Below are 555,023 nucleotides of genomic sequence, written 5' to 3' on the forward strand. Positions count from 1 at the left end.
GATCCCAGGTCTCCAGGATCAGGTCCTGGGCTGAAGATGGCCAAACCACTGAGCCACCCGGGCTGCCCGGCAACATTATTAATTAATCAATCTTGTTAATTAGTATTTCTAATTATTCTTTAAAGTGAAGTTTATAATCATAATATGATCCTGAGTGATTTAAGAAAAGCAGTAAAGATGTTGAAACTCACAATAGCAAAAGATAGTTATTTTAGTATTTTTTATATCCAGATGAATAGTAATTAGAATTTCTAATCTAATTTAAAGTTTCTATCATAAAAGTGTGAAAGGCAGTGATGCAACTATAGTAAGATTATTTTTCAGGAATATGATCAAGGAGCAACAGGTAACATAATAAAGAGAAAAGATAAATACTGTTTCCCAAATATGATTATTTTCCACATTTTAGAAATGGAAGGCAATCTTGCAGTATCTTGAAAGTTCATTATATATTGTTGAGGCTAATTGAATTATAGATGAAGCAATTATGCCTTATAATACAATCTTACCCGTTTAAGGCTGGAAATTACCAAAGTGCATGAATATGCATTAAAAAACAAAAATTTTTTTTGCACTGCAAAGAGAATACATATTAATTCTTTGACAATTAGAAAATTTAGATGAACAAAAACATAAATGAAAATTAAAATGTGGGATGCCTGAGTGGCTCAGCCGTTGAGTGCCTGCCTTTGGTTCAGGGTGTGATCCTGGATTCCTGGGTTCCAATCCCACATCAGGCTCCTTGTATGGAGCCTGCTTCTCCCTCTGCCTGTGTCTCTGCCTCTCTCTTTCTCTCTCTCTCTGTGTCTCTTATGAATAAATAAAATATTTTTTAAAAATGTAAGCAAACATAGTCCCATTACTCAAGAGTTAACCATATTTTGATGTATATTTTTTTACCTCTATGTATCACATATATTATGGTGTACAACTTCTACAAAATGGAATCATAGTTGTATGTTGTTTTTTACCCAATTTTTTTTTTTTTACTTTGAAATGTTTTAAACCTTACAGAAATTGTGGAAGTACAGAACAAAGAACTCCCTAAGCTCATAATCCAAAAATCCTACTTAACTACCAATCAATGTTCTTTATACAAAAAGATCCAATCCAGAAATAGATGTTGCTCTTGTCATGTCTTTTTAGTCTTCGGTCTGGGACAGTTCCCCATTCTGAACTTGATTTTTATGACCTTGATGCATTTGAAGGTTATAGTTGTTAATCTTATGATGAATTATGATTATGACTGTTAGTTGTTTTGTCAACTGCTCCTCAATTTTGATGTTTCCTCATGATTTAGATTCAGCTTATGCATCTTTGGCAGGCAGATCTCAAAGGGCTCTTGGGCTCTTTACTGCATCTCATAAGATGGCACATGATTGGCTGACTAGTGCTGGTGTTGACTCTTGTTACTTGAGTAAGATGGTGTCTGACAGGTTTTTCCACTATAAAATTCTTTTTTTAAAAAATATTTATTTATTTATTATTTATGATAGACATAGAGAGAGAGAGAGGCAGAGACACAGGAGGAGGGAGAAGCAGGCTCCATGCCAGGAGCCTGACGTGGGACTTGATCCCGGACTCCAAGATCGCACCCTGGGCCAAAAGCAGGCGCTAAACCACTGAGCCACCCAGGGATCCCCTCACTATAAAATTCTTATTTTTCCTTTGTAATTCATAAGTATTTTGGGTGAAGATACTCTGAGACTGTGTATATACCCCATTCTTGAACTCTCTTCTACTAGTTCTAGCATTCCTGGATATTTCATAATTAAATTAATTATTACTATGATAGTTACCAAATGGCAATTTTCTAAGTCTATTATTTTTTCTACATTTGTTAGTTGACATTCTACTGTAAGGAAGAGACTCTTTTTTCATGTGTTCATTCATTTATTTATACCAGAGTGGTCCATGGATTTCTACTGTTTTCAATGGGGGTATAATCTATTACTATTGTTAATTATTCTGACAATTAAAATATCCCAAACTTGGCCAGTGGGAGCCCCTACAAGCCAGTTTACACAAGTCCTTCTGACATACTCTCATTGTTCTCTGAGCACTGTCTTCCTTTCTGGAACAAGATGTTACAGGCTCATTGTGTATTTTCCCTGCCTTAGCCCTGGAATCAGCCATTTCTTGAAGGAGCCCTAGTTCTTTTTAATGGAGAGTGGTATAGGTACCAAGACGTCAGCAGTGGTGTGCTTATTGCTACTCAAGTGCCGATGCTCTTTTCCTGGAATGTTGATGTGCCCAGATACTTAAGAGTGGACAAAATCAGGAAATATTCATATATAATACCTATACATTTATATTTGGTTTTATGTTTATGCATACTGAATACTATGAGTTCACACCAGATATTTCCAATTTTAGTACAACACTGTAGGGTTAATTCTAATCTTTTCTCTTTTTTTTTTTTAAAAAAAGATTTTATTTATTTATTCATGAGAGACAGAGAGAGAGAGAGAGGCAGGGGCTCCTTGCGGGGAGCCTGACATGGGACTCAATCCCAGGTCTCCAGGATCACGCCCCACGCTGAAGGTGGCGCTAAACTGCTAAACCACCAGGGCTGCCCTCTTTTCTCTTTTAATATTTGTAACTCTTTTCTCTGACAGCAAGAAACCTGGTTCTCTCAATCCACTACTTAAGCTGCTTCTATGTAGCCAATCTCCCAATACCTGCCAGGTCACTTTTAAATTGATTAAAAAAAACCCAAAACACCCAAGTAATATATAATTATTATCTTTAAAAGTCACTACATAATTATCTACAAGACTATTTTTAAAGGCTCATTATTATTCCATAGGATGTATATGTGGACATTTAGGTTGCTTCCAAGTGATGGACATTCTTTTATCAGACTGTTTACATGATCCGTTATTATTTACTATTCCTAGAAGGGAAATTACTGGGGGAAAGGCAAGCATATTTTTAAGACTCTCAATTTATAGTGCCACATTTGCTTGCTTATTTATTTATTTATTTATTTAATTTTATTTGTTCCTGAGAGACACACAGAGAGAAGTAGAGACGTAGGCAGAGGGAGAAGAAGGCTCCCTGTGGGGAGCCTGATGCAGGATTCAATCCCAGGACCCCAAGATCATGACCTGAGCCAAACCAGATGCTCAACCACTGAGCCACCCAGGTGCCCCTCTTGTGCCACATTTTAAAGTCAAGTAAAACTATATGAATTTGGATCCCACTTATATGGGATTTATAATCACTCTTTCATGAATTGGACTAAAATTGAAATTTGTACTGGCTGAAGTGGCAATTACACTGTAAAATGAAATGTATGAAAGAAATATTTACTTAAGAGAGCGAATAGTTGTCCAAGTCCTTACAAGCACATTCATCTACGCAGCAGCTAATTCCTGAGTGCCACCTTTGTTCAAGACAGCTTGCTAAGTACTACAGGTGACATAAGGTTGCATTAGATGCCAGTTCCTTCCTCAAGGAAGCCATTAAATTAGTGAATTAAAAATCTTTAATTTATTCATCAAAGGAAGGCCCTCTAGGACTTCTGTTTGGCAGGACTTCATTAAGGATTAATTTTCATTATTTAAAAAATATTTTTTAAAGGGCATTTAAAAAAAGCCTACAGTTGAGACTAATTCAGAATGGCCTTTCCTTTATATCCTGTGGTACATTTTATTACTGGAACACCATATAGCACATTTTTATTATATAAAAGGACTTGTGCTTACAGAATAATTGTGGATCAAAAGATTAAAAATGGACTTTTTTCCCAAATTCTAGTAACAGTCTAGTCACTTATTTTTTGTTGTTGTTTTGTTTTTTAGGAAACATGAACTTAGTATAAATATATATCTTGGTGGGATGCCTGATGCCTGGGCTCAGCGGTTGAGTATCTGCCTTCGGCTCAGGTTGTGATCTTGGGGCCTGGGGATTGAGTCCCACATTGAGCTCCCTGAGAGGAGCCTGCCTCTCCCTCTGCCTGTGTCTCTGCCTCACTTTCTGTGTCGCTCATAAATAAGTAAATAAAATCTTTAAAAATAAATAAATACATACTTTGGCCTAGATGCAGAAATTGGCCTTTGTAAAGATAGGCTATGCTTAAAAATCCAGACAGCACCCTAATGTAGGGCTTCTTTCTGAAAGGGAGGTACTAAAGGATGAATTCAGTGGTTTTACTAAACTGGATGCCCACTACCCAAGACCCTGAGCTATGTGAGCAACACTCTTCCCTTAAGAAAGCGGAGAGCAAAAAGGTGAACAAGCCAATAAAACAAAGACCTACTCTTACTAAATTTAAGAAAATGGGAATTTAGTTTACTTTTTTTCATTTCCAGGCAAGTTCTAAGTCATAAGATCTGAAGAACTCAGTCTAATAAACCAATAGGCTGGGGAGATGAGGCAAGACTCACGTCTACAGCACTTCATATAAGGGCTGAGGTCACTGCCAGAGGGTTGGTTTCTTTAAGGATATCCACCACAACATAAACATGAAGCCAGTCCAAGGTCAACATGCTAATACCTCGTCTTTCACTTCTCTGCCTTCAAACTTTGTAAGAGTTTCTAATGAAGATTGGCTGTGCGGGGCTCTTATAGGCACCTTGACTCAGATCTGTGAGTCTCACGGACTCTCGGCCTGGGGTAAGAGGATTCGATCTCTTGAAAAAAATCTCCTCATTTCTCCAAAGAAGAGCACAGTGTCCTGCTTCTGCTTGGCCTCATTTATCATTCCCAAGAAAAATCTTTTGCAGATGGACAGATTGTTTTTGAAGGACCCTATCATATTCTGCTTTTCACAGGCTTTCATATGGGAGCTGTTCTCTAACTACCCTGCAGGAAGCTCTTAGAAGACTCACTATATTTCTTTCAAGGCATATTTTAAGGCAGATTTCTGGATTTTAAAGACTTAGATGGGAGCAAACTCGTTTTAACCTAAAACACTGGATTGAGATTCTGAGTTTCATCCAGGCTCAGTGGTAAAAGGGTACTGGGGCTGATTGCTAATGTTCAGTAGATTGGGAAGGGGGTGGCTATCCTTGTGCTACATAATGCTGTTTCCAATCCTTTTTTTGGACTAAAGGTGGGGCATAAATAATTCACTATAACAGCCAGTGTTTCTTTAATTCTGTATCTGATTCCTGTGTCACTCTGACCACAGCAGGGTGGTGCTATAGTATGTTTAGTTCCCTGGAGAACTCCTTCGAACAAACTTAGTCTTTAAAGTTCAACCTTAGTAAATCTCCTGGATTATACCTGAGGTCCCTTTTCTGCACCTGGACTTCACGCAGTGGGGGCTGAGGAGCATGGAGTAGAGGATATCTACTTTCATATGATCTGCACCATGCATTAACAGAGGAAAAATGTCCCATCACTGTCAATGGAGTGAATATTTTATCAAAATGGCTCTCTCATTCTCTAGTATTGAGATTAACTTTACCTGCTAAACATGGTAAAATTTATTTCGGTGGCCTATGACCACCATCTATCAGCATCCGACCCCTATCTATATAAAACAATAAGCATGATCTTAAGGCACTCTTAGGGGCTGTCTAAGAGATGTATATTTGCTGACATACAACCTGACTGAAGCCAAACACCATTACCCCTGTGACTGATTGGAGGGCGGCCGTAACTGAACAGTTTTATTTCCCTCCAGCAGCTGAGCTCCCTGACCATGCGAGCTGAGCTGACACGGCATTTCAAGTCCTGTTACCAGCTCAATGGTTCTCTTGTAAAAAAAAAAAAAAAAAAAAAGGCACCTCTTCATTTAGCCTCTCCATCTTGATCATTGCTGATGGGCTATCAATAATTTCAAGTTGGTTGAGCAGTTGGCTGAAGGTTAAATAAATTCTGCTGGCTGTTTGCATGATTGTACCCGAGCGGAAGGATTCCAATTTGAAGCAGTTTTCTTGCAAGTGCTCCTTGGAAATGTATCCATAGTCAAGAAAGTTAAGAAATTCAGTTTTGAGGGCCCAGGTGCACTTGAAATGGAACCACAGTCAGGAGCCACAAGAACCCTGACATGAACAAAAATGGGATTTTTTTTTTCCAACTTCAGATTTGCCTCAGAGAAATGTAGAACCCAGAGAGCACGCAGAATTAATTATTAGCAGGGGAAATTCTCAATAAGCTAGGCACTACTTCGGATGTGGGTATTTGTTTCTTAGAAATGAATCAAATTATATTTCAGGAATTCAGCCATTAGCAATAAGCGTAGGAAGGTGTATCACATGCTGTCGTTATATAGCACTTTCAGACCTTGCCGTCTGAAAGTAGAACATTTCTACGAAACCTTTTGCAAGCCAAATTGGCATAAAGTGAAGAAGCAATTACCATTAGTTTATACGGAAATCTTCAACATTTCCAGATCAAAAAATAACCTCTTTTAGATTATTCTGATACCTTAGGACATATCTTGCTCACAGATGCACAAAATAAATCGAGATAAAGTGCACGAGTTTTGGCACAGTTGAAAGCTATGACAGCTTAATGCTGCGACACTCAATGTAGTTCCCAGGGAAGATGCCTACTGAGCGGCCACTCTCGCTGCTTGGGGTGCCCTGCCTCTGTAAGGGCTGGCTGCAAAACAAGCACAGAATGCTACTTTTGATTTTCTCCTTGTTTTGAAAAAGCAAAATCCTCTTTGGATTTCTTTTGATTAATGAACACAGGTATTAATGTTGGTCTTTCTAAAATGTGTGGTGTGACATGAACTTTCAAAGAGCAGGGGATATCTGTATCATGTAAAGTTGTCAACTGTTAAATAGTAAACTTTTACAGTATTTTATTCAGGGCGCCTGGGTGGTTCAGTGGGTTGAGTGTGGGATTCTTCAGCTCAGGTCATGGTCTCAGGTGAGATGAAGCCCTGCAGTGGGCTCAGTACTGAGCATGGAGTCTGCTTAAGATTCTCTCTCCCTCGCTATGGACGTTCCTCAAAATGTTAAGAATAGAACTATCTGCTAATTGTACAACTAGGTACTACTAAATAAGTATTTACCCAAAGGATACAAAAATACAGACTTGAAGGGATATATGCAACCTGATGCTACAGCAGTATTACCTACAATAGTCAAACTATGGAGAGAGCCCAAATGTCCATTGAATGATGAATGGATTAAAAAAATGTGGCATATATATGTATATATATGAATATGAATATATATGGGAATATATATATATACATGGGAATATCACTCAGCCATCAAGAAGGACGAAATCTTGCCCTGTGCAGTGATGTGGATGGAGTTAGAGTGTATTAGGCTAAGTGAAATAAGTCAGAGAAAAACGAATATCATTTGATCTCATTCATATGTGGAATTTAAGAAAGCAAATAGATGAACATATGGGAAAGGAGAAAAGAAAAAAAGGAGAGGGAAACAAGTCATAAGAGACTCTAATGATAGAGAACAAACTGAAGGGTGATGGAGGGAGATGGGTGGGGGAGGGGCTGGATGGGTGATTGGTAGTAAAGAAGGCACTTGTTAGGATGAGCTTTGGGTGTTGTACGTAAGTGACAGATCACTGAATTCTATTCCTGAAACCAATATTACACTATATATTAACTACCTAAAATAATAATAAAAAAAGATTCCCTCTCTCTCTGCCACTCTCCCTTGCTCATGCTCTCTCTCTAAAAAATAAAAATTAGGGCAGCCCGGGTGGCTCAGTGGTTTAGCGCCTGCCTTCGGCCCAGGGCATGATCCTGGAGACCCAGGATCAAGTCCCACATCAGGCTCCCTGCATGGAGCCTGCTTCTCTCCCTCTGCCTGTGTCTCTGCCTCTCTCTCTCTCTTTCTCATGAATAAGTAAATAAAATCTTAAAAAAAAATAAAATAAAAAATAAAAATAAAAAAAATAAAGTATTCACATCCAGGAGGTGATCTTCTCTTTTAAAGTAAATTTTGGTTTTTCTCCCATTTTACAAAAATAATACATTCTGATTATGGACTATGAATAAAGTACAGGTAAACAAAAAGAAAATAAAAATCACCCATCAGTTAATTATTTTTGGCATTTTATGGTATATCTTCCTAGTCCTTTTCCATGTACATATATTGATAATATTTTCTTTTGCTAAGATGTAATTTTTACAGAACATAAAATGTTGCATCTGTAAAAAGGATAAGCACATAGATGCTGTTATAGATATTTTTTGAGCTTCTGGAAATTATTCATAGTTGGTGTGAGTTGATGCTGCCAAAACCTTACAATAGGTTCCCGACGAAGCTCTCAATTTCTCAGATCTTTTTCATGATCTCCTGTTTTTTGAACTGTAATTTTATTTTCTTTTCCTCTTTTTTTTTGGAGAGGGATAGAGAGAGAGAGAAAGGGGGTGGGGCAGAGGGAGAGAGGGAGAGAGAGTATCCCAAGCAGGCTCCATGCCCACCAGCAGAGCCTGATGCAAGGCTCTATCTCACAACCCTGAGATCATGATCTGAGCTGAAACCAAGAGTCTGATGTTTAAGAGACTGAGCCAAGCCACCTGGGCACACCTGAACTGTCATTTTCTAATCTCTGGTTGTGACAATAACAGTATTTCTAGTTTGCCTCGGTCATAACTAATTTATTTTACATACGCTTTATGCGCATTTCCAAAGAATTTTTAAAGTTACACTATTTTGGCCACTGCTTCACAAGTAATAAAGCCCTTAACTTCCTTTTGAGTAGGTTAGAAAGGCTGATTATATATGTCTTGTGATTCTCACACCCTGGGTCGTCTCCGGGATGGTGGGGTCCCTGCTTCAGCCTTCATCGGGTTCTGGACTAACCCCTCTGCTTTTCACATAGGAGATGGTTCTGTGTAAATGTGAGCTACTCCAGCCCCAGTCCTCTGGAAATTCTGGCCTGGAGAAGTCAACAACCGTGATGAACCTCAGTCCTTCCACACTTACTCGGTTCCTGTTAGGCACTTACCCTTCCCATATATTTGCCACCACGAAACATGAAGGTTAGTTGCTCAGGGAAAGTGAAGACTACACAGGATGTTATCTTGGTTTTTATGGCTTTTCTCTGACTTATTAAATCACCATGTTTTTCTGAGTGACAAGGCAAGACAATAATAAAGTGGAAATGGAAATGAATTTCAGTGATTTAGGCCGTTGTTACTCAAAGTGTGCTCTGCAAGGCAGCAGCATCAGCATCATTTGGGAGCTTGTAAAAAAATGCAAAAATCTCAGAAACCAGTCAGATCTATGAAACCAGAATCTGCATTTTGATAAGTTTCAGGTTATTAGCACATATATTAAAGTTTGAGAGGCTTTTGTCTAGAAGAATAAATTTTGTTAAAATGTTGAAGCTCGGTCATTTATAATTGTGCATTTAAATTATGTACTCTGACACAAAGACACTGATGTTATTTTGATTTCTTTTAAAACAATCAGCTCCCGGTATGATACTAATTTTTAAACTGCAAAAAGTAGCTGTGGTCCATGTTACTCATGGTAGTCACATAGCTTAGCTTGGTCACTCATGTTGATCTCTCATGAGTTGGTTAAGGCTACACCCTGAAAGGATTTAGAAAGGTGAATCTGATGACTTATCAAAGTCTCTTCAAGCTTAATGATACTAATAGGAAAGCAATAACAAAAAACTTCTAGATGACTTAGTCTTTGCCAGGCTGTTCTTAGGGTTTTACGGTAACTCAATACTCCTAACAATCCATTAAGATAGGTACTAGCACTGTCCCTATTTTATAGCTGAGAAAACTGAGATTTGGAAGGGCTGAGTAATTTGCCCAAGGTGTGCAGAGAGTAAGTAGCAGAAATGGAATTCAATCCAGACCAGTTAGCTCCAAAGTGCATCCTCTTCATCGCCCTGCATAGGACTGCACAAAAACACAACACGTCCACATTTTATGTGCATTCGGAATATGCTAATTTGAAATCACATAATATGAAAATGCAAGTTGACGCTTTTCATATGCAGAAAGTTTTAAATCATGTGATATTCCTGGATGAAAAAAAGAGGGTCAAATATCTCATAATTTTGAAGCCTCCCGGTTGACTTGTAAAACCATGTTTATGTTATTGCCACGTGGTGGCGCCACTCCAACTAGGAAACAATCTGCTCTCCTTTGTCAGCTCTAGAGAAAATCAGTCTTGAATTGTGCTAGGCCTTTGGGAATAAACCTCAAATACAATGTAACGCCTATGAATTTGACTAACTTACTGTAGGCCTGGTTCACACTGTGGGTTAATTTTAAATGAAAAATCTCAGCTCTGTATTTGTCATTTGTCATTTGAGTTGTGACATTCATTTCAAAGTTTACCTTTCAAAAAGGCAGCACGTTCAGGAAGAAAGGGCTGGAATGTATTGTAATTCAGCAGTAACTTAGTACTTTTTGCTTCTACTACCACATCTCAACCAAATTTTGTCCGTGAAATACACAAATACAAAGCCTGGCATATCTGGTGCCCCTTTTGTGCAGATAATGCAAATTGTTTCACATTAGACAGTAGATATCAAGCTCCTTTTGTTGTTGTGAGAGTCACATTGTTTATTTTATCAATATCCTATCTCACTCTAAAACGTTCTTTATGTATTTTATTGAATGTTTAAGAAAATTCCAATTAATTTTGCATATATATGTGTATATATACTACATATATAGGTATATAATACACATATCCTTTAAGATATTGGAACATACTGTAAAGTATTGTTAAACCAGGTTTAGATATTACTAATACGGGAAACTAGCAGACCCTCAGTGAATGTTTTTCTGCTTGAAAAGTTTATGACTCTGAAGCTAGTTCTATTTGCTAGAGCATGAGATTAATCAGAGACTCATCCAAAGTAGAATTTCATCGAGAAATGAAATCCAGACAGTCTTTCTACTGCTAAGGTGATCATGGGAACATTGGAGTCATAATTTACTGAACTAATAATCATTTTACTGTAAGTTCAAGGCAAAAGTGAATTCTCCATAAGAAAACAAGTTATCTTATATCATTTTAAAACTGTCAGTTTATTCACGGGTCAGTCATTAATATATGTGCCAATATACTAGAAATATAGATCTAATAAAACAGGAGGTTATAGTAAGTCATTAATTAAGACTGGCAGCTTTGGCAAACTGTCTGAATCAATTTTACAGACTCATGTCAAAAGTGTTAATAGTAGTTGAAAGGGTTTTTTTCAGAGGATAGCTCACAAAATTAAAAAAAAAATCTGTGACCAAAACCTATATATAAACATAAAAATGGGTATATTTAAATTTCTTGACTAAGCCACTGGACCTGCATTGTTGAGACCATTTCTCACAGTGTAAACTGGAGGTGAATACCCATGAAAGAGAATAAGTTAAAAATGGGTGCTCCCTGTCTTCCTCTAAGAGCCCCAGAGGGATGATGGGATGATACTAAAAAGGCAGCCCATTATCGAGAGAGGAGAGAGCAGTGGAAGGTGATGTCTATGCCAATGTCTGTGCCAATATCTGTGACGACTTTCCATGAGCTGCATACTGGGACTGTGCCCAAGACAGTAACTTAGTGGACTAGTTTTGAGTGCAAACACTGGAGCCAGCCTTCTTCTTGAGCTTTTATCTTGCCTCTACCACTTATTTGCTGTGTGACCTCAGACAGGTCACTTGACCTTTCCATGCCTCAGTTCCCTTCTCCATAAAATAGGGAGAATATTAGTACCTAGCTCAGAGGGTTATTGCAAGGATTAAATGAGATGATGCAAAAATTCTTTGAATAGTATTTGGTACAATTTATTTATTTAAAAAACTAAGAAAAATAGGTTTATCTGAATCTTCTCCAATTCCCTGAAAGCCTGTGTGCAATGAAGTACACCTCCTGACTCTCCATGTGTGAAGTTATTAAAACTACAAGTGAGCTTCAGTCAACCTCACTGCCTGTTGGGTTGCATTCGAACTGCTTGGCCAACTATGGAGAACTTCTATGCCTTCTCTCTACTACTCCAGTTCCTGAATCTTGTCTCCAGTCAGCCCCTACATTCCAGATACACAAAACTATTTGCTCTACCCCAAATCTGGCAAGTTATGTACCTCCAAACTTTGCTCATGCTGGTCATTCTACAGAAAATACTCTTTTCCCTTTGTCTAGTTGGCCAACTATGTCAAGGTCTAGATCAAACATTTCTCCCTTTATTTTATTTTTTAATTTTTATTTATTTATGATAATCACACACACACACTTAGAGAGAGAGAGAGAGAGAGAGAGAGAGAGGCAGAGACATAGGCAGAGGGAGAAGCAGGCTCCATGCACTGGGAGCCTGACGTAGGATTCGATCCCGGGTCTCCAGGATCGCGCCCTGGGCCAAAGGCAGGCGCCAAACTGCTGCGCCACCCAGGGATCCCCATTTCTCCCTTTAAAAAGCCTTCCCTAACCATTCCTCTTTGCCTGTCCCTCCTTTCCTACCATCAACCCCCCAATGAGCTATTCTCAGTAACCTCCATCCTCTCATTGAAACTGTTCTATGTCATTATATTAGATGTCACATTGCCTTTCTAGAGATCATCTGGTTCCCCAAACATCTGGTAGATATCTACCATATGGCAGATTACTATACAGTATTGCCTTTCAATGCAGCCACACCTTTCATCTTGAACTATTCCTATCCTGGGTTTTGATTTCCTGGAGAAACCCAGGTTTTCTAGTGAGGTCTCTATCTGGGATCACATGAATTTGCCCAAGCTCCCACAGCTCTCACAACTCCTTTTAGGAACTTGTGCTGGATTCCAGCTGAATCTCTCCTGGCCTGGCACTTACACAGTGTACAGACCACTGTACTTCATGCTCCTGCAAGCACTTCTTTTTTTTTTTTTAAGATTTCATTTATTTATTCATGAGAGACACACAGAGAAAGAGAGAGAGGCAGAGACATAGGCAGAGGGAGAAGCAGGCTCCATGCAGGGAGCCCGACATGAGACTCAATTTTGGGTCCTCGGGATCACGCCCTGAGCCAAAGGCAGATGCTCAACCAGTGAGCCACCCAGGCATTCCCTGTAAGCACTTCTCATCGGACAATGGCTAGCTGCTTATTACAGACTTTATTTCTCTGGAAATGAACAGGAATAAGCACAAATGACTGAATTTTGGATTTGAATATTATATTTAAGCAATGCATCTAAATACAAAACATAAGAGTTGTCCCTGACACTTATATTAATCACTACTTTTAGTTCCTTCTCTTTGTCTTAGGGAAAGGGAAGGCTTGGAGGCAAGTGCTGTAAAAGTTTCTCCTTCACCACAGCTCTGTGTAAGGTTAGTGATTTAACCAGCACTACAATTCTGGTGTTCACGTTCTTAATCACTAAGCACCAGAGTCATTGTGGGCTTTTCTTTCAGACTGCTAACCAGCTGCCATTGTGTTATGCTGTTTGGTATATGTGTTTTGGTATCAACATCTCATTTTTTCATGTTTTAAAGGGTTTTCTAGGGGGAAATTGCTAATCATGACCACCTTGCTGTGAACAGAATCCAGTTCTTAAGGGATATTTTCAGTTCCATATTTCTATTTCTCTGGCTTTCATGAAACATGATTTTGGTCCAGTGGGGTCACAAGAGTGTAAAGTACCAGTAAGGCTTTCCTTTTTTGAATTTTGAATATCTGAATAAAGCCAACTGTCTTCACTCAGCAGACACCCTGAGTAGCAAAATAAAAAAAAAAATTAGAAAACATGTTCCTTGGACATGGAGACCAAAACTAATGAAGTACTGTGGGTGGTCAAAGGGTTTTGAACTCACAAGTAAGAACAATTTCTTTGGAAGGTAAATACATAAAGGGTTGATACACTCTGACCATTTGTAAAATGCAGATGGAGAAAGGCAGACTCTCTGTTGAGCAGGGAGCCTGATGTGGGCCTCAATCTTAGGACCCTGAGATCATGACCTGAGCCAAAGGCAGATGCTTAGCTGACTGAACCATCCAAGTGCTCAATACCTCTAGTTCTGAATGATTTTTATCTTAGGGCATATCCAACATAAACCTTATTAGATATAATGTGTTTATTTTAAATTAAAGGTAGAGTGTGTGCTCAAAGCATTCTGTGTCATTGCCACCCTGGAGCAGTGAGTGGAAATTGAAGGCCTCCAACCAGGTCATTTTGCCTCTCTTTACCCTATTTCATAGCTTGCCCTACAAATTCTGCTTTTAGCTATAAAATAGGTTTGTTGTGTTTCTTTTTTTAAGAGATTAGGGAGGGGCAGAAGGAGAAAGAGAGAGAATCTCAAGCAGATTCAGGTTCCTGAGATCATGACCCGAGCAGAAATCAAGAGTCAGATGCTCAACCAACTGCACCACCCAGGTGCCCCACTATAAAATGGTCCTGTTGTGGATAAATATTGGTGTTAGAATTAGTTTAATAAAATATCTGGGATCCCCGGGTGGCTCAGCGGTTCAGCGCCTGCCTTTGGCCTAGGGTGTGATCCTGGAGTCCCGGGATCAAGTCCTGCATCAGGCTCCCGGCATGGAGCCTGCTTCTCCCTCTGTCCGTGTCTCTGCCTCTCTGCCTCTCTCTCTCTCTCTCTTTCTAGGTCTATCATGAATAAATAAATAAAATCTTTAAAGAAAAAAATCTTACTGTAACGTACTTATTTTTTTTCCCAGTTGTACTATAAAAAGGAAGAAGGTAGGAAACAATTACTTACACAGGAAACTGTGTGCACTGTTTTGTGAGATGCCCTTTCTCATGAAAATCTTCGAGGGAGGTCGTTGTTCTTTCCTTTTTACGTACAGGGAAAGCAAATTTTGCTGTGGTTAGACAGCCCTCGGTGGGGGAGTGAGAGTTTAAACCCTTGTCTGTCTACTTCACCAACCCTCCCACTAGACCAGGCAGTGGCACACTATGACTCATGGCTTACCTTCTCTTTCTGTCAACTATTTTTTAAAGACTTATTTATTTACTTGAGAGAGAGAAAGCATGAACGGAGGAGCCGAAGGAGAGGGAATGAGAATCTCAAGCAGACTCCACACTTAGGGTTCAATCTCACAACCCCAAGATGGTGACCTGAGCCAAAACCAAGAGTCAGAACCTTAACTGACTGAGCCACACAGGAGCCCCGGTTTCTGTAAAGTTTTATTGGAACACAGTCATGTGCATTCATTTACCTGTTGCCTATGGATACTTTTGTGCTAATGTGATGAAATCGAATGGCTAAAAAAATCTCTGCATGGCCCATGAGCCTAAAATATTCACTATCTGGCTCTTTACAGAGAAAGTTGGCTGATTCTTGATCGTCCACTATGTCTAAGGAGCTGTCATTTGTACATTTTCCAAATAAAATATAGAGCAAGAAATTAGTGAGGTTTTCTTTTTTCCAAATTTGCTTCCCCTGCATTTCAATATAAAAAGAAATTTCAGAATGCAAGAAGATAATAAAGCAGAAAGTAATGATGACTTATAATCTTGCTATCCAGAGATAACTATGGCCATCCTTCAGAACTTTTTCCTAAGTGTATATGAACACATATATTTTTTTCCCACAATGAAATAATATTATATGTATTGCTTTGTTTTATGCCTTTTTTACTTAATATTTTTTGAACATTTTTTATGCCAACAAACATATTCATATCATCCTTTTAATGGCTGCATAGTATTTGATTTTATAGTTTTGCCATACTCATTTAGCTTTTTTCTTTTGGCAGAAAGGAGGAGAAACTCAGCAAATCGCTTAGTGCTAGAGTAAGTTACGGCTAAAAAAACACTATCCAAAATTATAAAGATTTTTTAATTACAGTAAAATTATAGATCTATTTGCAACTTACTCTAATGTTGGGCTCATCTGAATGCAGACGAGTCTTGAGGAATGTACAGTATTTTACCCTGTAGTCCAGAATCTCGGAGGGCTATTTGACTACTTTCCAGTGACCCATGTTAAAGTGAGCATTTTATATCTGAGACCAGTACTGTTGATATATTGCTCATTCCACGCCTGAATGTTTTACTTCCCTTGTTATGTTAAAAGGGAGGCAAGCATGCTGTTTGATAACATGGGATAATTAGATTGTTATACCAAATAATAGCCACATCTACACCAGCGTTTTGGCCTAGAATATAAAACAGTACATACCGTGGAATAGGGGAATGCTAGAAACTGTTACCTACAAATTCTTCATTTTGTAAATTAGAAAATGGAGCTTAGAGAGCTGACTTCTAGAGCAGTGCCCTTTTAACTATTAAGTGTCTTTGTTCTTTTCACTATTAAGTTTCAAACACAGCCAGTTCTCCTGTTTGTTTGAATAAGCTCTTACTGGGAACCCAATACATAACATGGGTAAAAGGAGAACTGCTCTGGCTGAAGCAGGGTGGCGGGGTGGAGGTACCTAGTAGGCCTTTTCTTTGTCCCCAGATATGGCCTCCGAGGTTCAAGACTATATATCTTGGAACTTTCTTGTGTCTTGAATTTTAACATGTCTCTCCTTTATGCTGTCCTTCCCTATGTTAAGAAGAGTTTTCTATCTGAGAGGCATTTGACGGAGACTTACTTTCTCCCTTGTCTGTCAACCATGTCAACTAGGAGGGGAAGAATCATATTTGGGGTTAAATGCATAAAAGCATTTATTTCAAGCAGACTTAAAGTTCAAAAAGAAAGGTATTTTCCCTTGATACAGTTTCAACTTCGAAACAGTATTCTGCATGAGAGACTCCTAACTCTGGGAAACGAACAAGGGATGGTGGAAAGGGAGGTGGGCGGGGGTTGGGGTGATGGGGTGACTGGGTGATGGGCACTGAGGGGGGCACTTGATGGGATGAGCACTGGGTGTTATGCTATATGTTGGCAAATTGACCTCCAATAAAAAGAAATTAAAAAAAAAGAAACAGTGTTCTGGTGATGAACATTATGTTATTAATGGTCAAATATATTGAGCGAAACATTCATTTTTGCTATTCAGTGGCACTTGGCCACAGAACTGATCACAGTAAGCTGGTCACAAAAAATTTACTGTAATTTTAGGGATGTTTTTATTCCAACCTTTTGTGAAAGGTGAACCATTCTATTACCTAATCCAGCAGCATAAATAAGAATTATTAAAGCCCATCTAGATTATTACTTTATTGATGTTTCTCACCTGCACATCCTATAATATACAATGTTTATCTTGGAAAGATAATACCTTGCAGCACAAAAAGAAAATTGAAAGCCAGATCTTCTCTAAGAGAAAAAGCAAGATCATTATGTAAACAGCAGCCGGGGCTCATCCAGAATATGTCACATAAATATCACACCATGAAACAAGAAATGTAAATTATTGTACATACGCTGTAATGGAAAATTGTATTATACATTAGTGGAGTCACCCATTTATCTAATCACAATCAGTTCCCATAAAATCTCATTTAGGAAAGTTGAATGCAATTCAGGGGAGGTGGCTATGGGAATTTCAATCACAGGAACCTAAGGTTGGATCGAGATCTTACCAAGGTCTGCGAGTCAGCTTTTATTGCCTTCAAATACTGCCAGATCTCTGGAGTTGTCTATATCTGAACTGACCAGTTCAGCCTCTCACCTGTGGAGGAGACTTGAGACCAGTCAGCCTACATGGCCTTTATTTCTACATGGCCTTTATTTCTAAATCCTGGTTCAAAGACCATGTTCAACTCACAGTGCCACCTCAGTGTTGTCTGGGCTTTCTCATCACTCTCTGACCAGAATGTGGTCACTTCCACTCATTCATTTGCTCATAGATTCTCTTACTCAAAAATATATACTTAGTGGCTTCTGTGCCTAGGCTTTGTGCTATGAGCTATGGATGCAAGGAGACTGAAACACTGTCTCAGACTTTAAGGGGCTGCCAGTGTGGTGGGGATAATAGAAGTCATCGAACAATCATCACAACATATGTGTAATTTCAATGATGGATGCAAAAAGGGAAAGACAGGGTGCTGTGGGAATGCAGGATAGAGTTGGCTTGTGAACAGCATTACCCAGGAGGGAAAATGGGTGGAAAGGAACAAATATCAAGCAGAGAGAACACGCCATGTGGAGGTTTGGAGGAGAGAAGGAGCTTGGAGCATAAGAGATACTGGGACGAGGTTGGTGTCACTGGAGCCCAGTGTGCCAGATGAGACTGGGACTCTGAGGAGGTGGGGAGGAGGGCAGAGTCAACAAAGCATCAAGGATTTTGGATTGGGTTGTATTCAGAAGCCACTGAAACAATTTTTAGGTTTTGGGAGGTGGAGAGAAGAGAGCAGAGAAATATATAATCTGGGATTTTAAAAGATCCCTCAGGTCGCAGATGAAGAGCAGAGTTGGGAGGTCCGTTTGCAGTTGCATTTGGGGGGACATATTGGTAGCTCAGGAAGGGGAACAGAGAGAAGTGAATGGATTTTAGAGATATTTCAAAGTTGAAGTCAACAGGGTTAGGGAGGGATTGTGTGGTGGGGTGTGGTAAGGGAGAGGAAGGTATCAGTAATACCTTCTAGGTGTGCTTCTTGAGGATCTGGATGTGTGACATTGCCAAACCCTGAGCCAGGAACTGGGAAGGAAGGCTGGCAGCCTCACCGTGCTGCCCCATGTGCCTTCTTTGCTGCACTCACTACTATAAACGAGTGATAAGCTGTGGACCATAGCTCCTTCCTGTAATGATGACAAATGAAGGGGTGGAAGCGGCTTCCCAGCAGTCTCTGAGAGAGCACCGTGAGTTCCCTATCTGAATTTATCAATATAAAATGTGTAAATGGATATTAATATTAGGTCATAATAAATATGAATTCAGTTGTATCTGAATCTGTCCCCAACTGCCCGAAGAACCTCACTGCTGTTCTCTTAGATTTGCAATGGACAAAACACAAAGGCCTTAAAAAATTTCCTGTATGCAACGTCTTGATTATGCATTCTGGTGAGAGAGAATACATTTTTGAAACATTGTGAACAATAATCATAACACACTGTAATCTAAGGACAATCCATGGCTGAAGGCCTCTCGGTATTTTAACAGGAAACAACAAAGAGGGGAACTTGATAATCAAACAAGGCAATGTGCCCAAATAAATAAATCCCAGATTTGGTTCATAAACTCCTCTACTCAGGACTCAACACTAAAGAAATGCTATACATGAAATTGGCGAAGGTTGTTCAGAATGATTCTTCTCACCTGGAAGTGCGCTGTAGTCATGCGGGCGAAGTCCTTGGACAGAGCCTGAACCCTCAGCTCTCTTATGTACATTATCCTACGTGGCCAACACCCATCAGATCGAAGGCTGCCTATCATCTTTTGCTAGTCTCACCACAACAGGCATCAATATGCCCATTCCCAGCTTACCTCACAAGGATGCAGGCCTTAGAACCAGGCTCCAGCAGTCAGATGCACCTGAGGACTGACTCATCTGAGCCACCTGAAAAAACTCCTGCATGTAGTATTTCCATAGTTGCTTGTATGGTGGGTATGGGTGGCCGAGGTCCTCTGGTTCTGGTGCAGCAAAGGCAATGGGGGATTTACTCTAGCGGTTTTTTTGAAGGTAAATTCCTGGTGTAGAAGTGGCAATGGGGGCAGGCCTAAGTGCTGTCCTTGGGTGGTTAGGGAGGCATCATCAGCAATGGTGAGTTCTCACCTGGCCACCTGCCTCAGGTGGTTTAGGCCTTGCTCCAGGAAGCCCAGCCTCATGCTCTTGTCCTCTCTCTCATCACTGGTATCCTCCTCCAGCCCTCTCTGAAGAATGCCTTTATTACCTCCACCTGGCTTCAACAGCCAGTCACCTTTTACTATATTTGCTTTATCCCCTTCTCCGTGTATGTATGGTTCTTATTTTTGTGATACCACTTGAAAGTTGTCCGGTTGAAAGTTGTCCACCTCCTGACGCTTTACTCCTAAACACTTTCAGAACACATCTCCTAAGCATAAGTATAATCTCCCATAGAACCACAACACTGTTATCAAACCTAAGAAAATCAATATTAATTTCATAATACTATCTGGAATACAGTCTATATTTAAATTCATCCAGCTTGAGAAAATCTTTTACAATTATTTTTTTTCCAAAACAGGATCCCATCTAGGTTCATTATTTTAATTGGTGGTTATGTCTCTTTAGTCTCTTTTAGTGTAGAGTATTTCTAACTTTTAAGCCCATGAGGTTGACTTTTTTTTAACAGAGTGGGGGGAGGGGCAAAGGAGGAGGGGGAGAGAGAGAATCCTAAGCAGACTCCAGGTCCAGCACAGAGCCTGACATGAGGTCAGATCTCAAAACTTTGAGATCATGACCTGAGTCAAAATTAAGATGCTGAACCAACTGAGCAACCCAGCCACCCCTATGTTGATGTTTACATTTTTGGGAAGAGTATTTCATCAATAGGGCTGTGTGTATCACTGATAGAGTGTTCCACTCTCTGTGATACTAAATGTGATCTCTTGGGTTAGGATGATTACTGCCAGATTGCTCCATTGTAAATGTATGTCTTTTCCTTTTGCAAGTAATCTTGTAGTAAGAAATCTACTTTACCTCTCGAGAATATCTTCTTGAAAACTTTCACATTAATGATTTAGTATCTATTGATAATTCTTGCCTGGCAATATTTTTCTTAAAAACTTTTAAAAAAAGATTTGTTCATGAGAGAGAGAGAGAGAGAAAGCTCGACCATCTACATGTGTTGTGTGGGGGGAGGGAGAGAAGCAGACTCCCTGCTGAGTACGGAGCTGGATGTGGGGCTCTATCTCAGGACCCTGAGATTACACCTGAAGAGTTGGTCCGAAATCAAGAGTTGGTCGCTCAACCGACTGAGCCACTTAGGTGCCCAGGCACCACTCTTAAAAACTCTTTTTCTCCTTTATCAGACAAAATTAGCCTCTGTTACTTACAACTAGGAACTCTGACTTAGTAAGCCACCTCCTATTAGTAAGAAACAGCATGGAACTGGAAGACCAGAGAGTTAGTATCAGCTCACTACTGCGCAGTGTCACTTTGAGCAAGTGCTTGGTCCTGATAAAGGGCCAAGCAAGTGTGGCTCTGATAAAGCCAGTCCCAGTGTGCTATTCTGAATCCAGCCAATTTTTAACATCTCCCCACCATGTTCCATGACTCTTCCCATTTATGTGCTTTTTCTCTCCTCCATATTCAGGGAGCAGTGGGGCAATGGGAAAGGGCAAAGGGGCTAAGCTGGGGTAAGGGCAGAGGAATTCCACTACACCCTCCCACCAGGCTGGCCCAGGCAATCCTCAGAAATCACTGCTCCAGTTCACGGGTGCCAGCTGCCTCACAGGACTCAAAGAACAATGCAATGCCAGCCTCCTCTTTGGAGCACTCACAGCTTGGCGGGCTGTAATGTAGGCAGCTTTTTTTGGATGCCTCCATGTGCATTGCTCATTTCCAACTCAACCTGTCTTCTCTTGTCACTGTTAATCTCCTTGAGAGAGATGAAGCACTGATGCATAGTGGACACATTTAATGTCATGGAGTGGACAATGAGTAAATACCAATGTATACAAATATATTCACCCATGAATATACACCTTTCTTGACTACACACACACACACACACACACACATTCCCTTAAAGGACAATGTTTTGATGAAGTGGTTCAATACATGCTGCAGAAGAAATTGAGACATCTAGCAGTCAACTCAGTTGCTTAAATTTCTCATTAGTCAGTGGCAGAGATAGAAGCAACACTCTAATTACTGGACCATTTCTCTTCATTGTAACTAAGTTCTGTGAAAAACCATCATCTAGGACTGGCTTGAAGAAGCATACACCAGGCATAGCCCATCTAGACCTTAGAATCTCCATTCAGACCACTGCCCACATGAAGCATATCTTACACTGTAACCACTTGGCCACCTCCAAGCCATAGCATTCCATAGCTGGATCAATAAATATCAGAGCATCCAAGCCTCATCAGGCTCGATGGAGGTGACCCCAAAAGTCCTGCACCTGATTACCAATTCCCGTAGATGCCCTCCGTTTTTAGTGTAATTGATGTGTCACAGACTTCATCCTGTGATTTGTTATGGCTTCATTGATTAACGGGGGGCTGACAAAGCCCAGTGTTTTCCTGCTGCTCTCTCTGGCAGGAATGTTTGTTCAGCAAACAAGAAGGATTGGGGGAGGGATGAAAACTCAGGGACTCTGCTTCCCCTCATGTCTCTTCTTCCTTCTGGATATCACAGAATTAGCCAGGGCTGGATTAATGTGACAAGGGCTTGAGAACGTGGGTCCCATTACCACTGCTTCCTGTAGTTTCCTAGAGGAAATTAGCCTCCTTCAGTTTTATAAGTAACTGGAGGCTTGCAAGAATTTATGAAAAGTTACTGACTGGCTCTCTTAGAAAAAAAAAAAAACCAAAATAAAATATAGTGCAGCCTGCTGGCAAAACGAAATTAATGGTGATCAAAGAACAGTTTTCTCCGAAGATGTGTATTAATAGGGAAAGTCAGGAATAAAATGGGAATGATGGAAAGATTTTAGTTCTTGATCTGGGTGGTGGTTACACAAGTATGTATAGGGATGTGTGTGTGTGTGTGCACGCACAAGAGAAAGAGAATTCATTGAGATGTACACCTAAGATTTATGCACTTTGCTCTGCATATGCTACAATCTTATTAAATCTCTTATTAAAATACAGCCTGCTATAAAGGAAAGTACACTGTATTCAGGCCATCTTCCTCTCATTGTTTACATCTTGGCTGTCTTCACTTCTTCAGCAAAGAAGAAGCCAGAGCACTGCCCATAGCCAGAGCAGCCCACCCTCCCCCCCCTACACTCTATCCAATTACCTGGTTAATTTTCTTCATTGCACTTATTATTGTCTGGATATAGCTTATTTATTAATGTACTTATTGGCTATTTCTCACCACTGGAATATAGATCCTGTGATGGCAGTGCTTACGATTATCTTGTTTCTTTGTGGACTCCCCAAGCAGGAAATATATATTGTTTGACTGACTGAGGTAGCGATACATAAGGTGATATTAGGAGTCTGTTCTGTTATAGGATGAGTGTTACCAAAATAAGGTCAGAAGATCAAATGATGCTCATGGTAAAGACTCAGGACTATGGCCAAAGTCAGGTTAGAGTTCATCAGACCAAGATCCAATCTCCAACCGGAACACGAAGTCATGGTCCAAAAGCTGGCATAAGTGGTCATCAGGCCAGCTACAAGGGCAACTCAGAGGTGCTGGCCCCAACAGTGCATATTCCAGTCTATAAATAGCTGCCAGGCAGATCAGCTTAGGGGTGTGAGCCAACTTCCCGAGAGGTGAGAATAGATATGGTTCTCAACCAGGGCGATTCTGCTTGGGTGATCGCTGGCAATGTCAGGAGACATTTTTAATTGTCACAATGAAAGGGAGGAGGACAACTGGCATAGAGGGAGTAGAGGCCAGGGATGCTGCTGAACATCATACAGTACACTGGACAGCCCCACCCTTCACCCACAGCAAAGAATTATCCAGGCCAAAATATCAATAGTTCCCAAGCTGAGAAACACTGGATTAGGGCAGACTCTATCTGAAGTGGGGAGAAATTAGTATCTCAGGTTTTTTTTTTTTAAGATTTTATTCATTTATTCATGAGAGACACACACAGAGAGGGAGGCAGAGACACAGGCAGAGGGAGAAGCAGGCTCCATGCAGGGAGCCCGAGTGAGACTCGATCCCGGGACTCCAGGATCACGCCCTGGGCCAAAGGCAGGCGCCAAACCACTGAGCCACCCAGGGATCCCCTGGGATCTCAGCTTTAAATGTGTAGGAGTAAGTGTGTTCTTTCACTGTAGGAGGCAAAGGCCACTGATCTTCCAGAGGCAAAAAATATATCCATCTATAAGCATCCTATCCATGTTCTGTTCTATGAAACATTTTATTTTGTGGTTATCTCCTTCTCCACAAGCACCAGCAGACCGACGTTTAAACATTTTACAGTTGGTGTTCTGGAATTTAAAACCTAAAACTAGTTTGAGTTTTCCTCACTGGATGAGCACCTAGCTACTGGCAATTCCGTCTGACAATCAGTCATTCTTGGGCTCCAGGCCAATTTCTTTAATGAATCTCTCTAATTTAATTCATATTTCCCCACCTCTCTTTTAAGTACCACCCAGGCTCATCGAGCCTAGTATTTGAACCAAACACATTTAATGATCGTCCCTTCATTAAACGTTACAGCTCTTTAAGGCCTTGGCAGGCGGGTGCCCCACTCGATAACCTAGCGCCCTGGCAAAGTCAACAGCCGGAGCCAAGTTCATCCCTCTGCTTCCGTCTGCAGCTGGGGCCAGAGCCTTGGAGGCGAGACAGGCTTTATCACTGGGGAAGCGTAAGTTTTCCAGGCCAATGGATTCAGCGCTCTGGCTATATCTCATGCCTTGACACTAGATGTCAGCGAAGGGTAATTGTTGTCTCAATTTAGAGGCCAGCTCAGGTAGCTGCTGGCACCCTTGGTTCATGTTTTATAGCAAAGGTGAAGTATGGCTCCGTTCCCACTGCACACATATATTACAATAAAAGGGGATATCGGCGCCTAGTGTTTTTAAAGGCTAGTCATAAAAGATGAATAACGAGGCAGTTTAAAGCTAAAAGACAGCTGCCAAGCTCAATGGCCATGATGGATGCCGAACACCCAGTGTGGAGAAAACCCATTCCTCCGAGACCACCATCCAAAAAATTAATTACTACAATTCAGCATCTTTAAATGTGCCACTTAATATACTGCTACCATAATTAAATTTCCAGCCCTGTGACCTTGAGACCATTTCCTGAGATAATAAATGAGATCAAGGTTTAATTGATGCGGATGCAAGTAGAAACTGTCCAAGGATGCAAAGAGCTTCCACGCTGTGCGTCAAGGTTGGGGAGCAGGGCTGGGGTGGTTGAGGTGGGGCAGAGTTCAACTGCGGTGTTGTGCTTGTCCTTCTGTGATAGGGCAGCGGGCTTGGGGGGCTGTCTCTTAAAGCTTCTGCTTTTGGCACCAGAACAGCACAGTGAGGTGGCAACAGCCCTGAACTGGGAATCAGGAAAGCTAGCGCTGGGGTCAGACGTGTTGCTGAGATTCTGGTTGGCCTTGGACCAGTCACTTCTTCGTGGGCCCTGGAGGCTGCTGTCCTCTGTAGGAAGAAGGGCTAGACAACACACTGTCCATGGTTCCTTCTAGCCCTGATTTTCTAGGACTCTTCTTGGTAAGCTGTTGGAGAAACGTGTTAGCCGCCCCTCTCCTGCTCAGCAACAGCACCCCTGCTCACCCCTCAGGTATCCTTTAGAAATTAGTGAAAGGGAATAAAGGGAAAGGAGAGAGGATGAGTGAAAATATCAGTGAGGGTGACAAAGCATGAGAGACACCTAACTCTGGGAAACGAACAAGGGGTAGTGGAAGAGGAGGTGGGCACGGGGTTGGGATGACTGGGTGATGGGCACTGAGGGGGGCACTTGGCGAGATGAGCACTGGGTGTTATATGTTGGCAAATTGAGCTCCAATAAAAAAATAAAACAAACAAACAAACTGATGTTTGGTATGTTTAGTGTATCAATCCTGAGCCTCATACCAAGCAGGGATCACCACAGAGGCGAGCAGTTTTCAGAGGGCATGGGGATAATAACGATGGACTTCCTGAAGAAAGAAATTGCCCCAAGGACTGAGGCCTAGAGCCCCGGACATGGGGATTCAGGAAGATAAGGAAGAACCAGAGAGGGGTGGGTGGGGAGGATGGATTAAATAGGTGATGGGGATTAAGGAGTGTGTCAAGATGAGCACCAGATAATGTATGGAATTGTTGAATCACTATATTGCACACCTAAAACTAATATAACACTGTATGTTAACTAATTAGAATTAAAATAAAAACTTAAAAAGTCAAAAATAAAAAATAAAATAAAAAGAAAATGTACGGTGTCAGGTTTCTCTGTCAGCCACCAGGGTGTTCTGAGTGCCGACGTCGGGTGAAAGGGCTTGCTACTATCTCCCTCTATAGAATGTCACTGTCTCAGTGGCCAAGTTCCTTGGAAGGCTATAGATGCCCTTTGTCCAGCTAACTTGGTCACATACCTAGGACATACTTAAGGCATGAATCTGGCTAAAATGTAAGCAGAAGGCAAGTATAAAGAGTGGGGCTCCATGCAATCAGAGAGCTGTGAGTGGAAGGAAGAGTGGGTGATCTTAACCCTGGGCGTTGGGCCTCAGGTAGTTTCAATTAAAAATTACTGAACACCAATGAGGCACTGGGGACTGCGCTAGAGGCCAGCCCTCACTCGCAGTTTGCTCATAGCATTCTAGGGAAGTGGGAATGAATCAATTCACAACAGTGTCATAGTATAATCATGCAGGTACATATAAGGTGCTGCTCATCTGCTCATATAAGGGCTTTACTGGCTTTGTCTGTTTTTAGTTCTCCATTTCCAGCAGCCTTCCCGAATACCTGCCAGTTGATAGGTCTTTGAAGCAGTGCCTCCTCCCCAATAGAAGCATGGAAGCTACAAGCCTTAATTCACTGTAGCCCTAAGAAGGGTCTGTCCCTGTTAACCTTTTCCTCCCTACATCAATGTTGAATAAATCCCCCATCCTCTCTGCTGATATATGCACATAGCATGTGTTCAAGGCAGTGGGTTTTGTATCCGAGGGGATATTTGCAGTGTCTGGAAACATCTGACTATCACAGCTGAAGTGGGGGTAGCTAATGGCATCTGGGATGCCGGTACGCTAGAGGCCTGGGATGCTGCTACACATCACATGATGCACAGCCCAGACTCCTCCCCACCCCAGAAATCCTGGTCTAAGGTAGTCTATCTAACTTCAACACAACTAGCTGAAGAGTAATAAAGTAAATTTCCACATCTAGTGTGACTTTGGTCTTAGTATATCAAAATAACTGGTTTCACTGATTTTTTTTTTAATTAGTGAATTACTCTGACACGAATTGGTAGAGGCACAGCATAAAGTGTTGCCAGTTGGTTAAAGCAGGCGTTGCATGTTCCCAGAATTCTGAGCCTCATACCAAGCAGGGGTCACCACAGAGGCGAGCAGTCTTCAGAGGGCATGAGGATAATAATGATGGACTTCTTGAAGAAGGAAACTGCCCCAAGGACTGAGCCCTAGAGCCCTGGACGTGGGAAGCCAGGAAGATAAGGAAGAACCAGCAAAGAAACCTGAGGAGGAATGGTTAGACCCAAAGACTAGAAGGGACACTGAGAGGGAGAGGAACCCTAAAAGAAAGTAAAACAAGGATTTCAATGGTGTCTAAGGCTGTGCCAAGAGGTCAACCAAACAAAAACAGTGGATTCTAGTATTGAGATCACTGGAGATACGGACAAGAGCTTGTTCTATGGATTGGAGGGACAAGTGATTTGAGGGGAGTCAGTAGATGAAAGGAAAGAAAACAGAGACATAGGGTATACACTCTCTTTTGAGTAATTCTGCTATAAAGGGAAACAGAAATTGGGCTATAGTTGGATGGGGATTGTGCGATCAAGAGGTATGTGTGTTTGCATTGAGATGGAAGATACTGTGACACAGTGGCAGGCTGATGGGAATGCTCCACTACAGAGGAAAGTATCAGTGATGCAGGAGTGAGAGGGGACCCTTTGCTTGAACAATATTTTTGAGTGAGTGAGGAGGGATGGATGTTAGTGCACACAGTTGGCCAAAGATGGGAGCATGGAGAGTTCATTCATAGTTTGTCAGTTATCTTTTGCTGTGTAAAAAATTGTCCCAAAATTCAATGGCTTAAGACAGCATGAAAACCCACATTTATTATCTCACACAATTTCCTTAGGTTAGGAACTTAACAGTACCTAGGCTGGGTGGTTTTGGCTCAAGGTGCCTCATGAGGTTGTAGTCAAGGTGTTGACCAAGGCTGTAGTCATAGGAAGGTTTGACTGGGGGCTGAAGACTACTTCCAAGATGATTCATTCACATGACTGGCAAGTTCATGTTGGCTTGACAGGAAGCCTCAGTTCTTCACCAGATGGACCTTCCCATAGGGTTGCTCGAGTGTACTCACAACATGACAGTGATCCAAGCAAGGACACGCAGAAGCCTTAAGGATTTTATAATCTAGCTTGGAAGTCGCATACCCTCAGTGTCTCCACATTCTGTTTATTAGAAATGAGTCAGTAAGTCCTAGTCAAGGGGAGGGAATTTAGATTCTACTTTCTGAAAATTCTTTAAATGTCAAAGAATTTGTGGATATATATTTAAATCACCACATATAGTAACAGGAAGGAAGTCAGCGGATGTGGGCACAGATGTGCTGAGGGGGAATTGGCAGAGGTTCTTTTCTGAGCACTTCTATGTTTTTATTGAAGTGGTAAGCAAGGAATCAGCTGAGAGTGGGCATGGGGAGACAGTCTGGGAAGTTGGAGAAAAGATAGATTGTAGGATATGGGAAACAGTTGAAGAGGCGATCAGGAGGATGAAAGGACTAGTGGACTTCCAGTGAATCAAGCGTCCCTCTAGGCGAGTGGTCGTCAACTTGCAGGGCAGCCACTGAGCAGTTTGAGTGTCTTTCTCCAACCAGGGAAATCTGAGGATGCATTGTAAGAAAAAAAACCTTAATCTCCAGGATGTAAGACCGTGGTTTTTTTGTTGTTGTTGTTGTTTCCTTCCTTTTTATTTAAATGCTAACACACTTATTTTTTTTTTAAAGAACTTGTTTGTATTAATAACATATTTGTTTGTTTGCTTCTGTCTACAATTTATTTCCTTCTTTCTAGTTTTCCAAAATTAACCAAATGTAGGATTTCTCCTCCCTGTTTGTTTAACATGAGCAAATGTGTATAAGGTGTGAATCAGTTTCCCTTTTGCACAGGTGCTATGTGGCAAAGGCAGTGGCTACATACAGTATCCTGCTGAGGGCCAAGCTGAACTGATGGTAAAGTCCCCACAGGACAGATTTCTGTTCTTGTGAGGAAAACGTCCCAGTAGGTGGAAACACTTAGACATGAGAAGGACTCCCTACAGGCGGTGCGCTCAGTCCCCTTTTCAGGAAGCATCTCTCAGGCTCCTTTGGAAAAGAAAGCCCGCACCAGGTGGGAGGTTGGATGAGCTGACTTCACTTGCAAGGGTTCTTCTACATCTCCGAGGCTGTGATCTGGTCACCTGGGGGCTTTTCATTGAACAAACGTTTGCTGAGCTCCTATGGTGTGATGTCCTGTGTACTGAACACCTCCTGTGCTTCACGTCGGGCATCCTCAGACTCACCCCTACTGCGACCACAGCTGGGGTGGCCAGGTTCCCAGACTGCCATAGGGTATTTGCTATTCATGAAGTCCTCTAGAGATACTTCTATCAGCCAATCTCAGTTGAGATTTTACATTACAAACTAGCATTGCCACTTAGAGGTCATCATCAGAGACCCCGAGCCACAGAGAAGCAAACCAACTTGTTGAAGCCTGTATTTATTTGGTATGGAATTTGATTTAAGAAATTGAGAATTATGTTTTCTAGAGTCCTTTTCAGCTCAAAGAGTCTGATGTGAGCTCTGTGAATTGTTTGAAGTCCTTTCTTTCATATGCTTTTTTGAGGGGTATTTTCCAGGATGTTGGGTTTTGTTTTGTTTTTAAGTAGGCTCCAAGCCCAGCTGGGCATGGAGCCCAACACAGGGCTTGAACTCATGATACTGAGATCAAGACCTGAGCTGAGATCAAGAGTCAGATGTTCAACCAACTGAGCCACCCAGGCACCCCAATATATGGTTATTTGATACTAATTTGTTGGTTTGGAAGTTTTCCTTTGGCATCAAATGCAGGGTTATTAAGTTTCTCATAAATATAACTTTTTGTAATTTGATTTTTTGTTATGTAATATGATCACACAATTCAAGCTTCCCTCCCCTCCCCCACAGCTCACAGTCTCTTCATGATGTAAACAACTACTAGTTTCTTATTTATTCTTCCAGAGGATTTTTATGCATATGCAATCCAATGTGCACGCACTATTTTTCTATCTGTTTTAATAGTGTTTTTACGTGATAGCATACCTTGTACATTTTATGCATCTTGCTTTTTTCTCTTAATATGTCTTCGAGATCTTTTCATTCCAACATAGAATTCCATTGTATGTATATTGCAACAAGCAATTTTATACAAATGTCACATATATGTGGGCAAGTATATCTGTAGAATAAATTTTTGAGAAGAGGAAATGCTGCATCAAAAGTCACGTGCATTTGTAGTTTTGATCTACATTGACATTTTGCCCTCCACTGGCCTTGGAGCACCAACCACAATGTATTAAAGTGCCTGTTTAGGCACTAAAATAATTTTTTTACTTTCTAAAAATTAACAAATGGATGTTTTTAAACAAAGTTAAGTGATATTAATCTTTATCTACTTGAAACATATTTTCAAGAAAGAAAAATTGGAATCAGTGTTACTCCAAAACAGTTCTACAGAGAACATTTTATGACATGAGCCCTGAAGTTTAATTTCTATTCCCATCACCTGTGAGTTCAGAGGTTTCTTTTCCAAAGACTGAATCCTCAGGCTTCTGATATCTTTTTTTTTTTTTCTTCCTTTGTGGATCAGTGAAGTGAGTTTCTCAGCTCCCCTGACTGCCTAGAAGGGAGGTTCTCTCTGTTTCACATCACAATGACATCATATGCAATGAGCCCTGTTCTCTCTCTCTCCAAGTATGGTCCGTGAACTGATTTCTTTCTCCTGGGACTTTGTCTCTGCCTGGGCACATTCCTATCAGTAACCAGTCCCTTTGCCAATTCTTTCTCATTTTCTTCTCATAATTAATAGACTCTGGAAGCTGCTTCAACCTGCATACCCTATTCCCCTAAAGAGTTCTAACCTTTGTTCATGTCATTTATTTGATGTTGAATTTTGCAAAAGTTCAACCTAGCAGTCCTTGCTTAATACAGATTTTAGTACAGTTGACCCTTGAACCATGTAGGTTTGAACCATGGGGGTCCATCATGTGGGATGGATTTTTTTTTTTTTTGATGAACAGTATAGTACTGTAGATAGATTTTGTCTTCCTTATGATTTTCTTGGTAACTTTTAAAAGTTTAATTTGTTGTAAGAATACAGTGTATATACCTATAACATACAAAATAGATGCTAATCATCTGTTTACGTTACCAGTAAGGTTTCTGGTCAACAGTAGGCTTTTAGTAGTTAAGTTTTGGGGGAGTCAAAAGCTATATATATTTTCAACTGCACAGGGGGTCAGTTCCCTAACTCCCATGTTCTTCAAGGGTCAACTGTATATCTCAACAGCCATATTTACATGTGGTCATTCTTTCTGCAACAAGGAATAATATACATCCATGTTCAGAGGGGGTTTGCTCCTTCTAAGGTGGTATGGGCTTGTAGTGGTTGATGCTCAAGGACAGGAGCCCCACAGAGCTAATTGGGGTGACTAGTCTTTTGGACTTTGGAATTTACTAGCAGCAGCTGCTACTTTTGTAGAGCAATGGTCATTTGCCATGCACTTCACGTTCATTAGCTCATTTAATCCTGATCATAATCTCACGAAGAAGGTATTGTTATTAATCCTATTTTACAGATGGGGAATCAGAGGCTTACAAAGTTTAAGTTATTTACCGAAGGTCACAGCGCACATGGAGCCCAAACTCAACATCTGGTCCTACTCCACCCCACTAGGGACTCAAGAGGAAACTTTGAACATGCATCAGAAGTTTCTTACCCCCTCACTTTCTCAATATCCTATGTTCCTTCCACATTTGGCTAAAAAAAAAAAAAAAAGCCCTCATAATTTCTCTTTATTCCTTTGTTTTTAAGTAACTACCATACTGTTCTTTGTAGTAGGAGAGACAAAGGAAGAAGCAACCAACATTTGCCTTGATGGATGCTCCACTTTCTCTTTCACATCCTCACCACAATGTCTCACAGGCTCAATCACAAAATCCACTTCCAAATTTGTGGGGACATAGAGTACATGCTGAAACCTGAAGGCAAAGGAAGATCAAAGAGTAAGTTGTACCTTTCAGACGCATGTTGCTGGATTCAACAAATGTCTACCGATCTCTAGCCCCACGCCAGATAGATAATTGCATGTGTCCTGATTTTAAGAAATTTTTAAAAACCTACTGGGGTTGGGGGGAGATAGTCATTTAAGTGACTATGACAGAAGGCACAATGAAAACAAGTGTTTACATCTCACAAAGCTCTTTTTGCTGCCCTGTGTTGTGTCTCTTACACATAGAATTCCATAGACAACCGTATTCAAAGATTTCCCTTTAAAAAGGAAGAACTTGTGAAGAAAGGAAACATACAAAATTGGATTGCAAATTAATTGCTGGTGGATTCTTTGCAACTCTGACTGCATTTACTTCTCTTTAGGAAATCAGGGTGAGATATAGAAAGATTAATGAAGGAAGACAATCAAAGTATATTGCCTTTTCCACTATCTTTATAAAAATAATACTATGAAGGCAATATCATGCAATAAAAGATTATAAAGGTGTCTATGAAGGAATAAAGTTTCATCCCCACCAAGGAATCCTATTACTTTACAGTCATACGTATTGAACCTTAGGAGCCAGTTCCATAAGCCATTGGCCCTCTGCCTCTCCAAATAAAATAAATAAGAACCGGAGAAATTCTGTTACCACTTCTTTTTAATATATCCTGAGATAAGAAGAAAAGATGAGTGAGAATGAAAGCTATCAAATGATGCCCCCAAACTCCAAGTCATCCTGTCAAACAGATCATAATTAGGTAAGACCACCGACAGGTAGTCAAAAGCTGAGTGTGGTCTAGCTAGAAGCCAAATAGGAGAAGCCCCAAACTTAAAGGTCATAACTTAGTCTGACTTTAAACTTTTACATTGTTTAATAATAGGGTTCCAACAGCTAAATTTAGTTCACCAGAAAAAGCCCTTAAGGATCTAAGTATGTTGCTGTAATGACACTGAACAACCCCTAGGAACACACTTTTCCCCATCTGCTGCTTAGGTAGCCTGTGCTGTCAGTGGAAACCCCAAGATGGCATTCTTGCCTTATTTTTCTAAATGACTCCTTTGGTTAAAAAACAAAACAAAACCCTCTGAAATCCTCACCAAGTTGGGTGACTAGATTTGGGAGGGGGGAGGAAGAAGTGACATTCTATTATTTAATAATCAGTGTTGAGTGGGTCAAAAAGGCAGTTGCCTACCGGATATGATTTTAGGTATGCTATAGAAAAAGCTCTTTGTTCACAATGATTTCTGCCTGCTGGTCGGCCATGCTGCATGCAACGGAATTTTGAGACCCTCTTTCTACATATTATCACTGAGGTCCTAAGGAGGCCCCCCCCCCCCACCCCGGTTGACATCAGGAGCGGTAGGCAGCACAGTAAGTCATTATCAGACACAGATAAGAAAGTGGGGGGAGTGTTAATTATCTAGCAGGGACCTGAAGGAAGAGGATGCAGAAAAGATAAACTTTGGCAGAACGAAAGATCAAGGGGAAATAATCATTGATGACCTCATTATTTGATTTTATATGTTAGATCTTCTGTTCACCTATTATCTTATTTCACTCTTTTTAACAATAATGCATGAGGCAGCCATGGCACCGGTCCCAATCTACACCAAATGCAGGTCTGGGAGACGCTCTGAAAGGTCTAACATCATGCAGAATAACCCAAAGCAGTTAGGCCACTGGGATGATGTTGGAGAGAGTCAGAATGAGAGTCACCTCTTCTCCCTTGTGTATGTGATGCTTCCCTCCCAGGCAGGTGCTTCTCATTGATATTTAAACATACTCAAACCGCTGCCATCCCTTGCTCTGCTATGAAATCCAACATCCATGTTTCAAGTCTCAATTCTCTTGATCTCGAAGCAGAAGCTATCGCTATTGATCATTCTCTTCTTAAAACACTTCCCCCCCTAATGCTGAGATACTTCCCTGGTTTTCCTCCTAGCTTCTGGCCAGCCCATTTCAAGTCTCCCATGCAGGCTTATTTGCCTCTTACCCAATCATCACACGGACAAGCTCCTCCTGGTCTCTTCTAGTTCGTCTGTCCTTTCCCCTTACTTCACTCCATACACCTCCATTGCGGTACTTGCTAGGGACTTGCAAATTGAAATCTGCAGCCTTGACCTCACCAGTGAGCTCCAGACCTACTCGACAACATCTTTGCTGGCTATCTCAAAGGCACCTCAAATTCAGCGTGTCCTCCCAGACTCAAACTGGGTTCTCTCATGTTTCCTAACTAGGTGAATAGTGCCAGCATCTGAAATGTTGTGAAGCCAGAGATCTCAGATTCGTCCTGGACCCTCTTCTTTTCCTCTTCGCTATAGCCATCCACCACCAAGTCTTCTCAGTTTTATCTAAATCTCTCTCAAACATGCCCACTTTCCATCTTTGCCACTGCTGCTATACTAAACCTAACCCACTACCACCTCTTGTCCACACTTCCCATCGTTCTCCCTATGCACCCAAGTTTCTAATTAATCTCCAACATGAAATTAGAGTAATTGTTTTTCAGAACATGAATCTGGTCATTGCTTGCTTAAAAACATGGCAGTGGCTTTCTATTCGCCCTTGTGATGAGGACCAAAATCCTTAGCATGTTTTGCAGGGTCCTGAGTGGTTTGACCCCTCTAGCTTCATCTTACACCTTCAGCCCCTATCCCCAACTTAAACTTACTTTATGTATTCCTTTTCTTTCTCTTTCTTTTTTTTTTTAAAGGACCTTATTTATATACTTGAAAGAGCACAACCAGGCAGAGCTGCAGGCAGGGCTGCAGGCAGAGGGAGAGGGAGAAGCAGGCTCCTCACTGAGCAGGGAGCCTGATGTGGGGCTTGATCCCAGGACCCGGGGATCACCACCTGAGCCGAAGGCAGATGCTTAACCAACTGAGTCACTCAGGGGCCCTTGCCCTATGTATTTCAACTGTATTCATTGTCTCTTGTTCCCAGGTCACCACCTGTATCTTTTCATTAATCAGATCCCAGATCAAGGGTTATCTTAGGGTGAGCTTCCCTGACCGCCTCCTTTCTCCCTCCTAAGTCAAGTCAAGTTTCCTTGTTATTACCCACTTTCAAAGAATGGCTACTACCTGACAAAGGTGCTCATCTCAGTTTGTCACTATGCATTCCTTGACAGGATTATTTGATTAAAGTATATCATTCCTATTATAGTCTAGGCTTGGTTTTTGCTCACTATTCTAATACTAACTAGAAGGATAGAGCCTGGCATATAATCAGTGCTCAGTAAGTATTTGTTAAGAGATTTAATATTGAGAAAGGAATAGCAAGATCAATATCTATTTCATTATTTCACCTAGTTCCCATTACACTACAGATTTTTCAGGGAGAATAATATTATCTATATCATACTTTGGGGGTCTTAAAGAATAACGTCCAATTTGGTTACTTTTTAATATCATTAAGCAAGTCCCATAGTTGTTTTTAATGTAAAAAGCAAGGTGATACAACATCTGAAAAATAAACATCTATATATTGAAACTCATATTTCTCTTAAATAGACATCTAGATATATTTCATAGGTTATCAAGTTTTTTGTTTTTTTGTTTTTTCATCCAGGAAAGGACAAAATTCTATAGATAGAAGGTCTTGTTGGAGAAGATGGATTTCCTTACTCAAATCAGAGGACGGTGGACTCAATGCTGGTGGCTGAGAGGATTCATGAAAATTTCCCTAGTAAAATGTGACTTCTGGAAAGTGAACCGAGAACAAGGAAAATCGCAGAGGGAGGAATTGCAGTGGGAAAATAGCCCCATTATGTGGGGCAAAGAGTACCTGAGATTCATCTACCTCAGGAAAGTACAATGATCAAAATACAAGTGTTCTAATGACATAAACATACCATACAAATGTAAAATATCCAATAGATTTTTTCCTTAGGGCTAATCTGATAGAAAGTTTTCAGAATTAAAGAAGCTACAACTGATAAGCATCATCTTCATACTAAATCTAATCCTTGCAGTTAAGAAACAATATGATACCTCTGCAAACAAGGGTGTAGTCAAGGAAATGTGACATTTCCATGGACTGCAGTTCTTATCACAAACATACACTGTTTTCTCCAAAAGTACCTTATGCTTATATTGAACATGCCATTTAATTTTTTTTAAATTTTTATTTATTTATGATAGGCACACAGTGAGAGAGAGAGAGAGGCAGAGACACAGGCAGAGGGAGAAGCAGGCTCCATACACCGGGAGCCCGACGTGGGATTCGATCCCGGGTCTCCAGGATCGCGCCCTGGGCCAAAGGCAGGCGCTAAACCGCTGCGCCACCCAGGGATCCCGCCATTTAATTTTTTCAAGCTACTTATTAGTAGCCAAATGTTAAAGATTTTACCACTTTGGTTGAATTCAACAACAAATTGGTAGGTTGTTTCCTAAACCAATTTGGGCAGAAATTCAATAGACCTTTTTTAAAGCCCCGAAGCACATAGGAAAATTAGTATCTAACCATAAGCATATAAACTAATGGTGGATAATTTATCTTTTGCATGTACTTGTTTTTATTCATCAAAATCCACTCATAACTAAGAAAATTAAATAATTATTACTTTTCTTAAATATTAAGCAGCTCTACCTTCTGATTCAAGATGAGTTGAAGACAAATACAAACTCTCAGAGATGTATTTTTAAAGGTAGGGTTTTTTTCTTCAGTCTAATTTAGGATCTCTGGGATAAACAAGATATTTTACATACGCTGCTAGGAATAATTGATAGTTCAAGCTTCTGTGTGTTATACTTGTTAAAATATTTGCATTCAAAAGCAAAGCCAGAATTGTAGCTCAAGGCTATATGTATATCTTTCCTAAGGAACATAAGACATAAATAGCAGTTTGAATTGTAATTGTTTTGAAATCACAAATTTAAAGATACAGACATGCATTTTTAAAGAAAGAGGACATTGTTTTCTTCATTCAAACTTTTGCACTGATTGTATGTATGTGCCATACACTGTGGCAGGTATTGGATACAAAAATAAGGTTGGGTGCCTGTCCTTAAGAAGCTTGGAGTCTAGTGAGGGGATCATCAACTATAACCTGCTAATTGCAGTGTAGTGTTGTTGTTGTTGTTGTTGTTGTTTTTAAGATTTTATTTATTTATTCATGAAAGACACAGAGAGAGAAGCAGAGACAGGGAGAGGGAGAAGCAGGCTCCCTCTGGGGAGCCTGATGTGGGACTCGATCCCAGGACCCCAGGATGACAACCTGAGCTGAAGGCAGACACTCAACCACTGAGCCACTCAGGCACCCATTTGCAGTGTAGTGTAATAAAATACTGCAATTGTGGTCAGTACTGGGATTCTGGGTACAAGTAGGAAGAGCTCTGTTTTGACCATTCATGATATCCTGGGTCTTCTTGACACATGCTAGCATTGCATCTCTTCTCTTCTTTAAACTTAGGCATGACTTATTTTGGCTAATGAAATATAAGTGGAAGTAACATAAGCCACGTCTAGGTGGGAAGCCTTTTTCCTTCATGATGACTGGCAGTACTCTAGATAGTAGAGGCTCCACTGGGCTTGAACCCCAATGGAGGATGATATGGAGTGGAGCCCCCACTTAACCTGCAATGGGCATAAAGTATGCATAAGAAATACATTTTTCTGTTTTCATTTTTTTTAAGCCACTGAGATTTGGAGGATGTTTGTTATTGTAGCACAGGCTAACCTCAACAGACTACTAGTACATGCTTTACTCCAGACTTGGAGAATTACAAGTTTTCCAGTGTGTACAAAGCTAAGCTGAGGCCTAAAGAATGAATAAGAGTTATCCAGGTAAAGAATCGAAGGGAACACAGTTTCAGAAGTAAAAGTACATGCAAAGGCTTGGAGCAGGATGAGAATTCAGCATGTTTTGGGGAGAGTGGTTTTTCTTTGTTTGTTTCTTAAATAATTAGAATGGAGCAGTCCAACAGAGCTATTGGAGATTACTCTAAATAGAGGTAACAGTAATTGCTTAATAAGGATATGATTCCAAAGGATTTCTGACTGGTTTATTTGGGCTCTTGGACATAGAAAGGAGAAATGAAGAACCGAATTGCTATGGACCAAAATAATGGTGCTTGTCCTTTATGGAAAATTCACCTGCAAATTCCTTACTCACTTATATTATCACCTGACTTTGTAGTTATTTTTTACATATAAACTCAAATGAGTTTTTCATCTTATTAAGGTCAGTTACACCTGCTTCTATGCATATCTATTAGACTGTAAGCTCCTTGAGGGCAGAGTCCATATCATTTTCATTTTAGTTGTATGGTATTGCATTTTGCATTGTGGGTAGTACATAAATTCCTATTAAGACAGCTACCACTATTTTAGGAGTCTAAATGCAGATCGTAGCCCTGAATAGCCTCTGAATCGCGGCTTTACAATGAAAAGAAAACTCTGTGCACAGCTGGGGATATATCCATTTAAAAACGCTCCAGAAACATGCTGAGGTTTTTTGATGACAGTGAAGGCTGTGGACTTAGGAAATTTGCTGCCTAAGACCAAGATTTCAGGCTACCCATTCTTTTTTTGAGCCCTTGGGTTTAACTTCCATCTGGTTGGTTTCTTAACTTGTGAACTGCAAGGAAAGTCTGCCCTACTCACCTCTTGGGAATATCGGGGAATCCAAATAATTCTGAGTGCTATACAACATGATGTGACACTCACGTTCCTGCTGTTAGCATTAGAGGAAGGGGGTGTCATGCAAAGCCTGTGCAGTTGATTAGATCGGGGTTGAATTAATCAATTAACAGTTGGATACTCTTGGTTGAGCAACAAAATCCCAGCATATCACCAATTTCCCACTGATTTAAACTTGAATACTTCTTTTATCCAAGTATTCTTAGAGAAGCCTGGCATTCTAGAAGGTCATTGAGCTTTGAAATCATACAGGTAGAATTCAAATCCTGTCTCCATTACTTATTAGACATACGACCTGGGGTAAGTTAATTAACCTACCAGAGTCTCAACTTCCAGATCAATACAATGGGGGCAGTATCACCTAGCTTCCCAAGGTTAAGAGACTACTTGAAGTAGAAAGTACTGAAATGTCATGCCTTTGAAATGTCAACGTGTCTGTTTACCACAGAGCAAGCTTTATCACTAAAAATTCTGAATTCATCCTATTCACAGAAAAGTCTCGCTGAGACTCAACAACTTGCACAGGGGCCTCTTCTCTTATCTCAACACAGGGAAAATGACTGAATGAACTTAAACTTAGACCTCTGGTCAGTGGGTAACTCACCAGACCAGAAAAGATTCCCATTTACCTGGAGGAAAGCAAGGCAGCTCATACGAGCTCATCTTTCCTTTCTCCTTCCTTTCTAATGGTTGACAAGGACTTGTTTTCCACAGGGTTATCCAAGGAATTCGAGGTGTAAAAAAGAGACCTGGGCCACACTCCGATAAAGACCATAGCATCATGTGGGCACCACAGTGCAACTGTCGTCTGTTTTCTAAAGTACACAATCTTAGCCCAATAGAATTGCTCACTCTGGTCATCTGTCATGGTCTACCCAGCTGGTGGCTAGAGGCAAGCTGCTTTAGAGCAAGTAGATGGGCCAGGCCTCCAGAGGGAAGTAGATCTGCCAGCGTGCCAAGCCTCTCCTCACACACAACCTCCAAGGTCTGTTCTTGACAAAACAGTATAAGTAAGCTGTCTGCCAGGCTCCTGCTCTCACTGTGTGGTCTGTATGCGGCAGCATCAGCATCTCTTGGGATCTTGTTAGAAATGCAGACTTTCAGGCCCAACCCCAGACCTACTATACCAATCCACATATTAACAAGATTCATGTGCACTTTACAGTGTGTAAAGCACTTGGCTACAAAGTCTAAATGATGCCTGACACCAGGTGCCAAAGAGAGACATTATTTAGGACTTATAGGGGAAAAAACCCCCAAATCTCTTCACCAAAATTCTTATACTAGACAAGATATTCAATTAAAGAAGCCCTCGACTCTCTGCCCTACCACACACATATACTACTTTGAGTGCAATAAAGATATTATTCACTTTCTAACAAGGGTCTTCAGATTTTGGGAGTTGCATAAAATCAGATAGCTAGACAGTTGCTAAAATGTAAAATAACCTTCCTTTTTTGTAACTATTGGTTTTGGCTGATAGAAGTCATGCATACAGTCATATTTCAGAGAAATTACCATGCCTTAATGAGAACTTTAGGTTGAAGGAAGACATTTCAGTCAAATGATAGTGAAATTGATATGATCAAAATGAAATATGTGGCATATTTATCTAATCAGCTAGAGCTGCAATCTCTAACCATAGTCATTTACAGCTCAATCAACTCATCTAGTCATTATCAGCTAATGATACAATGAGTGATTACTCCCACATGGAGATAATAAGTGAGTTCATGAAAATCAGCACTTCTGTTATAAAGTGTGACAGGTAGAACTGAAAATAAGGTCTTTGAATGCCGTTAGTGCCTGGCTTACCTGACAAAAATTTAATAGGAAAAAATGGAATGGCATGGTTATAAGATGAGGTACATCCCTTTTGGAAAGCAACTTAGCAATTTGCATCAAGAATCAAGAAAACATTCACACCTTTTTATCACATAAATTTTTTTTTCTTTTTCTATTAGTTCACAACAATATCAAGCTTTCAAAAATTGGAAGTGGAGCAAAAAGAACTTTTCCCATACCATTTGAGAGTAAGTTGCTAATAAAATACCCTTATCATCCTTGAGTATTTCCAAGTGAATGTCCTACAAATGAATAGGTTCTCCTCCATGACCACAATAAGACATAAAAATTAGGAAATTAACCTTGATACATCACTATCATCATGTCTTCACACTCTATTCAACTTTTGCCAATTGTTTTAATAATGTCTTTAGTAAAGGATCCAATTCAGAATTACACATTGCTTTTAGTTGTCATGGCCCTTTAGTTTCCTTCAATGAGGAACATGTTCTCCTTCTGCCCGTTTTTTATGGTCATGCCACTTTTGAAGGTCACAGGCCAGTTATTAGATGTTCCTTTACCATTTGATTCATATTACTTGACTTTGGTAAGAATATCACAGAAGTGATGGTGTGTTCTCATTGAATCCTCTCAGGTGGCACATAATTTTGATTAGTCTCATTACTGGTTATATTAACTGTAATCACTTCATTTAGGTGTCATCTACCCAGTTTCTCTACTGTAAAGTTATTCTTTTTCCCTTTGTAATTATCTATTAGGTAAGAATTAACTTTGAGATGATATAAACATCTTATATCTCACTAAACTATTTATTTATTTCTATCATTTGTTTAATTAGATGAGTATGAACTCCTTTATTCTTTTTTTTTTTTTAAGATTTTATTTATTTATTTGAGAAAGAGAGCAGGAATAGGAGAGAGAGGCAGAGAAAGGAGCAGACTCCTCACTAAGTGGGTAACCCAACGCGGGGCTCGATCCCAGGACCCTAGGATCATAACCTGAGCTGAAGGCAGATACTTAACCATCTGAGCCACACAGGTGCCCCTATTCTTGTTTTATTCAGTGACTTTTAGTGTGTTAGCTCATTATTTTGCTGCTTCCACTATCCAAGATTTCTCTAGTGGGAACTCCTTCAGGTTGATTTTTGCACTGTTTTGACATGCTTCTCTTATTCTTTGAGTGCTTTTTCTCTTTCTGGCACAGGATGTTTCAGGCTCATCCTGTATTTTCCCTGTATCAGAACTGGAATTTTCTATTTCTCCAGGGAGCCTTAGTGTCCATTAGTGGAGAATGATATTTAGAAGCCAAAATCTGGACACTAGATGTGCTCATTGCACAGTGACACTGGGAGTCTTGAGTCCCAGGGCTCTTCAGTGGCCAGAGCTAGAGAATGAATATCTCTATATATCTGTAGACAAGTAGGATATGCATAGAGCTGTTTATATTACATATTCAACTATGAACACAAACTGATACTTTCAATTTGAATCTGACACCACTTGGTTTCTTGTAGTTTTCTTTTCAGTAATTTCCTTCTTTGACAATGAGAAATTGGACATCCATTATTGTTAGTATATTTACTTATCTGATTAGTCCACTTGTGTGTAAGTAATCTCCAGTCCCTGCTGCTACCCTTCATTCCCACGGGGACACCTTATTGTCCTTCCCTCAGCCTCCAGAACCTCCCTCACAACACTGACTGCTTTGCTCCATGCAGTAGCTTTTATCTTTATCATACTTAATATATTTGGAGTTAAATTTCCTTATTTTTCAAGACATTTAGGAATATTTGATTTATAGGCTCTTATTTATCTCTATAAGCCAATCAGAACAGAGTTCCTTTTAAGAGACTTTATAATCTAAGTTATTATAAAGTTGGGAAAGCATTTTGCATTCACACTCTGAAAGGTAAAGGACTTTGTGAATCACAGACATATAGACACACATATATACATAGAGTATATATTTCCAGTTCGACAACTTTATTAAAAGGGTAATAGTAAAATAGCAACATAGAAACTCACAGGTCCAGACATCATAGAGTTGTTCACTCTCCTGATGAGTATGAAATTCCAACTGATTTGAGCTCAAAATGATAAACACAAAGACTAACAATTTAGATTTTCTGTTCTTTCATCCAATAGAGAAAATAGGAATAGGAAAGGAAGAAAAAGAAAAAGAGAAAGCTACAGAAAAAGAGAAAGAAAAAGCACTTACTATGTAATTTTAATTCTGACCTGTAACCCAAAGAAAAAATTTAAATTAAAAATATAGTTTTTGCATAAAGATATTCATTTCAGTATTTTTTAAAGATTTATTTATTTATTTATTTATTTATTTATTTATTTATTATAGACAGAGAGAGAGAGAGAGAGAGAGGCAGAGACACAGGAGGAGGGAGAAGCAGGCTCCATGCCGGGAGCCCAACACGGGACTCAAACCCGGGACTCCAGGATCACACCCTGGGCCAAAGGCAGGTGCCAAACCGCTGAGGCACCCAGGGATCCCCCCCTCCATTTCAGTATTACATTTAATAGATGCAAATTGGAAGCAGTCTAATTGCCCATAAATAAGGAAATGAATAGGGCAGCCCGGGTGGCTCAGCAGTTTAGCACTGCCTTCAGCCCAGGGTGTGATCCTGGAGGTCCAGGATCGAATCTCACCTCTGTCTGTGTCGCTGCCCGCCCCCTCTCTCTGTGTGTGTCTCTCATGAATAAATAAATATAATCTTAAAAAAAGGAAATGAATAAACAATGGTAAACACACAGATTATTAAGCAGTCACTACAAATGGTGGTTGAAGACCCCCTGGTTAAGAGGCAATTTCAGCACGCATTGAATCTGAGAGCAACAAAACCTGAAAGCAAGTGTATGCTATGATTTCAGTGACCATATACTTCAGTTCACCTAGGACAGTCCCAGTGTGACCTTGTTGTCTTGTTATTAATCTCCTTTTTTGCTTTCAAAAGTATCTCAGTGTAGACGATAAATTATATGGTCACTTTAGCTATCCTTGGTTGACTAGAGGATCAAATTTCATTCTCAGTAATTTTTCTGGGAATCATCCTAGAAGAAGAGATCACAATAGGAGTCTTTCTGCAGTATTTATACCCAATTTACACTTAGATAGGTCAAAACAGTGGCTGGCATATTGTAAGTATTCAAAAATGATAGCTATTATCATTGTTATTATTACATTTGATGTGACTAGACAAGCTAAGTAAATATACGGCACTGCTGTGGCTGCTGTTTATGAGGGCAACCTTGGACTTAGGACACTGCCTGGAGTCATTTGGGCTCTCATAACAAAGATGTGGTCAAAACTCACAGGCACAGAGGTGACACTCCCTGCTGTAACTACACCTGCTATAGCTTGTTCATTATTTTCCATTGGCTTCTACACATAAGAAAACTACAGCACATTTAAACTTTCCTTTTTCTATTTCTGTGGGCTAAAATGTTTGAATGGGGATCTCAACAATTTTCAGACTCCTCTGAACTCATACAAGCAGACTAGTATATACCTTGTAGAAAACTATGAAAAATACAGAGCAGTTCAAGAGAAGGGGGAAAATCTTAGCATCAATTGTTTCTTATTACTGAAGGTAACAGGATAAAACTACAGAAGATTTCAAATAAATGTTCTCATCAAGATGCAGGAAGAATTGTAATCTATAAAGCTAGAGAGGACATGAAGAGAGCACTGTGCAGAAAATGCAGCCCAAGAAAGATGTTATAGAGATATAAGAGAGGTGCCTGAAACAAAAGCAGCAAACTACAGATTGTTGTGGGAAATTAAGAATTATAGATGTTATCTCACTTAGAGAAGATTTATGAGAGGAGATGGACTTTGAAAAGAACTACCAGAAATTTGAAATACATATGCTAAGAATTCTAGAAAGAGAAGACCAAGCAAACAGAAGAGAAGTAATAATCAAAAATATAAAAGAAAACAACTTCCACCAGCTAATGAAAGCTTGAATATTCAGAGCAAAAGGGTTAACTGAGTGGCTGGCAAAGTTAGTGAGGAAATTCACCTCTAGACAGGTTTTGTTGTATTTTTGGAAAAAAAAAAAAAAGAATCCTGTATTTACAAAGCAACATGAAAGATCAAAATTTTTTTTAAAGATCAAATTTCTTTACTAAATTGACACTAAATTTAAGAAGACAATAGAGTAATAGCTACCAGAGGGTTGAAAGGAAGGGAATGGGAACTTAGAATCTGATCTCTAGTGTAAAGCCTCAGAAAAAAATGATCAGAAATGCAGATATTTTGAAACTAACAAAGATCTATCTCTCTTTTAAAAATAAAAATATATATTTTAAAGATTTATTTGAGAGAGAGAGAGCATGAGCATGTGAGTGGGGGGGAGGGGCAGAGGGCAAGGGAGAGAGAGAATCCCAAGCAGGCTGTATGTACTCAGCGCAGAGCCCTAAGCAGGTCCTGACCCCACAATCCTGAGATCATAACCTGAGCCGAAAGCTTAACTGACTGAGTCACCCAAGTATCCTGAAAAATAAAAATATTTTGATGAAATAAGTGAATCAAAATAAAGAACTCAAGAATAAATAAGACTTGGAATAAAAGAAATTGTAGAAAACAGACAAAACAAATGTCAAAAAGCATTCTTTAAAAGGATCACAATGTAAATGTAGTAATACTTAGAATCTAGATCTAAAATCTCTGTTTATATCAAGAAAAGAAGATGGAAGGAGAGAAAGGAGGTAATATGATGGCAAATTTCACAAGCTTTATAGGAAGAAGTTAACAGATATTTTAATGACTAATATTGACAAAGAAACAGGCTCAAATAATTTTTAGAAAATTTAACAATGTAGTTACAAAAACAAGCATACAGAAAAAACACCATTTATTGTGGAAACATCAAGGAAAATTAAAAAAAACAAAAAGAATAATGGAAGACAGTAGAAGAAAGCCCAACCATATTAGTTGACAACCTCCTACTTATAAAAAAAACTCATATAGGTATAAAAATTGTAACAACTTTATTTTAAAAATTAAGACTTTTAAAACGAGCTAAGATAAGACTTGAAAGATTATAGAGAGAAGTACCAGGTTGCTGAATGGGAAAGTTTCACCTTGTACAAAGGTAAGTTCTTTCCAAATAAATCAATATAATTATTGCAATTACAGTAAAAATCCTACGAGAATTTTGGAAGGCAATCTCAACAGTCTCATTCTAAAGCTTAGCTGCAAGTATAAATGAGACCAACAAATGACAATAAGAAGTACATAAGAATAGGTAGTCTCAAAGGCAAATTAACATAAAAAGTTAAAATCTGATTCATAACTTCTATATAACATTAAATATATCACAAATATACAGATATTATAAGATACATGATGTTATCATGACCACTGAGTAGGTGACATGCAGGTGATGCTTGATGAATGATCAGTGCAACCCTGAATGTATTTACATTATGTATTTTCTCATACCATTTCTTGACATTCTCAGGTATAATTGATTATATCCCAAAAACAGATATCAAATAATAATCACTACTTATATTTATTTTTCTTGCATATACACTTAATTCTTTAAAAAATGATTCTTTAATTTAAATTTAAAAAATATAGTTTCATAAACAATACCTCCAGTATAAAATTTTTTTAACATCAGTAGAACATTTATTATCATTTCACGGGACATTAATTCTCTGTGGAACATAGTTTAAGAAATGCTGCTTGAATATATAGGAAGATCCTACAAATCAACAAGAGAATAACATATATTTCCAAAAGAAAAATGGTCAGAGAACACTAACAGGTAATTAATAAAAAAGTAAAACTGGCTAATAAACAGATGAAAAATATTCTACCTTACATCTAAATATAGATATTCAACTGATTTTCCACTTATTAAATGTAAAATAACATGTTACTTCCCTATCATAATCCATCTTATAAATATTCTATAAATAATATATAGAAATGCACTGAAAAATACTGAAAGAGAATGCACTAAAATTTAACAATGATTATACCTTGATGATTTTAAATTTTCTTCACTAGACTTCCCTGAATTTATCCAAACTTTCAGCCGGAAGAATATATGAAAATGATACAGCTGGGAGAGGTGAAAAGATGGCTATGAGGTCTGTTCTGTAACATAAAGATTATGTGTGATGAATGGAAAAAGAAGACCAAATTAGAGGTACCTTCCATGTTCTGGACTGTATGCTTGCGATGCCCTAACCCCCAGTATGGTTGTATTTGGAGTCTCTCTGGGAGGAATTAAGCTAAATGAGGTCATAAAAGTGGGGGCTTCATCTGATAGGATTAGCGTCCTTACAAGAAAAGACCCCAGAGATCTTGTTCTCTCTCTTTCCCTGAGCACATGGTGAGGAAAGGACATGACAAGAAGGCAGCCAGGAAAAGAGGCTTCGCTAGAAACAAAATCAGTCAGAATCTTGATCTTGGACATCTAGTTTCAAGAATTGTGAGAAATAAACCTCTGTTGTTTAAGCCACCCAGGCTTTGGTCTTTTGCTAGAGCAGCCTGAGCAGACTCATATACTGGGTCAAAAAAAAAAAAAAAATCAGCCTTTCTAAAGCAGAAGGAAACTCCAAACAGTGGTATCTGCTGGAATACCTCCTTCTCCTGTTTCTAAACACAAAAGGAAGATAGTGAGTTTTCTGGTGATGAACTGTGGGTCAGGGGCACAAGTCCTAACTGCTCCTAGCAGAGCACAAACTCAAGGTGGGCCACCAGGGTGTGGCTGCCCTAACTCCTGAACTATTTTTTTTAAAGATTTTATTTATTTATTCATGAGAGACAGAGAGAGAGAGAGAGAGAGAGATTGAGAGAGAGAGAGAGAGAGAGAGAGACACGCAGAGACATAGGCAGAGGGAGAAGCAGGCTCCATGCAGGGAGCCTGATGTGGGACTCGATCCCAGGACTCCCGGATCACACCTTGAGCTGAAGGCAGGTGCTAAACTGCTGAGCCACCCAGGGATCCCCCTAACTCCTGAACTATTGCCTTCAGTGTTGGTGCCTGATTTTAAAAGAAGGTCATTGGCCCAGAAACCCATTCAGAAGAGATTAACTAGATCAGTAAAGACTCTTCCAGAAACAATGTCTAGGTTGGTGGGGTAGAGAGGGTACAGTGCCTTCAAGTAGTAACACCCAACACCTTTGCCCTTCCCTTCTACCTCTCAGAGTTGCATAGCAACTCTCGTAAAATAACAGATAGGCATCTTAGTGATTATATATCAGACTTCAATTTTCTTTATTCTTCCCCATTCTAAGTTAAAGAAAGAACAGAGGGTTTCATTTTCCATTTTTGTAAAAGGAGGCAGTAAAGGAGCAACGGTGTCACACATAATCTTATTATCTGGCAGAAAACGGAAGTCATAGCAGACTCAGAGGCCCCAGTGAGCAAGCAAGAGGGTGTGTCAAAGAGGAAAGATGGCAGATGTCTGCACACTAGAGAGTGGGCTGCACACCATGCTACCAACATTAATGCGTTCTTCCTAAAAATCTCAAGACTTTTTCATTAAGTGGATAAAATTCAAATAATGTAATCTGTGCTTTTGCAAATTAGCCACAAACCATCTAGTTTCTCACCAATTACTTGATATTTTTATCTACCTCTAAATGTTACTGACCTAAAAAAATCTGATCAAAGGCTGTAGAAATTCTAACCCCTGCAGCAATTATTAAATTGGTCCACTCTGTGTCCTATACTGACAAATTGTTATACTCTAGAGCCTGACGACCTACAAGTGTCTCAATTAGACGCATGGATGTAGCAGCAATGTTTTAAAGTTGTCTACACTTGACTTCATTCCTTTAAAACAATAACCCACCTGCCCAGTCCCCTAAAATCTCCCCAAACCTAATACATAGAAATGTCTTTCCTTTTATATCCTAGAGCAGGTGTGAGGGCAACCATATCTCCTGGGAAGTCACATAAAATGAGGATAAGCACCTTTTGTGGAATAAATCTCCTTCTTATAACCAGCTTCTCACATCAGGCTTCTCCTCATGTTGTGAAGATCCTTGCATCTACATAGAATCTTCTTATCTAAAAAAAAAAAAAAAAAAAAAAAAAAAAAGAATCTTCTTATCTATTCCATCCCTTTATCCACACAAGCCCTAGTGGGCCGTGGTTGTCTAGAACTTTATTGATTGAGTTATGCAGAGCTTGATAATGGATGCCAAACTCTGCCAGAGTAGCAGTTAAAATCCCTGACCTCTCTTAGGCCATGAAATTGACCACTTGATGAAACAATGGAAGTAGAATGTTAGGGCAATGGAATTTGGTATTTAGGAAAGTTTATTCCTGTCTTGAGAAGTTACCTGATTGATATGTCTAAATACTGCCTTTCAAAAAAAATTAAAATTAAAAATAAATAAATACTGCCTTTCACAAAAGATTGTAAATCTCCCAACATTAAAGAGGAGTTATGCATTCCTGCTGTATATACTATAGCTCCAAGACTGTGTAGGACACAACATAAATGCTCATAAATTGTTAGGTCGAAAATCATTTATTCCATATTATCTTTTTAATGATTTTATTTATTTGAGAGTATGAGTGAGAGGGAAGGAGGGAGCGTGACAGTGGGAGAGGGAGAAGGACAAACAGATTCTGCTGAGTGTAGCATGATTCCATGACCCCAAGATCAGGACCCAGGGTGAAATTGGAGTCAGAGAGGCTCAACTGACTGAGCCAGCCAGGCTGTCTGGGAATTAGGGCACCACAAGCATATTACTATTTTTGTCCAGTGAATTCAATGATCAGAGAGAACTGGTTGTTTTGGGACAATGCAGATTCATTTCTTGTTTACCTACTGTGTGTTTCTTATTAGAACAAGGTGCTTGTGTGCACATGTACAGGCAAGGTAAGGTTTCTCTCCGCTTACATGACAGACAGAAGCAGCCTGACATCTAGCCTTCCTGAGAGCTTGTATCTGGAACAGTCAGCTGCAAATTGCTTTAATAACCATTAAGATAGGCCACTTTTCTTGAACAAAAGTTAAATCATTTACCTAAATATTTATGAAGTTCTTTCCTTGTGCAAAGTAAGGCCTGGTTCTCCATGCCTGAAACAGTTCTTCGTGCTTCTAACAACTTCCATCTCACCCTACAGACTCTATAAAAAAGTCCGCAAGACCCACCTTCAGAACCCTATGGATCTGTGTTTGTCCAGAGGGCAGCTGAATTTGCTCTCAAGTCTCTTTGGGCTGGTTCTGAGTCTCTCTCTTGCTACCTTTCCAACCACCTCCTTTAGACCTATACTTTGTTTGCAATATCTGTTCGGCACAGGACCGACACTTATACTTGGATGTTGTCTCTCAGAAGGTCACTTCTCACCCACTACCAGCAGCTCACAGTCTCAGAACCACTGACCAAATCAGAGCCCCAACCTTACCTCCCATGTGAGCAGTGGGAGAGATCAGACATCTGGAATGTATTTTAGACTTGTGTCACATGCCCACACATGAAGATGGGCCCATAGCAGTGAAAGATCTGTTGTATCCTAAAAGCACAACATTTAAAAAAAAAATTCTTCAAAGCTTGTAGGGGAATTAAAGAAAACGATACCCATAAGGATGTGTTCTACAAGCAAAAAGAAAAGTGATTGTTCTCTATTTGCCCTGTTTAACCAGCTACCCTTCCAGTAATGTCTTCCAATTACAGTATGAACAGAAAAAACCACTGGAAAGAAAGTAGGAGCAGAGCCATTTCTTTAGTATTTCTGGCAGTTGAGAAAGTCAAGCCTTAACTCTCAAACTGGAGTGTCCTGAGCACTTGTAAGCACATCCTTCACCTTATTTTAGGGGTTCTTCGAGGGTTATTCCTTCTCTCCTGCTACTTCCCTTTGTCTTCCCTGCTGCAGAAGCCCAACAAAAAGACCCACATGACTCCTATCTGGAAAATATATGATAAATCATTAGAGGTAGAGTTTATAATGAATAAGTCTTCCTGTGGATTAAAGGAAATAGTTATATGAAAAACACTGACCATGTTACTTGGCACATAGTAAGTACTCGATAAATGCTATTTGTTTGTTCACTCATTTGTATATGTCCCTACCGTGGTTCTGGGGAGGATTAAAAGCAGTTTATGAGGGGATCCCTGGGTGGCTCAGTGGTTTAGCGCCTGCCTTTAGCCCACAGCATGATCCTGGAATCCTGGGATCGAGTCCCGAGTCTGGCTCCCGGCATGGAGCTTGCTTCTCCCTCTGCCTGTGTCACTGCCTCCCTCTCTCTCTGTCTATAATGAGCAAATAAATAAAGAAATCTTTTTTTTTAAAGCAGTTTATGAAAATAATGCCAAAGAGTCTGTGATATTACCTATGATACTGGGCTCCAGAATAAAAATACGGAGAACATTCTCCCTAAACTTTTCCCATATCTTATCATTCAGCCCTACCGGGTTCTGCTCATAAATATGCCCTGCATGGCATCTTCTACTTAAGCTAATACATGTGTCTCTAAACGTCTGGCCCTCAGTGAAGCAGTCTGCATACTGCAAAATCTCTCATTGGATCTGCCACCATTCTTGGGGTTCTGGTCCTTAGAGATAATTAACACCACTGTGGTGTAGGCAGAATCGATAAAAGATAGAAGATCATCAAAAGGCTACTTGTGTCCAATTAGACAGCACACACCTTGACAGACCGTACTGAGACAATGAAAGCAGTCTGACAGAGAACCCAGCCAGAAGTTGGAAGCAGATCTTCTGTGCATCTGAGCCAGGGAGCTTCATTGTGGTCCTCTGAGGTGGATGGGTACCTAGTGCCTTATGAGGAGTTGCCAGCGACATCCTTCTTTTATTTTGTCATGATAAAAATATGATATTTTTATTAAGACAAATTACTGAAGTATACTGAGTAGAAAGTGAAATTCCTCCTTCATCTCCTCATTTCTCTCCCCCTCCAGCACCTGTTAACCGTTGAAGATGTACCCATTTTGATCTTTTCCTATCCAGTTAAAATCATAGAATACATACATACTGTTTATAAATATATAAATAGGATCATATTACATAAGTATATACTTCTACAACTTGCTTTTTTCATTGAAAAATATATCATGGAAATCTTTCCTTGATGTTATGGTTAGATCTACTTTTTTAAAAAGAGATATATTCCAAGTTATAGCTATACCATGATTTATTTAACCATTTTCCTACCTGTAAACAATTAGGTTGTTTCCAATGTTTTGCTATACAGAAAATGCTATAATAAACAGTCTTAGATCCATATCACTGTGATTTGGTTTATAGCGGAATGGCTTGGTCGAGTGGGCTGTACATTAATATTGTATAGGTTTATACCAAACTACCTTCCGATCTATACTCTAACAAGTTATATAAGAGATTATTTGTTTCTCACATCCTTACCAACAGGAAATATGATCGGTCCTTAAACATTTTGTCATTCTTAAAGGCAAAGAAAGCTAACTCATTGTTCAAATGCCACCTCTTGGTCCCATATTTTTTAGACATTTGCCTGACGAGAGCATGCTCCTAGAAGTAACAACATGGTAAGAACAGGGAAAGCAGTGGTGGTTCCAGATTTTTTTATCTAGGAAAATCCTGAAGCCAGTGGGGTGATGGCTAGGAGACTGCACTGGAGCTGTCTTTGCCTTGGAAGCGAGTTTCTCTTTATGTTATATGTTATGTGACTTGGCTCCTGGGACACAGATGAAGATTATGGAATGGTTGAAATTTCCCCCAATTCTCTCTGTCCTCCCAGTTTATGCAGACATGGAAGTTTTGGGAAGGAGGTTGTCACCCACCAACACAGGGTTAAACAGAAATTCTTGGTGGTGAAAACAATGTTATATTCACATTGACTTACATTTATACCACAGCAATTTCCATCTCTTGGGTAAAAAGACTTTAAGACTGACAAATAAAATGCCCAAGCATCCTGTTCTTAATTTTACTTCCTAGCTTGGCTGCCTGGAGGTGGCTAATGCTGGAATACTTTCATATCAGTGAACTTAGTTTCTATGGGAAATAAAATTTTGCATTCATAGAATAAAACTGTAGAATATGTTATCCCAATACAGGCTGGTGAATATTACTGTTCCTAAAAAGAACTTTGGAGTTTGGTGTGGCATTAACTATATTTAGTTCTGAGCAGATAACCACCAGAGTGGCCTACTTCACTATCAGTTTGAGAAATTACCATCAAAACCAAACGATTTGGGGAGAATCAGAAAGAGGACAGCTGGGGTTTCCCTTACTGTGAAATCAAAACACCTCCCAAGTACTTCTTCTTTTAATCCTGAACACAAACTTCATTCTAATTACACTACCAGCAAAAGCTGAACAGTGTGAGATCCACTGTGAAATGAATATTACTAATGTAAAAAAACCCCAGCATATCCATCTTTTAAAAATTTAGTATCTTAATGTGATCCATGACTTAGTCACCTTTTGTACTGCTTTCTGTTTGATTATAATTTTATCTATTAATCATGTTAATCCAATAGACTCTGCCTTAATCAAATGTGAGTCAATTACCCAGTTCTTCAAATTATATTTTTTAATGAAAGACATTTTTTAAAATTGAATGCCAATTAGGGCCAAGCCAAACTTGTTCATAAAGTTTGGGTTATCACAGAACAGTATGAGCCCTTGACTATACCTGTAATTCCAGCTCCTTCTGATGAGGGCGTGCTGTGTGCTTTTAGACACAGTCATTAACCTCTCTGTAATTCTCGGTTTTCCACCTGTGAAATGAGGATAATGATACTTCTGGCTTGGGAAATGATTTTATGACTCTAAGTTGAAAAATGCAGCTAGAATACCAATTTTTTAAAAAAAGCCTTAAGTAATTTTGCTCTTAATGTCTTACTATAATTGTTTTTGTTTTTCCTTAGCACCAAACTGGTTTTTGACATTATTAGAGAACTGCTCATAACTCCCCTGAGAGGGAAGTCTATTGGGAAGGGTCTCTGGGGAGCTGATTCTTTACCACAAACGATTAAGGACAAAGCAGTGAGGACAGTCTATCCATGGATCTCCTGGAACTCTGTACTGGGAAAGGTTGTAATGCTGCTTCTTAGGTCAGAATAAAGCCCCATGGTCCATCAAGGAGGCATGCTACAGACACAGATATGGGGAGTGGGGGCAAGAGTGCAGAGGGGACCAGCTCATGGTATAAGGGGCTCCATGTCTTGGTTTCTGGGGTCTGTGCTCCACCAATACTGTGTACAAAGTAGCATGTGCACATTTCTCCAGAATGGGCATCCAGAGTTATGAATTTTCAGTAAGATTCTAAATGGAGTCTACAAACCACTGTTTCAGGATCAAACAGACTATGAGGTCAGGGGCCCAAACCTTGGGCTGGGACTGATCCAGAGGTTCATCTCCACCTGCTTAATGGGAGAGGAAAGACATCTTATCAGCAGACAAGTGTTTCTCCTTCCATTCTGCAAAGCTGGCTGCCATTACACTGTCTGAAATTAGGGATCTGGACTTCTCAGGAAGAGGGCTCTTTCATAGTTGTTGAAGTTTAGGGAGGTAATGATAGTTATTTCATTCCCTTTCTTTTCTGTTCCAAGTACCCTACTCCTCTGGTATTTTGCTCTGTCGTTTAGTTGAAATCACGTTAGTGTATTACAGGCTGATCCAGCTGAGTACATTCTGCAGAGAAATGACAAGGAGCCTGGTGGTGGTAAAAAGCTCTCCTAACAGCAGGCAGCAGCATGGTGCTTTAGTGCTTTCTGATGGACAGCTAGGGACCCGCTGTCAGTTTCTAAGCTCTGTGTTGCCATGGTTCCAAAGAAAATCATTTGTATTAACAATCACCGAGGAGGGGCTACCTGGGCAGAGAGCTTCTGGTCCATAAAGTGGCCTGGGAAGCTGGTTGGGTAAACTGAGATGTTCTGACCCTTCTGTTAATAAGCTTTTGAAGCCATTCCTCTTGAATTGAAGCCCCACAATTCCAAAGGGCTCAATGCCACTTGGAGCTAACACGCTACAGGACTATTTCTAAGTTGTAATGCTACTGTTAAAAATGTGAAAAAAAAAACTTGCAATTTGCATGTGATTAGAGTGATTTTTGCATCCCAACCTGTGTGACCATCTGAAAATCTCTTTCTGTGTTTCCATCAGGCCCCTGTGTTGATGGTGTTACAGGGATGCAGGGTTACTCCCAGCCAATGGGCAGCATGAAACTCAATAGTGGGCAAACATCTATGGTTCTATAATGCTCCAGTAATCTTGTTGAATCTGAATGACTGGATTCTGGGTCCTGACTCTCCTCCCACTACAGCCCTTAGCAAAGTTGCTGGAGAACATCCTGTAAGAGAACAAGAAAGGCCCTACTGTGCTTGAGTTAAGTAAATAAAACTTTCTTCCCCCCAAATTTATGACTCTCTTAGATTTTTAGCAGTGGAATTATTAGGTCAAATAAAGTGAATATTTTGAAGCTTTTGAGAGCCAGATTGGTTCCAAAGTATTGTGTCAGTTATGGAGTTTATTTCTAGTTTTATATTCTTCTTTGAGAATCGTCTTTTAGGTTATTTTTCCCATTTACCATATTAGTTTTAGTTTTTATCTCATCTATTTATATGAACTCTATATACACTAAAGATGATATCTCTCTGCGATATTTGCTGCAGATATTGTCTTAAGGCTATTGGGAATTTTCTTGACATACAGAGCTTTTGCTTTTATGAAATAAAGCCTGTCCTTTCTTTTCTGACTTCCTTGGCAATTGTATTTCAATAAATATTTATTAAGCACATACAGTGTGCCAGGTATCATGTATGCCCTGGTCTCCAAGAACTTGCAATCATTTTATGAGGAGACAATGGCATCGAAAACCTCACCATTTTGGATTGGGGGGGCTTCCACTTCTAGAATGATAGCTCGCTGAGTACTTAAAGGGAACCTTTGGCTATAGAACAGTACAAGAGTTCTAGAATTAAACCCTAGAAAGGACACACTTTTGGAGATATTGCTAGAGATAGAGATAGTCTCTAAAGATTCCTCCCTTTCAAATGGAAAAATGGCAGGATAGGGCCAGAGTAGCTAGCAGCAAGAAGGGTGATTACCTGACAACTACTGTGATATATGTCTATATGTCTATATGTCTATATATCTATATATTACAGTGGGATGGGCCAGCTGGGATGGGAAAGCTGAACTGGCACTACCCTTAGAGCTGGGCAAGACAGGATCTGCTGTGGGCCCATGTTTTGGAAAAGATTCTCATATCTAAACACACACATACAACGCCCATATATAAGTGCTGACACAGCATGACCATACCCTATACAACCGCTCTCATGACTAACTCCATTAAGAGTCCAGAGAGGCAAACACTTGTACAGGATAGCATCTAAACACGGAGTGATAAAGTCTAACTGTGGTGAGGTTTGGGTTGTTGGAGATGGATACTGCTTTAGTAAGCAGGGAGGATTTGAGCAGTGGAAACCTTTAGGTAAAAGAAAAAATAATCAATTTATGAAAGCCTTTCCTCCTGAGTAAATGCAATAGGTCCTCATGCAATAAATATTGCTCAGTAGTCTCAAGTGTCCATTTTGGGGGCTTCTTTTTGTGTCCAGCTTGTGGTTCTAGATGGTCTCACAAGTTAACACAGTATTTGTGACAGATGCACATGACAGTAGAGAAAATTTTCCAGTACTACATAACTCATATTACTCTTGTGTTCACAGATTTGCAGGTTTAATACACCATATATGAGGTGTGATACTTACTGATTCAATATATTAAAAACTAGAGAGACATCAGGAACTAGAATTACAAATGATTTTATGTTATACAAATATATAACAGTAATTAAAAATTCTAAAATTACATCAGAAAGCTTCAGTTTCTTGAAATAATTTTGAACTGTGTATTTTGATGGGCAAATATTTACATGTATGCTTTGAGTGAAACTGCAATTTATTTTTTGATCTTTTAGATCATTAACGTTAGTAGAAAACAAACTATGTAAGTGTCTCAATCACAATAAGTGATTAAGTGATTTTTCTGAAAGACAAACATGATCTGATTTCACTCATATGTGAAACTTAAGAAACAACACAAATGAGCAAAGGGGAATAAAAAGAGAGAGAGAGAGAATCAAACCAAGAAACGCATTCTTAACTCTAGAGAACAAAATGATGGTTACCAGAGGGTAGGTGGGAGGGGAGATGGGTGAAATAGGTGATAAGGATTAAGGAGTGCACTTGCGATGAGCACAGGGTGTTGTATGGAAGTGTTGAATCACTATACTGTATACCCAAAACTATCATTACATTGTATGTTAACTAACTAGAATTTAAATAAAAACTTTAAAAAATTCATCAAGAAATTTTAAAAAATAAGTGATTTTTCTGAAGTGAAGGCAAGAAAAATATATTCAATGAAATAAGCATATAATAATTTATGAATTATGTAAGTCCTTACTTTTCTTAGTCAAAAAACTCACCTATCAAAAGAATACCCAGACAGGTGCAATATTAACTTCAGTTGTTATTACAATTTTGCCAACTTTCAGTGACATAAAAACCATTTGGTTTTACACCAAATTTTCTAGTTGGTTGTATGAAGGTATATTTTTTAAAGTGAGAGGATTGAAATACAAGTAAAGTTTGTAGGCTTGATTTATAATTTCTAAGCATTTAGATGTAGATATGTAGACATTTCATTTTTACTCTTGCCCCAGCCACCAAACATGTTAGGGGCAGATTTGCCTAAATTTTCAAGGAGTCTGAGATGGTCAGGTTAGTGGCATCTTCTGGGTCAAAGATTAAATTCTATTAGGCTTTTTAAAAATGTCTGTTGCATGAATTGTGAAAATTATACATGTCAAAACTTTCACTAGGATATAGCAAAAGTAGTATTTTACACAATTAAGTGCTTAAATTAGAAAATAATAAAAGATAAAAATTAACGAATGGTATCCAACTAAAACGCTTTAAAAGGTAGAACAGAATAAATTTAAAAATGTAAAGGGAGGGATGCCTGGATGGCTCAGTGGTTGGGCATCTACCTTTGGCTCAGGGTGTGATCCCAGAGTCCCAGGATCAAATTCTGCATTGAGCTCCTTGTGGGGAACCTGCTTCTCCCTCTGCCTCTGTTTCTGTCTCTCTTTCTGTGTCTCTCATGAATAAATAAATAAATTTTTTTAAAAAAATGTAAAGGGAAGAATATTTTTTCCCCTTCTTTTTTTTAAATTTTTATTTATTTATGATAGTCACAGAGAGAGAGATTGAGATAGAGAGAGAGAGGCAGAGACACAGGCTGATGGAGAAGCAGGCTCCATGCACCGGGAGCCCAATGCGGGATTCGATCCCACGTCTCCAGGATCGCGCCCTGGGCCAAAGGCAGGCGCTAAACCTCTGCGCCACCCAGGGATCCCTAAAGGGAAGAATATAACAAAGATCAAAACAGTAATCAATGAAAAAGTAAACAATAGAATAAAAGAAATGAAAGTTGTTTGTCTTAAAAGACAAATCAAATAGAGAAATTTTTTGTAATGCTGATCAAGAAAAGAAAATGGAAATGATCACCATAAAGAAGAAAAGGGAAACATAACAATATATGGAGTTGGAATCTAAAAATGTAATTAAGGAATACTACAAACAAGATTATGCCAACTGGATTAAATGAGTAGATGTAATGGACAAATTCCTGGGAAAATACAACTTTGCAAAACTGATTCAATAAGAAATAGCTTGCATTTCATAATTATAAAAGAAAGAAAAACATTAGTTAAAAATCTTCCCATAAAGAAAACACTAGTTAAGTTCTAATAGGCCAAACTAATATTCAACAAACTGTTCTGGAAAATACAGAAAGAGGAAACACTCCCCAATATATTTTATAAGGCTTGTACTTCTTTATACCAAAACCAGACAAGGACAGACTGAGAATAGAAGATTCATAAGATTTTTATGGAATTTCAAGTCCAGATATTTTCCTTGTCTTCAAGAGATTTGACATATATTTACTTTAATATTTTTAAGTTGTCTGTTTAATTTAAAAATTTTAACTTGAATTCATCCAGAATTTATTTAGATATGTGATATGAGATGAACACACACACACACACACACACACACACACACACACACAGGTACACACATTTCCCAAAGAGCCAGCCTATAGTTCTCTCACTATATAGTAAATAATCTCTTCCCTTTAGTAAAAGTGAGATTTTACTACCAGGAATTTTTATTACCAGGTACTTTTAACACATGCTGACTCAGTTACTTGGGGTTTATCCACGGTAAACACTGATAAAAATAGATTTTGATGCTGCTACATGCATACACACACACACACAAACACAGCGAAGAGAACCAGGCAATCATTCAATTTAAGTTAAATTTAGTTTTAATATTAGCCTGCTTTATTTGAAGAGCTTGTGTCAATACCTTACTATCCACCTATCTTTTTAATTACCACAGTGACAGTTTAATTACCATGGACAATTAAAACAGTTAGTATTATTTTGAATTTTTTATGTTATAGTAGATTATTTCACATTAAATGTTAAATACCTATCAGTTTTCATTTCCTGTTAATAAATTCCCACATTCATCAACTTCACATAACATTTTCTAACACACACACACAGAGGGAGGGAGAGAGAGGGAGGAAGGGAGGGAGGGAGGGACATAGTGGGGAGGGAGGGAGGGAGCCCAAGAGAACTGTTTCAGGCCTTTGCAGGAAAATTACTCAGGCAGCTGGTATCTTATTGGCTTGGGCTTCTGATTGATGACAGACAACATAATAAATAATCTATTTACTAACTCCTAACAACTAAATAATGCACTTATTTTTCACCATAACTGAATTGCCAATATTGTATTGACAAAGTGTCACAGGGCTGGGGTTAAACTGACCTCATGTCACCATTTTTCTTTCTACAGCATCAGTGAAGACCCTAGTAAAGACCCTTATTACTCTGATTAATGGAAGGCACTAAAGGTTACCAGTGAACTTGGTTGTATTTATTTATTTACACTTAATTCACTGGTAAGGGGTGGATGGATGGGAATTCACTGGGTAATGGAAAACGCAGTAATTTTTTCTTCTCTCCCACACTGTCTGCATAAATGACTGTTTTTGCATATAGCAGGGTGCTTACTGGTGCAGGCGGCTTCTGATACCCATTCCAAATGGCTGGAGTAGAGTGTGGGAGGCACAGAAATGGAATCTTCCCAGGGCTGAGCATGGAATCTTCACTCCACAAACATTTGTCAATTTGGCTTGGAAACCACAGACCCCACAAAGTAGATGGTGGCATGGAGTAACTAGGACTTTGAAGAAAGCAATCATTTAGAATCTCTAAATCTGCCTTCCAAATACAATTTTCAATACCAGTAAAAAAAATTCTTTAGTCTTCATATTGGTAGCATCAAGGTGATCTGCTAATCTTCACCTCCCCCACAATTTCTTCAGTTTAAGTCCTATTGTGGGTGACACCTCTGAAGTCATCTCCCTGTCTCTACTATAATCTTCCCCTGACCATAAAGTTCAGGGTTCACTTCTGGATTCTCTCTTCTGTTCCACTGATCTATGTGTCTGTTTTTGTGCCAGTACCACACTGTCTTGATGACCACAGCTTTGTAGTACAACCTGAAATCTGGCATTGTGATGCCCCCAGATATGGTTTTCTTTTTTAAAATTCCCCTGGCTATCGGGGTCTTTTCTGATTCCACACAAATCTTAAAATAATTTGTTCTAACTCTCTGAAGAAAGTCCATGGTATTTTGATAGGGATTGCATTAAACGTGTATATTGCCCTGGGTAACATTGACATTTTCACAATATTAATTCTGCCAATCCATGAGCATGGAATATTTTTCCATCTCTTTGTGTCTTCCTCAATTTCTTTCAGAAGTGTTCTATAGTTTTGAGGGTATAGATCCTTTACATCTTTGGTTAGGTTTATTCCTAGGTATCTTATGCTTTTGGGTGCAATTGTAAATGGGATTGACTCCTTAATTTCTCTTTCTTCAGTCTCATTGTTAGTGTATAGAAATGCCACTGATTTCTGGGCATTGATTTTGTATCCTGCCACGCTACCGAATTGCTGTATGAGTTCTAGCAATCTTGGGGTGGAGACTTTTGGGTTTTCTATGTAGAGTATCATGTCATCAGCGAAGAGGGAGAGTTTGACTTCTTCTTTGCCAATTTGAATGCCTTTAATGTCTTTTTGTTGTCTGATTGCTGAGGCTAGGACTTCCAGTACTATGTTGAACAGCAGTGGTGAGAGTGGACATCCCTGTCTTGTTCCTGATCTTAGGGGAAAGGCTCCCAGTGCTTCCCCATTGAGAATGATATTTGCTGTGGGCTTTTCATAGATGGCTTTTAAGATGTCGAGGAATGTTCCCTCTATCCCTACACTCTGAAGAGTTTTGATCAGGAATGGCTGCTGTATTTTGTCAAATGCTTTCTCTGCATCTAATGAGAGGATCATATGGTTCTTGGTTTTTCTCTTGCTGATATGATGAATCACATTGATTGTTTTACGGGTGTTGAACCAGCCTTGTGTCCCAGGGATAAATCCTACTTGGTCATGGTGAATAATTTTCTTAATGTACTATTGGATCCTATTGGCCAGTATCTTGTTGAGAATTTTTGCATCCATATTCATCAGGGATATTGGTCTGTAATTCTCCTTTTTGGTGGGGTCTTTGTCTGGTTTTGGAATTAAGGTGATGCTGGCCTCATAGAACGAATTTGGAAGTACTCCATCTCTTTCTATCTTTCCAAACAGCTTTAGGAGTATAGGTATGGTTTCTTCTTTAAACGTTTGATAAAATTCCCCTGGGAAGCCATCTGGCCCTGGACTCTTGTGTCTTGGGAGGTTTTTGATGACTGCTTCAATTTCCTCCCTGGTTATTGGCCTGTTAAGGTTTTCTATTTCTTCCTGTTCCAGTTTTGGTAGTTTGTGGCTTTCCAGGAATGCGTCAACTAATATTCGATAAAGGAGGAAATACTATCCATTGGAAGAAAGACAGTCTCTTCAATAAATGGTGCTGGGAAAATTGGACATCCACATGCAGAAGAATGAAACTAGACCACTCTCTTTCACCATACACAAAGATAAACTCAAAATGGATGAAAGATCTAAATGTGAGACAAGATTCCATCAAAATCCTAGAGAAGAACACAGGCAACACCCTTTTTTAACTCGGCCATAGTAACTTCTTACAAGATACATCCACGAAGGCAAAAGAAACAAAAGCAAAAATGAACTATTGGGACTTCATCAAGATAAGAAGCTTTTGCACAGCAAAGGATACAGTCAACAAAACTAAAAGACAACCTACAGAATGGGAGAAGATATTTGCAAATGACGTATCAGATAAAGGGCTAGTTTCCAAGATCTATAAAGAACTTATTAAACTCAACAGCAAAGAAACAAACAATCCAATCATGAAATGGGCAAAAGACATGAACAGAAATCTCACAGAGGAAGACATAGACATGGCCAACATGCACATGAGAAAATGCTCTGCATCACTTGCCATCAGGGAAATACAAATCAAAACCACAATGAGATACCACCTCACACCAGTGAGAATGGGGCAAATTAACAAGGCAGGAAACCACAAATGTTGGAGAGGATGCGGAGAAAATGGAACCCTCTTACACTGTTGGTGGGAATGTGAACTGGTGCAGCCACTCTGGAAAACTGTGTGGAGGTTCCTCAAACAGTTAAAAATATACCTGCCCTACGACCCAGCAATTGCACTGTTGGGGATTTACCCCAAAGATACAAATGCAATGAAACGCCAGGACACCTGCACCCCGATGTTTATAGCAGCAATGGCCACGATAGCCAAACTGTGGAAGGAGCCTCGGTGTCCAACGAAAGATGAATGGATAAAGAAGATGTGGTTGATGTATACAATGGAATATTACTCAGCTATTAGAAATGACCAATACCCACCATTTGCTTCAACGTGGATGGAACTGGAGGGTATTATGCTGAGTGAAGTAAGTCAGTCAGAGAAGGACAAACATTATATGTTCTCATTCATTTGGGGAATATAAATAATAGTGAAAGGGAATATAAGGGAAGGAAGAAGAAATGTGTGGGAAATATCAGAAAGGGAGACAGAACGTAAAGACTGCTAACTCTGGGAAACGAACTAGGGGTGGTAGAAGGGGAGGAGGGCGGGGGGTGGGAGTGAATGGGTGACGGGCACTGGGGGTTATTCTGTATGTTAGTAAATTGAACACCAATAAAAAATAAATTTAAAAAAAAATCTTCCCCTGGCTTTCACAAGACACCTAGAGCCACTGCAGCTTTCATCACACCACCAGGCCATCACTCATGCATCTCTTCCTCTAACCACACAGAGCCACCTCCTCCTTGAAATGCAATAACTCAATAGTGCTCTGCCCCCAAACCTCTAATATTTTGGTTCCTGATTTAGTTCTTACTCCTCTAATCAGTTTATATCTTCAAAGCCTTGTCTCCTAATTAGACTATAAATTCCTTTGGTATGAATTTCTATCATATTTTTAACCTAGAAAGTTCTTAGGCTCAGAATAGTTGTTTATTAAGAGTCTGAAATAGAGTAAAACTTGCAAGTGAGTACAAATTTAACTTAAGTCATGTTTATGTGTGTGTATATGTGTGTGTATGAAAGAGGGAGAGTGAGAGATTCTTATTTATTCACTAATGTGTGCCACTTAGAAATATACATCCTGGGGTGGCTGGATGGCTCAATCAGTTAAGCATCTGCCTTTAGCTCAGGTCATGATCCTATAGGCCCACATGGGCTCCCTGCATGGGCTCCCTTCACAGTGGGGAGTCTGCTTCTCCCTCTCCCTGCTGCTCCCCCTGCTTGTGCTCTTTCTCTGTCGAATAAATAAATAACATTTTTTTAAAAAAAGAAATATACATCCTTTTGCAGATTACACCGCAGCAGAAAAATAATTCATAAGAATGACAAGCTTTTTGAAGCACTATGGAAATAATCAGTTATCAAACTAGCTCAATTACATTTCTTACTATTGATTAAGATTAATCTGGACCTTTGTATGAACAAAAATTTGGTTGCTGGGGTGGGATTTTATAGCTGTATCACTATAAATTTATATCCACCATATAAAAATTGTCAATGTATATAATTAATTGCCAAAATATTCCCTAAGGTTAACTGTCAACTGAATTAACTAAGAAATACAGTTAGGTTTTAATTAGCCATTTTAAGGCCCATAGAATTAGGTACAGAAAGCTGGGTGATAATTTCATATAAAAAAGTCTCTTCTCAATTTTCAGGTTCACATGAGATTCTAAATACACAAATATGTATTACTTTCTTTCTTTTTTGTATCTTTGTAACTTATGTTTTAATAGGTAAAAAGTGAACACTTCTACACAAAAATATTTGTTAAAGAGAGATTGCCAGCTATTCCAAAGCCTAAATTTTACCATTCCCAAATTCTCAATATTATTTTTAAATATTTATTGGAAAAATCTCTCTGTTATCTGTGATTTGAGTTCTTTTAATTACATTAAAAAACAATCTTAAAAAATAAAAAATAAAAATAAAAAACAAACTTATTCAAATAGTTTTAAGTTCATAAATTTGTGACAACAACTGGTGTGATTGTCAGAGGATGACAAATTCAAAATGTTTACACATTTTTGAAATCTTTGAGCATGCTAATCTATTGACACACACATAGTCTGACTATACTAGTAAATCAATAAAATACCACACACTTGGCTGTGCCTAAGCAACATTCAGAATTGATAGAAGTTTCCATTATTTGATTGCATTCATCTGGCCATGAAGCATCAGAATAAATTATGGAAGAGGCAGTTTATTTCAAAAGAATGAAGCTATTCTGACATTTTAAGTGATGATTATTTGATGTACTCTCAAATTGTAATTGACTTGATACCAAGTCACTGGTCATCTGAACCCTGAATAAGTTGAAAATAAAATGTGGAAGGTAACAAAGATTATTAGACTATTTTCCAACTCTCATTCTGAAATCCTTGTTGGTTTCAGTTACCTGACTTGAATGCATACATTGATCTAATAAACTGAAGAATGAATAAAGCTCCTCTTCTTTTTGTTCTGTGGAGCCAAAATAACAGATTTTGAAAAAGTTATTTTGAGTATTTGAACAAACGGACATTTCTTTCTGTTTTACCTCATTAAAAAAAAAAAAAGTAAACAATGGGTGCCTGGGTGGCTCAGTTAATTAAGTATTTGACTCTTGATTTCAGCTCAGGTCATGATCTCACGGTCCTAAGATCCAGCCCTGTGTTGGACTCTGCACTCAGCAGGAAGTCTGCTTGAGATTCTTCCTCCATCTCCCTCGGTCCCTCCTTCCTCCTTCTCTCTCTCTAAAATAAATAAATCTTTAAAAAAAGGGAGAATTCAGGATTAATGTGTTTTGATTAGGAGAGTCTTGTGACATGGTAGCTTCTTAAACACTGGGTCTTGTTTTTTATATGGGTCCATATCCTACCAAGGGAAATTATCACTTCCTAAATCTCAGGGAGTGGTTGAGGACCCCTGCAACCAGGGTTTGACATTCTACTATGTGACCATAAACCAGTTACTTGATCTCTAGGGGCCTCATTTTCCATATTTGTAAATAGGAAGTAATAATATCCCATTCAATGGGTTATTTGGAGGATCCAATGAAATAATGTATGTGAAGATGCTTTGCAAAATATACTATTAAACTGTACAACTATCAAAATTATGTCATTGTTATTATGCTTTGAGCAGATATTATTCCTGAACACAAGATTACTGCCCACATAGTGTGTGATATCTAATTAGGCTTATAGAAAAGAAACATGTTACTTCTCTCTGGACCAACAGCTTTACATATTTACCTTTATAATAGCATTTGATACACATGATTTTCTTGACTTCAGTGTTCTCTAAGCTTTTTTGGTCAGTTATCTCATAGATAAAAATATGGAGGAAGCATGAAACCTAATATATTTGGATGTCTTGTATGATTTATTACATTAGGGGTCTTAAGAAAACATATCCAAATAACAGTAATTTTAAAAGGATGGAAGAGACTTTGTGTGTGTATATGGAAACTATTCAATAGAAAAAGATATATTCCATATCTAACAAAACTAAGAAATAGCTAGAAATAACCAAACTATAAAATAAGTGGAAGGGGTGCTGAAAGGAGTGGAGATTATTTAGGAATACATTAAGAGAGAGGGCACCGTAGCACAGATCTTGAAAAAGAAAAAAACACACTTGAAAGATGGAGGTTTACCCTGAAGTGCAAAACTCAATATCTTATAGGCAAGCACAGAAACAGTGCATATGCTGGCAAGAGGAGCACCTTCTTACTTGGTCTTATTCCAAGAAGAACAAAGTGAGGCTAAGAGCGAAATCACAGAAACACGCCATATTTGTAGAAAGTGGTCTATCTCTGCCAGAGGGAGAGAAAAGTAACTTTGCTTTGGAAAAACCTCATAGCTGCTAAATTCCACTGATTTAAGAAAAACAAACTTACACAAGACTCTGTAACATAAAAAAAAGTTCCACTTGGCTTTGGCCCTTCTTCCCCAGTGTGAACTTTTGTAAACATCTGGTAGAGGAAAACACCCATAATTGCAAAGTCAAAAAGAAACAAATCAGAGGGTTAACAGAAGCCCAGGAAGAGAATGAAACAAGCAGCAGAAAATATTGCCACAGGATAGATGAAAAGTATGAGCAAACTTCCTCTCCCTCAAATTTAAAAAGCTTGGTGGAGCAATTGTTCTATGAAGGAAGAACACAAATCAGAGATGCAAGAGCTCAGAGAAGACATCAAGAGGCAACAGAGGAGAAGGTGAAATCTGATCTAGCAGAGCTTAGGATAAAGGTTGAAGGGGAAAAAAAAACCAACACAGAAATGAAAGTGAAATTGGAAGAAGCACCAGGGAGGCTAGATAGACACTGCTAAGGACACAGTGGGGGACAGAGGACAGAAAAACAGGGTGGGGGTGGAGGAAGGAAGAAAGGAAGATAAATGAGTAACAACTGAGGAAAGAGTTGAAAGATAAAAAGAGATACAGAGGGTAGGAAAGGGGAATGGGGAATGGGAGTCAACATATGCATAATCAGGGCTGCTGAAGAAGAAAGCATTGAATTATAACAAACTTTTAAAATATAATTTGAGAAGATTTACCTGAAATAAAATAAGTTTGTATCCACATAAGAAAGTCCACATAATATTCAAGGGGAAATGAACTCAGACATATCCTAGTAAAGTTACTGGGCTTCAAGACAACAATATCCCTTGGACAGCCAGGCAAAGGTCATTTATAAAAGGAAAAAGAATGTGCTGGCCTCCACCTCCTCCCCAGCAGCAGCCAATGCTAGACGGACTTCTAAGTCAGAGGAGTAAACCCTGTGGTAGCCTCAAGGAAAGAATCCGTAGGGCAGCCCTGATGGCCCAGCAGTTTGGCACCACCTTCAGCCCGGGGTATGATCCTGGAGACCTGGAATTGAGTCCCACATCGGGCTCCCTGCATGGAGCCTGCTTCTCCCTCTGCCTGTGTCTCTGCCTCTCTTTCTCTCTCTGTGTCTGTCATGAACAAATAAATAAAATCTTTTTTAAAAAAAAGGAAAGAATCTGTAACTTAAGGATGTTATTTGGATCTAAGGACAACAGGCAAATACTTCTGAACACGTAAGGATTCAGAGACTATTATTCCCATTAGTCCCTTTGGAGGAATAGCTTAGTGGACAAACTTTAGCCAATCAAGATGGAACAGAAAAGGGACCAACACAAGCACCAAATGTATTAGCACCAAAATAAGTATATGGTTCAGATTACAGAGCAGAATGTAAAAATTCTTTGCCCCCAAAAATGCAGACACAAGTAATACATGTTGGGAGGGTAAGGGCAGAAGAAGCTGGAAAATAAAGGCTATGCAGATTCATACACAAAAACCTGCGATGTTGTTAAAGAGTATTATTTTAATATTGACTAATTAAACTCTTTCTAAAATAAATAAAACTTTTGGGAAAACACTTAAAATTTAGGGGTAACAACTTGTAAAAAAAATAGAAAACTTACTATTTATCATGCAAAAAAGCAGAAATAGGTAAGAAAACAAAAGATAGGTTGAAAGATTTTTCACAGACCTATAAGAGAGAAAACACAATATAAAAAAAATATGATAGAAGTAAAGTGAAATTACCAGTAAATATAAATGGACTCACTTCACAAAGAAAACAACTTTGAGAATGGATTACAAAGGAAATCTAAATTTTATGTCATACATGACAGACACCCTTAATGAAAGGGATTCAGAAAGTTTGAAAACAAAGGATGAGTAAAATATACCAGGTGAATATACCAGGTGAATGCACACACAAAGTTAATCATCTTAATGTCAGACAAGACTGGATATAGGATGAAGAATATTAAATGAGTCAAAATGGGTTTTTTATTTTGTTAGCCTAAAATTTAACCTGAACCCAGTAAAAATACCAATTGAATTTATCTTGACATGAGACAAACTGCCACACTGTTGTAGAAATTAATTAGCAAGTTTAGCTAGGAAAAATCTATTAAGTAAGAGTAAGGAGGAACTAGCCCAAAGAAATAAGGAAATGTCTCATAATACTCTAATGACTTAAACAGTGTATCACATAAATAAAGAGAAATGGCACAGAATTGAAGGTCCAGAGACTGACATACATTCAGGTTTGCATGCATTCAGGTTTGCATGCATTATAGAATCAAATCTAGCATATGATAAAAATGCTACCTCCAATCCGTGTGGAAAAGAGAGCTTGGGATCCCTGGGTGGTGCAGCGGTTTGGCGCCTGCCTTTGGCCCAGGGTGCGATCCTGGAGACCTGGGATCGAGTCCCACGTCGGGCTCCCTGCATGGAGCCTGCTTCTCCCTCTGCCTGTGTCTCTGTATCTCTCTCTCTCTCTCTCTCTGTGACTATCATGAATAAATAAATAAAATCTTTAAAAAAAAAAAGAAAAGAGAGCTTACTCAGTAAATAAAGGAATAACTAGGTTGTCATATGGAAGCAAAGTTAGATCTATACCTTACACCTTACATTAGAATAAACTCAAAATTGATCAAATATGTAAATATAAAAAATAAAGGTTTAAGAGTTCTAGAACAAGAAAATTATTTTGTAATTTAACAGCAAGGAAGATCTTTATAATTATGACACCAAACTCAGAAAGCCATAAAAGATACTGGATTAGACAACATAAGAAAAAAAAAAGAACATCACCAACAAGCTTCTGAAAGTTAAAATTTACCATAAGCAAGGTCAAAGGACAAACTGGTAAAATAGTATTTGTAACTCAAATTACAAAAGACTGATTTCCCTTGTATAAAATGACTTCCTACAAATCAGTAAGAAGGCCAACAACTCAACAGAAAAATAGACAAAGAATATGAATGGATAACAGAAAAGAAAATAATAAATACTTGAAAAGGTACAAGACATTACTCTTGAGAGCTATGTGAAACAAAATTACATTGAAATATTTTTTCCTATAATTTGGGAAAGATCAGAAAGCTCAATGGGGCACCTGGGTGGCACAGTGGACTAAGTTTATGACTGACTCTTGGTTTCAGCTTAGGTCGTGATCTCAGGGTTTTGAGATTGAGCTCCATGGCAGTCTCCATGCTCATTGCAGAGTCTGCTTAAGATTCACTTATTTATTTTTACTCTTTAAATGTAGCTACTAGAAAATTTAAAATGGCATAGATGGAATGCTTGACATTATTGTTGGGCAAACAAACTTAGGGAGAGCAGAGGTCATGCTCTATACACATCCATGTCTATAACAAACCACAATAGCAGAACTCAATAAAATTTTGCAGATGCTAAATACATTTTGTTAAGAAGTAAGTTACTAATTCTTTCAAATCATTAGGCATTGAGTGGGCACAGTACATGGGTAAAGATATTGCTTAAGATATTTTTCAGTAAAGTCACAAAAGGAAATAGAATGAAAACATTCACTGTGAGTTTCTTTACTCAACACTGTATTCAAAGATTAGGCTGACTCCAAGAATACTTTATCCAGCAAGGCTCTCATTCAGAATAGAAGGAGAGATAAAGAGCTTCCAAGATAGGCAGAAACTGAAAGAATATGTGACCACCAAACCAGCTCTGCAAGAAATATTAAGGGGGACTCTGTAAAAGAAAGAGGAAGTCCAAGGAAACAATCCACAAAAACAGGGAGTGAATAGGTATCACGATGACACTAAATTCATATCTTTCAATAGTAATTCTTAACATGAATGGGCTTAATGATCCCATCAAAAGATGCAGGGTTTCAGACTGGATAAAAAAGCAAGACCCATCTATTTGCTGTCTACAAGAGACTCATTTTAGATGTAGGGACACCTACAGCCTGAAAATATAAGGTTGGAGAACCATTTACCATTCAAATGGTCCTCAAAAGAAAGCAGGGGTAGCCATCCTTATGTCAGATAAATTAAAGTTTATCCCAAAGACTTTAGTAAGAGATGAAGAGGGACACTGTATCATACTTAAAGGATCTATCCAACAAGAGAACCTAACAATCATGAATATTTATGCCCCGAATGTGGGAGCTGCCAAGTATATCAATTAATAACCGAAGTTAAGACATACTTAGATAATAATACACTTATACTTAGAGACTTGAAGACAGCACTTTCTACAATCGTTAGATCTTCTAAGCACAACATCTCCAAACAAACAAGAGCTTTAAATGATACACTGGACCAGATGGATTTCACAAATATTTACAGAACTTTACATCCAAAAGCAACTGAATACACATTCTTCTCAAGTGCACATGGAACTTTCTCCAGAATAGACCACATACTGGGTCACAAATCAGGTCTTAACCGATACTAAAAGACTGGGATCTTACCCTGCATATTTTCAGACAATAATGCTTTGAAACTAGAACTAAACCACAAGAAGAAGTTTGGAAGGATTTCAAACACGTGGAGGTTAAGGACCATCCAGCTAAAAGATGAAAGGGTCAACCAGGAAATTAGAGAAGAATTATAAAGATTCATGGAAACTAACAAGATTGAAGATATAACCATTCAAAATCTTTGGGATACAGCAAAAGCAGTCCTGAGGGGAAAATACATAGCAATACAAGCGACCATCCAAAAACTGGAAAGAACCAAATATAAAAGCTAACCGTGCACCTAAAGGAGCTGGAAAAGGAACAGCAAATGAAACCTTCACTCAGCAGAAGAAGACAATAAAGATGCGAGCAGAACTCAATGAAATAGAGACCAGAAGAACTGTGGTCAACAAAGAACTGTGATCAACAAAACCAGGAGTTGGTTCTTTGAAAGAATTAATAAGATAGATAAACCGTTAGCCAGCCTTATTAAAAACAAAAGACTCAAATTAATAAAATCAGGAATGAGAAAAAAGAGATCACCACCAATACCAAGAAAATACAAACGGTTTTAAAAACTTATTATGAGCAGCTATACGCCAATAAATTAGACAATCTAGAAGAAATGGATGCATTTCTGGAAAACCACAAACTACCAAAAGGGGAACAGGAAGAAACAGAAAACCTGAACAGGCCAATAACCAGGGAGGAAATTGAAGCAGTCATCAAAAACCTCCCAAGAGGGGATCCCTGGGTGGCTCAGCAGTTTGGCGCCTGCCTTTGGCCCAGGGCGTGATCCTGGAGTCCCAGGATCGAGTCCCGCGTCGCTCCCGGCATGGAGCCTGTGTCTCTGCATCTCTCTCACTCTCTCTCATGAATAAATAAATAAATCTTTTTTTAAAAAAAAAAACTCTCAAGACACAAAGGTCCAGGTCCAGATGGCTTCCCAGGGGAATTCTATCAAACATTTAAGGAAGAAACCTTACCTATTCTACTAAAGCTGTTTGGAAAGATAGAAAGAGATGGAGGACTTCCAAATTCGTTCTATGAGGCCAGCATCACCTTAATTCCAAAACCAGACAAAGACCCCACCAAAAAAGGAGAATTATAGACTAATATCCCTGATGAACACAGATGCAAAAATTCTCAACAAGATACTAGCCAATAGGATGCAACAGTACATTAAGAAGATTATTCACCATGACCAAGGGGGATTTATCCCTGGGATGCAAGGCTGGTTCAACACTCGTAAAGCAAATCAATGTGATTGATCATATTAACAAGAGAAAAAACAAGAACCATATGATCCTCTCAATAGATGTAGAGAAAAAGCATTTGACAAAATACAGCAGCCATTCCTGATCAAAACTCTTCAGAGTGTAGGGATAGAGGGAACATTCCTCAGCATCTTAAAAGCCATCTACGAAAAGCCCACAGCAAATATCATTCTCAATGGGGAAACACTGAGAGCCTTTCCCCTAAGATCAGGAACAAGACAGGGATGTCCACTCTCACCACTGCTATTCAATATAGTACTAGAAGTGCTAGCCTCAGCAATCAGACAACAAAAAGAAATAAAAGGCATTCAAATTGGCAAAGAAGAAGTCAAACTCTCCCTCTTCGCAGATGACATGATACTGTACATAGAAAACCCAAAAGACTACACCCCAAGTTGCTAGAACTCATACAGCAATTTGGCAGTATGGCAGGATACAAAATCAAAGCCCAGAAATGAGTGGCATTTCTACACACTAACAATGAGACTGAAGAAAGAGAAATTAAGGAGTCAATCCCATTTACAATTGCACCCCAAAGCATAAGATACCTAGGAATAAACCTAACCAAAGAGGTAAAGGATCTATACCCTAAAAACTACAGAACACTTCTGAAATAAATTGAGGAAGACATAAAGAGATGGAAAAATATTCCATGCTCATGGATTAGAAGAATTAATATTGTGAAAATGTCAATATTACCCAGGGCAATTTACACATTTAATGCAATCCCTATCAAAATACCATGGACTTTCTTCACAGAGTTGGAACAAATCATCTTAAGATTTGTGTGGAATCAGAAAAGATCCCGAATAGCCAGAGGAATATTGAAAAAGAAAACCAGAGCCAGGGGCATCACAATGCCAGGTTGTGGCATTGTCAGGTTGTACTACAAAGCTGTGGTCATCAAGACAGTGTGGTACTGACACAAAAACAGACACATAGATCAATGGAACAGAATAGAGAATCCAGAAGTGGACCCTCAACTGTATGTTCAACTAATATTCAACAAAGCAGGAAAGACTATCCACTGGAAAAGAGACAGTCTCTTCAATAAATGGTGCTGGGAAAATTGGACAGCCACGTGCAGAAGAATGAAACCAGACCATTCTCTTACACCATACACAAAGATAAACTCAAAATGGATGAAAGATCTAAATGTGAGACAAGATTCCATCAAAATCCTAAAGAAGAACACAGGCAACACCCTTTTTGAACTTGGCCACAGCAACTTCTTGCAAGATACATCTATGAAGCCCAGGGAAACAAAAGCAAAAATGAATTATTGGGACTTAATGAAGATGAGAAGCTTCTGCACAGCAAAAGAAACAGTCAACAAAACTCAAAGACAACCTACAGAATGGGAGAAGATATTTGCAAATGACCTATCAGATAAAGGGCTAGTTTCCAAGATCTATAAAGAACTTATTAAACTCAACACCAAAGAAACAGACAATCCAATCATGAAATGGGCAAAAGACATGAAGAGAAATCTCACAGAGGAAGACATAGACATGGCCAACATGCACATGAGAAAATGCTCCACATCACTGGCCATCATGGAAATACAAATCAAAAACACAATGAGATACCACCTCACACCAGTGAGAATGGGGCAAATTAACAAGACAGGAAACAACAAATGTTGGAGAGGATGTGGAGAAAGGGGAACCCTCTTGCACTGTTGATGGGAATGTGAACTGGTGCAGCCACTCTGGAAAACTGTGTGGAGGTTCCTCAAAGACTTAAAAATAGATCTGCCCTAAGACCCAGCAATTGCACTGCTGGGGATTTACCACAAAAATACAGATGCAGTGAAACGCCGGGACACCTGCACCCCAATGTTTATAGCAGCAATGTCCACAATAGCCAAACTGTGGAAGGAGCATCAGTGTCCATCAAAAGATGAATGGATAAAGAAGCTGTGGTCTGTGTATACAATGGAATATTACTCAGCCATTAGAAACAACAAATACCCACCATTTGCTTCGACATGGATGGAACTGGAGGGTATTATGCTGAGTGAAATAAGTCAATTGGAAAAGGACAAACATTATATGGTCTCATTCATTTGAGGAATATAAAAATTAGTTAAAGGGAAAAAGAGAAAGGAGAGAAAATGAGTGAAAATATCAGTGAGGGTGACAAACATGAGAGACACCTAACTCTGGGAAATGAATAAGGGGTAGTAGAAAGGGAGGTGGGCAGGGGTTGGGGTGACTGGGTGATGGGCACTGAGGGGAGCACTTGGTGGGATGAGCACTGGGTGTTATGCTATATGCTGGCAAATTGAACTCCAATAAAAAAATTAAAAAAATAAAAATAAATAGATAAAATTTTTTTGCTCTAAATAAAATGATTAGGCTGACTCTATGCACTATAATTAAATGTTTTCAAAATCACTTTAGGGGTTCCTATATAGAAATTAGGGAGGAGTATTTGGCCATTCTCGATATGAATCATTGTTACCATATGTGATTTGATTAAAGATTACTCTGACAGCTATAAATTTAAAGCCCCATGTAAATCTGAAAATATTTTCAAGATTAAAAAGGAGAAATCTACTTAAACTTTCATATACATCTGTCTTGGGTTAATATGAATTTCTAAGAAAATTAATGGATAAGGCCATATCTGCAGTATTATTTGAAAGAACAGAATTTGTTTTCTTTTTAAAACAGATAAAATTCTTCTTCTTCTTCTTCTTCTTCTTTTTTAATGTAGGCTCCATGTCCAGTACAGAGCCCAACATGAGCCCAAAGTCATGATCATAAGATCGAGACTTGAGCTGAGATCAAGAGTCAGAAGCTCAACAGACTGAGCTACCTATCTCACTGCCCCAACAGATAAAATTCTTTAAAATATACAACCTATTTCTAATTTCAGTATTTTATATCAGTTGAAATAAAGTCGCCACATCCAATTTGATAACATAAATTTAACATTTTTCTCATTTGGAAGATATATGCTTTACCTTTTTCATAACTTCTTTTTTTATGGAAAATATGATTTCAATAAATAAAAAGTATAAACATCAAAAAAAGAAGAAGAAAGGAAGGAAAGAAGATTAAAAGGCAAAAAGGAGAGAGGAATGGGTGGGAAAGAGGATGGTTTCCAAACGTTCATCCATTCTCATTTCAGTCCAGTCTAGAAGAGACCTAAATTATGCCCTATCATAAGGTTGGCAATACATATAAAAGGCAGCAAAACAACATGATTTGACTTACATCATGTCTATTAGCATATAAGCAAATGAAGTAATTACTAAATATGAACCCCCAAAGCAAAGTAAATGAGTAGATATTAAATCCAGAATTTGAATTGTCTTTGAATTCTCACTGGTACCAAACAGTTTGTGCATTTAAAAATTTAAATAAGAACTTGCATTTTAGGCTTTGAAAGTGCATGACACTGGGTGTATGTAGAATGCCACGCTGCTTCGTATACTTTCATGTATCTTTTTTCCATTATCTCTAGTAATTTTAGAAAATCTTTTATAGCCATCTCTAACTTGATGGTTCTCAACTGGGGATAATGTTGTCATCCCTTGAAGGGCATTTGGCAATGTCTGGGGATATTTTTGGCTGTCACAGATAGGGTGGGAGTGCCACTGGCATTTAGTTGGTGGAGGATGGGGATACTTGTTAACATCCTATGGTGCATGGACAGCCAGCCTATCAAAACAAAGAATTATCAGGGCACCTGGGTGGCTCAGTCCATTAAGTGTGTCCAAACTCTTGATCTTGGCTCAGGTCTTGATCTCAAGGTCATGAATTTGAGCCTGGGCATGGAGCCTACTCAAAAATAAAAGCAAAGAATTATCTCAGTCAAAATGTCAATAATTTTGAGATTAAGAAATTTTGTTCTAATCTGAAAGAGATGTTATTTTTTGTTCAAGGCAATTTTCCCTTTGGCAGCATCTTTCAGGAGGTAAACTGAGCTGGCAAATTTCAAAGAGCTGGCTTCAATTCTCTAAGTCTCCATCACCATGGCTACATATATTCATTTATTCACACATCACTCAACACTTCCTAGCTTTAATAGAATTAAAAGCATATCATATGTAGGTAAAAAAATAATTTATTGTCCAAACTCGGACACTATTGAGGTTTGTTAATAATTACACTGGACAATAGGAGTAAATCAAGAATGTTCTGGGTAAATCAGATCATGTGGTCACCTTAATTTTATGGCTGTATGCAATATCCAAAATAATAAATAAGACACGGAGGAATTTCTAATGACAGCTAATGAGAATGGTGTTTGGGCCCTGGAACTAGGCATCAAGGCTGAGGTCTAAGATCATCCCTCCTTTATGTGTTGAGGAGACCATGACATTAAAAAGGCCAGTGTGAAACCATCACCACTATAATAGGGTTTGGTTTCAGAAAGGAAAAAATAAGCATAAAACCCAGGACATACAAAGGATAAAAATCCTGCTAGAGGCATTATAAAGGACACTTATAAGAAAAGCAGTTATATACAATGCTTGTGCATAGTAGGTACTCAACAGATGTTCGCTGAAGAATAAATCTACACGGTCTGATCTGACACATGAAGAAACTGTTTCTATTTAAAATATATGTCATTTTAAATCAAGTGGTTTCCTAAACGTATGTCTAAGACGCACAAAGTAGTGTTACTACCCCTTCTGCGCCACAACAAAAATTTACAAATTTTGGATTTGTCAAAATACAACGGAACTGTTCAGGCAAGATAAATAATTACAAGTGCCAGCAAAGTCACTTTCCTGTTTTCCTTTTGATCTGTAAGGTTACTAGTGGATGAGATAATCTTTTATTTATATTGCATGTGGTAAAATTTTGAAGCAGGATTTTTGCACCCACCATACTCTCCTTCCATAATTAAGCCTGTAGGGCTGGCTGGCTGATATTTTTTAATGCAGAGCTTGTCAATTTCTGTTAACACTAATTTAGAGTTCATAGCTCCATATATCATGGAAACGTGAGGGCAAAACAATTTGTATAAAAAATATTTTGAGAGGAGTTGAACAAATTGAAGACCATTTCTGCATGGACTACCGAGCATTTCTGTTCTGATTACAGCACCAATTTCGACAGCAGTGCAGGAAGCTCACCTTTCGTGGCACACACATTTGATTTTCCCAGGTCCCTTTGCTTTGCCCTCCCTTTCCTTTCATACATGCGCTCCTGCTATAAATAAACGCCTTTCCCCCCTCCTGCTCTTTGCCATGTGTCGTCTTTTTAATTATGCCCCAAACTCTAATATAGTCAGCCCAGATCTTGTTCGGCCATTAACTTGGGAAGAAAAGAGGCTGCCTCCTGCATTTCACACGAAACATTACAAGGGCAGACCAGGGGCTTTCATCTCTTCCCACCTTCAGCAGCCAGAACAATAGGCAGCTATCATCTTGTGACATCCACGACTAATTTATCCAACCAGAAGACAGGTAGCACTCTGCACTGCCGCTCCTGTCTGAATAGGTGCAGTAAATACTCAGCTTAATAGTAGCTTCTCAGGCAGGAGGGCAACATATCACAGCGTGGCATTTTTATAATCTTCCTGGCATGCCGACAGCCAGGAGCACAGGCCAGCGCGTGTTCCTCCTCGGTAAGGCTTAGGATGCATGTAAGTGTTAGATGGTGACACACTGTGCCTTTAAGCAAGTTTAACTGTTTTATATCCCCTCTGATCTGCAGCTTTGTACATCTGTTAAGCTGCCTCTTAAACTTCTGTGGGCACATCTGTGGAGCAGTTACTTGAAGCTTGCTGTGCGTTGTGGGCCTGGCGTGGGGTTTCTTTGTGATTGCCTCCTGTTTATCCGTGAGGAGTTTCTCTGTTATGCTGCAAGGCCATAGTTAAATACATCATCTTGGCCAAAAAAGATAATAATAACCTTGTGACAGCCAGAAGGAACATACTTAGCAAAGGCTGAACATAAATCTTGTCTGGAGAAGCACTGATTAAAAAACAAATGGAAAAAAAGCCCAACTTTTAAAAAACATTTATTTCTCCTATGTCTGTGGGTCATTTGGGCTTCAGCTGATTTGTCTCTAAGTCTCTGGTCCTCCAGAGAAACAGAACCGATAGAATAGATATAGGAGAGAAGAATTACGATGGGAATTGGCTCATGCATTTATGGAGGCTGAGAAGTTCCATGATACGTGGTCTGTTTTGCAAGCTGGAGAAGCAGGAAAGCCAGTGGTATAATTCACTTCAAGTCTTAAGGCCCAAGGATCTGGATCTCTGATGACTGAGGGCAGGAAAGGTAGACATCCTGGATCCAGAAGAGAGAGTTTGAATGCATCCTTCCTTCACCTTTTTGTTCTTTTTGGGTTCTCAATGGATCGGAGGCTACCCACCCACATTGGTGGGGGCCCATATTCTTTACTTAGCTTACTGGTTCAAATGCCAATTTCTTCCAGAAACACCCTCAAAGATGCATCCAGAAATAACATTTTACCAGCACCGGGGCATCCCTTAGCCAAGTTACATAAAATGAACAATCAAAAGCCGTAGGTTGGATTAAGTTCTGCTCCATGTGTCTCATTGTCCTTAAACAAGAGGTTACTCAAGGCACTTTCTTTCTATGGTGAAATGCAACTTGTTTCAAGTCTTGTATCTTCATCCAATTTCCCACTGGCAAATCACATGGATGGCTAAGCCCAAGTCAAGAGACAGAGTGGTACACTCTGCTTATCATGAGACCATAGCAAGTCATAGAGTCAAGCTCAGCATCAAAGGGGCAGCATAATATATTCTTTCCAGGAAACTGAAAGTGAAGGAGGAAGTAAATATTTGCCAAATAATAGTCTAATCTACAACCCTGTCCCTGTCTATAAAATGAAGAAAAGACAGTTATTTGCTAGATAGTGGGATTACTGAGTCCATCAGTGTTGGTTCCATTTTTGAAAGACGCCAAGAACACCATGAAAAGATGAGTAACCACATAATCTTGACCATGATAAAGAAGTGACCTCTATGACCTGTCACAAAGACTCACTAGAGGATTTTGAGAGCTTGGTTCTGACTCTGCAAGTCTTAGTGAAATATTCCATGGTGTGAAAGTTCACCTGTAAGGAGAAAGGAAGGGAGGCCCTGGCTGAGATACTGTCATTTAATATTTGTCTCTTCTTTTGATATTGTATACTTCATTTGCTCAACAGACCTATATTCTGCTCTTTTAGCAATTCTGGCATCTAAATACTTAAAGAAAATAAATACGTGTAAAGGTACTTGGGGTTTATATCAGGCTTGATATACCTTTGCACACACCAGGAAGGCATACAGCTGGCCTCCGTTCTAAGTGGCTGAGTGATCATTTGGAAAGGTTGGTGCCCTTACCAAACAGTTAAATATTTTGAATATCACCAGTGACTGGATATATTTATAGTTCTGTGACTTGGCTCTTAGTTAGGCATATAAATTATGATTTTGGATCTGCTCATCAATTCTTCTCAGGGAAATTGTCGCCCCCACAGCTTTGACAGAACATCAACTTTTGGTTGAATTACAAAGCCCCACATCCCAACCACCCTCTCCCCTGTAGCCACAGCTGACTGGACCATGAATGGGCACTTGAAACAAAGACAGCTAATGGCTACATTTGGGTCTACTAGGTAGCCTGTTATTAGGTCCCTCTTTAGAGGCATTGGACTAATTAAATTTTTCTATTGTAGACTAACGAATTAGGAAACATGGAATAAATCAGATGCTATCAGTGGCTAAAAGTTCATCTAGAACGACATTTGTCTCTATGCTTTAAAATTAATTTGTTAGAGTCTATCTGTCTTAGTTATTCATTGTAGCATAACAAGTTATCCCCAAACTCAGTGGCTTTAAACAACAACAAATAATACTTCTTCTTATAGTTCCAGGCATGACTTCACTGGGTCCTCTCGTGAGATTGCAGTCTAGGTATTGGTGGAGGCCATAGTCATCCCAAGGCTCATCTGGGGCAGGATCCGCTTCTCAGCTCACTCATGCTTGCAGGATTCAGTTCTTATGGGCTGTTGGACTGTGGACCTCAGTTCCTTGCTGGCTCTCGGCTAGAGACCACTCTCAGTTCCTTGCAGTTGGCCCCTTCCATCAGAAAAAGTATGTGAGAAGGGTCAGGGACAGAGGGCAAGCAAGAGGAAAGTCAGTTTTCATAAATTAGTCTCTGAAGTGGCATCTGTGTCAGTCAGGGTTCAACCAGGGAAGCAGAACCAGTAGAAGACATATGTTAAGAGACTCATCACAAGGAAGTGCTTATGGGGTTGTGGGAGCTGGAAATGCAAGAGGTATAGGGCAGGGCATCATGATGGATAGGCTGGACTCTTGGGTGTGGGCTGAGCTGCAATCCACAGGCTGACCTTCTTCAGGGAAGCCTCAGCTCTGCTGAAGGCCTTTCAACAGATTGAATATCATCTCTCCAGATTATGTAGGGTAATCTCTTCTACTTAAAATCAACTGGTTATGGACTTTAATCACATTTAATACTTTCACTGCAACAGCTAGATTAGTATCTGATTCAATAATTGGGGACTGTAGCTAACCCAAGTCCACACAGCAAAAAATCCCATTACAACATCTTTTCACTTTTGCCACATTGTATTCATTACAAGTAGGTCACTGGGTCTAGACGATACTCAAAGGAAGGGTATTACACAGAGGAAGCTGAGGTCACTGGGAACCATTTTACAAGGCTATCTACTAGAGTTGCTTTTCAATTTTCTCACAAAATAACTTTTTTGCAAGGGCAATTGCCTTTAAAAATGTTCCTAACTCTCGAGAAATTTGCAAAGCCACTTGTAGTTTTTGACTTAATTATAGTTAAATGAATGAGGTCTTGTTCATTGGTTAATTACACAGGTTTGGTGAGTAAACATAGTTTGTAACTTCAAGTGAACAATTCAATTCTGTACAACAAACAGTCTAATAAATGTGGGTTTTCCTAACAAATATTTATAGCCTCAAGGTTATAAGTTGGTGTTCCTCAGAACTACTAAAGCAGGGGATCCCTGGGTGGCGCAGCGGTTTGGCGCCTGCCTTTGGCCCAGGGCGCGATCCTGGAGACCCGGGATCGAATCCCACGTCCGGCTCCTGGTGCATGGAGCCTGCTTCTCCCTCTGCCTGTGTCTCTGCCTCTCTCTCTCTCTGTGAGACTATCATAAATAAATAAAAATTTAAAAAAAAGAACTACTAAAGCAAACCTCTGAATATTACAACAAAGTCCTTTGGTCTTCTCAGTTAAAAAAATATAGATCAAAACTTCTAAAATTACAAAATATAGAAAATAAGTACGGATTTAGCTTAAATTTTATGAGAATTAATATGTAAATATTGACCTGTCTTCTTATTTTTTAAACAAAAGATAATGGCTATTGCAGCACTTTGCATTCTGAAAATCTCTTGTGTCAACCAGTTCCTCACTTAAAGTACTCTGTTAAAGATCATTATAAGCAATGGCAAATGGATTCTACTATCATTTTAACCAAGGTGGAATTAAAGAATTTGGTTGCTTAAAATGCTCTACTTCTCCAGTCTAGAGGTTAGAAGAGCCAGTGGTCATTCTGGACCATGAAGGTCCAAAGTTACAAGGAAACTAAAGCCATGAATGAGCAGAAGCTCTGAGATGGAATAAAAAACTAATAGAAAAGAGGCAAGCAAGCACACCAAGATGGAGACCAAAGGAGAGGAGAAGGTAGATAACAGTAAGGCACCAGAGGGGAATATCCTCGACCTCTCACTGCTAAGGCCATCTTGGGTTCACTTCCTGTCTCCACCATTTCTGTCCTGGTCTCCTCCTCTCAGATACTCATTACATCTCCCTCCATCCCCTCATCCCATTGATGTTACTTGCTTGAGGGAATCTCTGTTCTTGTCTTCAGGAAAATGGATGCTTCACATCCATAAAATTGGCACAATTTTATGATTCTAACTCAAGTTACCCAAAACCAAAGTTTTAAAAAAACCTGTGGTAAAATACACATACCATAAAGTTTATCACCTTAACCCCTTCTTAAGTATGCAGTTCAGTGGCATTAAGCACATTGTCACTGTTGTGCAACCATCACCACCATCCATCTCCACAATGTTCCCATCTTAGTCTAACTAAGACTCTATATCCATTACAGCAGTAACTCCCCTGACCCTAATAACCAATCTACTTTCCATCTCTATAAATTTGACTCCCCTACGTACTTCACAGAGGTGGAATCAGATAATATTCATCTCTTTGTGACTGGCGTATTTCAACTAGAAAATGTCTTCAAGGTTGTAGCATATGTCAGAGTTTCCTTCCTTTTTAGCTGAGTAAAATGTTCCATGTATGTGTAGAACACATTTTGTTGATCCATTCATCTGCAGAAGGACACTTGGATTGTTTCCACCTTTGGCTATTGTCAATAATGCTGCTATAAACAGGGTGTATGAGTATCTTTTCTCTGCTTTCACCTCTTTTGTGTATAAATTCAGAAGTGGAATTGATGGATCATACAGTAATTCTATGTTTAATTTTTGGAGAAACTGACATACTATTTTTCATGCTAGTTGTAGCATTTTAGTGTTTTCTTTTCTTTCTTTTTTCTTTCTTTCTCTTTCTTCTTTCTTTCTTTCTTTCTTTCTTTCTTTCTTTCTTTCTTTTTCTTTCTTTCTTTCTTTCTTTCTTTCTTTCTTTCTTTCTTTCTTTCTTTCTTAATTAGGCTCTATACCCAATGTGGGGCTTGAACTCATGACCCTGAGATTAAGAGTCATGTACTCTACCAATAGAACCAGGCAGGTGACCCAGTGGTTCTATCATTTTAAATTCACATCGGCATCCCAATATTCCTATATCCTCCCCAACATCTGTTGTTTTCTTTCTTTTTTTAAAAAAAACATAGCAGCCATACTAATAAGTGTGAGTTCTGGAATTAAATTGGAACTGAAACTAGAAATGACAGGATTCTAAAGGATCAGTTTCTGGCTGCCTTGGCATCTGCTTCTTTCTCAGCCTTACTTAGTTTTCCTTATTGTACTGACTGGCTTTCTTTGCCCTCTTATCACTTTGAGCCACATGGCTCATGGCTACTCTAGTCCACCCAAATGCTGTCACTTCTCAAACATTTCTTCAGCTTTAATACCCACTGACACCCACTTAGGACTCTTTTTTCCCTATCTAAATGACAGGGAACTGATTATCCTGACTCATCATTTTGATCATGGACTTGCCCAATAATGGGCTAACCTAGAGTTAGATGACCAACTCTGGTCTGGTCAACTATGACCAGAAGGGTAGGATCACTTTGAGAAATGACTAATGAAACATTAAGGACAGGAGGTGGGACAGATCCCCTAGAAGGAAGGGTGTGTGTGTGTGTGTGTGTGTGTGTGTGTGTGTGTGTGTGCGTGCATATAACAGGCAATGGTTGGCATATACTGAGTGATGTCTTCATAAGATTTCCCATCATCAGCTCATTCATCAATCAGTATACAATCAGTGCATGCTTATTATATGAGAGGTGTTGGGCTAGGCACTATTAGCTGATAGTCAACATTTATTAGATATTTATAATGCTCCAAGCACTGATCTAAGAGAGCACTATAACTATGGGGCACCACAAAATGATAACGGCCTTCTCAAGAATTTTGCAATCTAGTTAGATGAGATGCCTACCCCCACAAAACTGTAAGTGGCAAAATAAAACACAAACACAAATAGTAAAGATGCTGTAAGTAATTTCCTGACCAATTTCCTAATGAGTGATGTACACTATAAGTGCTATGCATTTTGAGGCACTGCTACACTGTGACATTATTTGAGAAGTCTTTATGGAGGACTTGATCAGGGATTTTAAGGATGGGCAGATTTCAGATAGGCTGGAGAAAGCAACTGATCAGTCAACAAATATTGCATGCTTAATCACAATCAGGGGCTAAAGACACAAAAGAGAACAAGACATCTCTCTAATGGAGTTTATAATCTAGAAATGGACAAACAGAAAAGAACAGCTGTAGGCATCAAGATGGCAAATGATGAGCCATCATTTTTATTTGATTTTTTTTAAATTTTTATTTATTTATGATAGTCACAGAGAGAGAGAGAGAGGCGCAGAGACACAGGCAGAGGGAGAAGCAGGCTCCATGCACTGGGAGCCCGATGTGGGATTTGATCCCGGGTCTCCAGGATCGCGCCCTGGGCCAAAGGCAGGCGCCAAACCGCTGCGCCACCCAGGGATCCCTTTTATTTGATTTTTTAAAAAAGTCTAGCCTTTGTTATATTCATGAGAAGTCTACAAGACACAGTGTTCAGAAATTAAGGTCACCCTTGTAGGGGTTACTCTGGCTTGGGGAAAATGTGTCCTCTTCGAGCCTCACAGAAGTGCCCATCATCCCCTCAGGTCTGCCACTGCCCATTTCTGGGTGGGATAGAGAAGAGGCAGGCTGCTCTTGGGTTACCTTCTACAATACTTTTCCAAAGACCATGCAACACTACTACTTTCTAGAGGCTGCTGGCAGGGGCGCAAGCTCTTGGCTCTGACTAGGGAGACAATGCTAGTCAAAGTAGGAAGAAAGAGGCTGGAATACAGCCAGGAAGAATGGAGCTTCCCAATGGACAAAGGGTGCCAAGTCCACGGCAGTCCCATCTCTACCATGGAACAAACCTCGTGTTCTGATTTGCTTAATATTCTGTAATCAAAAAGCAACCCTGCAGAGGAGAGATGATAATAGACACTTACTATACAGACATTATGTTTTCTATTTGTTTTTAATTTATTTTTTTCTTTTCTAAACCATGAACTGTTGGTTTACTATAACACTTAGTGTTAAAAAATGAATGGTTGCTTGCTCTATAGTCTAATGCTGAACAAGCATTCTCATTTCTAATAACCCAAGTTTTAATGACTCCAGAGGGCTTAGCAAACAAAAAACCTTTCGCTAATGCCACACAATAATATCATCAACAGGCAACAGTCCTCTGTTAGGAAGGTCCCGATGTTGCCTTTACATTCGATTACCTTCTTGCTCTCCATTCAGACTTTCTGAACATTTAGAACATAAATTTCTGGCCTGTTAAAAGGAGGGCTACTTAATTCAGAAGCAAAACAGGTCCTTCTTTGATACAGTCTCCACTTTTCTCCTGGCAGGCTCCAGGCTGTAGGGAGGTAGTTCCCGGGCACTCACGTGAGAGCAGCTTTAGAAGAAAGGAATCTGAACTTGATCCCATATAAGCTGGGGGACCAGGAAGGGGAACAGGGCAGATGCACTTATTTATTTCAGCGCCTTTACATAGTGATGAGGTCCTTATCTCTGCCTTCCTCTCAAGTCTCAGAAATCCCTACAAGGGCGCAGTGGGATCAGATCATACATTTAAATTATTTTCAAAGATGTCAAGCAATTCCAACTTCTTTATAATACAGCAACCTTCCGAAGGAGTGATAAATCTCCAAACTGAAGAGAGGCTTCTCCCTTTAAAATTTTAGCTGTGAAAGACTGATTATGTATTTAAGCTTTGGAGCTGTGTAAAGCTTTGTTAGGCAAATCAGCAACCAAACCATCTCTGCTAGCTCAAAATCTACAGCTCCTATTTATACATGATGAATTTATGAGGACTCTAAGAACTGATTTCTTAACATAGTCATCATCAGTCCTTTGCATATCATCCAAGGAGCCAGGGACTTGGTTGAGCTGATGGCAGACTTTTCACTTCAACAAGCCTCACTACTATAATGGAAATCCAAAGGCCTGGAAACAATGTACATAGCTTCCCTGACTAATTTTATTATGCAGACACACACTTAATGGCTCCTGTTACAGTCACATCCAGGGTGGGAAACAGTACTGGATTGTGACGATCACACTAAATCGACAAGGATTATCAGTCATTAAAAAGGAACCAAATTAGCATCAAGCAGTAATATTTTATACTTATCAAATCTTCTGCTGGTCAAGGTCCATTACTGAGCGACACCATAAAGGCAGGAACCATCAGCTCATTCTCCAGAACATTTAAATCTCTATTGTATTTGTGTAGGATATAATTTCTGGTAGCAATAAAGCCTAATAAAGGTTATACCCCAATGAATAAAGTGTTAATAAATTGACCCATGACATTTAAATGGATAATTATATTTGAGATAAAGGAAGAATCTCTTGTTTCAGTAAAGAAGGGTTTCAACTTGTGCCCAACCCAAATGACCCATCAGCTACAGAATGGTTCTATGTGGCTTGACAGTGATATAAAATGTTCATTTTGCTGGTACCATTGTATTAGATTAATTATTCCTCAGGTCCTTCCAACAGCTCCTGTCCATCAGAATCATCAAGACTAAATTTAAAATGTTTCTACACGATAAGCAATTGCATGGAAATGAATGATTACCTGTGTTTCCAAGCATGAGTTAGAAATGCTAGGTTTGTCTTCCCCTCAGCCCCCCTGCCACAGCATGTCTGCCTGTCATGAGACGTTATCTTCACTTGGCAGAGAAGTCTATGACAGAATCAGGAAGCTATTAGGAGACTGAAGGAGTTGTTACTGAACGTGATGTATTAGATCCAACTGGAATAGTTCAACATATGTTATGTACTGATGCCTCTCAGTTCTCATTAGGACTGTGCCACAGACAACTAACAAAACCTATCTGAGAAAAACAAAACAAAGCGGAAATGCTGCAGGGGTTGTGAGCATGGCTACCCTTCAGTCTCCTGGGTAAGGCTTCTCTTCTGTATTTCCTGAACTGCACTAGGCTCAGGAAAAAACAAAACTTTAGTGAAACACAACTAAGGCTAACTTGTTTCATTAATCAATTAATATTTAATTTGTGCATTCATTCAACAAACACTTATGCATTCATGTTACATAACTACTAGATTCTCTGAGAATATACTGGCTATATGTTCTCACATAAAGTAAATGCAGGAAACATTATTAATTCAGATAAGAAATCCCAGAGAACTCAGCCCCCAACACTGCCATCTTTTTCAAAGCAGAGACTGGGTTTTATTATTTTTTAAATGCTGGGTGCTTAGCAATAAATCTTAAGTGGGTAAATGAATATAATAGGTTTTTTGAGGAAATTTCCTTCCAACAATATGGTGGACTAGAAACCCCAAATAGAACTCCTTGGATAAACTATAAAAAACTCCTTTAGAAATCCATTATTGAGCTGGAAATAAAATAAGGAATCCTCAGATGACAAAAATATAGTGGAAGTAGGAGTCTGCAGAGCAATGAGGTCAACTTTCATTCTGGAGAGCTTCTGATGAATTCTGGTGACTTTGAGCTTCCATTTTAACAATTGTACAGGCAAAGGGAGACAGAAGATAAAACTTACAGCCCATGCAAGGTCAACAGTTGAGTAGGAGATCCCTGCATATATCTGGGATTCTTAAGAGTTATATCATAAGAGGAACAGTGAACTAAACACCTGCAGAGGGGGACAGAGGAGGACTAAAAGAAAATTGCCTTTCCTGACCTTGGCAATGGGAAGGGGGGAAACAAAACTTTTTATAACCACAGATAGGCCCACATACAGATTTTCACCACAAATCACACTTTCAGAATATTCTGAAAAAGTCAGGCCAAAAATTTAGTTTAACATGGTGTAAGGAATTTGGATGAGCAAATGCTAAACCCTCTAGAGAAGAACATACTCGGAACCAAGGCTTTCAAATTATCTATGAAATTGAAGTTCATAGTAAAATAATGATATCATTATCATCAGTAAAGAAACAAGATGTCACAGATAGCTATTGAAATATCAATCAGGAGAATATTGGAATTTCAGATGCAAAATAAAAATAATTATGTTTTAAACTATTTAATTCAAATAGAGGACCTGGAATCTTAAAAATGATAAATAGATTTGAAAAAGAACCAAATGGAGTATCTACAAATAAGATATCAAATAACTGGAATAAAAACTCAATGGAAAAAACACAGCTCAAGAGAGAACTAGCAGTGACAGAGCTGAAGAAATTATTCACAATGCCACACAGATCAAAAACAATTGAGAAGTGATGAAAATATTACAGAGAAGTTATATGGAATATGGAGTGAAGATGTCTTACTTATGTGTCACCAGGATTACAGAAAGAGGTGAAAGAAAACGTAAGAGAGATTCTGAAGATAACGGATAAGAAATTTCAGAACTGACAAATGACACTAATCTTCAATTCCAAGACCCCAAAACACCTTAAGCAGGAGAAATTCACCTTTGGACAACAAAATAAAATCCCAAAACACTGAGGAAAAGGAGATGATACTAAAAGCAGCTACAGAAAAAAGACGATTCATCTGTAAAGGAATGTCACTGGGGCTGACAGCTGATTTTTCTACAGCCACAATACAATCCAGAAGACAAGGAAACAACCTACTGTCCTGAGAGGAAAAAGATGATTTTTAAAATAGAATTTTATACCCAATAAAATTATCTTCCAGGAGCAAAGATACTTTCAGATGAGAAAAATCAGAGTTTTCCATCAAAATACCAGCATTAAAGGAAATTCTAAGTGATATTCTTCAGGCAGTCAGAGGAAAAATGAACACAAATGAAAGTTGGATGTTCCAGGAAAAAATGTGAGCACAGAAAATGATAAATATATAGGTAAAAGTAGGTGAAAACGTACTCTATAAAGTATAAATGTACTTACTTTTTATTTAAAAACATCAATTACTTATATGTTTAAGGAAGTCAGTAAAAACATAGCAAGTATAAAACTCCCAACTTTGGAGAGAGGGAAAAGAGAATTAGGGAAAAACAAATACAATCAAACCTGAAAGAAAGGCAGGAAAGGAGAAAAAAGATAAACACAATAGGAAGGACAAAGAAAAACACAAAATGAGGGAGCAATAAATGAACTCAAACATCTCACAAATCTTGATAAATTTAAAAGACTAAACTGTCCAGTTAAATTACAAAGATTTTCTGGGTAGATTAAAATATGGAAGTTACAAATAACTACAACAATTTTAATAACTATATTCTTAATAAAATGGCTTTCAAACACATAAAGTATAAATTGACAGAGCTACAAAGAGAAACTGAGAAAAATCCACCTGTATCTTTCTCAATTATTCATAAGACAGATAATTAGTAAGAGTATAGTAGATCTAAACATAATTAAGAAACTTCATCTGGTGGATAAATATGAAACACTGCACTCAACTGGAAAGCTCACATTCTTTTTGTATTAGTTTCCTATTGCTGCCATAACAAATTAACACCAACTTAGCAGCTTACACCAAACACAATTTATTATCTTACAGTTTTATAGGTCAGAAGTCTATATGGGTCTTACCAGGCTAAAACCAAGGTGGCAGGATTGCTATCCTTATTATGAAACTCTCGGGGAGAATGTGATCATGCATGTTATTGGCAGCATATAGTTCCATGCAGTTACAGGAGTGAGGTTCCCATTTCTTTGCTGGCTGTTGGGCTAGAGTTGTTCTCAGCTTCAAAAGGCCAGTCACTCCACATTTTTTGGATTGTGGGCCCCTTCATCTTCAAAGCCAGCAATGGTGGTGGAGTCTTCCTCATATCTCATCTCTTCTGCCTTCTTCCATCACATTTCTGACTAAGAGGAGAAATCTGTCCTATAAATCAATAAGAAAAGGATAACTCAACAGAAAACGAGGAAAAAGTTTTGGACAGTACTTAGGAAAAGAAGAAATAAGGATGTCAAGTAAAAGAACATGAATAGATGCCTAATCTCATGAATAATTAGAAATAAATGAAAACCACAATGAAACCCCACAGGATTAGCAAACATGAACAATGCTGAGATGCTGGCAAGGATGTGAAACAGTGAAAACTGTTACACTTTTTTTGGTGGAGTATCAGAGGCATAACCACTTTAGAAGCTAATTTTGAATTTCAAAGTAGTTACACATATGCATACTCTACAATACAGCCGTCTATCTCTAGGTATGTACATCAAGCAGTGGTTCTCAAAGGGAAAGTCAGTGGACCACGTGTCTCAGAATCAATGGCGAGATTGAAAAGATGCAGAAGCGTGGACTCCACCTCAGGATTTTTTGTCAGAATCCTTGGCGATCAAGTCTGGGGATTTTTGTAGGTGCTCCAGTCAATGCAAACACACACTGAAGTATAAGATCTACTGCTCCAGGGCATCTCTTGCATGTGTGTAGCGTGAGATGCACACAGCAGAGTTTATAGCTATACTGCTTTAAGAAAGAACAGAGACTACCCAATTATACATCAATAGTAACGGATAAATAAATTGTGGCAAATTCATACAGTTCAAACCAATATAGGAGCTACATGCATCCATAGGTTGAATCTCAGATACATAAAATAACATAGTGGAGGAGAGGAAGCAAACAAATATATACAATATAATTACATTGATACTAAATGCAAAAAAGTGCAAATTCAAACTATATAATTAGATTATTTAGGGATAAATACATATAAAATTCAGGGCTACATCCATAGGGAATAATAAAAACCAATTTAGGATAAAGGTTTCTTATGTGGGGAGGAAGGTGGATGGCAGTAGGGACTTTGGGGGATACTAGTAATGTTTATAAATGGGTGTTCACTCCACTGTTGTTCTTTATAACTTACACTTGATACAAATATATATAAGTATTCAATATATAGTACATATTTTTTAAACAAGGGGAAAAAGTGGTTGAAGAGATAGTGGTTAAAAGTTGATTGCTTACTTAGCAAACTTAGAATTAATGCTTCTGAAAGTGCTTTTGACAACTCTTTAAAATGTTACTATTGATGACCAACAAGTTTGCCTCTAGGGTAGAAATTATGAAAAAGGAGAGTTAGCAGGGGAGTGGGGAGAAGAACTCTGTAACATTCTGACAAATGGCATTTGGGAAAACACCTTTAGACTTTTCAAACAATTGTTATTGACCTGTTAACACTTCAAAGAGTGGGTGAACCACTTGAGATTGTGTGTGCCCTGTCTTATGCTGGATCATGCTGATTGTGAGCAAGTCAAGTGCCAAGCAATAAATATGATCTTTTCAAAGACCAGCTTTCCCATTGTGCAGCCTGCCATAGTCCTTGGATAAATATTTTTCCAAAGCTACTTCTGACTACACTGAACCAATAATTTATTTAATGCCATTGGTGTCATGTTAAATAATGTAGCTTCTCCAAATTTCTAATTTTTTTCTTTTTTTGTCTAATTTTTTTCAGTGAGAAGTTAATATCCTGGTTGAAATCAGTTCTCCCAATTCCATATTGTTATAAGTTCCAGTGTAAACCAAGAGCTGATTTTGAAAAATAAAAATAACGAAGGGCAGTATCATTATGACCATACCCTTCCTTTCTGAAATGGCATTTTTCCTTTCCTTCCTCTACTGTCCTAAAGGATAGAGAACCCATGCCTCATCCCTATGAAATGTTAACAAGATCCACATAGAAGTGCTTCCTAAAAGCAGCCTTGAGATGTGATCTTGAAGACTTGAAGATCTTGAAGACAGGATGGCTACAATGACAAAGTTTACTCTCATTTGTTGGCCTTTGAATTGCATTTTCTGGTTTAAAAAAAAACACTTCACTTTCTTCCGATGGACAGAGGAAATCCAGCAGACCCTAAGTATCTTTGCTAATTTACAATACAGTTATAGTTGTAATCTCTTGATGTATTTGATGTGGACCAAATACAAAGGATGCATTCACCACCTACCAAGAATAGTCACCATGAGGAGCCCTAGATGGGTAGGTTTAGAAAAGCAGGGCCTGTATTTATTTTGCTAACTTACAACCACCACTTCACAAGATCTGTCAACTCCTTAGACCACTAGAACAGTCAGGCCTTTATACATACCACAGGATTTGAGAGGCTTGTTTTCATGATCTGCCTTTGTTACTGACAAGCTGTGTGACTTTGAACAGATCACTTAACTACTTGTGAATTAGGGTAGACCTCATGACAAAAGGCTCTATCTACCATCTCAGGGGCTTAACATGACAAACGAGGATTTGTCACTTATATCATAGTACAAAGTAGGTTGGATAGATTTCCTCCAAAAAGTGACCCAGGCAGAGACCCAGGCTCTTTCCACTGTGGTTCCACTATCCTCACAGGTGGTCTCCAAGGTCACTGTAGGAGGGGAAGGAAGGAATGAATGGAGAAGCCTCACCCCCACTTAATTGTCCTGGCCCATAAATGACACATTCCTTCTCTCACATTCATTTGGTAAGAACTAGTCACATGGCTCTACTTACTAATAAGGGGCTGGGAAATGTAGTTTAGCTCTGAGCCCAAGAAGAGAAAATAGGGCTGGTTAACATCCTGTTAATTGCTGCCACAATTTCATTATTTGGGGCTTCATTTGCTTTATTTCTAAAGTGGGGATAATTGTTTCTGCCAAGCCTAACTCAGAGAATAATGAGGAACATGTGAGCATACAATAAAATAAGACATGATCTAAATAAGAAATACTGAAAATGCAGGAAAGCACTATAATTTCTAACACTGAGCTGGATCCTGATGCTAGGTTTCAAAATGACTGTCTATGGAGCTTAAGTAGGTCTATTTATTCAATGCTGGCAGAGTCCTAGACTTCATTTATAGGCAGGATTTCGACAGACACCCCCCTTCCATTTTGTTTATGATGAAAAAGATGAAGTCCCAGAGGAAGTGACACCAACAAAAATTCACACATAAGGAACTCTTGGAGATATTTTATATCATTAAAAGTACGAAGGAGAAAATGCTGGAAGCTGACCCAAACTCAGAAAGAAGTTTAACAATTCACCAATGCATAGAAAAGATGTTTGCTCTACATCATAAGGTATGTGATAAAAAGAAGGCAAGCACTGTTTTAACTACTTTTGATCAGTTTTTTTGCAAGGAAACAGTTTAATTCCCTATGTTTCTAATGTTTTAAATTATAATACACTAAGTATTAGTTTTACATTTTTAAACTCTCTTTATACATTTTCAAGCAACAGTAAGACAGATTTTACTGTTTTGACACAAATTTTTAAAGGTCACAAAAACAATTGTAATTTTTTCTCATGGTTATTAAGAATGACTTGCTCAGTTAATTTTATACTTCTTTGCTGCCATAAAAAGTAAGCACTGCCTGTATAAGTATGTTGATTTCGTGTATGTGTTTCACTTAAAGAATTATGCCTAAGAAGAAAAGCATTTTTAATATGGGTAATCTTCATTAGAGTTTCTATTCTTTAGGAGACAGTTTTGCCAATGACAAGATGATTAACACTAAGTAAGCTTATTAAGATCTAAAAAGGACTGTTAACTGTAGAAAAATAGTTCCTTTATTGAAGGGTTGTCAGCAAGTCTAATTTATTAGCTTGTCATATTCTGTGAGTGCAAACATAAATCTTGTATTAGTGATCAAGATGAAAAAGACTTGGAATACTTGCCATAGCAAAATTCTCTACGTACTTTCCAAAGGTAAACATATGTATCACCTTAGTCTTCTAGGTGGGAAAGTGTGATTACCTACATCCCAAAATATGAAAACTCTATTATGGATGTCATGTGAGTGAAAACTGCAAACCAGAACCTTAATTTATAACAGCATTGTGATGCCAAAAATTGCCTAAAAATTCAAAATGCTAACAAAACAAACCACATAAAACAACACTTTTAAACACTTAGCAATAATTGCACCTTGGATAAACCTCATTGGCTATGATACTGCCACTGTGCAAAGCTAACACTTTTAAACACTTAATGTAAATAGTATAAATGAAACTAGCCATAATCTCCTTGGAAAAAGGCACTAGGAGGTGTTTATTCAAAAAAGTTAGGGAGGTTGGGTGTCTGGGATGGATTTTAGGTCTTAATGAATTACTGAGTCATGTCCAATTCAAACCAGCCTGAGAAAAGTAGGAATCCCCTGGCTCAAAGTTCAGTTGGGGGGGAGGGGCAGTGTCTAGCCTTGAGTATGGCTCAGTTCAGGTTCCCAATCACTGCCGGCAAACATGCAAGTCACCATCTCTCTGCTCTGCTTCCTCTTCAGGCTTCTCTCTCGAGAGGGCAAGATGGCCCCTGAAAGTCTCAGGTCTACATCTTCTGGCTCGGCAACTCTGGCCAGAAGAGAGCTCTTCTATTCCTAATGGAACCACCAAAATTCTGAGACTTCTCTCATTGGATTAGTTACAGTGGCCAGAATGAGAACATATATCTATCCTGGAGCAGGAGAGGAATCCGGCATGAGCCCACAAGGTTGCAAACCACATTGGCTGATGGTAGAAGGGGGTCCAGAAAAGAAGGATAAACGAAAATGGGCAGGCAGAAAGAACAGATGATCACAATGGAATGACACGAACCTGGAAGTCTGAAGGACTTTAGAGTTCAAATTCCAGACCAAACTCTGGATGAAGGAATCCAGATGAAGGACTACCCCTGATGAAGGAATCTAGTCTACAGGACTTGAAAGCAAATGACTCTGTTTCTGCTCTTCTTCCTCCTGTGGCCAGAAAGCTAATTCCATGGTTGAACAGCTCTGCTTGTGGGAGTTCTTTTTTTTTTTTTTTTTAGATTTTATTTATTCATCTTGAGAGACAGAGAGACAGTGAGAGACATAGCATGGGAAGAGGGGCAGAGGGAAAGCAGCAGACCCCCCAATGAGAGGCTTGATCTCAGGACCCTGGGATCATGGCCCAAGGCAAAGGCAGATGCCCAACCAACTGAGCCACCCAAGTGCCCCTGTGGGACTTCTTAGACATCTGCCCAAATTCACTTTGCTGCAGTTTCTCCCTGGGGCTCAATTTTGGTCTTCAGGAAAACAAGACAAGCAACTCCATGGTCCCTGAACTGGTGAGGACAGCTAGCAGCAGCTTTCCCACCAGTCCTCGAAGGCTTTCTCCCCAGCCAGCATACACACACACCAGTAGGGGCAGATTAAATGTGAAGCCCTCAAATTTCAGACATTGAGGCCTCTCAGCAGCACAGCGAGGAGAGTTCCAGAGGGTCCTAGGAGGGAAGGGGAAGCCAGGGTTCCAACAGGAAGCATTCATACTTAAGTATTTCTGGTAGACTGTCTGGAGCTCAGACAAAAGTGACACGAATATTTCCTCCCTGACAAAGAGCAGACCAGTGATACAGAAGGTATCCCAGCTTTGGACCATGGACATGGTTTTCAGAACTAATCAGAAGAGTACTGGCACCTGAGCTGGGGCCTAGAAAAGATAACTAGACTCAGAATTCAGAAACCTGGGTTTGAGACTTTGAACTGTTTCCTCTTTGCATCTCAGTTTGCTCATCTGTAAAATGGGGATGCTAATACCTTGTCTTCTTCTCAAAATTGTAGAGAGGATCGAATAAAATAAAACACATGAAAGTACTTTGAAGATGATGAAATCTCCACAAAAACAGGAGACATTAGTTCTTCTCTTTAATTCTGCAACTAAGTGGCTCTACAGCTTTGGGTACATCCTCACCCTTGATTTCTTCATCTTAAAACTGAGAAGGTTGGACTAGCTGCTCTCTAGTGTGCTCACAGCCCTCGTGTTATGTACACACAGCTGGGGCTCTCAGCTCTGGCAAGAGGGAAGAGGAGGGCTGGATCACATTCTTTCCTGAACAGAATTTTTTCCTGAACAAATCATTTAATACTTTTGCCCATTTGCAAGCAGCAGCCAATCTGGGCAAATTTCATTCTAGAGAGTGGGCCAGAGAAAAATGCAGTTTGGATACTCAGGAGTCTGGTGCTTGGTCCCCACAGAACCTTCATTTGGGAGCTGGAGAACTTCAGAAACCAAACAAGGCACTCACAGAAAAGAATGGAACTGTGTTGTTTTTAGGCACTTGCTGACTCACGCACTGTGTCAGACACTCTAAGTATATTATCTCATTTAGGGCTCTCAACAATTTTTCAAATTAACAATTCACCCATACTCCAGATAAAAGCTCCCCGAGATTCAGACATGTTATCTAACTCATGACAGGATTTAAGGAAACTAAGGAATGTCTGGCTCCCAGGTGTTCCTTTTAAGATTCCACTCCTAAGGCGCCAAGCCCAAGAGAGAAGATTCTGAAGCAGTACACATATGCCAGAAGGCAATAGCTGTGATGCCAACCTCAGCTGATCCAAACCCCAGGTAGGAAAAACGCCAAACCTGAAGCACAAAGGACCTCCTGGAGATACAGAGAACCAACCTCAGTGAGCACTGACTGGATTCAGACGGAACACATGCCATGAAGGCCATGTTCCCACACCTCAGAATTTCCCATCCAATGCGGCAGTGGGTTCCACGGGGTGGATCTGCTCAGGTACCTGCTTCTGCAGGCTGCAGCCCTCTCAGTTCACGAGGCTGAGTGACCAGATCCCCAGAGGGAATTTCTACATTGCTCAATTCCCTTTGCCTCTACTTATATCCTAATGATAGAACATTAGGATGCAAATTAAACAGAAACTTAGTAAGCAAATCATGTCACTTTCTAATGGATACATCAATAAAGGTGCCAGAGAGGCACCACACTGCTGCCAAAGCACAGGAAGGATTTCAAAGGCCCACCTGCATGCCCCGGGCGCAGAGTGTGTTAGAAATTCTATCTCACCCAAGTATTTATGGCCAGGGGTTCTTTCCCCCTCAGGTAGCTGCACTTCCTGATGCTATCTCCATCACCTCCTCTTCCAATGAGGACCAAGCTGTGCAAATGTGGGGGTCCTCAGGGCTGTAGGTGCTCTTTTGCTAGTGTGGTTTATGAGGTAAGAGAGGAGAACTTGATCTCCTCTGAGTAAAATACTTCCCCCACCAAAACATGACTCAATTTCTGCTTGACATTATTATTGCTGCCATTGTCTCCTCCCTCTTTTGTTTTCTTTTTTTGCTATTTTTTTCAAGAATTGACTGTGATCCCCGAAATTAAGCTCGTTTGTTTGCATCTTGTCAATATAAAAAGCCACCGTACTAAAATCATTGGCTTTTATAAGCAAATTTATATTAGCCACCATATCTTAGAAGGTCAAACTGTTAATTATATATTTCAGTATATCTGGCCCTTAACCAAGGACTGGTACAAAATATAGTAGAAAATTCAATAAATGTTTGATTGTAAAATTTTACAATCCCCTCAATTTCAGTGTCAAATTCTTATATGATTGTGCTCTTGGAAAGTCAGAAGCCCTGGGCTCTGGTCATAATTCAGTCCCTAATTCGCTGTGTGATCCTGGACAGATCACTTCCCCTCTTATCGGGCCTTGCTCTCTTCATCTACAGAATGACCAGGGTGGTGGTCTCTGCAGTCTTCTAGATTAAGTTCTATAAGGACAGGGTCTAGATCTGTCATGCTCACTTTTGCAAAGATCTAGATCTACAGGATTTACAACATATCTAGAATACAGCAGGCTCCCTCTGAATATTTGCCGAAGGAAAAAAATTAAGAATGTTGTAATTCTAGGTTTTAAATTGATGGTATTGTTAAATTATACTTTAAACTTATATTTGCTGTTACAGACAAGACTGTTTCCTATTGTTTTAGGTTTTTCAAATTTTCTTCTACCCACAACTCAGATTTCTTGTATTCCACAACTTTGGAAGCTTTTGAGTCATTTTACAAATAAAACTCCACATCTGTCCCTAAGTTGATTCACTGGCTTCATGGTCTGTTTCTCACCAAACCAGATGATTGCCACACGGGCGGTAAGGCTTCTATAGCAACAAAGAAATGGTGCCCATATGGAGAATTCAAGTTTCAATTCATCTCAAAATAAGTGTTTACTGGATGCCTGTTGAGACACCAAATGTGTAATTTTCGTTTGGGTAGGAAGCAAGTACCAAGAGAGCCATTTCTTAGAGCCCTTGATAGTCAAAGATCTGGGACATGTCCATTGGATCACACAACTCCTCGATTGATCCTACTTTTTAATCCTATTTGCAGTGTCTACCACTTTCCTGGAAGTCCTTCTCACATTCAGTTTATATGTCACATACAGACCATTCAATTTTATCTCCTGATCATAATATTGCCTTGGGCTATTTTTCTATTTGTCTTACTTAAGTTGGAGATTTTTAAAACCTGGGCCCAGAGACAGGTTTCCAAAAGGGGGCCATGAGTACTGAGGATTGTGTGTAAAGTTTTATGTATCTGAGCATTTTTCTGAGAGAGAGTTCATAACTTTCAACAGATTTCCAAAGGGATCTGTGACTCCAATATGTGGAAAGTACTCGCCACCCATCAGATGTTATAAGCCCTGGGAAGAATCACTTTGATTCCAAGAAGACATCTTTATTGGGGAGGATAGTCCCATGAATCTCCATTGACTTCTCCAACAGAGCAGTCAAGCTGAATGTACAAAAGTTCAAATTCACCAAGTGAGCTGAAAAGCCAAGAAAGCAGGCAAATGCCAATTTCTCATACTCATTCAAATACTGCAGGGAAAAAAGGACTTTTTATTGGGAATAAAACTGGAATGCCCAGAACTCCTTCTTACCAATTTTTATGATTGATTTGGGTGAAGTACCATGGATGAAAAACCTGGGCCAGTCCCATAGATGGCTGAAGTTGAAGTAGATACTGAATCCAAACTGTTGAATCCAATCTTGGGCAAGTGAAATGGAATCTTGGGCAAGAAATCTGCAATTAGAGCATGAAGGCCGGAAGATCTATGTAGGGTGGTCATGCACGCTTGACCCACAAGCACATACGTGCAGAGGACTCTAGGTGTCACAACTCCTGCATTTCGTGCTGTGCTGCCCCATCAGAATTCCCACTGTCATCAGAATCGTGCAAGTAGTAGTGCATTCACCTCTCCTCTTTTGTAAATTATGTATCAGGGAAAGAAATTCATAGTGATTTTTTTGAGGAAAAGTTGCAGACACGGATATCCCCTCAACCAAAGGGCAGTCTAACTTTCTCTTAAGGGTTAGGAGAACCCTCCGGAAGGTAAATCTGGATGCCAAGGTGGGAGTAGAATTGGTAGGCAATAAATACAGGCATTGTTCACGGTCAGCTGGTTGGCTCAGGCCCTTAACTCAGGGTCTTTTACCCATGCTAGTTGTAAATACTGGTAAGAGATTGGGGTGTTGTGGCTCTCTTCTCTGAAAAGCCCCAGTCCCCCTGCCTGGTTGTTTCTTCATTTCTTCATACCTTACTTCCTGGGCCTACCTGGCTCTGAATTTTTTGGCTTCATTTCCCATTCCCAGTTCTCCTCTTACCTCTTAGCGAGGATGACTAATTAGGCGAGTCCAGTTTTAGCCAATTTCTAGTGTGTGCACTTTCTTAAGGACAGTGGTATTGTGCTTCCCCTCTAGCTGCTCTTTTCTGGCTCTTCCATCTGGTGAGGTTAGGGTGCCCAGGGGGCACAGTATGCATAATTTCAGTAGCCAAAAGTTATTCAGAAGAATCTTAAGAATTTGAAGGTAAATAGATGTTTACTTTATGATATTGAAAAATAATTTTGTAATTAAATGTATGTCAATTTACAAAAAGTTCTGTTTGAATATATATCTTGGTGGTTCCTCCTTCTCTCATCCCTCTCTACCACATGCATGCGTATATGTATGCATGTACACACAAAACCATGCTATTATGTGAATCGCACATCTATGTCACAATGAAGACATCTGTCTAGGGAAAACATAGTAAACACAAAATTTCTATTAACCAGAATATTCAGAAGTAAGGAATTCTAGTTTTCTGAAATTTCCAGTAGAATTCTGGTTAAAAATTCTCATTCCCTGTATCTTGATACCATAAATAGGTTTCAAAGGATTTGCTCTAAGAAAAATAATCAGAGGTACACAGAAACTGCAGCATTATGTATCATTGTGAAGACATATCTGCACAGTGAATAACTGGAATGTGTATCAAGCCCCTTGGATGCACCTGGGACCAGTGGGGAGCAGAAAGCAGTTTATGCCGCTCAATTTTGGCAAGCTGAGCCATCAGCCACACCTAGGGGCAGCCAGTTTGCTAATATGTCTTCATATCAGGTTTCTCTTCTTCCCTACTTTAACAACTCTTCCTTTTATTCCTGCTCCTGGTGATTGCACTTACTAATAAATAATAAAGGGCCTGTCCCAAGTCTGCTTTCTGGAAAACCCAGCCCACAAAAACAGAATTTTTAAAATTAGTGATTCTCAATAGCCTTTGGATAGGATTGTGTGTGTGTGTGTGTGTGTTTGTGTGTGTGTGTGTGTGTGTGTTTGTATTTAATTTTGCAGGGAAAAGGCGGTGAGGTTGGGGGGAGCCATTCTTTTGTTCCATATTATCTACAACACTTCTCTTCTTCCCACTACATCATTTAGGGGCCAGTCAGGGAGTAAAAACAATGCCAAGAGCTTGGACAGAAACATTTAATATAAAGATGTCCAGACTAGTAAGCATGATTAATTACTAAAAGAGGGAAAAGAAAACCTTAAGGAGTTCAGAAGTAATACATCTAGAGAGCAGTGAGAGGAAGGAATTAAGGATTTGTTCTGTGTAGGGGTAAGAATCAGCCTATTTGTGGCAAAGACATTTGCCAGAAGTGTAGGCCAGAAATGTAGGAGCAGCCTGCCAGCTGGTGGAGAGACAGGCCAGAGGTTGCAAAGGGGAGCTGGTCCATAGCAATGGTTTCTGGGTAGTGGGAAAACTTACTGGACAGTGCAGGCTAGTGGAGCTGGTCCATGCAGAATGCTGAGACCAACACTACCAGCCCAACACTGATCCACGGGCGCCAGGGCCAGCAATAGGAAGGGAAATGCCACCTCCTTTTTGGCTTTAAAATGGCATACCAGCACCTTCTATTAACAGAGCCTAACACCAAGCCAGCTGGCAAAGGAAAAATGTCCATAGGATCCAGCTCCAGTGTCACCAAGCAAGGAAAAGAAAGGTAAATTCAAAGCTGAGAGGTAAAAAGTCAGTAACTGGCACACCCACCTTCTCTGTGTGGGAAACATTCACTTTATTGTGATAAGTTTAAAAATGTGAAATAAAACTGCATGTTATATATAAGATATCACCAATGATTACCATTTGATAACACAATTAAAATTTATTTCTCAGACTTGCCTGTACTCTGTGAATGTTCTATAAGTAATCATATATCTATTTTTAGCTAGTGAAACAATTACCTTAAAAGATTCTCATTCCTTACAGTTTTACTGAATTCTGTTAGTAAACATGAAAGTCATGATTAAGCAAATAAAGCCATAAGGTTGAAAGGGGCTTAGGGACAGTCAGGGATCTCTAAAGGACAGTGTTTTTGAGGACATGCCAAGCAGTCTTCAGTTTGATTAGCCCAGAATCCCTGACCCTCCCATAATCTGTAAGAGGATTCACCCTCCGGCTGCCTGTCCTATATCCCACAATCTACATGGAACATACAAAGGGTGCAAAGCCACAGCTCCTGGGCTAGAACCAGCATCTACCATACTGATGCCCTTGTAAACAGTCTACTGTCTTGGGGGACCTGCTTATCTAGAGCTTCACAACCTGTTTGCTTGTCTTTGCTTAGGCTAAAAATCCTTAGATTTTGCATCTTTCCTCCTCTCCTTCTGGGTAGCTTTCCTTGGCTCTCATCAACCTCCCCAGACTTTGAATTGAAGCTCGCAGAAATATCAAACTATGGAGGTTTCCTCTGGCCTGACCCTCCCCCACACTTCCTTCCTAGTGTCTGTGTTCATGCCTGTCCTCCACCCAAACTGACCTTCCGAAGCTCCTTTCAACCAGCAACCCTGCTAGTCCTTTAAAAGACCCAGTGTCACGTGTCACTGTACAGGAAACCACCTCCTATGAAGGATCCTGTGAGGCACCATCACATAGTGCATTCTGCATTATTTTGGAATTGTCTGTTTAGGTACCTTATCTCCCAAGGTCTGTCCTTAGGGCTCCTTCTTAGCATCCTCGGCATTTAGCATGATGGTTGGGACAGAGTGGGCATTCAATGCCTGTGTCTGGAACTAAAGTGTCTCCATGCCCTGAGTTGCTAGTCCTTTCCTGCCACACATGCCCTGATGTGAAGTGCCTCCGTTGGAAGGAGAACCCTGGACCAGAGGAACCAGAGGAGGAAGTCTCACATTCCGGTTCTGCTAGCTCCTTCACTTCCTCATCAAGCTGTTCTCACTAAGTGATAGGCAGGCAGATCTGCAATGGACACACTGACACCTAAAACACACATTTCCATTTAAAAAATACAAGAGGAATAGAAAGAAGCAAATGCCATTCCTTCTGAGAACTGTAGGTGCTTTTTATGGGTTCAACCTGCCATGGTTGAGGGCTCGGGAGAGTGAGCGAGTATTGTCTTCATAGCCGCATTAAAAGCTCCTGTTCCTTGCACTTTCAGGAACCCTGCCCACACATGCAAATAGTTACCCATCTATCACTTTCACCTAAAATATATAAACAGGTGAAGCTGAAATGAGCTTGGATGCCTTGGGCTGTCATTATCATACCCTCAATTTCCCACACTGGAGACACCATCACTCACACAATGGAGCATGCTTTCCTGTACTCACAGGCCTCTTCCCAAGTTACAGACCACTTTCTGCATGTGTCAGCTCATGTGACTGTCACCCAAAACACCATATGAATAAACAAGATTCAGGAAGATGGCTCCTTGTTAGGAGCAAGGGCTGAGGGTGAGCGGATGTCCTGGTGATGTGACAGGTAAGCAAAGTAATCATACAGCCATGGTGCAGAGGCAGAATTTAGTGGGATGAGCTGCGGTGGGGTTGCAGCCTCCCCTCCCCCTGTGTCACCTCTCAGGGGAGTCCCTTTAATAGAGCCACAGGCTGTTCCTAACACTGCTGACTCATGACATCCAGTGAGTACTCAATGAAGAAATGAATGAGTGAATGAAGACTGGTCTCTCTTTAAATACCTTCTCATTCGGGATCCCTGGGTGGCGCAGCGGTTTGGCACCTGCCTTTGGCCCAGGGCGCTATCCTGGAGACCCAGGATCGAATCCCACGTCAGGCTCCCGGTGCATGGAGCCTGCTTCTCCCTCTGCCTATGTCTCTGCATCTCTCTCTCTCTCTCTCTCTGTGTGTGTGACTATCATAAATAAATAAAAATTAAAAAAAAAAAAACCTTCTCATTAAACTAGTTCTATTAGCTCAGCCTGATGGAGACAAACTCTGGAGAAAAGGATTTCTAAACCCAAGCAGAGCTATAGCCATGTGCAAGCTTGCAGCAGAGAATGAAGGAAGCCAGAGGAACATGTTCACCTCAGCCATGCACAACCTCTCCTAGCAACTGCTTCCCTCTCTATAAATTCAATCCTCCCTCTCCCATCTATGGCCAGAATGTTTTCCTCATGACCTTGATTTCAGATTCTCAATGTCAAGATGACATCTTTCCTAGTTGTCTACAAGGTACCCCAGGGGAGACCCATGCCAGGAAAGCTTATGGATCTTTCCAAAGAAAGGACAGTGCAATTCAAATGCCTCAGCCTCTCCAGTATCTCACCAAGTTTCCTTGTTACTATTTTAAGGAAATTTAGATTTCCAGATCTGTGTTTGGCTAGTCCTGCTTAATGGAATGTATAATCCTGTTTCAAAGGTGATCCTGATTAATCAAATTCCAGGCTCATTATATGGGGCTTTTAATCCTAGAAAGGAAGGAAATGAAGGAAGGAAATAAAGGAAGGGAGGAAGGGAAGGAGGGAGGAAGGGAAGAAGGGAGGAGGGAGTGAGGAAAGGTAAGTAAAGCAGGGCAGGAAGAAAGGAGGGACAAGGGAGGAAGGAATGGGGGAAAGGATGCTTATTCAAGAACACAGAGCTGGCCCCCAGTATCCCCTCAGGGGGCATTTTGAGAAACAAAATGGATCATATGGGAGGAACACTGATGAATGTAGGGGAATTTTCCACAAGGAATACTGCAGGGAGGAGTGGATGGTCAGAATGTTGCCAGTATGTGCAATCTCCTTTAAAATAAGCAATACTTGAATATGAGAATTATGTAAATACTCAAAGAATGTGTAAATAATTTAAAATATTTAATATTTAAAAATAAATTTTAAAAAGTTGGTATCAGGAGCCACTACTATTGACTTTACTCAGTGGAAATTTCAAAACTACTTAGATAACTTGAAAGTCACTTTTAGACCCCAGCTGGCTGTCACCCATATGACATACGTGGGTCATATTTTCCCTTTGCATAAACAAGAAGCTCCTGCTGGGTTTTTCTACCATCTTTTTGTTTCTTTTCTACTTTTGTATCCTCAGCCAGCCTCTGGCACAGAAAAATAACTTAATAAACCATTGTTGGATTTATGAATAACATGCAAACAGAACCATAAGTCTTGGATTCTAGTTCCAACCCCGCCACTGGCTTTCTATGTGATTTTGAGAAGGTCACTTTATATTTCTGGGCCTCAGTTTCCCTATCAGTAAACCGAAGATGATAGGGTGGTTGACATCACTGACTGATCACTTCTTATGTGACTGCATAAGAAAATGCAGTGCGGATGGCACTGTCCTCATCTGTACTTGCATTAGGTCACTTGATCTTCACAATGAGCCCATGAGTTACACAGGGATTCTTTCTTTCAAATCAACTCACACACAGCTCTGAAAAAACCCCACATGGGTGCCCCAGTGGTCTGTAAAGACACTTGAAAAAGGAATTCAAATATCTCTGGCTGGAACACACATTGGTTTCATCCAAGTCACTTTTGGGTATTGAGCTTTACATCAACTGTAAAATCCTCTTCTTTGCACATTTCAAATCTAAATTTTTCTCTCATTCAGTAAAAACAATGAGCACAATGAGTATGTAGGAAAAGTGGTAGGGGGAAACTAGAAAGGAGAGAGACATGGTTAGACCTCTGTTTGTGAGAATGAAGGGAGGCAGAAATCCAGGAATCTACCCAAGGAGACTCCTCTCAGCCCCCCATCACTCAAGTCCATAATTAGCATAATCGACAGCCCTAAGATAAATTAATTCACCCACTATTTTGCTCATGATACTTTCTAAAATAATAGACATGGGATGTGGCCATAGGGGTTGAGGATTAATGAAGATATCATTACTCAGCATACTCCAGGGAGCCCAACCTTGAGCTCCATTCAATCCAGGGAGGGCCACCTTTCCTCAGACTTGCCATTTTTAAAGCTGAGCTATGAAACAATAATAATTTTTGTCTAATTCAAGAGGATTAGGTATCTTTGGGAATCCTACAAACATTCTGTTCTCAGTCCTATGCTGTTTCCTCAACGAGCTATACACTTGGCCAATGTGCTTGGGGCTGCCAGGAAAAACAGTGGGAGCAAAAGGGATTTCTTTCATGAGAGCTTTCAATTAATTTGGAAGAAGATATTTGAACAATGACTTCACTGGGAGTCCTGCTGTTAGAATACTGAACAAATTTCACAGTCATTGTTTCAATATTGGCCATGAAATTCTTGGTCAAATTCTACTGGGAGACCATCATCCTCCTTGGGCCTCATTCCATGAGGAATAAATATACTTCTTCTCTCCTATTTACTGTACCAGAAGCCATTTTTGAGAGAGCTGAGTTTAGTGGTTAGATGGACTGACTCAATCCAGAGAGACCCAAGTGAATCCTGGTGCTGTCATGTACTAACTGTGGCACCATGGGCCAGTTCTTTACTGTCCTTGAGCTTCATTTTCCTCACTCATGAACCTACTTCAGTATCTTTCACAATTACAAAAAAGGATGAGAAAAAGAGGACACCATACAGGGTTGTTCTGAAGACTAAATGAGAGCTACATGAAAAACTCAGAGCACAGTCCCCAGCACACAGAAACTACTCAATTGTAGCTGTTTATTATTATTAACCTTCATTATCATCCAACTTCTCCCCTTTACTGGAGTAGACATGGTGGCTTATATGAAAGAGTTCAAAATCGCAAACTCAGAATAAAATATATTTGCTTTTTGTGTAAAGTTCTATCATCATAGATAGACTTGTCGGATGCATTTTGAAAGATGATTAGTACATAGAAGTCTCTGTGTATACTGAATATGTATTGTGTGTGTGTGTGTGTGTGTGTGTGTGTATACTGAGTCACATTCTACAGATATGGCCCATGCTTCCTAGATTTTCAGAAGACATACAGTTTCAAATATCACATGACAGTGAGTCCCAACTACTGGTATAGAAAACATGGTTTGTCTGGATGATCAGCTTTCTCAAAAACAGGCTAGTTCTGGGGAATTGAGGGGATTGACTTGCAATCCTTGGCATTCTCTAACTTGGAAATCAGAGATAAGTAGGTCAGTCAGGGGCAATTACTCTTTTGAAGAGGAAGATTTGGTATCTCTACAATGATGCTGCGTGTTTCTAGAGTGTCTGCAGTTGCTTATGGAATATTTCCCTCCCTCTTTCCCTCCCCTACTTTCTTCCCTCCCTCTATAATGAATGTAAACTCCAGAAACCAAAATTTCTGAATCCACACCAAGAAGGCACAGCTAGGGCTCTCAGCAAAACTCACAGCAGAGAATGAAGGCAGCCAGAAATGTCGGGGCCACCCACTGGACTACTTAAATTCTGCAATCTAGGTCAACTGAACTTGCCTAGACAAGCCTGACTGCAGGTGATGAGAGACTAGAAACCCTCTCACTGGGGGAGGTAAAGTATGGAAGGCAAATTCCCCAGGTTCTCACCTTTTATTTTGGAGCTACTTGCATCAAACACATGCTGCCCTGCTATAAAATTACTCTGTTTTGAAACTGAAAATGTCACAAGACAACATTACTGGATTGGCCAGTGAAAAAAAAATTAAAGGAAAATTGGAAGATGCAGAACATGTAATTTCTTTTGTAGAGTAACCAGGCAGTGAGACCATTGCACTGCCAGGCTTCATAGCTTTAATCATAAAGCAAGGAATTCCAGATTCCCTCATCTCAGGAGAGCAGTCTACAAAAAAGACAAGGTAGGACTTAGTTCCCAATTTAAAACTTAATTTGGATACTTCCTTATTATTAAGACCTGTTCTTTCCTAGCACAAGAAAAATAACTTCCCTGAAAGTTTCTGTTTTTATACTCAGTTGTCAGAATGATCCTATCAGTCATTGTGCTAAGAGCAGCCTGGGGATTTGCCAGACACCAAAAGGAGGTTACCACCTCTGGCTTCCAGCCAAAAACTCTGGAAGTCACCGTCCATGTGCTGGTTAGCAGGAATGGACCTGTTTTGGTCCGTTTCCCCTATGTTCCTAGCTCTGTGCCATGCAGGCCAAGGTGAGCCTCTAGGAGACTGCTGAACTCAAATCCAAAGGATCCCAGGTCACCTTCTGCCAGTGGCCTCATCCTCTCCCACTTCCTAGGAGCCTCAGAGGTGGGACCAGGTTTTCACAACTCCCAGCATAGAGAGGTGCTGGAGTGTAGGCTCTTGGGTTCTCAATCTCAAGAACTGCCAACTGGGATCTTTCCAGAAACAGTTGTGTTTACTCTTCTTCACTGTCCCCCTTCCCCTTTTTAGTGCTCAGGTCTCTCCCCAGGCTGTTCTAGGTCTCTCTGTCTAGGAATCAGGTCAATCAGTAACACCTCAGCACAAATTAAACCAACATGTCCCCTCACCCAGGGACATGTGCATTTTAAAAAGAGATCCGAAAGAGTGAGGTACCCAAAAGAATGGTGAACTTTCAAGCAATGGGTGGTAGATGGGGGGTAGTTTTGGCAGTGTGTTGGGGGTGTCCTTCCGATGCCCATGTAAACCCTTTCCATGTAAGCAACTGTCTCTTCTTCTGCCACATTAACGCCTGTCATTTCTGGGCAGAACTGAAAGACCAACCCTCCACAAGATAAGGTGGTGCTGAGTAAATAAAGTCTCAAGATACCCTATTTTTATTTCACTGCTCCTATGTATTCATACAGGTCCATGGTCCATGGGAGAATTACAAAGTAAGCAACATGCAAGACCTATGTGTTAGGGGGAAGGGGAGTCATCTCCTCAGCTCCACACTTCTTCCTGGATGGAGGGCAAGTCACCTCACTTGTTGTACCCACCCTGAGTCTGATTCCTCAGATGTGTGAAGAAATGCTAACCCAAGGAGCCCCATAAAGTACCGTGTGAGTCCAGTGTGAAAATCCCTGTGAAGGCTCATCATGAATGAGAAAGCATTCTGGTCACAATGGTTGGTGTTACAAAATTTGTGAAGGATTGAATGCTCTCTGAGTTTCAACAGAGTGATGGGGAAGCAGGAAGGAAGGCGAGGTTGCTTCATATATGGGATAATGTTAAGAGCAAATGAGGCAGGATTCCAAAATACTTTTGTATGTATTTCAGCCCATAGTACAGATTAAGTTGGCTGTTATTTTGAGAGAAAAAGAGGACTTGCATAATAGCTAAACCACTTTTCTCTCAAATCAATGCTTTGGTGCTCACTGAGCACATATGCTGACTGTGCCCTTATTTCATCAGAAGCGAGCAGACAAGGCTCTCCATGCATAGTAAGGGAGGTTGTCTAGTTGAACACCAACAGCTGGCTCTGCAGATGTCAACAACAGCTGCATTTTGTCATTCCAAGATGCAAATCTCAATTAATCTCCCTCTCCCCTTGTTTTTGGAAACTTTGACATCCATGTATAAAATGATTTTATCTTCCTGGTTAAACTCATCATACCCAGATGTATCCAGTCAACTTTACAAAATCAGGCTCAATTTGCCCAGGAATTGGAAATAAAAATGGACTCTTACATCAAATTATTAGTGAGAGAAATCTCAGTGAAGGCAAAGATCTGTTTGCTAATCACTTCTAGCAAGGATCTAAATATGTTAGCCAGCTAAACCACCTGGCCCACAGAGATATTTCAGCAGGAAATCTGTAAATAAAAAGGATATTCAATATCTCATAGTGCATTTTTGTTAGGACAGGTCTGTGTAGTAGGGTAATCACTCTACAAATGTGAAGAAAAGAAAAAATCAGCTTGGTTGGAAATGGAAACAAAGGGAAAGGTCTGTGAGAGCTGAACTATGATTCTAAGAATGGAGACAATTATTCAAGCCTGGACAATTGGCCCTGTCCCTCTCTGGATGCTTGCTCTGTATCCATCATAAAGTACCTAATGCAGTGGCACTTACAGGCACTGTCCAAAATGAAATCCAAATACCAAAGAAACTAGAGCAGATGCTGTTTAGACACACATGTCTCTGGGCAGAATTTGTCAGAGCCAATGGCTGCAGGGCAAAATCTTGGCTGTGCCTGTGCTGGACTTCACTACGTGCATTTGTTGAATGAATGTTCATAAGCTATAGGGTTGTTTCTGTTTTTGCTCGTACGCTCATGGCTAGTAGAAGCTATCTAATGAAGTGGATAATGGGAACAAGAATGAACTAGGGATATTCAGTTATCCTCACATTCAAGGGGTTTATCACCAAGGTAAGGCCTGCCTAAGTCTATGAATAAATAACTTTATTTCTGCCCATTCCTTCTGTTTCCTCAATCCAACACAGAGAGATAGGAAAGAGGCACATGTGAAAAGTACCACTAGAAATAATCATACTGGGGCCTCTCCAGTAGAAAAAAAGAGGGGGTGGTAACAATGGGGTAATTTCTACAGAATCACCTGTTAATTTATATTGCCAACTCCTCACCATTGCCAGGGGATATGATCTAGAGTGACTTTTCCTTGTCCAGTACCAACCTATTCATCTGAATTGTCTGTTAATAGGATCACTACCGCTGCTAAAAGACATGCTATGTCCCTTGCAGAGGATGATAGGGAAGTATTCAAATCAAAACAACTTGTGTGTTTGTTTTAGCAGAATGTCCTGAATCCAATTATTAGGCAGAAGCTTAATGGTAGTAGAAAGTGCTGGTGCTCTGACCAGAATGCCTCAGATTCTTATTTACTGTGAGTCTGAGAGTAAGTAAGAGAAAGCGAGTGTGTGCCAGCCCTTTCCTGAGTGTTAGGTTTCCACTTCCAACAGCCAGCATCTTCGGCTGGTCTGGGGAGACTGCCCTCAGCCTTCTCTGCTTCACATCTGACAGCCAGCACTGTCTAGTTATCTAGGCCCTTCTGGCAGCTCTTAGCCAACAGCTGATAGAAGTTGAAAGCCTCATTTCCCCAGCCTCAGACTGGGACAACTCTCGCTGCAGACGTCTCTGGCAGAATCAGCCAGAAGCTGCCCTCTGCAGGCTTCTGAGATTACACCCTCCTTTGGCTTCCTCTGCTTGCCTGAAGGAAGATGGAGTTCCTCTAAGTTGGCAGAATTTGTTGTCTGTCCCCACATGGAGGAGGGGAGGAGAAAGACCCAAATAGGTGCAGGGGGCTCAGGAGACTGAACGGGCGCTCAACCAGGACTTCAAATTTATGGCATCCTCATCCTGCTATAGTCCTTGTGCTTCTGAGGCTGTAGACCCACTCTATGCTCCAATGTAAAGCAAAAATATATTTTAAAATAACTTCTGTGGCATTCTCCCATGAGAAGAAATAGTAGCGAATGAGGTCATGGGATGAAATGTGTGCCATGAAGAGGAGTCCTGGCAAGTATCTGTCTTAGTCGATGGTCTAGAAGCAAGTGTTGGCCTTTAGCTAGGTCTGCATGCCTTCTTTAGGCTGCTGGGAGAGCCCTATGCTTGCACCATGGAACTCACTGTTTCCATCTTTCCTGAACTCGGTTCTGATCTGATCTTTTTTTTTTTTTTTTTAAGATTATTTATTCATGAGAGACAGAGACAGAGAGAGAGTGAAGCAGAGACACAGGCAGAGGGAGAAGCAGGCTCCATGCAGGAAGCCTGACGTGGGACTCGATCCCTGGTCTCCAGGATCAGGCCCTGGGCTGAACGTGGAGCTAAACCGCTGAGTCACCCAGGCTGCCCCTGATCTGCTCTTAAGACATAATCCTTACACCTCACTCAGTCCCATCTCCAGCTCTTCAGTTCCAAACTTGGCTCTTCCTTTCCTGGTTTTATTCTCTCTTTACTCCTGACACAGAGCACAGTAACTCCTCCCAAAGATCATTCTTCAGCTCTGCAACTAAAGGTCCTTGGAGAAACACCTCTCCTGGATTGGATATCAGAACTCTTCTACTCTGGAATGGACCCTACTGGGATTATCAACCTCTTCAAGCAGGATATGGCCTGATTAGTGGAAAGAATCTCCTTCCTCCCTGCTTTTCACAGCACTTACCCTCATTTGACATACTATATATTTTACTTATTTACTTTTCTGTCTCCTCCTACTGAAATATAAATCTTGTGAGGGTGGGATTTTTGTTTGTTTGTTTGCTTTGTTCTTTACTGTACCCTCAGTTGCCAATATATAGTATATGCTTAAAATATCTTTTTAATTTTTAAAATATCTTTTAAAAATTATTTTGAAGAACCAAGGAAGTGAAGAAATATCACCATCTTCTAAAGGTCCTCTTTTTATAGTATAGTCTGTTTTTTGGCTAAATTTCTAATTTAAATATAAATCACCCAGGTTTTACCTTCTAATATTTCAAGAGAGAGAAGAGGAAGGCAAAAGTAGAGAAAATAAGACATATTTAAAGAAAGCATGCCAGTGTATTAGATGTAGTTTTTTTTTTTTAAAGATCAATGGAAAGAAAAATAAATTATGGGGAAAAACACTTGGATCTGGAAGTGTGTTCTTTTAAAAAAAATGGTGTAGTCCAGGTAAGAAATGTCTGTAAACCAATTAGTTTTAGCATGTTGATATAGAGGATTTTTTCTTATGCAAGACACTAGGTATAAAAAAATGTATCAATACTTTACAGAAAATCTGATGACACAAGCTGTCTAACTGCTTGCCATTACAGCCCTATTGCCACACATTTAAGAGTAAATAGAATTTTGAGTGGCTGACCTTCACCAATACTCCTTTGGTGGTACAACATGACAATTTCTTGTCTTACATTTCTAGTTTGGCTCCACCCTTCACTGTGGACAATTCTAGATGGAATAGCTAATCCAGTTTGTTGACTAAAGAGTCCCCCAAGCAAACTGAATCATACAATAGAAATAGTTCGCATGAAATGTTCAGAGTTATGACTATGTCTGAGTAGTATATACCAGATTAGTCCTTATCCCTTAGAAAGGGTGAATAAAATTAGAAACAAACAAAACCAATTATTTTAAAGTATCAAGAGCAACCAAGGTGGCCAGGACAAGAAGGCACATAAAAATGCCAGTAGGGAATTTGAAAGGGACAATAGGGAAGGTAATAAAGTCAATAAGGTGACTTATGTCAGCTACTACAGTGATTACAGATATCAGTTTTGCTGGGAAACTCTGAGAGACTGTGTAGAACAAGCTTAGGGCTTTCCCAAATAAGAGTAAGGAATCCACCATCTGTCTATTGAGAATTGCTTTTGGGAGTGTTTCAGTTGCTCTGCTGTGAAGAGATGCCCAGCCTGGGTGACTTAAACCACAGACAGTTAGGGGCACCTGGGTGGCTCAGTGGTTGAGTATCTGCCTTTGGCTCAGATTGTGATCCCGGGGTCCTGGAATGGAGTTCCGTATCAGGCTCCCCACAGGGAGCCTGCTTCTCCCTCTGCCTGTGTCTCTGCCTCTCTGTGTCTCTCATGAATAAATAAAATATTTTAAATAAATAAATAAACAAACAAACAAACCACAAACATTTATTTCTCACAGTGCTGGAGGCTGAAAGTCTGAGGCCAGGGTGCCAGCATGGCTGGCTTCTGATGAAGACTCTCTTCTTGGTTTATAACAGCCATCTTCTCACTCTATCCTAACATGGCTAGGAGAAAAGAGAGCTCATCTATCCTGTATTTTTTCTCTAAAGGCATTAATTTTCTCTAAAGGGTAAAGGAGCTTTACCCTCAGACCAAATAACCTCCCAAAGACCCCACCTACAAATACCATCACTTAGAGGAGTAGGGTTTTGACATACGAGTTTTGGGGAAATGCAAACATTCAGTCCACAGCAGAGGGGCATTAATTTTCTGTCACTTCAAGTTCATGTGGGCCAAATATGCAACCATGGCTAAATAGAAGTTCCCCAGTAGAGAGAAGCATATGTTTTCAGTAAGCCCCTTCCAGTGTGTCAAGGGAACAGGGGTATAAAGTTAATGTTAGTGTCAGTGTCTGCTACAGCCTTTGACCCAGGAATTCCACTTCGAGGTATATATTCGAGAGAAATGCATCTATCTGTACCCCAAATGGCAGGTACAGGAATATGCCTAGGAACAGGACTTGCAATAACTCCCAACTGGGAACAACCTAATGGCCATCAACAGGTCAGTGGAGAAACACACTGTGGTGAATGTGTGCAATTTCCACAGATCCAATACTAGTCCAGGGTGCCCTCACGTCTCACGTGGAATCCAGCTGTGGCCTACTAACCTGTCTTCCTGTCCCGTTTCTGCTCCCTACAGTTCATCCCCCTGCCTTAAAAACCTCCAGCGGGATTCAATTTCACTGAGAATAAAGTACAAGCTCTCTGTCATGTACCCTGCCTACCTCTGTGCTCTTTTCTGTGTGTCCTTTTTGTTGTTTGCTAGACTCAGCCACATGGCCTTCTTCTGACCCTTAACATAATCACATACGTTCTCACTTGGGATCTTAGAACTTGCAGTACCTACCACTTGGATGCTCCCCAGACCCTATCAACATGGCTACTTCCTTCCCATCATTTTTTATGGAGGTAGAACATAAGTATAGAAAAGCTAACAAAGGGAGCTCCTGGGTGGCTCAGCAGTTGAGCATCTGCCTTTACCTCAGGTCATGATCCCAGGATCCTGAGATCGAGTCCCACACCACGCTCCCCGCAGGCAGCCTGCTTCTCCCTCTGCCTGTGTCTCTGATTCTCTGTCTCTCATGGATAAATAAATAAAATCTTTTAAGAAAAAGCTAACAAATCCTAAGCAATAGAAAGGCACAGAAGACCTTGACAGGGCCTGCTTTGAGTTTTAGAAAGATAGTTCCTGCAGCTAGAGGGAAGGGAAGTGGTATGAGGAAGCCAACATGGAGGGAGACTGGTATTGAGGTGTTTGTCAGGTGTGAGATGAGAAATAAATAAGACCTGAACTAAGGTATTGGCAATGGGTGGAGTAAAGAGGGAACAGAGATTCAAGACAGTCCACCTGGTATCTTGGGCTACCTGTGGTGCCTTATAGTGACTCCAACCACCTTCTTATGATCAGTTGGTAGATTTAACCTGATCCAGAAACAGGAGACTCTCCAACTAAAACTTGGATGGTAGCTTAGTGGTTTTCACTAATTAGATCTATAATTACTTTTTCTCAGGAAGTCTGAGGTCTTGGCCATGCTAGCTCTTTGTTTAACTTTCCTTGTCCACTTAAAAACCTGATTATTTTGACACACTGTGTTACTAATCATTCCTTCCTCATCTAGGATCCCAATCTTGCTCCTGCTTTTTCCTGGCCAGTATATGAATAAAATATTGAGTGGCTGATTAATGACCCTATGCACTCCACTTTGAGATGTCTGAAGGAATTATCCAAATGCCCAGACAGCTCTATAATGTCACATTTAAATTAGAGGCTGAATCTTTAAAAAGCTGTTCTCTGTTGTAAAGGCTATATTGTAAGGATGGTAATTAGACCTAATTTCCTTTCAGGAGAAAGAATAGAAATAATATCTTTTAATGCCAAGAAAAGAGCACTACTTAAAACAGGCAAACAAGTAAGTTAATGCCTTGACTCCAATTATACTTAGTCCCAGATTGAAAGTACCTTCTTAGTCCCAGATTTAAAGTACCTGGATTGAATAAATGGTGATTCTTGCTTTGATTTTTTAGTTTCCTTGGCCTTAGAACTCTGACATGATGCCATTTTCCCTTCTTTGGCTTTTTTATGGGTATTACACTGGCATTGTACTTTTTAAAGGGCACTGGTAGTTGGTATCAACTCACCACCTGTTTGGGGGGATGAGGCAGTCAGTAGAATCTTTGATCTGACTATCACCGAGATTCTGTATGGAAATACAACAGAGCAAAGGTCCAAAAGTAGCTTTCTGTCATCTCCATCCTGAATGATAACCAAAACAACTGTCATAACAACAGCAGCAGGAGTAATTGCTCCAGCCACAGGGATAATACAGCTGATGTGATTAAGCATTTACTATGTGCCAGGCACTGCTGAGTACTCTACATACTGCATCTCTTGAATCTTCTCAATTCTACAAACACATATACCACTATTATCCAAGGCTGCTCTGCTGGGAAGAAACAGAGTGAAGATCCAAATCAAGGTCTGATGCCAAAGAACATACTTTTCAACACTGTATTGTACTGTAAGGATGTGAGCTATTATTACATAGCTTGATACTCATAGACTTAACTCATGATAGCTTTCTCCATTTAAGTTGTATCTTGGGCAGTTTCATCTATATCAAAAAAGAAACACTACTTGGACTGAAACACATAATCCTAAATAAAGTGTCTCAGTCTAGTGGCTCCATGACCAATAGTCATATGGATCTCAAAGTTTCCAGGACAGCTCAAATTCATAACAATATTTCCCTCTATTCCCATAAATATCATTCCACTTATCAGACCACATGTCTCAATTGTTGGATTAGAAAACCAGGTTGAGATAACCACACTGATCTTCTTAAGCCACAAAAGGGGACATTTGTTTTTATCTTGAAAATCTTTTCAGACCTAAATGCTATAAAGCTCAACTGACATTGACCATTCTCCATCTCAGAGGCTCATCACTTCAAATGTTTTCATGTTACTGTATATTAACTCAGCCCAAAGCAATTTTTAAAGTTATTGCAAAAATCCCAAAGTTTTATTTAAAAAAACAAATTTTCTGAAGTGCAATAAACACTTTTCTGAAAATGACAAAATTGTTCTAGAGTTCACCTTGAAAAAAAAACTTTTTTAAGAATAAAGTTCACCTTGGAGAAAAAAAATGTAAAAAAATCCAAAAAACTGAACAAAGAGAAAAAGAAGGCTTTGTATTTTAAAATGTACTTAAAAGCTTTCATAGTAAAAACAGTATGGTACTGGTGCAAAAATGGACAGATTAAGTATGAATTGATATATACATATATATATCAATATATCTGTATCTATATTGAACTACATATATGATGAAAGAACAGTCACTTAATAGTGAAAAAGTGATGAGTTATCCCTCCCTTGGTATGAGGAAAGTTGGCTTTTGGGAAAAACATTAAGTTAGTTCCTCATCTCAAACTATGGTATACATATATCCTATGTTGTTTGAAAATTAAGTGTAAATATTGAAAACTTAGTCTAATTTTTTAAATGGGAAGAAAATATAGAGAAATATTTCATTTTTCTTAGGTTGGGCAAGGAATGCTTAACCAAAGAAAAATGTATGAAATCACCAAGGAAAGGTAAATACATTGGACCACTTAAAAATTAAAAATAGACATTTAACAGTCAAAAAAACACCAAAAGCACTCTAGAAAAATTGTTTGCAAATACAGTAGAGTATTAAAGCATTTATATATTTTTAAGCTTTCAAATAAATATCACAATACAAGAAAGCAAAGTATAAGAGAAAAATAACCTATAAATATGCACAAAACTCTTCAATCTTATTTGTAATAAGGAGAGTTACTTATGTAAAAAAGTTGTCAGTATAAATTTAGTGAGATAGGCATTCTCAAACATCAGCAGGAATGTATATTATTATTATTACCACCTTTTTGTACAGCAATTTGTCAAGTATTTTAAAAGTATTAAAAAGTTCTTCATAAAAATAGTTTCAAATCTACCAATTCTGGTGAAAATCTTATGTACAAGGTATTCACCAACAGATTATTTATATTGTTCATGACTAAAAGGAGTCAAGGCTTGGAGAAAGGTCTGGCTCCAGAGCAAAGGCAGGAAATGTAAAAGTAAGTGTGGAATACACTGAGCCAAAAAGCAAGGAAACCAAAAGACTAATGGAGAGAGGCCAAACATATGAAGTCAGCATGGAGGCGTGCCATTCAGATGAACTTGAACATCAGAAAGTTATCATAGATGATTGCAAAACACCAAGACAAATCCATGAGTCCATGGCAATACTAAAAAAAAAAATAGTAAAATAAAATAGAGAGATAAACCAACATAACTCATTTATCTCACTCATTAAATTAAGACTTAGAACATGAGAAGCATTTATCCTGCCTTTGGAGAGAGAAAACTCTGCTTTCCAGAAGACTAATCACTATTAAATGTAAGTGAAATAGAAGAATTAGATAAATCACCATTTGAAGCTTCCAATAAAATAACTGGTTTGGTTACAGTTAATAAATAAAATAATAAATAAATAATGATAAATAATAAAATTAATAAAAATAATAAATAACTGAACCAAGGATGAAGAAGACTGTCAGGTGAAAAACTGTTGGGGAATAGTAGTCATGATACCAAAGCAACAGCCCATAGACTATGTAATAATTGCAAAAGGAAAAACATGACTCTAAGTAAAGAAATCTAGTGTTTACCACTTTAACCAAGTAATCAAACTTCACTTCACTTCCCCTGATGAGGCAGTCACCTATGACTCATCCTTGCCAAAACTGTTTACCTAAATCTAATTAAGATTTTAGACCTAACTTTCAGTTTACAGGAAACCAAGAGGCTGGAAGAACAAGTTGAATGACATTACAAGGGAACAATCAGACAAATTCAGAATGCAGAATGTTCTATAAAACAACTGGCCTGGTATTTTCAAAAAATCATTAATAAAAATTTTAAAAAGCTGAGCACCTTATTCTATACAAAAAGAGACTAAAGAATCATAAACAAATGAAGCATGGAATCCTTCATGGAATTCTGGCAGGAAAAAAGATAACTATAAAAATATTTCAGTGACAACTGGGAAAATTTGAATATAGACTAGATATTACATGGTATTAGAGAACTATTGCTAATTTTCTTAGGTGTGATAAGTGTATTGTGATTAAGTAGGATAATGTCTTTCTTTTTAGTAGAGGCATGCTTAAGTTTCTAAGAATAAAATCCTATGATATTTGCAACTTACTTTTAAGTGATCCCGCAAAACAATTAAAAGAACTCAATACTCATATCTGTATCATGTAGGAAGACACACACACACAGAAAATATGACACAATGTTTAAAAATCACTTAAGGGACACCTGAGTGGCTCATAGGTTAAGCATCTGCCTTTGGCTCAGGGCATGATCCTGGAGTACCTGGATCGAGTCCCACATCAGGCTCTCCACAAGGAGCCTGTCTCTCCCTCTGCCTGTGTCTCTGCCTCTCTTTCTCTCTCATGAATATATAAATCTAAAAAAAAAAAAATCTTTAAAAAAATAAATAAAACAAAAATCACTTAAAATATGGGTATGCTTTGTACTATTCTTTCTACTTTATATGTTTGAAATTTTTCATAATAAAAAATTAGAAAAATATTTTTAAGTACTGACATCGTGTACAAATTAACTCACAAGTATATGATGCTTAATTAAAATAGGGTACATTCATGGAGTTGATTTTATGCACTTATTAAAACACCTTTTCTTTTTTCTTTCTTTCTTTTTTTTTTTTTTAATTTAAGTAGGCTCCATGTGGGCCTAGAGCCCAACATGGGCTTGAACTCATGACCCTAAGATCAAGAGTCAGATGCTTAACCAACTGAGCTACCCATGTGCCCCAATTAAACACCTTTTCAAGGAATCTCTAAACATGTGGGCAAATACTCACAATGCAGTAGTAAGGGAGATAGATAGGATGCAAGACTTTATATATGGTATATATGGCTTGATCTCACTTTTTATAGGCTTTCAACACATTTATTGAGCAATTATAATGTGCCACAGACTCTTCTAGCTGCATAAGAAGATACACCTGAATGTTAACAGAGTTGTTCCTGGCTATTAGAGGTATAGGAAAATTTTTTTAAAAGATTTTATTTATTCATTCATGAGACACAGAGAGGCAGAGATATAAGCAGAGGGAGAAGCAGGCTCCCCACAGGGAGCCTGATGTGGGACTCGATCCTAGACCCCAAGTTCACGCCCTGAGCCCAAGACAGACACTCAATTGCTAAGCTACCCAGGCATCCCAGTCTATAGGAAATTCTTCTTAGCTTCTAATACTTTTTGAAAATTTTCAAATTACATACAATAATTTTTTAAAGATTTTATTTATTCATGAGAGACACACACAGAGAGAAGTAGAGACATAGGCAGAGAGAGAAGCAGGCTCCTCATGGGGAGCCTGATGTGGGACTCGATCATGGCCTGAGCCAAAGGCAGACACTCAACCTCTGAGCCACCCAGGCATCCCTACATACAATCATTTTTATAGTAAAAATAACAAGCGAGCACTTTGCTGAAGAGTAGGCATCAGGAATTTGATGACAATAATGGCTAGCATTGGCTGTGCACCTGGCATGTGACAGCCCCCACCCTCATGCTCTCCAGGGGCAAGTCTGCTTAGCCCTTCCAATAACCTCTCGAGGTATTATTTTTATCCCCATTTTACACACACAGAAACCAAGCACTGTGAGGTTGGGTAATTTGCCTCAGGCAAGGATTCTTAAGTGGGGAAGGCGTTGTCCCCAAGGAACATTTGGCAATGTTGTGAGACGTTTTTGGTTGTCACTCTGAGGACAGGGGAATGTAGAGATGAGGGGGAAGTAGAGGTGAGGGACATTGTTAAACATCCTATGCTGCACAGGACAGCACCCATAGCAAAAAACTACCAGTCCCAAATGTCAACAGTGCTGAGGCTGAGAAAATCCTGAGCTAAGATCACTCAGCTGGTAAGTTAGATCCCAGCTTTGAGCCCAAGCAGCCTGATCCAAGTCCACACTCCTCATCAGTCTGTACTGCTCTTAAAACATGCTACCATCCTAATGTTTTGTCATTAAATGTTGCAGTGTTTACTCACCAAGGATAATTATTAACAACGTTAACCGCCACTATATATGATGCTTCGAGATTTATCAAAAAGATTAAAGCAAAATATGAAAACAATAATCTTTTCCTAAAAGTTCAAAAGGTCCATTTGATGTGGTGAAAGGGCATTCCACGGTAAAATTCTTTTAGGAAGCAACTTTGCAGTTTGCATCAAAATCTTAATATTTATAACCTTTGATACAGAAATTCCACTTTGAGAATTCATTTCAAGAATATAAATCAAAATATGGCAAAATCCTGGTGTGCAAATATATTTTTTTAGAGTAGAAACAAGAAAGAAGTTACTCAAATGTCTAATAATAGAAGAGCTTAATAAACTGGGCCCTTGTGCTTGAGAGAATCTCCGTGAGGGTGTGGAAAATCATGTAGAGGATGTTAGGTGAACAAAAGAAACAGGGCATAAAATCATGTGTGTATGTCTCCAAGCATGTTAAACAGTAGCATTATTTAAAAGAAGAACATGACATACACCAGAGTTGCCAGATTAGGACAGTAGGGTGAAGAGTTATTTCTTTGTCTTTTTTTCCCTGTCTTTTATTTTCAAAATTGTCTGAAATGTAGCTATGCATTTTAATAGAGTAAAAACAATCAAAATATTTTTAGATGTATCTAAATCCTGGGAAAATGATATCTTTTTTTTTTTTTAACAGAGGCTCTTTATAAAGCCTGAAATATGTGTAAACAAGCTTATGACCTAGATCTGAGCACTTTAAAAGTAAAAACAAATCTGAGAACAGAGCCAGCGGTCCTCCCAACATATTCTCTACGTCGATATTAGATGAGAAAATCTCCTCTCTGGCAATCTTAATGTCTCCTTCTCCGTCTATAATGACTTGATGCATAAAAATTAATCTTTTCTCTCCGCTTTGATCCCTGAGCTCCTTAGCAGAGATTCCATCTTGCTCTATAACACATGATGAAGCATTTTCCCTGTTATAATGTGACAATGGCCCTACTGAGCACAACAATTTGAGTTTGAATGTGCCACAGCCAAAGAGGAAATCTTAAGAGGCAATTCCACCTAGAACTATTTGGCAAATGCATAAAAAAGACACATTAACAGTGTCTTTGGAAAATAGTGCCCTTAACAAAAGAACACAAAACAGAGCTGGGAATGGGGGAGGAGGAGGGATGGAGAAAAGGGAAAGCAGAGGTGACATGGGGGTTCTACCGGAAAGTGCTTGCTGGTCCTGTAGCTCAGTCAGTTTCAGGAAGGGAAAAGTGCAGTTGAAAACTTTCAATAAAAGAGATGGTTTGTCAAGGCGAGGGAAAAAAAATTCTTTAATTAGTTTACTCAAATATTAAGTCTGACATCTAGAATCTCAATATTAGCAAAAATGTGATAATTATAGCTGGAAGGGTTTTTTATTGAATGTAAATTCATGAATCACACTCTTAGCATATCTCACTCCCTTTTGTTCTTTCTCATACAGTGTTCACACTTAACTGGAAGCCTTTGGGCTCCACTCTGAAATCTGATCTCAAATTCACCATCTCCATACTTCCTTTTGAAGTAATTGTAGTTCGGCAAAGACTATGACAAAGGACATGTCTAGTCCATCCTGACAGAAGATTCGACCTTGAGACACCCTCCTGACTTGGGGGCACCTGAACCTTCAGGTGCCCTGGCTGCTCCAGAAGGGGCTTTCTGCATAAATGGCAACCCTTATCACACCACTTCTCCAAATGAAGGGTTCTGTGTTTTCCAGCAACTATTTTGACCCATTTGGCTGCCATTTCAGTGAGTGAGCTTGCCAAATCGATCTAGTGACTGGTTCTAAGGGGGAGAACAAAAACAGGGAACATGTGTTTGGTATTAAAGTGGGTCAGGGCTGTGCAAATAGGCATTTATTCATTTTACCCTCACAGTATCCTCATTTATAGAGGATACTGGGACTAAAACAGGTCAACTGATTTGTCCAACATCATGCAATTAGAGAGTGGCACAACCAGAATCCAAAGGTAGGTCTGCCTCCCGTCAGAGCCTGTGCTCTGTCCTCTCTGGATTTGCTGGGACAGGATGAGGGGAGAGAGTGAATGGCCACACAGCACACTGTGGATACCCGTCACAGAAAGAAATTAATATGCACTTGTTCAAGTGTGGGCTGACCATGTAACACCTTAGCCCAAATATCAATATATCATTGTTCTTGTAACAAATATTAAAAATTGATGTTTGGGGATTGAAATTTTGGGGGTAAGGAGGTGGCAGTCACTGACCTACAATTGTAATCTCAAATGCCTACAGGGCCAAGCTTTTATCAAGACATCAGGAAGAGGTGAGGACCATGGCATCCTGGAAGGAATATGTCACTTCTAAAAGAAGGAGCTGCATGACCAGTACCTAATTTTATCATAGGCAATTGTTGGCCTAGTGTGTTGAGCTCTGAATTTTTCAAAAGATGCCAGAAATAAAGATTTTTACAAGTGAGCAATCTGGATTTAAGAGTTGGCAACTATTAAGAAAACATTTTATTTTTTCCAATTATGTGGGCCAAATAAAACATGTCTATTTGGTCTTGGCTCTTTGCTTTGCAACTTCTGGTCTAGATGATATACCCATGCTAGAGGTGATAAGGTATGAAGGACCTCAGGGCAGCTCTCACACAAGTAACAGACTTAGCTTAATTGTTCCCACCACACAGTCAGTGGGGAAACATCTTGTTCATTTGAGGCAGTGTTTCTCATTCTAACATTATTATTCGGAAAAAGGAAACGATTATCACAAATTTTCCATCAAAATATGTAAAAATTTCAAAACCGATGATCAAGGAAGCGGTCAAGAGGTGAGAGGGATTTTACAGTTTAGCAAAACAGAAAAATTAGTGGAAGAAAAAAAGGGCATCTATCAGTATTAAGCAAATGCTTAACAGGAGTTGCATTCCAACTACCCACAAGACACTCATCACAGGATTTCCTGGCAAACGATGTTTCTCAGAGGGAGCACATTTTCACCACACATCCCTTACCTTTTTCCTTTCCACCTCATTACCACCTGGTTTCTCAGGATACTGATTCAGACATAGACCAATTTCAGCTGCATTTTATTACTGAAATCTTCTTCTTGCAAATGAGGAAATTGAAAGTGAAACATAATCTGGTGCTCCTAGCCACATTGGCTCATGCACCCCAAAGTATGTCTTCAGACAACCTTACCATCTAGCAAGATGAGTACTCTCATACAAAAATATGCTCAGACGGAAGCATCAAAATGCTTTTTTTTTTTTGGCTTACACAGACAGATGTGGGGACATCTCACAGTGCTGTGTTGAGAGGTGGAAGGGATGAACTGTAATGAGATCACAGAAGAGAACATTTGGGAAAATCCTATGTTACTAGTCTGTTGCTAATATTTTTAAATATCTCCTCGCCTGGGCACTACTGTATAATAAATTAATTCTAGCAATAAAATAGCTCAAATGTATAAATTTCTAAGTCAAAATAAAAACACTCTGCTGCCATTTGTGAAAGGGAAGCTGTGTCTTCTCCCTAGTTCACCAGGAAGAGCAGAAGAGCTCCATGATCTGAGAAATTTGTTATCAAGTCCAAGCTTCAGTTCAGGTCCTTGATTCTGAGGTCTGGGATTTCACTGGTCACTTTGGGCAAGGCCATACTACTTACACTGCTATGGAGGGTGTGTCCCAGAGAAAGCTGACATGAAATTTCAATCCCCACCCCACTCTTACTAGCTATGTGAACCTTGAACAAGTTCCTTAATATATCTGAGCCTCATTTTCCTTGTCTCTAAAAGTGAGGGTGAAGATTTAAAAAATCGTAATAGCAAACTTATTCAATGGACACCCTAAGTTAGAAAGCTCAATACTAAATGCATTACATACCTTATCTCACTTATTGTTAACTACTAATGATAACATAACTTAAAAGTTAATTAATAACAATGGACAATAATACCAACCATCTTCATAGGATCATCATGATTAAATGATAGAAAAATAGTTTAAAGCTCTTTGTCAATCAAAAAGATATACATAGATGTTAATTATAACAAATTGTTAGTAACAATAATAGGCCCCGTATGAAGTCACTTATGCTAAGCGCAGCCCCATGTCACCACATTGAGATTTCATCATGGTTTCAGCTCTCCTAAGAATGAAATCTTAAGCAGGAATCACCTGATCAGCACTAGTGAGGTAAACTGCTCCATAGACCTCTGCCATCCCTTAAAGGAATTTTGCAATAGCCAACCTGCTTTTTGGCCCTAGTATAACTTCCTTGTTCCCATTCCCATCTCCCTCTAACGTTCTTTTATGTTGTATAGCTCCTTGGGGGCTCCTTTCTATCTGCTAGATTGGATGTTGCCTGAATTCAACTCAATTTTTGCTCAAATAAACTTAAAGTTTTCAATATGATTCAGTTTATCTTTCAACAGTTCTAGTATCAGAAGAGGGAACCAAAGGGAACCTCTGGGGTCCCCAGGCACAGAGAGCACTCCCCTCAGCCCACTGCTTTCCTGCTGTCTCTGGAGGTCAAGAGCAAGTTGCTCTAGGATGCTAGCTCCACAGCTTTTGTATTATGAGCTTTCAGGCTTTATCTCCACGTATCTTTTTCCAGACTGGGTCCAGAAACTGGCTGGAGTACGAGTAGATCCAGGGTCAGATTGCTTCTGACTTAGAAACCTAACCAAGTCTGGGGTCCAAATGGGTTTGACTTAAGCTTGAGTCCAATGTGAGGCCTCAGGTGAATAAAATATTGTCTTAAGGCTGAATAAGCAGATTAACCAGAGAAAATCTTGAAAAAAGTGGCCACAGTGGAGAACTTTTAACCTAAATAAGCTTATCCATTTATTAGGTATCCTAGAGAAAAAGGGGTTTCAGCCAAGCACTCTCATAAAAGTTAGAGGAAGAATTCTTTTTCCTCCACTACAGTTTCTGGTGACCAGGATGAGATTACTGGGATACAACACTTGTTCCAGAACTTACAGATAGAATCCTGGGAAAGCTCGCAAGAGCGAGCAAAGGGTAAGAATTCTTACCAAAATCAGTTCTCCCAGATCTTATCTATAGTGCCTGGTTGAGAAAGAAAGGTAAAACTTTATGTTGTCTCTTTCTTTCCAAATTCAGATTGGCAGGCAAAAAAAAAAAAAAACAAACAAACAAACAAACAAACAAAAAACCCCCAAACATCCATAAGAATAAGATCTTTGAATACTCAACATCACTGACCTTCAGGGAAATGCAAATCAAAACTACAATGAGCTATCACCTCACACCTGTCAGAATGGCTAAAATGAACACAACAGGTGTTGATGAGACTATGGAGAAAAGAGAACTCTCCTGCACTGTTGGTAGGAATGCAAACTGGTGCAGCCACTCTGGAAATCAGTATGAAGGCTCCTCAAAAAGTTAAAAATAGAACTACGTTATGATCTAACAATCACACTACTGAGTATTCACCCAAAGGATACAAGAACACTAATTCAAAGAGATACATGCATCTGTATGTTTACAGCAACATTATTTACATTAGCCAAGATATGGAAGCAGTCCAAGTGTCCATAGATCGATGAATGGGTAAAGAAGATGTGGAATATTATTTGGCCATAAAAAGAATGAAATCTTGCCATTTGTAACAATGTGGATGGAGCTGGAGAGCATAAGGCCAATTGAAATAAGTCAGTGAGAGAGGAGACAAATGTGATTTCACTCTTATATGGAATTTAAGAAACAATTGAGCCAAGAGAAAAAAAGAGACAAACCGAGAAACAGACTCAACTACAGAGAACTGATAGTTATCTGAGGGGAGGTGGGTGTGGGAGATGAGTGAAACAAGTGGTGGGGATTAGGGAGTGCAATTGTGATGAGCACCGGGGGATGCACAGAATTGCTGAATCACTATATTGTTCACCTGAAACTAATATTACACAGTATGTTAACTAAATGGAATTTAAATTAAAAAAGCAACCCTCCAAAAAACAATTAGATCTTTGAATTGTGACCCATAAATTTACCTTTAGGTGCCCATTGGGCTGATCCTTTCTCTCCCAGGGATAGCTATTGCTTTATTGTTGGTCTACGTGTCCTGAGAACTTGGTTTTGCAATTGTCAGGTTTGGGGCACCCAAAATATGGCTGGACAGAAAAGCAGGTTGCATTCCATTTGCAGCTGAGGTCCTACTGACTTTGGTCAACTCTCAGGGAAATTGTCTAAGTGTTTCTTTTGGCTCTCTTTGGGAGTGGCTTTGGATCCTGGGAGGGAAGTATCTTTTACCCCCTCTTTGGGGATACCTCTTCAATCCACAAGTTCATTCAATACTGACAGGACTACTTACTATTTGTACTGGCTAGAACCTGACAAGATATTTTTGTTTTCTTTTGTGTTGTGGTTTTTTTGACCTGACAAGATATTTGAAAGGATTAGTACTTTTTAGAAATAGCTCTCTGGTCTAAAGTTGGCCAAATTAGAAGTTGATATTAAGAGTCTGATAGGAACTTTTGTTTCAGGCCTTCTCCCCTAAGCTAAAATGAAACTATGTACACAGAAGGAAATAAAAATAGCTGAAGCCTTTAGTGGAATGATTTACTAAAACACTCCGAAGAAATACAGCTTTGAATCTAGAACATAGCAAACTTTTGATTAAAAAATTTTCTGATATAAAAAAAATTGAGGATAATGTAATTGGATGGCTGTGTCAGCCTCTTGATAGCTTTCAGGTTGCAACCCAATTCTTTGAGGAATTAAAGACAATTGTACTTGTCTTACAACTTTAGTCTCTTTGAGAACAGAAATGTGCTAGAAATAATTCAGAGCCCACTATCCTTTTTACCAATCTCCAAACTTCCCAATTCATCTCAAAAAGTTTGCAGATACTGTAAAAGATCTGGATTTAGGGAACAAAACTCCGTCTTGGGAATTTGCATTTCTCTGTGCCTTTGGAGATATAAGTATTCTATGTGGTCTTCTCCAGGAAACAAGGTGATTCTTATCAGAAGGAAGGAAAAAAAGGCTATTTGAAAACTCAGCCTATAAAAAATCTTAAGTTTCTTTCACAAATATAGGTAAAAAATTTAAACAGGTAACTTTAACTTATGCCATCTGCCAGAAACACAATTTGGATCCAACTATTCTTTATAAACTAGTGACTTTTGTATTATAATGTCTGTCTTGTAGCTACTGTTACTTTGTTTTTGTTTTTTTTTAAGAGCAGGAGAGAGAGAGAGCACAAGTGGTGAGGGTGCTTAGGCGCAGAGGGAGAGGCAGAGAGAGAATGTCAAGCAGGCTCCATGCAGGGCTTAATCTCATGACCCTGAGATCATGAACTGAGCTGAAAATAAGAGTAAGATGCTTGACCGACTGAGCCACCGAAGCCCCTCAGTGTGGTTACAATTTTTAAATGAAAGCTATAAGATCTCTCTTTGTATCTGTCTGTATATTTATATATGTCTATGTATGTATGTTATAAATGCGTGATTTTTCTACCCCTGCTCAGTATTGTCAAAATTAATTTGTATAGAACTCTATTTAATTGACTTAAAAATAAACAAGTGTTTATAGTAAGTATACTCTCAGAAATATAGAAACTAACCCAAATGTTTTTCAGGTTCATATGATTTAGGATAATCTTTGATAAATAAAAAAGTTTAAGTTTGTTACTTTTAATTAAAACACACATCTTTTGAGTTATCGGCATTAAATATAATTTATTTTTATTCTATCTATGATCACTAAAAGTGAAATAAGCTCATGTTATTTGTGTTACAGAATTTGTCATCAAAAAAGATAAGATGATGGTTAGCTGTTTAATGTCTTGTGAAATTTTCATGTAATCTAAACATAATTATTAAGAACAAATGAATTAAATAGATGTAAGATAAAAGTTTGTAAGTGAACATTTCAACAATAATTATGTTTTATGTTATATCTACTAGTTTTCAAAATTTTTTTGGTAACTCGAAACCTTAAAGTTATACTGATACAAGTTAAATGATGGATATTCACTGAGTATCTAGGACATTTTCTTTTTTTTTTTTTTTAGGACATTTTCAAATAATATAAAACACTGAAACTTTAATCACTGAACATAGGTTTATATGCTTTTGGCTTCTTTTTACAGAGGAACTAAAGACTTCTGGGTCCATTAATAAACATTTATACCACACTGTAAATTTACTACAGGGAAGAATATGCTTCTAGAAGTTATAAAATATTTTTATAAATTTGCCAATCCACAGAATGCTAGTGTAACAAACAGTCCACCATTGCTTACTTCTTAGTTTTCACTAGAAATTAAAGAATCTAAGGGCCAAAAATTCTAATCAATATGTGTAATCAAACCACTTAGAAAAAATATTAGTGAAAGGAAACAATTGTATGAAAAGTAGGTAAGAAAAGTAAAATGATTGCTTGTTCCAGAATGGGAAAGAAAAAGAAAACTTAGGACAAAATCTGAATGAATGTAAAATAATTGTAGAATATTTGTGGAAAAGAAATCTTGGGAAAGGAATTTTTTGTGTGGTCAGGCTAAGATTGGAAAAAAATTTATTTACACTTTAAAAGGATGCATTTAATATCAGAAGTACACTGATGCAAAATTAGAACTTGGTTTTCTATTTAAAGGACAAAATTTTCTTAGATTATTGGTCTTCTCTTAATATGAAATTGTAACCAAAGGTTTTTCTTCATCTTTTAAGTAATCTGCCTGGGCAGCAAAGATTTCATGCTTTTCTAAAATAATTAAGTGTTCTTCATGTTGTCTTTATCAGGTCTTTCACTACTTATGAAAACCCAGTCTTCTCAATCTTAAAAGAGCTAAATTTTGTTCACAACTTTGTAACTTTCTGTATTTGCCTTTAACAACTTCTATTGTCACCTTGGTTAAATAGATAACTAGGTATTATTTCATAATGATCTGTGATCCTATTTGTCAAATGTTCAAACATTTTGACATTTCCTTTTTTAAAGATTTCTTTATTTGAGAGAAAACACATGGTTGGGGAAAGGGAGAGGGAGAGAGAAGCTTAAGTAGACTCTATGCTGAACACAGAGCCTGAGACGGGGCTTGATCTCACAATCCTGAGATCGCAACCTGAGACAAAACCAAGAGCTGGATGCTCAACTGACTGTGCCACCCAGGTGCCCACCTTTTGACATTTTCTCCACAAATTCTAAAGGGAGTCTTTTTGAATGCACCTAACTTGGAGATTTCCCAGAGGGTCCTTGGAAAATCTCAAAGGATTTGTCTTTCACCTTGTAAAAGATTGAGGTTAAACTAATTAGGTTTATTTGGTATGTTAAATTACATGAGAAGCATTGTCAAAGAAGGGATGATAAACCTTCTTAGGTTATATTTGTATGAATGCATGTTATTAATCCTAAAAATCCTAAAAATTTCATGAAATTCCTAAGAATCTAATGTCTTGGTATAATGTTATCAGTCATAATTCCAGTTAGTATCTTAAAATTTTGTAGGTCACAGAAAGAACTAGATTTCCTTGTCAATTCCTTATAATATACTCTCATCGGATCTTTAACCATAGGCATTTTTTAAGCCCTTTGTCATTTACAGATTGTTACTGTCTTACTCTGAAGTTTTTGCAAAAGTGAGATTCATGGAAAGGATCCTACTAAGTACTCCTGACCACTGCTGCTGCTCCCAAATTACAATGCACTAGACTACTTCTTCCCAAGATGTCAGATTTAGAACATTTGTTTCCATTCCTCCTTCTCTCTCTGATCATCCTTTTCCTAATTCTTATACTATGAAGGTCTTTAGGATTCTTTTGTTTACCTTTTGTCTTTCTCTGGCCTAGAGAGATAATGCCAATATTCGTATATTTCAGCCCATGGCAAGGAAGTAGTAATCCAACCTACAAACAACTGTTGTATTTGTCATAATGCTGGTGATTCTGTAGTTATTCCTTTTTTAAACTTCTCCCTGATTTCTAATACTTCAGTGTCTCTGGAAGAAACTCAGCCCTTGGGGGGTCCCTGGGTGGCTCAGTGGTTTAGCGCCTGCCTTTGGCCCAGGGCGCGATCCTGGAGTCCCGGGATCGAGTCCCGTGTCAGGCTCCTAGCATGGAGCCTGCTTCTCCCTCCTCCTGTGTCTCTGCCTCTCTCTCTCTCTCTCTCTCTCTCTGTGTCTATAATAAATAAATAAATAAATAAATAAATAAATAAATAAATAAATAAATATTAAAAAAAAAAAAAAAAAAAGAAACTCAGCCCTTTCTCTATTGGGTCAGGATCCAAAACCATGGAGATCAACTTCCCTATCTGTGGTTAAGAACCTTGTATCCAGACTCTGCGCAAAGAAAGGGACACAGGGCAAGGGTAACCAGAATAAAACCACCTGTGCAGTCTATAGACCCTTGAATTTTAGTGGCCTCCATGGCTATCACCTTTCCATTCCTGAGCCACGAACTCAACTGGGAATTACCAGGAATCATTCATGATTCAAAATATGCTTCCTTTGGCAAATCCCTACTGCCCTGGATAGGAGTATGTACAAGTGAAGCTATGGTCAGGAACCTCTTCTTAACTCTTGAAGGTATTGTAGAATCTCCTGCTAAAGCAATAGCTGCCCAACAACAATCCTGACTCTGGGTAAAGCTGTTCTTGATAATAGGATAATGCTTGATTACTTTTTAAGCAGATTGATGTTTGTGCTATGGCCAATACCATTTGCTGCACTTAGACTGACATTTCTGAGGAAGTTGAGACTCCACTTAGATCACTGAATAAGCCAGTTGACTTAACAAAGTGACTCCTTCAATGAGGTCTTCTTTTGACTTATTTGATTCTGATTGGATTGGGTCTTGGGCGCCATGGCTCTGAAGTGCTCTTCAGATATTAGGAATTATCCTGTTTATAATAATCATAGTAGTCTCCCTGGGACACTGTATTCTCTCAAAAGCTTTAAATGCAGGTTTGCAATCACTAATCACAAAGCAAATGATCTCTCTAATACTAGAATATCAGAAAAGGAACAAGGAGTATGACCAAGTTAAAGTCTGTGAACCTGGTGTTGTGATCTGTGAGTGCCACAAAGAGATTCACCAAAAAAGACATCATGTCCTATGAATACCACACAGAGATTAAGCAAAAAACTATAAAAACTCCAGAGTGGTGACTGGGAGTAGTGCTAATGCCTTAAATTTTGATCATGTCTCTCAGGCTAAAAGTCTAATCAAACAGGGAATTGTTAAAAATAAGATAACAGGGGCAGCTGGAAGGCTCAGTCAGTTAAGCATATGCCTTGGGCTCAGGTCATGATCCCAGGGTCCTGAGACTGAATCCTGCATAGAGCATGGAGCTCCCAGCTCAGTGGAGACTCTGCTATTCCCTCTCCCTCTGCCACTCCAAACCCCCCCCGCCCCCCCCCCCACCTCATGCTCTCTCTCACTTTCTCTCCAGTAAATAAATAAAATGTTAAAAAAAAAAAAAAAAAAGCAACTCCATTTGGGGCCTGTTGTCTAGGCTAAGCCCCATGTCACCAAACCAAGACTTAACATAATTACAGTTCCAGCTCTCCCAGAAATGAAATCTGAGACCAGTCAATCAGGAAACACCTGATCAGCACTAGTGAGGTAAACTGCCTGATAGACCTCTGGCATCCTCTAAAGGAAAGTAACTTCACAATAACCAACCTGCTTTTTTGTCCATTATTACTTCCTTATTCCCACTCCCTTTTGCCTAAAGAGTCTTTCATTTTGTATAGCTCCTCAGAGCTTCTTCCGTTAGATTGGATGCTGGCCAATTCAAATTGATTTTTTTTTGCTCAAATAAACCCTTAACAATTTTAATATGCCTCAAGTTTATCTTTTAACAATGTGCAATAAAATTTTAGAAGCACCCAGAAAAGTTGATGGATTACAGAATTCTTGTCTGTGTCCTGAAATATCTTTTTTTTTTTTTAAATGTTTATTTATTTATGATAGTCACAGAGAGAGAAAGAGAGAGAGGCAGAGACGCAGGCTCCATGCACCAGAAGCCCAATGTGGGATTCGATCCCGGGTCTCCAGGATCGCACCCTGGGCCAAAGGCAGGCGCCAAACCCCTGCGCCACCCAGGGATCCCTGTGTCCTGAAATATCTTTACCAGGGAACAAATTATATTTTATTCCAAAATTGCCACGTGGTTTAAAACGCATGGGCCTGAAATCTTTATTTAGAGATTTTAGTGATCCAAATATCATACCAAGGCATAAGTAATGGGTCATAAGTCTTTTCCTAGATCTAGGCTTTGCTCAGGCAGAGGGTACAGAAAGAACACATGGTCTCTGAAATGTGTAGGGAAATGGGAGGAGCAAGTAATATCTGGATCACAGAGGGAGTTTGAGGCAGAAAGGAGGGCTGAGAGGGCTGGAGGCTAGCTGACTTTGAGAATGGACTTCTCTTAACGGACAGAGAAGATGTAATTCTTAATGATCATAATAACAACAACATAAAATTTTCCTCATTTACAGTACCAAGTACTTCATCTATCAACTAGTCTTACGTAGCTCCAACACCAGCATATCACTATGATTACATTCAAAGTACCATCTTAAAATTTTAAAAGCTGAGAAAATAAATCTATCAAAAGGTTTCATTAATTTGGCCATCAATATGTTGGAATGTGTGGTAACTTGAATCATGGTGAGGCTGATGCTTCTCTTCGCTTGTCAAACTGCCTCTTCATTGATAATGCAAATTGTGACTTGCAAACAGCATCTCTGGGGGGCATTTAAAGTGCTTAAGGGAACACACTGCGCACTTCAGAAGCGTTCCTTTTATATGCAATTAGTCTGTTCATGACACATCATTCTTATCTATTCATTAAAATAAGTCCCTGGCTTAGTTGGAGGCATTTTATGGATTTATAGAATCACAGAAGCTCAGAACTAGCTGGAGCCTAAAGGTCATCCAGTTCACCACCCTGCTGGTGATCACTCCTGTCTCCAACATTTGTGTTTGGGCCACCATGGTTTCTGATCCTGTCCAGCAAGCGGACACTCTTGACCTCCTCTGGCTGCCTTTGGAAAGATCATGGACTCTAGAGTCAGAAGGATCTGCATCAAATCCTAACTTCATCCATTACTAGTTACTTGAGCCTCAGTTTCCTCAAAAAGATTGCACTATGGCTGGCATATAGCATGGTCTCAAAATGTAGATAGAAAGTAGGTTAGTATTTGCCTGGGGGTGGGAATGGGAGGAACTACAAATGAGAGGGACATTTCTTTTGGGGGGGATGAGAACGTTCTACAATTAGATTATGTAAATTGACTAAAGGTACTGAATTGTAGACTCAAAATAAGTAAATTTTATAATATGTAAAGTATGCCTCAATAAAGCTGTTAAAGACAAGATAAAAAAATACATAGGGACTTTTTTTTTTATTATGGAAAAAGCCCAAGGTGCTAAGCATAGTACACATGAAATAAAACCTAATTTGGGGTGTTGCAGAGAAAGTATATGTGGTTAAGAAGCAAAGAGTTTCAGAAAAGATTCTGCTTTGTACTCTCAAGAAAATTAAAGCAAAATTGTCTCTATGAGAGATAAAAATTAGATCATAAGGCAGACTGAAGAAAACATATAGCTCCACAACCTCTTAAAAGAAATTCATGAGACCAATGTGTTTAAGAATTCAGAATCTTTTGAATTTTAGAAAGGTAATATGGGGCATTTTCCATAAATTACATAACACCCCCAACAGGGTATGTGGCAGCATCTCATAATTAAACACATTAATATTTCTTTAATGAAATGTATGAATATTCATACTGAAAGATAAATACAAGACTATAAATAGACTCATGTCAGTTCAGGCTCAGTTTTGCCACCCAGGGAGTTTGCTACAAACTTCAGAAAAATCTTGGTTTGTCAGACTTTGGGAGTGTTAGGAACAGAGATTTGGGGTTGTGGGTATTTTGTCATCACAGTCATCATGATCTGGCCTTTGATGTTTCAGTCACTTTAGTGATTGTTACTTCTGTCTCCCTTTTCCCCATGTCTCATCCCCAGGGACTGTCTCTCCCAAAGGAGACCCTGACGTTGTGAACCAAGCTTGGAGACAGACAGGAATTTTTTGCTTTGCCACTACTGAGCTTAGATGAGAAGGAGAAACTGAAAGAGAATAGGGTAAAATGGAAAATTTAAGGGAGACATACTGTTGAGGATGGAGTGGGGAGAAAAGAAAGGATCAAAATGTTTTAACTCAGGAAAATGGGTATATCCTTAAAAAACTAGCACTAAAGCACAGGCAGCAGAAAAATGAACACTTGAGGTCATTAGTGTTCAGGATCATTTATCTGGCTTCTCTATATATTTCAGAATTACCCTGCAGAAGTTTATAAAGCCTTGCCAAAGATTTGCTACCTCTCCTCTCTAACCTTTGATGCACTGTGTGAGTGACCCTATCTTTCTATCTCCTCAGTGGGACTCTGGCTCAGCAGGGGGCCGGGGGGATATGGTGCCATGCCCCAGACAGCCAGACTATTACAGACTATGGGCAAACCACAGCCTATTACCTTGAACTACAGAGCAACTCTTTCACTAAACTCCAAACTTCTTAATGGCAAGAACCTTGTGAATCAATGTTATATTGGGGCCTAGCAAGCTTCAGTAAATACACGTTGGTTAACTGAATGGGTGAAAGAACAAATAAGTTGAATACCAAATAAAAGTAGTTTGATAGTTTGCCATTTTGCAGAATACCAACCCTTGCCCTAGGATCAAAAATTATTTCATGGGAAGGATGCTTTCCTTTGGGTTTTCCTCATGCTACCCCAAATGATGTGTGTTCTTCTAAGTACATGCTTCTCCTTGTGGGTAGCCAATATTAGGCAATATGAGAAGTGAGCCGATTCTGGGGATGTGTGGAATGGTACCCTAGTGTCCTAAAAACCAAATATACCCTCTTACTCTGTGACTCTCATCCAAGGAATCATTAACCACTGGCAAGACTAGAACGGAGCATGCATTTTTATCTTCAGGGTGATACCATATTGGAAAAGTTCACCGAGTTGGAGGGCAAAGCAGCTCCCACTTTTCTCCCAGAGAGCAGCTTAGGGACTGGGGTGAGGGGCAGGGGAGTGCCTGTGTTCATGCTGAACTTCCACCACAAGTAAGCAATTTGTGCTTAGGCTGTGGATTTCTTTGGGTTGTCTTGGGAGACACAGCAGGGACTCTGGAGGGGCTGGTAAGGCCTCCCTAGCCAATGGGTGGCCGCTGCTTTAGAGAAACAAAGCCAACCCCATCAAAGAGATTAGGGAAATCATTATTCAAAGTAGCACCTTTTCCCTTGGACCTTTGTTTACGTTATTACCATGTCTCCCCCCCACACACATGCAAACAGTTCCATCACAGACAAAATCACAGACTCTCAGTTTCAGGTGAACAAATAGCATGTGTGGCTTTCATACACCCTCTGATGTAACCTCCAGGTGCAGGGAACATAGAAGCCAGCGTTTATGCAGTTTCTCATATGCCCGGCACTCTGTGCACATACATATGCTGTTTATATTCTTTCATACTACTTCGAACTACTTACCTCCAAGTCCTTCTCCTTTCTACAGACAGGAAACTGAAGTCAGCTACAGCGTGAGGCTTTCACAGGGCCCGCAGCTAATATGACAGTGATATACAGAGTCAGATCTAAACACATTTCCCACTGTCTGTGGGCCCCACCTCTTGCCTACGGGCTGATTCTAATTCCTCCTGGGCATGGGCAGAAATCACTGTCCTTGAGCTTTCACCTGTGGCCCTGTATCTGCCCTTAGAGGCCTCAGAGCTCAGGTCTAATAACTTTTGCTCAGGCCAGCCCCTCTGATGCGTGAAGACAGACAGGTCCACTCTCCTCCTCAGGTTGAGGGCCTTCAGCTGTTATCCCAGGGCCAGGCCCATAGTGGGTGCTTCCCTGCCTGCAAGATGAGGGTATTAGAGGGAGGCGTGGGCAGAGTCATGAGTAAATATGGTTGATTATTCGGTGACTGTAAGAGCACAAGGAGAAATGGCTTTGACTTTTGAGACCTCTGAGTCTGAAGCCCATGCCAAGAAAGCTGCCCATCTCTGTTCCTCCAACCTCTTGGTGGGAGATAAGCAGACAGGTGCATGCAGGATGCACTGGGGATGTCCCATGCCCTCTCCCACCTGCCCCTAGAATACCAGGGCCTATCTTTTTAGCCTCTTTTTTTTTTTTAAGATTCTATTTATTTATTCATGAGAAACAGAGAGGGAAGCATTACTGCTCAACCACTGAGCTACCCAGGTGTCCCTTTAGCCTCTTCTTTTTTTAAATCTTTTGTTTTGTTCTTCTCTTTCTTCCTGCCTCTCCCCCTTTCTTTTTCTCCTGATAGCATCACATTACAATAGAAATCCCAGTGAATTGAGAATCTAAAAGTTAGGGTTCAGAATCTGGCTTTGAGCCTCACTGCTCAGGTGCCCTGTGGCAAGTCATCACAGCTTGGGTTTCAGATGCATCACTTCTATAAGGAGAATTAGAATGACCCACACCCAGTAGGTTTCAGTTACATGAGAGGAGGAGGCACTGCAGAACTGTAAATGCTACAAACCACAAGGGCTGTGTACCACAAGACTGTGGGGGTGGGAATTCCCAGTGATGGTGCTGGCCACTGCCCAGGGCTTACTGCAGAGGTTCTGCACGTGTCATCGTGTATCATCTCAGGTGGTGTTAGGACCTGAAGGGATGTGGCCTGCAGCTTTCATTTACCATTTAGTAATAACTGGGGAGAGGACAGTGCCTGAGGACATTGTTTTGGGCAGTAGTATCTAAAGACTTCCATTTATCTGGCTGTGGTTTCAACAGAGGCACATTAGGTAAGTTATTAAATAAACATAGCCAATGGGACATCCATTCAATAAGTTATCACGCAGCCAAAGAAAATAGCATTGTTAGAATATTTGATGACATGGCTACAACATTTTTAAGTGAAATAGGTTACAAAACAGAATATACACTATGATCTTTCCATAAACACTACAGGTTTACATAGGGAATATACCCCAACGTGTTTGCTTTTTTTTTTTTTTTTTTAAGATTTTATTTATCTATTTATGAGAGAGAGGCAGAGACATAGGCAGAGGGAGAAGCAGGTTCCTTACAGGAAGCCCAATTGGGACTCAATCCCAGGACTCCAGGATCACGCCCTGGGCTGAAGACAACCACTCAGTCGCTGAGCCACCCAGGTGTCCCTGCCTTGCTTTGGTTATCTCTAGTTGGTAGAACTGAGGGTGAATTTTATTATTTCATTTTGCTTGCTAATACTTCAATTTTCTGCAATAAAAATAAGTTGCCTTTGCAATAAAAGATTTTTTTAAATAAATAAACAAGTCTAAACCAACCTATTCACACCAGGCTGGTTTTGAAGCCAGGGAGGGAGGCTCAGCCTTATTTTATAATGCATATATGGATATATTTCCATGAGAGCAAAGGCGATTAGTAATTATTCTTTGTAATGCACGTTTGTGTGTGCATGTGTGTTTATATCTGGCAAATTATGAATTCACGGTGGCCATTAATACACATGTAACTCACAGGGAGAGATGAAAGTATGGCTTAGTAGAAAGCCAGTGCATTGAGAAGGAAATATTTCTTCTGGTCATCTTCTGCAACTTGTTCGAGACCATTTCGTTGTGTGTGCCTCAGTTTACTCATTTGTGTGGGAGCCAGCACAAACTTTTAAATAGACAAAGCTGAGTGTGAATTCCAGGGATGTGCTTTGGTGGTTGTTACATCAGGCAAATTCTTTCACTTCATGAGCCTCAGTTTTTCACCCTACCCAACGGGCAATAACGCCTTCCTCATGGGGTGTTATGTCTGGCACGCAGGAACTCTTCTGCAAGTGATAGAGAGAATGACCTGGCAATTGCACTTTCACTTGAACGGAAGAGAAGAGTGTTGGGTTCCTTTTTATTTCACCATTGAAGTTCTGTAGCGTGCCACACACACACACACACGCACATACACACATACAATGTTGAGCATCAGCAGCAAGGCCCACCATCAGAGCAAGGCTCACTTGAGATGCACCTGCCATAAAAGGGTCTCACATCTTCAGCAGCATCAAGCAACAATTTATTCCAAATATGTGCTTTATCTTGATAATGAAGCTTCCTCTTTCCACAATGGAATTGTCAAATGTTGGCAATGTTAAAAACTTTTCTAAATCATATTTTACAGTAATTATCCATTATCCTGGCTTCTTAAACTGAATACAGTGATCTGTGTGTAAGCTTTCATTGACGTCTCAGGTCCCCATTATTATGCTCTGGGATGACAGCTCTCTCCCTGAGTTGATATGTGTGTGTCTATCCCCTCCCTTCCTTGGTTCTAGCTCTTGTTTCTTTCACTGCTATTGTACCTGTCTTGCAAAGCAAACTTAGTACTTTCCAGTTGTAATAAAATCAGGGCTATAGGATTATCCAGTACAAACTCCCTCTTGGAGAAATAAGAAGCATGTTTGGAGAGGTGAAGAGAAGCAGTGGAGATAAGTTTTCTTCATGGTGTTTAATTGACTATGGATTGGTGAGCTGAGTTAAAGTGCTTAATAGGACTTGCATGGCAAATAAGAATCAATAAGGATAAAATAAAAGTCTGCTCAAAGAAAGAAAGTACACGGCTTGAGTCCAGCCACTGTGTGGTACTTCCTTTCCAGAGACCCTCAGAAATCTTTTCTATACAGCCTCAGATCAAGAGGGCTGAGGGAACTGGGAAACTGACCTCCAGATAAGAGAGCTGCCTGTATGCATACACACACAAACACACCCGTAAGTGCACACATAAATACACACCTATACACAAATGGAGGAGGAAATTGGGTTCCTATGCTGGCTAGCTCAAAGAAATAAGCCCCATTTAACCCCTGTTGGCTTAAACAGGTCTTTTTTTTTAAACGGTACACTTTGAGATCACCTGGAGGAGATCTGTGCTCCTAAATGTGTTAAAGGGCTTGAGAAATCTACACCAGAGGGAGTCAAATCCTTATTCTCATTTCCTGCCTGTTGTTGCAGCAACTGCCTTACATGCCTATTGAAGAAACATGCCTTTTCTCTCCAATACCACAGAACACCTGCCAGAGAAGGGACAAATATGAAAACTTTAACAGCATCTCAAGAGTGTTCCCCCTTTGCTCCTCACCAACTACTGACAATCAATGTAAAAGTAATCCTAGTTTTTATTTGAAGCTATCTTGGCTTTAAAAGAACCTTCCAAAAAATGATTGATGCGATGAATTAAACCCGTAGGTAACCCCTGAAATCTGCTTTGAATAGCAACAAATTCCTAACAATATCTTCAATGCCTGCAGCAACGAAATCTAATCTCTGAACTCCTAAAGGTCAAGATTTGCTGTCTGGTAGCACGGCTCAAGAGTAAATGCTCCCTAATGCTGCGCTAGGCGATTGCTTTGCACTCCAGACAATGTCAATTTTGTCCAAGTAGCTGCAGATGTGTCTAGCATTAAGTCAGAATGGTGTCAAGGGCCCTTCTTGAACACCGGCTGCTTCTCAGAGAAACTGGTCCTAAAGCCCTAGTCTATTACAGTCCATGCCCAAAAGGCAGACATTTAAGGCTTAGAGGAGGATGGAGAATAAAGCTGCATTAGATTTTTTAATGTTTCTCAGTCAGGAGACCCAGGGGAAGAAATTCTCTGGTGATCCAAATGTCCTTCCCTCTCCCCTCCCACCAACATTCTTTTGGATTTCCTGATTAAGGTGCTGCCACTGTATCTATGAAGTCCTACCCTTGAGCTGCTTTCCTGATAAACCATTCATCACTGCTCTGGCCTGTTCTAGCTATGGAAAAGCGATAATAGACTAATGAAACCATTAAATTAAGAAGTGTGTATGTTACAGGAAGTAATGTACCAAGGGAAGGTATGCGGTGGGGGCAGGGAGTAGAGATGGAACCACCCTCTGAAGGAGTACTCAGTATAATGAAGTCTGCAAATGTATCAACTCCCTCCACCCCAGCCCTGCAAAGAGACACACTCCTGCCTCCACAATACACCTCTTTAGTTTAAACCTTTTTTTAAAAAAAAGCAGGAAAACACTGTAACTGATTCAAAAGCATACTTACCCTGGATCTGGATGAAGGTATTTTGGTTTTTAAAAATTGGTAAGACTCAGATGGAAGTATTTTACTCTTTAAAATTGGCAAGGCTGAATGTAAAGCAGGTAATAGTGTCACATCTTACTGAGAAAAACTGTATTCATCTGCCACCATTAGTCTTTCTGCTACCCTGGAATAATCTATTTTTAATTTCTTTCTGTTCTCTTTAACCTTTGTTAGCCTTAAAATAACCAAATGTATACCTGGGACAGGTTGCCGTGAGTTCCTTTTGGCATGCCTTGCCAGTCTATGGAGGAAAACAGTTTTGTTGCTCCTTATGCTAAACAAAAGACTCTTCTTTTTTTTAGAGAGAGAGAACGACACTGGGGAGAGGCAGGGGGAAATGAAGAGAGAGAGAGAAGCTTAAGCAGGCTTCACGCTGAGCGCAGAGCCCAACACAGGCTCCACCCCATAACCCTGAGATCACAATCTGGGCTGAAATCAAGAGTTGGATGCTTAACTGACTGAGCCACCCAGGCACCCCAACAGACTCTTCTTTTTGGCAGAGCATCTCACATTTCACTTCACAGCATCCATGATCCATGATGAGAGAACATGTCACATAATTTTCCAAACTTTCCTGAGTCTCTCCTTAGCAAAAGTAACAAGTGGTAGAGGTCACCACCAAACCACTCGGAACTGTCCTTGTCTAAAACCACTGTCATCCACAGATGAAATATTTGTTCTGTGAAATCAATAAAGGAGACAAGCCTAACGTCTCTGCATCAGGAAACATGATGTTACTGAAAACCCTGAGTTTTATTTTCTTCATTTCATTCCTAATTACATCATGCTTTTGGCCCTTCTTTTCTGCCAATAACTTGCACTGGATGTCAAGTACCACCTGGGAGGAATGCTAGCTTTAACCCAGGGTGTAAACTACAGAATGCAGGCAGGTATCATTAATGAGAGAAGGAAGCAGGTATAATACGGTAGTGAGTGGTGGGACCTCTGGTGACATATTCAGCTTGAGCCAGGTGTTGCCATATAGAAATGTTTCCTTGCATTGCTGGACTGTCTGATTTTTTTTTTAAGAGAAGAGAAATATGGATTTAATTGGGAGTGAAATTTCCAGATGGTTAAATATTGGCTAAATTTTTAAAAACATGGTACGGGCAAACAAAATTCAGCCCCCTACCAAATCTAACCCTTGGGATGCCATTTGTGATTTCTGCTTTAAATCTATTTACAGCTCAGCTCAAATGGGGAGTCGTCTGAAGTACTGTTAGGGAGTTCAAGAATGGTGGAGAGCCAGCATGCGAACTGCCTATAATTGGACCAGTTGGGGCAAAATTCAACCTGCATGTCCACACAAGCCTGGAGACTGAGCAAATCCCAGGATTCTACATAGGGGAATGGGTTCAAAAGCCTCTTATTCTAAAAGTAGGAATATGGGGGTAGTTAGTGCCAAAAGAGTTCAAAACTAAGAGACATAGCTAAAGAGGTTAAGAAAAGTGAGTTGTAAGTTCATATAGTCCAAGGTCCAAATGAGGATGCTTTTATGGACTGAATGTTTGTGTCCCCTCAAAATTCATGTGTTGAAGCCCTAATCCCCAATGTGATGGTATCTGAAGGTGTGGCTTTTGGGGGTTAATTGGGTTTGGATGAGTTCATGGGGGTGGAGTCCCCCTGGGATTGGCTGGTGTGGATGCATGCACGTACTTGCTCATCCTCTCTCTTCCTGTGTCTCCCCCACCTCCCCACCATGTGAGGATGCAACAAGAAAGCAAACACCTGTAAACTAGGAAAAGGGCCCTCACTAAGAACTGACCATGCTGTCACCCTAATCTCAAACCTCCAGCCTCAAAACTATGAGAAATAAATGTTTATTGTTTAAGCCACTCAGTCTATGATACTCTGTTATAGCAGCCCAAACTGGTTAAGACATACACTAAGCAGGATTTATCACACTGGCCAATTCCAGACGGCCAAAAGGCTGCTGGGGTGGCTGAGAAGCTAAGAGGAAGTGTGCTAAAGATAGTGGTACTTTGAGTGCAGTGATTTCACTATCCCTGGTCCAGAAGACCCCAAGATTGGAGGCACCTGGGCAGCTCAGTTATTGTCTGCCCTCAGCTCAGGTCATGATCTTCGGGCCCTAGGATCAAGCCCCACATAGGTCAAGTTCCCTGCTCAGTGAGGAGTCTGCTTTTTCCTCTGCCCCTCCCCCTGGCTCATGATTTCTCTCTCTCTAGTTTGCTCTTTCTCAAATAAATAAAATCTTTTTAAAAAAGTAAAAGAGCCTAAGATTTGAGGATTTACCAATTAGTTCTTAACATGGGTGGGCAGGGGTTGCCGTTCTACAATAAAACCATGGGCCCTCAGAAGTACCTTGCCTTGTATCTTTAAGTCATGTGTATAGAGATTCTATAGAATACATCAGAATTTGGACTTGCATCATGCATTTTGAAACAATAATGAACATTCATCACATTGGAAAGAAGAGTTAAAAATATAGATTCTAAATCAAACAACTCAGTACCTGTGATTAGAAAGCAAAACATTGAGTGATACCACGTATAAAGATATATCTGCCCCATACCTGGCCCTTAACATTTAAATACTAGAATTAGGTGACTCTTATTTATTCTTCGGAAATCCACTGAAGTGGACACAGCAGTGCCCTATTCACATTCCCCTCCAGGACCTAGCAATTCTCTCTCCAGCTGCTGAGAGTGGTGGCTACTGATGGCTCACAGCTGAGTCCTCTCCAGGACCTAGCTTAAGCCACAGAGCTGCTCCTGGGGGCACCTTCCATTCAATGGCTCATCAAAGGAGGATAAAAAGTCTTGACCTCCCTTGTTTCAATTGGTACAACTTAGAAGGGCCATCGTAGTTCCAGAGCCCCCATAAGATCACCTGAAGCCTCCGTTCTAACCACCTCACAGTTCAATACTTCCTCTGCCCTATCCTACCTCCTTCACTCTCCATTCTGCACCTAAGTCACAGAATCTGTTTCCTAGAACAGATCCATATACAACATGGATCAAGTTGAAATATACATAGAATAAGAAAATATCAAATATACTGTATGCCAGGCAACTTTTAAATGGCTTTCATATTGATGGAACAAAATTGAAAATTTAGGGAAGCAAAAACGATATATAAATTTTATTAAAAAATATTTCCATTTGTCAATAATATCAGTAAAAAATATATGTTGTTTCTGTTTATCTAGGATGCCTCTTTGTTCACTTGGAGGACTTTCCACTCCATGAGATTTGAGGAGCAGGTGCCAACTGTGGTACCCAAGTCCCTGGAGGCAAGAGTAGGCAAGTGACCCTGGTCTGATCTATCATCTAAAATGATTAGTCCAAGAGAAGGGCATGTGACCTAGGCAGAGCCAAGCGGTCATTCCACGAGAATTAGTGGTACACATCAAAAAAGATAAGCTCCTTCTTCTTATATAATAAGCTATGATAATGTAAGTCTGGAGCTGCTAGTGGCCACTCCCACTTACAGTAGAAGAGAATAAGGCCAACACAAAAAGAGAAACAGAGCCAAGAGATGAAGAGATAAAGAGAACAATACTGTCTATGCCCTTAGATCCAACAGTGCCTGAAGTCAGAACCTTAAACAACCCAGTTATATAAGCCAAAAATATTCCCCTTCATTTCGTTAGCTGTGTTGAGTGGGGATGTCCATCACTTGCAACTAATGGAGTCTTAATTCATTACATTAATCATCCCGAGACACATTAAAATAAAACTAAATGACAATTAGGATCATAACAGCAAAGTAGAGGTCTCTAGCATCAGAAGCCAAGAGCTCTACCAAATCTGAGAAAAAAAATGCAGTCATGAAAAAGAGAGGATTCATTCTGGGAAAGCTCTTGATGAAAAGCTCAAACCTAGAAGGCATACTACTTTAGGCAGAAAATAGAATAAAATATCGGCAGAAATAAAATGGGGTTTGCAGTGTAAAAAAAAAATCACTGATGACCCATGAAATAAAACAAATGGGACAATAAAAATTTCACCTAGTATTCTGGGAGTGGAGGAAAAAAGTGTTGAGTTGAGGGCAGGAGATATGGAAGAGGGAGACCTGACCTGGGGGCTCAGGCTGAGAAGGCTGATGGCGGTGGAGAGCACTCAGGACCAGGCAGGCAGTCTGAAGGAAGGGGCCGTCAGACTCATGTTAGTGGAGGGGCCTTTCATGTCAAGAAGGAAGCAGGTAATGAGGGAGAGGCTCACTGTTTACCCATATCCTGCAACTCATAAGGGGCAGGTTAGCTGTTAGATATTAAGCTTCAGTGCCCCCCACATGAAAAAGCCCTTTAAAGATTTCATGAGGGGCTCTTATAACTTGCTTACATGGTCATAGGTGTTTGTAAAATTTGCAAAACTGAGATATATTAGCCATACATAGTTGGTTACTAAGTTTACGATGCTCTTTCTAATCTGATTTTGCCTCTTTCATATTGCCCCCTGTTTTGTGGTGTTAAAGTGGTCATGAGCTTCTTGGAGATCCAACTAAGAGGAAGTTGAGTTGGGGATCCATTTTGATACATTTAATGTATTATATTTATGTTGCTCAAGATCTCTTCTATGTACAGTTATGCCAGTACAGCTTATCATCCTGGTATAAGAATGTCTTCCAGGAATACTTCTATCACCCACTTTGCTGGCTCATAAAGGTGCAGAGCAAGAGGTGCAAGAGCTACAGGAATGTGTCCTTTGCCAACTGATACCAGACATATGTTGGTACAGGAGAAGAAATGCATTCTGAAATAGAGCCAGAAAGTAGTTACATGGGATATCCTTCCAATCATCAGATATAGAAAATTATGAAGATTCAGCTCTCATCACCACCTAGTCAAGACAGAATTTGCATCTCCTATCAACAATAAGCTCAGTAATACAAGGTACACAATTACTACATATTTTCTAGAATTCTGGTAAGAATCACGTGATTTAGAAGATATAAGACTCCTTGTGTTTATAGGCACAAACCTTTAGTAGTACTACAAATAGCTGGGACTTTCTATGTGACAAGTTGTATGCTATATACATTTTCACAAAAATACTGAATCAAGTCATACATTTTGTGCACCTATAAAATACAGTATGAATGAGAATACCACAAAATTAATATACTATAAAGAGAGTTTTCACAACAAAATTGTTAATGCAGGATATTATTTCAAAGAAAATATAAGACTAGCCCTTGCACAAGAAAATTTTGAATGTTCTAAAGTCTTGCAGGTCTTCAGTGAAAGACACTGTGTAAAGTTCCTCCCAAATTTAAAAACAATCCTAAAAACATATATGACATTGCCAATAATAATTTGTGAAGCTCAAAAAAAAAGTTTCTCTAAATGGTCAATAAGTGAAAACTTTCTGTCAGCCATATTACAGGGAATTATCTTTGAGGAAATTATTTTCCTCTATAGAAAACTTTGCAGAATTGTCATTTGAGAAGGCAAAGTATTTTCAGTTAGAAAATATTGGGGAGAAAGTATTGGGAGAAATATGCCACGCAAATAATTAATGACGGGTCTAATTAATCTTTCTAGATTATGAGATGATTGTGATATTTTAAATTTTATCATTTATTTTGACTTATCAATCTAAACAGATACACCCATTCATACTTAATTTTGTATCTGTAATTTCGTATTTTTTGTTAAGGACCCCACCTCATTCCCCATACTATATAAAAATCATGCCCCACAAAATGTTTCTGGGGTTGGATTTCCTCTGCTGGACAAGAGATAAAGGTTAGAGGGGAAGAAGCCTTCAATGAGCCCCCTTGGTCCCACCCAGTAATCATGGCAAAGGTCTAAATTTTTGGTATTGGTATTCACACCCAGTGGAGTAGATTTTGTGTTTATTCCCAAGACTTCCTCCTTCCCACATCTTTCTACCTGCTTGCTGAAACCACCAGGTGCCTGGGATTAGAGAAACCTATTTTTCTACAATTCAGCTAAAAATGCAAATGTTTGCTTTAATTAAATCTTCAGTGTAAATGAGTTTCATTTCTCACTGTTTGTAAGGTGTGTGGGGGGTGATGGGGAGCCTGGGTAGACAAGAGGATCTGAGGGAGGAGAAGGGAAGTAGAAGACAGAGAGGGCAGAGAGGAGGATGGAGAGTGAGGACCATCCCTACTTGGGGGAGATAGAAGGATACAGACAAGAAAAGCCTGGGAACAGGGAACAAGTCTTGTCCCCTTACCCTCAGCGCAGTGGTACCAAACAGGAGCTGTGCACTGGGGGTCGCCAGCACGGTAACAAGGCTGCATGATTTATGAAGTGATTTTGAGCTCAGCCCCACATCCTATAAAGAAGGTTCATTCCCTGGGGATTCGTTAATCAAGGAGCACTGTACAAACACTGCTTCCTGTGGGATGTTAATAGTGTCTAAAGCAGGAGACAGAGAGAGAGAGAGAGAGAGAGAGAGAGAAGGGAATCATTGTTTAGGGGAGAGAGAAATTAGATCACAGCTGAAAAATAAAACTTCCCTTGTTATAGAAGAGGCCCCTTTGCTACCAAGTGAAAAAGCAACTTTCTTATGTAAGCATTTTGACATCTGAAAAGAAGATTCTGTATTTAAGTCAAGGGAAATACTGCCCTCCAGCTCCTAAGCTTCTTGTGGTCCAGGTGTTCTTGGTAACATGGAGCAGGCTGTTGTACCTGGTTTTCAGTGGTTTATTTCCGTGAGTTTGTGTATGTAGGCTATTATGTATAAAGAAAGATGGGGATTCTGGGAGATGATGTGCCACCTGGCCCCACTCTGGCCTGGCTTGCAGCCCTAGAGGCAAGGCGTGGGGCCAGAAGTGGAAGGAGCTCTCTCCAGGAAAGGTGCTGTGAGGCTCTGAGCACCAGCAGTGCTGAGGTGAGGAGAGGAGAAATACAGCTGGCTCAGGAGCATCAGTGTATTTTCCTAGGGTGCTGTCAGCAGAGTGGCCCTCAAAAGTAGCTGTGCAGGAAGGAACTGACAAGGAAAAGTTAGAGCAGTGAAATGGGATGGGAAAGAGGACCTGAGGTGATTGAGCTGGTAGGCAGACGCATGAGCTAGATGCCAAGCCGGCCTTGTCATCTCTTTGGTCTTATTCCCCTTGACCCACACCCTAACTCGATCTTATCATTCATAAGACCAGGAGAAATGAGATCCCCAAGGAAAAGAAGACAAGAGGCAGTGTTTCTTTTTTTTTTATTTTATTTTTTTATTTAAGAGGCAGTGTTTCTCCCATGCCTAAAACTGCCTATGCAGTCACTCTGAGAAGAGGGCAGCCCAGAGCCATCTCATCACATTGGTTACAGCTTAGGGAACAATCCAGTAGTGTGAAACAATGGGTGAGGACTCCCAGAGCCTAAATACAGAGAATCCAGAGATAATTTTTAAGAGGGAGATTCCAGGAGTCTATGCAGAAAAATCCAACCTCAGTGTTTTTGACTTAACCCCTAACCTTGGTGGGAAGTGGAGAGAGGGGAAAAGAGCTTCTTGAGCCCTTGTATCCCAGATGTTCACCAAAACCTTAGAACTCATTCTCCAGGACTGGGATTTCCAGTGGGTCTGTGGAGTCAGACAGACCCCCTTGGGGTAACACTGGGGCTGGACGAAGGACAAGTCTCTTCCTTCTGTCCCCCAACCTCCAGCACCTTGGAACACTGTTGTATCAGTCAAGGCTCTTATGGTTGCAAATGTCAGAAACTCGCTGAAACTGACATTAGCCACAAAAATTGGGGAGGGGGAGAGAGGAGACTATTTCATCTCATTGAGATATCATTATTTATCTCTCTATAAAACAAAGGGGCTCAAATGATTCTGTTTGTCTCTAACTCTGGTGGCTCTCTTCTGTTGGGCCCACATGGTAGTGAAAATGGCTCTAGGAGCTCCATATTTATGTGGACCTTTGAGCCTGCAATCTCTGAAAAAGACAGACTCCTTTTTTCAAAATGCAAGCAAAAGTAGCAAGTGGCTTCTCAATGATCATGTGGCCTTTCCTGAACCGATCACCATATCCCAGAGAATGGGATTGATCAGTTGAAAACAGTAATGAGACCAGCTCCACCTGAAGCACATTAACTGAGAGTGGGGTGATTCTCTAAAGGAAAACTGGGAAGTGTTATCACAATACGAGAAAAGAAAAGCTGGACAGGCAAAACAGACATGCATCATAATTGTTATGCACAAAAGATATATTTTAAATGACCAGAAAGGGCAGGTTTGAAGGAGACATGAGTTACCAAAAATACCATGGATGTATGAAAGAGAGAAGGGCATTCCACAGCTATTTGGTGGCAGCAAAAAAGAGTGATAGTATGGGGCAGCAATGTTCACTCTAGTCTCAGGTCTTTTATGGCCTCCATTGGCAAACAAAACCACTTTCTTCTTCAACCTCCTTTCTGTCCCAACCTCCTCTCTGTCCTCACTGGCTGCATGAGTCCTGGGCTGTCTGCTCTGATCATGACAATCAGGGTATCTTCCATGGCCAATATCATATATAGCTAGGAGTGTCCTGTTCTCAGCTCCCTTAAGCAAGAGGGAACACTACTAGACTCTTCCCTGCCCAGGGGTAGCCATCAACTGGAGAATAGATGGGCACATGACACCAGAGTTGTTCATCTACAGGCTAGCAGGTGACTCTCTGAGGTGTCTTGGAGGCAACAGTAATTAACCAAACCAATCCTACTGTGAAGCTGGGTAAGTACCCTGCTCCTGTGGTAGTCTCTGTTCTTGGTGGCTGTCTGCTTCTGGTTCTAGTTCTAGTCTACATGACTCCTCACATTAACCACTACCCCCTTTTTTCTTAAGAGGTTCTTAAGAAGTTTGTCATTTCAATGTAAATCTCTAACACAGAGCAACAAAATTCACCACACCCTAGAAGCAGCAGCTTTGGTTGTCCCAAGTCCTCTCTGGTGACAGGCTAAGTCACAGAGCAGTCCAGAGGGGGAACCACAGTAGTAAATTCTCCATGTTGTTTTTGGGACACAGGGATGCAGCAGACAACATGACGCATACACAGAGGCAGGCTTTGACACTATCCAAGGCAACTATGCGAACTTCAAACTCTCTCCAGGTCAGGAAAATGGACTAGAATACCAAAGAGAGTGGAAGGGGAAGAAGGTCAGGACATCCAACAGCACACAGCCCTTATTCTGAGACAGTGGCTTGTTAAACATGTTGCAGCTGAAGCAGGATGGAAAGGTGTGTCACACCATCTACCTTTGCCCTGGGAGCTAGGTATGCTTCAGAGAAAGAAAAAAGAGAGAAAGCTCTGGGTAAGAATCAGTATCATATATTAGAAAGACATGGCTCCCAGTTGTATGAATACGAATTTTCCCAACTTGTCAGCTTGTCAAAAATGGAATCTTGATCCCTCTCTGTCAACATCAAACCTTTCCTGCCTAGTTAACATTTATAGGTGTAGACAGGGGAGAGGTGAGTGTATCATTTGATAAGTGCTAGGGGAACACTGCTTTAGAGAGGCACATTAACCCTTTTGCCTGTTCCAGCTCCTACGGGGGAGATAGAACAGGTGGGCTTAATTGGCTCTGAACAAAATCCTTGAAATTCCCTAGAAAGCTATGTAAGCAGATGTCACTCTCTGGCACTAAGTGTTAAAGAGGTGTCTTTATAACAAGCCCAGTGAACGGTGGGTAGCAGATTTGTTTTAATGAAACTAAGCTTCTACCTTCACTTTACAGACATTTGAGGACACCTTCGCCCAGAAAAAAGACAAGGTACTTAATATAAAAATTTACAATTTAATTTCTAGGAGTAGCACATAAGGGTTGAGGTGAGTTTAAATGGCATGTTGTCAGAACAGTAATTCCATCAAAATTACCCACCACCCCCCACACACACTCCCAAACAGTTCTCTCTCACATTCCCCAATCTTTTTTTTTTAGATTTATTTATTTGAGAGAGAGAGAGAGAGAGAGAGAGAGAATGAGCAGGATGGGCAGAGAGAGAGGGAGGGAGAAACTCAAGCACACCTCTGCTGAGTGCAGAGCCTGATGTGGGTTAAATCTCATGGACCCCTGGAGCCATGACCCGAGCTGAAACCAAGAGTCAGAGCCAACCAACTGTACCATCCAGGTGCTCCAAATGGGAATTTGGATTTTGTTTTGTTTTGTATGTGTTGTTTTTTGTTTTTGAAAGAGAGAGAGAGAGCTAGTGGAGGAGAGGAGCAGAAGGTGAGGGAAAAGGAGAAGAATCTCAAGCAGGTTCCACACCCAGTGTGCCCAGCATGGAGCCTCAGTCTCACAACCCTGAGATCATGACCTGAGCCAAAATCAAGAGTGTGAAACTTAATCCAATGATAGAAAGAAGCAACCATATGCTGGGTGGCCTGTGAATAACAAGCTCCAGAATCAGGATCTATCACTTCAACAGGTGTGTCCCCAGAGCTTCCCCCCCTCCCCTTGATTGTCTGGGAGACCTCCTGGCCCTGTCTGTTTTATTTACATTTAGTATGAGTAAGATTCTGTTCCTTGTGAGAAAATGATCTGTCTGACATCCTCTCCCAGACAAGCATGGCTCTTGGGCACTGGCCTTAGTCTAACCTGCAATGTCCCAGATGTCTGGGTTTAGCCCAACAATGACCTATGTGTCTGTAAAGCAGTGTATATAGCTGTAGCCATTTTTAAAAATGGAAAACATGTAAAAGAATAAGCTAATAATAGAGCTAATCCAGTATAAACAGTCACCTGGTATAAAGAAGCAGCTGAACCAGTGTCAACAATGTTATCTGTCAAAAACATTAAACCCAAGTCAACAGTTTTAGAAGGCGGAGTGCCGTTCCAGGCCATGAAACTGGCCTTCTGCCTCAGTTTCCCGTATTATACTGACAGTATCACCAAAACTGAGTATTGAACTTTGGCAAGAGGCTCCATTGGGCCCATGCTCACCCCCCTTTTCCACGGATATAGCTCCCAGCTGCAAGATGGTGTCCCACAACTCATTCACTCATTATTTTATTTAACAGGTAATTATTTAATGGCTGCTAGATGGCAGACCCATGGTTGGCATGAAGAGTCAAGGGAGAAGAAACAAAATCTCTACTTTCAAGAGTTCTCTGGAAAGCAAAAGAAACCTACCCTTTAATGAGTCATCACATTATGTGACAAATGCAGCTTTTAAAATATGTTCAAGATGGAGAGCTAACACAGAGATGGGAGAAACCTACAGCATCAGGGAGGATGAATGGAAAGGCTTTCTAGAAAAAATCCGCTTTTGAAAACCAAATGTGAGTTCGTCAGGAAAATAGAGTAAAGTTAGAAGGGGAGAAAGAAAACCACTTGAAAAAGACGGAATAGAGCACCACTCAGGGCCATAATCCTTCAACCTCTGCCCCTGTCCCTCAGGATCACCCACCACCCAGTCTGCTCTGGCTGCTATGCTCTACTTGCCAAAATAGTTCCCCTGGACAGCACCAGAAACTGACCACACCTTCCATCTGTGCACTCAGTGTTTCAGATCCTTGGCTAAGAGTCCTTGCTAGTGTGTGCCTTTCTCCAGGCCTTGCCTATGGTCCTTCAGTTGAGATCCCAACATGTTCTGCTTCTAAATCCACCTAAGTCATGACCCTGAGGATGAAGTGAATGTTTCCTGCTTGGGGGCATGACCAGGAAGCAAACCAGGCCTTGGAGAGTGATAAAATTTCAATGGGTGGCAAAGAAAAAAATATTTGAGGTGGGAGGTAGAGAAAAGGTGTGCTCTGAGAGAGAGTGGTATATTTCTTTCTTTTTTTTTTTTTAAGATTTTATTTATTTATTTGTTCATGACAGAGAGAGAGAGAGAGGCAGAGACACAGGCAGAGGGAGAAGCAGGCTCCATGCCGGGAGCCCGACGCGGGACTCCAGCGGGACTCCAGGACCGCGCCCTGGGCCAAAGGCAGGCGCTAAACTGCTGAGCCACCCAGGGATCCCCGAGTGGTATATTTCTCACTGAGCAGGATGAGAAGAAACCTAAGAGAGGGATATCTATATTGGAAAAGACACTATTTCAAACAGAAATTTCCTGGGCAACCTGTCACACAAAGGCATCAAGGGCACCATGTATCCAAACAGTCCTGAGAGTGAGACTTTGTCCCACCATGGGTCAGAGTTGAGCAACATTCTAAAGCTCCAATTTGTCCTAAGTGAACCAATGTGCAGAACTAACGAGGTCATCAATTTTTCTTCCAGCTAATGAACTCGTCAGGAAGGGTGTGATACGGGAAGATGATGAGATGAGCAACCAAATCTGATTAAATAGTTTCATCTTCATCAAAGAATCAGACACAGAGCTGAAGCCCCATTATTCACCAGAAGAGGATAATTACACAGAGTAGCCTGCCATCAGGGCTGCCCCTCCCCTCACCCACATGGCTCTACTCCTCTGGGTACAGGGAGTGGGTCAGACCTGGAAATGGCCACTCATTTTAATTCAACAACTATTTATGGGCAACTTGCTTCATGTCAGGTGTGGACCAGAAACAAAGGATGGAGATCTTATCCTTCTTTTAAGTAGTTCATGGTTGATCTAGCATGGAACAGCAACTAACTGAAATATGCTATGACAGATGCTTTCCCAGTGCTTTGAACCAAACGCCGTGGGGACAGAGGAGAGGAAGAGAGTGGGAGTGGGAGGGGACCAAGGAAGTCTTCTCCTAGGAGGTCACCCTTGAGCTAAGCTTTAAAGATGAGCAGAATTTCACTAGAGAAGAAAGAAGGGAACTGGAAGGACACATTGGACTGAGGAGTGGGCTTGAGTAAAGATAAGGTGGTATGACAACACCCAGCTTGTTTGGAGAAACAGCTCTTTCTTACCCTGCTTCACAGACTATAAGCCATCCAAAGCCATTCATATGAAGTTAGAAACAAAATAATCAGTTCTTTTCAAATAATCCAAATTAGATCAGTCATTCTCAGACTTTTTGGTGTTGTGAATTTATTGTTTAACTCAGATTTGTGGTTACCAGAGGAGGGTGGTAGGAAGCGGAATTGGAGGAAGGTGCTTAAAAGATACAAACTTCCAATTATAAGATAAGTAAGTACTAGGGATGTAATGTCTGACATGATGTGATGACTAGAGCCAACCCTGCTGTGTAAGGTACAAGAAAGTTGCTAAGAGAGTAAATCTTAAGAGTGCTCATCACAAGAAGAAGGGTTTTTTTTTCCTTCCTTCCTTCTTTCTTTCCTTTTTTTTTTTTTTTTTTTTTTACTGTATCTATATGAGAAGATGGATGTTATTCCAACCTATTGTGGTAATAATTTCACAATATATGTTAATCAAACTATCATGCTCCTCACCAACCAGAAAAGCAGTCATCAGGGGTTGCAGGTCTTTGGAGTCAGGTTTGCTTATTACTAAGGCCAGATAGGTCTGAAACACGTTGTCGAACTAGAGGGACTGGTTCTGGGCCTTGGCAAATGGTGAGGCTTGGGTAAATGGAAAGGAGGGAGAAGGGTGGCATTGCAGGAAGTGAAAGAAGAATGTATAGTGAGCTTAAGAAAAAGCAAATCAACTTTATAGGAGCAAAGCCTTCTCCCAATCTTTTTATATTAATTCAGCATTCACAATGCTGAATTAATATAAAATCACAATTTTCACAATGTGCAAAGCACTGGCAAGGTGCTGGAAGCTCATCACGTGGGTGCCCCCCAACCCCCCCTCCCCGCTCCAGAGGAGTTACAATCTAAACATGTGCAAAAAAGGAGTAATCAAAGCAGCACTGCATCTCCTGAAGTCATCTCATTCTCTGCTTTGACTTCAACAAGGTGAAGAGTGTTGTCTCTAGGAGACCACTATTAGGAACCACCTTTGCTGCCCTGGTGATGGAAGGAGGACACTGGGGAGGCTGATTACTCTCTTCATTAACCAACTAATACCTTGGTGGACATTAAATGGTGACGTTCCACAGAGATAGTATATCTAGCTAGATAATCAGGGCCTGGGAAGGCAGACAGATAGTCTCCCCACTCTATACTCTCTAGAATTACTTGCCATCTCTTCCCGTCCTTCCGTATTGAATAGCTCTCTTTCCCTTCTCCTTTTCTGCTTAACCATGACTCACGGGACCTAAAAAGGATGAGAGTTACTCAAGGGGCATTTCTTAGGGCAATGCCAGAAAGGATAATAAAATGTCAGATGAAATCATGAGTCACCTTAGTTCTGAAATGCCCTATCCTAGGAGAAAAATGTAATAGACACTACAGTAAGCTGAAACCTATCACGTATACAGAAAAGCACATCCCTTCACCTTGAATCTTCCATCCTCCTCTCCCTCCCCTTCTTCTTTCATACTTTAGTAAAAACTGGCACATGTGGTGGGGCATGGAGAAGTGCACAGGAGTGGAAGGAGAGAGACTCAGGATTCTAAGCACAGCTGGGACATGACTCAAGACAGAGGAGCCAGAGGTCAGAAGCTTTGGAGGTGGATGTGGATACATCTTACTCTTTCTGCCTCTGCCCAGAAAGAGCTAATTGTTTGGTCAACATGCTAAATAAACTTCATATAAGTTAGGAGCCTATACAGTAAGTTTCCTTGCCTTTTTCTTTTCCTACTCAAATATGGTTGGTTATTCCACAAGGGATCCACTGGGGTTCTAACTTTTGATCAGAATTATTCTAGAATAATATACATTTTCACAAATGACCTCCTGTGCCTTGAAGAGATCATTTTCTTGATAAGCCCCCTGACTCTCTTTTTGCAAGTCTGGCAGCGTAGTTTATTGGCTTTGTAACATGAAGTTCTTGCCATTAGGGACTGAGCTAAGATCACCAAACTATTTCCCATCCATCCTTAGTTGAGCTTTGAATCACAAAAGTAGTAGAAGGCCCAGCGTGATATCTCTTCCGAAATGAGCAATCCCTTAATTAAACAGAAGTAAATAGAGGTTACAACGTGTTCCTTAATTAAATAGATGTAAATGCCCAATCTCTCTGCTTTCCACACACATCAATTTTGCATCATCTCATTTTCCTGTTTGCCCAGTGGAAATGGGAATTCTGAGGCTCTATTTTGGTCAAAATCTCCCAAGTGTGCCTGCCTGGCTGCGCATTCAATCATGCATATTTACCTACTTGTTTACAGAAATCTGCAGCTAATGTCTACTCTCCCTTTTTTGCGCAGGCTTAGGAACTGCTATGAACCTGACATAAATGAACCATTGAAGAGAAACAGCCCTGCCTTTGCCTAACAAGACATCTTGATTCCTGCCTTGGAAAAAACATACCCGAAGACATAAGGTAAAGGGTGTGGTGTGAGAAGGGGCAACACTGAGCCCTCTGTGTGGCACTAGATGACCTCAGAGTAACAGTATCCTAAGGCTGCTGCCTTTCTTTATGCCTAGTCTCCAGTTTAGGCAAACTCTTTCTGGATTTGGGAATATGATCCATGGAAGCTATGATGATTAATTTTATGTGTTGGGTTTGGCTAGGCTACAGTGCCTAATTGGTCAAATGCTAGTCTAGATGTTGCTGTGGAGGTATTCTATAATTGTCACAAACATTTATGACCAATTGGCTTTAAGTAGAAGAAATTACCCTCCATAATGTGGGTGGGCCTCATCCAATCAAGTGAAGACCTTAGGAGCAAAAAACTGAGGTTTCCTGGAGAAGAAGGAATTCTACTGACCAGATTTTAAGCTGGCCTACCCTACGCTTCTCAGACTTGCCAGCCCCAACAGCTGCCTGAGCCAAGTCCTTAAAATAAATCTCTCTCTCTATATATATGCATCCTATTGGTTCTATTTGTCTGGAAAAACCCTGACTGATATAGAATCCATCTGAATAAGATGAGAAGAACATAATTACAGTTTAGAGAAAGCAGCCCAATCCAATCACAGCTCAAAGTGAGCTCATTGAGAGTGCCCTTTAAGTCACTAAGGAGGAGTAGGGTGGAGAGAAGAGAACCAAGTCCACACCACGTAAAGTGGTGAGCATGTTTAGGCAGCTTTCATCTCCTTGCTAGTTCCAGTGAGGCCAGCAACTGGCCAATCATAAATTGGATGGTTATCAGAGGACAGCAGTGGGTTAACAACCCTTTAACTGAGTCAAACTGTTAATTGGAACAGGATCCATCTCAATTTATTCCTAGAAACAGTTCTGCTTTTCTGAGGCATTAGGAATAAATTGAGGTAGATCCTGTTCCAATTAGAATTTATGATTAAGACCATCATTTCAGGGGACAAGCTAAGCAAAGCCACGCACATTTGAAAATCTGTATGAGTGAGGGGTCTTAAATAAGAAGGTTACTTGTGAGAAGAAAGTCATAATGATCCAACCTCCCTGGTGATTTCTCCCCAGGCCCCGAATTTCCAGTAAGGCAACCGACATTTGAAGGTTAGGTTCAAGGAGTATTTTTCATTGACTCATAGGATTTCAAAGCTAGAATAAACCTTTTATAAATGAGGGAGGCTAAGTTCAGAGCAGAGAAATGACTTGTTCAACAGTGACAACAACCAAGCATGCTCTTTGACCAGCTTCCTCTCCACTTCAGCCTCAAGAGCAAAATGAGTCAAGAGTTGAAACAACTACCTCCGGGTGGCCTCTGCTTTGTTTTTTTAAATCATTACCGAAAAGCCAATGTGCACTTTTCACTTTTGACTGGAGTCAGTGGGTAGAAGGATGATGTGTGGAGCCTGGCTTTCAGTTCCAGTGTCTTCAGCTGAAGGGAAAAATCACACTCATGGCACCTCCCATGCACCAAGCAGTCTGACAGCCATCTAGCCACGTGTATTAGAACACTCACTACTCACCTAGCACTGTGCTAAGTATTTTACAATAAGCCTTTACAACAACCCTCTGAGTAGGGTCCTATTCTTACTCCCTATTCACACAGAGGAAACTGAGGGACAGAGAAGTTAAAAAGCTTATCCAAAGGCACACAGAGAATAAACGGCAGAGCTAAGGCATGAACCTGGGCAATGTGAGGCCAGCAGTCCCCACTGAATCGTGATACTTATCATTGTGATATTATTCTCAACATTATTCAAACTAAGGCTCAGCAAAGTTGAAGAACTGGCCCAAGATCAACGCCTCAGCTCTTTTGCGGGCAATCTGTCCCCAGATACTACTGCTACAGAGCTTTCCAACACTCTCTCTCCTGATGGTCTTCACCATCCCATCTTCCCTCTGACTGCACATGTGACTTTGACAAACTGATTTCCTGAATTAGTTTCTGAATTCATATTCTGGGTAGATTAATCCAGTTCTTCCCTTGTGGAGAGAACAGGTGTCGGGGCCAACATCTTTGTATAATTCAGTCCTGAGGAAAAGACCTATGGGTCACTCCTCATTTCCCATACTTCCTCAAACACAATCACAAGTACAAACTCTGGAACTCCAGCTCATACTCAAGCATTTCTAAACCCTATGGAACCAGCCTAGAAAGCACCATTAACAAGTACCCCCATATGATTCTGTTCCCTCAGGGAAATTTGGGAATTCTGGATAAAAATGACCTTTTGCTACCTCCTTCAGCCCCCAAATGGCACATTAAATGGCAGCACAATGTCAGAGAGACCTGGCTTGGAATATATGGGCTTTATACAAAAAACACTTGATTTGGTCACTGCTCTGTTACTTACCAACTATACATTCTAAGTTATTTAACCTTTTGATACCTCAGTGTTCTTCTCTGTAAAATGGAAATAATAATGGTATCTACTTCATAGCATTGTTCCAAGGAATAAATGAGATAAAGCATATAAAGTACCTAGCACAGTGCCTGTCACAGAGGCAGGGATCAATAATTGCGGGGTGTCTTTTATTATTATTTCTAGTAGTCTAGGAACTTACATTCCAGATGATTCAGTATCTTCAATTTTCAGAGGGGCAATTTCAGCCTTTGGCAGTAGGTACAAGAACCAACTGGTCGGGAAGGGATCAGGAAGATTTAGGTACCCCTAAAATCATACCATACACTCCTTTAGGAGCAGATAAAGCAGTGAAGAGTGCACCCAAACTCCAAGCTGCATGGGCTCTCACTTCTCCCTGGGGCGCAGGGCTCACCTCTGCAGCTCCAGGTCCTATCTGAGCCTGTCACAGTGACCATAGCTCCTACGAGGACTCGGGTCAAGTCCATTGACTTTAAAGAGCTCCTACAGGTCCCAGAAAGCAGAGAGCTGGGAAGGAGTGTTCACTTGTGACTGTCCTGTTAACCTCAAGAGTGGGGAAGCCCTGAGCCTCTCTAGCAGCTCTCAGGTCTGGCTTGGTCAGAAGCACCACCTCTAAGTCAGTTCAAGCCTAACCCCAGACCTAGACCTGTAAGTGGGGTGAGGGTAGGGACTTATCCATTCATTCACTTCCATAAATTTTTTTATTCAGTCCCTGCAATGGATCAGACCTTGTGCTAGCCCTCTGGGTACCTGGTCCTGCCCTTCAGGAGTTTACTGTCTTACAGGTAACACAGACAAATAAGCAAGGGTCACAAAGAGTGGGTGGTGAGTGTGACAAGAGATAACCTGAGACTGCTTAGAAAATTCTTTCCAGTTCTGTCTCAAATCCTCAACACAGCCCACAAAGGACAGGGCCACTTGAGTCCTGGCCAAACCCACAAGCTCCATTTCACACCCCTCTCCCACTTGCCAACTACTAGGCTTCTTAGCCATTCGGTGAACAGACCAAATTCTTATCAGGTTTCGGACCACACTTTGTCCCCACCCAACTCCTCCTATTGTCTAGACTTCCTAACTGTCCCTTCTGCAGGGAAACTACCCTCAATCCCCAGACCAGAAGACTTCCAGTCACATTTATCTTTGTATCCCTAGCATCTGCCAGAAACACACATATTTTGGCTAAATATTGAATAATACATCATTGAGTCCCTTCTCTCTCTTGTGCCATATGTCCAGGCAACAGATGTATCCACACCTCTGCCATCACTTAAAGAACTTTTCTACCTGCTTCAAGATGCCATTCTTTTACAACAAAAATCTGAGTAGATCCTATGAAATTACAGATGTTCTTTTAGCACTAGCCAATTCAAATTCTTATATTTGTGTTTGGGCCTTCTCTAATAGAAATAATAAAGCACTACTTTAATAGGAGAAACATATCCAGTCGTTTTTATATTATTGGTTGTGGTGGACATTTAAAAAAATTATTTATTTATTTGAGAGGAGAGAAAATGTGCGTGCGAGCAGTGGGGAGAGCCAGAGGGGGAGAGAATCCCAAGCAGACACCCCCCCCCCCCCCCCGCCGATGACCCTGAGATCATGCCCTGAGCCAAAATCAAGATTGGGATGCTTAACAGACTAAGTCACCCAGGCGCTCTGGTTGTGGTGAAGTTTTTAACAGCAAATCTTTTTTTCCCCATTACCTGCTGGTTAGCTGGAGATGGCTGCTGAATTTCGGGGAATTTTGTGAGCTGATTGTTAGACATTATTAAAAAATATATAAATGTAAACTTAGGTAAACTATATTAAAAGCAAAGGTAATAAACATGCAAAACGCATCACTCCCTATTTATTTAAAGACATTTTACTGCTATCTATAAGTCTTGAGGTTATTTATATCGTATCTGTGTGATAGGTGAACATACTATATAATGGTGTGCACCTACTTCTCCTTTCCTGACTCTGCATTTAGTGACATCACGTTGGTAGCTTGAAATCAACATGGTGGAAGCATTTGCCAAGGAAATCAGCAAATCATACAAAAGAAGGCTTATTAATTTTTTTAGGGAGCCTGTTTTTAAGCATTTACCAGCACATGACTGCCACTAACCAAAGATGAACAAAGTTCTGATTTCCAGAAGTTTGCAATCCAGTGGTGCACAAGCGTTCACACACGCTGTCACACAGTTAAGTGTGATCCAAGGCAGAATGGCATGCATTAAATGGAGCAATGGACAGCAGCCAGGAAGGGGGTGGCTGGGATCTGACTGATTTGCCTTTGAATGTGGGACATAAGATGAAAAGATTCACACAGGAGACCCAGAACATCTGCTTTGCCACCTAATTTTTTTTTCATCCTTATTAATTCTTCAGGAAGATCTTTATGTAGGCACCAAGTTTCAGCCTGTGATCAATTTATATGCTTCCCTTAAGGCGAGGTGCTTAGCTTTCTCCCTTGTCAGAAGATCAATATGTACAGGTCAGCCTGTTTGAATACATCAGAGGGCTGGGAATGCCTCCAAAGATGGGTGCTGAGAACCAGGCAGTCACCACGGTTAGTAGTAATTTGTCCTGTTCATTCCTGGAGCTCAGTAAAGTGTGTATTGATTTTTCTGCCAAAGATTTACCAATTGGAGGCAGTAACCCCCAAAAGCAAGATAAAATATGAAGAGTATTAAAAATACACTGGACTCATTTGTGTGATTATAAAGGCCAAGAAACTTAAACAATTTAAAAGAGGAGTGAGGAGTTCTGAGCCAACCAAGCTGCTAGTGGAGGAGAGGATGCTACGTTTCGCTCCCCCAGCACATTCGTAATGGGGTTGTCACGGTTGCTTTGTTGAACTTTAAACAGTTTTATTCCAATTTAACCTGTTTGTAGCACTTGTTTAAGAGGAAAAGGTCTGCCATTTTCAGGGTTTTAATTTTATGTACAAACCCATGTGTCCATATACGCGTGAGTCAGGGAGTGAAGGGAAATGATAGGAAGGGACAGGTGAAAAGGCGGAAAAGGAGGGAAGAAGGGGAAAGAAAAGAGGACGGAGGGAGGCGAGAAAAAGAGGCAGGAGGGCAGGGAGGGCGGGGAGGAGGGAGGCGGCAGAGGGAGAAGCCAGGATGGAGACAGCCGTGGACCAGGTTGGGCAGGAACACCAGCCTCGGCCTGGAGTTGAATCGCAGCGCTGCCACCTGCACAAGTTACTCTTCCAACCTTAGCCTCGGCTTCCTCATCTGTAAAATGGGATGAAAAAGCCTACATACAGGGTTTCGGGAGAATTAACCGAGCGCACCTGTGTCAAGTTCAATAAGTGTGCACGCCGGGGTATCTGGGGGAGGGGGCGGGGGGGGGGAAGGGGTTGGGGGTTGGTTTGCGTGCCTTTTTCAAAGAACACAGTTTCTCCGCTGCGTCCCGCGCCTGGCCTCCCTGGAAGGTCAAGGTCGGGCGCAAGCAGCCGCCCAGCCCTGAGCCAGCCCCGAGCCAGCCCCGGGCGGGCGCCGGCGTCCCCGCGGTTCCAGCCGCCAGGCGGCAGCGCGCAGCGGAGGCCCGGCCCCGCCACCAATGAACTTCCCACAAAGACAGTTTGCTTCACCCGGATCCCAATCCATAACCTTTACTGGTCTCTGTAGAGTCATTACGACCATTAGGCTGTGGACTCAGCACTGCTTTAGCTCTTAAGTTAATACAACCGAGACTTTTTTACGTTCCTATTGGGAAGGAACATGTGCAATTTTAGTGATTTCTTAGATCATTCCATAAGTAAATCAAATATTCTTTCAAGCCCAGTTATCAAAATTGTGTCCTTTGATACCACGTCTTCCATCAAACTGCAGTAATCCAGATCAACACATTTTAAACCTCTGCTATCTCCTAATATCATCCCTACTAGATAGAGTAATTAAATTTGTACTTTTTTTTTACAAGTCGTACTCAATAAATCTGAATAAATTAACAACGCATTACTAAGACTGCTACATTAAATTTGCATAGTGCATTTAATGAATATGCAGCTGCAAGTGAAAAGGTCTGCTACTGCGAACCTTCTACATTAGCATAACTACTTCCAGCATGTTTCTTAAATAATGCACTCATTTGCACATCACTGACTTGGCTAATTCTAACTTCAGTCAGGGTAGCCTTGTAATTAAGACTCTTGCTTTAATTTTTAATGAAGTTTATGTTACATCAATCCTGACAGTAATGAGGGGACATGGAAACAAAAAGGCTGCTAATAATTAAATTCACAAACCAGTTTGAGGGATAATAATTCCTGAGGAGAAATTACATGACTAATTATTAATTAAATATTCATACTATTGCACAGCCATCTCACTTAACTGCTCTTCTTGTTGGTAATAATATTGAGATGTGGACGCCTTTTGCCAACCATTCGGAGTTTAAGGTCTCTGGTTAATTTTAGTGCGCCATTAATCAATATGACACAAAAAATAAAATTGTTTTAATTGGTATCATTTTATTGTGTCTAAATATTACTACAGTTGGTTTAGTTTGTGGAGAATTAATCTAGTTAGTCGGTGCCTGTTTTATGGAAACATAAATCCAGTTTATATCCATAAACATCTAATGGCAGGACAACTTGACCTTTTTTTTCGTAACATTACTGTTTACAGATAATTACACCAACTCTTTAAAAGGTTATTTAATAGCTTTGCATTCATCACAGTAAAATGAAAAACATGCAATATTATTTAACTCCAGCCTGTTCTGAGGAGGTCTCTGAGACCCCCATTTACCCCCGCTGAAAAGTAAGCAATATTAATGTGTGGGTTTTTAGGAAATGTATGAGTGCTTTCTTTGAGTGTGCACAAACAGATTTACATGTTTGGGTCTGGATGTTTGAATGTCTAATTCATAACTGAGATGGGGTCTGCTAAGGAAGAAGATATTTCCCATATGTACAACTTTCCATCGCAGGAGAACACGAGGATGGAGGTTTGCTGATCCTGGATGTCAGAAATGGCAGCAGTTTCCCTACAAAACCCAGTAAACAAACATTACAAAACCAGAGAAATTGCTATGATGAAGCCTAATGGGCTGCAATATTTATTGAAGACATGCTTATTTTTTTCCTTCCATTTTCTAAATGGTATTTAGGTGTCTGCATTAACAACAAAGAAGTCCCCATCCGTGGGCAAGTTTAGCAAGGATGAGAAAAGATTTACAATATTTAAATGGATAACATTAATCATTAGATTAAAACAGATCATGGCATTTGTTTCAAGCTCTGATAGATTCCGGACAAGATGCTTCATGGAGACCATTATGCATATTATAAAATTAAATAGACACAGAAAAGGGACCTTTATATCCTGCAGGGGCATTTGGAAATTCTGAGCCAGGGCAAACATTTCATTTCATTTTTCTAATAATTCAAACTAGTTGATTCATCAAAGTGAAACAAGTCTATGACCATAAACCATGGGGCAAGGATTCCCCTCAGCTACTCTTGTCACTTTACTACAAACTGACAGGTTTGTAGGGCATTATTACTGGGCCTGATGTGTATCAATCGCTCCCTTTTACTAAATCTTAAAAATCTTTTTAACTTTTTTTTTAATCTGCTCTCTTAAACCAACACCTGAAGGCAATTTGAAAAGACCACTCAACATGAAATAGTTTACTGGCGCGGGTCAGCGTAAAGATGTCACAGCAAGTCCTGGGTCCCTGGTCCTGCTTTTTGACTCCTTCATTTGAGGAAAGCCTTCTATGTAAGAAACCCTACTTGAGTGGCAGAAAGTCCTCCAAACTGGGTGAAGACCACAGAAGTGACTAGGCTTGCTGGCAAAACTCTGGGGTACTTGTTGGGGAAGAACCTGCAGAGTCCTGCCTCTTTCTCCTTTCATTGCTAAGCCCATAATGTACCTATCTCCCAGGTGTGGTAGGTTGAAGAAACCATCCAGCATTAAAGAGACCAGCTGACCAGAAGGACCTTATCATCTCCTTACAGGGAAGGAGCCAGAATGCCAGAAAAGGTTAGGACTTGGAAGCCAGACACCCCTAGATTCTAATCTCCGTAGGCCTTAGCGAATAGCTTTATAACCTCACCTAGCCAAATCATTGTTTTCTTTTCTGAATGGGGATGATCATGTCCCCTTGACATGTTTTTGGGAGAATTAGTCACACATACAAGTGCTTAGCACTGTGCCAGGCTCATGAAAGACTGCACAAAATGCCAGTGATCATTATCATTGTTATTTCTTCCAAGCAAGATTGTCAGATTTTATCATTATTTGGAATAATTTGTCTCATGTCTATCAAGACTCAGTTGGTTGTGGGAAGAGGGAAGAGGTAGTCTATGTTAAAAAAAGTCTCCCTACCTAAAGGTCCATTTTGTGATGGAATTCCAGAAAAAAAAGGAGCACACTGTCTCAGAAAATATTTAATGAGCATCATCAGATACCTGTCTTAAAAACCAAGTGCCTGAAGGATAAAGCCTTTTCTCCCACTTTTTTTCATGCTTCTATAATAAATGTCCAAGAAAGGACCACACAGATGTTTACCTGTAGCCATACCAGGTATAGTAGCTGGAGAAAAATTTCTGGTGTCTGGCTCTCTCTGGTCCTTTTCTAGGAAGGCATGGAATGGAGAAACCTCAGATTCTGAGTTAGATAAATCCTAGCTCCTTCCCTTTACTAGCCAGGTGATCTGGCTAACTTGGCTGGCCTTTCCAAGCCTTGAGTGTAACATGAGGAGAGCACCAGGTACCCCTCAGGATGATGTTGATGGTTAAGTAACGTATGTATGAAAAAGCTCAGGTGCACAGTAACTGTTCATACGATCCCTTTTCCTTATCCCAGAATTAAGCCAAAAATTTCCTTATGGGGCATGAAGACTCATTGCTGAAGGAGGTTTATATATGAATTTTAAAGTTCTTGAGTCTGGTTCTGTAATATGACATTTACCATGGGCTTTCCCCCCCCCCCCGCCTTGATCAATCATCCCTTGATCTTAGAGGTCCATTTCTGCAGTCCAACAGTTGGCCTAAATTGTTATGAAGATTAAAGAGTTTTTATTTGGGGGCACCGGGGTGGCTCAGTCTGTTGAACATCTGATTCTTGATTTTGGCTCAGGTCATGATCCCAGGGATGGAGTCCCATACTGGGCTCTGTGCTCAGCTGGGAGTCTGCTCTCTCCCTCTCCTTTTGCCCCTCCCCTCACTTGTGTAGGCTCTCTGTCTCTCTAAAGTCAATCTATCAATCAATCAATCTTTAAAAAAAAAAGAGTTTATATTTGAGAAACAACAGTGTCTGGTATATAGTGAGTATAAATAAATAAACATTTTGAAACCATGCTCTAACAGTGTAACCCCTAAAAACCTATCCATTCTCATTTGTACCCTTTCCACCTGCTCAATACACTTCATTATCACTAAATGGCAGATGCATGCAATTTCCTACCTCTATGCCTTTGTAAGTGCTGTTTGCTTTGCTTTAATGACTTTCTGTTTCTACTTGACCATCTATCAAACTCTTATTCATACCTCAAAACCTAGCTAAACACTTACTTCTTCCACAAAGGCTCCCCTCGTAGCTCCTTCTCTCTTGTCACTTCTCTATGTGCCCACACTTCTGTTATACTTTGCACACCATACTACAGATAACCTGTTTGCACTTCTCCTACCGGAGAAGGACTGTGCATGATCTTTGTACCTCCAGTTCCTAGTACACTACAAGGCACATGTTGGCACTCCTCAGATTATTCGTTGAGTCACATTGAATTTATGTGACAAACAGCTATGCCATGATAATATTTATAAACCTTCAATACACTTTTCACAATAATGGAGTATTTAGTGAACAAAGCTTTTTTTTTTCCTGTTCTTTTTTTTTTTTTTTTTTAATTAATAGGTGGAAAGTCCATGCTAAGATGAGAATAGATGAGTAGAAATAGGGATGGGAAGAGGTGGGGAGGAAAGTGATTGCTCAGTTACAAATGGCAATTTCCTACAGGATAGGATAAATTCAGAATGAACTATTCATTGGCTTTATCAATGGTTATTTGGTAACAAATATAAAATTCCTGTCTGAATTTTAATTAAAAGAACCACTAAGTATCCCAAGTCAGTTGGCACATGTGTATAATTTTTTGTTCACAGTTATAAAATTGTCTGTCATGATGTTGAGAATTGCCTGAACCCAAAAGGCTATAATGCAGCCTATAATGTTGACATCCTTCCTCCTTCAACACATTTACATGTGGTATTATTTCAGCTTGGTTCACCTCTCCTTGATTTGTCTGTCTCCCTGTAAAGCCTTGTTGAAATTCACACCTTTTATGAAATTTACTGATTTAAATCATTTATATATAACCTACTTCTATCTCCGCCGCCCCCCCCCCCAACAAAGATTCCTACTCTGCATCCTCTCTCTGATCAATCCTGTCCACCCAGTGCTGTCCTCCTTCCTTTTCTCACTATAACGGAAGTATTTGCTCCTTTTATTTTATAATTTTGGTAATACCATTGTAATGATTGTATGATGTATGGACTATCATAGTTTACTTAAATATCCTGTCATTGGTTGAACAGTTGGGTTGTTCTAATTCTTCACTGTTAGGAATGGTACTATAATAAAAAATTTTGGAGCATGAAACCTTTTTAAACTTTTACTATTTTTTCCCTTAGAATAGAGTCCAAATAGTAGAGATTTTGATATTTTATTTCCCTGGGAAAAAAGCTTTATCTTCCATTAAAACTCAAGCATCTCACACACATTCCTGAATGTATTAGATTTTATCATGAGGGGTGAGTGATAGAAACAGTATCTTCTTAAAGGGTATTTTCTCTACTTTTCCCTTCTTTGTCTCCCTTATCTTATTTTCCCTCAGAATCTACTTAGAAATCAAACCAGAAACACCAAAGTACAAACCTTAGGAGAACAATGCCAGTGCTGCTGCTTCAGCACTATAGTTCCTGGTGAGTCAATTTGCATCTTTACCGGATCCTCTCTTGTGGTAAAACTGTCTCAAGATCCCATCCAGTGCAAACTTTGAATCCCTAAACCTCCACTTACTCTGCTTAGACCCAGCGCCCCTTCAGGTGCACGCCTGCCTCTCTGCTTTCATAATCAGCAATTGAAAAGGTTCAATCCCTTGTAACTGAGTAAGTAAGTAAATAACCAAATAAATATGGGTAAGTGCTTCATTATACGCAAGTTTCTTTTCTCCTTATCCCACCTGGAGATATAAATTAAGGTTCCATAAGATTTTCTGGAAAGTTGACAATGCCTACTTTTATAGGACATGGCATCTCCTTTTATTTCGCAAATGTACTCCCTATACCCCTAAAAGTTTAGGATTAAATTCTCAGGATGCTTCTTCTGCCTGTGGCAGTCTTAGTTGTTCAGGGCCAGAGGAATCAGTCCCCTTTCCCATTTTGCACCTCATAACCATAAAAATAATTCCCAATTGCCTCATATTTTATAATTTGAAAAGCACTTCTACATGTTATACCACTTACTCTTCCACAAATCTATGAGTGCCCATCCTTACCCTATGAAGGAGGAAACAAATTTTAGAGTTACCTGCCTAAGACGTGACAGCCAGACCCCTCAAACTTGGATCCAATGACTGCAGATTCAGTGTTCTGTTGCTGGCATACAGCTACCTGGAAAGCAACCAAATACACTAAATGAACCAGATAAACCTGCATTTATAAACATCAGAAATCTTAAGAAGATATTTTAATTTGGAGAAATCTATGGTTCTTTCCAAGATCAATTTAAAAGCAGCCTCACTATACTCTGTTAAACACGAACTTATATAATAAGAAAGATAATAACTTACAGAATTTAACTTTAAAATACCTATTGAGAATTCACTATGTCCTACCACTGTTAAACACATTATATATGAATTATTATCTCAATCAGTCCTTATATAACAGCTCTTTGAGGAAGGAGCCAGTACTCTTCCTATTTTACAGATAAGCAAACAGATTTGGAGAGGTTAGTAATTTGCCTGAGTCACACAGCAGACATGGCGGAGGCAGGATTTATACCTGCTGGGGTTCATAGACATGGTTACACATTGCCTCTCCCAATCTCTCATGATGGAAAATCAGATCTCGGGATCAAATGCCTAACTTGAATATTCTCTGATTAAGGTTGTGGATGGGTTGGGAGATGGGTTTAGGTACCACATTGCTCCCATCAGGTACCTGGCTCCTTTCTCACTATTCCTACCAGGTCTCTTCAACACCAACAGAGACAGGATAGGTGCCTGGAACCTCCAGGACAAGCCATTTTACTAGTTTTGACCAGCTCTGATGGTTGAAAATGTCTCTTGCTCATATTGGGCTAAACCTTGGCTCCTGCTGGCTTCCACCCATGGATTCTATTTTAGCTTTGAGGCTCCAGAGAGAAAATCTAATATTTCATGTAAGCATAGTACACCCTTTGAGTCTGCTCTTCTTCAGAATAAAAAACTACAGTTCCTTCAGCTATTTCTCCAATGACTTGATTTCAACCTATTCTGATGAACACATGTGTTTTAAACTAAACATGATTCTTTAGATGTGGTCAGCCCAGAGAAGAACAGTATTATGTCCTCCCCTCTTCTAAATACTCTAAATCTGCCAAACATACCGACTAGCTTCCTTGTCCCCATTCTGCTAGGTCATACTGAGTTCACAGACTACACAAACCCTTATACTCCTGTCACACGAGACACTAATGAGTTATATATCCCTAGTGCTTGTGCATATGTCTTCTCCGGATCACATGCAAACATAAACTCTCACTTTCCCTGTTTTACTTTATCTTGTGTTGAAGTAGGTTTGGCTCATGAATCCGTAAGCTGCTAAGATTCTCAGACAGTTTCATTCAGGTCATTGTAGAGAAATCTAATTCAGCCTTTGTAATAGCCACATCATGGTCTCTAGAATTAATGAGTCACAGTTTATTTAGTATCCCCTTACAGACAGGAATAAAGACATTTGTCTTGTTTCTCATTTGTTTGGCCTCTGTAAGCAATGTTACAAAAAATGTACTTGTGTATATATCCTCACATATTGGTGTTTTATTTTGAAAAAATAAAGTCAAAAGCAACAGTGCTAGGCCAGAGGGTATATATGCAGTTATAGAAACAAATTAAGAAAAAAGTAGGAGAGTAAGAGAAGTCTTTGAATTTTCACATAATGTACATGCATTGCTTTGATAAGCTGGAAAAAGAGGTTTAAAAAAAACAGTGAAAAATTCTTAAATCTTTTTGTTAATAAGCCTGCCTCAATAATTGTTTCTTTCTCTGCACTCCTGAAGTATTTACTATTTGCAACACTCACTATTTGTTCCACTCCTGAGGTAATCACAAAGGACATGACCACCAACCCTTCTATTGTAATAATGAGCTGTCATTCAAGACTTTCATTGCCATCAGCATCTTCAAGACCAAAGAACTCAGGCTTGGAGTCAAACCCACCAGAGCTCAAATTCCAGCCATTTACCCATGTACCAAGTGCGTGGCCTTGAGGCATTACTTAGAAGCTCTACGTTTCAGCTTCTTCATCTGTAAAATGGGTATAATGGTTTACTTACCAGTTTTCAGAATTAATAACATGTATGTAAAGCCCCTGGAAGAATACTTGGCACATACTACTACTGGTTGGTTAATAATTGCACGTACTACCACTACAGATAGTCAGAGGTAGCATTAATTGAATGCCTGTGTGCTAGGTACTTTGCAAAGCACCTTGCATGAATTATCTTAAACTTAAAGCTGTAACTCACACAGGTAGCCACTCAATTAATTTCAGAATATGGTAGGTAGTGTTATGACCTCTATTTTATAGATGAGAAAAGAGAATCAGAGAGGTAAAGTAAGTACTCTAAGGTCACACAGCTAGTAAGTTAGAATAGGGACTGGAACCCAGTGTGACTATAAAGCCTTCACTGAGTGAATAGCAATGATCATAATTACTACTAATCTTGTTGATTGCCTTAATTCAGCCATGAGACTTAATGAAACCTCAGGGTGTCCACTTGAAGAATGAGTGAGCAAAGGGCCCAGCCCCATTTTAGGCTGTAACCAGCACCCACATCCCAACAGGCTAGAATAGCCTAGGTAAGCATCATACCCCTCCTCTGGCTAGCCACAGAGTGGAGGGGGAGGGGGCCAGAGCCTGACTGTGAACATCTCTGACATGCCAGAAGGTGGCAGTGTGGTGGTGCCTGGAGCGTCCTGACTGACCAGAAGCACACTGGAGCCACTAGCTGGGGTCAGTAAGATGGCTCAGTCACAGAGGAGAGGGGTTTGGGAAGGTTTACTGTGTTCATGAGGGGACTGCAGTCCTCTGGGCTTAGAGTTCAAATCAGAAACAGAGCGATAGCTCAGTGGTGATGACACGGTCATGGCGATGGGTCATAGAGGGACCATAGGTCTGGGGCCACAGTGCCTTAGGGGCTCACCCCACAGAGTCACAGCCTGAGGGGCCCAATATCCCCGCCAAGAGATTTGGTATAGCTAAGCCAATAGCTCCTGGGCATCCACATCTACTACCAAGGGAAATTGGGAATGGAAGGAACCTGTATTCATTTGGTGGATTCAAAGTCTACATCGACCTTAGCCAGGATTCCAGGGAATATACTGACATCTCAAACTTCGGTTTCCATACCCTGTGTTTTGTGTTCTAGCAGAAGATTCTGTCTCTTAAAATCTTCCTCCTGATTCAAAAGAATGTCTCGATTTAAAGTTAAAACCAAACGACATGTCACATATTGCAGGTGAACAGCAAGGACAAGTCTTTTAGGTCTACTTTTCTATGGCCGCTTTGTGTGTCTCTCTGCACCAATTCCTGTACTTTCCTGATCTCTCACTCGCTCAGTCTCACTCTCTCCCTCTTTGCTCTTACAGTTCAGAAAACTGCAGTATGTGAACCTCAGTGCGTGTATCTCTGTAAAGCAACCACTTATATAACTCTTCCAACCATTATCTAAAAATGTCACTGCACTGTGTTGGTGATTTTTTTAGGCTTATGTTTACACTCGGCACTTCAAACGTATCACAGTAAGCCTGTTGAAACTTCTAATGTAAAAGCTCAGAAATTCTAATAAGTACTAGACTACACTCACAAATAAAAACATTCTTCTGAATTCTCTGCTGAAGGATTTGGGGAAAAGAATTAGAACAACAGAGATACTATTGCTCCAATTAAACCAATTTCTGCTCTTTCCAAGGGTCTTCATTAAATGAGAGGGAATAAGTACCAGGTTAGGTGCCAGAGACATGAGCAGAAGTCCTTGTCTGGCCACTTGCTGGCTGTGTGAGTTGGGGTAACTTGGCTGATCTTTCAGAGCCTCCTCTAAAAGGGGGATATCTGGAACTTCAAGCAGTCATCCGGAGGACTGAATGCAAGGACTATTTTGAAAGCAGCAAAGCTGCCTTAGGCCTCCCAACTGAGAGCCTTCTCTTTCTTGTCCTTTGATGGTAATTATGCTTTGATTAGCTTTCAAGATATGGACCTTTGTTACCCCTTTTGAATGGGCCTCTTGGTAGAAGGAGACTCAAAACTAGGACTCTTTCGTGCCTCCACCACTCACTGAGTTGTCTTGGGAAAGCCATCTTTATCTCTGCATCTCCATTTTCTTATCTCAGAGATATGGGGTTTGAGCAGCTGATCATAAATGTCTCTTCTCAGTCTGCGATTTGGGGTTTAACCTTTGAATTTGGTAGCACCCCTTTGTGAATTAGCTGAACCTATGACGAGACAACAGCACTTCTTTTTCTGTACTGGCAGATAATCTAGCTGGTGGGTTCTGATTCTTATGTGTTTTTCTTCCTGCTTTGATCCATGCTTTCCAAGGTATGATCTCATTTCATTCTCATAAGAATCTGGTGAGTTTGGTTAGGCAGGTATTACTGTCTGGCATCATTTTGCAGATGGTTAAAATGAAGTCTCTGGGGGAATGGAGAGATCCGCCTAGATCACTAGGTACTTTGAGAAGTTCTCTGGACTCTGGGAGACCACTGATTGTGCAGGGAACTGGTGGGCCCAGAGAGCCACCTGTCACCACTGCACTGCATCCACATTTGTCAGAGCCACTGTCATCTCTTGCCAGGGGTATTATAATTTATAATAGCTGCATAACCAGACTCCCTACTTGCACCCTTCCCCACAAACAGTTGCTTCTGAACTGCGGGCCAGAGTGCTGCTCTAAAAATATAAGTCAGAGCAGATTCCTCCTCTGCTCAGACCCCCTCCACAGGCTCTCATCCCACTTAGTATCAATCCTTACACTGGCCCCAGGCCCAGCTGTCCACCTGTGTGAACCCCTACACATAACTGCCTCATTCACTCCATTCCAAACTCATTAGTTTTCTTATTGGTCCTTGCACATGTCAGGCACCCCCAGTACCTTTGCACTGCAGCTCCCTTGACCCGAAATGGCCTCCACAGATATCTAAGCATTCATCATTCTTTTATTTCCTCCAGGCCTCTGCTCAAATACCACCGAATCAGAAAAGCCTTTCCTGAACACCTGTAAAAAGGTATGTTCCTGATAACCTGTACCTTCTAGGATTTTTTCCGCATAGTACTTATGACCTGCCAGTATATATCATCTACTTTTAAAATGCTTACTGTTTATTGTCTCTTTCTTCTTCTAGAATGTATGCTCTCTGAGGGCAGGGATGTTGGGTGACATGTTGCAAGTGCTTAGAACTGTTCTGGTACACAGTAAGTGCAGGATAAATATTTGTTGAACAGATGAATGAACCAAAACAGGGCTTGAGAAATACCGCCTGAGAAATGTTGAAGAACAAGTGAAAATAATCCATTTGCCAAGCTAAGTAAAGGAACTGGCTATCAGAAAACAGGCGGTTAGCAGAGCCCCAGGGTGGGGCTTTACTCATTCCCCAAAGTTTGCCTGGGTTTACTCAGTGGGAGGAATTCATGTGTAGATTGCTGAACCCTGTCAAATTAAGACAAGATTGTATTCAATATGGATGAGGCTCAGAACAGTTCTACGTATTATCATATGCATGTATCTCTGTACTTCTGCCCATGCTTATCCCTCAACCTTCAATGCCCCTCCCCTCTTCATCCGCAGCCCCCAGCCCAGGGAACTCCTGATCAGCCTTTAAAGCTACTTCTAACCTGGATTTTCCTGACCCTCAAGCTGAATTTGCTGGTTCCCTATCTGTACTCACTACCTTGTGTCATATTGGTCTATAATATTCTTTATTCTTCCTTGATAAAGTATGACTGCTAGGATCACACTTTCAGTGCCATAACCAGGACAGGCCCGGCAAACCAGGACAACTGGTCACCCTAAGTGTGAGCACCCTAAGGAATCCTGTATTGCTTTTTTTTTTTTTTTTGTCTTTCCAGAGTCTAAATGAGATCTGGAGCATCGAAGTAGAAAGCTTGTAGATGGACATTCCTGTTTTTAGGGGCTAGGCAGAGTTCTCTTTGAGCCTCAGCCACAGCTCAGAACAAAGTGAGAAATATCAGTATGAACAAATGCTACGAGAAACAGAAGTTCTTTTCATGCTTACCCAGCAGGCTGGTAACCTGAAGGACACAGCCTTCAAAATGCAAACCAGATACACAGGTGGTTCTCAGTCTTTAGGATCTTGCTGCCTAAAGTGTGGGATGTGGTCCACAAGCAGCAGCACATCTTAAGCCTTGTTAGAAATGCAGAATTTTAGGCCTTCCCCTAAACCCACTGAATCAGAATCTATGTCTTCTGAAGATCCCCAGCTGATTCATATACACAGTAAAGGTTGAGAAGCACTACTTCATGGCAGATCAGAAATGCCTGAGGATCAATGTCAACATAGACTTCACCAGCCTAACGCCTGCACATTTTGATTTGGTAGGAATTTTCATACCTAGCAAAGATCGAGAACTGCTAGAAGTGTCTTTATCCCATTTCCTATGTTTCTCAGAATACCATACTTGGATCACCTGCATCTGGTATTTGCAGAAAATACAGATTTCTGAGTAATACCTGAGAATATGGAATCAGAATCTTGGTTAGGCCCTGAAATCATAGTTTCAATAAATTTCCCAGGGGAATCTTATGTATACCAAAGTTTCTGAACCTCTGCCCTAGGAAAAGAAATGGTGGAGAATGAACAAAGGTGCTCCTATTTTTTTGTTTTGTCTTTTTTAACCTGTCTTCAGTTCCTTCACTAAAGACAAAACTGACATTTTGTAATATTACTCTTTTGAAGAATCATTCTCTTCTATTTTTAGTGCATGTGGCTTAGATATGAGTGGCTCTTCTAGAAGTAGGCACATTCACTGAGCCTGATTGGCGAGATGACTTCCTCCTGCCCACCGTGATTGCTTCAAGGTTGGGCACATGACTCAAAATTAGTCCATTTCTAGAACTACTGGGGAAGAGGCAGTCTTCTCCTGGCTTCCTAAGCTGTTGCATGTGAGTCTTGGGCTGCTGGCAGTCTTGGCTAATGTTTGTGGAAGCCTGCCAACACAGAAGAAAGCTGAGGCAGATGGAGGTCCGGAGAGGTAGCAACGTGGAACACCTGCCCATCACAGAGCCCTGAGAACCTACCTCGTTAATTCAGAGCTGACCAGAGCACATCTTGATTTTAGGTATTAAATGAAAAATGGATTCTGTCGCCAAATAGATTGTGAAATAGCACACTAAACAAATTTCCACAGAATTCACTTCTAAGGACTTCTTAGATTCTTTAACATGACAAAGCACACTGTGAGTTTCTAAGGTGTGTTTTACAAACATGGATTTAAAAAATCATACAGCATCTTATGGTACAGTGTCTCTGGAAAAAAGCACAGGTTAATGGTTTACAAAATGTTCTTACACGTATTTTATTTAATCCTTCCAATGTTTTTGGAGGGTATCACTGTTGGTATAGGTGATGAAAATTAAGGTCAGAGATTTTAGGTGGATTGCCCAAGGCTGCCAGCACACACCATCCTGCCCCCATCCCCTACCATGGCTGACCTCGCCCCACAGGGCTCAACCACAGAGTGCGATGGTGGGGGTGAGGCAACCCCCCCCCCCCCATTGCCTGAACTGTGGTCTTTCCAGTGTTCTCTGCTACCTGAGGTGGCATTTCCTGGAATAAAGATGAGCCAAGGAGAGTTGGTTGGTCTGTGTAGATATAGCAAGATTACAGCAAATTATACATATGTTAATAGATGCAAACGTAATACAAATAAACTCCTGGCCTTTCTTTTTCAGGTGGCTCTTCAGAAAATCTTTGCAGAGACCATTACCCTAGGAAATCAGAAGCCAGAAAGGAAGTTGCTACAGGAAAAATAAAAGGAAGTCCTAGCTTGTCTTTCCAATTTAAATCAAGGTTCCCATGAGATTAAAAAAGGGCAGTGTACAGGCTTGGAGCATCTCTTCTAGCTGGATAACATTAATCCCGCTGATGCTGTGCCAGTACAATCATACAGTCCAAGGGATTAGTTTTAAGGATTAAATTTTGGAACTTTTATCCAAATCAAACTCAAGAATGCCACCCAGATTGATCATGTGCCGGGTCAAAATCCATCTTTCTATCAATGCTTAAAAGATCCCAAATGACAGGGATCCCTGGGTGGCGCAGCGGTTTGGCGCCTGCCTTTGGCCCAGGGCGCGGTCCTGGAGACCCGGGATCGAATCCCACGTCAGGCTCCCGGTGCATGGAGCCTGCTTCTCCCTCTGCCTGTGTCTCTGCCTCTCTCTCTCTCTCTCTCCTCTGTGACTATCGTGAATAAATAAATAAAATCTTTAAAAAAAAAAAAAAAAAAGATCCCAAATGACAAAACGAGAAAGTAAAATGGGGTCTTCTGATTTAAAACCCACAGTCTTTTCACTACTCCATATGAGAAGGATTTAACAGGAAAGGATAAGGTTGAAATACCAGCTTCACTGAGATTTAGCTGTGTGGCCTTGGGCAAGACACACAACCTCTCTGGACCAGTTTAATCAGCCATTGAACGGAGGAAATAATGTCTGTTTGATAGCAGCACTGTGGGCATACATGACACAAGTTATGTGAAACTGCAGTTTGAAAATCATGGCATGGCAATGTTCTTTTTTTTAAATTTTTTATTTATTTATGATAGTCACACACACAGAGAGAGAGAGAGAGAGAGAGAGAGAGGCAGAGATATAGGCAGAGGGAGAAGCAGGCTCCATGCACCGGGAGCCTGACGTGGGACTTGATCCCAGGTCCCCAGGATCACGCCCTGGGCCAAAGGCAGGCGCTAAACCGCTGAGCCACCCAGGGATCCCCATGGCAATGTTCTTTATTTATACCTCTACTACCGTTCTACAACTAATAATAAGGTCATAACAGAAATAAATATGAGAGTATTAGAATTGGAAAGATGAAGATACAATAAAATTGAGACTCTTCCCCCTTGACATTGTCCCTCATCCAGGTGTTAGAAACACAAACATACTTGTCTCTATTATCTATGACTTGATTTAGGAAAATGACGGCAGACACCGGTCAAAGTTGCTCCTCATTGACAAAATGAGCTCACACCTATGATGTTGTTTCATTAATTCCACGAGATTTCCAAGTACACTCTCTGTATCAGGCCCTGTGCTGAGAACTAGTGAAGCCTTTTGGTCATCACCCACGCCCACATGAAGAGGACCAGGTGAGGCAAGTCTCTGCCAGGCAATGGCATTCCGCACACAGGCGCTTGCCTGCCTTCCTAAGCCCCATGCAGAATCACACAGTAACACAATTTCTTCAAAGAGAGTCCTTTTGGGGGGGAATCCCTGGGTGGCTCAGTGGTTTAGTGCCTGCCTCCAGCTCAGGACATGATCCTGGAGTCCTGGGATCGAGTCCCACATCAGGCTCCCTGCATGGAGCCTGCTTCTCCCTCTGCCTGTGTCTCTGCCCGCCCCCGACTCTGTGTCTCTCATGAATAAATAATAAAATAAAATCTTAAAAAAAAATGAGTCCTTTTTTTACATGGTATCCATTAGGGGGACAGTCCTGGTTTAAAATCTTTTCCCTCATTTTCTGACCATGGGCTACGTTTTATTTTGCGTTTTTTTTTTAATTAAAAAAAATGTTATGCCGAGAATATAGTTATCATAATTCTTGGCACTTTGAGATTTCTTATCTTTTTACAAATTTAATTTGGCATTCAGCATCTGCCTTTTGGCTCTCAGAACCAAGGTACAGGCAGAGGCTCCAAGATGAACTTGGCAATTTAGTTCAACCAACACTTATCGAGTGCCCTTGAATGGGAGGCCCCACAATCTTCACCACATAGGTCAGCAACTGAGGCCAGCCATGCCAAGGGCAGTCAGACAGATGCTCTGAGCTCGGCCAGCCAGGGAGTCTTCTTTGATGGAGATAACATGTAACCTAAAGGAAAACTTCAGCCCTTGTCATTACAGGTCTTTCTTTTCTGCTAGGTCGTGCGCGCTGAGGAACACAGAAATCTTTTTTATTTTAATTGTGAAACATTCCAGTTAAAAAACATCCTCGTGGCTGGCATGTTTAATTGAGCTCCTGAGAGGTTGCGTCGGTGAGACTTCGGATGAATCGCCCGCAGTCCCATTGGTCTCACCAAGAACCCATTGATGTTTCATAAATCCAAGTCGGTACAAATCTAATTGAGTTACCATGCTGAATTAGCTCACATCTAAATGGCATTCATGTCTACAAATGGAATAATTAGAGTCTAGAAAATGGGATATATCAAGTGGCATCCCAAGTGACAACAGAGAGGCATTTGTATTCATTCAATCAACTGCTTAAAAAAAAAAAGCTGCTGTTAAGACTTGACTTGGGCTGGATGATTAGATGTGGTGTATGGGCGCTTTGTTTCTCTTATTTTTTTTTTATATTTATATTTATTTGCAAGAGGACCCTCTACTCATTCTTCAGATATGTGAAAAAAGAAATGTCAGGCCTGAAGTTATTTTTGACCACCTAGTTTAAAAAAGAAAACAAGAAAAGGGAGAGAGGGATAGTCCCATTTTAGCTTACAGATCTGTTTGTTTTCCACAATTGGGAATAGCATCTTTATTTCATTCCTTTTGAGCTGTATTTTTTTTCTTCTGCATTTGCGTCTAAGTACCCTGGTCAAGATGAATTCACATGGGGTTGGGGGGGGGGGTGGCGGGCAGGTGGATCCTGATGTGAATGCCAGGCCATCCTCTATTTGAAAAGCGCTGAAGTACCTAATCATAAAAAATAAAGTTCACGTCTTGTCCAGAAAGAATCTCATTAAATGGTTTTATTTCCAAGTTATTTTAGTTGTGAAATTTTAGGATATTTGAATTTAATGCTTCTTTGACTAATAGTTCAACTCAGCAAATATTACAAACAGGAAGAAGGCATTTTGACTATGCAGGCTAATAGTCTCCTTCTAATTCACACTGTAGTCTTCAATCTCATTTACATGCTTAGTTTATTTATTACCCCAATTAAGTTTTGCAAATAGTTTGCAATGAGGTCCCCATGACCTCATAACTCACAATTACTCTTGGGATCTCCTGCCCACTTTGGCACGTTTTGAATAATACTGCAATATCTTCCAGGAAAGGATTGTACTTAGAAAGTGATAGATGGTGATTGAGAGCATCTTGTCCATAAAAGACCGGATCTGAGATGTGTCTTTGGTCTGTTAACTGGTGTATAGTTCACAAACCTAAGCATTTGGAACGTTGGGATATCAGTGCCCCCTGTGGCCATCATTTTTCTCATCTTAACCACTGACAATATCCATTGCCTCTTTTATCAAGGGTGGGATGCTTCAGTGTTAGAAATCCACGCCTGCTGTAAGGTCAGCCCTTGTGGCACACATGTAGTACATGGTATTCTCTGATGGGGGCCAGAAGGATTTATCTCCCTAACTCAATTTTCACTCTCCCAATTTATGCTGTCCATTAAAAATCTGAACTGGTGAAATCCAAATTAAGTCTCTAGTATAGTTCATAGTATTATTATATCAATGTTAATTTCTTAGTTTTGACAAAGGTACCATGGTTATATAAGACATTAGATTAGGAAAAGCTGGGGTGCCTGGGTGGCTCAGTCAGTTGGGCATCCAACTCTTGGTTTTGGCTCAGGTCATGATCTCGTGGATATGGATCAAGCCCCATGTCAGGCTCTGTGCTTAAGTGTGGAGTCTGCTTCAGATTCTCTCTCCTTCTCTCTCTCATTCAAATAAATAAAAAAAATCTAAAAAAAAAAAAAAAAAAAAAAAGATTAGGGGACAGCCCCAGGGAGGCAGCGGTTTATTGCCACCTGCAGCCCGGGGTGTGATCCTGGAGACCCGGGATCGAGTCCCACATTGGGCTCCCTGCATGGAGCCTGCTTCTTCCTCTGCCTGTGTCTCTGCCTCTCTCTCTCTCTCTCTCTCTGTCTCTGTCTCTATGAATAAATAAAATCTTTAAAAAAATTAGGAAAAGCTGAGTGAGGGGTATCTAAGAACCCTCTGTACTATCATTGCAACTTTTTTACGTATATAAAATTCAAAATAAAGGTTAGAAAAATCTTTCTATCTACAATCCTCAAAACTAGAACTATCTTTATGAGTTCTATTAAAGTCCACTCAAGATCAGACCAACCTATGACTGGAATGTGTCAGGAGGAGAGATTTGTAGAGGGAGGAGGAAAGGGAAGGGAACCTGGTCTCAAGTCCTGGCTCTGGCGTTCACCAGCTAGGGACCTTGGATAAGTCTCTTGATCTCGCTGTACTCTAATTTCCTCATCTGACTGAAGATATCACCCATAATACCTCCATTATGGCTCAGAAAGGAACAAATGTGAAAAAAAAATGACTCTGCTTTAGGAAGCTAAAAAGCTGTAGATTGTAATTAACACCTCTGATGGAGGTGAGTGTCAAGGGCAAACTGGCATATGAACAATACCTTAAGATGTTATAGAAATTACTAAAAGAGTCTTTGGAGCTCATTAGACCAATCTACTTTTACAGATGAGAATCCCAAAGTGCAGAAAGTGACTTGTCCAAGGGTGATAGTCAGAAATAGAATTCATACTCCTAATTCCCTGGCCAGTGCTCTTTCCACCGGGATGTGATATTTCTCAATGTGTTCAGGACTGGCCCTTGCCAAAGGTCAAGCAAAATGATCTGCTGGATGTCTCCTTTCCAGTTTTGATTGGAAAAACATTCCTCCCCTTCTAATATTTTATTATTGTGTAAGCACAATGAATTTCCAAACCAAAGGGCTTTCCTGTGAAGGATGGTCTAGTTATCAATGCAGAGAAAATTTGTTAAAATAAAAGCAATCAGAGTAACTGCACAGAAATGGAAGTTCAATCAGCCTGATGATACCAAGCAGCATAGAACCTATCCTACAACTGAGATTAAACACCCTGAAATCTAAGCTTGTTTAAAACCAGAAACCCTTCCCAGTTTCTCCATTTGCCCCACAGCATCACTTCCCCACAGTTCTCCAGGTCATTTTTCTCTTTCAGGAGTCTTTTTTTTTTCTTTTTCTGTCACTATCTTAAGTTAATATCTTATCTAGGATCCTCTTGGGAGTAGAATGTAAGTCTGACTCATCTTCATAAACTCCCCAGCACCTCACGGGATGCCTGATGCCTCTTACCCATCAGGTGTTCAAAACTGTTGCACGAATGTGTCTATACAAAACCTCTTGTGAAACCTTTCAAAAGCTCACATCAGGCTTCCCTGAGGTCCCAAGGAAAGGATTTCACACTTGAAATCATGCAACATTAAAAGACAAATTAAGCTACTTCACTGCAAGATGAGCTAATGGATAGACTATCCTGAAGAAATCAGATCTCAAAACAATCCTCCGAAAAGAATCTCCTCAGCTGCCAGGTTATAGGAGACCACACTCTCAATATTAAATGTTTTCACTGTAGATTACTAGAAATTTCATTAGCATATTTGCATTCTAATCTGTGGATCTATTTATCACCATACTGTGATTTACCTTGTGCTACTTCCCTTATTTGTGTTAACATCTCATATTGGTAATTCAGTCCATGAATGTGTACTTTTTGAAATAATCAAATAATGATATGCAAATCAGCTTAACATTTTGAATGCCATACCCGGCAAAGGTGCAGAGATATGGAAAAGTAACTTGGTTAAAATGTTAAGTAGGCTTTCTTAATTCCGAATGTTGGCAACGCACTTGAGGAGTTTGCATCTGTCCAAAATAAGTGCATCCTTCACCTGACCTCTGCAGCAAAGAACTGACATGGGAACAGCAGTTCACTCTACTCAGATTTTCAAGAGAAAGTTTTCTCAGGATCTATGAACCAACAAAGGAAAGCTTCAGGGAAGTGGCTGACAATAATTGAGAGAATTGGGGATCCCTGGGTGGCGCAGCGGTTTGGCGCCTGCCTTTGGCCCAGGGCGTGATCCTGGAGACCTGGGATCGAATCCCACGTCGGGTGCATGGAGCCTGCTTCTCCCTCTGCCTGTGTCTCTGCCTCTCTCTCTCTCTCTCTCTGTGACTATCATAAATAAAAAAATTTAAAAAAAATAATTGAGAGAATTCCGGTACTGTTTTGTGTATCCATTAACTCCTGGATTCACTTATTCAAGCGATTTATCTGAAAAGTAGAGAGATGGAATCAACAGTCAAAGTGGAAGTCCCAGTTCAAGCTTGGGGAGCCCTACCTTGTCATGTACCATCAATAAAGTATACTGTACCCAGCCAAAAAAAAAAAAATAGTATCTTGTTAAGAGCAAGAGCTATGTATAGAGGACTCAGAAGGAACCAAAGTTTCAGGTTGCATAAGGAAAAAAAAAATGTAGCTCTCTTCGTCAAGGAAAAAAAGTTTCTATTGCTTTTAGCTACACTTAACAGGGACCTATGTCAAATCACATAATAAACAAGGAAATGTATCGGGCAGCCTGGGTGGCTCAGTGGTTTGGCGCTGCCTTCAGCCCAGGGCATGATCCTGGAGTCCCGGGATCGGATCCCACATCAGGCTCCCTGCACGGAGCCTGCATCTCCGCCTCTCTCTCTCTCTATCTCTTCCATGAATAAATACATTAAAAAAATCTTAAAAAAAAAAAAAAAGGAAATGTACTGCATGCTAAAGAAGTCTTGAGTTGGCTGGCCCCTCAGTAGCTTGGGGCTGTCATGAAGAGCCCTGGTCCTTCCTATCTTTTCCCTTTGCCCATGTCAGCACATCATCTTTGCCTTCATAGGCCAACAAATATAGGTTCATTTTCACTGGAAGAAGTGAGTCGTTTCTTCTTATGTCTATTTGTAAGACAGGACATCACTTCTAGGAGCCAAAGCAGATTTCCACTCCAGATGCATTGGCTGAAATTCAGACACATGCCTTCTTCTAAACTAATCACTGGCAATGGAAAGGAGATTATCAGGCTTGAGTTAGACTAATAAAGGATTTGCCCTTGAGCTGTGGTCACATTTCTTGAAGAGTAGACACTAAACAAACTTAAGTTTCTGTCTGCAAGAAAGAAGGAGGACCAGACTTTGGTAAGTAGCCCACAGTGGAGTACTCACTCAGTAGAATGGCATAGGAATCATAGCTCTAGGATGCAACTCTTCTGCCTCGACATTTCTGCAGTTGCAGAGAAATCAGTGATCCTAACATTTTACAAGATATCTTATTAATTAGAGATAGAAAGGGAGAAATGAATTCATATTAGTAAAAGTTCTCCAAACTCTGACTTTACATGGGAATCATCAGAAGTTTTTTCACTCAGGGATTGTACATAGAGATGACAATTAGGTAGCTGCTTCTCTGAGAGCTTAGAAACAAAGTCTATACTATGTATGACTAATTGTGGGAGAAAACAAGGAGATTGGGCTTAAGAAGATCCAAAATTCAGTCAAGGTGGCTTGGGTTGCATTCCTTAAAGATGGACCAGGGATGGGTTCATAGTTAATAAGACATAATCTAATCAACAATATTGCATCCTGGGCTCTCTGCTCCTCCCCGTTAAACAGACAGCTGCTGCTTCTGGTGCAGTGCCAGCTGCGTCCCCGAGACATGATGGTGAAGGTCGGAGTGAACGGATTTGGCCGTATTGGGCGCCTGGTCACCAGGGCTGCTTTTAATTCTGGCAAAATGGATATTGTCGCCATCAATGACCCCTTCATTGACCTCAACCTCATGGTATACATGTTCCAGTATGATTCTACCCATGGCAAATTCCACAGCACAGTCAAGGCTGAGAATGGGAAACTTGTCATCAATGGGAAGTCCATCTCTATCTTCCAGGAGTGAGATCCTGCCAACATCAAATGGGGTAATGCTGGTGCTGAGTATGTTGTGGAGTCCACTGGGGTCTTCACCACCATGGAGAAGGCTGGGGCTCACTTGAAGGGTGGGGCCAAGAGGGTCATCATCTCTGCTCCTTCTGCTGATGCCCCCATGTTTGTGATGGGCGTGAACCACAAGAAGTATGACAACTCCCTCAAGATTGTCACAATGCTTCCTGCACCATCAATTGCTTGGCTTCTCTGGCCAAAGTCATCCATGACCACTTTGGCATCATGGAGGGCCTCATGATCACTGTCCATGCCATCACTGCCACCCAGAAGACCGTGGACGGCCCCTCTGGGAAGCTGTGGCATGATGGTTGAGGGGATGCCCAGAACATCATCCCTGCTTTCACTGGCACTGCTAAGGCTATGGGCAAGGTCATCCTTGAAGCTCACTGTATGGCCTTCCGTGTCCCCACCCCCAACATGTCAGTTGTGGATCTGACCGGCCGCCTGGAGAAAGCTGCCAAATATGACAACATCAAGAAGGTGGTGAAGCAGGCATCAGAGGGCCCCCTCAAGGGCATCCTGGGCTACACTGAGGACCAGGTTGTCTCCTGCAACTTCAACAGTGACACTCACTCTTCCACCTTTGACACCAAGGCTGGCATTGCCCTCAATGACCACTTCGTCAAGCTCATTTCCTGGTATGACAATGAATTTGGCTACAGCAACTAGGTGGTGGACCTCATGGTCCACATGGCCTCCAAGGAGTAAGTCTCCTGGACCACCAGCCCCAGCGAGAACAAGAGGAAGAGAGAGGCACTCCCTGCCCCAACTTAATCCCCCAACACACTGAGAATCTCCTGACCTCCAATGTACATCCCAGACCCCGAGGAAGGGGAGGAGCTTGGGGAGCCCTACCTTGTCATGTACCATCAATAAAGTATACTGTACCTAGCCAAAAAAAAAAAAAAATATATATATATATATATATATATATATATATTGCATCTTGTTAAGAGCAAGAGCTATGTATAGAGGACTCAGAAGAATCCTAAAATATTTTTTTAAAGAATCCTAGAGGCAATCATTGTCAGTGCCTATCCATGGAATGCTCTGGGGTAGCCTTCCTTGGCAAGGTTAGAGTGTCTCATATTATCTTAACTGAAAAGTCTCCCTAATATCAACCATCTTCTGATAAGGGGCCTCTTTTAACCTTTTCTACAGAGAATGAATGTACTGGGCAGGTCTATGAAAGCAATCTGACTTCTAGACAGATAAACTTCTTGCTGTGGTATCAATATTTGTGTACTACACAAATTCATATATTAAAATCCTAACACCCAAGATGATGATATTAGGAAAGTAGAGTCCTTTTGGAGGTGATTAGATCACAAGGGCCCTGCCCTTAGTGCCCTTATAAAAGAAGGCCAAGAAAGCTCCCTGGCCCTTTCCACCATGTGAGGTCACTACAGAAAGATGGCTGTCAAAGAGGAAGCCAGCTCTTATCAAACACTGACTCTGCTGCCACCTTGATCTTAGGCTTCCCAGCTTCTGGAACTATGATAAATAAATGTATATTGTTTATGAACCACCTATTTTATTCTGTTACAGCAGCCCAAAAGGACTGATGCTTCTCATTGTAAAACAATGAACCGACTTCCTGATAATGTAGCAGATAATTAGGATTTCTGTGTGTATTTGGAAGAGGTCTATACAGACACACCCAAATGCCAGTTGATATCTATGTTTTTCAGTTATTGTCTTTTCTCCCCAAGAGATAGATCAGCTGTACAGCAGTGAATAAAATCAAGCATGTGGATCTGAATGGTGGTGAGTTTACTGAGACACATGTCACCTGCACAGCCTCTCAATTGATTATTCAGTCATTTGGTTTTGATACCCTCTATAATTAGGAATTCTCCAGACTTCCAATTGGTAATTAATGAAAATATTCTGAGTTTTGTTTAATAAGGCAAGACAACAGTTCAATTTTTGTGCCAAATGTTTTCAACTAATTCAATTTGACAGAATCTACTTCACATCATTAAACCTCACTTGGCTAAAAATTCCAGTGTATAATTTTTGTTTACTAAGTTTTTTTTTAAAGGAACTAGTCAAATAAATATATATCTGTTTTTAGTTTTTTAAACACAAGTGTTTGGTTTTTTTAAAACCCTTTTTCTGGGATCTATAAAGCTTCAGCTCAACCTCCTGCACCTCCTCCATCTCCACCCACAGGCTCAGAGATGCTAGTTCACACTGGGACCAGGGAGCATCAAGGAAAAATGCAAGTACTTTCACAGGACTATACTATGGAAAAATAATCTAAGAAGCATTTCAACAAGAATTGCAACCAAAAGTGGTTCTGATTAACTTCCCGGCAACTAATCAAAGCCCTGAGTAATCTGTTTCTGACATAAAGCTGTTTTTTTATAACCATTCAGTTGTTCCTCTTTCACCAGATTGAAACTCCTCAGCTGTGCTTTCCACTTTTTGCAAGATCTGTCCTTATTAAAATACAGTCTGTGGTCTTAATTTATTCAAATTTGCACTCTCTAGCCCCTGGCACACAGGGGGCACTACTTATCAAGTGGCAATGAATAGTTGTTGCTAAAGGTTGTGGGGTTTCCTGTAGGGATAAGGTGTTTCTTGCCATGAACTGCAACACGCAGGAAACCCAATGTCAAGACAGGTTCATTGATTAACATGGAAAATTAACTTTTTCCCAATATCGAAAGTGGATGTGACAAGAAAATAAAGATGTCTGTCCTCCAGTTTGGCTGCAAAGTGAAGCTGCTTGTTTCCCTTTAAAATTTTGCATAAAACCAACATCTCTCTCCTAGATTTAATTGTGTGCTCGAACAGAACCTGAAGTCTTTCTTTTACTATTGTAAATACCATCTCATAAATCTGAAACTAAGGCAAAACAGAGAACCGAAAGCTCAGTGATATTTAAATCAGCAAAATGTAGACCACTCATTCAGCTGTGTTCACGTTTTGTTAAAATGATATGCTTTAAGAACCAATTAGTAGAGTGCATTATGTATGGACATAAATACTGTTACTAACACGCCTGCATGAGAAGACCAGGAGAAAAACCACTTGATGAGAACTCATGAGTAGCAGCCATTACTGAAATCAGCTGATGCTCAGACATCTCTAGCAATAGTGGGTGAGTTTTCATCACCAAGATAGCTTGCTCTCTACAGCCCATCCTGAAGCATCATATCTAATTCTGACAGTTTATAGGTCTACTTCAGTGTATGTGCTTATTGCTCAGAGTGCGGTCCAAGAACCAACAGGATCAACACTACCTGGGAGCCTGATAGGCAGGATCTCAGCTCTTGTTCGTACTCATGGCCGAGCACACCAATGCACACGAACACACCTTATGCCTCTGCCCCAGTCACCACTTCCACTCCCAACATACTGAATCATAATCTTCCTTTTAGAAGATCCTCAAGGGATTCAAATGCATGTTAAAGTTTGACAGGCACTGTTGTATATCACTGTAAAAGTAAATAACTTCTTTAGTGTCCCCCATTTTACTAGGTTCCACCACAAAAAGCACATAACCCAAGTGATTGTTTATCAGTATACAAAACACAGAGAGAGGAAATTTTCCCCAAGGAGGAAGACTGAATAGTATTAACAGTGCTTTAAACTGTAATGAATTCCCAGTCTAATTCACTATGAGGTTTCAATTTATACCACATTTAGAGTACTCCAGGTTCAAGTAATCACTGCAGTAATTAGCTTACTTCCAGTCCTCCAAAATAAACCCACTAATTTTTGCAATCAGCCTTCATTTGGTTAATCACCAGTTTAATTGATTTAATTAGTTTGATCTGCAAAATTAGTCAAGTGTAAATACTGTTTTGTAAACAGAGTTTAGCTCCAAGCTGTAAGATAGGGAATTCTAATTCAAACCTAGAGTTAATAACAAAACCCACACATACAGGATTTGTCATGGAATACAGCACTTGCAAGTTTTCAAGACAGAGGCCCTTGGAGGTTCTGTTGCATGTTTGGGAAATGTGCTATTGTAATTACAGTATTGACTAAACTATGAGGTACCTCCCCCTCAGCTAATTCTAACAGATATCACAATTACCATACAGTGATTGTGTTTTAAAGATTATAAGATGAATTCTTTCCATATCTCTTTGTAAATGAGCTGGCTCAAATAACTCTAATGTTCAGAGGGTTGCTCACATTTGAATTTCATGTTACTTTTAATATGTCAAGCCTTGCCCATTAAGGATATTTTAAACCTTTCCTGAAACAAATTTTAATACAGTAATTAAGTTTTTAAAGCAAACATGTCTACTTATTTTAACAATATGGAATTCAAAAGACGTAGCACACATCGTGTAATACAAAATACTTCTTCACTTTTTAGTAGTTTTTTCATACAAATTTGACAACATAAAAATTCCCTTAAAAACACCCCAAGTGAATTTATTTTTAGTGCTAAACTCGGTAGATTCCCTATAGAGTAAGACCATCTTTCCATTTAAAATTTCTGCCTAGTATATTTTAAATGAGGAAGGGATTAGGTACAAAGGTAATTGTTTATAGACTATTTTCCCAGATTGTTTCTCATTACTGAGCCACTGTCAATGCTACCTCTTTGGAATTTCCCACACCTTTGCTTGATTTTTTTTAAATTTAATTAGTATTATGTGAACACTTTGGGATTCAGTTAGTTGTGCTACTAACTGACATGTTTAAACTGGATTAACAACCATTCAGGGAAAAGTGGTGTTATAAATAATTGATCAAATTGTTAAGGATACAAAAGATAATGAACAGGGCTACCTACTTACAATTTTTACGGTGCACTGAATGCTGAGACAGAGGCTGGGACCAGGGGCAGGGAAGCAGCCTGTGAGTATATGTCCTATTAACTGTCATTTACACTTTTAAAAAATCTGTGTATCAGTTTAGAAAAAGGATACGGTCTTTTCTGTTTGTTTCAAACACAGTGTTGAATTTATCTGTAAAGCGTATATTTATTGGGCCTATACCCTTCATATTGCCTCAGCAATGCTTTCTTCCAGCTCAAGCTTTTTCTGTAATGAGTCAGACAGTAAATATTTTACGCTTTGTAGGAAATCAGTCAGAGTCAATATGGAAATGAATGAATGGGTACGGCTGTATTCCAATAAAACTTTTTATGGCCTCTAAAATTTGAATTTTAGGGACACCTGGGTGGCTCAGTGGTTGAGCATCTGCCTTCGGCTCAGGGCATGATCCCAGGGTCCTAGGATGGAGTCCCGCATCAGGCTTCTTGCAGGGAGCCTGCTTCTCCCTCTGCCTGTGTCTCTGCCTCTCTCTCTGTGTCTCTCATGAATAAATAAAAACAAAATCTACAAAAAAAATTGAATTTCATATAATTTTTATGTCATGAAATATTCTTTTGATTTTTTTCAAACACTTATGAAGGTTAAAATAATTTTTAATTCACAGGTTGTCCAAAAACAGGTGGCAACCACATTGGGCCATGGTTTCCCCATGCCTACTCCAGTTATTATGGGACAGGCGGCTCCTGAAAGTAGAGACACATTTCCAACTCAGCCACTTCAAAGTCCATTTTAGAACCTGTCATTTACAATTTCTTATCAGTTTCCTAATGATTGCTCCTTGCTTACAGAGTCACTTCACATACTAGATTCAAAAGGCACAGGGGCAACAAGGAATTAAACGTGGGGGCTCAGCTGGTGTTAAAGGAAAAGAAAAAAGATCAGAGACTTATATACAAGCATGAGGTACTTAGTGCATCTTTAAGAGTCTTCAGGGCAGAGTTGGGACCCCTCCACCTCCGGCTGCCTTATGTTCACTTAAACCCTTTTGGTGACATTTTCCCTATTGAATATTGTTCTAAATTATTTTTACTTTTACTTGGTTTCATTTGAAGCAAAAATACCGTAGTTGTGGGAAGGGGAATTGGTTGAAAATCAAAGTGTAATTCTTCTATTCGTATTCTTCTGTAGAATGACTCTGAGCCCCCAAATCTCTTCCGGAAGGTTTTGCAGATATACAGTTGGGTATTATTACTCATTTCCTATTATCCCTGGCAAGGCAGCTGGAACCGTCACCAACGGGGTTTGATAACTATGTTTCAATAAGCACTTAATTTTCTACATATTCCCCATAGGGAAAAGATGAGGAGCCTGAAATGTATTCATTTCAAATTGTTCCACTAATATTGCTAGAGAATTCCAAAAGACAAAAAAGAGCATTAAAAAAAAATGAGTCTGATTTAACCTATACCATTTCAGCAGCCACGGAAGTTTGCTTGGAAATTCTTACTGCATCTCAGTGGGTGCATGACTCTGGGGAGGTCATTCAATCCCTCTGAGTTGCAACATCTTTTCTGTAAAGTGGGTTCACAGAATGTGCCTTGCTGAATTTGGGACATTGCACTGATGACCTTGGAGCATTCTCACATAGGAAAACTGCATGTGGAAGTGCTTTGTAAAGGGGACAGTGATTCCATTAAAGAGGTTCCATTACAACACATGTGCTGATCTTCTTCTAAGCTTAGGAGGCAGAAGTGAGTAAGTGGAGGCAGAGGAGGCTTAGGGCTAAAAAAGCAGTGCAAGCAAACGCTGTGTAAGTTGGAACACCCACATTTCCTGGTGTGTGGTGGCCAGGACAGTCTTGAAAGAGGAAAGAACTATGCAGAAGGAGGGAAAAACATTTATGGGGTGAGAAGGGCAGTGTTCTTTCATCACTTGACATCTGATGACAACCTTCTGCTTCCTCTTCCTCTTCCCCTTCCTCTTCTCTCCCTTCTCCTCCTTCTCCTTCCCCTTCTTTTTTAATGAAGGCTTCCTGCTACAGCTTGGGATATTTGTCCGAAATTTCTGCAGGATTTGTACAATACGCACTCACTCCTGACTTCTTCTTCTTCTTCTTCTTCTTTTTTTTTTTCACTAGGAGTGAAAGCCCAACTTCTTGTTGGGCTTGGCAGGGCTACCTGAAGAAGGAAATAAACCAAAACCGAGCTGAATGCTTTGAAAATCTCTTATTGCTTCACCAGGCGTGTTTAGATCTATTAAGATGTGCAATTGTTCTATCTTATTACAACTTTCCTAAAGTTTTTAGTTATAACTAAGTACCCATAAAACCTTCAGATTGTTTGTGTGCTATCTATATTTCCTAACAAAGGAAAAGATGTAAACTGCAGACTTTAAGCAACTTGGATATTAAAACATTCTCAGGGTATTTGTGTGAAATTGGTAAAGGATTCTGTGGGGAAAGAAGAAAACTGCCTCCTAGATGAAACTGCCCACCTGGGAGTTCCAAGTGCAAATAGCAGTAGGATTCCAGAGTCTTAACTATTTTTGATGCAAAAAAGTCCCAAAATTATATGCCAGAGTACATCCAGGTTAATACATATGTTTGGCCAAGCTACCCAGGGCCCTGCTAAATTCCCCATTGTTTTTACAGTCAGTATACTTTTCAGATCTTGGGTGCTAATTTGTATCACTCACAAAAACAACTGTGAAAGCTATTTGGTGCTTGCAATGCAATTACCGCTAAAGAGGTTTTGGGGTATTCTCATTAAACTGAGTCCCAGATGTTTTTGCCCTCGTGATTTGTGTTGATCTGTTCTTTGTCGGTTCTAATTATCAATCAAGATGAATGAATTAGTCATCCACTTGGTGAAAAGCCTATTCCTGCATATGATCAGGACCCAAGCTAAAAGAGCCTTCTGAGATTTCTAACCTGGGAACAGGCCATTTCCTGTGCTTGCATGCACAGATGGGTGAACAAATAGCATTGTGCTTTAATGCATATGTTTGAGGTATACATGCGATTTACGATATATGTGAGTATGCGTAAAAACATCCACACACAGATATATACGCACATTTCTGGACTGACTATAGATCTATATGTAGCTCCTTCCTCTTCTAGTACAGTATTTTTGATGTGAAGACTTTCATATTAATAACCTTTCCAGGGGGAAATCTCTAATTGCTGAGCCAGGAAAAAAAAAAAAAACCGTGCCCTAGGTGGCTGATTACAATATTTTAGTATGTTTGCTTCCCTTGGAGTTTCCACCAGTCTGTTCTTAACAGAGACACAAACTACCCAGTGGGCACTCAGTACACCTCATAGAAGATTAGGACACCTTGTGAATAGGCATTAAACCATGGTCTTTACCTCCATAGCCCTACTGTTCCCTGGGTGAGCATGCTGGCAAGCATTCTCAAAAGCAATGTTTGCGGTATCAGACTGGCACGAAGCCACCGCAAATGAAGTATGAGCCTCTTTTTATGGCTGTTTCCGATGCTCTTGGGAACAAATTGGCCATCTAACAAAGATTCTTTGAACTGGGAATTCAAATGGCTTTGCGTAGGAAGAAAGGTCTGTCTGGGAGGCAGAGGGAGGGGGAAATACCACCAAGCAGCAGGTACAGTCATTTGTTAGCAAATTCCGATGCTTCCATTCATCAGTGCATAACATTACAAAGGGGAGAAGAGTCTTTATTTCTCCAGTAACAGCAGGCAACATCACCTATCCTGTCTAAAGGAAATGCATGTGTGTGTGTTGAAAAGGGAGAAATTAAGTCTGCTTCATCAAAGACAGATGATAAGCATTTTCATTCAGTTCATTTGAGTCTGAGTATGCATACATTACAATATACATACGTTTTAAGTTATGGATGTTATATAAGTATGTATATATGCATATATATATATATATATATATTAAAAGGACTGTTTTTCACAAAAGGTCTGTCCTCCAGTTATCTAGGTGAGCTAACAAAAAAAGTGTCATTAATGTACACTGACATAAATTTTAAAAATCACTGTTTTTAACATTTGGAAGATAGCTCTGGGGAAATCTTGAAATCATACAAGCACGTCCTTGGTAGATTGGTTAGATGTTAATTTGCCTTTAGGAATGAAGGAAGCAGGCTGCACTTCTGAATGCAGGTCACTCACTAGTAAGCCATTTTTTAGCATGTAAAAAAATTTAATTTTCTTTTGTTTTAAATCAGCTAAGGGGCAAATCCTTTCCCTTGAATCAGTGAGAGCCTCTATAACTGTCACAAAACATTTTCCTAATGTTCCTTTAAAAAGTCCAGGGAACTTTGACAATGGCATCAAGGAGTCTTTAAAAGGTTTATAACCTCTGACCCAGTTATCCCCCTTTATTGGAACCTACTGCAAAGGAATTAGCCTAAATACCTAGAAAGTGTTTATGTCCAAAGGTGTCAGTTACAGTATTAATAATAACAGGGGAAACTGGAAATAGAGTCCCTTATTTAGACTCATTTAGGTTAAGTAAACTATCATATATCCGATGAATTATCATGCATTCATTGAATGTATTTACAAATACATTAAGTATATTTACAAACTTATATTTGTAAATATATTTACAAATATGTTTATTTTTTTATTTTTATTTATTTATGATAGACATAGAGAGAGAGAGAGAGGCAGAGACACAGGCAGAGGGAGAAGCAGGCTCCATGCCAGGAGCCCGATGTGGGACTCGATTCCGGGACTCCAGGATCGCACCCTGGGCCAAAGGCAGGCACTAAACCGCTGAGCCACCCAGGGATCCCCTTTAAATATATTTACAAATACTTATTTATATATTTATATATAATTATTACATGTGAAGTACACTGGCAGAAACAGCAAACCAGGTGAGCTTAGCCCCTGCCTGTCCTGGAGAAAGCCAACTGGAAGCTTTTTATATTATCATCGCTTGGTTAAGGCCAAAAGACCTTTTGAAGAAGTCTATGGATAACTTTTTAATTTATATTTAAAATCACATGGCCATATTTTGCGATAAAATAAAAAGCATATTCTTAACTCAAAGTCTGAATTTCAGCTCAAGCTTGGGTCAAACTTAAATAAGTTACCTACCTCTTTGACTCCTTGGTGGAAGTGTCCTAAAGATAACATCTGCAAGGGGCCGGATCCTTGCTCCACCATTTGGGAGGCTGTCTACACTAACAGCTCTTTTTCATTCCATCGTGGCCTCTTGATTATAGCCACTGCCTCATCTCCTCTTGTGTTCACTACCTTCATAGTTCCCTTCTCCCAGATGCATTTACAGTGAGCTCTCTCCAGCTTGCTGCATGTCACCTGATTGTCAGATGGGCAATGGTCGGATAGAAGCTCAAAGTATAGGAGATCATACAACCCACCCTGATAAGTAGTTGAACTGCTCCTTCCTCCACCCTGCCCCCAGAATAAAAAAAAGTCATATCAGTGAGAAAATATATGAAGGCAAAATAAATAATAGCGTGTGTGTAGTGTGTGATTTAAGTTTTTCAGAAACTATTTTTCAGAACAAGATTGGCAACAGTCAGGAAAAATTTTAATTTTATATGATAAACCATTCACAGTAAAAGCAAAACATATGCTTTTTCCATTGAGCTAAATTTTACTTTCAGATTTTAAAAAATAATTCAGAATTTAAATGTAAAGGAAAAGGAATTTTTAAAAACAATGTAATTGTGACTCCACAGTTCACCAACTGCTGTGTTTCCTACTACAAATCACAGCTCATCTTAAAAGACTTAACTTTGTGTTAAATAAGAGGCGAGAGTTAATTTAGGAAGCGATTACAGTGGAGGCGTCTTAGAGCAACAGTGATTGTGGCACAATTAGTCTTCAATTTGTAATTGAGAGTAACTCCCAGAGGACTAACTCACTGATGAATTTCAAATAAGCAGACTTCAAAACTAAGAAGAAAAATGGCTAATTATAGGCTAAGAGGGAAAAGAAGGTGGGGAAAGAAAAGAAGCTGAATCTATAGGATTCAAGTGGTGTTTTCTTCAAACCTGGGATCGCCAGGAGGATGTGCAATCACATACTGCTGGGAGAGCCACACACAGAATAGGAATGGGGCAAAAGGGCCAATGCGAGGTTTACAGACTCTCTCTGCTGTTCACCAATCATAGAAGAGGCTGTGGTCTGAAAATGGACAGGTGCCAGGTTTTATGGCAGTCACTGACCTAAAAGGCATTGACAGCATACAGCAAGGGATACAGAAAGAGGCTTTGCTTTGCCCATCCTGGACTTGAAGAGGCCCCCATATTTCTTGCTATGGGCTAGGTCAAGGGGGCCACCAGCCTCCTACAGCAGCCAACACATGCTCAGAGGTGGGAGATCTGAAGTTTCCCTACCCAGCAGCCTCCAGATAAAGATGCACATGCTATGCGCATATAGCCTTGGTCAAGGCTTCTATTGGTTAGTTGTCTTTTGACGGCCAAGCAGGGGACCAATTTCCAATTCATTGTTTGATGTGTCCAGAATTTTATAGGGTTGGGAAGGTGTCCTTGCCCCTGACTCAGCAGCAGACAAAAGAAGGCAATTTCTGCTCTTGGGAATGTGCCCAAGAATGAAAATCTTATTGCTCCCTCTTCTTCCTTCCCTGGCTTGGGAAAAACTCCAATTACTCCAGACATGGGTGGCCTTATTAGGAAAATCCTGGACATCACATTCAACCCTGTGGTGCCTACCAACCAGAGAAGGTGCAAGACCCAGCTAATTGGGACATCTATAGAAGCCTCTAGAATTATACCCAGAGCTTCAGTAACTATGACCTTGAGACAGTCTCCTTATCTTTGGTAAATCCAAATAAACAAACATCTGCCCTCCACTTAAGAATCTTATTTTGCTCAGAGATAACTTCCCTACTCCTAGAAAAAAAAAAAAGGCAAGTACTTCTTGCTGTAGCCTTGGGATCTCTATAGGTCTGTACTTAGTTCTAATGTCCCAGGATACTGGGCTATTTTGCTTCTAGTGACAGTGGCCCTATTTCACTGGGGATGGGGTTTACCCCAAAGAGCTAGGGATTAGCATGTGATTCAGTTGTCTAGGGTTTCCTATCCCCTTGGTTGCATGATTGTTTCGGGGTTAAGAACACAATCTTAGCAAGCCCAAATTCTCTCCATGAGACTTTTAAATATGAGTATTGGGAAAGAGACAGTATCTTCATTGCTGGGGTCATGAGACAAAAGCACGGGATAAGCCCAGACCCATTGGGAGCGATTTTTTTTCTCTCATATGAAAAGACCTGTCTATGGGTAAATAAAGCAAACCCAAAAGAATTAGATGGGAGAAATGAAGACAGACAAAATCCTGATAATCTCACAGAGACTCAGGATATACCTATGCCTGAAACCAGAGTACGATACGTTGCTGTTTGGCTCAGGTTAGTTTGCGATTATGTCACTTATAACACTGAGAGTCTAGGTTTAAAGCAAAGGGAGAATGGGATCCATGCCAGATACTGTATTAGGCCCAATTTGTATAGTTATATAATCCAGTGGGTCATATATTCCTACAGAAGTCACATGCAGCTAAGAGAAGGGGAATAATGGAGGTCCTTAACCAAATTTTCTTGTTCTGTAACCCAGGCTTAGGAAAAGTGATCCTTCTGATGGACTGTGTGCTCCCTGTGAACAGGAACCACATTCATTTTGTGTTTTGTAGTTCTCCCAAAACCTGGTGGATACTCAGAAATTTGGCTGAGTTGGTTTTACTTCTAACAGATGAAAGAATGACGTGACAATTAACTACAATAACTCTATTTACTTTTACTGAGTTCTCTCCATGTGAGGGTGGTTCAGAATTTGGGGGAATGTCCTAGATCGGGTTCCTCTGAAAGCAATCCCTGAAACAAGGACTTGGGTGCAGGCAGTCTGTCTGGGAGGAGAAAGTAGAAAGGGGGAAAACCCGACAAAGGGTAGGCTCATGTGGCTAGTGAACACTGAGGCAATTGGGCTCAGCTCCACTGCAGAGCTCTGAGGAACAGTCCACCACAGCTGTGATGAAACCAGACAAGCTGAGGAAAATGGCATGGTGATCATGCAGCAGCTCTAAACAGTCAATATTCCTAATAAAATTTGGAGTTGAGATACCTAGAAAGTTATATGGCATTATGGGTGGTATTCTTGGAAAAAAGGACATTAGGATATTGAAAGGCCTTATAAAGGCCAGGTGTAGTGTCTCCCTGGCCTGCTTCAGATTCCACAGTAAATCTTGGGAGGTGTACTCATGAGCATGTATGACTGTGCACTTTTTGAGTTGTTCAAACAGTACTGGCCCACAAGATTTATAAGGGCAGGAACTGCTACATTTGGCTCACTGGTATATCCCATTGCAGAACACAGATCCTAACACATAGTACACATTGATAAAATATCTGTTGAATGGATTAAACAGTAGTAAGAATTTTAAAAGAAGTATGATGGGCACTATGTATTATTTTTAAGAGATTTGGAGTTAGCTGGTCATTTATGCCACATCATTATTTCAGGTACACATTTTTAAGGCCTGAGCTTTATGAACATTGCACATCATTTGAGTCAGGTAGATCATAAGCACCATAAAAGAGAATACTAAGTTTCTGGACAGCAGGGAAGTAACATTGGACTTAAGTGATCATGTAGACAAGTGGATGGGAAAGTGGGAGTTTTCACAGGAAATTTCTCAGTCACAGAATACATATAGCCATGATTCACTCTTAAAGATTATTGGAGTCCATTAAGAAGAAAATGTTGGGAAAAGCTGCCAAAAACAACTCTCTGCTTCCTATGTTTGTGCAAAATATTTTTATCCCAGAGAGAAACAGTAATAGAAGAAAATATCCATGTGTTCGTTTATTCATTCACTTAATCAATGAGCATTGAGTCCTGCTATGTAGCTTGCATTATGCTTCTGAGGGTGCAACAATGAGCAAAACAGACACAATCTCTGTCCTCAGGGAACTTATAGTCTGGTGTGGAAATAAAATTAAATATTCATGTAAATCAGTATGTAATAATACACTGTCATGGTGGCTGCAAAGGCAATTACAAGATTTTATAAGAAAGGATGAAAAGAGACATTTTTGCATGGGGTTCAGGGTAGGTCACTGCAGAAGGGACATTTACAAAGAGATCTAAAACATGAACAGGAGTGAGCTAGGCCACAGGGAAGGGGATTAAGTCTCAAGGAGAACATATGCAGAGATCCTGATGGGGGAAGGAATTGCCAAACTCGGTGAATTCAAAGAGGACCAGTGTGGCTGGAACACAGTAAGTGAAAGAGTGCAAAACATAAAACCAGGAAAGTGAGTGGGTGGCCTTGGGGACTGCTAAAGACCTTGAGTTTGCCCTAAAAGTAGTGAGAAGCCACTGAGGAAGTGTGAGCGGAGAAGTGCAATGCCCTTGACCGTCTGCTTATCTTGAAAGCTAGCTGGAGAGGAAGTGGGGAGGTCAGTGAGTGAACGGTCTCCATAGTTCAAAACATGCCCATGGCTAGGACTTGAACTGAGGCCAAGGAGATACAGTGGACATGTTTGGGACACGGTGAAGTACAGAAATGACAAGACTGACTGGATATGGAAATGAAGAAGAGGAAGAATGTAAGGATGACTCCTTAGATTTCTGGGTCAAGTAGCAGGAGGTTGGAGGTGTCAGTAACTGAGATGGGGAGACAAGGGGATTAGCAGGTTAAGGATTAGCCAGGGCTCAGTTTGGATATACTAAGTGCGAAATGACAAGTTGGGATGTCTCATGAAGTTGGGTTGAGACTACAGTTAAATACCAAGGAAAGGAAAGTGAGCAAATTCACCCATCAGGATTCTTCCGGCAGTTTCATGCTTATTATAATTATTTATCGGCTTTTATGAGAATTCTGAAATGTACTAGGTTTCTAAAAACCAAGAATGGAAATAACTGCATGTAGATTTTTAAAAATGGTTTGACTTCTCCGATTGACTTATGTTCTCATTCATTTGGGGAATATAAGTAATAGTGAAAGGGAATATAAGGGAAGGCAGAAGAAATGTGTGGGAAATATCAGAAAGGGAGACAGAACATAAAGACTCCTAACTCTGGGAAAAGCTAAACTAGGGGTGGTAGAAGGGGAGGAGGGCGAGGGGTGGGTGTGAATGGGTGATGGGCACTGAGGGGGGCACTTGACAGGATGAGCGCTGGGTGTTATTCTGTATGTTGGCAAATTGAACACCAATAAAAAATAAATTTATTAAAAAAATGGTTTGACTTCATACTGTTTGATGACTACAGCAAGGCTCAGTCAACGATTTCCAGCACTCTCACTTATAATGTGAATCCTTTAAATGTGAATAATTAACCACTATCTCCTTTATTTTCCCCTGAGTGGCATTCGATGCACAATTTATTCTCCTTGGATCTCCACCAAGTTTCTAGTATTGAGATGCTCACAATATAGTGACAGAAGAAAACTGGAAAAAATGCACCAACATTAACAACAGTTATCAGTAGACGGTCAGATAATGAATGGCTTTTAGGTTCATTTTTTAAATTTCCATGTGTTTCATTTGAAAAAAATGATTAATTATATGATATTGCCTTGAGGTGCTGTGCATTTATCTAGTTTATGTTCTGACTTGAAAATAAAACACAGAATTATTAGAAACGCTAATTAGAATCTGGAACTATTACATTTAGCAGCATATTTGTTGAATGAATGGGTTGTTTCATAAAGAAATGGCAGCTTGAGATTGCCTGATTGATTGATTGATTGATTTTGTAGTAGTAAATTGCTGCATTAATAACTTCCCACTACTTTGTTTTTAAGCACTAGCACACATTCTTATTCTTTCTTCCCAAGGAATTATAAGAAGGTTTTAGAAAGAAAACACCATGGAGGTTTTGTGTATGTCTGTTTACACATACATGTACACTGACATATGTATATGTATACAGATCCATGTATATGTATATTAATGTGTATGTGTAAATAATACATATAAATATATTAGTTTCTGCATAGTCACTTGCAATCTGAAATGCAAAATAGTATTTTACAATGTTTATAGTAAAGATTTATGGCCATGTTTACACCATGTCACAAAATCCAGTAAATTTATATAAAAACACAACAAAAATTATTGCTAGGCATTCTTCAAGCAAAGCAAATGACTAGCAAATGCCCCTCCTTCTTATCCAACTGATCTCACCTACAGTGTGTGGGTTTCTACCCATCAGCATGACCCATCTGTGACAGCCCAATTAATAAGTTCACATCTGTAAAGGGGTTGAGTCTACATAACATCTTCCCAGATGTTCTTTCATTCGATCCTTTCCAAAGCCTGTGAGCCAATCTGTAATGCTGACTCACCATCTTTCTAAGCTCCACTGATTACAAAATGGGGATGATGCTATATCTACCCCACAAAGTGGCCACCAAAGAGGGCAGTATAGTGGTCCTTGAAGTAAAAGAGACCTAGGGTCTGAGCCCCAGCTCTCACACATGAGGACAAGCAAAGTACAACACCTCCGAAGTTCCCAGTTCTTTTACCAATAAAGAAGGGGTTATTTCGGGGATAATGATACTAATAGTACCGGCCTCAAAGAGAAGAGATGGCCTATGCCTAACTTAGAGCAAGTGACTGGTAAATAAGTATCACTCTGCTTGATCCGTAGTACCTTGAATATGCATAAGTTATTAACACGGCAGCATCTTTTCACTATTTTATTGGTGGAGACACTGAAATGCTAAAAGGTTAAATGACTTACTGAGTGATCACATGGCTAACGATTGGTAGCAGTCTCAGAAGAATCCTCGTGTCTTACGCTGACCTGTCCCTTCCGGTGCCCAGGCCCAGAGCTATGTAACATGCCCACATGTGAGTTCTGAACAAATACTTGGTGAGATTGTGGTTAACTTTCCAATTGATTCCAATATCTCCCCCGCCAAAGTCAAAACTGGTAACACTTGAGACTCTTCCCTTCTCACTCCACCTCTCAATAAAGGGGCAAGGGGGAATTCACTAGATTTTCCTTCCCTGAAATGCTGATGAGGGGTACTGGTTATTGGTCATTCTTAAGCAAAATGAGTATCCTAGGGCAGCCCTGGTGGCTCAGCAGTTTAGTGGCGCCTTCAGCCCGGGGTGTGATCCTGGGGTCCCGGGATCGAGTCCCACATGGGGCTCCCTGCATGGAGCCTGCTCCTCCCTCTGCCTGTGTCTCTGCCTCTCTCTCTCTCTCTCTCTGTCTGTCTCTCATGAAAAAATAAATAAAATCTTAAAAAAAAAAGAGTATCCTAGAAATAGGTTGCTCCTATTACTGAAAATAAGGTATAATTTCTTCCATATCTCTCACTGCCATTAATAAAAAAGGGAGGGCTTGTCATTTGCCTTTGCTTCTTAATCTATATTTGATGAAACAAGGACATATTTTAGAATTAAAAAAACAAATCCTATAGACAATGGCTTAGAAATAATATTGAAGAAGTACAAAAACACCGCCAATTACTTGTGCTAACAAACAATTAGAAAATAAAACACTGAACATTTATACTGCCAGACCATTTGCAAAGCACCCTTTGAAGGTATCGTGGACTATATGTTGCCGCCAGTGTTTTATAGATGAGAATTCTGACACTCTGAAAGGTTAGGTAACTTGCCCAAAGACACATTCCAAAAGGGACAGGGCTGATATTTGAACTTGGATCAGTTGACTTTGAATTTAATATTCATTTCATTTTATCACAACTGCCTTTTGAATGTGACCAGAATTCGTGCCACTGATGTGGGGGAACAGTCGGATCCATCTTGCATAGGATATTCACACACTGGAAACAGTCTGATGTGCTAAAAAGAGGATCAATAGAACCAGACCCCATTCTACCTGCCATCAAATGCCATTAAATATGTGGCACATAAGCACCGAAAGCCTTGTTTTTCTTCTGCTGGACTAAACCATCTCAAAGGCCTATGAATTTCTAAAGCTGTATGGTTCTGTTCATTTGTTTAATTTTAACATTTAGCTACTATGCTTTATTGTATAGTCCTGTAGGTTCTGAGAAGAGTAATTTGGAAAAAAGCAGATTAACTCGGTCAGGATATTATATGAAGTTTTCTATTGAGTCTCTATTAAAAGTCAACACTAAATGGCATGTGTATGGGAAGATTGGTATTCTATTACTGGAAGGTAGGTAGATTGGTACCTTTGGGGGCGGGGCAATCTTGACAATGTCTTTTTTTAAGATTTTATTTATTTCTTCATGAGAGACACACAGAGAGAGGCAGAGACATAGGTAGAGGGAGAAGCAGGCTCCCTGCAGGGAGCCCGATGCAGAACTCAATCCCGTGACCCCGGGATCACAACCTGAGCCAAAGGTGGACGCTCAATCACTGAGCTACCCAGGTGCCCCAATCTTGGCAATTTCTATAAAAATCTGACCCAGATAATCCATCTCTGGGAATTCATCCTACAGCTATAAAAATACCCTGTGGCCATTTTCACGCATGCACAAAGAAAGAGTTTCTCTGTAGCACTTTATATGACTGCAAAGGATTAAAAGCAACTGAAGTATCCACTAATAGAGGACTGGTTAAATAAATTAAGATAGACCCATAGTACATAATACTATGGCAGCTATTAAGAAAAGTGAATCAGATGGTATAATCTAATGTGGAAAGCTTACAAGATATATTGCTAACTTTTCAGATACTGAACAGTGTGGACAGTATACTTCTAGAAGCTTATGGGGTGTGCCATATGTGCTTGCATGTACATGGAATACCTCTGGAAGGACATAGTAACCACAGTAACCACAGTCAGCTCTGGAAACAGGAACTGAAGGAGGACTGAGGAGGTGAGAGACAGACTTCCTGTTTGGGAGTGTTTTGTTTGTGTATGTGTGTATGTATGTGTGTGTGTATTTATACAGACCATGCATATGTATTGCTAATTGGATGTGTGGAGGATGGGTACTTGGATGGCTGGATGAACAGACAAATGCATAGAGGAAGAGATAAAACAAAGCCAACAGAGAACTATGGCTATTACATGAAATCAGAGCAAAAACAACTTGCTCAGACTATATGTTCAACCTCTAGCCAAGACTGCATTTACTTGGCACAACCACATGCCTTAAAAATCAGCAGTAAAAACAGCAGTAACTACCCTGTGAGTGTTTTATGTACATCACTTCAATTAATCTACACTTCATTACCACAGAGCAACACATTATTGCACATAAACCTATACCTCCCTCATAGATGGAGACACTGAGGTTCAGAGAGGGAGAACTCACTCAAGGACACCGAGCTAAAAATAGACAGCATCAAGTTTTGAATCTAGGCTTGCTGATTACAAAGCCACTAACTCTATCACTGACCAAAACTGATGATGACATTGCACACGATGTGTGTACTTCGTACAAAGTGGACTTTGCCCATCGGCAAACTGCGGGCAAATGTGTCTGACAGCATTCTCTCCAAAAATTTTTTTAACCAAGTAAAAGTATTTGCTTCATCCCGACTTTATTTGGAAGGCCAGGACAGTTGTGCTTGGTCCCTAAATGGCCAGATCCACAACACACGAAATAAATTCCTTCAGTAAAGCTCGCCGTGTTCCTCATTAATTCGCCTTCGATTTCACCTCGTGGGAAAGACTGGGGCCCGGTAGACTAGTGGGCCGTCTCTAATGTGGAGGTCCAAGCTGGTCCCGACAGGGCGCCAAGGACCTACAGTGCTGGAAGCAGTCACTGCCAGCCGGACAGCAACTCATCATTATTTCCTGGAAAGGCCCCTTGAGACCTTGAGCATAAAAGAGCCCATTTCCAACCAGAGGATCCTCTCTGGTCTGTGCTATGCCCACAGGGATGTCGCAGCAGTTGCAATATCAAGACGCTACTGACACAGGTCTGAGATGACTTTGATAACAGCAGTAACAAAAAAAGCCCTCAGCTGTCTCTAGGAATGCAAGCAGCCACCTCACCTCACTAGCACAATTATGGGGCTCACCTGAGCTCCCCACGTGCAACAACACTGAGGGCTCTACTCCCACCTCCCTGCTTTCTGTGTTCTGGACACCCTAAATTGCTTTGTCTGAGAATTAGCAAGCTGCTCCAGATAAACATTGTTCTCTAGGGTTGGTTACTTTTAACATAAGCCACCAAAAATCTGTCTGAATGGTACTCCAGGCAAGTAACTCAGTATAATGCTTTAAAAAAAATTTTTTTTTTTTTGGCTTAGCAACAGTACATGTACTTGTGAAGCAACTGTGAATATTCAAATACTGTAATTGGAGATGATTTACATTGTTTTGAATTAACTAAAATTCCATTGTTAAGCACAAATACTGCTCCACTAAATCATCATGCTTTTAATAGGTCCACGTGAGCAGGTTACCGAGCGCATTAGGATTTATAACGCTCCTGGGGAGCTGACCACTGTATTATGCTTCCTGCTGCTAGGTAATATGCATGACACATTTCTGGACACTAATTCATTTATTTAATAGTAACAGTATGCAAAAACAGAGTTCAAAATGAGGCTGACAAAGGAGGTATAAAAGTTTTATTAATCCATAGCTAATCAAAGGCCAGTGGAAGGCATATAATGGTGGCATTTACAGACCATATCGAATGTGAATAAATTAACTTTTTGTTTCCTAAAATCTTACTAATAGGATGTATTCGACTTGAAACATTTATACTTTTAATTACAAAGGAAGGCAATTTGGAGCAGGTTTCCAGCTGTACTTTCCTTAAAAGCTACAACTTCACATCAAGGATCAACACAAATCCTGTCATCAGCTGTTGTGTCAAATATGATCAATTACAACACAGGCTGCTTCATACTAAAAACTGCACTGTTGTTTATTTTATTGCTGCTTTAATTGCATGCTGTCAATCATTAGAAAATGATTTTCTCTGAAAAATGAAGAGTATCTACTTGGTTTTTCTCCCATCGCTCTGATCACTACACAAAGCATATAAGCAGGTGGCATACTGCCTCTTGGAGAAAACCTTTTTTGCAGTTTGATGGCTCAGTTTTGCAACAAATCAGAGCAAGGCAAGAAAGAGATTTTGAAGTACAAGCAAAGGAGAACATCAGGGAAGACCAAGAAACAACTCAAGTGTGTGGGAGAATCATTTCCTTGACTTATCCCAGTAGCATATTTGGGAGAATATTTGCTCATCACTTCTAAATAGAAACAAAAAAATAAAGACGCCTAAAAGATAATCCTTTATCCATTCTAGAATTCTACCCACATTCTATTGCTCAGATTATTTTGTAGCAATCACTAGTTCTTACATAATAACCTTATATGAGTATTGTTTTCATACTGAAGGTAAGAAAGAGATCATAGAACTATCCATGGCCCAAGGTTCCTGAATGTATTTTGCAGAGCATAAGCTCAAGAGCTTCTGGTTATTAGGAGGGCTTATATTAAAGAAGGGTTCCATGGTCAAATGAGTTTGGGGTATGCTGGATTAAATAAAGCTGTGTAAACATGTATCTTCACTTTAGGTTTTCTCACAGCCTTTAATACACTAAGGGACACTGTAAAAATCCAAAAGGAGGATATGGTTTGAAGTGTTTCCCAAATCTATTTGATTGTGGAATTTTTACTGGGAAGGAAAAGGAGACACCAATCTAAAATTGAAGGCTTATGATTCACACTGATAATTAGGACATATACCACTGGATCTTAAATCTTTCCTGGAGGGTTTCCAAATTCTGTCCTCATCACCTCTTTCTCTCTTTCTGCTATGTATCAAGAGAAGCCCACCCCCCTCTCCACTTCAGGAACTTTACAGTCAGCATCAAAATGCATACTCATCTACCTTAGCGCACACACATACAATCTTCTATCACCAGTATCTTAACTTCTAACCCAGGAATTCCTGTAAATACCTATTAGTCAACTTGGGAGAAGTAACAATTTTTAATACAGTACTGAAGATGTACATTATGTTTTATTTTATACACGGGGATACTCTCAGAGCAATAGGCCTGAAAGGGTGTGTAAATATTTCATGGTCATTGTAAAGGTTACAACAATCTCTATCACTCTTTAATCAGGCACTCATGGGTATCAGACAAAAAATAAATAGTCTGTGCCACCCCTAAGATTACTGTATTTTGTATTTTGGCACCAGGATATGACTCATTAAAAAAAGCATTGGGATGTTACTAAAACACTAATAGTTAGTTAAGCAAGCTTAATAAGGTCACAGAAGATGAGACAATATTAGGACACCAATTGTATTTCTCCACACTAATGATGAACAACTGGAAATATTTTAAAACAGTACTATTCACAGTAGCATTAAAAAGTGGAGATAGGGCAGCCCAGGTGGCTCAGTGGTTTAGCGCTGCCTTTAGCCCTGGGTCTGATCCTGGAGACCCGGAATCAAGTCCCACGTTGGGCTCCTACATGGAGCCTGCTTCTCCCTCTGCCTGTGTCTCTGCCTGTCTCTCTCTCTCTCTCTCTCTCTGTGTGTCTCTCATGAATGAATAAATAAATAAATCTTTAAAAAAAGTGGAGATAAATCTAACAAAATAAGTACAAGACCTGCAAGCCAGGAAGTACCAAATGTCAACAGGAGAGGTGATAAAAAGGCCAAAATAAAGAAAAAGTTGTATTATGTTCATAAAATGCAAGATTAAGATCTTAATTCTCCCCAAATTGATCTTTATGATCATCAAAATCCCAGTCAAAACATCAACAAGTATTTTGCTAGATATCAACAAGCTGATACCAAAATTTATATGGAAAAGCAGAGGATCTAGAATGGCCAAAATGATTTTGAAAAGAAAAATAAAATTGGAAGACATTCACTAATTGATCTCAAGACTTACTCCAAAGCTACAAGAATCAAGTCAGTGTAGTACTGACATAAGGATAGACATGTAGATGAATGGAAAATCCTGAAATCAGCTCATAGAGATATGGTCAATTGATAATCAACAGAGGTGCTAAGGTAATGCAATAGAGAAAGTCTTTTCAATAATGGTGCTGGGATGATTAGATGTAATTAGGTGTCAAAAAGCGAACCTTGATCTTTTTTCTTACTATGTATAAAAATTAACTTGAGATGGGTCACCTGGTCGGCTCAGTTGGTTAAGCATCTGCCTAAGGGTTCTGGGATCAAGCAAAGCAGGGAGCCTGCTTCTCCCCTCCCTCTGCTGTTACTCCTGCTTGTGATCTCTCTCTTTCCCTCTCAAATAAATAAATAAAATCTTTAAAAAATTAACTTGAGATGAATCATAGACATACATGTGAAACCTAAAACTACAGAACTTCTAGAAGAAATATATGACCTTAGGTTAGGTAAACATTTCTTAGGACACAAAAAGCGCAAATCATAAGAAAAAAAAATCAGTAAACTAGATGATCAATATTAAAAACATTTGTTCTCCTAAACAGTTATGAAAATGAAATGGTAAGCTACAGACTAAGAAAAATATTTGCAAAAGAAATACCTGATAAGGGATTTGTATTCAGAATATATACAGAACTCTTGTAAATCAATAATAATAAAATAAACGAATCAACTTTTTAGATGGGCAAAAATGTGGACAGATACCTCACCAAAATATGATGGCAAATAAACACAGAAGTCATTAGAAAATACATATTTAAAGCACAATGAGGTGCCACTACATGCATACCAGAATGGCTGAGCATTAACAAGTCTGAAAACATGAGGGGTTGCTGAGATGGAGCAGCTCTAACTCTATTACATTACTGTTTGGAATGCAAAATGGTACAGTCACTTTGGAAATCAGTTGGAGGTTTCCTATAAAGAAACCATGACCAAGCAACTCAGCAATCCCATTCCCAGGTATTTACCTAAGAGAAATGCAAACATATGCCCACACAAAAAACCGTATGTTAATGTTTATAGCAGTTTTATACATAATTTCCACAAAGTGAAACGCCTCAAATTTCTTTTAAAAAGGTCAACGGATAAATAAATTATGGTACATCAATACAAGAGAATGGTATTCAGCCCTGAAGAGGTGCTGATGGATGCGACAACATGAACAAATCTCAGAAGTACTCTCACTGAAAGGTACCAGACACAAAATAGTTCATACTGTATGATTCTGTTTATATAATCATCTTGAAAAGGCAAAACTATAGGTACAGAAATCAGATCAGTGATTTCCAGAGACTGTGAGTTATGAAAGAGGATTGACCAGAAAGGGGTACAGGGTAAAGTTTAGAGATGACAGAAATATTCTGTATCTTGATTTTGATGGTAATAGGACTAAGACATTTATGAAAACTCACTGAGTTTTTTAAATTAAGTGTATGAAAACTCAAAGAGTAGATTCTTCTATATGTAAGTTGTACCTCAATAAAACTGATTTTTAAAATAGATCACAGGACACCTGGATGGCTCAGCAGTTAAGCATCTGCTTTTGACTTGGGTCATGATCCTGGGATTGAGTCCCATATCAGGCTCCCTGTGGGGAGCCTGCTTTTCCCTCTGCCTATGTCTCTGTCTCTCTCTCTGTGTCTCTCATGAATAAATAAAGTCTTAAAAAAATAAAATAGGTCATAGATTCACACCTGCTTTGGCTTATCTTACATTTTATCTAATATATCCAAATTATCGTTCTACAACTTAGTAGTATTAAGCATTTTATATACAACTTTAATTTTAATGTGGAGGATTCACGTTGGTGGATTCTTAGAGATTCAAAATTGTTTGACATATGGTCACAACCACAGTGCAATTTCCCCACACAAGTGGTAAAACACATTGGTGTTATTATGAGAATTCTTAATTGAAGGAAGTGGCCAACGAAAAACCACAAAGAAACGGAAAGTGCCAGATGTTGTGGTTCTGCCTACCAGGTCTGAAACTTCTCAGTCCTGGCCCCGATCTGGGGAACTCTGAGCATCTAGGCTAGACTAGCAGATAGAAAGCCCTTCCCAATCAGGGACATAAAAGATAGCACTTTGTAGTTCCCAACTTACATACTGGTTACCTGTTTCAATAAATGTTCTCCCACCAGTTCATTTACTGCCTCTGGCATCATCCCCATGTCCTTTGCTTTTTTCTCATGCTGGCATGTTCATCTAAAAAGCCAACATTTCCAGAAGTATATAATTATAAGAAAATATTATGAGCAATTCTATGCAAGTAGTTAAAAACCAGGAGGAAATGGATATTTTCCAGAAAAATATGAATGACTAAAATTGATCTATATTACTAAGTGTCATAGAATTGTCACTTATAAAATGGCACATTACTAAAAGTAATTGAATTTTGTGACATGTAAATTATACCTCAATAAAACTGTTTTTAAAAAGTTTGTAAAAGAAATTGATCTACAAAAAAGGACAAAACTTGAACAGACTAGTTATCACAGAAGACGCTGTAAAAATGATTGAAGATCTATCATTTTTAAAGAACCAGAACTAAAGAGTTTCACAGCTGAGTTCTGTCTCACCTTTAAAAAACAGATAATTCCTTTATAATTCAAAATATTACAGGCCGTAATAAAAAGTTGGAAAGTGCCTCAATTCATTTTATGATTCCGACACAACCTTAATACCAAGACCTGATAAAAAATGGTATAAAAAATAGGAAACAATAGCCTTTAGAAATTTCTATGCAAAATTTTAAATTGAGTATTAGCAAAGAGAAGCAAGCAGTTTATCAAAATAACTCTGGTCTATGACCAAGTAAGGCTGGCTTCAGAAATGCAAAGATAATTCAGAATCAAGAAGTTTTTCAACATAATTCATGGTATCAACAAATTAAAGGAGAAACATTACATGATCATATCATTAGATGCTAAAAAGCCTTTTTTTTTTTTTTCTGAAATAGTTGCATTCATCAGATATGGTCCATTTGGGCTCAGGAAGCCTTCCCTCTCTGGGAATGAGTCACTCTGTCTGTCAGGTAATGCTAACCTGGGGAGGTTGGAAGTTTTCATCTCTGTCTGTCAGATCTTATGGCTTCAGGAGATGGGGCATTTGTTCTTCCTCACTTTTCAGGGAAAGCCTCTCAAAGTGACACCTGTGGGAAACACTGCTGTGAGTGGTGTGGCCCATACCTGTGGAAGACTCCAGTATAAGAATTATACTATCATAAAGAGGAGGACAAAGCTGGAGTGAAATGGAGGAAAACCGAGCCAGGGTCCAGACACCAACACAAGTCCGTTTGTGTGTTTTTGCCCAGCTCCTCAGCCTTTCTAGGCCTCGGTCTGCTCCTTCGAGAAAGGAAGAGCTACTCTATGCCTTAGTTAGGTTCCAGTCTACTCCATAGTTAACATTTCTTCTGCTTGACCAACTTCTTTTAAAGAGACACAGGGCAGCATTAACTGCACATTGACATAGTGGAATATCAACCTTTGACATGAAGGTAGGAATTCCTCCCTGATATTTCGATTATGTCTTATGGTTGATGTTTTTCTCCCATAAGAAGTCACCTGCGGGCTTTTAGAAATTAATGGAAGGGGTGCCTGGCTGGCTCAGTGAGTAGAGTGGGACCCTTGTTCTCAGGGGTGATGCATTCAAGCCCCACGTTGGGGACAGAGATTACTTAAAAATAAAATCTTTAGAAAAAATTAATAGTAAACAGCATTCAACAGGGAAAGTTTTATTTTATACACAATTTTAAGGTAGCATTTACCAAATAGGAGAAGAGATATAACAGGTTTTTAAAAAATGGATTGTAGAGTCAAATATGACTTTCCAGGTTTTAAATAGAACACATTTCTCAATTGATGGAGCTAAACTTTAATTTCTAATGAGCACAGCAAGCTCCAAAAAGGGGTATCATATGTCCCAAACATGATTAACCTCAGCTAGCTTACCTCCCTTCCTCTCTCCTTTCCCTTCTCTCTTCCCTCCCTCCTTCCTTCCTTTTTCTTCTTCTTCTTTTTTTAAGATTTCATTTATTTATTTGACAGAGATAGCATGAGTGGGGACAGAGGGAGATGGAGAAGCAGACTCCCTACTGAGCAGGGAGCCCAATGTGGGGTTTGATGTGGGGCTTAATTCTAGGACTCTGGGATCATGACCTGAGCCAAAGGCAGATGCGTAACTTGCTGAGCCACCCAGGCACCCTCCTTCCTTCTTTCATTCCTTCCTTCTTAGCAGAGTCTCAAAGGACTAGCATTTTTCAGAAGGGCTCTGGAAAACACTAAATGCACAAGGTGGAAACTTATGCAAAATTAGAAATAAAAATAAAAGTAGTTTTGCTCTGAGTTATCTAGACTCTGTGTTTGCCTTTTGGAGGCTGTTTAAGTCTTTACAATTTTTTTTCTCACAGTGAAGTGAGAAGTCCTGTTTTCCAAAGACAGGTGTTTCTTCTACCTCAAGAGGTTAAGTCTGAAATGAGAGATGGGAGTTGGCAGCTCAGAAGAGCACAGAGGGCAACTACTGCCTTGGATTTGCTCACCATTTCTGGATGAGAGCAGTGAGCATGGAGAGACAAAGTCATCACGGCCCTAAATCCCCAATCATGCAGGCCTCCACTCCAAAAACCACTGGGGCAGCTGGCCCTGCAAGAGCCTAAAGGTTAAGCACATACCATTGACCTTAGAGAAATGAGTTCTCACATTAAATACGATGTGTTCTCTGGCTTTGCCTGATTACACTGAAAAGTGCACTGGGAGCATTATTTAAGGCTTTGATGTTCCACCTGCATTTATATGACACAAAATCAATATCTTTACACTCCTGTTGTTCGCCTGTATTATGTTCAACTACTGAGTGGCTTTTAAGACACCAATCAGGTTTAACATCTTGTGTGTTACATAAGCAAGTGTGTGAACGAGAAAAATACTTCTCTATGTTTTCTTTCCCTCTAGGTTGTCAGGACAAGAAACATGAAACAGCTTATTTGGAGTATGTTGATATACATATACACAATTTATAATCTTGATAACAGAAAAATGTTTTCTCCTTTAAAAGATTCTTGACGATGGTGCTTTTAGAGAACACTGAAGGAATGGATTATTCAATAAATAGCATGGACTGGCTTTCCATTTGGGAGAAAATATTAGATCTCAAGATAGACACATATAAATATAGATTCCCGGATGGTTTAACTTTTTAAACACAGAAAGTACAGGCATTTTACAAATACTAGGAAAATGTTTAAAAATTTTAATAAAGTCATAAAGGAAAGGAGTAATGTATTTGACTATGTAAAATTTATAAATAGCAAAAAATAATGCAAATAAAGTTAACTTCACCTAACCTTTATTCAATACTATGTGACAAAAACTAAGAGGTATGTATAATAAAGGGATTTATGATAAGGAATTGGCACAAGTTATTATGTAAGCTGAAGACCCAGGAGAACTGATGTATAGTACCAGTCCTGGTCTGAAGGCCTGAGAACCAGGAGAGTCAATGATGGAAGTTTCAGTCCAAAGGCCACAGAGATGCAAGAAGAGCTGCTATTTCAGCCCAGGTCTGAGAGCCAGAAAAGACCAAGATGCCAGCTCAACAGTAAGGCAGGGAGGTCTTATTCAAACTTTCTGTTCTATTTAAGTCTTCAATTAATTGGATGAGGCCCACCCACAGTAGGGAAGGCAATCAGCTTTACTCAGCCTGTCCATTCAAATTTAATCTCACCTAGAAATACTCTCACAGACACACCCAGAATAATAATATTTGACCAAATGTCTGGGCATTGTATGGCCCAGTCAAGTTGACACACAAAACTAACCATCATGCAGATACTGTCTCCTATAGTATGTGGGGAAACTAAGGCTTAAATTGTTTGGAAACTAAGGCTTAAATTGTTTCACCAGAATCCCACAGCTAGGATGGTAGAGGCAAACCTTGTTGCCAGCTCTATCTAAAGTCACAAGGGAATCAACAAACTGGGGGAAATGTGTGCAAAATACAAGACAAAATAAAAATATCAATAGCAATAACAGTCTTTTATAAATCAATAAAAATTATAAGTACCTCTATATTAGAATTGGAAAACAAAACATTTAGACAAAACAAATAATGAAAGAGGAAATGGCTATTAAATAAGTATGCTCAATCTCATTAATGATAAAAGAAATGCAAAACAAAACAAAAAGTATCATTATAGATAACACATCTGTATCTGATACCACATCAGATTTGAAGATTATATAGAATGATCATATCAAATGTAAACTCTTCCTCTCACGTTAGGTGCTTTAGAATGATTTTTGTACCGAAGTATTCCTCTCAGGCAAAGTTTGAGAATGCTTTGACTTCTATTCAAATGTCCCCCCCCACATCTGTTTTCTTATTATTGTCTATTACAGGCCCTCAATCTCTTATCTACAATTCTAAAAAAATTTTTAAAAAGCTTTGAACAGTTTTGTAATACTTTAGTAGCAAAACTTTATCTGATTAGAGTTTAGTTAATGGGAAAACCTGAGTTGAACTGCTAAGATACTCTGAAAGATTCTATTTATCACAGAGTAAACGATTCATGTTTTGCTGTAGAAATAATTATGCCCTTGATTATAAGGCATTGCCCATTCTTCAAGGATTTTTTAGGTAATAAATATATACAATAAATTATCATTTAAAATAGAAAATTCTCAATTCCTAAATACAATGGACCTCATAGGTTTTAGAAAAGAGTAGTGAGTCTTTATTTTAGTTTTGTATAAAAAGATGTCTTTTAAAAATTTTACTGGGTGGCTCAGTTAGTAAATTTTACTGGGTGGCTCTGTCAGTTAAGCATCTGATTTTGGCTTCATGACCTCAGGGTCCTGGGATAGAGCCCTGTGTCAGGCTCTGCACTCGGCAGGGAGTCTGCTTCTGCCTTTCCATCTCCCTTCCCACTTGCTTTCCCTCTCTCTCAAATAAATATATAAAATCTTTAAAAAGATAAAAATAAAAATTTTACTCTTAATATTTACCTTCCCAACATATTTAAACAAGCCTCAAACTGATAAGAGGATCTACCAAAAATCCTACTACTACCATCATACTTAAACTTAATCAGAGAATTCAAGAATGTGTATTCTCACCACTCTGTTCAATATTGTACTAGCAGATTCTCCTCTGTTCAATCATTGAGATGATGATGGCCATGGCTAACACTTTCATTTGAGTCTTGTGAGAGACTTTGAGCTGGAGGAGTCTAGTCAAACCACATCCAGACTCTTGGCCTACAAAAACTGTAAGATAATGGATATCATTTTGTTAAGCCATTTAAGTCTGGGTCTAATTTGTTATGCGGCATTAGTCACACAGTACTAGAACTAAAAATAGTTATTAAAACAGCTGAGTTTTTCAAGTTCATAGGGTAAAAGGTCAATATGGGAAAAATGGTTACTTCCTTACCCTAGCTGTAAACAATTGGAAATTGAAAAAATTTTAAATATGCCATTTACTTTGGCATGAAAAAAATCCATTAAACACAAAAGAGGGCAGCTCGGGTGGCTCAGTGGTTTAGTGCCGCCTTTAGCCAAGGGCCTGACCCTGGAGACCTGGGATCAAGTCCCACATCAGGCTCCCTGCATGGAGCCTGCTTCTTCCTCTGCCTGTGTCTCTGCCTTTCTCTCCCTCTCTCTGTATCTCTCATGAATGAATAAATAAATAAAATCTTTTTAAAAAAACCACAAAGGTAAATTTAGCAAAATACATGCAAGACTTGTTTATTGAAAACTATAAAATATTTCTAATAGAAATTAAAGAAGCCCTAAAGAAAAGGAGAGACATATTATGTTCATGAATAGGAAGGCCCACTATTGATAAGATATTAATCATCCCCAAGTTGACCTATGGAGTTAATGCAATTTCAACCTAAATCTGAGCAGGCAATTTTGTATAGACTGACAACTTATTCTAAAATTTCTATTGAAATTCAAAGGACCTAAAATAGCCAAAACAATTCTGAAGAAAAAAAAGATGAAAGTTAAAGATTTACACTACTTGATTTCGAAACTTATTAGAAAAATACATTAATTGGGATCCCTGGGTGGCGCAGCGGTTTGGCTCCTGCCTTTGGCCCAGGGCGCGATCCTGGTAGACCCGGGATCGAGTCCCACATCGGGCTCCCGGTGCATGGAGCCTGCTTCTCCCTCTGCCTGTGTCTCTGCGCCTCTCTCTCTCTGTGACTTTCATAAATAAATAAAAATTAAAAAAAAATACATTAATTAAAATAGTGTGGGGAGGAGGGTGGAAAATGGGCTAGATCTGTGATGGGAATTAAGATGGGCACTTGTGATGAGCACTGGGTGTTATACGTAAGTGATGATCATTAAATTCCACACCTGAAACCAATTTTACCATTTATGTTAACTAACTAGAATTTAAATTTTTAAAAATTTCTATCTAGTTAAAGAAATAAAGAACAAAATAGTATGGCACTTCCACAAAGATGGTTATATAGCTGAAGAGAGTTTATAGATAAACCTAGATATATGAGATAAGCTGATTTTCAACGAAGATGTCAACGTGGAAAAGACAGTCTCATCAAAAAACAGAGCTGGAACAACTGGATATCTACGTGAAAAATAAAATTCTGAACCTGAATCCTAATCCCAAACCATATGCTATACACATCTAGTAAAGAAATTCACTCCAAGGATGCCTTGGTGCCTCAGTGGTTGAGCATCTGCCGTTGGCTCAGGTCATGATCCCTGGAGTCCCGGAATCGAGTCCCAGGATTGAGTCCCATATCTGACTCAGGGCAAGGAGCCTGCCTATCCCTCTGCCTATGTCTCTATCTCTTCCTGTGTGTTTCTCATGAATAAATAAAATCTTGAAAAAACAACTAATAGATGGCTACACAAAATGTTTTAAAAAAAGAAAGAAATTCACTCCAGAATATATAAAGAGATCCCTACAATTCAACAATAAAAATATAAATAACCCAATTTTAAAAATGGTCAAAAGATTAGAAAAGACAGGGATCCCTGGGTGGCGCAGCGGTTTAGCGCCTGCCTTTGGCCCAGAGTGCGATCCTGGAGACGCGGGATCGAATCCCACCTCGGGCTCCCGGTGCATGGAGCCTGCTTCTCCCTCTGCCTGTGTCTCTGCCTCTCTCTCTCTTTGTGTGACTATCATAAATAAATAAAAATTAAAAAAAAAAAGATTTGAAAAGACATTTCACCAAAGAAGATATGTAAAGTTATTAAACCCACCTAAATATGATCAAGATTATTATTCATTAGGGAAATGCAAATTAAAACCACAAGATATACCATATGGTTGTTCCAAATTAAAGAGACTAACTACACTATAGTGTTGGTAAGGACATAGTACAACTAGAATTCTTATACATTGCTAATGGAAATTAACATGTACAGCTACATCAGAAAAGTGTTTGGCATTTTCTTTTGAAGTTAAACATGCATTTATCATATAATCCCACAATCCTACTTCTAGGTATTTATCCAAAGGAAATAAAAACATATGTCCACACAAAGATTTGTACACAAATATTCATAATTGCTTCATTCATGAAAGCCAAAAATTTGTAAGCATCCCAAATGTCCATCAGTAGGAAAATGGACTACCAATTTGTGGTATATCTATTGAATGGACTACTACTCAGAAATAAAATACAACTACTGTTACATACAATAAAATGCATGAGTCTCAAAGCATTTTGCTGAAAGAAAATATACTATACATACTATATGATTCTATTTATGTAAAATAGAAAAGCTAAACTATATAGAAAACAGACCAGCAGTTGCCAGGTGTCAAGATTGGAGGAGGAAGAAAACAGAACAAATGAGAAAGGGAATTTTTGTGGTTCTGAAAATGCTTAATATTCTTATTTTTGTTATGACTGAGCAGGTGAATATATTTGTCAAAACAAAGCTGTATACTTATTTTTATGCAAATTAATCCTTAATAAAGTTGATTTTAAAAATAAACATCTAGAGAAAAAAATGGATCCAGGATTAAACAGTGTATTGAACATAGATTAACAGAGGATTAGTGTACTAGAATACAGATCAGTGGGAATTACTCAGAATGCAAATAGGGACAAGGAGATATACAGTATTAATAGAATTAAAGAGAAATGAAAAATGAAAAGAAGAAATCTGATACATGTCTAAACAATGTTGCAAAAGGAAAAATTAGAATGGAAAAAACATAATAGAGAAAATGGCTGAGAATTTCACAGAATGGATGAAAGATATAAATCTATAGGTACAAGAAGCATAGCTATTACCAAACAATGAATAATATTAAATTAATCCTGGACACATTGTGGTGAAACTACCAAGTACTGAAGACAAAAAGTAAATCTTATAAGCAGCAACAGAGAAAGGACAGAGCATCTCCACAGAATAACAATTAGATAAAGAGCAACAGGGGAAGCCAGGAGATGGTGAATTATTATCTCTTCAAAGAACTGAGCAAAAAATAAATATCAGTCTGCAATCATGCACCCAGCAAAGCTATATTTCTAAGTTTTAAAACTATTATAAGAATGAGAACAAACTAAGCATATTTTCTGATTTTAAACAAAAAGAGAAATGGAGAGAGCTCATCATCAACAACCTTTTGCTGAAAGGAAGTTCTGAAAGATTTTCTTTAGAAAGAAGGTAAATAATGTCAGAAGAAAAGTCTGACATGTAAAGAAGGAAAAATGATGAAAGAAATTGATAAACTGTATAATCATTTATCTGTATAAAAATAATAATTTCTAATGCATTTTAAAAAGCATCCATACTTCTGACAACAATATTACGTCAGTTGAAAGGGGGTAATTGGATCAAAGTATTCTTGTATTATTCTGGATGTACAACAGTTTATCTATTCACCTACTAAAGGACATCTTTGCTTCTAATTTTTGACAATTATGAATAAAGTAGTTATAAACATCTGTGTGCAGGTTTTTGTGTGGACATGTTTTCAATACTTTTGTGTAAATACCAAGGAGTATAATTGCTAGATTGTATGGTAAAGGTATGTTTAGTTTTTTTTTTTTAAAAAAAAAAGAATGTCAGGGCAGCCCCAGTGGCTCAGTGGTTTAGCACCATCTTCAGTCCAGGGTGTGATCCTGGAGACCCAGGATTGAGTCCCGTGTCGGGCTTCCTGCATGGAGCCTGTTTCTCTCTCTGCTTCTCTCTCTCTCTCTCTCTGTCTCTCTCTGTGTGTGTCTCATGAATAAATAAATAAACTCTTTTAAAAAAAGAGAAAAACAAAGAATGTCAAACTGTCTTCTGCACTGGCTATACCATTTTGCATTCCCACCAGCAATGAATGAGAGTTCCTGTTGTTCTGCATCCTCACCTTCAATTGATGCTGTCAGTGTTCTGGGTTTTGGCCATTCTAATAAATATGTATCTTCTTTGATGAGAGCTTATAAGGTCTTGGTCCATATTCACTTGGTTGTTTGCCTTTAACAGACCAGTCTTTTGAAAATATTTTCTCCAAGTCTGTGGCTTATATTTTTATTCTCTTGAAATTGTTTTTCACAGAGCAATTCTTTCTTTCATGGATCATGTCCTTGGTGTTGTATTGAAAAAGTCATCACCAAATTCAAAAGTCATCTAGGTTGTTTCTCATGGTATCTTCTAGGAGTTTAAATTTTTTGCATTTTGCATTTGGCTCTGTGATCCATTTTGACTTAATTTTTGTGGATAGTGGGAAGTCTGTGTCTAGATATTTTATTTTTTGCATGTGGAAGTCTAGTTATTCCAGCACCATTTGTTGAAAAAATTATCTTTTCTCCATTGTATTGTCCTTGCTCCTTCATCAAATATCAATTGACCACATTCATGGGTCTGTGGGTGTGCTCTCTCTTCCATTCCATTTGTCTATTTGTCTATTCTTTCAACAGCACCACAATGCCTTAATTAGAGTAGCTTTATAGTAAGCCTTGAAGTAGGGTACGCCAGTCCTCTAAATGCTCTTCTCCTTAAATATGGTGTTGCTTATTCTGAGTCTTTTGCCTCTCCACATAAACTTTAGAAACAGTTTGTCAATATCCATAAAAATAACTTGCTGGTATTTTGATTGGGATTACATTGAATTTGTAAGTTAAGCTGGGAAGAACTGGCATCTTGACAGTGTTGAATCTTTCCAACCAAGAACATGTAATATCTCTCCATTTATAGGTTCATCTTTGATTTCATTCATCAGATTTTTTAAATTGTCTTCATCTAGATCTTATTTATATTTTGTTAGATTTATATCTAAATATATGTATTTGGGGTGCAAACATAAATAATAGAGTGCTTTTAATTTCAAATTCCACTTGTTCATTGCTGGTATAGAGGAATGAGATTGACTCTCTTTTTCTAGTTTTCTAAGGTGGAAGCCTAGGTGTTTGGATCTTTCTTCTTTTTTAATATATGCATTCAATGCTATAAATTTTCTTCTAATCATTGCTTTCACTGCATCCCACAAATTTTAACAAGTTTTTTTATATTTTCATTTAGTCCAAAATATTTTTTAAACTATCTCAAGATATTTTATCTTTTATTTCAAGCATAAGTGGCTCAGTTGGTTAAGCATCTGACTCCTGATCTCAGGGTTGTGAGCTCAAAGCATGGAGCTTACTTAAGAAAAAAAATTATCTCAAGATAATTTGATCTTCTTTGGTCTATGTGTTAATTAGAAATATGTTGTTTAGTCTCTATGTATTTTGGATTTTTCCAGTTATTTTTGTTATTGATATGTAGTTTAATTCTATTACAGTCTGACAGCAAACATTGTATGATTTATATTCTTTTAAAATTTTTAAACTGTGTTTTATGGCTCAGAATGTGGTCTACCTTAGTGAATATTCCATGTGAGCTTGAAAAGACTATATATTCTGCTGTTGGTGGATGAAGTAGTCTACAGTTGTCAATTACATGTAGTTGATTGATGATGTTGTTGAGTTAATTATTTTCTGCCCGTTGGATCTGTCCATTTATGATAGAAGAGTGTTAAAGTATCAGCTACAATAGTGGATTCATCTATTTTTCCTTGCAGTTCTGTCAGTCTTTGCTCACATACATTGTTGTTCTGTTGTTAGATGAATGCACATTTAAAAGTTGTTATGTCTTCTTGGAGAAGTGACAGTTTGTAATGCCCCTTTGAAGTCTACTCTTTCTCAAATTAATGTAACTACTCCTGATTTCCTTGGAATAGTGTTAGCATGGTACATCTTTTTCTATCCTTTTAATCTATAAATGTCTAATATATGGTGGATTTTTTAATAGATAACAGATAGTTGGGTTTTGTTTTCTGATCATTCTGGCAATCTCTGTCTTTTAACTGGTACATTTAGACCATTGATATTCAAAGTGATTATTGATATAGTTGGAAATAGCTACCATATTTGTTACTGTTTTTTATTTGTTACCTTTGTTCGTTGTTTCTATTTTTGTCTTCCATGCTTTGCCTGCCTTTTGTGGCTTAAATTGAGCACTTTATACATGACTGCTTCTTTCTATCTTCTTTTTTCCTCCTTGGCCCTCCATTATTTTCTGACAAAATCCTATCCAACTTCCAAGGCCATTGCCAAAGCCACATACCTTGGAAAGGTAGGCAGAAATTCCAAGGTAGGCAGGTATTGTTTCTCCACACCCTGAACTCCCCCTGTACATGATTTCATTAGTCCCATGTTACTTGTCCTGATGAGTGTTACGACAGCTATTTATCATATACTCAATTCCCCAGCAGGCTTAAGGTTTCTTAAAAGCAGGACTGTGAGGTTTTGTTTTGTTTTTGTTTTTTTTTAATCTTTGCATCACCTTTGCAACATAGCTCAGAGCCAAGTACAGAGAAAATAAATATTTGTTCAACAAACTGAAGTACTAAATAGTGTGATACACATAAAAAGCCCCATTGCAGCTCAGAATGGAGAGATCAATGTGGTCTGAAGTAGCCATGGAAGGCTGAAAGGAGTGGGGGGTAGGTGGAAAGAGGTTAAGGTGAAGGGGTCCTTGTGGAAGAAGGAACAGCTCCAACATAGGCATGGAAACGTGATGGGCATTAAAGCAGCCTGTCCTCCCTCTTATCTCAAAGAGAATGGATTGGCAGAGAAAGTGCTCTTTACTGACTGGCCATTCTCAAGTGTCTTATCTCTGTAAGATATACCCTCTAGTTATATTATTACTTCAGTCCAACTGTGTATGAGGCAATGAAGTATGAAGTATGGAATAAAATGTTCTTCCCAAAAGACTGTTTTCTTTAGAGTCTGCCTGCAATATAAATGAAGTGATAATCTGTGCCAAACTTGGACTAACATATATTTATTCATTCTTTAATAAATTTGATTAAGAAATAATTATGGGCCAGAATTGTGCTAAGTGCCACAAATACAGCACTAGATAAAATGTGATTACTGGCTTTTGAAAGGCTCATAGTCTAGAGAAATTAGCTCTCAGAAAGTTGAAAATTGTCCATTTCAATGCATTCTTCTTGTGAGTAATCTTAGAGTCATCATATTTTGGAGTATTTGGACAACTACATTCACCTGAGGCTTACCATGTCTCTCCCAAGGGCAGAGCTTAGTGTAGTTAAGTGTGGGAGTCACAGAGAGGTTCTTATCATATGGCTTTATGATAGTGCAGAATAAATCCAACTTACCTTGCTACATACTTCAATGAAAGGAAACAGATTGATGCAGGAAAAAGAAAATAATTTTTAAAAGCACAGTTAAAACCCTCAGAGAGATTCAAACATCAGAGCCATAAAACTATTACAGGCTACTATTAAAAAGAAGTATCCAGAGTTCCTAGAAATTAAAAATTAGGAGAGCCAAAATAAAAAGTAATTCAAACAGAAGAGCTGAATATCAGAAGTGACAGGACTAAAGTTCAACATGTAAAGCTAGAAGATTAAGCTGATGAATTTTTGCAAAATACAGTGCAAAAATAACAAAAGGATAAAGAGTTTAAAGGAAAATTAAGAGTCATGGATGATAGTCTGAGATCCAAAATCTATCTAATAAGACTTGTAAAAGGAGATATGAGGGCAGCCCTGGTGGCCCAGCAGTTTAGGGCCACCTTCAGCCTGGGGTGTGGTCCTGGAGACCCGGAATTGAGTCCCACATTGGGCTCCCTATATGGAGCCTGCTTCTCCCTCTGCCTGTGTCTCTGCCTCTCTCTCTCTCTCTGTGTGTGTCTGTCATGAATAAATAAATAAAATCTTTTAAAAAATAAAATAAAAGGAGATATGAGAGAAGATGGAGAGAATTAAATAAATACTAAAGAGAAAATTTTCCTGAAACGAAGGAAGATTTAAGTGATTAGATAGAGAACACATGCTAAAAGCTTTATATAAATGCTGGAGGTGGGTGTACCCATAACATATAGACAAATATTGGGGAAATTTGTGACACTTGAGAATAAAAGGAAAACCTATAAAGCTTCTAGTATTTCGGGGGCAGGGGATGCAAGAAGATTACTTACTAAAGAATGGTAATTAAACTGACATTGGACTTCTAATATGAAACACATAATGCGAGAAAACAATGGGGAAAAAGTCTCTATCCTTAAAAGTCAGAGAAAAAAGAATTTTGAACTAAATTTCTATACCAATTGATAAACAATTCAACTAGACAGAAAAAATGCCCCCTAAAAATATCCATATCCTAATCCTGGAACCTATAACTATTTCCTTATATGGCAAAAAAGACTTCATTGATATGATTAAATTAAAGATCTTGAGATGAAGAAACTATCCTAGATTATACAGGTGGGACCTAAATGCAATCACATGTATCCTTAAAAGAGAAGCCAGAAGGAAATTTGACAGAAGAGGAGGCAATGGGGCTCTGAAGGGAAAGAATGGGTTGACGAAACCACCGCCACAAGCCAAGGAAAACAACATCCACGAGATGCTTAAGAGGCAATGAATAGATGCTTCCCTGGAGCTTCTGGAGGGAGCAATGCCAAGCTGATACCTTGATTTCAGTCCAGTGATACTGATTTCAGACTTTTGGCCTCTAGAACTGTGAGACAACAAGTTTCCGTTGTTTTAAGACACCAAGTTTGGGTTACTTTGTTAGAGCAGCTATAAGAGACTGATACAGTGAGTAGTACAATGAAAATTTTAAGTGCAGGACACACAAATGAGCTAAGATTACCAGAAAGACTAAGATAGTATTTCAAAGCCAAAGAAAGACATAAGCATCACAAGATTCAAAGTAACCTGATTCCAATATTAAATTATTAACATATATTAATAACCAGTAAAACTGGGGATAAATACAGATTTTAACCAACAGTATTTTTTTACTTGAGCATTTCCTATTTGAATCAGCCTCCTCTGTCCCAGTATTTTAAAGCTACGTAAGATCCATACTGGCACCTGGGACAGAATGATTCCAAAAACTCCTTTTTGCGGAACTCTTCACTGTCCCAGGCTTGGTGTTTAGTAAAGTCGTGCAGTAACCAAATATCACAACAGGAGTTAGGATCATAAATGTATTACCAGTATATTCAAACATCCTCTCTTCTGATACATTTGGAATTTTCCTTCTTTTATATAAATTCAATACAGCAGCAGCCTATACTATTGCTCTTTAAGTCACACACATATACTGGAACTCATAACAAATGCTCCTTTAGAAAAAGACATCATGGATTACATGGTAATGGGAAGTTAGCACAGGTGGCCCCACTGTGTATAAATACTGTAAGTCAACCAAATCATTTCATAGAATGTCACTGTACTTGTAATAGACTATTCTCCATCTTTACAAATACCTCTTTAATTAATTCATTCAGTGTATTAGAGGAGCCAGTATATAGTATATTTTGTAGGGAAAAAATGGCTCCTAGTCAGAGGAAACATTACCTGCTTGGAAAAAGAAGACTCTACACAACAACTGGAGAACTATGTTCAACAATACTTGCTGAGGTGCTAAGACTATTCTGGTGCTTCATTTCACTTCTTCCTGTTGAAATGAATGTAGCTAGAGTCCAAGGACTACATCCAACTTTTTTACAAATGTGAAGACTCCTTAACTGATTTTATTCATTTTTCAATTTGATGCCAATTTATTACTTTGCATAATGAAAAATATACCTGTCATGTATATTGACTAAGACATGATTAGGCTGCTCCCATTATTTTCTGCCCTATACTCCACTTTGAGACAGAATTATGTGGAAAGCCAAATGCTAACTGAAAGGTTGCTTGGGAGCATGGACTCAGTGCCAGGTGTTATGTGGATAATGTACAAGTTTAATGGTGTCAACTATGACAGTCTTTCCAAACTCTGTGTATGGTTCACCTGACCTGACACAATTCAAGAGAATCACCTTGTATGAATTAGCACCCATCATTCCAGCCTGAGTGGGTATATCTAAATTAGTAAAGCTTTGTCTTCTCAAGCTTTGCTACAGCTCTGCTCACAATGGATTAACATTCTAGGTAACACAGGTGCTTTTAGGAGCTGACGTAGGAGTCAACTATCTCATATAAAGCAATTTTAAACCACAGGCCTGGAAAAAAGCATATTTGCTAATAATGATACAAGCCGGAAACCATTTTTTCAAGAAGCCTTTCCATTTCAGGTCTAAGCTACCTCCACAGCTGCTTGTTGGCAGGGTGGTGTAGCCACACAGTGGAGAACAGTGCATGTTCTTTCAGAACATGGCATTATTTATTGACTATCTGCCTCACTCGCATCTGTGAGACGTGGAAACTCACCAATGGTTTATAAGACCATCAGTTTTAAACAACACCATCCATCACAAAATGGAAAGGAGTGATCAACATTCCCTCAACTGCAATGCATTATACAAGGGTCAGCAAGTGGGAGTCATGGTTGGCGACACAATTGCTGGCCTCAGGTAGCAAATCCATCCTTCCAGCTGTTCTGATCCATATGGGTTCAATGAACCACAGAGAGTGCAGCCTCTTTTCATTGGGAGTATCTGCTATAACTCTTCCATCCAAACCCCATAACAAAACAACTGTAAGGTAAGCTGATGACTATTTATCTAAACTTTATATGGTAGTCAAGTGCTGACAAAGAGGAAAACATGCACATCAATGAGCAGACAGATGCAATGAGGGAAATTAAGGTGTTCTTATCTTGAAGAAACCAAACATTTCAAATGTAGGAAAAAATTAAAATAATTTAGTCATTAAGTTAAAGCCAGATGGAAAGTCACTACTGCTATTTTCCCTGCTAAGCAAATTGTAGGGCTGTCCTTGATAATCCTAACACTCAATTTCTTACAACATAAAACTGTTAGGATAATATTCCACAATCATTCAGTTGTCAAAAACCAAGATTCTCACTTCAGTTTCTAGGGCCTCGAAATGAATTTCAAAATACAAGTAGTGCCTCTTCTTCTTGCATTTTGGCTGCCAATTTTACCTTTGCCCCAGAACGGCAAATTTTCACCCCAAGAATTTCCCATTGACATCTGACTTACATTCCACACAAAAACTTAAAAAAAAATAAATTGATGTATAAGACCTGATATGTTCCCTTAACATCTCTGATTTTCATTTTCTTCATCTATAAAATGGGATCACAATAACTGTCCTCCCTTTAACGCAGTGGTTCTCAACCAGGGGTGATTTCCACCTCCCAGAGTACATGCAGCAATATCTGGAGACATTTTTGGTGTCACAATTTGGGGGAGGTGATTGCTAATGGCATCTAGTAGGTAGAGGCTACTAAATATTCTCAATGCACAGGGAGCCCCCCTCAAAGAACTGTCCAGTCCAAAATGTCATTAGTGCCAAGGGTTAGAAACTCTGCCTTAATATAATGAGGTTATCATAGAGATCAAAGTAGGTGGTTAGTAAAATATTTTATTAATGGTAATAATAACAATAAATCTTAATTTGTAGCTTCTCCTTTTTCCACTAAATAAATTAAACTCTTATTGGTGCATCACAAAACTTGTGTAAAGGACCAATGATTGCCGAAGGAAAACACTGACACTGAGAAGTGTAAGCTGAGAATTTCAGTGATGCAGAGGCTACCCTAATCACATCACTAAAAACTCAGACATAGGCCTGGGTCACCAAGATTACAATGCTTTCTCTACACTGAGCTCGTGTGGCTCATCCCCTGGCTTTTGGTGTAAGATCAGCTGGGAGACTGATAGATGAACTTTGGAGCAAGGTCCACTGGGCAGGATTTACCGGTACTACTCTGGGCAAGCAGAATGGGCCAGCTGCTTGATACTGACTTGTCAGGGGCCCCATGAAGAGGTCTCATAGGATCAAACAATGTTTGTGGAGGGTCACTGGTAAAGTCTGACTGGGGTAGGAGTTAACTAGGTAAAGTAACTGTCAGGGAGGGACATATCAGCAGAAGACAAAGCACAAAACTGGCCTTATTCCTAAAGCATCTTCCTTTGGTAGTGGATCATACTGTGGTGGTTCATTGGTTCTCAAATTCATTTCTTGCCCTTCTCTGCTCTTCTTGGGGTATGTGGGGTAGTGTAGGCAGCTTTCCCTAGGCTCCAAATGCAGTGGGCATTTTACAGGGTTTCCTAATAAGAGATTAAAGGGCAGGAGCAAAGAAGAAGCTAGAGTATTTCTCCCTTCCTTCTTTGCCTCCAGTGTCTCTCTGGAAATGAGAGTATCACCTCCTTGGCAATGACTGCATCACCTCCTTGGTGTCAGCATCCATCAGATAGGGCCTCTGTGGTTTCAGGTTCTAACAGATGCCCCCAGACCCTGAGCTGTGGTAACTTCACTTCCTCCTTTTGGTTCTCCAGTCTAGGGGGTAACTTTTTGCTGCTGTAAACTTTTGGGTTGCCTCCCCTTCTTTTTTTCTTCTCAATTTCTCTGGCATCTGAGTAACCAATTCCTTATACTCAATTCTCTCTGACTTAGAGAATTTCCTTTCTCCTGGTTGGACCTTAAGTGATATTTTTCAGGGTAGAGAATAGGACACACCTAGAGCTCACACAGTTTTTTAAGTATAAGAAGAGCATGGCAAGAAAAGGATGCAGAGGCAGCTGACATTCACCAGCCCAACAAATAGCTCTCAAACACCCACTCTGTTGAAAATTGTGCTGGGTATAGGAATTTGGGATGAACAAAAATGTAGACCACTTATAACCACCAACAAATAATAATACAAATAACTATAAAATTATCATATACTAGTGAATTGCCCTACTTAGAATTTTTTTTTTTTAATTCAAGAATTCTGGTAACTCAAACCCAAGAAAATCATCACAACTTCTTCCATCGAGGTAAGAACTGAGCTGAGGTTCAGCCTAATAATATACTGGAGAGACAAGTTATAATTCTCCAGGTTTATAATTTCTAATATGAGTATCATTAAGCTGCTTTTCCAAACCCCAAAATAATAGCCAATCCAGTTACCTTCTGCTCCTCAGTGATGCTTGGGGAGTAATGTATTTTTAAAAAGATTCTTTTCCAGTTTAAAGTCATATATCAGAGCTGAGAAAAATTAACAGGCCTTGGATTAGAGGTTTCCTGGATGACCAAGTGATCTTGTTAACCAACCAGCTACATAAGAATATTTATGTAAAGAAAGAGAAAGCAGTTATAAGACTGGTCTAATGATTCAAGACATGAAATACATTCATTCTGGGAGCTATTTGAAGAATATAGTGAAACATAAATATAACTAAAAAACTATATTGTTGAGCCAACTGAAGAGACTGAGAATCAAATTCTAGTCATATACATTTGCAAAGTTCCCCCTTTGAAGTCAACAGGCACTACATGTATGTCTAAGGGCATTATATTTACAAATTTTGCCCATTCCCAATTTGGGGTAATTTTTTTCTATAACAATAATAGAAGTTTATAGATTAGTCACTGCTTTTGTATAGTCTGTTCCAGTCTATTTTACTAAATCCACAGTAGTCTCATTAAGGTTTAACTGCTCCTTAAAAAGGGAAATTGAGGTAGTCACAAAATAAATGGCCCCCAAATTGTCTTATAAATCTGTGGCTAATTAAGAAATCCAAATTTTTAAATTCTATACAATGCTACTCGAACTGAAGACGCAAGGGTGATCAAATTTCCTTTGTGTAATAACACCTGTGGGCTTAAACAGCACATGATCTCTTCATTAGACTCCTTTTCTAGATATACATGCAAAATAAAAATCTTAGGAAAATAAAAACCTTTGGTTAAAAATGCAACTTCTTGAAACACCTCATTTGAAAATCCTTAGATGCTTAAAAATAAAACCCTCCCTTTTCTTAAGCAAAAAGCAACTTTTAAAACAGAAATAGTTAACATTAGTAGCTGATTAGTAGTTGAATAATTACATTCACTTCAGTGAAGACTGTAAACAAAGAGATATTAAGTAATTTTTTCACAAGTATCCTGCTGTGATACCAGCTGATCAGGTTTAATAGCAACCAGCATTTCTACTAATTTTGCAAGAAAGATATATTTTGAGGATAATTTCATCTAGCGTGAGTGTAAATAATCTGTTCAGCAGCAAGCTTACAGTGACACCATGTAGCATAACCACCAGTGATCAACTCGAAAATGTAATTTTTAGAACTGTAGTATTTGCAAATTAAAGGATTAATGTTAACTTCAGTCAATTCAGGAAATAAACTTGATTAGCAGAATGCATTAATATCAAATCAGTTTTGCAGATAACATGTTCCCAGATATATCCCAAGGTGTCTGTCTTACTCTCTTTCTCTAGAGAACCCTAAAGGATAACACTTTTCATTCTAATTGTATTATTTTAATATTCATCTTGTAAACAATGCAATGTTTTGCATGAAGGTAAAAATTTAGGTTGCTTTTTAAATGAATCCCCAAGGAACTGGGGTATTAGAAAATCTAGTTTATTTTTTAATTGATATCGAAGTACAGCAGAGAAACCACAGGCATTATGACATCATGATTTTCTTTTTATTGTTAAATATACAATTATGTAAAGGATGAAGACTCTGTAGTTATTCCTCTAAATAATATATAAACCCTGGAATGAATTTTCATAGAACATAAACACACTATAAACAAAATGAAAATAAAAAATCTATTAATTTTTTAAAGTTCAGCCCTTTGTATAGATATTTAATTATATTATTTTGAAGCAAAAATGGGGCCAGAAAGGCATGAGCATTTCAACAGCACAAAACATGGTAGCAACTGGTAAAATTAAAAATTTTTTTTTCATATGTAAAAGACAAATATAGTATTATTAGAAATCTAACCATCCCTTCCTATGGGTGCTTTGATCACTGTGACCATGATTTCATAATCATGGTCGTAATCTCTATTAGATGATACCATGCTTAATTACCAGGATATTAAAAACACAACATAATAGGGGTGCCTGGGTGGCTCAGTCAGTTAAGCAAGCATCTGCCTTCTGTTCAGGTCATGATCCCAGGGTCCTAGGATGGAGCCCCACATCAGGCTCCCTGCTCAGTGGGGTATCTGCTTCTCCCTCTCCCTCTACCTGCCGCTCACCAAGCTTGTGCTCTCTCTCTGTCAAATAAAAAAATAAAATCTAAAAAAGAAATACAACATAACAGAATTACCAAGTTATAATGTGTCCAAAAGTATCTATTTTTAAAGGTAAAGATAAAATAAAAAATAAATAAAGGTAAAGATAATATGACAAAAGATATGATAGGTATTTTAGGAAAACTTATTTCTATTCAGAGATAATGAAATACATAAGAAAAATTTTTCTCTCTGGCAAATGCAAATAAAAGTAATTATTTTTGCAAAGTACTTAACACATAATAGGAAGGAAATATTTGAACACAGTTAATTTAATATATTTCTAATTCCTCAAACTCTTGCCTCTTAGGCTAGTTTTCAAAAGCTCTGCAAAACACAGAAACTCAGTTTATTAAAAAGGTTTAGACTAAGTCAAAAAAAGAAGACCACAAATGTTTACAACCTGTTTACAGAGCTTAAAAGAGTAGAAGTTTATTCATAAGAGGTACTGAATGTTCTCTATTGAAGTGGGAAAGTGCACATCCTGATACCAGCCATTTATAGATATTTCTTGTTGTATACTAAATTTTGTTACTGATAAAGAATTTATACATACCTTATATGAAGTCACTAATGGTTTATTATTTTTAAATTTTTAAGAGATCAAATACCGAGAATGCCATATAAATTTTCACTTCCTTTAAAAAAAAAGATTTATTTATTTATTTGAGAGAGAGAGAGGGAGAAAGAGAGAGTGCAAGCAGAGGAGGGGAGGGGCAGAGAGAGAGAGGAAGAGAGAGAATCTCAAGCAGACTCTCCACTAAGCAGGGAGCCTGATACAGGGCTTGATCTCACAACTCTTGAGATCATGACCTGAGCCGAAGTCAAAAGTCAGATGTTTGATGAATTGAGCCACCCAGGTGCCCCTAAATTGTCACTTCTTAAAGACCAACTGAAAGCTAGGAAGAATAAAAAAAATTTAGAAAAGGGAAAGTGAGCAGGAAGCTCATGCATTTTCTAGCAAAGATAATCTCAAGTATCCCAATATTATATATTTTCTTACAATATTTTTATATGTAAAAAGCCTGATTTTTAAAATATGATTTGTATCACAACACATGAGAAAGATAAGAAAAATAAAGCACTAATCTTCTTCCTGTTAGTGCATGAATGTTGAAAATTAGAGACTTTCAGGTTGTCTTAAACTTAAAAAAATTTTATGACATCTAAAACTGGGAAAACCACAACCTGTTAATTAACTTACTAGAAAAGGGAATAGTCTATTTAGTAAAACTCTTTCACAATAAATTTTATTTCTAGCAGTTGAAAAATCAACTGCTGTGCGAATTGCCTTCCCACTCTAAATAACTAGATATCCATGCAAGATACATTTAAAAGTGGTTTCAGAGGCTCCTGGCCAGCCCAGTTGGAAGAACATGAAATTCCTGACCTCGTGGTTGTGAGTTTAAGCCCCATGTGGGGTGTAGAGATTACTTAAATAAATAAAACTTTAAAAATAAGTAAGTAAGTAAATAAATAAATACTTCAGGCAGAGGAGGACTATGGTTTCTCACCAATAGAAAACAAATGAGGGACACTCCATGATTACCCCAGCTCACCATCTAGTAGTTTCTAGACCAGCACCAGGAGGAAGAATCTAAACAAAGTTCAGCAGCGTCATTGACTAAGGGGATAGAAACTGGAGTTTGAGAAGGATTAGGTATCTAGACTTGGCAGGCTAGATTACTGGAGATCTACAGAAGAACACCTGGAGTCGTTAGCTGAGTACAGGTCTATCCATGAGGTCAGGGGAGAAACTACTGGAAAGCAGTAAGCAGAAAGATAACTGGGGTTTACACAGAGTTAGGAATAGTCTCCTTTTCACCAAGCAAAGTGGACACATAGGTTATCAGGTAGAGTTCTCTGAAGGGTCGCACTTAGCAGTGAGACTAAAATAGCCCCAGAGTAAAACTGCTCTGAACCAATCATCATAAAGCTTAAAATCCAGGTTCAGAAGAATCAGATCGACTCAAATAAATAAATTTTGTCCAACACTCATTCAAATGTGTTTCAAAGGGTGCCTGGGTGACTCAGTCAGTTAAGCATCTGCCTTCGGCTCAGGTCATGATCCCAGGGTCCTGGGATGGAGCTCTGCCTCGAGGCTCCATCCCTGCTTAGCAGAGAGCCTGCTTCTCCATCTTTCTGCTATCCCCCTGCTTGTGCTCTTTCTCTCTGTCAAATAAATAAAATCTTTTTAAAGAATCAAATGTCTTACAGTACTCAGCAACTTAAAATTCACAGTGATTTAGCTTTCAATCAAAAACTATTTGGTATGCAAAAAATATGACCCATAATCAGGTAAAAAATCTTTTAAGAAAAAAAAAAAAAAACAGATCCAGAAAGGGCAGAGATGATTAACTAGCATAGATGAGTTTTAAAAGCCCCAAATTAAGCATCTAGACATGAAAAACATAATATTAGAAATGAAAATGTACTAAGTGGGATTAACAGTAGATTAGACACTGTAAAAGAAACAATCAGGAACTTGAAAATACAGGAATAAGACTTATCTAAAATGGGCAGAGAAAATAGGAGATGGTATTAAAGAGGGCACTTGTGATGAGTACTTTGTTGTATGTAAGTGATGAATCAATAAATTCTATACTGAAACTAATATTACACTGTATGTTAACTAACTGGAAATTAAACAAAAATTTGAAAAATAAAATAAAAACAAAAAGAGGCAGAGAGAGAAAAAAATGAATGATAAAAATCAATGATCTGTGGGATAATACCAAGCAATCTAACGTACATCAAATTAGAGTTCCAACAGGAAGGGAGGAAGAACAAAAAAATTTTGCTAAATGATGACCAAAATTTTTCTAAATGTGATGAGAGTATAAACCCACAGATCCAAGGAGCTTAATGATGTCCAACCATAATAAATACACACACACATAAGTATAATATCACACAAGAATCAAACTACTGAAATCAGTGTTGAAATCTTAACTATAGCCGGAAAGAAAATATACAATCTGTACAGAGGAGCAAAAATGAGAATTATCAGAGATTTTTAAATAAGAAACCATACAAATGAGATTTAAAAGTATTAAAGTCCTAAAAGAGTCCTAAAAGAAAAAACTTGATATTTTGGAATTCTAGAAAATCTAGAATATACCCACTGAAAATATCATTCAAATTTTAATTCAAAATAAATATTTTCTCAGGCAAACAAAAGTTGAGAGAATTCATCAGCAGACCTACACTATAAGAAGCATTAAAGGAAGTTTATCAAAAAGGAAAATGAATCCAGATGGAGACTTGAATCTGCACAAAGAAATGAAAAGTAATGAGGCATAAATTTAGGTAAATATAGAATATTTGTTCGCTTTGTCAAATTTTCTAAAAGACAATTGGCTATTTTAAGCAAAAATAATATCAATGCATTGCAGGACTCAGGCCATATGTATAAGTAAAATGTATTATAATAATAGTACAAAAGACAAGAGGGGGAAATAGGGGCATATTTTTTATAAGGTTTAACAGTAGACTATGATAAATTAAAGTCATATATTTTAAACCCTAAGACAACTGCAAAAAAAGTAAAAGAAAAAAAGGAAGGAAGAAAGAAAAACAGTATAGCTAGTAAGCTAGGAGTGGAGACAAAACAGAATCATAAAAATATTCAAAAAGAACAAATAAAAGGGGAGAAAGGGAATGACAAACATGAGATAAAAAAAAATAGTAAAATAGTAGCTTTCTGCCCAGCCATGTAAATATAAATATAAATTGTCTTAATGCTCCAAATAAAAGGCAATATTTGTGAAATCATATAAAAATCAAGACCCAGTTATATACTGTCTATAAGAGATAACTTTAAATACAAATAGCTTAAAAGGTAAAAGGATGGAAAGAGATTCCACAGAAACCTTAATCAAAATAAAGCTGAAGTGGCTATTGTAACATCAGATAACAAAGACTTCAAAACAAGGAATAAACAAGGGATAAAGATGGACATTTCATAGGTAAAGGAATTAATTAAGAAAGCATGCCAATCCTAAATACACAGGCAACTAAAACAGAAGTTCAAAATACATGAAGTCACACACTTATACTGTTAAAAGAAGAAATAGACAAATCCACAATTTTAATTAGAGACTTAAACATTCCTGTCTCAGCAATTGATAGAACAAGTAAACAGAAAACCACTGTAGGGATATAGAACCCTTGAACTACACTTTCTGCCAACTTGACCTCATTGACACTAATGGAACACTACATCCAACAAAAATATAATAAACATACTTTTCAAGTGTACTTGGAACATTCACCAGAACAAACCCTATTCTGGTTTTAAATTCTTAGTAAATGTGGAGCACCTGGCTGGTTCTGTCAGTGAAGCATATGATTCTTGGTCTCAGATTGTAAGTTTTAGCCCCACACTGGGTATAGAGATTCCTTAAAAATAAAAACTTTTTTAAAAATCTCAGAAAATGGGGGCATCTGGGTCGCTTGGTGGTTGAGTGTCTGCCTTCAGCTCAGGGCGTGATCCCGGGATCCTGGGATCAAGTCCTGCATCGGGCTCCTTCAGAGGGAGCCTACTTCTCCCTCTGCCTATGTCTCTGCCTCTCTCTCTCTGTGTCTCTCATGAATGGATAGGTAAAATCTTTAAAAAAAAAATCTCAGAAAATATAATATAATAATAATATAATATAATATAATAGGATTAACATCATACAAAGTATGTTTTTTGACAATTAGTTTTTAAAGGCCTGGAAATCCTCAAATAATTGAAAATTAAACAGCACACTTCTAAATAACATGAATCAAAGAAGAAATCACAAGGCAAATTAAAAAATATTTTGAACTGAGTGAAACTGAAAATATATCAAAAGTTACAGATGAAGCTAAAGCAATTTTTAAAAGTGAATCGATAGTTGGGGCATCTGGCTGGCTCAGTCAAAAGAATGTGGGGCCCTTTATCTCAGGGTTGCACATTTTAGTCTCACCTTGAGATTACTTAAATAAGTAAATATTTCAAAAGCAAATAAATGAAAGTAAATTGATAGTAATAAATAATCTTAATACAGATGAAGAAAATCTATATTAAAAAAGTGGTCTCAATTCAGTAATCTAAACTTCTACCTTCAGTAAAAAAGATACTATAAAAAAAAAAAAAGAAATTAAACATAATGAAAGCCAGAGGAAGGCAATCATGAGACCAGAGCAGAAATCAGTGAAATATAAGACAGGGATATGATAAACATCAATGAAGCCAAAATATGGTTCTTTGAAAATATTAATAAAATTGATAAACTTGTATCCAGACTGATCAAGAAAAAAATGAGAGAAGATTAAAATAATTTATAAGGGAATATTAAGACCAACTTTGAAGCAACAAATTAATCAACTAGATGAAATGACAAATTTCTTCAAAAACACAAACTACCAAAACCCCTCCAGAAGATTTAGGTAATCTGAACAGCATGATCTCTATTAAAGAAATTAAAATTTTAGATAACAATCTTCCCACAATGAAAATTCCAGATGGCTCCAGCAAACCCCAGGCCCAGATGGCTTCACTGGAGAATTCTACCAAACATTTAAGTTAGAGATAATTCTAATTCTACACAGACTCTTCCTTAAAATAGAAGGGAAGGAATTATATCCAAAATTATCTTATGATCATCATTACTTTGATTCCAAAAATCAAGAAAAGACAAAAAGAGAAAACTACAAACCAGTTCCTTCAGCAAACTGAATCCAGCAATATGGAAAGAGTACTACATCATGACCAAGTGGATTGAATTAATATTCAATTATCAAAAAATATAATTCACCATATTAACAGAGAGAGGAAAATCATCTGATCATCTCATACATGCAAACTATTTGATACAATTTGATAACCATTCATGATTTAAAAAAAACTGTCATAAAACTAGAAATAGAAGGAAATTTCCTCAGTCTCATAAAGAGCATCTATAAAAAAAAACCTACAGCAAGTATCATATCTAAGTGGAAAACAGAATGTTCTCCCCATAAGATCAGGAACAAAGAGAGGCTATATACTATCACATTTCTTTTTTTTTTAATTTATTTTTTATTGGTGTTCAATTTACTAACATACAGAATAACCCCCAGTGCCCGTCACCCATTCACTCCCACCCCCCGCCCTCCTCCCCTTCTACCACCCCTAGTTCGTTTCCCAGAGTTAGCAGTCTTTACATTCTGTCTCCCTTTCTGATATTTCCCACACATTTCTTCTCCCTTCCCTTATATTCCCTTTCACTATTATTTATATTCCCCAAATGAATGAGAACATATAATGTTTGTCCTTCTCCGACTGACTTACTTCACTCAGCATAATATCCTCCAGTTCCATCCACGTTGAAGCAAATGGTGGGTATTTGTCATTGTGGTTTATGTATACAATGGAATATTACTCACATTTCTATTCAACATTTTATTGGCAGTCCTAGACAATGCAATAAGGCTAGAAAATTAAACAAAAAAGCATACTGATTAGAAAGAAAGAAATAAAATTGCTTTTATTCACAGATAACATGATAGCATACATAGAAAAGTATAAGACATCTATATAAAATCTACTAGAAATAATGTGTGAGCTTAGCAAGGTTGCAAAATACAAGGCCAGTATAGAGCCATTGTCTTTAAGTAATTAGCTACCGACAATTGGGAATTTTTGTTTTATTGTTATTAGTTTTTAAAGATTTATTTATTTACTCAGAGAGAGTGAGCACATGTGCACTGGGGGGAAGGGCAATGGCAGAGGGAGAGAGAACCTAAAGCAGACTCTCCACTGAGCACAGAGCCCAGCGCAGGGCTCAAACTCAACAACCCTGAAATCTTGAGCCAAAAATAAGAGTCAAACGCTCAACCCACTGAACCACCCAGGCACCTCAATTTTTCAATTATTATTTTTATAAGTAATCTCTACACCCAACGTGGGACTCAAACTCATGGCCCCAAGATTAAGAGTCACATGCTCTATAGACCAAGCCAGCCAGGTACCCCAACACTTGGAAATTTAGATTTTAAAAAATACCATGTATAATAGAATAAGAAAGGATTTAGTAAAATATGCAAGATCTTTTCACTGAATGCTATCAAATATTGTTAAGTAAAACAAAGGATGTAAAAAATGCAAAGATAGCATGTTTCCAGATTGAAACACTCAGTATTATTAAAATGTTAAGTGTTCCCCCAAATTGATATTTCAAAACAATCTCATTCAAAATCCCATATTATTTTAGACATTGACAGGCTTATTCTAAAATTTATACAGAAAGGCAAAGGACCTAGAATGGCCAAAACAATTTTGAAAAAGAAAAACAATGTTTGAGGACTTACAGTACTTGAAACTTATCAGACATATGATATAACTACAGGAACCAAAACAATATGGCAGAACTGTAAGTCTAGATATGTGGAACTGAAGAGAAAGTCCATAAATAAATATTGATGAGGGAGCAAAGGCAATTCAATGGAAAAAGAATACTCTTAAACAAATGGTGCTTGAACTACTGGGAATCCACATGCAAATAATCAGTCTAGACTTAGACCTTCTACTTTTCACAAAAACTAGTTCAAAATAGATCACAGAACTAAATGTAAAATACAAAACTATAAAACTTTGAGAAGAGAACATAGCAGAAAATCAAGATGACCTTAGATTTGGTAGATGACTTTTATAGATGGATCACCAAAAAGCATTATCTTTGAGAGAGAAAAAAAAGCTGTGTTTCTTTAAAATTAAAAATTTGGGGGTTAAAATGAGGAAGGAGTGCCTCAGTGGCTCAGGCAATTGTCTGCCTTCAGTTCAGGTCATGATCTCAGGGTCTTGGGATGGAGCCTCTCATTGGGCTCCCTGCTCAGCAGGGAGTCTGCTTCTCCCCCTCCCTCTGCCCCCACTCATGCTCTCTCTTGTGTCCCTATCAAATAAATAGGTAAAATCTTAAAATAAATAAACAAATAAATACTTCTTGGGGCACTTATGTGGCTCAATCCATCAAGCATCAGACTCTTCGTTGGCTCAAGTCATGATCTCAGGGTTGTGAGATTGAGCCCCACAGCATGCTCCTCACTTAGGGAGTCTGCTTGAGTTTTCTCCCTCTGTCCTTCAGCCCATTCTCTCTTTCACTCTCTCAAAATAAACCAGTCTTCTTAAAAAAATAAAATAGAAAACTTCTCCTGTGTGAAAGACACTGTTAAAAAAAAAAAAAAAAAAGACACTGTTAAGAGAATAATTGCCAAAGACTATAAGTAACTCAAAGGTACATCAATAGGTGTTTTGATAACAAACTGTAATATATCTATACAATGAAATACTACTTAGTAAAAAAAAAATGATTTTGAATACATGGGACAACAAAGATGACCTTCAAAGCATTACAATAAATTTTTAAAAAGCCAGATATAAAAGACCTCTTATTTTCTGATTTCATTTATATGAAATCTTAAAAAGTTAGTAACAGAAGGCAGATCAATGGTTGCCAAGGGTTGAGGGTATGGAGAAAGGATCATCTACAAAGAAGCACAAGAAAACCTTTTGGGTGCTGGAAACGTTCTATATGTTGATTGACTCACATATTTGAGTCACTGAACTGTACACTTAAAATGGGCGAATTTTATAATTATACCTCAACAAGGCTGGTTATTTTTAATTTTTTAATAGATTTATTAATTTGAGAGAGAGAGAGAGAGAGCATAAGCAGCAGGGAGTGGGAACGTAGGGTCAGAGGGAGAAGGAGAGCAGACTCCCCACTGAGCAGGAAGCCTGACTCAGGGCTGGATCCCAGGACTCCAGGATCACCAACTGAGCCGAAGGCAGATGCACAACCAACTGAGCCACCCATGCCTCCCAAGGCTGGTTATTTTTAAATATATCTGCAAATGGTGTCTCCTTCCCACTGATAGATAATGCTCTGTTGCCATTGCTTACTATGTCCAGGATTTCGTTTGAAGTTTTGATGCCACACAGAGTAAGTGGTAGCAGCTAGGGTTTATTTAGCCAGCCAGCCAGCCAATACAGAAGGTCTATAGCTTTAGGTTCTAGAAAACAAGAATATAAGTAAAACACAGTTTTATTTGTAGAAATCTTACAATCTAAAAATAAAACCATTATATTTAACATTCATGGTATGTATGTTTTATACAAAATACTATTTGCATATGTGAACTTATTTAATTCTTTCAACAATCCTATGATGTGGACTGCATCATTAATTCCATTTCACAAAGAGGAAACTGATAAACAGAGAGGCCAAATAAACTGCCCAGTTAGTAAATGGCAAAGGTAAAATTTGAACCCAGGGAGGCTGACACTAAAGCTATGCTGCTCAGTATGGTAGCCACTAACCACTCGTGGGCACTGAGCACCTTTAATGTGGTTAGTCTGAATTGAGACATGTTGTAAGTGTAAAATACACTTCAGATTTCAAAATCTTAGTGTGAAGAAAGAATGTAGGACACCTGGGTGGCACAATGGTTGAGCGACTGCCTTCGGCTTGGGGCATGATCCTGGGGTTCCAGAATCGAGTCCCACATCAGGCTCCCTGTACGAAGCCTGCTTCTACGAGGCCTAAATCTCTGCCTCTCTCCTTCTATGTCTCTCATGAATAAATAAATAAAATCTTTTTTTAAAAGAATGTAAAACAATACATTAGTAATTTTAATATTGGTTACATGTAGAAATGATAATATTTCAAAATAAACTGGATTCAAATATATTACTGAATTAAGTCTCTTTTGTCTTTTAGAATATGCTACAAGAACATTCAAAATTACATACGTAGCTTACATTATAATTCTATTAGATAGCACTGCTGTGAATTGGCTGTCTCAGCCGATTCTGAGAATTTGGCTATAGTATTCTACAGTTTGGTGACAGAATTAAGAGCAATTATGAGATGGTACTTGGGTTGTGAAATAGAATTATGGACAAAATATTATGGGGTTATAAAAAGAAAATCACCTATTCTGACCAGTGATGAAGAACCCAGGAAAGATGTTTTAGAGAAGGCCTCTGGCCTAGTACAGTCATCGTGTCTCATATTTGCATATCATGGTACGTTTCACAAAGTGATTTCCTATAAATGAATGCATTTCCTGCACACACATGTGCACACACACACACACACACACACACACAGAGTGAAATAGGCAGGGCAGATATTATTGTTCCTCTTTTACAAGTAGAAACTGAGTCTGAAAGATAAAGTCATTTGCCCAAATTTACCCTGCCAGTAAGTAGCAGAGTTGAGAGTTTAACTCAGGTCTTTTGAGTCCAAGATCAGAGAATTTTCCACCAGATCATGAGTTCTTTGAGGTGACCTAGAAACAATTTTGAAGATAAAGAGAAAAATTATATGGGAGACAGGGTGGAGTCAGTCATATACTAGAACTAGCTTTTACACAGTTAACAAAAGCCAATGGTGCTTATCCCTTTCTAAGATGTTAAGTTATGCTTGAAATCAGCCATAGTACAAGCATTTACACTACAGAAATCAGCAAATACTACAAATGAAGGTTTTCTTCCATCAAGAACCAGCTTCCTGGACTGCCTGGGTGGCTCAGCAGTTTAGCACTGCCTTCAGCCCAGGGTGTGGTCCTGGTACCTGGGATAGAGTCCCACGTCAGGCTCCCTTCTTGGAATGGAGCCTGCTTCTCCCTCTGCCTGTGTCTGTACCTCTCTCTCTCTCTCTGTGTGTCTCTCATGAATAAATAAATAAAATCTTAAAAAAAAAAAAAAAAAGAACCAGCTTCCTAAAACACCACTGAATGGAGAATAGTGGCTATAGTGGCCAGTAGCTCTAAGTGGGAAGAACCTTTTAACACTCTAGCCGTCACTAGCCATGTAAGCTTAGGAAAATCCTCTAACCTCTCTGGGTTAGCACTTTCAACTATGAACAGGAACATTTCAATTTTAACTATAAAACAAAAGTCAAGTCTCAAACTTGGCAAGCTGAGAGCCTGAAGCTCCTATGGAATATGGAGTTCTCCTAAGTTGTCTCCCATGCTTTGTTTCCTTATCTCTAAAACAAGAGTGATAGCAGAGCCTATCCTAAAGGCACTTGTTTATCAGAGTCATATTTCTAGATATTTACCATATTGGAAATTAAAATGGAGAAAAAATTTAAATATCCATTCATTCATTTTAATATAATATAATAAATCCATTACATGTTGATATGAATTTTAATGAAAAATAACTATATTTGCTAAAATAAAAAATTAATCAGAATAGTATCATTCTTTCATATTTTTCCAAATCTGTTTAATGTCTGCCTAATAGAGCACAACTAGATTCTCATGTTTGTTTCTATATTCAATCTGTTTCCAAAAGCACATGCCGGGGATCCCTGGGTGGCTCAGTGGTTTGCGTCTGCCTTTGGCCCAGGGCGCGATCCTGGAGTCCTGGGATCAAGTCCCACGTCAGGCTCCCGGCATGGGCCTGCTTCTCCCTCCTCTTGTGTCTCTGCCTCTCTCTCTCTCTATGTCTATCATAAAATAAATAAATCTTTAAAAAAAAATAAAATGACTTAAAAAAAAAAAAAAGCACATGCCATGATGCCTGGGAAACTCCACTGAATACTAGTGAATGATTAAGAGTGGAAGAGGTAAATAATGTCTTAGTATTAATATGAAGATGATCTGAATCTCACGGAACCTATGTAAAGTTGTCAGAGAACCTCACAGTTCCAGAACTATACTTTCAGAACTGCTGCCCTAACATCAAGCACTCAGTGGCTAGTAGGCATTCTATTCATAGATTCCATTCTCTGATGAGTTACTGAGGGTCAAACGACAGAATGTATTTCTTTAAAGATTTTGACATCATGAAGAGCTTCCGATATGGAGAAACCAAATCCTAAAAAGTTGGTGTCTATTCTTGAGTATGTATTTTCTTTCACCAATTGAAATTTAAAGTCTTGAAATGAATTTATCAGAGCTGTGCCTTGCTAATTAATGGCCTAGGGCTGAATTTGTCCTCAGAAATGCTTATGGAAGGAAGAAAAGGAAGGAGGAATAAAAGGAAGGAAAGAAGGAATGGAGGGAGGTTGGGAGGGAAGCTGCCTAACTTCTAAGATTTCTTAAAGGCTTAGGGATATGCTGATGGAGATGTTACTTTAGCTCCTTATCCTAAGACTGGTAGGCTCTAGAAGCTTTGATAAGTATCTCTACAAGTGTGCACCAGAGAAGGAAATGAAATTCCTTGGGCCCCAAAGCCCAAGAACCTCCCAAATGGAGGGCACCTGGGTGGCTCAGTCAGCTAAGCACCTGGACTCTTGATCTCAGCTCAGGTCATGATCTCAGGATCTCAGGGTTATAAGATGGAGCCCCACTATGGGCTCCCTGCTGGGTGTGGAGCATGCTTAGGATTCTCTTTCCCTCTTCATCTGCCCTTCTTCTCCCTCCATTCCTGATTGCACCATGCTCTCTCTCTCTCTCTACTAAGAAAAAAGGACCAATTTGGTTCCTGCTATTGAGGAGAAGCAGAAAGAATAGGCAAGATTTTCAGCGTGAAAGCTGCTCTGAGTCTTATGACAATAGGAAAAGGATATTAATATGACCCCTTTAAAACTTAACTCAAACAGGCTTAAGGGAAGAGAAAAAGTATTAGTTTAGTTCACAAAAAGTCCAGGGCTCACATAGAGAGAGAGGGTTCTCTCTTCTCCTCCTCTTCCTTTTCTTCTCTCTCTTTTACTTCCATGCCACAGACTCTGCTCTTGCTTTTGTCCCAGAAGCTCCTAGAGACAGTTCTTAACTGTCTCAAGGGAAAGCTCTTTCCCAGTAGCCCGCATAAAGTCCTGATTTGTCCATGCATACAAGAGGATAACAGGTACTGAATTTAATTGAATTGGCAGTGATCTAAAATTATTTCCGACTGCTATAAGCCCATTGTTTTGAACTTCATTGGGCATATTACAATACAAAGAATGTCCATTTATAGACTGCTATAAATCAATCTATCCAAGGTATCTACCCAAGGCAATTAATCAGCATGTCACAAACATGATTAGCAAAATTTGTTAGGAAGGTTGTTGGCCTGTTCACCTTCTGGTCTAGCAGAACAGAGGCAATATATACGTATTTATATATATTGTGTACACAAGTACACTGTGCTTTGAAAGAAAACATATTTCCTTTTTCATTAAAACTTACTGTGTTGGACAATCATAAGATGTTTCTTAGTCTGGCCTCTGCAATATATTAAAGCCACTGGGAATAGAGATTTTCTCTTGCAAGCTGAAGTATCACAATGGCATTTTATAGCCTTGTTTGACAACATCAGTTTGGGTTTATCAAGTCTGGCTCATTTTGAAAATTATTTCACATGGAGTTTCACATTTTAAAGGGAGAATGAAGGGGGACAGGAAGAACAATCCTTTAATAAGAAAAATTAAATTCAGCTAATTAGGAGAAAAATGTTTGTAATCCAGCTCTATACATTTAGCAAAAAATTAAAAAAAAAAAAAAAAGCAAACCAGCTGCAAAGCAATAAGGGACATCTATTTCAAATCCACACCACCAGCTGCTGCTTCAAGGGTCTGGTAAAACTAGCTCTTGTCTAACTCTACTTCTTTTATTTCTAGAGACATACAGGCTTTTTTGAACTTGGAGGGTGATTTTATAAAGAGTGCTGTTTTATTTACTCTCAATTAATCATGCTCGACTGTAAACAAAGTGTCTGTTTTAGTTCTGCTGACAATTATCCACTTGTCAGCATCTCCCTCAAGTACCTTCAGCATCTGGCTCCCGAAGAGAAACCTCTACATCAAAATGAATGTCTCAGTGAACTCTGGAATTCATCTGTTTCTTTAGCCCATAAGCACTCAGGATTCTACCTAACAAATGTCACGGAAGCACCTTGATGAAGATGTGTACCATCAAACCATAAAGGGTTTCTCAGGACTTCTTTCATTCTCCTATGTTTGCTTTGGCAAAAAGAAGAAAATGATTACAACTTGGGAATCTTGAAGGAGTTACTTTTACGAGGCACACGATGACAGCTCCAGAAGTGGCTGAGAAATCTGTCCCTCCATTAGTAACATTCCACTAGATCAACAGAACCAAACTGTGCTGTAATTGGTGGTAATTTATATGAGGAATGCATATGAGTTTTGCTGTGGTTTTACAAAGATTTTGAAGTAGCAAGACTTTATTCACTGCCCAAATAACTCTTTTATTTTGAAACACTTCTTTCATTTAAAACATGTAGAGAATATAGGATAAAGTCGCTGCCAACACCATTAATATTTCACTAACGACAAACTGTTGGAAAGGCAAAACAAATGTTACATTTGGTGATCTGTTGAGGGAAAACTACTAGTATGTCTCCTGGAACTTTCTTTGGAGAAGAGAGCCCAGAAATTTAAAATTTAAACTGAACATCCATGCTATATCCATTCTTTCATTCACAAGAAACTAGAGAAATCATATAAACCACTGAGGGTCGGGTGGGGGGAGGCGGTACTGGGGGCTCCGACAAACCAGTCCTCTGGGGGAACATATGGGTTATTTACCAAGATTTTACACCCACTTACACCCACTTCAAATCGCTTGGCATCACTCGCTCCAAGTTGGATTCCTGAGGAAAGAGTGGTGGCAAGCCAGGGAGGATGTAGACCAAGAGAAACCAGGCGCCCAGCACGCTCAGGCCAGGGTCCAGATCGATCGAAATGGCTGAGAGCCGACGTCAAATCCAGAAAAAGTAACCTCCTCAGCGAGGGAAACTGAGAACCAGGACTTGGAGACCTGCTCAGCCAGGGCCCCAGATCGCTTACGGAACCAGCTAAAGGGGCCCGTCTGGTGCAGGTGGGGGGGGGGGGCGGTTAGGAAAGGGGTCGGCTTCTCTCCTTTCCAACAAAAGCTGATCAATCTAACCGCACGTAATTGATTTTAATGAGTAGAGGAGTTTCCTTCGCATTAACAACTGCCCCAGGTCATCAGTCTGCGCAGCGGCGACTCCCTATGCAGATCTCCACGTTTCTTTGCGGGCCAGCCTGTCGCGACCTGGGTGCCCAGAACGCCAACTGGCTTTTGGGCTCTAAAAGAGCAGGGGGGGGGGGGGTTGAAGAACCGTGATCCTAGCCGGACTGCCGCCCCGCTTCACCTGGTAATTTATGCACAATTAATTGAGATATCTTTTATACTTGATGTGTTGCAAAATTAATGCCTAATTTATGTAATTAGTCAATTAACTCTAATTCTAGCATATGTTCCCAATGCCCAGAAGGTGTTCTGTTTCCCAGGTACTTATTTTGATGTCACGAAATGCAACTAATTAATTTTACATGCATATTAATTTGGGATCTCTTTAGCAGTTCCCTTTGTGCAAGTAATTTTAATATTTGTCTTTCTAACCTTTGGGGATAGGGTGGGGGAGGTGCAGGTAGGTGTGAGCGGCACGTGGACACCAACCTGGATGATGCCTGAGGTCGAGGGCAGGATGCTCAGGCAAAGCCTGGGGGAGGGGGGGAGCGGGGGCCTGGGTGCTGCACTCAGCAAGCCCTTGGAATGTTGCGGATGCTGACCCTACCAGGAGCATTTCGCTCACGCCTTTGGTAAACAGAGAGCCTCAGGGCCTGGAGGCGGAGGCTCCTAGGCGCGCTGACCGTAACGTCCCGGGCGCTGCAGCATCCCGGGTCAAATCTCTCCACGCCCAGTCAGCTGCACTCCCGCGAACGAGCGAGAGGCTTTTCCCCACCCCACCCCCCCGACTCCCTGCAGGAAGAATTCAGATTTCCAGGTCGGTCCTTGGAGGCTGTTCGGCGGTCTCGGCCCTTGCATCCTGCTACCCGAGTTCGCGGAGCCAGAGCGCCTGCGCTTCCCGAAGCTGCAGGGCGGAGGGAGGGAGGAACCGCGCCCGCATCTCCGGCTTTTGCAAGCAGCCATCTGTCCTCTTCTGGCTGGGAGCGAAGACCAAGCAGGGCGAAAGTTTACTTTCCAAGTTATTGGGTGGCACATTAAAACTTTTATCCTTTTCGGACAAATTAATGAGCAATTTAATTAATAAAATCAGAGAGTAGTGTAAGTGCTATGATAATGAAGTTAAATGAGTGCACAGTAAAATATTCACTAATCCAGCGCATTGCCAAATACCCCCTTAATTCTGCTTAACACTAAAAGGGTTTTGAGCACCATAATGAGATTCCTCTGTCTGCTAATTAATTGACACGCTCCTGAATATTCATATGAGCTAGCACCAATACGTTCCTAATTGCACCGTGGAATAGATCTCAGAGGAAAGTAAATCGCCATAGACTTAATTAAAATAATGTATTCCAGATCCAGGACGGGAAAAGATGAGACATTTGCCTCCGAGCGCGCTAAGAAAGTGGCACCTGGTTGGAGGGGAGAGATATCAAACGTTGGTGCCCAGCCTGAAATAAGCGGCGTGGGACGCGCAGAAAGGACGTTCCGCTTCTGAAAACAGCAGCTACGCTGGGTCCAGACCCCGCGGCTCCGGAGGCCTTGGCTCCCAGGAGCACCCGTGCTGGGCCGCCCTCCGCGCGGTGGCCCGCCCGCAGGAGGGGGCTGATGGGGCAGAGGCTAGGGCCCTGACTCCGAGCCAGCGTCCACTCTTCCCCGCCTGCGGTCCCCCGGGCTGGTCCGAAATGCTGTTTGCAGAGGCGCGCGGTCGGGAAGTTCCCCGGGAAAACTTTTCCCAGGGGTGGTCCCAACTCTCCCAACCCAAATTGCGATCTTGGAGAAGTAACTGGCACTTCTAAGTTGAGGAGGGGCGATGGCTCCGGGGAGAACACCGGGATCCTGCGGCCGCTGTCCTCTCTCCCGGATCCGCTTCTACGTGGAGCGCCCCGGTCCCCAAGCCCGCGCCGCGGAGTTCCTGGGTGCATCCTCCCTTTCTTCGCGAACCCGGGGCGGGGGGCGGGGGTGGAGGGTGGGGGGGCTTATCCCGGCCGAGCATCCCTCCTCGGGTAGGAGGGGCAGCAGAATCGGGCTGCGGACTCTACATCTGGGCTTGACGGCAGACCCATTCTCACCAGAGTCACGCAAGTGAAATAAACTCTCATTCCTTGGAAAGGCGAGATTTCCAGCCCCCCTCCTCCGCCCCCGCCCTCCTTCTTTTAGGGGAAAAAAAATCACCACAGGTTAGAAACTAAAAAGAGTTTATTTGAAGACATACAAATGCATATTTATTATACACATGTAGGCATTAACAATGTAAATTACACCGCCAGCAGTTGCTGGTTGTTTATTCATTAGATCTTTAGAAAATCTACATTGCCTCCAGTCAGCGGGATGATAATGTGAAATACACAAGCAGTTTACATAACCAACTTCGAAGCAGAGCTCCGCGCTCAGTGATTGGGAGTCATCAACAGGTCGCGGGGATCCGGACGCGAAACCCTAAGTAGCTAATAATTACCGAAGATCTGGGGCGCCAGCTCCCTCAGTCCTTTTGAAAAGGGGCGAAGGACGTGGGATGTGGGAACAGGGAAGGATCTGAATAGCTACGTATGGTTCACCTATTTTACCCTGTTTGTATGTATTTTTTGGGGGGGTGGGGTTCTTTGTTTTTTGCAATTAAAGAAAAATAAGGAAGAAGAGGATGAACAGATGGAACCGAAAGATCAGTAGCCTCCCCAAACTCCGGGTAACCCGGTAATCCAGTCAAAGACTATGGATTCAAACTGTTTTGGGGAGAGTGTGTGAAGTGAGAGGTGAAAGGTTTTCTTTACTGCTGGTGGGGTAAGAAAAGGACGCCTACCTCAGTTAAGGAAAACTTTCTGCTCCACCAATCAAATCGCGATTGCCCCATAAACAAATGGTTATCACTCCAAAGAAAATCACCTGCTGGATCACCCTTTTGGGAATTAGTAAGTGCTCCGTAGTTCTGGATTTACCAAAAAAAAAAAAAAAAAAAAAAAGAGAGAGAGAGAGAGAGAGAGAGAGAGAGAGAGACGGAGAAGAACTTAAGAGAAAAACTGCAGTGCAGATGTAATATTTACATGTATAAATATTTCTATAAAAATATATATTTCCAAAGTTCTTTTCCAATAAAAATATTAAATAAATGACAGAGAAGTGAAGACTTCTTGCTAGGGTCGCTGTTGTTGGGGGTAGGTAGTGAATAATGCCGACTGCAATTTCAAGTGCCAGTGTCTAAGAACTGCACCAATGCTATCTATGAATAGTCGACTTAATGATTTATCCACTCTCCTGAGCCACCCACTTACCACGGCCTACCACTACACAGCTAAGGTGTGTGGCTGATGGGGTGGGGGTGGGGATGTTTGAGTTTTCTGTTTCTTTCCTCCCTCCCTTTCTTTCTTCTTTCGAGTGGGCCGGCTGGGTACATAGGAAATGCACTGCCGATCCTGGACACTGCATTGCTGAGAAGGCAGCTAGTTTGCGGACCTAAAAATCTGGTGTCCATACTGCTGTGGAAATTAAAACCAGAGTTTCTGAAAGAAGAGATGAGGGTAGAGAGGGAGAGAAAAGAGGGAAAGAGAAAGCGAAATAGAGGATGCAGAGGAGGGTAGATCTATTTCTGGGGTGTCGGTAAGCCCTCGGGGCAATCTGGTTTCCCCTACATCTTGCAGTACACAGCTACCCGCCAAGAGTGAGCAAACGGAGTACCCGAAGTAGGGGCAGTGCTGAGGAAGAGGGTGTGCGGCTGGGGGTCGGCACCCCGCGCTGGACCCGCGAAGCAAAGCCCTTGTCCAGGTGAGACCCGCCTGAGCGGAAAGACCCGGCTGCCCGGGGGCCGCGAGCGTCTGCAGCGGTGCAAGCCCCGCCTCTTAGCCATTCCTAACTGGGGGAGGCCAGTAAGGGATCAGCCTCTTTCTTTCTTTTCTTTCTTTCTTTCTCAAACCCGCTTTGTGGGTGGCAGCTCAGCGGGGGATGCATGGAGACAAAAAACAAAAAGCCCAAACAGAGAGAGAGACGGAGAGAGAGAGGGAAAGGGGGAGAGAGAGAGAGAAAGAAAGAGAACAGAGAGACAGAACAGAGAAGGGGGGAGGATAGAGATAGAGACAGAGAAATCAAAAGTTTTAACCTTCCCCGGAACACAGAGAATTATTATTATCTAAAGGCTGTTGTAGTCTTCAGCGAAATCTGCTTCTGCCATTAAGAAAACACATACTGCACACATCCACAGGGTTAAGCTCTCCTCCTCGTCAGCCTGAACAAACAAAGCAGAAGCGCGGGGTTTTAAGGCTGGAGACCTACAGGTTATCTGGTTTCAAAACAAATTAACAGGAAAATGCACCAACAAATATTATGGATGCAAAATATTCTTCATTTCAGATATTTTGTAGTTCCCCCCAGGATCGATTTCTCTCAAATTTATGAGTAAAGTGTATTTAGTCTCCTACACAGGATTCATATTCTACTGCAAACAAGATCTTATTTTTTTCTGGATAACGCATGCAAAGGAGGATAAAGTTTTCCTACTATTGGAAGCTTTAAAACACTTCACAAAGTTAAACATCGCCTTCGTGTTTCTGCTTTCCTAAAATTCCTCCCCCCAAAAAACAAACAAACAAAAAAAACATTTTAAGAATACCTAGCCAGAAATACTGGTGCCCCCCCCATATCTGAGCAAACAAGTAATTCCCGACAAAGAAAATTAATATGAAAAGTATAGGGTGATTTTTCTCCCCCTTCCCCCTTAAAAAAAAAAAAAAAAAGACCCTTTGCTCCACCCCGCTATTAAACAAAACACAATACCTTTTTCTGGGTGGTACTGCACAGAAGTTGATTCAGTTTTGACAATGTTGTTTAGCTATCATTTGCTATTTTGAATGAATGGGAGCAATCCCCCCTTTTACAACATTTGTTTCCTATTATGGAGAGGTGCAGCAGTTGAGGGCAGACATGTGAAAGTGGCTGTTTGATTCTCTTTTTCATCCCCCTGACCCTGCTTTTGTCCCTCCTCACCCTGGGAATGTCACGCCTCGCTACTTCACTTTGAGATGCTCGAGAAAGTGGCTTTGTTATTCCCTTTTAGACATACACGAAATTGTTCTCATTCCCCCCGCTGTAAAAGATACTTCACATCAGGACTCGGTTCACAAGTGCAATGCAATTTGGCTTAGTCCAACCTTTGTTCTGCTTGTACAAATGAGCGAACAGTGCACACATTATACAGTTGATCTACTGCTGTCTTAACCCCAGAGTTAGGGGCTGGGAGAAAAGCAAGTTAATCCCTTCAATACCAAGGTGGCTTTAGCAATATTTCCTCCAATAATAATAATAGATTTGAATTGCTTCTTCTATTTCACACAGTGCAGAGCAAAACTTATGGGGAGGGTTTAGCAGTAACAACAAAAATCCTTCCACCAACGTTTTGCAAATAACTTTCTAAACAAATACATTTGTAGGTTTGGTAATGCCCAATTTAAAGCTATGCAATTGTTTGTGCAAAGGAGGGATTGGATTTAGAAACTCTGGCTTTAAAGACTTAAAACCTCAGAGCAAGCAAAGACCAAATGGTATTTAGCAAACTGATTCCAAAGAGAAGGCATCGTGACCAGCAGGGCAAGAGTTGTTTTCACAGGCATTGAAATTGCCTGCTCACTCTGGGTGGGGGTTGGCACTTCTTGGGGATGGAGGTCAAGGAGGACCGGCACCTAATGCTGGCAACTGTTTGTTTTGTGCTTGAGGTGGAGGGAAAACTAAGCCTTCTATACTCTCCAAACTGCAGCTGCTACTTTGGAAATACTTCTAAAATGTGTGTGGTGTTGCCACTTCCTTTCTCCCAACCCCAAGGAAAACAGATTTTAATTCCAGGTGCCACCAGTCATAGCCAGAGGCCCTGCCCACAGCCAAGCGGTGGGGAATAAGGATGGGACACCTCTGAATTTGAGCCTCCCAGAGTGGATGAGAGTAAAGGGTGGGCAGGAGGTGGAGATTCTTGCCTTTCTTAGAACCCAAGCAAGAATGGCAGAAGGGAAAGAACTGATTTTAAGAAATGGACTCCTCATCAAAAGTTTATTTTCAACCTCCTTGTTATGAGTTAAGGTCTAAGCCTCCGGGAGCCAGTCACCAACCAATGTAATACATAGCTCCAAAGTTCCCTGGCTGACATCCTACTATTTGGAAAAATCCGTGTGTTCCTTTGGCTTCCTAGTGGGGGGGCGGCAAGTGCTGGGGGGGCAGGTAGAGGCCCTGATTAAGAACTAGGGAGGGTCCTTCCACTGCGGGTTGAGAGAGAGAGGGCAAGTCCTTCCACTCCTGGTTGGCACTGGAGCACAAAGTGTGTCCCCTCCTCCACCTCTTTTCCTTGGGCATTTTGATTTCCCATCAGATTCAGTGGATGTGGCCAGGCAGTGCTGGCTCAGACTCCCAGGGCAGTCATGGAAAAGTCATGGCCAGTAGGTTTCCCCACCGCACCTCCCAACTGGGTAAAGATCTCTTCCGCCCAAGAACCCGCAAGACCATGTCCCATGGCCCCAGCCAAGTCACCTCACTAAGTGGGTTCCCTCTGGGGAATCTAGAACACTAGGGCTGGGCTGGGCCAGGTGAAGGTGCTGGCGGTGGAAGCGCACAGATTCTAAGGACAGTCTCCAGGACACTCAGAACGACAATTTTTAAAAATTGACAGCTGACAGGCCGAGGGAGTTTGTTTTACCGCTGAATACCCCGGGAACAAAATCCTTTTGAAAGGAAAGCTAAGTCGTTTCACGCCACCAAAGTGCAGATTTGGTGAAGAATGACTGATGGGAGGGACAAAGCGGCGCGGTGAGTTAGCGCGGGTTCCCAGAGTGCGGAAAACTTGGGCAAACGCGGGAGGCGGCCTGGAAAGGTGGGGCGGCTGGGAGGAGGCCCTAAAACCTACCATCCCTACTGCGCTCGCCAGAAGACTTTCCCCCACCTAGGGCATTTCCTAGCCCGTTTGGTAGAGAAAATGGAAAGGGGATGGATAGGGCAAGAGAAGTGAGGGCCAGGAGTGCGGTAAGAAAGGAGGAGAGAGAGACAGGGGTGGAGAACACAAGAAGGAGGGAACGACTCTTGAGGGAGAGTGGAGGAAGAGAAGAGCCAAACTAAGTTTAGCCCCCAAACGCTCCAGGCAGCCGGGAGTTCGCTTTCCAAGTCGGGAAGACGGGTATTGTTTTTGGCGCCTAGGAAACCTTCGGAAGCTGCCGGGTACTTTCCCTCCACCTCCCATCGGTGTTTGGTAAATATTAACAAACCAGGGCGCGTTACTCTCCGGAGTGTGGACAGAGGGGCTGGCCCGGCTCAGGATGGTTTTCCTCTCCTAGCGCCCCCGCTCCCTAACCCCAGCCCCACCGTTCACGCACACATACACCTGCTTGACAACAGAAGGAATCAAAATCAATATTGTATTTGTCACCCCTCTGTCTCCTTTTTACTCCCTCAGCAGCTCGGGTGCCACTGAAGCGAATTGTGGATTTATGGAGGGAAATTAGCATAAATTATTACGAAATCTGTAGCCGTGTGTGGTCCAGCTTGTGGGAAAAGAGGCTATTGCGAACTCTCCAAGCAGAAAGGTGGTCGGTGGTGGGCTCTGCGGAGGCGATGAATGGCTATTGCATGAAAGAGATTTCCATTTGGTTTGCACATGGGTATAATTGACTTATGTGTATTTTATACAGTTTTCCCAACAACTCCCTAAGCCTCAGAGTCGGATGTGCCCCCTCCCCAGAGTCTCTGTTTGCTTTGGGTTCTGTACAATAGACTCTGATGCACTTTTCAAGATTTCTGGAAAGTGCTCCTTCCCTCCTCTTCTTCATAATACCAGTCTTAAAACGCTGTAAATGGCATGCAAATCCCCTCCCCCTTCTCCCAGGCTCTTCAGTAGGATCTGAAATAGAATTTTGTACTAAAGTACCTATTTTAAATGTGCATCTCACAGCTCCTCACCCTACCCAAGACAAACTTGTGCTATTAGGTTCGATTTCCTTAATTAACCCTGGGAATGAGCAATATGCCTCACCTCCCATCCTCACCCTAGCCAAACTTTGAAGATTCCTTGGACACGAATTCCTACTTGTATCCTCACATGTCTCAGACTTGATGGTGACAACTTTCCCTGGGGAGATGGACAAAGATTTATTTCAACTTAGATTTTTTTTTTAACCCAAATGCTTCCACTCTTAGAATTTAGTTAATCTTCTGTTTACTCCAAGCAATGATTTCGACAGCCATACAAAGGCCCTTTGCAAGGCAACAAAATGCCAGTTGTTAAAACAAGAAAACATTTCTCTCTCTCCCCATCCCCCACCCTTAAAAAGAGTGCGAACACACCCCGTAGAAAAGAATCCTCCTGGCTGTCACTGGGGGAACAGAGATCTTTCTCTCCTTTCGTGACATATCCCAAATCTGACCGCTCTTAATATTTTATTTATGTTTCTATATATCAGTATGCACACTTTTGCTGAGAAGACCCTAAACAATCCTTGGGGGCTTCAATGCTGATACCTTTCCTTCCTGGGAGCACTCCTGCCTCTGCCACAGGAGCACCCTCAGTTTTGTACCTCCGAGGCCAGTTGCCTTCTGAAGCAGGAAAGCTGTGAACCAATGCCTTTTCATCTGGAAAACACAAGCCCTTGCTACTACTATTTTTCATCAGGGGTCCCTTAGGCTCCAGGTCTCCCCAATTCCTTCCATCCCTGGACTCCCAAGCCGAACTGGGCTGCCCCCAAATAACACCCCAAAACGCCGAACCTCGTTAGCTAAAGCACGCACAGCTCAGGCAAGTACTGCTGCCCCCGGCCAAAGCTCGGCAGAGGTACCACCTGAATCCAACTGGTTTATCTGCAGAGGGTTTATCTGCCCTTCTCAAGCCATGCCCCCAGAGACAGGTCAGCGATCCGCCTCCACCCCTCGAACCCACCTCCTCCTCCTGGTTATTTTTTTCCGAATTAAGAAGGTGACATTATTCTTTTCTTCAAGCACTTCTGTTAATATTGAAAAACGTGTGCTTGCATCTCAAGCGAGGCAGCCCAGACGCGAGAGCCATTTCAATATTAATGAAATTGTTTAATCTCCTAAATTCATCGTGTTTAAGTTACGTTTTGGTGAGTTATTGACCACCTCCGAAACTGTGGTTAACAGAGGGGTGTGTGTGTGTGTGTGCACGTGTGCTGAAAGATTTTTATGCTAACTCTAAACAGCTCTACTAACAATGCTCTAATATCACTAAAAGTGTCCAAACTTCACACCCAGAACTCTCCCACCACCGCCACTACCATCACCTCCTCCTCCTGAAGAAAAAACAAAAAAAGTTCTTACATTTCCGGATTGAAGATGATTCAGTGTGGGCTGTAGAGATTGAGTTATTAACAATGAGGTAAAAGGAATTTCTTTTAGAAACCATAAAGGTCAGAGAATGTGCAGAAATCAGTGGGAACTCCTAGTGTCTATTCCAGCGTGAGTGTTCACTGGCAGGGTCGACTCACTATTTCATAGCAATATGATGATGATGATGATGCCGCCGCCGCCTCCGCCACCGTTGCCGCTGCCACCGCCTCCCACGACGACGACGATGATAATAATAATGATAATAAGAATAATTCATTGAATCTCCGGAGACTAATCCGAACCAAAGGGAGCCTACTGCTGGCACCAGGCAGGGGGACCCTAGGCACATCCCCACTCTCTCCTTTCTCCCTCAAAGGAAAACACTTCGGTTCTTCCGAGTCTAGAAGGTGCTGCTGTTTTAGTGGGTCTGTAGGCAGCGTTTGATGGGCTCTCTAAACCCTAACTATGTTCTTTCTATTGTGGTGGTGGTGGTGGTGGTGGTGGTGGTGGTGGTGGTGGTGGTGATGGAGGGAGTGATAGAGAAGGGGAGAAAGTTCCGGCTGTAAAATGCAAACTTCCATGCAATGCCTAACTCCTAAAGTTTCAAACCACCTGGGGTAAGCATGAGACCCTGCCATTTATCTGGTGATAAAGTGTGTCAAACAAACTCAGGCCCTCCCCCAGATCCACACACTGTCTGCCCCAACAACCCCAGAGCCTTCATCCTGTGTCTAATTAAATTCCTAGAGGACTTTTAGAGTGAAGACCCTGCCTATTCGCTCAGAGAGACTTTTTTTCCCTTTAATTTGGCCAATACATTTAGAAAATGGGCTTTTTACAAGTGGCTGTCCGATTATATTTTTGTAAGTATTTTTTAGACCCCATCACGTAAAGGATACACACCTACTGTGTAAAGCTATGGCAGCAGCCTAGGAAGGTCAAATCAAACTTTGACCTGCCTCTTGGAGGGCTAGGGGGAAGGGTGTATTTTCATTATAATAACCCATGCAACCAGCCCTGTATTGCCAAGCGCAGGAAAAGGGTCTGCTTCAGGGGCAAGCCGTGCCTTAAGTTAGCTAACAATACAAACCCGATACAATGCAGAGGAAACAGAATACCCCAGCCAAGCAATTTCCATGTCAAACATCATCTGCGCGGCAGCTCGGTCTGTGAACGTGAGTGGTCGCCTGAATCCCTGCTCCGCGGCCGCCACCTCCTCATACCTCCACACCGCGCACCCCGGCCGGCGTCCCGCTCACCACCGGTGGCCGAGGCTCTTCCCCCTCGCCCAGGCTTGAGCTGGAAGTGATTCCTATTGGCCAAGGTGTCCATGTAAATAGGTGTGAAAGAAACCAGAGCTGGCCAGGCTCTCCCCTCTCGCTCAGTCCCCTCCCTCTGCAGCCCCCGCTCCCCCTCCTCTTCCTCCTCCTCCCAAGGCGATTGTCATATGATAGCTAAGAAGTGGCACATTAATGAAGCGCCGCTACAGGGGTCTTTTCTGCTCCTGTCACCGCTTAAAACTATCAGATGGTTCGAGGGAGGACATGGAGGCAGCCACCTAGCTCAGCGGAGCCGCGGAGCCCACAGCAGCGCCCTCCGGAGCCCCGAGGCCGCCGCTGCTGCCGTCTGCGCCCGGACTCCGCAGCCGAGCGCGGCCGCCCGGGGATCTCACGGCCAGGAGCGCGGCGGACTAGTCGGCTCCCGGCGCTGCGGGGCTGAGCTGGGAGGCTCAAGACGAGCGGAGCCCCGGCGAGACCGGACGCGGCAACGCGCACTGGGAGGGACCCGAGGGTGCCGTGCCATCCCGGATGCGGACGCACAACTTGGAGCAACTTTAAGGTGAGCTCTCTAGTGGCACCCCTGCCCCAGCCCCGCGCCAGGTCCCCCTGACTTCCATGCTTCCCTCGCGCCGCGTACCGGCTTCCCTTCCCGCGCCCCCGTGGCCGCACCCAACTCTACGCTCAAAGTTGCCAGCGAGGAGCGCGGGCGCGGGCGCGGGCTGACCCCGCGCTGCAGCCCCTGCCCACCACGTCTGGTCTGGGCTCGGCCTGGCTGACCTCGCGGTGTCTGTCTGTGCATCCATGCCCTCTCCTTCCCATTATCCACCGCCCCCCCCCCCCAACCCCTGTGCAGATCCTAGCCGCCGCCGGCCCGCGCGGACCCAGAGCGAGAAGGGGGCAAACAAGAAGATGCCTCGGCCCGGCCGCAACACGTACAGCGACCAAAAGCCGCCCTACTCGTATATCTCGCTGACCGCCATGGCCATCCAGAGCTCGCCCGAGAAGATGCTGCCGCTGAGCGAGATCTACAAGTTCATCATGGACCGCTTCCCCTACTACCGGGAGAACACGCAGCGCTGGCAAAACAGCCTGCGCCACAACCTCTCCTTCAACGACTGCTTCATCAAGATCCCGCGGCGGCCAGACCAGCCCGGCAAGGGCAGCTTCTGGGCGCTGCATCCCAGCTGCGGGGACATGTTCGAGAACGGCAGCTTCCTGCGGCGCCGCAAGCGCTTCAAGGTGCTCAAGTCCGACCACCTGGCGCCCAGCAAGCCCGCCGACGCCGCGCAGTACCTGCAGCAGCAGGCCAAGCTGCGCCTCAGCGCGCTTGCGGCCTCCGGCACGCACCTGCCACAGATGCCCGCCGCCGCCTACAATCTGGGCGGCGTGGCGCAGCCCTCGGGCTTCAAGCACCCCTTTGCCATCGAGAATATCATCGCTCGCGAGTACAAGATGCCCGGGGGGCTGGCCTTCTCCGCCATGCAGCCCGTGCCCGCCGCCTACCCGCTCCCCAACCAGTTGACTACCATGAGCAGCTCGCTGGGTACTGGCTGGCCGCACGTGTACGGTTCCGCGGGCATGATCGATTCGGCCACCCCTATCTCCATGGCTAGTGGCGATTACAGCGCCTACGGCGTGCCCCTGAAGCCGCTGTGCCACGCAGCAGGCCAGACGCTGCCCGCAATCCCTGTGCCCATCAAGCCCACACCGGCCGCAGTGCCCGCCCTGCCCGCGTTGCCTGCGCCCATCCCCACCTTGCTCTCGAACTCGCCGCCCTCGCTCAGCCCCACGTCCTCGCAAACAGCCACCAGCCAAAGCAGCCCCGCCACTCCCAGTGAAACGCTCACCAGCCCGGCCTCCGCCTTGCACTCGGTGGCGGTGCACTGACCCGCAGCAGCCGGAGCCCCCTCTTGTTCCCCTCCCCGCCAGCTTCCTCGCCTTCCCCGCTTCCCAGTCCTGCCCTTCCCCACCTAGGACCGCCGCCCTAACTTGTCCATTTCACCTGCGGCCAACCCTCTCTCCCCCCGCCACGAGAACTCTGTTTGGACCCAGGAGACAAAACACAAACTTGCAGATGGCCTGGAGGCGCGTGGGAGCTGCCCTCGCCTCCACAAGAGGGGCAGACAGGGGGCACCTGAGACCAGCCCTCCGATCCCCGGGGCCCCCCGACACCCCCCTCCCATTTAAGAGGCAGGGGACTGGGGAAATCCTGCCTCCCGCCTGCGCGGAGAGGAGCGCGTCTTCCCTCGGCTGGGATCGGCGGGTCCCCGGACTCCGCGCAGTGAGTTCCACGACAAGAGAACCCGTCTCAGAGGTTTCCTCGAACAGATCTTCCCTGAGGGCTGCAGCCGCACGGCGGAGGGCCGGATCTCCTTTACGCCTTGGAAATCTGCCGGGAAAAGGGACCACTAATCTTCCTACCCCGCTCGCCTCCGCCCATCCGGCAGGGGCTGGGCGGACCACAGCTTCCCGGAGTAGCGGCCCTGCCTCCCCAGCTTCTGCGGAGTTTTGTTTTGGGTTTTGTTTCCTGCCAGAGGCTCCAGGCACTGGGAGCTAGGGGAGAGGCTGCCAAACTGAGAAGGGGACGCTCGTCCTCAACACGAGCAAAACAAAACTAAAAGTAACCTTGCAGTATTGTTTACAAAGGCGCCCGGTAAAATGTAAACAGTGAACTTGAATCTGTATTGCTTGGCGGGCGAGCGGGCAAAGCCCACTTTACAAGTACCTGTTGTAATGTGAATGTTTACTCTTCATTTCTGGCCAGGTTTAGGGGAGGGATGGGGGGATGGGAAAGTTAATTGGGATGTTAACTTTCCGACTACTTAGAGACCTTTTAGCTATTTATTTTATTGTTGGAAGGAAAGAAAAAAAAAGAAAATGAAAATGAAATTAGCCCAAACTAAGAAAGCATCAAGGGCAACCCGAGAACTTAGATAGCTGACTGGTAACGTGAAGGAGATGTCACCGGATAGGTCTCCCATGGACAAGTCTTTCTGTTTGCCACAAGAACTTTCCCAAGAAGCTAAAGGGCTGCAAAGAGATGTAAATGCTTGTGAATAGGAATGATTATACACTGTGTAAAATGCACTTTTGTTTGCTATATTCCTTTAGAGTCTTAGGTAATTTGCTGGAAAACGAACTGTTGTTCTGGTGTGACCTGCTTAAGTTAAAAAAAAAAAAGTTGTAGTGTCATCAGGGCTGTAAAATTTTTACCTTTCATTTTTCTCCTTCTCTGTTCAAAATTAGCATGGCATTTTAAATATTGATGTTCTTGTTCCCAGCATGCCTGTTTTAAGACAAAGAATTTTAAAAAGGTGTCTACATTAAATTATGAATCTAGTCCAAATAATATTTTCTCATTAAAATATGTAAATCCAAATTTTAGTTTTGTGTGTTTTTGAAGAGTTGCTGCAAACAGTATCTTTACAAAAGATAGATGTAGTACTTCTCTAATATGCTTTTTATAATATGTTGTCTGAATAGTTTGTCTTTTTAATATTTCTAAAATAGTCACATCTCCTCTTACGCACTTACAGATTGGGGAAGAAATTATTCAAATGGACTCCTGAATCAGAGGGAAAGAGGAAACTATTTCTAGAATAGATCAGACGCTGAAAAACTGTCACTAGAAAAATGAAATACTCTCTATGTATTTTTGTCTATCTGAAAAGTTACATTTTACAAAATATACTGAATGTAAGGCTTATGTGGAAACCAGGTAGAGGCTATATGGAGACACAAAAAGTAAAAACAGACTTGTTTATTCAGTGCTCATATTCTGATGCACCTTATTTTAGAATATTCATTTCCTTGTTCCTTTAAATTACTTCAGTTGTGGAAATTTTCCTTTTCAGGAGTTACCTAGAAGTTCACCTTGCATGTCAAGAAACCTGTTCACTTTGAATAGAACAGATTTCTTTTCACTCCTTCATGTAGGAAAATAATGCTCGATGAATTTATTTTAGGCAAGAAAATGAAGTTAATTTAAATGCTTAACTCTAAGTATTTGCTTTTCTTCAGATTTTTGGAGAGAATTACAATTTGCCAGGAATTTATGGCATAAGGCCAACTGAAACTTTACTGAAGGGGTCATGATATTTCCAGAGTGAGGTGTGTGTTCAACTAATGAAGCTACAAGACAAAGAAAAACTTAAATGGTGATTAACACTTTACTGTGTAATATGATTAAACAAAGACCTTTGCGCAGTACAGAGAAACCCACACAAAAATCATGATCACTATAACTCCATAAGGAGACTCCTTAGCACCTGCGACCCTTACATATTTAGAGGGTTATCTGGAAAAAAAATTAGGATTAATGCAAAGGGTAATTAATCCTGTTGTGAGCATTTTTTAAAAGGAAGGATCCCACACACAGCCCAAAAAAAAAAAAAAGTGGAAAATAAATGAATCATTGGACTGATTAAAATGCATGAAGCTACTAAAGCTCGTCAGACAGGGGACAACTAAACTCATTCATCAAGCCCAATTCACAATTATATCAACAAGATCAGCAAAAGAAAGCCTGGAAAACTTATCCACCCTGAGCTATGAAACTCTTGAAACTTTGTTCTCAACAAGAAATCATCTATATTAAAAGAAATTAAATACATTGTCATTACTTCCTGCGAAATAAAATTAAAGCCATTTCTGGAATATTCTAATCTCATTGAATTTACTAACACTGAATTCAAACTGGGAATGAAGGAAACATAAAGGGCTAACACGAGCCTTAAAAATTGTATAAATTACCAGCTTAGATAATCAGGTAAAATATTTGTCCTATAATAGGCAGTAGAATGCATATGTATAAATATACACATACATACATTTAATAAATGTGGGTAAGTAAGATGCAGATCCTATTTCTGATTTTTAGCAAAGGAGTGATTTTCAACTCACTATCTGAAAATGTTCTTTTCAGCTAGTAAGCTCGTCATGGTATACTGCAAAGAATGAAATAACTTGGGCATTGTGAGCCCTCTTTTCACAACTGCAGACATCTTTTCTCAGACAAAGTTGAATGAGTAAAGTAAAAAATCCACTGATGATATTTTGACCTTGATCAGAAATCCAAAGGCAATCCCAAACAACCGTCTCCACCCTGCTCCATCCCCAGCTTTGAGACTTGCGCCCTGTTTAGCTGAAGTGCCCCCACAAACAAGGAAGTTTATAACTATGATACCTTCAATGGCTCTCTTTGTCATGTTAAATCTTTTCACCTGGCTCAAGTCCAAAGTCAATACACACAGCTTTAAAATAAAACTGGAAGAGACAACATTATGCAGTGAGATATATATTGGGGTCTTATCCAGAAGACCGAGTTAACGTCTATTTTCTATTTTGCAAACGTGGGCCTTTTTTTAAATTAGGCTTTTGATTTGGAAACTTGGCTGTCCTGTTACTTTTGGTTTTTAACATGATTCTGTACTCAATTGTGTTTTTAAATGGCTTTCTCTGTGATTGGGGAAATGCTTGCACAATGGATGAATTTTGTGCACTTTCTCAAGAGAGAAGCTGCAGAAGTTCTCACTGTTGCTGTTGCCTGAGTGGGGATTTTGAGAAGCCTGGAGACTAACAGGAGCAATGCTAGTAAACGATCCTTAGAATGGTTTAAATATTATACCAGTGAGTTTAATTCCTTTAAAATAGACAAGAGCGTTAGCGTATTGGAAGCATAAATCTGGCCAGGTACTCGAGTGGGGTGAAGCTGAAGGGTGGGTGGGAGGAAGAAGCCAATGGAGCGCCGAAAACAGGTTTTACTTGAGTGTATGCATGGTTGGGGTGGGGGCATGGTTTATACATTTACCAATAGAAACTCTCTTTTTTAAAGGTATCCATCTAAGAAATGAAATGGACCAGGATCTGTTCTCAAATTCTTAATATAAATGTCAATTAATTTTTTTCCCTGAAGCCACATATGCACTGAGACACTCAAACAAAAACAAAACAAAAACAACCCAACCCACCGGCTGTGAAGCCTCAAAGGGGATGCATTTGTTTCGTTTAAACTAACAACAAATTATCTAATTAATATGTTTCAATTACAGCATGAAAGGCACAGCCCCTGGACCGCCCGCCGTGGGGGCACAATAGCCCCAGAGCCCACTCTAGGAATTTACAATAACTTCACATCTGTTTCTTTATTTTCCACTTTTTGAGTCTAAAACTCCTCTCAAGATCACTTCAAACCACAGCCTGAGTTATGAAATATGTCCCAGTGTTAAAGGGGGATGAAACTTTGCCCACGGATGCTTCATTTGCAAGCAAAAAAGTGAAAGCCCATTGAAGAGCATTAAACAAATATATTAGAATTCTGTCACTTTATGCAATTGAGTAGATCAAATGAAGGGTCCCGGCCACTTCATTCACTCTCATTCACTCGAATAGAAAATGCAAAGAATAGCAACCCGAGACTGGGCCACCGATGTAGATTTAGCTCCTTTTTACTGGGAGACAAAAAGGCTGAATTTTCACAAACACATTGCTGACTCGGGGACTAGGAAACCGGCACTGGAACCCCTTTGGAATTTAAATTCATTTTATCTTCCTCTCTCTTTGCGGGGATCTGTTTGCACTACAGTGCAAGATGCAGCAGGCATCCTCTGGCTTCTGAAAAAATGGGGGAGGGGAAGAAAGTGAGTGGGGGTGGCAATGTGGGCCTCAGGATTCCCAAGAAGCTCTTTGGTGGTCAACTAACACTCAGGTCTGAGGTAACTCTTTAAATAAATCTTTATTTACATCAATATAAGCATTATTATATCACATACATCTCCCAAGTCTCCTACTTCCTTGCTTGGCATGGATTACATAAAACTGCTTGTTTTCAAAGACTAGAATTGCATCTGGGTCAACTATTTATTTCCTTCCTTCCTTCCTTCCTTCCTTCCTTCCTTCCTTCCTTCCTTCCTTCCTTCCTTCCTTCCTTCTTTCAACTAATATCTGGTCAGTGATGTCACGACAGATTTGAAAGCAGAGCTGTCAACCTCACCTGGTCAATTCTCTGTCACTGTTTTTCACTCTCTCCCCCCTCCTCCTTCTGAAACTACTCTATCTGAACACCATGATGGTAAACTTGTGTAAAAATCAAGAAAAGAGATACTCTTTGGTTAGAATTTCCAAGTCAGAATCCTCCTACATTTTCCTTTCCCATTCTCGGATAAAAAACAAAAACAGTAAGACAATAAAACAACCCCGGCCCCCAAATCGAGCTACATGTGTCAGTGGTAATTGAGATAATCTTGTGGCAATACTTCTATCCTGTATGTTCTATGACTGACATTTTTGTTCTGGTCTTTATAGACTTTTACATGTCAACATCTTAGAAAGCTTACAGTACTGTTGAAAGCTGCTTCCAGAAGCAAAGCAGGGCACAGAAAAGCAGCAGACCTCTCAGCTTTCAAGGTGTGATTACAGAGGAATGAACCAGTTTTTCTCAAATTTGAAGTCTAAATGAGATCTGATCTGAAGGAGAAATTATTTGGAGGGTTTTCTATGCATTTCAAAATTTTACCTGGTACTTATCCCAGGAACATCAAAACCTTGAACACTTTTCAATTTAGCTTCTAGATCTGTAAGGTCAAATTTAAGTGATTCTTCATTTAATTTGTGGCATTGGTATGTGGAACTGGGGATGGAAGGTGGCTCAGACCTACAGATATAAAAAAGATACTGAAGAAATAGTTGTTTTATAACCATAAGCTAACAAACTCACTGGAACTAATAGTAAAGTAATCAGAAATTATCCGTGAAAAATTGTAGCTGGCTAAATAAAACTTTCCTTGGAAGATGTTCTTGATAGAAAATTTCAAGAATATATGGACAAAGGGTTCTTCTTTGCAGGCAGCCTCCTTTTGCCAGTGTCTGCAAATAACTGATGTCAAATCAGTTGCAAGCTTTTGAAGGAACAAACTGGGAGCATTAATTAGAGCAGATTAAGCTCACAGATAAAAAGCATTCTTTAAGTATCTGTTGTTTAGAGGCACTGTGGTTCTGATTCATGCTTTGCAGTCTGTATATTTTTATTTACTCAGTTAATTTCTTCCCCAGAGTGCTCCCTGTTGACTGGGTTACTAAGGTATACAGTATAGAAAGAGTTGTTGGTTTGCAGAAATAAATGTTTTCAAATTCTGCTTTTGCTATAGAGTTCTCTCCCCTCCTTCCTGAAATACAATGTATTGGTCTGATGATTTCAACACAGCAACATAGAGAGAAACTGTTCAATAAAGGATCTGAATTTTGTGCCACTTAGAGGAAGCTTAGTATTTATTAAGTAGTATCTAGAGCATTTTGCATTAATTAGAGCAGCTCCTTGGAGAGACATTACAGCCAAGAATGGTTTCACACAACAGGAAAACTCTGAGCATCTGGACTCCCCCACTAGACCTGCTACAGTGAAACACAGAGCAGCAAATGTCTGGCTCACTTGGAAATACCAACACATATTTTATTTATTTACCTACGTTTGATAGACTGAAATCCTATATCTAAAACAATAAAAACGATCATTGGAAAGTTCCTCATCACCCTGGGTACCATGATATTTATGTCAACTACAAAAACAACAACAAACGTGACATAATGGTCTGTCTCAAGATACCTAGCATGATTTCATACTGAAGAAAAACTGATGAATGACTACCCAACCCTCCCATGTTCCATGTAATAGACTGAATCAAACATTTCTGTGACTGCCTGGAAGATACTAACAGTTCTCATCCTTGTGAGTGTTGGTGGATAGGGAGAGGGCACGCAGAACAGGCAAGGATGAAATTTTATGACTATCAGATTAGTCCAGATCGTGTATATGCAATGCTTCCTGTTCCTGACACAAAACAATTAACTGAATGAATAGGAGTTCTGAAAATAGTCCCGTTAGTTTAGCTTAGGTAAAAACCCTATGCCTTTGTTCTAGGCGTCAGTAAATGAGAGTATTGACTATAGCTTCAGCTGTGATACTCAGGTTGTACAATTAAAACATGTGAAATGCATTTAAATTTATTTGTGGCTTTAATAAAGGAACCCTTTCCATAAAACAAGAAAATGAAAATGATTAACTTTGACACAGAAATATAAACAGCAATTTGATTAATTATATTGCTAATTATTCTTTGCTGTGTAGCCAAACATTATCCAATTCTTAAAATGACAGATGCTGAATAAATCATATAAAATAATTACTTGGAATTTCACTGCAGTGAGAAATGGTGGAGTTTATGGAGAGATTTTTATGCATTTCTAAATATATAATTGGTTTGGTTCTGTTCTATTCCATTTAGAAACCTACTTTTTACTGTAAAAATACTACAACTATATTAATGTTTTTTCCTGTATTTTTCTGATGCTATTTTAAAATAATTTCTCCTTTCAATATTTTCTGTAATTATGAGTAGACTAATTTGTATATCTTTCTTTTCCCCAACATTATATCATAAGCATTTACCATGTTTTCACAACATAATTTTCACAAGCATCCATGTTAATATTTGTATAGTATACCAGTGGAATGAAAGACTAAATGCCTAAATGGGGCATTCTGAATGTTTTTAGGTTTCGTTTGTTTGCTTTTGCCAATACAAAGATTGTTGTGGGGAACATCTTTCACAACTAATGAAGCACTATTTCCCATGATGTAAAATACATTTGTGCTATTATATGGACTTCCAAAACAGCTCCCTTACAAATTCAATAATATAATTTAACTTAGGATTTCAGCTTTATTATTGGCCCCATCCCTATTTGTTCTCTATCTGGAACCCCGAGCAATATTGACTCAACTTGGAATCAAAAGACACTGAATGTTAAGAGTTGGAAGGTCCTGAGAAATTCCAGGTAAGCCAATTCTTTTATCTCACTCATTTGGTGAGTAAGTGTAATCTTACTCACTCATTTGGTGAATCCCACTGATACATTTCTTTTATCTACATCCAAATAATTTAACAGTACCAAAGTCAGGTTCTGAAAATAAAACAGAAGTTCAGTCTTAAATGCCAAATGCCACTGAAAATCAGAAATCAAGAAAGTACTGAAATTGTCAAAATGAAGACTTATCTGATAATGTAGGCTCGCATCATTTTAAGGCAGTTTACACAGCCTAACAAGCTGCCAACTTTTTAAGTGGGGGCGCTGGGTAGTTTGTGTAACAAGAGGGAAGGGTCATTGCTAAGTCCCAGGTCTAAAGATCAAGAGAGCTACCACCATCAATATGAATCATTTCTTAACTTCTTGATACTGTCCCTAAAACCGAGAGCAAATAGTCTTCCAGACTTCCACAAGTCTAGAGGGTCCAGGTCCACAGCAGGTGTGAATATGTAATTTCTTAGTTGCTTTGACATGGCCAATTCTCAAGATGGGAGATAGCACGAGTGGGCCAGGGAAGGGGGTCGGGGGGAATTTCATAGGCATTTCATTTTGCCCATTCTTATATAATATTTTCATGTCTGATTTCCCCACTCTAGGTTCTTGGGATCTTAATTATTTTTAACAAATTTGTTTTTAACTGTGTCAGACATGATACAGGTGCTGAACAGGTACTTGTCAATGGAACAACATCCAGGTAGCCTGGAGCAGACTCAGAAAGAAGAATAAATGAAACTCGTGGTTACACCTGAAATCACTCTCCTGAATTGGAATAAGCGTCTTTTGATGGGGGGGGGGGGGGGAATCTTGGAACCAAAGGAATTTGTTCACAATTACTTTTCCATAGTCTCTCAACCATCATTCCCAGAGCTGATCAATCCTACCCTGTTTAACTCACTTGACACAAAGAGGAGAGATACAGGAAGAGAGAAAAAGGAAGGCAGAGAGAAAGCAGACAAACTGGATGAAAATTTGATGTCTTTGTTAGCATGGTTCTTTAAACAGGTCCCCCAGGACATCTTAACACATGTCCTTTTAATTCAGTTCAAGCCAATTCAACTCAGTCTGATTAAATCCAATTACTAAGCATCACCTGCATAAACAAGATCTTGCAAGAAAATATTTTGGTCAGAAGATCTGAGTTTGAGTCCTAGTTTTATCACTTTTTACCTAAATGGTCCTGAGCAATCTCCTTAACTCTCAGTTAACTGTCTCTTGTGGAGAATAAGGGTTCACTCAAAGGCTTGTCTCAATGATCAAGTGGAGCAAAGTAGATGAAAGTGCTGTGAAGTGTCATGTAAACTTAAGTTACCATTACTGTCTGATAGAAAAATAGTAAAATAAAAATAGCTATCAGAAATTGTCCTGCCTGAGAGGAATTTAGCCTTAAGCTCTTCAGGATAGATTGCAGACTCGTAGAGGGAAGGTCTATTTCTCATGCTATTTTTTAAGCCTCACATTTCCACTGTCTGCCCTTCTGTTCCCAAACCTCTGAAGTAACCTGGCAGTGAAAATGGGGTGCGATAGCAAGGGAAACTGTGGCCACTGTTTTGTATATTCTCCCAAAGTGGGCCTTTTCATAGATTTATTTATTTATTTTTAAAGATTTTATTTATTCATAAGAGAGAGAGAAAGAGAGAGAGAGAGGCGCAGAGACACAATCAGAGGGAGAAGCAGGCTCCATGCAGGAAGCCCGACAGGGGACTTAATCCCGAGACTTCAGGATCACGCCCTGGGCCGAAGGCAGGTGCCAAACTGCTGAGCCACCCGGGGATCCCCCTTTTCATAGATTTAAAGATATGATGTGGACAAACTGTTAAGACTGTTAAAAGGACAGGAAACAGTTTGACACCCAGGTACATAAAGATGACAAGTGTAAAAATCAGTGCACTTTTAGTTTTCTTTTCCCCATCAACCAATGGCTTGTACTACTTCCCTGACACTTTAAGAATTTAATTAATGCTTATGTAGCATTTACCATATGCCAGGTACTATTCTAAGTTCTTTACAAATATTAACTCATTTAACCCTAATAACAGCCTTATGTGACAGATGCTTTTTATGATGTGTATTTTACAGATGGGAATATTGAGGCACTGGGCATTTAACTAATTTGCCCAAGGTTACCCAGCTAGTAATGGTGTCAATGTCCAATGGACTTTCAGTAAAATCTGGTTTAATATCAAGATACTTTTGTTATTGATGATAGCAGCTCACATGATTTCTTAAACTCAAGGGCTCGATTAAGCTCATTAAGGTGTGCAGAGGGAGAAGGAGGGTCACCCTCTGCCAGCTTTAAACCAACTGTCTCAGACACAAAATGATTTTTGCAGCTGCTAATTATTCTTTTGTCACTTCTCTTACCCTCCCCAGCTTTGCTGTGAGTTACCAGTCACTAAATTGCATTATCTTCATAAACTATCTTCTATTTAATTTATGTGGCTAGGGATAGGGGGAGAAGTAATACCTCAACAAAACTAGAAATACCTGTCAATGCTAGTTCACAGCAATATCTGATCTCTGATCTTAGATCATATACCAAAAAAGTCACCATGGAACACCATTCCCCTAGGAAAAAAAATGGATCTTAAAGTGTATTCAACCAAACTGGATCCATGTACGATTAACTCAAATCCTTTGGGAATGAGCCAATATGAAATCTAGGCAGAGACGTGCTTTAGTAGTTAGAAGAAAATTACTGACCTGTGTGTATTTTTCTTTCCTTACAGTCTATGTCAGCTGGCAAAAAAAGTCAGAAGGCGAAAGAAGTACCACTCTTATCCCTACACTATAATTTTAGAAAGAAGGAAAAAAGAAGGGAGAGGAGGAGGAAAAAAGGAAGGAAAAAGTTAGGGGTAACTTTCTATCTCAGTAAATACAATTTTGTTTGTTGTTAATGGAATCAAATATGGAAGACCCCAATATCTGGTGTTTTGAGGTCCACATTTCTTTACCGTTACTTTTAAAAAGTATGCTTGGGTCCTCGTATATCTTCTTCAATCCAACTACCAGGAGACTGGCATTTAAAAAGATTTTATAGGTATGCATTTTAAGAAGTATGTGTGTCTTTGTGCTGGCCTCCCTTTGGACCACCTGCCTTAGTTACAAGTGACTCCTGAGTTTGTCTTCTTCATACATGGAGAACGGGCTCCCAGTTTGCTCTGTGCTTGGAGTCTCTCAGCCTTTTCCTAACAGTCAGTGACTGGGCTGGAGAATGCTGGTGAAGCTCATCCATGCTTTTTTTTTTTTTTTTTTTTTTTTTTTTTTTAAAGGAATTTTTTTTATTATTATTTATTTATTTATTTATTTATTTATGATAGTCACAGAGAGAGAGAGAGAGGCAGAGTCATAGGCAGAGGGAGAAGCAGGCTCCATGCACCGGGAGCCCGACGTGGGACTCGATCCCGGGTCTCCAGGATCGCGCCCTGGGCCAAAGGCAGGCGCCAAACCGCTGCGCCACCCAGGGATCCCTCATCCATGCTTTTTGATCCCCTCACCCCAGTTTGGTGGTTCAACTTGCCAAACAAAGATTTCTAAGCTGTGTTTCTGGCCTCTCTGCACTGCATCTGAGCCCCCACTACAACAGGCTCTGGGACCACCACTCAAATAAATGATTGTGCTTAGTCCTGAAGCCTTTCAGCCCACCTCATCTTTAAAGATGGATCCACCTGCAAAGTTCAGGGTCCTTTTTGCACCTTTCTCCCTTATTCTGTTCACCTTCCATCTGAGTTTCAAAACATCCACCCAGGGGATCCCTGGGTGGCTCAGCGGTTTAGCGCCTGCCTTCGGCCCAGGGTGTGATCCTGGAGTCCCAGAATCGAGTCCCGCATCAGGCTCCCTGCATGGAGTCTGCTTCTCCCTTTGCCTGTGTCTCTGCCTCTCTCTCTCTCTCTCTCTCTCAGTCCGTGTCTCTCATGAATAAATAAATAAAATCTTAAAAAAAAATCCACCCATGCAGGGCTCAGCCAGTCAACTGCCAGTCCTCTGGGGTGGTCTGTGAATGTCCATACTCTCTGATGGCATAAGAAATGGGACACTAGAAGATGCTTTTAGATACTAAAAAATCTAGTTAAAAGATGGTCTTGGGGCAGCCTGGGTGGCTCAGCGGTTTAGCGCCACCTTCAGCCCAGGGTGTGATCCTGGAGACCTGGGATGGAATCCCACACTCCCTGCATGAAACCTGCTTCTCCCTCTGCCTGTGTCTCTGTCTCTCTCTCTGTGTCTCTCATGAATAAATACAAATTTTTAAAAAAGAAGATGGTTTTATCTTGCCTTCATTTATTGACTTTCTTATGAAAAAAAAGAAGCCTGCTACCACTTTGGAGTAGAAATTTTCTGTGATCGTTTCTGCTGCAATGTGTTATGTTTATTTTTCAGAATGCTCCTGATATTGATACCACCAACTTGGTGGTAACTGGAAATTCAAATGCTGTTGCGGAGGCTGACTCACATGACCCTTCCTGAACCTTAAAAAAGTATCCTGTTTTGGAACCAATAAACTTGGCAAAGCAGTAAGCTTTTATTTCTTTTTCCCTAATTGTTTAAAGCAACATGTGTGGTCCTATATGGCATATGCTACATGTCATTAATCGGCATGTATGGCCTCAAAGTAGAGGAGAAGTAGAATGACATCTTCACAATTTATAATTTGGGTACAATCTTCTCCTAAAATGAAAATAATAGCAATATTCCTAAAGGGGTATATTAACAGTGCGGAGTCAATAATTCAAAGAAGGGCATTGAGCAAATCACTAGAACTCTCTGATCCCTCCTTTTCCTCTAAAAAAAAATGAGAGTTATATTAGAAATGTTGAGCTGGTTATATTTACCTATCCTCTCAGATCCAAATTTAGCCCTCCATACTTTGTTCTGAAAACTTTATTTCCCAAAATCCTTTGCCAGCCAACTTCCTGTGAGTCTCTGCAAACAGAAAATTGGGTTGGATGCTGAGTGTGTATGTGTACTGTGTGATTCATATATGTGATTCTTCTTTAGTCCTCATGGCAAACTTCTGAAGTAATTCTCATTACAAAAACAGGGAAACAAATAGGTAAAGGAGATAGTAAGTTTACCAGTTAAGTGGCTGAATAAGATTCAAACCCAGTTTCCACCCCACTCTAAATTCAGTGCTCTTCTGCTGCCGTGATAACATCTGCTTGTCTTTCAAAAATATTTACTGAATAGGATACCACTGTGGCTACTGTGACAAACAGAAGGAAGTAATTAATAGAAAGGGATGGATTTGAAAAGCATACCCAATAGATTAGAGGACATGATGATTGACCAGTGAGGCTGGGAGGTATTGGGAAGGAGAGGTATAAACCAAAAGAATTAAATGGCAATTCAGTTAGTCAGGATGCCTTGGGTTGCAAGTAACAAATCCAAATCAACCTGATTGTTCTATTCTAACAAAAGTCCCAGGAAGGAGTATGATTATTTCTCCTTGGGTCATCTGCCCATCCGTAAACCAATCACTTTAGCTGAGGAGATACCATACTCTGATTGGGTCATATCCCATCCCTAAGCCCTTCAGAGGCAGGTCCACTACATAGAACCCTTCAGACTGAGCAGGATTCTTAGAGAACATTCACTATACAATGACTAAACATTCAAGCTTGGTTAACTAGGAATGGGGTCCCATTGATGGAAATACGGATGGTTGAGAAAAAGTGATTATGGGAAGAAAACAGTGAGTTAAATAAGGTAAGGACGTGATAAATTTATACCAGCTCCAACAAAGATGCCAACTAATCTTGAAGATATCCAGTCGAAACCTGAAATCACTCCCACGTTTCTTCAGAAATCTTTAACTTTAAAGGTAAAAGTGTGGGGTGCCTAGGTGGCTCACCAGTTAAGCATTGGACTCATGATTTCAGCCCAGGTTGTGGTCTCATGGGTCGTGGTCTCATGGGTTGTGGGATAGAGTCCCATGTTGGGCTCTGAGCTCAGACTCTGCTTGGGATTCTCTCCCCCACTCTCCAACCCCACTTGTGTGCTCTCTCTCTCTCAACTGAATGAATAAATCTTTAAAAAAAATATTTAAAAATATTTAAAAATATTTAAAAAAATACAGGTAAAAGTGTGAATTCTAGGAATTGAGGATCATCCACTGGTATCAAAAGTTTAGTGTCAGGGGCAAAACAAATAATGACTAAACTTACAGATTCTATATCTCACTTACAAGGTGAGGTTTTTCATGAATGCACAAATTATTGGTTCAGGTAATGCCATTTTCATAGGTCTCATGGTTTACAGCTTTGAGCTAAAATAGGGGTTGGCAAATTATAGTCTATGAGCCAAATCCAGCCTACCACCTGTTTTTGTACAGCCTGTGAACTAAAAATAACATTTTAAATACCTGAAAAAAATCAAAAGACTAATAAAATTTCACGACTACATGAAAATTATATAAGTCAAACTTCAGTGCCCGTAAAGTTTTGTTGGAACACAGCCATATTCATTCATTTATATATTGTGTCACTGCTTTTGTGTACTATAGCAGAGTTAAGTTGCAACAGAGACAGTTTAAACACATTTTAAAATATTTATTTTTTCTCTCTTTAAAAAAAAAGTCTGCCAACCTGAGAGCTAAAAACTTGAAGTGCCAATTGACCTAAGAGGTCTTTGCTACCATTCCTACATTTATTGGGTGGTAATAAACCTCAAATCTGGCAAAAGGTCAAGATGAAGTCTAAATTTTCATCAATAATCCATTTGATTGTGAATTTGGGGGCTATTAAAATTATTCAAAGCTTGTTACAAAACTTGGATCAAATATTAGATGTCTAATATATGTTTTTATATTTCTCTAGTTGCTCATGGGATAATCTCATATATTTTTATAGACTATATAGTTTACAAAATACTATTAAACACACTATTGGTTTGGTATAATATGTAAAATACTACATAGTTAGTTTTTGGTAAGGCCTGACCTATCGACCTATCCTGAGTATAACATATAATAGGGATTAGCTGATTAAAATAAGACAGTAAATAAAAAATGAATACATTTAGGAACAACATTACTTGTTATGTTATGTGAGCACATTCCAAGTGGAGTGGAAATTGGTTGCCTTCCTACCATCTATTCTTTCCAAAACTTCCAGTTTCAGTTTGGGAATACATGAGATAATAAGAGGGCTCCTTCTATCAAATATTGATAGTAAGCCACTTAGGGCATTCTCAGGCACAGTGATTGGTCCAAAGTGGGCATGTGACCTCAGATGGTACAAAATCAAACTGATTCTCAGAATTTTGACAGGAATGCTTCCACAAAGACAGTCACTCTTTCCTGCTGTCTTGGGAACCCAAGAGAAACCATCTTACACCCTACAGCTGACATTACAGAATAGTGGAAAGACAGAAACAGTCTTTTGGACATTACTGAGTCACTCTAGAGAGTACTGCCTGATGCTGGTCCTGCCCTGGATCTTTCAAAGTCCTGTAAGTTCCCTTTGCTATTGAAGTCAGTTTGAAGCAGGTTTTCATTTACTAGTGACTAAAGCATACCAAGTAACAAAGAGTCCTTCATTTACTCATTCATTTATAAAACATTGTGTTTTCTTTTGTGACATCAAATGTGTCTTTTCCAAACAACCACAAATAATCCTCCGACTTTCCAACATTGAACAGGTGTCCTACATTTCTTTTTTTTTTTAAGATTTTATTTTATTTTTATTTATTTATTTTTTAGATTTTATTTATTTATTCATGAGAGATACAAGAGGGAGAGAGAGGGAGAGAGAGAGAGGCAGAGACACAGGCAGAGGGAGAAGCAGGCTCCATGCAGGGAGCCCGACATGGGACTCGATCCTGAGTCTCTAGGACCAGGCTCTGGGCTGAAAGCGGTGCTAAACCACTGAGCTACCCGGGCTGCCCCAGTGTCCTACATTTCAACTTAATTCTGACACTAGCCATCCAGAGTTAGCAGACATAGATGAAGGGATCAGTATCAAAGACTGCCCCCACACTTTAGACACCAGCTGCAAATGGAGTCCCCAGGATACCTGCATTTCTGCTCATTGACTGCAAATTCAAAGGTTCCCACAGCTACCTCCTTCATTTTCAATAATTTGCTAAAAAAACTCATCAGGCTATTATGAAAAATATAACTCAGGAACAGCCAAATGGAAGAAATGCATATAGCAAAGTATTTAAAGGAGGGGAGTAGGGCACAGAGTTTTCATGACCTCTGGGCAAAGTCACCTTCTTAGCACAACAGTATGTTCACCAACCTGGAAGCTCCCTGAATCCCATCATTTAGAGCTTTTAATGGAGATCTTACCACGGAGGTACAATTGATTAAATCACTGACCACTTACCAATTGAATTCAAACTCCCATCTCCCCCCCCCTTTCTTTGAAGATGGGCCTGCAAGTTCTACCCTATTATCACTTGGTTGGTTTTCCTGGTGACCAGCCCCCGTCCAGAAGCTATCTAGGGCCTTCCCCTTAGACTCATCTCATTAGCACATAAAAGATAATAAATTCCAAGGGTTTTAGGAGTTGTTTGCCAGGAACCTAGGACAAAAACCAAATACTTATTATTTATGATACTACAATTATATATACTCTGGTCTGATATGCTGTCCTATAAGATAGTTAATCTTTGTTTTCAAGGAACTCATTCATTGGGGAAGGAAGGGGGGAAGCACTGCACAGATACAATACATGGAGCTTAAAGCAATGAACTATAAATACTATCTGTAAGAGTAAGTGGTATGCTAGATATATTAAGTCATCTTCAATAGTGACTAAATATAGGAAAGACATTATCCCTGATCCAGCTTCTACTTTTTCCTCAGACGATCCTCAAAGTAGAGTTAATTAATTAATCCAACAAAAGATTCTTCCCTTGAGGTTGCAATAATTTCCCTTCAATGCCCAACTCATCACACTGTATATTTTATAGACTTTGAGACAAGCTCAAATGATACCGAAAAACTTAAAAAAAATTTTTTTTCTCAGTTTTTCTTCATGCTTTGCTCCCCACCCCCAACTAGAATATTGTGGCCTACTGACTTCCAGGAAATCTTCAGCTCCATCACTCCAAGAAGGTTCTTTAGCTCAATTTTGCCAACAGCCTCTTGGACATGTGGGATTTCTGAGGATGCCAGTTCCCAGCTCCCACAGCTGGGGTGACTTACATGCCAATTTGCAAAGCATTCAAATATAGGGAGTGTGTGTCAGTTCAACTGCTGACCAGGACATTAGGAGACAAAAGAGTTTGTGTAATATAATTTCAATAATGATAACGGCAAAGAATGTGCGGCCTAATGAAAGGAGTCTTGGAGTCACATGGATACAAGTTCACTTGCTGACTGTGTCATCTTGGCCTAACAACCAAACATTATGTAACCTTGCTTTCTTTCCCTGCAAAACAGTAGTAAAAATGTCCTCTTTGCTGAGATGTACACAGTAAATGAGCTAACATCTATAGGGTGCTTGGTCCATGGTTGGTGCCTGATAGATAACTGCAATATGTAGTTTATAATAAATACAAAACTATCTTCTTTTTGGTTATTGTTTTGAAAAATTTCAAAATATGTGTTTAGAAATCCTAGACTAGGGATGCCTAGGTGGCTCAGTCAGTTAAGATCGGACTCTATTTCAGCTCAGGTCATCTCAGGGTCCTGCCCTGCTTGGGCTCTGAGCTCAGCAAGGAGTCTGCTTGGGATTCTTTCTCCCTCTGCTCCTTTGTCCTACTCTCCTGTGTGTGCATAAAAATGCACATGTTCTCTCTCCCTCAAATAAATAAATAAATAAATAAATAAATAAATAAATAAATAAAAAAAATCTTGAAAAAAACAAAAGAATTCCTAGACTAAGTGCTAGGCCTGTGCACCTACTGAGCATCTACTTTGTACAAGCCCCTCAGAGCACACAGTCATGCCAAGATGTGTCTCCTTATTTCAAGGAGTTCACAGGCCAGACCTTGGAAATTTAAATCTGAACAACAGGTGAAAATGATACTTGAACATAGCTAAAGGAAAAGTTTAAAAATAAAATCCAGAATGAATTACCAATCATATTAAACCAAGTGTTACATAACCAAGAAGAAAGAAGAGTTGCAAGTCAAAATACTTCGGGCAATTTTAGTTTTCATCCCAATTTGGAACTTATATGATTCTTCCATATTTTTTTAGGTGGAAAAGAGCTATTTGGATTTACTGACATCATGTTCTCTAATGACTGGTCTTTCTGATTCAAAAGTTCTATCAATACTCTGATGCTGTATCTCAGGGATACAAAATCAAGGGGAAAATGCTCTACACAAAACAAACCTCAGATGTCCTAGAACAACCCTTCTTTTCCAAATTTGGTTCTTATTTTCAATTCCAAAAACAACACACGAGCCCTTAGAAGGTACAAACTGCCTCATGTTTATGCATGTGGCCCTGGAGAAGCGAGGATTTCAGATGCCTTTGATTACAAATTGGCTGAAGAAAACATCTACCCAAAGTTACTCGCTGAAGAACCAATTCTCCCTGCCCCCACCTCACCTCAAACCTAAAGAAACTTCCATCCTGCATCAATTTGCAATGGAGCACTTGACATGACTTTATTGGTATATCTTTCTTATGCATTTGACCAATCAAAATGATAATTTAGACAAACTGGGGATGGCAGAGTGCATTATCCAGCAATATCTCATTATTATGCAAAAAATCAGATATTCACAGCAACTGTCTCATCTATTTATTGTTTGGTTACTCATCTGGAAATTTTAATACTTTCTTCAGGGGCAGGGACTGGTAATAAAAAAATAGACCTATATATCAAACCTTTAACTTCTTGCCATCATTGTGTGCCATAATACAGATGGAGTGGCTATCAGCAAGCTTTACTGTGTTGGTTTATTTTCTTCAACAGTGAATGTGGATTTAAATGGGAGAAAGTAACAAAGTCGACTTAAGGCTAGAGGGCCCCTTGGAATCTTCTAGTTACTTTCCAGGCAGAAATAACTGGCTATAGTCTGCCTCCAAAAGAACTGAGGGCCAGGGTTGCCAATACCTATCCACAAGATCAGAAGAGTGGGTGTGAGAAGGAATGGGAACTGTGTAAGGTGAGGCATGAGGCCACTGCAACTCAGAAAGGCTGTCCCCCCTCATCCTTCATAAGGCAGTGTTTCTTTATGGGCCACATTCCCCCTCTCACAAACACAAAGCTTGCTGTATGCCAGCACCGTACTAATTACTTTACAATCAATAACTTCTTTAATCTTCATTACAAGCCTGTGAGGTATGTACTGGTACTATCCCCATTTTATAGTTGGGGAGCTGGTGCACAGAGTGGTTACATAATTCACCCAACTAGTAAGCAGTGAAAGAAGGATTTATTTTTTTTAAGATTTTATTTATTTATTCATGAGAGACACTGTGAGAGAGGCAGAGACATAGGCAAAGAGAGAAGCAGGCTCCCTGAGGGGAGCCTGATGTGGGACTCCATCCTAAGACCCCAGGATCATGACCTGAGCCAAAGGCAGATAGATGCTCAACCACTGAGCCACCCAGGTGCCCCTGAAAGGATTTAAATGCGGGCAGCCTGGCTCCAGAATTTGTGCTCATAAACACTATACTCTGCAGTCCAGTTGAACAGAAGTGTAGTAGCTTTCTGCTTCTGCTTTTCATGGTCTGTGCCAGAAGAGTAAATTGCTAAGAAAGAAACTGCAGTGTACCTACAAGAGAATCATACAGACTACCTAATAAAGATCAGATTCTCAGACCCAGATGAACTGATTCAAAAACTTGCAACTTTTAACAAGTTCCTTAAATGGTTCCTAATCATATCAAAGTTTGAGAACTACTAGAATAGCTTTTCTGGACTAACAGTCAGAGAAAATACTCTGGATTTGGGTCCTAATTCCACTGCTTACAAGCTTTTTTTGGAGAAATCACCTGAGCTTTCTGGGCCTGGGTTTTCTCATCTGTAATAGGAAGACAAAAATATCTGTCCTACATCCTGCACACAATTGAAAGAATGAGAAGGCATAAAGCATGTGATAAATCGGTGACTTGAAAAGCATTTCCAAATATGAGCTACTATTATTGGCCTCTCATTATTTAATGTGTGCAAGATTTTTCTCCCTGCTAAAATTATACTCAAAGAGTACAGGCACTCAAAGTACACTTCTCTTCTACCCCATAATAAGTTGTACCATGCTAAGCATGTTATAATTACCCAATAATCACTGGCTTAAATACATTTTTAAAAATATGTAAGCGGGTCCACAGAATCAACGCTATTTATTGTTTGCAATTCTAGTGACCAACATTTTGTACACTGTACCTCAAGAGTCCACAGAACATTATGATGTACATTATCACATTTGATTCTTATAAGTCTTGCATTAAAGAGTAGTTAATGGTGATAGCTGTGTTTTACTAGAATAGATGAAGGTCAGGTTAAATGATCTGCCTAAGGTTACCAAGTGAGTAATTAAGTGGCAACTTCCATAGTTTCCAGCACATTCAAATGGCTTGTAGTTGGAACAACTCTTCCAACAAAGATGGAACGTGCCAAATTTTATAAAAGGGAGAGCCACTACCAATGAGGACTATGATTACAAGAAAAACTGTTGCTTATTTGCATATGAAACAGACTGATTTCTGACAGGTAAGAAATTTTTGCCAAGAATACCATTTTAGAATGGTATTCATTTTCCTTCCATTAAAAAAAAAATATATATATACAATCCTGGAAAAAGTAAGATTCTACAAAAAGAGAGAGAGGAATCCAAGCAATATGCTTTCAAAAATCCTGTTACTTTTGGGATGCCTGGGTGGCTCAGTCAGTTAAGTATCAGACTTTTGGTTTTGGCTCAGGTTGTGATCCCAGGGTTGTGCTCTCAGGATCATGAGATTGAGCCCTGCCCTGGGCTCTGAACTCAGTGTGAAGTCTGCTTGAGATTCTCTCTCCCTCTCCCTTCTCCCCCACCCTACTCATGTGTACACATGTGCTCTCTTTAAAAGAAATAAATAAAAATATTTTTTAAAATCCTGTTACTTATTTAAAAAGATTTTATTTGAGAGAGAGAGCAAGAGAGAGAGAGCGCAGAGCAGGGGGAATAGCAGAAGAAGACGGAGAAGCAGACTCCCCACTGAGCCCTACGGAGGGAGTCGTATGAAGGGGTTCAATCCCAAGACCCTAGGATCATGACTTGAGCTGAAGGCAGATGCTTAACTGAGTCACCCAGGCACCCCCAAAATCCTGTTACTTTTTTTTTTAACTTTTTTAAAAAATTTATTTATGATAGTCACAGAGAGAGAGAGACAGAGAGAGAGAGAGAGAGAGGCAGAGACACAGGCAGAGGGAGAAGCAGGCTCCATGCACTGGGAGCCCGATGTGGGATTTGATCCCGGGTCTCCAGGATCATGCCCTGGGCCAAAGGCAGGCGCCAAACCGCTGCGCCACCCAGGGATCCCAATCCTGTTACTTCTAAAGGAAGAAAGAGACAAACCAAAAAACAGACTCCTAACTACAGAGAACAAACTAATGGCTACCAGAGAGGACATGGGTTGGTGGGATGGGTGAAATAAATGAGGAGATTAAGAGACTTACCTTGGGGCACCTGGATACCTCAGTTGGTTAGGCGTCTGCCTTCGCTTAGGGCTCCTGCCTACCAGGGAGCTGCTTCTCCCCCTGCTTGTGCTCTCTCTCTGGCACACCTTCTCTCAAATAAATAAATAAAATCTTAAAAAAAAAAAAAAAGAGTACACTTATCTTGATGAGCACCGAGTAATGCACAGAATAATTTTTTTTTAATTTTTATTTATTTATGATAGTCACAGAGAGAGAGAGAGAGAGAGAGAGAGGCAGAGACACAGGCAGAGGGAGAAGCAGGCTCCATGCACCGGGAGCCTGATGTGGGATTCGATCCCGGGTCTCCAGGATCGCGCCCTGGGCCAAAGGCAGGCGCTAAACCGCTGCGCCACCCAGAGATCCCAATGCACAGAATAATTAAATCACTATATGGTACATCTGAAACTAATATAACACTATATGTGTTATATTTAATGGAATTTAAGAAAAAATCCTGTTACTTTTGTATCACACAGCTGCCAAGCAAGGAAAGAAGACATGTCACCATATTGTGGTCTCAACAACTTCCACCTTTTGAGGCATTCTTTGTGGGCTTAGACTCTCTTCATCATCAAATAGTTTGCCAATGGCAATCATGAATAAGTTCCATTTTCTGGACCTGGTCCAAATATATTTAACATTCTAATAATACTATTAAGTTTTCTAGCAATAAAGTCTCTTTGGGTGACACAATACATTGAGATTTACTTGAGAATGCTTAGTGATAAGATGATGCTTGCTTGTTTTTGACTTCATCCAATAGATTTCAGATACCTTTATAAAATGGATAATCAAAGCTCAGCTTTGATATTGGGCAAGTCACAGTCACCAGAGTGATTCTTTTAAAATTTAAGACAAAATAAAATTTAAGAAAGATTATGTTACTCTTTTATTCAAAAGGGTTTCTGCTGATATTAGAATCTGGTTGTAAAATTTACATGGAATTGTAAAAGCCCTACAATGGACAAAATAATTTTAAAAAAGAATAACTGAGTTGGAAGAGTTATACTACCTGATTTCAAGACCTAATATTAAGCAACATTAATTAAGACTTTGTAAAAAAGAAAAAAGACTTTGTGGTATTCTGAGGGGGGCACTTGATAGGATGAGCACTGGGTGATATGCTGTATGTTGGCAAATTGAACTCCAATGAAAAAAAAAAGACTGTGGTATTGGCATAAAGACAGACATACATGAGAAATAGAACCACAGATATATGGTCAACTAATTTTCATGATTTTCAACATGTGCTTATATAATTCAATGGGTAAAGAATAGTCTTTTCCACAAATGATGCTACAACAAATTAATACTTAAATGAAAAAAAAATTTACCTTTGTCTTACACCATTCGTAAAACTTGACTCAAATTGGATCATAGACCTAAATGTCTGGCCTAAAAGTATAAAACTTTTAGAAGGAAAAAATAGGAGGAAATCTTTGTGACCTTCGGTTAGTCAAGGATTTCTTAAAGGGGACATAAGAGCTCAATTCATAAAAGAAAATGTTGATACTTTGAAATTAAGAGAAATGAAAAGACAGATACAATCATATATCAGATAAAGGACTTATATCAAGCATACTTAAAGAACTTCTACAACTCAATAATAATAAGGCTAAAAATAATGGGCAAAGATTTAAGCAGACACTTCACCAAAGAACAGATATGAATGGCAAATAAGGACTTGAAAAGATATGTGCTCAAAAACATTACTCATTAGGAAAACACAAACTAAAAACCACCTTTTAGAATGACTAAAATTTAAAACCCAGTAATACCAAGTGTTGATAAAGATACAGAATTACTGGAACCCTCACATATTGCTGATGAGAATACAATATGGATAGTCACTTTGGCAAATAGTTTGGTAAGTTCTTTTTTTTTTTTAAGATTTTATTTATTTGAGAGAGATTACGAACGGGAGGAGGGACAGAGGGAGAAACAGACTCCCCACTGAGCAGGGCGCCCAACATGGGGCTGGATCCCAGGACCCTGAGATTATAACCTGAGACAGAGGGCAGACACATAACTGACTGAGCCACCCAGGTGCCTCTAGTTTGGTAATTTCTTATAAAGTTAAGCATTCTCTTACTATATGACCCAACAATTCTACTCCTAGGGATTTACTGAAGAGAAATAAAAGCTCTGCATAAAGTCCTATAGCCGTTCTATTTACAATGGCCTCAAATTGGAAACAATCCAAATATTCTTCAATTGGCTAACAGATAAACAGGTACATCCATACAATGAATATTCCTTAGCAATAAAAAGAATGAACTACTTATACATGAAACAACTTGGATGAGTCTCAAAAGCACTGTTCTACATAAAAGAAGCCAGATACAAAGGTTACATGATGTAGCATTTCATTTACATGAATTTTTTGGAAAAAGTAAAAATATAGGAACAGAAATCAGATCAGTGGTTGTCAAGGGCCAGGAGAAGGGTCAGGGATTGATTCCAAAGGGATGTGAGGGAGCTTTCTGGTGGTGATGGAGTGGTTCTTTGCCTTGATTGTGGTGGGGTTTATTTAGCTGCATACATCTGCCAGGTCACCAAATTATACAGTTAAAACTGGTGAATTGGGGCAGCCCCGGTGGCGCAGCGGTTTAGCGCCGCCTGCAGCCCGGGGTGTGATCCTGGAGACCCGGGATCGAGTCCCATATCGAGCTTCCTGAGGGAGCCTGCTTCTCCCTCTGCCTGTGTCTCTGCCTCTCTCTTCGCTCTCTCTGAATGAATAAATAAATCTTAAAAAAAAAAAAAAACTGGTGAATTGTATTCTGTGTAAATTATCTCTCACCGAAGCTGACCAAAAAAAAAAAAAAAAAAAAATCCTTGCAATGACTATTTCCCTCAGAATAAATTAACGATAAGCCCATACCCTTCAGATCTCATCCCCTCACATTCTCCCTTTTGTTCTTTCTGGTCCAGCTACAATAGCCTCCCAGCTATGGGGCCTGCGGCGGCCATGCCAGGCACATACCTTCTCTAAGGCACTGTACTAACTCCCTTCACCTCCTTTACAGTTGTGACTAAATGTCATTATCTCAGAGAGGCTTAATCTCTTCATCAGTATTCTTTAAATGGGCCTCAGTTTCCTCATCTAAATGGAGGAAGTTGAATCAAAGGGTCTCTCTGAGAGCTTTCTAACATTCTATGTTAGAAACATTTCATTTTTAGGATGCAAAACTCCCCATAGATGATAATGGAATTCTGTAAGAAGGCATTAAATGATAAATGGCAGGGGAATGGAACAGAGTTCTAGGGTGTACATTTCATTTTTAGGATGCAAAACTCCCCATAGATGATAATGGAATTCTGTAAGAAGGCATTAAATGATAAATGGCAGGGGAATGGAACAGAGTTCTAGGGTGTACTGACAGGGAACCCTCACTTCCAACTTCCAACTATCAGGATTGAAAGAGGCCTAAGAAAGGAAGGGACTCCTTAAAAAACAGGTAGTATTTCTTTTTTTCTTTTTTCTTTTTTTCAGGTAGTATTTCTTTACACGAAAACAACTAACTGGGCAATTGGAAATTTGAAAACATTCTAGAAAACTGACACACCATCAATGACTCCGAATCTCTGCTCTATGTCCATGGTGCTGTTTTCTTCCTTGTTGGCCTGCTGGTGTTATTGGCAATTAATCTGCTACGGTATCTATTATGTCAATGCTATGGCAGCTATCAGGGAAACTGACAAGATCTCTCTCGTTGCTGTAATATATCTGTTCACATGTCTTTGGCACAATATTCTGATTTCCAGGAGGGCAGGGTTTGAATCTCTCTCAGCTTTAGATCCACAATGGTGCAGCATAGGAGGCTCAAAGAATAAATGCTCTTCAGAATTTTGAGCATTCTGCTTGTATTAATGTGCACATCAGGGAAGAACAATTAGCAAGGTCATTAATCATGACTCTATTTAATTGTGAAAACTAATTGCCTGTTAAGGTAAGGCAAGCCTTCTTTCCTTAATCAGAGGGGTTACAACCTGAACATGTTGGGGAAATCTGAGATGCTGATATGAAAGACAAAATGGATGAAGTTCAAACACAAAGCTGAAATCCCAAAGTCTTCTCATTTACTCTTGCTTACTCATGATCTTTAATTAAGATAGAATCTTTTACCTAGACAAGCTCTACAAGGGAAATACAGACAGAATGTTAGGCTGGTTTGGATCACTCTCTGAAACAGACACTTCCTCTTGTTATGGACTGAATGTGTCACTCTCCCTCAAGTTCTTATGGTGAAGCCCTAACCCTCAATATATCTGTATTTGGAGATGAAGCCTCAAAGGAAGTAGTTAAGGTTAAATGAGGCCATAGAGTGGAGACCTGACCTGATAGGATTAGTATCCTCATAAGAAGAGACACCAAAGAGATTGGTCTCTCTCTCTATCCACACACATGCCCTGAAGAAAGGCCAATGAGCACAGAGCAAGAAAGCAGCTGTCTATAGAGTACGAAGAGAGAGATCTCTCCAGAAGCTGCATTTGCTGCCACCTGGATCATAGACATCTAGCACCCAGAACTGTGAGAAAATAAATGTCTGTTGTTTAAGCTACCTTGTCTGTGGTATTTGTCATAGCAGCCTGAGTAGACTAAGATAATTTTCCCAGCAGTACAATACACTTGATTATAAGTAGGCCTAATTTAAATTCTCTGCTGTACTGATTCAGAACCTCCTCTGTCCCAAGATTTGAATTAGGCCACATTTTCTGAAATCTCTCATTCCCAAACTGACCTGCTCTTTCCTAACTTTCCCTGTTACATTTCAACTAACACACGAAACTGGAAATTTCTCACTTTGCTCTATATTTTCCAGTTGGTAATGATTTTCATTTTCTTTAGCTAACATAAATTTAGATTTGAAAATCATATTTTCTAGTAATTTTGGAATGGAAAATTTTAGAACCCAGGGAAGAGTATAGGTATATGTGTGTTTCTAAAAAGAGCTGGAACCAGCAAAGAGAATTCAAAAATCCACATTTCCAAACATTACTTAGTATTTTCATTCTTTGGATATGGATATTATTATAGAAGACATTTTGGCATTGTATAGAATAAATACAAATTTCTCAGTTTGTTGTATTGAGCACCACATGGCTAACTATCATCTCTGCGCTTATTCAAAATAGCTAAGAAAGTTATGAGGCTAACATCACCCATCTCCTCAACTCCAGAAGCCCAACATATTTTTGCTCTAGATATTTACCTTGTATCACAATCAACTGGCATTTCAAGCCCCAGTGCTCTGAGTTAAGAACTGAGAGTACTTGCCTTAGTCTATTCTGAAGGCTTTTCCCGTTATTATGACAATGTTCTTTTGCACTATGTTCCTTTCTTTGGAAGCAAAGGCAATGTAATATCATGGAAAAATATTTAGATAAGAGTTGGATTCTTAACTCTGTGGCTTACTTTTCCTTCTAGGGTCAGCTTTTTATTTGCAAAATGCAGACACCAATGCTTGGGTTTGCTGTGCCATATAAGCAACGATAACACTAAGACATGTCTCTGGACATTTCTGGGTAGTGCATCAGTCAGAGTTTAATCAGAAAAGCAAAACCACCATAAAAGATATAAGATAGAATGTTAATTATGCAATTGTAGGAGCAAGTGCAGAAGTTTATGTAAGGCTGTGGCCTCCATGTCTAGTGTTGGCTTTGAATTTGGCATGCTCAGCTGGCAACTAGGAAAGAAAACTTGACAATGAAGTGGAGGAGGACAAGGACAAAGAAGAGCCCATGTAGATGTACTGGAACATACATCCATTGCTCTAGGCCTCCATCCTCAGTGGTGTGGCTGACTTGCAGGAAAAAGCTAGTATATTTTGCCACAGTGCTGCACACATTTCTGGGCCGAGACCAAAAGCTGGGGGAGGAAATCTGGTGGGAGCCCAGGTACTACTCACACCCACAAGTTGAGCTAGCAGATCACTAACAACCTATCAGGTTACTGCAGTACCTGGTACCCTTAAGTAACATTCGAAGCCTAAAAATTGATACTACTTCACTTCTGCCTTCTAAATGTCACACAAATTTCTATCACAGCTAATCCTAACCTGGAACCCTATAGGGAAAGGAATCTGGGAAAATTCGTTCCAGTTGAGCTAAATTTACCCAGTGCAAAACCACTACAGTAAGGATTTCCATAGTTTTTAAAAGTGAAAATTGATTTTTTTTTAGATTTATTTATTTGAGAGAGAGAGTGAGAGCACATGAACTGAGGAAGGGGCAGAGGGAGAGGGAGAGAATCATTAAGCCGACTCCCTGCTGAGCGGGGAGCCCGATGCAGGGCTTAATCTCATGATCCATGAGATCATGACTTGAGCTGAAACCAAGAGTTGTAGGCTCAACTGACTGAGCCACCCAGGCACCCTGTGGAAATGGATTATTACAAGAGGCACTGTGATTAGATCTGTATATTTTGGTGAAAGGTAGAGACACTGAGGAACATAAATATATTCCTGGCTCTACTAGTTTGTAAATAGTACATAGTTTATTCCAAGCAGCATTTTGGTTGTCTTCCTAATGCCCCAGATGCAGTGTTAGAAAAACAAAACAAAACCAAACTTGGACTACAGGAACCAATTGATATTTTTTTCTGAAAAAACTAGCTAGGTAAAGAATCTTTCAGAGAAGTTCTTGAACCGGGATCCCTGGATGGCGCAGCGGTTTGGTGCCTGCCTTTGGCCCAGGGCGTGATCCTGGAGACCCGGGATCGAATCCCACATCAGGCTCCCGTTGCATGGAGCCTGCTTCTCCCTCTGGCTGTGTCTCTGCCTCTCTCTCTCTCTGTGTGTGACTATCATAAATAAATAAAAAAAAAAAAGAAGTTCTTGAACCAAACCTATTCCTGTCTGAATATAGCATGAATTATACTATAGAAACTTAGTTTCATGCAGTGGAAACTGTGGACTACAAAGCAAACTGTCAATAGTGCCTTATACTTTTTCAACAAGTGTTAGTTGAATCACTGGGTGAAAACAAAGGATTAATGCTTCCTTCTAGTTATTAACACCTTATCATATTCTAACCTGTCAATTAATACAACTTATATTTATTTTGGGTTTTTTTCCTTGATGGAAAAATCTCAGTGTAAAGTATGCAATGCAAAAGTTATTCCATCATATGATAATCAGTTATGAAAGATATTGATCAAAATCAAATACCTTTCTTTATTTACATAGTGAGATGGGCATAAAGACAAATACAAATGCATTCTTAAATCTATTAGTATGCAATCTCCACTAGCCTGTCATTGTGTTTTATAATGTTACTTTCAAAACTTTGAAAAAATGCATTTAATCTTTTGAATTAAATTCAAGGGAGTAAAACATTTAAAAAGTAGGTTAAAATACATAAAAAGTATACAGTAAAATTTCTTCCCATGGCATCTCCCATCAGCTCAGTCTCTTCTTGCTGCTCTAAAAAAGACAACCATTGTTATTAATTTCTTGTATATTCTTCAGGACACTCTTATGCATATATAAGAAAATTTACAAACAAAATTGTTCCATCCCCAACCTTTTAACACAAATGGCAGAAGAGCTTATATACACTATGATTTTCCATCTTCCTTTCACTTAATCACTTAATATATCTTGGAGTTCTTTCCATAACATTAAGATTTCCCTCTCTGGTATGCCTGGTTGGCTTAGTTGGTGGAACATGTGGCTCTTGATCTCGTGGTCACGAGTTTGAGCCCCACAGTGGACACAGAGCTTACATTAAAAAAATAATAATTTCCTCATCCTTCTGTTTAGCTGCTTAGTATTCCATTGTATGTGCATATAGTATAAATTACACTTGCAAATTTTATCTCCTATTTTCAACTCCCTGGAGTTTGACTTTGGCTTCTCCTTACATACATTCTAGAAATAACTACCATTCAGCAGCTGGCAATTCTTCCTGTGTTCGAAGAGAAGCAATACAAATGATGCTGACTCCAGAATTTGAACAGTTCTGGTATTTTCTCCATCACATAGAGCCAATAAGACACATGTGCTCTCGACAGCAAGCGGCCTCCTTCGCCCTCAGCCAAGCTCTGCATGGTGAGCATGATCAGTGCACTACACTTCATTTACGGAGCTTGAGCTTTAAGGCTGTGTGACACCATGCCCAGCTGTAAACTGACAAGCCAGTTCCACTGGCACATGCACTCCAATTGTCTAGGAGCCTCAGGCTGAACCCACCCTGAGTAGCTCCTCTTCCAAGATAAATCTCTCTTCATGGTCATAATGCAGTCCTGAATCCATATGCTTGGTTTAGTTCTTCCTAATCCACTGATGTTGAAAAACACTCAGACCAAGAAAGAGACCAAAGGGACTGTGGGCACTTATAGCTGCCAAACAGGCAGGTTTTTATACCATGGCCGCTGGGGAGATACATAAAGGCCAGATGGTATGTCACAACATATGTTCCCTACAAGGACAGCACAGAGACATTCTGCATGTGGAGAGCCTGGGGCAGAGAACACTACTGGGAAAGCCATAAGAAACACAAAGGGATCAAAGCAGGAGTCCTGGAGTTACTTCAGGGGAGTGGGCAGCCCCAGGTGGCTGCCTCCTGGTCACCCCTAGTCCTGAGTGTGCATTCCTGGGGGCATTCCTTTTCTCCAGAGCTTGTGATCTTGCTCTGGGATACACCCTCTTCTCGTGGGCACACTAGAAAGCAAGCACACACTTACCCTCTGTTTTGCACAAGTCATTTCTGAGAAATACAGAGCCATAGAGAACTGACACTTTCAGGAGGTCAATAAAAATAGCATTTGGGTGATTAAGAAATCATTCCAGACCTTTTGAATGGGTCATCTGGAGCAGTAATTTGGTTTCTAAACTGAAATGGATATGTGTGTGTATGTGTATTTTGTAGCTTCACACACCCATGTGATTATAATGTTGTAACTTACATTCTTATATTCTATAAGTTTTGGAAGAGTCCTAGATTCATTTTGAAAATTTGACAATAAAATCATCTTACTTAGATGTCCAAGATGCACTTACATTACTCATACTAATTATAATATGATATAATATGATATACTTACTGGGGGCCCACCACTTTGTCAACTACTTTATATGCATTATCTCATTTAATCACCATCAACAATCTTGTGATGTAGGTTCATTATTATCCAAGTCTTAACAGATGAGGAAGCTGAGAGCTAGAGAGGCTAAGTGACTTCTTCAAGGTCACATGGCACAGCAAAAGGAGAACTGAGTTGTCTGACTCCAGAGCCACCATTGTCATCATGGAGCCTAGTTTTTGTCATTGATTATTTAATAGATATGTGGCTTCCTAAATTTGCTGAGAGGGTGAGGGGAAAGAAAAATCTCCCTTTAGGGTTAGCCATCTATTAATTTGTAGACTTTTCTGCCTTTAAACTATATTCTGCCCATGCATAAAAATCTTATCTTTCTTTTGTTTCTTTGGTTTAAAGTGGAAAACAAGAGTTAAGCATTTCAAAAGATCTCCCACTTCAAAGCATATTGGCACTACAGTTAGGGGGTCTTCAAGATCTGTGTGAAGCCCTCACAGCTCTATTTGGCTCATCTAGCTAGGTGAGCACATTCCAATTCATTACAGTGGTTTGTCTGTGACTCCTTTTCCTGTGAGTTACTGGAGAACAGGAACTATGTGGCCTTCATCTCTGTATCCCCTACATCTGGCTCATAGCTGTGGCTCAGTAAATAATTGAAAGGTACTGATCATACCAGTCTCAGGATAGTGATGAGATCAGTCTTAGCATCTTCCTCTGATACTCTGATACATTCAAATGAAGTCTCTAAGAGGCAGAGAGACCCCAGCCTCTCTCTAGGGTTTGTTGCTTTGGTTGGGAGGCAGAATTCCTTTTACCCGGGCTCCTTAATAGTCTCAGAATGAGGGCAGCCCGGGTGGCTCAGCGGTTTGGCACTGTCCTCAGCTCAGGGAGTGATCTTGGAGACCCAGGATCGAGTCCCACGTGGGGCTCCCTGCATGGAGCCTGCTTCTCCCTCTGCCTGTGTCTCTACCTCTCTCTCTCTCTCTCTCTCTCTGTCTTCCATGAATAAATAAATAAAATCTTAAAAAAAAAAAGTCTCAGAATGAGGGATGTCGGTGCCCCACATAAGACCATCAATAGGAAAATATGGAATTTGAGACTTTTATGGTCTTCCCTTTCCCTATCTTTCCTCTATTGTAGCTACAAGGTAGAGGTCAGGAAAGAGAGGGAAGTCCATTTCTAAATGTAATTATATGATGTTAAGAGCTAGCCTCTGCTCCGTCATGAAGATAAGGTATCCAGAATAAGACATATAGGCAAATAGTGTCTTAATTGTTCAAAAGGGAATGAATTCTAGAAATTATAGATCAAAAGATATGATGCTAATTTCTGGCAAACTTATTAAATATTATTAAAGTGCAGATTTGGAAGCATTTAGAAAGAGTCTGATGATTACTAGGAGCTATTGTGAGTTCACTAGAAAGAAGCCTTATTACACTTAACATTTTTTAAAAGATTTATTTATTTATTTGGGGGGTAGGAGGGCAGAGGGAGAGAGTCTCCAGCAGGCTCCTTGTTGAGCACAGAGCAAGATCTCAGAACCCTGAGGTCACATGACCTGAGCCAAAATCAAGAGAGGGATGCTTAACCGACTGAGACATCCAGGTACCCCTAACTTCATTTTTTTTTTTTTTTTTTTTTACTTTTAAAGCATTGCTGGGTTGGTAGATTAGGAAAACTCTGCAGATAAAGAATTTGATATATTCCTTTCATTTAACATGTTTGTAGAACATTTACTTTGTACTCGGTGGTGAACAAAATAAACCTTAATCCTGTGGGAGATAATGATAACAAGTAATCTCTGAAATTTGGTAGAGAAAAAAAGACCTGGGTTAGTTGGATTCTCTGTCAGGGTTGAAGAGTAGGCCCACAATGAGGTCTCTAATGGGGTGCAACCCAGAGCTCAGCCTTTCATTCCTGGTCCATGCTTATTAAATCTGGGGTGCTCAGAGCATACCAAAAATGGCTGTTCTAATAGCAGAAATATTCTCAAGATACTAGGATGCTCTTAAAAATAGAGAAAAATTTAAAGTAATAGGTAATACATTTATCTGTATCTTTTACATTTCAAATAGGTTTACATTATTTCTTTTGACCCACACTTAGACACAGCCAGCAGTTGAGATAAATCCCCTATGAATGTCCAGTAGGTAGACTACATAAATTTCTCTAAGTAGGAAGTTCACATATTGTACAGAGAGACCTGTTCAAGGGTTGAAGAAGTCTGCATTGTATTCACAGCCCAATTAGAAGACATCTGTAGACCTACCTGATTTGAAAATTTGAAGTTTCTTCAGTGATTACAATGGAAAGTGATTTTATCAAATCTTTAAGGCAATCTGTCCTCTGAAATGGAATAAATCAACTAAGACACTCAAGATTGAGTTTTAGTAAACTGATAATAAATTAGTTAACTGATAGGAAGCTATTATTTTTAGTAAACATTGGTTTGACTCACTGAAAAATTAGGTTTTGCTGCTAAAAATACCTTATATTCTTGCCCTTTCCTATCAAAATAAAGATCTGTTGTATCCTATAGGTCAGTATGCACAAATTTTGGTTTAAGTTAGAGCATGGTGCAAAATTTACAGGGACTATTGGGAGTAATTATGAAGTTAGAATTTTAGGCATATCTAATTGTTTTCCAGAATGAATAATTTTTCTTTGGGATCATTTACAAAGTATCACTCTCAATCATCTTGTTGTCAGAAATTAGAATGACTTAAACACTGTTTACATATATCATGAGGAAAGTCCTGCAGGAGCATAGCCATTAACAGATCAATTTTAGGATGAATGGAATCATCTTATGCTTCCCATTAACCAAGAGCTGGTGCTCAGCATGAAAAATTCTCACACTCATGCTTCAAGACCCACACCTCCTTCCCGTGAAGAGCCTTCCTTGACTCCTTCCAGAGTCAGATAATCCCTCTCTTGTGTATCCAGAATAGTCTGCATGTTCACCTATCAAAGCACTTTCGCATTATTGTGATATGTTTGTCTCTCCCAGTGGACTAGGGACTCTCTAGGTATTTTTGTTGTTTTTTATTTTTTTAATTAAAGGGTAGCACATGGTTATGATAGAAGAGGAAGGAGGAGGAGGAAAAGAAGAGTACCAGCAAGAGGAGTAGGAAGAGGAGAAGGAAACAGCATAGATTAAGTAACTTTTCCTCCTAACTCAGATCCTAGTACTTCCCAGAAGCAAACTCTCCAAACAGCTTTTGTGTATCTTCCTGGATTTATTCATGTAAGTACAAACGTATATATGCAAATGTTTATTTTTCTTTTTCAAAAAATGCAAATAGAACGTTTCACAATCACCAAGACATTCTGGCACCAGGCATTGTGCTAGGTATATAGTAGATGCTCAATATATGTTGCCTAAGTTGGGGATTATTAAGGTTCCTGGTATTTAGATGGTCTTTTGGCTGTTTCTCTCCCTTCTTTCCCCTGCTGCTTCATTCCCTTGGATATTAGACAGGTAAAACCCAAAGCAGTCAATTCTACTACCTAGAAGCAGAAGCTCAGTAAAGACAAGAGAAGATAAATAAAGCTCCTGGCTAAAATACACGTGGGTTTCAATTTTCTCTACTGCTCCATCTACTTAATGGTGATGGAGATAATAGAGAACTGTATCTTTGAAAACTATACTCACGATATAGATTATTTACTGTAAACTTTGTAATATAAAGATCATGAAGTAAGAAATGACTCCTTACTCCGTGATCTTTACATTAGTGATCTACATATTAATATTAAGCTACTTTGCTTAGTAGCAATATTACTAAGGACATTGTTAATATGACTTCTGTTATTTATGCTTTAAGGACTGGAGTGCTATGCTGGTTGCTGTCATTACCATTTTTTGCTTTGTTTTGCCTTTTTTCTCCATCTTAGTATCCCCAGAAGAATCATAACTTTTCACAAAGGCATCTAATTTTTTAACCTCGAAGCAGAAGAGAAACATTTTTCATATTTTCTTATGATAGTCAAGAGGGGGGTTGCTGAATGTATATACTTAGATGAATTAAACTCAGACCTTCTCTGGTTGGATGTGTGAGCTGCCCAGACAAAGATGAAGGTTAACGTAGTTTAAGGATGAAATATAGACCATCCTGTGCAAAACCACCGTGTTGCAGTTTAATTAAAAGAATTCATTAAAGTGGTGCCCCATCCAGGGTAATTAGTATGCGTAATTTATGCATTGCCTAATACACAAGGGCAGTAGCTTGAATAATAAACTCAAGTTAACCTTAAGTGGAAGAGATTGAATGGTCAGATGTTTATTTAGCTCAGGTTTGCTCACGAGTTAAGGTTAAAGAGGTGAAATTCAGTTACAGTTAATTAATTAATTTCTCAGATTTTCTTCATGAAAATCCTGCCTGCTCAGTTGGCTAAAAGTTTAGTCAAAGGTGGGTAGCACTATTTTTATTCATCAGCTATTTTCTGACATGTCCTCTAGGAAATTAATAACCATTTGAAAGAACAAATTTAAAGGAACTGCAAAGAGAAGGAAGACCAAAAAAAGAAAAAAAAGGTAGAGCTGATCTAGGGTCTGTGCCCACAGATAGAAACAAACCAGAATAGGGGTGCTTGGGTGGCTCAGTCAGTTAAGCATCCAACTCTTGATTTTAGCTCAGGTCATGGTCTCAGGGTTGCGAGATTGAACCCTGTCTCAAGCTTCACACTGGGTGTGGAGCCTGATTGAGGTTTCTCTCTCCCACTGCCCCCCTACCCTTCTCTAAAACAAACAAACAAAACAAACAAAATCAAAACAAACCAAAATATTCAACCCTCCCTAAAAACAAAAACAAAAACAAAAACAAAACAAAACAAAAACCTAGAAAACCAGGACAGACTCAAAGACTATCAAAATTTTAGGCCTGACTAGGACAAGGGTATCTAGTTTACTTCAATAATGGGCCACATGTTTAGGAATTCCTACATATATTTAAGCTTTGCTATTTTTTATTAACAGGAATAGCAAGAGTCTTTGCTTGTCAGGTACATAATCATAAATATGAACCAGTGTTTATACTAGTTCTGTTTATTCCTTTCATTAGAAATACTTCGTCATATCCTAATTCTGCAATGTAATTTTGAACTTGAAGAGTTCAAGAATATGCAATTAGTTGCATTCTACTTCTATTACAATGACTTTTTTTTTTTTTAAGATTTCTTTTATTTTTAAGTAATCTCTGTACCCAATGTGGGGCTTGAACTTACAACTCTGAAGTCAAGTCACAAGCTCTACTAAGACAGCCAGGCGCCCCAATTACAATGACTTACTAATCAAGTCCTTTGCCAAGACTCTCTCACCCAGTGGTTGTGATGGAAAATGGCAAGGCCTAAGGAATCTGTCGGTTAGTGTGAGGAAGCTAATTAGATGAATTGTAATTGATTGATTTGCTTTATTGGTGGCTGCATGTAGGTAGGAGTTCTGAGGTTTAGAAATTGGGATAAATCAGAAAAGATCTAAGTTAATTTTCTGTTTGGACTGAAAGACCAAGGACTGGAATAAAAGCAACAAAAACTATCAGTTATCTGATATTTCTTGAGCACCAATTATGTGCAAAGCACTGGGTCAGTCTCTGGGCCTACATATTGAATCTAATAAGACAGAGGTATCCTCCTTCCCACACCCACACCAGTAACCCTAGAACTAATGGTCTAGTTGGATGTTTAGACAGAAGAAGCACAAGTGAATATAACCAGCTACAAGCAGCCATACATGACAGTTGGTTTTAGTTACATGAGGACTAAATCATGACCTTCCTTAATTTGAGAGCATTTCTCCCCTTAATTTGAGGAACTGCCCTTCCTCCATTCCGTTATCATTCCAGTGGGCTGCCAACAACCCCTGCCCATTTGCCCCCATGGTGAGCACATGGCCTATATACTTGGTCAATCAGATTGTCTCTTCTGTAAATTTGGATTTTGAGTATAGAGAGACAGGGTGGGGGAAAGAGAGTTGACATTGAACCGTCCAATGACCATTCCCAAAGGGCTGCGGAGATCCCTGCAGCTGCTGTGGGTCCTTTTCAGAAAGTGATTTTTCAACTCTTCCATTTTATGATCTGTATCTTGGCAAAATCCTGTTTGCTTCAGCTAGAGTTAGTTTCTGAGACATGAAACCAAAGACAATGAATGCTCCCCCAAAGAACTTATTTCTAGTTGGAGCAGTGTTGGGGAACAGTGTAGACTGATGGTTCAGTACACTAGATTCCAGTCTGGTTTGCCAAATACTCGCTGTCTACAAAGTACTGCATATACAAAATAAGCAATTCTGCAGGAATCATAACAAATATCTCATTTTATAGATGGGGAATCTGAGGCTCGGGAAAGCTCTGTAACTTACCTGAAAGCCACACTGCTAGCAAGTGGGAAAGCTGAGACTTGAACCTAGGACTTCCTGAAAGCTTGTGTTCCCTCCTGTACACCAAGTGATTCTCCAGCTGGTGGCCTTGGGCAAATCACTTAGCCTCTATACACTTTGGGTTCCTTAGTGGTAAAACTTGGAAGATAACAACTGCCCTGTGTCCCCTGCAGGGCTGTTGTGAGGATCAAAGGGGAGAATGTCTGTGAAAGCACTTTGAAGGCTGTCACACTATCCAAATACTTGTAAAGGCTTCCTATTGTTAGGTGGAACTCCAACTAGGATGGGCCAGATGCTGAGAGGGGTTAAGGGAGAGGCTGGAATAGGGTGTGATCACAGGAATGGGGCTCTGTGAGAGAAGTAGGGAAGTCAAAAGAAGTTGGGAGACAAAAACTCCCAGGGGAGGTAGGGGCCTGCAGGTGCAGGGCTACAGTTTGATCCACCAATGCAAAAAACTTAAGACCTGGGTTTATGGAGTTGGAAATTTGAAAATCAATAAAAGGAAGTGGTACTTTGAGACAGTGAGTAAAGGAAAAGTCTTATCTTCAAGAGGTTTGAGACATTTTTACATTCATCATCTCATCAAGTCTTCTCTGCAACCCCAGGACGTCTGTGTCATCCCCATTTCTCAGCCAAGATTCTGAAGCTTATCAGAGTTAAGAAACCTGCTTAACGTCACAATAGAAAGGACAGGAGCAGATTTTAAACCCTAAGCCTTACAGGGCTATACATACAATCTTTAGCTTCCTCTGATTCGCCCTGCCACCTACTCCCTTCTTCCTCTTCTCACCCACAACTCCTTAGCTGCAAAGAAAATGTAAAGGTCCCAGTCTCACTAAATGAATATGCTGTATGACCATGGATTAATCACTTAACCTCTCTGAATTTTAGGTTTTCTTATTTATACAATGATCTGGTTGAACTATAAAATACTCTGAAAGAGCTAATTCCCCTGAGGCTGTGTTTAAGGAAAATCCTTTCATTTGCATACATCTCTGCTCCTGAAGACCCTGCCCACCCCCCTTGCTCCTCAGCTGCATCTTAAACTGCAAGGATTTTAGAGCTTACTGTACAAAGGAAACTCCACTTTTTGTAGCTTTTGCAATAGTGTAAAAATAAGCTATGGGGATGATACGTTGTAAGATCACGATTTTACTGTTTAAAGCAGTACTTTTAGTATAGGGTGATCCCACTATGCTCCCCTAGAAGGAATAAAAGGCTCCCTGCTTCAGTTTGATGCTCTTGATCTGGGAAAATACTGCCCTTCTAGTGTTACCATGTGCCCCTTTGCCCTGATGCCTACTTCTGAGAGACTGGATCATGTGAGCACCAAGGATAACACTGAACAGACAAATAAATGTAACTATTCAGAACTGGAAGTAATTACTTCCAGTAACAATGGAAGTACTATTCCATAGTACTTCCAATGGAAGTTACTATTCCAGTAACTATTGTTAGTAGCCAATAACAAACACTCCTACTAAGCACTATTTGCATCATCACCCTTAGAACTACCATAGGCAGAGGTTCCTTATCCCCAGTTTGCAAAAACTGTAAAAAAATGTGAACGTTGCTTTGTTAATATTGATAAAAACAAAAACAAAAACAAGTGTTTTTGTTTTGTAATCTTCTGTTCATTTCACATGAGACTGTAAACTCCATGAAGGCAGGGACTGTTTAGGCAGGGACTGTTTTTGTTCCCTAGAATAGTGCCTGGCCCATAAGAGACAAATATTTCTTGAATAAATTCACTCATAAAAAATAGTTAAAACAAGTAGAGGCTTGTATACATTAAAATTTTATTTACTTTATAGAGTGAGTGCACACACGTGCGAGTGAAGGGGGGGTGGAATGAGGGAGAGACAAGCAGGCTCCCCGCTGAACACAGAGCCCAAAAGGGGACTCCATCCCATGACTCTGAGATCATGACCTGAGCCCAAATCAAGAGTCAGACACTTAACCCACTAAGCCACCCAGGTACCCTGAGGCTTGCAGACTTTAAAAGGGGGTATAGAGTTAAGGAAAAAGCACTGTGTTTTTCCATATAATAATAATATTATATATATATAGATATAGATATAGATATATATATCTATATATATATATCATTACACCTGAGCAATAGCCATGTCATGGCACATATGTGTGGGCTTTGGGTTCACACTGTCCTTCCAGCCCCTTCATTGATGAGTCCCTCACTGATGTGGGATCATTATGAGGAATAATTGAGATCCTATCTTTGTTCATTTTAAAGGAGACAGAAGTTTATTGAATACACTGCAAGGGAGCAGCAGGCAGGACAGAGGCTGTCTTCCGAGATCCTATCTTTGAAAGTACCCAACAAAATGTCTGGCACCCTAATAGGTCCTCGTTCTCTTATTTTCATAGTTATTCTGTGCAATAGAATAGCCATTGGACACATGTGGCTACTGAACACTTGAAATGCAGCTACTACAATGAAAGAAGCAAAATTTTAATTATATTTAAATTTAAATGTAGGGACGCCTGGCTGGCCCTGTCAGTAGAGCATGAGACTCTTGATCTCAGGGTTGTGAGTTTGAGTCCCAAATGGGGTGTAGATATTTCCTTTAAAAAACAAAATAAAATAAAACAAACAACAACAAAAAACAACCCAAACTCTTAAAAAAATAAATCTAAAAACTGAAGCAGTATAAAATATTTTTCTGTTAAATAAACTTTCTCATTAAGTAGGATTACATGTCACTTTAACCACTATATCCCATAAGATACTATTATGTTGCGGTTTGTGTACTGGACATTAACATCATTTTTAGTATTACATATAAACACACTACCAATCTAGTCAGTGGATAGATTCAGTTCAAGTTATCATTTTCCTACACACTAATGTGTTATAATGTGTCTATTTGAATATAAAATATAAAATATAAAATGCAGTTAGCTCAAATTAGAGAGATTCCTATGTAATTCATAATTGGTAATTAAATCAAAATCTTTATTTTAATTATAACTAAATTATGTTTCTGATCAAATAATAAGTATAGACAAATTTTAACATTTAAAATGAAGGCATGGGATGCCTGGGTGGCTCAATGGTTGAGCGTCTGCCTTTGACTCAGGGCATGATCCTAGGGTCCGGGGTCCAGGGATGGAGTCCCACATTGGGTTCCCCACAGGGAGCTTGCTTCTCCCTTTGCCTGTGTCTCTGCCTGTCTCTCTGTGTCTCTCATGAATAAATAAATAAAATCTTTAAAAAATAAAATTAAATAAAATGAAGGTGTATTTTTGAGAGGGAATTAGGTTGGAAATGCAGAAACTAGTACTATAACTAGAACATTAAAAAAGAGAAGAGTCTGGGAGAAGATACCAAATTTCACAATCTTCACATATGGTTCTGATTTTAGTATATGTGCTGAAGTGAGCACCAATCTTCACATAAGGCAATTACAGTTGGCTGCTACGAAAATAAAGCAAAATGAAAATAAACACTAGGAGCCACTTAAAGCAAACACAGTGAAGGTGGTAAGTTTCCTCTCAACAGCTAAGAAAGAATTAAAGAAATTAGTTATGTTAAATTAGAATTAGACATTCAAAAAAATTTCTCAAACGATTTTTAACAGGATTTGAGCTTGTAACTTTGGTCAGTTATAAGATGCCTTAAATTCTTTACCACACACACATAAATCATTTTTAGATGGAGAGATAGTAAAATTACTTGTTATGGAAATTTTGTTAGAAAATTATGAAGAAAAGACTAAAAGAAATTTTACAACAGTGAAACATTTCAATTAAGCCTCCCAGCAAGTACCTACAGATTGTAAAACCTTTCCAACAATGCCTATAAATTGATTCCAATTTTGAAAAATTGCATGCACTTTTTTTTCATCTTTAGATAGGTTACATGATGTAAGAGACACTACCCAGCTAAAACTTTGGGTACACTTGTCTCATAGAATTTTCAAATTTACTTAGAATTTGTCTATTCATGACCTAAAATAAATCATACTTAGTGTGTATGTAATTTTGGATATTTTATAAATGTCAAAGAAGAGTTTTAGCTAGTATGAAGAAATTAGTTTCTACCAAGACATATGATAAGCCAGCTATGTCAGGTCAAAAACTTAGATTTACTGGATTGTGTGATACACATACTGAAGATATTTGGAGTTTTCCTATGAAAAGTGTCAGAAGTACAGTTGTTAAAATCATTCAACATATATATACTATAAATTACTAATTCATGGAATTATTGAAATAGATAATGAATTAAATGACTGTGTGCTCTTTACCTATAGTCATTACTTGAGTTGTGAATGGGTTCTAAATAGAGTTAGAGTACTGGTAACTATAGATCAAGATGTGTTTTTGAAACAAAAAGAATGCTTGCCACATTCAATAATTAAAGAAAAATATGGCAGTTTAATTTATGTATTTTCAAATGTATCATATAGCACATGAATAACCTTCATTCTTCAATTCAATAGAAAGCAAAAAGAATTTGCTGAAACTTCTCAAAAAGCAAATTAATGTTTTTGTACATTTTTAAAAACATGAATCATGATGCTGCTTTAATTGTAATCACACTGTTAGGTAAATTGGCTGCAAAAACTGTAAAATAATGTGAACATTGCTTTGTTAATATTGATAAATTTAGAATTGCTTTTCAATTTATGCAATATTCCTTTGAATTCAATGTTAATACTAAGTTGATTAAGAGTTAGTGAATTTACTTAACTTAGATGGATATAGTTTTAAAATTGATAAGGTTTTGCTTCAAAGTCAAATCAATTCTTTGAAGCAAAAAGATGAACCGTTTCATAAATATGAATGTGAACATTAAAGGAAAGTAATTTTTTGGTACTCAACTGAGTTATTGGAAAATTTTCAAGTATGTTTGGGACAACTTGGGTATGTGAATCTATTTTTTCAACCGTAAATTTTAGAAACTCTAAACACAACTCATTTATTTCTGATACAAATTTAGTATCTGAATTAAGATATATCTAAGTATAAAATACACTGGATTTTAAAGACCTTGAAAAAAAAGAATGAAAATACCTCATAATAACTTTTATATTTATCATAAGGTCATAATAGAATATATTGGGTTAAACAAAACACATTATTAAAATTAATTTTTTGGGGGGGCGCCTCGGTGGCTTAGTAGGTTGAGCATCTGCCTTTGGCTCAGGTCATGATCCCAGGGTCCTTCCTGGGATCAAGCCCCACCACATCTGGCTCCCTGCTAAGTGGAGAGCTGCTTCTCCTTTTCCCTCTGCCGCTCTCTGGGTTTGTGCTGTCATATAAATAAAATCTTTTTAAAAAATTAATTTGGGGGAATCTGGGTGGCTCAGTGGTTGAGCATGTGCCTTTAGCTCAGGGCGTGATCCCGGGGTCCTAGAGTTGAGTCCCACATCAGGCTCCCCACAGGGAGCCTGCTTCTCCCTCTGCCTATGTCTCTGCCTCTCTTTCTGTCTCTCATAAATAAATAAATAAATAAAATCTTAGAAAAATTAACTTTGGGGCACCTGGGTGGCACAGTCAGTTAAGCATCTGACTCTTGGTTTCAGCTAAGGTAGCTGGGACCTCTCAGGGTCATGGGATCAAGCCCTCCTCCTTACTCAGCATGGAGTCTGCTTGAGATTTTCTTTCCCCCTGCCCCCACTCCCACTCACTCTCTCTCTAAAATAAAAAATAAATCTTAAATATTTAAAAATTTAAAAAAGATTTTATTTGACAGAGAGAGAGAGAGAGAGAGAGCATAAGCAGGGGAAGCAGCAGGCAGAGTGAGAGGGAGAAGCAGTCTCCCCACTGAGCAGAGAACCCAAAGTGGGGTTCGATCCCAGGACACTGAGATCACGACCTGAGCAAAGGCAGGTACTTAACTGACTGAGCCATCCAGGTGCCCCAATAAAGTTAATTTTATTATTTTCTTTTTACTGATTTTAGTGTGGCTTCCAAAAATTTAAATTACATATGTAGCTTGCATTAGATTTAAATTAGGCAATGGTAATCCTAGGTATAAAGGCTATGCCACATGTAGGATTAATTCCCCCACCCAAAGTCTCTTAGATTTCTCCATTACAGTGTTCTGAGTCCGCAACCCCTGTGTAAATTGGACAGGTCCTGTCTGCTCCATTCCCTATTTTCCCACCTGCTTTTTAAAAATGGGTATACCATAATTCTTTTGTCTCCAAATTTTGTTTTTATTTTCATCAAAATTAGATTTATACATAATTTGTAAATAACAAAATCTATAAAACTTACTGTAAAAAACCCTAGCACTCTTTTTTACTTCCACACCTCCACATCCTCTCTTCCTCAAAAGCAAACACTTTCAATTTTCGCTGTTTCTTTTGTTGTTCATCTCCATATATCTAAATAACATGCTTATATTTCCTACTTCTAGAACTTTCAAGTTTTCGTACCGTCTATAAAAGATGAGGATATAACTCTTACCATTTCTCATTTCTTCACCAAACATATACTACCACCCACATGCAGAAACTCTATGTCTGTGATCCTGTCAATATAATTAGAACATACTTTTGTTTAGATCAGTATCTGCATTACGATGACAATGGCAGGCTATTCACAGCTGAGCCACATACATATATATAGTATACTAGCCTTAATTTTCTCCATTCTTGCATAACTTTTTATTTTCCCTAAAATAATGGCTTTTCTTTTGCTTAGTTTTCTTTCTACTTATTACTAATTCAGCCCAATTTCTCCTTCAATAGTCTAAATCTTTTCTCTATAAATGGTTCTTTTTCCTTTAGTTGGATTGATCTTTCCAAGCATTTTCTTTTATCTTTTTATTTAATTGAGAGAGAGATGGAGACAAAAAGAGCAATCAGGAGAGCACGAGTCGGGGGCAGGGGATGGGAGGCAGAGGGTGAGGGAGAAGCAGACTGTCTGCTGAGCAGGGAGCGGGATGTAAGGTTTGATCCCAGGATTCCAGGGTCATGACCTGAGCTGAAGGCAGACCCTTAAGCGACTGAGCCACCCAGGCGTCCCTGTCCTGGCATTTTCTGATCTGCTCCATACTCTTCTTAGGATCTCATTTCATCAAACTCCAACAAAAACTCCTTTTACCTCTCTTTGTGGATCCTATATCTTTATGACCTTATTCTTGTGTAGAACACATTATCCAGTAGCTTCCTAAGAAAGGGTGCATTGGATGTAATTTTTTGAGCCCCTGAAAGGTCTGAAAATGTCCTTGGTTTACCTTCTTTATTGACAGTTTGGTTAGGTATAGAAATCTAGGAGCAAAAGTATGGACTCAATTCTGAAGATACCATTCTGTTCTCTTCCAGCTTTTGTTGGTGGTGTGAAGTCTGGTTCTTGATTTTTCACATGTCACTTGTTTCTATTTCTCTTTCTCTCTGAAAGCTTGTAGGATTTCTTTCTTTACCATTAATATTCTGAAATTTCATGTTATGCCACATTTTGGCCATTCTTTTCTGGAATTCCTGTTATTCCTATTCTTCATTATTATCTAATGGGGAAAGTCTCCTAGTTTTCTTAAAAGTTCATTTATTTCATAAACATTTTTTTGTTTTTGTTTTTTTCTTGGCTTATTTTTTTTTAAGATTTATTTATTCATGAGGGACATAGAGAGAGGCATAGACACAGGCAGAGGGAGAAGCAGGCTCCTCACAGGAAGCCTGATATGGAACTCAATCCTGGATCCTGGGATCAGGCCCTGAGCTGAAGGCAGGTGCTCAACACTGAGCCACCCAGGAGTCCCTTTCTTGGTTTATTTTTTAAGAGATTTTTCTCAGCTTTATCTTCTAACTTTGTATTGAGTTTACACTTATATACTATACTTTTAGCTTCCAAGAGGTATTTTTTGTCCTCTAATCATTTTTAAAAATAACATAGTTTTCTTGTTTCATGAATCTTCTTATACCTCACAGGACAATAGGGTTTTTTTCATTTAGCTTTGGAACAGAAAAGGAAACCATCAAAAACGACAAAAAGCCAACCAACTAAATGGGAAAAGATATCTGCAAATGATATGTCTAATAAAGGGTCAATGTCTAAAATATATAAAGAACTTATACAACTCAACACCAAAAAAATAATCCACCTTAAAAATGGACAGAGGACCCGAATAGACATTTTCCCAAAGATAATATGCAGATGGCCAACAGACACATGAAAAGATGCTCAACATCACCAATCCAGGGAAATGCAAATCAAAACCACAATGAGATATTGACTAATATCTCTCACAATGGCTAAAATAAAAAAGACAAAAAATAGCAAATTCTGGCAAGGATGTGAAGAAAAAAGAACCCCTGTGCACTGTTGGTATAAATGTAAATTGGTAATAGTCACTCTAGAAAACAGCATGGAGGTTCTGCAAAAAAATAAAAACAGAAATATCATCTGATCCAATAACTCTACTACTGGGTAGCTACTAAAAAATGCTAATTTGAAAAGATACACACACTCCTCTGTTTACTGCAGCATTATTTACAATAGCCAAGATATGTAACCAACTAAGTGTCCACCAACAGAAGAATGGAAGACATAGTATATGTGATTCCATACATACAATGGAATATTACACAGCCATAAAAAAGATGAGATCTTGCCATTTGACAACATGGGTGGGCATAGAAGATATTATGCTAAGTAAGCCTGAGAAAGACAAATATCATATGATTTCACTCATATGTGGAATCTAAAAAACAAGTGAATAAACAAACCAAAAAGCAGAATCAAACCTAGATGCAGAGAACAAACTGATGGTTGTTAGAGGGAAGGGGATTTGAGGGATGGGAAAAATGGGTGAAGGGAGTAGGAGATACAAGCTTCCAGTTACGATATGATTAAGTCATGTGAATAAAAGGTATAGCCTAGAGAATATGGTCAATGATATTGTAATAGCATTGTATGGTGATGGATCATGTGCTGAATCACTGTGCTATATACCTGTAACTAATGTAAAATTATGTATCAGCTATACTAAAAAAAATTAATCGTTTTTTTAAAGTTTTCATCTTCGCTGGCTGTGGTTTTTACTGCAAGAAAAATAATGGTATTCTGAATACCATAAATGGTATTCTGACTGGGCCATTTCTTTGGTGAAATCCTTGATACCAGTATCTTTAGGACTTTTCACTTAGGCTAGGTGGATCTATTAGAGCAGAATCTTCTAAACTCTTTTGTAAAGAATCTAAAGCTGGCTGACAGCATTCTAGATTAGTGAAAAGTGTTGAAGAGGGAGAAGAGAGGTTTTAAAATTCACCACATACATTTTCACCAAATCTCTACTCTCAGTTATGCCCAATTTCCCATAGTCCACAGTCCTCTTGCTACAAAGACCAAACCTCAAAACTTCTGCTGGGATAGCATTCTAATACAAGGAGTTGGTGAGATCTCAAATGTAACTGCTTTTTCAACAAACTTTCAGTAAGTCTTCCTGTTTTTAATCCTATCTTCATTCCCAGAGCAACTGAATGCATCAGTTTCTGAGCTCTTTACAGACTAGGCAAGTTGCCTTCTATTTCTAGTTTTAAGAACGTTTTGGGGTACTTGGGTGGCTCAGTTGGTTAAGTGGCTGCCTTCAGCTCAGGTCATAATCTTAGGGTCCTGAGATGGGGTCATGTTAGGCTCCCTGCTCAGCAGGGAGTCTGCTTCTCCCTCTGCCCCTCCCCCTGCCCATGCATAAATAAATTTTTTTTTTTTTAAATAATGTTTTGTCATGAAGGAGTGAATTTTATCAGATTTTTTTCCTGCCTCTCTGGAGATCATGTATTTCTCCCTCATTGTGTTAACATCATAAATAACATTGATGGATTTTGAATCTTAAACCAACTTTTCATTACTGGGATAAACCCCAACTGGTCATGATATATTATTTTTAATATGCGGACAGATCTAATTTGTGAATTGTCACTTAGGGATGCCTGGGGTTGGCTCAGTCAATTAAATGTCCAACTTTTGATTTTGGGTCAGGTCCTGATCTCTGAGTTGTGAGATTGCACCTCTGGTAAGAGTTCCAGGATCAGCAAGGAGTCTCTTTGAGGATTCTCTCCCTCTCCTTCTAACCCTCCCTACTGCATTCTCTCTCTCTCTCTCTCTCTCTCTCTCTCTCTCGTTCTCTCAAATAAATAAATAAATCTTGAAAAAAAATTTAGTCACTTAGCCGACTGAGCCACCCAGGCACCCCACTTAAAAATAAAATCTGAAGTTAATAGAATTTTCCAGTGAGGTTATGTGGGCCAGGAATTTTCTTTGTGGGAGACATTTTGATTATGAATTCAATTATTAAATTGATATAGGGTTTTTTGTACTTTTTTATTCTATCAATTTTAGTAAACTGAATTTTCAAACAGAAATTTCCATTTAAGTTACTAAATTCACTGGCATAAAGTTGTGTAAAATAACTTTTATCATTTCAATGTCGGCAGGATCTATATATGTCCTTTTATGCTCAGTATTTGCACTGAATATCTTTTTCAACTCTTTTACTTCCACCTTCCTATATCTGCATTTTAACAGATTTTCTTTTTGTATAAATCAACTGTACTTTGGTCTTTGCTTTTTTTTTTTAAATCTATTTCTAAATTATTATCTTGGCTTTTTAATTAGAGTGTTTATCCCATTTTAATGCCATGTAATTGTTAATTTGATGGGGTTAAGTCTACCATGTTAATATTCATTTTCCATTTGTCTTCATTTTTGTTCTTTTTCCTCTCTCTTTTCCAGGTGTCTACTGGGTGAATTGTGAATTTTTAGCATAATTTTATCTCTTCTCTTTATTTATTTTTATTATTATTATTTTTTTTTATCTCTTCTCTTTATAATAGATCTCTTTCAGGTTTTGTTTGGGGTTTTGTTGTTGTTGCTTTTGTTCCTGTTTTGTTTTTGTGATTAGTGTAGAAATTACAATATGTATCTTTAACTTATTACAGTTTTCCTTTAAATCATATTATACTACTTCATGAAAAATATTACCTTATAAAAGTTTCATTTTTCCTCTCTACTGTCTTTGTGCTCTTATGTATTTCACTTCTACTTATATAATAAAACCCTCTTTACATTGTTATTAAAAACACTCCATGTATATATTAATAAAGTTATTTTACATTTACCTACACATTCATTTCTTCCTGCAAAATTGGGCTTCCATCTGGTATTCTCTTCAATGTGAATAACTGCTTTTGGTATTTCTTTTAGTGAAGGTCTGCTAGAGATGAATTCTCTCTTCTTTTGTCTGCCTAAAATGTTTTTATTTTGCTTTCATTTTTGAAGCATGTTTTCACTGGTATATAATTCCAGATTCTGAAAAATAATTTTCAATTTTTTTGCCTACAACATTTAAAAAATGAATTTCCACTGTCTTTTGGCCCCAGTATTCCTATAAAATCACTTGTAACTTGTATAGTTCATTTCCTGTACATAATGTATCTTTTATATTTTTCTGGCTGCATTTAAGATTTTTTCTCTATCTTCAGTTTTCATCAGAATTTGACTTAGATATCTCTAGGTTTAGATTTTGTTGTATTTAACCTGTTTGGACTTTTTCTTGAAACCGTAGGTTGATGTCTTCCATAAATTTTGGAACAATCACTAAAACTATTTCTTCTGCTTCATTCTTTTCCTTCTTTTGGGACACAAATATGTGTCTGATAGACAATTTTATATGGCCCTATAGATCTTAGAGCCCCCTTTTATTTTCTTTATACTTTTTAAAAATTTTTTTATTTTCTTTCTACTTGAATTTGAATTACTATTTACCTATCTTCTGTTTACTGTGTCCAGTTTGCTGTTAAACACATTGACTAAATGCTTCATTTCCGTTATCTTTATGGTTTCATTTGTAAGATTTTTATTTGGTTGTTTCCAGCCTTCTGCTGATATTCTCCACCTATCCATGGAGATATCTACTTTCCCCATGCAATCCTTTAACATATTTTGTCCTGCTTGTTCTAAAGTCCCTTTCTAGTAATTCCAACATCTGGAGAATCTCTGAGTTTGCTTCTATCGACCTCTCTTAACCATACTTTGTATTTTCTTCCTTCTGCAAGTATCTCTTCAAGTTTTATTGTATGCTAGTAATTGGAGGCCAAGGTGAGTGAATGAAGCTAAAGCTGCAACAAAGTCCAGCTACAGATTAAATTGATTCAGCCCCCCCACCCCAATTTATGAATTGACACAAGAAGTGATATACCTTTTATTGCAGGTAAATATCAGCATATTATTATCGATTGTTCTTAACACACAATTTTGTTGCAATCATTTCCCTCCCCATAATTTCTTCCCTCGTAGTTTATTCTTTAAAATATACATTTTAATATCATTTTAAACGGGTTTTTAGAAGGAATACAATTAAATATGTATGTTCAATTCATTCTCTTTAGTCCAACATCTTTCTGTTTGCTTTTCTGAGTCTTCAGTTGCTCTTACTATTATTGTTAAGCTTTTGCATGTTTATTTATAATTTACCTTATTCCAAGGTATTTTACCTTATTCCAATTCTAATTCTTATCAATTCAGCTGTACAAAAATAAACCCAAACCTTTAGAGTAATTCCGTCAATGCAACTGAAATTTTATACCCATTTAAAAGAATATAGCTATTAAGTGCTCACCTTTTTTTTTAAAGATTTTATTTATTTATTCATAAGGGATAGAGAGAGAGAGAGAGAGAGGCAGAGATATAGGCAGAGGGAGAAGCAGGCTCCATATAGGGAGCCCAATGCAGGACTCGATCCTGGGACTCCAGGATCACTCTCTGAGCCGAAGGCTCAACTGCTGAGCCACCCAAGCGTCCCAAGTACTCTGCTCACCTTCAACAAAATATCCTGTTGACTGGAAAGATGGATGCATGCCTGTATTTAAGTCATCTCCTCAAGCAACAAGTTTATATTTCTCATCTTCCCTCTATTCCAACTTTATGTTTTTTAGAATTTCTTGTTCTTTTTTTTGAAGTAATCTCTATGCCTCACATGGGGCTTGACTCACAATCCCAAGATCAAGAGCTGCATGCTCTACCAACTGAATCTGCCAGGCAACCTCCCTCTATCCCAATTTTAAAACAAAAACACAAAACTACTTACAGTTGAGAAGAAACATGTGCATTATCAACTGTTTTTTTCTTTTTTTGGTAAAAACAAATAGACAAAACCAGACGAGCCCTCTTCTTAAGCAAATGGTAAGATCTAAGTGTCTTACCAAAGTCCAACAGTGAGTTGATCTGCTACTTATCCTGCAGCTAGCAAACACCATGGCAGGTTAGAGGTAAGGCCACTGGGAGGCTTATTTTGGATTTTAAGCCTCTATTCACAATTCTTAGGAGATAAGACTCCTTTCTGACCAGCTAATTAATAAAGCAATGTTCAGGTATACTTTCATTTATATCACTGAATATATTTCTCCCCATCTTTACTATACCCTGAACTTAGCATCCTGTATTTTATATATCAGGGTCTCCTGGTTCACTTATAAAATATGATCTGCGTGACAATCTACTTTTTGTCCCTTAGATGCCCCATCCTCATTCTCCCTCACTCCAATTCCACGTCAGCCTTAGACACTGAGGCCTCTTGGAGTGCTGAAAACTCAGAAGTAAGAGTGACAGACCAAGAGTATCTACACTCAATTTGTTAACAGAGACATACTTGGTTGACCCATTTTCCAAATGAAATTTGGTTCCACTTTAAAAGTCAAGGCTGTCATAAAAATGCCACAGAAACTGAGAATTTAGCTTAGATAGTAGAAACCCTTCTTTAAAGTTAGAATTTGGCTATGTGCAGCTTAAAAAGTAAAATAGGCCAAGGCACATCAAAGAGGTTACCCATGATTATCTTCTCCTACAATACATGGTGTTAACTCAGACTACATCCCATATTCAGCCAAGTCCAAAAAAGCAGCAGTCCATGTCTCACTATATTAAGTGTAGCATTTTAAACACATCCTTCATCTTGGCACAGCGCAGTGGAAGGCTTCAGTTACATTTTACAGTGTTCAATCAGATCTGTGAGTTGTTTGGTTGTAACAAATTATATAGCATTACTTATCTTCCCTCAAAATGTATCTCCCAAACCATGGCTCCAGGAAACTCCCTGAATCTTTTTAAGATTTTTTGTATTTATTCACGAGACACACACAGAGGGGGGCAGAGACATATGCAGAGGGAGAAGTAGGTACCCCACGGGAAGCCCAATTCAGGACTGGATTCCAGGACCCTGAGATCAAGTCCTAAGCCAAAAGCAGACGCTCACCACTGAGCCACCCAAGTCAAGTGCCCCCCTCAATCTTTTGATAAAGGATTCTACACCAATGTGGCAGCAGATGCCAAAGGGCTTATTATTCCTCTTTCTAGAGGATGAATATTGTGCCTTTTGCTGGGGCTTGCTAGAGATTTGATGCTTCAAATAGTGGCAGGTTATCAGTGGGGAAGAGATGGGTGTTAATCAGGCAAGCGTCTTTGTGACCCCTCATGTACCATGACAATCTTCTCAACTCAAACAATTCCAGCTAGTCCTTTGCCTCCTGCATTCAACAGAAAAGCAGAGTCAAAGAAACTATGGTGATTTTCTGGGGTTTTATGGGGTTCTTTGAGGGTTTCTCATGAGCTAAACATGAGATGCAGTCATTGAAAAGCTTGATTGGAGCTGAAGGATTTGCTTCCAAGATGATGCATTCACACTCCTGGCTTGGTGCTAGCTGTTGGCAGAAGGCCTCAGTTCTTTGCTTTGTGAACCTCTCACATGGCTGCCTGAGGGTCTTCAATGATTAGGCAGTTGCTTCCCCCCAAAAAGTGATCCAGAAGCTGAAATGTATAATTTGACTCAGAAGTCACACTCCAATTCTGCATGTCCTACTGGTTACACTGGTCAGCCCTATGTAATGTGGAAGTGAAGGGATTATACAAGAGTGTGAATACCAGGAGGTGAGGATCACTGCGGTCCATCTTAGAGGCTGCCTACCACAAATACATATAATTGATTCTTGAACAAGGTAGGGGTTAGGGATACTGACCCATGCATAGTAGCAAATCCATGTATAACTTTTGGGTCTCTAAAAACCTAACTGTTAAATAAATAATATTTATAAAATTTTAAAAAATTAAGAAATAAAAACATAGAAATCTGACTATTAATAGCCTATTATTGACTAGAAACCATAATAACATAAAATATATTTTAAAATATATCTTAAAATATATTTTAAGAATATACTGTATTCTTAAAGCTAAAATGTTAAGAAAATCATAAGGAAGAGAACATAAATTTACAGTATCCTATTTTATTAAGAAAAACCCACGTACCAAGTGGGCCTGGGCACTTCAAATCCATGTTGTTCAGGGTCAACTGTTATAAAACATTATACAATATTACGCATGCTGCTGGTAACAGTTTTTTTTTTTTAAAGATTTTATTTATTTATTCATGAGACAGAGAGAGAGAGAGGCAGAGACACAGGCAGAGGGAGAAGCGGGCTCCATGCAGGGAACCCGACATGGGACTTGATACCGGGTCTCCAGGATCACCCCCTAGGCTGAAGGCGGCGCTAAACCATTGAGCCACCCAGGCTGCCCTACTGGCAACAGTTTTTTTTTTTTTTTTCACTGATTAGTTCATCATTGTCCCATGTCAGTATTGATTTATAGCATCATTTTTAGTGGCTTCTAATAGTCTGTCAAATAGGCACACTAAAATGTATTTAATTCCATAATTAAAATCACTCTCAGGGCTGATCCTGGGATCGAATCCCACATCCGGCTCCCCACAGGGGGCCTGCTTCTCCCTCTGCTTGTGTCTCTGCCTCTCTCTCTGTGTCTCTCATGAATAAATAAATAAAATCTTTTAAAAAATGACTGCATATCTAGACACTTGGCCTTTATAAGAGTAGCATTTTATAAAAGCTCAAAGTAGGTTTTTTTTTTTTTTTTTCCCAAACATCAGCTTCTGTGAGAGGTTTCAAATTAATTTTGGAATGTTAACAAGATCTTACAGCAGACTAACCTAAACATACAAAGCCTCTCATTTTCTGTTTAGGTGGGACAATTAATGAACAACGTTTTGTTAACTATTTATTTGGAGAAATTTCTACATCTAATTTGAAACTTTTTATTTTTATTTCAAATATACATCTGAGGGATTTTTCCAATGGTTTGGCTGGTGGCTATGACATTCTAATTCCTCATATACTGATTGAGAATATCCAAATAGAGAGATCAGTGTTCAAAGAAGGACTCCTTAGGGTGATTATCAGTTTATCTTACTGATCAGATGGCTAAGAGTAAGAGCTTTTGATTTAGATAAACTTTGAATTTATTATAAGCTGGTGAACTTATCTTCTTTCAATTCAAAGAAAGTATGTATACATATACAAGATCTCTAAACTTCAATCATCAAATACATTCTCAAAGAGATTTCTGTCACATGAGATCAGAAGAGAGCTTAAGCTTCCATCACTCTGCTACCATATTTACTCATGTATTTAACATTTGCCAAGTGGATGTGGGTCAATTTAAGAAACTGTAAATAAATATTGATACATCATAACAGAAGCTATTACTCACATTCTAAGTAAACCACTGATTCTAATTTATTCACAATTTTGCAGTGGCATCATTCCATGGAGAAAATTAGATTTTTACATATCAGAGCAAATCACAAAGCCAAAATGTCAACTTCATACATCAGGCAATTACTTGTTCTGTTTATTTTGGGGGAAATTTTCTACATATATTTACTTAGAAAGCTGCACGGGTCCTCCAAAATAAATAGGGGCTATAATTCTTGCCAAAATAGCCACAGTTCCAGAGAGCTACTCATCAATTTTCAGCAGCATTAATGAGGAAAGGCGCTGAGACAGTCATTCATACTGTCTTTATGATAAGAGTAACCTACAGGGCAAATCAAGATTAAGGACAAGAACAAGACAAATGGTTTGGAAGACTCCTCTTTTTTTGAATCAATCGTTTAAAATCTGCATTTACTACCTGAAGTGCCCATGGAGCACTAGAACCCTCAGAGAAGAGTGAGAACTGGTACTGAAGACATCACTGAAGTCCTTTTTAGGTGAGAATGGCCTCTTTATGGGTACAGAAGGACCTTACGTTCCCACCACTGGGGGGGTAAGACTCTCTTTGAGCTGGATAATTGTCTGTTGTAGGCACTGTTCTGTGCATTGTAGGACATTTAGCAGCATCCCTAGCAAAAAATGTCTTCAGATATTGCCAAATGTTCCCTGGAAGGTGGAAAAATTGCCCCTAGTTGAAAAACTAGATAGAAGGATATCTGCCGTGATAGAAGGATAATCTTCCCTCTTAAAGATACATTTCACTCTTAAGGGCTTTGCCAGGTATTCCATCTTTCAAATGGCATCAAGGCAAGGGTTATCCTTAAGTTGGAAAACATGCAAAGGACCCACCAGAGGAGTCTAGAATACTTTGATGCGATTTCCCTAGGGCATGCAGTTTTCAGTTTGGTGCTACCAAGTTCCACAGGTAGAGGATTTTAATATAGCCAGGTGGTAGGATTCTGCTTAGGCAAGGTGGATTCATTTGGATGGGTCCCTCTCAATTAGCCACATATTACGTGGCTATACCTCTTAGCTAATTTTTTTTCCTATGATCAGGCTTCATCTGAAAAACGTACATTTCAAAATGATAAACTAAGGGAGATAAAATTAACCTTAAGTAAAAAGAACTTCTGCTTTTCCAGTATGCAAGAAATGGCATTTACCTAGTCAGAATCTTTCAACGTGGCCACTAGTCATGACCTTGCGCAAGAGGAGTTAAAAGAATGTTAGCCAAAGGACCAAAGATCAGTTTTCTTCCTAAACAACAAAAACCAAAATTGAACTGAGGGGGGCACTTGATGGGATGAGCACTGGGTATTATACTATATGTTGGCAAATTGAACTCCAATAAAAAAAATATGCAAAAAAAATGAAAAGAGGCCAAGAAGCTTATTAAATTTCCTTTCTTGCGATATGGATTTCTGCCTCATTTACTTAGACTGTTCTCTCCCCTTTTCCTATCTGCAAGCACAGGAAAGATTCCTAAAAGATTAGGAAAAAAATTGGCACTAGGTCATCAAATGTAGCATTAAACCTTTTAGTTTCTGTTGACCTAGTCAGTAGGCCTACTATGCGTTTGACTCAACTGATATAACAATGATTTTAAAAGAGGGAAGTGAATTTAACAGGATTTAACTGGAATCCTCATGTCTCCTCACCCCTGATGTCTGAGATCAGATGTCTGAGAAGCCACATCTGTGCCACTGTGGCAGAGTATCTGAGATACTGCCTTGCAACAAACCGGTTTGGCAAAGCAGCAGATTGCCTGGACACATAAGCATCCCAAGTACAGACCTTCGTAACTGTCTGTTAACTATGCAAGTTGCCTTTGGGTGCTCACCTGCCACCTCACGGAAGGGCTGATTTCCTTCTACTGGATCTAGAGATTTTCATCCAGCCTCTGGCTTATTCCATCCTTCTGCCAGACTCTCATTAGCCAAAAGAAGAAGAAAAAATTTCCTTCCAGACTTCATCTTCTGATCTAGCCAGATGGTGGATAAATAAATAACAGAGCAGGGATCCCTGGGTGGCGCAGCGGTTTGGCGCCTGCCTTTGGCCCAGGGCGCGATCCTGGAGACCCAGGATCGAATCCCACATCAGGCTCCCGGTGCATGGAGCCTGCTTCTCCCTCTGCCTGTGTCTCTGCCTCTCTCTCTCTCTCTCTGTGACTATCATAAATAAATAAAAATTTAAAAAAAAAAAATAAATAAATAACAGAGCAAAAGAGGAAAAACATACTTGCTTTTGCTTAATGAAATACCGATAGTATATACTGTTGTCACAGGAAATATTCAAATGTCAACAGGACGAGTATTCACAGTAGGTGGAAGGAAGGCCTAGAGGGAGGCACTTTCACTCAGCCTCGGGTTTTCATGGCACAGAAGACTGGAGGCAGTTCTGAGAGTTTTGAGAACTCATGAGAAGTCAAGAAAATTCAAGGCATTAAACCAAAGCAGAAGTTCCATCGGCTTGAGAGGACATTGGTTTGGTATTCTCTAGAGAAGGGACCGCCTGCAAACAAAATTCAAAATGTGTAAAAGCTTTGCTTGAATGTAATGGCATCCTAACCCCTGCTGAAAGAAATTGTAAGCCACTGCTCAGAAATTTCTGCTTGGGTCTGTGCCAGGAAAATTTATATTTGCTGATGAATCTGAATGGTTTTCTTGGTCAGAAAGAGAAAACTGTGTGACAATACATGTTTCTCCTTCTGCCTGAGCTCTCAGGAAACATTAAGACCAAATCAGTACCCAACTGTTTAATATCATTATCCTACATGCCCAGGGGGAAAATTGCTGCGTATACCTCCTATAGATAAATCTCTGTTTTGATATTGTTCTTACAAGTATGAACAATAAGACTCATAAATTCCTGAAATAATTTTAGAAGAAACCAGGGCTAGAAATTCAACCTAAATTATAACAGGCAATGCTGTATCACCTCTCAGATGTCACTTACATATAGAGAAGCTCCATGATAGTCACAAATTGTTTTCACTGATTCATCCAGGCAAACCATCTGAGCTCTGCTTGGCAGTATCTTGTTACTCTAGTTCAAGTTATTGAAAACATTTGTATTTTGATTCCTCTCTTTATTCTTTCTCTGTTTTCTTCAATAAATATAGTATATCTTGTGTGCCCACAAAAGTGCCAGGCATTGTGCTGCATACTAGGGATATAGGAATTAACAAAATAAAGGTGGGCCTTGTCTAATGGAGCTTAGAGCCTAATTGGGTGAGAGATGATAATCAAATAATCTTACAAGTCAAACAGGAAAAGTACAATGCTATTACATTCTACAAGTAAGAGATATATGTTGCTATTAGAGTACATAACTGAAGATTTGTCATCAAGTAGGCAATCGAGGAAGGCCTCCCTGAGGAAGTGATGCTGAGCTATGCTGAAATGAAGAGAAGTTTGATGATAATAAAAAATACTTAGATAGCATTTATAGACCACAAAACATTCTACATGTATTATTTTACTTAATCCTCACTTGTTATTTAATATATCCGAGCTTTAATTACATGCCAGAGGAGGGGGCGGGTAGCCTTTGGATCTCCCTTTGAAAGAGAGACTAGTAGCACCGAAGGGTATGGTACCTGGCTGAGAATCACAGTAATTAGCAATTAGTAAGGACCTGAATTTTGAGATTTTTACAAATGTGTTAGTGGCACGCTAACTCTATACATTATGTCACAAATATGAAAAAATCAACCTTTCAGACATTTATCAATTTCTTCCACTCTTTTAGGGTACTTTGGGACAATGTTCATTCATTTATATTATATTCTCAGGACCACTGAGGATTACTACTAGGAGAATCATTCCAACTTCTTTACCTTACACTTCAGGAAACAAAATCTCTGCATCACTTTTTAAATATGCTACAATTTAGATTCATCATTAAGTCAGGCCTTTCTCCTAGTGTGTCTAAGTTTGACTTCTCATTGCATGTACCATGGATCAAAGTTCAAAGATCATCTTTAAGCAGATCTTAAAGGTAAAATTTAACAATATGATTAGTTTATGAAAAAAGTGGAACTTCTCTTCATCAAATCAGCATCTTAAAGGAACTTGGCTGTGCTACTTTGCTATATAAGCAGAAGACTCCAAAGCAAAAAACATCTGGTTCTGTGGCTCCCCCTCTGGGATAAACAGGAACTGGTACTTGCATGGCAAGTAGACCAGATTCTTCTCTAACATAATCCCAACACATAGCGAGAAATACCTTGGCGTCAAAGAATTTAGAGAGGAGGTCGATTTTTCTCATTACTAATGGTGATCTCACTGATCACACTGCCTATTTGATCACACTACACTTGATCCCTAGATTATGTCCTGTCTTCCTCTCAACTTTTTCTGGCAGGCACCTGCATTCCTCTAGCTCACCTATCTGAGTCTGAGCTTAAGCATGCCATGCCAAGGAGGAATCATTCATATTTGGGACACAGTTTTTGTTTTTCTGAATTTAAAAGGTTATCTTCTTCAGGCTAGGCCTCAAATGCAATCATGTAAAAAGATAAAAGATAATGCACGAAGGTAATCTAATCCCTGACAAGTGAGATTAATACCAGTTTCAGAATCAGTGCCTTGATTCCTTTTTTATGTGACCATATATGATCTAAAATTAAAAGCAATGTAAATGAATTCAAATTTATGATTAATTTTAGAAAAAAAGGAACACACAACAGGGTCACTTTTGAACGAAGAAAAAATAGAACCATCAAGGAATTAATTTAATTTAAGGCCCTCAAGAAATAAGGAAAAGGGAAGAAGAGGAAACTAACTATTGGAATATCTACAGTTCGATGAAAGAGTTACCACTCTCATTTTCAGTTGAAGAAACTGAAGTTCAGAGAAATTAAGTAATACAGTTATTAGACTCTGAATTTCTTAAGTGCAAGGGATTATATCCTATTTAACTATTTATCCATCATCCAGCACAATGTCTACCACATAGTAGTTGCTCATTAAATGTTTCATGATTGGCAGAATAAATCAGGAGATCTTAGATTTGGGCACAGATCTATCAGACTCAAAATCCCAGATTCTTGCAGGTCACCATGCCTCTTCCATTGCCATAGCAATGAGAAAACACTGTTGAATTTCAGGTAGACAAAACACTATTTCCAGATTTTCTCAATTGATTTTTAAAAGCATTTATTCAGCATCACTGTGCACTTAACCACACATGATGGAAAGCACAAAAAACATGGAAGGTATAGTGTTTATGTTGGAAGACTTTGCATTATAGCTGACAGAAAAGAAATCCAGATGGTTCATAGACAAGCAAGAGAAGCATTTGAAGGAAATGTCTGAGCATATATAAGGCAGCTAAACTATTTAAAGGAATGTTGGATTGAGTGAAAAAAAGGAAAAAAACTTGTGGAATTAGGTATGGGACAAGTATTGAAGAAGGAGGCAATGTCTTGAACCTGGACCTCCTGGGAAGTATAGGTTATAGAGAGGGTATGGAGGTATTGAGGAATGGTATATGAAGGAGATGGGGAGACTCTGGTCTAATGAGGTCAGATTCTTTTTTGGGACTAGAAATCCAAGAATAGAAAGGTTGAGAACACAAGAATTGCTGCCTTGATACAAGGCTTGAGATGTTTGAGTTCAATCTGGTAAACCCTTGTCCATTCTCAAGGGAGCATGCAGGCATTATTTTAACATGACTATGGCAGCACCACACCAGTAAGAAATTTGGAATACAGTTTTTGTTTTTTTAAAGACTTTTAAGTAATCTCTACACCCAATGTGGGGCCCAAATTTACAACCCCAAAATCAAGTCACAGGCTCCACCGACTGAGCCAGCCAGGTGCCACAGAAATAGAGTTTTAAATAACTAAAAGACAAAGGAAAACCATTTCAATGGTTGCCAGGGGAGAATCCATCAATAACAAATTCCTTCAGAGAATTTTGGCTATTGCCACTCACACAGATTAGTCTTATGGATATTTTTTATTGATTCTTAAGTCTTACAACTTGGAGAAAGTATTATAATTTGTTATGTCAGAAATGTGAGGGAAGCATCCTTCCCAGGCAATTAGTAAATTTCTTCTGTGTTTGGGAGTTCTTGGGAATACTGTTTAGCTAGTTCACATTCCTATAATTACAAAATATTAGTACTGGAAAGCACAGAAAACTTAGAAAGTATAGTCCATTTCCCTTATTTGAGAGATGACCTTGACCCAGAAAGGTCATGTATTTCTCCAAGATCACACAGCTAATTAGTAGCCATTAAGTTTTATTCCCTGGGGCCAGGGTAACAATTGCTTCATGTTCTTCTATAAACTGAGGTCAGTTTAGTAAAGAACATTTACCCTTAAACACATATAGAAGCCACTACACAGTAATTCTGTTGTCAGAGACTTTCTTCCTCCCCTTAAGTTTGATCTCCGTTTTCTCTTTTTATTTAATGGTTGAGGATTACATCTTACTTATTTCTGTGCACTTGGCACTTAGCATCATGGCTGGCACGTTAACAGGCACTCAGTATGTTTTTGTTGAGATGAGCCAAATTTAAATCACTGATTTTCATTCCCTTTCTTTTGGAGACTTTTGTGACATATTTTGTTTTTTAAGATAAAAGAATCATCAGATAATCAAACTGGAAGCAACCAGAGAGATTGATCGTTGTTCTACAAGTAAAGACACTAAAGACCATAAAAGGTAAATGATGAATCCCAAAGATAGCCCTCAAGGTGGGTCCCAAACCTATTTCTCCAGATTACATAATTTGCTCTTGGGTGAAAAATATTATAGTTCCTAATATTTCTTTATGAGACAGATTCCAGATTATCAACTCTTAAAGTAGGACAAAAGTATTCACAGTACTTTTGTGCTTCCACACAAAACTCAGGGCTAGCAGGCAGGATGATAAAAGCCTTTGATGGTGAAATGATTAAGTGACAATTTCTGGGAAGAATTTCCCACTGAGCATGAACTTGGGCTCATTTTGGAAAAATTTCACTAACAGGAAACACTGACCCTGAGAGAGGCAATAGAATCAAAGTTGGAAAAAAGGCAAAACAATTGGGCCACAGGCTTAGATACTTATACAAATCAACTGTTCTACTCTTTGCTTCAGCCAACAGAAACACTCTTACCCCTAACCTCCTGCCCATGCCTTACTAACTCACAACCTAGAAGAACCAAACATGAGCATGGGACTGCCTTAGTCTAACCTGTCACTGGGACTGGGAAACAGCACTCCCTCATGTCAGGCTGAGTGTGGTTGGAGCATCCTCTCCTAACACAAAGGGCTGGCTGTTAATCCTTCATGAGTGGGAGGTCAAACAGGGGCCGCCCCCGCAAGGCTCTGCTGCTTTCATTCAAGTTCTTGATGGCTATGGTCCTTAAACTCTCTTCACATTGACAATGTCTATTGGAGGAGCCACGAGCTCAGGTAGTCCTAGAAGCCAACTGATCAATGATAGAGCACTCACAGAAAGTTTGGCTCTTCATCCTTAAATGGGAGAGTATATTAGTTTACTCAGCTGCCATAACAAGATATTACAGACTGGGAGGCGTAAGCAACATAAATTAATTTCTGTACAGTTCTTGAGGCTAGAAATAAAAGACCAAGGGGTCAACAGGCTTGCTTTCTCCTGAGTCCTCTCTCCTTAGTTTGCAGATGGTTGCCTTCCTTTTGTGTCCCTGAATAGCCTTTTCTGTGTGTGTGAACCCCTGGTATTTCTTCATCTTCTTATAGGACACCAGTCCTATTACATTAGGGCCCTACCTTGCTGACCTAATTAATCTTAATTACCTCTTTAGAAGTCCTATTTCCAATATCATCACATTGGGGGTGAGCTTCAACATATGAATTTGAAGGCACATGATCTACTCCATGACAGAGGAAAACCAGCCTCTCTTCTTGCCAGCCATCACTGCACCTCCTCTGAATACTACTTACTCTTGGTGTCTTCTCAAAAAGACATTGGTGATTGATATAGAAACCAATGAGGAAAATCACCTGCTAATTGAGACATTAAGAAAAGTTCTGAAATTTGTGATTAAAAGGGGAGAAAATGCAAAGAAAATCACATTGCCAACAGGAGTGAAAGAGTATTTGTGCAACACTCTGCAAGGCAGGAGGTAAAAAACAAAAACAAACACACTAAGGAGAAGCAGCAAGGCTCAGCTCTCTCAACAGAAGAGAGCAACTTCGCTGGCAGGCTGTTGAGAGCGCGCCTTGTCTATCTGATTTACACAGGTAGAAAGAGAATGGTTTGGAGGCTGTAGGCCTGCTCAGCCAAACGCCCATGTGTGCATGAAATTAGAATGTCAACATTTGATTCATGCTGCCACGCTGTGACTGTGAAACAAATTATGTCAGTGGGTGGCAACTGCAATATTAGTCTAAGCAGATAACATTTAACTATAAAGAGGGGCCCCGTCTTAAAGAGGGGCCCCGTCTTCCAGCTTTCTCTCTATTATTATTTTAATATCAACATTGTCAGACCTAAATTTTTGAGGAAAAGGAGGATATTTTATGTGGAGGCATGGGTCCTTTAGGAAGAGACTCAACCATTCAAGTGAGGTTTGCTCCTAACTCTAAATTTTGAAATTTAGGCGTCAGGTGCCCAATGATGAATTTTACAAACCACCACCACCCACTCAACTGAGTTCAAAGTGCTGTGCCATTTGTAGGGTAATCTAAACCACAATTAAATAATCTCTTATAAAGGAAGCCTTTGATTCCTGGGCAGAAACACAGAACTTTATCCTTAAATGCATTTCAATGTAAAGGAAGCAGCAAGTACCTTGAAGAAGATGGAGAGCAAATTCTTCCAACATACTTCCTAGGTTCCATACGGAGTGATTCTGCTAAGGTGAGGTCTACGGGGATGGTGGAGTTAAAACCTGTCCCTTTCTATTCAATTGATTTACGCTTTGTGCATATTTAAAATCAATTTTAAATGAAACGTGATTAGAAATTTACTGAGGAATCTCACATAAAAAGTAGGGGTCTTGTTGGTGTACTTTTTCTTTAAGACTTTGTCAGTGAAGCTACAGCCATCTACATCTTAAACTTGGCCCATGAGATAACAATTTTCCCATGAAATGAGGCGCACATCTATCTCCATTTGAGGCCCACTTCTTTAACTACCAATATGGCAAAACATCAATTTGAAGTTTTATTCCATTACAAACACCCATGTAGTTAAAGTTAATGCTGTGAAAAATCCAACTTGTAGCAGTGAAATGTTTATAGAAGCAGCATTCACTTAGCAGTTGAACCAGGCCAAGATGGCTAGCCACAAGATTAACACGCGGAGAATACTGAAAGACTTTGCGGGAAAGGGGTACAGGAGAATATGAGTGTCACTTAGAAACTTATACATTAGTTTAAAATATTTTTTACTTCTAATCATGAGAATATCCTTGCATCTCCTCACAGTTAAACATGCATACCTGTGAGAGTCTCCATATTTTCCTGCTAGAGTTCTCATCTCCCGCTCATGTATATCTATGTCCCAAACTATAGGTTTGCATTTTCCTTTCTACCAAGGTATAAAGGCCTGAGGTCTTTATCAAAAGGGAAACATTAATAGAATTGATTCTTTAAGTAGATAGAGTTCCTATCTGATGAAGAGGGCTGTGGAGAATAAACTTTAAAATTTATCAAAGAACTTTTTTGGCACTATCATTTACATTACAGCTCTTTTACACACCAGACTGAAAGTAACACTAAGGCAATGTGGTTAGTAGGTTGACTTTGAAATTGCTTTGCTGTCCTGGCATATTTCTCATAGCATACTGATTGAACGGTCTCTTATTCTAGCTGGATATGGTACAAATATAAACTCACAAAGGAGCAAAACAGATTTCTTAAAACTAGAAGTTGTAGACCAGGTAACCACAAAATTTCTATTTTGTCTCTATCACATGGTTTGGTGGAAGGGAGTACTAAGCCCACCAATCTGGTCTTTGCCTACATGTAAAATTCCTCGCTGAAATGCTCTCATTGTCTGAGACATTTGTGAAAAGGCTGCCTGAGTGGAAGGTCTCTGAAACTGATCATTGTAAGAGGGAGAGGTCTGAGGTAAAATGCCTGTTTGACCCACCAGCCCGTTCTATTGCTTCAGCCATGGCTATTGACACAGAAATGTGTTCTACCCTTGCATCTCAAGGAAGAATTTCCACTTTGAAATTTCATTCATTCTGAAAACACCCATTGGGTAGGCCATATTTCCTCTTCATTCAGGTGATGTCAGAGCCCGCTATCCATTTGAAAGCCTTAACATCTTCAACAGCCATATATCATATCCTGCAGTTTATTTCAAAACCATTCACAGACCAAAGGGAATATTTTCTCTTCATGGAGGCAACTGCAGGCTTGTAACTTCTTCATCCTCTGAAAACCACAGAATAAAGTTGGCATTATCGTCTGCAGTTAGCTGTCAAATTCATCTAATGCTTTATCAGGAGAATTAGGGACAAAATTACTCTCAACACTCCATGTCAGGAAAGTAGATTTGGGTTCTCCACCATGTAAGGCATTAAAAGTAGTCCTTCTGTCAGAAATGTAAAAATCAGGAGACCAAAGAATGGAATAAACAATATTTTGACGTAAACAGATTACCAAAATGAGTGGAATGACCGTCTGGTCACCCAGGGGAGGGGGGTGGTTTATTCGGTTAACACTTCCACCCCTTAAAGACAATGGTGTGCAATCAATGCATATAGGGCCTTTCAGGCGCGTTGCTAGGTGACACGTACTATCAACAGAAAAATGCCGGATGTACAGAGGACAGCTCCAGGCCCAAGAAGGATCAACACCCTCTGATGATATTTTAAACTTAATTCAGTGCCCGATGAAGATTGTGACAGGTTCTGTGGCCAGAGCAGAAAAGATGTTTGCATTTCAAAATCCGACTTCGTAAAGTTGCTCTGCTGTGTGCAAAGAGTGTTTAATTTGGTAACAAGTGAATCATGGCCCAAAGAGTAGTTGGTTCAAATAGGAAAAGGCACCCAGCAGGGGCATCCTGAATATTCATTTCTTGCGAGGCACAGCAGTCATTTTACAATCTCCACATCAGTATCAGAGCTGATCATTTGTCTCAGATTGTCTATGCATTCTCTCATTTTTTCATCTCTAAAATCTATTTTAGGAACAGCCCTCGAAGCCATTTGCAACAGCTTCTTCAGAAATTCTAAAGAAAGGAAAGAAACTTGAATAGGATCACATCACCCCATACAACCATGAAAACCTATTTTGCGGGGCATTCTTGAAACCAGCCCAGAAGCTCTTAAGAGTTTTTGTATTTATTTACCCATTTCTTTCTCTCCCTTCTCCCTCCCCTTAATGGATTTTTATATTCAAATGCAAAAGATTTCCATGTGCACTAAAGATCCATTTATGTATTGGTTTAGAAGATCATGCCATGATGCTGAGAAATGCAACTTTTTCATAAACAGATGTTTACAAATTCAGTCTTTATACCAGGAAAAACACACTCATCACAAAGGGCCTATTTTCCATATTTGGAGGCAAAACCCTTTTGAAAAAACCTCATGTCTCGAAAGTCTAGGAAGTCAGATAAGATATATCAGTCCTCAAAGCCACCAAACCTGTAAAATGTTTTCCTAACTAGACGCTGGTGGATCCTGCATGCATGCCCTGGGTTGCTGCTGACAACAAACCCTTGCTTGCACAGGCCCTGAAAGTTGTGTAGATGAGAGAGTGGTGAGGGACACAATCAATGTATTCAGTTCAGGACTCTTTATTCACCTAGTGGAACACAAGCTTTTTAAGAGCCCGAGTCACATAATTTTCAGTGGGCAGGTTTGTCCTCTTTTGTCCTCAAGAGTTTGGTCTGTTTATTAAACCAATAAGAGCCCCAGAGCATTTTGTCTAGTGGGCTAAAAACTCCAAAGCAGAGTATATTAACACAGATTGAGAAGAGGATGGGGGAGGGGCTGGGGTCTTGACATTCTTTTTCCTGTCTCATCCACAAAGCTAATTTTATAGGGTTGTTCCTGTCATGTTTAAGCTACAGGTAGTAAGGGGGAGATGGAAGGCAGATAAAACCACACAATAGCATTCCCAGGCCTTGTTTCCTCGCCTCACTGAGGGTGGTTCTCTCTCACAGAGGCATAAAAGCATTGTGAAGTAATGAAGAAAGAGCATAGAAAAAAACCTAACAAGTTCCGACAATAATTACATTGAGACCACTTGGCCACCATCCTCCCACTATAGGTGACTCCTGATGCCGGGATTCTGCAATGAAATCCTGGCAGAATTTTCAGTAGTTTTAAAAGATGGAAAGATAGTCTTTTGAGCCCTGGGTTAGTAATGTGAAGGGACATCTTATGAGAGGGTTATATACAGGCCACAGATATTTTTGGATTAATGATCAGGCTAAACTCATGATTGAGTCTCTTTCTCATCATTGGAGCAAGAACAAGTGAATGCTAAGTGCTAGGCAAAAGGAACTGCATTCATCAGAATTAGCTGTGGGGCCACAAATACTTATTGAAAGGCATGACATGTTTAGGTATTAACTGAAATTGTTAACAAAAGAGTATCACAATTTCTCTACAAATATGAAAAAGTATAAAATGGAAAGGCATAAAATGTTCCTTAAACTCCTAAGAAAATTAGTTAGGGCCTCACTCTTTAAATTTATTCCAATAAGCAAATTGCTTTTCAGACTCTTCTGAACTTATCCAAACCATCACACACAAATCAATGACAATGCTTCAATTGTGTCTGGTCCCAGTACAACCACTGAGCACTGTACACTATTTGAGCAGGAATCTTAGTTTGGAGAATGCTCTAACTTGGGGACATATCCCAGACTCCCACATTTCTTTGTAGGTTAAAATATTTTCTTTACCATCTTTTATAAATGATCACAAAAATCCTAGTTACTGTAGTTTGTTTACCCTATATAACCACGCTGCTCCTCTCCCACCTCAGAAGGAAAAAGTGTTTTCTACTCCCCACCCTGGGGTGGGGAAGTGTTTGTATTAAGCCATTCCGTTTTTCTCCTTGTCCCTCTTGTGGCCAATAGGCACACTGATAAACAGTCTGGGAAAGCAAAGAAGTCCATAGCTACAGGGACAGAACAAATGTAACTAGGCCACACTGACAGGAGTCTAGGAGTTCAAAAGCTTTGCTGGCATGGGTGTTGCCTGGCAGAAACATTTGCTTAAATCCAGCAATTTCAGCAGGTAAAACACTAGAGCATGCCATGAAACAACATAGCCCAAAAGAAAACTGCCATGAAACAAGCCAAAAAAGGACTATTCAAGGTTTTCTATATAAATGTAAAGCCATGAGGACATATTAACTTTTTAAACTGAAACTAAGCTAGATTATCTATTTCCAAAATTTCCCACTAGTATACTTAACATATATATTTTACTTTTATTTACATTTATTTTATACAGAATTTACCTTCAGGCCTAAGATTTGTTTCTTCAGTTTCTTCTGGGATATCTATCTTTTTCTTCTATGCGATCTCTTCTAGTTTAGGGACAATCTTCTCTTTACAGTAAGGATCATCTCAGATGTCTAGGCCCCACCCCCAGAATTTGTTTTAATTGGTTAGGGGAAGAGCTCAGGTCATGATAGTGTTGATGTTCCCCAGGTAAGTCCAGAGGTTAACATTCCCCTGGTGAGCTAGGGTTGAGGGATATATAGTCACAGATAATTGAAGATAGATGCAGATGGAATAAGCAGAGGTTATAGGAGGAAAACCTAAAATTAAGGACAACCATCCATTAATTTTTCTTTTTTTCTCTAAAGCAGCAAGTTATTATAAAGGTTTGAATAGTGAGTGGTCTTGCCTAAGAAATCCAGACAAAGAACATCTAGCAAGTATTTTAAGAATTCCCCAGAGAATGGGTATGGTATAAGACAGTAGAAATCAAGTTTTTCTTCTTTTCACTAAAACCAGTTAATTGAATAGATACTTACTGAACACAAACCATGCATAGAGTTTCTAAGTAAGAAGAGAACATCACTACAGATGTTACCAAAACAAAAGGCAAAATGAGAAGTATCACAGGGAAAGTCAACAAAATGCTGTGCCCATTTGGAGGAAGAGGAGAGGGAAACAGGGATCCTATATGGCTTCCTGGAGGAGGTGGTGCTTATTATAGGGCCCTGAACCTGAAGGATGTCAACAGAAGTTCTGGGAGGAATAAAGGGCAGTGAATTCTGTTGAGAGGAGAGATCTGAAATTGCTCCTGGTTGCAAGTCTTAAAGTAGAGGGCCCTCAGGCTGCATGCGAAGCCCAAGAAGAACAAAGGAAATGTTTGCTGTCAACTTCCAAACTTGCACAGGCGGCAGAGTCGGGGGCAGGGAAGCTCTAAGGTCGTTCATACAAAGTAGCCAATTTACAGTTATGGTTACACTGGAGTCAATTAAAGTGTTTTATTAGCAGGAATTTGAATCTCTTACCTTCATTAACATTTAACAGTAAATGGGAGAAAAAAGGTAAATAAAATATTATCTGGCTTTTTAAAGGTCATTTCAGACTGAGCATTATAAAATGTGAGCTGGGGAAGGGTGGGGATGGCCCTTTGTGTGGATTTAGTACATGGGGCCCGCTATACCTATAGATCTCTGGAGATATCTCATAGCATCAGCAGCAGGAGGACACCACTTGGCAGGTGAGGTGCTTAAAGGTACATTCATTATAGGTAGCACATTTGGGGCAGGAGGAGGGAAGAAGGAGACCTGACACGTGCTTCAGACTCAGATTATAAATGATTTGGGGTATGCAGCTCTTAATTATTACTCCCATGATCAACATCTGCTTTTTAACAACCTTAGGCTAGCAACCCAAATTGATTAAATGACATACCTAATCATTCCCCCAAAGGAAAGAAGTGCAAAGGAAGCCCTGTACCAAGGTCTTCAAGAGTCCACAAGAGGACCTTGGGGAAGCCCCCATCACAGGAGGCATGCCCCAGGTACTCTGTGGACCTTTTATAGTAAGGCCTACTCTTATTGGAAGCCAGAAGCAGCAATATACTTTGGCAAGAACACAAATGTTCAACCTGAAAAGAAACTCCTTTTATATTTTAATTTTCCAAAATACAAAGCCATGAGCAATTAGAAAGCAATCCAAAAGCTGTCCAGTGAATATTCTAACCCAACTTAGCATCCTTGGAGCTGGTAAGACCCATGTGTCTTATCATCAAGCATCAGTTGACCCTGGGAAGGTCCCAGGGAGCCAAGATGTTCCCACTGTTGGAAAAGAACTTCTTAAAAATCCTTTATCAGAATGGGTGGACTAAAAGAAGACCCACTCCTTCCACAATGGGGTTTCTGAAGATTTCAAGGTTTTAGTGATGGCTGTCCTTCTTAACCTAGGTGAAGGAATGGGTGGGGAGAAATACAAACCCTTACAGGTGAGACATTTCCCTTTTGAGGCAGTAACAGAAAGTATGGTCTTACTCAAATGAGTCAGCTACTGGGTTAAATCTCCTTTCGCTGCCTTCATCATTAGGGCATTTGACTTTACTGCATCTGAAAATAGGGGAGAAATGAAATCACAGCAAAATAAATATTTCCTAATTTTAAATAAATATTGCTAATCATAGTGATTGTGTTCAGAGCACAATGCAAATATATAAATACAAAGAATAAAATTGGAAGGAAAAAGGATATTTACATACATAAATACAAATCAAAAATCTGATTTTAATGTGCTAAAAGCATCTGGTCTAGTTCTCTAAATGTCAAAGGCTACTGCTTGCTGTTCCTCCAGCACTACTCCAATTAACAGCTGAGGAGATGGCCTTTCATTTCTCCAAATCTGAAGGTAAATATCATGGACTTCAGTGCAAAAATGATGAGGACCTTTTCCTGTTCCATTTAACAACTTTATTTTGCATTTGATCTAGCAAAGCTATATAAAAAGGCTTCTGGAAGGAAGTGGCAAATCAGAGCTCTAAGTAGCCTCCCCTGTAGACTCTCCCCACTTCATTCCATTTCCTTTTCTGTTGTACAGGATACATAAGCAACTTCTCATCCATCCTAAGAAGTCTGGGGAGGTCATTAAGCCTGAAAGATCTTCAGCACCGAGGTGTACAAGGCCACAGTAAGAGGCAAGGCGGAGGCTGGGACCATTTTCTAGGTCATGAAGAGAAGCCAACATTCTTTATGACACATGTAGATATAGGCACTATTATTCAAAAAAGCTGTCATATTGGGCTTCTAAGAACCACTAAAACAATCTCCTTTTAAAAAAAATTATATTGAGGGGCACCTGGGTGGCTGAGTGGTTGAGCATCTGCCTTTGGCTAATGTCATGATCCCAGGGTCCTGGGATCAAGTCTCACATCAGGCTCTCATAGGGAGCCTACTTCTCCCTCTGCCTATGTCTCTGCTTCTCTATGTCTCTCATGAGTAAATAAATAAAATCTTTAAAAAAAATTAATTGAAAACACAGAAGTTAGGCACAATGTTTGTGCCTTAGTGAATGCCATCCCATGTCAGTCCTACAGGAATGGTGTGTGGCAAGTGGTTTTCTCTCAAATGCAGAAGATGAAGTTGGGCTCAGAGACAGAATGCAGTCTGCTCCGATCACCGTTATACCAGCCTACAGCTTCTTCCACTCAATCTGTTCATTCATGAAGGTAATTTAGAACTAAGTAAGTGAAATGACCGTTCCTACCAATACTACAATGCTTTGTTACCCACTCTGGGTAAGTAACATGGACTCCCTGAAAGCCAGCTCCAGAAGGGACCCTGGAGATGTGGCAACTTCCCTCAAGGAGCATGTTGAACAGTGAAAGAGGCTGGGGTAACAATGGCCCTGGGTACTGTTGTTCTGCAGTCCTGGGTCTGTCGCATGCAGTGAAGAATTGCATTGCCCCACTGAGAAATGCTGACCCTTCCACTTTCTGACTGGTAAAGAAACGAAGGCTCATAGCTGAATCTTAGGAATCAAGCTTTCAACTCCCATTTCAGAGACAGCCACTGTGTTCACAGTTGAGAAATAGAGAAGCAATATATTAAAAGGATATAGGTATCTTAATGTTGTTTCTGCCTTCCTGCACAACTCTTCTTTGTTAAGTAACTCTGCAAAGGCCAATGGCTATTCCCTGCACTTATGCCTTCATTTTTAGGCAAATATAATGAGCCCCTTGCAGCAATTCAAACATTTCTTTTCCTGTCATCTCAGGTAAGGGCTTCTTCCCTACTATCCAAATTCGGCATGAAACTTCAAATTATCCATAAGAGATCTTTTGATCCAACCAACACCCTCTGGATGCTTCGTATATACCAGGCATTGAGTTTGGTGCTTGTCAATATATTATTTCATTTAACTGTAACTCAACACTATAACACAGATACTAAATCCATTTTCCAGATTAGAAAACTGAGGCTTTGGTGGTTTATGTAAATTTCTCAAGGGTTCATGCCTAGTGGCTAACCTAATGTCAGACCTAGGTATCTCACCTACCACCTGTCTGCCAGTATTTGGTTCCCTCTACCTCTCAGTTCCATCACATCTTGGCATCAATCCCCTCCTCCTCAAAGATGAGATAATCATCTCATTGTACTTGTACTCAAAAGTACAAGAAGTACTTTTCAAAGGTTAAGATTCTATCAGGTAGGTGACTTCTCAAGAGATGTGAGTAAAAGAAAGACTCATTGCAACAGAATTTATAAGAACTCTGGCTACGTTTCTAAGTGAAAATGGTAGATTTATGTGTATACACGTTATTCACTTGCCAAAAAAACAGAAACACATCCATGGTGACCTGAAAGCTCCCAAGATAGTTGGGTACAGAGGGGAAAAAAAAATCAGTGATGAAAGCTCATAGCCATTTACAAAAACACAATCTCATACACACATGCGTACACATGGTATAGACACATTGAAATGGTTAACATTGAAAGCATGCTAGGGAATCAGAATGGGGAATAAAAGAATAAATATAATAAGGGAACTATGATTAACTTAATGATCTACCCTTAAGGTTAATATCTTTTTAAGTCCATGGCAGTTTAAAAATAGTCTACAAAACAGATTGCCAATAAACATAATAAAATTCCCAACCCCACTGGGATGTGATTGTAGGTATGAAATTGGCAAGAAGAGGGAGAGAAGATGAACTTGCTAAAAGGGGGATCCTCCTTAGGAATTTTATAATTATTGGCTCTTACTATTTAGTAATTGTAAGGAAACCAGCCTGGCTCTAGTCCCCTTGCCTGCTGGGAGGACAAAATTATGGACTCACATGAAAGATGGACACTGGTGGATGGCACCCATCAGAGTACATGATAATAGGCCATCCAGGTCAGAGCCCCAATTTAGGCTGCATGTAATTAAGAGGTGTGTATGGAGTAGAAACTGACCCTCATCATCTTGAGCCTGTCACTGGCTGCTTATTCAAAGCAAAATTCTTAACTGTTTTTCCTTTGTTCTTTTGGTTTTAAAAAAATATATAGAAATCATGTAACATGGCAAAATAAAAAATAAATATCCTATCATCTGGCCAATGTTTAAAGTGCAAAGGTTTCAGTGACTGTGAGTGAGAGCACATACAGGGCAGAACAAATACTCTGACGAATTAAAATATGAATTTGAGGGCAAATGAGGCATGAAACATACTGCCCAATAAACAACACAGAAGATGGTCATATTACATTCTTAAAAAATCTAACCAGACTGGGAAGCATTTGAGTCAGAATACCCACCAAGACAATACTTTCAAGGAAGTTGCGTTTTCTAACAAGTACAGAGGATTGGTATTCTTTTATTTGTTGTAACTCAGACATAAAGAAGCCTAGGATCTTACTGGACTGTGATTTTGAAGGTGAGACTGTGAAGGTTTCACATATCTAAAAACATATCAGTGACCTATCATGAAAATATAAAATATGCCAAAAAAATTTCTGTACTCACAGCTCTATTTTGAAAATGCCTCATCCAGGTGGCCCTTATGGTCATAAGGTCGTTTTTAGTCCACAAAGCTCCTTCAAAACCATTTTTGCAAAGTGGAAAATATAGGTATTATTTGCTGGATGAGGAAATCAGTACAGAAAGCTCAGGTGATTTCCTCAAGCTCTCATGGTCAGGGATAGTATAGTACAAATAGGATCTGACATGTTGGACTCCTAACATAGTACAGCCCTGCCAATCTGCTAGTCCTGAGGTTTCAAACAGCTACTGTGAAATGTGCACTGTGAAATGTGCACATTCCTGCTGCTCGTTTATGCAAAGCTGATTTCAGGAGGCTGCTTTGTATCAACACAACCCATATTAACCATCCTTTTCTCAAAAGAGGCAGGATGGTGTGGTGGCTAAGAGCTAGACAGGCCTGGGTGCAAATCCTAACTCTATGAGATATCTGCTATGGGGCTTTAGAATGTTGCTGGCCTCTATAAAACTGAGTTTTCTCTTCATTAGTGATGATAATTACTGTCTTCCAAAGCCCTGAGCATAAAAAAGGCCTTGGCCCACAGTAAGCATTATTACAATTTCTCCTCTACAGTATGCAAAGGTAAAGAAGGAGAAACATAAACTTTCAGGGCATGATCAAAAGAGGTCATGCACAGGGCAGCCTGGGGCTTCCTAGTCAGGTCTCAAATAGAACCTCAAACAGAAGGACCTAGGAATGCAGACTTTTCTGTGCATGGGATTTATCACAACCAAAAGAACAATGAGAATAAATGTCTTAGAGAATCTTTCACCCCACCCCCCCAACCCACTACATGCACACCCAGAAGCACTGTGGGTCAGAAGAAAATGGATTCTTTCAAGATTCCCAGACCAGTCTGTGCAAAGTGAAAAGGTTTCCAGCCCCTGTCGGTTCTGAGAAATACCGGAGCCTTGCAAGGCTGAGGTCACCTGAAACTCCTCGGGGGGCTCTCTGTCTGCACTAATTAGAGAAAGCAATATTGTTTGAAAGTATTCCCTTCATCTGTCTTCCAACCTCTCTTTGCTCCAGGATTTGGGTGTTCGCAGGCCCAGGCCACACAGCCTGCCAGCCCTTCAAAGGCAGGGAATAAACACAAGCTCACCAAACAGGTGGTGATGAGAGACGTGCCCAGACTGCCTTGGCCGTTCCGCTCTGCACCTTCACTTTCATTATCTTCATCATTTGTCAAGCAGAGGCAGGCTGGTGAGCCAGAGCTTCCATGCCTTCAAAAGGAAATATTGACGAAATGACCATGCTGCTGCTTCCATGACCTCCTCTTTACCTGCTAGATACCCACAGGGACTCACATTCTCAAAAGACGAGTCATTGTTAGACTTTTCTCACTGACATCCAGAGGCCCAAAGGAGAGCAAGAAAAATGAAGGGCCAGTCTTAGGAGGAGTTTTGAACGGCACCAAGAAACTAGAAAATGCAAAATTAACTTTCAAGAGTAAGAACATACAGATAGGACCAATTCACTCAGAACCTGAGAGAAACATACTCTTTATGTTAATGAAGAAGCCCCAAATTCCCCAAGAACTTGGCCACTGAGCCTATTAGTTCATAACTTCACTTCTTTGGAGAGCTCAGGTTTTCCCTATGTACCCACAAAACTACCCTCCTTAGAATTTTAGGAAAAGAGTCCCTAAGCTGAGAGAGGACCAAAATGAAGTTTTTACAGTGTTGGTTCAGCTAATGGGCTTAGTGAAGTAGAAAATAGTTTTTGAGTGGAGCAAAGAGGAAAAAAAAAGGGAGAAAAGAAGTTGGGGTGGGGAGGGAAGGCGATGTTTTGTTTTTCTCCTTCTGTGGTAGGAGAGGGCTGACAAGAAGTTGAAAGGTACATGTTCTGGTGCCATGGAAAATAAATTTTGCAGCCCTGGGTGTTCCCATAAAGTGCCCATAAACCTGAGCTCACATCTTAAGGTGGATCACAAACCAGAAGACTAAGACCTGAGCAGAGCTTAGGCCTCAAATCCCTGTCTGCTTTTCTTCCCAGTGTTCTCTAACCCTCTTCCAGAAGTTTCTTGGAGAAGCTCTCCCAGCCACTCTCTTAACCACACCACTCCCATCCCCAAGTCACCGCAACAATTGCCCCTTCTTGAGGGTCAGAACTATAACTGGCTCCAAAACTGTTTCTGTCCCCAGATAAGATATGACTGGAGGCAGAATATGAGCTTTTCCTACATGTAGTGATATTGCAGCACAGTGATTGTATTTAAGGCTTTTTTTCCGCTAACAGTAAAAGTTTCATTTATCTTTAAAGGTAACCTTGATAGGTCTGCTCAAATAAATGAGTATTTCCCTCTTGACAAATGCATTTCCCCATAATGCATCTGCATGGCCATCTCATCTGAAAAATGCAGAGGCTAACATGATTTTGATGCTAACCATCACAGAGAAACTTTCAAGGCTTTTTTTTTAGGGGTGTGGATAGGCATTTTCTAGTTCCTCACAAACTGGTCTTTAGCCTGAATGAGAAATACAGGAAAGCACTGAGGTGTAAAGGCCTGAGCTGTTCCTCTTCAGCTGGAGCTCAGAGAAGGGCCAAGGGGAACAGAACATGATGATGTCAGAAAGGTAAGCAAAGTTCATTATCAGGAGGGTCTCCACACATTTTCTTTCCTACAATGGGGTATCCTCTAAGATATTTAAGTAGGTAATACATGGGACTGGTATTTCAGCTCTGTGACAGTGTGTGGAGATCCTAGAAAAAGGAGAACCTAAAGACAGAAGGCGGAGACAATCCTTCATTCATGAAGCAAACACCAAGTGCCTGCAATATGCCAGGTGCTGTGCCAGGCACTGTGAGCATGGTGATGAGTGACATCAACTCCATGATTGTCCTGGAGCTTGCAGTCTAATGGCATGTGGGGATGGCAATGGATGGCTCTGATGGTCCCAGATGCATTTATGAGGTACATGCGCAATGTTCTCAACACAGTGAATTTGAAATATTTGTGACACAGCCACATGGATAGGTATGAGGAGGCTTAGAGTTGATACGCATTCCTACAAGTTCAAACAGGGATAGAATTTCTAAAACTCATTTGCTTTCCTAATCATCATCTGTGGGTTTCTACTCAGAAGAGAACATTTCCCTTGAAGTTTTTCTTGTCAACCTGAGAGGTGAGTAACTTGCCCAAGTAATAGTACAATTAAGTGGGGCTGGGGTCTGCTCTCAAAAGGCTGGTGAATAAAAGGTTTGGAGAATAGCCCAGGCCTGGACTCCTCCACCTGCAGGACTCAGCCACTACTCCTCTTTCTTTCTTTTTTTTCTTTTCTTTTCTTTTCTTTTCTTTTCTTTTCTTTTCTTTTCTTTTCTTTTCTTTCTTTTCTCTTTTCTTTCTTTTCTTTTCTTTTTTTTTTAAGATTTTATTTATTTATTCATGAGAGACACAGAGAGAGGCAGAGACACAGGCAGGGGGAGAAGCAGGCTCCATGCAGGAGCCCGATGTGGGACTCGATCCCGGGTCTCCAGGATCAGGCCCTGGGCTGAAGGCTGCCAAACCACTGAGCTACCCGGGCTGCCCAACTCCCCTTTTCTATACAGAAGCTGATTATTATTTTATTGTTATCCAACTTTGTACAAAAGTCAAGGGAGATCAGACATAAAACAGACCTGAAACAAACTCTCAGTGGGTCTTCCTCTTCTAAGAAAGAAACTTTGACCATCAAACCACCAGCCATTTTTTCTATATCCTTCTAGAGGCCAAAAACCCCTCACCTACAGAAATTAGCTCTGCTTCATTAACATTTCTTTCAGTGACATTTACACATTTTATTCCACCCTCTCTAATTCAGCAAACTTTCCTCTCACCTCATTCTGTTCTCAGAGTTTGCTAGTTCTTAGCAAAAATAACAGATTTACTGCTTCAGTTCCCACAATGAGCACATATTTATTAGGTTCTGCCTTAAAGCAAATTCAAACATCTTCTATGATCATTTTTTCCAAGTGTCAGAGATCTGGCAATCCAACTCTGGTATGACTCTTAACATACAGTCTACCATCTGGAGCTGGCTACCCGTAAATTGTAATATTTCAGTGCCTTCCAGGTACTCTATATGACCTGCTAATTATCTGTCAAAATGTAGGCATCAGACACAAATCAAATAGGTGAAAAGAACTTGATCTAATCTCTGTTTTTTCCAGTTTCTGAGTCTCTGAATACCACATACATCAAGCCTATGTCTTGCTCTGGGACAGCACATACTTGAATGCATTCCCCAAAGCTCACAATCCTCTGCAGAGAACTGTTTCCTTTGCTGCTGAGATTAATAAGCTGATTCTCTTTCCTTGCCTGAAAATGTCTGAACAATGTAGAGCTGACCCAGCCCTCTCCTTTCCAGAGGGCATGTTGCAATGCCAAGATATGAAGGTCTCTAGTACTTGAGCATAGCACTCTGTCCATGACAAGAAAACTCAGGCTTAGAGGCAACTCTTGACAAGGCTATCTGATTTAATTTGTCTTCTCCTTTGTGGACAAATGTCTAAGGAGACAAGAGCCACTATAACATTTAGCTTTTGTTTCCCTTCCAGAATCCCAGGAAGAAATCCTAACTTTTGATAAGCAAACCCAACTTCAATTATGTGGGAGACACTTACTTATAAATTCGTTCAACCAATATTTACTGAGCTCTTACTATGTACCAGGTCCTGTGCTAGATGGAGTATAAACAAAAAACATGATATTCTATGATGACTAACATTAATTCCTAAGATTTAATATACTATCAGTGGGCTTTGTTTGAGGGGTGTTTGGTATATGCAACCCAAGTCCTCAATTTTAAAAGGAATTCAGCAACTTTTAAAAAGTGTACTGACACTCCCACAGAGCCTCAGGAGGACTGATTTTTGTCTGGACTACTCAGGCTGTATCCACAGCATCCGGAACAGTGTCTGAAACATAGTAAGTACTCAATAAATATTTGCTGAACAAATGAATGAATGATGCTCTTGACCCACAGAGAAGAAGGCAATTATCTTTCACATCCTTTAACCAACTAAGTACCTGGGGAATACTTAGCACTATCTTCTAACCAACAAACTTAGGAGGAGGTCTACTTTGTAGTCATTGGAAAAGATGTTGTACATACATTGTCAATGACATAAGCAAATGACTATGATATCTAGCTGTGTGGAAAAATAGGTTAAAAAGAAGTAAGTTCAGTGTAAGCCCATTTTTAAGCCAAAATGTAAATAACAGCTTTATTATTAGCTGGCTGATGGGCTGTGGGGTAGTTCTTATTTTTCTTCTGTGTATTTTCAATATTCCCTATTTTCTAAATTCCATGCAATGCACATTTAAAAATACTACTCTAAAAGAAAGTTCACAATCCAAATTTTGATCTGATTTTATCTTTAGTTTGCATTTTGAATCTACTCAAGGTCTTCCAACTAACTAGAAATTGCAAAAACTCTATTGGAGGAGGTAAGAGAGGATGATGAGTTCCTAACAGAGGCTGATATTTCATGCCAGGCCTGAAGAGTAGAAAAGTGACCCTAAGAATCATCAGATAATGACCAATCAGTGCCCTTTGTCAAAGAGCTAATTATGCCAGTTATAACTGTGAGGAGGTCACCTAGACAGATAGGAAAGGTATGAGCACCAAAAAGCCAATGTTCCAAAAATGAAAAGGAATCTTCTTGAGATCCAGGAAAAAAAAAATGCCACCAAAGTCTTTTTAACAGTAATTAGCTATATTTCATTGGCTTCCCAAAACAGACTTTTCCTAAACAAGATCAGGAATGTAAAGTCAATTTTTTTAAAATTGCTATTCTCTTTCTTTTTTCTCCTCTTTCTCACCTAGGAGAAAGGTTAACTAAGATTTCAAAGCCTAGCCTAGCTGTAGTGTCTCTGGAGTTTGGCAGCTGTTGGGTTTTGGTGTTTGAGTGCCAGTTATTTGCTCTGCCAGCAATGTGTTAGGATAATCACCCACTGAAGGATTTCAACACATTACATTTCCCCAGAAGCCTTTGTCTAACAAGGTAATTTATGACCTGTTCAGGAATCTGGTCTTTACAAAACAATAAATTCACACTCTCGCTGGACTTCAAAGCTGCCATTATTGAGCCTTGGTAGCAGAAAGCATCCTGTAGCTGTGAGCCAGATCAACAGATAAGTGAGTCTGTATCGCTCTCTTTCAGGCAGGCTGCAAAGGGGACAAAGCTGACAGCTACTGCAGCAGCATTTGGCTATTGCAAAATCTGACCTTAAAATTGGGTCCTCTTGGCAATGTTAAAATCACTTCACCTGCTCTGTAGAAATGTGGGATCTATAGGATTTAGGAGGTTGAGAAGGAACCAGATGCTCCCCATGGGACAGGCAGCTACTCTTGCCCTTGGTAAGATCTTGCTGGAATGCTAACAGAAGCCCAATCCTCCAATCCTGTAGCCAGTCTAAGCCCCAAAAGCCACTTTCTGGAAAGTAGGGGCATAAGCTTCTCATAGCCTGCAACTGTTTCAACAAGTTCTTGAAACCAAGGACATTTTTCTTTTTTTGAAGTATAGTTAACATACAGTGTTATATTAGTTTCAGGTGTATAATACAGTGATTCAACAATTCTATTACTCAGTGCTCATCAAGATAAGTGTATTCTTAATCCCCTTCACCTATTTCACCCATTCCCACACCCACCTCTCCTCTGGCAACAACCAGTTTGTTCTCTGCATTTAAGAGTCTGGTTTGATTTTATTTCTTTTCTTTTCTCTTTTTTCTTTTCTTTTCTTTCTTTCTTTTCTTTCTTTCTTTCTTTCTTTCTTTCTTTCTTTCTTTCTGTCTTTCTTTCGTTCTTTCTCTTAGTTCTTTTCTTTTGTTTCTTAAATTCCACATATGAGTGAAATCATATGGTATTTTTCTTTCTCTGACTTATTTCACTTAGCATTATACCCTCTAGGTCCATCCATGTTGTTGAAAATGGCAAAATTTTATTCTTTTCATGGCTGAGTAATATTCACACATTGTATACACACATTATATATATATATAATATATCTTCTTCATCATCAATATCTATCTATCTATATATATATCATCTTCTTTATCCATTCATCTACATGGACACTTGGGTTGCTTCCATAGCTTGGCTATTATAAATAATGCTGCAAAAAACATAGGGGTAAAGCCAAGGACATCTCGCCCTTGCCACAAATCCTGCATAAAACATATGTTAGGTTTTTCAGAGTGTGGTCTGTATTCTGCTTACATGAGGATCACCTCAGATACTGGTTTAAAAAATATAGGTGCCTGGACCCTGCTCTGGACCTCTTGTATCAATTCCCAGCTGCTGGGCCTAGGAATTGGCATCTTTAACAGTCCAGGTGTTCGTACACACACTGAAGTTTACGAAAACTGAGGATGATGAAAACAGATCAAACTAGGAGTTTAAGTCTGGGGGCCTTGGGATGAGTAAGATCCTGATTCAAATCTAGAAGCCACAATTTATTAGCTGTGTCACTTTGGATAAGCGTCTGAGCCTTTCTGAACTTTGGTTTACTCATACATGAAAAGGAAAGAATGTCTCCTAGTTTTGTAGTAAGGAGTAGCTTCTGGCTTTGAAGATATGCATTGCCTTCCCTTTCAGACTTCTTACGGTTCTCTTTTTTGTTTCTGGGCCTCCTCCTATAGCTTCCCTGTTGCAGTTTGCCCAGACACAGTAAGCTATCAAGTTTACCATTCCTAGCAGCTCCGCAGATTACAGTTCCCATGAAAATATAGGTCTTCTGTTTAAGACACAGGATGTGTAATGCAGCTATACTATTTTCACTTCTTTTTCCATTCTTTAAGCAGAACCCATTTTTCCAATGCTATCTTTCATAAAACTTTAATTTATTAATCAGATATTTTTTAAAAGCAGTAGTTCTACAGGACAGTAGGGAAGGCTTCAAGTTGGCATCCACTTGTCTCCTCCACCCCATTCAGAGCTCACTTAGGGCTCAGATGGGAGAAGTGTCTGTCTGGGGGTGAGGGAGAGAGGCGGGAAGAAGAGAGTGCTGAGATGACAGAGAAGCTGGTAGCACCAGAATCCATGCTGGGTGCATGGACAGGGAACAAGTGTGTAGAGATAATGGAATGAGCTCTGTTTCTGATATATTTGGTTTGAGGTACGTGGCAACCAGATGAGGGCACTTAGCAAGGCACTTGGAAATACATGCCCAGAATTACAGGCAGAGATCCAAGCACAGATAGAGGTGTTTCTGACTTTCTAACTCAACCATTCCCAAATATGGCTACATTTTTTAATCATCTGGGAGCTTAAAAAAGAACTTATGCCTGGGTCCAACCTCCAGAGATTCTGATGTAATTGGTCTGGGTGGTGGCTGGATAATTAGGAATTTTAATCTCCCCAGGTGATTCCAGTGTTCAGCTAAGTTTGGGAACCACCATTCTTAGTTGACAAAGAAAAGTTCTTAGTGGCCCTCATTTAAGCACAACTGCGCAGTTGTAGGAAATTTTATTCAACATCTGCACCCTTGGAATTATATTTAAATAGGCAGAGATCCAAATATTACTTAGCATTTGTTCAGCTGACCCTTGAATAATGTGGAGGTTCAGGGGCACCAACACTCCCCTTCCCCCATGCAGTCAAAAAAATCTGAGGACAACTTTTGAAGCCCCCAAAACTTTACTAATAGCCTATTGTTGACCAGAAATCTTACTGATAACATAAACAGCCGATTACCATATTTTGTATGTTATATGTATTATATACTGTATTCTCACAATAAAATAATCTGGAAAAAAAGTTAAGATAACAAAGAGAAAAGACATTTGTTGTATTATACGTGTATTTAATGAAAAAAAATTGCATATAAGTGGATCTGTGCAGTTCAAAGCCCTGTTGTTCAAGGGTCAGCTGTATTAGTTTCCTGAGGCTGCTGAAACAAATTATCAAAAATTTGGTGTCTCAAACAACAGAAATTTATTCTCACACTTCAAAAGTCTGAAATCAGTATTACTGGGTGGAAATCAGGTGACACCAAGGCCACACTCTCTTGAACAGCTCAGGAGGTGAATCTTTTCCTTGCCCCTTCCAGCTTCTGGTGGCTGCCAGTATTCTTGGCTTTCTTGTGATCACATCCCTTCAATCTCCACCGCTGTGATCACATTGCCTTCTCTTCTTTTTCTGTGTGCAAATCTCCCTCTGCCTCTTATAAGGAGACATAGGGTTGCATTTAGAACCCACTTGGAAAATTCGGGATAATCTCCTGATCTCAAGATCCTTAATTTAATCATACCTTTGATGTCCTCTTTAACCATATGCAGTAATGTTCACAGGGTGCAGGGATTAGGACCCTGTATCTTTGAGGGACTATTTAATCTACCATAGCCCTCAAGAATTTGAATTCCTCCCACATATAAAATAAAACTACTCCCATCTTACTATCCTCTAAAGTCTCAACCCATTATGGTATCAGCTCATATCCAAAATCACTTCTGGGTGTGAGCCCCAGCTCTTTCATTTACTACCTGGTGAACCTGGCATCATATTTAGCTTGCCTGAGCCTCAGTTTCCTCCCATGTAGAATGGAGATAATGACAGCACCAATTTCACTGAGGTTTACATAGTTTAAAGGAGATAATATCAGTAAAATATTTATTTAGTATTGGGCCCATTGTTTGTAGATCAAAAATACTGGCAACTGTCTTAGTCTATTCAGACTACCACAACAAAGTACCAAAGACTCAGTGGTTTATAAATGACAGAAATTATTACTCACAGTTCTAGAGGCTCGAAGAGCAAGATCAGGATGCCAACATAGTTAGGTTCTGGTGAGAGCCCTCTTCCATTCTGTAGGTGGCCTGCAGTGTCCTAACATGGCAGAAAGAGAGCTCCCTGGAGTTCCTTTCATAAGGGTACTATTCCCATTGAAGAGGGCTTTACCCTTAAGACCTAATCACTTCCCAAAGACCCCACCTCCCAAAACCATCACTGTGGGGGTTCAGATTTCAACATATCAATTTTGAGGGGCCATAAACATTGAGTCTGTTGCAGTAATGATGATCAGTAATGGCAAGTCTAATGAATGTTATCCCAAGAACTGAGGCTGCATCAAGTTATTTGATGAGCTACTGGGTTTGTAATTAATACTACTAATATCAACTAAAGATTATGTAGCTCTGTCAGACACTAAGTGCTTTATAGATATTGACTTACTTGGTTTTTGGAGATAACCCTCTGAGGTAGATACTATTATTATTTCTATGTTATAGATGGAAAAACTGAGAGACAAGTTAATCCCAGGTCACACAGCTAATAAGTGGGGGAGCCAAGAATTAAACCCAGGCAGACTAGTTCCACTCTCCTTGCTTATAGACACTACATCATCACAGTTTTCACTCTAAAAGGGGTAATTTGTGACATAGCAACCTGTCCAGTCTTAAAGGTAACTTCTGTGATTCTGGCTAGCTGGTTTCTAAAGCCCATCCCAGCTTTAGCACCTTAAGTACAGACAAGGAGATATTTCTGTTTTCCCAGTCTGTCCCGAGATAGGAGAAATTCAGACTTAGGTGGTTCTAGGTATCAACTTCCTGCAGCCTTTGGGCAAAGGAACACCCTCACAAGTCCATGCAGTTAACATTGGCACTAACCACCTGGTTGCCAGATTAGTGAGAGCCTGTGAACAGAGATCAGAAGTATGGGGTTCCCACCCAGGCCATCTCTTTGAACAGGCTGCAGCTGCCTCTAAGGTTGTTCTTTGGCCAGGACATGGTTGCAAAGTTCACACTTAAAAGTCCATTTAAGAGGATTTAAAAGAAACAACAACAGAAGCAGGTGGAGTAGACGTGACCTAGTCACCTTTTGCCCTTTAGTGCTGCATCAACAGCTGGGAAGAACAGGGCAAGCCAGCAGTGCTGGATCATAAAGCTCTGTAACTCCCAGCTGGCGGTGGCTTTGAACAGAGTGCCTATCAGGGATTCTGCTCTGTAGCAAAGTGATCCACAACGAGGGAGAAAACTGCAGCTGGGACTCAGAACCGACATGGATAGGAGCAGTTAATATGAGTAGTTGGAAATCACCAGCAAAGGTGATTTGACCACTTTGTTGCCAAATTGAGGAGGTGGCTTCAGAGCCCAGTCTACGCTTGTTACTTTCAGGGGTCTCAGGTTTGATGAGGGACAGCAAATTTCACAGAGAATTAGACTAGTTGCTCACAACATTGGTTTTCTTCTTCCATGAACAAAGTAGATCAATTGCCCATCTTAGTTGCTTTATTAAGTTTATATCCTGAGATGCCTTTCATGAGAAAATGAGATCATAAGAACAAATAGGAGTGGCAAGGGAAAGAGACTTGTAGGGGCAGATAATCTACTGTTTCCTCTGATTCAAAATCAGGAATATTTAGGGGTACCTGGGTGGCTCAGTCACTTAAGTGTCTGCCTTCGGCTCAGGTCATGATCCTAGAGTCCCAGAATCGAGCCCCGCATCGGGATCCAGCCTGGCAATGAGCCCCAGGCCCCTGCATTGGACTCCTCGCTCAGCAGGGAAGCTGCTTTTCCCTCTCCCTTTGGGCTTCTTGCCCCCCATTTGTGTTCTGCCGCTCACTCTCTCTCAAATAAATGAAAATATTTTTAAAAATCAGGAATATAGGGGATATCTGGCTGGCTCAGCGGTTTAGTGCCTGCCTTTGGCCCAGGGCGTGATCCTGGAGTCCTGGGATAGAGTCCCGCTTTGGGCTCCTGGCATGGAGCCTGCTTCTCCCTCCTCCTGTGTCTCTGCCTCTCTCTCTCTCTCTCTCTCTCTCTCTGTCTATCATGAATAAATAAATAAACAAATCTTTAAAAAAATAAAAATAAAAATCAGGAATATTTAGATTTGAAAATAAAATATTATGCCATCTATTTTGATAGTGCCAAATTCAAATGACATATTCTTTAGTAACCCTGCCCCTCCCCTCACACCAAAGGAAAAACTATTGCATATAATCCTGCCTTTTTCCAAAAAATTTTGGATAATATCCTATATGTTTTTTAAAAGCCATGGACTACTTTAAATCCAGGATTATAGTTAGGGTGATTAGTCCTTGCTATTTGCCTGGGACTGAGGTAAACTTTCAGTGCTAAAACCAGGAAAGTCCCAAGCCAGTCAGGGCAGTAGGCCACCCTAATTACAGAGGAAGTAAACAATAGTCATATGTAGGCAGTGACATCACATACTGGTGTCATATTGCATATTGACTTTTCTGTTTACTACTCAAATTACAACTACTTAATATCACAAATAAAGTTAAATTTTATTGGCCATTTTTTTTAAAGATTTTATTTATTTATTCATGAGAGACACACAGAGAGAGAGAGAGAGGCAGAGACATAGGCAGAGAGAGAGGCAGGCTCCATGCAGGGAGCCTGATGTGGGACTCGATCCTGGGACTCCGGGACCACGCCCTGGGCGAAGGCTGGCACTAAACCTCTAAGCCATCCAGGGATCCTCTTTATTGGCCATTTCTGATACCACTTCCAAAACTGCCATAATAAAGTTACCAGCTTTTGTTATAGAAAGTCTTTCACCAATCCTCATCTACCTTCCTATATCAGGATCATGTCAGTTCACAAAATGGTAACCACAGTGTTATGTGACTAACAAGAGTGAGAAACTTAGGCCATTTATCCCATTTCAAACCAAGAATGTCTTTTCATAGAAATTATAGTCTTAGATTTACTTTTAGAACTTAATATTTTGAAAAACACTATCCATTTTCCTTAAATTTACTGAATTTAATCTGTTCATAAAAAGAATGGTTTTGATACCTCGGCCTGTCACACCACTGCTCACGTTCATATGTACACACATGTGCAGATTTCTGAAATCTCTTTTAAAGAGAACAAGTTTAAACAGATTTAACCTGTGATATATGAGAAAGACCACAAGCTTAGGAATCAAACTAAACTGACAGAGGGAATGCCTAATTCTGCCTGAAATTCCTCCTCCAAAAAAATAGGCTTAGATTTCTTACCACAACGTAAAGTATTGGTTATATGCTCCAAAATGCTTATTTATATAACATTTCAGTGAAAATAGTAGAGTTCTAACTATCTTTGTTTGTTTTAAAAAATATAATGGCGTCATTTTGCTGCATCTAATATTCAATTTTACTCTCATCCTAGGAATTTTGCTTGTAAAAACTTCACATACAAACTGCTGACTTCTTTGTGACTATGGATTAAAACAGGAGCTGGCAATTGAGGAGTAATAACTGGTAAATGTTCATAACCTTTTAAATTAAAAGATTTGAAGTTTTTAAAAAGACATTTGCTCTTCTCTTCCTGCTAGGAACATGTATCTTCCACAAAGTTACATACCCTTGTGATAGAAATAACATTAGAAATGATGTCCCCAAATAAAAATAGCAGCAAAGTAAATTTGCCTTCTAATTTTAACAATGAAAAATGTTCAGGAGTCCTGAGGCACTGTGACAAATTATTTTTCTGGGTAATTGAGAGATAACTGAATTACTTTCCATTTTAATTCTTCCTATTGAAATTCCTGTACAACATTCATCTTTATTTTAGTATTCTAATTTGCCCTAAATATTAGCGAATTGGCCTTTGACTCTATTAATTACCTTGTCTTTGGTCAATACATTATTATAAACAATCTTTGTTGTGTAATTGAGGAAATGGAATTTTGGTTGACAGAGTGTATACTGACTACAGATCAGCCTGTAGGAGTTAAGCGGTTCTTAAAACATATTAAGTATTTGTGTTGTAACTGAAAAAAAAGGTATTTGTGCTGTGATTTAAGATTATGAAGGAAACCCTCTTGCACTGTTGCTGGGAACGTGAACTGGTGCAGCCACTCTGGAAAACTGTAGAGGTTCCTCAAAGAGTTAAAAATAGATCTGCCCTATGACCCAGCAATTGCACTGCTGGGGATTTACCCCAAAGATACAGATGCAGTGAAACGCCAGGACACCTGCACCCCGATGTTTCTAGCAGCAATGGCCACAATAGCCAAGCTGTGGAAGGAGCCTCGGTGTCCACTGAAAGATGAATGGATAAAGAAGATGTGGTCTACGTATACAATGGAATATTACTCAGCCGTTAGAAACGACAAATACCCACTATTTGCTTCGACGTGGAGGGACCTGGAGGGTATTATGCTGAGTGAAATAAGTCAATCGGAGAAGGACAAGCATTATATGGTCTCATTCATTTGGGGAATATAAAAAATAGTGAAAGGGAATAAAGGGGAAAGGAGAAAAAATAAGTGGGAAATGTCAGAAAGGGAGACAGAACACAAGAGACTCCTAACTGGGAAATGAACAAGGGGCGCTAGAAAGGGCGGTAGGCGGGGGGTGGGGGTGACTGGGTGACAGGCACTGAGGGGGGCACTTGATGAGATGAGCACTGGGTGTTATTCTATATGTTGGCAAACTGAACACCAATAAAAAATAAATTAAAAAAAAAGAAATAAAAACAAAACAAAACAAAAAGATTATGAAGGAAAGAAATTAACATTTATTGAGCAAATAAACGTGCAGACATGTATACTGTAGGTATCCTACTGCAAGGGCTTATATCCTTGCACATCCTGAGGGACAGCAACCAGTTTCACTCTTTAGTGAGGAATCTGAGTTGGAATTAGCCATCCGTCTTCTATCAGGTCTTATTCCTAAAGTCCATGCTCTTTTAATATTCTACAGAGTAAACCTGTTTCAAGTTGTTCTGTTCAAAACAGGTTGCAAAAATATATGAAGTAGAAAAAAAATCATGACTTCTCTAAGAAAAATCTCTTAAGCTGGAGAAGTTTACAATGTTGTAGGACCTAGTTTCAGCTTTAAAACTGAATTGTATATTCAAAATGTAAGATGTCTGAATGTTAAAGTGTGCAAAACCAAATTCTCTGTCTTCCCTCACTAAATCTACTTTTACTCTTTTAGCCAGAGCCTGATTACCTTTTTAGATTATATTTTAAATTTACATTAAAAGTTTACGGTTTTTTTTTTTTTAATTTTTTTTAGGTAAGTTTAAAGTGGAACTGAAATTGGTGGGGGGCCTGGTGCGGGGAGGATGGGAGGGACATACTAACTTAAGTGTTGAAACAGCCATTTCATATTATACCAACCCCAAAAGGTAGATATTAAAATTTTTATTTTGCAGATGGGAATACAAAGGCTAATGTCACATCCTAGCTGTCTGATGCCAAATCTTATCTTTTGATTACAATGAATTTTCCCCCCAGTATCCACCATATAAGCTAGAAACTTAGAAATCAACATAAGCTTTTTCTTCTTCCATAAGCTTTTTCTTCTTCCTTCTCACATCTACTTGTTCACCTAATCCCATTAATTCTACCTCTCAAACAAATTGCTCTATCCCCACTGCTATTACCTTGGTTTGGGTCTTAATTCCTTAATTGGTCTCTAGCAAAATTTTCCTAACTCAACTCTTGGATGCCTGTTTTTCTCCATACCCACATTTATATGTACCCAATACACTAAACTGTACCTTAATGAACTTTTGTAAACTCCAAATTGATCATATCCCTTGTTCAAAATCTTTCAATGGTTCACCATTCTCTGCTATATAAGGTCCAAACTCCTTATAGCAGAAAAGGCTCTTCGTTATCTTGTTCTCTATAATCTTTTCATTTATCTCCAATCCTTCCTTCACACAACCCCACTAAATCCCTTATAGTTTCCAATTCAACTACAAGTTTCTTGAGCTCATACTATGTGCCAGACCCTGTATTAGCCACAGGGACATAGCAATGAACAAGGCAGAGATAGTCCTTGGCCTCGTAGAGCTAAGAGTCTGAAACAGACACTGAACAAGTAGCAGGTAGCGGGATGAATACTATAAAACCGTAAGTACAAGAGCACATGGCACCAAATCACATGAAGGAAAATCTGATGTTTAACCTGAGACATAGAGAATGGCATGAGTTAGTCCAGAAAAGATGAGAGGGAAAACCCATGTAGATAAACAGTACTTCTGTGCATACACAATGCCTTTGACATACTTCCATACAAGTTGCTCCATTGCATTGGACTGGGCATCTCTGTCATCTGCACTACACTGGAGTTCTTGAGCACAGGGTCAGTGTGCTAGTCACAGTTTATAACCTAGTCAGCTACAGTGCCTGGCAGGCCTGAATGTTCAAATGTTTGTTGGTGCTGAGGGTGATGACTCAGGCACCTTATAAGTAATACTACTGTGACATGTTGGTAAATTACAGATAAACTATATATATATATAATCACTACTTACTTTTACAGACACAGAAACTGAGCTAAACTAGTCTATAAAATTAGATACTAAGAAAGGGAGACAGAACGTAAAGACTGCTAACTCTGGGAAACGAACTAGGGGTGGTAGAAGGGGAGGAGGGCGGGGGGTGGGAGTGAATGGGTGACGGGCACTGGGTGTTATTCTGTATGTTAGTAAATTGAACACCAATAAAAAATAAATAAATAAAAAAAATAAAATAAAATTAGATACTAGCCAATAAGATGGAGTCAGATTCAAGCCTAGTTCTATTTTATTTTACAGCCTTTCCATTTCACTCCAACATATAGCAGCTGATACTTAGAGGGATACTGTGACCATACGCAAGCTTTGCTGGGTGTTAAATATCAGGAAAGAAAGAATTTTTTTCTTATAATTGTCAATAACTTGGCCCTCCACACCACCTGGGAGTTTCATGAGTATCAACTTATTCCCAAAGATATTTTCATCTCTGGGTACATAGAAAAAGTCCAGTTTCTGGTATAAGACCGAGGACCAGATCACCAAAAAAAACCAACTCTTTGCCAACTAGCAGTTTTTTCCTACCAACAACTCTTCTTTAACCATCAGTATCTCCTTCTGTCAAACTTCACCTGGCACTAAATTTTATAGAGAGGAGTTGAGGATAGTAAGTTGTTATCTGTTTTTGTTCTTTTGTTGGTGTTGTTTTAGGCCACTGTACTGGGTCCCTGATAATCTGGAGAGGAATAGTCAGGAGGACAGTAGGAGTGTGAGCCAGACAGCAAAGGGCCAAGGAGTGAGAAGGTGCTGGCCAAGTCGAAGTAGGAGGTAATGTGTGTGGCAATATTAGCAGGAGCTAACAGAGAAGGTATTTGTTAGGTCTGGGAGACACCCAAATGTGTTGAGGAGCAGAGGAAAGGATCTAGCAGAGGGCAGATTAGAGATGCAATTTAAGGGTGGGTGGGTGTGGGCCCAAAGGACAGGGAGGGATTAGCTTTGGCATGATGAACGACACATATCATGAATAGAGGAGACAAAAGGAGGAAAGGGAAGAATTACCATGGAAAGACTTTGAGATCAGAAGGAACTAGAATCCCCCATATTAAAACAAAATTCTAGTTTTCCTTAACTTCTTTACTGAAGTTGCATGAGACACTTCAGTAGCCATAAATTTTCAAGCTCCCAGATGTGAGTTTTGAGGAATGTTTGGGTGTAACTTTGAACAAGAGCTAAAGTAGTAAATTTTAAGAAGCTGCCTGTAGCCATGGCTAGAAGGCTAGACTATAACCATGTAATATGGAAAAAAGAACAGGAATTGGGTATTCTGGGGATTGGGGGCATCTGAAAGGAGAAGTAGAGAGGTTTATTCTATCTCATGAATAAATAAATAAAATCTTTTAAAAATATTTCAAATAGGTCTCCTGATTGGAAGACTATCTGCTACATCATTAAGGAGATGAGGAGAAAGGCAAGTGATCTTTTCTCTGATTTTTCAGGTATGGCCAATGTCAGGAAAGATAGAGAATGGCAAGAAGTTTTATCCAAATGTGTTTATTTAGTAAGAGCTAAGAAGAAAAAAAACACATGATAAACATTTTTTACAGTGTAGGCAGTGTGAAGATGTTGGGTATTGGTTTGTTATAATTTCAAATCCACTTGTTTATGATTTAAATGAAGTTCTTTTGATCTAAGGTAAATTTGTTCACAGTGAGGAAGCTGTGTCAGGATGTTGTCATTGACATCAGTTGTCAATGTTATCGAAGCACTCAGTAGTTCAACTGTTGGCAGGTACCACTGGGGATGTATCAATAAGAAAATATGGAAGAGCAGCTGTGACATAATGGACATTTAAACTTTAAATGCCAAGAATCAGCACACCTGGGTGGCTCAGTCAGTTGTCTGCCTTTGGCTCAGATCATGATCTCAGGGTCCTGGGATTGAGCTCCATGTCATGCTCCCTGCTCAGTGGGGAGTCTGCTTCTCCCTTTCCCTCAGCTCTTCCCCCGGCTCATGCTCTCTCTCAGATACATAAATAAAATCTTTTAAAAAATTAAAAACAAACACCCAAGAATCTGTGAGGACTTACTGAGAGTGTTTGGTCTGGTCAAGGCTATTATTTGTTGAACCAATAATCTTGAGACACTCGCTCCAGCTGTGGCATGGCCAAGACACTCTTGGTCAGCAGTGATGTTAAACTGTAGCAGTTGCAGGAAGAGAAGAAACAACGTGTTCCTGCCTCGGTGAGGCTACTCCTCATAGGCAGTGTCACAAGCCATGTAATGGTCCCTGGAGTAATAACCTTCCGAGCAGCCCACCTTGCCTGCCAACACCAGTGCCATCTCCAGTTAACTACTTGCCCCAATAGTGAGGGACCTATGCCAGCAGCTGATTCTTTTACTCAGAAATACTGACTGCTAAGAACCAACCTGTAGAAAGGTCTATCTCAATTAAATTTATCTTTTATTTCTTTCATCTCCTCTTTGCTTGGAACAATAATATAATCAATCTATCATTGGTTTGGAATAGGTTATTTCTTTAACGGCTTATTAAGAGACATTATTCTGTATCCTATTAGCTTGTGAAATATTGTTATTTCAAATTATAATTCCTGCAGTGAACCAGTGTTAAATAAATTATTCACAAAAATAATCTCAATCTCTGAGTATTTCCCTTGAACAATATAAGTAAAGAACCAAAGATTTTTTTTGGCTGAGATAGCCATGGTCACAGGAAGCCATGGAGAGGAAAATGGGTGCAAAAATCATGAGCAACAAAGATGAGAGGATGTAAAGACTCTTCATGAAGCAAATGGACAACCGAAATTTAGGTTATCAGGAACAGATATTAAGTTGAGATCAGAGAGATGAAACTAAGTGTATCTGAGTTTAGAGTTTTAAATTCTTGCTCCATATGTTATGAACTTAAGTTTGTAATGGATTTGTAGATAATAATTACATATTTGTCTTACTTTGTTTTACTTTTTAAATTTATATTTCTAATTTGATGGAGAATTTATGTCATTTTCTAAGAAATGTATTTATTTATTTTTAAAGATTTTATTTATTTATTCATGAGAATCAGAGAGAGAGAGAGGTAGAGACACAGGCTGAGGGAGAAGCAGGCTCCATGCAGGGAGCCCGACGTGGGACTCGATCTAGGGTCTCTAGGATCAGGCCCTGGGCCAAAGGCAGCACTAACCACCGAGGCACCCAGGCTGCCCATTTTCTAAGAAATTTAAACTTAAGTGTGACTGCTTAAAGTATTTCTCATCTATTAGCTACACTAGGAGAATTGCATTTAGAAGAGCAAAATCATTCTTGTTTAGAATAATTAGGGGAAAAAAAGAGAAGGCACAGGCTTCCAGTTATAGAATAAATAAGTCAGGGAGATAAAAGGTACATAGGAAATATAGTCAATGGTATTGTAATAGTGTTGTCCGGTGACAGATGGTAGCTACACTTGTGGAGAGCACAGTATACTGTACGGAGTTGTTGAATCACTATGTTGTTCATGTGAAAGTAATGTAACATTGCATGTCAACTATACTTAATAAAAAATAATTAATTTGAAAAAAAAAAAGAGGGTACCTGTGTGGCTCAGTCGGTTAAGCCTCTGATTCCTGATCTCAGCTCAGCTCTTGATCTCAGGGTCATGAGTTCAAGCCCCAGGTTTTAAAAAGAGAGACAGAAGGTAGGAACATGGGGGGTAATTTGTGATATATATATATATATATATATATATATATATATATATATTTAGTAGTCTCCACACCCAATGTAGGGCTCAAACTTACAACCCCAAGATCAAGAGTTACATGCTCTATTAAGTCATGCCCTGGAAAAGACATTTTTAAAATAAAGTTGTACAAAATATCTATATGCCTATAATTCCTGAATTTATAGTGATAGCTTACCTTGTACCTCAGTTTGGACCCAAATATCCAGTTGCCTCTCTTGGCTGCCTTACACATTTAATTAGCAGATCCAGGATGGAGCTCCTGATCTACTCTTCCAAACCTAATCCTGTAGCTGCCCCCATCATTATCAATGTCCATTTTAGTCTTCTAATTGTTCAAGCCAAAAAATTGTGAAGCAATTCTTGACTTCACATTCCTCATCTGATCCATCAATAATAAATCTGTCCTCTTTTTTCAAAATATATATGTAAATCTGACTTTATCCCAACAGGCTCCTCACTGGTCTCCCTGTTTCCACTCATGCCCTTCTTTGACCTACTCTGAACCCAGCTAAAGTAATACTTTTGGAGCAAAAATCATACCATGTCACTTGTCTCATAACTTTCCCATAGTTGCCTATTTTCCCCAGATTAAAAAAGCCTTACCATGGTCTACAAGGACTCATGACCTGGCATTTACACTTGTTCCCTCTGCCTGGAATGTTCTCTGCCCCAGACTCCCCGTATGCACATGCTCCTCCTTTATTCTCCCTAGGCTTTTACTTGAATGTCACCTTCTCAGTGAGGTCTTCCCTCAGTTACATCATCTAAATTGCAAACGTATTTCAGCCCCATCTTTCACTTCTTGGCATTCCCACCCCCTTTACTGATTTATGTTTCTCCATAGCACTCACCATTATCTGAAATATATATTTTATTTATCTCATTCTTGCTTGCTTACTCCCACTAAATTTGTAAGCTACCTAAGAGCTGGAATTTTTCTGTTGTGTTCACAGCTATATCCCCAGTCCATTCGACAATGCCTAGATAGTAAATAGTAAGCACTCAGTAGATGTTTGTGGGAGAAAGGAAAAGAGGAACAAAGGAATAAATCAACCAAGAACTTACAAATATGTTCTAACAATGTCTGTGGAGTGGTAAATAAAAAAAAAAAAAAACAATTGTTGGAGGCGAACTCAATAATTCCTGAACAATATATTCAGAAAAGATTACACGTTAAGAGAAATATAAGATCCAAGCAAAAAGGTTGCTTAATGGGATGCCTCGGTGGCTCAGCAGTTGGGTGGTTGCCTTCAGCTCAGGTCATGATCCTGGGTTTCGAGACTGAGTCCCACATCAGGCTCCTGTGAAGAGCCTGCTTCTCCCTCTGCCTGTGTCTCTGCCTGTGTGTATGTGTGTGTGTGTCTCATGAATAAATAAATCTTTTTAAAAATGGTTGCTTAATATGCATATCTGTAAATACACACACATGCAAACATGCACACATATACAGAATGAATTTACAAGTCTTCTACTGAAACCGCAAAGAAACAATTTTCTGTAGAACAAGAGATAGTCACTGGAAACCAATGATAACAATTTCATTACTAGTTGAACAAAGTATGTAAAACATCATTGAGATTGCCTTTATTTTTTTTAAGATTTTTTAAAAAGATTTATTTTTATTTATGATAGACAGAGAGAAAGAGAGAGAGAGGCAGAGGGAGCAGCAGGCTCCATGCCAGGAGCCCGACGGGGAACTCGATCCCAGGACTCCAGGATCGCGCCCTGGGCCAAAAGCAGCGCGAAACCGCTGAGCCACCCAGGGATCCCTCTAAGATTTTATTTATTTATTCATGACAGACACAGAGAGAGAGAGAGGCAGCGACACAGGCAGAGGGAGAAGCACCCTCCCCGCAGAGAGCCTGACACGGGACTCGATCCCAGGTCTCCAGGATCACACCCCAGGCTGAAGGGGTGCTAAACCACTGGGCCACTGGGGCTGCCTGAGATTGCCTTTAATTGAAGGTGTTGTCTCTATCGTTTTAGCTTCTTAAATACATTACCATTTAGTGGGCTTTTACTCTTGGCTTCCCAATCATATTTTCCCCCTACAGTCCCAAGTTTCTTAATTTCAAAATTTTTTTTCAATAGTAATTATCAGGAACTAAACTTCTAAGCTGTAGAGACTTCTGTGTTCCATCCTAAGCCTTAAAATAAATGACAGTTCAATTTATTCTCACCTACTCTTTTTTTTAATTCTCACCTATTCTTAAAACAAATATCTGAATGAGCATCTTCAATGTTGGAACTCATGATTGTTTGTACAACTTGCACTGAGAGTTGATGCTAGGCAAGATTTCATTTCTCCTCAATCCCATGAGACAGTAGATAATGTCACTAATATGTCCTTTTACCAAGTGAGCATTAAATTGGATAAATAATAGCCATAAAAACAAATTTAAGGAAGTAGCAAAATAAATTCAAAGAAAGGAATGGGAGAGGGCTTAGTCATTTGGGCGTCCAACTCTAGATTTTGGCTCAAGTCATGATCTCAGGGTCCTGGGATTGAGCCTAGCCTTGGGCTCTGTGCTCAGCACAAGAGTCTGCTTGTCTACTCATGTGCTTGCTCTCGGTCTCTCTCAGAAACAAACAAACAAACAAACAAACAAACAAACAATCTTTTTTTTTTTAAATGAAGAAAAAAGAGAAAAAGGAGGGAATTTAAAAAGGGACAAAATAGAAAAGAAATATACCATAGAGAAGATCAACAAACAAGAGCTGGTCTTCTGAAAAAGTTAACAAAATTGACACGTTGCAGCTGATATTTATCAGGAAAGAAAAAAGGCACAAATAAGCAATATGAGGATGAAAATTGAGACAATAGTACATATTATTCTTCAGATAATTGGGAGAGAATGAGAATATTATAAACTACTTTCTGCCTATATAGTTGATGATTTATATTAAATGGACACACTCCTGAAAAAGTTTGACTCAAAAAGAGGCAGAAAACCTGTTCCACCAGACATAATATTAAGATATAATTATACCTTTCTGCAAGCCATCAGAGAATAGAAAAAAAGGCATATCCCCAGCTCACATGAAACCAGTATACCTTTGATTTCAAAACTTCACAAGGACCATAAGATGAGAAAGGTAAATCATAGGCCAATATCACTCATGAAAATCAATACCAAAATTTTTTAATTATTTGTAAGCAAAATCCAATAATATTTGATTTATATCAGTATGCAAGTCTCACATTTGATCAAAGTAATTCTCAACAAATCAGAGTTAGGAGGAAACTTCTTTATCTGGTAAGGGATAAATTTAATACCATTAAATATTCAAATATTAAGAGCTTTCTCTCTGAGTTTTAGAACTAGATGAGGTTGCTTGCTATGACCATTCCCAATAAACCTAGGACCTTGTACTGGAGGTCCTAGACAACACAGCAAGAAAAATAAAAGTTATAATTTTGGAAAGGTAGGAATAATGCAAATTATTTGTGAATAATGTGATTACATAGGTAGAATTTTTTAATCTACAGTTGAATTATTAGAATTAACATGAATCTGAACTTTCTAGATATAAAATCATATGCTAAAATCAACTTCATGAATTGGAGAACTCAATGATGTTTTCAATTCTCCCTCCATTTAACTAACAGATTTAATAATGTCCCAGTTCAAATCTCAATAGGTTATTCCGGAAAAATTCAAGATGATCATGAAATTCACATGGAAATGCAAAGAGATACAAAAATCCAAGATACTTGTGAAAAAGAATTCTTGGGAAGTCTTCCTGTATCAGACACAATGTGTCTTAAAAAGCTATGTGAGGGGTGCCTGGGTGGTTGAGTCTGTTAAGCATCTGCCTTTAACTTAGGTCATGATCTGGGGGTCCTGAGATCGACCCCCTCTCATGCTCTCACTCTCTCAGATAAACAAAAAAACTATGTTGTAGAATTGGTGGAGTTAAACAGACCGTTGGAATAAATGAGAAAGCCCCAAAGTAAACCCTTAAAGGGGTGCCTAGCTGGCTCAGGCAGTAGAGCATGAGACTATTGATCTCAGAGTTGTACATTTGAGCCCATATTGGGTGCAGAGATTACTTAAAAAATTTTTTTTAAAAGAATTAAGACCTTACATATATGGACACAATATATGACAGAAGTGGCAAAGCAGAGCAGTGAAGAAAGGATACATTTTTCAATTAATGATTCTGGAACAACTGGGTACGCATAAGGGAAAAAATGAAATTGAACTCTTATCTCATACAATATGCAAACAATAACTACAGATGAATTAAAAAATTAAATGTAAAAGACAAAGCTACAAAGATCTGTAAGATAACATAGGAGAATATATTTATGACCTCAGGATAGAGAAGGATTTCCTAATCAAGACACTTAAAAAATACTAACCATAGAGGGCAAGATCACAAATTCTACTACATTAAAACTATATTTACCAGAGACAGTTTTTGTCATTAAAATGTGTAAAGATAATTGCAACACATAAAATTAATGAAGATCTGGTAACCAGAATATATAAAGAAATCTTACATACCACAGGAAAAAAGGTACCCAAGATAAAAATTTGGAGAAGGACCTCTTAGAGGAAATCCAAGTGACCAATTAAACACATGACAATATGAGCAATCTCAGTTAAGGAAATGAATATTCTAAGCCACGGTGAAAACTGTTACACTCCCTTCAGTTTGGCTGGAGGTAAAAATTCTGATCAAACCAAGTAATGGCAAGGATGTGGAGCATAGTAACTCGCATACACTGCTGATAGTGTGTAAACTAGCCATTCATTTTGGAAGTAGTTTGTCATTATCTCATCAAGTTGGAGACAGGTATAGTCTTTGGCCCAGCAGCTCCACTCCCAAGTATATACCCTGCAGAAATACAGATTATATATACACTGAGATACATGTTCAAATTGTTCATAATTGTCAAAATTGGAAACTATATTAGTTAAGGGGAAGCTGGCTGCTGTTGAAATAGCCCATAAAATCTCAGAGGCTTAAAACAGTAAAAGTTTCTTTCTTACTCCCATAATAGCCCAGTGTGGATGCTCCTAAATAGGGGGCTCTCCTGGGAAGCTACCATCCTAATGGTGATTCAGGAACCCAGGGTTTCTCTAACTTGTGGCTTGCACACACAGCTTCCAAGGTTACCTGGAGGTCATCTTCAGTCTAGATGAAAAAAATCACAGAGGATCACACATGGGAGATTCCTATGGGCCAGGCTCGAACCCACGTCCATACCTTACTGGAAGGGAAGCTGGTAAATGCAGTTCAGAAGTCCCCAGGAGGAAGAGGAACCCAGGAAAAAACAGAGGTGATGATTTGCTATTAACCTCTACCACGAACTATTCATAAACAATAGAATAAATTGTGATACATTCATTCAATGGGATGTGCTTTGGCAATGTAAGTGAACAAACTACACCCATACACAACAAAGTGAATGAAACTAACAAAAATAATGAGGAACAAAAGAATGCAGGCCCAATAGATACTTAGAAAATGGGGATCCCTGGGTGGCGCAGCAGTTTGGCGCCTGCCTTTGGCCCAGGGCGCGATCCTGGAGACCCGGGATCGAATCCCACGTCGGGCTCCCGGTGCATGGAGCCTGCTTCTCCCTCTGCCTGTGTCTCTGCCTCTCTCTCTCTCTGTGTGTGTGACTATCATAAATAAAGAAAAAAAATTAAAAAAAAGAAAATTATTTCATTTCTATCTGTATCTATATAAATATATACATTTCAAAAGTAGACAAACATAAACTATGTTGTTTAGGTGGTATACTGGAGTAATAAAATTAAACTGAAAAGCAAGAGAATTGTTACAATAAAAGTTGAAATAGAACCTCTGGGGGAAGGAGCGATTTATGGTTGGAAAGGATATACTGAGGGGCTGTCAGTGTTTTATTTCTTAACATGAATAGTGGTTATATAGGCGTTCATGCATTTTTCCTCACATGTATCACATTTTACATCCACACACAAAGTTCAAAAAGCCAGATGTGTTTTCCACCTTAACATAAGAGAAACACACTATTTGGTACAAAGAAAAGCAGTTTCCTTGAGGCTGGAGCACCATTGCCCTCTAGCAAACCAAGCTTCACTGTTTCAGACCTAATTTTTTCTGATTTACCATTTTGAAGGGAAAGAAAAATTTGTGCTACCAGTTGACATAATTGCCAAACACCCAATTTTGTCCCTTAGGTCACTCTGTAAATGTTATTATCTGCTGTTGTCCTCTATAATTACTACCCCTTTCCTGAGCTGATGAACAGTTTCTGCCAGCACCTAGGTTTGCAGTTAACAAAATGCCACTTTGCTACCAGTGTTACTACTTCTCTCATGATCTCTTTATCTTTGTTTCCTATAGTAACTTGTAAATTCCAGTGACTCATATCTCTCTTGTTCCAGACACTTAACTTTCAAATCTGTATTTTCCACCCTCCAGTGCACAATTTGTTTTATATTCTGTTGCATCTCCTTTCATCATCCTTGAATTCTACAGCTGGGAAAAGCCTTCGTCCCGTTACCCAGTCTGAACACCTTTGTTTTTCCATTTCACAGACTCAGGAATCCATTCTCGGGTAGCGACTCAAACACTCAGCTTTTCAAGGTAGATAATTTGAAGTATTCCCATGTCCCCCTGCATAAAAGGCATTTGTACTGGTGTCCTTCAGCAGAAACTTCTCTCTGCCTCCTACTGAGATATCCAAAGGGCTGGTTGGCTTCCAGCCCTGGGTTCCAGAGATGGTGGCATTTTAGTGGCAAGATTCCCATTACCTCTTGAAATGGATTGGAATGAAACGTTCGATGTAAATGGGAGTAATACAGGGAGAGCAAAGTCTCTCCCTCCTGAAAAGGTCTCAGTTGCATTTCTAGCTTACCTATCACACCCAAGGTTCAACCAAGTTGTAGAAAAGCAGGGCTTGGAAGGTTTTTTTGCGCTCTCTTATTTATAGTAGCAACTGCTTTTCTCTTTAACTCATTCCTCAGAAGGAATAGTATTTTGACAGTAGCTGAGGGGGAAACATTTTGGAGGATATTTCTTTTCTGTTTTCCCTCCATGAGTCAAATTAAGGAGACCTGAAAGCTGGTTTTTAAGCTATTAAAAGTTTAAAGCTGGCTGTAGGGATCCCTGGGTAGCGCAGCGGTTTGGCGCCTGCCTTTGGCCCAGGGCATGATCCTGGAGACCCAGGATCGAATCCCACATCAGGCTTCCGATGCATGGAGCCTGCTTCTCCCTCTGCCTATGTCTCTGCCTGTCTCTCTCTCTCTGATGACTGTCATAAATAAATAAAAATTTAAAAAAAAATAAAGCTGGCTGTACTGGTACCACTTTCGGATACACTCTCTGCATGACTTACCTCTTCAGAGATAAAGAGCCAGCTATAGAACTAACATTCATAAACCTATTACGTATATAAATGAACAGGCCCAAAAGTTGTGAATCAATCACACAGAAATCATCAGATCTAATTTATTATTTGTCATTTCCCAATAATTTAACGTATGATTTGGCTATCATTTATTTCAGTGGGTTTCACCTTTAGATTCAAGTTTCCCTTTTAGGCAGACGTTGTAAGGGCATTTGGGGAGGAGAATCATATTGCACCTAAGTGTGATTTTATGCAGGGCTTCCCACTGCACCTCCCTCTGTTCTATTGTAAATTACCTGAGATAAGCCTAAGGTAAAGAATCTGTATCTATTTTGATTTCAAAGTAAAAGTCTTTTTTTTTTTTTTTTTTAATGGCACTTACTACTTTAAAAAACAGACTGGCAAAAATCCAATCAATCTAAATGATTCAGTTTATCACTTTGGGCATTTCAAAAGATAATGTAAAATGTCAGAGCTGGCTGTGAAGAAAAAAAAAGCGCAGATTTGAAACTGTGCCAACTAAAAAAACGAAGCATAGTATTTTCTTATGTCTACAGATCTCAACCATTAAAATGACATTTTATTTTCTTTTCTGTGTAGAAAGCATCTTTTTAAAAAAAATTCATTTAGTCAACTTATAGTACATCATTAAAATGACACGATTTTAATATTATCATGTTTGCATCTTTACTTATGTCATAGCCTAGTTGCAAAAACAACTTATTTTTACAAAGACCTACATAATAGAAGTATTTACCATGGAAAAACAAAATTTTCCTACTAATAGAATGAATTGATCGTATAAAGGCTCATCAAACCTATCACCTGGTATTTAATAGTGCTCTGAGTCCTCAATGATTGCTTGGAGGTAAAGTAATTAAAAAAGAATTGCCTAAGTAAAATTCAAAATACCCATGTAGAAGGTGGGTTGCTATTTTTTTTTAAGAACTTCAATCAACCAAACTGCACTTTTTTAAAAAGTGTTTTCTATATAAAGAAGGATAAATAAGATTATTTAAATGATGTTTCATAATTCAGCTACTCAGGAAATGAGAAATTAAGACTACTACCTACTAGATTTCAAATTAGCCATGCACACATTCATACACACATATAACTGACATGCTGGCAACTGTCACCTTAAATTGTCTAGATTTTCCTGGTAATCTCACATGTCAACTAATAATATAAAGTGTGATCTCTTACTTTGTACTAATGGTTGATTCCTTGCACACATAATACATTTTAGAAAGTCTTACTATCTATAGGGAAGAAGGCTAAAGGAAGAACATCCTTTTTATCCCCCTGTGTTGGGTATGTCCTCCTCCCCTAAAAGTGTGCTAATAACCCCCCCCCCCAAAAAAAACCTAAAGGTGTCCTAAGGAACAATAAATCATAAAATAAAATTTAAATATCAGTAGGTGTTTGTGGGTTGGCAAAGTGAATATGTTGGGGAGGGAGAGGGAGTTTAGCCACTGGTCTTCCTATATAGCAGGTTAGTGCATTTTCATGCTTCCCCAGAGCCTCCAGCTTCTGCTCATCAGCAACCCCAAAAGACATACACTTTCCTCGCTGATCCCAACCCTGTCCAGTGTACTCCTATTCTGTGTATCAACGCAACCAGCCCGGGGTTGTGCCCTAAATAGTGGAAAGCCACAAATCACTGGTTCAAATAGACCCGCTTCTTCAAAGGACAGAGTGGGGAGTAGTGAGGGAAGAGGGAGGAGAGATGCTTAAAGTGATTTACGACCCCCTAGGAGAGGGGTTTTGGCACCTGGGCCATTGTGCTAGGGACAAGGATCTGGCAAGTAACAAGAGACATTGAAATGTACGAGGGGCCGATTAGGATGGTTCAATCTTCCCTGGATTAGTCGGGCATTTGATATAAATAAGTAAACACCAAAATCACCTCTACCACAGCCTAAACATCTCTTTCTCTTTTCACTCTCTTTTTTCCCCCAAAGAGTGAAAGGGACTAGAGATTAGAAAAAGAGGTCTTGTGTATTCAAAGTGCTAATTCAGAACTTCTTTCTCTAATGTACTCATGAAACATTTTAATTGTCTGACTTTGCATTCAAAAGCCTTGTTTGCAACTCCTAATTGCAGACTGCTTTGAACAAATAATTGAAATGCATGACTTGTGGGGCCTGCTTAAACAATTATAATGTGCTTTGCCGCTAGGTGCCGGTCCCCCCTCCCACTCCTGTCCCTTTTTGCATAATGACAAGCAGCCAGCTTGATATTTGCAGCCAAGTTAAAACCTTGCTAATTTGCTGCACTGCAATCTGGGGCTGTGGCAGTGTCTGTACCTGCATTAGTGCTTGCAACAGCAAAAACAGCTCTAATAGTTCAACTGAATGTTAAGAAGACCTTTTCATTTTCTGCTGAGAGAATCCCACTGGGGTTTTGTTTTCAAAATACAAATCTTTCATGTGCCTGTTAGTTTTGCATCTACACACAATTTATGGAGCTATTTCCCTGAAAATTCTCACCAACCTGATTTTACAGAGTTTTCAACAAATAGGTTCCTTCCTTTCAGAGGACTCAGGTTTAGAAATGGAAAAACAAAAAACGAAAAAAAAAATATGTCCAGATCTTAAGACTGGCCATAGCCAGCTGCTGAGGACCACACACAGGGTTACTACTTTCTGAAAAGGGGCTGTTGACTCTCACTTTTCGAATCTAGAACACAGTGCCAGATGTGCCTCTTTCTAGTCTCCTTGTCAGAATTCAGAGGCTTAAGGGAATGAAGGTTGTGTTCACTCATGATTTGAGCGTTAATATTTTTATTTAATTGTGGCAAAATATAGATAAAATTTACCATTATAACTATCTTAAGTGTCCAGTTCAGTGGCATTAAATGCATTCACATTGTTCTGCGACCATCACCATCATCCATCCACAGAACTCTTTTCATCTTGTAAAACTGAAACTCTGTACATTAAACAATAACTCCTTATCCCTTTCTCCTCAGTCCCTGACAGCTACCTTTCTCCTGTCTCTATGAATTTGCTTACTTTAGTTTGAGCCTTTAAAAAAAAAAAAATCCCAACCTTATATATTGTAAGGTCACTCTTTACAAATAAGCTATACCTGAAGCACCTGGCTGGCTCAGGCAGTGGAGCTCACAACTCCTGATCTCCTGATCTCTAGGTTGTGAGTTTAAGCCCCATGTTGGATATAGAGATTACTTAAAAATACAGGAATCTTAAAAAAAAAAAAAAGCTATGCCTTTATTGGAATCATCTGGTTCAGTAATTATCAATTCTCATATTACCTTATTTCTGTTTAGGATGTTGGATGGAAGGAACACTTGGCAGACTGAAAAAAGTAAATTAAAAAAATTCACTATTTTAAGATCTCAACTCTGCTTGTTAAAAATAGCACTAAAGCTACCTTTCTCAGTCCCAAGTGCCTCCCAGATGCAGTCACTGATCTTTTAGCAGGTGGTTACAGTCAGAAGAGGGAGCCTCCAGAGGTCCAGGAACCGTGTTTTTTAGTAGTTCCAAATTCTCATGATGACCCATGAGATAGGAATTGTCTTTTTTACAGTTGGGAAGATGGAACTCAGAAAAGCTGGGTAAGTGGCCCTAAGTCACAGTGACTCTGTGGGGAAACTGGGATTCAAGCCAGGGCAGTGAGACTCAAAGCTCTTTTCAAGTCACTAAGCAACACAGCAGGAAGGATCCATAGGAAGTGGTGCTTCAAAGACACTGGCTGTTTGGTAGGGGGAGTGGGGATTAACACAGCTTGTCCCAGGACACAGGTGTAACACGTGTGCGGGGCTAAGGGAGGGGAATTCCCCACCATTGTTATGAATATCCCGCATCCTGCCTGAAGTAGGTTGCACCCAGCAGGTAGTATTAGAACCCTCTTTGAGAATCTCTGAACTAGTGTTTCTTGGTCTTAATCTCCAGAGAAGAGCCCGAAGATTCTCTTCATAACCCACTCTTGAGCTAAAAATGCCATTCATCTGAGAAACAATAGTTGGCCTTCAGTGAGTGATTACCATGCACCAAACTTTGTGTATGTCTCTTGCAAACTCGGGCAGCCTTGCCCTCAAGTTCAGACATTTAACACTATCCAAGACAAGATCTTCTAACAGAATACATAAGAGGCAGAGCCCCATTCAATCCCAAATCTGTGGAGAGCCTGTGCATGTAACCACTGGCCTCAACTGCCCTGAGTAAGATGCTCTTCTCTACCAAGACCAAGCTAACTGAAGTACGTATTTGGGTCTTCCAAATTATATATAGCTAATAACTGAAAGCATCAGCTTTGCTTTTCTAGGCAGGTAAAGTCCCTCTAGATATCCATTACATAGGTGACTCTAGGACAAAAAAAAAAAAAAAAAAAAAAAAGATATGAACAGCCTCAATCATGGATGGAGAAATTTGTTTTAGTCATCTTGTTGGTTAAAGCATCACCACCAATGTTCTTCTGCTCCTTAGAAGCCCAAATTAAAATTTCTAATCTGTGTTATGGAAACTAAATGATGCAGACATATGTTCCAGATTTCTCCAGAAAATAGTCACTCATAGCAGAGTAGTTATGAGCTCTGACTTTGGAAACTCAGGTTCAAATTCTATGTCTGTAATTTACTGGCTGTGTGATCTTGGGCAAATTACTTAACTTTCCTGTTCCTGGGCAGCCCCGGTGGCGCAGCAGTTTAGCGCCGCCTGCAGCCTGGGGTGTGATCCTGGAGATCCAGGATCGAGTCCCACATCGGGCTCCTTGCATGGAGCCTGCTTCTCCCTCTGCCTGTCTCTGTGTGTGTGTGTGTGTGTGTGTGTGTGTGTCTCATGAATAAATAAATAAAATCTTTAAAAAAAATCCTTTCCTTTTCCTCAGTTTTGTCATTTGTAAAATGGGAATAACAGTATCTACATCAAAGTAATTGAAAGGGTTACATAAGTTAAGCACTGAATAAATGGTACCTACTGTTCTTATTTTGAGAGGTAATTTGGCCTCTAAAATGTTATCAAAAACATTTCAAGCTTTTGATTCTACTTGTAGATTTTTAAAAAATATTTTATTTATTTATTCATGAGAGACACAGACTGAGAGAGAGAGAGGCAGAGTCACAGGCAGAGGGAGAAGCAGGCTCCATGCAGGGAGCCTGATGTGGGACTCGATCCCGGGATTCCAGGATCACACCCTGGATGGAAGGCAGGCGCTAAACCGCTGAGCCACCCAGGGATCCCCTACTTGTAGGCTTTAGAACACAAGGGATAGAAGAACAAGATAAATGATACTACAAGGGAAAAATATCAGACGCCTCCAGAATTGTGATATATTCTATAGGCCAAGTGGTCAGGAGACCCCTACCGATTATTAACCAACAATGAGTCTTCCAGTTAGTCTAACGCTTCCATGTCTGCCCTATGGCCACTGGTCATCATCAAAAGCCTCACACAGCAGGCCTCAGGCCCATATTGTCACCAGGGAATCTGTACCATGTCCAGTGCAGATAGCTGGTTGTTTTGCTTTAGCCATATACAGCTAGTAAGTACTGAAGGAAGATTAAAGTATCCTTTCCCCAACACCTGTTTTTCTCACTCCCCTTGCCCTCCACCCCACCCAAACTACTATGCCTCAAATGCTGAGATCATTTTGATCTAGCTTTTGTAACTGCACTTAGCACAAGAGATGAAAAAGAACAAACACAGAAAAACTGAAACCTACCCCACATCTCGGTTCTGATTTACCTTTTTGTACATTTGAGTCACTGGCTACCATCTGCTGAACTAGCTACCTGACTGCAACCTCAGTGGCCACAGCTGACTCAATTTGCCCCAGGTGCTTGGTGCAAGAGTGCATATTCAAAGGTAAGCCAGCTCACTCTGCGGTTTGCTCTTGATTATTCACTAAGACTTTCAGGACTTATCGATGAAGTGTTAATGGAAGAACCCAAGTCTGTGAACATGATCCTCTTTGCCTAGCATTTGGCCCAAACAGATATAGGCAAGTTCTTAGATGTGCTTTCTGCAGAGGATCTCTTTTCATCATTCATCTTCAAATACTGACCTGACTTGAGGGGATACCCACAAAGCTGGAACCACTTGAGCATCAGATGAACAGCAGATTGTAATAGACTGAAGCACTTTTAATATCTAAATATCCACAAGTCCACAATGATACTTGAAAAAGAGATAGCAAGTCAACAAACAAATCCTCACTTGTTATCATTGGAGTTGGCCATTATACCAACTCCTTACTCTGATAATTGGTAAAGAACTGGGGTGTCTGGGTGGCTCAGTAGGTTAAGCATCTGACTCTTGATTTCGGCTAGGATTGCGATCTCAGGGTCATGAGATCAAACCCTGCCTTGGGTCCTGTGTTGGGTATGAAGCCTGCTTGGGATTCTCTCTCTCTCCCTCTCCCTCTGCCCTTACCTCCCCTATCTCAAAGAAGAAAAGAAAAGAGAAAAAAAAATTGGTAAAAAACTATTTTAGGATAACCATTAAGCCCCAGTTCATGAGGTAAGATCTTCTTTATGAATAAATACTGGGTTATATAGAAGAAATGATAAAATTAGAAAATCACCATTTTGCAATCCATAAGAAAATAACAGATTTAGGGGCACCTGGGTGGCTCATTGGTGAGTGTCTGCCTTTGGCTCATCTCATGACTCTGGTCCTGAGATCAAACCTTGCATTAGGCTCCCCATGGGGAGCCTGCTTCTCCTTATGCCTCTGCCTCTCTCTGTGTCTCTCATGAATAAGTAAATAAAATCTTTTTTAAAAAAATTAACAGATTTAAGCAAAGATCATCTATAGATATTATGGGAAAGCCTGATAGGGAATTAGATTTTCCTAGTGTCAAAGTATTACCTCCCCCCAACCAGATTTCTTACCAATCACAGGGGTAAACCATGTGGAGTATCAGGCTATGTGACATAAACCCAAGATCAGTCTTAGCACTACAAAACTAGGACAGCCAGACATTAAATACCTCCTGATGAGATTCATATAAAGTACACAGCACCACCTATAAAATCTTCTCATCAAAAATATTTCATCCAAACCTAGTCAAGCCTTAGGTACTACTTCCAAATTACAGGAATAGAGGAGACAGTAAAACAAGATAAATGACATCACAGAAAGAAAGAAGATGCAAGCAATTCAAGAATGTGATATATTTCTACAGGACAACTGGTTTTGTATCCTCAATAAATCAATGTCATGAAAATGGAGAGGAAACAAAGAGATAGATAATCCACAAGAATTGAAATTATGGAATTCTATCATTTTTTGGGAAGCTGACTTTCTAGAACAGTGCCTAGGGCAAGAACTAGGCCCTACTGAGCACCTCAATACACATTTGTTAAATGAAGGAATGAAGAGAGTTAAGTGAATGAATAGACAAAATCAAAGAGGCTCAGAGGGCTAAGTGCTGTGCTCAGTGACAGGCAGCTATTTGGTGGCAAAGCCAGAACTAAAATTGGACCTACTGATTCTTAACCTGGTGTTTGTTCCATAAGTCTCTAGAGTTTTGCTTTTTTCTATATAATTTAGTTCTAGATTTAAAAAGCCTTAAGAGATATAGCAATCAAATGTGTGGTTTCTGGTCGGGTCCTGTTTGAACAAGCATCTGTAAAAGACATTTTAAGGACAATTGAGAAACTGATCAGGGACTGGCTAATAGATGACACAGGCATTTCTGATAATTCTGTCAGGTGAGATGACAGTATTGTGGTTACACAGGAAGTGGTCTGTCCTTATTTCTAGAGAACTACAATTTTTAGAGGTCAAATTCATGACATTGGTAATTTTCTTTAAAATACTCAGCACAGGGACACCTGGCTGGTTCAGTTGGTAGAGCATGCAGTGCTGTGAGTTTGAGCTCCACGTAGGTTGTAGAGAGTATTTTTTTCTCCAGCACAAAAAATCTGCTGAACCACTTATGGTACATGTTGATAATAATCTGGGAAATGGGTATGTGTATTTATTAGCTATTCTTTGTTTAAAAAATGTTCATAATAGGGGCACCTGGGGTGGCTCAGTCAGTTAAGGTTCTGACTCTTGATTTCAGCCTCAGGTCTTAATCTCAGGGTCATGAGTTCAAGCCCTGCATTGGCCCACACTGTGCATGGAGCCTACTTTAAAAAAATATATACTTATTTATTTTAGAGAGAAAGAATGTCTGTGCACACGCAGGACAGAGGAAGTGGGAGAGGGAAAGGGAGAGAATCTCAAGCAAACTCTGTGCTAAGCATGGAGTGAGATGCAGGGCTCAATCCCACAACCCTGAGGTCATGATGCAAGCTAAAACCCAGAGTCCAATGCTCCAACAACTGAGCCACCCAGGCACCCTGCATGGAGACCACTTTAAAAAAATGTTCATAATAATAACATAGATAACTAGATAGGAAGAAAAGAAACAAAGGCAACATAGATGGACAGAGAGACTGGACAGAGAAACAGAGACTATAGCCAGCAAAATCCTGGAATTGTTTCATTTCTCAATGTTCCTACTGAGGAAAGCATAATATAAAAGAACATTTTCTCATACAGCTGTTTTTTAAGAACCTTAACAGTAATAATTGACTTATTTCTTAGTAATATTCTTTAAAATCTTCAATGCATTTGCACAGTCCATTGTGTTGAAATAAATAGCTCAGAAACCACTCAAGTGTCCCAAAACATTTAGAATGTGTTTCTCAAAGAGTGTGCAGGAAATATTATTTCTCATGATGTTCCATTAAGAAAAAAAAAGTCCTGTAGGGGGGGAATGCCAAGGACAAGTGAATTTTATAAATCCTGGGCTAGGACAGCCTTTAGCTGTCTGCTGATGATAAATCTGAGAAGCATCTGGTCCTTAAAGTATTTTGCATCACATTTGAATGGTAATTCTAAGAGGGTGCCACAGAGAGGGCTAGCAACTTGGCTTCTACTTAATACTTTGCTGATCCCAAAAAAAGTCAGCTCTTTGACAACTTGATGGGTTAGGGGTTAGAGCACTTTTTTCCATCCTACCTCATCTACTCTAGGTACATGTCCTTATTTACCTCCGAAAGAGAAATGTCTGTGTGGCTGCAGCCATCACACTCCTCCTTAGTGCTGGGGCATCTCCCTAAACTCTAAGAAGAGACCACACTTTTGAGCATGAGAAAGCATGTAGGAAACTACTGGTTCACAGTTGCATGATTTTAAGGCACCAAAGTGTACACAAGCAGAGCAAAACACAACAGGGAGAGTGCAGAATGAGCACTGTTTAGAATTGGCAAACCTGTATTTGTCTCAGTTTTACCTCCAACTGGCCACTTGTCACCAACACAAGACTTTACCTTATATCATCTATTAAATATCTAACTATCTATTCATCCTCTCATTCCACAAGTATTTTTTGAGTGCCCAATATATCCCAGATACTACACTGGGAAGACATGTCTGCTTCCAGACACTGAGGGAATTCTAAAAGTGATACATTACTCATGAATGATTTTTGCCAGTTTCCATAACCTGGGTCACCTGGGGTGACCCTTCTTTTTTGCACGAGTGAGAATGATTGTAGATACTTTTTGAACCAGATCCCAGCTAAACCAGAAGGAAACTTCTGGGTGAACATAAATGATCAGCATAAAAACAATAAAACAGTTCTCTCAAGATTTTAAAACTGGCATTGCATCAACTGGTTGATGTAGGATGCACAACCTCCAGAGCTAAGGAAGCAAACTGGTAGGCCCATGGCTAGTCCAGCTCACCACTATGCGCCATGTAACTTGTATAATGCATCTCTTCTTTTAATAGGGAAATATTTCTCTAAATCACTATCTTTACTGAAAATGGAAAAATTATGCAGGGGATTAGGAGCAACTGATGCTTTCAGGAAAATGGTACTGAGCATACATTGGGCCCTAACCTCTTTTTGTTTTTGTTTTTTTTTTTAAATATCTACCTATTTGATACAGCCACTGAATTTGTTATACTTCATTCTAGACTAAAGGACAAGTCTGTCTGCACCCTACCTCTCAAAAAAAAAAAAAAAAAAAAAAGTTGTTCCTTAATGTGACGGGTTAGAAGGAAAAGAGAAAAAAGGGAAACAAGCAGAGGCTGCCCTCTTTCTCCAACTTTGCAGCCACCCCAGAGAAAGACCAAACTCACATTCAGTGCTGAGACACACTGACGATTGTCAGGCTCAATCCTTTTATTTAATATATGAAGAAATCAAGCCTTAAAGAACTCAAGAGCTTGATCCAAGCCAGAGAGCCATGCTGAACAGGCTGAACTCTTGTGTTTTTCCTCTTTTAAAATAACTCCACCTCAAGTGAAAAGTGAAACTGCAACTTCTGTTAAATCATGTTTTTATCATCTCTGAACACCACAACTTTTTACATACTATTTCCACTCCAAGCTGATTGAGATCTCTCATTCTATCCTTGCAGTAGGAGACCAGAGAAGTGAGCTCCAAGAGTAGGCCCATTACCAGTGCACTTTGCAAAGCTTCTCCAGTTTCCTAAGAAGCACTTCAGAGCCCTGAGTTCATCTCTCTAGTGTCACAATTGAGCGGCTGCTTTTGTGGGAGTGTTACAAGTGCAAAACAAAGGAACTTGGGTTGAGCAGTAGAGGTCAGTGTTAAGAACATGGACTTCAGAGTCAAACCAGGCCTTAGTGAATGTCTGCTTGACTCAGGCTCCTCTCCTGAAATACCAAGTGAACTACAGCACCTATTTCAGATTGTTATTGAATTAAATGAGATAATACATAAGAGAATGCCTGGCATAGTAAGTGTCAAAAAGACATTAGCTACTATAGTTTATACCTAGACAAATGAATGTATTACATGCTTGGACTGCTTTTTATTGTTTTTGTTATGGAGATCAGATATTGTAATTTCCTTTCATGAGTGGTTTAGAAATTGAAGTTCTAAAAGAAGTTTTGAACAAAGATTATAATGAAAGCAGCAAATTTCCTGACATGAATCTTTTTCTAAAATTTTATTTATTTGAGAGGGAGAAAGAACAAGAGCACAGAGGGGAGAGGGAGGGAGAAACAGCAGGGAGCCTGATGTGGGGCTCTGGGGCTCCATTGCAGGAGCCTGGGATCATGACCTGAGCCAGAGGCAGATGCTTAACTGACTGAGCCACCCAGGCACCTCTTTTTTTTTTTTTTTTTTTTAATCTTAATGTGACCTCAAGCCAAGTTCGACCTGGTTAGGCACCTCAGAAGGACTGTTATTCTGTTCTCCCCCTAGTATACCAAACTGGCTTTGCTTATCAATATTGCATTACCTCTCTGCTTTAATCAGCCAGCACAGACGCTGTGAGAAAAATGTAGCAATCACCTCCTTCCCCAACAGGTATACTAATGGCATCATTTCCATAACAAACTCATCCTTCACCAGCATGAGCCCTTTGCCTCTAGTCCCTTTTACAGCAGCTCTCCTCTCTGATAGGTCTGTGCTAGAAGTTTAGCGCATAATGGTCCCAGAATGTTGGGGAGGGGGGTACAAACTAAGGGGGAGGGATGTTGAGGAGTTTGGAAGCACTTACTATTTGAGTAGGAAAGCAAAGCCATCTAATCTGAGCATGTTTACAGTGTAGTAGTGTTGTGAACCACCTTCAAAAGGAGAAACAACTCAATTGTAGCTCACAGAGTTTAGCCCCACGCTTTAACATTAGCATATAGTTACCATATCATTAAAGTCTGAATTCATCTTTACTAATCTATAAATTGATGAAGAATATATTATTTCCAAAATACTGAGCTCCTGTCAACTACAGCTGAAGTTGGTTTTCTGCTTGAGGGGACTGCAATTTCTGTTTTCGCAAACTGCAAAGAAAGGAAGGGGAAAAGCCTAAGTGACTCCTTCCTATGCAGCTTTGCAAAAATGCTCCTCAACCCCAGCAGTCCCTTTCACAGAGGCAGCTACTTGCATGGAACCGCAATAGGGGCCTGTTGTTAGTGTCTAGGTTAACAAACTCTCCTAAGAGGGATTGTGAACTGTGGACTATTAGGATAAATAATCTCCTCAAATGATTTTTTAGGAGACTTGGCTTCTTCGAAGGCCTAAGGTTTATTCTAAAAGTAACTCATTGCTGAATGTTAGGAAAAAGAAACTACTATAAAAAATTGATAATCAATAGTATGAGATGAGTAAGATTACAAGTTCGTTATCTATATCCCTATGTATATAAAGTTATATACCACAAAATACCGCTGTTAGTATTTCCTAGGTAGTGAGACAAAGGCTAATTTTTATTTCACTTTCTTTTATGAATCTATATTTGCTGTTTCTGTCTACAATAAATACGCATAGTATCCTTTGTTTAAAAAAAAGAACCAAATCAACTAAAGAAAAATAAACAAAATGAAGCATTCTGGGGGGTCACAAGCAGGGAAGAAGCTGGACTAATATGAGTAGAATTACTGTTGCTTTCAGTGATGGCCAGCTAATGTCCCCTTCTCTTAGTTATTAATCTGTTAAAGAAAACCCCATTAGGACCCCGGGGCCTAATATATTCAACAGTGATATTTATATGTTACACTTACCCATGTCTGCCATATTACAAATTTCATACTCTCACCCTCCTACATTTACAAACTCTGAATCTATGTCTACTACATTTGCTCTTTTCTTTGGCAAAGAGAATTCCCAGAAGAAGTAGAAACACTAAATTTTTAACAGTTAATTCTTTATAATTGGAATAGAGACATATTCTCATTAGTGCTTTGCTGTGTGAAATTCTCGGAGTTCTGTGATCTTTCCTGGAGCCACACTTTCAGATTCTTTTTTAAGGCAGTGGCAACCAATATGCTCCACCAATTGGCAAAGGAGTGAGAGGATAAACCCACCAGAATGTCAAGTTCTGGTTAGTGAAAAAGAATAAGCAACAAGGAAGGTAGAAGAACATCTAGTTTCATAAAACTTGGAAAGTAGGTTTTCTTTTTTGTTTGTTTGTTTTTTAAACTACCATTTATTTTTATTTTATTTATTTATGATTTATTTTATTTTATTTCTTTTAAGTAATCCCTACACCCAATGGGGGGCTCAACCTCACAACCCTAAAATCAAGAGTCACATGCTCTACACCAACTGAACCAGCCAGGTGCCCCTGGAAAGTAGGTTTTCAATGCTTCTTTATATATTTGCTTAAATTCTACTGATGTTTTAGGCCTTTGCTTAAACATCACTTCTGCAAGAATGCCCTGCCCAATTCCTCAGATTAGTTAGTCCCCCACTGTATCCTATTGCAGCACATTGTTTCTATCATTGTGTATCTCTCTCTGCTATAATCAAATAATTATACATGCAATGTTTAACTATCTTTCTCTCCCAAAAGACTGTCTTTTGCTGCAATACACTCAGCATCTAGTTTTCTGGCTAGAACACAGTCAGAGATTTATTGAACAACTGAGTGAACAAATGAATGAATAAGTAAATGAATGAAATATTTTTCCAGCTCTCTTCTGTAACTTCTTACTGCTTTCTGGCATTCAACTTCATATTAATTGCTTAGCAAACTGATGATAATGTAAATTAAAAATATGTATTGTACACCTGCTAGTTATTATTGGGTATATATGGTTCTTCACATTTTTTGCAGTACTTTTCAAACTGTAAGGTGGGGGTGGTTGTGCTTGTTGCTTTCATATGAGATCTGAGGGACAAGAGGTTTAGCAAATGATTTGCCCAGCCAAGGTCAGAAAGATCTAGAACCACAACTGTAGATGCTTCTCACAGTAGTCACTGACCTCTGGGGTGCACAGGTGTTTTGCTCCCTTGAGCACCAGCCCCCACTCTGAAGTCTTTCCTCTACAGAACTTCTGTTCCTGGGCCTCCTTTATTTTAGAGGTTCATACCTAGTAGATGTGATCAACAGCATTTAAACTTATTCCAGACAAGATTTGTATTTTAACAGAGGCCCTTAAGATGATTATAGCTGAAATAAGAATCTTTTAACGGTTACAAATTTAATGTGAATTAGAAAAAATTTGTAAATAAACACCAAATACTTAGTTTCATACATACTATTGCTTTGGATAATGCTAAGCATAAAGAGAAGTCAATTTAAAGGAAAATGTCAAATAAATAGAAGAAAAAAGGTAATTCACAGATCTGGCAAATATTGGGAAAGCAGTATATAAATATCTGGGTTTAGAAACAGTTTTAATTCTATGAATTGAAGAACTAGGAATTTTATTTAGTAAAATTATTGAGCTCCCACTATATATCTAGAGAAACAATGGTAAGCAACACAACTAGCACACCCACTTTTACCAAGTCATAGCCATTCACATAAAGGAATAGAAAAAGGACAGATGGTTGGGTGAGTGAAGGAAAGTATATTTAAATACAGCAATTCTGATGAAATATTAGGCATAGGAAAGAAAGACTTATCTGGGTCTACTTGGTAGATATTTTTCCTGCCACATCATCTGGATGTATTAGCCACACAAACGTCCCAGAAAGCCAAAAATGTCATGAATGACCACAAATGACCCTTTATATCCTGGACTATAGGCCTTGGAAATTTTGAGAGTTGTGGGGAGAGGGAACCCAAAAAAGTCTACATGCTCTCCTGTCATGTTGAAGGAGGAAAACAACATAAGAAGCATATATTCTAGAAACCTTATAAATATTTCTTTATTTCCTGATTCTATTTTATTTTATTTTTTATCTTTTTTTGTATATTTTTTAATTAGAGTTCAATTTGCCAACATAGAGTATAACACCCAGTACTCATTCCATCAAGTACCTCCCTCAGTACCTGTCACCCAGTCTCCCCAACCCCCCACCCACCTGCCCTTCCACCACCCCTTGTTTGTTTCCCAGAGTTGGAGTCTCTCATGTTCTGTCACCCTCTCTGATATTTCCCACTCATTTTCTCTCCTTTCTCCTTTATTTCCTTTCACTATTTTTTATATTCCACAAATGAATGAGACCACATAATGTTTGTCCTTCTCTGATTGACTTACTTCTCTCAGCATAATACCCTCCAGTTCTATCCACGTCGAAGCAAATGGTGGATATTTGTCATTTCTAATGGCTGAGTAATATTCCATTGTATATATAGACCATATCTTCTTTATCCATTCATCAATATTTCTAACATAAACATTTGATTGACTACTAAAAGGAAAGCAAGTATGTAGACATGCCTATTTGAAAAGAAAGCAAAGAACAATTCACACATATGATTCTGGATGTTAGCTCAAGTTTCTAAGTTTTAGCCTTGACTACTTCTTGGAAAATCCATCTTTCCTTTTTAGTAAGTGTTTTCCCCAGTTTACCATTGCTTCTTGATGAAGATGGATGGATCTGCATCTGGCATTCTAATTAGATTAGAGAATAATAACCAGGAAGATCTTGGGGAGGAGAGGATAATTTATTACTTACATTATTTCCACTCTAAGTGTTCAGAAGTAAACTATCTAATTCCCCCAGAATTCACTTATCACACTCAGAAACCACAAGTGGGAAACAAAAACTTCTACGCTTTGGTACTGTTACAATGGGTCATGGTAGGAACCTCCCGAGATATTTCCAACCATGTCCCTTAACTTTCGACCCAGAGCATAATGCTATTTGCAGGAAAAGGTGGATGGCTATAGTTGCTATCATGTATTACAAGGTGACATGGGCTGGAAATTTTTAATTCTCCAAATAAGCCTGTGAGGTAGATGGAACTATTCCTGTCATACAGAAGAAGCAAACAGGAAATCCAGAAAGTAACTTGTACAAAGGCATACAGTTGATGTATTATGGAATAAGAACTTGAACTCAAGTCTGGCTCTAAACCCATGTTCTTCATTGCTCTGTTGCCTTCCAAATGACCACTTCCTAATTAGTCCACATAATACCCAGCAACTATAACTGCAGCATCACAGTACCTAGAAACAATCTACAAGTGACAAGTGGTAATAATAATTTCATTCATTTCAGGGCCAGAGCCTGAATTAACAAATAGCAGGGCTGTAGTCGCTAAAGGTGGGGGACTAGCATGAGAGGTAGAGGTGTTCTCCTTGGTACTGTTTGTACATCTCCTTGGCATAGGCCCTCAAGTTCTATCTAGCAGGCCGTGCTGCCCTTGGGGGTGACACAGGAGCCCCTTGCCACTCTGAGAGTTAAACTGACCAACGGATTTGCTTCCTTCCATATCATCAACCAGTTCACTGATTTTGGGGACAGAGGACACAGGTAGTTTTGGTGAGATAGAAAAACAATTGGCCACACAGTGACTGAACCATTTCTTAGAAGGAGAACACTGGGCAAATCACTTAACAGCATGACCCTCAGTTTCCTCGTCTGTAAAACAGGATTGACACAGTGTGCTTAATTCAAAGGTAGGATCAGATGTGACTATGCATGAGATACACAATATACAAGTTGGCAGAGAGAACAGAGAAAGAAAATTAACATTGATTTGACCTTCTTGACATGCTAACCTCCTGCATACCATGTATATAAATGTGACACTTGTGTACATGCTTCATTTATTTGTCACAGCACTTTGTCCAGATAGGTACTGTTACCTCCCCCCTCCCTTTTTTTTTTTTTTTTTTTTTTTGTTACCTCCCTTTTGAGATGAGAAAACAGCAAAGCTAACTAACCTAATCATGGTCCACAGCTAGTCTGTAACAGATTTGGGTTTGAATTAAGATGAGTTTGACTTGATTTCCAGAGTCCCATACTGTCTCTCAATATAAACAGTGGAGACAGTGTTTTGTTAAGTATGAGCATTCTCTCTCTGGTAATAATCAAATAAAGATGACTGGATGCAAAGTTGGGACAGATTAGCTAGCCAGTGCCCTCAAACTCTAGAATTTGTAATTCTTTAAGTCTAACTTTCATTCATTCATATCTATTATTAAACACATATTATCAAGCACCTATGTGCCAGAGCTGCTCTGGGTGCCAAAGCAATAAACAAAACAATCAATGAGAAAGAAAATAAAGAAAAATCATTTCAGAAAGCAAAACTGCTCTTAAGAGGGTCACATGATAATGAGTTCCTGGGAGGCTGGGCGGGGGGTGAGGTGGGGGTCAGGGGGAGAGGATCCATTAGATAGGGAGTCAAGGAAGGCTCTGTGTGAAGAGGGTATCTAAACTAAGGTCTGAAGATGAGAAAGAATCAGCCATGCGGAAACAGCAGGGAAGAGCACTCCAAGCAGAGAGAATAATAAATGCAAAGGTTTGGAGGCAGGAACAAACTTGCAAATTAGGGGGAGACTATGGTGGCCAGCTGGTGGTAAGCACAGGAGAGAAGGGAAATACACCAGGAGATGGGAGAGGCAGGCAGTAGCCTGGCCACATGAGGCTACAGGGTCTGAATTTTGTTCTAGTTATCCTGGGAATCTCTCAAAAGAATCAGAATAAAGGCCTTGTATTTGCTCCCCACCCCAGATGAGTCATACAAACTCCCGGCAAGTGAACATTTGCATTTTCCCCTAGAATGCAGAAATAGCAGCACAATGAATTACCCAGGTCTTCATGGATTGTGACTGTATCTGACGTAGATCTATCCATTCACATCTGGACAAGAAAGTAAATTCTCTCTGGCAGGCACTAGCCAGTAATACTGAGACCTCGAGGCTGCAAATGAAAAGTCTCCTTATTTGCTACAGGCCAAAAAAGTATTTGCCTGCAAGGCTACTGATCCTAGACTGTCCCTGTGCTCTGGCAGAGGTTTGCACTCACAAGTACCCAAGCCTATGATGACACCCTGGTGTATTTTTATTTGCACACAAGTATAGCATCACCTCCTCCAAACCTTTCTCCTCTTAGCAGAAGAGATATCAGAAACTTGTAGTTGTGGTGTAAACTAGATTTAGTTTCAGATAGATGGGTAAGTTACAAGTTACATTTGGCATGAAAGGAGTTAACTAACCGCATTGAGCTCAGTTTCCTTATCTACAGAATAGTGGTAGAAAAATAAATTCCACACAATTGTAGAATAAAAAACAATGATGACAATTTGTGAAAGCACCCTACAGAGTGTCTACCATGTAATTCATGCTCAAAGATGTATATTTTTAAAAACTGGAACAGCTAAACCTTGCTACATAAACCTAGGATCAGATAAGAAACACCGCTTGGGAATTTCTATAAGCCATCTGCATCCTGTAACTGTGCAACAAGAGAAAAGGAGAATGAGAATAAATCCAAATCCAAATCATTACTTCAAAATACAAATATCTTCAGTATCACGAAAATGTAAAATTTAAATATTAGAATCAGCTAAACTTGGGAGATAGGAAAATGAATAATAAATGCAGGTAAAAATTTACAGTTCTGTTTTATGCATACAAGGGGAATAATTAACTAATCTCAAAACATGTAAATGAGGGCTTAGTAGCATTTTCAAAACACCACATCCAATTCCAGTTACATAGGCGGAATTTGCTACATTATAATAATTAGGTTTTTTTTTTTTACAAAAGATTTATTTATTTTGAATAGAAGTATTAAATATTATACTAATTACTGGTTATTTTACTTTGTACCCAGGGAAAAGAAATGAATATTCATTAGCTCCTTAAGCTACTGATCCTCCACCAACTAGACAGATTTCAACATCTCCATGAAGCTGTGGGTGGGTAGAAAATGCTCCCTGTAAAACAGGCTTTTGCTACAAATCACAGCCCAATGTATTCAGCTAATGTGCACATGCTAGAATCCCCAAGTGAATTCTGCTAACATTGTACCCCTGGAGCCCCCAGCTGAGTAGCCAATGAACGAGAATAACTGTTAAATCGAGAATGAGTGTTAAATTGATCATAAAACAACAGAATTTTTCTGTCTACACAATCCAGCGATCTTGAACAGGCAATTCCTAAAATACTAAACATGGTTTCACACAATAAAACAACATTGTCATCTGTGAACATGCCTAGTTCCTTCCAAAAAATATTTCAACATACATATTCAACCATTTTCCGACTTGGCTTTTGATTCTACTCTAAGGAAAATATATACCCCAAAAGGACCAAGCTTGAGATTTTAATTTATGAAGTAATCTTGCTTATAGCTCAACAGGCACCCCCCCCCCACCCCACCCCACCCCCGTGAAAAGGAAAACCAGGCAATACATTTCTCAAGACACTAGTCTGGTTAACTTTTTTTTTTTTTTTTCCATCTACTAGTCATCTTTTATTGGCTGTTAATTCTCAGAATACAAAAGGGTTCAGGGAAAAAAAACAAAACAAAACAAACAAAAAACAAACAAACAAACAAAAAACAAAAGGGTTCAGGAGTGTTGACCAAAGGTCATGGTCAGAAATGCAGAGTGTGCCCTTCACACTGGGCCTGCTTCAGCAGTACTTGCACAGCCGCTCATGTTTCAGTTCCTTGTAAGAAAGGCAGTAGTTGAAAAGCATGTAAACTGCCAGCACCATAGAAATCCCAGCGATGCTCCCCCTTTTTTACTCTGACATACTTGTAATACCAATAGTAACCTTTTAGAAGCACCACAGCCATGCCTTTAGGGGTGAAATCCCACATCAGTATCCAGGTTGGCAGCTCTCCTAGTTTGACATCCATGAGCTACTTCTCTTTCAGTGGTATGACTGACCATCTCGGAGTCCTTGGGTGTCTGCAGTGAGTCTGGTTAACTTATAATTCTTGCTCAGTTTAAGGTATCTCTATGTTGGGAGTTCTCATGTGGCTTGATTTTTATTTTTTGGTTTGTTAAGCTTTGTGAACCAATTTATTGCTCAAGTAACTCCCTACCACAGAGGAGGGGAGGGACCTGGCTCTGAAGGGAATGAGTCTTACAGAAGGGGCCTCTAGTTTTCCTCTTGGCCTTGTCTATGATGCTGACCTATAGCCCCAGTGGGGCACACTGGGAGGACTGTTAATTACACCAGATTGGGCTAGGAAAGGGTGAAAGATCAGAGTGCACACAGCAATGTTGCCTATATGGAAAACAATCCTGGGGTCCTGCTTCCATGTGGGCAGAATATCGAGATGGGGGTGGGAGTATTTAAATCGCAATAGCTTGACAGAGTTAGCTTTTGAGAAAGTAAAAATTCATCGCCATCTAACACAGAGTCCAAAAGGGTGTGTCTCCACAGGGAATTTCACATTTCTGGGTGTTTGGACAGAAGAGGACTCATTCGACAAATATTTATTGAGTAATAAGCATGTGCTATACTCTCTTGCTACTTTAAGTGTGGTTCCTGGACAGGCCACATCCTGGACAAGCCACTTGTGACCTCTTAGAAATGTTCAAGGGTCTACCCCAGACCTACTGAATGAGTATCCTAACGTGATTCCTACATTACAGTTTGAGAAACACCACTAGACACCATGTTAGGTGATCTATTCATCTCTACCACTGATGTCAATTTAATATGTTATAATAATAAAAGTCCAGGTAACACACTTGCCAGAGCTTGCTTATGTTACAACTTAAGATATAACTCTAAATCACTGGTAGGAGCACAACATAAGTATTTATGTGATATGAAGTAGGCCAAAACCTTTTATAAAGATCTCATATGCAAGCCAAGAAAGAGCCTCACTTGAAGGCAAATGAGGATGCCTCAACCCACCTGTTTGGAAGAGTTTCCCATATATAAACTCTAGACACTATGAAGACCTACGAAATTGAGGCTGGTCTCATCTGGTTTCCAGCTGGCAATGAGAGAGGGCTAGAAGGAAAATTACCCAATTCATTTAGCCAGATAATTTATTTAGGCCTTTCACTAGTCTATAGCCCTTGCATGGGAGAAATCACATGAGGAAGATAAACATCAGGGTGGATGTCTCCCCTGATTTCATTGGACAGTTGTGTTACATTTTATCTTCATTTTCTGCTCTAATAGATGCTAGTAATACTTCTTGACAGGTTGTGTAGAGCCACAGATTTTCCAAAGCCAAATGGAAGTGACTTTAAAGATATTGTAGAAATTAATGACCCATGAGAGTTTTCTATGGACTTATATCTACTCTCCCTGGAGCTTCCTCCATGTCAATCTTTATCAACTTGTCTATTTCCCAGCATCTTACTTTTACATTTTTCTTTTAATTTTTAATTATAAAAGCATTGTGTAAATTCATGTTTTAGGAAAAATTCAAATAATACAAAAATATTATAGTAAAATAGTGAAAAATCTCCTTTACTCTCCTACCCAAGAGTAATTACTATTAACACTGGAATGCATTTTTCCAGACCTTATTCAAATTTATACTGCATATGCATATATCCACGTATAGTAGTTTTACATACTTGGACCATACTATATTATTACTATGCAACTTTTTTTTTTTTTTTGCTTACTTGCTTTTTTCCACTTTATCTTGGAGATGGTTCTCTCTTACCATATATTATATACGTATAATTTCTTTTCTTTTTTTCAATATACATATAATTTCTAAAGAGTTGCATAATGTTCCATAAACTAGATTTATCCTGATTAATTTAATCATTCCTCTATTGATAAAGATTTAATTTATTTCCAATGAGTTTTTAAACAATTATAACAAATTTCTCAGATGGTAAGATGTAAGAGTAATATATGAAAATTAAGAGCTTTCCATATATTACCAACAATTAAAATATATCACCAATAATTAATATATAATTATTAAAAAGCCCATTCACAGTAATAGAATTGAGTGAGGACAATATGAAAAAAATCTATAAAATGTATTGAGAAGTATAAAAGATCAGAATAGTAGAGACATATACCTTCTTTGTTCTTAGATGAGAAGACACAATGCTGTATCAACATTGCTGTATCAATTATCTCAACAATTAAACTTACAAAAATCAATGCAACCCCAAACAAATGATAGTGGGATAGTTTATACAACTTGACAAACTGGGTGTAAAGTTATTCTGAAACAGTAAGTGTAAGGGATAGCCTAGCCAAGTAAATTTGGGGAGGAAAAAAAAGACACATAAAACACCCTCAATTTTGGTAAGTAGCTCTAATATCAACACATTTTGCCCAGCACCAGAAGAATAACCATGTTTTTAAACTGGAAGCCTGAGAGAGAGTGAGAGAGAAAGACAGAGAGGGAAAGAGAGAGAAAATGTACCAAAGTACAATTAATTTGCAAATCAAATTTCCAGAACACTATCACTGAAAAAAACAACCAGTAAAGTCAATATATTCTTTGTGACCAACTGCCAATTATAGTAAAAGTTAAGGAGTTATCTTAAAAAAAATGTAGGTCCTCTATTTATTGGCTAGAAATTAATACATATGAGGGTGCCTAGGTGGCTCAGTCTTTTTTTTTTTTGCTCAGTCTATGTTAAGTGTCAACTCTTGATTTCGGCTCAGGAGATGATCTCAGGGTTGGGAAATAGAGCCCCATGTCAGGCTCTGTGCTGGGCATGGAGCCTGCTTGAGATTCTATTTTTCTCTCCCCTCTGCCTCTCCCCGCTCAAAAAACCCCCACATATATTCATGCTCAATCTTGTTAATTTCATGAAAGGAAGTATACATTTTTGAATCTACATAGTATGTTGTTTCCTAAGGATACAAGCATTTGAGACTTTCTTCAGTTTATTTTATTATAGCTATGATTAATTCCCCCTTTTTTCCTCACTGTCTTCATTATTTCTGTTTTAATTATTGTTCCTCTTTCTTTTCTCCCTTCTTCCCTCTTCTCTCTCTGCCTCTCTCTTTCTCTTTCAGTAAATCATTAACTTTTTTAGGGTGGAGGAGCAGAGGGAGAGCTTCTTGTTTATTTTTTTCCTAATAGTTTATTTATTTATTAGACAGAGACAGTAAGCAAAGAGCACAAGCAGGGGGAGTAGTACAGGGAATGGGAGAGGGAGAAATAGGCTCCCTACTGAGCAGGGAGCCCGATGTGACCTGGGGCTCGATTCCAGGACCGTGGTATCATGACCTAAGGCAAAGGGAGACACTTAACCGACTGAGCCACCCAGGTGCCCTGAGGAAGAGATTCTTAAGCAGGCTCCATATCCAGCCTGATGCAGGGCTCAATCTTATGACCTTGACATCATGACCTAAATCAAATGGGGCTGAGGCATGATCATCAGCTTCATCGTAAAGTTTCCAACAAAATTTTATCCAATGTTTTTTTTTCATCCAATGGTTTTATCCATTGATGGTTTTTGCTCAAATTTTTTCCCAAATTATTCATTAGAGGTTTAAAATGCTGAATTTCTATTATTTCTTAGACTTTCATTTTGTGAAATTTTCCTATAACAAAAATGCTGACTTTCTATTATTTCTTATACTTTCATTTTGTGGAATTTTTCTATAACAAAAACCTTTCACTCATCCCCTAAGGCTATTTGATTACCTCAATATACGGTTCATACCAAAAAGACAAGGTGTTTACTATTTTTGATGCCAAAATCTTCCCATTCTTAGCCAAGGAAACTCCTTCATGTTTGCTCCATATCCCTTTGATATGATTCATTACTATTTTTTAAAGATTTATTTATTTAGGTATTTGAGACACACACACACAAACACACACACAGAGAGACACAGCATGTGCAGGAAGGACAGAGAGAGAGAATTTCCATCAGACTCCACAGTCAGCCTGGAACTTGACACAGGGATATATCTCACAACCCTGAGAACATGACCTGAGCTGAAACCAAGAGTTGATCGCTTAACTGACCAAGCCACCCAGGTACCTTGACCCATTAGTCTTGATAACTCCCTTGCTTTCACACACAAGACATTTGAGGGACATCTTATAAATTTCCAATCCCATACTTGAAATCAATTATTCCTCCAAGGAGTCCTGATTCCTTATGATATTTAGAAACTACAACTTGAGAGCAAGAGATTTGTTGTGATTGTGCTTCATAGCTTTTTCATATTTTTTCACTTAATAAAGGTAGGAAAATTTGGGGCATCTGGGTAGCTCAGTGGTTGAGTGTCTGCTGTTGGCTCAGGTTGTGATCCCAGGGCCCTGAGATTGAGTCCTACATCAGGCTCCCCAGAGGAAGCCTGCTTCTCCTTCTGCCTATGTCTCTGCCTTTCTGTATCTTTCATGGATAAATAAATAAAATATTTTTAAAAACCCAAAAAACAAAAAACAAAGCTGGGAAATTTTAATTTTTTAAAAACAAAACAAAATGCTGAGTTTATACTGATATTTCAAATGTAATGTTACAAGATTTTATGTATGGCTATAATTAAAAAGACAAGAAATAACAAGTGGTGGCCAGGATGTGGAGAAAAGGGAAGACTTCTGCACTATTGATGGAACATAAATTGGTGCAGTCACTATGAAAAATAGTAGGAAGGTTCCTCAAAAAATTAAGAAGAGAACTATCAGGGATCCCTGGGTGGCGCAGCGGTTTGGCGCCTGCCTTTGGCCCAGGGCGCGATCCTGGAGACCCGGGATCGAATCCCACGTCGGGCTCCCGGTGCATGGAGCCTGCTTCTCCCTCTGCCTATGTCTCTGCGCCTCTCTCTCTCTCTCTCTGTCACTATCATAAATAAAAAAAAAAAATTAAAAAAAAAAAAAGAACTATCAAACAACCCAACAATTCCACTTCTAGGTCTATTTCCAAAGGAAAGGAAATCAATGTCTCAAATAAATATTTGCACACCCTTGTTCACTGCAGCATTATTTACAATAGCCAAGACATGCAAACAACGTTAAGTGACTACTGACAGATGAATGGATAAAGGAAATGTGGTATGTATGTATATACAATGGAATATTACTCAACCATAAGAAAGAAGAAAATACTGTCATTTTTCAACAACACGGATGGACTTTGAGGATCTTTTACTGAACAAAATAAGTCAGAGAAAAACCAATGCTGTCTTATATGTGGAATCCAAAAAAAAAAAAAATTAAACTCATTCATACAGAGAACAGATTGGTAGTTGCCATAGGTGAGGAGGAGGTGGGGATAATGGGTAAGTGGTCAAAATGTAAAAACTTCCACTAAGATAAGTACTGGAGATAATATGCACAGTATGATAATTATTGTTAAAAATAAATACTTATCATATATTTGAAAGATGCTAAGAGAAGAGATCTTAAAAGTTCTTATCACAAGAAAAAAAAACCTTGTAACTATGTGAGGTGATGGATACTAACTAAACCTTATTGTGGTGGTGAAGGGAAAAGGAGTGGTGAGGGGAGACATTTGTATCATGTATCTGATCTTAGAGGGGAAGTTTTGAGTTTCTCATCATTAAGTATGATGTCAGCTGCCAGTTTTTTTTGTAGACAGTCTTTATCAAGTTGAGAATGTTCCTAGATATTCCTTGTTTACTGAGTTTTTACCATGAATGTTGGTTTTGTCAAATGCTTTTTGTGTATTTATCGATATGGCCATGTGATTTTTCTTTTTTAACCTGCTGAATGGATCATATTCATTAACTGATTTTCAAATACTAAACCAGCATTGCCTATCTGGGACAAATCCCACTTGATCATGGTGTAAAATTGTTTTCATATGCATTTTTGGATTTAATTTGCTAAATATTTTATTGAGAATTTTTGCATCAATGTTCATGAGAGATACTTGTAGTTTTTTTACTGTAGCATTTTTCTCTGGCATTAATGTTGGCCTCATAGAACAAGTTAGGAAGTATTCCCTCTGATTCTATCTTCTAAAAGACATTGTAGAGAACTGGTATAGTTTCTTCCTTACATGTTTGGAAGAATTCACCAGTGAACCCACCTAGGCCTGCTGTCTTTTGTTTTGGAATGTTATTAGTTATTGATTTAATTTATTTCATAGATATGGATGTCCTGAGATAGTCTACTTTTTCTTATGTGATGTTTGGCAAGTTGTGTCTTTTAAGGAATTTGTTCATTTCACCTAGTTATCAAATTTGTGAACATAGAGTTGCTTGTAATATTCCTTTATTACCATATTGATGTCCACAGGATCTCTAGCGATGTCTCATCTGTTACTTCTAATATTAGTAATTTGTGTCATCTCTCTTTTTTTCTTAGCCAGTCTGGCTAGGGATTTATCGATTTTACTAATTTTCTCAAAGTAAGAGCATTTTAGTTCATTAATTATCTCTATTAATTTCCTGTTTACAATTTCATGATTCCTGCTGTAGTTCTTATTATTTCTTTTCTTCTCCTTACTTTGGATTTAATTTGCTCTTCTTTTTCTAATTTTCAAAGGTGAAAGTTTAGATGACTGATTTCAGATCTATCTTCTTTTTTGAATATATGCCTTAATACTATAAATTTTTCTCTCATCATTGCCCTTCACTGCACTGCACAAATTTGATGCTTTTCATTTTCATTTAGTTCAAAAATATGCTCGAATATTTAAATTTCCCCTGAGATTTATTTTTGACTCATGTGTTTATTCAACCAACAAACATTGCACTGAGCTTCTATCCTTTTTTTAATTTAATTTTATTTATTTTTTATGATAGTCACAGAGAGAGAGAGAGAGGCAGAGACACAGGCAGAGGGAGAAGCAGGCTCCATGCACCAGGAGCCCGACTTGGGATTCGATCCTGGGTCATCCGGGATCACTCCCTGGGCCAAAGGCAGGTGCCAAACCGCTGCGCCACCCAGGGATCCCTCTATCCTTTTTTTTTTAGGTTTTATTTATTTATTAGAGAGAGACACACACACACACACACAGAGGCAGAGACCTAGGCAGAGGGAGAAGCAGGAGCCCAATGCAGACTCGATCCTGGGACTCCAGGATCATGCCCTGAGCTGAAGGCAGCCGCTTAACCCCTGAGCCACCCAGGCGTCCCACTGAGCTTCTATCCTGTACTAGGTACTAAGGATAAAAGTTGAATAAAACATTCTTCGGGAGTTCTATCTAGTAAAGGAGAAGGATATGGGAACCATTACCTATAATGAAATATGTTAATACTTACTTGAGATAAATATGTATTATCCTGGAAAGAGAGAGAGAGAGAGAGAGAGAGAGAGAGATTAAATCTGCCCTAGGGAGTCAGAAAATGCTTTCTTAGCTACTCTTACTCAATTGTAACCTCGTTTCTTATTTTTCATGCAGGATTAATTTACTTCATTATCAATACTTCCATAACACTTATATATTTATCAACTATAGCAGTTATCACAGTTTACTACAGTTTGTTTATAACTCTATCATTCACATGAAATTGTTAAGTTTTTTGAAAGCATGGTACAGATCTTCCTCATGTTTATATTTCTAGGATCCAACAGTGTTCATAATACAACAAAGTTCAGTAAACTTTCTTTTTTAAGGTTTTATTTCTTTGTGTGTGAGAGAGAGAGGGAGAATGGGTAGAGAAGGGCAGAGGGAGAGGGAGAAAGAATCTGAAGCAACCTCCACACGAAGCACAAAGCTCAATGCAGGGCTTAATCCCAGGACTGCAAGATCATGACCTAAGCCTAAACCAAGAGTCCGATGCTTAACCAACTGAGCCATCCAGGAGCTCCTCGGTAAACTTTTTAAATAAATGTATGCATGTACAGATGGATGAATGAGGTAATATATGACATTATTACAACTGTTGTATTGGTAAAACCATATTATTTATCAACACAATAATTTGTGCAGATATTAGAGCTACAACTTGGTGAACATTAAAAAAGATAGCCTTAATTGGAACATGGATGAATATTAATGAAATATTAAAATTAATATCATTTATCTTAACACATTGTAGATACTCATTTCTATGTATGTCTTATAAAAACATTTACCCCTTTAAAGCAAATATTTCTGTTTGCAAATATTCTCTTATACTAAAAAAAATTTTTTTTAAGATTCCATTTATTTATTCATGAGATACACAAAGAGAGAGGCAGAGGCATAGGCAGAGGGAGATGCAGGCTCCCCGTGGGGAGCCCAATGCAGGAAACCCAATGCAGGACTCGATCCTGGAACCCAGGATCACACCCTGAGCTGAAGGCCGTCGCTCAACCGGTGAGCCCCCAGGTGTCCCTATATTAAAATTAATAAATAACTACTCTTGTTCACTGCCTAAAGTTGGAGGATCACCTGATTATATTTGAGGCTAACACAACCGTTCAAGGTGACTATTATAACCCCAAGAAGATGAATTCAGATGCATTTAGAATGACTGCCTTTAGGAAAAAAAAAAAAAACAGAGTTGTGCTTACCTATACAGTGGAGGGAAATTTAGCAAAGGCTCAAAGGGTAAAATTCCAAACACTGACATATCAATATTCTACTATACAAAACACATCTCTAAGAATCATAACATATGCCATTTCTATGGCTTCTCTTTGGGAATGGAATTAACATTCTTGCACTAACTGGAAATGGCAAATTCTTAAATTGTTAATAGCTTCCCCAGGCTGCTGCTCCTTTGCAGTACATTTAGCTCCAAATTATGAAAATATTGTGATGTATGCTCATCAACCTATAATCCTAAATCTCTTTCTATTACTGAAAACAATTTTTGGACTGGGGATTAAACTACAGGGGTCCACTTCTGAGCAGGAAGTATTTTAACATGGAAATCCATTGTACATTTTATACCTGTTTTCTTGAATACTAACAGATAGCGCATCTGGATTTTAGGCTTACAAAATCTATTTTGCTAAATACAATGTCATGTTTAGCATATAGTAAATCCCGCCAATTTTCATGGTTTCAGTACTAAGGAGGAGGAGTGATGGTGGCAAATGGTGCTTATTAGTAACTAAGTATGTAACTGAAGGAGACACTGAATAGGGAAGGAAGAGAACAGGTCCAAAAAATAAGAAAAAAAGGAACTTATTACAAGAATATAAATGCAACAACCTTTAAGAAATTAAACAAAGACATGAAGGCAGAGGGAATATAAGGTTAAGGATGTGTTCAGATGAAGTAAAAAGATTAAATTAAAGTGGACAGTAAATCAGAGTTGAGATTTCCCAACTATTACTGCACAGAGAGAAACCTAATTTATATGTTCCATGGTATCCATGAGTAAAAAACAGATGCTCAGCATAATAAAAGCTTCTTACATGTCTTCATGAAAAGCCCACTGTGCGCAAATGGGGGTGAGTTGTATGTCATTTATGGAAACTTTTGAAAATCTTTAAAACAATATTACATATTGCTTGTAGATACTTGTATATGTACTAATAGTGCACAACATGTGGAAGGAAAGATACATACCAACATTAGAATAGTAGTTACTGGGATCCCTGGGTGGCGCAGTGGTTTGGCGCCTGCCCTTGGCCCAGGGCGCGATCCTGGAGACCCGGGATCGAATCCCACGTCGGGCTCCCGGTGCATGGAGCCTGCTTCTCCCTCTGCCTGTGTCTCTGCCTCATTCTCTCTCTCTCTCTCTGTGACTATCACAAATAAATAAAAATTAAAAAAAAAAAAGAATAGTGGTTACTTCTAAGGTTGGGTGGGGGAGTGTTAAACTGTAACATTCCATTTCTTTTTCAGAAATAAGACAAAGCAAAAAGTAAACTTCATGGTACTTTTGAGTCTATCATTTTCTGTAGGTTTGAAGCATGTCATAAAGAAAAATATTTAAAGTTTACAGGTGAAATATAATGAGCAATGTATTTCAACAATCTCAAAGTAAATACAATCAGTATAAGGTCTTACAGCCTTTTCTTTTTAATACTGCTTGATGAAGACAGTTGAAAGAAACAGCAATAGCTGAAAAAAAAAGCAATTCAGTCTAAGCAATTTGGTAAGGTGGGGAGGTGGTCAAAATCATGCCAATTGAATAAATGATTCTTTGGTGATCTGGCCAACCCCAGCAATGGAGAGTACCATATTAGGTAAGGGGATGAACTTCCTCTCCTTCAGAAAATTCTCCATGAATGTATTTCTTCCTGAGATTCTGATAAGCAACTGTCAGCAGTGGGTTCAAAGTTTTATTCTTTGCCAACTACTTATTTCTTCTGTTAAGTTCCATGCCTGGATACTCAGCCAAGCTGGCATAGAACAGATGTCCTCCACAGAGAGTTGTGGAGCCTGACAAAGACAAGTGACTGGATGTAAGGCACCCCATGGCAAGTAGTACTCATGGCACCTGTGGGCAGGGATTGCCTGGACTCTACGGGAATTGAGGGAAAAGCACAGATTTTTTTTTTAAAGCACAGATTTTTATGAAGAATCACATCACTACCATTTTTTAATTTTTTTCAAATGAATGGTTTAATAAATAATAACTGTTATATTAGTGTATCTTTGTATGAAGTTTAATAAGTGCATAAAATAAGAAGTTCAGATAACTACAGTAAATATTAAATAGAGTGAAATAGCACAGTCCTTATTGTATTCTTTATTACTGTGTTATTTTCATTGTAACACATCAGCAAATGAATAAACAAGTTCACTGGTACTGGGCATTTTAACTTCCACCTTAGCATTAGAATAATAATATTGCTAACAATTCCAGAAAAACCACCATAGTTCTAGAGATCTGAAAGTATCTAATATTCCCATAACTCTCCCCAACTCCTGTTATGAAGGCAAAGGGATGATGTTCCTACTTCCCCTTCCATGTGCTCTTTTTCCTATCAATTTCCAAGACTTCCCATGATAATCATGCACACATATAGTAATTGGAAGTGGGTCTGTGTAATCTTCCTAGCTCCACATCCCTAACTATTATCTCTGGGAATGACCATAACTATACAAACTAGCTTTTCTAGGGGAGTCCTTTTATGAGCATTCAGACAAGTACCTTTGCTTTGGTATGTTGTGGATGCTAGAGAAGCCATGAGGTACGAGCCTGTGTTGGAGCCCCAAGTACAGTCCCCTCCCCTTCAAGTCAAGTATCTACCAACATTCTTTCATAGGCCAAAGAACCCTGAGGTCTGGACTATCAAGATGTGTCTCTAGTCTAGACCAATGGTTCTGAAAGTGTGGTTTTCACACCATCAGCATCAGTATCATCTGGGAACTTGTTAGAAATGCAAATTCTGACATGCAGAGAGTCCAAGATGGCAGAGGAGTAGGAGAACTTAGTTTCATCTGGTCCCAGGAATTCAGCTAGATAGCTATTAAATCATTCTGAACTCATGCAAACACAACCAGAGATCTAATAGCTGCAACTCTACAAATAGAAAAGCAACCACTTTCTGCAAGGTAGGAGGCTCAGAGGAGCAAACTTGAGGAGATATATGGGAAGATAAACAGCAAGGAGAGGGAGCCTCTGGCAGCTGGCTACTGGAAAGTGATAGAGGAGCTGAATGCAAAATTGGAACTTTTAGAAGTCTGCTCAGGTGAATGCAAAATTGGAACTTTTAGAAGTCTGCTCAGGTGAGGGACATTTCTGCCTGAAAGGTGATTAGGTGGGAAAGCAGGGGTGGAATCCTAGGTGGGACAGTGTGGTCTCAGGTTCCGCGAGGTCACAGGAAGACAGGGGTGCCTGGGTGCAGCAGTTCCCAGGCATCAGAAGAGGGAAGCAGGCTGCAATCAGCAAACCCAAGAGTTTCAGCTTGGAGTTGCCATAAACCAACAACCATGGCCCATCAGTGTGACAGTTCTCAGAGCAGGGGCCCAGCAAGTGGCAGAACCAGTATGTAAGACAGCCTCCACCACCACGGCTTCCTCCTCAATGTGTGTGATGACGCAAGAATCTGCAGGGTTTGGGGACTCAAAACAGGGTCATATGCCTGAGATATAAATCCTGTCACAGGCTGGGTGAGCACAGAGTGCAGACGGGGACCAGGCAGACAGAAGTAAGTCACTGCTTTTCCCTCAGAGTGCACTGAGGAGTGGAGCCCTGAGCTTTCTGCTGGGAGCTAGAAACTGGGAGGCCACTATTTTCACTCTCATCCTCTAAAGCACGGGGGAAGCCTTCAGGGGAAAAAAGCCATCTAGAGCAATTCAGAGCAGATTACTTACCCTGGCTTGGGAGGTGCAATTCCACCTGGGGCAAAGGCACCTGAGAACCAGTACAACAGGCCCCTCCCCCAGAAGATCAGCAAGAGCACCCAGCCAAGACCAAGTCTACTGACCACAAAGAACTGAAAACTCCCACTAGGGGAATACAGCATATAGTCTTCATGGTTTTTTGTTTTTTGTTTTCCTCCCCACAATTCTTTATGTATTTTTTTAATTGGAGTTCAATTTGCCAACATACAGTATAACACTCAGTGCTCATCCCGTCAAGTGCCCCCTCTGCCCATCACCCAGTCACCCCATCCCCCCACCCACCTCCCCTTCCACTACCCCTTGTTCATTTCCCAGAGTTAGGCACCTCTCATGTTCTGTCACCCTCACTGATTTTTCCCACTCAGTTCCCCTTCTTTCCCCTATAATCCCTTACAATTTTGAGATGTAGTTTCTTTTAATAAACTGACCAAAATACACTTAGGATGTAGTGTATTGCTCTGTCTGTTCACTTTTATGTTTATACTCCTTTTTTTGTCTTTTAATTTTCATTTTTACAATTACATTCTACCCTTTCATTATATTGAATTTTTTTTGTACATAAAATTTTTTCTTCTGTTACAATTTTGAGATCTAGTTTTCTAACAAATGGACCAAAATAACACACAGGATCCAGGATATTGCTCTATTCTGTTCACCTGTTTGATTATATTCTCTCTCTTTTTTTCAATTTTGGGTCTCTTCTGATTTGTTTAGTGTATATTTTTCTGGGGTAATCATTGCCATTTTAGCATTTTCTTCCTTCCTCCATCTATTCTACTCTGGGTAGAACAACAAGATGGGAAAAACTCACCTCAAAAAAGAGAACAAGAGGCAGGACTGACTGCCAGGGACCTAATCATTATGGTCGTAAGTAAGATGTCAGAGCTAGAGTTCAGCATGACGGTTATAAAGATACTAGCATGGCTTGAAAAAAAAAAACCACAGAAGACACTAGAGAATCCTTTTCTGGAGAAAAGAACTAAAATCTAATCAAGTAAAAATAAAAAAAGCTATTAATGGGATGCAATAAAGGAGGCTCTAACCCCTAAGATAAATGAGGCAGAAAAGAGAATTAGTGATCTAGAAGATAAAATGATGGAGAATAAAGAAGCTGAGAAAAAGAAATAAACAACTACTGGATCACCAGGGGAGAATTTGAGAAAATTGGGATCCCAGAAGAAGAGGAAAAAGAGAGGGGGCAGAAGGTATAGGGGAGTAAATTAAAATAGAGAACTTCCCTAACCTGGGGAAGGAAACAGGCATCCAAGTCCAGGAAGCACAAAGAACTCCCCTGAAAATCAATAAAAATAGTTAAACTAAAAAAAATTTTTTTTAATAAAAAAAAAAAAAGTTAAACTTACAAGTCTGTGAGACAAGGAGAAAATCCTGAAAGCAGCTCGGGACAAGAGGTCTGTAAACTACAAAGGTAGAAACATTAGACTGGCAGAAGACCTATCCACAGAGACATGGCAGGCCAAAAAGGACAGGCATGATATATTCAGGGTGCTAAATGAAAAAAATATGCAGCAAAGAATACTTTATCCAGCTAGATCTTGTTCAAAATAGGAAGAGAGATTTAAAAAACAAAGCAACATTCAGTAAAAAGAGAAACTAAAAGAATTTGTGGTCACCAAATCAGTCCCACAAGAAATATTAAAAGGGTTCCTTTAAGTAAAGAGAGCCCAAAAATAACACAGACCAAAAGGAACAATCTATAGAAACAGTGACTTTACAGGTAATACAATGGCACTAAATTAATATCTTTCATTAGTTACTTTGAATGTAAATGGGCTAAATGCCCCAATCAAAAGACACAGAATATCAGACTGGATAAAAAGCAAGACCCATTGATATGCTGTCTGCAAGAGACTCGGTTTAGACCCAAAGATACTCCCAGATTTAAAGCGAAGGAGTAGAAAGCCATTCATGCTAATGGACATCAAAAGAAAGCTGAGATAGCAATCCTTATGTCAGACAAATTAAAATTAGATTTTAAACCAAAGACTATATAAGAAATGAGGAAGGACACTATATCATAATTAAATGGGTCTATATTGTTAAAATGTCTATGCTAACTAGAGCAATCTATACATTGAGCGCAATCCTTATCAAAATACCATCAACTTATTTCACACAGTTGGATCAAATGATCCTAAAATTTGTATGGAACCAGAGAAGACCCCAAATAGCCAAAGGAATGTTTTATTTTTTTCCCAAAGGAATGTTGAAAAAGAAAATCAAAACTGGTAGCATCACAATTCCGACTTCAAGCTCTATTACAAAGCTGTAAACATCAAGATAGTATCGTACTGGCATGAAAACAGACATATAGATCAATGGAACAGAATAGAAAACCCAGAAATGAACCCTAGAATCTATGGTCAACTAATCTTCGACAAAGCAGGAAAGAATATCCTGCTGGAAAATGGAAAAAAAACAGTCTCTTCAACAAATGGTGCTGTGAAGACTGGACAGCTACATGCAGAAGAAGGAAACTGGACCACTTTCTTACACCATACACAAAAATAGACTCAAAATGGATGAAAGACCTAAATGTGAGATAAGAATCCATCAAAATCCTAGAGGAAAACACAGGCAGGAACCTCTGTAACCTTGGCCACAGCAACTTCTTGCTAGACATGTCTCCAGAGGCAAGGGGAACAAAGGCAAAAATAAACTACTGGGACTTCATCAAGATAAAAAGCTTTTTGCACAGCAAAGGAAACAGTCAACAAAACCAAACAGCAACCTACAAAATGAATGAATATACTTGCAAATGACACATCAGATAAAAGGCTAGTATCCAAAATCTATAAAGAATTTATCAAACTCAATACCCAAAGAACAAATTATCCAATCAAGAAATGAGCAGAAGACATGAACAGACACTTCTCCAAAGAAGACATACAAATGTCCAAAAAACACATGGAAAAATGCTCAACATCACTGGGCATCAGGGAAATACATATCAAAGCCACAATGAGACCACCTGATACCAGTCAGAATGGCTAAAATTAACAAGTCAGGAAACAACAGATATTGTCGAAGATGTGAAGAAAGGGGAACCCTCCTACACTGTCATTAGGAATGCAAACTGGAGCAGCTGCTCTGGAAAACAGTATGGAGGTTCCTCAAAAAGTTAAAAATAGAACTATCCTATGACCCAGCAATTGCATCACTATGTATTTATCCAAAGGATACAAACATAGTGATCTGAAGGGGTACATGCACCCCAATGATTATAGCAGCAATGCCAAACTATGGAAAGAGCCCAGATATCCACTGACAGATAAATTGATATAGAAGATGTGGTATATATACACACATGGACTTTTTTTTAAAAAAAGATTTTATTTATGCCTGAGAGACATAGAGATAGAGGCAAAGACATAGGCAGATCAGGCTCCCTGCGAGAAACCTGATGTGGGACTCCATCCCAGGACTCTGGGATCACACCTTGAGCTGAAGGCAGATACTCAACTGCTGAGCCACCCAGGCTTCCTCCTACAACGGACTTCTACTCAGCCATCAAGTCTTGCCATTTGCAAAGATGTAAATGGAACTACAGGATATTATGCTAAGTGAAATAATTCAATCAGAGAAAGACAATTATCATACAATCTCAGTCATATGTGGATTTAAGAAACAAAACAGAGGATCATAGGGGAAGAGAGAAAAAATAAAACAAGATGAAATCAGAAAGGAAGACAAACTCTAAGAGAGTTTTAATCATAAGAAATCAACTGAGGGTCAATGGAGGGGAGATGGGTAGGGGGATTGGGTAACTGGGAAATGAACATTAAGGTGAGCATGCGATGAGCGCTGGGAATTATATAAGACTGATGAATCACTGACCTCTACCTCTGAAATCAATAATACGTTATATGTTAATTAGTTGAATTTAAATAAAATTTTTAAAAAATAAATGAAAATTCCCAAGCTTCACTGCAGTACTGATGAATCAGAAGCTTTGGGGGTGAGTACCAGCAATCTGTGTTTTAACAAACCTTCCAGATGATTCTGATTATTTGCTAAAGCTTGAGAATCATAGCTTATTCTCAATTTTGGTCCACTAGAGGTCGTATAGTGTGAAGAATGTGAATTCTGGAGCTAGATTTTTCTGATTTCAAATTCTAGGTCTCCCACCTACTATATGCTACTGCACAAATTGCCTCACCTTTCTGTGCTTCAGTTTCCTTATCTGTAAAATGATCTATAATATCATAAATAATAAAATATAATAGTATAATAGTAGTATACCTATTCATAGGATGGTTATAAGAATTAAATGGCTTTAAGATTTATTTATTTACTTGAGAAAGAGAGAGAGTGAATGCAGAGGTAAGGGGCAGAGGAAGAGGGAGACGGAATCTCAAGCAGACTCCCCACTGAACATAGAGCCAAAGTGGGGCTGGATCTCACAATCCTGAGACCACGACCTGAGCCAAAATCCAGAGTCAGACGCTTAACCAAACGGCCACCCAGGCACCCCTAAATGAATTGTTTTAATGCTTGTTGGTTATTTTCATGATTAAACAAGGCAGAATAATTTGGCTCAAATTCTGCCTTTGGCAAACTCCTTTACTTCCCTGAGACACAAGGACTTCACCTGTAAACAGGAAAATTTATCTGAACCACTTGCATTACTGGGCTGATATAAAGACAAAATGAGAAAATGCGTTAAGTCCTTTGTAAACTGAAATAGCTACTTAAGGCAAGGTAGCAAACATACGCCACATTCACCAACTTGATAGTGATTTTCCCCTCATTCCTCATCAGGTGCAATGTAAATCCAATAAACTGCCTCTTTCGGTTTCTCTCCACCAACTAATCACCCTACCAACTTTTTAGAGAACGCTCAATTCATACTGAGAACAGCTGTCACAGTCTACAAGGTATTCTTCTAGCATCTTCTATAGTACTTCTTTAGATACCAGACATGTTTCTCTTTAGTGACATCATTCTTGCTGAATAAATGTTTGTTACTCCCCCAGTGGTTTCCATCGGAGTTGGAATTACACCCCAGATAGCAGCATGACTTACTTGTTGATATCCTTCCAAATTTTAATATACAGAGTAACTGTACAGAAGACACATTACAAAACCAAGGATTGATCGAGCAACTATTTAGGAACAATGTACTGTACTAAGGCTTCACATACTTCCTTCCATTCATTCCTCAAAACAACCCCATGAAGCAAGTACTATAGCTACTCTCATTTTATAAATGAGAAAAACAATGTTAAAAGAGGTTAAATAACTTTACCAAAAGCTTTCCAACTAGAAAGATCTCTTTGATTCCAAAAGTTTTTTTAATAGACCCACCCTGTAGAACAAAATCATCTTGTCCTGGAACTCATTTGGCACTTTGAAAACGAAACACACAAAGACAAGGACAAAGACAAATGAACCAGCTTATCTCATATGCGTTTCAAGAAAACTTGTGTTCAGGTGAGGTTCAAGTGACATTTTTAAAATGAATGCTCAAGAAGCATTTCATTCTTCTCTAGTCACCATCTTTGCCACCACAAAGATCAGGGCTGTGTTTCAGAATGGCACCTAACTATCCCTAAGATCAAAATCAAATTACCACTCCTATCACATTACACAGTTATTGTTGTTGTTGTTGTTTTAAATATTTTATTTATTTATTCATGAGAGAGACAGAGAAAGAAGCAGAGACATAGGCAGAGGGAGAGGAAGAAGCATGCTCCATGTGGGGAGCCCAGTGCAGGACTTGATCCCAGGACCTGAGATCACGACCTGATCAAAAGGCAGATGCTCAACCACTGAGCCACTCAGGCACCTCTGTTGTTTTGTTTAAACTTGCCATATTGGTTTATTTGTTCCCCCACCTCCAACCCTACAGCACATCATTTTTAACCAACAATTGAAATGATCTTGTTCGTCTATTCAAAAACATCTTTTGCTGACTTTTTTTTCATATGCTTTTCATCAATGAAAGAGGTCAGTATGCAAAAGCACTCAGAAAAGCCTAAATATCCATAAAATCATAAAGTTTATTTAGAAATGTAAGCTGTAAGAGAGAATTCCATTTACTCATAATGTCATCTCAGGATTTAAGAGCAAATGTCCAAAGAACACCAAATGGGTGCTTAGAAAAACCTACAACTGCAAACATTTAAATAGTGCCAAAAGACCTTTCAACCAACCTTTTTACTTGACAGATGCCATCTTTGAGGGCTTTTGGAGTAGGCTCACCCACACTCCTTCAACTGGTAGAAGCAATACTTAAAACTCAGTTCTATTTAACTGGGGTTTTCACTTTGCTTTGTTATAGTGCCTTGACAAATAAATCTATGTAGTTTCCCAACCATACAGACCTGAGAACTGCCCTCTAGAAATATTTGAATAAATTAATTTGCTGACTCAAATGCAAATGAAGTGTTAATTTAGTGGATCTTTTCATCTCAAACTTAAATTCTGTTAAACTTCAAGTGCATTTGCTTCAACTTTTGAAAAAGATTTTGTAAGAATCCTTAGTTGTTATCCATGGATGGTATGAATTTATGAAGTGCTAATCTGGATGAAAACAGCATTATAACATAAAATGCATCATTAATACTTTAAAACCCAGTATGATTTATATTTATATAAATAACATAAAGGAAGCCAATTAAACCAAAGTCACTGGAGTGTAAATAACATAAAAACTTATTGTTCCTTAAGCTACTGAAAATAAACTAATAATGAAAGTATTTATCATATGTCTAAAAACCAAGCAGGTACGAGTGGGTTAAGCAGACTTCGGGGAAAACATTTTTATTTTTCTGACATCTTTTAATGCAGGCCCAACATTTTCATCGACTCAGATCCATTTAAAATGTGACATTATATCTGAAAGTTGCCTTTTGTCCATTTGAGTAATTAATAATTTAAGTGTAACAAGGACATCTTGATTCAAACACTTTGTAATCTGACTAGGAGGATATTTAAAATTCATTACAGTACATTAAACTTGCAGTGAACAGTTAGCTTCATTGCAAAATAAATAAATAGCTAATTTGCTTTGATCAGCAAAAATTCTGATAAAATCAGCAAAACACCAATTAAAATGTGAAAAATGTCACCTACCGTAGTTATTCTAATGGAACATGGACTTACAGGAAGGAACTGATTCAATGTTTATTTTCATACCAGCTGTGGCTTCCAAATGTAAATCATTTCACTTTTTACTAGTGTAGCTAGCTCCTCTGTGGTCCCTGCACTGATCCTATGGTTGAGCAGTTTGTATTACCTAACAAGGTGGCTCTATTAGGGTTGCTATTGAATTCCTTTTTCTGGCAAATCATTGTTTCCTTTAAATGTTTTACCAGTCTTCTCATGTCAGGGAGTACTGTTAATGGTTGAGGGCAAAAGCTGTGACCAAAGGATCCATAGTCCTTCCTAGCACGTATAGACACTCTTAGGTCGAGGCAGGCTCTCTTGAAGAAGGACCATGATCCTTTGATCATCTTGTCATGTTGGTCATGTTAGTCCATCAGCACCACACTGCTATCTGTCTACAATAATTCAGACTTTTTTTTTTTAAATTTTTATTCATTTATGATAGTCACAGAGAGAGAGCGAGAGAGAGAGGCAGAGAGAGAAGCAGGCTCCATGCACCGGGAGCCTGATGTGGGATTCGATCCCGGATCTCCAGGATCGCGCCCTGGGCCAAAGGCAGGCGCCAAACCGCTGCGCCACCTTCTGTCACAGCATGGTAAATTCTAGTTCAGTGTGTGTGTGTGTGTGTGTGTGTGTGTGTGTGTATTTCTACTACTTAACCTAGTACCGCTCAATAAATGAGTCCTGGGAAAACCAAGGAGTCCCACCTAGTGTCAGTCTCAGTTAATTCTATGGCAGGTGCCTGACCTTGATCTCAGAATCCAGAAATCAATTCGCATCTCCACAGTACCTCTGAAGTCAAAGGAATAATTATAGTGAGAAAGGAAAAAACTGCTTAACACTTCACTGCATGTCCTGTTTAGGGAATTAAAAAAAAAAAAAAGAATAAAAAACAGAATTGCTTTGAATTGCAAGACATTTTCTTTCCTCATCTGCCTTTTCTTCTAAGTAGGCAGTTTCTTCTTGACAAAAATCATGAATTCATTTCTAACAAGCTCCGTGGAATCTCTATCAGTTCTGGCCACTTCAGAAATCAGTAACAGGAAAGGAATATGCAAAAATGAAAATGATTGTGCTCTGTCGTGGGTGCTGTTTTCTCTTGAATTTTTTCAAAATGTTTCATCATCTTTTCAATAATTACATGCAATAGATATTTAAGAAGAAATGTTATGATGAGACCCTCAGCGTGGAATCTGGCCCATTTGCAAATGCACTTGCTCATTAACCAATTAGGAGATGAAGCCTACATTTAAGCAAATCCACAATTCAAAAACCCCCAAATTAAATTTAAATACCTCAGGGCAACCCATAATGAGTTTAAAATTAAGTGAAATAACAGGAATTTTACTGGGTTCAAAACAACTAATTGTTGGAAGCTGCTTTCACTCATTTGAAGTTCTGTCCAATTACTGCCATTGCATTTCATACCTTCAATTTATATCTTGCCACATGAGTTTCCTTTTAATAATAGGGGATGGGTCAGTCCATTTGCCAGTAAGATGAGTTCTGCATGTATGCCTTAATATATACACTGCAAAACTCAACCTTGAATATGTCCATATGAATTTAGGACTGTATTTGTATCCTTAAAGAAAAGTTAGAGAGATACATGATCTTATCTGCAACTGGTCATTTGTTTTCATTTAATTAGAAGGCATAATGGCATAGTGAAATCAGAAAGGGCTTTGTACTGACTCCAGCTACCACTCTCTAAAACCACACATTTGTGGCAGTCTTAGGCAAGTACCTTTACCTCTCTAAGCCTCATCTTTCTGTATGTGTAAAATGAGACAACGGTACACTTAACTGACAGAACTGTTGTGTGGGCCAGATGATCATAAATGTAAAGCATGTAGGATAATGCTTGGCATATAGTAATCACTCAATAAATTCCAACTACTACAATTAGTCACTACCATGCCATATTAAAAAAAAAACAAAAAAAACATGCAAATTAACAAGATGCAGGGTCTTGATCCTCAAAAGGGTTGCCAGATATAGCAGATAAAAATACAGGCATGGTACAATATTTGGGACAGAGTTACACTAAAAAAGTATTCACTGTTTATCTGAAATTCAAATCTAATGGGGGCATCCTGTATTTTATCTGGCAATTTAGTGCTTAAGTTCTAGTACTTAAAGACCTTAAAATTTCATATTTTCCTTTAAATTCTTGGGAATCAAGCAAAGGGCAGGTTAGAAGAGAAATGTTCAGATTACTGCCTTAATTCTTCACTTCACTTTGGGCATAGAGACAGAAAGTTTCCACTGTCACTCTGGATGTCCTTGGGACACCATGACATGCAATCAACATCACCTGTGCTGGCTGATAATTCAGAGTATATGATGCCCTTGTTTATAGCATCTTCAATTCCACAGACATTTTTACTTGACTAATTCACTGTTTCATACCAGGCAGGGGGTAGGGAGGAAATCATTCAAACTAAATGCTACTCTGAAGTTCAGTTACTTGGCTGGAAAACAGCAGATAAATTGATAATTGCAAATGGTCTGAAATTTGAATGATTTTTTTCCACTTCAACTAAATCTATTGAGCACACCCAAATAATTTAAAAGTGCTGAAAATAAGCAGTATTGGGGATTAATGAAAGCAATATATTCACTCTGTTGCATTTATTATTTTTAAATTATAGTACTCCCACTTGAAGAAATGCAATGAGGTTGAAATGAAGCAATTTTGTTGTTAAATACTGTCATTTAGAATAAAATGCACATGACTCTGGAACAGAAACAGCATATACTGTTGTTTTTTTGTTTATCCTTAGTTATTTTCAAGTGAAGCAAAAAAAAAAAAAAAAAAGTAGTAACAAAGAATTCCTATGTATCAATGATCCCACAGGAAATTGACCAGACTTGGCACAAGTGGTGTGGGATGGGAGAACTAAGGAGGCAAAGATGAGAGTTCAGATCCTGGCAGCTCCTTCTTGGGTTCAGCTAGGAATGGCTCTTCTTGCTGGTGGATTGGCTCTAGCCTCGTGCCTCTAAGAACAGAGAGGGCTGTAGGAAATAGAGAGGCCTGGACTACAGGACATTCTCTGGGGGCACAGACTCTATCCTCATAGAACTTATTTTCTGGTAGAGGAGACAAACAAAAGAGTTAAAGTATTTTTATATCAAATGATGCTAAGTGTTATGAAAGGAAAATGGCCTTTCTTGCTGTGTAACTTTAGGCAAATTACTTACCCTCTCATCAACTCTCAGCTTGTTTGGATTCAATGTCCTTATATGCACAATAAGAGAGATCTACCATGCAGGGTCTTTATGAGAACCAGAGATGATGGATGCAAAATGCACACAGTTCCAGAAGAGAAGCCATAACTGTAATGGTTTTTTTACTATTATTTTTTATTTTGTAGTTTTATTACTATTATTTTCATTATTTTTTCTGCACTTTTTAGAAATGGAAACCAAAAGTATAGCAAAATAGAGTTGCCAGATATAGTATAGAATGCACAGTTAAATTTAAATCTCAGAAAAACATATAATTTTTAGCATAATATGTCCTATAACATACAGAACATGCTCATGCTAAAAAAATCATTTATTGCTTATCTAAAATTCAAATTTAACTGGGCATCCTACATGCCAGCCTTGCCCATTTTATAAAAATATAAAAAACTATCCTCAGTAAAAAAAGTCCCTCCCAGGAAGTCTGTCAACATAAAAATCTTTCTGAGTCACATTCCTCTTTCCCTATTTTTTTCTGTAATGTTGATATTTTCTTAATTTCATTTTCCTTCTATGTTAATGTAGGTCACAGCAACTCTTAATCAAAATAAAGGTGCAGAGTGCTAAAAGCCTTGAGGAGGCTCTATATTCCTTACAGAAGACTCTTGAATATAGGGCCACTAGAAGTGCATCCCTGTCTGTAAAATAGAGTGCCAAATAATGGTGATCTATCTTACAGCATAGTGCAATGGCCTGCAGTAAATTGGGGAACTCAGTGTGGAATGTGGAAAATGCACAAGAAAGCTATTTTTTTCACTCATTTATTCAATAAAAATTCACTGAGTTCCTATGATATGGCAGGCACTGTTTGAGGCACTCAGCAACTCTCAGCTTGTTTGGATGTTCCATATGACACAGAATCTAACCTCATTAAACTTACCTTCCATTCAGGGCAACAAACAAACAAAAAATTGTGTCAGATGATGATAAGTGCTATGGTAGAAAAAAAGGAGGGTAGGATTAGAGAGTTCCAGGGAGTTGTTATTCTCAATTGGGTGACTGAAGAAGGAAGGCAGCCCTGATGAGTGACAGTTGCAGAATCCTTAATTGAAGTCAGGAAGCAAGCTACAAGGATATCTGGGGGAAGAATATTCTAGAGGGATGGAACAACATATCTAAATTCCTGATACAGGGATCCCTGGGTGGCGCAGCGGTTTGGCGCCTGCCTTTGGCCCAGGGAGCGATCCTGGAGATCCGGGATCGAATCCCACATCGGGCTCCTGGTGCATGGAGCCTGCTTCTCCCTCTGCCTGTGTCTCTGCCTCTCTCTCTCTCTCTCTCTCTCTCTCTGTGACTATCATAAATAAATAAAAATTAAAAAAAAATTTAAAAAAAAAAAATTCCTGATACAGGCGGGTGTTTGACATATCACAGGAAGACCATTCATTAGTGACGAGACTGATCAGGAAAACATATTTTTATTTCCATAAGCCAGTTTACCTGGAAATACTGGCCTTACATAGACCTCAAGATTTAATTTTAAGCCCAACTCCACCACTGCTTACCAAGTTTACATTGACAAACCCCCTGTATGTGTCCAAAGGTTTGAGAAAGCACCACTTTAGAAGTCTATTCTTAAGGGAAGCAAAGCCTCTTCTAGCTGCTACCACTGCCTTTACCCAGCCTCAATGACACTATAAGGTAACGCTCCCATAGCTACCTTAAAGTTGTACTAGATGTAGGACCTTACAATGGGAAGAGAGCTCCCAGCTTACCTCATATAACTACATCTTTCCCTTCTATGTCAGCCATTTTCCTTTTTAATAGATTTAATTTCTATCCTTTGCCATAATAAGTGATTGATCTAAAAATTCTGTCCCTGCAGGTGCTAGTATACAACTTGGCCTCTGGCATTTGCCCCTTTTCTCTATTTCTTAGTCATCACGCAGTGTATATAACTTGGTAAGATGGTCTTCAGAAGAAGTACTTAAAACCTTTAAAAAATGCAGCTTGACTAGTTTTTCAGTACCTTCACATTTTCTTTCCCTAGAAGGTAAGTTTATAATGAGGTTAAACTTGACTAGTTTTTCAGTACCTTCACATTTTCTTTCTTTCACTTTCTTGAAAGTGCTTTCAAGAATAGAACAAAATTATTTAAAATAATCAAATTCATTTTTAATATGCCAACACTATATTAAAGTGGTTCTTGGATTCAGTAATTGTATCTCAGTCTTAAGTAGTGTAAATATATCTTTCACTTACTTTACTTTGTTCTGTATAAAGATCAATTCTAGTAAATTAACATGTTAGGATCTATATATTCAATGATGTAGAAGGCTTCTTAAAGTTCTTTTCACTCTTCTTAGTAAATATTTTATCATTGTTGTGGTGGGTAGAGTAGATACTAGGACATTTTTCCTGTGGCTCCTTCTATCAGAATTAATACTGATACCTCTACAATACCAGGTATAAAAAATTTTCTCTGATAGAGCTTCTGAAAATTTAGTGGGAGCCATTGAAGACCTGGAAACAATGGTTCCTTGTATTTCCTGCACAATGACTTGTTTATGACATTTTGACTGCTTTTTATCAAGATTTCTGAGCAATTTCCAGCATTAACTGACAACAAAGGAGCCCACTACGGGGAAAGAGTCATTCAAGCTACAAGTTCCCTACATTGAATCCCATAACTCCTACTATACAAAGGTGAAGCATGTATTGGTAAGTTATGGGTGCTAGCAAAGTCATCTTTTAGGGAAGTAAAGCCTTCTCTACCTCTAGCTAGGATCACTTCCCCAACCCTATACTTACCTAGGGTTTCCAGTTCTCTGAGAAATGATTACCATTTCACATTTCCTTGGGATGAGATCCCTGGCTACAACTTGTTATCCTCAGATCTGGTTTTAACTCTCAAAATAGAAGTCCTAAAGAAACAGAAACAAAAACAAAAAAAAAGCATACTCTCAGCCAGATCTACCAGGCTGGTATTATTGACATTTGGCTTATGAAGAGACATACTGCATCTCCACTCTACAGAAGCACCAACCTAAAGAAGCACCAACTTCCCACTGTAATCATCTACCTTAAAAAAAATTCTGACAGTGGGAAGTGCTCCTGAATGCCGTATTTTGTGACACCAAAGATGAATCTCAACCTCCCAGAAGTTCTTTCCATCTCACAATAAAAATAAGATGCAGAGCATCAAAACAACATCATTCCCTCCCATTCTCCAAAATACCCAAGAGTAGAATGGTAGCTTATTATAAGCAAACACCATGCAAATGTAATGTACTGATTACCGGAGAAAAATAAAGTTTCCTCTTCATGCTGTTCAGTTATCCTGCTCATTTCTTAATAGTCCTACATTCATAAAAGGCCAAAGGACTCTGACCTTGACAAGCTAACTGAGCAGGAAAAGGCAATCATGTGTACAAGGCTGTCACCCACCCCACAAATTATGATAAAATACACCTCGGGATCAGAAAAAAGAGTTGTGTATCTCCAGTGACATCCACAGTAGTACATTTAAGGATCTGAATAGAACAGCAATTTATTTTGCACTAACATGTTTTATGGTTATCATCAAGCATTATGTCTTCCGAGACTGAAAGGTGATGTTTTTATGGACTCTGGTTCCTTGTTGCATTATCTTCACAGCTCAGAAATGATCTCTCTCTTTTTAAGCCCCCCCCTTCTCACTCCCACCTTTGCCCCTCATTTAACAAAGCAGCCGCTTTTCTAAAGGAAAGAGGAAAAATAGAATGAATCCACATTACACAAAGGGCACAAAATGAACAGATTCCAACCCTGAACAGTTTCAAAATGAATGATTATCTGGCTAATTAGTGAAATAAATAATAATAATTGCCTGTCCCTCCTCATTAGAGCCCTTAATAGTAAATGGAACCCTAGTGCGGAGTTCCAGCAAGCCAGTTTCACAAGACTCAATCCTGATTTGGAAAAAAGACATATAACTCTATCATGCAGATGCCCAAATGACAACCCCTAAGACCAGATCACAAAAAATGATCTGCAAGGGAGATGGGTGGGGGGATTCCAGGATCTGCAAGGGAGATGGTTTGGGACATAGAGGGAATATTTCTGGCTTCCTTCTATGCTTAAGGATTATTCTATGTTCTAGGCAACCAAGAAATAAAAGCCAAGAAGCTGTGGACATAGAGCACAGGGGCCAGAACATAGAAGGATTCTTACTTGTTCAAAGTTTATGTATCTGGCAAGGTTCATGTTCTTAAAGTCTGATCTAATCCATCTGCACCATTATTTAGCCAGGCTACTTGTTAAACCTACCGTTCTGGGCTCAGACCCAGTTCCACTGACTCAGAAACTTTGAGAGTGAGCCCACAGTCTGCATACTTAACAAGATTCCTAGGTGCTTTGTACACACCTGAACTTAAAACACCACTGCAGTAGTCAGTGGCTGGTGAGACTGGGCAATGCTATGAAATAAAAGCATGTTTCTGCTTTGTGGGGAAGATGCTATAGCAGGAAATGTCATCAGACTGGATCATCTTCTTGTTGGAAGTTTTGGCCTCATGGTTCAACCACAACATCCTCTTGCCAGCGTTCCTTTCTGTACCAGCCTTGCCTCAACATCTGAAGTTAGCAGAGAACCTCGATGCAGTTCTGCCCCTAGAGCCAGCCCAGCCCAGCCAAACCTATTACTCAACACTGAAAGCCTTTGATTGGGTTCTAATGAGGCAGCAGATCAGCCTTTAGGGGTCTGTTCTCAGTGTGATAAGCTCCTCTTAATGTTAATCAATGGAGAGTTCCCACTGCTTGGGCAACATTCTTGTAAAGCTCTTGCTCCTTGATGCCCAACATTTCTTTCTGTGTTTTGAAATCTACCAGTGTTCAAGTGCTGGGTGGAAATAGGAATATAAAAACTGTCTTTAAACTCTCCCCATTTTCTGAATAAACCTTCTTTCAAGACTACCTGGGTCCCTAATCCATGCTGCTTCCTACACCATGACACACTTTATCCAACCTCATAAAGTAACTAACTATCATACGCTTATCAGCACTGGGGAGACAGAGCTGTTTCATGAGCTCAAGGAACTCAGAGTCTAGGCTGGGAAACAGATTGAGAAATGGACAATTATAACACTGCAGTATCCATGGGACAGACTGAGGAGGAAACTTGGGTGGAGTTTCAAATGATGAAGAGGAGATGCTCAAGAGAAGAAAGAATAATGCTCAAGAGCAAATACTTGAAAAAAAAAAAGAGTATTCCAGTAAGGGGAAGAAGGGCTTACACAGCCAACTTAGTCAACAGGCTCCAACTTGTCTGTGTCTGTCACAGTGAGCATAGTGCCCAGGGTCCAAGATACTTTTAGGAGACCACAGAAATGTTTTAGTCTAATTTATCTCAAAAACAGAAGGAAAAATAAATACAATGATAATGAATATAGACTAATCTAGCCAGTTATACTCATTTTTATACCAATGCAGTCATAAAATACAGTATTTAATTTTTTTTTTAATGGAAGAAGAGGCCCATAAAGGTAAAAGTGCCTAGGGCACTCAAAAGCTATAATGTCGGGATCTCTAGGTGGCTCAGTGGTTTAGTGCCTGCCTTTGGCCCAGAGCGTGATCCTTCATCCTGGAGTCCCAGGACTGAGTCCCTGCATCAGGCTCCCTGCATGGGGCCTGCTTCTCCCTCTGCCTGTGTCTCTGCCTCTCTCTCTCTCATAAACAAACAAACAAATAAATAAATAAACAAACAAACAAATAAATTTATTATTTATTTTATTATTATTTTTATTTATAAATAAATAAAATCTTTCTAAAAAGCCATAATGTCTAAGTCATAACCAGTGGCTAATGCAAAGATACAGGTGAGCAGTAACGTCTAGAAATGCAAGCAACAATACCTATAACGCACTGAGCCCTTACTCTATGCAAGACACTTTTCTAAGAGCAAATATTCTTTATTCCTCACAATTCTACAAAGTAGGTACAATTACTACTACCACCCCCATTTTACAGATAATGAAATCAAGGCAGAAGAAAATAAGTTCCTCAAACTCATATAGATAATATACTCACACTTCATCCAGATAACCAGGTCACCTATTTAGGCACTATTACTCTAGAGTCAACACACTTAGGCTCTAGGCTGACTCCCTGAATTATTTACAGGCATACTTCAGAGATATTGTGGGTTTGGTTTCAGACTACCACAATAAAGAGAATATCACAATAAAGAAAATCAAGTGAATTCGGGGGTTTCCCAGTGCATATAGAAGTTATGTTTACGCTATACTGCAGTCTGTTAAGTGAGCAATAACATATGTAAAGAAAAAACATACACACCTTAGTTAAAAAAATACTTTATTGCTAAAAAATGCTAACCACCATCTGAGCTTTCAGCAAGTTGTAATCTTTTCACTGATGATTGGTCTTCCTTCAATATGGATGGCGGCTGACAGATCAGGGTGGTGGTTGCTAAAGATTGGGGTGGTTGTGGCAAGCTCTTAAAACAATAATGAAGTTTGTCATATTAGTTGACTCTTTCTTTCACAAACAATTGTTCTGAAGCATGTGACACTGCTTAGTAACATTTTACCCAGAAAACTTTCTTCAAACTTAGGAAATCAATCCTCTCAAATCCTCCCACTGCTTTACCAACTAAATTTATGTAACATTCTAAATCCTCTGTTGTCATTTCAACAATCTTCATAGCATCTTTACCAAGAGTAGATGTCCTCTCAAGAAACCACTTTCTTTGTTCATCATAAGAAGCAGCTTTTTGTGTTTTATCATGAGACTGCAGCAATTCAGTCCCATCTGCATGCTCCACTTCTAATTCCAGTTCTCTTGCTATTACCACTACATCTGCGGTTACTTTCTCTCCTGAAATCCTGGGCTCCTCAAAGTCATCCAGGAGGGTTATAATCAACTTCTTCCAAACTTCTGCTAATGTTGATATTTTTAACCTCTTCCCATAAATCACAAACATTATTAATGGCCTCTAGAATAGTGAATCCTTTCTAGAAGTTTTTCAATTGACTTTGCCCAGATCCATCAGAGAAATCACAATCTGTGGCAGCTAATAGCTTTATAAAATGTGTTTCTTAAGTAATAAGACTGGAAAAACAAAAGTACTCCTTGATCCATGGGCTGCAGAACAGGCATTGTGCGAGCAGGCATGAAAACAACATTCACCTCACTATACATCTCCATCAAAGTTCTTGAGTGACCAGGTAGGTACACTATAAAGGAGTAGTATTTTGAAATCTTTTTCTCTGAGCAGCAGGTCTTAACAGTAGGCTTAAAATATTCAGTAAACCATGCTGTAAATAAATGTGCTGTCATTCAGGCTTTGTGGTTCCACAGATATAACCCAGGTAGAGTAGATTAGAATGATTCCTAAGGGCCCTAGGATTTTCATCATGGTAAATGAGAATTGGCTTCAACTTCAAGTCACCAGCTGCTTTAGCCCCTAACAAGACAGTCAGCCTGTCTGTTGAAGAGTTGAAGCCAGGCATTGACTTCTCCTGCCCAGCTATGAAAGTCCTAGATGGCATCTTCTTCCAATATAAGGCTTTTCCATCTGCATTGGAAATCTGTTGTTTAGTGCAGCCACATTCACTAATTATCTTAGCTAGATCTTCTGGATAACTCACTGCAGCTTCTACATCAGCACATGCTGCTTCATTTTGCACTTCTATGTTAAGAGGATAGCTTCTTTCCTTAAATCTCAGGAACTAATGTCTACTAGCTACAGACTTTTCTTCTGCAACTTCCTCACCTCTCTCGGCCTTCAAAGAATTGAAGAGAGTCAGGGCTTTGCTATGGCTTCAGTTTTGCCTTAAGGAAATGTGGCTGGTTTGATTTTCTATCCAATCCACTAAAACTTCACTTTCTCATCATTCATGTATTTACTGGGGTAGCATTTTTAATTTCCTTCAAGAATTTTTCTTTTGCGTTCACAACTTGGCTAACACTTTGGCACAAGAAGGCTAGCTTTCAGCTTATTTCAGCTTTTGACATGCCTTCCTCACTAAGTTTAATCATTTTTAGCTTTTAATTTAAAGTGAGAGATGTGTTACTCCTTTTATTTGAACATTCAGAGGCTACTGTAGGATTATTAATTGACCTAATTTCAATACTGTTGTGTCTCAGGCAATAGGGAGGCCCGAGGAGAAGGTGGTGAGGGATGGCCAATCAGTGGAACAGTCAGAACACACACAACATTAATCAATTAAGTTTGCCGCCTTTATTAGTGCAGTTCATGGTGCCTCAAAACAATTACAATAATAACATCCAAGATCACTGATTACATATCACGATAACAAATATAATAATTAAAAAGTATGAAATATTGCAAAATGCACAAATACTGTTGGAAAATGGAACCAAAAGACTTGCTTGATGTAGAGCTGCCACAAACCTTCAATTTGTAAAACAAACAAACAAACAAACAAAAAAACACAATGTCTGCATAGTGCATAAAGTGAGTTATGCCTGTAATTATCTGTGATGAAGAACCCATTTTCCTTCTTTCCAATAAGTTACAAACCATATGTTTGTGGAAAAAAACAATAGAGAAGAATTGCTAGGGAAAAAAAAGGAAAAAATTGCTAGAAAGGTGCAACATAAAATGAAAACATATAGAAGACAACGCCAATTTTTAAAAAAATAAATGGAAAAGACATAAAATTATAGCATAATAGTTACACTTGGACGTTGTAGCCATGTCAAATTTATACAAAAGTTTCTAAAAGCTTACCCTCAATGGCTATGCTTACCACATCTCGGACCAGTAATGAACAGTTTGTAGGCCAACATGGGTCCCTGCAAGCACGTTGGGTATAAGCACTGCTCTGGCTTATACCGCCAGCTGGATGATCTGCAGTTTGTTTCTTTACGTAGTAATGGAGTGGAAGGGAGTCACACAAAGGAGGGTGCCACTTCTCTCAAATGTTGGTTAGAGGGCTTGAGAAGGGAGAGGTTTGGGAGGTAAGAGTGAATTAGGATGTGTACGTTTTTCACCAACTTGAGGGTGTGTGTGTGTGTGTGTGTGTGTGTGTGTGTCAGGGACTTGCTTATTACAGGCAGAATTGGGGGTGGTGTTACCTGAGCTTCTCATTCATTAAAGCCTGAAATTTTAGACTTTTGTTTCAGCCTTAAATGAATTGATACATATATATCATTGAGGCACACTCACATAATCGAAAGATGTTCAACTACAAACTTTAAATTGGGCCCCACAGATGGTCCACACTCCCTGTGGTGCTCTATGGGCTATTGTTTTTAATTTAATCCCTCATTTGTCTTATAAACCATACAACTGTGTTGATTACATAATTTTGCATCAAAAACTGGTAATTTATTAATATAAACACAATATATACCATATTTTGTCATTTGCTTTCTATATTTTATTTTACATAAGTGAATTTCTGAAAAAGTAGGAGAAAGTAGGATTTTGACAAGCACAATCGTATTTCAAACGTCCCAGAAGATATTATATGGGCAAGCAGGCTATGTGTAGTGAATTCTATTTCCCTGTTTATAAAATGAAAATGATGTAATTGGGTGATGGGCATTAAGGGGGGCATGTGATGTGATGCGCACTGGCTGTTATATACACAACTGATGAATTACTGAATACTACATTGGAAACTAAGTATGTACTATAAGTTAGCTAATTGAATTTAAATTTTTTTTTTTATGATAGTCACAGAGAGAGAGAGAGAGGCAGAGACACAGGCAGAGGGAGAAGCAGGCTCCATGCACCAGGAGCCCGATGTGGGATTTGATCCCCGGTCTCCAGGATCGCGCCCTGGGCCAAAGGCAGGCGCCAAACCGCTGCGCCACCCAGGAATCCCTAACTGAATTTAAATTAAAAAAAATGACAAGTCTTTGAAAATCTTAAAGTATTGTGTATTAGCATTTGTTATTAGTAGCATTAAAAAGAAGACAACAGGCTCAAGATGACATTGTTTATGCTAAGCTCCCATCACTAAATTGAGACTTAATTACAGTTTCAGCTCTCCAGAACTAGAATCTTAAATCAGTCAGCCAGGAATCCTAGATCAGCACTAGTGATGTAATCTGCCTGACAGACTCATGCCAGGCCCTAAAGGAACTAATTCTGCAATAACCAACCCACTTTTTGCCTACTATTATTTCCTCATTCCAGCTCCCTTCTGCCTATAAAAATCTTTCATTTTGTATAGTTGCTCAGAGCTTCTTTCTATATGCTAGGCTGGATGCTGCCTGATGTTAATAGATTTTTTCCTTAAACTTTTAAAAGTGTTAATATGATTGTTTATCTTTTAACAATAATATTCTTGAAATTCATATTTTCACATGAAGGTTTGTATAAAATGAGTTTTGTATAAATTTGCACCTATACCTCCTGGTATAAATTATAGTAACTGTCTTAGATCCCTTGCTGCCTTCCACGTTAATCTCAATCAAAATGTTGTATGGCAGTAAATGTCCTTATAGCGAAAGGAATCATTTCAAATGTCTGAAGAAAGGATTTTTATGTGTTATTTCATTACCTGAATAATCTGTCTTGATTCCACCATGTTTCCATTTATCCACTTACTTCCTTTCCATCAGATATTTCTACTAGGATGGTTCCATTCGGTGATGGGGAGCAAGTCTTATTCTTTCCCCACAGAAGGAGACATGGAGAGTTGGGATTTGGGAATTCTGAATTTCCTATTAATAGCAAATCTGCAACATTGTTCTAATTCAGGCATCTAGTCCACTATGGTCACTGTCCTGAAGGAAGAAAAGCAGCCCAGGGTAGAGACACAGCTCACATGTATCTATGCCACATAAGCATCTACCCAGAAACAAACCAAACTACCCATTCATCCATTCTGGAAATGCCAACATTGCACCTCTAGGAGAAGATAGACCCACACCTGATGTATGATAAAATACTAGTAATACTAAAATGACCACCTCTTTAGAAGAAAACAGTAGCATCTTCTAAAAAGCTACGAAATGAGTATGTTCTCATTCTATCGCCAAGGAAGGTATGAGGTTTCTCAGGAGGTTTAGTGACCTGTTATGCTGAGATAACTCCAGAGTACTCTTCTAAAGCTTTACAGATAATTACCTTATTTAATTTTCATGACAACCTTGTGAAACAGGTACTGTTGATTTACAGACACATGGAAATGGTGTTAACTTTCCCAGGGTCATGCAGCTAATAATTGGTGGTACTTGGATTTGAATCTGGTTGCACAGGTAAGTGTTTAATAGAATTTATTATATTGATTTGACCCATGTTTTTCCATGTAGATACTTTACACAGCCCACTGGAGGGCCCTCTTTTTCATGACTACCACCAGAACTTCAGATACAGGAGATAGTCAAGCTAATATTAGTAGTACTAAAAATAATGGTTGTAAAAAGCATGTACACAGTGAGGAATTTTCATTATTTTATTTACTTCTCCAAATGGCCTGAAATCAGTATTGTATCATACCCTAATTACAGATGAGCAAAGGATGAGTTCAGGAGATTATATAGTTGTCATAGTCACATAGCTGATTTAGGCTTGATCAGATTTAAACCTGCTCTTTCTAATTCTTCTCCAATTCCCAGCCACCATTCAGTGGTGTTTCTATTCAGGGCAAACTATTCCTATTTGGAGCCCACCTCTCTCCTCTACCTTCTCTTGAACAAACATAGTTACTCTGGGTTCTCTTTCCTCTTTACTCTCGGTCATGCCTGAGGCCCAAAATAAATAATATTTAGATAATTTAAAACTTAGTTGCAAATTTTAAGGTTGGGAAATATTGCTATATCCCATGCAGCCTCCTTCATTGTGAATCAGGTAGTCGAAGAAGCCTCCCAAAAGGCAGAGATGATTTTTTTTTTTTTTGGCAGAGATGATTTGTATAAACTAATCTGAAACCAAGCAACCCAACTCCAAGCACTAATAATTACTGAAATTTGTTGAGAATAGCAATAGCTCAGTAAAGCTCAGTGTTTCCCTAAAGGGCAAGTATAATAGGCCTATAACTTCAAACGTGTAAGAATAATTTGTTATTCATGTTAATCCCCTCGCCATTGCTAGTCACATCAATCTCTTTCAAAGGGGGACATTGGGAAAAAGAAAAACCATTGAAGTTTGAAGGGAAAAATAGGCACATAAGGTAAGCAGCAGCAGATAGCAGAGCAACTCTGTGATTCTGCTTGTTGCTGCCTGGGACTTGTAATGTTTCATTAGGATTCACCCTTTACCCCGTGCCCATGTGGCTCCAACTCCCCAGTAAGGCAGCAAGTCAGCCAGATGAAAACATCATCATCAAACCATTCTAGCTATTTTTGGAATGATGATGTTTTCAAGAATTTTTACTGCAAAGGTCCAAGCAAAATTACGAGCCCTTGTTTAAGTCCATGCATTCTTTGCCGATTCAGTTTTAACTCAAGAATGGTACCCACTTCAAAACATGTATACCTACCCAGATAGGTATAGCCACACTGGTTCCCAGGACTTGGTTTTCAAAGTTGCTGAAGTATCTCTAGTAAAAAGGATGCTTAGAAATAAACAGGTGACAATACAAAAAGGGACTCTGGGAAACCAAGAATTCAAGTGTTCTGAAGGTACAGGCTGTGGGTGAACATCTTCCCAGAAAAGAAAGAAATGATGTTGGTAGTTTTAATGGCCTCCCCTTTTCCTTTTTACTTAAATCACCAATGAAGATTTATAGGAGGCATTTTCCACTCGCAGTCACAGATAGGCCACCATATAACTTCATTTTCTTGTTCCATGAACATGAGAGAGAAGAAAAGGTAAAGGTTTTCCCCTCAGCTTTGGTTTGTCTTTTTCATGGCACCAGAAAAACAATGGCATTAGTGATTTAAGTTTTCCCAGCTCCTGGCCTTTGGGGGAAAGGAAGGTTTCCTTTTAAGTGGGTACTGACCAAAGGACCTAAAGCATAAGAAACTAACTTAATGTTCACTTTCATAAAACAGAGCATTTGAATTTCCCCTCTCCCATCAGCATGGAACAAGGCACATACACTTCCAGGTATAGAGAAGGGGAACCTCAGCCACTGGCCCCAGGTAGTTCTTGACTGAGTAGCCTCTGCAGCCTAGAGCTAGGCTTCCTCTTTCAAACATCGCCTGGAAAATCACTGGAGGAGGAATCCTGGCCCCATTGTTGGGAGGGAGACAAGGCCCTCATATCGCCAGGGGCAGGATCAAGAGACAGAGTATACATGGACATGGGAAGTAGAGTAGGTGCCAACAGCTGTCTAAATAAATTGTTTTGGATTTGGTAGGCCTATATCTTAGCAGCTGCAAACGGCTTTTATTTCTGGGATGTATTTTTTTCTCTTTAGTGATTTTTATAATTTCTTAAATTAAAAAAGTTACATGTTCATTATAAGATATTTTAACAGAAGACATGTACATGTAAATGAAAAGTAAGAGTGCTTAGGTCTCTTCCCCACCCCCACCATCCTACTCCTCAACAATGTTAATTATTTGGGGCATAACCTTCTAAGTTAATTATTTGGGACATAGCCTTCTAACTTTTTTAAGTACATCTACCAGATATATTATTTTAGGTTTATCCTTCCAGCATTCTCTACAGATTCTGCTCTGAAATCTGTGTAGCTCTGAATCTGCCCATTCTCTTTTACTGTCCTAGCCTCCAACGTCAGATACACTTTTAACTTCCTGTCTGCCACAGGACCACGGATTAGGTTCTCACTCACAACAGTTTGGCCTTGACAGCTTGCTCTAGTTCTGAATCAGTTCAGCCATTTATCATGTTTAAAATCTGTTTCCTGGGCAGCCCGGGTGGCTCAGCAGTTTAGCGCCACCTTCAGCCCAGGGTGTGATCCTGGAGACCCAGGATCAAGTCCCACGTTGGGCTCCCTGCATGGAGCCTGCTTCTCCCTCTGCCCCGCCCCTCTCTCTATGTGTCTCTCATGAACAAATAAATAAAATCTTAAAAAATAATAAAATCTGTTTCAACTTGAACATCTTTTTAAAAATATTTAATTATTAGAGAAAGAGAGAGAGAGAGAGAGAAAGAAAATAAGCAGGGGGAGGGGCAGAGGGAGCAGGAGAAGCAGGCTCCCCACTGACTCCAATGTGGGGCTCTATCCCAGGACCCTGAGATCATGACCTGAGCTGAAGTTGGATGCTTAACCAACTGAGCCACCCAGGTATCCCTTACCTTTTATTTGTTTTAAAGAGTTGCCTGGCCTTTCTTTAGTCAACAATATAAGACGTAGCCATGGTGGTTTTATAAGTTAAAATGCAAACAAGTTCTGAAGAAAACCTTCTAGCCTACAGGGAATGAGTAGTATTGCCTAGATTCTAAGAAAACACTGCTTACAAGATTTAACAACTTTTGTAAAAAAAAAATACTATTAAGCATATTTATGAACTATAAGATTATTATGAACCATCAATTGTTGAAGCGTTTTTCTTTTTTAAAGTGTTTTTATGTACCTTTCTGAGTCAAAAAAATATGGTACTTAACTCACTCATCTTTTATGATGTGAAAGTCATAACCCAGACCTTTCTTTTGCCATGGTTTACCCCAATATATTATCTTAGGTATCTATGACCTTAAAAGATGGATAGTTTCAAACACTGGATACTTAAATGTACACATGAGTTAGAACCTGAATTTATCTAAATCATCTTGACATTTTAAACTAGCAAACCCTTCTTTGCTATGAAAAGGCTGTCTAGAATGATTGCTCCATTAGGAATCCTGCCCATGGCCTTTAAAAATAAATCATACCTATAGGTGATCCTTCTCTCCATGGCTGTGGCAAAAAGCATGGGTCTTAGTCACAAGCAGTAACTGGTCACTTAGCAACAGGTACCACACACCACTCCATGGTCTCCCCTCACTAGTTAACTGGCAATTCCTCTAAAAAATAGTTTTAAGTACCTATACATATGGGATGATTGAGCCACAAGGATGTCTTGATGAAGAGGTGGGATCTGAGATACGCAAATTATCACAGTCCTACCCAACCTGTTACATCTAAAATTCTACCACCAGAAATTAATTTATTTGGACTTAAATGTGTCCTGAGAAGAGCAGTATCTTAAGTTCTTGTCATTTAACTAATTCATGATTAAAAAGCTACCAGGATGGAAGGGTGAGGAACAAGATATAAAGGAGACAACCAGAAGGTGAAGATGGACGTTTAAAACAAAGTTAAAGTGTCAAAAACAAATTACAGTCTCTTCTTCATCTTCATTTTGGCTTGTCCTATTTTGGAAAGATTTTCTTCTTAGCAGTAGATAATCTTCAGAATGAACAATGATTCACTCTAATGAACCTGAAGAGGATTAATTCTAAGCAGATACTCATATACTTTGGAACCAAAATGAGTTTTTATGGATTCTAACCAACCTGACCTTCTTTTCAGTATAGCCTTGAATATCAATGATAATGTTAATACACATAAAGAGACACTATGAAGGGGAACAACAGCTTGGATTGAATCCAAGCAAAAGACAACCCCACTTTGTTTCAAGACCCTCCCTGCTGTGGGGCTAATTCCTCACAGAAAACAACAAAACTATTAAAAAATTTAATAAAGCAACCAATTAAATATTTCAGAGAGCCTCATTAAAACATTTCACTATTTGCACTGATTATCATGTGGCTACTTATACGGATGCCCATAAATCTGACTGCATTAGGTTCCCAGGCCTTTGGTTCAGATCATTTCTTCTCCCTATGTGGACGTGCCCAGGAAATGAGATTTAATGAGTCACTGGCCTCCCTGATAATCACAGGAGAGCTCATTAGCTCTTTGTCAGATTTGTACCTACTATCTGCCCCCAATATGCCTATGACTTCTTTTGAGTTAAGTATGATATTACCAAAAGGGAGAACTCAAAAAGAGCCTGTCTGTGCTAAATGCTGCAGACTTGAAACATTATATAAATATTTTTACATATGTTAAAAGGCATCTGAGAGCAGAAGGGAAAAAATAACAGAAACAACATCCTCTATTGGTGGCATCACTACTTAGATGACATACACGTCATTAAAAAAAAAATAAAGTTTGACATTTGTACCTTTGTAAGCCTTGCCAAATCTGTTTTGGCTGAGTCAAAGCAAGAGAAGGTTCAAAGGATAGAAGAAAACAATCCTTAGAATTCATCAAATTTGGGGAGTCTTCCATTATGCAACTTAGGGTGCTTCACCATGGTTTCCCAATCTCATGACTTTGCATTTTCACTGAAAATGACCAGAAGGCTCTCATGGCATTTCATGGGAAGGGGTGAAATCTTGCACTCCAAGAAAAGCTTTAAGTGAATCTTACTCCTTCCACAGAACATCTTAGTAATAAGTTTGACTTGCTTGGCACTGAAATTGCCCATAAAGGAAACTGTGACATTAATAAACTTCAGCAGAAATCATCTGAGTGATTTTCTGGGTTCTCATTTGGGTCTTCCCTAAATACAGAGTTATCTGAGTAAGGTGTTGACACTGTGTGGCTGAGCAACTGCCAAGGACCAGTGCCAGTTCTTAATCAATGTTTATTGATCCAAACAAGAGCCATAAAACCTACGTGGAATGCATAAGAGTATTTAGTTCTACGGTCCTTAGATTCAAACAAAAATGGTGCTTAACTTTTAGAAGGTTGCATACCCTTTTTTTTTTTTTAAACACACACAAATAAGAGGAAGAGGCAAAGGGAGAGAATCTTCAAGCAGACTCCCCACTCAACATGGAACCCCAAAGGGGGCCCAATCCCACAATCCATGAGTCCATGATCTGAGCCAAAACCAAGAGTCAGAGTCAGATACTTAACTGACTGAGTTACCCGGGTGCTCCAGAGGTTGCATACTTTAAGAATCTGATGGAAACTATTAACTGGCTCCCAAGAAAAATGCACCAACCTCTTAACAAATGCATATGCAGATGTATACAACACACACACACACAATTTTTTGTGTAATTCCAGAAGATTCTCAAACACTGATCTTATTTCTGCTTGGGTCCTTGGACCTAAGATTAGATCTTATATAGATTATGATATCCAGGGATGTAAAGTAATACTTACTGAGAACTCACTATATGTCAGTAACTACTACATTTCATTTAACCCCTATAACAACCCCAATTATATATATATATTATATATATATTATATATATATATTATATATATATAATTATATATATATATACACACAATTATAATTATATATATACACACACACAGATATATATATATATATATATATATGATATGATATGATATGATATGGGAGAGACACGTGGAAAGAGGCACAGATAATTCAATCAACATTCCCAAAAAGCTAGTTAGTGTTAGAACTGGGGCTTCAAACTCAGTGTGGCTCTGGAGTCTGTACCGAACCACTAGGTGATGTTGCCTCTCTTATATACCACATTTTTGTTTCAAGGCGTGTTCACTTTTGCTTTCTCATTTAATTTTTGTAACCTCCTCCAGGAGTTAGATTAGGAAGGTATCTCCAATTCAGTGGGTGTTAAGGGCATTTCAAAGTGGGCAGAAGATTTGCTTTCTACTCTCTTTTTCAGACAATGAGGACTATAACAATGAAGTCATAGTTGATGAAATTAAAAATTAAAAACCAAAATTCTGACTTGAGCCTACCTCCATTAACTACAGATTGAAATGCCCTAGGAATATTTCTAATTCCTTTCTTCACAACCAACCACTGCCTTGAGGACTAAATCAGCATGGTAAGGTTTTGAAGCCATGTGGTGTTTCCTGCAAAAACTTGGCTTCCTGCAGTTCACAGAGCAGTTTTGTTTCTACAAAGGAAAAGGCATGGGGAAGAGAGAGAAGAAAAGTCAAGTTGTCAGTCTGCAGAAAATAACAATGCTGTGTGTCTATGACTGTACTAGACATTACATACATATCTTTGTCCTTACATATAGCTCTAATTCTAATTGACATGTAAAAATACTTTTTAAAGTATTTAACCCTCCTTTATCTGAACTCCACTTGGTATCCTTCAGCAATTGGCTGTTCCCACTCTTTTTTGTAGGTTTTTTTTTAATTGAAGTATGATTAACACAGTGTTATATTAATTTTAGATATACAATATAATGATTCAACAATTTATACTCAATGCTCACCATGATAAGTATACCCCTTTCAATCCTATTTATCTATTTCACCTCTCTTCCCACCTACCTCCTCTGATAACCACTAGTTCTCTTTTTACTGTTCATTTGTTTTGTTTTTTAAATTCCACATATGAGTAAAATCATATCATATTTGTCTTTCTCTGACTTATTTCATTCAGCACTGTACTCTCTAGATCTATCCATAATGTTGCAAATGGCAAGATTTCATTCTTTTTTATGGCTGAGTAATATTCCATTGTATATATACCACATTTTTATTCATTCATCTATTGATGGACACTGGGGTTGCTTCTATATCTTGACTATGGTAAATAATGCAGCAGTAAACATAGGTGTATATATCTTTTCAAATTATTTTTTTTTCCCTTGGGTATATATCCAAGAGTAGAATTGCTGAATCATATGGTAATCTCATTTTCAATTTTTTTGAGGAACCTCAATATGGTTTTCCACAGTGGCTTCACCGGTTTGCATTCCTACCAACAGTGAACAGGATTCCTTTTTCTCCACATCCTCACCAATGCTTGTTATTTTTGTTTCCATTCTTCAGTGAATCTCTCCCTCCTTAAAACCCATATTAGTATGTACTGCTCATTCTTCACAATCACTCAATGTCAGACATTGGTCTCAGCTTCTCATTCGGGTGAAATGGTAAGACTGCACGTACATAGCTTCCAATCTCCTTCTTTTAAAAATACACAGAAATACTCAGGGAAATGTAGCAAAAACTATTCTGAAAAAAACAAACTTGAAAGAATGTGAGAGAGTAAAGATGAAAGAAATTCCTATGTACTAGAAATAAAGAGAAACACATAGCCAGAACTGCCATTTTGCCATTTGTGAACTGATGCTTTGGTGGCCCAGCAGGGTGTGGATCTACATATAAGCCCAAATGGTGGGAGGTTGGAATTTAAATGCCCACTTAGCAGCAGGAGAGGAAGAATAGGACCTGTGCATGGTGTGGAGGCAGAACTGACAAGCCTGTATAAAGTCAAGATCCTAGAAGGCACAGGAAGGAGTCAAGGAACTTTCTTTTCCCAGTCCCAAGTGAAAAAAAAAAGTCAGTTATGGAAAATCAAAATTCCAAGCCTGTTTGGGCATCTAGGGTGCAGAGTCTGAACTCATGTTATCCACCCATAAAGAAACCTCAGTGAAGAAATTAAAATAAAAATTGGCTGCAGACCAATGAAACCACTGAGATACTCATCATAAGAAAATACAAAGCTCCTCTGCAGAAATACTTTCACGACCCAAAGATCATGGGATGTCCCCAAGACAGGGACAACCCTTTGGTGAAAGTAAGTTCACAAGTAAAAGAAAAAAATTACAAATCACAAGCAAAATGATCCTTCAAAAGAGAGAGTAAGCAGACAAACAGAAAAATTAACACTCTAAGAATTTAACATGATAGAACAATCTGAAACAGGAAATAAAAATAAGCATGTTCAAAATCATTAAAGACAAAAGATTAGAAGCCATGATGTAAGAACAAGATATCATATAATAAAAAGAACTACTTGGAAATTAAAAAAGAATCACTGAAATTTAAGACTAAATAAATGGCATATTAGTGTTCCAGGGCTGCCCAACAGAGTATCACACATTTTTTGACTTAGAACAAAAGAAATGTTTCTTCCCATAGTTCTGGAGGCTACAAGTATGAAATTGAGGAGTTGGCAGGACCACGCTCCTTCACCCAAAGAGGAAGGATCCTTCCTTGCCTCTTCTAACTTCTGGCAGCCCCTATGTTCTTTGGCTTGTGGCAGCCTAACTCCAGTCACACAGCCCTCTCTCTAGGCTTAGCGTGTCTGTGTCCGAATTCAACACCCACCCCCCTGCCCTGCCACCTTCTTACGGATATCAGTCGGGTTGGGTTAGGATCTATTCTAATGACTTCATTTTTAACTTGATTATATCTGTAAAGACCCTACTTCTAAAATAAAGTTATATTTAAAGTACTGGGAGTTATGACTTCAATGTATCTCTTTTGGAGGACACAATTCAATTCATAACAAATAAATTTAGCAGTAGATCAGGTACAACAGAAGAGAATCAATTTAAAAAAAGATAAATCAGGAAATAATCCAGAATGCAACATAGAAAAATTGAGATAGAAAATAATCAAAGACAAGTCCAAAGTTAGAAAGGACACGATAAGATCCACTATATATTCTTAAGAGTTTTAGAAAGATGAAAAGAATGAGACAGAAGAAATATTCAATAAGATAATGGATGAGATTTTTCCAGAATTTCTGAAGAACATCTCCCTCTATCCAGGAAACATGCTAAGAGCAAAGTAGTACAAACAGAAATAAATCCACAGAGATATATAATGTAATGAAACTGTAAGTCATCAAAAAAATCTGAAAGACATGAGAAAAAAAGATTAACTATAAGTAAATAAAGACTAGATTGACAGCTGTTTTCTCATCAGCAAAAACAGAAACTAAAACTAACCTATGCTGGTAGAAGTCCAGATAGTGTTTAACTATTAGGGGGCTGGCTAGTGGCTGGCTGGGGACACCAGGAGAGCTTCTGGGGTGCTGGCTGTGTTCTGTACTTTATCTAGGTTTTGATTACACAGATTCATTGAGCTGTAAATTCACAATATGTATGCTTTTCTACATGTATATTACATTTCAACAAAAATTTTTCAAAAGACAGACCAGAAGGCGAAGACTAATATCTTTAAGGAGAAAAAGTCAGTGAAATTGTCGTTCAAATAGCATGACAAAATAAAGACATTCTTTAATCAAAAGAAGATTGTGAGATTTTACTATTCATCTCCCATGCCAAAAGAGCCACTAAAAGACGTATCACAGTAGGAAGAAAACTGAACCCACTGCAAAGAGCAATAGTGAGGCAAGAAGTTAATAAATGTAAGATAAATCTAAATAAACACATGCTGAAAAAGCAACAGTAGAGATGACTAGTTTTTAACCTAGGAAAAATAAAAATCCCAAGTGGGGAAAACATCATGGATGATGAGAGGGATCTTTGGGTATAAAGGTTCTCGTATAATTTAGGAAAAGTGAAAAAATATTACATTTTGGCTTTAAGCATGCATGGTAAAAAACTAATGATAACCACTAAAAAAAAAAAATAGAAGAAAATAGAAGAAAAGGAAAAAAGAGAAGAAAAGGAATAAAGAAAATTCAGTCTATTCAAGGGAAGCCAGCAAAGGAGAAAAACTAAACCAAGAAAAAGCAGGGTATGCTGAAACAACCAAACAAGACTGTGGGGCGAAAAATCCAAAGAAATAGTGACATAAATCGTGAAATTTAAAAGGGTTAAATTGGCCAACTAAAGTGAAATATTCTTAAAATTTTTAATAATTCAGTTATATGCTGTTTGAAAGATACATGCATGAAATATAACACATAAAAGTTGAAAGGTAAGAAATGAGGAAAAAGAGGGGCACCTGGGTGGCTCAGTCAATTGGGTGTCTGCCTTTGCCTCAGGTCATGATCTCAGGCCCTGGGATCGAGCCCCCGCCCCCAAAAAATCAGACTTCCTGCTCAGTAGGGAGTCTGCTTCTCCTTCTTCCTTCTTCCTCCTTCTTCTTCTGCTTCTCCTTCTTCCTCCTCCCCCTCTCATGCTTTCTTGCTCTCTCTACTCTCAAATAAATAATTTTTTAAAGGAGGAAAAAGATAAGCCATCTAATATTAACTCAAAGAAAGTTTAAAAGTACTAATATCACAAAAAATAAGGGGAAAATTTTTATTTAGGGTTAAGAATTTATAATTAATTTACAAGATATAAAAGAATCAATTAATTCTCCAAGATGATCTAACAATTATGAGATTGAATGAATCATGAATCAAACAACATTGCCTCTGAAGAAAAAATTTCACTGAATTACAAGAGGAAGTTGATAAATTCTAAAAAACACTGTTTTAATTCTGGTAAGTCTAGTTGGCATGCATATATTTCATCTCCATAATGATACTGCACAGTCTTTGAGGTAAGAGTGCCATGTCTTCTGCCATGTTCTTCAGCACATGTGACGCATTTCTCCTCCACCCAAAATTAACTCTTTCTTTATAATGGATGGAAGGCTAAGTGTTAAAAGCAAATGCAAAGCACGAAAAGTGTGTACTAGTAATTTATTACTGATACTAGCCTTTTTGTTAGCAAGCAAACTATTTAATAAGAATAATTAATGAAGACATAAAATAACGGATTGAAAAAAACTGTTCTATCTTACTCTACATCTTTTGCAGCACTTATAAGACATCAGGATCATTTCTTAAATTATAAAATTACTGCATTAGGCAGAAAATCAGTTCTATTCACTCTAAATGAGGAAAATATACACTTGGAAAAGTTAAAAAAACTGTAAATAGAGTTCACCTTTAATGGACTCAAGACAATAACAATCATGCTACCCCCTAGTGGCAGAGAACAACAACCCAAAAAGTTTTCTATTTTCTGGGTAATTTTCTTAACAAAAATATTAAACTACAGAACACACACAGAGTTGACAGTGATATGTGTTTGATTAGATGTCTATTGTATAATGTCATCATTATCATCATCTTTTTCCTCATGCTCAGCCTTTGTGACAGGTGGCAATTTCTGGGCCATCAGCTGTGGCCAGAGCTGCAAGGTCACATCACATAGGGAAATTTATAATCATGGGATAGCCTTTAGCTACTTTTCTCAGAAAGGGGCAATGTAACCATCAGACACTTGAAGGTTTCCTGGCCTTTCCAGCACATCATGAAGAAAGCAGTTCTTTGAAGATCAGTGATGTGAAGTTCCATGGTAAAGAACACTAAGGGTATCCCATAATGGAATAGAATGCCATTATCATGTGGCTCTCAGTTAAAAATAAAGAAGACAGCCATTTCAGTTACAACTCAATAGGTCCTATCTCAGGTGTAAGTATGTCCCACGTGGTGGATTGAAAGTGCACAATTTATGTTTTAAAAGCTGTCAAAGTCCCTATTTTATTTGTCAAGAGATTCTCTTACAGTAAATGCCATAAATTATAGGTAGCAAGCAGTGGTTCTACCATTTCTTACTTTAGTGAGGGTCCAGAATCTAATTTGTTGAGAAGGTCTACCATGTAGTTTCCATTAGACTTTCATCTAAACCCAATGCCCCAGTGCAGGCTTTGCACAATCTAATTCTTTAATAGAAAAAGAATTTTAGAATCCCTGCATATCTTTGTCCTACACATGAAATAATACTCTTTGTAACTTGAGTAATTCCCTCCAGGCTTCAGCTCATTTTGTTGTGTGTCTTTCAGACCAGTCAGGTGAAACACTTAACAATTTTAAATCTTTTTCATGAGTTATGACTAATCAGTGGACAAAGAAAGGAACTGGAGTTGAAGACAAACATGGAAGGAATGTGATAAAAGACAATTTGAAGATGACTTGACAGTGTAAAATGCAATGATCAAAATTTCCTGTTTAAAATGTTTTAAGTGTGGCCTTCACATAAAAGGGAATGTGGCAAATTGTGATTCCAAACTAAACAAAAATCCAATCACAGCTGCCAATCTACCTATTTGGTCATTTTACCTTTTGGTCATTTTTGCTTATAGAGAAAACTACCGGTTGGCTGTCATTTCAAACCCACCAGAATGGCTAAAATAAAATGTACAATACTGAGTGTTGGCAAGGGCACAGAGCACCTAAAACTCTGTTCCACATTCTTGGTGGGAATGCAAAATGGGTAATTTGGGGAACCATTTGGCAGCTTCTTACACAATAAAACCTATATCTACTTTATGACCTAATTAGCCCATCCCTAGGCAATTAATTAAGATAAATGAAAACATAGGTCCACAAAAGATGCTTTTACATGAAGAGCAGAAGTTTTAAATATAGATGAAGTCCAATTTATTGGTTGTTTATTTTACAGTTCATGCTTTTGGTATTTAATCTAGGAAAATTTTGCCTATCTCTAGGGTTGTGAAGATTTTATTTATTTTCTTTAGAAGTTGTATAGTTTTAATTTTCATATCTAGGTCATGATCCATTCTGAGTTAACAAAAAGACTGGTACATAAATGTTCATAGCAGTTTTATTCATAATGGTCCCAAACTGGGAACCACCAAATGTCCATCAACAAAAGAATGGATAAATACAATGTGACATATTCATACAACAGAAAGGAATGAAGAATTTATATGCATGACATAAATTAATCTCAGAAACATTATGTTGTGTGAAAAATGACACAAAAGACTATTCTATATGTTTCCATTTATATGAAGTTCAATAATAAGCAAATCTAACCCATGGGAAAGAGGTCAGAAAAATGGTTGCCAGGGCTGAACAAGGGGAGGATGCTGACTGGTATGAAACACAGGGGAACTTTCTCAGGAGATGAAAATGTTATATAACTTGTTTCGAGTTAACAGTTACACAAGAATTTAATTGTCAAATTCTTCAAACTATATACTCTCAGACACTGCTTATTTTATCGTATATACATTATAACTCAATATACAAAGAATATTGTTGATTTCAGTTTAATCCACTAGAGAACACCTTCCAAGGCACAACAAGATTACTTTCCTGGAAATGAGAAGTAAAAGTATTTTCAGCTTTTTGGGCCTTGTCCAAGCAGAAAGGTAGAATCAGGCCAGTGTGGAGTTACATCTCACTTTTCCAGCTTCTGCTATTTGAAAATTCCTTAATAACAGGTTCTTGAATCTCTGCTATTTTCTTCCCTAGGAATAGCTGAGTGACAATGAACAGGATTCATTTTTTTAATTAACTTAATACTACTTTTATTTTCAAAACAGGAACATGCAGCAGAATCCCAGATTTCATTTTGAATTCAGTGTTCCTGTTCCTGCTTCATCCATTATTCATCTACACTGCATTTTCTTGGTTTATGATTTTACTAAATTTCTTCATTTGAATTATGGCCTTGTGGTCAACAGCGGGCAATATATTATTCTTATATAATTTTTAAATACAAAGGCAAATGGCACGGAACAATTAGAATCGATGGCTTGGGAGTCTGGCTCTCGGATGTCATAGGCAAACACCATGCTCTTGACTTTAACCTATGGGTTCCACTTCATGTGGGTTGTATTTTTCATACATCAGGGGTTTTTATAAATTTACTATTCAATCCAGCAGCCCTACTTTGTTCGCAAAATATAAGCAAAACAAATATGTCAGGGTAATGATGCCAGGACTCTCCCTTATTGAAAAAAGCAGTTTATTAATACCTTATTGCTACAAGCTAGATCTTATTATCATCTTGGGTCATTTAGAATCTTATTAGGTATTCTGCTGGTGGATGAATAATCCTGTGATAAATTCTTTGCCATGTCCTTCACAGTTGTCATAGCAGGATCATAAACAGCATTTATAACAATCTAGCCTAGAGGAAGCGGCTGACAATGGTCTGCTTAGCATGCAGGAAATATTCAGATCGGCTCTGTCTGGTTAGACACAAGCCCACAAGAGAGATCCCAAAGTTAAATGTAGCATGGGTTTCTCTGAAGATTCCCCTTCGAAAAATGCATGAGGTCAGGGATGTGGGGACCAAAAACATTTTGGAAGTCACAGATAGTTTCTTCCCATCAGATCTGTTGGGCAGCAGGGGAAGACTCAGGTACAAGCCATTTTATTCCTGACAGACTGTTCAGGTCTTTATTTGAAAACTCCAGATCAAGGTACAAATTATTTTGTATTGACTGATTTTTGTTCTCATTTTGACTTCACATACAAAACTATGATTCACCTGTACTACTGCTCTGTGTCTAATTAGTACATTTGATGAGAAGATGAGTCTGAAGGAGAACAAGATTATAATTTCCAGCATAAACCAGGTACTTATGCTCTATTCCAAAACTGTAGATTTCAACACTTATAAAAAAAAAAAAAAAAAAAAAAACCCAGGCAGCCTCAGTGGCTTAGCGGTTTAGCGCCGCCTTCAGTCCAGGGCGTGATCCTGGAGACCCAGGATAGAGTCCCACATCAGGCTCCCTGCATGGAGCCTGCTTCTCCGTCTGGCGCGCTCTCTCTCGCTCTCTCTCTCTAATAAATAAATAAAATCTTTTTTTCAAAAAGCCCATGTTAAAAATATATATATATATATATAAAATTTTGTATACACAGAAATATTTCTTTCCTGTTCACATAGGGAGGACTATTGGTAGATGAGTGCAAATCAGTCACCACTATTTTTAGAAAAATTTAGACAAGAGGCAAATAAGCCAGTGTAATATTTTTCAGCCTCCTCTCCTGCTATTCCCTGCCACTCGCCTCACAATCAATCCAAAGTAGTTTCTCATTATTCTCTAAATATTTCAGGCTCTTTTCCAGCTCTGGGCATTAATATAAGCCACTGTCTTTGTCCCAGAATACCCTGGTTCTTTTTTCTTTGCCATATGTCCTAAGTTGGATGTTCTTAGAATCAGAACCTGAAGCAAGCATTTGAGGTAAGGTAACTTATTTTAGAGATGACCCCAGGAAGCACAGGTGGGGGACTGGGGATGTGAGACAAGGGAAGAGTAGGAATGCAACAGTGAGCCCAAACTATGAGCAACTGAAATTCTATCCCCCTGGGGATCTCTAAGAGATCATGAATGTACCTTGGATGACCCACTTCCCCAAACGGCAAGGAAGCCGAGTATTGATTACCTTTTCCTATTAGTGGGCTTCTCCTAGAAGGTATTTAATTCTCCAGCACTTTCAGCCTGTTCTCTTGAGAACAAGAGAAAGCTCTCAGACAAATCAGAAGTACTGGGGTCTGGGAGCACTCAAATGGTGAATGCCAAGGAGATAGAGTAGGACAGTGACAGTATCTATTCCTCAGCATAAGTCACCCTTATTGTTCAAGTCTTAGTCAAGTATTATTTCCTCTAGGAAAGTTTCTTTGATTCTGCCAGTGTGAGTTACATAGTCCTTCACTTGAATCTCATAGCATGATGTCTAATCATTGTACTTATCAAATTATATTATAAATGTGACTAAGTTCCCCTCTAAATCATAAGCTCCTTTAGAAAAGAGGCTGTGCCTAACTCATGTTGGTATCACCAGTACAGTTCTTGACACAATGAAGAAATTCAGTGGATGCATACATCCCACAAATATTCACTGAGGACCTACCATAAGCCAGGCACCATTCTAGGACCTGGGGGATAGAGGGATAAACAATATATTCCACTCGAGGATCTTACAGACAGAGGTAGGAAAAAAAACATGTGACCAAATTGATATAATTTTAGGTGGTAGCAAATGCTGTAAAGAAAACAGAAGTGGTAGAAAAAGACTAGGGTAAGAAGAGGTTGCTATTTTGGCTAGGCTGCTCATGAAGATCTTGAGAAGGTAATATATGAACACAGATTTAAAAAATAATGAGCAAGTGTTGGAGGGAAGAGAGGATGGATAAATAGGCAGAATACAGAGGGTTTTTAGGGCAGTGAAGCTACTCTGTATGATACCTTAACAGCAGATATCATTATATCACTTAATATTACTCATATCATTAAACATTTGTCCAAACCCACAAGATATACAACGCCAAGAGTGAACTCTACTGTCAACTATGGTCTTTGGATCATAATGATGTGTCAGTATAAATTAATCGATTGTAACAAATTCATAACTCTGGTGGGGGATGTTGATGATGGGGATGCTCTGCTTGTGAGGTAGGAGGTATCTGGAAAATCTCTGTATCTTCCACTCAGTTTTGCTGTGAACCTAACTCTGCTTCAAAAAATAAAATTTATTTAAAATAATGATAATAACGAGAGGGACTCAGACTTGCAAAGAGATGGAAGAAGAATTCCAGGAAGAGGAAATAAGTCCAAAGAGGCTGGCAGGTGGGAACAATCATGGCATACTGGAGGGTCAGAAAAGCCAGGAGAGCTGCACTGTAGTGAATGAGGAGGAACATGTCAGAAGTGCTCAGAGAGAGGGGTTGCTAGGGGCTAATCATATAGAGACTTTCTGCTGTTAGAAACTAAATTAATCTAAAATCCCAAAATTAAGTAGAAGAAAATTCATGACCACATTAAAAAACTATCTTCCTCAATTGTCTGGATATTTAGGCTAATGGTGACTTCTGGATTTATTTAGCATTATACTGCCTCAGGCTGTGTGGTACAACCACAGGGTTGCAATGGTGATTAGAATGCTTTCTCAACAAACTGTTTACTCACACATTCCAGGTAACACCCAAAGTACCATCTTAGAAATAGCCAAGGCAATGAAAAATAAGTCCCTTACAGTGATTGAATTCTTGCATCAGCCCTATTACAAGGAAGCTTTGAAAGTTCTTTAACGTCATGTCCTTAGTTTCCTTTTCAGCAAAGTAAGAGTAGAGACTAAATGGCCTGCAGAGTATCTGACAGCCTACAAGTCTATGCATTGTACAAGGTGAGAACAGAAGTTATGTGGCTGATTCTTTTATTTAACTTCTTATTAAGAAAATTGTAGAACATTCACAGAGGTGGAGAAAATACACAATAAAGCTGCAGGAAGCCATTATCTATCTACAAAACTTAAGAGCATTATCGATATCACTCAGCGTCAGGGAAAAACAAATCAAAACCACAATGAGATACCACTTCCTACAGTCAGAATGGCTAAAATTAACAATTTAGGAAACAATATATGTTGATGGAGAAAGGGGAACCCTCTTACACTGCTGGTGGGAATGCAAACTGGTGCAGCCATTCTGGAAAATAGTATGGAGGTTCCTCAAAAAATTAAAAATAGAGCTATTCCACAACCTAGGAATTGCACTACTATTATCCTTTGCATCCAAAGCATATATAGTAATTCGAAGGGGCACATACACCCCAATGTTTATAGCAGCAATGTCCACAATAGCCAAACTATGGATAGAGTCCAGATGTCCATCAACATATGAATGGATAAAGATGGAAATATATGTGTATGTGTGTACACACACACACACACACACACACACACACACACACACTGGAATATTACTCAGCCATAAAAAAATTAAATAGTGCCATTGTAACAACAATGGCAACAATGTTCCTCTAGATGGAACTAGAGGATACTAAGCTAAGAGAAATAGGTCAGAGAAAGACAAATACCATATGATTTCATACATATGTGGAATTTAAGAAACAAAACAGATGAACATAGGGGAAAGGAGGGAGAAATAAAATAAGATGAAAATGAGGGAGGCAAACCATAAGAAATTCTTAACTATACGGAACAAACTGAAGGTTGCTGGAGGGGACGTGGGTGATGGGCATTAAGGAGGGCCCTTGAAGTAATGAGCACTGGGTGTTGTGTACAATTGATGAATCACTAAATTCTACCTCTGAAACTAATAATTGAATTTAAATAAAATTTTTAAAATTTTTGAGCATTATGTCATGGTTGGCTTTTTTTCATATGCATCAGTATTTGTGCAACCAAATATCCATAATCCTGTCAAATTGGATGCTCTGAGAGTTGATCCTGATCCCTGTATGGAGAGATGCAGCACATTCTTGCACAATAGTCTCAGCAGGGAAGGGTTGATTTAGGACACGGCTTAAAACCAAGGTCAGAGAAAAAAGTAGAATAAGATAGATGACCATTCATAAAATAGATATTAAACATTAAATAGTACACATTGAGTTTCTAAATTGAAAACAAATAATTTGGGCACCTGGATGGCTCAGTAGTTGAGCACCTGTCTTTGGCTCAGGTGGTGATCCTGGGGTCCTGGGATTGAGTCCTGCATCAGGCTCCCCACAGGGAGCCTGCTTCTCCCTCTGCCTATGCCTCTGCCTCTCTCTGTGTGTCTCTTATGAATAAATAAAATATTTTTAAAAAAGAAGAAAAATAATTTAAGAAAGGAAATAGCTTCTTTTTCACAAGTGCATAAAACTGACTTTGAAAATATATACATGTTTCTAGCAGTGGTTATCCACTATTGGAGTGTTTTCATACGTTTATTCAGTAATTTTTCAGTAATTCCTGCACATGAGGCCTAGGAATATACACTGTGAGGGATACACAGATGCATGAGTTACAATAGTTGAGGAATTCATGGCCCAACTAATGAGAACTGGAGTGGTTCTGCTGGCTCTGGTGCCTACATTCTACTATGCATGATCACGCAGCAGCCTCACCAACATATCTAAGGATTCAGGCTTGCCTTTGCTCCCCTCTGCAAGGCAGCTTTTGTTATAGCTGACAGTCTCCCTGATCTCCAACCTGATGAGGAAACACAATTCTAACACATTTCTTTCTCTAGCATGATGCTCCAGGACAATCTGCTTCTCCTGAAACTCTGCACACAGGAAAGGTTGAGATGCATGCCATCCTTGGCCAGGCATTCATGGATACCCACCACTTGGGCCCTTTACAATGTGTAGTTCTTTTTTGAATAAGTAATTTCTCCTGGAGTATCTGGCACCAACTACATCAACTGCTCTCACAATTCCCAATGAGTGAATGTGCAACTCTCTAATTGATTGATTAACACCAGCCAATTAGAGCTTAAACTGTCTAATTAAGTCAGAGATGGAGCCATCAACTTGCTGAATTCTGAGCCCTGTTAACTTTACCTAACAATAAAATGATGTCAGGTATGTATTAGCACAGGGAATAACTAGTAAAACAGAATAAAGCACTTTGCAAATATAAAACACTCCAGGAATGTTAACAAGGAGAAGCAAAAGATACATCTAGACTAAAGAAAAAGTTAAAACCTGTACAAAATTCATAGATAATTCTTTCTAAAATCCTCTTTCAACATATATAGTTCTGAATTTACTTTCTGTATAAATAACATGAACTATACATCATTTCATAGGACTCTACCATAATGGTTTTCATTTCATCCATGTTTTTTGCAATTATCACTGACCTGTGTTGTATCCGACACTACAACTATCAAGACACCTCTCTTATATTCGTTTAGCCATAATTCACAGTTAATATGTGCTTCTTTCTCAACTCCCTACATAGATATCATAATTATTCCCTACTTTCCTCCTCTAAAAACAATAAAACTGCTCACCTCTAAAGCATGATTGTCATCCTCTTCAAGAACAAACGATAGAGAATATTACTGATTTGCCTTAAAATCAGTTCACTTAGGAAAAGATTAAACTTATCAACTCAAAACACTTTTTTTTACTGTAAAACTAGCAACTGCAAATGAAATATACACAAAGAGATGTCAGAATCTGCCTTGTTTAGCCAAGTACTCATGTTTTATAAATGGTGCAACATACAGAAACACCATCCAGTTTGTCCCTAAAACTATAGCTGTATTGGACCCTGAGATAATATTTAGCAAGAGGCATTTTAAGAAAGTCAGCATGAGAGAGAGAAAAAAATCCTCTCAGGTATGTGTATGTTATTAATCATAATTAAGGCATATTTGACAGCTTCTTGGCAACAGAGACGATGAGTTCCTTTCTCTGACATCAAAATCCTAAAGGAATACTTGCTCTTTCATTATCAACTTCACTGGTCTTTACACCTATAATATCCACTTTGAGAACATGAGGTCTTAGAGAAACCTGAGCTCTGACAATTGCTGTTTGCCCACCGCTGACACCATGTGAGGTACAACATAAGCTGGGATCTTACTAAGATAAAGCACAGGGAACCATGCTGGGGTTAAAATGTGAGTTTCAGGAAAACACATGGCCTGCCCCATAATGCATTTCTACTGAAGGGTCATCCTTCAGAGTTGTTGATTTTTGTCTGTGCAGGTGGCTCTGCACTTTTGATTTCCCATTAAATTGGAAAGGGAGCACTTGGTTCCCACTGCAAAGGCATCCTCTGATAAGATAGTGAGAAATGGGAAATGGATCTGTTTCAAGAGATAAACTCATTTTAATAAAACCAAACAAGAGACTTGCTTCCATTTAATCATGCCCAATTTCATTAATGCGTTTTCTAAAATGATGCCACTTTGGAAAGGTTCTTATATGATGGCTGACTCCTAGAGGAACCATCACCAGGATTTCTGTTTGGTGCCTTTGCAGGTGATTTCAAGGAATTTATTTGATCATCTACTGATCACAAGCCAAGTTTCTCTTGGGCCCAACTGGGAGATTTGATTCAGTCAGTACTGTGCAAACCCCCAACTCACTTCTACTGTTCTCTTTCTCAGAAAACCTTTTCTCAGAAACCTTTGCCTACATGGGCACCTATTTAGAGCACAGGTTGAGCTTTGGATGGTTTTTCAAACATAGTATGTTTCTACTTGGAAAAATGATCACAACCATTTTCACATGTCTCCCTCTTCCTCATTCTCTAAAGCTGTCTTTCTTTTTTTTTTTTTTTTTTTTTTTTTTAAAGCTGTCTTTCTCACTGCATCCCTCTTTCTTTGCCTTTGGTTTAACTCTCTGTCCTGCTATCCTTCCCTCCGTGTCTTTCAGTCTTCTTCTCTTATAATGTCTTTCTTCATCAATGCAGGCTCAGAAGCACAGGAGTCAAGTGAAGACAAATGGTTTTGTCTCCATTATGTAAGTAAAATGAAAGAAAGTAAAATTTAAAATCGTAATTACTCAGTTTTCAGCTTAATTCTTCCCAAAGATATCTAGAAATGGAATCTATGATACCCTGAGGTTAGAAGGGACCTCAAGGGAAAACAAACAGGTTAACTTCCTTCATCAAGGCAGGGTGCTCCTCAGATCAGTTATTCATTAATGATTGGTGTCTGCCTCTACTAACTTAACATCATGACTATAACATATCTTTAAATATGGCCTTCAAGATGTTAAAATCACTACCTTTGCTGATCTGGGGTTTTATTGTCTATTCTGGGCCATATCTCATCTTAGTGAGATCCCATGGGATTCAGCAATTAGCATGAATACAGCAGTTTAATAATCAGAAGTAATTAATGGCATCAGAACACAGTCTTGCCTGCTTCTGAGAACTTGTTACACAAATCTAGATCTTTCTTTTTAAATGGGTACTTTATTCCTATTAGAAAATTATCTACCACAAAATTCTATTTAGAAAGAAAACAATTCAGCTTCATATATGGACATGTTTAAAATAACATTGGGAATGTGACTCAATATACCAATTGGCAGTAAGTTCCTAATCTACTAATAATTAATAATTGTAGTAACAAAAGAAATACCAATATTGTTCTTTGCAACTATGTACAGCACCAAAAAGTCATGGTTCCTTTTTAAAAAACAAGTAAAATTGTAAAATAGGTATTCTATCAACTATTAAATGAAAATTTAAGAAAAATTATGGTTATTTTTTTCTTCCAAAACTCTCATTTAAATATTGCTGAGGAAAAGGAAAGGGGAGGGAGATACTTTATTGTAAGTGTTCAATTTGCCATGCATCAATTTTTTTATTTTTTTTTTTATTTTTTTTATTTTTTTTTTTTGGTAACAAAATATTTTGCCATTGTTGTAACACAAATAGAGACGTTTCCTCTTTTTTTTTTTTTTTTTTTGTATCCTTTGGAACATTTTATTTTTTTTTTTTTTGTCAGTTTATTATTTTTATTTTTTTATTTATTTTTTTTTTTATTTTTTTTTTTTATTGGTGTTCAATTTACTAACATACAGAATAACACCCAGTGCCCGTCACCCATTCACTCCCACCCCCCGCCCTCCTCCCCTTCTACCACCCCTAGTTCGTTTCCCAGAGTTAGCAGTCTTTATGTTCTGTCTCCCTTTCTGATATTTCCCACACATTTCTTCTCCCTTCCCTTATTTTCCCTTTCACTATTATTTATATTCCCCAAATGAATGAGAACATATAATGTTTGTCCTTCTCCGACTGACTTACTTCACTCAGCATAATACCCTCCAGTTCCATCCACGTTGAAGCAAATGGTGGGTATTTGTCATTTCTAATAGCTGAGTAATATTCCATTGTATACATAAACCACATCTTCTTTATCCATTCATCTTTCGTTGGACACCGAGGCTCCTTCCACAGTTTGGCTATCGTGGCCATTGCTGCTAGAAACATCGGGGTGCAGGTGTCCCAGCGTTTCATTGCATTTGTATCTTTGGGGTAAATCCCCAACAGTGCAATTGCTGGGTCGTAGGGCAGGTATATTTTTAACTGTTTGAGGAACCTCCACACAGTTTTCCACAGTGGCTGCACCAGTTCACATTCCCACCAACAGTGTAAGAGGGTTCCCTTTTCTCCACATCCTCTCCAACATTTGTTGTTTCCTGCCTTGTTAATTTTTCCCATTCTCACTGGTGTGAGGTGGTATCTCATTGTGGTTTTGATTTGTATTTCCCTGATGGCAAGTGATGCAGAGCATTTTCTCATGTGCATGTTGGCCATGTCTATGTCTTCTTCTGTGAGATTTCTGTTCATGTCTTTTGCCCATTTCATGATTGGATTGTTTGTTTCTTTGGTGTTGAGTTTAATAAGTTCTTTATAGATCTTGGAAACTAGCCCTTTATCTGATATGTCATTTGCAAATATCTTCTCCCATTCTGTAGGTTGTCTTTGAGTTTTGTTGACTGTATCCTTTGCTGTGCAAAAGCTTCTTATCTTGATGAAGTCCCAATAGTTCATTTTTGCTTTTGTTTCTTTTGCCTTCGTGGATGTATCTTGCAAGAAGTTACTATGGCCGAGTTCAAAAAGGGTGTTGCCTGTGTTCTTCTCTAGGATTTTGATGGAATCTTGTCTCACATTTAGATCTTTCATCCATTTTGAGTTTATCTTTGTGTATGGTGAAAGAGAGTGGTCTAGTTTCATTCTTCTGCATGTGGATGTCCAATTTTCCCAGCACCATTTATTGAAGAGACTGTCTTTCTTCCAATGGATAGTCTTTCCTCCTTTATCGAATATTAGTTGCCCATAATGTTCAGGGTCCACTTCTGGATTCTCTATTCTGTTCCACTGATCTATGCGTCTGTTTTTGTGCCAGTACCACACTGTCTTGATGACCACAGCTTTGTAGTACAACCTGAAATCTGGCATTGTGATGCCCCCAGATATGGTTTTCTTTTTTAAAATTCCCCTGGCTATTCGGGGTCTTTTCTGATTCCACACAAATCTTAAAATAATTTGTTCTAACTCTCTGAAGAAAGTCCATGGTATTTTGATAGGGATTGCATTAAACGTGTATATTGCCCTGGGTAACATTGACATTTTCACAATATTAATTCTGCCAATCCATGAGCATGGAATATTTTTCCATCTCTTTGTGTCTTCCTCAATTTCTTTCAGAAGTGTTCTATAGTTTTGAGGGTATAGATCCTTTACATCTTTGGTGAGGTTTATTCCTAGGTATCTTATGCTTTTGGGTGCAATTGTAAATGGGATTGACTCCTTAATTTCTCTTTCTTCAGTCTCATTGTTAGTGTATAGAAATGCCACTGACTTCTGGGCATTGATTTTGTATCCTGCCACGCTACCGAATTGCTGTATGAGTTCTAGCAATCTTGGGGTGGAGACTTTTGGGTTTTCTATGTAGAGTATCATGTCATCGGCGAAGAGGGAGAGTTTGACTTCTTCTTTGCCAATTTGAATGCCTTTAATGTCTTTTTGTTGTCTGATTGCTGAGGCTAGGACTTCCAGTACTATGTTGAATAGCAGTGGTGAGAGTGGACATCCCTGTCTTGTTCCTGATCTTAGGGGAAAGGCTCCCAGTGCTTCCCCATTGAGAATGATATTTGCTGTGGGCTTTTCATAGATGGCTTTTAAGATGTCGAGGAATGTTCCCTCTATCCCTACACTCTGAAGAGTTTTGATCAGGAATGGATGCTGTATTTTGTCAAATGCTTTCTCTGCATCCAATGAGAGGATCATATGGTTCTTGGTTTTTCTCTTGCTGATATGATGAATCACATTGATTGTTTTACGGGTGTTGAACCAGCCTTGTGTCCCAGGGATAAATCCTACTTGGTCATGGTGAATAATTTTCTTAATGTACTGTTGGATCCTATTGGCCAGTATCTTGTTGAGAATTTTTGCATCCATGTTCATCAGGGATATTGGTCTGTAATTCTCCTTTTTGGCGGGGTCTTTGTCTGGCTTTGGAATTAAGGTGATGCTGGCTTCATAGAACGAATTTGGAAGTACTCCATCTCTTTCTATCTTTCCAAACAGCTTTAGGAGAATAGGTATGATTTCTTCTTTAAACGTTTGATAAAATTCTCCTGGGAAGCCATCTGGCCCTGGACTCTTGTGTCTTGGGAGGTTTTTGATGACTGCTTCAATTTCCTCCCTGGTTATTGGCCTGTTCAGGTTTTCTATTTCTTCCTGTTCCAGTTTTGGTAGTTTGTGGCTTTCCAGGAATGCGTCCATTTCTTCTAGATTGCCTAATTTATTGGCGTATAGCTGTTCATAATATGTTTTTAAAATCGTTTGTATTTCCTTGGTGTTGGTAGTGATCTCTCCTTTCTCATTCATGATTTTATTAATTTGAGTCTTCTCTCTCTTCTTTTTAATAAGGCTGGCTAATGGTTTATCTATCTTATTAATTCTTTCAAAGAACCAACTCCTGGTTCTGTTGATCTGTTCCACAGTTCTTCTGGTCTCGATTTCGTTGAGTTCTGCTCGAATCTTTATTAGCTCCCTTCTTCTCTTGGGTGTAGGATCTATTTGCTGTTTTTTCTCTAGCTCCTTTATGTGTAAGGTTAGCTTTTGTATTTGAGTTCTTTCCAGTTTTTGAATGGATGCTTGTATTGCGATGTATTTCCCCCTTAGGACTGCTTTTGCTGCATCCCAAAGATTTTGAACGGTTGTATCTTCATTCTCATTAGTTTCCATGAATCTTTTTAATTCTTCCTTAATTTCCTGGTTGACCCTTTTATCTTTTAGCAGGATGGTCCTTAACCTCCATGTGTTTGAGGTCCTTCCAAACTTCTTGTTGTGATTTAGTTCTAATTTCAAGGCATTATGGTCCGAGAATATGCAGGGGACAATCCCAATCTTTTGGTATCGGTTCAGACCCGATTTGTGACCCAATATGTGGTCTATTCTGGAGAAAGTTCCATGTGCGCTTGAGAAGAATGTGTATTCAGTTGAGTTTGGATGTAAAGTTCTGTAGATATCTGTGAAATCCATCTGGTCCAGTGTATCATTTAAAGCTCTCGTTTCTTTGGAGATGTTTTGCTTAGAAGACCTATCAAGTATAGAAAGAGCTAGATTGAAGTCACCAAGTATAAGTGTATTATTATCTAAGTATTTCTTCACTTTGGTTAATAATTGATTTATATATTTGGCAGCTCCCACATTCGGAGCATATATATTGAGGATTGTTAAGTCCTCTTGTTGAATAGATCCTTTAAGTATGATATAGTGTCCCTCTTCATCTCTCACTACAGTCTTTGGGGTAAATTTTAGTTTATCTGATATAAGGATGGCTACCCCTGCTTTCTTTTGAGGACCATTCGAATGGTAAATGGTTCTCCAACCTTTTATTTTCAGGCTGTAGGTGTCCTTCTGTCTAAAATGAGTCTCTTGTAGACAGCAAATAGATGGGTCCTGCTTTTTTATCCAGTCTGAAACCCTGCGCCTTTTGATGGGGTCATTAAGCCCGTTCACATTCAGAGTTACTATTGAGAGATATGAGTTTAGTGTCATCATGATATCTATTCAGTCTTTGTTTTTGTGGACTGTTCCACTGAACTTCTTCTTAAAGGGGAATTTTAAGAGGCCCCCTTAAAATTTCTTGCAGAGCTGGTTTGGAGGTCACATATTCTTTTAGTTGCTGCCTGTCTTGGAAGCTCTTTATCTCTCCTTCCATTTTGAATGAGAGCCTTGCTGGATAAAGTATTCTTGGTTGCATGTTCTTTTCATTTAGGACCCTGAATATATCCTGCCAGCCCTTTCTGGCCTGCCAGGTCTCTGTGGAGAGGTCTGCTGTTACCCTAATACTCCTCCCCATAAAAGTCAGGGATTTCTTGTCTCTTGCTGCTTTAAGGATCTTCTCCTTATCTTTGGAATTTGCAAGCTTCACAATTAAATGTCGAGGTGTTGAACGGTTTTTATTGATTTTAGGGGGGGATCTCTCTATTTCCTGGATCTGAATGCCTGTTTCCCTTCCCAGATTAGGAAAGTTTTCAGCTAGAATTTGTTCAAATACATATTCTGGCCCTCTGTCCCTTTCGGCGCCCTCGGGAACCCCAATTAAACGTAGGTTTTTCTTCCTCAGGCTGTCGTTTATTTCCCTTAATCTATCTTCATGGTCTTTTAATTGTTTGTCTCTTTTTTCCTCAGTTTCCCTCTTTGCTGTCAACTTGTCTTCTAGGTCACTCACTCGTTCTTCCACCTCGTTAACCCTCGTCGTTAGGACTTCTAGTTTGGATTGCATCTCATTCAATTGGTTTTTAATTTCTGCCTGATTAGCTCTAAATTCTGCAGTCATGAAGTCTCTTGAGTCCTTTATACTTTTTTCTAGAGCCACCAGTAGCTGTATAATAGTGCTTCTGAATTGGCTTTCTGACATTGAATTGTAATCCAGATTTTGTAACTCTGTGGGAGAGAGGACTGTTTCTGATTCTTTCTTTTGAGGTGAGGTTTTCCTTCTAGTCATTTTGCTCAGTGCAGAGTGGCCAAAAGCAAGTTGTATTGGGAAAAGGAGAAAAAGAGAGGAGAGAAAGAAGGAAAGAAAAGAGAAAAAGCAAAAAGAAAAAAAGAGAAGAAAAAGAGAAAGAAAAAGAAAGAAAGGAAAAAAAGGGGTGGGGGAAGCAAACAAATCAAAAAGCAAAAAAAGAAAACAAAACAAAACAAAAAAACCACGGGGGAGTATCTTCTGATTCTGTGTACTTTAAGTCCCTTGGCTTCTCCTGGAAGTTGTCCGTCTAGCTGGTGTTCTGGGGGAGGGGCCTGTTGTGCTGATTTTCAGGTGTTAGCAGTTGGGGGAGCTGCTGTGCCCCTGCCTGGTGCAGGGCTCAGTGGGGGTTGTTTACCCCGTGAGGCCGCAGGAGGAACAGCCCCAGTGGCGGGGCAGCTCTGGAAACCTGGATTCAGCTCCGGCAGGAACTCCGTCTGCAGGGCCTGGAGGCTCCGGGGCGGGGCCGCTGATCTGCTCAGCTGGGGCAGGAGCGTCCTTGCTGTCCTGGGCCCTCCCGGCCTCTGCCTGTCCCGGGGGAGGCTGGATCCTGGGCTGTGTCCCGGCGCCCTGTGCTCCGGAGCCTGCGCTGGTGGATTCGCGCTCCCGGGCCGCGCAACCCCCTCCGCGGAGCTGCCGCCCGAGCCCCTCCGAGCTGCTCCTGGAACCGCGCAGCCCCCACGGCACGGAGCCTCTTCTTCTGCCCGAGCCCCTCCGAGCTGCTCCCGGGGCCGCGCAGCCCCCTCCGCGGAGCCGCCGCCCGAGCCCCTTCAGCTGCTCCGGGTCCCGCCGGGTCCCGCCGTGCGCGCTGCAGCCCTTAGGGAGCTCGGCGCACTCTCCTGGGCGCGCAGTTGCTGTTACTGTCCCAGGGAGCCCGAGGGCATCCCCGCCCTCCTGGGTCCTGCTCCAACTCCCCGCGAGCCCCTTTCCGCCCGGGAAGGTCGGTGCAGCTCCTGCGTCTCCGGGACGGGGCTCTCCTGTCCTGGGGACACTCGCCCCGGCCTCAGCCCGGCTCCTCGCGGGGCCCCTCCCCCTTGGAGGCCTTTGTTCCTTTATTTCTTTTTCCCCGTCTTCCTACCTTGATAGATGCGCGAACTCTTCTCACTGTAGCATTCCAGCTGGTCTCTCTTTGAATCTCAGGCCGAATTCATAGATTTTCAGGATAATTTGAAGGTTTTCTAGGTAGTTTGGTGGAGACAGGTGATTTGGAGACCCTACTCCTCCGCCATCTTGCTCCTCCCCCCTGCATCAATTTTTTTAAAAAAATTCTGAAGTTTCTTATAGTAAGAGAAAAGTGTAGGGAAAGAAAAGTTTTCCTTAACCTTCTCAGGATTCCTTACTAGATCTGAAGATTAAACTGACAAAGACATATTAACAGGAGAAAAGCATATAAATTTACTGAACATTAAGTTTCTAAGTGACTCTGGAGCCTTCAGAAGGAAACAGACCTGAGTATTTTTATGCTAGGTTTGATGAAGAGTGGGTAGTTGTATAGAAATATGATAGATCAGAGAATATAAGGTAAATGTATAAACTGCGGAAAACAGAAAGGCCTGTTTTTTCAGATTCTTCTCAGTACTTTTTTGTCTTTGGAGATAAGGATGCTCCTTTTCTCCAGGTATAGGGAGGGCACCTCTCACAAGAGCGTTTAATGATCTGTTTCAGGGAAGAAGGCCAAGGAGAAGGTCAGAGTGATCTTCTTGCTTCTGCTGTTTTCTCAAACTCCTTCAGCTTAAAATATTCAATATGCAAACATACCATATTTTGGAGTAGCATGTTCTGAGTCCCAACAGAAGTAAATGTGGGTTTTAGTCTAAATAGATAAATGCAAGTTCTTACCTGATAACTCTGGATTCCCTTTAACAAGTCACTGCTCATCGTGTCATTGGTGAAGTTGATCTTGTCTTCATATCAACAGGATATTCAGGGTAAAGGTTAGGAAAGGGGGAATGTTTCCTCTCCCCAGAGGAACTTTATTTTTTAACTGATTTTCATTTAAAATGTCCCCAGTTTCAGATAGACTGAAGCCCAGCACACATGAGCCTTTACAGTTCTCCACATCTGTAACTCATTTCCATTTCTTAAAAAATTGATGATGTTTCCTTTAATGCCAAAATCTCCCCTGACCACAAGGGATATTAGCTTCAGGCAGCTTGGTATCATTATTTAAAAAGCTAACACTTGGGCCTTTAAAGGAGAACCAAAAGTGAGAGGAATGAGGTGACTGGCTGCTGTAAAAGTGAGAAGCTCTTTGGAAGCTCTTCTGGAAGCTTCCATGTTTGGCATTTCTATTTCTAGTGCCACTAATATTAAGATAAACATCAAGTCTGGGCAATCTGAACAAACCTCTAATGTCATCTGCTGATCTTCAAGACCAAATGGAGTATATACATGAGCTGTCCTTTCAAGGATTTAAAGTCTCTACGGTATAGGATTATGAAAAAATGCAACCTAAAAAAATACTTTTTTAAGTGTTACTTTAATCATATATTCCATCTGCTTTGTGCTCAAAAAAATAAATGAGAACTTCTGATGCTTAAAGCAATGGAAAGAGATTAACAATGAAAGACAATGGGACTTGGATGCCTTTTTTCTTACCCAAGGAAAGGGAAACATGGAAGTAACTTGCTAATTTCTTACAAAGAACTAGGTAAGTGTGTATATCTTCCAGCTTGCCCATATTACTGTCTACCAACAATAATATATTTCATCCAGATTGAAGGTAACACATATAAGAAATAAAAAGACTCAAAAACTTAATATTAAAATATTTGTAATATTTTATAAAATTAGGGGCTTTAAACATGGCATTTGCAGGCATTTATATATGTACTTCCTTTATAGCTGTAGTCATATAAAATGGGCATTCCTTATTAAGTTTCCTTTGAAGAAATCTCAAAGGTTATTTTAGTTATTAAATATTTAATGGAAACAAGGATAGAAAATCACTTAACAATCACAAATGTAACTTACCATTCAGTTTGTTAAAGCTTAACATTTTGCCACATTTGCTTCAGACCCTTTTTCTTAAGGAGATAAAACACTACAGATATATAGTTGAGGCCCTCAAGTATCCCAATCTGTATCATTGCTCCCCTTAAAAAAAAACAAAACAAAAAAAAAAACACTGATAATCAACTCGACTAGAGCTAAAACTGCAATAGGTCCTCTTTAAAATAGTGTACTCATATACTCTGTAAGAAGACTGATTTCTTCATCTTAGGATGCCTAACAATGGTTTGTCACCCCATCCCAAACACATTAGAAAGTCTTTGTATGTCAACCCAAAGGAAGTTGTCCTAGGCATCAGGACAGGCAGATATGGAAGATTAGGGCAAGTGGCCTTTTGTATCTCACAGTCGTTTATTTTAAAAATATTCCCATTACTTCTCTAGTCCTCCTTATCCATTCCCCAGCCTTTACCCAGAGTGATCTTAAAAATCAAATCTGATCATGCCACTCCCAACTTTAAATTCCTAGGTACCTTCCACATCACATGAAGGAGAAACTAAGCCCTTTATCCCCACATGGCCAACAAACACACCTCCTTTGCCCCTTGTCCTCTGCACTAGCCACATTAACCTCCTTTCAATTTCTTAAAGGCACCATGCCATTCACTTGTTTCTTTCACTTGAAATGCTCTTTTCCAATCCATGAGCATGGAATATTTTTCCATTTCTTTGTGTCTTCCTCAATTTCTTTTTTTATTTTTTTTTTTCATTTTCTTCCTCAATTTCTTTCAGAAGTGTTCTATAGTTTTGAGGGTATAGATCCTTTACCTCTTTGGTTAGGTTTATTTCTAGGTATCTTATGCTTTTGGGTGCAATTGTAAATGGGATTGACTCCTTAATTTCTCTTTCTTCAGTCTCATTATTAGTGTATAGGAATGCCACTGATTTCTGGGCATTGATTTTGTATCCTGCCACGTTACCGAATTGCTATATGAGTTCTAGCAATCTTGGGGTGGAGACTTTTGGGTTTTCTATGTAGAGTATCATGTCATCGGCAAAGAGGGAGAGTTTGACTTCTTCTTTGCCAATTTGAATGCCTTTAATGTCTTTTTGTTGTCTGATTGCTGAGGCTAGGACTTCCAGTACTATGTTGAATAGCAGTGGTGAGAGTGGACATCCCTGTCTTGTTCCTGATCTTAGGGGAAAGGCTCCCAGTGCTTCCCCATTGAGAATGATATTTGCTGTGGGCTTTTCGTAGATGGCTTTTAAGATGTTGAGGAATGTTCCCTCTATCCCTACACTCTGAAGAGTTTTGATCAGAAATGGATGCTGTATTTTGTCAAATGCTTTCTCTGCATCTAATGAGAGGATCATATGGTTCTTGGTTTTTCTCTTGCTGATATGATGAATCACATTGATTGTTTTACAGGTGTTGAACCAGCCTTGTGTCCTGGGGATAAATCCTACTTGGTCATGGTGAATAATTTTCTTAATGTACTGTTGGATCCTAATGGCTAGTATGTTGTTGAGAATTTTTGCATCCATGTTCATCAGGGATATTGGTCTGTAATTCTCCTTTGGTGGGGTCTTTGTCTGGTTTTAGAATTAAGGTGATGCTGGCCTCATAGAACGAATTTGGAAGTCCTCCATCTCTATCTTTCCAAACAGCTTTAGTAGAATAGGTATGGTTTCTTCTTTAAACTTTTGATAGAATTCCCCTGGGAAGCCATCTGGCCCTGGACTTTTGTGTCTGGGAGGTTTTTGATGACTGCTTCAATTTCCTCCCTGGTTATTGGCCTGTTTAGGTTTTCTATTTCTTCCTGTTCCAGTTTTGGTAGTTTGTGGCTTTCCAGGAATGCGTCCATTTCTTCTAGATTGCCTAATTTATTGGCGTATAGCTGTTCATAATATGTTTTTAACCCAGAAGTGGACCCTCAACTTTATGGTCAACTAATATTCGATGAAGGAGGAAATACTATCCATTGGAAGAAAGACAGTCTCTTCAATAAATGGTGCTGGGAAAATTGGACATCCACATGCAGAAGAATGAAACTAGACCACTCTCTTGCACCATACACAAAGATAAACTCAAAATGGATGAAAGATCTAAATGTGAGACAAGAGTCCATCAAAATCCTAGAGGAGAACACAGGCAACACCCTTTTTGAACTCGGCCACAGTAACTTCTTGCAAGATACATCCACGAAGGCAAAAGAAACAAAAGCAAAAATGAACTACTGGGACTTCATCAAGATAAGAAGCTTCTGCACAGCAAAGGATACAGTCAACAAAACTAAAAGAACCTACAGGATGGGAGAAGATATTTGCAAATGACCTATCAGATAAAGGGCTAGTTTCCAAGATCTATAAAGAACTTATTAAACTCAACAGCAAAGAAACAAACAATCCAATCATGAAATGGGCAGAAGACATGAAGAGAAATCTCACAGAGGAAGACATAGACATGGCCAACACGCACATGAGAAAATGCTCTGCATCACTTGCCATCAGGGAAATACAAATCAAAACCACAATGAGATACCACCTCACACCAGTGAGAATGGGGAAAATTAACAAGGCAGGAAACCACAAATGTTGGAGAGGATGCGGAGAAAGGGGAACCCTCTTACACTGTTGCTGGGAATGTGAACTGGTGCAGCCACTCTGGAAAACTGTGTGGAGGTTCCTCAAAGAGTTAAAAATAAACCTGCCCTACGACCCAGCAATTGCACTGTTGGGGATTTACCCCAAAGATACAGATGCAATGAAATGCCGGGACACCTGCACCCTGATGTTTATAGAAGCAATGTCCACAATAGCCAAACTGTGGAAAGAGCCTCAGTGTCCATCGAAAGATGAGTGGATAAAGAAGATGTGGTTTATGTATACAATGGAATATTACTCAGCCATTAGAAATGACAAATACCCACCATTTGCTTCAACGTGGATGGAACTGCAGGGTATTATGCTGAGTGAAGTAAGTCAATCGGAGAAGGACAAACATTATATGTTCTCATTCATTTGGGGAATATAAATAATAGTGAAAGGGAATATAAGGGAAGGGAGAAGAAATGTGTGGGAAATATCAGAAAGGGAGACAGAACATAAAGACTCCTAACTCTGGGAAACGAACTAGGGGTGGTAGAAGGGGAGGAGGGCGGGTGTGGGAGTGAATGGGTGATGGGCACTGGGTGTTATTCTGTATGTTGGTAAATTGAACACCAATACAAAATAAATTAAAAAAAAAAAAGAAATGCTCTTTTCCCTCTGTAGTTAGCCAGCTCTGAATCATCTTTTAGTTTTCACATTAAAACTGCTTTAATAGAAAAACTTTCCCTGGCTTCTCCTCACACTTTCAATCTTATTAAATCTCTTGGATTTTTTAAAAAGATTTATTTATTTATTTATTTATTTATTTATTTATTTATTTATTTATTCATTCATGATAGACAGAGAGAGAGAGGCAGAGACACAGGAGGAGGGAGAAGCAGGCTCCATGCTGCGAACCTGACGTGAGACTCGATCCCGGGACTCCAGGATCACGCCCTGGGCCAAAGGCAGGTGTTAAACCACTGAGCCACCCAGGGATCTCCTCTCTTGGATTTTTAAAAACATAATTTGCAAGTGCATACTTACTTGTATTTGTTTAATGTCTATTTCTTTTAATACACTGCAAGCTTCATGAAGATAGGGACCTTGATCTTTTTTTCTCTACTTCTAGATTTACCAGCATAGTGCCTATCTATTACATAATCAGGAATTCTTTATTGAATAAATGGTTGGAGATTTCCTGTTCCAGACCTCAGTATTTAAGGCTTTCTTTCCCAATACTGTGTAATTGCCCTAATTCTTCCCTCTTTTTCTCTACCAACTTTTATGTAGTGCCTTTCCACTCTTCCCCTCCACTTCTTTCCCCTACTCCCAATATCACATCTTTTCTCCCATTAGAGAAATAATAAACTAAGGGTTGGTAATAACAAGGTATGTCTTATGTTGATGATATTAATTCTAGTCTATTTCTCCTAAGTATTGCAAAATAAATCATCCCTGTTACATGGCATATATGCAATGAAAGATTTATTTCAAAATTTAGAAAGATCTCCTTTAAAGATATCTTAAGAATACCTCCATCGGTTCAAGATGATTTAATAAGCAAAATGGCCAAACTAATAAGCCAAATAGCTATTTTGCAAACATGGAATGAGCCAAAAAAAGCTCAACTATAAGATTGAAGATAATGTCAGTCCAAAAAAAAAAAAAAGTGGTTTTGAACAGAATTGCAAGGATCGTTAACTGCAGCTGAACAGTCATGTTCCCACAGGAAGTCCTTACAAATATGATACACCATCTTGTCATCTAATATTCAGAGATACATTTGGAGGTTTAAAATTGGATTTTGATCCCTAATACAAAAATTTCTCCAGTCATAGGTTGAAATTAAAAAAAAAAAAAAAACAGAAGCAGCAGTGGAATATGACCAAATTCCATGCTTAAAATTGAACAAGTCAATACTCGGAAAAACATGGTTTTTTCAAAAATTCATCAATGTTTTTACATATGTTTTTCAACCTCCATTGTTCACCCTCACAAAATCCCACCAAATTAATCCATGTTTCTTTTTCCTGCAAGAACTCTTGATATGACTTCCATGCAATATTAGAATTCATGCCTCTCTTCCTTTAAAACTGAGATAATCTCAAGACTGGGATAATTGCACTGAGATGGAGATAGAACAGAGGCAAACTGTTCCTATTCCAAAAGCAGCTAAGGCTATAAACAGAAAACACAGTGTTGAATCCAAAATCCAAAGTTTTGACTGGAGGATGTTACTAGCTATGTTCTTCTGGGATCTTTCCTTAGTTGCCCAGGAACCCACAACCCCTATTCTGTTGAGAAAGATACTTCAGAGCAAGGAATGACCAGCCTTCCAATTTCCTTCTTACTATTGCTTCTAAACTAGTGATTAAAAGTAGAAGGGTGAGAGAAGTGGATGAAGGATCCTTCAGTGAAAACATTAAGACTCATTCATTCATTCACTCATTCAATAATTATTTACTGATTTTTCATCATGAGCTCAAGCACTCTGGCCACAAGGGATATGATGGTGAGCAAAAAATTCCTGTTTAGGGATGAAAGACCAACACAGATGAGACAATTGCACAAATGAATATAAATCTACAAACTGTGGTGAGTGCTTGGAAGGAAAAGTATACGCTCCTATTGGAAATTATAAAAGGAAGAGCTGGATTTTTGAGCTGAATTGTAAATGAAAGAAAGATGAATAGGTATAAAAAGATGAGGAAGGGCACCTCCTGCACAGGGAATGGCAAGTGCAAAGGGCCTGAAGGAGGAAGACACGCAGCACAGCACATGTACTATGTTAAGAAGGGTTAAAGAGGAAAGAGGGAGATATGAAGTTGAAAGGTAGAGGGTCAGATCCAATCACCAAAGGCCTTGGAGGCCACTGTAAAGATTTTGGTCTTTGTCTGAAGAGGAGGTTGAAGTTAATGAAAGGTTATGACTAGTGAGATTCATTACCTAATTAGTTCTCAGGTCACTCTGACTGTCATGTTGAAATGTACTGAAGTGGGTCAAAGAACAGAAGTGGTAAAACCAGTTAACAATATTGTTGTGTGATTTTTAAGGTCATTGGCTACCATGTATAGAATGACTTGGAAGGAAGCCAGAGAGCAGATGGGGAAATGAGTTCACTGGCAGGTACAGCCACCCAGGTGGGAGGTGCTGATAGTCTGGGCCAGGAGGGACATGCTCATGCCAGGAGAACTGCCATGGTGACATGTGAGCTGGCTCACTGCTGCTTTCCCCATGCTTAGGCGTTGAGTCCTGAAAGGACTGCCCTCCAAAACATCTATGTGCACGTTGAATAAGCTCCTCAAAAAGACTCCTAAGAGACAGCAGTCTTCAATACAAAAGCCAAAAATCCTCTTGCTTTTTCTGAGCAATTGACTTATTTTAAGCCCCAGGCACATGAGACAATCACCCGTTATGGTGTCACTGTTTTGTTAGTGGAGCAAGAACTCAATAACCAATTTGAAGCCCCTTTTTCACCAAGTATATCATACTTATAGGCTGCCTCTTTGCAGGTAAACTCAGTCTTTCTTTCAGCTTACTTTTCCTATTCTTATTTTCTTCTTTAATTTTTTTCTTTTATTGAATGGGTATATGTAATTTTTTAACACATTCCTATTTATTATTTAGCAAGATTCTATCAGGATTATTTTTTTAAACCAGTTATTATTTAACACTTATTTTCTTATTTAAAGTATATGAAAGGAGAAGCTGTTACTCTTTTCACAACAGTTCCATCTCCAAATATGTGGGTCTTCCATACCAAACAATTCTCCAGTTCTCTGTGGACACCAAGTGGATGTTCTATAATTTAATTCAATTCTGACACTAACTATCCAGAATTGGTGCATACCCCATAGGTTCAGGGCTCAGTCCCACTAGACTGCTCCATGTCGGATTCTGGTTGCAAATATTAGGTGCTAAGAGTACCCACATTCCTGTCTAACTTGACGACAAATCAAATTCTACAACCCCCTCCCTTCCTCCGCTTTGATAATTTGCTATAATGGTTCACACAACCCAGTGAAACACTTCATTTACATTTAGTGGCTAACTATGAAGGATATTATGAAGTATATCAATGAAACACCAGATGAAGAGGTACAAAGCATGAGGTCCAAAAGTGTCCCAAGCACAGGAGGTTCTATCTCAGTGGAGTTGGGTATGCCATCTTCCCATCATATGGATGTGTTCATCAACCCAGAAGCTCCCCCAAACTATCTAGTTTTGGGATTTTTATGAAGGCTTCATCATGTAAGCATGATCAATTATTACCTCAATCTTCATTCCCTCTCTCTTCCCCAGGGTATGTGAGTCAGTCTGAAAGTTCCAAGCTTCCAGTCATGCTTAAGTCTTTCTGATGACCACTCCTGATCCTGAAGCTATCCAGGAGTCCCCAGTCATCTTCCATCTCATTAGTATACAAAAAGACAATCTTACCACTCCAGAGACTCCAAAAAGTCTTAGAAGCTCTTACATCAGGAACTAAGTACTAAGAACAAATATTCTAACAGAATATTACCCCTAAATATAAATAATAGTGAAAGGGAATATAAGGGAAGGGAGAAGAAATGTGTGGGAAATATCAGAAAGGGAGACAGAACGTAAAGACTGCTAACTCTGGGAAACAAACTAGGGGTGGTAGAAGGGGAGGAGGGCGGGGGGTGGGAGTGAATGGGTGACGGGCACTGGGGGTTATTCTGTATGTTAGTAAATTGAACACCAATAAAAAATAAATTAAAAAAAAAGAATATTACCCCTACTACTTTGTAAATTTTATAAGGGTTTTAGGAGTTCTGTACCAGGAACCAGGGATGAAAACCAAATATATATTTTTTATTATATATTTTATTATATCATAGCATTACAATATGATACATTCACTGCAGAAATACTGTGAAATATAGCAAACCTCAAGAAGAAAACAAAAATAATCAATAATCTCACAATGCAGAGAAAACATTTTGGGATACAGTCTTCCAATCTTATTTCTATGCCTATCATATACCTATCATCTCCCTATCTTTTCCATAGCAAATAATATGTGTGCGTATGTGCACACATTAGTATTTGTTAAGTCTTTTAAATCCATTTTGGAGCAGTGAGAGAAATGGATAGAAAGACGAAGTGAAGGATAGATGACACACAGACAGACAGACACAGAGACAGATAGACACTTTCCCTTGCATTCTGAGTGCTAAGATGATTTAAATCCTAAGCTGCTTCTTTGACAATGTCAAAATTGTTTCTTTACAACTACTTCTATCAATAAATAATACTCTTGCTTGCTCAGAAGCAATTGTTTGGCCAAGTGATGAATGATTGCTTAGAGGTTATGTGATTCCAGTCTTTCCATCTTGAATCCTAAGAGTATTCAGGCTGATGGAAGACTGACCACAGGTGAAAAGTAAACACTCCCCATGGTCACGTCACATGCTACCAGACCGTACAGCACATTATATTTTAAATTGTTTATATAGCAAAACTAGATTGCCAGTGGAAATGACAAATCCCTTTAGCTTTCTTGTTTCTGGTAGCATTCTGTGGAAAAGCAGAAAATTGCTCCCAAGCTATATCAAAACTTGATATAACTTTGATACTTTTGGTTTTGTTTTATTTATAATTGCAAAACAATCCGAATTCAATTTCCAGAGGAAAGGCATAATCAAGAACTACAACCCTCATACCACCTGCCTGAGGGAGACTGTAGCAATATCACCTAGAACAAATGTCACTTGAAACTCATGCAGGAAAAGCCCATGACTAAATTGTTCTTTAACAGATACTCAAACTTGCCCAACTCCTCTTGCCCAACCAGTTGAGACTGTTTAAAAATACAAATATCTAATAGAATACTTAGTCTATCTGGTTTCATTTTGACTGTATCTATGTGGCCATTTTGCACTGAAACCCAGAGAAATTTGTACTGTGCAATACCAACACCAAGCCAGAAGAGTATGTTGATGAGTTTCCAACATATAACCTTGAAGGGACAAAGTGCTCACTTCTAGAGCTCTACCACCTGAATTCTCTCTTCCTCTCTTTCTCTTTCCCTTTCTTCCTACTTTTATTTATTTATATAGGCCTAACATTTTGAGAATTTACTATTGAAATGGATGTTGTTTTTTAAATTAAATAATTTAATAGAATATTGTTATATGGAAAAATGTTTACATTCTAGACCCACCGCCAAATCATCTTCTCATTCCCTTACCCCTATTATTTAGGATATGCTCAGGGAAGGTAACTTTATTGTAATATTAATTGAGCTCAATTTGAAAACTTTTATTGAACATCTAAATTATTTCAGACGCTATTTGAGGCATTGGGAATTCCAAAATAAAGAGACATAACCCACCCTCATAAATCTCCCAGTGTAGTCGGTTACTCATGAACCCTAACGGAATGAAATCTCCTAATTTTAAAAATGTTTTGATTATTTTAAAATACGAATGTTTCTTTGAACTTTAACATAAAAATTCAAGAGTCTTTTTCTCCCCAATATTATGTTCTTTCTCATTAGCCTAATACCTGTTTCTCTTTGATGATTAAAGATAAAACTCAGTTGTATCTGTGCAATAGATACTTTTGTATCTACTTAGCTTATACTCTCCTTTCCTATAGAGATCACAGCCCCAAAGTTAAGCTTATGCTATGAAACGTGACACTCATGATCACAACTAAATGAACCAGGAGTAAAAACTGGACTCAGGCTAGTGCCAACCAGATGTAGTTCTTCCTCTTCTGGCTATAATGGACAAGCTTGGATCAGAACAAACCTCTCATTGAAAACACCTAGAAAAGATGGATAATACAGAAAAAAAAAACCTATTTGAAGGCAGAAGAACACTAAAATGCATCAAGACTTAGGGAAATAAGATCCTAGAGACACAAAGGCTCAGAAAGTTGATTCTTACATTTTTGCCCTTTAGGCATGTGTGGATTCTAAGTGATGGCTGAGGAGCTTAAACATGAGCAGAACCTTCAGTAGTTTCACAGAACTATAGGGGGAAGAACTGGAATTTAGAGTCCATCAGGGAAGAGTGAACATACTATAGATATATCCCAGGCTTTCAACTAGGACTTCTAAAGAGTATACACACTCTAGTTATAAGGGTGAACTGGAAGTAGATAAGCCTTCACAGTAACGGAAGTTCAATTTTTAATCAACATAATCCCATACTGGATCAAAGTGATCTGTCTCTGGAGTAGGTAGCCTCTAAGAAGGCCCCCAGTGATACCCATCTCCTAGTACTCATGCCCTTGGATAATTCCTTGAGTATGGGCTGGACCTAGTGCATTCTAACAAAAAGAACTGGCAAATGTGATGGGCATCACTTCGAAGATTAGTTTACAAAGAGACTGTCCTTCTGTCTTGCCCTTCCTCTGTAATTCTCTCACGTGTTCTGAGACTAGCCAGACACCATGTTGTGAACTGGCCTAAAAAGGAGGTCTACATGGCAAAGAATTAATAACTCCAGCAAATAGTAGGTAGAGACCCGAGGCCTGCCAACAGTCATGTGAGCTTGGAAGCATGTTCAACCCCTAGGGGAGGCTTTTAAGATGAAACCAGAGACTGTCAACAGCTGAATTCCTAACTCGTGAGAGACTTAGAGACAGAGGCACCCAACAAAGCCACATCTGGGTTCTGGATACACAGAAATACTATGATAATAAATGTTTGATATCTGAAGTTACTGAGTTCTGAGATAATTTGTTGCTCAGCATTAGATAATATAGCCTCTATCTTAATGGCTTCTAGTATAAAAATAAATCATCTTTCAAGAACTATAAAATTATCCAGAGTTTCAAATTAGCTCTAAAATTTCTTCTTCTTTTTAAGAAAGGAGGAGAGAGAGAGGAAGAAGGGCAGAAAGAGAGGAGAGAGAATCCCAAGAAGGCTCCCCACCCAGCATGAAGCCTGATGTGGGCCTCCATCTCACAACCCTGATATCATGACCTGACCTAAAATCAAAAGTCGGACAATTTAACTGGCTGAGCCACCCAGGCACCCCATTAGCTCTAAAATGTTTATACTTATTGTCTGATATTTAATGCAACCATAACAAACACTTATACCTTGACAATTAAGAGAAAAGAACAGTTTCAGATTCACTAGACATTCAGGCATTGGTATTGTCAGAAAAAAACCTTAAAAGGATTAACATGTTTAAGAAAGTAGATGGTATGACAGAGAATTTCAGCAGAGAACTGTAAAGCATTATTTTAAAATAATCAAATAGAAATTACAAAATCAAAACATAGTAAATAAAATTTAAAATTCGATGAATAAGTTTAATGGCAGATTAGACATAGCTAAAGGAGAGAACTAGGAACTGGAAAACTGGCACACACACACACACACACACATGCCAGACTAAAGTGCACATTAAAAAACAAAGATGGGAAATACAAAAGTAAAAAAAAAAAGCTACAACTATGTGTAATAATTTTATGAGTAAAATGATAAAACTATTAAAAGACAAAAAAGATTTGTAAAACAGAAGATTTTATGAATATATTTATGTTGGAAACAAGCTGAATGTCACTAGAAGGAAAATGAAAATAAAAAATGAAAATAAAATGTGCTATTTCTATTAAATGGAATATTGCAGAGAGTTAAAATAAATAAACTGGATTTATATGTACAGATAAGGATAAAACTAAAAACCTTAAAGTTGAGTGATGAAAAAAGATAAACAGCATCATAACGTTGATCTAAAATCTGTCAGCATATATAACTATCCCATTGGAGGTCGAATTACTCCAGTGCTAATGAAACTTAAACTTCAGGGCCCCTTACTTAGTCTGGGTCCCTTACTTTTCTGGGCCCCTTTCAGAGCCCTGTTAGAGGCTCTGGCAATATGTCCATATGATCATATATTTTATAAAATTTGTATAAGTAATATTTTAACCACAATTGGTTAAGACAGTTGTCTCTTCCCTTGCCAACTTCACCATCTACTTCCCTTCCCTTTATGTCAAATGGCATTGCAGAGACCATGGGCATTTTGGGATCAGTCCAGGAGAATTTCTGGGGGGGATACATTTTGGTTAGACTTTGTGAAATGTGTTCATGAACTATACTACACCCAGTGCAGGAACTGGTCCTAGGAATTCTCTTGCTGCCTACCATATGGACCCTTAGGTATGGCATCATGACTCTAAGGTACCCTGCGCAAGATCAGATCAAAACATAAATGTGTCATATACCACTAGGCACTAGAAGTATGGTGAGATTAAAAAAAACAAAGCTTGAAATATATGGAAGCAGAAGCTGGTCAGTGGAAAATTCTTCAGTCAGATATGAAAAACTGTAAATGAGAAATTTGGTTTTCATTGATACCTCATAAAAACAAATTTCTTTCTTATCAGGAATAGACTCATAATGCAGCATATGCAATTATAAACTGTTTTTCTTTGGGGGAAATCTTACAAAGAGAGTTTATCATAATTCTTGTGTGTAAAATGAAAAAAATCCATAGAAGTAGTAGTACAAAAAAATGAATATTTCTGTCTGCAAAGTTTCAAGCTTTATGAATCTTGACTACCAAGAATTTTTAAAAAATTCATCAACCATGCTAAAGGAAAAAATTGTCTTTGTATTCAGACTATTATTTAGGTAATGCTATTTCTCTAAAAGCTTAGGGGAGAAATCTATTTAGAAAAAGCTAATTTAGAAAACTATAGAGACAGTATTATTAAATCATTTCATATGAAATAAAAGGTATGAAAAAAAGGTATGTATCCAAAAAAATTAGAGAAAAAGTATAACTAAAGTGTGTCAATAATTAACAAAGTTATTATTTTTCTAGATTTTTATGATACTTGTGAGTTTTAAAAATTTATAATTTGTTACAATTTCTTTTTTCATTATGCGTGAATGATCATTTTAAAAGATTACTAAAATCTTAACAAGTTTCTTGTATGTGAAACTACGATCTGCTCCTGATCCCTCCATATTATTTATTTATGATTTATATATAGTAAAAACTGAAAACACACATGGGAAGAATACAAATCAACTTTGGAATCTTGTTTGCTTTAGGAATGGGAAGAGTATTGGAATCTTGTTTGCTTTAGGAATGGGAAGGTATTGGGGGTGATGGGCATGGTGCTTCCTCTGTGTTTGTAGCATTAACAAACTCAGTAACTGGAATCTCTGAATTCTGGTGTAAGTACCAAGCTAAATCTGAAACATGGTCTCAATAATGGTATTATATTTTAAGAAAATAAGTGGGATAAAATTTGCCTCATTCTGTAAAATTGGGTATTTTATCTTTATTTTTATTAAATAGATGCAGTTAAATTTGAACACAAGTCAGAGGGATTTACACATTGCAAAATAGTCAAATATTAGTTTGCAAGATGACAATCTATATCCAAGTGTTTAGAATGTCAATGATATTATCTGATATTTAGAGTGCTTACTATATATCAGGTACTCTTCTGTGTGTCTGGTATGTATTTATTTCACTTAAAAATCCCAATAAGCCTATGAGGGAGGTATTACTATTACACCTATTTTACATACCAGATAAATATGAAACTTCTTGATGGACCTATAAAATATTTACCTGCATTTATTTAATACATTTAAAATATTTAAATAAATGAGTCAGTTGCCTCACTCAAAAACCACCAGTGTAGCTGTATGAGGTTATGTTAAGTGTGATATGGGTTGTAGGCAAGTATGATACAATTAGTGAATGAATTTTCATTTTTTCAGTAATTGTTGCATCTGAATATATGTCATGATAAATCAGTTTGAACTTTAGGGAATAATACAAAGTAATGTGTATAGATTTTCAGTTTCTCCCTTAAACTTTAATCCAGATTCCACATTGTTCCTTCTAAAGTCAAAACTCAGCAAATTCAGAGGATCGTTCTATCAAATTCGGAAGTTTCATTTTGGTATTTATGTGTGGACCATCTTATTTATCTAAAGCATTGTAGGGGATCCCTGGGTGGTGCAGCGGTTTGGCGCCTGCCTTTGGCCCAGGGCGCGGTCCTGGAGACCCGGGATCGAATCCCAAGTCAGGCTCCCGGTGCATGGAGCCTGCTTCTCCCTCTGCCTGTGTCTCTGCCTCTCTCTCTCTCTCACTGTGTGCCTATCATAAATAAATAAAAGTTTAAAAAATAAATAAATGAATGAATGAATGAATAAATAAATAAATAAATAAATAAATAAATAAATCATTGTAAAATGCCACAACCGTATCAGAAAATTTCAGCTTTGTGGAATCCACAGTTCCATTAAACATTCAACAACTATATTTGTACAATGTAGGAACTATATGCCACAAATGGAGGTTTGAAAGAGAAAAAAAATTCCTTCTCTCACAGAGCTTATAGATCCAAAATGAACAAGCCAATAAAGTAATAAATAATAGAGAGAACTCTAACATAAACCAAGGGGACAGTTACTAAGGTGAGAGCCTGAGGAAACAAAAACTGAAAGGGGAAAAAACCACCAGACCAGATTCTTTGTAGACTTCCACACTGCCTCACTTCTAAAATGATCCACAGTCCAACAGTTTCATTACCAATGGCATGAGTCAGGAGCAGGAACTCTAAAATATCACACTATGGCCACAAATAGAGGGGTGAGGGGGATCTCTGGTAAAGCAAATGGAGAAAAAGTTGGACAGAAAATTTCCTGCTGGAACATGTTGGGAGTGTGTGGTGTTTCAGCCACAGGCTCCTGATGATGGAACTTTACTTGCTGAACATGAAGATAATTTCAGCACCCTACAATTATGTGCCTAATTAAAATTAAGAAATTAGAACACAGTTAAAAGGAATAATATTTTGCTCACAGCTAATTTCATTAAAGTATTAATGAACAGGACTCTTTTTATGGCCAGAGGGCAACCACTTTCTACAGAGTACTTCCATGCTAGCTAATTTATTCATGCATGAAAAACAATCCAATGAGAAATGAGGGAGCTGAGAACTGCTGGTCCTAATTAAAATATTTAAAACACCATGTCTATTTTCTTCCATCTAGCCAAATACCTAAGCTTGAGCCAGCATGGTGCCAATTAACATGGAAAAAGCAAACACAAACACCCACAGTTTCTGATTAAAGTGCACATTATTGTACCATGCAATATATTGTTCAGCACATATATGTAAATGTTTAATTAACCCATGTCTAAATCTCAGCAACATTCAAAAATCGATACTTTATTCCTAAACAAGTGGCAATCTGTGTAGGGGAGACATTTACTTATTTATTACAGTGTTTTATTCAAACCTAATTTGAAGCAGTCCAGTGCTAGACATACTAAAGTGTTTCTTAAGGGAAAGAGCAGGGAGGAGATTCTTTGCTTGGCAGACTTCTCTTCAGATGGCAGCAAGATTGTTAGTCGCCAAAGACTTGTGAAAGGAGCTAGGTTAGCCTCAGGTGATATGCAATTTTTCATTAATAATGCAGGGGGATGGGGGAGTCCGGACCTAAACCCATTTGTCAGCCTGGACAGCAATGACAATAAGAACGAACACACACACACACACACACACACACACACACACACACACAAACACACCCCTCTTTTCTTTGTTAACTAAAGACCTGTCTGCCAGAATAAATTCCAGAGACATCCCTGCTATGGGAACATGTTGGAGAAAAATGTCTGAAACTCTCAGAAGGTGAAGATTTGAAAACCTCACAAATATTAACTGGAACTTTATCGGTATGTTAAAAACAATCATAAAAGAATTAACATTTTCATAACTTCTGTGATTTATAAGCATCTTCATTCCAGTTATTTTTGTCTTAAGAATCCTGTGTTGTTGGAAGAGCAAGGCTGAGCAAGGGAAATCAAAGTTGAGAGCGGTAAAGTGACTTAGGGAAGGTCATGCAGAATACATACATGCAAGAGCTAGAACTTAAACCCATGTCTTTCAACCCTCAAATCATTTTACTACATACCACACATTGATATTAAAGTTATTAATTTTCTTAATAAGAGATACAATCTTAAGAAACTTAATTACTACCCATTTAGCTATTAAAAAATCATTTGTAGTTTGCTTTTCTTGGAAGGGACTGGGAGGGTAAGGATATATTAAATAACTTTTCCTCCTTCTATGTTTCAACAGCTAAAATCCAGAAATTTCAGCCTAAAAAACAGAATCCTTTTTTTCCAAACTTAATAAACACAATCTTTCATGAAATACCACTGTACTGACATAGGTAAAAGTAGAACCCTTTAACAAATGGGTAGATCTCACTCTCCAAGCTGGCAACCAAGGCACGACCCCAGAACTACCTTCTAAAACCACTGTGTTCATCAGAACCTTCATTAAACAGCTGGAGGAACTGGGGCCCAAGGAGGTGAGGCCACCAATTAAGTACTTATGCAATATAAAAGACCTGAAATATGCCTACAGTAACCCTGACCCTTTGCTCAGTGCTCTTTCCATAGTACCATGGTCCCAAATAGAATCAACAGGGGCAGCCCAGGTGGCTCAGCGGTTTAGCGCTGCCTTCCACCCAGGGCATGATCCTGGAAACCTGGGATCGAGTCTCCCTTGCATGGAGCCTGCTTCTCACTCTGCCTGTGTCTCTGCCTCTCTCTCTCTCTCTCTCTCTCTCTCTCTCTCTCTCGTGTCTCTCATGAATAAATAAATAAAATCTTAAAAAAAAAAACAGAATCAACAGAGACTATAATGCATGGAGAGTTACAATGTCAAATAGAGGCAGAAGTGTTCATGCAAAATTACCAGCAATAATACCAGAATGTAGGGCCATGAAGCAGGTCAGTCTGCTGCACAAAGCCAGAGGTGAGATTGGAACCAAGAGGCTTAAGGGAGAAATGTGTCCCTGCCCAAGACTGTAGGTTCTTCATTCTACTTCCCTGGGCTCCAGATTCCTCATCTGAAAATGGGGTTAATATTTCATAGAATTATTTTAAGAGCCAAATAAGAATCTATAAATATGCCGTTATAAAAAATACTTTATCACATTGTATCGCAATTGCTTCCTTGTCTATTTCTGTCATTAGATTCTATGCTTATTCCAAAATAATGCCTATGTTTTACTATTTTTTTATTCTCAGTGCCTATACAGAAAAGATGTTCAATTAGCATTGTATGGTGTTGTTGAATTCGTAATGATAACAATAATTGCTAACATATATTAAGCATTTATTATGTGTTAGGCATTGACATTAAGCACTTGATGTTATTTATTTAATCCTCATAGCAATCCAGTAAGACTGATATTATTGTTTTCAATGCACACCTGAAAAACTGAGACACAGAAAAGAGATTTGCTTGCCTGTTTCCAAAACTATTAAGTTGTGGAGAAAAGATTTAAACTGAGATGGTCAAATCAAGCTCTTAATATATTCTTCAAAAGCAGCAAAATGGGGTAATAAACTGAGAGTTATTAGCTACAGAATAAGACAAATGTCCTAGATGGAAAACTATGTGAAACATACCATACATCCACTGAAAAACATGAAATGCAAATTCCAGAAAGAATTTTGCTCACAATGACTGTTCTAACAAATAGAAGTTAGGGATGATTAGTGGACATCTCTAAGAATGATGTTGTGGAGGCCATGTCTCTGATTCAATGTATCTAAAAGAGAAAGATTCTCAAATATGCAATTGTGAAAGGAAGAGAAGAATCAGAAGGAGTGGGAAGGAAAGAGGAAACACAAGGACGTGGTTCACAGTGCACCAGGGATTAACACCTGTGATCAACAACTTCACTGTTCTCATTTATAAACGTATGTACACACTGTGCTAAACAGTCCAATAGATGTGCCTGGTCACAATGCAGATGGAGGAGAATCAACAGAAGATGGCACTAGTCCTCTCTCATACGAACCACTGAATCACTATTTTAAACTATAAGTAGAATTGGCAAGGGTTTACAGAAACACATTAGTGATAGAGCCATAGTTATTCATGAAGTAAAGTTGTACATATCTGGGTTACATCCCAGACATTTTCAGGGACTTTTTGGGTAATCATAGTCATATTATCATCAAAAACTAATAATGGGCTGGCTGGACCACTGGCCTAACCCTATGTAATAGTCTTCATGAGATTTTGATATTTAATCAGTAATTAGCAACTACATTCATTTTATACAGTCTCTCTTTGAAGACAAGATGGGTTGTATGTTCCTGGGTTGCTAATTTTGCAGCTGGCATTGACTGAGCCCTTGGTGATTACAGTTTTCAAATTAACACTTGAAGGAAAGAGTTAATATCTAATTATCCTCTACAACTTACCTATATTCTACCAAATTTCTTAGTTCCTTAGAATCCAAATTTAATTAAATACATTTTATTATAATGTCCCAACATGTAAGTTAGTATTTCAAACATCTGGCATTTTCTAAAAAAAAAAAAAAAGCCTGTATTAGATAACTACATTTTTCAAAAGGTTTGTTTGTTTGTTTTTAATTCTCTCTCCATAAGCAAGTTTGGTTTTTGAAATTTTCACTTTCAAGGAAAAAAAAAGCAACAAAGCAAATCTCCAAAATAGAGTTTGCATTTTTATGCATCTTTAGCCAGACAAACATTAGTCCTTCCCCAGAACTGGAGCAGCTATTCTGAAGAATGTAAATTTGCTGTTTTCTCAATATGCAGATAGGCTGTTGTCACAGATCCCCATAGTAATGAACAACTTCTCAATATTTAATAAGCCTGGCATTCCTGTCCCCAGGCGGAGAGCACAGACAGTTGGTAGCCAGCTACTAACTGACCATTAAAATACAGAATCTCTCTTTAAAATGTGCTTCACAAATAGGTTATATCACCTGCAGTGGGCAGTGAATGCTGTCTTCTGCCGGGAGGTGGCCTGTTCTCCCTGCCTGAAGAGATCTGGCAGGAGCAAAAGCAAAGTTAGCCTGCTCAATATTCAAACAGGGGCTACAACACAATCCTGTTTTGTGACAGGGCTTTTAAAGGAGGAGGGGGGAGCCCTTCAACAACCCTACTTTTTGAAGTGTTTTAGGACCAAGAACTACCAAGCAAGTGAAAATTAGGAAATCAGCTATGAGATTTTTTTTTTTTTAATGTCAAAGAACGGAACTGTTCTGCAAATCTCTTTTTCATTCTTTTCGTGCGTGCTTGTACACAAGAGTGGTTTGTGCTGCCTCTGGTGTGCTGCGTGAGTATAAATATATTGCAACAATAATGCTCACTAATTAGATGAAGAAGCCTTAATTTAGAACAATAATATTTGAACATTTTAGAAGTGGCTTTTTTAATTCAAGGAGTAAAACTAATGTTAATATGATTATATGGGAATTCAGAAAATCATTAATACAATTAGGTCATTTTCTGAATAACAGAAAAGCTAATGAGTTCTCCTTGCTCTCTTATTGACCATTAAGACAAGATGTTTGACTGTAACTATAATTTCAGGTTAACACAAATATTCCAACAGTCATATTAAGCATATAGTGTTTTAAAATTCTTGAGTGGCCTACTACATCCCTGCCATCACTTCATAAAACCTGACTGCTTTTCTTCTTCACCAACAGCAATAGGAATTACTGTATTTTTCAGGACCACTTTCCATGAGGAAATGAGAATTTTTTTCTTCATTTCAAGAGAGTTGTTGCATACATAATGATGAAGGGGAAATGATAAAGAGGTGGAAGATAAAGATATGGATGATAGGTGACTTCCTGGCAAATAACTGACTCTTATGACCATCCTCTAAATAATGACTCTAATCCATGCCCCTAGAAAACTAAAAATGCATTAATTCAGAAGCATTAATTCTAAAAGTGTTTATAGTCATGTGTTGCTTAGCAGTAAAAGGAGCAAACCTGTTCTGTGTTTTGTCAGAAGACAAAACTAGGACCAGGGCTAACTGCTAAAATGAAGCAGATTCAGGGCCTCATGAGAATTTCTCAGCAGAGGTGTACAGTAATGCAATGAACAGGATAACGTATAAGGTAGAGGCTCAAATAGAGACTAAAAGACTATTTATCATGGGTGCTATTAGTAGCATTTTCAAGAAAAAATGTAGTATATTTTTCCCAAAACCTCACGTAAAATCCCAAAATATAACACAAATGAAATCAGCACTGTTCTGGTTGAAGTAAAAGATGAAGAACCTAGAACTCCATTTATTCACCTTGTTCTTACCCCCAAGTCTCCTTAGGCAGTACCACAAGGCTGTAAGAAATAAAATTTAAAAACAACTGCAAAACTATGTGGTAGACTGTACTGACCCACCAATTCTCAAGTTTTCTGTACTGGGAAACACACAGCAAGTGATAATTAACATAGAGAACTTGAACATATATACAGATTCAAATATCCCAAAAAAATTCATGGAGAAGTAAAGCACCACAAGAATTCCCAGGCTCCACATATGCTAACAATACTTACAGGTCTCAGGAAACTAGCTATAACTCAGTCAGCCTCATCCACTCAAGGTATGTCCCAGAATACAAGAAAGTTCAAAATACAGTATTATTACTGATGTAGCCTTGAATCTATTCTAATTTGTGAAAGTAAGAAATTTAAAAAAATATTCACAACTTTAAGTACAGTATCAATAATGATCAATTCTTTGGGTCATACCTCACAACTGATCACTACACATCAGGGCATTTTAACCCTGAGCTTAAGAACCTTGGGTGACTAAAGTGGTATCCTCACCTAAACCAAAGCACAATGTTGATTCTACATACTAGGTAATGCTGAAACAAAGTGAACATTTTTATTAGCTTATACAACTGTTTTGAAATATCCAAATTTTTAGGATTTTATATATAAAAGTAAACAGTAGTCAATTTCTCTTTGTTCAGCCAGAGGTTTAGGCCTCATCTAAAAAGTTGCCTAATGAATCTTTATTGCCCCTGCTCCTTTGAAATTATTTCAAAGTATTCAATATTGTGATCAGCAGCTTAGGTTTATCCATGTGGTAGACTTTAAAACAATGAGACATCTTTTAAAGAACTTTTCTGAGTATTTATGATTCACCAGACATGGTTGTGAACATTTTATAAGCATTAGCTCATTTAGGTTCCACAAAAAACCCATGATACGGCCATTGTTGCTACTAACCCCTTTTCATGGATGTGGAAACTGAGGCTTAGTGGAGCTAAGTAGCTTACTGAGTTCTACACAATAAAGAAACTTTAAAGCTGGGATTTGAACTCAGGCAAATCTGACCCCATAGCACACAAGCTTAACCTTTACACTAGGCAAGAAGCCAGAAAAATCCTACTATCTAGAATGAAATTGAAGAGGCAGTTCACAAAAGAACTGATTCTCAAGTTGTTATATGAGCTTCTCATCTCTGTTCTATGTTGTCAATGAGCGACAAAAGAAAAAGACATAAATAAAATGGAGTTGAGGAACTGGAGGAAAGGGTATGGTAAGCTACTTTTCTTGTAAAAGACAAAAAATGTCAAGAATTCTGATTACTTCACCCAAAGGTCAAAAGAGAATTTTTTTCTTTTGAGAAGATAAAGATGAAATGTGTTGGCTCACCCTGGGGCTAAAGAATAATTAGAAACACCCCTCCACAGCTAATTGATGAGTCCAGGGGCACTGGCTCCCTGCTGGACGCAATGCAGTGCTGGGGAGCCTCCTGGAGGGCCAGCCTTGAGCAAAACACACAGGAGACCTGTGGCTCCCCAGAAGGGACTGTGCTGTCAGCCTTGTGACAACTACAGCAATAGTATCATTGACAGCATATCTAGAGAATTGTTTAGAATTATAAAACATCCTAGCAATCATGGAGTTTGAGCCTCACAATCAGCCTGTGAAGTATATGTTATCACCTGGTCTACAGATGAGGAAATTGAGACACACAGAGTCATTAAGAGCCTTACTCAAAGCTTCCCAGCTGGTTAAGGGCAGAGTTGGGACTCAGATACAATGTCAAAGCACCTCTTTCTCATCACACCCCTTGATGCAGATGTTACTCACTCACTAGATTGGCAGTACAGTCTCAGGGACAGTGTACAGAATGCCCTGGCCTCACATCTTGGCTCTACCATCTACTAGTTGCTGGATGACCCTTAGCAAGTTACTTGACCTCCCTAAGACTGTTTTCTAAGCTGTAAAATGAGAATCATAACAGTACATGTCTCATAGAACTTTTGTTGTAATTAACTGAAATTTAAGGAGTTAATGTATAGAAAGAAAAGGAAAGTGACTAGTAATACTAAGCATTCAATACATGTTCATTTTTATCATTAATCATTCATTTAACAAAATTTGATCACATGGTTATTCTGCACCAGGCCTATATGCTTGGGCCTGATGATATGTGATAAACCAGACATGGTATGTGATAAACTCTGCTTGGCAGTTGATCACAGACCTTGGGAGACCAACACAATGAGAGATTTATAAGATAAGAAGTACAATGGCAAGTTATGATACAGGATATCATGCAGGCATATAAAAAAATGGCTTTTTACCTAGAGCAATCAAAGCAAGATGCTTGAAGAGTTTATAAAACAAGTATTTTTTAATACCAAGAAAAATGCAACAAATTGAAACACCATTCCAAATTAAATATCAATGTTACAATACTTAATAAAAATAAACAACACAACTCTGAGATTTAGAGCTGAAGACCTAGTTTATTTATTTATATATTTTTAAAAATTTCATTTATTTATTCATGAGAGACACACATAGAGGGGGGGGGGGAGAGAGAGAGAGAGAGAGGTAGAGACACAGGCAGAGGGAGAAACAAGCTCCATGAAGGGTGCCTGACATGGGACTCAATCCCGGGTCTCCAGGACCACAACCTGGGCTGAAGGTGGCACTAAACCGCTGAGCCACCCGGGCTGCCCTGAAGACCTAGTTTATTTTTTTTTAAAGATTTTATTTATTTATTCACGATAGTCACACACAGAGAGACAGAGAGGCAGAGACACAGGTAGAGGGAGAAGCAGGCTCCATGCAGGAGCCTAACGTGGGATTCGATCCCGGGTCTCCAGGATCACGCACCGGGCCAAAGGCAGGCGCCAAACCACTGCACCACCCAGGGATCCCTGAAGACCTAGTTTAAATCCCAATTCCAAAACCTACCAACTATGTGACTTTAAATAACTGAACTTCTCTGGACCTCAATTTATTCATCCCTAAAACTGAGATATAACAGCTATGCACCTCATAAGGTTGTTATATATGTGAAATTTTTTTGTAAATTTAAAAATGTCATTATAGGGATGCCTGGGTGGCTCAGTTGCTGAGCACCTGCCTTTGGCCCAGGACATGATCCTGGAGTCCCAGGATCGAGTCCCACATTGGGCTCTCAGCGTGGAGCCTGCTTCTCTCTCTGCCTATGTCTCTGCCTCTATGTGTCTCTCATGAATAAATATCTTTTAAAAAATTAAAAAAATAAAAATGTCATTATAATTACTACTAACTACAGGAAATGAGGAAGTCACAAAGTGGAAGAAAAGGAGGAGGGGGTAGGGAGTAATGCTCAGGCACTTGCTGGGGTGTTTGGGCAACCACAAAGAGCAGAAGTCCCGTCATGCTCCCAGAGTCTGAGGTGTGCACAAGAAGTGACATTTCTCATTGAACAGAGCAAGCAAGGATTTTGCCAAAATTTTAAATCTACACAACTAGTTCTCTCCCTTCCTTCTTTCTCTCAGGCCCTAAGTACTCTTCAGAGATTTGAACATATTGACCTGGGGAAGCCACACTATTAGTCTGTGAGTATTTAGAACTGAAGGCTGCCACCTGCCTCCATCTTGGGAGCCCTTTTGTCCCATAGCTCGCTTCCTAGCTGCAGAGAAGGGTAGCCATTCCTAAGCTATCTACAGAAATGTTTCTCTTCACTACAATTCTTCTGGAGGCCCAGCCAAAAAATAGTAAATTGAGCCAGAAGAGGTGAAGTCTCAGTTTGCCATGTGGACAAGGACAGTGAATGGCACTTGCAGATGGCACAATCTGAGGAACAATACAGTGTCATAAAAGAGTCTGGGGATTGAGAGAATGAGGAGCAGAGCAAGGTATACAAAGGAGATGAAAAAACTGGGGAAGTGAAGGGCCACATGGCAAGACAAGGTTAGTTTAGGTTTTATTATGGTAAGTATATAGAGAGGAACAGGGCTTTTCTGAAGAGGTCACTTTGGCCACAGAATAGTAAAGAATAGACTAGAAGCTGAGGAAACTAGTGGCAGAAAGGCCACTTACCCTAAAGGCCCATAATGAGGGCACAGACTCCATACCAGTGTGCCTGGGAAGAAAGGGGAAGGATTCAAGAATGACTTAAGGCAAAAGCAACAGGATTTGGAGACTAGTTGGCTGTAAGAGAATGAAGCAAAGAGTAAAATCAACACAATACTTTCCTGGGTGACTGGACTAATGGACTATGGCTTTGTCAAAATAGTCAATTTCAATAAAAATAGTATCACCTTACATTGAAAATGAGATTTCTTATTTTTATTATAAACCTCATTTGATACTTCCATGAATTAGGAGTTGTTGGGTCAGGTAATACCTCTTCTTTATGGTGGTTGAGGCTCAGAGAGACTAATGCTTGCCTCAGTTTCTGCAGACAGCTGTAAGAGGGAAGGATTAGCATTAGCCCCATCAACTCCTGGTTGAGAAATAGGTCTCAAGTTGTATGCCAACTGGTAATAACTATGTGAAGCACTATGCTGAGATTCTGGTCTGGCCTTGGAAAGCAAGACACTGTGACAAATTGGCAATGTCTGCCATGACACCAGGAAAGGAGAGTGGCAGTTTGTCAGGTATTTGCCACCCTTGCATTAGACTATGCTGACTCGTTAGAAATAGATAGAATGAGAAGTCAGATTGTCTTGGATCTAGCAAATAGCTCCTAAAAAATTGACCTTTCTGGGTACAGATCATATATTGTACCAACTGACAAAAACTGATACCCACAAAAGTGTGAGGTGAACCAAACATGCCTAAAGTCCTTCCAGTCCTATCCTTATCTCAACACTGTCAAATAGGAGGCTTCCTTTTTCCAGACAACCAAAGTCCTGTTCCAACATTTCAATTGCCAAAAGTGTACCCCCACTCCATACCTCCCCTGAAATTTTAGGCAATGCAACATTTTCTTTATGCCCATCAGAAGACCTTTTCCTAGAAAGCAACAAAAAATGGAAAAAGACACTGGATTTGAGGACTTCCATTCTTTATCTGTTTAAAAAAAGAGTATTAATACCCTAATCTCAGAAGTGTTGAAAGGATTAAATAACACATGGACCTGCATGACATATAACGATCATTCTATTAGCGCTTTAAAATTCTTGTTTATACAATAAACTGATAGGATAAAAGGACGCAATATTTTGGTCAAATAGGCTTTTGGTGCCCTTAAAGTCCTATCACTGCTTAGAAGTCGTTTTCTAGCTTCAAATGACAAATGTTTCCATAATCTGATGGCTGCACCATTTATTTCAGACAAAATGAATCCAAATCATTTACAAGTGGTGCTTAATGTTTAAAGTCAAAGATCAAAATAAAAATTGTTCCTAAGTCCAACTATCATACTCTAAGACTACTCAATCAATTCAACAAAATTAGTGATAAAAGTTGCTTCTAACCTAAAATTCCAGGAGTCCATGAGTTGGTAATTTTTTTTTCTCAATAAAGCAAAATATTCTCATGAACAACATGCGGAAGCAGGAGACTGAGCCTAACAGCAGTTAGGAGTGCAGACTGTGCAATCAAACAGACATGAATTTGAATTCTAGCTCTTTCATTTACTCACTATGTGGACTTGGGAAAGTTACTCAATTGCTCATAACCTCAGATTTCTCATCTATAAAATGGGTAATGGCAACTTTAGAGGGCTTGATCAAACTAAAAAGAAGTAATGTATATAAAGCACTTTTAGCAAAGTGCCTGATACATAGCAGGTGCTACAAATAGCAGTTATTTTATATAGATTCATTAAAGAGATATAAAAAAATGATCAGGTCTACCAATACACCGACTAGCATCAGTTGACATGACCTTGCCTTTCCAATGCAGTTTCCCAATTATAATAACTTTGTCTTCCCAGAATAGCAGGTGTAAACTACAGACTTTTCAAGAATAAACTCCACCCATCAATCTGTATTTTTGATAATGTATATAACAAGCATAAAAGGGATGAACAAAAATTCAGATTGAGTTGGCCCAAACATCTTGGTATTGTGTATCATTAAGAGATACTTCATAATTATTATTAAAATTATTTTATGAGGGTCGTCATTTTCCATATAAAAGAACAAAGTTCTCATTTGACACTGAAAAACTCAGTCAGTCACAGGAATTAAGCCAATGAAATCACTATTTTTCAAGCTCTTGGTACATACTTAGCACAGTTCTAGGCATGGAGATAGAAGTAAAGTGTAAAATATGGCTTCTATGTATAATTTATCACCTTACTAAGGAGATGTGATTGGACAAAGGGATTCCATTCAAAGCCATAACTACCAGACCATAATCAAGATCCAGTAACTAGAGCTCACCCCACAACGAGGTGAGTGAGACAGCATAAAGCTAATATTTGGAAAAAACTGGGTTTTCCAGTCCTTATCATAAATGCCCAGGTAGCTAAGGAGTCTTTTTGAGAAGAAATGAAGCCATTTTTTTGAAAGCCTCAGGCAGTTGACCATAACTGAAGAGAACATTACCAATTTTCTCTGGGCTATTTATCTTTATTGGCACTATTTTTACAGGCAAACAAGAGGCACTATTTGTTCCCATATAGAATTCAATTATTATAACTTTCAGAAACCCCTTCCCTGCCACTATCACAATCACCACACATATACACACACACACGTGCGCGCGCGCGCACACACACACACACACACACACATATAACAGCTCCAGAATTCTTAACTGTGACTCTACTGCTCAGCAATACCATATGTGTGATTCTTGTTACAACCAACTTTTTTCTTGAGAACCCATTTGCTAGACTCCTAAGTAGGAAGCATTTTCCCCTACCCTTATTCCAGTCAGCTATCAGAAAATCCATTAGACAACCTTCTCCCTCAGAACAAAAGGGCTTCCAGGATGTTTCACAAGCTCTTCTCTGTGGGTTTGAAATTATACACAGCAGTGCCAAAGGTAAGGCATTTCTAGAGGTTTTTTTTCTTTTCTTTTCTTTTCTTTTTTATTACAGTTCTGGGTTGGTTTTTTTTTTTTTTTTCCCCTGCTCCCTCTCCCTCTTGTGGTATATATTTGTGGCCTACAGCAATCACTTTAGACTTTTTAGACACGTCCGGATAGAGATAGATGACACAAGTGATCTACTTATCTTCCTTTCCCATCACCAATAAAAGTGACAGCCCGCCTAATTAGGCCTAATAAAGCAGCCGCAAAAAAGAGTGGCGCAGCGGCGATCTAAAGAGAGATGGCACTGACCCGGAGATACAGGTGCTGCCTTAAGGCATTGCTGCTATTACTTTATCTCCAATACATTACAGCTCTGCTCATGCCATATTCAAATGCAAGTAGCATGTTTTTCTCCTCAATTCTTAGATCAAGAACAAAAAAAAAAATCCCATCTAATCAAAAAAGGCACTGACAATTTTTCAGCCCCACATTAAAAGCAAAGAGTCATTCAGAACAGTGCACTCCATATTCTATTTTATAATATCACTTTAAGCTATTGCTTTGAATCTCAGACATTTCTTTGTTAAGAAGGAAAATCAAAAATTCATCAGAAGAAGTTCTTTCTTCCCCCCTCTCTTTTTTTTTTCTTCCAGGGCTAGCATGGGGTTTGGAGCTGGAACCAACATTTGTAGAAGTTAGGGGTTCTTAAGCAATTATTGGCGATGAGAGTTTGACACGCTTGAGAGTTGTCAACAACTGACTTTAAACAAAGTGGAAGGAAAGAGAAATAAACGGTGCTCTCAGCAAAATTAATATACAGGCCTGCAAATTAATGATGTCGTGTATTTTTTAAACAAGGGAAAAATATCTGAACTTTGCATGAAACAGCATTTTAAGTACATCTTTGCAAAAATTATCAGATTGTCAAAGGGCATCAAAGTGAATTGAGTCTGCAACTATTCATAATATTTCCACATATGCTAAATGCAAAATTTATCTTACTTTGTTCGCCTGTTCTGTAGCAATTATTTAAAGCTATTAGAAAGGGGAAGATGTCCTTGATCTGAAGTTCCAGTGCTTGTTACACAGCAGTTATTATAAGAAACATAACCCCCTACTTTGCCCTTATGCACGTGCACGCGTACACACACTCTCTCTCTCTCTCTCTCTTTCTCTCTCTCTCTCTCTCTCCAACATAAGCTACTACTTACTACTGACCAGATGCTACTCAGTCCTGTGCATTCCATCTCACTTTTAACTTATTCCTGCAAATAACCCATCCACTCATATGAATTTGATTGCTACATGTATGCAAATAAGTTTCTCCAATCTCTACTTCCAACTAGTAGTTCTAACACTCTTCTATATCCAAAATGAAACTCATGATCTTCTTCCCACCCTTGCCCAATATGAACCCCCTTCAAACATTCTCCTCTCCAACATTCCCCCATTTCCAGTAGTAGGTATAGCTCTCTATTGATAAGCTGTAATTCATCCTGACTCCTCTTTCTCCTCTGTGCTTTCCAAGATGAGGGTGATGTCATAATCATAGCCATCACCTATGGAGGGCCTGCGAGGTGTTCTGCAGGATGACATACATATTACATATAATGGTTAATTTAATTACATAACAATTCTGTGGAATAGGCATATTTTGTCATGTTTTTACCAGTGATGAAACTTTGAGAAGTAATATAATTTGTACAAGGCTGTACAGACACAGTAAGTAGCAGAACTGGCAGTTAAGTCAGCAGAACCTGCTGACTATCACAGCAAAGCTGTTTTTTAAAAAAAGGAGGGGGGACCTTTGGAACTGGTGGCCAGTTGTCTCATTTCATCGTGTGTATCTTCACAATTATGCATACCAATCACTTCTCTGGATACTAGAATGGGCCCTTAGCCAAGTTTTTCACCTCTAGTGTCCTACATAAGAACAGGTCCCATTTCCTCACATATGAAATTCCTGAAACTGCCCCCTATCAGCTGGCTAACACTGGGAGACTCACTTACCCAGTGTGAGTCCCAATATCCTATTCTACAAAAGGGGATTTATGAGTGCTCACCTTGGAGGTTTCTGGTCAGGATCAATGAGGCTGTATGGAAAGGGTCTGGCACAGTACTTACCACCCAGCAAGCCCAATTACTAGCAATTTCTATTGTTACTGTTATTCCTTCCTCTCATATCATGCCTCACCACCCCTTGGAAGCTCAGCTTAAGAGGCTTTTTGCAAAATCAAATGTCAAATCAGGGAAAAACTGAGCTTAGAATTTCACAGATCTTGGGCAGCCCGGGTGGCTCAGTGGTTTAGTGCCGCCTTCAGCCCAGGCCCTGATCCTGGAGACCCGGGATCGGGTCCCATGTAGGGCTCCTTGCATGGAGCCTGCTTCTCCCTCTGCCTGTGTCTCTGCCTCTCTTTCTCTTTGTGTCTCTCATGAATAAATAAATAAAATCTTTTTTTTTAAAGGAATTTCACAGATCTCACTTGAATTCTGAAGTTTGCCATTTATTACCTTGTGACATTGGGCAATGTCACTTACCTCTCTAGTCCTCAGGTTTTTCTTTCTTTTTTTTTTTTTTCTAGTCCTCAGTTTTATCAATAGTAAAAAAGGGTATGATAGCACAGGCTGCTCAGTGTTGGTAAAACAAAAAAAAAACCAAAAAAACAAAAAAACAAAAAAAAAGTTCTAAGTGTGATCATAGAGAGCTCCTAGTGCTATGCCTGATATACAACAAATCATCTCATTTAATCAGAAAGAGGAGGAAGAGCTGTTGTACTATTCTACTACATGCCAGGCACAAGCTAAGTACTTCACATACACTTTATAGTCCCTGATCCCTTCACTAACCCTATGAAGTCACTCCCAGAATCTCTAGTTTTTAGATTAGAAAATTGAGGCTTAGAGAGATCATGTAACTTCCCTAAATCACACAGCTAGTCAGCGGCTGAGATTTTAACCTAAGCTGCCTCTCTCCAGAAATTAGCCCTAAATCTTCTTGAATAATTATAGTCCCTTTTTCCTCCCTCTAGGAAGACTTCATTGAGTAACAGTTGCACTCCATCCTTCATCAACCAAGAACACACACATTTGGTCATATGTGAAGTTCAAAAACAGGCAAAACCAAGCCACATCTAAAGAAATCAGAACTGTGGTTCCTTTTGGGAAGAGTTCATGGATTGAGTGGGAAGGACACAAGAGAACTTTCTGGGGTGATAAAAGTTCTGTATATTTCTTAATTCGAGTGTTGGTCACATAGATGTCAGAATCCATCAAATTGTACACTTTAGATTTATGCATTTTAATGTATATAAACTACAAAATATACTTCAATATAAAAAGACAAGACAAAATGAGATAAATTATACAAAACTAGCAAGTGTCAAGCAAACAATATAACACTATATATTTCAAACGCTCAGTAACTATTTAATAATAATTCCCACCAAATGTCAAACACTGTGGTTGGGGACAGAAATAGCATGGTGGTCAATCATTACTATCACTTATGTGGTATCCATAACTCTCACTGTTTAATAGTGAGTGCAGCTGGACACAGAATGGTAACTTACCAATAGAAAGTAGACAATAAAAGAGCTGAAGCTGAAAGCTGACTGTGCCCATGGTCAGGTGGTAGATAGTAAATGGTAGGCACCATTCACTGTGGGAATGGTGCCATCAGAAAGGCAGACACTACAATGAAAGGATAATAATAGGAAACAGAGAAGAGTCCAGGTAACCTTAGCAATAGAAAGGAGGAAGGAGTATGCCCTGATAGGCAAGCAGAGCACATCAATATATCCAGTACAAGGGCACCATTATAGAGCAGGCACCCATTTACCCAAATCCAGGGACAAGGTAAGGCCCTGGCAATAATATTGGTCCAAGCACCAGGGTGGGGCAGACTAACATAGTGCTGGCTGATGCTGAGATGCACTAGAGTCCATGCTCACCTCCTCTGTCCAGAACTGTCCCCCAGCAGGAGCAGGGAATGACAAAAGACTCCCAAGTATGGGGAGAAAAGAGATATGGGGTCAAGGCAAAGCAGATCCCAACATAAACACTTTCCAGGCTTTCAGGGTAAAAAGCTCATCTGCAAGAGGGCAACTGGTCAATAACATGTATCCTCAGATTAACTATGGAATTCCATGGGAATGGTAGTACATCTTGGGACTTGCACAGGGCTCCTGATACATGTGTTCTGTATTCAAACTAAAAACAGTCACTTGGAACTCAGATGGACCTGGGTTTAAAATCAGCTCTGCTGGGGCACCTGGATGGCCCAGTCACTTAAGTGTCTGCGTTGAGCTCAGGTCATAACCCCAGGCTCCTGGAATGAAGCTCCACATAGGGCTCTCTGCTTAGTGGGGAGTCTGCTTCTTCCTTTCCCTCTGCCTACTGATCACCCTGCTTGTGCTCTCGCTATAAATAAATAAATAAATAAATAAATAAATAAATAAATAAATAAGATAAAATCAGCTCTGCCACTCACTGTCTGACTGACCTTGTGGGTCTTAGAGTTCTTTTCAGTAAAATGGAGATGATAACAGTAACTGCCACTTAAGTCTGTTAAAAAGATTCAGTGAGGTAATGTTTGTAAAATTCATAACAGTGCCTGACACATAGTAAGTGTCCAACAATATAAAGTACTGTTATTAAGAGCTGAATGACAACTCAAAGCAGAGGAGTCAGCACACAATGGGATGTGCTTTAGTTTTATGTAAAACATAAATGGCAACAACACTGGGGTGGTCACTCATATTATTTTATTCATGCCCTCTATACAATATGGCCAATAGGAGAATTTCCATTCCATAATAGTAAAAGCTGAAAATCCCTTTTTAATAACTCTTGGGAAGAATTCTTCAGGTTACTCAGAGGCTTAATTTGCAAACGAGTGGGTGTCCTCCAATAGCCTTGGTGACCAAAAATGGCAAACCCCACAAGTACATTCAGTATGTGACCACCAATCTGGTTTGAAGGACTAAGTACAGTAAGTAGTACTGCTTTTCATGACTGGTTGGATTCTACTGAGTGGCAGGCAACTGGCTTTTGCATTTCCTACACTTGGCTTTCTGCTTCCTCTTTTAAATACACCTCTTTAGGTAATTGATCAGCAAACCAAATGCAAAGAAATGCCTTTGCTAACAAAATACATGTGGCCATTGCTGGCTCAGCATTGCTCTATCTCAGGATCAACTGGTAAAAAATTGAACTAAAGTCTTTAATTTTTAATGAAATTAAGTAATGTGCTTTCCTGCTTAGGCCCACCTTTCCTTCTAAGGAATGTGCACATACACACACACACACACACACACACATACACAAAAGTGATAATGAAACATGATAACAAGAGATAATGAAAGCTGTTGCAAGAAAACAAAAGCAAGAACAACTTTACCTGTAAAGAGGCAGAGGAACTCCACGTAAGCCTTTCCTATTTTGAAAGTCATGTACTTAGACGTCCCAGGTTCCAGAACTGTTTAGTGAACTCCAGAACAACATGGGAAACAGGCAGTCCTGGGACTGAGTGGTTTTACACTGAGAACATCTTCCATATCACAAAATGAAGGTTTCATGCAGTATCTTGCCCCCCTTCCCTCACCTTCCAACAGCACTATCACTTCTTACCAGAGGGAAAAAAAATTGCTCTTTAAATATTGACTTTCTCAGTCACTGCCAAGGTCAACCAGTCAGCCGTGAACCACATTTGTTGCTGCCATCTTTTACAGATCTTGAACTATGCTGCTTGCCAAAAACTATCTCCAGGGCAACAGCAAAGCTGACGTAACTATCCTGAGCTGAGATTCTAGGCATCTGAGCCAGGAATGCAGGGAACAATTGCTTCCTTCAGTGTAGGAGTCATCATTCAATGTCCTTCTAGTGACATGTCTCAATGATACCACAAACCTCTACATTCTGAGTCCTTACCCTTCACTGCAAGGCTCCCAAGCCAACTTTGCCTTGTGAAGCTAATCATCATTATCACTAACAATTAATTTAATAGTTACTACATGAGAGGCACTGTTCTAAATTAGTCTACATCTATGACTACCACTACTACCACTAATAGTAATAGCTAATACTTAGATAGCATGTATTATTTGTCAGGCACTGTTTCCAGAATTGTATTATGTGTAATCCTCGTAATATCCCTAAGAAATAGGTACCATTATTATCCCTGTTTCACAGATGAGGAAACTGCAACACAGAGTGGTTAAGTAACTTACCTGAGGACATGTCTAGCCAATGGAAAAGCTAACCTTCTAACACAGGCTGCCTAGCTCTAGAGCCTGCTGTCCACATATACATGCCCTCAGGTCTCATGGGAAAGACAGACCTGTAATAATCAATCAATAGTCCTGGTTCCTTTAAAGAGGAACTCAGGAAGGGCTTCTGAGACCTGGTCCACCTTCTCAGAGAGAGTGACTCTTGAAGGATCAGGAGGAGTTAAGTCAGGGAGGAAAGAAAAGGAAGAGCTTTCTTAACAGGGGGAATAGTACAGACACAGACCTGGGATGGGGAGGAGAGAAGAGTTTACTCAGGAAACTCTAGGCATTTCTATAAAGTTAGAGCAAAGGTCACAGAGGGGAAGAATTTAGAAATAATAGTGAAGAAGGTACTGAACCTAGTCTACACTAGTGCTGCTGCTCATCTAAAGTTGGACTGATCCTGAAAACAATGGCAGCCTCTAAAGGATAGAAGCCAAGGGGCTGTCTGTCACATGGGCTCCCTTTTCAGGAATATCCCTTGGCAATCACAAAGACATGAAAGAGAAACTAATTAGGAAGCTATCAGAGTAATCCAGGTGAGAAATGATGAAAGTTTGAACTAACACAATGTCAGTAATTATAAACACAGGAGAAAACATCCAGTCTTGAACATTTTGATATTGCTTTAATAAGAAAATACCTGTGTAGACAGGAATCCTCAAAGTTCTTTTCCCTTCAAGGATTGACTGTAGTTAACCCATTCTCCATGGACCTCATACTGTTATATCTTGAAATCAAACATAAATGAGCTCACCATTTTAAGTTTCATTACAATAAAACTCAACTGCTTAGCTGTTTTCATTATTTAATAAAATATTTAATTAACCAAATATTAACAGTTCATGTCTATCTTATAAAAAAAATCTTTATCATCACCATCCTTCTCCTCTACAACATCCTCTTTCACACGAAGCAATTTTTACCACAAAAATTTATGGAATTCTCTATTATGTCTCACCTTGGGCCATGGCTCTTCAAATAATGCCTATAACCTACCAGGAATCCAAAGGCTGTTTGACCTCTTACAAATCTGTGCAGATCAGTGACATCACACCTGGCTCATACTAGGCACTCAAAAGTTTAGTGAAAAAAAATCATGGGGTGCCTGGGTAGCTCAGTCAATTAAACATCTACTTTCAGCTCAGGTCATGATCCCATGATGGGCTTCCTACTCAATGGGGAGCCTGTTTCTCACCACCCCCCCACCTTGTGCACGTGTGCTTTCTCTCTCAAATAAATAAATAAAATCTTTTTAAAAATCAGTGATTAGGTGGCACCTATAACTGGACATGAACAACTATTATACAGTATGTCACAAATCTACATATTATCCCATTATGTTCTCACAAAAATATATGCCATTTTACCTCTTTTCTTTGGCAAGGTGTCCTAAGGGATATCTTAACTATAAAAACAGTGGCTTAGGTGATTCAGTTATGGTGGACTACAGACCAAAAGAGTTTGAGAAACTGTTAAGGTACTTGGGAGGTCTCACAGAAACCACTTCTGATAACCTTTATAATCACCAGAAAGAAGCTGGACTGGGATCATTTGAAACAGGCTATAAACATATTCCACAAATTATGAGGATTTTAGAAGATATTGGAAGAGACTGGCCCAGAAAGCTGAAGAGATTCACCTAAGGTCACAGCCAATCAGTGGCAAAACTGAGACCAGGATGCACATAATCCTTAATTCTCAGACCGGTCTTCTTTTCATTATTTCATGCTGCCTCCTCACTCTGTATAAAAATATAACTTGAAATTTGATGGTATACAAAGCCAAGGATATGCAAATAATGCTGAAATGGTAAACAAGCCTCAGAAATCCTAATTTTGGGACGCCTGGGTGGCTCAGCAGTTGAGCACCTCCCTTCAGCACATGTCATGATCCCATGGTCCTGGGATTGAGTCCTACATTGGGCTCTCTGCATGGAGCCTGCTTCTCCATCTGCCTTTGTCTCTGCCTCTATCGCTCTGTCTCTCATGAGTAAAAAAATAAAATCTTAAAAAAAGAAAAAGGAAATCCTAATGTTTAGTTCTATTTTGACACTTGTTATTGTGTGGTCACTTGATATTTTGTCTCAGGTTTCCTGTTTGTTAAAGGCAGTAAATTTAAAAGGGGGGGGGCATTAAATTCACCAGTTCTGCTTCTCATTATCTAGGAGACTCAACATTTTCTTTGCCATAGTTGCTTTCCCCCTACTTAGAAATCTATTCATAGCATCCCTATCTCAAGGCCCTGTCTCCAGCTCAGCCTACAATCTGTTTTTCCTCTTTCCTTTCAGAACCAAATTCCTCAGAAGAATCTATACTCACAACTGCCTATTGATAGTTCCACCTCCAGATTTCTGGGAGGTTTAAATGACATAACCAAGGCAAAGTATGTAGGCATTCATTCAACAAATATTTATTCAGCACCTCTTATGTACCAGGCAGCATTCTCAGCCTGAAGATAAAACAATGAACCAAAATAAATGTGAACTCTCATTTCCATGAGGCCGGAGAAGCCTACTTTTGAGAGTTCTCCTGCATCTCATCATTCCCCTTTGGACATTTACAATAGGGTAAATAGAGTATTGCCTCTTTGCCTTAGAACTTGAAGGAGCTGAGCACAATAGTGTAGATGAAACTACTATGAAAACTATAAAAATCAACACAAATGGAAGAGATTTTTATTAGTGTTTCTCAAGCATAAACAAAGATTTGGCAAGCCAATCCCAATATTGCCTTTCCTCCTAGGGATACTGGAATCTATGATGAATTAGAATCTTCCTCAGGTATTGGATTAAGAAACCAGAGTACAACCCCAGTAAATTACCGTACTTTCTATTCGAGTCTTCAGGCTACAGAATCTGCAAATCTGTTGAAAGTGAAGTCTCCCTCTGGGATTTCCTTAACCCTCCTCAATCTGTCTTCTCTCGCTGACCTCCTCCCACTCTGTTTTTATGCATGTCTCATTACTCCCATGGGGCCATAAGCTCCTGGAGGCAAGGTATGTGTCTGGTTCACACTGTCACCATCTCTCTCTCCCAGACATGTGCTTTGACACAGAGTAGGCCTGCAAAAAGTTTTACTGGTGATTAGTCACCGGGTGTAAAGGAGAGGCTGGGCCCTCCAGAGGGCAGTGTGTATTTTGGTGTCCACCTCTTCCACTGTGTTCACTATGTTTTTCTTTTAAGCTCATCAGTGTGCTTTATAAGTAAATAGAAAATGCTAACCTAGCATATTCAAAAGAACATTTTAGCATGCAGCAATTAGGTTATCTCTCGGTTATTTATTTCTTCGGCTTGTTATTAGCTCTGCGTGGAATATTATTCTAATTATGTCAGCCCAATCAGCAGTATTGCATGTCCAGGCTCATTTCCATTAGTTTGAGCTTTGTCTTTCACACTGTGATACTAATTCAATGAGACATCAAACATTTAAATCGACCCGGGATGCCGAGGTCAGGCAGTTTTGCCCTTCCACTCTATTAGCACTCGGGTGTAATTGTGTTTGTCACTCCCCACATGACGAATAGTATCAGGGTGACTATTGGAGCACAAATGAGCAATGTGCTAATATATTATTTTGTTCTATAATATCAATATGTGTTTATTCAGTGCTCATGTTAGCCAACTTGAAACGGTCACTTTAATACAGCTGCATAAATGGCTATACTCCCAGCAAAGCAGTTACTTGGAAAATTTGCTAGACTCTCAGTGGAATTTGGTTGAAGAGAGGGAAATAAAAATGGTTGCTGGGAAAAGGAATCACAAAGGTCTCAAATTCAGAGCCTCTTATCAGCACCAGGAAGAACTTGGAAACCACAGAAGCAAACGGTAGGATGCAACATTCTTATTACCTCAGTAGTGTTTTGCAAAACTCTCCATTCTCTGATAGTTTAAAAATCAAGCAGCCTATTGTATTTGAACAAATATACATCTGACCTGCAGTTAGCTCAAGTTGTTGATCTCTATGACACTGTTTTTTAAGAGTAAGAATAATTGAAGATATTGGCAAGCAGTAAAAATAAAAGCTTTTGGAAATCTGTTTGTTTTGGTTTCCATGATAGGGTAGGCATTGGACAATGAATTTCATCTCTCAGACACCAACAAACCCTATTGTGCTACTGTTATATAATTTATCCTTAATGTGAGACTTAAATTTGAATAGTGATATAACATAGTGTTACTCATAGTCTTTTACTATATTTCACATTATAATATCAAATATATGACTAGGGAAATTGGTTTGGAAAGTAGTCCAAGCCAGTATGCTGCACAATCTCATCAGTAGGCACTGTTAATTCTAAAAACAATTCTATTTCTGAGTCTCATTGCCTTTTCACAGTCAATATAAAGGCAGATTTTGCTATGACCATGTTGTAAAGTAAAGAAGTCAGGCTTAGAAAGGACTTGATGTCCAAGTTTAAGAACCCATAGTTTCTCAGCAACAAAGCTAGAACCAAGTATGAGTTTTTAGGTTCCTGCATGTCATGACCTGTCCCAAAACCCTGAACTGCCAGCGGGAGCTTGGGTCGCCTCTGCTCTGGTACCATCTCTTATCCAGGCTGTCCTTCAATCTTGGCTCCCAGCATATTCCAAATAACCTGTGCCTGGCACTCTGCCCAGGTTGACTTATCTATCTTCTCCAAATCATAAACTTCTTGAACTAATGCTTGCATGTGCAAAGATATGCATTGAAAGAAAGTAGGAGGATAAATCATCCCTAACCTCTGCCGACAGGTTCAATGAATTACACCAATGTATGTTAATTGAAAAATCGCTCTTTATAAATATAGATAAACCTAAAAAGACACAATTAAGTACTTTTTAATAGCTTTTTTAAAACTCACCGTTGCTTTAGATGACCCTTAGATGTATTTTTATTCTATTGATTTTACCATTTTAAATATAGATGCATCTTTTAATTTACTGAGGAATTAGCTAAGAATTTCTTTCTTTTTTATTTTTTTTAATTTTTTTATTTATTTATGATAGTCACAGAGAGAGAGAGAGAGAGAGAGAGAGGCAGAGACACAGGCAGAGGGAGAAGCAGGCTCCATGCACCGGGAGCCTGATGTGGGATTCGATCCCGGGTCTCCAGGATCGCGCCCTGGGCCAAAGGCAGGCGCCAAACCACTGCGCCACCCAGGGATCCCTCTTTCTTTTTTTAAAAGAAGATTTTATTTATTTATTCATGAGAGACACAGAGAGAGGTAGAGACACAGCAGAGGGAGAAGCAGGCTCCTTGCAAGGAGCCTAATACAGGACTCGAACCCAGTACCCCAGGATCATGCCCTAAGCTAAAGGCAGACACTCAACTGCTGAGTCACCCAGCCATCCCAAATCTCTCATTTTCTGTTTGGGCCTCAGTCTGCATGTCAGAACCACCTCTAATGTAGATATCATCAAAATTTAGTGTTTCCACAGTTTAAGACACACAGTTCTAATAAATGGTTCACTGTGGAGGGAAATGGAACTTTTTACATTGAAATTACAACTGGACCAAAAAACTGAAAGCAAACTAACATACAAGAATCTGATGCTATTATTACCAGTCAATGACTTTTCAAGGAATGGGGAGGGGATTCATGTGCTTCAACACTTGTTTTTCACAACACTTCATATTTAGCCATCATACTATCTGCAATAATGAAAGTAGCACATCAGACTTTTGTTTTCAAATATTCAAGTTGAGCAGAAATGAAAGTGGAAATAAGAGACCAACTCCAAGGTAAAGAGAAGCCCTCTGAGATGCAGACACAAATCCTCTGAGTGCATAGCACTTTGGAAAGGTGACAGGAGTAGTAAATAAGCCATCGGCTGGCAACCTTTTAAAAGGAGTGGACTGGAAAGTTGACCCCTTTCTTTCTAGCATGCTGTTTCTTTGATGACCACATCTTTGCAAAGTAGAAAAGACTGAACTGCCATCTGCCAATTAGGTGGGAAGGGCTGTTAACCCTTCTTGCTACTGGTGGCCCAGCCACCATATGCATGTTGAAAAAAATTCTGACTTGGATGCCACCTCAGGCAATGACGGGCCAGATTCACTCTCATAAACATTGAGATCTGTGATCAGGGAAGCAAAATTCATCAGGTATCCTTATAACATAATTCTGATGGCATGCAAAGTATAGATAACATAAAATAATGAGACCAAAAGAAAGGGATGAAAGGCTAACAGATCACCTAAGGATCAATGATTATGTCCCACCCTTCTTTGCCCTCCTATTAAAAGAAATTAGACACAAGAAATACGGAACAAGTGCCTTTATGGGGGGAAGGTGGTACATAGTATCATAGCAGACTGGAAATAAAGGCAAGTGAAACCATAGCCAACATAATATGCAGAAGTAGCCATTTATTTATGCACTCTTTCCATTTATAAAAGATGTGTTTCAGCCTCTGGCTGCATGTACATAATAATTAGTGCTAATGAATATAAATGATACTCGCAACTCAACCTGTTTACAGAGTCTCTCCATGTCATTCAGGGAAGAATTGAGTTTGAAAATGAGATATACGCTGTGTTCTTGGGCTTGAAGATGACCCAAAGGTTACAGAAGCTAAGGATGATGAAATCAATTAACAATTAACAAGGCAAGAAGACAACCAATCCACAGAATTCAGCACTTGCAGTCTCAGGCACTGTGCAAAGGACACTCCTCTTTTCTTCATGGACATTTGTCCAGAGTAACAACTTTAAAATCACAAGAGGTCTGACAAAGAGAACAGTGAATGTAAAAAAAGGTTTAAAAGAATTATACTTCCTTAGCCAATGTGCCCTGTGGGAAAAGGAATAAACTACAGAGCTATTTAGCATTTATTTGCCAAACCGAAGAAATGTTCCCTAATCTCAAGTTTGCTTTTTGGTTATTCTTGATTACCTGAAACATAGCTGAGAACCCCAAAACAAGCTAAAAATAACTGACCTAGACATCCAAAAGTTCCTCTCCAAAGCTCACTTTATTCACAGGATAACCACTATGCTCACCTTCTAATTCTACTTATTCTTATGCCCAAACAAAGAAGGTAATCTGGTTTCCTATCTCAGAGCATGTTTGAAGCCAGAAACTCAGATATGCAAGAAGCTAACAGAAACACCACAAAGATAATGGCAACAGGTAATATATGATATGATAGAGACTGAAAAACTCCAGAAATCAGATATAAGATTTCTTGAAAATAATATCCAGGAGCTATTTAGTGTAGAGGAAAGCATCCTCACAATAACTCAATAAGTACACCCTGAAATTTTACAGTATCAAAATGGGCTGGATTATAAATGAAAAGATCACTGATATTTGATATGCTCTGTTTAATAAGAAATAAAAGGCACAACACAATTAGAAAAGATTTTTGTCTGCAGTTACATATGTACAACAAAATTTATGTGTTTTAAAAATGCCTGTCTCAGATATTTGGAAAATTCACTTACAGGACACCTCATTTTCCTGCAGACCCAAGATCCAATGCTTCGTTTCTGACATTCCTGAGAAAGCATTACTCCCTCAACATTAGATGCAGCTCCTTCCTGCCTTTGAGGATACTGCAATCCAGGATATTTCACAAGTGGAAGGATCCTGTAAGACCAACATTCTCAATTTAGAGGAAACAACTGAGCCCAGAGCAGGGACATCCCAAGGTTCCAAAATAACTTAGGGACAGAGGTGAGTGGAACTAAGGAACCAAGAATCCAAGCTTCCAGCAGTTTCCATGAAATTAAGTCCAGTGCACAAAGGACAGTGACATATTTGGCCCCTGGAAGCTGACTGTCTGCCTAGTTTATCTTTCTGAAGGAATCAGAAGGAGCCAAGTTAAGTGGCAGGAAAGACCTGGGAGAGTCAGGCAGTATGAAGAAGAAGAAAAGAAGAAAAGAAGAAGAAAGAAAGAAGAAAGAAGAAAGAAGAAAGAAGAAAGAAGAAAGAAGAAGAAGAAGAAGAAGAAGAAGAAGAAGAAGAAGAAAGAAGAAAGAAGAAGAAAGAAGAAAGAAGAAAGAAGAAGAAGAGAGAAGCAGCAGCAGTGGAGGAGGAGGATGAAGAGGAAGAAGAGAAGGAGAAGGAGGAGGAAGAGGAAGAGGAACTCTTTTCACTTGCCTGATCCTACAGCAAACTTTCACACAATTGCCTCTGTCCTTCTGTTTTTCTAAAACTATGCTTCAAATTTGCTGCATCCAGGAAGCCTACCAGGTTAGACTACTTCTAATCATTCACCACAACCCAAGTCCTCCACTGACTAGCCATATGATATCTGCCTGATTATAAGAGCTTCAATTTCTTCATCTGAAAAAATGGAGATACTAAGACCTACTTCCTAGGATGGTTGTGAAACTCAATGAGATAATATGTGAAGAACCTAGCACAACACAGACAATAATATAAAAATAAAATTAAAATAGGAGGTACTTGGTTAAAGGTTGGTATTAGTACATTGCAACAGCAAATGTGTCTCTACAACTAAGTTGCTGTGTGCCTCTAGGTAGGTTGCTTTAGCATAATGATATTACATTTAGCTTTATTACTTTGGTGTTATTTTGGTCTCACCCACCATGAGCTCCTTGGAGACCAGGGCTGATCCATGCATATGTCTTTGCATGTGGGTTGAGGTACTCCCCTCATTTTTCTATCTTCCCTCACTAAATTTGGAGTTTCTTATGAGTATGGTGGTCACAGACCAACTACCAGCAGCTGACTATGCCTGAGCTGATAAATAGTAACTAACACTCTGTTGTTACAGTCATTGTTACAATCATTTATGAGACAATTTCACATACAGAATTTCATTTGATCCTTGCAATTACCCTGGAAGGTGAGCAGGACACTTACTATTATCCTCATCTTAGAGAAGAGGCGAAAACACAGGCTTGGACAGGGAGAATAGCTTGCCTCTCACCTTGAGTGGTGCTGATACAGTTTTGGAATCAGAAGCACTCTTGTCTGGCTCATCAGTTTTCAATAGAGGATATTAATCCTTCCCCAAGATGATCTTTAAAACTATGATTGTTACTGTAGGTGGAAGATTCTGTGATGTGTGAATGGAGGTCTAGGTTCTCAGATTCCCCATGAAAGACTGACGTGAGGATCTGTGCTCAAATAAAGACAGCCAAAAGGAAAACAGCAAGCACAAAGCAGTTTATTAAGGACAGCACACTCTAGATGGGAGAGCAGGTAGGCCCAGAGATGGCAACTGTACCAGCGGTAGGGGTGTCTTTTCTTTTTATGTTCACCTAAGTTATGAGTCACAGCTAGGGTGGTCTCCAACTGAGGCTGTTTCCAATCATCTAAGGACTCCTCCTAGTTGCCAAGAGGGATAGTTTTTGGCCCAGCAAGGTTCTTGATGGAACTGTCATGGGTGTCTTCTCCCAGTGAGGGTGGGGTGGGGGGTGGGGGTGTTAAAACCACAAAGTAAATATATTATAATGAAGTTATAGGTTATTGTAGGACACAGGCTGGAAAGAATCGTGCATGCTCTGCACCTGCTATTCTTGATCTGAAAGCTCCAGGAAGTGGGAAGCCACGAAACCACTGTTTACCACCATCCTTTCCTCCAATTCATATCTAGCTAAACTGCCTACTTGATCAAATGCTGCCATGCAGTGTCCACCCAATGAAGAGTTTCTAAAACATATTTCTCTATGTTTTTAGCACCTACAACTACTGGGTGGCTCAGTCGGTTAAATGGCTGCCTTTGGCTCAGGTCATGAACTCAGGGTCCTGGGATGGAGCCCCACATTCTCCCTTTCCTCTGCTCCTCCTCCTCCCCCACTCATGCTTTCTCTCTTGTTCTCTCAAATAAAATCTTAAAAAAAAAATCTGGCCCATAGCATCTTTTGATATGGTCTGCAAGTTAAGGATTTTAAAGGGCTACGAAAACCAAAACAAACAAACAAATAAGAACATGTACCAGACATGTATATGGCCCATAAAGCTGAAAATATTTACTATCTGACCCATTAAAGAAAATGTTTGCTGGTCCCTGCATCAAATTGTAGTTTTTCCTGCTGTGGCAGCCTAGAAGCTTAGAGCTCAATCTGTGGCTCTTTTCCAGCAATTGAACAGAACTTCATGTGATTTATTTTAGGAATTTCATTCTGACCTCCATTTTGCTCTCAAAGGAAATATTTACTGTGACTCTTTTGATGCTCAAGAAATTAGGATCACCACTCATGACCCTAAAACTCAAACCATTACACTTCTCAGTTCCTTTTTTACCAAGTAATACTTAAAACAGACATCCTCATCTTGTACTCTACCCCAGTATATCCTTAAGCCTTTCCCCTTTCACATGATTCAGGCTTAAGGATGCTTCAAAATGTTCTACCTACTAATTTTTTAACTTATGTCAAATGTTTTAAGTTGTACCATAATAATCATTCTTGAAAATTACTGAATCCTTTTGAGGATAAAGATTTAAGGGCTCTACATTAAATAACTTCCTTAGAACTGCCCAGGTAGCACAGAGTGGGCTTGAATCCAGCTTACCTCATTCCATATCCAGGGCTTCTTACCACTATCCCTAAAAGGTAAGAAGGTTATAAATGGAAACAGTTAAACACTGAAACCTGTTACTTAGTGACCTCTGCAGTGGTACAGCCCATTATCCTAGTAGGACTATCCTGAAGGAGCCATTTGGGCTTTCTCTTACACCACCATAGAAGGTACACACACCACTCAGCATTCTTGAGTTTTGGGTTGTTCTCTACCTACCTATGCACCATTTCAAAGGAAGAGAGTGGGTCAAAAAACCTATTCCTAATTATGTGAAAAGAATTGCTGGAATTTGGGACCAAACAGCTGGGTTTCTGTTCTGCCCTCACCACTCACCAGCAATATAACCTTGGACTAGTCATGCACCATCTCTGACTCCTTCCTTGTCTGTAGAAGGGGCTTATACCTAACTTCACATTCTCCTAGAGCTGTCATGAATTGCATAGGCAAGTGTGGGTAATAAATAAATAAAGCGCTTGGTAACTTTTGGAAGCCATGTACCACCATAAAAGATTGTAGTCACAGGAACAGCTGTTCTGCAATCAGCCAGAGATACTTAGAGCTAATCATTCCCCCACCACCCCTGCCATCAGCTCAGCTACTCTAAGAATTTGGACAACTGGGCTTTTCAGGAAAAAGAAAGTTCTGTATTTTTCTTTACTTCATTCCCTGAACCTGCAGGGACTGGACGAACCCTTTATTTACAGAAAAATCAGTAGACAACACATACACCCAAAAGGCTTTAAATGACACCCTACCTCTCCATTGGAAGATCTTTGATTTTAAAGAAACAGGGCAAAAAAAGTCCTTACCCATGCTGCCAATTAGATGAGACAGAGGAGTCTGGAATACAAAGTGATATTGATCCCATTCTGGCTCCAGGGAATGGCCAGGATAACCTTACACATTATCCACTTCAAATTTCCGTGATTATGTCCTGCATATATTATATACTCCCACACAGAATAAACATATTATTTGTGTGTTTTATTTTCCCTCCCCAAGCTCAGTAATTAAGCCCCTGTGTATTGAATCTATTCACTTGAGAACATGCCTTTCATTTGACAGATCAAAAGATTAAGCATATATTTTTCCTCTTCTCTCAGACCAGCCATTGCCTCTAAGGAGTATTGACTTCCTTCCTTAAAATTGCTATTCTGTTGGGGAGTTTTCACCTTGGGACTAAAGAACACCTTTTACCCTTAGGCTTGGTCAAAGCACTGGCTGGTCCAAAAGAGAGAAGTGAAACCACTAGGGCCACCATCATTTGTAAGCAGAAGAGTCTGTGTAGCAACATTTCAGAACTGCTGCTAAAACTAAAAGGAAAAGTTCTAGCTAGTTGCAAGGGCTGCTCTAAGGCCTTTACTGGCTCCATGCACTCTTGCTTTCTTGGAAGTCCTATCCCTCTCACATGATATAGAATACACAGGAACCCACACTTATGATTTGCATAAAATTATATGAATTGAAATGGAGTGCAGTTGATAAACAGGTTTCATTTTGTAAAAGCTTAAACCTTTATTAATATCAATTTTATAGTTTATAATTTTTCATTCAGTAATTTTCTTCCAGAATTCCGATGTTTTATTGAGCTCTTGCAAATTCCAAAGTCTCAGACTCTGGTTTACGGATCCAGTGGTTATTAAATGGCCCATTACCAATTATCACTGCTTGGGCTCTAACAGAAGGTTTTGAAAGAAGCATGGAAGGTATGAGAAGGGCCTAGAGCACATGGAATGGAAGAATATAGGACTAAAACTCTTTGGTTATGACAGTAAGTGTCTTACTTCCTATTCTCCTAGAACCAAGTTTTCTGCCAAATATTGGGAAAAAGTGTATTTGAAGTTGCTGTATCTTTTACTATTGACCTTATAAATCTTCGCAAATATGGTGACATATCATAATGATACTGTAAGGAGCACTGTGCTAGGGACTATGACTTCCAGCTAAAGTTTCAGGCCTAGATGTACCTACTAGCCACTTTGTAGCACCACAGAAATGCCTTGTATCTTGGGCAATACAGATTTCCTGAGCCTCATTCATCCAAAAAGCAGGTATAATTCCATCTGATCGTCCATAGCATTGTGGTAAGCATGAAATACTATGAGATGGGTGAAAATTCTTTGAAAACTTTAAACTGCTAATTTTAAAATGCAAAAGAATATTATGAGAGAGATCATGATGAGCTAGTCATGCTGTAATTCATAGGATATACAGTTTTACATGAAGGCAATGTACTCTCACATTGACTCATCATTCTTTGTGGAAACAATTCCCCTGCTCTTTTTTTAAGATGTATTTTTAAATTCAAGTTTGATTAACATACAGGATTATATTAGTTTCAGGTGTACAATAATTCAACAATTCTATACATTACTCAGTGCTCATCAAGGTAAGTATACTCTTAATACCCTTGATATAGTTCACCCATCCCTCTACCTCCTTTATGGCAACCACCTGTTTATTCTCTATATTTAAAAGTCTCTTTTCTTCTGTTAGTTTGTTTTGTTCTTAAATTCCACATATGAGTGAAATCATATGGTATTTGTCTCTGACTTCTTTCGCTTAGTATTATACAATCTAGGTCAATCCATGTTGTTGCAAGAGGCAAAATTTCATTCTTTTTATGGCTGGGTAATACTCTATTCTATATATTATCTTCTTTATCTGTTCATCTACTGATCAACACTTGGGTTGCTGCCATATCCTGGCTACTGTAAATAACGTTGCAATAAACACAGGGATGCATATATTTTTTCAAATCAGTGTTTTCAATTTCAAACCCAGTAATGGAATTTACTGGATAATATGGTAATTCTGTTTTTAATTTTCTGAAGAACCTCCATACTGTTTTCCACAGTGGCTGCAACAATTTGCATTCCCACCAATATTGCAAGAGAGTTCCCTTTTCTCCACATGCTCACCAATACTTGATATTTCTTGTTTTATTTTAGCCATTCTGACAGTCAAAAACAGTTCATTATGGTTTGAATTTGTATTACTCTGATGATTAGTGATGTTGAGCATTTTCCATGTGTCTGTTTGGCCATCTGTATGCCACCTTTGGAAAAATGTCTATTCAGGTCCTTTGTCCATTTCCTAATCGGATTATTTGTGGGGTTTTTGGTGTTGAGTTGCAGAAGTTCTTTATATATCTTGAATATTAACCCTTTATTTGATATATCATTTACAACAAATATCTTCTCATATTCAGTAGGCTGCCTTTTGGTTGATGATTTCCCTCACTGTCCAAAACTTTTTATTTAGATGTAGTCCCAATAATTTAATTTTGCTTTTGTTTCCCTTGCCAGAGGAGACATATCTAGAAAAACATTTTTAGAGTTGATGTCAAAGAAATTATTGCTTATTAGGAACTTTATAGTTCCAGGTCTCACATTTAGGTCTTTAATCCATTTTGAGATTTCTGAGTGAGTGATATAAGAAAGTGGTCCAATTTCATTCTTTTGCATGTAGCTATCCAGTTTTCCCAAGACCATTTGTCGAAGATACCATCTTCTTCCCATTGTAAATCCCTGCCTCCTTTGTCACAGATTAACTGACCATAAAAAATGGGTTTATTTCTGGTCTCTCTGTTGTGTTTCATTACGTATGTGCCAATTTTTGTGCCAATACCATATGGTTTTGATTACTACAGCTTTGTAGCCTATCTTGAAATTTGGGATTATGATACCTCCAGCTTTGTTCTTCTTTTTAAAGACTGCTTTGGGTACTCAGGGTCTTTTGTGGTTCTACACAGATATCAGGATTTTTCTAGTTTTGTGGAAAATACTACTGGTATTTTGATACTGATTGTACTGAATCTATAGATTGCTTTGAGTGATGGACAGCTTAATACTATTGGTTCTTCTAATCCATGAGCATGGAATGTCTTTCCATTTGTTTGCTTAATCCTAAATTTCTTTCATCAGTATTTCATAGTTTTTGGATTACAGGTCTCTCACTTCCGGGGTTAAATTTATTCCTATGCATTTTATTCTTTTTGGTGCAATTGTTAATGAGATTACTTTCTTAATTTATCTTTCTGTTCCTTCATTATTAGTGTATAGGAATACAACAGATTTCTGTATGTAGATTTTGTATCCTGTGACTTTACTAAATTCATTTATCAGTTCTAGTAGTTTTTTGGTGGACTCCTTAGGGTTTTCCAATATATATATATTATATATACATATAATCATGTTATCTGCAAATAGCAAAAATCTTACTTCTTCCTTACCAGTATGGATGCCTTTTATTTCTTTTTCTTATCTGACTGCTGTGGCTAGGACCTCCAGTACTATGTGGAATAAAAGTGGTGCAAGTGGACATTCCTGGGTTGATTCTGATCTAGAATCGCTGAGTATAATAAGTTCAGCTGTGGGTTTCATAGATGGCCTTTATAATGTTGAGGTATGTTCCCTCTAAACAAACTTTATTGAGAGTTTTTATCATGAATGGATGTTGTACTTTGCCAAATCTTTTTTCTGCAGCTAATGAGATGACCATATGGTTTTTATCCTTACTCTTGTCAATGTGATATATCATGTGATATATTGATGTACTGAATCACCCTTATATCCCTGGAACAAATCCCACTTGATCCAGTTTTCCCAAGACCCACTTGATCATGGCGGGATTTTTTTTTTCATGTTTTGTTGGATTAGGTTTACTAGTATTTTGTTGAAGATTTTTACATCTATGTTCATCAGAGATATTGGCCTGTACTTTTCTTTTGTAGTATCTTTATCTGGTTTTGGTATCAGGATAATGCTGGTTTCATAAAATGAATTTGGAGTTTCCTTCTATTTTTGGCATAATTTGAGAATAGGTATTAATGCTTCTTTAAGTTTGGTAGAATTCACCTATGAAGCCATTTGGTCCTGGACTTTTGTTTGTTGGGAGTTTTTTTTTTTTTTTTAAGATTTATTCACTAGAGAGAGAGAAAAAAAAAACACAGGATGGGAGGACAGAGGGAGAGGGAGAGAGAGAATCTCAAGAAGACCCCCCTGCTGAGCATGGAGCTGAATGTGGGGCTTGATCCCATAATCCTGAGATCATGACCTGAGCTGATATCAAGAGTTGGATGTTTAACCAACTGCTCTTGTTGAGATTTTTTTTGATTATTGACCCAATTTCATTGCTAGTGATCAGTCTGTTCAAATCTTCTATTTCTTCCTGTTTCAGTTTAGGAAGGTTATATATTTCCAGGAATTTATACATTTCTTCTAGGTTGTTCAATTTCTTGGCATAACATTTTTCATAATATTCTCTTACAATCCTAGGGCACCTAGGTGGCTCAGTCAGTAAGTGTCTGCCTTTAACTCAGGTCATTATCCCAGGGTCCTGGAATCAAGCCCCACATTGGGCTCGCTGCTCAACAGGGAGTCTGCTTCTCCCTCTCCCTGCTTTTTGTGGTCTGTCTCGCTCTTTCTCTCTCAATAAATAAATAAAATCTTTAAAAAAAATATTCTCTTACACTCCTTTTGTATCTCTGGGATGTTGGTTGTTATTTCTTCCATTTGATTTTTTTTTTTTTTTTTTTTTTACCTGAGTCCTCTCTTTTCTTTTTAAAGTTACCTGGCTGGGGCTGCGCGTCCCGGGAGCAGCTCGGAGGCGGCTCTGGCAGAGGAAGAGGCTCCAGGAGCAGCTCGGAGGGGCTCGGGAGGCGAATCCAACAGCGCAGGCCCAGGAGCACTGGGCGCCGGGGACACAGCCCAGGATCCAGCCTCCCCCGGGACAGGCAGAGGCCGGGAGGGCAGAGGACCACAAGGACGCTCCTGCCCCGAGCTGAACAGATCAGCGGCCCCGCCCCGGAGCCTCCAGGCCCTGCGGACGGAGAGCTCTGTAGTTACTGCGGGAGCTGAATCCAGGGCTCCAGAGCTGGCCGTCGCCACTACGGTTGTTCCTCCTGGGGCCTCACGGGGTAAACAGCCCCCACTGAGCCCTGCACCAGGCAGGGGGCAGAGCAGCTCCCCCAAACGCTAACACCTGAAAATCAGCACAACAGGCCCCTTCCCCCGAAGACCAGCTAGACGGACAAGTTCCAGGGGAAGTCAAGGGACTTAAAGTATACAGAATCAGAAGATAATCCCCCGTGGTTTTGTTGTTGTTGTTGTTGTTGTTGTTGTTGTTGTTGTTTTTGCTTTTTGATTTGTTTGCTTCCCCCACCCTTTTTTCCCTTTCTTTTTCTTCTTTTTTTTCTTCCTTTTTTCTTTTTTCTTTTTCTCTTTTCTTTCCTTCTTTCTCTCCTCTCTTTTTCTCCTTTTCCCAATACAACTTGTTTTGGCCACTCTGCACTGAGCAAAATGACTAGAAGGAAAACCTCACCTCAAAAGAATCAGAAACAGTCCTCTCTCCCAGAGTTACAAAATCTGGATTACAATTTAATGTCAGAAAGCCAATTCAGAAGCACTATTATACAGCTACTGGTGGCTCTAGAAAAAAGCATAAAGGACCCAAGAGACTTCATGACTGCAGAATTTAGATCTAATCAGGCAGAAATTAAAAATCAACTGAATGAGATGCAATCCAAACTAGAAGTCCTAATGACAAGGGTTAACGAGGTGGAAGAACGAGTGAGTGACATAGAAGACAAGGTGATGGCAAAGAGGGAAACTGAGGAAAAAAGAGATGAACAATTAAAAGACCATGAAGAAAGATTAAGGGAAATAAACGACAGCCTGAGGAAGAAAAACCTACGTTTAATTGGGGTTCCCGAGGGCGCCGAAAGGGACAGAGGGCCAGAATATGTATTTGAACAAATCATAGCTGAAAACTTTCCTAATCTGGGAAGGGAAACAGGCATTCAGATCCAGGAAATAGAGAGATCCCCTCCTAAAATCAATAAAAACCGTTCAACACCTCAACATTTAATATTTAAGCTTGCAAATTCCAAAGATAAAGAGAAGATCCTTAAAGCAGCAAGAGACAAGAAATCCCTGACTTTTATGGGGAGGAGTATTAGAGTAACAGCAGACCTCTCCACAGAGACCTGGCAGGCCAGAAAGGGCTGGCAGGATATATTCAGGGTCCTAAATGAGAAGAACATGCAACCAAGAATACTTTATCCAGCAACGCTCTCATTCAAAATGGAAGGAGAGATAAAGAGCTTCCAAAACAGACAGGAACTGAAAGAATATGTGACCTCCAAACCAGCACTGCAAGAAATTTTAAGGGGGACTTTTAAAATTCCCCTTTAAGAAGAAGTTCAGTGGAACAATCCACAAAAACAGGGACTGAATAGATATCGTGATGACACTAAACTCATATCTCTCAATAGTAACTCTGAACGTGAACGGGCTTAATGACCCCATCAAAAGGTGTAGGGTTTCAGACTGGATAAAAAAGCAGGACCCATCTATTTGCTGTCTACAAGAGACTCATTTTAGACAGAAGGACACCTATAGCCTGAAAATAAAAGGTTGGAGAACCATTTACCATTCAAATGGTCCTCAAAGGAAAGCAGGGGTAGCCATCCTTATATCAGATAAACTAAAATTTACCCCGAAACTGTAGTGAGAGATGAAGAGGGACACTATATCATACTTAAAGGATCTATCTAACAAGAGGACTTAACAATCCTCAATATATATGCCCCGAATGTGGGAGCTGCCAAATATATAAATCAATTAATAACCAAAGTGAAGAAATACTTAGATAATAATACACTTATACTTGGTGACTTCAATCTAGTAGCTCTTTCTATACTCGATAAGTCTTCTAAGCAAAACATCTCCAAAGAAACAAGAGCTTTAAATGATACACTGGACCAGATGGATTTCACAGATATCTACAGGACTTTACATCCAAACTCAACTGAATACACATTCTTCTCAAGTGCACACGGAACTTTCTCCAGAATAGACCACATACTGGGTCACAAATCGGGTCTGAACCGATACCAAAAGATTGGGATCGTCCCCTGCATATTCTCAGACCAAAATGCCTTGAAATTAGAACTAAATCACAACAAGAAGTTTGGAAGGACCTCAAACACGTGGAGGTTAAGGTCCATCCTGCTAAAAGATGAAAGGGTCAACCAGGAAATTAAGGAAGAATTAAAAAGATTCATGGAAATTAATGAGAATGAAGATACAACCGTTCAAAATCTTTGGGATGCAGCAAAAGCAGTCCTAAGGCGGAAATACATCACAATACAAGCATCCATTCAAAAACTGGAAAGAACTCAAATACAAAAGCTAACCTTACACATAAAGGAGCTAGAGAAAAAACAGCAAATAGATCCTACACCCAGGAGAAGAAGAGAATTAATAAAGATTCGAGCAGAACTCAACGAAATCGAGACCAGAAGAACTGTGGAACAGATCAACAGAACCAGGAGTTGGTTCTTTGAAAGAATTAATAAGATATATAAACCATTAGCCAGCCTTATTAAAAAGAAGAGAGAGAAGACTCAAATTAATAAAATCATGAATGAGAAAGGAGAGATCACTACCAACACCAAGAAAATACAAACTATTTTAAAAACATATTATGAACAGCTATACGCCAATAAATTAGGCAATCTAGAAGAAATGGACGCATTCCTGGAAAGCCACAAACTACCAAAATTGGAACAGGAAGAAATAGAAAACCTAAACAGGACAATAACCAGGGAGGAAATTGAAGCAGTCATCAAAAACCTCCCAAGACACAAAAGTCCAGGGCCAGATGGCTTCCCAGGGGAATTCTATCAAATGTTTAAAGAAGAAACCATACCTATTCTACTAAAGCTGTTTGGAAAGATAGAAAGAGATAGAGGACTTCCAAATTCGTTCTATGAGGCCAGCATCACCTTAATTCCAAAACCAAAGACCCCACCAAAAAGGAGAATTACAGACCAATATCCCTGATGAACATGGATGCAAAAATTCTCAACAAGATACTGGCCAATAGGATCCAACAATACATTAAGAAAATTATTCACCATGACCAAGTAGGATTTATCCCCGGGACACAAGGCTGGTTCAACACCCGTAAAACAATCAATGTGATTCATCATATCAGCAAGAGAAAAACCAAGAACCATATGATCCTCTCATTAGATGCAGAGAAAGCATTTGACAAAATACAGCATCCATTTCTGATCAAAACTCTTCAGAGTGTAGGGATAGAGGGAACATTCCTCAACATCTTAAAAGCCATCTACGAAAAGCCCAAAGCAAATATCATTCTCAATGGGGAAGCACTGGGAGCCTTTCCCCTAAGATCAGGAACAAGACAGGGATGTCCACTCTCACCACTGCTATTCAACATAGTACTGGAAGTCCTAGCCTCAGCAATCAGACAACAAAAAGACATTAAAGGCATTCAAATTGGCAAAGAAGAAGTCAAACTCTCCCTCTTTGCCGATGACATGATACTCTACATAGAAAACCCAAAAGTCTCCACCCCAAGATTGCTAGAACTCATACAGCAATTCGGTAACGTGGCAGGATACAAAATCAATGCCCAGAAATCAGTGGCATTCCTATACACTAATAATGAGACTGAAGAAAGAGAAATTAAGGAGTCAATCCCATTTACAATTGCACCCAAAAACATAAGATACCTAGAAATAAACCTCACCAAAGAGGTAAAGGATCTATACCCTCAAAACTATAGAACACTTCTGAAAGAAATTGAGGAAGACACAAAGAGATGGAAAAATATTCCATGCTCATGGATTGGCAGAATTAATATTGTGAAAATGTCAATGTTACCCAGGGCAATTTACACGTTTAATGCAATCCCTATCAAAATACCATGGACTTTCTTCAGAGAGTTAGAACAAATTATTTTAAGATTTGTGTGGAATCAGAAAAGACCCCGAATAGCCAGGGGAATTTTAAAAAAGAAAACCATAGCTGGGGGCATCACAATGCCAGATTTCAGGTTGTACTACAAAGCTGTGAGCATCAAGACAGTGTGGTACTGGCACAAAAACAGACACATAGACCAATGGAACAGAATAGAGAACCCAGAAGTGGACCCTGAACTTTATGGTCAACTAATATTCGATAAAGGAGGAAAGACTATCCATTGGAAGAAAGACAGTCTCTTCAATAAATGGTGCTGGGAAAATTGGACATCCACATGCAGAAGAATGAAACTAGACCACTCTCTTGCACCATACACAAAGATAAATTCAAAATGGATGAAAGATCTAAATGTGAGACAAGAGTCCATCAAAATCCTAGAGGAGAACACAGGCAACACCCTTTTTGAACTCAGCCACAGTAACTTCTTGCAAGATACATCCACGAAGGCAAAAGAAACAAAAGCAAAAATGAACTATTGGGACTTCATCAAGATAAGAAGCCTTTGCACAGCAAAGGATACAGTCAACAAAACTAAAAGACAACCTACAGGATGGGAGAAGATATTTGCAAATGACCTATCAGATAAAGGGCTAGTTTCCAAGATGTATAAAGAACTTATTAAACTCAACAGCAAAGAAACAAACAATCCAATCATGAAATGGGCAAAAGACATGAAGAGAAATCTCACAGAGGAAGACATAGACATGGCCAACACGCACATGAGAAAATGCTCTGCATCACTTGCCATCAGGGAAATACAAATCAAAACCACAATGAGATACCACCTCACACCAGTGAGAATGGGGAAAATTAACAAGGCAGGAAACAACAAATGTTGGAGAGGATGCAGAGAAAGGGGAACCCTCTTACACTGTTGGTGGGAATGTGAACTGGTGCAGCCACTCTGGAAAACTGTGTGGAGGTTCCTCAAAGAGTTAAAAATAGACCTGCCCTACGACCCGGCAATTGCACTGTTGGGGATTTACCCCAAAGATACAGATGCAATGAAACACCGGGACACCTGCACCCCGATGTTTCTAGCAGCAATATCCACAATAGCCAAACTGTGGAAGGAGCCTCGGTGTCCATCGAAAGATGAATGGATAAAGAAGATGTGGTTTATGTATACAATGGAATATTCCTCAGCCATTAGAAACGACAAATACCCACCATTTGCTTCAACGTGGATGGAACTGGAGGGTATTATGCTGAGTGAAGTAAGTCAGTCGGAGAAGGACAAACATTTATGGTCTCATTCATTTGGGGAATATAAATAATAGTGAAAGGGAATAGAGGGGAAGGGAGAAGAAACGTGTGGGAAATATCAGAAAGGGAGACAGAACATAAAGACTCCTAACTCTGGGAAACGAACTAGTGGTGGTGGAAGGGGAGGAGGGCGGGGGGTGAGGGTGAATGTGTGACAGGCACTGAGGGGGGCACTTGACGGGATGAGCACTGGGTGTTATTCTGTATGTTGGTAAATTAAACACCAATAAAAAATAAATTTATTATAAAAAAAAATAAAGTTACCTGGCTAAAGACTGATCAATTTCATTGATCTTTTTAAAAAACTAGCTCCTGTTTTAATTGATCTGTTTTATTATTTTTTTTTTTAGTCTCTATTTCATTTATTTCTGCTCTAATCTTTATTTTTCCTTCCCTCTAGTGTCTTTGGGCTTTGTTGTTTTTTTTTCTAGTTCCTTTAGGTGGGAGGTTAGAGTGTTTGAGATTTTTCTTGCTTCTTGAGGTAGGCTTGTACTGCTATAATCTGCTGTCTCAGAACAGATTTGTTGCATCCCAAAGACTGTGGACCATCAGGTTTTCATTCTGATTTGTCTTCATGTATTTTTTGATTTCCTCTTTTATTTCCTGATTAACCCATTCATAATTTATGTTTTTTATTAAATATTATATTTTAGTGTGTACTATACACTTTTCACAATTATAATATATAAGCAAATTTTTACTGTTACCATTTTGTGGGATTCATTCTGTTTTTAAAGAAAATATATGATCTGTTCACAAACGAATTTATTTTTTTCAAATTTTCATTTAAATTCTAGTTAGTTAACATATTGTGTAATACTGGGTTCAGAAAAAAAAATACTGGGTTCAGGGTAGAATTTATTTTTTTATTTTTATTTTTTTCAGGGTAGAATTTAATTATTCATCACTTACCTATAATACCTAGTGCTCATCATAACAAGTGCCCTCCTGGGGGCACCTGGGTGGCTCAGTGGTTGAATGTCTACCTTTGGCCCAGGTTATGATGTCAGGGTCCCGGGATCAAGTCCTGCATCAGGCTCCCCAGAAGGAGCCTGCTTCTCCCTCTGCCTGTCTCTGCCTCTGTCTCTCCTGAATAAATAAAATCTTTAAAAAAAATAAGTGCCCTCCTTAATACCCACCACCTATTTAGCCCACCTCCCACCACTGCCCTTCATCAACCCTGTTTATTGTCTATCATTAAGAGTCTTTTATGGTTTGTTTCCCTGCCTCCTTTTTTCTTTTCTCTCTACCCGTATGTTCATCCATTTTCTTTCTTAAATTCCATATGAATGAGATCATATGGTATTTGCCTTTCTTTGACTTATTTCACTTAGCATAATGTACTCTAGCTCCATTCACATCATAGCAAATGACAAGATTTCATTCTTTTTGATGGCTAATATTCCATTGTATGTGGGAACACCACATCATCTTTACCCATTCATCAGTCAATGGACATTTGGGCTCTTTACATAGTTTGGCTATTGTTGATAATGCTGCTAAAAACAACAGGGTGCATGTACCCTTTGGAATTTCTATTTTTGTATCCTTTGGGTAAATACCTAGTACTACAATTGCTGGGTCGTGGGGTAGTTAGTTCTAATTTTAACTTTCTGAGGAACCTCCATACTATTTTCCACAGTGACTAGTCTAGTCTTGTCTAGTCTTCATTCCCACCAACAGTGTAAGAGGACTCCCCTTTCTCCACATCCTTGGCAATATCTGTTGTTTCCTGTGTTGCTAATTTTAGCCATTCTGACTGGTGTGAGGTGGTATCTCATTGCGGTTTTGATTTATATTTCCCTGATGCCAAGTGATATTGAGCATTTTTTCACGTGTCTGTTGGCTATCCGGATGTCTCTTCTTTGGAGAAATGTCTGTTCATGTCTTCTATCCATTTCTGAACTGGATTTTTGGTTTTTGGGTATTGGATTTGATAAGTTATTTATAGATTTTTGGATTCTAACCCTTTATCAGATACATCATTTGTTAGTCTCTTCTCTCATTCTGTAGGTTGCTCTTTAGTTTTTTTTTTTTTTTACTCTTTCCTTCACTGTGCAGAATATTTTTATCCTGATGAAGTCCCAGCAGCTTTTTTGTTTTTGTTTCCCTTGCCTCCAGCAACATGTCTAGTACTTTTTGTACTTGTTGAGGGCTGATTTGTGACCTAATACGTGATCTATTCTGGAGGAGGTTCCATGTGCACTCAAAAAGAATGTGTATTCTGCTGCTTTAGGATGAAATGTTCTGAAATATTCTGTTAAGTCCATCTGGTACAGTGTGGCATTCAAAGCCATGGTTTGTTTCCTTGTTGATTTTCTTCTTAGATGATCTGTCCATTGCTGTAAGTGCTGTGTTAAAGTTTCCTATTATTATACTATTATCAATGAGTTTCTTTATGTCTGTTATTAATTGACTTATATATTTGGGTGCTCCCAAGTTGGGGGTATAAATACATACAATTATTAGATCTTCTTGATGGAGATACCCTTAATTATGATATAGTGCCCTTCTTCTTCATCTCGCTACAGTCTATATCAAGTTTGTCTGATATAAGTATGGCTACTCTGGCTTTCTTTCGACAGCCATTAGCATGATAGATGGTTCTCTATGCCCTCACTTTCAGTCTGCAGGTATCCTTAGGTCTAAAATGAGTCTCTTGTAAACAGCATCTTGTTTTTTTATCCATTCTGATAGCCTATGTTTTTCAACTGGAGCATTTAGTCCATTTACTTTCAGAGTGATTATGATAGATGTGAATTGTGTTACCTGTAAAATTGACAATTCTGGTGGTGTTCACTGTTCCTTTCTAGTCTTTGTTGCTTTTGGTCTTTTTTCCTCATCTAAAGAGTCCCCTTTAATATTTTTTGCAAGGTTGGTCTACTAGTCAAAAACTCCTTTAGTTTTTGTTTGTCTTGGAAACTCTTTACCTCTCTTATTCTTAATGACAACCTTGCTGGAGAAAATATCTTTAGTTGCATATTTTCCCCATTCAACATGTTGAACATACACCATGCTGTTCTCTTCCAGCTTGGCAAGTTTCTGGGGGCACATCTACTATGAAGCTAATTTGTCTTCTCTTGTAGGTTGAGGACTTTTTTCCCCTTGATTTCAGGATTTATTCCTTGCCTGTGTATTTTGTGAATTTGACTTTGTGAATATGTCTTGGTGATGGCCACCATTGGTTGAATTAAATGGGAGTTCTCTGTACTTCCTTAATTTCAATGTCTGTTTCCTTCCCTGGGTTAGGGAAGTTTTCAGCTATAATTTCTCAAATAAACCTTCTGTCCCTTCTTTCTCTTCTTCTGGGACTCCTAAGACAAGAATGCTAATACACTCTAAGGAATTGCTGAGTTCCCTAAGTCTACATTTGTGATCCAATACCTTTCCTTGTTTTTTTGTTTCATTACTTTCCATAATTTTATCTTCTATATCACTGATTCATCCTTCTGCTTCTTTCACCCTCATTGTCATTGCATCCAGAAAGTTTTAGGTCTCAATTATAGCATTTTTAATTTTGGTCTGACTAGGTTTTAGTTCTTTTATCTCTGCAGTAAGGGATTCTCTAGTGTCTTTGATGCTTTTCTCAAGCCCAGCTAGTGTCTTTTTGACTGTTGTTTTAAATTCTGGTTTAGGAATCTTACTTATATCTCTATGGACTAAACCCCTGACCATTACTTCTTCTTGTTCTCTCTTTTGGGATGAATTCCTCCATATTGTCATTATGTCTAGGTCACTGTTTTTTGTGTGACTGTTGGGAAAGCCTATTATATCCCTATTTCTGAGAGTAATGGCCATATTAAGAAGAAGTCCTACACTGTCTTGGGTCTGGTGCTTCATAAGGTGTTTCAGAGTATACAGTCTGCTGTTGTGTTTTGGCTGCTCCTTCCTTCATGTCAGTCCTCTGTAGGGTTTCTCCTTGCCTTCAGTGGGGGGTATTTGGACCTTGTCCACCATGTGGCAAGTTTTAACAAGGTATGTTTTGGTCTGCTTATTAAAAGAAGCTAGACCCTATTTTCCCTGGAGCTGAATCTTTGCAGCATTCTATGATCAATAGATGCAGTGTGTGTGAAGGGTTTATGCTGGTCTTCTGGGGGAGGGGCCTGCTGCACTGCTTCTCAGGTGGACCTGCCCTTGTGAAGACACACTACAGGGTGCAGGGGTACAGAGCGTGGTGTAAGCAGATACAGCTTCCATTGGAGGCTCAGGGTTGTGAGATCAAGCCCCACATGGGGCTTCACATTCAGTGAGGAGTCTACTTGAATTTCTCTCCCCCTCTCCTTCTGCCCACTCCCCCTGCCCACTCTCTCTCTCTCTAAAACAAATTAATCCTAAAAAAAAAAGATAATTGTACTCTTAATCCCCTTCACCTATTTCACCCATTCTCCCCACCAACTTCTCCTTTGGTAACCATCTGTTCTCCAGAATTAAGAGTATGGTTTTGAATTTGTCTCTTTTTTGTTTGTTTGTTTGCTTTGTTTCTTAAATTCCATATATGAGTGAAATCATATGTATTTCTCTTTCTCTGACTTATTTTGCTTAGCATTTTACTCTCTAGCTCCATCCATGTTGTTGCGAATGGCAAGATTTCATTCTCTTTTATGCCTGACCATTCATTGTTTAGTAGCTTGTTATTTAGTCTCTGTGTATTTGTGCTCTTCTCAGATTTTTCTGGTGATTTTTAGTTTTGTATCATTGTGGTCAGAAAAGATGCATAATATGATTTTCATCTGTTTGAATTGAGATTTGTTTTGTGGCCTAACATGTCATCTATTCTGGAGAATGTTCCATGTGCTCTTGAAAAGAATGTGTACTCCACTGTTCTGGGATGGAATGTTCTGATTACATATGTTAGTTCTATGTGGTCCAATATGTCATTCATAGCCACTTTCATTATTGATTTTCTGTGTGGATAATCCATCCACTGATGTAAGTGGGGTAGTAAAGTCCCCAACTATTATTGTATTACTGTCAACTTCTTCCTTTGTTACTAGTTGCTTTATGTATTTAGGTGCTCTTATGTTGGGTACATAAATATTTACAACTGTTATATCCTCTTGTTGGATTGTTCCTTTACCATTATGTAGAATTCATCCTTGTATCTTCTTAGATCTTTCTTATAAAGTCCATTTTCTCTGATATTAAGTACTGGTACTCCAGCTTTCTTTTTGCTTCTATTTGCATGGTGTATGTTTTCCCATCCCTTCACTTTCAGTCTTCAAGTGTCTTTAAGTGTGAAGTGAGTCTTTTGTATAGATGGCTCTTGCATTTTTATCTATCTTATCACTCTATGTTTTTGGATTGGAACACTCAATCTATTTACACTCAAAGTAATTACTGATGGGTGTATACTTATTGCCTTTTTTGTAGCTTGTTTTATAGTTGCTTTTGTAGTTCCTTTCTGTTCCTTTCTTTTCTTGCTTTCTACCCTTGTAGTCTGATGGCTTTCTTTAGTGATATGCTTACATTCCTTTCTATTTATCTTTTGCATATGTTAGAGGTTTCTAGCTTGTAGTTACCATTAGGTTCATACACAACATCTTATGCATATAGCAGTCTATATTAAGTTGACAGTCGTTTAAGTTTGGACCCATTCTAAAATCACTAAATTTTTACCACCCCCCCCACCACCTCTGCATATTTGATATGTCATAATTTACATCCTTCTATTTTGTGCATCCTTGACTGATTTTTATACATATACCTACTTTTACTGTTTTTATGCCTCCTACTTTTTTCTTTTTTTTTCTCCTACTTTTTTCTTGTTTATGGTCTTTCCTTCCATTCAAAGAATCCCCTTTAAAAAAAAAAAAAAAAGAATCCCCTTTAGCATTTCTTGTAAGGATGGTTTAGTGGTGAACTTCTTTAACTTTTGTTTGTCTGGGGAACTATCTTTCCATCAATTCTGAATGATATACCCTCCTGGACAGAGTATTCTTAATTGCAGGTTTTTTCCTTTAAGCCCTTTGAATATATCATGCCCTCTCTTCTAGCCTGCAAAGTTTCTGCTGAAGAAATAAGCTGACAATCTATGGAGCTTCCCTTGTATGTAATTTTTTCTCTTGCTGCTTTTAAAATTCTGTTTTTATCACTAATTTTTGCCATTTTAATTATCATGTGTCTTGGTATGGACCTCCTTGGGTGGACTGTCAGGGGCTCTCTGTGCCTCTTGGATCTGGATTTCTGTTTCCTTCCCCAGATTTGACAAGTTTTCAGCTATTATTTCTTCAAATAAATTTTCTGCCCCTCTTTATCTCTCTTCTCCTTCTGGTATCCCTAAAATGTGAATGTTATCATGCTTATAATGTCATTGAGTTCTCTTAACCTATTTTCATTTTTTGTTATTCTTTTGTTCAACTTGGTTGTTCTCCATTACACTGTCTTCTAGATCACTGATTCTTCTGTCTCCTCTGATCTGCCATTCATTCCTTCTAGTGTAATTTCATTTTCCACTATTAAGTTCTTCATCTCTGGTTGGTTCTTTTTTATATTTCCTATCTCTTTATTGAAGGTCTCACTGAGATCCTCCACTCTTTTCTCAAGTCTAGTATTTTTATAGCCATTACTTTCAATTCTCTATCAGGGATACTTCTTATGTATGTTTCATTTAGCTCTCTTGCTGTGGTTTTTGTCCTGTTCTTTCATTTGGGAAATATTCCTCTATCTCATTTTTGTCTCTTTGTTTGCTTCCATATATTAGGAAAGTCAGCTATATCTCCTGATCTTGAAAATAGTGGCTTTACGAAGAAGAGGTCCTGTGGCCCTATAGCACAATATCCCCTGTTTATCAGAGTCAGATGCTTCAGAAATGTCCCCTATGTGGGTTACATGTGCCCTACTATTGTGGCTGGGCCACATTTGCCTCCAGTACAGTTGGCTGCAATAGCCCACTTTTCCTATTGTGGGCAGGGTTTGGTGCCTATGTTGCTAAAGGGTCAGTCTAGAGCTGCTGTGGGCTTGCAGTTAGGCAGCATCAGTAGTCAAACCAGATGCCTGTCCTCAGGCTGCCTGCAGGGGCTGCAGATATGCTGATTGATAGTGTCAGGGTTATAGGGTTCTGCATTGCTGGTTATAGGGTTCAGCAGATGGGGCTACAGATGAATGGGTGTGTGGTTATCTTCCCCTCTCAACAGGGCAAGAGTCACTTTAGAGCAGCACCAACCCCTTCCTACCAGGGCTGCTTGTAGAATGACATGTGGCAGGAACTGCTCTGAAGGGATGCCTGCTTAGTAGAGCAGGTTGGATAGGACAGATCTGCAGGACAATGTGGGGGGTGGGAAGTATACCATTAGCAAGGTAGGTGGATGCTGTTTGCTGGTTCCCACACGTGTCCTACTCTCTAAGCTGGGGTAGGGGACTGTGGAGAAAAATGGTGCTCACTGGCCCTTTTGTTCTTGGAGAAATCTCCCTAAGATCCCTGCCCCTCTAGCATATATTCTGAGATTAGTAAACAAATCTCCTTCATGTATACCCCCAGGACTTTTCAAACTACTGCTTCTATACTGTATCTCAGTGGAGTTGTTTGTTATACTAGCTCTCTGAGTGCAGGGACTCAGTTTTCTACCACCCTCCAGCTCTCCCAGAGCTAAGTCTGCTGATTTTTAAAGTACCCAGAGTTAAGCCCCACTGATTGTAAAAATTCACAAAGTTAAGCCCCACTGGTTTTCAAAGCCAAATGTTATGGGAACTTGTCTTTCCACCACAGGTCCCCTGTGTGTGGGGTGCCTGGTGTGGGGTCCACTCCTCTCCCCTCTTGGTGCTTATGGTGTCCTTCCTATTTGTGGTTAGTCTCCTGGGAGCTTGGTTCCTGACTGACGACATCTCCATCCCTCCTATCCCTTTCTGATGTGGCCTCCTCTCTATGATTAACTGTGGTAAGTCTGTTCTGTCAGTATTTGGGTCATTTTCTGGGCCGGCTGTACTGATTTGGCTGTTACCTAGGTATGTCCATGGAATAAGGTGAGCTTAGGATCCTCCTACTCTCTCATCTTCTCAGAAGTCTTCCCTTGCAATTTTTGATAATAGCATTAGAAATATTCAGTAGAGAGAGGGGAAAATAACCATTATGAAATATAACTAAAACATCTGTTCTCCATAACAAAGGCCTGCCCTCAAGAAAAATTACTTTACCAGACAACTTGAGCCCCCTCTACCCTTTCTATCTCACATCAGAGGAGGAAAAACAATGCTAAGAAACAATTCTGAGGGGAATCAGGCACACACACACACACAAAAAAACCCTGAAATTTAATTATAGACTTCTTCCTCTCCCCCAAACTTACCATCCCATCAACAAGGCTCCAGTGTAACAAGAGTGGATTATAACTTAGAGTGGCAAGATGCCAACTCTATTTAAAAGGGAATTTCTGGGGATACCCAAAGACAGCAGGGCAGACAGAAACAAGTACAGGAGACAAAACTGAAGCCTAACACCGACATCTACAGTAAACATTAAACACAACCTAACTCCTAATTAATAAACATAAAACCTCACCCTAAAAGCCTGTTTACCTCAGTTCCTTTTAACTGATAGATAATGTCCAACTTTCAACAAAAAATTACAAAGCAGGTTAAAATGTCAAAATAAACATAGTCTGAAGAGACAAAGCATCAGAACAATATTCAGCTTTGACATTTATATTAGAATTATCAGATAGAGAATTTAAAATAACTATGATTAATATGTTTATCCCTGGTAAAGACAGATGCAAAATCCTCAACAAAGTACTGGTAAAGCAAATTCAACAATACAGTAAAAGATCACACATCATGATCGATTGGAATCTAATCCAGGAATACAAGAGCCGTTTACCATCTGCAGAAAAATGTGATAGACCATAATGACAAAATGAAGGCTGGGACACCTGGGTGGCTCAGCTGGTTGGATATTTGACTTGATCTCAGCTAAGGTCTCAATCTCAAGGTTGTTGAGTTCAAGCCCTACAATGAGTTAAGATGGATAAAGAAAGATAAAAATCATATGATCATTCAATATATACAGAAGAAGCATGACAAAATTCAATATCCATTCATGACAAAAAGTCTCAACAAATTAGGCATAAAGGGAGTGTATATTAATATAATAAAGGCCACAAATCACATGCTCACAGTAACATCATATTCAATGGTGAAAAGCTGAAAACTTTTCCTCTAAGATCAAGACAAGGATGCCCACTCTGACCACTTTTATTCAACATAGTAGTGGGGGTATTAACCTGAGCAATTAGGCAAGAAAAAGGAAGAAAAAAGAAAGAAAAGAAAAATCATCGAAGTCAGAAAGGAAGACTGCAAACAGTCTCTATTTTCAGATGACATGTTACTACATATAGAAAACTCCAAAGATGCTGCTAAAAAACTGTTAGAATAAGTGAATTATGCAAAGTTGAAGGATACAAAATCAACACGAATCAGTTGTATTTCTATACAGTAACAAAGACCTATCAGAAAAAGAAAAGAATCCTATGTACAATTGAATCAAAAAGAATAAAATATCTAGAAATAAATTTAACCAAGGAAAGGAAAGATCTGTACACTGAGAAATATATGACATTGATGAAAGAAAGATTTAAAAATGGAAAGATATTCCATGCTCATAGATCAGAAGAATTAACATTGTTAAAATGCCCACACTACCCAAAGCAGTCTACAGACTCAATGCAATCCCTAGCAAAATTCCAATGGCATTTTTCACAGAAATAAAACAAATAATCCTAAAATTTGTATGGAACAAGAACAAAATAACTCCAAATAGCCAAAGCAACCCTGGAGAAAAACAAAACTGGAGGCCATAAAAAGGAATCAAACACTGACACATGCATATATGTACACATATACATATTTGCACAAACCTCAAACCATTATACTAAGTGGAATCAGTGAGATGCAAAGAACACATAATATATGATCTCACTCAGTTAAAAATTCTGGAAAAGAAAAACCTTAGCACCAGAAAGCAGATGAGTAGTTGCCTGGTGCTGAAGGTGGGAAAGGCAAAATTGAAGATCAACTACAAATGGGTACAAGGGCACTTTAGGGGTAACAGAAATGTTCTAAACCTGGATTGTGTGGATTGCATAGCTCTTTAAGTTCACTATAATCACTGAATTGTATACTTAACAACAGGTGAGTTTTATATACATAAATTATACTTCCAAAAAAGCTGTTAAGAAATACTTGAAGTCCCAATAGTTCATTTTTGCTTTTGTTTCTTTTGCCTTCGTGGATGTATCTTGCAAGAAGTTACTATGGCCGAGTTCAAAAAGGGTGTTGCCTGTGTTCTTCTCTAGGATTTTGATGGAATCTTGTCTCACATTTAGATCTTTCATCCATTTTGAGTTTATCTTTGTGTATGGTGAAAGAGAGTGGTCTAGTTTCATTCTTCTGCATGTGGATGTCCAATTTTCCCAGCACCATTTATTGAAGAGACTGTCTTTCTTCCAATGGATAGTCTTTCCTCCTTTATCGAATATTAGTTGCCCATAAAGTTCAGGGTCCACTTCTGGATTCTCTATTCTGTTCCACTGATCTATGTGTCTGTTTTTGTGCCAGTACCACACTGTCTTGATGACCACAGCTTTGTAGTACAACCTGAAATCTGGCATTGTGATGCCCCCAGATATGGTTTTCTTTTTTAAAATTCCCCTGGCTATTCGGGGTCTTTTCTGATTCCACACAAATCTTAAAATAATTTGTTCTAACTCTCTGAAGAAAGTCCATGGTATTTTGATAGGGATTGCATTAAACGTGTATATTGCCCTGGGTAACATTGACATTTTCACAATATTAATTCTGCCAATCCATGAGCATGGAATATTTTTCCATCTCTTTGTGTCTTCCTCAATTTCTTTCAGAAGTGTTCTATAGTTTTGAGGGTATAGATCCTTTACATCTTTGGTGAGGTTTATTCCTAGGTATCTTATGCTTTTGGGTGCAATTGTAAATGGGATTGACTCCTTAATTTCTCTTTCTTCAGTCTCATTGTTAGTGTATAGAAATGCCACTGACTTCTGGGCATTGATTTTGTATCCTGCCACGCTACCGAATTGCTGTATGAGTTCTAGCAATCTTGGGGTGGAGACTTTTGGGTTTTCTATGTAGAGTATCATGTCATCGGCGAAGAGGGAGAGTTTGACTTCTTCTTTGCCAATTTGAATGCCTTTAATGTCTTTTTGTTGTCTGATTGCTGAGGCTAGGACTTCCAGTACTATGTTGAATAGCAGTGGTGAGAGTGGACATCCCTGTCTTGTTCCTGATCTTAGGGGAAAGGCTCCCAGTGCTTCCCCATTGAGAATGATATTTGCTGTGGGCTTTTCATAGATGGCTTTTAAGATGTCGAGGAATGTTCCCTCTATCCCTACACTCTGAAGAGTTTTGATCAGGAATGGATGCTGTATTTTGTCAAATGCTTTCTCTGCATCCAATGAGAGGATCATATGGTTCTTGGTTTTTCTCTTGCTGATATGATGAATCACATTGATTGTTTTACGGGTGTTGAACCAGCCTTGTGTCCCAGGGATAAATCCTACTTGGTCAGGGTGAATAATTTTCTTAATGTACTGTTGGATCCTATTGGCCAGTATCTTGTTGAGAATTTTTGCATCCATGTTCATCAGGGATATTGGTCTGTAATTCTCCTTTTTGGCGGGGTCTTTGTCTGGCTTTGGAATTAAGGTGATGCTGGCTTCATAGAACGAATTTGGAAGTACTCCATCTCTTTCTATCTTTCCAAACAGCTTTAGGAGAATAGGTATGGTTTCTTCTTTAAACGTTTGATAAAATTCTCCTGGGAAGCCATCTGGCCCTGGACTCTTGTGTCTTGGGAGGTTTTTGATGACTGCTTCAATTTCCTCCCTGGTTATTGGCCTGTTCAGGTTTTCTATTTCTTCCTGTTCCAGTTTTGGTAGTTTGTGGCTTTCCAGGAATGCGTCCATTTCTTCTAGATTGCCTAATTTATTGGCGTATAGCTGTTCATAATAGGTTTTTAAAATCGTTTGTATTTCCTTGGTGTTGGTAGTGATCTCTCCTTTCTCATTCATGATTTTATTAATTTGAGTCTTCTCTCTCTTCTTTTTAATAAGGCTGGCTAATGGTTTATCTATCTTATTAATTCTTTCAAAGAACCAACTCCTGGTTCTGTTGATCTGTTCCACAGTTCTTCTGGTCTCAATTTCGTTGAGTTCTGCTCGAATCTTTATTAGCTCCCTTCTTCTCTTGGGTGTAGGATCTATTTGCTGTTTTTTCTCTAGAAGCTTTTGCACAGCAAAGGATACAGTCAACAAAACTCAAAGACAACCTACAGAATGGGAGAAGATATTTGCAAATGACATATCAGATAAAGGGCTAGTTTCCAAGATCTATAAAGAACTTATTAAACTCAACACCAAAGAAACAAACAATCCAATCATGAAATGGGCAAAAGACATGAACAGAAATCTCACAGAAGAAGACATAGACATGGCCAACATGCACATGAGAAAATGCTCTGCATCACTTGCCATCAGGGAAATACAAATCAAAACCACAATGAGATACCACCTCACACCAGTGAGAATGGGAAAAATTAACAAGGCAGGAAACAACAAATGTTGGAGAGGATGTGGAGAAAAGGGAACCCTCTTACACTGTTGGTGGGAATGTGAACTGGTGCAGCCACTGTGGAAAACTGTGTGGAGGTTCCTCAAACAGTTAAAAATATACCTGCCCTACGACCCAGCAATTGCACTGTTGGGGATTTACCCCAAAGATACAAATGCAATGAAACGCTGGGACACCTGCACCCCGATGTTTCTAGCAGCAATGGCCACGATAGCCAAACTGTGGAAGGAGCCTCGGTGTCCAACGAAAGATGAATGGATAAAGAAGATGTGGTTTATGTATACAATGGAATATTACTCAGCTATTAGAAATGACAAATACCCACCATTTGCTTCAACGTGGATGGAACTGGAGGGTATTATGCTGAGTGAAGTAAGTCAGTCGGAGAAGGACAAACATTATATGTTCTCATTCATTTGGGGAATATAAATAATAGTGAAAGGGAAAATAAGGGAAGGGAGAAGAAATGTGTGGGAAATATCAGAAAGGGAGACAGAACATAAAGACTGCTAACTCTGGGAAACGAACTAGGGGTGGTAGAAGGGGAGGAGGGCGGGGGGTGGGAGTGAATGGGTGACAGGCACTGGGTGTTATTCTGTATGTTAGTAAATTGAACACCAATAAAAAAAAAAAAAAAAAAAAAAGAAAAAAAAAAAAAAAAAAAAAAGAAATACTTGAGTTTTCTGGTAGCAAAGAGAATAAAATCATTCCATATTTTTCAAAAAGAATGAAATTTCAAAGAAAGTTAGTTCTAGGGAGTTTGAATTTTAGCCAATATGAGGAAGCACATACACTGATAATCAGTTATTCAATAGGAATACCTTGGATTCCCAAAGCAAGCAGAATGGTTGGTTGGCCAACCCAACAGACATTTCTGGTACCTTCTCCTTTATCACTGTAAAAACACAGGGTTTGCAAAGTGACCTGTTGAATATGCTGTTATTTGCAACTGAATGAAGCCTAATGGATAACTTTAACTTTTCCAAGAATAGTCCTAAAACGCTGAAAACTTTCTGCCCAGGGAAGGTGTGAAATATTCTTACTGGAGAGAGATGATATAATTAGTTGGTTAAATTTTAAAAAATTAATCATAAGTTTTTGAAAAACACCTGCATTATATAATTCTTTGAATTTAATCAAAGTAATTGTCACTGTGAATATATACACATTTCAGAAAGGGAAATATTCTTTGCTTTGTCATTTCAGCTTATACGCACACACATGCATACACACATATGCACGTGCACACACCCACGCACACACATACATACACACCCCTTTATTTCCTCAGGAGCTTTGAAAATCAAAGTAGGAGACTACTTTTACCAGAAGATGAAAAGTACACAAAAGTATAATATTTGGCCTCTGCCCTCAAGGTGTTGAAAAACAATCTTTGTAGAGGCAGGTGAACACACCTGAAATAATTAACAGATATTAGATACTGTACAATTTACTGTACAATTAAGCCATTAAAAAACAATTAAGCCATTAATTGTAGCATATAATTACAATTAAATTCTGCAAAAGCCAAACCATAGATGGCTTTACAAACCACCAGGATTAAAAAATGCTACCTGATGGTGAAAGCAAGCAATTGACCTATATTTACATAAGATATGAGTGCAAATGCTCTGGTTCTCGATATTCTGGATGCTCAGCAACCTGGCTCAATACCTTGACTTTTATTATTTCCCCATTTGATGTTCTAGCTTGTTCTTGCTTGCTCTTAGGACACACTCCAAGATACAGTTTCTAGTAATTGTCTTTGAACACCTCTCCCTTCACCAGAAACATCTTAAGTAAGAGGATGTGAAAATACACATAACAGACAGATATAAATAGAATCTCACTGATTTATAATTAGCAAAGACTTCACTACAGAATATTTAAGAAGAATGTCCACCTCTATTATTTTTCTCATATACAGTAACTCACAGGAAGCTAATTATATCACTCAATAAGACTTAAGAACTAGGAGATAATGTAAGAAACAAAATAATTGTTAGTATATTATTTTTTTGTAAGTGAAAAGTTATCTAACGTGCTTGAGAATACTTAAAAGCGGTTTCAACTCACTCATATAATATATACTGAACCAACATTTGTTTGCCATCTTTATATTCATTACCAGAGAAAGAAAGTTTGTTCACTTCAAAGGAAACTAGAGATACATTATAACTTATCTAGAGTTTCAATATTACAAATGACTAAAGCAAAATTAATGAAGTCTTCCATGTTAAAAATTACAAACCAATGTACAATTTCTAAACTTAAGTCAAAGTGAAATTTTACATAATATATTGTTTAGTAAAGAATATTGAAAAAATAAATGAAGAAGTGATTTTCTAAAATCAGGTAATTTTGTAGAACTTGAGACAACACTCCTGATACAAAATGCTTGGCTAGATTGGTAGTTCTTTCCCTGCCAAATTCCTGCCTAGCTTTACAAGAAGTGAAGGTCTCATTCTACAATAAAAATAAGAAAAGATTCTTTGCCTAGAATACCCTTAACTCCAGTTAGGTTTTAGTATGTGCTGATAAAGCATCTTAAATCATCTTAGCAACAGTCTAATCTAAACGAGCATCAGCCAGCAAAACCATTGTTCCAAGTGGCTTTGGGAAACACAGTCCAGCCATTGGTCTTAAAACTCCAGCAGAGGGCAGCTCTGGTGGCTCAGTGGTTTAGCGCTGCCTTTAGCCGAGGGTGTGATCCTGAAGACCCAAGATCAAGTCCCGCATCAGGCTCCCTGCATGTAGCCTGCTTCTCTCTCTGCCTGTGCCTGTGCCCCTCTCTGTATCTCTCATGAATAGATAAATAAAATCTTTTTAAAAATTCCAGGCGGGCATGCTTAATGTCTGGCTGTTATGATTGGATCCACTAGAGGACAAGACCAAGGATCCTATCTTTCTCAGGCAATAAGCATGACAAAGCTAGAGAGTAACTCACAAAAAAAGTAACTAAATTCATCAGCAAAATACATAAAAATTTCAATTAAACAAAGTGCTTTGGGAGTAAGCTAGTCTTAGATGTCTAAGACTACAGAATTAAATAAATTATAGGGCACTGACACAATACTACACAGGAGTTAAATACTGTTAAATACTACACAGGATTAAAGATCATGTTCCAGAATGTTAATTGACATTGAAAATGCTCCTATGTAAAATACTATATGAAAAGCAGGTCATAAAAAAGTAAGATCAGTTTTTATGTTTTGTTTTTTTTTTTTAAATATATATACAGGAGCACCTGGGTGGTTCCATTGGTTAAGTGCTTGCCTTCAGCTCAGGTCATAATCACTTGCTATCAGGGAAATACAAATCAAAACCACAATGAGATACCACCTCACACCAGTGAATATGGCGAAAATTAACAAGACAGGAAACAACAAATGTTGGAGAGGATGTATAGAAAGGGGAACCCTCTTGCACAATTGGTGGAAAAGCAAACTGGTACAGCCACTCTGGAAAACAGTGTGGAGGTTCCTCAAAGAGTTAAAAACAGAGCTACCCTACGACGCAGCAACTGCACTGGGTATTTACCCCAAAGATACTGATGCAGTGGAACGCTGGGACACCTGCACCCAACGTTTATAGCAGCAATGTCCACAATAGCCAAACTGTGGAAAGAGCCTCAATGTCCTTCAACAGATGAACAGATGAAGAATATGTGGTTATGTATGTATGTATGTGTGTGTGTGTATATACACACACACACACAAATAGAATCTTACTCAGCCATTAGAAAGGACGAATACCCACCATTTGCTTCCACATGGATGAAACTGGAGGGTATCATGCTGAGTGAAGTAAGTCAATCTGAAAAGGACAATCATCATATGGGGAATATAAGACATAGTGAAAAGGGTTATAATGGAAAGGAGGGAAAATGAATGGGAAAAATTAGAGAGGGTGACAAAATATGAGAAACTCCTAACTCTAGGAAACGAAAAAAAGGGTAGTGGAGGGGAGGCAGGTGGGGAGATGGAGTAACTGGGTGATGGGCACTGAGGAGGGCACTTGATGGAATGAGCGCTGGGTGTTATACTATATGTTGGCAAATCAAACCTCAATAAAAAATATTATTTTAAATAAAAAATAAAATCCCAGGGTCCTGGGATCAAGCCCCACGTCAGACTCTTTGCTCAGCAGGGAGCCTGCTTTTTTCCCTTTACCTCTGCCTGCTGCTCCGCCTGCTTGTGTGTGCTCTATATCTCTCTCTGTCAAATAATAAATAAGTAAATAAGTAATTAAAAATATATATACATACACATATATACATATATATTCAGATTAAAAAAGACATCAAAATGCTAACAAAGATTATATTACAAGATTTTTTATTTTCTTTTCCTGAATTTTTAAATTTATTACTTTGATGTAAGAAAATATAATGATAGAAAATCAACTAATCTATTTAACTATATTTTCTAGTTAACTAAAAAGCAAGTAAAGCAATTTGGGATTAAATATATCTTACTCAATATCTTGCTTACTAGTCAACACAAACCCAACAGTGTGATGATTTACAGTGAAATCAGTCATCCAACCAATCAATTAATTTGGCAAAACACCTTTAGCATGTTTTTTATGGTAAGACTTAAGTTTCTATGTCCATTCTGTTATTCCGATGGTAAGGTGATAAAAAACTTGACATAAATTTGAGAGAGGTCAACACAACTACATCTTTCCCTTCTTATTTAAGTATCTCATAGGAGCTACCAGTTTTAAAGTTAAACATCACTCACTCACTAATCATTACCATATGAATGCAGGTGTAGAGGGTTTAATATACACTGGTTCAGGTATCATAGTTTGTTTAGTGACTAAATTTCTGGTTTACATTTTGCTATTTCAAATATACAAGTTCTATTTAAATTTTAACCCACTTCTAGATTTTTTTTTAAAAAATTATTCCATTTACTGTTTTTGAAAAGGTAAAATACTCAGGTGGTTCAGTCATCAAAATGTACAAAACAGCATACTCCCTTCCCATCCATGTACAAAAAATAACAGTGACCACAAAGGAACAGAGACAATATACAGAAATAGTGACTTTACAGGTAATACAATGGCACTAAATTCATATCTTTTAATAGTTATTCTGAATGCAAATGGGCTAAATGCACCAATCCAAAAATACAGGATATCAGATTTGATTTAAAAAAGCAAGACTCATTGATATGCTGTCTGCAAGAGACTCAGTTTAGACCCAAAGATACCTCCAGATTTAAAGTAAGGGGGTAAAAAAAAATAAAGTAAGGAGGTAAAAAAAATAAAAAATAAAAAATAAAAAATAAAAAAAAATAAAAATAAAAAAAATAAAAAAAAAAAAGTAAGGAGGTAAAAAACCACTTATGATAATGGACGTCAAAAGAAAGATGGGGTGGCAATCCTTATATCAGAAAAATCAGATTTTAAACCAAAGACTGTAATAAGAAATGAGGATGGTTACTATATCACAAATAAAGGGTCTATCCAACAAGAAGATCTAGCAATTGTAAATATTTATGCCCCTAATATGGGAACAGCCTATTATATAAAGCCAATAAATAAGAATATTTTAAAAACACACTGGTAATAATACAGTAATAGCAGGGGACTTTAACACTCACAGCAATGGGCAGATCATCTAAGCAGATCAATAAAGAAATAAGGGCTTTAAATGACATACTGGACCAGATGGACTTCACAGATACATTCAAACCATTCCATCCTAAAGCAACAGAATACTTCTCAAGTGCACATGGAACATTTACCAGAATAGATCACATACTGGGTCACAAATCAGGTCTCAACTGGCACCAAAAGCCTGGGATTACACCCTGCATATATTCTTGGACCACAATGCTTTAAAACTAAAACTAAAACACAAGATACATGGAGGCTAAAGTACAGCCTACTAAAAAATGAATAGGTCAACCATAAAATTAAAGAAAAATTATAAAAATTCATGGAAACAAATGAAAATGAAAATACAACTGTTCTTAGTCTTTGGGATGCAGCAAAGGGATCGAGTCCCACATCAGGCTCCCTGCGTGGAGCCTGCTTCTCCCTCTGCCTGTGTCTCTGCCTCTCTCTGTCTCTCATGAATGAATAAATAAAATCTTAAAAAAAAGAAAAACAGAAATGGAAGGAAAACTTCCAAACTCTTCCTATAAGGCCAGCATTACCTTGATCCTAAAACCAAAGACTCCACCAAAAAGAATTACAGACCAATATCCCTGATGAACATGGATGTTAAAATTCTCACCAAGATGCTATCCAAGAGGATCCAACAATATATTAAAAGGATTATTCACTATGACCAAGTGGTATTTGCCACTCCCCCTGCTTGTGCTTGCTCTCTCACTCTCTCACTCTCTGTCAAATAAATAAAATCTTAAAAAAAAATAAAATAAAATAACGCTTTACAGTGTAAAGACAGAGAGTACATACCTCAGTATAATTAAAAGCATCTATGAAAAGGCCACAGTGAATATCATTCTCAATACGGAAAACCTGAGGGCTTTCCTCCTAAGATCAGGAACATGGCAGGGATGTCCACTATCACCAATGTTGTTCAACATAGTACTAGAAGTCTAGCCTCAGCAATCAGACAACAAAAAGAAATAAAAGACATTCAAATCAGCAAAGAAGAAGTTAAACTTTCACTCTTTGCAGATGACATACTACTCCATGTGGAAAACCCAAAAGACTCCACCCCAAAATTGCTAATAGAACTCATACAGGAATTTAGCAAGATATAAAATAAATGCACAGAAATCAGTTGCATTTCTATACACTAACAATGAGACAGAAGAAAGAGAAATTACGGAGTTGATTCCATTTACAATTCCACCAAAACCATAAGATACCTAGGAATAAACCTAACCAAAGAAGCAAAGGATCTATACTCGGAAAACTATAGAACACTCATGAAAGAAACTGAGGAAGACACAAAGAAATAGAAAGAAACTCCATGCTCATGGATTGAAAGAATGAATATTGCTAAGATGTCTATGTTATCTAGAGCAATCTATCCATACAATGCAATTTATCAAAATACCATCAACTTTTTTCACAGGGCTGGAACAAATAATCCTAAAATTTGTATGGAACCAGAAAACACCACAACTAGCCAGAGCAATGTTGAAAAAGAAAACCAAAGTTGGTGGCATCACAATTTCAGACTTCAAGTTCTATTACAAAACGGTAATCATCAAGACAGGACGGTACTAGCACAAAAACATATAGATCAATGGAACAGAACAGAGAATCCAGAAATGGACCTGGAATCTATGGTCAACTAATCTTTGACAAAGCAGGAAAGAATATCCAATGGAAAAAAGAGTCTCTTCAACAAATGGTGTTGGGAAAATTGAACAGCCCCATGCAGAACAGTGAAATCGGACCATTTCCTCACACCATACACAAAAATAGACTCAAACTGGATGAAAGACCTAAATGTGAGACAGGAATCCATCAAAATCCTAGAGGAGAATACAGGCAGCAACCTCTAAGACCTTGGCCATAGCAGCTTCATGCTCAGCACATCTCCAGAGGCAAAGACAACAAAAGCAAAAATGAACGATTGGGACTTCATCAGGATAAAAGGCTTTTACACAGCAAAGGAAACAGTCAACAAAATCAAAAGACAACCAAGTGAATGGAGGAGGTATTTGCAAATGATATATCAGATAAAGGGCTAGTATCCAAAATCTATAAAGAACTTAACAAACTCAACATCCAAAGAACAAATAATGCAATCAAGAAATGGGGCACTTGATGGGATGAGCACTGGGTATTATGCTATATGTTGGCAAACTGAACTCCAATAATAAATAAATAAATGGGCAGAAGATATGAATAGACATTTCTCTAAAGAAGACAAATGGCTAACAGATACATGAAAAGTGCTCAACATCACTCAGCATTAGGGAAATACAAATCAAAACCACAATGATATACTACCTAATACCACTGAGAATGGCTAAAATTGACAAGTCAGGAAACAACAGATATTGGTGAGGATGTGAAGAAAGGGGAACCCTCTTACACTGTATTTGGGAATGCAAGCTGGTGCAGCTGCTCTGGAAAACAGTATGGAGGTTCATCACAAAATTAAAAGTAGAACTACCCTATGACCCAGCAATTGCATTACTGGGTATTTACTCTAAAGATACAAATGTAGTGATCCAAAGGGGCACATCCACCCCAATGTTTATAGCAGCAATGTCCACAACAGCCAAACTATGGAAAGAGCCCAGATGTCCATCAACAGATGAATGGATACAGAAGATATATATGTATCTCATGCAATATACATACAACAGAATACTTATCAGCCTCCCCCTCCCCCCTGGCAAAAAAAGGAATCTTGGCATTTGCAATGACATGGATAGAACTAAATGGTATTATGCTAAGCAAAATAAGTCAATTATAAGACAATTATCATATGATCTCAGTCAAATGTGGGACTTAAAAAACAAAACAGAAGATCATAGGGAAAGAGAGGAAAAAAAATAAAATGATGAAACCAGAGAAAGAGATAAACCATATGACTCTCAATCATAGGAAACAAAATGAGGGTTGCTGGAGGGGAGGGGAGGAGAAGTTAGGTAAATGAATGATGTACATTAATGAGGGCACATGATGCAATGAACACTGGGTATTACATAAGACTGATGAATCACTAGCCTCTACCTTTGAAACCAGTAATATATTATATATTAATTAATTGAATTTAAATAAAAAATAAATTAAAAAAAAAACTAAAAATAAAAACCTAAAGACTCCACCAAAAACTACTAGGACCGAAAATGAGTTGAGTAAAGTCACAGGATCCAAAATCAATGTACAGACATCTGCTGTATTTCTACACACTAAGAAGCTGCAGGAAGAGAAATGAGAAAACCATCCCATTTACAATTGTGCCCAAAATAATAAGATACCTAGGAATAAACTTAACCAAAGAGGTGAAAGACCTGTGCTCTGAAAACTATAAAACACTGATAAAGAGATTAAAGAATACGAATGGAAAGATATTCCACATTCATGGATTAGAAGAACAAACATTGTTAAAATGTTTATACTACTGAAAGCAATCTACAAATTTAATTCAATTCCTATCAAAATACCAATAGCATTTGTCATATAACTAGAACAAACAATCCTAATATTTGTATAGAACCACAAAAGACCCAGAATAGCCAAAGCAATCCTGAAAAAGGAAAACAAAACTGGAGGTATCACAATTCCAAACTTCAAATTATATTACAGAGGTGTAGTATTCAAAACAGTATGGTAGAGCCAAAAATACACATGGAACAGAATGTGTCTCACATTTAGATCAATGGAACAGAATAGAAAACCTAGAAATAAACCCACAATCATATGATCAATTAATCTTCAGCATAGAAGGAAAGAATATGCAATGAGAAAAAGTCTTCAACAAACTGTGTTGGGAACACTGGATAGCAATGTGCCAAAGAATGAAACTGGACTACTTTCTTAAATCATACACAAAAACAAACTTAAAATTGATTAAATTTGAGACCCAAAACCCTAAAAATCCAAGAAGAGAGCACAGGCAGTAGGAATGTCTGACACTGGCTGTAGCAACATATGCTAGAATTCCCTTCCTGAGGCAAGGGAAATAAAGGCAAAAGTAAACTACTGGGACTACATCAAAATAAAAAAGCTTCTGCACAGTGAAGGAAACCATCAACAAAACAGAAAGGCAATCTATGGAATGGGAGAAGATATTTGTAAATGACATATCCAATAGGGGGTCAGTATCTGAAATATATGAAGAACTGATACAACTCAACACCCCCTAAAACCCAAATAATCGAGTTTAAAAAATGGGCAGAAGCATGAATAAACATTTCCCCAAAGAAGACATACATATGGCCAACAGACACATAGAAAGATGCTCAACGTCACTCATCATCAGGGAAATGCAAATCAAAACTAAAATGAGATATCACCACACACATATCAGAATGGCTAAAATCAAAAACACAAGAAACAAGTGTTGGCAAGGATATGGAGAAAAAGGAACCCTCATGTACTGTTGGTAGGAATGTAAACTGGTACAGCCACTGTGGAAAACAGAATGGAGGTTTCTCAAAAAGTTAAAAATAGAACTATCCAATAATCCAGTAATTGCACTACTGGGTATTATCCCCAAAACACAAAAACACTAATTGAGAGGGATACATGCACCCCTGTGTTTACTACAGCACTATTTACAATAGCCAAGATATATAAGGAACATAACTGTCCATTCATAGATGAATGGATAAAGAAGATGTAGTATATATACACAATGGAATATTACTCAACCATAAAAAGACTGAACTCTTGTCAACTGCAAAGACATGGACAGAGCTAGAGAATATAATGCTGAGCAAAGTAATTCAGTGAAAGAGAAATACCATATGATTTCATTCCTATGTGAAATTTAAGAAACAAAATAAGCAAAGAAAAGAAGAGAGACAGAATGGCAAACCAAGAAACAGACTCTTCACTATGGAGAACAAACTGATGGGTACCAGAGGGAAGGTGGGTTGGGGGATGGGTGAAATAGGTGATGGGGATTAAATAGTACACGTATTCAGGATAGCACTGAATCATACATAGAAATGGTGAATCATATGTTGGACACCTGAAACTAATATAACAATGTTATTAACTATACTGGAATCAAAATTAACCAAATTAAAAAAAAGAATGTTGTCTCTCTCTCCAAAAAAAAATTATATTTTGAGATCTATTTCTGAACTTTCTATTCTATTCCATTGTTCTGACTACATTCACTAATTACACAAAATTTTAACAACTAATCTTTACTGCATACCTTACTATCTGGAATATCTTATCCCCCTTAATTTTTGTTCTTTTTCAAAAATTTTCCAGCTCGTTAGAAAAAAAACTCCTGTCAGTAGCTATAATTTACTTCTGAAGAAAAATATCTCTTCCGTATTATTGAGGCACTGTATTAAATTTATGAATTAACTTAGAGAAGACTGCCATCTCTTTGACATTGAATCTTCCTAACCTAGAACAAGGTAGGCTTTTTTCCTTTTTTTCTTTCAATTATTTTAAATCACTCAGGAATATTTTAAAGTTTTCTTCATATACAACTTTTGCATTTATGCTTAATTTATTCCTAAGTCTTTTATCTTTTGGGTTGGTATTGCAGGGTTTTTTTTTCCCTCATTTTATTCTTTCTGTTCTCTGTGTATATAAAAACTATTAATTTGTGTATTAATTCTGTACCCTATTTTGCTAAATTCTCTATCATTTTTCAATTTTTCCCCAAACATGTATTTTAAGTATACAACAATATTACCTACCAATAATATTTGCTCCTTTGTCATTTTCATTTATTTCTATTTTAAGAGGTTGAGGAGCAAATCTAGCATCCAGCACAATATTAACTACTTCACATCTTTGCCTTATTCCTGACTTTAGTAGGATTAAGTTTAAGATTTACCATTGGAAGTAATGCTTAGTTGGGGTCTGAGATAAATATATTTTTAATTTTAAGAAATATCCTCCATTTTGAGTTTATCTTTGTGTATGGTGAAAGAGAGTGGTCTGGTTTCATTCTTCTGCATGTGGATGTCCAATTTTCCCAGCACCATTTATTGAAGAGACTGTCTTTCTTCCAATGGATAGTCTTTCCTCCTTTATCGAATATTAGTTGACCATAAAGTTCAGGGTCCACTTCTGGGTTCTCTATTCTGTTCCATTGGTCTATGTGTCTGTTTTTGTGCCAGTACCACACTGTCTTGATGCTCACAGCTTTGTAGTACAACCTGAAATCTGGCATTGTGATGCCCCCAGCTATGGTTTTCTTTTTTAAAATTCCCCTGGCTATTCGGGGTCTTTTCTGATTCCACACAAATCTTAAAATAATTTGTTCTAACTCTCTGAAGAAAGTCCATGGTATTTTGATAGGGATTGCATTAAACGTGTAAATTGCCCTGGGTAACATTGACATTTTCACAATATTAATTCTGCCAATCCATGAGCATGGAATATTTTTCCATCTCTTTGTGTCTTCCTCAATTTAAACTCAAAATGGATGAAAGATCTAAATGTGAGACAAGATTCCATCAAAATTAGAGAAGAACACAGGCAACACGTTTCTTGAACTCGGCCACAGTAACTTCTTGCAAGATACAACCACGAAGGCAAAAGAAACAAAAGCAAAAATGAACTATTGGGACTTCATCAAGATAAGAAGCTTTTGCACAGCAAAGGATACAGTCAACAAAACTCAAAGACAACCTACAGAATGGGAGAAGATATTTGCAAATGGCCTATCAGATAAAGGGCTAGTTTCCAAGATCTATAAAGAACTTATTAAACTCAACACCAAAGAAACAAACAATCCAATCATGAAATGGGCAAAGACATGAACAGAAATCTCACAGAGGAAGACATAGACATGGCCAACAAGTACACGAGAAAATGCTCTGCATCACTTGCCATCAGGGAAATACAAATCAAAACCACAATGAGATACCACCTCACACCAGTGAGAATGGGGAAATTAACAAGGCAGGAAACCACAAATGTTGGAGAGGATGTGGAGAAAAGGGAACCCTCTTACACTGTTGGTGGGAATGTGAACTGGTACAGCCACTCTGGAAACCTGTGTGGAGGTTCCTCAAAGAGTTAAAAACAGACCTACCCTACGACCCAGCAATTACACTGCTGGGGATTTACCCCAAAGATACAGATGCAATGAAATGCCAGGACACCTGCATCCCGATGTTTCTAGCAGCAATGTCCACAATAGCCAAACTGTGGAAGGAGCCTCGGTGTCCATCAAAAGATGAATGGATAAAGAAGATGTGGTTTATGTATACAATGGAATATTACTCAGCCATTAGAAATGACAAATACCCACCATTTGCTTCAACATGGATGGAACTGGAGGGTATTATACTGAGTGAAGTAAGTCAGTCGGAGAAGGACAAACATTATATGTTCTCATTCATTTGGGGAATATAAATAATAGTGAAAGAGAATAGAAGGGAAGGGAGAAGAAATGTGTGGGAAATATCAGAAAGGGAGACAGAACGTAAAGACTGCTAACTCTGGGAAACTAACTAGGGGTGGTAGAAGGGGAGGAGGGCGGGGGGTGGGAGTGAATGGGTGACGGGTACTGGGGGTTATTCTGTATGTTAGCAAATTGAACACCAATAAAAAATAAATTTAAAAAAAAGATGAATGGATAAAGAAGTTGTGGTTTTTGTATACAATGGAATATTACTCACCCACTAGAAATGACAAATACCCACCATTTGCTTTGACGTGGATGGAACTGGAGGGTATTATGCTGAGTGAAAGAAGTCAATCAGAGAAGGACAAACATTATATGGTCTCATTCATTTGGGGAATATAAATAATAGTGAAAGGGAATACCGGGGAAGGGAGAAGAAATGGGTAGGAAACATCAGAAAGGGAGACAGAACATGGAAGACTCCTAACTCTGGGAAACGAACTAGGGGTGGTGGAAGGGGAGGAGGGTTTAGGGTGGGGATGACTAGGTGGCGGGCACTGAGGGGGGCACTGGGTGTTATTCTGTATGTTGACAAATTGAACACCAATAAAAAATAAATTTATTATTAAAAAAAGAAATATCCTACTGTATTGAGTGTTTTCTATCAAAGATACTGTTGATTTTTTTCAAAAGCCTTTTCAGCATGTGTGGATATAGTCATATGATTTCTTAGATTTACCAGTATTATACATTGTGGTAATATATTTTCTAACATTCAAACATGTTTTCCAAAAAAAGCCCACATGATTTGTTCTTTTAATGTGTTTCCAGATTATGTCTGTAGATATTTTACTTAGCATTTTTACTTCTATATTCCTAAGTGAGATTGGTCTATAATATCCTTTTTTGTGTGTAATTCCTATTAGTTTTTTTAAAAGATTTTATTTATTCATGAGAGATACAGAGAGGCAGAGACATAGGCAGAGGGAGAAACAGGCTCCCCATGGGACTCCGGAATCATGACCCGAGCCAAACATAGACGCCAACCACTGAACCACCCAAGCGTCCCTTGAATTATTTTACTAATATCAACCTGGCCATATTGTGATTAAAATCTGTCTTCTGTTTCTTCAGGAAGGGCTCGTGACATTGTGCCAAGCCATACTGGAGCCTGAGGCAAAAGAAAAAAATCAGTAATAATGATCTTTAAAATTTGGTTTTATTTATCACGGATGTTTTCTAAAATTAATTTTATTTTAATATTGCTTTAAATATTATCCTTGATTATAGAGCTTTTTGGCATCCCCTTAAATTTCATGTCCAAAGCACCTAATATTCCTTGGGTTTTTGTATGTATGTTCCTGTATGTATATTGAAAAACAGTTTGGCTGGCTCAGTCCTTCCTTGAAAAACTTTTATGTAACACCCCAGACCTGCTGTTATTAAAAGATAATGTGGAAAAGTCTTATACCAGCTGATTTTCATTTAAGTGAAATCCCTACCCTCCCACTCGCATCTCTCGTTTTCCCAAAAGTTCATCTTTAAAGTTCTATAACTGTCCTAATGTTGACAGTTCTGGGTCAATTTTCCCCAGTACACGGTATTACTTTTGCAGATTCAAGTCTTTTTGTTTCTTGAATTGTTATTTTAAAATATTTTTTCTGTACCATTTTAAATTTTAATCTCTGGGTACTCTATATACTTTTGGATCCCCCTCATATATCTTCTGTATTATCTTATAATCTTTTTAAATTTCTTTTATTTCTATTTCACTGTGTTCACCTTCTTACTTTTTATGTCCTTATCAGTATTTTCCATTGTTACTTCTTCCAATTTTGTCTTGATTTCTGTGTTTGTTTCCCTCTACCTCTTTCCTAAGTCCTACTAGTATATATTTCTTCTCTGTCTACCATCTCACTCTCTTTTCTTTCAAATATTGCATTTCCACCTAGTGGTACTTTTTAATAGAAGTGATTGACTTATTGAGTTTTGGGTTTTTTTTTTAAGATTTATGTCAAAATATTCATTCATAGTTTTCCTCTACTTCATGACATCTTTCTGGTAAGGGCTGGTCATTTGCTAATATACTTTTTCTGTACCCTTCCTTCTTTTTTCTTATAGTTTCTCTTCACAGACATTGTTCTAGTTCCTTTACCATTACTTATTGTTGAATGTGTCCATTTCTAATGGACTAATAAGCATTTGCAAAGGTAAGAACCATAAATGGTAGACCATAAAGACTTTTATGAGGGAGCAAGGACAGTATTCCAGGCTAGCTGTTTTTCACTATTCAAAGCCTCTCTTGTCAGCTGCTTCTTTTTCTTGTGATTTTTTAAAAAATTTATTTGAGAGAGAGAGAAAAAAAAAGAGAGCAAGCAGGGAGGGGCAGAAGGCGATGGAGAGGGAGAAGGAGAAAGAATATGAAGCAGACTCTGCACTGAGCATGGAGCCCAATGCAGGACTCAATTCCACAACTGTAAGATCTTGACCTGAGCCAAAACGAGTCAGATACTTAACTGAATGAGCCACCCAGGTGCCCCTCTTCTCAGCTGTTTCTAATTTTTCTGCAGGATTATTTATCTATCCAATATGTCTCTAATCTGAACTGTATCCCAAGAATCTTTTGTCAACACCCAACTACCCCTGTCTCCAATCACTACTATCCCAGATAAAGGATACAAATTCTAACCTAAGAGATTTCTCACTTTCAGAAATCACAGCAATTTTAAAAGGCTCATTAAGTGGAAGCATCTGGAGATGGTAACAAAGAAGGAAATTAAATAAGAAATATATGTTTGAAGACCATGTAAGAAATAATTTGACTCCCAGATCCAGGCCATTGAACAAGCCCCCACTCCAACAAAGGACTGAAAGCTTTTTGTCTACTGATAAGAGAGTATTTAGACTAAAAACTACCAGGTACAGCTGATGGTGGATATACCATTCACAAAATAGGGAGAATACATAAAACTGAGACCCTCTCCACTAGCCTTGCCTTACTTAGATTAGAGGATCCTGGCAGTCAGAATTTGACTTTTGAAGAATTTGAAAATTCTTACCAAACCAAGAGCAAAGACTGATACATATTACATCAAGGGCTCCTCACTGAAGGCTCAGTCTAATCATTCTAAAACAAAGCTCATGGTCAAGACTACTTATGTGTTCTAACATTCTTACCAGATTTTTAGTCTCGGTCTGCTCAGGCTGCCATAACAAAATACCAGCTGGCCCAGACTGGCTTACAAAACACTTTTGTAAGATTATTTTCCCAAACTTCTGGAGGCTAGAATCCCATGATCAGGGGGCCAAACAATTCAGTTTCTGGTGAAGCCTCTCTTCCTTGCTTTTAAAGAATACCATTTCACTATGTGGCCACATGCCCTTTCCATGTACGCACATGGGAGACTGAGTGAGTTCTCTTCTCCTAAGGACACTAATCCTATTGGGTGAGAGCCCCAGCCTATGACCTCATTTAACCTTAGCAGTGTTTTTGAAGATATAGTTGGCTTTATTAAGCAATTCATGAACTGAGCAGCATCCCATGTAGGAAGTAGGGAGGTGTCCCTCTTATTTTCTTATAGGCACTATCTCCAAATACTGTTTATATTGGGGATTAAGGTTTTAACATATGAATTGGGATGGAGGGTCACAGTCCACAACGGTCCCCCAAACATCAAACCAAACTGTAACTATGGGATTTCAATATACTTTAATTAATGAGATCTATATGCACAGTAATTAACTACTACCTCTTATTTAAATGTTTCACCTCTGGGTATGCTGAGTTTCCATACCCAGGGTGTAATGAAGTGGGAAAACACTTCCTGTTTTAGAAGCAGGACATTTAGATCCACTGGGTGTAGAGTACACAGGATGTGGCATTGCCCTCTGTGGACTGTATTACCACACCTTCTTCCTGAGTTTTAAGTCTGTTGAAGTCTTGTAAAACTGGTTACAGATGGAGAACTGAAGAATGCTGATTAGCTCCTTTTCATTGAATATGCTCAAATAAGGTATTGTTAAAAAATATCTATTAATATATGGGAATATGCATGTATCTACACCCTGTAAAAACTGTCAGTTTGCTGATGTACACATTCTTCATCCTCTAGTATTCCTTATGCACAGGTGAATCCCCCATCACCAACAGAGGCTATTGATGACTTCATATTGGAATGGGTGAACACTGAAAAACCACTTAAGGTAGGACATCCACATGCCACACCATGAACCAAGTCTTCCCTTCAAGGCACCCTCACGTCCACTTATGTGGGTTCTTTGCCTCCATCTCATCTGTCTGTAGGGCCTGGAAGGAAACTGATCCTCTAGCAAACCCAGCTCTCAATAGTAAGTTTATGTGAGATATGTTGTCCCTTTGTTTGTTGCTGACAAGCGTAAAAGAACCACTTTCACTGCTGGTAATAATGGTTAATTTATCACATCCAGCTGAGGCTGACCTCTGGGTGTCCCAGCCCCTCCATCACCTTCACACCTGCTCAGGCTAATTGTTAGAGCCAAGTGTAAATGAAAATCAACCGGGCTAATAATGAATGTAGCCCATTACTTGCAACAGCACACTGCTTTAAGAAGGTTTATCAAGAAACATTATAACCAGTCCTCAGTCACAGTTCCCTGTTTCATAGATGAGAAAAAGCGAGCAAACAAGGAGGAACAAGCATATAAAAACAAGCACAGTGACGGGAAACACATTTGGCATTTAGCTATGGAGCTCTGGAATAGCGATTCTTACACTCTACCAAAATCCACTAAAATATCCCCCTAAAAAAGATTAGAGATATTTCTCCCCATATTGTTGTCATCTGTTTCTATAAGCAAATGAGATCATTACTGGATATGAAGACCTTAATTAATATGCTAATCTCATTCCTCCATCAAAACCATTTTTTAAGGAGGTTATCCCCATGGCTCCTCCAATAACTGCCACCTGCCTGCCTTAGAATGGCCTAGCCATTCCCATCTGAAAGCACAGACCCAGCTCCTAAATCCTTAAAATAAAATGACCAGAACTCTCATTAAAAGAAGCTGTCAAAAGAAAATTCAGATAACTTTACTATCTTGATAACAATATTTTACTCAGAATCAAAATGTTCAGGAACAGAGACTTCCAAGCAAAAGGTGGTTAGGAAGTTCTCCACTTTCAGTAGTTACGACTCACTTTATAATGTGGGAATAAGTAAGTGCATAGTTTTCTACTGTGATTTGTTATTAGAAACTTAAATTCTCTTTCATGCATAAGCTTCCTTATTTTATCACTTGTCATAAACTAACTTGTAGCTGATTAGCTAGGAAGCTGCAAGGTCCCACAGACATAAAGAAAGCTTAATTTTGTTGAAGGTCAGAGTCAACATTTTGGGCAAATCGGGGCAGTTTCATGTTTTGGTTATGTAATTGAGCCTTCAGTCTAGGGATATATTCAAACAGTGGCCTCCACTTTAATCTCTTTAACACCTGAGTATTTTCAAGGAGCAGATGGGAGACTATCAGGAATTAACTGTAGTTTGAAGATACAGCCCTATGAGATTGCAAGAAGTCCCTTCTCATCACCAAATGGGGTTTTTAAGTATTTAGGGAATGTTTTAAAAGTGTTTGCATGCTGAAATATATTTGTTTATTTTTAGTGCACTTACAAGCAATTGAGCTCATAATGTTAAGCTATAAATCAGAAGGATCACTCATCACCACTACCCCACCCCACCCCCAGCAAACCCAATGAGAACAGGAAATGCTGGTAACCCCATGCGTCCAAGCACACACTTCATGTGGACTTCTATGAAGTAATCCATTAGACTTACATGTCAGACCACCAGAAATTTCAGACTAATTTGGACCAAACATGGAGTCATTCCATATTAGATTTGAACCAACCATTCATTGGATAAAAACAACCCTATTACATCTTGAACAAGTGGCAGAACAACATCTGCTTGCAATATGACAAGGCCAGAGAGGTAAGCACATGCTGCCATGAACAGAGGTATTCACTGGTCTAGAAGAACAAGATATGAATTATTGTTCTGGGGTAAGAAGGATACCATGTCAAATGAAATCGGAAAAGAGCTAATAAACATTATCAAGTCTTCTTTTAACTTCCATGAATATAGAATCTTTGACAGAATACCCGTAAATATCTAAAACAACACTAGTATTCAATAGGACAGGAGATGGAAAAACAATTAACAACTTTACTCATACTTTTGTGGCAAGAAATAAAAAAAGTGCTAGCTTAATTTAAAATCTAGTACAAATGAGCTTTTGGATTTTGGATTATTTAGCTCTTGTTGCAGTAAGCCTATATAGCAAATAATCCCCAAATCTTGGACACTTGTAACAACAAATATTCACTTTTTATTGATAGGTCTCTGGATTGGATAGGACAGTTTGGTTTTAAGCAGATCAAATTCAGATGTGTTCCAGGTGTTTCTTATTCAAGAATCCAGGCTAAAAAGCAGTTGCTCCCATAGGTATGCTTTTCTCAAGAAGCACAAAATTGCTGGCAGACATTACCAAGCCTTTTAAGCCTCGCTGAGCACCAATACACTATCACTTTTAACATGTTCCAATGGCCAAAGCAATTAAAAAAAATTTTTAAAGACTTATTTATTTCAAGGGAGGGGCAGATGGAGAGGGAGAGAGAATCTCAAGCAGACTCCCTGCTGAATGTGGACCCAAACATGGGGCTTAATCCCATGACTCTGCAATCATAACCTTAGCTGAAATCAGGAGTCAGATGCTCAACAGACTGAGCCACCCTGGCCAAAGCAATTTATATGGCTAAGCCCAACATCAGTGGCACAGGGAAGTGTATTTCATCCACAGTGAAGCCAAGCAAGGGCAAGGAAGGTAGAAACAAGGGTGAACAAATAGTATCTACCACACTGACCATAAATTCCTATCCAAGATTTTACCACATATATGGGAATTCAATCATATTTCTTATTTCTTTAAACACTAATATCCTAGTTAAAATTCAAATATACAAATGATTCGACTTGATAACAGGAATATGGACTCTATTCTTTATTCATTTTCTTCCTTGGGACAAGTCAATATTCAGTATCTATGTAAGCTAATCCAGGGGAGTTAGCATATTATGGCAATTTCCAATGGACTCTGGGTGTAAATCCTGAATACCAACACCATAATCAAGATTTTAGGTAAGAACAATGCATTTTCCATTTAGTGAAACAAATTACCAGGAACTTAACAGCATAAAACAACATACATTTATCATCTCACAGTTTCTGTGGGTCAGGAATCCAGGCACAGCAGCTTAGCTGGGTCCCCTGCAAGGCTATGATCAAGACCTGGATTCTTATCTGGAAGCTCAGATGGGAAAGGATCCACTTCCAGGTTCACTCAGATTGTTGGCAAAATTCATATGCTTACAGTTGTAGGACTCGTGGAATTTTGCTTCTCAAAAGCTAGCACAGATAGGAAGACTCTAGAGCAATTCTGCTAACAAGTCTACTAGTAAGACAGAGCCTTACGTAATGTAATGTCATCACAGAAGTGATATCCCATCACCTTTGCCATATTCTATTGCTTAGAAACATGTCACAAAATCTGCCCACACACAAGAAGGGGGGGATTATAAAATAGTGTAAGTGCTATAAGTAGAGACCACGGGGACCACCTCAAAGTCTGTCTCCTATAACTAGAAACATAAAAAAATACATTATTTGTATCCTACTTTACTCCAACTTTGCTCAGCTTCTCTCAGTGGAGTCACTCTCCACCATGTTCTAGAATTGCATTCACACTTAGGTGAATTCACTGGACAATTCTGTTATACACTGTATTTTAAGATCTTCTCAGGGTAGGAAACTCCTCTAGTCAGCTGGCCGGTATTGTTTAATCACTGAGCATTTAGTGTCATCAATATCAGAATGGCCAAGAAATCATTCCAGCCAGAAAAGGCCCAAGTACCAATTATTGAACTGTCATGATTTATGTCTGTGCCTGATGTGACCAACATAAGTCAAATGGTTATGTGTGGAAATGCAACCATTGATTGACAAGAACTGCAGTATATGACTCATGCTGTGTCTACCCTGAGCCAAAGCAGTCAGTCAATTCTAAAGGTATAAGCATCAATCAAATAAATGATTTGGCAGCCTAAATATTTAACAACTAGATGATGACTGAAATTTACACTTTTCAATCAGTCATGCAGACACAGTCTCAGTAAAAGGAATAACTGAAATTTAGAATAGATTTCCTTTTCCTAAAAGTCATTAATCCCCAAATATTTGTTGAATGGCTACTGTGCTTAAGTACTCTGGTGAGAATAAGAGATGAAAGATAGAAATAAATGAGAATTATTCTTCAAACTCTTTCTCCTATAACATTATGCTATCTACCCTGCTAAGCAATTTCCTCAGTGGTCATCAGCCATCAGCACTTCCCCTTTGCTCTTTTATCAAAAATGTTTTTAGGTAAGAAAAACTGAATATTTAACCAAAATGTGCTTTGATATGGCAAAATCTCAATACCTATACATCTCTTTGACTTAGAGTAATTGCAATGAGACTGCTACTTCCTACCGAATAGGAAAAAATGCATATGATAAAAACTACTATGATGTCCATTATAACATCTGATTTTAAGAATACTTTGTGTTCTACAAGCATTGAAAGCCAAAGGTAACTTAAAATAACCACAGCAGGTCCAATACAAATGCTCCATGTAACACATAAACAGAAATGCCACAGTGAGAGAGACAACCTTGGACAACTTGGCCTTTTCTTTCTCTGTACTCTTTCTGGAAGCAAATTTGTACATTCCCATGACATTTATATTCTAAATCCATAGACAGCATATAGATGATTACCTTATTTTAATAATCATTTATCATAAGCTTGGCATTGGGAAAATAAACTCTTGACAAATTCCAAGGACACCTCTATTCTTAAGTTCTCTTTATTCTCAAGGACTCCTTTATTCTAGTGCAATGGCTCCTGAAAAACTTTCCTTTTTCAAGGATAATTTTTTCAAACACAATCAATAATCTACAATCAACTTTGTAATGTCTTTAGAAGCCAATATCTTTTCAGCTTTTAAGTTCTGAAGAGAAAGTGCATGGCTGGACTCCTATAAGCCAAAGATTTTAAACTTTTGATTTATGCGTTATTAATGAAGTTATTGATACCCTCTCTGATGTTTATACATAATGGAAAATCAATAATTTACACTTTTTTCTTTAGAATTTCAGAGTTGAAATGAGTTTTAAGGAATATCTGGTCCAGAACTTGAGTGTCTTTAGCAACATCCACAACAAATGGTTGTCCAGTCCTTGCTCTAACAGTCCCAGCAATGGAGAGGTCACTACCTAATGAGGGAGATCATTTCACCTTATCACATCACCTTAGAAATGTTTTCCATGGGGCACCCGGGTGGCTCAGTCGGTTAAGCATCTGCTTCTGCTCAGGTCATGATCCTGGAGTCCCGAATGGAGCCCCTCATTAGGCTCCTTGCTCAGTGGAAAGCCTGCCTCTCCCTCTGCCCCTCCCTCTGCTTTTGCTCAAATAAACAAACAAAACATTTTCCTTATTTTGAGTCAGGTTTTTTTGTCCTGTAGTTTTAATTCATTATGCTAATTATACCCCTTGGGGTCTCATGGGACAAATCCAATTCCTTTATATGACAGCCCTCCAAATATCTGAAATTCCCTACCATGTCCTGAACACTTTCTTCTAAAGATACTCAGTTTTTTGAATCATGTCTCATAGAACATGTTTTTTATTCCATCACCATCCTGGATTCTGATCTCTAAATCAGTGGATTTCAACCAGCATTTTGCAACACCACCATATTTGTGATCAATAAGAAAAGAAATGGTTAATTACTATAGCAACTGCACCCAGAATTAAAAATAACTTCTACTTTATTTTGTGCCACAACCTGTAAAGAAACCAAAAATACTAAGTGAATATTTTGCTCCTGTGAATACTATCAACCATATGATCCATGGTAGATTATAGGCTGAGAACCACTGCCTTAAATATACCCCAGTTTGTCTACATTCTTTGAGAAGTGTAGTGGCCAGCATTGAATACAAAAACTAAGAGGTGGGTTACCAGAGCAATACAGACTTGTTCATTCAATCAAAATTTTCTCCTTTTCCTACCTACCTTCTCTTTAGGACTCAGCTGAAGTTCTGCCTTCTATATGAAATGCTTCAAATAGAAGACATAAATTTTGAATTCCCAAAGTACTTCCTTTGAATGTAAGCCTAAATTGGACTGTAAGATCCTCCACTTTCACCATGTGTTCTTAGGCAGTCCCTGACCCTTCCTAAACTCAATTCCCTAAGGTATAAAATAGGAGTTTTTCTACCTAAGTAGGGCAAAACTTCTAGCCCAGTACTTGGCAAGTTTAATTCATTGTCCTTCTATTCTCTCCAATCTGTGTTCAGTACATTGAACTGTTAAGCTCCAAATACAGGGTACACCCTAAATTATGAGACCAGGAGTAAAGATACTGTTTTAAGAAACTGAAATAATAAAGGCAACATAAATTTAGTACACTGGCCATCTATGGGAGTCATTCTAGAATGTTACCCACAGCCAGAAATGACTTGTAACAAAACTAAGATGCATCCCCAAAATGTTCTCTGCAATGCATCAATCCAATAACTACTGTCAGATGATCTATAAACTACAACATATGATCTAAGAGAGAGAGATCTTAAAGAGTTCTCATCACAAGAAAAACAAAATCACATGTAGTGATAGATGTTAACTAGGCATATTGTGATATTTTTGCAATATATACAAATATTGAATCATTATGTTGTATACCTAAACTAATACAAAGTATGTCAATTATATTTCAATGAAGAAATAAAATGGTAAAATCTTCTAGTATACAGTAAAATTACTATCCATAAGACTGTGCTGCTCTAAGTCTAGACAACCAATATTGACTCCTATGACAAACATATCCTTAGACTGGATAAGGACGATTCATCAGGTTATTGTGCAAAAACATTCAATTCCTCTACTCAGACCTGGGCTCGTCTAGAAACTTTCTAACCTGTAATATAATCTCCTGAGTATACTAACATAAAGGAGAGTGTGCCTGGTGTGGAGAGCTGATGCCAGTCACATTTTCCCACTAACAATTAATACATCATCACTCCAGTTTGAGCATCAGTCTCCCGTGGCATTTGGACACGTTAATTGATTTCTCAGTCTTATCTTCTCTGGAAAAATGAACTGAGTTCTGTTCTTGAAAAGTTGAGCACTACAAAGAATCTGGCACTGGTGCTACCTCTAACATACCCTTCTATCCAATAACAACAACACATACATATCGGTGCATCAAACCCATCAGAGACCGGGGATCTGCAGCCCCTTTTTCCCACCAGAAACTCCTCTGCCCAACTTCTCAGCCCTGATCCCTCTAAGGAGGAAGAGTTACTGCTCAGAGACATTGGACGGGTCCAAAAGAGGACAGGTCCAAAAGAGGACAGGACATCATGACTGCCCTTAATAACCTGACTGATGCTCTTTACTCTTCTCCCCCATTACCTGAGTCCTAGCTATTGCCTTCTTCTCTTAACCTCTTCTGAGAAAGAATATAGCTAGGAATACAGACCCAATCACCCTTCCACTCTACATCTACATGCTCAACTGACATACTGGTATCAATATGGAATTTGGTGATGAGGTAGGCAGCAGGTTTTGAATGGAATAGAATGTATCATTTGTCCTCAAGACTAAGTCATTTTTTTCTTTCTAAAGAAATTCTTTAAATTCTTTCTTTCAAAATTTCTGCTGGGGGGATCCCTGGGTGGCTCAGCGGTTTAGCGCCTGCCTTTGCCCAGGGCGTGATCCTGGAGTCCCAGGATCGAGTCCTGCGTCAGGCTCCCGGCATGGAGTCTGCTTCTCCCTCTGCCTGTGTCTCTGCCTCTCTCTCTGTGTGTCTATCATGAATAAATAAATAAATAAATAATATTTTTTTAAAAATCTCTGCTGGTAGGGAAAGATCTGTTTCTTCTTGCCCTACCTCCCTTAAATAATTCTGTTCACTTGTGTTTCCTGTGTACTCCAGCATTGGGTATGGTCATGGGAAAGGAATGTGTTCGCCAAGGCATACTTAACAAGAAAGCATATAAACTTTTTTTTTGCATTCACCACAGCAAGAGCTTTAATGGATTTTAGTAAACACTTCTCAGTGGAAGACAGTTTTCTATCTTTTTCTAAGGGGTACAAGCTAGCAACATTTGCCACCCCACTGGATAATGAGGGGCAAGGGTGAAAAGGGTAAGGAAGTGTCTGTAGTGCCTTGACTCTCCAGCTCCCCAATATGGGCAAGGAATCAGAACACTGTTGTGTGGCCATAATGGGCCATTTATGCTGAGGCAGGGCTAATCAGTGCTAGACTGACTAAGGCAAAAAAAAAAATTTTCTTTTTTTTTCTTCCTATTTTTGACACATTTTTACCTCACTCACTTTAGCCCTAAAAATCTATCAAATGGTTTCACTTATGATATTCTAATTTTCTCAAATAGAATGTAATCTCTCTGAAAGCATGACTGATATTCTAGATTCTTCTTGTACCTGTTTTCTCCATAGCACCAAGTACAAAATATTCTCTAAGTGAGGTCATTTGCCTTTCACTATGGTATGGTAATAAACATATTATTTACCTATTAGGCTTCTGATCTTTTCTCATGAGCCCAAATCAATAAACATACTCAGGTTCTTGGTACCAACACAATTATAAATACAAATGCAGGGCAGCTCCGGTGGCGCAGCAGTTTAGCGCTGCCTGCAGCCTGGGGTGTGATCCTGGGGACCCAGGATCGAGTCCCACATCGGGCTTCCTGCATGGAGCCTGCTTCTCCCTCTTCCTGTGTCTCTGCCTCTCTCTTCGCTCTCTCTGAATGAATAAATAAATAAATCATTAAATAAATAAATAAATAAATAAATAAATAAATACATACATACATACATACATACAAATGCAATACAGGTTCTCAAGTTTTGGGACAAGAGCTAATTAAATAATTAATGATCATTTTGTAATGACCTTCCACCCCCTTCCCCACCCCCCAACCTCCCTCACCCCCCCACCCCCGTCTCTGTCTCCATCTCCATCTTGCCTGAGTCACTAGCCCTGCCTCCTTCATACAACAGAACATGTAGTCAGAAAGTAGGCTCTGGAGCTAGACTGCCTATAAATACCAGCTGTGTATACCAGCTGTAGCTTTGGGACACTAAATGGACTTCTTTGAGCCTCCCTTTCCCCATCTATAGAATGGAGATTACAACAGTTCTTTATGTATGTGAATAGTAGAGTGCTGACACATGGTTAGCACTCAGAACATTATTCTGGGATCTTTATTCCTATTATCCATCCTAGTCTTGAGCCATTCTTCAATCCTCCCTATGAAAAAAGAAAAAGATTCCTTCTCTTGCTTAGGCTAATCCATCTCTGTCCTGGACTCCACTCCTTTCCACCTTAGAGATGTGCTCCACTGGTTGCCTCCTCCCTGCTGCTAAACACACCAAATCAGTATCATAATGCTTTCTCCTACCTTAAGATGTCCTCCCTCAACACTGCATTCTTCTCCAGCTACTCTCCTACATCTTTCCTCTTCTTCAGAGAAACCAACAGAAAAAGTGCTCACTCTGTCATTGCTCAAAGGCCAACTCATAAAAGGTGATCTCAAATTCTACCCTTCCATTCACTCCTCCACTCCTATAGTTGAGAGTCTGACACATGCATATCCGACTGAAATTGGTCTCAGAAAGGCTAACAGTGCTTCCCTGATGCCAAATCCAATGAAATGCGTCACTGAAAATTATATGCTTGACACCAATGTATTAAGCCCTCCCTCTTCTTGAAACAATTCTGTTCCCTAGGGTTTTGTGATACCACACTCCCTTTATTTTCTTCCTTCCTCTTTGGGAAGTCCTTCTTACTCTCCTTTGAGGGTACGTTCTCTCTGCTTGTCTTCTAACCACTGATATTTTTCAGGACTCAAGCTTTGGCCTTCCCCTCTGTCTGCTTGCATGCTGATTCCATTGCCTTCTGGAATGATGACAATTCCTAAATTTGCACTTCCAGTCTGGTTTCTTTCTTGAACTGTGATGACCACTCCTCAGCCAAATGCCTGTATACTTGAACTTCCGACAAATCTCTCAATTCAACGCATCCAAAACTGAACTCATGAATTTCCTCTCCAAACCTGCCATTCCAGCTGCCTTCCCTATGCCCACATCTTATAGAACAAAACTGCATTTTTACATTTGGGTGCCCTGGTGCCCCGGGGGAGTCATAGCACAGTCAGATACTGAAGTTCCTTTTTAAAAAGATTTAACTTATTTATTCATAAGACACACACAGAGAGGCAGAGACATAGGCAGAGGGAGAGCCCAATGTGGGACTCAATCCCAGGACCCCAGGATCACGACCTGAACCAAAGGCAGATGCTCAACCACTAAGCCACCCACATGCCCCAAAATGCTGAAGTTCTTCACCTGCAAGAGGGATTTCTTGAACACCTGTCCACAGTAGACAATTTCCCCTGAAGACTTCTTTAGCTTGTTCAGCTGAGACACAAAGTACCAGCAGTGGGACTTGACAACATGATTAGGTACAAAGATTCACAAGTGATACAGGGGAGGACTATGGCATTTGAGGATGGGCAGGCAGTGCCCCACCACCTGTACTTTCACAGTGTGTCCAAGGGCTTCATGGCACATTCTCTGTTCTCACCACCACCCAAGAAAGGTCAGCTCCTTTTTAATAAGATCTGTCTTTTTACCTCAACACTCATTTCCACTCCCTTTAAGAAGGCTTCCCTGAGGCCCTGAAAGCAAGCTGAAACAGCTCTCTTCCATGCCCTCAGAGCTCCCTATTTCAACCACTGCACTGTTAAGTATCTTAGTAATTTAGTATCCCTTACTATCAGTTAACAGAGCTTTACCGCTCATTGGAATTTGAACTCCTAAGTGCTCTTCTTTAATTACCTTAGTCATCTCCAGTGCCTGACATAAACCAATGTTCAATAATGTTGGCAGAATGAATGAATGGCAAAAATCACTAATAAACATGAACTAGGAAGAAGAGTAGAGGGTTTGGAATAGATGTCCAGCACTTTATCCCTGCTTCTAACCATGCCTCATTGTGTAACTCTGAGCAAGTCCCATCACTCCCTAAGCTTAGATGTCTGAATCTTTCAAGAAAATCAGAACAGCAATATCAACTTCCTCACAAGGCTATTGAGATGTCAACTGAAGTTCATACCATTTTTTGGTATGTAATAGGTTCTATAAACATCCTTTGGTGAATCTACTGGGGGCAGATAGAAGGAAATGGAGCTGGAGAGGAATTTTACAAAGTTATACAATATAAATTCAAGTTCACAGATCTCCATTTTTAAAATGAAAACACTGTCAAGACAACATGAATAATCTAAGACATGGCTGGCTAATTCACACACACATACACACACACATACATATAACTAGAGATTAGTGGGGCACCAGTGGGAGAGGGCACCTTAGTAGAGATATGGATGGAATACTGGTGTATTTTCAGACATTTGTGGAACCTAATTAGGCTCTCTCAGGAGGTAGGTAGAAGGGCCAAAGACCTTGGGCACTATAATTTGTTTTCCTCCTGAAAAAGATCATGATGCTATAACTAATCCAAGTGGAACTAAAATGGTTAAAGTCACAAAGCAGCTCAACATTCATTAGGGATTCAGGCTAAGGCAACGCACAAGCACTAATATTAACTATGGTCCTTAGCCTTTGGAGTTGGTGAGATGAACCCAGCCAGCTTCCTGCAGACCAAACACTTATGCTAATTGAAGAGAAACTTTCCGGGGGGGAAAAAAAAAGACAGTCAAATGTAAGAGGCCTGTCAACTCCAGGGTCATCAGTGAAATGATAACCAGAAAAGAGATGAAATCAAAGGCTGTCTCTGCCTCCCCCTGCACACTCTGTTCAGTGGGAGCCCATGGTGGTCACAGCTCCTTTAACAATATTTATAATGAAGGAACAACGTTGGAGATGTCAACCTTGATTATTCATAAAGCTTCCTCCTGCTCAGATCCACCCTGAGGCTAACAGTAAAAGTACCTGATTCCCAATTCTCAAACACAAAAGCATACAGAGCTTGAAAGAGGAGCTGACTAATAAAGTTTGCATATCCCTAAGAAAAAGAGCACACAAGGAAGAAGAAAAGGAATGGAAAGATTAAACAAAAACAGTAAGCTTGGATGGGAAATGATAAAAATTTTAAAAGGCAGGAACTTAAATCTGTTTTCTTTCTCTTTTTCTTTTTTTTTTTTTTTTTTTTTTTTAACGTCCTTATTCATTTACATTTCGGTATAAGCCATTTGGAGAGAACAGCTGTTTCATCTCTGGACTAGAAAGCTGAGGTGCTTTGAATGCTTACTGTGGGAGAGTAATGTTGCTAAACTCTGCTCTAGAGAGAGTCTAGTAGCTTTAAACTAGAGGAGAGGCAGAGGAAGGCCTCCATTGCTGGTTCTATTAGACAAGGAAGTGACCAAAGCAGAGGCTTTGAGGACTCATTCAGGCAGACTACATAGGGGGAAGAGTCCAAGCTGGATCTGGAGTTTAAATCCAGGGTCTCCAGGCCCCTAGCTCTATGACCTAGTTAATAATTTGAGTGTTCTTACTCCTTTATGTAGCAGTTTCCTCATTTGCTAAGTGGGAATAATAATACTATCTCCCTCCTAGGGTTGCTGAGAACATTTAATTAAATAGGGAGAATAGAGCCCAGGGTTGGGATTATACCAGGTACCTAATAAATGTCACTTATTTGCCATTATTATCAATTCTGAAAAGATATGTCAAATAGAAATTAAACTGTTTGATTTTGGATTTGGTGGTTTTAATAGAAATACGGTATGAGCTTACAGTAATGATTAATATTGATTACCAAATATCCTGTCTGTCCTCTCCTGGGCACATGCTAGACTACGATTATACTTCCGGGCCATTTGTGGTTGGGTGAGGTCATATGACTAGGTCTAACCAATAGTTGTGAGAGGAAGTATCATGTGTTACTTTTAGCCAAAGAATTTTTTTTAATTTTTTTTTATTTATTTATGATAGGCACACAGTGAGAGAGAGAGAGAGGCAGAGACACAGGCAGAGGGAGAAGCAGGCTCCATGCACCAGGAGCCCGATGTGGGATTCGATCCTGGGTCTCCAGGATCACGCCCTGGGCCAAAGGCAGGCGCCAAACCGCTGCGCCACCCAGGGATCCCTTAGCCAAAGAATTTAACTGTCAGTGCAAAACCTTCCAGAGCTCTTGTCCTATTGCCATGATATCTGCAAATGTTCCAAAGGATGACTATTCCATCAGCCTGGGCTCTGAGGTCCATAAGCCTCTTGAATATTAGCTGATTTAAAATCTCTTCTCAGTTCTGGAAACCACAGGTTAGCAATCCTTCAAATATTGGGTCTGCCCCATTAGCTCGCTTGCATGTGACTACAAAAAACATGTGTAAGGATAATCTTATAGCAATTGTTCATTATAGTTAAAATTTAAAAACAACTTCAAGATTCATCAATAAGAGTATCACTAGATTGAATTATATTCATTCAGTGAAATATTACATAGCAACTAAAACACAAAATATTAGAGTAGTTTGCTTCTGAGGGGAAAAAGAGGAATTGGGCTCAGTGAGGAGAATTAACTCTACATATAACATCATATTTTTTAAAGTGCAAAGAAATATGAAGCACATATAGAAAGATTATAACTATGTACGTTTAAAATTTTTCATAATTTTGAAAGAAATGTGATATAATGAGCATGTAAAGGTGGATGCCAAGGCATGTTTCTGCTAAATAACAAAGTTCATGAATATAACTTTTTTATAAAGGTATTATTTAGGTCCGGTCTCTACAGAGATCCAAAACTACATAGGTTAGACAAGTTTCTCTTCTGTGATTAGTCTAAGATCCATCTTCAACCCAGGGTTTCCATCTCTAGGTCCAAGATGGATCCTCTAACACCCTCCATCAAACCTACAGAACAGCCATTGGGAGAATAAGAAAATATCAATGGGAGTGTACTTCATTCTTTTAATGGCACAACATGAAATTGCCATACATTTCTTCTTACATCTCAGTGGCCAGAACTTTGCTACATAACTATATCTTGTAAGGAAATGTGAGAAATGTAGTCCCTAGCTGGGAAACCATGTGCCCAGCTAAACTCCGCAGTTCTATTATTAAAGGAAGAAGAGAAGAATGGATACAGCTGACCACTAGCCACCTATACCACAGGATGGTTTACACCTAGCCACAACAGAGGTATAGTAGGAGTTCTTACAAATAGGAAATTTGTCCTTCTGTCTTTGTATCAGGATCCAATCCCACAAATAGTCCCTGCTAATCTTTTTTTCCATAGCTTCCTAGCTCTGGTATTATTCAGCTGTCCTGAATTCCCAAGCACAGTCCATGAGGTGGAGATTTAAAGATGGAATGACATGGACTGCTGCCTTCCAGAGAAAGATACAATTTTGATATCTATGATCAGCATTAGAATGACAGTAGGCATAGTTTAATCTGAACATTGGTGAGGTCCCATGTGCCAATCATGGGAGTCTATGAAAACTTCCCTGCAAAGTCTCTCCAGGCTTCACAGAGAATGTGCCTCTGGAATTGAGGCTTGGATGTTTTATAGGATGGAACTGAGGCTTGGGTTTAGAATAGGAAGCTATTAGGGAGACAAATGGGGTTCTGATCAGGAGAAAATAAAATATGCAAAGGTAAGAGAATGAGACAATACGTTCAGAAAAACAAAGACATTCCATGTGGTTGTAAATTAACAAGGCAGTAAGCTAAAGATGAAGATGGTATGTTAGGTGAGATCAAATCTTGGTCAATCTTTCATTCACAAGGGGGATTTTAGATTTTATATTGCATATATGGAAGGAGCCACTAACAAATTTTGAACAAAAAGGAAAGAGGGTAATATTAGAGGAAAAGGGGTAATATTAGATTTGTGACCCCTATAAAGATGACTCTGAAATCAATGTGGAGGATGGATCAGGACAGAGAGAGAACTACTGATAGTAAGGGCAGGGGAGACAGTTCTAGGGGATGGGAAAAGAAGAGTCCATGTCATGATATATTTGAAGTCCTTATAAAATACCCAGTAAAAATGGCTAGTAAATATTGTATTGGACACACTGGAAGCTTGGGAAAGAAGTTTTGCTTTCCATGGTGTGCCATTCCTTTAGTTTGCTGTTTATGGAATGGATAAAACACCTTTAAGCCCCAACACTCAATTTTGCTCATTTCATGGTGGCTGGTCTACCACTTCATGAGAGTTAAGAATCTTAGTATCTCTAGCCTGTGCTCTTCCTCACCATGGTTAATTGGTCCTCTCATTAATACAGCACTGATGATGGCACAGTGCTGAGAATTCACATCTAGTTGAACACCTTACTAATGGAGCAATGTCAGCCTGAAGTGAAACCTCTGGGGTGTGCACCCAGCTCTGCATTTGGCCCTGTCACATTCAGCAGTTTTATCAGACAAGATGAAGACAGACAAGTCACTTTTAACCAATTTCCAGATGACATAAAGATAAAAGAAGTAAATCTGTGGATGTCAGGATGGTAATTCAGAGAGAATTAAATATACTAAATCAACAAAATAAAATATAATGGGGACACATGGACAAGGCTGTGAAATACAGTTGTTCAAATAAATTACAAAAGCAAACTCATGGGGAAATCCTGCTGAAGGTGTCTGCTACCCAGAACACTTAATTCTCTCTTTTAAAAAAATTTTTTTATATATTTTTTTATTGGAGTTCGGTTTGCCAACATATAGTATAACACCCAGTACTCATCCTGTCAAGTGCCCTCCCCTCAGGGCCCGTCACACCCAGTCACCCCATCCCCCCGCCCACCTCCCTTTCCATCACGCCTTGTTCGTTTCCCAGAGTTATGAGTCTCTCATGTTCTGTCACCCTCTCTGGTTTTTCCCACTCACTTTCTCTCCTTTCCCCTTTAATCCCTTTCACTATTTTTTATATTCCACAAATGAATGAAACCATATGTTTGTCCTTCTCCGACTGACTTACTTCACTCAGCATAATACCCCCCAGTTCCATCCATATCAAAGCAAATGGTGGGTATTCATCCTTTCTAATGGCTGAGTAATATTCCATTGTATACATATACCACAGCTTCTTTATCCATTCATCTTTCATTGGACACCAAGGTTCCTTCCACAGTTTGGTTGTTGTGGACATTGCTGTTATAAACATCGGGGTGCAGGTGTCTTGGTCTTTCACTGCATCTGTATCTTTGAGGTAAATACCAAGCAGTGCAATTGCTGAGTCGTAGGGCAGTTCTATTTTTAACTTCTTGAGGAACCCCCACACAGTTTTCCAGAGTGGTTGTACCAGTTCACATTCCCACCAATAGTGCAAGAGGGTTCCCCTTTCTCCATATCCTCTCTAACATTTGTTGTTTCCTGTCTTGTTCATTTTCACCATTCTCACTGGTGTGAGGTGGTATCTCATTGTGGTTTTGATTTGTATTTCCCTGATGGCAAGGGATGCGGAGAATTGTCTCATGAGCTTGTTGGCCATCTCTGTCTTCCTCTGTGAAATTTCTGTTCATGTCTTTTGCCCATTTCATGATTGGATTGTTTCTTTGCTGTTGAGTTTAATAATTTCTTTATGGATCTTGGATACTAGCCCTTTATCTGATAGGTCATTTGCAAAAATCTTCTCCCATTCTGTAGGTTCTTTTAGTTTTGTTGACTGTTTCTTTGCTGTGCAGGAGCTTTTTATCTTGATTAAGCTCCAACAGTTTAGTTTTGCTTTTGTTTACTTTGCCTTCACTTATTAGTTACTGTGGTCAAGTTCAAAAAGGTTGTTGCCTGTGTTCTCCTCTAGGATTTTGACAGGTTCTTGTCTCACATTTAGATCTTTCAACCATTTTGAGTTTATCTTTGTGTATGGTGTAAGAGAATGGTCCAGTTTCATTCTGCATGTGGCTGTCCAGCACCATTTAGTGAAGAGACTGTCCTTCCAGTGGATATTCTCTCCTGTTCTGTCGAATATTAGTTGACCATAGAGTTGAGGGCCCATTTCTGGATTCTCTATTCTATTCCATTGATCTATGTGTCTGTTTTTGTGCCAGTACCACACTGTCTTGATGACCACAGCTTTGTAGTACAACCTGAAATCTGGCATTGTGATGCCCCCAGCTATGGTTTTCTTTTTTAATATTCCCCTGGCTATTCGGGGTCTTTTCTGATTCCACACAAATCTTAAGATGATTTGTTCCAACTCTGTGAAGAAAGTCCATGGTATTTTGATAGGGATTGCATTAAACGTGTAAATTGCCCTAGGTAGCATAAACATTTTCACAATATTTATTCTTCCAATCCATGAGCATGGAATGTTTTCCATTTCTTTACGTCTTCCTCAATTTCTTTCAGAATTGTTTTGTAGTTTTTAGAATATAGATCCTTTACCTCTTTGGTTAGGTTTATTCCTAGGTATCTTATGCTTTTGGGTGCAATTGTAAATGGGATTGATTCCTTGATTTCTCTTCTTCAGTCTCATTGTTAGTGTATAGAAATGCCACTGATTTCTGGGCATTGATTTTGTATCCTGCCACACTGCCGAATTGCTGTATGAGTTCTAGCAAACTTGGGGTGGAGTCTTTTGGGTTTTCTATGTACAGTATCATGTCATCTGCGAAGAGGGAGAGTTTGGCTGCTTCTTTGCCAATCTGAATGCCTTTTATTTCTTTTTGTTGTCTAATTGTTGAGGCTAGGACTTCTAGTACTATGTTGAATAGCAGTGGTGAGAGTGGACATCCCCGTCACAGAACACTTAATTCTCATAAAATACCCTGGAAAACTTTACTCAGAACACAAAGACAACTATTTCCTAGTGCTCAATTAGCAAAACAAACTTGAATCCCCTTTCCAGGGAGATGGCTATACTTTAAATAAAATGGATGGTCAATAAGCTTTTTATTACTGTATAATAGGGACTTCCACATTTGCTCAGACTATATTTGCAGGACACACACATTTCTCTATAAATGTCTTTCTAGAAATGCTATTTCATTATACCTGTTAATCTATGTATTTTTTAACTACTAATCAAGACTATATGCAGTTTCTATACTATAATCTGACCATACTTATCTTTAACAGATTCACGTAACATCCTGTACTCCTCCCTCAAAATTTCATCACCACTGTAATTCATTATTAATTTTCAATATTTGTAAGCTCCATGTCTGACTGATTCATTACTCTATCTCCAGTGCCATATGCAGAGCGGGCCCTCTGTATATGGGAAAAATAAATATTTATAAAGTTAATAAATTAATGAAAAAATAAATACCCTGCAAGAATGATAATGTGTTTTAGTAACACACAATAATGTCAAAGATCTTTCTTATCTAACTTTTTCATGGTGGGAAAGTGAATTCTTTTGGTCACTAATTGGTCATAATCATTTGTGTCCATATTGTGGACACAATATTGTCATTGTGTCAGCTGTTTTTAGTCAAATAATCTTTACACCTCTAGTTACCTGTAGCAAAGAACTTGCCTATCAGAAAAAAGTAGCAAAAAATAAGTAATACCGTCATATTCCCTCCTACACTTGTATAAAATAGATATTCCACAGGATAAAAACATTTAGTTCCTGATTTTTCTCTTTTCCTCATATTTTTATTCATTTTTTTAGCTGGAAAAAATGCTGTTAAAATTCCAAGCAAAAGTCCTTATTCATAAAGGCATGAATAAATGACTATTTGTTATACAAGGGCTATGAATAGGAGAAAGGTGAAGAGAGAGGGAGTCAGGAGGCAATTCAGAGAATGCCAACAGAATACAGGTAAAGCTAATCGCATCAATTCTCTTTGAAGCAGCTCCTGCCTATTTTATTACAGATTCCACTGGCAGCTGGCGATTTGGCTTTGCTGTTACACTCAACTACAGCAATAAAAAATTCTCTCTGCTGAACTTTCATTGAGGATTCTGCATAGTATAAGTGTGGGCCATTTTCACAGTGGCCTAATTAAGGTGTTCCCTTTCACATTTGTTCTGTAAACTGTACCATAAAAAGCTACCATTTAAAATTTTTGCAATCAATTCTACTGCCCTAATAAGAGCAAAATGTCATTCAGAAATTACTGTCATGCAGGATTAATGAACAAGTTGTCAGCAACCTATTTCAAAATTCATTTTATAGAAACCAATCTGAGTGCTTGCCCACCTGGATATTAAAAAGAGAATCTCTCCACCAATTATCTAAATTTCATAATTTTTAAAAGACTAAAATTTTAGCTCTCCCCCACCCCTATTTAATAGACCAAATAAATGACTTCAGAAGATAACCAATTCTTCCCTTACCAAGAGACATAGGCAGTAAGAGAGGAACTGTTCCACTCTCAGGAGAAGTAACCCGTTAATTGAGCATCCAAAACTTCCTGTAACATCCAACCTCAAACCAGTATTCCAGCTATTGCCACTCTTGGCAACATAAAAGGAGGGCTATTTTACTTCCACTGTCCAATTAGTTGGGCATACCTTTAATGTTTTGTTCCATTACATATCTAAAAGATAAGATTACCCTGTAGAACAGTTTTTAATTTTTTAAATTCATTTCACATTTGGAGTATTTTATTTCTTAATTTGTGGGAAAAAAAATTTTCAACATAGTTGCAATAAGCAACCAATTTTTGGCTTTAAAATCTGTCTCTTCCCTCCTTTTTCTCTCTTAAAACATCTTTTTCCAAAAAAAAGTTGTTTTTAAGATTTGTCATCTTACGTTATTAGGTAAAAACCATATTCCCTATGCAGACAGATAGTAGACAAAGTAGGGAAATCTTCCTACATTATATGAGTGCTGTACAGCAGAGTTGTCAACTGCTTTACTGCAAGTTTGAATATCCATACCCACTCAAGACAGAAGAAGAATTGGAGTCTGATTTTTCTATAAGAACGTGTCAGAGAATAATCCAAGCTTAGGAAAACTCTATGAAGTTCACAGTGATCACTCAAAATTAAATACTCCCCACAAACTGAAATGGCAGACTTTTTTTTCTTTTTTTTCAGACTTCTTTTTTTCTTAAACACATTATGTGAACATTTAAATATCCTAACAAGTATTCCAGGTGGACTTGCCAGAATTCTGACCTGTTCATTAAAAGGTATGCACAGCCATATGTAAGTTTCACGGCCACTTCTGTAGAAAGAGTGGAAGGCCAAAGGAAAAAAAAAAGGGGGGAAACACTGACCAAATTATTTTGTTGCCAGCTTTAAAACTTGGTTTTTCCTTCTTGTAAAAGGCATACATGCATTTAAGGGACTCTACGTCCCCACTTCTTCACAGTCCCTCAAAAGCAACAACCCAGGAAAAAAAAAAGGTCTAAGGCATCACATATTAAAATCCTCCAAGGCAGCCTGGGTGGCTCTGCGGTTTAGCACCGCCTTCAGCCCAGGGCCTGATCCTGGAGACCTGGGATTGAGTCCCGCGTTAGGCTCCCTGCATGGAGCCTGCTTCTCCCTTTGCCTGTGTCTCTCATGAATGAATAAATAAAATCTTAAAAAAAATAAAAATAAAATAAAATCCTCCAAATTCCTTCTTCGACCATTTATTGATCATTCAGTATGTATTACTATTAAAGATTTAATATACTTCATAACTATGGTTTCCAATCTATAACTGTATCTAAATTAAAGATAGGGTGGGCACCTGGCTGGCTAGTCAGGAGAGCATATCTCTCTTGATCTCAGGGTCCATTTTGGGTGTAGAGCCTACTTAAAAATAGATTAAAAAACAAAGTGAAGATAAGTTATATTGGGATGGAAGAGGAAAGTGAAAATTTAGATTCCTTTTTACAACCATGACGACCAAGACACCTGAAGGATATCCTTTGATGTTTTTAATCCCAGATCCCTAGAAGCAAAATGTATGAGTATTCACAACAGAAAACAAAGAAAGAGAATAAAAACAATCATTGCATCCCACAACTATTACCAAAAGCTATAAAATGGCTAGTCAGGAGGCAATTCACACTTTAACCAGTTTTGGAAACAGATGGTGCTAAATGTGACTAATTTTCCCCAACATTTAACAGCAACATCAGAAATTAAACATGTTACAGAAACCATTAGGTTCAGTCCCACCCCTGTTACTATCAGTGTTGTCTATTAGGGGAATCATATCCCATTAACATATTTACATTAATTTAAGGAGTAAGTTTGAAGGAAAGAATTCATTAGCACTAAATATTCTATAGCAAAGGCGAGGCTCTTCCTTTCCCAATTCAAACCAAACACCTGCTTGCTCACCACACTTCTTTCTGACTGAGAAAGTTGGTGGATCAAGCTGAAGTTTTTTTTTTTTTCTGAAGATTTTATTTATTTATTCAAGAGAGACAGAGAGAGGGGGGGGGAGAGAGAGAGAGAGGCAGAGACATAGGCAGAGGGAGAAGCAGACTCCATGCAGGAAGCCTGATGTGGGACTAGATCCCGACACTCAGGGATCATGCCCTGAGCCAAAGGCAGAGGCTCAACCACTGACCATCCAGGCATCATCACAAGTTGAGGTTTTAAAATAAGTTTTCTTAGCTAGAATCCTGATCCAATCCCAGGAGCTATATTTCTACCTCAGATAAACAAAATATCCTACTTGTAAATGTCTTGGTCTATTGAATAATAAGCAGTCTTGAAGCAGCAATTCCAACTCCAATCTTGGTTTTTTCTGAACCTACAGCAAATAGTGGATGCAGATTTACACACGCAAAGAACTCCTCCTAGTGGCTTGCTCAGCCACATTTCAAAGTACAAGTCTAAACAAGTACTGACTTTGCCAACCAACCTTTCTCAACTAGACAGCCTGGGTGAAAATCATTTCCCTAAAGCCCTTTGTTCTGATGTAGGACTTTGGATGCAAGAAGAATGTGAAGCATTTGTAAAGGTTTTTTCTGAAAACCTTTTTGTCAAAGATATGATGATAATTAATACCTCCTGCCCTTCCTTCCTGAGAGAGGCATTAAAGACACTTTATGAATAAGGAAAGATATGAACATCACGTTAGCACCTCAAAACGTCAATCTCAAAATGAGTAGAGGAACTGTCATTAATCAATGCCAATAAGAATTCCTTCAAGAAAGCCAGATTGCTCAGACTTATCAAGAAAAAAAGAGAAAGGACTCAAATAAATAAAATCACAAATGAAGAGAGGAGAAATAACAACCAACACCACAGAAATAAAAACAATCAAAATTATATTTAAAAAAAAACATATGCCAACAAATTGGACAGCCTAGAAGAAATGGATGTACTCCAAGAAACATATAAACTGAAACAGGAAGAAATAGAAAATTTAAACAGACCAAAAGCCAGCAAAGTTGAGTTAGTAACCAAAACACTCCCAACAAACAAAAGTCCAGGACCAGATGGCTCTATGGGCAAATTCTACCATACATTTAAAGAAGAGTTAATATCTATTCTTCTTAAACTAATCTAGAAAATAGAAAAGGAAAGGAAAGGAAAGGAGGCCAGTATTACCCTGAAACCAAAACCAAACAGACACCACTAAAGAAGAGATGACAGACCAGTATCTCTGATGAATATAGATGCAAAAATTCTCAACAAAACACAAGCAAACTGAAACCAACAATACATTAAGAAAAATCATTCACCACAATCAATTGGGATTTATTCCTGTGATGCAAGGGTGGTTCAATATTCACAAAGTCAATGTCATACACCACATCAATAAGCAAAAGGGTAAGAACCATATGGTCAATAGACACAGAAAAACATGTGACAAAGTATGACATCCATTCATGATTAAAAAAAACCCTCAACAAAGTAGGTTTAGAAGAAACATAATAACATAATAAAGACATATAAAACATAAACATATAACAATAATAAATAAGAACATAATAAAGGCCATGTATGAAAAACCCACAGCAAACATTATTCTTAATGGGGAAAACTTGAGAGCTTTTCCCCTAAGGTCAGGAATAAGATAGGGATGTTCACTCTCACCATGTTTATGCAACACAGTACTGGAAGTCTTACCCACAGCAATCAGACAACAAAAAGCAATAAAATGCAACCAAATTGGTAAAGAAGTAGTAAAACTTTCACTATTTGCATATGACATGATATTCTATATAGAAAACCCAAAAGATTCCACCAAAGAACTGCAAGAACTGATCAACAAATTTAACAAAGTTGCAGGATCCCAAATCAATGTACAGAAATCTGTTTCATATCTATATGCCAATAATGAAGCATGAGAAAGAAGTTAAGAAAACAATCCCATTTACAACTGTGCCCAAAATAATAAGATACCTAGAAATAAACCCAAGAGATTAAAGACTTGTATTCTGAAAACTATAAAACATTGATGAATGAAGTTGAAGACAACTCAAAGAAATGGAAAGACCCTCCATTCTTATAGATTGAATAAAAAATATTGTTAAAGTGCCTATACAATTCAAGGCAATCTACAGATTTAATGCAATCCCTATAAAAATACCAATAGCATTTTTCACAGCACTACAACAAACAATCCTGAAATTTGTATGGAATCACAAAAACCCCTGAATACCCAAAGTAATCTTGAAAAACAAAAGCAAAGCTGTAGGCATCACAATTATGGACTTCAAGTTATATTACAAAGCTGCAGCAACCAAAACAGTAATGATACGGGGCCAAAAAACAGACACATAGATCAATAAAAAAGAATAGAAAATACAGAAATAAATCCACAATTATATGACTTAATCTTCAACAAAGCAGGAAAGAATATCCAGTAGGAAAAAGTCTCTTCAACAAATGGTGTTGGGAAAACTGAAAAACAATGCACAAAAGAACGAAACTTGACCACTTTCTTTACACTATACACAAAAATAAATTCAAAATGGATTAAAGACCTAAATGTGAGACCTGAAATCACAAAAATTCTAGAAGAGAACACAGGCAATAACTTCTTTGACATCAGCCATAGCAACTTCTTTTTTTTATATATATATAGATTTGTCTTCTAAAGCAAGAGGTTTCCCTAACACAAAAGCAAAAATAAACTATTGAGACCTCACAAAATAAAAAGCTTCTGCACAGCAAACGAAATTATCAACAAGACTAAAATGCAACCTTCAGAATGGTAGAAGATACTTGCAAATGACATACCTAATAAAGGGTTAGTATCCAAAATATATAAAGAATTCCTAAAACTCAACACGCCCAAAAAAACCAATAATCCAATTAGAAAAAGGGCAGAAGCCATGAACAGACATTTCTCTAAGAAAGACAAGATGCTCACCATCACTCACCACAGGGAAATGCAAATCAAAACTATAATGAAATATTACCCCACACATCAGAATGTCTAAAATGAAAAAAAAGCAAAGGAAATAACAGATGTTGGCAAAGATGTGGAGAAAAAGGTACACTCCTGTACTGTTGTTGGGAATGCAAACTGGTATAGCCACTATGGAAAACAGTACGGAGATTCCTTAAAAGGTGAAAAATAGAACAACTTACGATCCAGCAATTACAGTACTGGGCATTTTTTTAAAGATTTTATTTATTCATGAAAGACAGAGAGAGAGGGAGAGAGAGAGAGGCAGAGACATAGGCAGAGGGAGAAGAAGGCTCCTGCAGGGAGTCTGATGCGGGACTTGATCCTGTGACCAAGACCCCGGGATCATGCCCTAAGCCGAAGGCAGAGGCTCAACCGCTGAGCCATCTAGGCATCCCTGGACTACTAGGTATTTACCCAAAGACAAGAACACTAATTCAAAGGGAAACAAGCATCCTTGTTTATAGCAACATTATTTACAACAACTAAGATGTGAAAGCAGCCCAAGTGCCCATCAAATGGTGAAGGATAAAAAAGATGTAGTATATGTACATAACACAGTCTTATTCAGTCAGAAAAAAAAAAAAAAAGAAATCCTGCCATTTGCAATGACATGGGTGGAGCTAGAGAGTATAATGCTAAGTGAAATATGTCAGAGAAAGACAACTATCATATGATTTCATTCCTATGTAGAATTCAAGAACCAAAACAAGCAAAATGGAAAAAATGAGACAGAGAAACAGACTAAGAAACAGACTCTTAACTACAGAGAACAAATTGAGGGTTACCAGAGAGGGGCTACCCTCTCTGGGATGGGTTTAATAGGTGATGGGGATTAAGGAAGGCACTTGTGATGAGCACAAGGTGATATATGGAACTGCTGAATCACTACATCATATACCTGAAACTAATATAACACTGTATGTTAACTACCTGGAATTAAAATAAAAACATACATACATACACACATATGAAAAGAGAGCTAGAGGAAGTCCTGAGAAGGGAGTCTGGGGTGTGGGAGAAGACAGGGAGCTTGGTGAACTAAAGACCTGGAGAACTATAGTCTGAGAAGATAGAGAATGAAAGGGGAATGACCAGACGCTTTAAAGTCACAAAGAACAGGGCATAAACATGAGCTTGTTCACAAAATACTAGAATAGAACTGGTGAAGTAAGTACTTATTGTCATCATCCTCAATTCCTTCTAACAAATTATAAGACCCTTATGGACTAGGATGTTATCTCACTCACATTTTAATCCCTCTGTAATGTTTAGCCCAATGCCCTGCAAAAGGAATGTGCATGTGCTAGAAATATTTAACAACCAGCTCTCCGTGGATGTATCTTGCAAGAAGTTACTGTGGCCGAGTTCAAAAAGGGTGTTGCCTGTGTTCTTCTCTAGGATTTTGACGGAATCTTGTCTCACATTTAGATCTTTCATCCATTTTGAGTTTATCTTTGTGTATGGTGAAAGAGAGTGGTCTAGTTTCATTCTTCTGCATGTGGATGTCCAATTTTCCCAGCACCATTTATTGAAGAGACTGTCTTTGTTCCAGTGGATAGTCTTTCCTCCTTTATCGAATATTAGTTGACCATAAAGTTCAGGGTCCACTTCTGGGTTCTCTATTCTGTTCCATTGATCTATGTGTCTGTTTTTGTACCAGTACCACACTGTCTTGATGACCACAGCTTTGCAGTACAACCTGAAATCTGGCATTGTGATGCCCCCAGCTATGGTTTTCTTTTTTAAAATTCCCCTGGCTATTCGGGGTCTTTTCTGATTCCACACAAATCTTAAAATAATTTGTTCTAACTCTCTGAAGAAAGTCCATGGTATTTTGATAGGGATTGCATTAAACGTGTATATTGCCCTGGGTAACATTGACATTTTCACAATATTAATTCTGCCAATCCATGAGCATGGAATATTTTTCCATCTCTTTGTGTCTTCCTCAATTTCCTTCAGAAGTGTTCTATAGTTTTGAGGGTATAGATCCTTTACATCTTTGGTTAGGTTTATTCCAAGGTATCTTATGCTTTTGGGTGCAATTGTAAATGGGATTGACTCCTTAATTTCTCTTTCTTCAGTCTCATTGTTAGTGTATAGAAATGCCACTGATTTCTGGGCATTGATTTTGTATCCTGCCACGCTACCGAATTGCTGTATGAGTTCTAGCAATCTTGGGGTGGAGACTTTTGGGTTTTCTATGTAGAGTATCATGTCATCGGCGAAGAGGGAGAGTTTGACTTCTTCTTTGCCAATTTGAATGCGTTTAATGTCTTTTTGTTGTCTGATTGCTGAGGCTAGGACTTCCAGTACTATGTTGAATAGCAGTGGTGAGAGTGGACATCCCTGTCTTGTTCCTGATCTTAGGGGAAAGGCTCCCAGTGCTTCCCCATTGAGAATGATATTTGCTGTGGGCTTTTCAAAAATATGGAACGCTTCACGAATTTGCGTGTCATGAAGGCAAAAGAATCAAAAGCAAAAATGAACTACTGGGACTTCATCAAGATAAGAAGCTTTTGCACAGCAAAGGATACAGTCAACAAAACTAAAAGACAACCTACAGGATGGGAGAAGATATTTGCAAATGACATATCAGATAAAGGGCTAGTTTCCAAGATCTATAAAGAACTTATTAAACTCAACACCAAAGAAACAAACAATCCAATCATGAAATGGGCAAAAGACATGAAGAGAAATCTCACAGAGGAAGACATAAACATGGCCAACATGCACATGAGAAAATGCTCTGCATCACTTGCCATCAGGGAAATACAAATCAAAACCACAATGAGATACCACCTCACACCAGTGAGAATGGGGAAAATTAACAAGGCAGGAAACAACAAATGTTGGAGAGGATGTGGAGAAAAGGGAACCCTCTTACACTGTTGGTGGGAATGTGAACTGGTGCAGCCACTCTGGGAAACTGTGTGGAGGTTCCTCAAAGAGTTAAAAATAGACCTGCCCTACGACCCAGCAATTGCACTGTTGGGGATTTACCCCAAAGATTCAGATGCAATGAAATGCCGGGACACCTGCACCCCGATGTTTATAGCAGCAATGGCCACAATAGCCAAACTGTGGAAGGAGCCTCGGTGTCCATCGAAAGATGAGTGGATAAAGAAGATGTGGTTTATGTATACAATGGAATATTACTCAGCTATTAGAAATGACAAATACCCACCATTTGCTTCAATGTGGATGGAACTGGAGGGTATTATGCTGAGTGAAGTAAGTCAATCGGAGAAGGACAAACATTATATGTTCTCATTCATTTGGGGAATATAAATAATAGTGAAAGGGAATATAAGGGAAGGGAGAAGAAATGTGTGGGAAATGTCAGAAAGGGAGACAGAACGTAAAGACTACGAACTCTGGGAAACGAACTAGGGGTGGTAGAAGGGGAGGAGGGCGGGGGGTGGGAGTGAATGGGTGACGGGCACTGGGGGTTATTCTGTATGTTAGTAAATTGAACACCAATAAAAATAAATTTAAAAAAATAAAATAAAATAAAAAATAAATATAAAATAAAATAAATTTTGCAAAAAAAAAAAAAAAAAAACAACCAGCTCTCCAGGGCTGGGGAAGCTCTGATTCATAGTGCCTGCCAGCTTCCATGGTGTAAATACTCCCACTATTGCTTATTTCAAGCAGCCAAGATGATTTTCCTGAAAGCAGTGGTGGGAAGAGATGCATATAAACAGTTCTTAGAGGTTATAAAAAACACTCCAACCTATCACTGGATGCACTCAGTAAATAATTATGGCATCAAAAATGGAGGCAAACCTTAAGTGATTTTATACCATCATCAGCAAAAAGTTAGTAGCATCCATTCACCATCACCTGCGCTATCAAGAAAATAATCAGGTTTTTCTACCTAACAACAGTTTTACCTCACTATCTCTCAGAGTTCACTATTACCAAGCAATTCTAAGTGTAACATTCACAGAAACCCTTATCACTACAGGATTTAAAGAAAAAAAAAAGTCACAGTATTTACTGTTGTCAATAAAATGTAACCATACTGTGGATTAATAAACCAGTAACACTAAGTAACTAATAAATAATATGAATCACTCAAAAGAAAGAACCACAAAGCATTAGAATGCTTCTTGACTTCTCAATTAATGTAATCCATTATCTTGAATATGTCTTTCTTTTACACAGGCTCATGGCCTTGTCAGCCTTGGCTAGTCCAGCATTGATGCCCCCAACCTCCACTCTTAGCCAAGTCCTACTTTAGGCTCTTCCCAAGGCAAGCTGACTCAGCCACTTGGATAACCTGTGGAAGGTCATCCACTGGTGGTTCTGTCCCTTGTCTATCTCTCACTGAGCTCTTCCCATCCTTTTCTGATGGCATTCAGAAGCAGAACTACTCCTCTAATTGCTTTGCAGCTTAGTAAAATTAGTCTCTCAACCAAGTGAAATCTGTTTTATTTTCCTTTTCTTTCAAAATAAGCCACAGCTCTGGTCCCTTTCACCTGAGAGAAAGTACTCTATTTTTTTTCTCATCTCCATTTCAAATTCCATTTCATCTCCATTTCAGGGTATATCCCTCTCAGCCTCCACTCACTTAACCTCTCTCAGTCTGAATGAGTGTATGTGTATATGTCCTTAATCAGAATGCCTCCTTTGGCATAAGCTGTACTTTCAATAAAAAGCTTCTCTCAACTAATGCCTCATTAACTGAACTCTTTCCTCCAAGAAAAGTCTGCATACTTTGGGAAGAAATAGTCATGTTCTGTTCACATATTATTTCCCTCCTACTTTTACCCACAACCTCTGAATACCTGTCAGAACATTTTTCCCTTTCACCCCAGTTAGAATAGCCCATACCTCTCTTATCCTTAAAGATGACACATAGTTTTCTAAGTCCAACAGACAACTATGACTGCAAAAAATAAACTCACCAACTCAAGCAAATACAATAAAATGTTCGTGAACCAAGGTTCTGATCGGAGGCATTCAAAAAGGACTATGTATTAAATTTCAGCAGGTTTATTGTTCTAACATAAAGTGACACTCATCAGATCAGTCTATAAATCAGTAAATCTCATCAAAAAAGCTTCTACAGAGAGCTCTGTCATAACATATATCATGCAAATGCTTTTAAAAAGTGTCTTATTTTTAGCAATCATTAAGAGCTTTTTTTTTTTTAATTAATGAATTCTGGAGTCTGCACCTAAGGAAAAGGAATAATGGACCAAACTTATTTTTTTTTATTTTTTTTTTATTTATTTTTTTATTTATGATAGGCACACAGTGAGAGAGAGAGAGGCAGAGACACAGGCAGAGGGAGAAGCACGCTCCATGCACCGGGAGCCCGATGTGGGATTCGATCCCGGGTCTCCAGGATCGCGCCCTGGGCCAAAGGCAGGCGCCAAACCGCTGCGCCACCCAGGGATCCCTGGACCAAACTTATGAAGAAGGCTTGACAAGGGAGAGAGAATACAGGCTTTATGGAATCATGTAATTTGAGAGGCCCTGTTTAAGAAAACATAATAATAATAAATACAAAATTAGGTACAAAGAAAATATTTATTTAAAAAGGGTGTGTGCAAGGGAGGAGTCCTAACATTTAAGTTCTATAAGCTTCACAGTAATCCACTCCCCAACTAGGTTTTCCTAAGAGTGAGCCCCAACCAGTGCTTTCTGCATATTAACTCTATTACATGAGGAAGCTCAATTGTCATACCAGTGTTCTGAGAAAGGTACCCGTTTCCCAGCTTCTTTGTATAATTGAGGAGAGCGAAGCCAAAAAGTGTTGAGCAACTTGCCCAAGGTCACACTGTCATGGAGAACAGAGCCAGGACCCAGCTGAGCACCCTATGGTTGGCCAATATACAATGCAACTTCTTAAGACCAAAAGAATATTTGTAAGTCTTATTTCTACCATTTCTCTACATTAGTTTACTTTTATCCCATCCTAAATTTCCTAGGAAAAAGAGACACAAGAATGTTTATTTTAAAGTGAACACAAATTTGGACCTTGAAGTTGCACAGCAGATACTCCATCATTAGGTCTTATGTTTTCATCCCCAATTGCTCCAATTCAATCCTCCCAAACAAAATGAGCTCCTTTATCAGTCATGGCCAAATGGGTTTTGAGTGGATGAAAGTTATAGTTGCTTGGTTGTGGGGGTTCTCCAAATCATGAAGTTCAGATCATTTCAAATGTCAAACTGGCACTTAACAAGCAACAGCTGAGAATCTGACTTGATTTTATTTTGGAGTAAAATCCTCTCCAAGCTAAGGTATTATTCTATAATTCCTCACATTACCTAGAAGTGTCATCAAATAGAAAATAAAGATATTTTTCACATCCTTAAGTAATTCAGAAACATTGGGGATGATCCTTCTAATGTGGAAGGCTCAGGAATAAAGTTGCTCGCTTTCAATGGGGGTATTAACTTCCTTAGGACCCAGAGGCCTTCAGGTGTAGTAAAATGGGTTATTTAACAAATAGATACTAAGAGGCAGAAAGAGTTAATGTACCTAACATATTTGCCACCAAATGTCATTTAAAACTGAAATTAAAAGTCACAAAGAACTGTGCAAGCATCAATTAAGCTAATCAAGAATGCTTACCAAATATGCTGTACTTCACATACCACACACATACACATAGCAGAACTATAGCAGTAGTACTGCTGTATTCCAACAAAGAAGAAAGACTTCAAAACTGGTTTGTCAATGACAACTCTATTTTTCAAAGCAATTTAAAACCAGTTTAGTTTGTTTAACAATTAAGATCTATTTATTAAAAGCCAGTAACTGGGGAAAAAAGAAACTGAAGGATAAAAGCAGTCTTCCTAAGTTCTGGCTTCCACCTCCACTTAGAAAAATTAGCCAGAGGAACTAAAAGCCCTGCTGCTTTAGCTATCTCTTTTCTGTGACATACTTTTTGACAGCTTTGGTCTAGAGATATGCTCCATGGAACAGTGTGGCCCATCAAGGAGAAGTTTGATGGAACTAATAAGGAAGGAACCCAAAGTGAGGCTCAGGTAAGCTTCTTTGAACTGAATAGGCCCCAGATGTAACAGAATCTCAAGAGTTATATCCCTCTCATAGGAACTAAATTTGGAATGGTGTAGGTGATTTTTGAACCCCATAAAAAGGCATTATTTTTTCAAGAATCCAAAAGACCTCCTTGGAGGTCAATTAAATTCTCTGAGCATCCCTTATTCTTTTTCCTCCAAATATTTATCGAACACCTACCACATCCCAGATATTGGAGTAGGAGTTCTATGTAGACTATCTCTAATCTATAACTGTCTTATCTTTTTGACCCTAGTACCTACTATAATACCTGGCACACACTAAGTGGCTCAAAAATGGAACTTACATCATCACTCTTGTTAATGGTAGAAAGAGTCACAGGTGACAAAGGTAAACGTGTTTTAGAGGTGTGCTCCCATAGAGCTCACAGAATCTATGAGTCCTGCTCCTGGCAGGTGTCAACCTCAAAAATAATGGTTTCATGGTTTAGAGAGTAGGACAGAGTGAATTAGTTTATCAGAGCTTCCTCCCTCACAATTTTCCACACAGGCAACAAAAGCATGTTACCCTGAGGCTAAAATGAATTAACCTGTTAACAAAAAAATTATCTTGATGTTCCTCAATGGAAATCTGCAGTGTGAGTTTAAGGGAAACCTACATATTTTATACTAATTGCTCCTAAGTTAAATTTTAAAAGGAAATTTAATTAAGAACATGATGGTTTTAACCATGACATCTCTGAGTGACTCCTCCATGCCTCGCTCTGCATTAGGCAATTTGTATTCACCAATTCACTCAAATCTTACCTTCTTGTGATATTATTGGCTTCATTTCCCACATAGAGAAATGAAGTCTCAGACTATTAGAAAGCCAGGGAAGATACACAGGTAGACTACGGAAACATCTGCCAAACCCAACAGGAAGTTCTTCTTCAAGTAAGGCAGAGACCTAGAATAAGTCCTGGGAGGGACAATGGGCTGAGGGACAGGATGGGGAATTTCATGGACTAAAAACTGGAGGGTCAGCCTGGAAAGATGGAGAAGGAAAGGGGGAATGATCAAAGGCTATAAAATCATGAAGAGTAAGGAGAACATAAATATGGGGTGGTTCACAAAATGACAGACTAGAGATGGGGGTGGGGAATGAAAAAGAAAAGGAAAAAAAAAGAAAAAGAAAAAATGATAGACTAGAGCTGGAGAACATGAGGAGTAAAAAGAGCTAATGCATTGGAAGCAATCACCTAAGAGAAAATTACCAAAGAGAAAAAGACAAAAGCCAAAGTCAAGATACAAAAGTACCCAAGGAGGACACAGGTCTACTAGACATATTTTTATAGATTCCCTACTAAGTTTCTAGCTTTGTGCTAAGCTCTCACCCAGATGATCCCATTTGATTCCAATAACAATCCCTCCAGAGAGAATGATTTTTTTCATAACTGCTAGATGGTCATTTAAACGCCATGCTTGTGGGGCACCTGGGTGGCTCAGTCAGTTAAGCATCCAACTCTTGATTTCAGTTCAGGTCATAAGATCAGGGTCATAGGATCAAGCCCTGCCCTGGGCTCCATACTCAGTGGGGTGCCTACTTAGGATTTTCTTTCTCCTTCTCCCTCTGCCTCTGTCCCTCCTCACTTCCCGCACCTCCTCACACACACTTGCTCACGCACTCTCTAATAAATAAATAAGTACATAAATAAATTCCACACTTGTGACTGCATTCCATAAGAATAGCTAGGTTATTTTCAAATTTTTATGATGTTTCCAAATTCATGCTTGTGGTCATTAAGTCTGTTGTGTTTACATATTTCTCTGTTCCCATTTCACTCTAATTGAATTTGGAATATAACTCTGTTGCTATGAGCAACTCTGCTCACTCAGACTTTTTTTTTTAGAGAGGGAGTGGGGAGGGGCAGAGAGAGAAGGAGAGAAAAAATATTTTTTTAAGATATTACTTATTCATGAGAGACAGAGAGAAGCAAAGACACAGGCAGAGAGAGAAGCAGGCTCCCTACAAGGAGCCTAATGCTGGACTCAATCCCAGGACC

General features: G+C 39.0%; 1 protein-coding gene, 4 long non-coding RNA genes, 1 other non-coding gene and 2 pseudogenes across 26 annotated transcripts; 3 read left to right on the forward strand and 5 right to left on the reverse strand.

Moving 5' to 3' along the window:
• Window positions 1-27,568: 27,568 nt before the first annotated feature.
• LOC140622709 (uncharacterized) lies at window positions 27,569-48,475 on the reverse strand. Its single transcript, XR_012022401.1, has 4 exons — window positions 48,197-48,475; window positions 31,666-31,779; window positions 29,842-29,977; window positions 27,569-28,386 (listed from the first exon to the last, which is right to left on the reverse strand). It is a non-coding gene; the product is annotated as an uncharacterized lncRNA (long non-coding RNA).
• A 19,503-nt stretch (window positions 48,476-67,978) lies between these two features.
• LOC140623015 (uncharacterized) lies at window positions 67,979-470,086 on the reverse strand. 21 transcript variants are annotated; one of them, XR_012022702.1, is made up of 10 exons: window positions 469,573-470,086; window positions 467,744-467,864; window positions 453,862-454,015; window positions 413,622-413,782; window positions 398,807-398,919; window positions 382,949-383,127; window positions 336,389-336,480; window positions 327,774-327,894; window positions 323,193-323,264; window positions 318,041-318,134 (listed from the first exon to the last, which is right to left on the reverse strand). It is a non-coding gene; the product is annotated as an uncharacterized lncRNA (long non-coding RNA). The 21 variants fall into 21 exon arrangements; XR_012022694.1 differs by lacking the exons at window positions 467,744-467,864; window positions 469,573-470,086 and adding exons at window positions 380,706-380,726; window positions 455,915-456,025; XR_012022691.1 differs by lacking the exons at window positions 318,041-318,134; window positions 323,193-323,264; window positions 327,774-327,894; window positions 467,744-467,864; window positions 469,573-470,086 and adding exons at window positions 67,979-68,178; window positions 88,607-88,901; window positions 166,155-166,237; window positions 455,915-456,025.
• LOC140623376 (U4 spliceosomal RNA) lies at window positions 92,846-92,983 on the reverse strand. The gene has a single exon (XR_012023001.1). It is a non-coding gene; the product is annotated as a U4 spliceosomal RNA (small nuclear RNA).
• LOC140623018 (uncharacterized) lies at window positions 154,129-174,291 on the forward strand. Its single transcript, XR_012022705.1, has 3 exons — window positions 154,129-154,246; window positions 171,059-171,114; window positions 173,799-174,291. It is a non-coding gene; the product is annotated as an uncharacterized lncRNA (long non-coding RNA).
• Window positions 181,527-182,540, forward strand: LOC140622710 (glyceraldehyde-3-phosphate dehydrogenase-like; annotated as a pseudogene).
• LOC140623006 (uncharacterized) lies at window positions 249,160-252,434 on the reverse strand. Its single transcript, XR_012022680.1, has 2 exons — window positions 249,791-252,434; window positions 249,160-249,380 (listed from the first exon to the last, which is right to left on the reverse strand). It is a non-coding gene; the product is annotated as an uncharacterized lncRNA (long non-coding RNA).
• FOXB1 (forkhead box B1) lies at window positions 252,592-255,750 on the forward strand. The gene is made up of 2 exons (XM_072808375.1): window positions 252,592-252,936; window positions 253,231-255,750. The coding sequence occupies exon 2, from the start codon at window positions 253,287-253,289 to the stop codon at window positions 254,262-254,264; it is 978 nt and encodes a 325-aa protein (XP_072664476.1). The 5' UTR covers window positions 252,592-252,936; window positions 253,231-253,286; the 3' UTR covers window positions 254,265-255,750.
• Window positions 373,034-374,198, reverse strand: LOC140622557 (ATP synthase subunit f, mitochondrial pseudogene; annotated as a pseudogene).
• Window positions 470,087-555,023: the final 84,937 nt, after the last annotated feature.

The sequence above is a fragment of the Canis lupus genome, chromosome 32 (genome assembly GCF_048164855.1).
Source record: "Canis lupus baileyi chromosome 32, mCanLup2.hap1, whole genome shotgun sequence".
Taxonomy (NCBI): domain Eukaryota; kingdom Metazoa; phylum Chordata; class Mammalia; order Carnivora; family Canidae; genus Canis; species Canis lupus.

Excerpts from the sequence above, each read along its gene's own strand:
- FOXB1 (XM_072808375.1), top strand. The coding sequence starts at position 253,287 with ATGCCTCGGCCCGGCCGCAACACGTACAGCGACCAAAAGCCGCCCTAC.